The 415,788-nt window shown below is 49.5% G+C and overlaps 10 protein-coding genes, 1 long non-coding RNA gene, 1 other non-coding gene and 1 pseudogene across 32 annotated transcripts; 8 read left to right on the plus strand and 5 right to left on the minus strand.

The window, feature by feature from the left end:
• Positions 1–4,660: 4,660 nt before the first annotated feature.
• Positions 4,661–8,563, minus strand: LOC110295615 (transcription factor Sp1 pseudogene; annotated as a pseudogene).
• Positions 8,564–9,359: 796 nt separating this feature from the next.
• On the plus strand, positions 9,360–14,961 carry LOC110303762 (aquaporin-12). Of its 2 annotated transcripts, none has more exons than XM_021174970.2 (3): positions 9,360–9,966; positions 11,495–11,611; positions 14,813–14,961. In XM_021174970.2, the coding sequence occupies exons 1-3, from the start codon at positions 9,360–9,362 to the stop codon at positions 14,959–14,961; spliced, it is 873 nt and encodes a 290-aa protein (XP_021030629.1). The 2 variants fall into 2 exon arrangements, with proteins under 2 accessions (XP_021030629.1, XP_021030638.1); XM_021174979.2 differs by having other exon boundaries at positions 11,498–11,611.
• Positions 14,962–18,714: 3,753 nt separating this feature from the next.
• Positions 18,715–106,906, minus strand: Kif1a (kinesin family member 1A). 13 transcript variants are annotated; one of them, XM_029476973.2, is made up of 50 exons: positions 106,776–106,906; positions 87,003–87,167; positions 81,887–81,963; positions 80,809–80,988; positions 80,158–80,223; positions 79,267–79,445; positions 78,055–78,166; positions 76,884–76,961; positions 76,135–76,200; positions 75,406–75,423; positions 71,670–71,745; positions 70,247–70,325; positions 69,226–69,368; positions 68,732–68,758; positions 67,330–67,463; positions 66,007–66,086; positions 65,640–65,715; positions 63,919–63,998; positions 63,387–63,493; positions 61,868–61,951; positions 59,481–59,661; positions 59,338–59,410; positions 59,067–59,160; positions 58,198–58,346; positions 57,682–57,860; positions 55,858–55,995; positions 54,846–55,091; positions 50,108–50,226; positions 46,738–46,823; positions 45,771–45,909; positions 45,504–45,672; positions 45,246–45,336; positions 44,735–44,853; positions 43,772–43,827; positions 42,898–43,006; positions 42,372–42,438; positions 42,190–42,274; positions 40,015–40,120; positions 37,763–37,789; positions 28,944–29,058; positions 27,893–28,026; positions 26,769–26,830; positions 26,234–26,379; positions 25,640–25,840; positions 25,029–25,106; positions 24,516–24,640; positions 23,724–23,876; positions 23,075–23,267; positions 22,213–22,331; positions 18,715–21,760 (listed from the first exon to the last, which is right to left on the minus strand). In XM_029476973.2, exons 2-50 carry the CDS (start codon positions 87,106–87,108, stop codon positions 21,718–21,720), a joined length of 5,370 nt encoding a protein of 1,789 aa, XP_029332833.1. In that variant the 5' UTR covers positions 87,109–87,167; positions 106,776–106,906; the 3' UTR covers positions 18,715–21,717. The 13 variants fall into 13 exon arrangements, with proteins under 13 accessions (XP_029332833.1, XP_085695713.1, XP_085695710.1 ...); XM_085839587.1 differs by lacking the exon at positions 37,763–37,789 and adding an exon at positions 30,155–30,178 and having other exon boundaries at positions 54,846–55,115; XM_085839584.1 differs by having other exon boundaries at positions 54,846–55,115.
• On the plus strand, positions 71,731–72,914 carry LOC110305222 (uncharacterized). The gene is made up of 3 exons (XR_002379143.3): positions 71,731–71,794; positions 72,406–72,507; positions 72,666–72,914. It is a non-coding gene; the product is annotated as an uncharacterized LOC110305222 (long non-coding RNA).
• A 36,243-nt stretch (positions 106,907–143,149) lies between the features above and the next one.
• On the plus strand, positions 143,150–153,381 carry Agxt (alanine--glyoxylate aminotransferase). Of its 2 annotated transcripts, none has more exons than XM_021165486.3 (11): positions 143,150–143,465; positions 143,550–143,742; positions 145,222–145,286; positions 145,826–145,926; positions 147,179–147,249; positions 148,212–148,296; positions 149,193–149,288; positions 149,949–150,018; positions 152,050–152,145; positions 152,481–152,609; positions 152,925–153,021. In XM_021165486.3, the coding sequence occupies exons 1-11, from the start codon at positions 143,235–143,237 to the stop codon at positions 152,943–152,945; spliced, it is 1,158 nt and encodes a 385-aa protein (XP_021021145.1). In that variant the 5' UTR covers positions 143,150–143,234; the 3' UTR covers positions 152,946–153,021. The 2 variants fall into 2 exon arrangements, with proteins under 2 accessions (XP_021021145.1, XP_021021138.1); XM_021165479.3 differs by lacking the exon at positions 152,925–153,021 and adding an exon at positions 153,029–153,381 and having other exon boundaries at positions 143,151–143,465.
• Positions 153,382–158,916: 5,535 nt separating this feature from the next.
• Positions 158,917–168,836, minus strand: Mab21l4 (mab-21 like 4). Its single transcript, XM_021171425.3, has 6 exons — positions 168,725–168,836; positions 167,524–168,273; positions 163,964–164,189; positions 162,409–162,562; positions 160,844–161,200; positions 158,917–160,022 (listed from the first exon to the last, which is right to left on the minus strand). The coding sequence occupies exons 2-6, from the start codon at positions 168,050–168,052 to the stop codon at positions 159,930–159,932; spliced, it is 1,359 nt and encodes a 452-aa protein (XP_021027084.1). The 5' UTR covers positions 168,053–168,273; positions 168,725–168,836; the 3' UTR covers positions 158,917–159,929.
• A 6,247-nt stretch (positions 168,837–175,083) lies between these two features.
• On the plus strand, positions 175,084–233,605 carry Crocc2 (ciliary rootlet coiled-coil, rootletin family member 2). Its single transcript, XM_085843838.1, has 33 exons — positions 175,084–175,161; positions 186,398–186,548; positions 187,458–187,606; positions 189,753–189,859; positions 191,349–191,490; positions 194,973–195,076; positions 195,615–195,812; positions 196,154–196,250; positions 196,332–196,421; positions 196,563–196,769; positions 197,003–197,202; positions 198,153–198,335; positions 198,685–198,829; positions 199,094–199,240; positions 199,499–199,729; positions 202,493–202,686; positions 205,434–205,561; positions 205,804–205,973; positions 206,751–206,927; positions 210,010–210,123; positions 213,355–213,498; positions 216,915–217,132; positions 217,649–217,808; positions 218,168–218,335; positions 219,519–219,873; positions 220,096–220,277; positions 221,070–221,190; positions 221,858–221,991; positions 227,654–227,752; positions 228,189–228,314; positions 230,734–230,865; positions 231,666–231,845; positions 232,910–233,605. The coding sequence occupies exons 1-33, from the start codon at positions 175,084–175,086 to the stop codon at positions 232,976–232,978; spliced, it is 5,100 nt and encodes a 1,699-aa protein (XP_085699964.1). The 3' UTR covers positions 232,979–233,605.
• A 6,358-nt stretch (positions 233,606–239,963) lies between these two features.
• Sned1 (sushi, nidogen and EGF like domains 1) lies at positions 239,964–302,213 on the plus strand. Its single transcript, XM_021159208.3, has 31 exons — positions 239,964–240,366; positions 258,848–259,135; positions 261,635–261,775; positions 262,316–262,478; positions 264,313–264,438; positions 264,760–264,873; positions 267,758–267,871; positions 267,999–268,112; positions 273,557–273,682; positions 274,008–274,112; positions 274,242–274,355; positions 274,882–274,998; positions 276,229–276,345; positions 276,524–276,640; positions 276,785–276,898; positions 277,478–277,651; positions 282,575–282,688; positions 283,332–283,445; positions 283,749–283,862; positions 284,366–284,479; positions 284,789–285,085; positions 285,300–285,483; positions 285,675–285,787; positions 286,487–286,768; positions 287,924–288,068; positions 288,140–288,222; positions 289,030–289,125; positions 291,385–291,501; positions 292,001–292,088; positions 296,914–296,995; positions 297,462–302,213. Exons 1-31 carry the CDS (start codon positions 240,154–240,156, stop codon positions 297,471–297,473), a joined length of 4,212 nt encoding a protein of 1,403 aa, XP_021014867.1. The 5' UTR covers positions 239,964–240,153; the 3' UTR covers positions 297,474–302,213.
• Positions 302,214–302,372: 159 nt separating this feature from the next.
• Positions 302,373–307,024, minus strand: Mterf4 (mitochondrial transcription termination factor 4). 3 transcript variants are annotated; one of them, XM_021159230.3, is made up of 4 exons: positions 306,945–307,024; positions 305,709–306,207; positions 303,834–304,018; positions 302,373–302,722 (listed from the first exon to the last, which is right to left on the minus strand). In XM_021159230.3, exons 1-4 carry the CDS (start codon positions 306,963–306,965, stop codon positions 302,522–302,524), a joined length of 906 nt encoding a protein of 301 aa, XP_021014889.1. In that variant the 5' UTR covers positions 306,966–307,024; the 3' UTR covers positions 302,373–302,521. The 3 variants fall into 3 exon arrangements, with proteins under 3 accessions (XP_021014889.1, XP_021014879.1, XP_021014882.1); XM_021159220.2 differs by having other exon boundaries at positions 302,373–302,933; XM_021159223.3 differs by having other exon boundaries at positions 302,373–302,933; positions 306,954–307,022.
• Positions 307,025–309,947: 2,923 nt separating this feature from the next.
• On the minus strand, positions 309,948–352,220 carry Pask (PAS domain containing serine/threonine kinase). 4 transcript variants are annotated; one of them, XM_021157658.3, is made up of 18 exons: positions 352,031–352,220; positions 345,889–346,124; positions 344,153–344,388; positions 343,075–343,245; positions 340,077–340,217; positions 339,064–339,198; positions 335,718–335,978; positions 333,863–334,031; positions 332,728–332,881; positions 329,261–330,714; positions 328,978–329,159; positions 328,436–328,603; positions 324,933–325,058; positions 324,697–324,831; positions 322,200–322,399; positions 313,935–314,068; positions 311,893–312,039; positions 309,948–311,379 (listed from the first exon to the last, which is right to left on the minus strand). In XM_021157658.3, exons 2-18 carry the CDS (start codon positions 346,073–346,075, stop codon positions 311,222–311,224), a joined length of 4,158 nt encoding a protein of 1,385 aa, XP_021013317.1. In that variant the 5' UTR covers positions 346,076–346,124; positions 352,031–352,220; the 3' UTR covers positions 309,948–311,221. The 4 variants fall into 4 exon arrangements, with proteins under 4 accessions (XP_021013317.1, XP_029338699.1, XP_021013224.1 ...); XM_029482839.2 differs by having other exon boundaries at positions 351,982–352,220; XM_021157565.2 differs by lacking the exon at positions 352,031–352,220 and adding an exon at positions 351,447–351,581.
• A 99-nt stretch (positions 352,221–352,319) lies between these two features.
• Positions 352,320–373,923, plus strand: Ppp1r7 (protein phosphatase 1 regulatory subunit 7). The gene is made up of 10 exons (XM_021157786.2): positions 352,320–352,426; positions 354,559–354,687; positions 358,987–359,042; positions 359,624–359,689; positions 360,183–360,313; positions 361,185–361,347; positions 362,888–363,004; positions 366,523–366,627; positions 369,433–369,519; positions 373,548–373,923. Exons 1-10 carry the CDS (start codon positions 352,375–352,377, stop codon positions 373,722–373,724), a joined length of 1,083 nt encoding a protein of 360 aa, XP_021013445.1. The 5' UTR covers positions 352,320–352,374; the 3' UTR covers positions 373,725–373,923.
• On the plus strand, positions 371,932–372,036 carry LOC115032373 (U6 spliceosomal RNA). Its single transcript, XR_003838052.1, has one exon. It is a non-coding gene; the product is annotated as a U6 spliceosomal RNA (small nuclear RNA).
• A 10,196-nt stretch (positions 373,924–384,119) lies between the features above and the next one.
• Ano7 (anoctamin 7) lies at positions 384,120–413,607 on the plus strand. Of its 2 annotated transcripts, none has more exons than XM_021168074.2 (23): positions 384,120–384,234; positions 386,257–386,314; positions 389,432–389,562; positions 393,654–393,761; positions 394,390–394,526; positions 396,303–396,360; positions 398,395–398,505; positions 400,062–400,227; positions 401,177–401,267; positions 401,991–402,087; positions 403,965–404,108; positions 404,175–404,312; positions 404,892–404,990; positions 405,070–405,172; positions 406,889–407,000; positions 407,243–407,297; positions 409,020–409,117; positions 410,606–410,736; positions 411,585–411,790; positions 411,889–412,031; positions 412,264–412,354; positions 412,763–412,882; positions 413,072–413,607. In XM_021168074.2, the coding sequence occupies exons 1-23, from the start codon at positions 384,127–384,129 to the stop codon at positions 413,144–413,146; spliced, it is 2,580 nt and encodes an 859-aa protein (XP_021023733.1). In that variant the 5' UTR covers positions 384,120–384,126; the 3' UTR covers positions 413,147–413,607. The 2 variants fall into 2 exon arrangements, with proteins under 2 accessions (XP_021023733.1, XP_021023741.1); XM_021168082.2 differs by having other exon boundaries at positions 384,127–384,234; positions 413,191–413,607.
• The last annotated feature ends 2,181 nt before the right edge of the window (positions 413,608–415,788 follow it).

The raw sequence follows: 415,788 nt of genomic DNA on the forward strand, positions 1-415,788 counted from the left end.
ACCTAAGCAAGAATGTCAGATGTCTGCGAGCCAAGGGACAGAGTCCTGGAAAATCTTAGGTGCAGGGATGGCTGACAAATCCAACTCGGGAACATCCAATTGGCCCCACCCAACTTATAGGAACCCCCTGAAGTGTGCCTTGGTAAATCCAGGCTCTAAGAACTGTTTCAAGTGAGAGGCTGGAGAAAGGTGTTGATAAGACAAGTGTGGGAGACCAGATGCCCCAGATCTAGGTACCCCAAGATGAACTCAAGTATAAAGACCAAGAAAGCAAAGCCCATGGCCATACATCCTGGCTTCACCGACATGCCAATCAATATCTGAGAACATTGTCATGCAATGATCCCCAAACCTTTACTACAAACATCTGCATTTTTATATGCACATACAAGTCTTGTCTCAGGAGTGATCAGGAGTGAGCCCATCACTTGCTCCACAGAGCAGCATCACAGTCATGTCCGCTGCATCTCTCACTGCTTTCCAGGAGAGGAGATCTCACAGTTCATTCAGGACTACCCTCCACAAAAACTGCATTCGGAGTTGCTGTCTTCAGATCGAGGGACCCCCTCCCACATCAGAGTGCATGTGTGCAATCACCCCCTGTCACTCCATGACAGCCTTGAAGCCGGGTGAGAAGGAAATCGAGGTTGGTTCATGAGAGGGGTGGAGACGGGAGAGTCAGTGGAGACCCTGCAAACCATGCACACAATCTAGAAATAAAATTGAAACTATTTACTAATAGAATCCATATTTAGGCCAGACCCGCTGGCGCACACCTGCAACCCCAACATTTGGGAGATAGAAAAGCAGGACCAGAAGCTCAGTGCCATCCTCCTTATGTCATGAGTTCAAGGTCAGCCTGGGTTGTATGAGATCCACTCTGGGAAAACAAAAAGCGATTTGTGTTGATACTATAATTCACATTCATCTGACACTACCTTAAACTCATCCCTTTCAGGGCTCCACCAAGAAGCTGTGTAACTGCTTAGACCAGAGGGAGGGGGAAAAAGTCAGGGAAACATCAAAACTTTTAGAAGTCAAAGCAAAGTTCTCCTTGGCACTTACTAGCAATCACAGAATGATGTAATATAGAATTTAATAAGATTTAACTTCTAAATTATGCAGCATGCCTAAGCACAGAAGCTTCACCCTAGAGTTATTTATCAGAATGACTGACAGACATAAACTGGAGAAGGCAGGAACCTTCATCTAGTAGAGAGAGTTGTTTTGCCCAGGCTCTAGAATCCAGTGGTGGGCTGAAGGATGGGCTTTCTGGAAGAGGAGGTGGCACTCATACGTGGTCAGACAGTGTGGGTGGCATGTGGTGTGCACAGGTCTCTGCTTTCCAGAGGAGGGTCTGAACTGAGGAGTCTTGGAGTCATCTGACCATCACCAGGGAGAATGAGAAGAGATGGCTAACCATGGCCAAGCAGGCGAAAGTTTGCAGGGTGTGTGTGACGAGGCTCATCCGAGGGCGATGCCAGAACTTTGGGATACTGACTGGAATGGCATGCAGAGTAGGGGTATGGAGGGGAGTGAAGCACACTCCAAATGCTTCCTACCCACCAGTTCTCTCCCAGAGAGAGGCAGAGGCAGGAAGAGAGAGGAGAGAGAAGGGTGTTTCCTCCCCAAGAGGTGACATCAACAGAACTATCACTAATATTTTCCACTTTCTTTTTTTTTAAAGATTTATTTATTTAATGTATATGAGTATACACTGTAGCTTTACAGATAGTTGTGAGCCTTCATCTGGATGTTGGGAATTGAATTTAGGACCTCTGCTCACTCCGGTCTGCCCCACTAGCTCCGGTCAGCCCCACTCGCTCCAGTCAACCTTACTGGCTCAGGCCCAAATATTTATTATTATAAACAGGTACAGTGTAGCTGTCTTCAAGCACACCAGAAGGGGGCATCAGATCTCACTATGGGTGGTTGTGAGCCACCATGTGGTTCCTGGGATTTGAACTCAGGACCTCTGGAAGAGCAGTCAGTGATCTTAACCACTGAGCTATCTCTCCAGCCCTATTTTCCACTTTCAAGGAGGCACTAGTGACACAGGCAGGTGTCAATACCCATCTGTCCTCTTGCCATCTGTCGTTCTTTCAACCACCGTGCACTCTAAGAGCTCGTGGCTCCTTCTTTCTACATGGCTCCTGGATCCATGGTACCTTGCATCCCATGACTGATGGATAATCAGCTCTCATGTCTCTAATCCCAGAAAGTGTTGCCACTAGTAGGACTATAAATCTTCCATCTGTGTGGCATTGACATTACTGTTGGCAATATAGGGAATACCTTCCAGACAGAGGGCCTCCATACTGGCAGTAATAAAGGCAAAGGTGGTGGCACTGCTCCAGCCTTCTGACTTTGCCTTATTGTCTAGAGGCAAGGTCCCCCTGCCCTGTCCCCTCCGACCCCAAGGATATATATCCCTTCAGAAAAGGGCTGGCCTCCCAGGGATATTAGCCAAACCTGGCTTATCAAGTTGCAATAAAACAAGGCACTTCCCCTCATATTAAGGCTGGATAAGACAAGTCAGTTGAAGGAAAAGGGTCCCAAAATCAGGCAAAAGAGACAGAGACAGCCCCTGCTCCCACTGTTAGGAGTCCCTCGAGAAGAGCAAACTACACAACCACAACTCATTTGCAGAGGACTTGCAGGCTCCCTGATTGTCAGTTCAAGCTCTGTGGGCCTCATGAGCCCTGGTTAGTTGACTCTGTGGATTGTAGTCTTGTGGTGTCCTTGACCACTCAAGCTCCTACAATTCTTCCTCCCCCTCCTCCACTGGATTCTCTGAGCCTTCTTTCTTAATCTGGTGGGTTTTGATATCCGTTGACTGGAGACACTCTTCACAGAGCTCTCAGGACACTTGTAGCTGGTAAATTTCTTTGCCCCTGTGCATGGCTGTTTGTGTCACTGCAGTTCATCAGGACATACCCATGCCAAGTGCTTCCTACAGCATGGCCAGAAACTCACAAACGTTCCTCTTCTATACAAGCTAGCTCCATTGTACTGAGTTGGGGGGGGGCATCTTGGCATTTTTTTTGCTACACTGTGGCATGGCAAATGGGTGGCTTGTGCCAGGATCTCCAGAGACACTACCTTCCCACTGTAGGGATAGACACACAGGTCCTACTGGGTCCTCTGATCAGTTTGGGAGTAGGAATCAGGGCTGTTCTCTTTACTCGCTGTCTCATTATGTGTTCTATCCCTACCAGAACCCCAATCCAGGTCAATGTGAGTTCCATGGTCACGTGGGGACACTTTTGATAGTCAGTGGAAGTCTGAGAGATGGTTCTGGTTCCCTGAAGCACCCAACCCAACACTGAGGTTACTCACCTAGAGGCTTGGCATGGAGGAAGAGTTGAGCAGCATTCACATTGACTCTGCAGCAGGAATGGAGGCAGCTGAGGCAGTGGGTGTCTGGGTAGTATTGTTGCTGCTAGTCTGCCCCAAGTAACTGCCCTTGCTGCCAAGGACCAGCCTGGTGTGAAGAAGGTGTGTCTGGGAGCAGGGAATGACTGAAGTCAAAGCATGGGTTACAAGCGGATGGACTGTGTTTGGCATAAGGCTGCTTTCTCTGGAAATCTCCAGACAGCTCCTCCAGATAATTCAGCTCTCACAGACCAAGGCCCAGTCTTTTATTTACATATCAATTCAGTCATTCACTTCAGGTTCCCCTTTGATTATCCCATGAATCAGTATACCTCAACCCCAGTCCACTGATTCTTAGAAAGAGACAGAAAGGACATTTTTTAAAAACATTGCAAATTAATTCAGAAATTTGCCTGCCTTTGTGAGCACAGTCTATAAACTATCTGGGTGGGATCTCAATCACTATTTCACTGTTGTAGGCTGCTCTTGAACTCAGGAATCTTTCTGATAAGCTGGCTCACAGTGCAGCTGCCTCTGTTCTTTCAGGTCTGCAAAGCTCCTTATACAATTCATACTGCGTCCTTATGTTTCACTTAGTTGAAAAATTACATATTTTTTTGAGCACATGTTTTCAGAGTTCTTTCCCACAGCCCTGACAGCTGTCCTGAAGGTCTCAGCATTTACCATTTTGCTGAGACATTAGCCACACTCTGGCCTCCCAGACTCCTGCTGTCTCTGGTTATTGTGGGGTCATTAATCTTAGCAGATAGGACCTTCCTCAAAGGAGCAATGTGGAAACCTGTACATCATTATACAAACAAGTCTTATACCCACAGCAACCATCCACACCTGTGGAAGCCCTGCTGGCTCTGCTGCAGGGGCAGGAACCATGTCTGTTAGTCTCTTACATGGCCAAGCCATCCCTTTCATGGCCAGGCCAAGCCTGACTCAGCACCTTGCATCAGAGGCAAGGGGATTGTCTAGGCCTGTGTGTTCTAATTTTGCAGCTGGGTGTGTAAGTGTGTCAACTGATATGTCCTTTGACATCCCCCCCCCCCCACTATTGTCCCAAATAATGATGATATCAGTGCCCAGAACAGTCTTAAGTTGAAGGCTCAGAAGGTTTCCCAGGAAATAGCTTGAGCTGTGAAATTCTGCCCTGATGATAGTGCCACTTGAGGGACCTAAAGAGCTGTCCCCCGCATTGATTATTGGGAGGGGTAAGCATTTGTTGATACTATGTCTACTGGTTTCACTGTTTTTTGTTTTTGTTTTTGTTTTTTTTTTAACTTCCTTGCAAGTGAGCTTCCCAGAATCTGGTCCCCTAGAGCCCACTCATCCGGTGCATCTGGCCTTGAGAGCTGGTTCCCAACCATCTACTGCTGGTAAAATTCATAATTTCTATGTTGCTGGTGGTAGTGGTTATTGAGCGCCCGTTGACTCTGGTGCAAAAGGAGGTAGAGCTATCATGAGGACAGCAAGCTGGCAGAACTGACCCAAGTCCCTGGGGTGACAGCTGGCAGAACTGACCCGAGTCCCTGGGGTGACAGCTGGCAGAACTGACCCGAGTCCCTGGGGTGACAGGTTGTGAGTAGCCCTCCTGGGATCCAGAGCTATCGATAGTGACTGCCTGGGAACTTGGAGTCAAGGTCACTCAGGGCCCCTGAGAGGTATATAGCAGTCACATATGGAGTCAGTCACATAATGGTGCGCACATTACTCGCCAGGCCATGGAGGGGGACAGGTTTGGGGCAGCAGCAATGATGTCCCCACTTCTTTGGTTTGTGATGAACCACAGGTCTGCAGCTGGTATGATCTTCATTTTATTAAAACTCAATCTGCTGCACTCAGGCCTTGGTGGCAGCAAGCTGTCACTGCTGCCCATCAGCGGTCAGGAACTGTGGGGGTGACTCTATCCTGAATATGAAGTATCACTCTGGGTAGACCTGCCAGAACTTGCTACTTCTCTACAGCAGATGTAGCAGCCACAACATGGACTGCAGTTCTAAGAGGGCTCGCTGCCACTGCTGCTGCTGGGACTGTTGTCACCCTGTTTCTTTGAGACAGGCATTGTATCCTCAGAGCAGGAAGAGATGCTCTGTCAGTCACTGGCACCCTGTGAAAGCTGAGGGGCCATGAGTTCAAGTTTACCTGTGCCTCTGACTGGCTCAGATCCTAGAACTTGTTTTTCTTACCGGGTGGCTCAATTCTGCTGCAGGTTGCTGCCAGCAGAGCCAAAGATGGCCGGGATTCTCTCCCTCTGCCTCCTCCATTGCTGCCGCTCGAGTCTGAGAAAAGGGGCCACTATTGACACCAACACTATTGCCACTCACGGTGATAGCTGAAGAGTGAGTTCAAGAGGGTTAGTCCAGAGTGGGTAGTGCTGATGAGATAAGCCAACCTGGACTCAACTCAGGAGGGGTAATGAGGAGGGAGTGGCATATCCAGGTAAGTTCTTCCTTCCTTCCTTCCTTCCTTCCTTCCTTCCTTCCTTCCTTCCTTCCTTCCTTCCTTCCTTCCTTTCTTGCTTGCTGTCTTCCTCCCTCCCTCCTTTCCTTCTCTCTCTCTCTCTCTCTCTCTCTCTCTCTCTCTCTCTCTCTCTCTCTCTCTCTCTCTCTCTCTCTCTCTCTCTCTCTCTCTCTTCCACAAAGGTGGGAATGATCTGGAAGCAGTGTCCTGGTACCTATTCCTACCTGTAATGCCTCAAAAGCTGCAGAAAGATTCCCAGATGAATTGCCACATTCATTCTTGGTAAATCTTTCAGTAGACTAATCATAGGGCGGCGGGGGGGTGGGGGTGGCGGAATCGGTCATATTAACCAAAGGCATCTATGGAAACCCTAGCTAATAGCACAGGCTGGTGATGGACGGAGCACATAATCCAAAGATCAGGAGTGAAGAGACACGCCCACTGCCTGTACTTCAATTCAACAATGCACTGGAGGTTCTGGGTAACAGGAAGAGACAAAAACCTAAATATCCCCTACAGAGGAGCCTGCTGTTTGTCAGTGTTAATTCTCCCTGCCCTAATGTTCAACACAATTCCAGTCGTAATTCTACAAGATTTTAAAATTAAATGTTGAGAGCTGAAAGAGTATGCATTGTTCTTACAGAGGACCCAAGTTCAGTTCCCAGCACCCATGTCAGGCAGCCCACAAGTGCCTGTAACTCCAGTTCCCAAGGAACCCACAACCTCCGGTCCGATTGCTGTCCACGAAACTACGCACAGACACATAATGAAAATAAAAATATTAAGCCGGGCAGTGGTGGCACATGCCTTTAATCCCAGCACTTGAGAGCAGAGGCAGGAGGATTTCTGAGTTCGGGGCCAGACTGGTCTACAGAGTGAGTTCCAGGACAGCCAGGGCCATACAGAGAAACTCTGTCTCAGAAAAATAAATAAAAATCTTAAAATAGATTAAAATGGAAATTGACAAGCTGATTCTTAAATTTGTGTAATAAAGCAAAGATATTAGGTTGCAAGTAGTCTTGAATGGGGCAAGGACTGGAGGCCTTAAACTACCTGGATCCAGAAGGAAGTGTGTGTGTGTGTGTGTGTGTGTGTGTGTGTGTGTGTGTGTGTGTGAATACATGCTATGTAACATTTGTGCTATCAGGGATCAACTGGCCAGAGGCCAAAGTAAAGACTCACTGGTCCAGGACACCCACCATGGATGGAGAAATGAGCTGCCAATGAAGAAGGAAGGATACAGATGTTGGGGTCATAAAATGATGTGTCACCTGAACCCTTTCTCCCATGATTCCCTGTGAAGAATCTTCCTTCTCCCACCCACGCTCCAAGTCTCTGCAGATTCCAAACTGTTTTCCCTTCCCGAGGAGAGGAACTTCGGTTAGGGCATGGGCAGAAACAGGCTCCTAGTGGGCAGGGGTCTGGGCAAGCATCTCTTGAGGATGTGAGCAGAGAAACCAAGGACCCATCTTTGCTGGGACCTCAGTGGGATTCTGAATTGTGAAGTCTGGGATCAGGAATTTTCTTCCTTGTTGGAGAGTATCAGGTGCCTTTCCCACCTCTGGAATGTTCTAGATTCCTGCAGTTGTGTCTGGAGCTTTAAAACAGTTGACTACTTTCTAGGCTGCTGCTTACTGGTGGCCTATCCCTCCCTGGGTCTCAGTGTGTGCCAGAAGGTTCCATTGTTAGGAAACAGACCTAAATTTAGAAAGCAAACAAAGCTGGGCGGTGCTGACACACGTCTTTAATCCCAGCACTCGGGAGGCAGAGGCAGGTGGATTTCTGAGTTCGAGGCCAGCCTGGTCTACAAAGTAAGTTCCAGGACAGCCAGGGCCATACAGAGAAGCCCTGTCTCGAAAAAACAAAAACAAAAACAAAAGAACCCAAACAAACAAAAAACCAAAACAAACAAGAAGACCATGAGCGAGAACAGACTCCCTCTGAGGAAGGAGAGATGTGGTGTAGATGAGAGGCTATGTGGCCTGACTGGCTCTGGTGGAGAAGTTCTGGTCCTCACCCTTCACATAAAGTGAGCCACGACACAGGGAACAGCCAGCCTGTTGCCACATTCCCTGGGGCGTCAGAAGGTGGACCCCAGGTCTCAGCCTCTCATGGGTGCCACCTGTCCGCACCTACTCTTGGAGTTCTTTATCTCTGACCTCACTGGGGCCTGGATGGCATTCATCCCTGGGACTTCTGAGGGACCAGCCAGGCAGGTGTCCCAACTCCATCTGACCATTCACTCCATCTCTCCCCTTGCCACTGCATGCCTTTCTGGAACCATGGTGGAGTCTTGAGAGACACTGTTTAGATCTCAGTCTGACTTTTGACCATAGCAGTGTCTTCTGGAAATGCTCTTTCTGTGTCCAGGGACATGTGGCCGGGGACATGCTTTGTCTGGACCCATTTCATTCTCAACACAGACATAGGGAGGAATTGCAGCTCCTCATAAGAGACTTTGCTTAGCCTGGTCTGTGTCTGGAAGATACCCCCCCCCCATAGCTCCTTTGAATACAAACTTATCCTTTTGTCCCATTAGTGTCTTTTGGGGTCCTATGACAGCCCCCCATCCCAGAACCATGACCTCTAGGCTTCATACTTCTCAGCCTGACCAGAAACCAGCCCCAAGTCCCCATAGTATCTCCAACTCCCCTGATTTCTCTAGTCCTGAGAGCCACCGCCCACCATATAACCTCAGGAAGGTACCTGCCTTGCCCATGCGTCTGTATCCAGTGAAGGGGTAGGGTGCTGTGAGGGACACTATCCCCCAACAGGTGTCACAGGTCCTCATCCTGGCCTGACACATCCTAGGGTCTGAGGGCAATGTTTCTCAGCCAATCATTTGGCTTCCTCACAGCCTTTCTTTTAAAATGCATTTTCTTTGATGTACACAGTCAGGCAGAAAAGCCAAAGGTATAACAAAGTGGCCCACATCTGTAGGCTTAGTGTCCTGCAGCCCAGAGCTCCCTGCTAGGGCACTAGTTTTCTGGGGGTGGAGGTGGGGGACAGATCTGATCTATTTAGCGGATCCCAGAATGGCAGATATTTGTTGGCTAATTCCAGGAGTAAGGGACCCAGTGTGCTCTCAGATCTAAGGGCTCCTCCCAAGAGGGGACATGGCACAGTTGCAGGGAAATGAGGGACCAGGTGGGGCATAATGCAGATGTTGGGAAGTGGTAGTGTTGTCCTGGTGCCAGGAGCCTGGGGGTAAGTCACGGACGGACCTCGTAGTGGCTTTGAAGAAAATGGTCTGTCTGGGGTGCCTCTGGCTGGTGAGAGAGGGAAGCCAGAGCAGGGTTCCTCAGCCCGGGGAAGACGCTAAGCAGGGCGGGTCCTCTGTGGGTGTTCCTTGCAGCGCTTGGCTCTGTGACCAATGGTGTCACTTGTAAGGGGCACAGGTGTGGGTGTTCCCAGTAGCCAAGTGCAATCTCTTACAGCTCCTCTGTCCTTGGGCTGTAGGACCAGCCAGTCTCCCACACGTCACCAGGTCCTTGCTCCTTGTAGAACCCAGACTGATGGCCAGTCTGAATGTGTCCCTCTGTTTCTTTTTTGCTACCTGTGCCATCTGTGAGGTGACTAGAAGGGCATCTAAAGCCCTGCTCCCAGCAGGTACCTATGCCAGTTTTGCCCGGGAGGCAGTAGGCGCAGCCCAGCTGGCAGCTTGCTGCCTGGAGATGCGAGTGTTGGTGGAGCTTGGCCCCTGGGCAGGGGGCTTCGGGCCCGACCTGTTGCTGACCCTCGTCTTCCTGCTTTTCCTGGTACATGGGATCACCTTCGATGGGGCCTCCGCCAACCCCACCGTGGCCCTGCAGGAGTTCCTCATGGTGGAGGCATCGCTGCCCAACACTCTGCTGAAACTGTCGGCCCAGGTGCTGGGTGCACAGGCTGCCTGTGCCCTGACCCAGCGCTGCTGGGCCTGGGAGCTCAGCGATCTACACTTACTACAGAGCCTCATGGCTGCACACTGCAGCTCGACCCTGCGTACATCCGTGCTGCAGGGCATGCTCGTGGAGGGTGCCTGCACCTTCTTCTTCCATCTGAGCCTCCTCCACCTGCAGCACAGCCTTCTTGTCTACAGGGTGCCTGCCCTGGCCCTGCTGGTCACTCTCATGGCCTACACAGGTAAATTTGCTCCCCTCTCTGTTAGACCTAGCAGGACCCCAGCAACACTGGCCAAGGGGCCCACAAGTCCTTTGAGACAGGGATAGCCACTTCCTAGGCCCCCTCACAGAGAATAGGGGCTGGAAGGCTAGACCTGGGGTTGTGTGTAGGGGATTCCTGTACCACATATCTGTCCCCAATTCCTAGCAGTTGGAGCAATTTCAAAACTTGGTCCTGGATGTGCTCTGGAAGTCCCTGAGCCCACCAACACCCCATGGCAAGTCTTATGTTGTTCTTTCTTCTCGGGTCCTTCCACCCTCCTCATTCAGTCCTGAAACAGCAGCAGCCTCTCATGTCCTTGATTTCTGCCCTGAACGGGCTAGCATCTTGACTGTGTTCTTTTAGGGGCTGCTCTGGGCCCAGGTCAGGCTGACTCAAGGCCCACACTCTGATTTTGCTTCCCAGGTCTCATTAGCCCACCTTGAGGGAGGCATCCCAGGACATGATGATCCCAGGACAAGGAGCACTGTAGGCTATCAGCTAGCTGCTCCTCAGAGCCATGAATGCTATAGATGGTGCATTAGGCAAGAGCAAAAGTTTCTCAAGGCTTGTTCCAAGAGGCCAAGAGCCCAGAAAGCAGAAACAGCACAAGTCGATGCTGAGCCGACCCAGGGCAAGACTTGGTGACCCTTACTAGCAAGACCTTGGGAAGGACCTCCAGCACCCTGCTGTGACAGGACAAACTGGGGCCAGCTATGCAGAGAACACAGGAGGGTGATGGTTTTCAGCAACCTGAACAGGAGCAGCTGTATCCTACCCAGGGTTCCGAACTCCCTCGGCCGAGCTGCCTGTGCCAGGCACCCGGGTCTAGGTCTACACACCACTTGATTTCCTTGAGGCCCAGGCTTCCTTCTGCCTGCCCAGTGTCATTGCCCAGCTTCCTGGCATGGCCTGAAAGTAGCTGGCTCAGCTGCTCCCCTCAACCCGCTTCTCTTCTGTGGCTACTTAGCCATCGACTCCTCTACAGTTCTCCCAAGGTCTGCAAGTGACATCTCTGTCATCGTCACTGGTTTTAGCTCCCTGCCCCTCCCACTTCTCAATCTTGCCCTCTACCCCTCTCCTTGTCTTCTTTTCTTATTTATTTTTTGTCTCCCCTCTCTGGCTCTCCTTCCTTGGTGTGTCTCCATTTCCCTCCTCCTCCCCCAACTTTCCTGCCCGTATCTTTTGCCATCTTTCCCCACATCCCTCTGGACCACCTCCCAGAAGGCAGAGGTAAAATACCAAAGCAGGAGTCTCAGGGTGAGGTGTGGACTTGTGTGTCAGACATTCCTGGTGAGACCCTAGTCCCAGTTCCTCTCCTGTGACCTTTGGCCTTGATGGAACCAGCCTTGTTTCTTTGTGACCACCTGCATACAACAGGGAGGGCTGTTGTCCCAAAGTCCCCAGTCCCATGTCTAGCACCGTGGTCTCGGGGGTGGTTCTTTCCCTGGCCTGAACATCCAGACCACTTCAGGCAGAGCTCATGAGAATTCCTTGCTTCTGTCCACAGCAGGGCCCTACACATCTGCCTTCTTCAATCCTGCCCTGGCTGCCTCTGTCACATTCCACTGCACTGGGAACACCTTGCTGGAGTATGCCCATGTGTACTGCCTGGGTCCTGTTGTAGGTAAGCAGCAGGAGCAAGGCTGGCCTGGGTAGTGTCCCTGGGCAGGGGGCAGATACAGACACCCAGGAGACTGCTGGTTACAGATTCACAATATGGCCATCTTTCCTATCTCTCTGGGGTCTTGGTGGGGGTGGGTGGGGTGGGGTGAAGCAACAAGGGTTTCTGATCTGTCCTCTTAATCTCTGCAGTGTAGACAGTTGGAGAAAGTGACTAAGATGGGTGTGTCTCCGCCTGGACCCTCACAGGAGTGGGGTAGTGTTAGGTGGAGAGTGGGATATGGAGACTTGGACCCTCCAATGGCTCTTCCTGGGAAGAAGGGACAGGCGGCAGTAGGTTCCCTTGTATCTGGGGTTCCCTTCCCAGTGTATCTTCACACACCCAGTTAAAGCTGCCTTGTAGAGTCCTGGTACCAAAGAGCCTCTGCCACACACAGGTCTTGCTTGGATGACCCTATGCCCTTTGGGTCAGACCTGGGTGGTTCAGGGCATACAGCTCCTAAAAGATCTGCCCTGGGACTCCTTGAAGCACAGAGGGGATCCCTCTCCAGTCACCCAAGGTCTGAATGACAAATAGAGTGAAGTCCCTGGACTGGAGTAAGCCAGAGAAAGCCACCAACTGTCTGTAGCTACAGGATCTGGACAATTCTGGGGGATTGGCAGTTCTGACCTAGGTAGAGGCCACTCCTCCCTGGCACTGGGCCCAGGCACTAGAATTCACCCCCACTGACCGTGACTTTACCAGATGGCTGAGGTCCGCTGGAACCTTGGGAGCTTTCCACTCCTTCCAGGGCCACACTTGGCCAGAAACCAGGACAGAGCTGCAACCCCAGGGGAACGGAGGGGGAAGCCCCAGCACTCTCCACCAACACAAGCTTGGAATGATGACTGAGATGGTCTTGCAATCTGTAACCCCCGGTTCTTGGAATTCAAGAGGAAAGATAAGCCCCTCTCTCTGCCCACATGCCCTACTCCCAAGGGCCACTCTTCTGTGGGCTACTTCCTACTTATTCCTTTGCCTCAAGTACAGACTGCAGGCTCCTCTGTGATTTTTCAGCTTCAATTGGTTGATTTGTGTGTAAGTGTATGTGCATGTGTGTACATGTGTTCACATACATGAGTATGTGTGTAGGTACACATGCATTTGGAAGCTGGAGGTCGACTCTGGGTGTCTTCCTCAGGCACTATCCAGCTTTGTTGTTGTTGTTTTGTTGTTGTTGCTGCTGCTGTTGTTGGAGAGAGAGCTCTCGGGCTAGGCAAGGTTGGCTGGCCAGCAAGCCCCAGAGAACCTGTTGCCTCTTCCTCCCAAGTGCTGGGATTACAAATATATGTCACTGTGCTTTGATTTTTGGGGCGTAGTAGTAGCTTGGAGACAGGGTCTTTCCTTATAGCTCTGGCTGTCCTAGAACTCTTTATGTAGACCATGCTGGCCTCAAACTCACAGAGGTCAGTTTGTCGGGCTTTTTATACGTAGGTGCTAGAGATCACACTCAGGTCCTCACACTTAGGAGACAAGCATCTTATGGGCTGAGCCTTCTCTCCAACCCTAATGTTTCAGTTATTGGCCTAACTTTGGGTAGGCTGCCCCCATGCTCACCCCTCTGATGTGGGGTTTACTTCTGACCTGGTCAGCCTGCATTTGTGACCCTTCTGCCTGGTGTGACAGAATGACAGGCATGTACCACCACGCCTGGCTCCAGTGACCTTGGTCATCTGGAAGTCGCCAATGCAAAAAACAAGTTTGTGGAGCTTTGAGTTTACAAGCTTTGAGGAGCTGGGGAGGTGGCTCTGTGTTGAAAAATGCTTCTGTCACCCATGTGTGAGGAACTGAAATCAAATCACTGGGGGAAGGGGTGGTGGTGGGGGTGAGAGAGAGAGAGAGAGAGAATGAGAATCATCATTAAGAACAAGGCTTTTGCTGGGCAGTGGCGGCCACACCTTTAACCCCACCTCTTGGGAGGCAGAGGCAGGCGGATTCTGAGTTCGAGGCCAGCCTGGTCTACAGAGTGAGTTCCAGGACAGCCAGGGCTACACAGAGAAACTCTGTCTTGAAAAACCAAAAACCAACACCCCCCCCCCCCCCCCCGCCCAAAAAAGGAACAAAGCTTTTGTGAGGCAGCGCCCTCTGCTGGGGAAGAACTGCAAGCTCATGTGTGGTGCTTGGGAGCCCCTGAGCAGGTGCCCTCTCTGCCTCTAGACCCAGAATACCACCACATCTGCTTCAGCCAGTGGCCAAGGCCAGCAGTGGAGTGGGGGCAAGTCAGGCCATGGCCAGGGAGCCTTTCTCTGGAGCAAAGTGGCTGCTAGGAACTGAAGCAGGTCCCATGGGTGGGATCAAGGAAGTTCCATGTAGGGAACACTACAGCATGTGCTTAGACCATCAACAGAAGAACATCATATCTCTCTTTCCCTGGCTACCTTATCCCTCTAAGGACCTGAAGGCCAGGTGGGGACTTAGAATATCAGAGAAAAAAATGTAGATTGGGCCAGCGCCCCTCTCCTTGGTCCTTCCCGTCTTAGACAGGGTTTTCATTCCTGTGTTGAAACACCCACCATGACCAAAGCAACTTAGGAGGAAAGGTTATTTGGCTCACACTCCCATATCAAAGGAAGTCAGGACAGAAGCTCATAGAGGGCAGGAACCTGGAGGTAGGAGCTGAGGCAGAGGTACGCTGCTTCCTGGCTTGCTCTTCATTGACTAGCTCAGCCTCCTTTCTTATAGAACCCAGGACCACCAGCCCAGGGATGACATCATTCACAGTGGGCTGGGCCCTCCCCCATTGATCAGTAATTAAGAAAATGCTCTATAGCCAGATATTTATGAAGATATTTTTAAAATTGAGGTTCCCTCCTATAGTTATCCAGCACATACCCCCCCCAACCTCCAGTCACTGAAAGCAGCCCCGCCCATAGTGTCACACACTGAGGTAACCTGAGAGACTGCAGTATAGAACTGGAAAATGGCATGAGGCATTTCTGTGTGATATCCTGAGTCCTGGATCCCCAGAGCATAATCTAGAAACACGTTATCCTCCCGTGGCTGCTCTCTGGGCTATAGGCAGCTTATTCCCAACGCTAAGGGGTAGGTCCAGGGAGAGGTGCAGCCAGAAAGAGCCAGACCGGCGCTCAGGTAGGAGCCTGCAGGGAGGACCTGGGTGACAGTTTACGTTCAGGCTGCTCTGCGACCTGACCCCATCTCTTGCAGGGATGATCCTGGCTGTCCTCCTCCATCAGGGCCACCTTCCCCGCCTTTTCCAGAGAAATCTGTTCTACCGGCAGAAAAGCAAATACCGAACTCCCAGGGGGAAGCTGTCCCCAGGTTCTGTGGATACCAAGATGCACAAAGGGGAGTAGTGGCAAAGGGCCATGCCCTACGGGTGCCAGGGCAGCAGCCACTGGGGTCCAGCTGAGCTGTCTCACTCACCGGAGCTTCACTGGCCTCCTGAGAGGTCTGATCTCCCTGCCACGAAGTCATTTGCCAATAAACCATTGTTAAGATCCGCCTGTCTCCCTTGCCTGCAGGAAGCTTCTGGAAGGACAGGTGTGGGTGAGTCCTTTTCCCCTACTGCATGTCCTGTTTACAGAGCGATAATAAAAAGCAAGGCCACAAAGACTGGCAAAAAGCCCAGGTCGTGATAACCTGGCCTGGATATCCCTGGGAGCCCACAGTCAAAAGAGGCCTGAGATTTCCTGGGAACCCCAAGGATAGCAGTGGAGCCTGGAGGGGAGACAGCAGAGAATGTTTCAAGGGTGTGAGCTGGGCACAAGGTATCAGGCACTGCTATTTATTAAGTCTCCTTCCCTTAGGACAATGGCTATTTAGCCCCTAAAGCTAGGCCAAACCTTATCCCAGGAGTCCCTGGGCCAGTTGTCTCTGTGGTAGGATAGGACCAGAGGACAAAGCAAGGAGGCAGTCTGGGTTTCTTGCATACTGATGAGGTCACACTGAGGAGAAGGAAGATCCTTCACCTTCTCCAAAGACCTCTCTGCCTAGCCATCCCAGCAGAGCTGCCTGTCTGAAACCCCTAGCCTTTTCCCCCTGGGTTGGTGTGACTAACCTGGGAATGGGTGATGGGCACCGGAGGGGACTGGAGAGCCAGCTCTGTCTGGCCTTTGGCTTTGGGAGCACAGAAGTGGTACTCCTACATGGAGCAGTTTGCCTACAATGGATGGGGATACGGGCTGTGGCCTGCTAGCATCATACAGGGCTTTGTAGATGCATCAGGGCTGGGGGTGGTATCTTAGTTGCTACATCAGAAGCAGAGCTGGCATCCGGAGAGCAAGACAGCTCCTCATAGCCACTCTGGACCCAGGGAGGCCGGCAGCCCAGGCTCCTCATGGCCTGCATGGATGGCTAGAACAAGAATCCTGCTGTGATCTAAGTGTCGGGGTCACAGTCCTTTTCCATGATGCAGCAGAACGTGGGCCAGACGTGCAGAGCGAGGAGATAACACTTTGACGTGTAGGATGGCTCTACAGGGTGACATACAGGGAGAGCGTAAGAGCCACGTGTATCTGGGCTGTGGTGGTGACAAGATAGCTTGGAACCATTCTAGAAGCCGTGTGAGTGCTGTATGTACATGCTTGTACACATGTATACACACACACACAACACACACACACACATACACACTCGGGGTGGAGGTGGTATCCACACACAATTCTCAGTCAGGGGCATGGACTTTGACTCGCTGTTGTTTCTAAGACTGTTGAAAATGGATCACTTTTTTTTTTTTTTTTTTTTTTTTGGTTTTTCGAGACAGGGTTTCTCTGTGTAGCCCTGGCTGTCCTGGCACTCACTATGTAGACCAGGCTGGCCTCGAACTCAGAAATCCGCCTGCCTCTGCCTCCCGAGTGCTGGGATTAAAGGCGTGCGCCACCACACCCGGCGAAAATGGATCACTTTAAAAAAAAAAAAAGCTGGGTGTGGTGGCACACGCCTTTAATCCCAGCACTCGGGAGGCAGAGGCAGGTGGATTTCTGAGTTCGAGGCCAGCCTGGTCTACAGAGTGAGTTCCAGGATCAGCCAGGGCTACACAGAGAAACCCTGTCTCGAAAAACCAAAAAAAAAAGAAAGAAAGAAAATGGATCACTTTCACTACGGTGTGTCTTTGAAGTGACCTGGGAATGTGGAGGAGTATCTAAAATGCTGTAGATGAAGATGTGTCAACAAAATAAAATGCATCTTTTTTTTTTTTTTTTTTTTTTTTTGGTGGAAAGTAAATCTGTTTCTAGCAAAAACAAAACACAACACTTGTTGGCCAGAGCAGTTTCACTTCCTCCCTCCCTGCCTCCCCTCTTCTGAAGATCTGTTTAGAAAAGGCAGAGAAACACCGATTTGCTCTGCAGGGGGAAAGAGGTGGGTAAGGGGGGCAGGGCAGAGAGGCAGCCTGGGGGAGTCTGGAGGGAGCAGTGTGGCCATGGGCAATACACCTGGCTGCTTTTTGTTGTTGTTAAGTTTATTTAATGTACTCTGTTGCTCCCTTCAGACACATCAGGAGAGGGCATTGGATCCCATTATAGATGCTTGTGAGCCACCATGTGGTTGCTGGGATTTGAACTCAGAACCTCTGGAAGAGCAGCCAGTGCTGAGCCATCTCTCCAGTCCCCACCTGGCTGTCTTTGAGGACTGTCCAATCCTGCAGCCTCCCACAGAACTGTGAAATCAGGATGCTGGTATCTGAGCTTGGGAAATGGCTGTGGTGGTCTGTCAGGTGCTCAGCCTGTGTGGTTCTCTATCCACACAGTGGGAGCCGTCCGGCAGGGCCTCTCCCTTCTAGGTGCTGAGATGGAGCTTTCAACATCTGATGGACCAGGAGGAGGGACACAGCCTCCCTGTTTAGTGTTTTGATTTTTTGTTTGTTTGTGGTTTTCCATGAATCTGCCCTTGCCCTAAGATGACTCCAGACCCTGGCCAGCCCTAATCTATGAAAACACCCCTTAATCTTGAGCCAGGTGACTTCAAAGTTAGCCCTGCTTGGTGTGGAATGACCAAGTCACAATGTAGCTCTCCAGACCTTGAGTGTCCCAGGGCCATGTTGCATCTCTGGAAATTTGAACCCCAGCTTTGGAGCACCTGGGAGGGATTCTAGCAAGGTCCTCATCACTTTGGGACACTCACAGGCTGGCCAAGCCAACTGAACTCAGAGTTAGAAGATAACACAGTAACCTATCTACAGAAGTGGAAGCAAGGGTAGCCCCTGCCCTCTGATCCTTCTTGGTCTCCACTGACCACAAGCCTCAAGCCTACCAGGTCTGAGACCCAATAGCACCCACAGCAGCAAGAGACAGATGCAGTCCCAGCTGCTGCCTAGTGCAGTACCATCTACAGCCAGAGGGTGGCACCCCAGGAGACTCCAGAGCACATCTCTGCTCTCTCAGGGCCCCAAGCAATCCAGCAGTGACCTTTGGAGGTAACCAGCTATCACCTGTAGCCCACATAGATCCCATCTTCCACAACAAACAGAAGTTAAGTGAACTGTCTTCTCTCTCAAAGGGTTAAAGACAAAACTCCATTCCAAAAAAATATATAAAGAATCCACTTGGCAGGCAGAATCCAAACTCCTACAGGATCAGCACTTCTTGAAACCAAAGCATACGTATACTCAAGTTTTATTTCTGCCCAGAAACTGTGCGGCTCTGTATTAGCCAATCACCTACGAGTGTGAGCTTGTAGACCACTGGGCTCTTGACTTGTTGATAGACTTTGGGTTGTGTATCCATTTTCTCGAAACCCAAGCCTCAGTATAGACCCATGAACCACCAAGGCGCCGGGAGAGCCTCACATTAGTGCCTTAGGAAGTTCTGAGAGCCTGAGGCCTGCACACACCCTGTGGGCCAGAGATTCTGAGGGACCACACCCCAAAAGGCTGCTAGGGGAAGGAGCTGCTTGCTTAGAGCTAGGTACATACAGGTAGGGATACCTGGAATAGGTTTGATCTGAGGCAAGCAGGTGGCCTCAGAGATAGCACCATCTGGCACTTCTCACTATCTGCCTCTCGGATCGCTAAGAAGTCACCTCCCTCCCCACCAGGGAGCCAGTACCATCTCTGGTTGGATACAGGCCCCTGTGAGCATTTTTTTTCCAGCTGCAGCCAACAGACAAAGACATAATGGATGTGTGTTGCATGAGAGCCACATTTATTTCTTAATTGGACAGAGCCCTAAGTGCACACAAACAGTACAGGAGCCTACAGCTAACACTCAGGTGTAAACAGCAGGATACTAGTCATTACATCAGGTGGTTATGACACAGGGGCCAGGGGGAGCCCACAGCAACCACATATGTACAGGTCAGGGAAACAGCCTCTGAGTTGCAGGGGCCCCTCGGTATAGACAAACCACCTATAGAGGTCCAGGCTCAAGGAGAGACTCAGGTCAGCCATATCTGTCCATCCTGAGGGACTGCATGGCTCCGGTCCCAGGGATAAAGGAATGTGTCTTTTGAAGTCCCCATGCTGAGTGGAGCAGAGAACCATCTTAGTCTTGTTCACATCTGTAACATCAGCCACATTCAGCAATCCCATGATAGCTAGGGGTCTCCAGGTACCAGGAGAGAGGAGGAGAATCATTTAGTACGTTTGTGTGTGTGTGTTGAATAAGGTGCTGGCATGATTGCTTGGGACAAGAGGCATTAGAAGTGTTATCCAGGCATAAGCAGGGTCTCACAGGAACCCAACACAGCACTGCCCCGCCCCACCCCGGATGCAGAAACAACTCCCCCTCTCCAGGAAAGTTGATTATTATCCCAAACTAAGTTGAGGTCACAGCCTGAGCAACATTAAGTATCAAAACCAAAACGTCTGTGGAGGTGGTTTTCTAGATTCATCTCACTTTCTGCACCAAGCAGGAAACAGAGGCCTCAGCTAGGTTATCCCTAGTCCTCATGTCATCCCTCCACGTCACAGCTGTTGGACAAATGACCTTCAGCTGACATAATACAGGTAATTTTGGGCAAGGCGGCGGGGCATGAAGAAATCAGGTTTCCTGAGCTGTGGACAGATTTCTTGGTCCATCAGTTCCGGTTACTGGGTTCTGACTCAGGACTCCCACAAAAGCCGAGAGCCCATCTTGGTTCATAGACAATGCCAGGACAGCACTGGGCCAGTATGGAATGGCCCCTGAATGGGGGTGGGGTGGGCACTAGAGCTCCCAACCTTTCTATAGCCCGACCCAGGCACAGGTGCTCTGTAGGTTGGCTGGCCTCAGACACCCACCTCCTGGGTGGAGCTGGACTCTTGCAAGGCCTCAGCTTCAGGCTGGTTGACCTGAGCGAGTGTGGCAAGCCTGACTGCCTTTCTGCCTGCTGGGGGCTGTGTGGCCCTTGGGAACCAAGAAATTGAAGCAACTCGCTCCTTCCCTCCTGGTCACGAGCACCAGAGTGAGTTTCTTAACACAGGTGTCTTCTCTCCACTTTGTATCTCAATCTCCTGCCTCCACAGTCCACCGCGGACAGCTCAGGTCACCTGGTTTCTAGTTTAATCTTGCTCTGGGATGGGCACCTAGATTTGGATTCTTGGGAATGAGTCTTATTCTATACTTCATGGAGAGGGTTCCCTGACACTTGATGCTAATGACTATTACCTCAAGTCCTGGGGATGAGGGTGGCCCGGCATGAGGGTGGCTACCCATATGGCACCTGACCCCAGTGATGGGTGAATTCTCAGTTTCCACTGGACTCACACTGGCTGGCAGGTGCACACACTACTTTCAGCATGAGCCCTGCCACTACCCTGAATCTTGATGCCTGGATAACTATGCCAAGGGACCTTGAAGCCAGAACCTTCTATGACCTTCCAGACAGTAGGGATGCTGTGAACATTGGCTGCGAGAGTATCCAGTGCCATGTGGAGACAGCCTGAGCTGATGGGGAGCTTAGACCCATCAGCTGATCCAGAGGGGGGAGGGGCTGACAAGGGTGGAGGGAGATTCCTGGAATAGCTGGATGCTGAGTGTAACTGCTTCTGATGGGTCCTGGGGACTTGAGGTTTGGTTTCTGGCTTTCCAAATGGACCTGTGGTATGAAAAGTCCCCAGGTACAGAAGGTACAGAAGAGTCCCTTTACCAAGACCATCACGAGGTCACCCTCCTGTGCTTGATGGACATACATCACTCATTGAGTTCTCTTGCTGAGATTTACAGGAGCGCCACCCCTGGGCAGACGTAAGGGATCACTGATCACAGAACTTCCCAGAGCTACATATCCATTCCTCTGCTCATCAACACCCAAGGCTACAGTCAGAGGCCCCACTCTGAACACCCATGGCCTCTGTCACCCACAGCCGTGTGCAAACGCAGCCGCCTACCCAACAGTCTGGACACAGCTCAGCCGAAGCCAGTCTGCCTAGCGAGGTTGGACCATACCCCTCACCTGATCCTCCTCGCTCTGAGATGAAGCTGCCCACACCACCTTTATTGCTCCATTTTGGGAACTGTTCCCTCAGAAGTAGCACAGGGTGACTTCTGAATTGCCTAAGTCTCAGGACTTGCACAACCTCTCACACACGTACCATGCAAGGTGCATCTCAGACAAAACTGGCCAGGACGGAGTTTCCCTGTGCCAGGCTGTGAGGAGCCATGGTTTGTTCACGTCCCTCCCTCCCTCTGCCCCTTGCAGGCTGGAGATACAGGTGGGAACCAACAGGGCCAGGCTGAAGGGGGGATGGGAGGGGAGAAGGTAGCTTCACATGAACCTCACAGCCCTACCTGGAGGCATTAGAAATAAATACTTATAAACAGAACACAGTCTTATAGTTAATGTCTCAGAGGACTGTTTCAACGCCACTAACTAATGTATATTAATTATAAGTCTGTCTATGCTTAAAAAAATATTAGAACAGCGGCAATACCCTGGGTCTCGGGCCCTCTGACCTTCCTGGCATTCCGAACTTCCCACCAGAGCAATTTTGGAAGAAACCACAACACGCACAACCTCTGGGGGAGCACAATTCGTCATGTGGTATAGGCCTCCCTCCAGAGGTAGGGTTGCTGGGCCCAGCACAGGTATCCCCTGGTGGTGGGTAGTGGGGAAGGGCTGAGTGGCAGATGACAGAACAGATGGTATGGACAGGGGAGTGGTCTGGGCCACTGGAAGTCCGGAAGGCTTTCAACTCAGACCCGCATCTGTGCAGATCTCCTTCGAGAGAGCTTGGACCTGCAAGGGTGGAGGGGCGAAGGGGAGAACCTGTAGTCAGAGCCAGGAGTTGACCCCCAAGTCTGCCAGCAGCCAGAGGCCGCTCAGCAGGCCTCCAGACTACACATCAGAGCCCCAGGTCTTCCTTAATCCCCTTAGGCTCGTAGAGACTTGATATCGAATATGTCAGTGCTTTGGGGTGGCACCTTAGCTCCCCCACAGCCCTTCATCAAGCCTGTGACATGGAAGGGGAGGAATCCCTCCACAGGAACCTGGGTCTATCCATTAGAGCCTGCATTCAGCTGACTTATTGCATGAGCATTAACGACTCTCAAACAGGTACCAGCATGCTCAAGAATGCCCCAGTCCCAAGAACACGAAGCCCTGTGAGCTCCAGCCCCCTGGAGGAGTGACATCTGCTAGGTCTCCATATGGCGTTTCCTTTTTTGCCCATCTCCCTGCCCAGCCCGTACCGGATGGTCCCAGCCAGGAGCGGGTTGAAGGCATACAGCCAGTCGTGCATGTCCTTGTCACTGTTGGCCTGCAGCAGGATGCCTCGGTGCTCCGTGCACACAGCGAATGTGTTGGGTGTCTGTAGAGGAAAGCTGCTGGTGAGAAGGCATCGTGGTAACATGGCCATTGCCACCACCAAGAAAGAACACCTTCAGAAACCCTGGAAATGAGTCTGATCTCTGTGGGTCACATCACTGCCTGGGACCCTGGATGAAGTGCCCTTTTCTTCTTTTTGTTTGTTTGTTTGTTTGTTTTTTCTTTAATTATTATTTATATGAGTACTCTGTGGCTGTTACAGATGATTGTGAGGCACCGTGTGGTTGCTGGGAATTGAACTCAGGACCTCTGGAAGAGTAGACGGTGCTCTTAACCGCTGAGCCATCTCTCCAGCCCAGAGTGCCCTTTTCAGCTGTGCCCTCTGTGCTAGGTGTGCATAGCAACTAGGTTCATATAGCTCTCTCTGCACACAGGGAATAAAACACAATGGGTACTACAGCCTCCTTCCACATGGCCTGGAGAACCAACCTTCCCTTCAAATGACGAGCTGGAAGGAGCTGGCTCCTGCTTGCAGAGGACCATGAGTCAGTCAGTCAGTGCCTTGGGCAAGACAGCTTGTAGGGGCTGTGAGGGTGTGCCAACCTCAGATGGGACCTAGCTGGTGTTAGTGATGTGGATGACAGCAATACTTTCCATCACCAAGAGCTGTTACTAGGAGCCTTGCTGAGCCCGAGACAGGGACAGGTCAGGAGCTATGCCCTAACAGGGAACAGGGAGCACCTCCCCTGGAGGACTAAGTGCATCCGAGCTGGGCCCTGGCCGCACCTTGAGCATGGCCTGCTGGTCCTCGCTGTACTCCACCTGTGCAGTGGAGAGGTTGAGCACAAATCTCTCCACTGTGTCCTTGTCACTGTTGTACATGTAGGCGTAGGGACGCCTCACCACCACGAAGCGCTTGGCCCAGCCAGCCGTGTGTGGCTCCAGGAAATGCAGGTATCCCTTCTTGGAGACGATTGGGCTGTGAGGCAGACACATCTGTTGGCTCAAGAAGTTGGGGTGGCAGAGCCAACACAGGGGCTCACACTCTACTGCCCTACACTAGGGTCCTCAGGAAGGAAGACCAGGTATGGGGAGAGGGTGGCTGACATATCTTGCTTTGGGATGTCCAAGAACAGAACCACCATCTCACATCTGGGACAAGTCCCCAATTTTCAGTGGGGAAATTCAAGAGGAAAAAAGCTAAAGTCCCAGAGTCCAGAGTCCACTAGGTCCCCATCTCTCCCCCACTCACCTCCCCATCTCTGCCCTACTCACCTGCTCTCCACTTTCCAATTGTTACCACGAGGGCCACAGGACCCTGCCTACCTTGTACAGAGGTGAGCGGTCCCCTGACACCAAGCTGGGCCCTGCACATGGGCCAGGGCTGGTTGCCTATTTCTAGAATGCTTCTGATTCCAGGAAAGACCTTGCATACCTGACTCGGATCTCTTGGATGTCAGGGACCAGCAGTCGCTGGGGTTCCTTCTCTGTCTCTGTTGCCCGAACAGGGGAGGGAGTCTTCTTAGAGTCAAGTTCTGGCAGGAGCTCAGGCTCTGGGCTGGCGGGCCGGGAGCAGGGCTGGGGGGTCCTGGAAATAGAAGGTGACTGCCTTCTGCCAGGGTTCCTCAAGGGACTGGTGTTCCCTGGTAATACCCTCCTCACAGCGGCTAGGGGAGAGCTCTGGGACTTTCTGTCTCTGTCCAAAAGGAGGAGTTCCTGGGTCTCACAGAGTCTACCTCCATCTAGGGTTGCTGGAGTGAATGAGAACTCCAAAGCCAGCAGCTTGTGGTACAGCCAGGGCTGGCTCTGCATTGCTGGGGAGATACCACTCCCTCCTCTGGGACGATCCCCAGCCTCTGCCTGTATTAAAGCCCACACACCTTCCCTTCCTCTCTAAAAGTACCAGTGGTGGTTCACTGAGTATTTTAGGAGCCCTGTCCCTAAAAAGGGAGTGTTTCTGTTCTCATCTTTCTGGGGTTATTCACTAAAACATCTTTTATTTGTGCTAACTGAGAAAGAGAGGGCATGGTGCAGCTGTGTGAGCTAGCTGGACAGAGGGGCCTCCAAGAAGGCCAACACGTTCTTCTGCCATGCCCTACCTTTCCCTAAGTCCCATGCTATGCCCACAGTCCCCTGAACCTGTTTTCTCCATCCCTGAGTCCCAGAAACTATCACCAATTGGCTTTAAGGTGCTAGAAGCTCTCCGGGTAGGACAAAGCTCACTCACCTCACATCAGTGGCACCGTATCGTCCTTCGATCAGAGAGGGGCAAGTGGAGGAGGGAGTGAGCGTAGCAGCACCCAGAGGGGACATGGATGGGTCCCGCATCAGGGTGACAGACATCTCAGAGAGCTACAGGAGACAGAAAATCTTTCTCAGGTGGGTCTCTGGGCCTTCGGGACGATGGGGTTTCTCCTCACACACTCCTACACAGCCGTGCCTATTCCTACCAGGATCAGACTACCCTGACCCAGGTGGACGTCCCCTTCAGATGCTATTCAGTGTATGAACTTCTGGAGCAGGTAGGAGCCTGCAGGATGAGGGGTCCAGGAAAACAGAGTGTGTTAAGGAGATGGGAAGAGAACAAGAGACACTTAGGGCCTGGGTAACACTGTGTGGTCTGGGCTAGGCTGGGTCAAGACCTCACTCATACCCCAGCCTCCTCAGATTCCAGCCCTTGTTTATGAGGTATCTCACTGGGCCTTGCCCTTGACTATTGGCAATGGGGGTCCTCACCTACCTTGCTCTCGCTGGCGCTGATACAGACGTGGCTGTGGGTGTATTCCCTGTTGAATGTGTGCATGAGGAGTCGTAAGCACTGCAGATAGAGAACACAAGGTCATCTCTGCACCAGTGGCAGCACAGGGCCTCCATCCACCCTTTCCAAGACGTGCTCAGATGGGAGTTGATGAAGAATGGCAGGGTAAGGGGGTAGACCCTCTTCCCAAACTTGGGAACTCCTACCCCTCCTCCTTGGGAGCTCCTAGGAAGGCTATGAATTAGCATCACCTGAAGATGCGAGGCCTCCCTAGTGGCCTATATAGCAACAATAGGGACTGGCTCTGAATAGAGGCAGTGACCTAGCTCCTAGGCAATTCAGGGAATCAGAAGATGACAAATCACACTTGGGGAAGAGCCTATAAAAGGCCTCAAGCTGAGGCTTCGGAAGGAGAGTAAAGTGGGGTGAGGTGGCAGGCAAGGCGCGAACTGGTCCCTACTCCTCCCCGTTCCAGATTCTAGCAAGTCTGACTGAAGCTGGCCACAGATCAGGCTGGGCCTTTGGGTCACCCTGAAATGACCAGGGCCTGTGAAGACAAAGCCGTGGTCACATCACCCACCCGCCCAACCTACCTTGACAGCCAGCTCCCTCTGCCTCTCGTTGGGAGCCTCCAGAGGTGACGGCTGACCCTCAGCTGACAATGGGGAAGAGGCACCTGAAGAACTACGGGACTCAGAGTCCTCACTGGAGGCTGGGGACAGCACCTCAGGGCCAGGGCGCTGGGTCGTCTCCAGCTTCTCCCGAAGGAGCAGGTAGTGCCTGGTCTTTTCCACCTGCCAGGACAACCAAGGTGAGTGAGGTTACCAGCCAGGGCAGGTGCTGGCTGCCGTGCATGGCAGCAAGGACCTCTGGTAAAGCGTGAGGAGGTCTGCCATGCCTGGTTATGCCTGGTAACCTGAGGGACACACTGCTGGCAGGACTCAGATGTCCTGCCTATGTGTCTTCTCCTTCATAGCCAGCACACCTAGTATGCACACGGGTCCTTTTGTGAGCAGCAGGGGTCTATCCCTCGGCATCCTGCTCCCCACGTACACCCTGTGGCTAGACAAGCAGTGTCAGCTCAGGAGGGTGGTTTCCCTGGCTGGATCCACTTTAGGCAAGTGCAGCGATCCAGAATGGAGCCTGCTGTGTGGGGTCTTTTGGTCCCCAGCGGCTCCCACACTCACCTCCTGTAAGAGGCTCAGTTTCTCCAGTTCCCACTGGTGATCTAGGATTAGGCTGTCACTTCGGGGCCTCCAGCCAGCCAGGTTCTCCTCACCCCGGACATAGGCTACTGATGTGTCCAGCACCCGCCGGCGCCGACGCTGCATCCCTGCATGGAGATTGACACTCTAGTGTTCTGACAGATACCAACGCTGCTGGCACAGCTGCTGACGTTTGTTCCTTTCTGGGTTCAAGATTGGCTCCCCTGGGCCTTGGTCCACCCCGAGGCCACAGGATCACGTGGACCTTACACATAAGAAACTGATAGTCCCTCTCCCACGGGACTATGACATAGGTGGTCACAGCAGCCAGCAGACTCGACTCCTCTCTGCCCTCCCATCGAGGACACTCTGGGGACTGGAGGGAAAGTACTTGCACTGTGCAGGTAAGGCTTCCAACTTAGCAGAAGTCAAGTCAAGGGGAGCAGAGGCTGAGCAAGCCAGGCATCCCAGGGCCCCGACTCTGCCCCAGCAGAGGGAAGTCAGGAAAGTCTCCTACCTGGGCTGCCTGCGTCGGCCACGTGGCAAAGGCTGAGCTCATACACACCAGTCACACGGTTGCTGGGGGATCAGAGGAAGGAGACACACTGTTACTAGGCACAGCTATGAGGACGGACAGACAGACTAGGAGTCAGCTCACCACCACGACTCAGTCTGAGGCAGACTTTGCCTGTTTCCTACTGTAGCATGTTGCACCCTGAGCTGCTGTCCCTATGCCAGACCTCAGCTCTGCTGTGAGCTGAGTGACCCATGGGGCATCAAGAGGCATGGACACTTTTGCCAGACCCTCAGCATCAGGCACCTCCAGTCCCCAGCAGGCTTCACATCTCACAGAGAAGCCCTCCTCCTAGTCCTGTGACTCCAGTCCCACCAAGATCACACCACAGCCCTCTCCTAGAGATGGACCTTGCTGACCACTGGGTCCTGATCCCCAAGCGCCTTCTGCTGTGCCTAGTGTGGCCTCAACACTGGCTCCATGGGGGTAGATTAGTGGCCTGCTCTGAGCTGCAGAGAGCCTCACTTCTCCCATGGTTCTGGCCCAGTCTCTACCGCTGAAGCTACAGGAAGTGGCAAGAATGGAGGAGGATGGATGCAGTGTCCGGCAAAGCCACTTAACTCATATCCCACTTAAAGCTATGCCCACAGTCCTCCACTACCCACCCCACCCCCATACACCCATCCCGTTTCTCCTGTGTGCTATAAGCAGTCCTGAGGGAAGAGCTTCCTGGGGTGGGGGTGCAGGGCACCCATGGGGAGGTTGGTATCCACAGGCCTTTCCACTTCCCATGGAAAAGAGAGAGTTCCCTCATGCCTGCTTGACATGATGAATGTCCCCTATATGTGCTGCACTGACCAGCAGGGCAGCTGAAGGCAGAGACCTGGATGGTAGAAGGTTGATCCTTACCCTATCAGGTCTGTGCTATGGAGCTAAGGGCTTCTTTACACAGGAGTCGCTGGGAGGGGGGGGGTTTTGGGGGGTAGGAGACATCCAAGGCTGCATTTGAGTCCAACACAGTTCTTCCATATGCCCAGGATGAGAGGAGGCAGTCTTCTCCTACCCCTTTGGTGAGTTCCCCTCTTTGATGCACAGACCCCCTCCTCTGCCCACTCTAGTGAGCTCACCCTTCTGTGGCCCTTAGGCTGCCACTGCCAAACAGGTTGCGAATGGAGCGTGAGGCTGGTAGCTTGGCGTCCCGAGAGTAGAAAACCATGCAGAAGTCCTTGGTGATGACAGCTGGCTGGGTACAGTTCTCCATCTGCATTACATGACAGAGGGCATGGGCATAGAGTGGTCCAGAGTGCCCAGGCCCCAGGCTCAACCAGAATGCACCTATCCAATCTTCATTAGGATATAAGAGCCACTGAAGGCTGCTAATGCCTGCTCCTGACCCTGAGTAGATTCCTAGGGGAGGGAGCAAGAGTTCTGCTCCCTCTACCCCATTGTTGAAAACAGAGATTAGCAAGGATCTGCGGGGCACTGGATCTACTCTGCTCCCTGGCTATATAACCAAGGGCACAGCCTGAAATCTTCCTGCAGATCAAGGCAAAGCATGGTTATTCTCACACTTGAATGTGAGACTATGAATTCTTTTTGCATCTGCTTGCTAACTCCCATCTGTGCACAGTAGGCATCTCACAGCAGATATGCTCTGAATATAGAGTCAAGGCCCTGCCAGCATTTCCCAGGTTGCATCACTGCCCCTGAGGTAGCCCACAATTGTTATCTAGAGTGATCTGGCTCTATGGAGAAGTGGTGCCCTTTAGATGACCTGGCTCCCACCTTCTCCAGACTCCTCTTTTGCTATTGTTGTCCAGACAGAAGCACATTCCAGTCTTTCACTAGGCCTCAGAAGAGGGCCACAGCCCACATCTGGCCATAGACCTGATGACTGAAGATCTGAGTGTAGGAGGGGCAGTGAAGGGCTTCTACTTTTGCATTTTCTGGGATATTGATGCAATGCTTGGTGATGATGCAGCCAACCTGTAGTCTCAAACCTGACATCTAAGCACTAAAGATATATGCATGTGCTAGGATTGAGCAATGGCATTAAAGCATATGGGTCTACTCAAGGACTTGAAGCATTCTCTGAGAAGAGAGTGGGGTCCATGGACCTCCATGTCACTTTGCAAGCCCCTCAAGCTATAGGAGGTGTTGTGGACGTGGGTATCTTGCCTCAATGTAGGCAGAGAGCGTCATGTAGATTTTCTCCCGGTAAGGGGTGACACGATTCAGCAGGAGGGAGTTATGCATGGAACTGTCCCAGGCTGCTTCAAACTGGTAGAAGGTCCTGGAAGAAAGCAGATGAAGTAAAAGACAACGTGTGGGGATGCTCTCAGTGGGAATAGGAACATGCAGACAGACACAGAGAGAGGAGAACTGCAGGGAGATTACTGGAGTCATGGGATGGGAAGCTTGGGTGGCACCAAGAAGGCTGGTGGCATCAGACCGGGGACCAAGCAGGGGCCACCGTGGGGCCATTCATTGCCTGGCAGCCCCGGCTTCCTCTGCCCCAGTGTGGACTGGGAAGAAGGCAGAGGAAGGGAGAGGAGCTGTCCTAGCCTCAAAGTCTGAGCAAGGAGGCATCGCCAGAGATCTCCCTGAGTTGGCCAAGCCCTCCTCAGCCCACCCCTTCCATTAAGACTCACGCTGCCAGGGAAAGGCCCTGGGGGAGGATGCTTGGAGTGGAAACAGCGGCCTGTGAGTGGCAGCATCTCATGGGCTCCTGAGAGGGGTTCCATGGGAATAGCAACCTCATGATCTTCCCTCTGTCCCTATCTCCAGCTGGGGTGTCAGCAGGGCCCAGATTTGCCCAGAGGAGTTCAGGGTAACTACCAGGAGCCCTGGACCTTGTATCTACCATGGGGACCCCTGTACTACAATCCCTGTAGGCCACTACTCTGGAAGATGGCTGCTGTGCGACAGTATGCTTCATTTACTTTAAATATCCAGGGTTCCCTGGGAGGGAATTTGCCCCAGTTCGTAGCATAGCCACTCCACAGTCCCACCCCCTCCAAGCATCCTCACAGATACACAGTTCACAGGCCAGGTGGCAGCAGCTCTCCCAGTACCTCATGGCCAGGCCTTTCAAGGGCACCAGCAGGCTCCCTGAGGTGCCTGGCCATGTGTGAGATTGGCTGGTGCTGCCTTTCTTCCTGTATGACACTGTCCAGGGAATAGGGTGTGGGGTCAATGGGTCAGGGACATGGTACAAAACAGGCTGGACAGGGCCACTGTCAGACACATATCACTACGGAGAGGTCTAAGGCAAGTGGAGACAGCGGGCAACCAGAACAGGGTAAAGAGCAGGCAGCATTGGAGGAGAAGGGGAAGGAACAGATAGAGGGGGTGGAGCAAGCAAGGGCAGGAGATAATGGTGCCTGTACCTAGTGTCATTTCCGAAGGAAACGCTAAGGGCGCAGCCAGGACACACGCACACACACAGAAGAGAGCGAGACGTCAGAACAGTCCTTCCATGGCCAGCACAGCTGCTGAGGGGCCCCCTGGAGCCCCAGCCCGGCCCCACAGATACCCCATATCCTCATGAAGCTGCCTCCAGCCATGACCACAAGGGTCAGAATTTCTCTGCACTGTTCCCTTGTGGTACACAGGGCAGTAACTGTCCCCACGTCAACAAGGTGTCCTTCAGAACCAAGGAGCTAAAATGTGGCATGGGATATCTTGGAGCCAGTGTCACCATTGCAATGATGTCAGAGTAGGACTAGCCCTGTCACATCTTGCTTGGACTTTGCATCTATATCTATCATCCTTTGCCTTCAAAATCTCTGAAGTGGCCTGAAAGTTCCTGAATGGTGCGTGCATGCATGTTTGTGTAGACAGAACCCCCTCTGTGCTCCTGGAAAGAGTATGACCTTCCCAGCTTAGTCCCCCCCCCCCAGGGACTGAGCCCCAGACCTATCCTTGCCTTTCTGCCCTGAGTGGAACACCCAGAGAAATGAGTCTGGCCAAACCAATGTGGTTTCAGAGCTCATCTGGGGTACTACTGGAAATTCAGTGGTTCCTGCCAGCTTAAAGTGGCCTTAGTCCAGGCCCCAATGAGAGAAGACAAAATTGGCCTTTGAGTGCATGGAGGACTCTTCAGACCCCAGCATGCTGGAATATCTTTGAAGGCTTGAGCAAGGGGTACCTTCTCAAGGTAGGTATGACTAAACTTGGACCACTCTCTGTGGCAGGACTAAACCCTTTCCAAAATTGTGTCATCTTCCAGCGGCCAGGTGGCTAACCAAAACAGGCTCCAGGATCAACACAACGAAGCTCCTTGCAAGTCACTTCCAAATGATGGTTGGTCACTGGCCTTAGAGGTCAACTGCTGTCCTCTGGGGGTGGGGGGTGCCGCACACATGGGCCTTGTGGCTAGCATTACTCTCCACCAGCCATGACTTATATGTGATGTCCCAGTGAATCAATGAATGGAGGGTCTGGAGCGTCCTTGTGTTCTCTAAGCCTCTGTTGAGAGGGGGGGTAGTGCGGGGGGCTGGGGAGGGGAAGCAGAGGAACTGCCGCCTTTGTGGAACCCAAACGTGCAGGTTGTTATGTGGGACCCATGATGAATTACCATCAACCATAAGGCAGAAGAGCAGAATTTAGAGAAGCTAAGGTGGCCTATGTAGGAGAGCCCAGGTCACAGACAATGGAAAGGCCCTTAGAGGCCACAGTGGAAGCTCACACCATGTGGAGTACAGGATCCACTTTGGATCACTGGGCATCGAGTACTCGGGGGAAGCCTGCACCTCTTCCACACAGCCTTCCACTCCTCATAGGCTGACATTTAACCAATTTGGAGATCGGGAACCCAGCATCCCTGGGTCAAACTTTAAGCCCCATTGTGAGGCATCCACAGGATGGAAAGACAGTATCTAGAGATGTGGCTACCAGAATAATTAAGTAAGGTTGGCAGGGGTTCCCCATGACTGAACTATGGCTTCAGAAGAAGACAGCGCACACACATGCACCTCCTGCTTCTTGTGGCAGGAGGCCTTTGTTCAACAAGAGGCCTTCACCAGATGCAAGTCTCCCAACCTGTAGGGGACCATAGCATCTAGTCACAAGGCAGTGACTCCAAAGAGTTTAAAACCCTACACCACTCAGGAACTTTTTAATATGTGGATTCTTGAGCTTCACCCCAGACTGCTGCATTAGAAATTCTAAGTGGTGCCCCCCTGTGAGCAGAGAATTTCAGTTGACTTTGGCTTTGGCTATGGTTCCACTGCCCATTATCCACAAATACAGCTTAGTAAGCAGGCCTAGCACAAGGAAAGTCCCTCCATCACAAACTGCTCTCACTACTGTCCTTCTGGTGTCACCTGAACCCCCGCCTACTGTGTGCACTCCCTTGGTGTCCCCACTGACATGGCATCCCTTGGACCCCCCCCCCACCATGGAAGGGATATGAAATGGCTAGTCTGCACCATGCAGAAGGTGGGGCAGGTCACATAGGATCCTCAGAAGAGTGGCCAACAAGGCTCCTTCTATAACCAGAGCCCAAGGATGTAACAGTCTGGGCCTCCAGGCAAGATCTTGCTTCCAACTGGCTCACTTGACCTGGAGAGACATCAGGAGACTTAGTGGGTGGTTCTCATCTTTCCCCAGGGGACACAACTGCCCTTGCAGGCCTACAGACAAGACAGCCAAACTCCTGTGGTACAGCAAGTATAGTGCTCATGTGGAGGACGACCCATGAGAGGAGCACTGCAGATTCACTGTGTAAGTGTTGCCCACAGAGAGGACAGTGGGTGTGTGGAGTACTTCCTCCATCTGCCTCTACTATCATCACAACCACACCGCAGGGACCTAGGCAAGTGATCCAATGCCACCACATGTTTGTAAATTAGGAACATACAGTTTTCCCAGTCTGACCAGAACTGGATTAGCAGCTTCAGGTCTAGCTGCTGATACTTCCAAAGGTAGATACACTTCTTGCCCGGCCTCCAGAGGGCGTTGAGAACACCAAGCTCTACAGAGCACCAGGTCCTACTGTCTGTGATATTGTGAAAGGAAGAGTACACTGTCCCCTCGTCACCTATGACAGACAAGGGATAAAGCCAGGGAGAGATGCTTCTCACCACAATTGCTTCTCGTTACACAATTTGTAACGGTCACGAGACAGTCAAAAGACCATGAGCTTGCACATGTACTGTTACGAGTATAGCTGCCCAGCGTATCTATTCGACCTACTACTGACATCTCTTGGTATTGATCATTGTGGCTAAAGATTACTATTTCAAAATACCTGGTGTGATTTAAAAAAAAAAAAAACAAAAAAACTTTAAAAAACTTCCTCTTGCCTCACACTCTCTAAATATGCCTGTGGGTTACTATGACACGTGAGTTCCCATACACATTTGTAAATAAATGTTTTCACTCTTTGGCAAAGCTCTCTGCCTGCTGATGATGATTATCAAAGTATATTTAAATTGCCCCAATATCTCTGACCCTTAAATCTTAAAGGTATGCCAGCCACAGAGGGCAAACAAAGTAGGTCTCATTGTAAGTGGATTTTCTGAGGACCTAAATATAAAACTCAAGACCTAAGTCTGTGGCCAGAAGCCCAGGTGTGCCCTGGTAAGTTTGTTTCTAGAGGGAGACTGAGGTCCTCCAAGGAAGCATCTCACACACTGACTCCCAGTGTGTCACTACTCCCCAGATTACAATAGGGCAGCTCCTTCCCTCCTGGGGCTTGACTGTTGGCAAATTGAGAGCAGGAGAATGACCTTGAGTCTGACCTTGGAGATTCCGTGTTAAAGGTCTGGTTATGACACAATACACAGCCAAGCACAGATCCCACCTGTAGTGGCTATTCCTGGTTGTCAACTTGACTATATCTGGAATGAACTACAATCCAGGATTGGTGGCTTACCAGTGATCTTAATCTGGAGGCTGGGTGATACAAGTTTCTGACCTGGATTTTGGCATGGAGATCTTGAGGCATAGCGGCTATGAATTCCAGAAGATTAAGACAGGGAGACCTCTGAATTCAAGGTCATCTGGAATTAAAGGCGTGGTAGCACACACCTTTAATCTGGGCTGGAGACCTACATAAGGACATTGGAAGAATGTTTCTTTTCCTTATTTGTTTGTTTGTTTTTTTGTTTGTCAAGACAGGGTTTCTCTGTATAGCCTTGGTTGTCCTGGAACTCACTCTGTAGACCAGGCTGGCCTCGAACTCAGAAATCCGTCTGCCTCTGCCTCCCAAGTGCTGGGATTAAAGGCGTTTGCCACCACTGCCTGGTATAAGGACATTGGAAGAAGGAAGGTTTACACTCTTTCTCTCCTTCTGCCTGCTTGCCTTGTGGGACTGAGCAACTGCTAGATCCTTGGATTTCCATTCACAGCTGCTGCTGACCATTGTTGGGACAGACTGTAAGTCATCAACAAATTCCTTTACTATATAGAGACTACCCATAAGTTCTGTGGCTCTAGAGAACCCATAGTTCCAGCTCTGATGGCTCAAGCCAGATGGTGGCCACATGCAGCTGGACCCTCCCCTAGCACAACAACTGAGCTGCTGCCACCAAAATACCCTGTGGAGGCTGGACCAGGAATCTTAGCAAGCTGCACTCCCAACCCTCCCTGTGGGATAATGGTGGCTCAACACCTCTAACTGGGTCCTGATCATCCTGGCCTACTTTCTTCACTCTTCAAGGTCACCATTGCTACTTTGAGGGCTCCATCCTTTGGGGAACCATGAAGCTGAAGCCTGAAGTCTAACCTGGAGACATACTCCCTAAAGAGAAGATCCAAGATAAGCAGGAGAGGAGAGCATCCCAGAGAAGGAAGTGCTGTTGAGCATGAAGCCTGCCAAGGATGTGGGCTGAGAAGCTGGGACGGCAAACAGGCTACAAGGGGTTGCAGACAGCTGCATCCTGAGTCACAGACAATGGGAATGCACGGGAACCCAGAAAAACAGAGTGGGAGTCTACTCAAGATCCATCTGGAAGGTGCTGGATCCACAGCCCAGCAGAGGCAGCCAGAGCTGGTAATGCCTCATGCCCCTGGAAGACAGCCTTTACTCCACGACGTGGTCCACATCTGCAGGCCCAGTCCTGATAGTCACTACCCTTGGAGAAGGAAGGATCCGGCCAGACCTACCTTTAGGGAAATTCTGGTCATACCTTTAGGGAAATTCTGACCATGAGAGCAATCAAGCCCTTGCCCCTGGCTCTCCACTTGTATTCGTAGGACCCTTTTCTACTCCCAGTATGGCTGAACTCCTCCACCCTGGTGCTATCTCTCCACTGGGCCCACCCCTCAACAAGGAAGTTCAGGAGCTGGATCCTGATGTGCCAAGCTCTTTGCTACCCACCCCCTGGACCTCAAGGCAAGGACAGAGCCTGCTCAGTCCGCAACTTCAGTGGGGGCAGGGTAAATGAGTATCCAATAGGCTTTGGGTCTCTGGACCCACAATTCCTAATGTCAAGTCAGATGCAGCTCACAGGACTCAGGGATTCCTGAAAGAGTGAATGCTATTGGCTCACAATGTATCAGGGGAGGTAGATGGGGAAATAGCTTTCCATGAGACCCTTCACCTGGCCCTCTCCAGGAAGCTAGAGAACCCTTAAAGCACTTAGGAAAATGAGTTCCAAAACCTGGCAAGTAAGAGAGCAAGGATCCAGCAGCTTGTCTACTACCTATGGATACTCCAGAAGGACCTGTTACCCTTACGCCCATTCAGGTAAACCCCGTAAGTCAGGGAGGCAAAATGTGAGGCCATTGGAAGGAGCACAGGATGGGTGGAATGTCAGATCGAATGTCTTATAAAAATGTGGGTAAGCAACAAACGCCCACACTAACACTCCACACCTCTGATGGAGGCCCCATATGTGATCCCCAGTGGTGGACCCTTGCTGTGGTTCCTCAGCTGTTAGGATAAAAACCGTGATTCTTCACGAGCTCTGCAGTTTGACACAAATGCCACTGTCTGTGACAATAATGGGAGACTCTGTTGGGTCTGAGCTGAGAGCCTTGCATGAATCAGCAGATTCACCCCAGCCTGCAGCCACCACTGCTCCCCATCCTCAGTGGCGAGCTGATTCCCAGAAAGTTTTGGCAGTTGTCCACCTTTAGATAGCAAATGACTCCGCCAGGCTGCCTCTGGCTCAGCTGTACGGTCCCAGGATCACATGGGATAAGGTTTCCCCCTCCATGACAGTGGTGGTCATTCCGGCCACCACAGTGGCTCCCTCTCCCGTGGATCAGTCTAAGGACTGGTTAATTCCCTTCTTTGCTTCCTTCCTTCCTTGCCTGCCTCTGCTTCCCTCCTTCCTTCCCTCTCTCTCTCCCTTCCTTCCTTCGGGCCAAGCCCCAGGCCTGTTCCTATCAAATTTATTTTTAGAATGGGAAGGACAGTTACAGGAAGGTCAAACCCAGGTGCTTAAGCCAGAGTTTGTGACCTGTGGGCTGAGGAAGAAATCCCAAAGGAGACGAGATTCCTTCCTTTGCACTGTGCCAGTGTCTCCTTGCTCGTCCAGAAGCTCCCTGGGGGCACTAGATGTTTACAGCCGGAGCTTTCTGACCTAGTCAAGACCTCTCAAACACACAGAAGCCACCAGCAGATGCAAGCTCAATTCTATATGGGGTTGAGCATAGATTATTTGCCTCCAGAGCCAGCCCACAGGCCACCTCTTCCGGTGAGCTCATCTTAGTAGGGAGAGAAAATCAGAAATGCTTAGGCTTGGCACGACTGTGTCCCTTGCTTGAGTTTGGCCACCACTTCAGTTGTCTCATGATGAGGTTTCTGCCTCACTTAGCCTCAGGTTCCCCAGGGAGGGTCCACTCAGCGTGTAGAAAAGATCTGCTCAATAACTCAGATGTGTCCCACCCCCCATGACCCAGAGAATATGCCTGAGAGGGCCACAGCTCTGCCCATAGGGTCTCCTCCTGGGGCCCTCACTCCCAGGTATCCAGGCAAGATAGCAAATGAATGTTACCTGCACTGACCATTACAACCATGACCAGACAAGGACACAGCCTGAAGTCTGGGCTGTGACCACTCTCTCTAGAGCTCTGTCTAGGTGGCACAACTTAAACTTTTAAGCACTCAGGACTTTAAGAAAGCTGACCCATGAGACAGATGACCTTCATGAAGCTCTGGTCACCATCCTGCAACTGTCCAGAGGTGATGCCTTGGCTTCCCATTCAGAGCAGCCCCTAAATTCTTCCTGGACCCACTATGGACTCAAGACTTGGAGGTTGTCCTTCTCCAGTGAGCCCCAATCATAGGTGTGGGGACTTCCTCAAGCCGGGTGCAAGGAAGCTACAGCAATCTCCCCTACCAGGACCCAGCACTGAGAGCAAGTCTGAAATGGATACAGGCCATGTTCAAAAGCCTGCTAGTCTTCTCATGGAGTTACTGCCTGCCACTTCCAAAAAGTGAGGCGGAGGCCATGGCAGGGGTAGCAAAGCTAGATAGATGCCCCTCTTCCTGACATGGCCTGGGAAGGGTTCCTGGGCAGCTGTGGAGCACATGGGAGCCCGAGTCTCCTGGCAGTGGGTCCTGTCTGCCCCTTCCCCGTGCTCCCAGCTCTGCCTGCTATGGCCCCTTGCAGGGAGTGGCTGGCCCTTGTGAGCTGGTGCAGCCCAGCAGCCGGGTTGTCCAGCCTGCATGCGGGAGATACCTGCAGCGACTGGCGGCCAGGTTAGAGGTCGGCATAGAAGGCAAGGCTGGGGTGGGAGGAGCGGGAGGCCAGCCAGTGTCTACAGAGGCAGAAAACTACGAAAGCAGCCGAAATCAGGAGAGAAGGCCAGAGGAGGCAGGAGAGACTCAGCCAGGAAGATGGGGGCTAGGGGAGGGGACATGAAAATAAAACCAGAATGATATTCCAAGGAAATGAAATTAAAAGGAGGGAGAAACAGGAAGGAAAGGTGAGCAAGTTATGAGTTGATAAAGCTGGAAATTAAAAGTTCAGGGTTGTGTAAGTGACCGGGGAAGGAGGGAAGGTAGAGGCCGAAATCAAACCGAGGGACAGAAATGGTACCTAGGTATGTCCGAATCAAGAAACTGCCTGTAAAACACAAACAACCACACGTTAGTGAAGGGGCTGCGGGTGGGCAGCAGGACAGCGGGGTAGCAGCAGCAAGCGGCAGCAGGGGGCTGCCTGTGGCTGGCAGACCCATTTGGGGGCCAGGGAGGCTGCAAAGCAGGGACCATGGAGCAGGAAGAGGCCCAGGTGTGGCAAAGCGCATGGCAGCCTGAGGCCCTGAGCAGAGCTAGGCCAGGCCCAAGCCTCAGCCTCAGCCTCTGTGGAGTGGCTGGTCTCTGAGCAGCCTTTCCCACAAAGGCTCCTAGGATGTCAGCCATGTCCAGGGAACAGGAAGCTGGCCCCAGCGGGCCCTGGGAAGGAGGCCATGGGCTAAGGAGCGTGCCTGAGACTTTCTGGGGGGTTAAGGGAAGGCTGGGGTTGCACCAGCAGGAGCAGCAAGGGCAGGAGCCAAGCGAGGGGCCACATGTGTGCTCCCCTGTTATATTGTCTGTCCTCCCAGCACCCAGGGCCTCCAGCCTAGATGTGGGGTTGGACAGTAGCTAGTCAGTTCAGTGCCATGGGTGACCCTGCTTAACCAAAGTTCTGCCAGCTAAGGTACAATGAGTCTTGACCTCCCAGTCAGTCACCCCCACCTAGCCAGAGTAAAGGACACCTCAACATCTGGGCTGATGGGGAGATGATAGGAAGATACCAGCAACAAGGTCTTCAGTCCAAGGAGACAACTAGGAAGGGAAGCCCAGGGGCTCCAACCTATCCACAGACCTTCTGACCCCGCCACTCACCCTTTCCCCCAGAGTGCTTGCAATGGATGGTCAGAGGTCGAGGGTTAAGTCACTCCCAGACCCCAAAGCATCTCTTTAGCACTCAGTGGCAGACAGGCTGTCCCAGCCCTCACCCTTGCCTCTGTGGTCCTCAATTCCCATGCCCAGGCATAGTGGTCCACACTCATGGGCAGCACCCATATTAGCAGTAGTGGGCCTCTCTGCCTCAGCCGGCTCCTCAGCAAGAGGATATGGACGACCAGAGGAAGCTCTAGATCCCAGTTCGTGTCGGAGTCTGGCTCCCTCCTAGTGCTTGCTGTGAACTCTAGCCTATCCCTCAGACTGCCATGTTCCTCAGAAAACACCTCCAGAAATACAGAGTGAGGACCAGAGCCATGTGTGTGCTAGGGTCTCTGTCCTGACTGCTGCCCAGCCCTGCCCTGCTCTGCCCTTGGCTGCCTCCCGCTATGCCTATGAGAGAGGAGGACCTCTTCTGGCTCCTCCTCAGCTGTCTGTGAAGAAGTGGAGCTCTGGACTCGGGAGCTGGAAGAACACAGGCCATGCCCAGGACTCTGGGGCCATACAACCCCTCCCTCGACTCTCCAAGGGTGCCTCCCCCTCAAAATGTGTTTCTCCACAAATAGCCCTAGCTGTAGCTCCCAGGTTAACTTTTGGCTCCTTGGCACTGCACCAGGCTGAGTTACTGGGGAAGAGCCAGGCTGGGGCTCAGGCCCTGTTAAACGTCACCACAAATCCTTGGAAGATTGTCCCAGGCGCCTTTGTCCAGTTAGACATCCTCCCTGACAGAGTGACTCTTGCAGTGCCTGGCCTTTGGCAGCCTTCGTGAGACCTCTGTCATGCCCATGTACCCTGGCAAACCCTACAAGACTGCCAAGAGCATCTTAGGGCTCCATTACCCCTCTCCTATTCAGATAAGGGTGGGAGCTGGGACAATCTGGAGGTTGGAAAGTGACAAGAAGCATGTGACAACTGGTGACCCACAGTCACCCTCTACCCAAGTAGTTCGACTGCCAACTCTGCGGGCTCTGGATGGCCTTTTTTGTCACCACCCATTCCTGGTCAACTGCCAGAGACTTCAGACCTGTTCACACCAATGTGGTTTTCAGAACCATGGCCTGCGTGTAAGCCTCCCATCCCATCCCATCAACCGTCTACTCATGAGCTCTCGAGGACAGGACTTAACTCACTCTCTCAGCCCATTCTGGCCCCGTTAGGTGATGGGATGGCATGAGTGTGTAAATCAGAAATGGGAGACATGCGATCAAGTGAGCAGAGAGACTCTGAGCCCATGGGCCACCACTCACTGCACTGTTCCCTCAAGGGTCAGAAAGAGGGCAGATAGTCCTGGAGCTGGCCATGCCATGAGCGGCTGGGTCAGTAGAGGCCACGGTAGGTTGGTGGTTGACCTTTGTGGGAGTTGGTCAGCAGGGGTTGTGGTCCTCCCACCTTTCTTGTGGTACTCACCGGTCATCCTGGGCTGGATGGACGTATCCTGATGAGAGGATGTTGAGGGACAAGATGTTGGGGTCAATCAGAGCTTCGTCAGTTTCTGGGGTGTTTCGGATGCGACCTATGGGAAAGGGCAGTGGCTGGGTGTTAGTGCCTAGGAAGCCTAGTGGTTGTGATATGCTGAGGCCTCTGGACAGAAGCTAAGATGTCAAGTGGATTCCCTACATGACTACGGGCCATGCAGTCAAAGGCACCAGAGTGAACAGGGAGGCTGAGGGGTAGGTCTTGGTGGCCCCTGTAACATGGTCCTTGCCTTTTCCGTCTGTCTCCTTCCAACCTGGCTTTCTATATTGCAGCTATAATTACACTTTCTGGTAGATCTCAGCTGTCTAGTTTAACAAGCTCGGGCTACCGGTGGGACACAGAGACCAAAGCAAGATGAGGGGATGGCCCTACCCAATTTAATGCTTTAAAATATCAATAACTCTGAGTACTGGCCACTCTTCCAGAATCTGAGAGACCCCTGCGTTTGAAGTCCATCTGTCTGTGAGAGATGCTTCATTTCATAATTCTTCATCCTGGAAGCAACTCTCTGATCACTTGAAGGAGCACACAGATGGCTTCTAAGTCCCCTGCTCCGGCAACAGGGTGAGCAGCTTCCCTTTCTTCCCCTGCACAGTCTAGTTACTTCCCTGAGGCTCTGCAGCACAAGGATTCTGGGAGGAGGCAATGTGGGGTCCTCCAGCCACCCCCCTTTTTTAATGCCAGATTCTCCAGTGTCTGGAATTCTTGTGGCAGGAAGGGGTTTAGGGCAAAGAGAGCATCCTCAGAACAAATGCTCAGCCCCGGGGTCCTGACCTCCACAAAGCTCTCTGCCTAAGGATCTGATGGACATGCATAGGCAGGACACAAGAGGGAGTTAGGGAGTAGACTAAGGTCAAAGGGTCTTGTCTTTTCTCTACTTTGCTGGCCCCTCCCCATAATGCCCCTTTGTAGGGCCTAAATGACCCATGCCTTCCAAGGAGGGATGCTAGGCTTGGGGCTCATCTATAACCTGAACGGGATTGGATCACAGCAGTTATTGCTCTACTTCATTTAAATCCCCAATTGCCACCCCGAATCAGCAGCCTTTGGTGTCTGCATTCTTAGAAAAGTAGGAGGAAGGAGATGAAACTTAAGACAGGCTGGGATGTCCGTCTGAGTAGGAGGACATAGTGAGCGGGACACCGCTGGATGCCAGCATAGGCAGCAGCCCTGCCCATCCCCAGGTAAAGCTTGGTCCAGAAGACAAGTGCTAGGTTTGACCTTAGTCCTGGAATTGAGTCAGTGTTTGGATTCCTCCCATAGGATCCTTTGAGCACTGGTTTCAGGCCTTTTCTGATCCCTGACACAAAACTTATAAAACACAAGTGTCCACCCTGGTACCCAGACCAACTATCCACAACCCTGCAGAAAGGGGGCTCTGATGACATCACTCTTGAGCTCCCACCTATCTGGTCCATAAAACCAGGGCTGGAAGAAGCTTCTAGAGAGATATGCTCAAGGGTAGTGGGACTACATACTGGGATGGATATCTATCTACTGTGTCCCCAAATGAGAGTCTAGAGGACATCTTGGTAAAGCAGAGTTCAAATGAGGAAGTCACAAAGAAAGACGGTGTTCTTGCCCTCCCTAACAAGGTGTGTTAGAGTCCTGAGGAGACAGTGTGCTACAGTGTCATTAGCCAAGCTGAAGTCATCCTAGAGTGAGTGCAGTCACCCGACTTCCCAAATGCCGGTACTAGCAAAATGCATGGAGCCCACCCTGTCAAGCATGGGATTGGAATAGTCTTCTACAAGCTAAGGACACTCAGGACTACAGCCATCTCCCAAGACCAGATAACGCAGAGAAGGACCCTGCAGCATCCAAGACAGTATGCTTATTGTTGGCACCTTGATTTCCAGAACTATGACACCCAGCCATTGTCTGCTGTTTTAAGCCATTTCAGCAACCCTGGAAGGGCAACACAGATTAGGAAGAAACTTGAGGCTATAACAGAGCCAAGGCTCTCCCTTTTGGGTGACAGGTCGAGGAGGCACAGAAAGACTTCGTGACCTGAGTCAGAGCCACACATCTCAGGGCAGTGCTGTGGTTAGAACCCAGGTATTTGTCCAAAACACTCCCAAGGCAACCTCTGCCTGCCCTACTCACCCACAACTAGTTCGCGCACTTCCTTCCAGCGGATGTGGCTTCCTGTCTCATGTAACAGTGTCACAGTTATCCGTCTCTGGATGCCCTGCCACATGCCAGGAGAGGGGGATAGTTAGTTGGCACTGGGGATGTAACTTTTGGAGGGGGGCAAGTTTTGAGGTGGTCCGGTTAAGGGTCCCCACCTGATGGAGAAGGAAAGTCCCCATGCACGGCATGCCACCACGGTGGTCCACCACAGCAGGGATGTAACTGGAAAAGATGGTGATGGTAAGGTACAGAGCCCCTTCTCCATCCCACCCATAGCACAGGACCTGGTCCCATAGTCACCAGAGCTGAAAACCGGAGCCTTGACCAACCCTTCAGAAGAGCAAGTAGCCCAGTTCTCAGAGTCAGGTCCTTCTGGGCTGACTCTCTACAGAAGCTCTCAGGGTCTCATATTTCCCCCATCCCTACAAGTCAGACATCTACACCCAGTGACTTGGGTAATGCCAGGGCTCCTGTACTGTGCCTTAAGCTTGGGACACTCATGGAGAACCTGGTCTCAGACCTCCCCAGACATCAGCTCAAAGCACCCTCCTTTTCCAAGTTAGCCATTGTGAATTCTCAGCGGCTACCAGAATACTGTTTCCAGTGCCCTCTCTTCTTTAATCACATCCTTTTGGGCCCCAAGCTGGTGCCCAACCTGAGCACAGTAGGTACCCAACTCACTCGCCATTGGCTTCCAGCTCGCAGATCTCGAAGTAGACCAGCAGGTCATACTTGCAATGGCAGGGACCTGGGGAAGGCCGTGTCATCGTGCTGAGCTTAGTGGCGGGCACTAGGAAGACAAGAAAGTGATGCTCTAATGTGGTTATCAGGGAGAGGGCATTAAAGGCTGCACAGGCAACAACTTTCCCAAAGAGGTGCCCACTGGTGTATACCCATGGCCAGGTTACCCTTAGCTGTAGGCAGCCAGGCATGAGAAACCTGGCGTGGTCTCAGATGTGTGGCCACTTATGCTCTCTATACGCAAGAATGAGCATGTGCCCTTACACACCTAGATACGAGGGTGTTGGCTTCACTCTAAACACCACTAAATCAGCAGAAACACTTGCTTAGAGGCCCTATCCTATGGACAGGTCCCCTATGCTTGATCAGTTACCTGTGCTACCCTTGACTACAGCCAAATGTATCAGTTCAAGTATGTTCTGCCAGCACCTACACCTTGCCTAGCATGCCTTAAACTCAGCTCTGCTGGCCCTCCAATATGTCCACCTCCTGACAGCGTCTGCCTCCCAGTATTCCTGGGCCCAACCATGTCTGCCCATAGCCCCTGCTCTGAGCCTTTCCTCCACAAAGTTCCCTCTGGGTACTCATCACACCACCAGACACTGGCTCTAAATGTCTCCCTTGTGGACTGGGATGACCAAAAGAGCACACAGCTAAACACTATACCCTCCATAGACATGAAGCAAGGCCAAAAGACACCTGCTATGGCATCTGTAGCCTGGAAGACCATTACATTCACAGCAGGTTCAACCACACTTGCAACTGTAGTGTGGGCCTTCACTGTCCCCACTGGACTCAGGAGACCCTCACCTACCTGGCTTGGATAACGGCATGACCCTGGGGAAGTGGCGACGTGAGGGTCTCAGGGGGCTGTGAAGAAAAGCCAGAGTGAGCAGACCTGGGCTGGTGTCTGTGAGTCCTAGCTAGAGTGGACAGCTCAGGGCAGAGAAGGATGACAAGAAGCCTATTATATGTCCCCTATATTCATTTGTCTCCAATATTCATGTATCCTTCCTTAATATCCATGTGTCCCCCATACCCACATGTTCCCACATCCATGTGTCCCCCACATTTATATACCCCCAATATCCATGTGCCCCCCCATATCCATGTGTTTCCATATCTATGTGTCTCCTATTCTTGTGTTCCACAGACCCAGGAAGAGCCCAGGTCTGTACATACTTAGATCAGAGAGGAGAAATCCTTAGGGCCCCTGAACCATCCTAGAGGTTCTGTAAGGTTCCAGAGACTTGGCGCCCCAAATAATCTCTGCTGCCTTCTCTTATGTTCTCATATTCTGGGTATCCCTGAGCTGTGAGGTCTGCTCAGCCAAGAGATAGAGGTGGAGAGGAGTGAAGGCCAGTCAACACATCTCCAGACCTCTGGATGGCTACCTTTCCTGTTCCAATTTCTGGATCCAGTGAGATGACCTACAGGTACCTGAACCTCACACCTCAGCCTCTTGAGACTCCCTCACTTTGATTTCTCCTCCGAGTCTCCACCCTTGGAGACTAAAAAGCTTGAGGGAGTCAGGCAGACATTCCCTTCCCAGGAGTGGCCAGTGGGCAGCAAAACCCGGCTATCCCCTGGGTGCTTCCCATGCATGGCTAATGGTCAACATTCTGACAACATTGGTCCTTAAAGAACTCAGTTCCAAAGGGGAGAGGCAGGCATGGGCCATGCTCTGACCATCCTGGTCAGCTAAGGAGGGGGAATGAGAAGTACTTGGGCTCTGTTGCTTGGAGACAAGGACACTTGGGTGACCTAGGCAGCTGACCTGAGGACATCCTTGCAAAGAGGTGGGAACGGGTGCTGCTGGTAGTGCCCAAAGACCTCGAACACAATGGGCTGGCTCTTGATGTATTCGATGAAGGACTTGGTCACCTCTACCGCAATCTAAATGAAAAGGGGGGAGAGTATGGGTCGTATCTGTAAATGTTCAGTGTCCATGAAAACTCCACACTCTGGGACCTGTCCTTAGCACAAATCTCAGCGATGACTTCTCTGAATGCTCTGTCTTCATATTTGCCCAAGACTCATTGTGAGCAGCTTTCAGGAGCTCTACATGGATTCAAGGTTCCAATTTTAAACCCATTACTGATCCCCTGCTACCTAGATGTAATGTCAACATCCCAGCATGCCATTGAAGGTTCTACAACCTGATGCCAGACGGCCTTCAGGACAGTCCACTCAGAAGAGAAAGATGGAAAGGGAGAGCCAAGCTCAGCCTTTGGGTTAGCCTTAGCATTTAGGCCTTTGCATGTTGGTAGGTAAGGGCCAGCACTTACATTTTGGACATGGTAGAAGCCAAGAGGGGGTCCCCTGCCAGTGTTCTTCAGGGGTTCAGTGGAGAAGGCCTCATCGTGGCGGTGGATAAAGCTGAAGAGAAAGAAGAGGAAGTGGGGACAAGGACTTGCACCAAGAACCCATGGCCTCACTGGGCATTGCATGAGACCAAGTAACCCCTAGCACAGCCTAGGTGGGCTGCATACCCCTCAGGAGAGTATCTACTTCCCAGCAGCCCAGGGCATAGACAACAGGCTCACTTGAACTGGCAGAAGATGTCAGCGTATTCAGCAGAGATACTGGACGCCTGCAGGACTGTCACCCGGAAGGTGAAGGTACTGCCTAGACGGAGGTGGTCCAGGGCTGTGTCCAGAGGCCCATCCAGGGCAGCCTTCTCTGGGCTATCCATGAGGCCTTCAGGAGGCACAGCTGTTGGGAGCCAGAGCAGAGCGATGGGGTCTCAAGATTCCATGCTCTTCAAGCCCTGGTCCCCCCACACATGATCCACACAGTGGAGCTGCACCCACCTGAACAGGTGTTGTTGTTAACTTCATCGGCTGAAGGCCCAGCATCAGCCCCCTGACCCTGGCCTTCTACAATGCGCAGCTCCTCCTGGGAAGTTCCTGAGCGGGACATTCCCACCACAGGGCAGGACTCAGATTGGAACTGTGAAAACAGAGAAAGCTGGAGAGCTAGCTGGCTAAGCTTAGGCTACGCTGTCACAGGCTATAGGGATCTGTGCACTGCCACCTGGGTCTCTAGCATCCTGAGCAAGACTTGCAATTGGCCCCTAGATGAAGCACCCACCTCTCTAGGCCTCCATCCCCATGGCCATGAGTGGCCCACTTTGACACTCTCTCTGGTTCAGGTGAGTTGAGGTGTGAACTGCCTGAGAGGAACACCCCACATGCCCCAGTGCGAGAGACATAGTGAAGGAAAGCAGGGAGCCACTCCTGGTCTTAGTTCTACTTCCTGAGCACTTCCTGGGGAAGCTCACAGGCAGACTCTTGGACACCCTTAGACTGAGATCTTGAGCCAGAGAGCCAAGTAAGCACGTCTGGGGAAGGGTGCTACCTGGGCTCAACCTCTCTACTGTCTCCTGCGAGAGTTCTTTCTGTGAGAATCAGAGGTGGGTGGCCTCAATGAGGTCATTCCCATTCCCAGAGGTGTTGGGGAAGGCAGGAAGAAGGATGGTAGAAAAATCTAGAATTTGGTGGGAACCCCCGAGAACTTCTAACCTGAGGGAGGAGAGAATGGGGGTGCCTATTTCTAAACGTTGGTTCTACTTACCAACTCTATGCCTTGCTGTGTGAGACTCAGGAAGATGGTTGGACCAAGTGGGTCCTGATAAACTGGGAAAGGGACATTGTGTGTTTTGGACAGTAAGGGATGGGACAGACATAAACACCCATGGTGCCCTGCCGAGGCTGGCCCTCAGAGCCTAGGGATCAGTGGAAGGGGTTCCCCAGTATACAAGGCAAACCTTCATAGTACCTTTTCAAAATGCTGGTCATCAAAGGAGATTTTAGCAGTTCCTGATTGACGGACACCCGAGCCATAATCTGGAGCCTCTTCATCAGCTGCAAAAGGAACATGCAGGTGGTTGGCCAGCTTTTTTTCCATAGTGGACAGAGCCAGGTCAAGTGGCCTCAGGGCCTTGGAGAGGGTATAGCAACTCGTGACCAGGTTCTTTACTGGACTAAGCAACTACATCGCTACCTGCAAGTCAGTAGTCACCAGGACACACTAACCACCACTGTGGTTGCCTCAGGGACCCAGAGGTATGCTCTTGCCAAGGGCCACTCAATATGAGCCAAAAGCCCTACCTACATAGTCTGATGCTGAACTACCTGATCTTGGTGTTCAGAAGAGAATGGTAGGGTCTTGATACACCTCTACCAGCCTCTTCAGAGCCCATGGGCCCTATTATGCCACCTCCAGCATTGTGGGTAGTTCTACTAGCAGTGTCTGATAGCCAGGGTCAGCCCCAATAGGGTTCAGTGAATGAGCTGACCCCAGCCCATGGCCATGGGGCAGGGAGGGGTGGCAAGGTTGTATGTTTCCTAAATTCCTTTCTTCTACCGCCAGATAGGGAAATATATTTGCAACCCCAAATACAGTAAAATCCAGTAGTCTTGATATAAGATTTGGGAACCAACACAGGTCAGATTTCATCATAGACCCTTTTCCTGAAAAATGACTTGGGGGAAGGCAGGGCTGTGGCCAACTAAAGGCCTGAGCTCAGAGCCCCATACACCTTCCCAACTATTAGAACTCATCTGATACATGGAGGATCCACTGTGTCCCAGTGAGTTAAGAGTGGTGGCCCTTAGAGATAGGGTCGCCCACCAGCCCTCCTAAGGATCCCCTGCAAAGCCCGTCTCATCCTCCACAGGAACTGTGGGCAAGCTCCTTAGACTCTAAAAACACATGGACAAAATAGGGAACACTACCCAGTGTGGGTGAGAGCCTGTAGACCAGAAGGAGGAGGGCCTGTCGGGATAGGGGAGTAAGGCCTCAGAAAAGTTGTTCTGGATGCTTCTGTTCCCCTAAGTGTAGATGTCTCAGTAACATTCACCTTCCAGCAATGTGGCCAGGGTGATTCTGAAGTCCGGGTTCCCTACTAGCTTGGAATCCACTCGCTCCTCTCCCCTCACTAGGTGGGACCTCTGGACCAGTGCTGAGGGACACAGTGACAGGGTCCACTCATCTAAGCAATCATGAGCACATCATGGCTGGTGACAGGTGGGAGCCAAGGTGGGCATAGTGGGGGAGAACTAAGGAATCACAGGTGGAGGAGAGTTTGACAATACAGCAAAGTCACCCTAATGTGGCCAAAACACCAGGGAAGTGATTAGACATTTTAGAGTAGAGGAGAAAGAGGCATTTGAGGTTAGAGGTATACAAACTCAGGAGTGTGAGAACTCCAGGTGTGAGACCCTGGGAATATGAGACTCCGGGGGATGAGAACTGGGGGAGGGGGGAGTGAGAACCTGGAGTATGACAACCTGGGGGATGAGAACCTGGGGGGGGCGGTGAGAAGAGAACCTGGAGGGTGAGACCCTGGGAGTTTGAGAACCTGGGGGGTGAGAACTTGGAGGGTGAGAACCTGGGAGGTAAGAACCTGAAGGGTGAGACCTTGGGAGGTGAGAACTTGGAGTGTGAGAACCTGGGGAGGGGTGAGAACCTGGGAGGTGAGAACCTGGGGATGAGAACTTGGGGGTTGAGAACCTAGAATGTGAGAACCTGGGGTGTGAGAACCTGGGGGTGAGAACCTGGGGGGAGTGAGAACCTGGGGGGAGTGAGAACCTAGAGTGTGAGAACCTGGAGTGTGAGAACCTGGGGGTGAGAACCTGGGGGGAGTGAGAACCTGTGGGGTGAGAACCTGGAGTGTGAGAACCTAGAGTGTGAGAACCTAGGGGGTGAGAACCAGGAGTGTGAGAACCTGGGGGAGGGTGAGAACCTGGAGTGTGAGAACCTGGGGGGTGAGAACCTGGAGTGGTGAGAACCTGGGGGGTGAGAACCTGGAGTGTGAGAACCTAGAGTGTGAGAACCTAGGGGGTGAGAACCTGGAGTGTGAGAACCTGGGGGGTGAGAACCTGGAGTGGTGAGAACCTGGAGTGTGAGAACCTGGGGGGTGAGAACCTGGAGTGTGAGAACCTGGAGGTTGAGAACTTGGAGGGTGAGAATCTGGGGGAAGGCAGTATGAGAACCTATGGCACACAAGCACCTACGGGTACAAGCATATCAGTAATTTCAGGGGTATGAGAACTTGGGGTTGTGAGACTCTGAGAGTATGAGCGCCGAGGACTAGTTGGCACCTGGTAACCTGGCAGTAGGAGAACTTGGCGAGTATGACATTCTAGAGTACATGAGGACCTAGGAGCATACAACACCGTGGCATGCTGGCCTCCAGATCCTCCAGGTGCCCACCATGCGCACCCCAGACTAACCCTGGCTAGCCTGTAGCACCCCACTGTGTTCCTTTACCTCCTGCTCTCCCCGGGTGTCTGGGAAGCCAAGGATGGTGAGTATCCCAGGAAGGGAGACCATAGTAGGGCAGAGAACAGCGTCTTGGCGCTGCCGTTACAGCAGACACTACCACTGACTTGCAGATACCTTTTGAACCATGACCCTCATGCTATTCTCCATGGTCCTACAAACATTCTCACCAAGCAGGAAGTACACCATAGGCCTATAGGTGAGCAGACTGAGGTCCTGGTACCTCCTCCTGACCATGATGGAGGGAGGGAATAATGAGAAAATGTCTGCCTTCTACAAGAGCCTCTATCCTCAGACCCACAAATGAGGAGAGTCTGCAGCTTCTAGCTGAGGCCTGTGCCTGAGACCAGGGCCTAAGGGGTGGGAATAGAGAAGAAACTGAGTCAGCTGCTGAGAGCCACTCTGGCAGGGACTAGCAAATCTGCAGGCTCCCTTGGCTGTGGAGAAAGTGGACAGTAGACTAGGCTGTCAGACAGTCCACAAGGGCTTGCGCTGGGAGGCACAAGGCAATCTCTGGGTCCACCTGAATGGTTTGATAGGTGGGGACTCAGCCTCCAAGCCAGATCAGGCTCAGGTATCTTAGACTGAGCCTACATGGCTGAGATATCCCTATCTAGTCCATGACTCTAGGAAGTCAGAAAGGGCTCAACACAGGGGACTTCCCTTCAAAGCCCCGCTTGTCTGCTTGCCTGGGAAGGTGGAAAAAGTTTCATGTTGACCACAAGGAAACTGAGGGTCCTAGATAAGATCATCTTCATATCAGCTCCTGCATAATAGTATTCCTCCCACCTTTGCCTGTAAAGGCAGACTTTCCCCAGCCCCCAGGGACTCAGGGCCACACACTCCCCTGTCCCCCACACACCTGAGATGGCCTGCACTGCCACACGGAGGAAGCCTTTCACCTCTCCCTTTTCGCTGACGATTGCCACTCGGTGCACCAGGGGCACAGGGTACAGCAGGTTGCTCAGGTATACGAAGGCCCTGCAGGAGCAGAGCCATAGTCACAGGCGACCCTCAGTGTGTGCTTTGATACCAGTGACACCAATGCCGGCTCACACACAACATGAAGCTGCGAAGCAGAGCAAAGCGGCGAGAGACAGCCAGGGCGAACCAGTAAGGTGGGCTTGGAACAGGCAGGGGGCAGGGGCAGGGGAGAGGGGTTTCAGTGCTCAGAGGAGACAGGAGGTGGAGACACAGAGAGGAAGGAGTGGCCTCGGTACATGAAGGGCACAGCCCAGCCCAGCCAGGACGTGGCTGTCTGAGAAGAGAACAGTTGAAGAGAGGGTTTCAGCCTGCTTCAAGGGCTGAGGTCCTGGGCTAATGAGCTTCAACCCTTAGAGCTCTGATGCCTATGGGGTATATCATCAAATTCTTCAACCTTGGAGCTCCTTCCACAGTCTACCTGAAGATCAAGCACAACCCCATCCTAAAGTGTCACCCTTCTCAGGGCAGATGCAGCTTGGGATGTGTGCCCACCACATGGATGCTTGAGCACTGCCCTGGTCCCCCTTTCTAGTCAACACCTCGAGTTGCAAGAATCTTGCCAGAGCTCCCTTAGTTGGTCTCACTGCTACTCTGCCTCTCTTACTGTCCCTAGAGGGTTCTAGGGCACCTGTCACATAGAAGTCCCTGCACTTTCAGTGATACCCAAGCTGCTTGCAGAATCATCCAAGCCCCAGGAGGTCCAGGATGGCAGGCCCCACCTTACTGCCCACAGCTTCAGTATGGGCCGATGGCTCCCTAGAGCATCTGTCTACTCTCACAACAACAGTCCATTTTCATTCTCCTCTAGGCTCTGTCTTCTAACTGTAGGAATCTATCTGTGGACTTTCTGGTTTTCTGAGCTTCTTTGTGTATGGCAGAGCTTCAGGAAGTCATTCTAGTAAAATCCTCTAAGTGGGGCCTCAGATGGTTTGTGGCAGCTACCTTCAAGGGCTCCCAGCTACCAGGTGGCCTCCCTGGGATTCCTGCATGGGACCCACTCACCCTAGCATGGTAACCTTTCAGGAAGAGTGCTGGCCTAAACTCCTTTGCTCCAGAAACCAATCAGGGAATTGCTACAGAAAGGAAGTAGAGCCAAAACTGAGAAGGGGGTGGGAATATCCACAATGGGGACCAGATGAAGGCCCTGTGCTGGCCACTCAGGATTCCTAAGCTAGACTGAAACCTGCCTCTGCCATCCCAGGGCCCTGAAAACCTAGGCTGCTTCACTAGAGGGCTTAGGAGGCAATGCCACAGAGGCAGCTTGGAATCAGCAGAGTCTGGGTTCCAGGCTATCCAGATGGGTCTTACTGGAACTGCAGAGGTAACCCTAGCTCCCTGAGCACCCACAGGGAAGCTCATAGACCTCACACTCTCACTACTTGACCCTCCCCCACTGTCCAGAACTAGGGGGTCTGGAGCAGTACCCAGGGAGGTAGAGATAGGACTGCAGCAGGTGGCCATCCAGGCTCTCTATGGGGCCTATTATAAAGTGGAGTGACTCCAGAGACTGTGGGACCCAAAGAGGAAATACATACACATCCTGCAACAGCTGCTGCTCCCCAACACCTGGGAGGTCTTTTACCAACTATGGCCTTATAGTGATGCCTCCCAATTTAACTATCTGTGCCCTCCTCTTTTATGGATGCAGAGTCTAGAGTCTATAGCATGGCCCATTAGAGCAGGTGGGATTTGGCACTCAGGCCCATTTCACAAGAGAAGCAACCGAGGGATAAAAACATCAGGCAGAAGCCAGGGCTGGCAGCAAGGGCCAGAGCTAGGATGGGACCCTCTAGGTCACTCTCAGCCCTGCAGATCGTTGCTTGTCAGGGCAACAAATCACGGAATAAATCTTGTGTTGCATCCTTAAGAATTTCCTCCCATTGTGTGTGTGTGTGTGTGTGTGTGTGTGTGTGTGTGTGTGTGTAGGATGCCATGGCCTACATCCAAACTGTAGGAAAGATGTGGCCCACATCCAACCCACCCTCATCTTTCGTTGGAGGCTGGGGTTATGTACTGAAAAAGTACCATTTGTGGCCAAGGCCTCACGATCCTCGGACAGCTCAAATGGGAACCATAGATTTAGCTGCAGCTGTGGGGTCAGATGCTGGAGAAGGCAAAAAGTATGCAATACCCCCCCCCCAAATGACCAGCCCAGTCCACTTGGCACTGTGGTGACGTCATTCAGCTAGATGAGACCTCTGGGCCTGGACTGCCTCCCAGGGGCAGTGCTGGCTTCGAATGGGACCACAAACTGAATCTGGAAGATTTCCGTGCCCGGGCTCTGTGTAGGATTCATCCAACCGGCACACCTGGGAGATGAAGGCACCCAGGCACACACTGCTCAGAGTGGGAACAATATACCCCAGGCTTCATCTTACCTGTTCTCCAGGCACCAGAAACAACTAGACACTAGTGTCAGCCACTGCAGGGTCAGATCACAGCCCTTGCCAACCTTGCTATGCTACACCAGTCACACACCCAGTTGCTCTCCAGAACACTGTCCATAGCCATACTGGCAAAGGCAGGAGGCTGCAGCACAGAGCTAAGAGGTTCAAGGCTACCGAGTATAGCCTCTTGCTGGGTTAACATCTACCTATCTGGTGCCCTCCCTAGCTCTTCCCCCAGACCCTAAACTCTTATTATCCTCTCTGTAGTGCGCTCCCTGCCCCCATCTTCTGGAAGTGTGTTGATTAGGCAAGGGAAATAGGAGCCTCTGGGCTCACTTAATCAGCTAACTCACCCACATCCCCAGACCACCTGACACCTGACCATCAGAGACCCTGGATGTGATGAGGGGCCCTGGCTATGCCCACAAGAGGCCTGCCCAGGACCCAGAGCACCTTAAAGCAGGCTAAAATGCCCCGAAGAGAAGAGGCGGGTAGAACGGGCAGAGCGGCACGTGTGGCGAGGCAGGAGGGAGGAGGCAGCGCTAACCACAGATTGGTGAGGTGCAGAGACACATGCTGGGACCCAGGGAAGCCTTTCCAGAGGGGACAAGAGTGGGCACCCCAATTTTGCTTAAGCTTTGGAGAGAGAGCCAGCAGCTACCAGAGGATTAAACGAAAACCAAGGTGGAGTCCTCCTCAGGGCTAGGGCTGCATAGCTGCTGCGCGGAAAAGCCAATTCTTGCCAAACCAAAAGGTCAGGGTGTTGCCAAATGAAGCCTTGCACAGACCACCCCGTGGTACAGGGGGCCGGGCCTCTCATGGATGACTTTTGCTAAGTTTGGTCATTTTGTGAAATCTCAAGTCCACAAGAGGGGAAACAACATTGGAAGGACCCAGCTCTTTTCATGAGACTGCAGAGACCAGACCCCATTTCTCCTCACGTCATTGTTCCCTGTGTCTCCTGACCCTTTGGCTACCTGATACCCAGAACCACTCCCAGGGCCCAGCAGGCATGGGAGGTCTGGTACTATAGCCCAAGGCTTGGTGAAAGGAGCCTGTCCAGAGCTGGCCTGGAATCTACACCTCTTGCCCAGGCCCAGCAGGGTGGAAGTCCAGACCCAGGGTATCTTGGAAGGAGATGCTACTCATTTGTCCGGTTGGCTAGTTCATCATACCTAACGCTAGCCACTGACAGAAAAGCTAATTAGAGCAGACCCTGGCCAGTGATATGGGACCAGCTGCCTTCTGAAATGGAGAGGGTGTCTCAGGCCATCACCCCCATTCAAGGAAGGAAGGAACTCCACAGAAAGTCCATAGTCTGCAAGGGACCACCCTCAGCCTTCAGCTTTCAATACTTGTACTCCAAGAGTTCTAAAACTCCCATTGCCAGAGAAGCAATCTTAAACTCCAGGAGAGGATGCTACTAGAACTATTCTCGTCCCAAGCAGGTAGACTATAAGCTCTTAGCACTTCTGAAGTCATTTGCTTTCATGATGGAGCTAACAGCTAGACCTATTTCCATGCAGTCCTCTTCCCCAACCTCAGCCCCTCTCACCTATTCCAGAAACCAAGCGGCCAGGGCTTCTCTATAAAGGTTAGGAGCCCATCTCAACCTGCTATCCTGGGAGGTCAGGGCCTGGAGCTCCACAACATGAAGGTGGGTGGAGGCCCTTCCTCCCCTGCCCTGGTTGGCTCAAAGCCCTACAATTTCTCAGAACAGAGTGGCACCGAGAACACAGGGTACCTTCTCTTTGGGTGGGATGCTCAGAAGGCACCTCAGTTGAACAGAGCTGACTCCCAAGGCAAGGGGCTGGGGTGTCCTGCCCACAGACTTCTTTCTTCCCTTCTCAAATACCCCTTGAGCCCTACACAAGGAGTCAGTGGCACCAGTACCTGAGATTTGGCCACTGTGTCTACTACAGGAACTAGCCCAGCTACCCAGAGTGGGCACCAGGGATTCTCGGCTGTACTTGTGTGTTCCTAACCTCAACCTCTTCTGCCCCTGGAGCCAGACTCTTCCCTGCTGAGCCAGGGCATCTATCTTGTACATGTGCACATGCCCCACCATGAAGACACAAGAGGGAGCCTGACTCCCTCATCCCCCTCAGAGGCTAGCCCTAGCCTGCCTGCCTGGCCCAGAGGGTCGGGTGTCTGCCCTGATACCCACAGCAGTGCTCCTGAGCAAAAGAGCTGGTTCCTCCCCAGCATGCGTGCCTCAACCTCACCAACCTTCCTACTAAACTGAACAGGGGGGGCCGGTCGTAAAACGGGTCCTGGCCGTCGCACAGCGTGTGCTCCGGAAAGACGTCGTCCTCCAGGTCCTCCTCCTCCTCCTCCTCCTCCTCCTCCTCCTCCTCCTCCCCCACGCTCTGCTCCTCGGCAGGCTCGGTGGTGTCGGAGTCGGGACTTGAGAAGGTGGGGGAGGGGGTGAGAGCAGCCATGCGCTCGCTCATGCATGTGTTGAGAAGAGGGTAGCTGTTGCAGCCAGAGATGACTGAACTGAGGTTAGTGCGACAAGACAGAGAGAAGTTAACACCAGCTACTCCAGGGAAGGTGGGGCGGGGCTGGGAGGGACAGGGAGCACTTCTGTTTAAAACTAAAACACCAACCATCAAGAAACGCTGCTTTAAAAGACGAGGAACAAAAATGCACCCAGTCTGGGATGGGAAGAGAAAACAAAACAAAACACCCCAAACTAACGAACGACAACAAGACCCATGGTCAGTAGAAGGTTCTGGAAAACATCACCAATAGGTATGACTGAGACCAGAGGCCCAGGCTGGCCATAGCCAAAACACTTGGAGGACCTCTTTGAATGACATGGGTCGGAGGCTGGGCACAGACACCAGATTGGAAAACAAGGGAAGAGGTTGTACTCTCTAATCTTACCTCTGCGTTCCCACCCCCCAAAACACTTGTGACCTGGAATGCCTTCTCTAATCCCCTGGGCACTTGGGCAACACACACACACACACACACACACACACACACACACACACACACACACACATTCACTCAGGCACAGACGGACATGCAGTACAGTAGGTATAGGCAGTACTAATAAGATGGCACCCCAAGTTCCCTAAAAAAGCTAGGCCTACATGTATGTGAGGAAGGATGACTAAGGAAAAGACAGGAGTGGAATATGGCTCCCTTCCTTCAAGCCAGGCCAGTCCAGGATCTGGGCTCTGACCCCACTACCATCTCACTTTCTCTACAAGGAAAGGGAGAAGGTGCCCACCTGCCCACCAGGCGGAACCAGGGGAAGCGGTCATAGAAGGGGTCCCCGCCGGTCACCACGTTGTCACAGTCCTCAACGACGCTGGAGGGAACCTCTGCAGCCCTGTCGTACATTTCCCGCATCAGGTCCAGGCGTTGCCTGTTGGGGTTCAAAGACCATGTATGCTCAGACCAATGTCCAGAAATAGCCAGGCACCCTATTTCTCCTCCTAGGACACCAGAATCCAGCATCCTGTCAGAGCCACTGACTTCTGCCAGCTAGAAACCCCTCTGTGGTCCTCAGAGTTCAGCATCCATAGAAAACCTACAAATAAGAAAGAGTTGCCCATGAATGCCTTCCCAACACCCCCCTGGTGACAGCAAGCTGAGCTAAGTGGCACGGACAACACGACAGCAGAGAACCGACTGACCGATGCGTGGTGCCTTTGGGCAGCTGGGGCACTGACCGAGAAGCAGGGAGACACCCTACTGTAACTCAGAAATAGGATTCACCACCACAGTTCTGAAAGCTCTTGTAGCGAGCTCAGGTGAGGCAGGAAAGGAGTGGAGAAGACGGTATTTTAAAATTCTTTCCCCCAGGTAGGGCAAAATGTAGGAGGAAGAACATGAGATTGTATGCTCTAGGGGCCTCAGAGTTTGGCTTCTAGAGGGATAAACATCTACTACTGATGGTGATATATACAACCTAGCTTCCTGGGGGATGAGTGGAGAGCATGTAGGTACACACAGATTGAATGAGAAAAGGGTATGCTTACTAATCATGTTTTCCTGTCCATATTTGCCATCCTCTGAAGAAGGCCTGGCTGACTGAGAAGAGTCCTCTTTACCTAGCTCAGTGGCTCTCAACCTTCCTATGCTGCGATCCTTTAATACAGTTCCTCACGTTGTGGTGATTCCCCCAACCATAAAATTCTTTTTACTACTACTTTATAACTGTAATTTTGCTACTGTTATGAATTTCGATGTAAATATTTGTGTTTTCCAATGGCCTAAGGAGACCCCTGTGAAAAGGTCATTCAACCCCCAAAGGGGATCAAGACCCACAGATTGAGAACCGCTGATCTAGCTCATCCCTAGGGAGAGTCAACCACTCATTAGTGAGCCTGCCTCCTACATACAAACCAACAGACCCCAAGTCCACACCCACCTCTCCTCTTTCTTAGGTCTCACACGCTTGACCAATGTTCTCTATGCCTTAAATCACCCCAGACAGTAAGAGACTAGGAGGGCCCCTTGCCCAAAGCTGGCCTCACTCCAGGAAGCTGGCCCACAGAGACCGGCTACTCCATATTTCTCTCAGACGTCCAAGGAGTATTCTGGTTTTCCCTCTTCTGGCCTGCCCTGGTGTCCAGTTATGGCCCTGTAGGCTGTGTGCCTCCTATTTCCCAGGCTGTGAGTACATCCTACTCTTCTCATGCAGATATTGTCTTTACCCGGTCGCCATTGTACATGAAGACTTGGCATGAGTTAGAAGAAATGTCCATGGAGGCAGAAGCCCTCTTACATCACACAAGCAGTAGGGAAATCCATAATGGTGGCACGCGACAGATGCTCTTCCACCTGTCCAGGTCCTCAGCCTTCCATCTGGCATGCAGAATGGAGGAGCCAGGGACCCTCTGTCTCTGAGGCCCTTGGCATAGATCTGGCTGGGAACACTGAGCCACCTTCTAAGCCCCCCTGCTGCCAAACTGTTCCTTCAGTACCAGAACAAAACCATTCAACCAGGAGACACAGTAGCATTGCTGTGAAGCAGAGCCCAGCCTGTTTCTTTCCCCAGAGAAACAGAGCCCTATCCACCGTCCACCTCCCGGCCCACCCTCTGCACCTGAGTTTCTCCAGTGTCCAGTAGTGGGTGGCCCCATTCTTCTGGTCCTGGACCTCCACTGCCACAATGGTCCTGGGGAAGGGCCGTGTCTCTCGGTCTTTGGCGGCTTCTGGGGGCAGTAGGTCTGGTGGCAGTGGGGAGTACAGTGTGTCTGTGAGGAGGACGAACTGGAACTGGACCTGTCAGGGGCAGAAGATGACCATTCATCCATGCCATGCTGAGTGGAAGTTAGGGTTCCTAGGGGGCTTCCCTCCATCCCCCTGAGAGCTCAGCTCTGTATTCCATAGTTCACCAAGCTACTCAATGAACTGTTGAAAAAAGGGTTGCCCACCCCCACCCCCCGCTTGTTGACTCCCAAGCAAGGCCAACAAGGTTATCTGTATCTCCCAGTGCCTCCCTCAGCCACTCATCCTGGGTACCCAGTCCATGCAGGGGCCAACGGAGTGCTAGTACTGAGTTGTGACTATAAGCAACTAGACCATCACTCATGGGGAACCCGCCTGTGATGGGTCCCACCTTCTTCTTTAGCTCCACACTGATGGCGTTGGCCTCCTTCAGGAAGATGGCATTGCCCCACAGCAGGTCCCGCAGAGAAGTAAACTGGTACCACTTCCACTTTCGGAAGGCCCACAATGCCAGCTCACATTCTCGTTCTGTCCACTGGACTGTGGGAGAAGCCATGTGGGTCATGAAAGAAAGCCACAAGATAGCCTACCATATCCTGACCTCTGAAAGGTCAAGATGCCACAGGACTATCTGAGTGTGCCCTGTTCTCAGTCCACACTACAGCTGGAGTGGTCTCTTAAATGACATATAGTCCCGTCATAGTCACTGTAGCCGGATGTAGATGTTGAAAAACAGGCTAACTTGAATGACTTGCTGGGTTCTGTCCCTCTCTTCCCAGACAGAGCCTCTGAACATTCCATTCCCCTGCTGGGCTAGGGCCCCAGTGCTTGCATTCCTGATTTCATACTATTCCTCTTGGAGTGGAGAAAGTAGACCCCAGCAGAAAAACCAGTCAAGCAAACAGTGTGGAAAGGCTCCAGATGACCCAAAGATTAAGCAGGCTCCCCAAACGAGCTTCCCTAGTATGTTGAACATAAAAGCATCTCTGTGCACCACAGTGAGGTCTTTGGTGGGCTCCAAAGAACACACAGTGAACAGGGCAAGCTCTCATCAGCACCCATGGTTCCGGCCCACTCCCATTAGCAAACATGTGACCTATAAGTGTGAGATGTGTGGTCACTTGTTTTAGTACAACCTCCCAAATCCTGCCTGTACAGTAGCACCCAGGATGAATGAGGTTTATCTCCCAGGGCAAAAGAGTTCAGCCCAGTTGATCTGCAGTGAGCCATCTCAGGCCTGCTCTCTCAGGAGTCTCTTACCTTCATCCTCTGGCTCTTCTTCCTCCTCATTCACCTCTGGGTAGTACCTGGAGTCCATCTGTTTCTGTAGGGCCTCCAGCTTACTCTCATAGTCCTGAAAAGATAGTCAGGACTTGTAGCTCCACTATGGAGATTGAGACAGCCTCATCCCAGCCCACTAGACAGCAAGAGAGAGGCCAGTCCAGTAGAAAGGGTGGCCAGAGAGAGCAGAGGCCCACTCTGCCAGGGTGCTAGAGCAAATAGAGCCCTGGGAATCTAGTGGGAATCTCACCAGCCTCTGCTGCTCCAGAAGGTATGTGGCCTCCTCCCGCTCCCTCCGGTACTGGTCCTCCAACTCCTGGAGCCTGTAAAAGAGCAGCAGGTGAACACAAGGCCACCAGACATGGCAGGCAAGCAGCTGGTCCTAGGCCTCACCTCTGCTCCATCTCCTGCTTCATGTCAATGCCCTGCTTCTCCAGCAGTTCCCGCTGGGCAAAGGCCCAGTCCACTGGCTCAGCAGGTGTCTCTGCACAAGGTGTTCGCTCACGCTCCTGACGGGCCTGCTCGGGGTGGTTAAACCGGAACACGTGGCTTTTTCCCATGATGATGCGATTTCCTGGGAGTTGGAGGCAAACCAACCTATGGATTCCAGGTGCCCTCAAAGGGATGAGAGACGAAGGGAGAGGGGGTATCGGCACTTCCTCTACCTGGGTATCCCAGTGCCATCCATGTGGGGAAGAGCATCCAGCACGCCAAACCATGGCTCCCAATCACCTTTCTCCTTGTAAAGGGCCATTTGACTATGGGGCTTAAGTTTTGTATTCAGTGAATTTTAGAGACACAGGCTACAGAAGCCCCAGGGTGCTGTAAGGAGAGCTTAATTCTGGCAGAAATCTAAAGGATTAGAACACTGACAGGAAGCAGATGTAAAGACTGCTCATGAGATTTCAGATGAGAGCAAGAATTTTATCAGGACTTAGAGGCTATTCCCACTGCATTCTGGCAAAAAAAAAAAAAAACCAAAAACAAAAACAAAAAAAAAAAAAAAACGCAGCTACAGTTTTGTCCATGTGCTAAGACTGTGTAGGCGGCTGAATTTCAACATGTTGGACTAATTAGTTTAGTGGGAGAAATTTCAAGGTGACCTAGCATCCAGGTAGCAGTGGCGTGGGCTTGAGTGGATGCTTTTAGCCAGGTTTATAGTAAAAATGAGGAGCAATAACCAAAACAGAAGGATTTGAAAAACATGGAAAGGCACATGTAACGTTAGAGCCAAGGAAGATGTGTGTGCAAGGCTGTCGTAGCAAGCTCTTCCTTGAATCCAATTATCCACCCAGTGGCCACTGCAGCCTTGATCAAGCAGACCTAGTTACCTCTCAGGCTGGCAGTATGATTTGGCAATGTCCAAGTGATGTGTGTGTGTGTGTGTGTGTGTGTGTGTGTGTGTATGTGTGTACTAAATTCCCCCGAGGCAGCCCTTGAGCAGACAGTGTGTAAAGCTATGAGAGTAAAAACCATGTTGCTGTGAACACTCCAGGACACTGGAGATGCCAAGGACACAGAATGTCTTTTGATGAAAGCCATGGACCACAAGCAAAGCCATCTCAGGAAATAAGCCAAGCCTTGTGGGCTGCAGCTGGAGAGGCCTTCCAAAGCACTGTACCGTATCATCACACGCCCTGGCTTCTAAACATGGAACTACTTAACATTTGCCCTTCTGGGTTTTTATCTTGCCTCAGCCCCATTCCTCCTTGATGCTTTTCTACTTCTCTCCTTCAGTATGGGAGTGTGTACCTTGTCTCGTCATAGACCAGAAGTATGCTATTTCCATTTTGATTTTTACAAGGGCTTGCCACAAAAAAAAGCCCCAAGTCTAAGAGGACACATTACATTTGGGCTCCTAAGCAATGATGGAACTTTAAGTGTGTGAAAACTCTTGGAGACAGATGGAATACACTTTGCATTGTGAGATAGATATAGGCTGGGAGACTAGGAGAAAAAAGGCCATGGCTTCAATATGATTCTCATTCCTATGTTGAAGGCTGGGGCCCAGCCAGCGGCACTACAGAGAGGTGATCAGATCCCGATAGTACTAACTTCATTGATAGATAGATTAATCTATTGATGAGTTCATAATAGATGAGTGACTAGGGGATGGTACTTGTTGGAGGAAGTAGAGGGAGTGTCTCACTCCCAGAATCTTCTTGTTCTCTCCTCTGCTTCCTGGCTACCAAGAAGTGGGGTGCCTCTGTTCCACCATGCCTGCCCACAATGATGCCCTGCCTCACCCCAGGCCTGAAGCAATAGGCTGGGATGAGCCTCTGAAACTGAGCCAAAACAAATCCTTCATTCCCTAAGTTGTTCTGTCATGAACTGTGTCATCGCACCCGACAGCGGCAGACCCTCCTGTAAGTCAGTTGCTTGAGGTGTCTCCTCACAGTACTTAATCCCAGGGACTGGTGCTGGGAGGGTGTTAACCTCTCCCACTCTTCCTGCTCTGTAAAACCACAGTTTGGCCAGGTACCTGTCTATCTCCTGTCCTCTCTCCTGAGCCATCAAAGCAGCCATTCGGGACCTCCCACCCTGACTTTCCCACGCACCATTAACCAAATGTTCTGTGAGTGAGACTTCCTCTGCTTTTATAGTCTCAGGTCCAGGCACTCTAGGACTCAAGTGCCCAATTTTGGGGGACTAGAGGGTCTCAAGGGGCTGAACCAGTGCCCATAGCAGAGCTGCCTTTTGCTGGGAGCAAACCGTGCCCAAGAGAGGATGAACACAAAGGCCCCATCTACCCTGCAGTCCCCTAGAGCTCCTATCCGTACCTGACCGTAGGATGCTGGGCTCAGTGACTTTCTTGCCATTGACATATGTGTCTGCTCCTTCACAGGGCTCCAGGGTCACCACGGCTACAAGACAGAGAAGGGGCAGTGTAAAAGATCATTACTTCAGTGGCTCAGTTCTCTTGGCCCCTGGTAGGCAAACTTCTCATTCCTGGCCACAGATCTGATCATGAGTAATACCCCTTAGAGGAATCCAAGGGTCCCATCCACTCAGTAAAGGAGAAAATATCAAGACAGAGACAGATGGGGCCAAGCCAAGGCTGGGGAGGCAATGCTGGGCTTGTCTTCTCCAGTTCTTATTCATTTCTATAATTGGGCAATATAAGAAATAGTGGGGGATGGCAAGATGGTTCAGCAGGTAAGAACATGGACTGCTCTCCAGAAGGTCCTGAGTTCAAATCCCAGCAACCACATGGTGGCTCACAACCATCCGTAATGACATCTGACATTCTCTTCTGGTGTGTCTGAAGACAGCTACAGTGTACTTATATATAATAATAAATAAATCTAGAAAGAAAGAAAGAAAGAAAGAAAGAAAGAAAGAAAGAAAGAAAGAAAGAAAGGAAGGAAGGAAGGAAGGAAGGAAGGAAGGAAGGAAGGAAGGAAGGAAGAAAGAAAGAAAGAAAGAAAGAAAGAAAGAAAGAAAGAAAGAAAGAAAGAAAGAAAGAAAGAAAGAAAGAAGAAAAGAAAAGAAAAGAAAAGAAAAGAAAAGAAAAGAAAAGAAAAGAAAAGAAAAGAAAAGAAAAGAAAAGAAATAGTGGCTAACATGTCCCCAAGAGGTCCTAGACCTCTTTGACTCATCTACACAGGAGAGAGAAAGGGATTTATGGATTGGAAAATCTAGGATTGACAATTGTCCCAAGCACCATTTAGGGCCACCATCCCAAGGTGGCCAAGTTGGACAGGGATTCAGTAATGGATTTACAGGCCCAAGGATGGTCAGATGACCTCTGCCTTGGGCACTAGCCCTGTTCTCAGAGGCATGGACAGTATCTGCCCATCAACACAGTAGGCCCTGCACTGAGGCAGCACCATCTTCTTCAGGGCAGTGGTGGGCAGGCAAAGAAAATAGAGAGCTGCTCCCCAGCCGACAAGAGAGCATGCATACTCTCAAAACCACTTCAACCCTAGCGTGGGCTCAATGCACGTGGCTCAGTGTCTCTCTGCCTACACACAACACTACCTGCTCCCATACATACTTAACATTCTCCTTGTGCCAGCAACCCACCATGTCCCTGCTGTCCAGCCTTCAAGCTGGCTCCCCAAAGCAACAGCAACTTAGCCACAGGAGTAACCAGGCCTTTCTCAAACACCTTACTCATAGAGGGTGCCACTCAGCTGTCCTCAAGAGTCCAGAAACATGATTCAGGATCCACTTAGAGCCGGGAAGTTGGGTGGGTGGCTCCCCTCTCCCCAGCCAGGGCTGACCCACTAGGTCTCACCGAAGCCTGGTGAACAGGATGGGATGGAGATGGGTGAGGAGGAGGCACATCAACACTACCTTCTCCGCCTCCTCGGGAGTCGCTCCGGAAGATGCAGTGCTCCTCTTTGATGAAGTGCCCACTCAGGACGATGTCTTGCCGCCTCTCTGCATCTTCTCTGCCCACTCTGTTGAAGAACCATGGGGCATCAGGGCAAGCAGGGCAGCAGAGCCCCCAGCATACCCTCCCTGCTGGCTTACTCCTCCATGCAGCCTCCCAGGGATGCCAAACTGTTTCTTTTGATGTTTTTAAATACCAGGCTGTATGTGCTATGGGAATATGAGGAAGTGAAAGTGGTCAAGAGACCACCGGTGCAGCCTAGCTCTAGGGAAATCCAGATGGTCCCTAAAAGCACTTTAGAAAAAGCACTGTAGGCTGCATAGGGCTGATAGCCAGCTTAGCTCTTATGGGGGCCAGTGCAAGAAGGTGCCCACATTCCCCCACCCACTAGACTCAAGCTGGCAGGAGACGACTATTGGCTCCTTCATCTTGTGATTCCACCCCCTCAGCTGGTGACCCTTCCCTCCACCTGGTGACCCATCTAGTCCCTACCTGGTGACGCCATCTTTGATGTAGTAAAGGAGGCATTCGGACATCAAAGGGTCCTCATTCAGGTTGACAAGATGAGGAGTCTAGAGAGAAACAGAAGGGTTACTCTCCTAGAGAGGAGACCATCCTGCCTGTCCTCTACTCTCCTAGACCTGGGCTTGTTGGGGACATAGTACCTTCCCCATCCTGGCAGAGAAGGAGAGACAGGTGTCTTCAGAGAACCATTAATAGGGCACCCCAAACTCCAAAGCCCCAAGCTCAGATTGTCAGGAAAAATGAAGGGCAAAAAAAGCTCTGGGCCCAGGCTCAGCCCATCTTGACAGTAATAGCAGGTTCAGTGGGGCCAGCATATGAGGATTTTGTGGGTAGCTTGGCTGCCAGGAGATCTGGGAGACACAGTTCTCAGTTGTTGCAAGGCCCCAGGTGAAGTTTAGATGGTACCTAAGGTAACCCTTAGATGGCTGGCCCTGTATTCTATGCCAAGAGTTCTAGGCTCCAGAAAGTTCATTCCAACCTGGGGGACTGAAGGCTCTCCAATGAAACTATTATGAAGTAGGATGAAGACCTTGGCCAAGAAAGAATCTCCCTGGAGGCCTGGGAAGAGGCAACTGCTGGAGTTACCGCTGGGCTACCCATGACCTGTATGTTAGCTTCCCAACTCCAGGCCATGATGTCTGCCACCTATCAAACACACCCATTGATAACTACCTTCTGCCTTCTGTCCCAGATCATTCTTGCCTCAGCCCCTCCCCCACAAGCTTCTTAGGTGCCATCTTATACCCATGTCCCAAGCAAGGATTCTATAACAAGGAAAAGGTGCCAGGATGGGATTGCTTCGTGCTTCCCTCAAGGTGCCTGGAGTGAGCCACTGCCACACTAAACTATAAATCCAAGTACACTCTTGAACAGGAGTATAGAGTCTTGGCCATCAGCAGCTATCATCCTCAACTAATCTATACTGGTACAACTGGTATACGGGACTTGAAAGCCAAGGGTAATGCAAAAAAAAAAAAAAAAGGCTCTCTGACATAATGTTTTTCACATTTGGGCAAGTTACATGAACCCCTCTTTGTGTGCTCAGTGAAACAACCTATGGTGCCTTGCATGGCCTGGTTAGGGGTCACAGGGACACCTCTACCTACACCTCTCTGTCCCCCAACCTGCCACCTCAAGCTATCATTTGATGCATTGCTCCCAAGCAGCCTCACGCTAAGGCAGGACGGCAGATTTTAGGTTTGGCCCTATCTCTCAGACGCCCAGACGTCTAACTCTGCTTCCCCAAGGAAGCCTTTCTTCAACACGAACAAGGCCTAGAAACGGGTTATGGCTGGGGACCAGTGCCATCTTCATGGGCGTTCGCTTCTCTACCATACAGCCACTGGAGCGGCTCTGGGAAGGAAGGCCAGATGCTTCCAGGAACAGCATAAACTCAGGAGGTAGATCTGCAAAAACCCCCTCCTCCAGTCTGGGCATCACTCCCAGATCTTGTTCTAATCTTGAGGGATTCAACCCAAACCTCAGACAGTTCAGAGACCCATGTGATGTTACCCAGTCACCAGAATGACCCACTACACAAGGGAAAGTCTAATTAAGGCTGACCCATGCCTGGGCCAGAACCCCATCCTGCTACACCTTGCCCCCAGGAACGCCCTTCCTGCTTTGTCATCCACCAGAGGTAGTGCCACCTTGACCACACTGGCACAGTACCATGGCCCAGCTCCTACCTTTTTGGGAGAAAACACACCCAAGGTACCACCATCTTCCCTCATGGCCACACCCATCTCAGCCAGCAAGGCTTCCCTAGAAGACAGAGCTGCAATCAGCACAAATTCAGAGGCTCCCAGGATTAGCCTCACCCCACCTGACCCACCAACCAACCAGGAACTCTTAGCAGTGCCTAGGCACTGTCCACTGGTGGAACTGTGTTGACTCAGAGATCTGTTCTTCAGGGCTTTGATCTCCAGTGGCCAGGGCCACAGGTTAGACAGTACAGATTTGTCCCATGGCCAGAATGAAACTTTACCCGGGGTTTGGGTTTCCAGGGCTGGAGGCCAGGACTCTCTGGCTGTGCCCCCACTTCAGGCTGCTCACCTCTCCATCCGGATGGCTTCTGTCCGCCGCAGCTTCTCCTCCCAGGTCTCATTGAGTTCAGCAATGATCTTCTCTGTTTCCTGGGGAGTGAAGCAGAGCACAATGAGATCTCAGGGTGTGTGTGTGTGTGTGTGTGTGTGTGTGTGTGTGTGTGTGTGTGTGTGTTTGTGTGTGTGTGTGTGTGAGGAGGGATGTCAAAGGATACAGGGGAGCCAGGAAAGGGACTTCAGAGTGCTAGGGTTCAAACTCCAGGCATCTCCCATGCCAGCGTGTGAGATTCTGAGAGTTCAAGGTGACCTACAAGCGACGTGATTCTTCCTGTGAACATGCCCCAGATCAAGACTCTCAAAACACGTCGGGAGAGGAAGAGAGAGCAAAGGCACTGGAAAGCAGCTCCCAAACAGGACAGTTCTTCTCAGGGTGTGGCAGCACTTCCTATCAATGGCACTGTCCCTGGGTTCCTTCCCACTATGTCCTCGAGGGCCCCCATACTTCAGGTGGGTCCCCAGGTCTCTAGTAGGTCATCTGTCTCTGACCTCGGGAATATTGTGCTCCTTGCTTATTGGTCACCCTATATTACCCCTCACACGAGCTTCTGTCCCTTGCCTCCTTGGTCCCTCAGAGAGTCCAGCCCAGGGTCTGGGATCTCTGTGCAGGAGACACTGCATTCGCAGGAGTATGAGGCTGGAAACTACAGGGCTAGCCACACTCAGCACTGGGGACCACGGAATACATAGGTGAGGAAGAACAGCCAGCCTGGAAGTGGCTCAGTGTGAACACCCACCTCTCCTCTCGGTGCAGACAGCCCTGCAGGATGCCAGGTAGAGCTGCTGAGACCCGCAGTGGCATCCTAGAGGTATTATGGAGTAGGGCACCCCTACCCCAGCCACTGCACAACCCACTGCTTCCTGTTCCAGTACCAGCTCAACCAGTTTCAAGATTCATTGAGAACCCTGTGCCTGGCATTCTTCACTGAAGCTGCCCTTTCCTAGCACTCAGGGTCAAGGCCACCCAGAGAGCTTCAAGAACCTTCAAAGGTACCTACTGCCCAGAAGTCTTGTTTGTTATCTGAACCTCGTGCAGCCTGATGCCTGAGTGTACTAGTTATTCTGGCACAGTGTACCAGGGTGGCCCCATGCCAAAGACTTCCATGATTATATTGCTGCATTCCTCGGAAGTGAGGCTGTGCATGGTGGGGAGGGGGGCCAGGGGATTCCCAGAGCTCACAAGCAAGAGTGCTTCCTCACTTCTCTAAGCTTACCTTGTCCCAAAGACTGATGCCCATCACCCACCCAGGAGTGCCCTGGACCAGGTGGGCCTCACCTTCAGCCTTTCAATAGCCTCCTCGCTGCCTGGAGCAAACAAGATGCGCTCATGGAGACTGGACACAGAGGCCGCACGGCTGGACAGGGCTGAGAGCGAAGATGAGGGGCTCATGCCCACCAGGGCATTGGTCACTGTGGAGAGATTGTTAGGGGCTTGGCTTAGCTCGGCCCCACCACAGTTACGGCTACAGTTCTCGAGGTCGGACATGTCTAAGGCTTAAAGGGAAGGCGAGATAGAAAGAAGGAGAGAAGAAAAAGCAGTTGGGGAGAAAAAGCAAGAGGTGGGGACAGGGGGAGGCAAGAACTGGGGAACACAGGCAAGGCACAGCAGCCTGGCCCAGCTGCTCAGGACAGGCGCATGCGAGGTCTCCGCTACCCTCACCCCTGCCACTTGCCTGCCTCTGACCTACAGGCCCCCTCTTCTTCTCTCAGCAGCACCCACAGTCCCTCTGCACCCATTCCCCTCCTCTCTCCCTCTGGCTCAGGCTGTTTGCAGCTCCCACACCTGCACCCAAAGCCCATGACTGCTAGCCACCTCACAGCACTCCTGCACCGGAGGCCAGAAAGCTCACCTAAGCTCACACAGGCATCCCTCCTCCCTACAGCCCAGTGTCCCTTTTCATCATCTGCAGATGGGCTGCACATCTGCTGCAGGCCAGGCTCTATTCATCATCCCACTGAACCCAGAGAATGGTCCCAAAGACAACCCGGAGAAGATGCGTGCATGAGAAGGACATTCCTGAAGGAGCCCCTACTCTTCCACCACCCCAGAATTTCATCACCCCTAAAGATGGTGATTGGAGCTGTGACACCCAGAGAGATGCCAGGCCCTTCCCAGTAGAAGCAGACACACAGCAAAGCGGCAGCCAACACAGGACAGCACGGGGCGCTGGGGAGGCAAACCCTAAAGATCCAGGCCTCAGGATGAAGGAGATACTGTGGGGCGGCACTTGGCAGCAACCATTGCTACGTTCAGCCTCAAGAAACTTCCAGGGATCCAGATGTGGGGATAGCAAGAACAGGAGCAGGCAGAGGTAAGTCCAGGCCAGGAGCCAAGATAGCATGCCCTTCTGGGCCTCCAAATCCCTGGGCTCTCAGATATGACCTCTCTAGGCCCATGAGTGCTCAGGAGTCCAGCCTGAGCCATTTCTGTCTGCGCTCTGCCTACTTATTGTCCCGGTTTCCCACACAGACAGGAATGAACCAGGGATGTGGTTGGGAGGCAGATGCAATCCCCCATGTACCACCAGGCAGTCTGATGGGGGAGGACTGTCTCTTTAAAGCCCTGAAGTAGGGGAGGTAGAAGAGGCGGTGGGGTCTCCCTCCCCACCCGTGCTGCCCTGTGGCCCCCATGGCCGGGATGAAAGCGGGGGTGCAGAGCAGCAGTGGGGAATACACACATTTGGGTCCTCCGGGCACAGTGTTGGCTATGGGGAAGGCAGGCAGGGGAGGAAGAGACAGAGAAACAGAGCCGTTTGTCTCCCAAGGGTTCGTGTACCCATCTCACAGAGCGAAAGTTTAGGATAAAGGAGTCTTCAGTGTACTGACATAGGACCCACAGAAATCCCCAAAACTGCAGCTGCCCTGTGGGCTTCCAGGAAACAATCCCTGGCCTGCTTGGGCCAGCTCCAAACCCAAACCATGCAATCCATCCAGGCCAAGGCCAGAAAACCTGGCCTTGTCCTCACCCACCCAGGCCTCCCACCCCGAGGCATTCTGCCCAGGAGCTGGAGGAGGAATGAGGTTCAGGCAACTTCAGCACTTCCTGACAAATGTGGCTACAGCCAGCAGGACATCAGTAGGAGGCAGCCCCAGGAGAGAGGGCGTGAGGCCCCAAAGATCCCTGAGTCTGTGGCCCCTGCCCTACCCAGGGCAGGCTGGCACAGACACTCACTGTCAGTGATATCGCCAAGACCTTGGGCGTACAACAGGTCTCTCAGCCTGGTCACCTCATCCTTCAATTCTCTAATTAGCTTGTTGTTGGGGTCTTCATTGATGATGGCATTGCAGCGGATTTGTTTGGCCCGATCTGCATATCTGGGCAGCAAAAAAAGATGCAGGGATTGAGGGATTCAGTCTACACTGAAGGCCCAGGGGTGTTCAGAACCATACCTGGAGAGCAGCTAGGGAGAAAATCTTTGACCTAGGTTAGCAGAATGAGAACCCACTCCACTGCCCTAGGGGATAGCCTCTGGAACCACAGACCAGGGAAGACCTACAGATGAGATAGCCCAGCATGCCTTGACTATCTAGGTGCAAGAAAATTAAGGTGCAGGAACCCAAGGCTCAGAGTACTGTCCTACCCTGTACTGAGACCCTTGGACCTGAATTTGATAGTCCAGGGTAGAGAGGACAAATCTAGAACAGGGGTGCAAAATGCCTGTGTATGTTAGAATGGTCACACATGTGTGTCACAGATCAGCATGCTATTTGCCATCCCAGAAGTACATGTGAATATCATAGACCCCACTTCCTACAGAAAGTATATACTCTAGAGAGGCCAAGCATCCCCAAATCAATCCATCAAGAAGCTTGTATCCAGGCTTCCCAGCCCAGGGTGCCCAGCCCATAGTAGGGCTCTTAGGAGAGATACTTAGACCTCATTTGCTAAAGTAGTCTCCACTCTCACAGTCAGAAGTATGGCTTTTCCAGACTGGTACCACAGGGCTCTCAGCAACCTACAGCCCTGAAATGTACCCTAAAGGATAATATATACTCATATATATTATATAATATAATAAGTATAATAAATGATATGATATAATATAACATAATACATAGCCCACAGATACCCTGGCACTCCGGAACAGTTACTGCTGGCCTGTGTTCCCAGTGAATGCTCCCTGAAAGAACCCCCTTTTGCTGGTGTTTTTAGTTTGAAACATGGAAGGGCATGGGCCCCCTGCAGAACATACCTCAGTGTGCTGAGGGTCTCATCATAGTTGATGTCCGCAGGGCTCAGGGCTGCCACCATGGCTGTCCTTGAGTTGCCACCTGTGGGAAGACAAGCAGTTCGTACACACAGCAGCTATAGGTGGAGAGGATGAAGCCCACAGAGGAAAGTGAATTTCTCATTAGCCATTTCCCAACCATTTCCCCTATAGCAGAGATAAAGCAGGGAGAGTTTTGGGGTTTTGTTTGTTTGTTTTTGGTATTTATTCCAAGAATTCTGACCAATATCTTCCCACTGATTTTTGTCATTCCCACTTGGAATACTGTCCTTCTTGATATTTAACATCAGGTTCCTAGCTTAGGGTATGTAATAACTAGAGGAAGAAACAGTGGCTCTCAGGCTGCCCATGGTTTGAGTGTTGGATAGTGAATCCTCTTGAGGTCAGTTGCCTCAGGAGTCCTGACAAAGTCACACACTGCACCTGCTTCAGTCTGCAGGACTGCCACTTGTCCATGCTCCAAGCATGCCTATGCTCTTGCCTGCTTGACCTCAGATAGCTGTGTTCTTTGGACCACATCCCTAAGGTGTGGCTCTCCAGTGAGTCTCCTGCAAAGACGGTAAGAGGAGAGGGGCTTGGGTGCAGAATGGCTCTATCAGGGGATTCTCCCTGAGACCTTCCTCCAGGGCCAAAACTGGCTGTGTGCTGCTTAGGTCTCATCTCAGGTGAAGGACCAGGTGACTATGGCAACCCTCCTGTCCTCTCACTAAGGCCCATCTGCCCCTATACACTCCATAACATGTGATGCTGGCCTGAGCTGGATCTCAGTATAGACAGCTGTGACGTGTCAGAGAGCCCCACCTAAAATTCACTTTATCACTGCGAGTGATCAACTTCTCCAGCCATGATGTATCCAGAGGGGTCCCTAAGGTTATTGTGGAAAGAATGGGTTCCATGCTATACATCCAACAGCCTTCATTTCTCCATCATCTGTCTGAACTTAGAACTCAGGCAGCAAGAGGACTAATGTCAGCCCCTGAAGTCCGGGCAGGTGAGCAGGGCTCTCAGAATCAGGGGCTATGCTACATCCCTGTTATAAAAAAAAAACCTAAAGGTCCAGAGAAAGGTTGGAATGTGTTCAGGTGTCATAAACAAGTTCACTCACGAAGACAGACACAAGGACATGTGTTCTGTGGCTCCCTAGGGCCATTCTGGACCCCTAGACTTGCTTTGGTTCACCCACCTTTGCCCCTGACCTTCCAGAAGGGCTGTACTATGAACAGGCTCTACTGTGAACCCGCTGTCCCTTCCAGGGTTACTTAGGACTTGCCCAGAAAGGGCAAGAGGCCTCATTGTGGCTGAGCAATGTTTCTTTCCCCACAAGGAGACCGACATAGCCCAGAGTGAAAGTCAGAACCCAGCGACCAGGGAATTGGCACATGCTTACCTAGGTTTTCCCGGAGAAGCCATGTCAATACGGAGTCTCGGTAAGGGATGAAGTCTGTCTTCTTCTTCTTCTTGTTCTGTGGGGACACACAAGGTCAACCCTGACTCTATTGGAATGGAAAGGAGGTAAGTGCCATGTTCTCAGTGGCACCCCACACTTCACCTGAATCCTGGGGGGACACCTCCAGGCAACTCCTATCTGGGCTGGTCTCAAGGCTGCACTAACACTTCTTTCTGGCTTCTCCCTCACCCATCCTGCTGTGTCTGGGCCACTCAACTGGACTCAAGCCCAGGAATTCTGACATCACCTGGCAACTGTGCCAGGACAACCCCTTTGAGCAGGGTGAAAAGTCTTTGCCACTAATGGCGTTCTCCCAAGTCCACCCAGTCTCTCCTATCTCTCAGAACTCCCTCCTGTCCCTCAGGACCCCCCCCCTTGCTAATCTGCTCTCCCTGTGCCCCCTCCCATCACGGACATCCTCCACACGACTGATCCTGGCTTCTTACAGACACTCCGTGAGTGAGTTAGCTTTGTAAACTCTGGATACAAAGTTACTAGTTCAGTGTCTCATAGTTTACCGTGCATTTCTCTAAGAATTGTTTGTTGAGCATCTGATGTGGCCAGCAGACACATCCCCTGTGCCCTGGAGCCTCCACTCTAAGGGAAGCCCACAGATAACATCTCAAGGGTTGTTACATTTCCTCCGGAGCAGACACAGCTCATCATTGTTCTTTAGGATAATCCTCAGGACGAGCTCCACTACCTCCCAGGGGTAGCTTAAGCCACACTGCCAAAGTGGGTTTCAGAATTACAGCACTGACTTCTCTGTGAGCATCAGGTAGGAGGGTCCTTCCCCCAAAGCTCATTCTCATCAGGCCCTTTCCGTTTTGCCTTTGGAAACTCAGTATGAGGGGGGAAAAATTCTGGTGTGGTTTTTAAATTTCTAGTTCCTGAAATTGAACTCTCAGTCATATGCTGTACTTCTTGTTTCCACAGAATACGCTCTTCACTCCTCAGCCACATCAGCCAAGGAGCCCAGCACCCCCACCCCCCATCCCCCCATGACTCTACGGTTCTCATTCCATCCTCTGGCCGCCACTCTCTGCTCGCTCTCTCTGTCATCTCAAGCCTGGGTCACTGCTACACTGGTCTTCTACTCTGCCGACTGTTGTGCCAGGTCACCTCCTTCCCAGTCCCCATTCATGCCGGAGCATGGTCCAGATCAAGTCTCACGGAGCACCGCCTCCTATTAAATCACAGTCTGCCAGATTCTGAGTGTGGACCAAAGACCTCACATCCGTCCTCAGACCGCTGTGGCGTCTCCTTGTCATCAGCTGCTTCCTCTTCAGGTTCTGTTCCTCAACCAGATGCTTAGAAACTCCCTCCATTCCTAGAAGTTTCTTTCCATCATGGTCCCTCCCACAGCTGGTCACTGTTCCCATGAGGTCCTCTACTGTCGCCCGGCTCCTCACTCAACCCTCATGGCTAAACACACCATGCCTCAAGCAGCTCCTGACAGGTCCCCAGAGTTCTGCACCACTCCATTCCGGTTCCTCACACCGTTCTCACAATGCACCAGCCATGCCCAGTTTCTCACACAACTTTTTCCCTAAAAAACTTCTTACTGTACCTCAAACCGTTCCCTCACAGAATCCCCGACATGGTTCTCCATTTTTCAGTTTTCGCATGCAGTCTTCACAGTGTCCATAAGTTATACACATCATACACACCACGTGCACACATATAAATACACACACCTCATGCATACCACACTATACACACACCATATGCACACACATACAAATACACACACCTCATGTACACCACACTACACACACATAAACCATATGCACACACACAGATACGCACACTTCATGCACACCAAACTACACATGCAAACCAAACACACATACACACACCATGCACACATTCCACACAGAAATATCACACATACACAACTTGTATACCACACACACACACCACACACACACACTTCACGCATACCATGTGTACACACACAAACACACACACCATACACACCATACACACACACACCTTACACACACACACCTTACACAGCAATTATGCAGTTAGTAACATCTCCCCTCACAGGTTCCGCCATTCCTATTTTCTCCAAACTCTTCATAGTTCCTCAAACAATTCTTCACATGGTTTCTTACATAGTTTCCCTGCACATATTTCTACACGGCTCCCCAGTGCTCATCCAGTTGCCCACATAATTAATTTCCCCAAAGTTCTTCCCACAAAGCTTCAAGAGCCCGGGCACACGTCCTCAGGAGCCCCCATGCCCTTTCCTGATTTCTCACAGCTCCTCAGAAAGTTCATCTCTTGGGTCCTCAGTTTCTCACACGCCACAGCATGATCATTAATACCATCAACTTGAAAGGAATCTAGAAACATCTAGAAGACAAATCTCAGGGTGCGTCTGTGACCGAGTTTCTAGTTGAGCTAAATGAAGTGTGAAGACTGGACATAAAAGTGAGTGCTGTATCCCACTCACAGGGCTGGGGTCCTGGACTGACTGAAAAGGAGACCACTGAGCTGCGGTGTTCATTACTGTCTGCTTCCCAAGTTCCTGCCACCATCTGTCCTCTGTCACAATGGACCTATCCTCAGACTGTGAGCCATCATCTCTTCCCTGCCGTGATGGACCATATGCTCAACTTGTGAGCCAAAATCAACCCTTCCTTTCTCCATTTAAAAACCTCCATCCATCCATCCATCCATTCATTCATGTACACACACATGTGGCAGTCAGAAGACAATCTATGGGAACTGGCTCTGCTTTCAGTACAAAGGTTCTAGGGTCAAACTCAGCCGTGCTTGCTGACAAGCACCTCCACACTCTGAGCACACTCCACACTCTCCAGCCTGCTTCCTTTTTCAAGGTGTTGTTGGGGGGTTTTGTTACAGCAACGAGAAAGGAATCAGCGCACGCTTACGCTTCTTTAAAACTTTTACTGTTTCAAAGCCGCTCGCAGACTTCTCACAGTCCCACAAAACCCACACTTCTGATGACTCCTCACACAACTGCTACGTAGCTCCCCACAGTTTCCCAGTTCCATCCCATCTTCCCATAATGCCTCACACCTCCATAGACAGTTTCTCAAAATCCACGTGATTCGTCAGTCCCTGCCAGAGTCTATCACCAAGAGCCTCGGGCATTTCCCTCACAGTTCCTCAGATGGTTCCTCACCACTTTCTGTATCTCTCCACCCAGTGTAAGCCTCATTCGCTCTCACTTCCTCACGCTTCCTGCAGTCTGCCGCGTGTGTAGTATTTCACAGTTGCCTACACAGCTCCTCCTCTTTCCCCCACACAGCTCCTACCTTCTCATAAACTTGCTCACATAATCTGACCCGCTTCACCCACTCCTCTCCTATTGTCCCGCATTGTCCCCCGCAGTACCATACGCACACTACCACCTCAATGGCTCACACCAGCCTTCCAACTCCATGCCAAACCCACTGCCCGGCTGGCTCCTTGCCAGTCCTCAGGTCTTCCGCCTGAGATCGCGTCTCTCTATAAAGCTTTCTATCCATCCAGATGGAAGATTTTCACTTTGAGGCCCCCACTAAAGGGCATTTTTTTTCCTGTGTTACAAATGAATGAATGAGGTATGGGCTTTCCAGTTGAGACTAGCATAGTAGGGAGCGGGGGTCAAGGGCACCCCACTTCCAACCCCTCTCCCTTGAATCTAAAGAAATCAGCTTACCTTATTGGGTCCAGAGTCCTGGAAAAGAAAGGACAGAACAAGTCTGAGAACCTGGAGCAAGGCTAGGGCCAAGGGTAGAGTGGGCAGAGAGGACAGGCTGGCTCCTGAGGAACTAATTGTAGGCAGAAGCCTGAACTCCTGCCGGGCATCTGTCATTCCCTTGCTCAGACACAGCTGGCCACCCTAAGCCTATCATGACAGGCAAATAAGTTAAGAGTGTGCCGCTCAGACTGGTGTCTCACAGCAATCTTTGTGTCCTCTTAAGAATTCCAGAAATAGGATAAAGTCTGTAGGATCCTTCCCTGGGTGTCATGGTGAGTAGACATTGTAGGTCATGTCAAACCCAGCTCTTCACCTCCAAGGACCGTGGGCTCCCTCTAGAGGAGCACCTGTACCAGACCAACAGCAGTCAGAGCTAACCACTGTACTACCCAACCCACAAGGATGCTAACCAACATGTTCACCCTTGACACGTGGTGATGAAGAGGGCACATCATCCCTGTCTTACGGGTGAGGACATTGACGTTCTAACGAGGATTGCTGTCTCATGTTCAGCTTGATGGCACTCACCCCATCCCTGCCTGGGCTTCTCCTTGAACCCCAGCTACCTCTCCAAAGATAGAGCATAGAACATGTGTGAAAGATGTCCAGCTTCTCCGTGGGGGCAGTGAGGGTTACATCTCTAATCCCTCCCACCAATTTTGCTCCAGAAGACTGGAGCCAGCTCACCATTTCAGCCAGAGCAGAGATGACCTTTCCCAGGGTGGTCAAAGACTTGTTGATGTTGGCCCCCTCCTGTGTGTAAAGAAAGGTGGTCAGGATGGTGGATGGCACCTGAGGTCTCTGGATCTAGCGTGATCTCATGGGGATTGATCCGTGTGGCATGGGGCTGAGGCTCCAGGCCCTGAAACTGCTCTCTGAGGTCACTAGGCACAGAGGATTCTGGGCCAAGTAGCTGGTCAGAGGTCCAGTGTTCCTGCTTCAGCTCCACCAGCACCCTAGTTAATCTCCCGCACATCCCTACACTGTACATCACAGAAGCCCTTTCCAATTGACACAGTATGACATGAGTCAAAGATGTGGAAAAAAAAAAAGACACTCCTTCCTGACATGCTAGATTGTTTCTGGAGAGGCGATGGCCTCAAGGACACAAGCTAGCCAGCTCAGCCACTGCCACTCCACAGCCCGTCTCCTCTGGTGTGGGAAGCAGAAAGTATGGAGTGTGAAGGACACTATGGTGTCTGTCCTCATTTACAAGATCTGGAGTATGAAGATTGGTATTCTGTCGACTGAACGCCAAAGATTCTGGCCCATGTACCCACCCACCCCCATCCTGTTTAGACTTGCCTTTGGTGGTAGCCCAATCTTGCTCTGTCCCCAAACAGATTTTCTATCCAGCCCTCTCTGGAGCAGCATGTGCTTGGACACTGGGCCTCTGGGCCTCACTGCTCTTTCTGGCTGTGATAGCCTGGCCCTACCTTGAGTCGCGTGCCCTTGGCTCCTGTGGAGTCGGCTCGTTCACTGCCTGCCAGGTCCACCAGGCTGATTTTGCTCACCTGAAATGACAGATGCATCAAATGCAATCTCCTGCTGCAAGCCCCTGAGGTGAGGCTGCTGCAGCCCCTCTGGGGATAGTCTCGTTAGCTACTTGAAGAGCTATGGACACACCCTTCCTTCGTATCCTTCCATCTTTGATGGCCCCAGTTTCCTTCTTCATCTCTGTTCACAGCTTTTTAAATGTTCTATCCCAGTTGAGCACCTCTTCAGAAGCTGTGCACATGGCCCATGGCCCTGCCTCCTTGGGCCAGGTGTTCTATATGGCAACATAGGTCGACTCAATTAGGTATTATCATCCATTTTCCAAGATGTCTCTAATCACCTGTGGTTGAATTTGAACCCAGATCCACAAAAGGCCTTAGCTGTTGGCTGCTTCACAGGGCCCTGGCCAGGCTCCCTGCAGAGAAGTAGTCAGTCACATGACCCAAGGAAGGCACAGCCTCTCCTGACCAGATATTGGACACAAGAGGGACCATCTCTGAGAAACCCTGGCAGTGAAACCTGTCCTCTCAAGTGGCCCCAGACTTCTCTTCCTGAGGCTGTTAGTATTTCATGGGGACATAGTTGGGAGCATCACACCGGGGCCAGGTGTCTCCAACACTATCGGTGACTGATGTGGACCCTACTTGGCTCCTCTACAGAGCTCTGTCCCCAAGAGATTGAGAGAATGTTGCATAGGGTGACCTTCGGGCAAAGGGACAGAGAGACCAACAAGAGGCTCAGAATGTCCCTGATATCCTTCCAGAAGCCCAAGGATCGAATGATTAAGATAAAGACACCAGGAAACAACAACCAGGTGTGTTCTGATCCCCTGAATGTGTCAAAGAGTCGCTTGTCGGAGGGGCATCTGAAGTGGGGGATGCCAGGGCTATGTTCCCTCAGCATAGGTACTCGGTGCTGAAGAAGACACTACCCACCACATGTCCTGTTCCCAGTGTGGACCAGGACCATCTTTCCAGGGATAGTGAGAGACCCTGCCCTGCTAGTCTGTACCAGGGGCTCATAAACACCACTGTAACCTTCCACCCCTGGCCCAACTACAGTTAGCGTGCTAGGTGGAACCTGCTCCCCCAGACCACGCTACACACTCACTTTCTCTGTGGTGATATTGGTCTCTGCATCATGGCGCTTCTGGGTAAAGATGATGTTGAAGACTGCGTGAGAACGGCTGCTGGTCTCATTCATGTTTGTGGCCGCCACAGTCCTGGGAGCAGGAAGCTGCTTGAGATTATCTGCCCCTTACCCGGGGGTCAGGTCTGAGCATTACCAGAGGTACCAGGGTGCTCACCCAGGTCACTGGAACTCACTCCCCAACCTGGGTGTGACCACACTGCCTGCCAGAACTCAAGCCCAGCTCCCACCTGTTTGTCAATTATGCTGTCATGAATATTAGGGGATATGGTGTCTCAGATGCTTCCTGCTACTGAGAATCAATATCACCCAACTGGACAGAAGTCCTCACAGGTGTTGATGTGGGGACACCCCTTGGAAGGGAAAAGTGTCCATCACCCATCTCAATGTTCCCCCAGCGACTCTGGAGAACCCAAAGAGCATACCATGTCCCCAGTAGCCAAAGCCCACAGGAGGTAATAGGGGCCATCCAAGTGGCTCTTCAGGGTAAAAAGTCTGAGGCTGCCTGAGATGGGTGGGGGGATTGGTCTCAACACTGCCCCAACCTGCCAAGAACCTCATAGAATCTCCCAAGTTGGGGTTCACGGCAACAGCTCAGAACCTATCTCTGGTATGCAAAGGTCACAGTCTTACATGCACTATGGAGCTTTATTATGAACAAGCCTGAGGGGCTGTTAGGGGTAGTTTGAGACACACATGCACGTGGGCACGCATGCACACACCCTCAGGAGCTGAAGGCAGCCACCTGAGCAATCTGGGGCTACCAATATGTGTCAGTAGGACCATCATGGCGACCAGTGTCCCAGGCTAAAAAAAGGGGGTAGATTGCTTATGGTCACCATGATGACCCTCACAGTTTCTAGACCTAGGCTTGACAGAAAAGCTGCCCTTGGGCACAAAGACTACCTCGGAGCTATTGATATTGCTGTCAGAGTCCTGTTGCTGAGGTAACAGAGCCACACAGCCCATATGCTCAGCCCAGGAGCAGCCCTCATGCAGGAGGAAACCAAGGCCTCTCTCAAGCTGATGTGTGTCCTCAGTGGCCTGCCACATGAGGTCCTTTATCCTCTTGGGAGCCACCACACTGACTTATCATGAGGTGAGGCTAGTAGTGCTATAAGGACAGGGCAAGAGGGGAGAGTGTGGCTAAGGAGGACAAGTCACCCCACATACCTGGCCTTGTTCCCTGAGTCCATGAGGTCCTGGATGTCATTGTAGGAGGTTACAGCCAGCTTGGAGAGGTCCTCCACATAAGGCCCCAGCAGAGGGTGCTCCCTCACACGCAGGTTGCCTTTGTTCTTGGGGTTCAGGAGGTCACGGACTCGCTCACAGTAAATCTCCATGTAGCTGACCTACAGAGCAACATCATCAGAACCCCAAGTGAGGCTGGGCTGTACCATCAGGACCTCCAAAGTGAGGCTGAGATGTACCATCAGAACCCCCAAAGTGAGGCTAGGCTGCACCAGCAGAGCTCTGTGGCAGGGTTCTATGGCAGAACAGAGGGTTGATTTCTGGGTAGGGCATACAGGAAATCCAGACTGTGGGCTCTGTATGAGTGTGAGTGTCAACCTTCTCCAGCTGCCCAGTTCTCTTTCCATGTAACTGACCTACAGGACCAAGCTACACCCTCAGGGACTCCAAGGCAGGACAGTGGTTCCCAGAGGGGTAGGGTACACAAAGGACACTCAGCCAGGGTCAGCCTACTTTCATCTGCCCAGTCCTCTCCCACTGAGAGCCATCTTGACACTAGCCACATAGCATAAGCCCTTGTGGTTGGTTACCCTGGGGCTACCTCAGCCACAGGATAGCCCAGGCTTTGTGGCTCTGTGGTGTCTGCTCCTGTACTGAAAGGAATATGTAGCTATACCACAAACACCTGCCAGGGGTCAACTTCCCATCACCTCTGAGCCCTGATCTACCAACTCCCACGTGGGGATGAGGACAATCATTGTGTGGATGAGTGACAGGAATAGATGCTCATTTTAGGTCAGAAAAGCATTGCCAACCACACTTCGAACTCCCATGATTTACACTCAGAATCAGGTGGCAGGTAGGGCGTCCTACCTCCACAGAGTAGGACATGTTGTCGTTGGTGGTGTCGTTGATTCGAGAGAAGAGGTCTTCGCAGAGCTTCAGAGATGGAGGAAAACACATTAGCTGATGAGGACTGGTGACCTTGTACCCAGGCAGGGTGTTGTTTTACCAGACCCCTGTGGTCCCTCCAAAATGCACATTCTAATGTAAAGGCCTGAACCAAGCAAGCATCCAGTCTTCTTACTCCAGTGCCCCCTGGTTAGTATCTACCCTTCCTTAGATTATCTGTTTGCCTGTCCTCATCTGCATAGAAGGTGGGGCCACTGCTCCTTTGAGCATTCCTCCTTCTCTGACTAGGACAAGTGCTAGCCCCAGAACCCTGAGATCTCCTACCAGGAGGAGAAAAGGACTGGGAACGGTCAAACTTTGAGTAGCTTCTGAGGAGCCATCTGTATCCTAAGAATGTGGTCACACCTTAGGCCACCAGTCACCTGACCCCAGTCATCACAGCTCCCACAGAGAACATCTATCCTGCCAGTGCCTTAAGTTGTGTATATGTCCCCACTGAGTACCTTCAAAGACTGGCCTCCTGCAACCCATCCCAGGCCATTTTCCCTCCCTCCTATCCTACCCTTCCTCCTCTCAGGCCACCTCCCACTCCTTTCCAGGCCCCAGCCATGCCTGTGGAATGATGCCTTGCTGGTCCTTCTCCTGTTTCCCCATCATGGTGTAGGACTTGCCGGCCCCCGTCTGCCCGTAGGCAAAGATGCACACATTGTAGCCCTCAAAGGCGTGCTGTAGCATCTCTTCCCCAATGTCCCTGTAGACCTGCTTCTGAGAGGCATAGTTGATGTCCTCTGGCTGCAGAGAGAAGAGAGGTAGCTTAGGAGGCTATGGGCTCTGAAACTGCACCTGAGTCCTCAGAGCCCAAGTTGGGGCAGGGCCTTGAGGTGAAAAGCTGTGCTATGGTACATACTAATCCTGACAGGGGTAGCTTCCTGAGGGGTCCTCTGAGTCACAAATTCGAGACAGGGGGGAGCTGAGGAGTGGGGGAGGGGTGGGACAAAGAGATCACAGCAGAGTGAGGAGTACGTTGGAAGACTCCCAGGTAAGAATTCAACCCAGCCGGTTCATATGACAGTCAGCGGTGGGTTTAGCAATAACTAGAGTTAAAAGGAGGCAGGGCTCAGGGGCTGAGGGACCTTTGGGATGACCTGTGGCATCAGGACATTATCCCGAGGGCAGAGGATTCCCCAGGCAGAAAAACAACATGGTCGAGCCAAAGGGTGTAACTGTGAGGAAGGACTGAACAGGGAAGAGTACTGGGGAATTCTGGGACCACATTCAGAGAGACAAAGACCAGGGAGATTGAGGGAATGGACTGCATGTTTCCAGAAGGATCCAGGGAGAGGTGGAAAGAACGTGGGCAGGGCTTGATGTGGACTGGATGTGGGGGCTGGGGAGGGAAGGGCCCAGAGTCCACATCTCTCAGCATTTGGGGATGGTGGAGCTTACAGGCCGGGCTCAGCTTTGGGATTTCTGAGTTTGGAAAGAGGAGAAGACACAGTGGAAGGTCATAGCTGTGCGCATAAGGATCTGATCCTTATAGGTTGGTGATCAACTCAGAGTGACCCTTCAGGTGATTAGGGCAGAGTCTTCATCCCATTTATAGGGGAGCATGCAGCTGAAGGAGGTCTCGAGACCAAGGCCGGTTTAGTTTTCACTAACACCAGCCTGCCTCTCCCCAGATGCGGCTCACCGAGGTATGTGACCAGTAGGAGTAATCGAAGCTGAAGCTCTTGGGTGTCTCCTTGGGCTGTTTGGGGTTGACAATAGCTGCAAGGGACACAGATAATAAAGCTGGTTAATTCTATGCAATGAAATCTCAACCATCCAGACTGCACCCTAATCCTCAGAGGGTCACAGGCAAGACAGACCCCCAAACTAGGTGGGACCAGAGACCCACTTGCAGGCACACAGGAGTCTTTGCCCCTCTCTTTGGGATGGACTCACAGATGCCAGAGGGTTCTACCAGGCCACACCTGTTTTCTAGTGACAGTCATACTGCAGGCCCCAGCATCCCTAGATCAGGGTTCTATAGCCTACTGGTCTACTTGCCCTGCCTGGCACACTTGTATCTCCAAAGCAGTTAAAGTCTAGGGCACCCTGTGACATTCCAAGTCCTATCTCTTGCAGGCACTCTAATGCCTGCACAGCTCATCTGGGCATCTGTGGGGGACATGTGCACTATCCTACAGGAGAAGTTCTAATTGTCGAGGATGTCACAATTTTTTCCTCTCCTGTTGTCAGACCGTGAGTGCCTTCTAGCCATGTTGTTACAACCCAAGCTCATGGGTTGTACTCCCTTGACTTGTTCCTCTTGAGGTACCATAGTGTCTGCTTCCTCCTCCCTCCTCACAGAAGCCTCAGCCCAACCCAGAGATCCAGATGGCTAAAGCACCCTTAGTCCCACAGCCTGGGTCAAATTCTGAGTGAGTCCAACATTCATCCCACATCTAGAACCTGAAGTTTCCCAGGAGAGAACCCCAGTAGCCCAGGAAGCCTGCATTGCCCACATATAACCTACAACTTTCCATCCTCAATGGGCCTGACCCACGGCACCTGTGCTCAGTGGCCCCAGGAAGGGACTTGGTTCCCACACCCTAAGGTTGTGTTCCCCAGACTATCAGAAACTTAATATCTGTGTTGATGCAGACTTGAGGACACCAGGCCAGATGCAGACCCTGTCCTGGGGTCTCACATCCATAAAGGACATAGGCCAATAATCATAGCCACCATCAAGTCTGGAAAGCCAAGTTCCTCACACCCCCAGGACTCTGACCATTTGGGACCAGTTTTTCTTAGTGAGAATCACAATACAGCCCTTAGAGTACCCTGGTACACCCCACCAGCCTACATCCAAGATGACTTCCTGATGTATGGGGAGGGACAAGACACCTCATGACTGAACTGTTCTCCATAACCTGTACCGACTTCCAAGTGAACCCCCTGGTATGTCAAGGTGAGTTTTCTAGGAGATGGGAGCCGTTGCAAATGAAGTTCATTAAAGCGATGTCATCAGAGTGGACCCTGCTCTAGCATGACTCCCATCCTTACAAAAGGGGAAAATTTGGAGACATATACATGTAAGGGAGGACACTGCATCCTGTAATGATAAAGATGGAAAACAGGGCAAGGCCTCTATAACACCAAAGCCATCAACACTCCAGGAGCTCAGAGCGGGCCTGGGGAAGATCCTCCCTCCCAGCCTCATGAGGTCTCAACCCAGACTACCCTTGGACTTCAGCCTGCAGAGTGGCTGCACTGTACATTCCTGAAGTTAAATGGCCCTTCCACAACTTGCCATGACAACTCTGGGAAGCTGAACACCCTATGGCCGTGCAATCCTCTGCTGCTGTAACAAGCTCAGAGGCCGCCAAGGCTCTGGGCAAGCATCTGGTCCAAGCATCACTGGAAGCCATCTCTCCTCAGACCCTACCTAGGCCCCTAGACTGGAGTTCTTCCAAGCCTAGGCCTTTGGAAGGCAGTGAGAGAACACAGTGACTGGTCATTTGTGCCCTACCATGACTGCCTTGAGGAGACAGGAGAGCAAGCTGGCCTGGTTTAGTGTCCTTCTGTGACACAGGAAGAGTGGCTTCAACTCAGCCAGAACCCAAGCACAGATGAGGCCGGTGCCGTGGAAACAATTGTGGTACCTTCTTCAGTGCAGCCTGAGCTGAAGACCCTGAGGAGGAGGCCAGGACCCCTTTGTTTACAACACAATTGCCCTACTACCCTCTATCCATTTTGTTCCCTTACCCCTGGTACTGTGGATCTCGTCCTCAATGTAATCCCAAATTCCCTGCCCTGATCCCATCCTCACTCCTGGACAAGCCTGAGCTTGTCCCCATCCTCCCTGACTCTTATTGGAGTCATCATCATTGTACCCCACATCGACCCTAAGCTCCCTGAAGTGAGGCCCTCCCAGGACATCGGAAGGGTGCAAGCTCAGAGGAGATGGGGTAGCAGGCAATCTTCATTTGAAGCTATAAGAGAGTCCACTGTGGGGCCCACCTGGCATAGAACTCTGGGCTTGGGCCCTGTTTGCTCCTGCTCCCAACAACCTGTCTCCTCGATCTTGCAAATGGGGCCTAAGCTCCTGAGAGGGAAAGAGACTCCGCACAGTTCACATAGCCCAGAGGGCCTGGATTCCCAGAGTGTACCAGGCCTACCACAGCCCCCAGGCCAACCTGCAGAGGCATGTTTGTGCCAACAACCCCTCCCCCAACAGTCCGTTTCTCATAGAAGCAGAGCCCATTAGGCCAGAAAGCAATGGGCTGTCCTGTGGAACCAGGAGGGTGTTGAAATGGGGCCATGCAGGCCTGGAAGCCAGTCCCCTGGATCAGCTCATTAAAGACTCCATCCCTTCAACCCCTTACCAGGGCTGGGCCCCTGGGAGCCAGGCTCTTTCAAGAGAAGCTGCACAATACAAGGTCTGTGGGGCCTGCACAGGGGTGGCCACCCGGTGGGGAGGACAAAAGTGGGGGTGGGGCAGTGTGCAGAGTGGCAGGGAGAAAGAAATTAATTGGGCACTTTTCTCGGAATCAGAATGTCCCCCTGCAGCCAGGGACACAGCAGAGAGAGGGGTGTGTGTGCTGAGCAGATCCAGTTGCCTTCAGACCCCAGAGGTTTCTCTGTGTGGCTAGAGGGTTCAGAAGTGACCTGGATTGGGACCGTAGGGAATACCAAGCATCAAGTACTCCTTCGCATAGGTCGGGAAACTGAGGCCTAAAGAGATGACCCACCAAGCTCAGTTCCAAGTAAGCCAAGTGCACAGTGGAGTCCCTCCCTCCCTGGCTTTTTAATCCTTGGCTCTTCTAGAATTCAGTTCAGGGAACATCCTGGGATGACTCTTTAAAGTGGCCCAGGGACCCATCATCAGCCTGCCTTGAGTCCCTGCAGAGGGACATGACTGATCCAGAACCCACATCATCTCCGTGACCTCTGAGTATAAAGTATGACTTAAGGAGAGATAAACACAAGAGGTGTAGCCTGTCCGTTGTAATAGTGAGGATACGGAGCGTAAATAAAGCCCACGAACGCCACTGACTGGCCCAGGCTGGCTGTGTCAGCGACAGACAGACAGATGTACTGAGGACGTGACTGCTAGCTCTGGAAGGTTCAGACAAAGAACACTATTCACGCAGATGACAATTACAGAATAACAAAAGGTGCCTGGGGCACTCATACTGGTCCCAAAGTCCTCCTCCTCCCTCCATAGGACCAGTGGTCACCCAAAGAGGCAGAAACAGACACATCTGAGACCCCCAACTCCAGCAGCTGCCTGTGAACTAAGAAATGATAGAGCACCGTGTGAGTCCTGTCATCACCTGACCCCCTGAGGAGGGACCACGTAGGTCGCTGTTGGTGCCAACCATCGGGTACAATTTGTACCAGCAGAAGCTTGTGGAAGGCAGTGGGCAGAACCCACGTGAGTGCCAGGCTCACATGACCACCAGGCCCAGACAACCCTGAACAGAGGTGATGACCAGTTCTTATCCTAAAACTTAAGCTTTTTTAGGTGGATTGTCATCAGCAGAGTCCACTCAAACACTGGGCCATTTGCAGAGGACCTCCAAAGTGAGCGCAGACAACCTGGGGAGTCAGAAGCAAGGCTAACAGCTCCCCTAGTGGAGGAATGCAGGGACTGCCGAGGCAGATGGCCCTGCTGAGTTCTGTCCTCAGTCTGGGTGTGGTTGTCAGATTTGGAAAATCCAGGGAGCCTCCCACTGTGATCTGCCCACCTCTCTGCCTGTCAGTCACATCTCATTAAGAAAGCAGACAAGCGCTTCAGAGACTTCAGTCAGATCCTGTTGCTTATGGAACTTTTGGGGGCAGGTCTATGTCCCCAGCTTTATGCAAGGGGCTGTCCCCTGGTTTATTGCTTCATACTCCCCAAGACTAGACCACACCTCCCACTTGTCACAGTCTGACATGACCAAATGAGAACCATAACAAAGAACAAAGGGGCGAGCTGGAACCCAAAGGCTATAATCAAAGTTAAATAGTGTTGGCTTCCACCCCCATCCTACCCCGCAATTCATATTTCTAAAACCTTAGGTTGTGGTCTTATCTGGAAACCGCATCTTTTTTTCTTTGACAAACCCTCACGACGGTACCCAAAGTACCAAGTGTCAGATGAGACTCCCGCCTCAGCCTCCTGAGTAGCTGAGACTGCAGGCTTGAAACGAGATCATAAAGACTGTGATTAAAGTGGAGGCATACTGAATTAACTTGTGCCTTAAATCCTTGTAAAGAGGCCACCTGAGGACACAGAGATACACCCAGGCATGGTGGCATGTGTCTGCGTCTCAGACCAACCTGGAATTACAATATATGGAACTGACATAATAGTTCAAGGACAGCCTGGGCTACAGTGTGGATATTAATCCAGCTTAAGATACAGTCTGAGGGTCCATCTCAAACAACCAGAACACAGGGACACAGAGAGCGGGGAGGCCACGTGTGACAATGTGGGTAGAAGGGAGAGCAACGTGGCCACAAGCCCAGCCAGGTAACGACCTCCAGGGGCTTGGAGAGGCAGCAGGCGTGGTCCCCTGAACGGAGGGGAAGCACCCTGCCCATGCCTGGATTTTGAATGTCTGGCTTCCGGAACCTGAGAACAGATTTCTGTTTTGACAATCCCTCATCTGTGGTCAAGTTATGGTGAGCCCTGGGACCTCCATACACCATGTGGGTGAGGAAGGCTCGGGACTCTCGGACCTAGGCTAGGTTGGCTCTTGAGTCTGGCTAGTAGACATGGTCCTATGTTGTGATCAGCAGTTGATGGTGTAGCCATGACGACCAGTACTTACTGGTGGTGCTTCCAGACATCTGAATGATGCACTTGGAGTCTCGGCTCATTTCCCGGGAGTTGAAGGGGCGGACACGCACCGCCACCTTCACAGAGGCCCCGGCCATTTCTGTGGAGTTGGTTGGAAGTTCAGCAGCTGCAGTTGCCCCAGAGAGGACAGAGTCACCTGTTGCAGGGAAAGAGAAACACAAATTAGGAGCAATGTTCAAAGAGGCTGTCAAAAGATGCCTGGCTGTGCCCTTCTCCACTCCCTTCAACCTCCCCCAGTGACCACGTGGTGACCAACCAACAGGACCCAGAACTGGGAGCAGGTAGCTACAGGTAAGAAAAGCACTAATTTTTAACAGCACAGATCTAAGCTGAGTGTAAGGGGTCCAACAGCACCAGAAGAAGAAGGTGACCCTCCGGTGAAGAAAACTGTCTCCCCTTTCCCAGAAGCTGTCATTTGAAAATGGCTTCTTGGTTACGAGGGGGACTCTATGCCCACTTCCCTTTCTCAGTGCTGGGATTTTGTCTTGGTTAAATTTGTGTGGATTTTGAGCATGGGTAACACTGGGTATATCAACCACACAGGAGGGCCTGCTGCTCACTCAGGAATAGTTGGCCAATACAAAACAGACGGTGTTGTTGTTTTTTGTTTTTGTTTACTTGTGTATGTGTGTGTATTTCTTGTTTGTTTTAATTTAATTTTATCTTTTTATTTATTCAGTTTACATCCTTCTCACTGTCCCCCTCCCTGTCACCCCCTCCCACCACCCTTCCCCCCTGAGCAGGTGGGGGTCTCCCTGGGCATTCCCCCTACCCTGTGTTGGTTTCCTAAGATAAAGAATATGAAGTTGGGTGGGTAGAAATAGGGGGAGAACTGGGAGGAGCTGGGGAAGGAGAAAGAATATAACCCAAATATACTGTATAGAACATTTTAAACTGAATTTTAAAAAAAGAAGAAAGTGGGGATCCATGCACCTACAGGGTTCCTCAGGCAGAGGTTAGAAACAGACAGGTCTCAGTCTGAACTTGGTCCTGCCTTTCTCTGGCTGTGTGATTCACCCTGGACTGAGGGTGAGTCTGGTGTGGAAAGGGTAGGGTTGAAGCCAATGACCCCGTATTTAAGCTGGAACTGCAGCTTGATGGACCTCAGTAAGCAGCTCCTTCAGAGGCTGCAGGAGAGGGGCAGATCTCCCTACCACTGTGGTAGACAAATCCACCGAGAAGGAAAACTGCTGGGAGCTGGACTTGAGCTCACTCCTCATGCCAGGTCCCATAGCCAGCCCCAGGCACAGTGCCAGCCACTCTCTGATAGCACCTTCTCCAAGACTATGCATGGGCACCCAAGAAGGGCAGGCAGACCATGTCTCCTTGTGTTGACATCCTAGCTAGGGAGGAAGGTGGACACAGGCAAGCCCGTGAAGCCCTGGGACATCAGTCCTAGGCCACATGTATGCCACAGCACACCCTGTGCCCTTCAAGGTGGTATCCTGTGACCGAATAACCCCAGGCCCGGAAAGAGGAAATCATTAGAGAGGAAGAGAATGTCTATGAGAACAGATGACGTCATAAGCTTTTCATTCTCCTCAAATTCAGTTGCACAGATGTTCGATTCCTGTGACCCAGATACTCCAACAGGATTTTCAGTGAAATCTGGCAAGATAAGATTTTTGGGAAAAAAAAAAAAACGAGGACAAAGAATGGGCCGCACCCCACCCCCAGCCATCACACACACCATAAAGCTGTGCTCATTTAAAGGCTGGCTATGGATCTGTTCTAGTTTTATTTCTGTGGCTGTGCTTAAAACAGACCAGAAGCAGCACTGGGGAGGGAAGGATTTATTGTCTGATGCTTTCAGGCCTCGATCCATCGTTGAGGGAAGGCGGGGTGAGAACCTGAAGCAGCAACCATGGCAGAATGCTGTTTGTTGGCTTGGGTCACCTGCAGGTTCATGGTCAGCTAGCTTTCCTATAAAGTCCATGACTACCTGCGTAGGGGTGGTGCGGCTCACAATGGGCTGGTCCCTCCTGCATCAAATAGTAATCAAGACAGTTCCCCACAAACATGCCCATGGGCAACCTGATTCCCCAATCCAGGTTTTCCTCTCAGATGACTCTAGGCCAGTGGTTTTCAATCTGTGGGTCATGACTCCCATTGGGAGTCTAATGACCTGATCACAGGGGTCACTCAAAGCCATTAGAAAACACAGATGTTTACACTGCAATTCATTAACTATAGCAAAATTACCGTTATGAAGTATCAACAAAAATAATTTTATGGTTGGGGTCACCACAACATGAGGAACTGTATTAAAGGGCCGTAGCATTAGGAAGGTTGAGAACCACTGGTCTAGGCTATGCCAACCTGACAGTTAAAGCTGACACCCAAATTAAGGGGTGTTCTGTGTAGAAAGAGCAGGTCCGTGGACTGACTTTCTCTCTCCTCTCTCCTCTCTCCTCTCTCCTCTCTCCTCTCTCCTCTCTCCTCTCTCCTCTCTCCTTCCCCCCCCTCTCTCTCTCACACACACACACAAGCAATGTTTTACAAGATCAGTTCAGGGGACTGAATAGCAGTTAAGAGTACTGGCTGCTCTATCAGAGAACCCAGGTTTGAGTCCCAGAACTCACACAGCAGCTTCCAATCATTTGTTGCTCTAATGTCCTTTATTGGACTTCATGGGATGAGCACTGCACACATGTGGTACGCAGATACACATGCAGGCAAAACACTTGCATACATGCAGTGAAAAATAAATTAAGGTTAGTATGGACGATTGGCTATGCCACATTTAACCATAAGCTGGAACTTTCTTTTAGAAGCACAAACACACAAGGCTGTTCCACTTGAACAAAATGCTCCGTCAGGAAGTTGGCATTCCTGTCCCGGGCAAGTGGGTATCTGGTGCAGATAAAATGTTCAAATCTTCAGCAAGTTACTGAAGCAGTGGGAGGAACAGGATTCTAGGGCAGGGGCTTACAGGGGCTGGCTGCAGGGCAGAAAACACTGATCAGTGCTGGCTGCTGGCCCATTTGCATTCTGGACGCGGTGGTAAGAGGCTGAAAGACTGGAGTCTTTCCAGACAGAGAGCTGTTGCTGAGTGACAGAAAAGCCTACAGTGCTGTGGTTGAGAAACAATCAGGAAGCCAAGATCTCAGAGGATATGGAATGACAAGGTGGACACCCAGGCACCTCTACCCGGAAGACATCCGGCAAGTTCTGAACCCAAGGTGTAGAATGTAAGAGCTCAACCCAAGAGCATCAGAAAGTCAAAGACTTCCACGGGGTTAGGCAAGCGCTGCAGACTACAGGGGCCGTGGAAGCCAGCCTTGGAGGCCCACAAATACACAGCAGAGCCCAGCAGACAAGGCCCCATCAGTGAGAACTGCAACTACCTGGCCTCAACTGATCTGAGACTGAAGCTTCTAGAAGAGATGACCCATCTGCAGTGGGCCACAGCAATGTTAGGGTGTGGATGCCATCTCAGTAACATAAGCCCTCATATCAAAAGTCACAAGGCTTGTGGCTGGAGAGATGGCTCAGCAGTTTAAACAGCTTGCTGCACTCACAGAGGCCCTGGATTCAATTCCCAACACCCACCCGGCATCTCAAAGTCATAGGTAATTCCAAGAGGCTCTAATGCCTTCTTCTGGTATCCTCCAAGGGTTCCAGGCAAGCCTATGGTGCCCACATATATATATATGCAGGCAAAATACTTATACACATAAAATAAAAAATAAATCAATATTTTTAAGAGTCTGGGAAATGTCATTAAAATAAAAAGTCGCAGGGCATAAAGGGACATGAAGAAGAAAACCAAGATTTCAAAAGAGGGGGAAAAAACCTGTACATTCTACCACTATACAGACCTAGGAATTATCAACATAGACTTTAAGATAATCACGGCCAGCATGTTTAAATCATACAGTAAAGGAGACAGGATGTCAATGAGGGGAAGAATTTCATCAAAAAATTAGTTTTCTGTTTGAAGTTCAAAACACTGTCTATGTGCACAAGTGTTTTGCCTGTGCCCATAAGGCCAGAAGAGGACATCAGATCCCCTCAACCTGGAGTATGAGTCATCACGTGGGCGCTATGAACAAAACCTGGATTCTCTGCGAGAGCAAACAAGTGTTCTAGCTTCGGATCCGTGGCTCCAGCCCCAGTTTGGAAACTATAAAGAATCACAAGGAGATTCTCAAACTGAAAAAAAAAATGTGATGAATGAAATGGACAGGTGAAGACACTAGACAGAGCCGTAAATGAACAGGGCAAGCATCAATGTGGAAGTCAGTGGGAAGTGTGCAATGGGAATCCAAAAGCTAAAGAGGTCAGAGGTCAGGTGGGGTGGGAGGCTTAGCCTGAATGTCCCTCTCAGGTTTGTGTACTGAGACCCCAAACTCCAAAGTATGGGAATGTCTGGAAAGTAGTTGAGTGAGGAGAGTGAGGCCTCTATGGTGGCCTGGCTCACAAAGGAGGCCAGAGAGAGAACCCAGTTTCCATCCCCCATATGAGGACATAGCAAGAAGTGCCAGAAAACAGGACTGCCTCAGACGATAAGCACACCTCAGCAAGGCCTTCCAGACTCAACAGAGCCCAGAGACAACAGACAAGCAATGCTTAGCACAGCCATGAGTCTCGGAAGCTGCCACCGACAGAGCCACTTGCTGATGCCTGCTCTGTCAGGTGGTGGTTCCTGATTGCTCTTACTGTACAGCAGCCAAATGACTCCCATTTGCCTAGCCTTGCCTTTGCATCCTATACTTTGAGGTCTTTTCTAAAAGCTCCTTGCTGATTGTAATGTGGAGGAGCACTCCTCCTATGTCATCAGGAGAGTTACACGCCAGATCTTCCATATAAGCACTTAACCTGTTTGGAGCTATTTGTACTGAGTGAGAGATGGGGTCTAGCTTCATTCTTCTGCACAGGACGGCGAATTGTCTAAGCACCCACCACTTGTGAAAGACTGTCCTTTTCCCTGTGTGTGTATTCTTTTTGGTTTTCTTTTTGTTTGCTTGTTTGTTAGTATGTTTCTTTGGTTAATTGGTTGGTTGGATTAGTTGTTTGTTTGTTTGGTAGGTTGGTTAGTTGGTTGGTTGGTTGGTTGGTTGATTGGTTGGCTGGCTGGTTTGTTGGTTGGTTGGTTGGTTATTTGTTCAGTAGGTAGGTTGATTGGTTAGTTGGTTGGTTGGTTGGTTTGATGTTGGCTGGTTTAATTTTGGTTTGTTTGTTTTTATTTATTTTGAGATAAGGTCTCTCTAGATAGCCCTGGCAGCCCTGGAACTCACTATGTATGCTATCTTCAAACCCACAGAGATCTGCTTGTCTCTGTCTCCCAAGTGCTGGGATTATAGACGTGCACCCTCCATTCTAAGTCCAGTGTGTGGTTGTCCTTACGCCCTTGTCCAAAGCAGTTGGCTGCAGACACGGGGCTCACTTCTAGCTCTGCATCCTGTTCCGTTTGCTTGTGCATCTGGGTATATGTTGCTGTCATGCGGTTTGGATCACAACAGATATGAAATACATTTTGAACTAAGGTATTATAATCCCTTCTGCTTTGTTCTTTTTGCTCAAGATAGTCTTGGATATTTAGGGTTTACTTTGGTTCCATGTAAATAAGCACTATTTTTTTTTCTTTGAAGAATATCATTGGTGCATTGATTTTGTTTGTTTTTGAGGCAGGGTCTCTTGTAACCCTTGCTGGCCCCAAACTTTCTAAGTAGCTGAAGATGACCTTGAACAGTATCTTAACTCTCTTGCTTCCACCTCCCAAATACTGGGACTACCAGCATCTACAACCACTCCAGTTGTCAATGGCATTTAGATGGGGATTACAATGGATCTAAATTTTTTCAGCAGTTATGAATATTTTAACAGAATGTCTTCCACCAGTGTTTCATAATTTCCATGGTAGAACTGTCCCCAGCATTGCATTGTACAGTAATGAGGATGGAGAAGCCACTCTGTGGTTGAGAGCATCTGCTGCTCTCACAGAGGCTCAGTTCCCAGCAGTGCACTTTGCCCTTCACAGCCATCCATAACTCCAGTTCCAGAGAATCTGGTGCCCTCTTCTGACCTCTGCGAGCAAATAATATCATTTGACTGTGGTATATTATCTTCCTAGTGCTTGGAAGAAAAATTGGAGTTATGAGTGGCTGTAAAGCATCGCGTCATGCTGGGAACTGAACCTCTGCAAGAACAGCATGAACTCTCAACTGCCGAGCAGTCGCATTTTACATTGCCAGCACTTTACAGGGTAATGTTGGGGAAACTTTCTACCATGGTTTGGCTTGCTGAGTATTTTGTTGAAGATGTTGACTTCTATGTTCATCAAGGATCTTTTTTTCTTTCCTTTTCTAAGGGTTTATTTTCTCTTGATGGTGGCTTTCTTCCCTTTGATGGGCACTGATTGGTTGCTCTGTATGATGGTGGCTTTCTTCCCTTTGATGGGCACTGATTGGTTGCTCTGTATGATGGTGGCTTTCTCCCTTTGATGGGCACTGATTGGTTGCTCTGTAGCTCTGTGCTCACTCCTGTTCGGCATCCTCATGGAAAGCCCAGCTCTCATTTTTAGGTCTGGCTCACTTTCGTTTCCAATGAAATTTCAGGGTAGAGAGCATGAATGAGTGAATGCTAAAACCAGGACATTGAAATAAACAAAGCACAAAGGGTAAATGCTTTAACCGTCTCCTCACACAATGCTTAAAACAGAACTGACAGAGTAAGCCCATTATTTTGCTAAAGGAAGATAGTGTTAAAAAAAAAAAAACCTACACAGGTAAAATAATTGAGTCTGGAAGCAAAAGCTGGTGACTTTTCTAAATAAATCTAGTACATATTAACTTAAAAAGCATTATTTTTAGCCTGGAGAAGCAAAAGTAGGTGGATCTCTATGAGTTCAAGGCCGGCCTGGTCTACATAATGAGCTCCAGAACAGCCAGGGCTACACAGAGAAACCCTGTCTTAAAAAATCAAACTAGCTGTCATTACACACACACACACACACACACACACACACACACCTGTAATCCCAGCCCTTAGGAAGCTGATGTAGGAGGTTTGGAGCCTGAGTCACATTCTCCAAGCACACAATAACAAAAGATTCATGTTTGGTTGTCAAATGTGTGTGTGTGTGTAGAAAATAGTAAGTTTTCTCACTAAAATGGACATTTCTCAGTAGAGAGAACAGTAGAGGTGACAGCTACCTCTGGCCCACATTACGGAGCATCTAGAAATCCAGGACAAATAACACATCAGAAACAAGTGAGAAAACTACTCAGGAAACAAAACTGAATGAAAAGTGCATAACCAGCACTCCTGAAATAAAGGTCCCACGTCCGCAGGAAGGCAAGAGCCCTTGCGGATGCCAGGCACCAGAGAACTGGGACCACTCATGACTACAAGCTACCACAGGACAGCCAAGCCTTCAAAGCTCTACCTTCAGTGTCTGTGAGACTGGACAGATCGGTGCACTATTAAAGGGATAAACACAGGAGATTGTTTCAATGACATTGAGACACAAGGACACAAAGAATGGCAAAGCAAGAGTGTCAAAGAGTCTGAGACTAAGGCTGGTCCTCATGAGGTTGCAGTTTCCACGGCACCTGAGCTGATCTTGGCATCAAGTCTGAAGCCCCTGTGAGAAAAGGTCTCCTACAAAGTACCACCACCCATGTCCCACTGGGGAGTGCAGATGGTCAGAACATGTACACTCAAAAGTGTAGATTGCCAAGCAATTAATTTTACTAGAGTCAAGGGAGAGGGGCAGGTAGTGGGAGCAGGCAGGGATGGCATCCTGAATGATGCTAGAGTTTTAAATGCCCAGACACAGTTGCCATAATGTTCACTGAAGAAAGCAGTAATGGAAAACAATAGGGTAAAATGTGAACTTTTAGAAATGTAAAACTTAGCTGACCACAAAGTAACTCCCAATAACTTAGATTGTATCAGATGGATCATTTCCCTTGAAAACAAACTAAATATTAACAACAACAACACCTAACCCATATATTTAGAAATTTTACTAAAAATTTAATAAGCTTTTAAATAATGGATACACCAAAGAAGTCATGATGAAGCTACAGAAATTCTTAGTCAACAATAACAAAAAATTACTATTAGCAACCATAATGGGGGCTTCCGCTTCCAGCCAGGATGGAGTCACGGGAAGCAGACTTGGCTCTCGGAGTTCGGTGAGGAGGTTGGATAGTTCTGGAAAGGAGGAGACTGCTCACAACTCCAAACATTGCCCATGGTGCCCCTGAACCTTGCAGGGTCAATCCATGGCTATGTGACCCAGAGACAAAAGGACAGAGCAGCTAAAGGCTAAACAATCCCCAACACTTGCACCAAGTAAGGAGGTATTTGTGATGCAGTCAGCCAAGATACAGAGTCCTCTCCACCCCAGGGATTCCGTGGAGACACCAAAGAATCCTGGGTTCCTCTCTGTAGGATGTCTACCCTAGATATCTATTCTAGAAAAACTTAATGGGCTTTGATGGACAAAGCTGTCCCTCTAGGGAGCTGCAGCCAGCCAGAGCAACATCCAGTGTGCTCTAGAGAGAAAGAGTCTAACTCAGAACCACAGAGTAGGAAACACACACACACACACACATACACACACACACACACACACACACACACACACACACACACACACACATGTCTAGAGCCAATAAATATTAGATGTGCCAAGAAGCAGGAAGAGCTGTAACTAGGGAAAATCCAGTCAGCAAAAACACAAATTTTTCTATGGTATTAGATAAAACTGAATCAATTATTTAAAAATTTACCCACAAGCCCAGCACCATTATGTGTGTCTGCATTTCCAGCAGTGAAGAGACTGAGGCAGAATTCAACTAAACCCAGGAAATTGATACAAATCTGGGCAACAAAGCAAGATTCTAACTCAAGAGAAGAACTAAATTAAATAATATAAATAATAATTCTTATAATTATTATGTAAGTATTATGATTATATAATAATCAATATATATTTTTCTAAAAAACTAGTAGTACTTTAAAAGTGTGTTGTACCATACATTTTAAAAATAATAATGCAAAAATTTTCCAAAAGATTTATTTATTTACTTAACATATACAAATGCTCTATCTGCATGTACAACTGCATGCCAGCAGAGGGCATCAGATCCCATTACAGATGGTTGTGAGCCACTATGTGGTTTCTGGGAATTGAACTCAAGACCTCTGGAAGAGCAGCCAATGTTCTTAGCCACTGAGCCATCTCTCTAGCCCCAATAATTCAAATTTTATATAGACTGCAAGAGGTCAAAGAAAAGGGATGCAGAGAGAAAGTATATATTTCCAATTTATTCGCTGGAAATAATAGAACTTTGGTCACCAATTAAGCAAGGAAAATTAGAAAAATAGATATTACAGGACAATTTCACTCATGAAATTCACTCAGTCCCAGTGAATTAGCTTAGCACTGGAGTGACAAGATAGCTCAGTGGTTTGAGGCACTTGCCACTAAGCCAGCCATCTGAGTTCAATGACAGGCACCCACATGGTGGAAGGAGAGAACCAACTCACAGTCATGACCACGCCTCTCAAGTGCGCAAACACACACAACAGATAAGTAGGAAAATCTAATTTTAAAAACTTAATTTTCGGGCTGGAAAGATGGCTCAGCAGTTACGAGCACTGACTGTTCTTCAGAGGTCCTGAGTTCAATTCCCAGCACCCACATGGTGGCTCACAACCATCTGTAATGGTGTCTGGTGCCCTCTTCTGGTGTTTCTGAAGACAGCTATAGTGTACTCATAAATAAAATAAATACATCTTTAAATCTTTTTTTTTAAAAAAACTTAATTATCAAGAAAACCTGGAACTCCTGAAACATTAGGATAAATCTTAACAATGACATCTATCATTGTGATTCATCACACACCCAAAGAATGGGGGAATAAATAACACCCTCAACAGATATTTTTAAAAAATAAATAAATCAATCATCTTCTACACCCTCATATGATAAGTGTCTCAGCAATATTTGAAGAAAATTGATTTTTAAATCCCAGAAGCCATCCACTGAAACCCACCCAGACATTACACTTCTCGGTGACTTGGAAAATAATGTTCCGTCTATAAAACAATTGGGACCAGCTCAGTTTTGCTTAACTGTTACAGAGGTTCCAGCCACACAGCAAGACAAGAAAAAACAATAAACAAAGCTGAGAGAGAGAGAGAGAGAGAGAGCTCACAGATAGTCACCAGTCTATTTGCTCATTTGCATAGATGCCAAGATTTCCCACAAATAATGCTCAAAGCTTCAGCGTTGTTGGAAATCTACCTGTCCATACACACCAAGCCAGAGAATTAGAAACATTTTACAATACCATTTAAAGTAGTAACCAAGCTACAAAGTACCTAAGGACCATCACTAAAGAGCCCATGAAATTTTCACAAATAAGGAAAACTTTAAACTTTGCCAGAAACATGACAGAAGAGCTAAATAAAGAACTATGACCTTTTCTTTTCCAATTTAGTGTGTGTGTGTGTGTGTGTGTGTGTGTGTGCGCGCGCACGCGCGTGCGCGCGTTGCCTGCAGGTGCATGTGGAGAGCAGAGGCCTCACTGAACCTGTAGCTCATCCATTCAGCAAGGCTGGCTGTCTTGCTTGCCCAGGAGCCTTCCTGCCCCTATCTCCCCAGCACTTAGCTTACAAGCATTCGTGCTTGGGGATTGAATTCAAGTCATCCTGTTTGCCTGGCACCAGCTGAGCCACCTCCCCATTCTGAATTATGACCTTTTGTGAAAACCAAAAATCTCAAGAATGTTGGTTGACTTTTATGTAAATTAATCTAGGACTCCAGCAAAGTTTCAAATGATCTCTTAATCTCTTTTCTTAAACTTTGCAACTTGCTTCTTAAAATGTGTGTGGGAGAATAAGACACTAGGGACGACAATAACAAGACTGAAGGGAAACAGGTCACTGACTGTCCCGGGGCTACAGTTTGCATCTGGACCATGTGGCTCCAGCTTACACTACTGGGAGGTGATGGGACCTTTAGGCGAGGATGTAATGGGTGGTCTTCTAGTCGCTGAGGAAGTACTTGACCGGAATAAGACCATAGCCCCTCTCTTCTCTCCTAAACATGAGATTAAAATGGCTTTGCTCATAGTGAACTCCTGCCATGATGTCTCCACACAGACCCAAAGTAATACGGCCATGCAACCTCAGACCTAAACTCTGAGCCTTACCAAACTATCCCTTTGTACATTAATTCTCATGGGTGAATGTTGTAAGAGTAGCTAACACAATTGGATTCTGCTACCTGGGGTCAACCATGACCAAAGAATATTAAATGGAAATTTGCAAAACTAGAACTTTCCATGTTTTAAATTTGTTAAGGTTTGTTATTAGAATAGCTTCACAGTATTATGAGCTAATGTTAACCTTCACTGTGCTCATTCCATAAACTAAACTTTATCAGCTGCATGTCTATAGGAAAAACAGGTCTCTATGGGGTCATAGCCTACACGGTTTCAAGCATACACATTGAGTCTTGGTATGTAAATCAGGAGATACAATGCAGTACTGGGACTGAGTGGGAAGCTGGCTGTGGTGAACCGACTCCTGTAAGCCCAGCACTTGAAAGGGAGACAAAAAGATGAGGGGTCTAAGGTTATTTTCCACTCAAAGCAAGTTCAGGATCATTCTGAGCTACCTGTGATCTCACATAGATGAATGGATGATATATAGATGACAGATGGATAGATGGATGATAGCATGGAGAGATAGATAGATAGATAGATAGATAGATAGATAGATAGATAGATAGATAGATAACAAATGGATGATAGGATGGATGGATGGATAGATGACAGATGGATAGATGGATGATAGGATGGATGGATAGATAGATGACAGATGGATAAATGGATGATAGGATGGATATAGATAGATAACAGATAGATAGATAGATAGATAGATAGATAGATAGATAGATAGATAGATAGATAGATAGATAGATGCGATAGACAGACAGATGATAGAGGGGTGGATAATAGATGATAGATGGATAGAGGATGATAGATTAGATAGATAGATAGATAGATAGATAGATAGATAGATAGATAGATAGATAATAGGTAAATAGAGGGATAGATAGATGAATGAATGATAGATAGATGGTAGATAGATTCCTACATAAATACATAAATAGATTCATAGATAGATACATAGATAGACACATAGATACATAGACAGACAGACAGACAGACAGACAGAGACATATAACAGGTGATGCAGGGAGGGATAGAAACCCACCTACACCAGCCTGACTGAAAAAATGGTGAGCTAAAGTCAGTAAGAGATTCTTAAGTCAAAAGAGCAAGATGGGGAAGAGGAGAGTGGGACACCCAAACCCTCCTCTGGTCTCTGTGTACCTCTGTGTGTGCACACATGCTCACAAACACCTGCACACATGTGTGCATGTACACACATATACACATACACACAAGATAGTAAATATCTATATATATATATATATTTTTTTTTTTTGAGTCAGGGTTTCTCTGTATAGCCCTGGCTGTCCTGAAACTCACTTTGTAGTCCAGGCTGGCCTCAAACTCAGAAATCCGCCTGCCTCTGCCTCCCGAGTGCTGGGATTAAAGGTGTGCGCCACCACGCCCAGCTTATATTTAATTTTTTAAAGGGTAGTTAGGGTAACATCATCATACTACACTCCAGAGGGTGTGGAAAGGGTGAGCTCTCTCAAAGGCAATGTGCATGGTGGTGGAGAAGGCTAATGTGGAGTGTGGGAATGGCAGGGTCTAAGGGAAACTGAGCCGCCATGGGGGCTCCTGAGCCAGGGAACATAGCCCACAACTGGGGCATCAAAGGCATTACTACCAGTATCTGAGAGTGGCATGGACCGGGGTATATCTGTGTATTTCAGGCTTCTGTATCAACATGGGACAGGGAGAGCAAGGAAATGTCAAATCCCTGTGGACAGTTGGCGGGAGACAACCATGATGCAATGGTGAGATCGCAGCCATGGCTCGAACCTAATCCCCAGAGCCGTGAGTTAACACATCTTTAGGATGAGGAAATGGATCATGTGTGGATTCACGGGTTAATGGCTCATCATGACAACAACTTTAATATAAAATGAGGCTCTCTGACACACGTTCTGTCTTGAGTGGGATAGTTTTAGCTGTTGTTAGATGCAGTGTAAGTCCTTCACCGTAGCTGCGCGAAGGCAGGCACCATGCTCTTTGACTGTGGACCAAATGAGCCCCTCTGTTTTAGTCATTGTATGGTCTCAGATATTGTATGAAAGCTACAGAACTTGAATTCAAGTCACACGCAGATAAGTCGGGCGAGCAGGAGTAGCAGGTGCTCTTGGCCACCAGGGAAGGGTGAGACTGCAGAGAACACGTGAGGGCCTCCCTAGCAACCCAGCAAGCAGTCTTCACCTAGGGATCTACCTACCTTTGAGATAACTCAGTGGGCTGATATGTACACACACACACACACACACACACACACACACACACAGGCACGCACACACGCCAGAAACTTTGAAGAACATGGCATCAACAAGTTCCTCTTCCTGAGCACTAAATCCTCTCAAAGAATATGAGAGGGGAAACATCTGAAATGGGGTTTTCTTCATATCTCAATAGATGACAGAGTCAAAGACAGACCAGGCCACACCCAAAACCCGCAAAGAGTGAGGTGGGAACCCTCAGCCAATTGACCATCACACTGGCAGGCACACACGCCTGCCAGTCATGCAGAGACCTCATACAATGGAGAAAACACAGTAGGGTCATCCTAGCAATGAATAAAGAATGCTTTGAAGTGATACAATGAAGCAGAGGCTGGGGGTGGGGAGGGTGGCACTCCTGTCGTACTCTTCCCAGGGTTCACGTTTGGGCAGCCAAAGAATCCAAAGGAAGGTTAAAGACTCATAGCTCAACCTGAAACTCTATCCCACCACCACCACTGTCCACCTCAGGATAGGCAGTGCCACTGGGATCATTTGCAGGCAGCTATAGGGTTTTTTTTCCCACAAATATTAAGGAGCACATACAGCCTTCAGGGCAGAGGCTGGCACCAAAACTCTGGTGCTGGGTAGGTAAGTTGGAAGCAGCCACCCCATCACCTGGGGCTGAGCCTGCAAAGGATCCCTGCTCCAGGCAGAACCCCACTCAGGAAGCAGATGAATCACAAGCACTCCTCAGTCACCTGGACTCCAAAGATGTGTGTGTACCAAGGAGGAACCCAGCATCTATGAGGAGAGCAAATGTGCCAAATGCAGAGCTTGAGCAAAGCAGCAGAAAATGGGCCCTATAGGAAAGGGAAGCCACGGGCACACTCAACAAGTGAACGAAGCCCCGGCTTACATACTCAAATGCCATCTATTAAAAGAGTCTTCGACTATGGGAGCAAAACGCTCAGAGATGGGAACAGTTAGAGTCAAGGAAGGGAATGTGTTAGAGGTAGAACGTAGAAAAGGAGACATACAGAATTTCAATCCAAAAACCGGAAAGCGATGTCTTAAAGTTCCCCGTGAAACAGAAAAGAAGGCAGCAACACTGGAATCTGAGGAAGAAAGGAGATAAAGGATGGGAAGACCAAAAACCTACAGAGACTTGATCTTCCATTGAAATGGTCCAGAGGCATCATTGAGCCCCACTGAGACCTATCCAAGGGTATGGGTTACAGATAAAGACTCTCATAAGCGCCTGGATGCCCGGGCCTAAGAAGCCACATCCTCCAGTTTTTGAGGAAATGACTCATTGCCAAGGTAAGGATGGAGCAGAGCCCCTCACACTCATGGATTCATGCGTCATTTATAGTCAGTCTCATGAGGATGTGCCCCAGCAAAGCAAGGTAGAAAACCATAAACAGACAGTCAAGGGAGCCAAGAATCAGAGGCTTGAATTGACAAGAGGTAGAGATCAACTGACGGAAGGTGATGAGCTTTAGGCTAATAGCTATCAGACAAACAGGGAGGTGGTTCCTAGGCCTGGGGTGTCAGGAAAAGGGGGTCTCAGCAGAGCTGTGGATCCCTGGAGACAAAAGAAAGCCACTCTATTAAGAAAAAGGGTATCTGGGGTCTAGAGAAAAGAAACCTCGACCAAGAACGGATTGCCAGGGGCTGGAGAGATGGTTCAGTGTTTACAAGCACTGGATGCTCTACCAAAGGACCTGGGTTCAATTCCTAGCACCCACACAGGGGCTCACGATCATCTGTAACTCCAGTTCAGGGACACTGTCTTCTGGTCCTCTGGCACAGACATACATGCAAACAAAACACATGTACACATAAAATTAAATTTAAAAATATGTATTTTAAAAAGAGAGAGCCTTGCCAAAGTACAGAAGTAATGCACAGGCAAGCAAGACTGCAGGCCTGTGTTCTTCCGTGCTCCTCCGTGCTCCTCCATGCCCTGGAATTACCTGTTGTAGTTGCTACAGCCCTGTCCCATGCTGGGGACCTGCAGCCAGTGGTCCTAGACTGAGAAGTGGGCAGAAAGTGAGAGCCAGTAACACAAAGCTGCTGAGTTTCCCCTACCCAGGGTAGCAACCTCGGAAGCCGCTGCCCACTGGCCCTGTCTTAGTGTCTTACTTTGAACTGGTGACAAGTAGGAGAGGAAACTGAGGCTCACTTGAAGGTGAGTGGATGTGGTGAGTCCTGGTACCCCTCCCTCTAGGTCATTTCTGGGCATCTTCATCCCCTCAAGGGGAGGGGACCATAGGGACAGTCAGGGGCCATTGTGACCCTTGAGCTCCACCCAAAGGGAAGGAAGCCCTGCGAAGACAGCCTCAAAAATTCAGACCCAAGACTAGTCCAGATGGCAGTGTAGCCAGCTGCTAACCCTGAGCTTTTGATATCAAAGATGGTGCTCACTGAATCTTCCTGGATGGTAGGAGGTGACACTATGTTGCCTACCCCCAAGTGAGGGGTGGGGATATAAGAGAAAAGGGGAGGACAGATGAGAGGGGTGGAGGGTGGACAGAAGGCACTAAGAGAGCAGCAATGGGTTGGAGTCTGTAAATGTCAAACATGACTTCCCCAGAGCCTCAGTGTCTGCATCTGAGTAATGGGCATGCTACTGTTTCCTCACTAGCATCTGAGAGCATCAGGTAATGAAATGCACACAATAGCATAGCTCAGCTTGTGTCATATATATTTCCCCTGCTTTCTTTCCAGCCCCAAGCCTACAAGGGAGAGAGAGGAGAGAAGAGGAGGGATGTGGTCTCCATCCTCTGTGCTGGTGACTTAACAGCAAGCTTTCTGAAGGAGGCAGCACCCAAGACACCTTTCAGAGAGAGCTAAGGCTGGAAGAAGAGAGCTATTCAAAAAAGATTCAGACAGGACAAAACTCAAAACCAAAACAACAGCAACAACAAATAAGAACCCAGCAACCCAGGGATGCTGAATGTATGTGTCTCCACATGTGTGTTTGTGTGCATGAGTGTGACATGTACAAGTGTGTACACATGTGAACATGCTATGGTGTTTGTATCTGGTGTGTTTGTATCCACGAGGTAAATGTGGAGAAGATGACACCCTTAGAGTCTCAATGGCCCCGACTTGCTCCTGCAGCCCCTTCCCTTTGAGCTGACCTGTATCTGTCCCAGCACAAGGTTAATGGTACCCAGGAAGCCCTAGATGGGTGCAAGAACTCCTGAATCTGTCTCTGCCTGCCAGCCACCCTTAGATAGGTGACCTATCACCATCTCACACCAGGATGTTGAGAGGTTAGATGAGTGCCCTGGGAACCAGCTTCTGAGAACATTGGCAGCCGGAGCAGGGGGATACTCAACAACTTAGTGTCATTGGTCCTAACTGCCTACCTGTTTCTAGAACAGGCCTGTCATTGCTGCGGGTCCCGGGCATTGGTTAGGACTAAGGATATCTGGGTAGGTGGATGTGAGTCCTGAAATCTGAGCAGGACCCAGCTTAGGTGGGGCACCTCCAGACCATCTGACTGCCTTGGCCTACCCACTCTACTCCTGGGATAAGATTAAATGCAGGCTGTAAAGGCTTTGCTGAAGGTAATCAGGAACTAAGTGCCACCTGAAGGGACTGGATTAGGCACTGAGAGGAGTCAGGAGGCAAAGGAATCAGGACAGCCTTTGCTGCTGACCTTGGCTGGGTCCTCCGGGCCTGCAGCAACCTCACCTGCAGGCCTGGCTCAGCCAGCCCTTCCTTGTATCGCCATGAGCCTGGGAAGGTAATAGTGAGTGAGGCCAAGTGTGGGCCCTGGTTTGGGCTCAGGAGTGAAGTGGCAGGCAGACCAGCTACATCAGGTGCCACTGGGGAGTCTCTGTACTGTCCAGTGTGGACAGTGGGAAGCTCTGTCCTTGGACCTAAGAACGCTGGTTTTGCCCATGCTCTAGGGAACATACAGGCCTCTATATGCTGCAAATCACATGCTCATTTGCCAGCTCAGTGGCCCAGGCTCATCCCTGTTCACAGGTGACCACTGGGCCCCTCCCAGTTCTTAGAGCGATGGACTCTGCCCAAAGGCAGTCTTTGTGCTGGATGATCTTTCTTGAACCCTCCTGGTCCTCCTGCACTTTTCCTAGGGCTCGTCAGCCTCATCTGCTACCTTTTTTTTGCTGCCCCTTCCCCCAAACCCTGCACAAAAGCCCACAGGAGGACTGGCCCGGCTACATTTGCAGAAAACACAATCGACTGAAGAGAGAGAACAGGCTGGATCCTTAGACCACCTAGTCCCCTCTTACTGGCCTGGGACTGAATCCAACACATCAGCTCTGGCTTTGTGCAGAGCACAGGTCTCCACCTGTCTGAGGCTGGCGCAGTCTGCAGCTTCCATGCTCCCTCTGAGCAGGGAATTAGCAGCCTTGAGAAGAGACGCACCCCAGCCTGCCTGAGCAGTACGGGGCGGGGGGGGGGGGGGAGGGGGGCGTTGTTGGGGGTGGGAAGTGGGGATGGATCTCACAGGCATATTGCCAGCTCTCAATCTCACACTGGGACCTCTCAAGGCAGCCTCTATGACCAGTGGCCCACAAACCAAGAAGGACAATCTGTCCTTCAGATTCACCCTCACTACAAAAGGAAGCTTCAAGTCGGGGTCCCTGACTTGCGAACAGGGCTCTTCCCAGGTTTTATACCCAGAGGACCCTAAGATTCCTGCCACCCTCTGCCTAAGAAGACCTGGATAGTGACCCCACCCACCAAAAGCAAAGAACCTCCGGAAGACCATGCTCGTGGAGATCTGAAGCCTGCCTTGGACCCTACAGCCCACCTCACCCTGCTGTATGCACCACAGCCCTCCTCTGCCTGTCCTGTCCATCCCTTCCCTATAGCCTGACTAGGGCAGGTGACCAGCCACACCTGCAAAATGGCCGCCGCAGGTGCGGTCCCAGCCCCCCTGAACCCCACAGCTTCCCTGAAGCCGCCGCTGCCTCCTTAGACAGAGGCGCTGGGCACGTTGCCCTGGCAGCCGCCTTCGGCCAGCTCTGAGTGACCGCGTCTTCAGCGAGAACTTGCGCTGAGGCTGCGGGTCCCCAGGATTGGACTAGCACTGGCAGCGACTCTCCGCACCTCCTCCACCAGCAGTCACTTGATCCAATCCGCTTGCCCTAGCAGGCCTTTAATCCCAGCAATGCGGTCCCCTCTTAGGAAGGCTAGCCACTGGGGGACGGGTCCTCTGGTCTCTGAGAGAAAAAAATTCCCATTCCTGGGGACGTGGGCGCGCATCGGGTCCGCGCCCGGGCGACGTCGCGCCGGCGCCCAGCAGGCCCCATGACTTGGCAATCCCTCTGTCCCCTCCCCCTCCCGCTCCCGCTCCTGTGGCCCCCAGCAGCCTGCACCTCACTGCACCGCAGACCCACCCTCTCCCTTAATCCCAATGTGGTCCCTGCCCCTTCGGGAGCAGAGGGCGGTGGCCTTCCCAAGGGAAGCAGCTGGGGAGAGGAGTGGATTAATGAGGGAATGCGAGGGTCTTCACAGGCAATGTTCCTAGAGTCAACTGACGCCAGACTCCCCGAGACCTCTGTCATCCCAGACGACGCGTCTCCCAGCCCCCTCCCTCCAGCCTGGGACCACACCTGTTACTGGGGCACTGGCTTTGTAGCCGCCAGGCGTGTCTGCGGGTGGTTCCTCCCACACTGTGTCTTTCTGGAAGGGAAATGGGGTCTCTGAAGGGAGGAGCATCGGGAGCACTAGGAGTGATGGGCAGCATTAAGCCAGTGCCTGGCCGTGGCTCCGCATCCCCCGCCCCGCCCGCCTGTTTTGCTGTCGGCTCCAGCATCTGCCCTCCCCCACCAGGGACCAGAGCGGCTGCCCCGCGTACTCTCCCTAGGGCCTGGATCAGCAGCCGTGCCCCGTCTCGACGCCCCTCAGCCTAGTCCTGGTCCCTACTTGGCATCTCTGCCTCCCCTCCCCCGCGGTTCTATCGCATCCCTCTGGGTAGCTCCTCTGCAGTGGAGGGATACGGGGAAAGGAGGCTGTGCCCAGATCTGCTTGTTCCTCTAGCTGGCGACCTCCACCCACATGGGCCAAGTATCGCGCCTCAGCAAAAGAGTCTTTTCTGTGGCCCTGAAAAGCTTCGCAGGAAGCACTGACACCCCTGAATTCGCCCCTTTGTTCTTCTAAGAGGCGGGGGAAGGTCGGGGGAAGGGAAGCCTCAGCTCCAAGCCCGCGCTTCGGGCTGCGACAAGGACATTGGCGTTGGTCCGGAATCTCCCATCAGATGCACATTTAGTGCGGGTGCAGGATGCCAGGGACAGGTGCGGGATGATGAGCGCGGATGGCGACAGACCGTGGGGGCAGTATCCTTACCTCTCAGGCGTCACTGGGGATGGCCGTGCATGGGCACTGGCACCGGGGAGGGTCCCCGATCCTGGAACTGATGCTTCTTACTGCCTGCTCCTGGTGCTGTGACGATGGCACCGCGTGACGGGCTCCGCGCCCCCGACCCGGCCCGCCCCAAGCCCCTCCCGATGCGCTGGTTGGCTGAGCGCTGCGTCCGAGGCTCAGCCGCCAGCTGGTTTGTCGCACAGGGAGAGGGACGGGCAAAGCGGCACAGAAGAGACGAGGTTGGAGCGGGAGGGGGTTGGGGCAGGGCTGTGACATCACCAGTGAGAGGTGGGAGACGGACGCCCGTAATCGGGTGCAGCACCCCCTCGCTCAGCAGTGCCTATCATTCCCAAAGGAGAGGGACCTGGTGGCGTCCAGCTGAACCTGCCTGCAGACCCTGAACCCTTCCTCATGCTGACTGCTTTCAATTGAAATCATAAAAACTGTAAAACAGCCATCTGCAGGACCAAGAGACATCAACACAGGCTTATCGTGGCAGGGGTGGGGGGAAGGGGGAGGCTAGGATGGGGTTGAGGCGCATCTTTCACTGAAGAGGGGATTTGGGGGCTGGTTAGGGATTTAGACTCCAAGTGTTAACAGGTAGGTCTTAAAAATCTCTTTTGGCTTTTGGGCCATATCACCAGAGAAAAGTCAGAGCGTTGCAGAGAGCTCTGTTGACTGGGTGACGCCACAGACAGCAGACTAACCCGCACCTCTTCCTCACACATCCTTCCGTCAGGTGATCTCCTCCTTGTCCCCCTCCCTGTTCCATGGGTCCTAGACCATCATCACACACGGTCACTCCAGCCTAAATCCTCAGGACTTCAACCCACATGCTTCCCTGGATCTTCAATGGCAAACCTCAGCCTTCACCAAGTCTCGGATTTTCCTTTTTCAGTGAGGGTTGGCTCGCAGCTCAGTGAATTACAGGGCCAACCACAGCCCAGGGCTGAGTAACTCGGATAAGGCCTATGGTCAGCTCTCCCACCAGGACTCCCCGCACTGCGGTGGTGGGAGTGATGACATCACGTTACCATAAAACTAGGGTTTCAAGCTTCCTCTTCAAAAAGCTCCTGCCAGCAGCATCCTCTACCCCTGGCAGTTGCTGGGCACTTTAAATGGTTGTCCACTTAATCCACAGCAGCCTGAGTGAGGCGGGGCCCAACTTCAGTTGACAACTGTGCAGCAAGAGGCAGCAGCACTGGTAGGCAGCACCAGCCAGAACCCCCATCTTCTGGCTGAGACTACCCCCTTTCCGGCCCCACCCCTCCAAAGCCGGGGTGGGGGGAAGCTTCACCCCTTTCTTTCCTCAGTATCACCCGAATAAGGATACCTTCAAGGATGGCAGGAACAGAAAGGCACAGTGTTTATGACTCCATTTTCCGCTGCACTTGTTAATCCCGGCACAGCTTTCTCTAGACACTCATCTCATTTGGATATTTGAATTGCTGTGGAGGTATGTTCACTAATTTGGTCTTTTGCTGTGACAAGAGCGACTAACAGACAGAAAGAGTTTATTGTAGTGCACGGCTTGAAAAAGTATACTGTTCATTGCAGCGGGAAGGCTTGTTTCTTGGAGGATGAGTGAGTTAGCCAGAGCTTAAGGCAGTCAGTCACATCGTGTCCACAGTAGGGAAGCAGAGAGCAAGGAATGCTGGCCCCAGATCACTTCCTTTTTTATTCCGTTCAGGACCACAGCCCATGAGATTGCACTGCCCACATTCAGGGTGGGTTCTTTCCTCCTTTCAGGAAACACCTCATAGACAAAGTCCTCCTGGTAGTTTGAACTTCAGCCAGGTTGCCAGTGAAGATGGACCACCACACAGTTCTTACACCTATTGTGTCAGTACTTTTAAAAAATTCTCTGTTATATACATTCCTCCCACTTGTGGAGTCTGCGTGATGCATTCATGAGTGAGACCACATGTGTGTGCAGGTGCTTTGTATGTGTGCACACACATGTAACAGCCAGATGTTGACACAGAATGTCTTCCTCAGTTGCCCACCCAGAGCTTGCTGATCTACTCTCTCTCTCTCTCTCTCTCTCCTGTCTTCTCTGTCTTCTCTCTCTCTCTCTCTCTCTCTCTCTCTCTCTCTCTCTCACACACACACACACACACAGGCAGGTCCAGGGATGGGGCAATCTGAGCTCCAGTCCCTCAAACCTTTGAAGCAAACCCTTAACTACTGAGCCATCTGCCCAGCTCCCATTTCTTTTCAGTATGGTTTTAAAATATTGTCAGAAGTCCAACATTAGTTTTGTGCATCTTCTTGGTTTCCCCCTTATTTTACTTATTTCATTTGTCATCTGCTATTTCCTTCATCTTTGGATTCTGTTCGTAGCTCTCTCAAAGCCTTTCAGTATTTTAAAATTTCAGTATCTATTTAAAGTAAATACAGTATCTATTTACAGTAGGACTCCTTCCACTGTCCTGCCTTGGACATGCCTAACAAATTTGCTCCTATGTTTTCACTGTCATTATGATCTAAATGTTTCTTCATGTCCCTAGTGACCTCTCTTTAATAATTTTACTTTCCTGTTATGTTTGTTTATTTGTAATCTTTTGTTACCATTTTCCAATTAAACTTTATTACAGTGAAACAACAAAGTATGCTCTGTCAAGTTCCTAGCCAGAAGTAAATGTGTATGCATACCACGTGCATGCAGGAGCCAGAAGAGATGAGAAGGGGGCATTGGATCCCCTGGAGCCTCCATGTGCGTGCTAGGAACTGAAGCCTGGCCCTCTATACCACAGCCAGTGCTCTGAACAAATGAGCCGCCTCTCCTGTCCCCGCTAGCTTTTTATGTTAAAATTTCTGTACTTTTTTTTAGTTAACCCACTCTTGGAACTTGGATTTTTATTATTTTACTGTATTTTATTCTTTAATTCATTTATTTATTTGTTTGTTTTTTTTCAAGACATGGTTTCTCTGTGAAGCCTTTGCTGCCCTGGAACTCACTCTGTGGACCAGGCTGGCCTTGAACTCACAGAGATCTGCCTGCCTCTGCCTTGCCAGTGTTAGGACTATAGGTATGTGCCATCACAGCCCAGTCCATTTTTGGAATTTTTAAGTCTACTGTGCTTCTACCTTTAAATCTAACTTAATCTACTTATAATAATCAGCTATATCATCATATATAAAATATTCATTAATTCAATAGTGTTCTCCTTATTTCTCACTAAATATACTGGGTTGTGTTCTGCTGAATTATGCTTACTTTTATCCTTATGGTTATTGCCTTGAACAGAATACTCATTTTTATTTTATCCTGTATACAAATTTTAAAAATATTTTTAAATTACATTTAAATGTTTGTGAGTACACACTTGTGCAGATGACTTGGGAGCACAGAGGAGGGCATCAGATCCCCTGGAGCTGGAGTTACAGGCTGTTGTGAGCCGCCCAGTGTGTGTGCTGGGAACTAGACTCAGGTCCTCTGCAAGAGCAGCTAGCGTTCCTAAATGCATAGCCATCTCTCCAGCCCCAACGAGTCAGTTTTGTTGTTGTTGTTGTTACTATAATAAATTATCTAAAACAGTGTTAGCAGATGACTCTGGAAGTTTCTGGCACAACCAGGGAGGGGTGACTCCTGAGCCTGAGCCTTGGCCCTCTGGTGAAGACTGCAGATCATTACAGGAGTGTGTTGAAGCCAAGTCTTTATCCCTGATGCTTTAAGGGCTTCCCACTAGCCTCTACCTTCTAAAGGCCCATGCCCTCTGACCACAATGCCACCCGGAGTCAGGCTCTGTGTGGGGCTCTCATTGTGCAGAGCACAGGACTCACACACCAGCGGGGATGTGTGTTCCCTGTGTTCATCTTCTGGGCATCACTTCCGTTCTTTCTTTCCTATCCCAGACACTGTGCAGTCTGTCTAGACCTACAGTTGTGACATAAATGCTTTCTTCCTTTCCTGAATCCTTGTTTTAAACCAGTGAACACACATTCTGAAATACATGGCCTTATTGTCTCATTCTCCATCTTTGTGTTGAGACCAGCTCTCAGCCCTGGCTGGTCTAGACGCTGCTACGTAGCTGAGAATGATCTTGAGTCTCTGTTCTGGTGTGTAACAACCTTGCCTAGCTCCATACTTCCTGAAGCTTCTTTTATGTCTACATTATTTATGAGATGTAAAGTATTCTAACATGAACCCTGGCTGGAAATTATTCTGAAGTCTCACGAGGCAGGAGAATTCCGATATTTCCAAGCTAGTTTGGCCTACAGAGTGAGATTTTACCATATATGCACGCATACACTCTACAGAGGAGGAGAAGGCAGGAAAGAAACCCTGTGGACCGGTGAACCCAAAGAAAACATGAGAGAATACAGAAACATAAAATTAGAACAAAAGGGAAAATAACAGATTTAGAGTTAGAGAAACACTCTACACGAATGACTTGAAAATATGTATAAACGGAATGGTTTTGTGAATAAATCAACTGGGACCCAAATGAGCATCGTTGGAGGAGCAGCACCCCCACAGACTTGGACAGGAGAATTTCACATTCTTTCAAACATAAAAATAGTCTAGAGTGTCCTAGTGTTGACTAAAGTGACCTGCGGCCATGAAAGGAAGATGCCCATGGAAGCCCTTTTGGAAGTCAGAGGAATGCCTGGTCAGGAGGCCTTGGTGAACCCCCACATGTTTTCTGGTTATAATAACCTAGCAATCGCACCATCACTGGGCAGAACCCAGTACTACATTGCATGCTACATGGTGGCTAAATTCTTTGGATGGAAGGAGTCAGGACTGGGGGATACAGCTAAGTAGTCAAATGTTTGTCTATCGTGTACAAGGACCTGATTTTGGTCCTCAGTACAAAAATAAACAAATAATCCAATAAGTAAATAAATAACCGTTTGGCTTTCCGTTCTACTACAGAGGAAAGAGATTCTCTGTAGGGTCTCACTGGACAATTTCAGCCTTGGGGCAACCTGGGCAGATGTTAATCCAACCCTCCATCAATTGTGTGACCTCTGCAGGTTTTTAATCCCTTGTGCTAGGCCTCCTCTGCTAGTGGGAGAGCAAAATCACCCTCAGGCAGTGGTGTTCAAAGCAAAATGAATTAGTACCAGTGAATGCCAAGCCTGGGGCTGGGCACACAGCAAAATCCATATAAACAAGACTTATAATAGTAAAGCACCACAATAGCTCCCCTGGCCGTAAGACCACACACTCGTGCTCCAACTCAAGCATCAATCTATACTAGAAAAGAGAAGAAATTGTGACTTAGAAGGTAAATAGTCTTATCCCTCTCTATCCCCAAAAGTTTCTACAATTCTTATCATTTATTGAGTATAGCACCATCTTTTGTTCCATATTTTTCTCCTAGACCAAATCTTTGGTTCCCAGACTGGGCTTCTCCTTTCGAGCCTTCGAGAACATTGAGTGTGTCTTGTTCCAATGAGCAAAATTAGGTGTGCTCTTGGGCAGTTTAAGGTTTGTCATGGAAAGCTTAAACCATGACCAGAAAGCTGGAAACCTTCAACCCTATTCCTTAATCCTTGGGGGTAGCAAGGCTAGAGGTGAGTTCATATCGGATCACACATACCAGACAAAGATGATGGACTGTGTTGCCCTCCAGTTATACCTGCTTTGACTATTCTGTTACAGCATCCAGACAGACCTAATCCTCAGTGAGATAAGAAGTGGAGTCTTAGGAGGAAGTTGGGTCAGATGAGTAGAACCCTCATAGATGAGATTCTTGCTTGGTAGCATTTAGCCAGAACTGTCCCTGCTGGCTTGATGTTTGGAGTTTTGTTCCTGATGGCTTGTACTGGTTTGTGAGGTTGTGGAATGTTTGGGAAGAGGGCTACTGGGGTTTGCCCTGAGATTCGTAACCTGCCTTGCTTCTTGTCTGCCTTCTGTTTCTTCTTCCACTGAGACCTGGCTATAGACTCGAGTCGCCAAGGAGCCACTTGTTTAAATGCCTTCCCAGAATGTCAAACAGGAAGCCAAGCTAACACTTTCACTCTTGTGAAGTTATTGGGAGTTCTAGCAGGAGAGCACAGCTTAGTTCTAAAGAAGAGCTTGCCTCTGTCAAGAAGGCCATCCTACTCAGCTGAACACAACGCTTCTAGGGGGACAAAGTATGAAGGAGGCCACTGTCCTGGCTGGTTTTGTGTGTCAGCTTAACACAAGCTAGAGGCATCAGAGAGGAAGGAGCCTTTGTTGAAGAAATGCCTTCATGAGATCCATCGTAAGGCACGTCCTCAATTAGTGATCAATGAGGAAGGGCCCAGTTCATTGTGGATGGTGCCATCCCTGGGATTGGTGGTCCTAAATTCTATAAGAAAGCAGGCTGAGCAAGCCATGAGGAGCAAGCCAGTAAGCAGCACCCCTTCATAGCCTCTGCATTAGCTCCTGCCTCCAGAATCCTGCCCTGTTTAAGTTCCTATCCTGACTTCCTCTGGTGATGAACAGCAGTGCAGAAGTGTAAACAGAGTAAACCCTTTCCTCCCCAACTTGCATTTTGGTCATGGTGCTTCATCACAGCAAATCCCTAAGACAGCCACCTAGCCGGCCAGATCAGCTGAATTAAATAAGCAACATGAACAATGAGATGACAGACATCACAGCTAGATGGCTCTTCTCCACATCTTTCTTTCTTTAAATTGCAAGTATATGATGATAGAGCAAGATGCGAGATGTTCGTTTTCTCCCTATTGCTGTGATGAACAACATGACCAAAAGCAACAAGGAGAAAAAGGGGGTTTATTTCAGTTTACAGCTGTAATGCATCATGAAGCGAAATCAGGGCAGGAACTGGAGGCAGAAACCCGGATGTAGGCACTGAAATGGAAGCTATCCATAGTTTAGTGTCATAGACCATTGTTTACTGTCTTGCTCCCCATGGCTTGCTCAGCTTAGTTTTTCATACACCCTGGAACCACCTGCCCAGGGGGGAGACGGCCAATAGTGGGCTGGGCCCTCCCACATCGATCGTTCATCAATCAAATGTCTCACAGACATGCCCACCGGCCAATCTGATGGAGGCAATTTCTCAGTTGAGGGTTGCCCTTTGCAGATGTCTGTAATTTGTATTAAGTTGACAAAAGCTAACTAGCACACTGGGATGTTTCGATAAATTATTTAGAGACAGGTATGAATAGGTAAGCCTGCTTCTTGTTTTGCAAGGTTAGCAAGAGTGTGGAGCCTGCTAGCAGTTGGGGGTGACATTCACTCTCTTTTAAATAAATGGTCTTCCTCTGTCTGTGGTTTGAAATTTTAAGTTTTGCTCAGTTATAACACTTTCTCCCTGGTAGAGTCTAGAGTACTGATGAAAAGACAATTTTCATTTTCTTTCATTTTTTTCAGTAATGTTCTGAATGTATCCTGCTAAGAAAGCTTCCAATAAAAACAGAAAAGGCTTTATGCATCTTACTAGAGGTGTAGACATCTAAAGTGTCATGCCAACTCATACCAAACAAATAGCAGGTTATATCATATGAAATTCCTGTTGTCTTGGGCCTATGATAATATCACGAAAGGTTCAGCCACTCTTGGGATTCCTTCATTGTCTGCGGTCCTTCATGTAGACTGAGGCTTTAGGGACTTCCCTCTCCCCTTTAACATCTCTACTGCCCTCGTCCAGCTCTTTGGGCAGTGAAGACACTGGTTGCAGCATCTGAAATCCGTAGGAGACAGCAAAATCACAGAAAACTCCCTGCTCCTCTGGCTCTCACCAGCTTTCTGACCCTTCTTCTGTAATGATCCCTGAGCCTCGGGTACAGAAGTTGTAGATGTATCCACTGGGACTGGGCTCCACAACTCTACACTTTGATTGTATGTGGGTTTCTGTAATGGTCTCCATCTGCTGTAAAGAGAAGCTTCCTTCATGAGAGTTGGATGCAGGACAAATATTTAGAATGTTGTTGGCGATGATGCTGGTTTTGTTTGTTTGTTTGTTGTGAAGTGGTGGTTGTATGTTCTCTTCCAAGACCCATTACCTTACACAAAGAACCACTACAGGCAACTGAAGACTGCCACAAGCAGGAGGAAAATCTTCCTCAGGAAGGAATACAGCAATTGTTTATCCAATAACAAATGGTCAGATCTGTAAACATGCATACACAGAACATACAAATTGAACAGGTTGTGTTTATGCATTTAGGAATGTGTGTGTGTGTGTGTGTATAACAGTTAATAAGAGGCCATACATTTGAGAGAGCACAAAATGGGGTATATGGGAGGTTTTGGGGGGAATAAAAAGGAGAAATAATGTAATTATGTTATGATCTCAAAAAAAATTAAAGGTTCAACCACATAAAAAGTCATAGAAAAAAACAAGTCAACACATCGGAAGAACTCAAGTTCTCAGACGAAAGGGACAACCAGCCTTTCAGAGGCTGCCCACCAGGAGAAAAGTCAAATACAGAGGATCTGTCCAAACTGAGCCCAGGAAGAGCGCTGAGGCATCCGGACAGCTACTGCGAAGGTCTGGAGGATAAGGGGAAGCAATCAGGGATTTGGTGGACACGGAAACCGGAAGTCAGCAAAATAACCATCTCACCCAGGACAACCTTGAGGGAAGACCTGCAGGGCATCCTGCAAGGCACAAGGCGGGTCAGGAGGCCATCCTACACCCTGCACAAAAGGGGAAGGCTAAGAAAGATCCCCGAAAGACACTGAAAGAATATTTGAGGTTGTCCTGTCTTAAGATGCAAAGAATCAAATCTAGAGACCAAGGACAAAAGCCTTGGAATCCTTTTTTGAAGGGTGAACCTTGAAGGTTTATAGCCAGATCGATCAGGAGCTTGAGAGGATGCTGATAACTTAGGCGGATACCACTGCCTGGCTCAAGCCCCTCGAGCCACGCCCCACAGGAGGCCTGGTTACCGTAGTAACCGCTTTGGTAGTTGCTAGACTCCCTGCCCCGCCCTTCTCTAGAGCGTGTCGCCTTGGCAACTGTGGGGCGGACTCTGGGAGCCAGTAAGATCTCGAGCCTGGTCTTGGCTGGCTGCTGAAGGGAGGACTGCTGGGTCCTGCAGGTTTCTGAAGTGGCAGAGTCTGGGGCGCTCTGAGGGTTCGCATTTGCTCACCCTTTTGCTTACCGTTGGGTCGTCATGCAGCCTCACAGATTGAACAATGGAAGCCTTTGGACATTCAAAGCTTCATGCTACAGATAGGAAAACTGAAACCAAGATAGGAAACGAGAGAGGACGACTCCCCCACCCACCCACCCCCACCCCCGCAAAACTTCATCTCTAGGTCTCTCAGAACCAACTCACCCCAACTTCGCTCAGATAGTTCCCTAGAGTGACTGAAGGGCACTATTGCTGCCCCTGTGGCTGGTCTGGCTTCGCCCAGAGCTAGCTAGCTCCCTGATGGCCTCCGCATCCTTGTTCTCCAGGTTCTGTGTGGCTGCTGGACCATTATGGCAGGCCATTCCTGTGACCGACCATACTTTTTCTTCAGCTTTTCCTAAACCGTGTTCCCAGTGTATTTACGATTTTTTTTTTGTACTCTTTGAGCTACTTTACATTTGGCATATTTAAACTAATCTTTTAGGGGGCCTCTTTGTTTGCTTCTTTGATCAATTTTATCTTTTAGCTATAATCTCATATTAAAGTGGCTAGCTCTAACTTTTGGAAATATTTGTCTTTATTATCTAAATTGTTACAATTTGATCTGTTTTTATTATATTGGATTTGTACTAGATTTTAGTTTGTGAATGTAAACGGAAAGTCACATTACAGAAAAAAATTAGATGATATAGTATTTTTTTAAATTTTTTAAACAAATTATCTTTTCTAATATACTGAAAATTAATAACAGCAATAGAAACAAGAGATCAGACTTGTTAGAAATCAGAATTTTATAGGCCTTGTTGGCATAGCTGACTCTTTCACCGGCTCTTGGGACCCTGTTTCTCCTACTGGGTTACCTTGCCTAGCCCTGATATGGGAGTTTATAGCTAGTCTTACTGTAACTTGCTATGTTATATGTTATATGCTATATGCTATATGCTATATGTTATGTATTTGTTATATGTTATATGTTTGTTATATGTTATATGTTATATGAAGTTAAGTCAGTTGTTATCCCTGGGAGGCCTGCTCTTTTCTGAGGGGAAACAGATGAGCAATGGATTTAGGGGAAATGAAGGGAGTGGGGACTAGGAGATGTGGAGGAAGAGGAAAGTACAGTCCACCCGGATTATTGTATGAGAGAAGAATAAATAAATAAAATCTTAATTAGAAAGAGAAATTGGGGAAACCGGCCTGAGTAGGACCACAGGCCTCATCCGGCTGGATCAGTGCCGGGGTAGCGGGAGCGCAGGGTTGCCTGACACCCGCCAGCTACCCACGACCCCCGCCGCAGGATTTTGGGACTGCTGGTGAGTGGAACACAGCTTCTGCTCCAATCCAATTGCGCGGGACCTGAGACTGCATTAGTTAGGGAAGCAGAAACCGGCCTGAGTAGGGCCACAGGCCTCACCCGGCCAGATCAGCGCCAGGGTAGCGGGAGTGCAGGGTTGCCTGACACCCGCCAGCTACCCACGACCCCCGCCGCAGGATTTTGGGACTGCTGGTGAGTGGAACACAGCTTCTGCTCCAGTCCAATCACGCGGGACCTGAGACTGCTCTGGTTGGGGAGAGAGAAATCCGGCCTACATAGGGCCACAACCCTCTTCCGGTCAGAAAAGCACCTGAGCAGCTGGGGCGCAGGGTCTGCTGACACTCGCCAACTGCCCACAACACCCGCCACAGGATCTTAAGACTTCTGGTGAGTGGAGCACAGCTTCTGCTCCAATCCAATTGCGCGGGACCTGAGACTGCATTAGTTAGGGAAGCAGAAACCGGCCTGAGTAGGACCACAGGCCTCATCCGGCTGGATCAGCGCCGGGGTAGCGGGAGCGCAGGGTTGCCTGACACCCGCCAGCTACCCACGACCCCCGCCGCAGGATTTTGGGACTGCTGGTGAGTGGAACACAGCTTCTGCTCCAATCCAATTGCGCGGGACCTGAGACTGCATTAGTTAGGGAAGCAGAAACTGGCCTGAGTAGGGCCACAGGCCTCACCCGGCCGGATCAGCGCCAGGGTAGCGGGAGCGCAGGGTTGCCTGACACCCGCCAGCTACCCACGACCCCCGCCGCAGGATTTTGGGACTGCTGGTGAGTGGAACACAGCTTCTGCTCCAGTCCAATCACGCGGGACCTGAGACTGCTCTGGTTGGGGAGAGAGAAATCCGGCCTACATAGGGCCACAACCCTCTTCCGGTCAGAAAAGCACCTGAGCAGCTGGGGCGCAGGGTCTGCTGACACTCGCCAACTGCCCACAACACCCGCCACAGGATCTTAAGACTTCTGGTGAGTGGAGCACAGCTTCTGCTCCAATCCAATTGCGCGGGACCTGAGACTGCATTAGTTAGGGAAGCAGAAAAACGGCCTGAGTAGGACCACAGGCCTCTTCCGGCTGGACCAGCACCGGGGTACCGTCAGCTACCCACGACCCCCGCCGCAGGATTTAGAGACTGCTGGTGAGTGGAACACAGCTTCTGCTCCAATCTTTAAATAGTGACAACGATAACAACTAACCCCAGAGATTACCAGATGGCGAAAGGTAAACGTAATAATCTTACTAACAGAAACCAAGACCACTCACCATCATCAGAACCCAGCACCCCCACTTCACCCAGTCCAGGGCACCCCAACACACCGGAAAAGCTAGACACGGATTTAAAAGCATATCTCCTGATGATGATAGAGGACTTCAAGAAGGACGTTAATAACACACTTAAAGAAATGCAGGAGAACACTGCTAAGAAGGAAGAAGACAATAAAGAGGAAGCACAAAAATCCCTTAAAGAATTGCAGGAGAACACTGCTAAAGAGTTACAAATCCTTAAAGAAAAACATGATAACATAATCAAACAGGTAGAAGTCCTTACAGAAAAACAGGAAAACACATCCAAACAGATGATGGAAATGAACAAAACCATACTAGACCTAAAAAGGGAAGTAGACACAATAAAGAAAACCCAAAATGAGGCAACACTGGAGATAGAAACCCTAGGAAAGAAATCTAGAACCATAGATACGAGCATCAGCAACAGAATACAAGAGATGGAAGAGAGAATCTCAGGTGCAGAAGATTCCATAGAGAACATCGGCACAACAATCAAGGAAAATGGAAAATGCAAAAAGATCCTAACTCAAAACATCCAAGAAATACAGGACATAATGAGAAGACCAAACCTACGGATAATAGGAGTGGATGAGAATGAAGATTTTCAACTCAAAGGACCAGCAAACATCTTCAACAAAATTATAGAAGAAAACTTCCCAAATCTAAAGAAAGAGATGCCCATGAACATACAAGAAGCCTACAGAACTCCAAATAGACTGGATCAGAAAAGAAATACCTCCCGACACATAATAATCAGAGCAACAAATGCTCTAAATAAAGATAAAATACTAAAAGCAGTAAGAGAAAAAGGCCAAGTAACATATAAAGGCAAGCCTATCAGAATTACACCAGATTTTTCACCAGAGACTATGAAAGCCAGAAGATCCTGGACAGATGTTATACAGACACTAAAAGAACACAAATTCCAGCCCAGGCTACTATACCCAGCCAAACTCTCAATTAACATAGATGGAGAAACCAAAGTATTCCATGACAAAACCAAATTCACACATTATCTCTCCACGAATCCAGCCCTTCAAAGGATAATAACAGAAAAAAACCAATACAAGGACAGGAACCACGCCCTAGAAACAACAAGAAGGTAATCCCTCAACAAACCTAAAAGAAGACAGCCACAAGAACAAAATGCCAACTTTAACATCAAAAATAACAGGAAACACCAATTTCTTTTCCTTAATATCTCTTAATATCAATGGACTCAACTCCCCGATAAAAAGACATAGACTAACAAACTGGCTACACAAACAAGACCCAACATTTTGCTGCTTACAGGAAACTCATCTCAGAGAAAAGGATAGACACTACCTCAGAATGAAAGGCTGGAAAACAATTCTCCAAGCAAATGGCATGAAGAAACAAGCTGGAGTAGCCATTCTAATATCTGATAAGATTGACTTCCAACCCAAAGTCATTAAAAAAGACAGGGAGGGACACTTCATACTCATCAAAGGTAAAATCCTCCAAGAGGAACTATCAATCCTGAATATCTATGCTCCAAATACAAAGGCAGCCACATTCATTAAAGAAACTTTAGTAAATCTCAAAACACACATTGCACCTCATACAATAATAGTGGGAGACTTCAACACACCACTTTCACCAATGGACAGATCATGGAAACAGAAACTAAACAGGGACACAGTGAAACTAAGAGAAATTATGAATCAAATGGATCTGGCAGATATCTACAGAACATTCTATCCTAAAACAAAAGGATATACCTTCTTCTCAGCACCTCATGGTACCTTCTCCAAAATTGACCACATAATTGGTCACAAAACAGGCCTCAACAGATATAAAAATATTGAAATTGTCCCATGCATCCTATCAGATCACCATGGACTAAGGCTGATCTTCAATAACAAAATAAATAATAGAAAGCCAACCTTCACGTGGAAACTGAACAACACTCTTCTCAATGATACCTTGGTCAAGGAAGGAATAAAGAAAGAAATTAAGGACTTTTTAGAGTTCAATGAAAATGAAGCCACAACATACCCAAACTTATGGGACGCAATGAAAGCATTTTTAAGAGGAAAACTCATAGCTCTGAGTGCCTCCAAAAGGAAACTAGAGAGAGCACACATTAGCAGCTTGACAACACACCTAAAAGCACTAGAACAAAAGGAAGCAAATTCACCCAAGAGGAGTAGACGGCAGGAAATAATCAAACTCAGGGGTGAAATCAACCAAGTGGAAACAAGAAAAACTATTCAAAGAATCAACCAATCAAGGAGCTGGTTCTTTGAGAAAATCAACAAGATAGATAAACCCTTAGCCAGACTCACTAGAGGGCACAGGGAAAGCATCCTAATTAACAAAATCAGAAATGAAAAAGGAGACATAACAACAGATCCTGAAGACATCCAAAACACCATCAGATCCTTCTACCAAAGGCTATACTCAACAAAACTGGAGAACCTGGATGAAATGGACAAGTTCCTAGACAGATACCAGGTACCAAAGCTGAATCAAGATCAGGTTAATGATCTAAACAGCCCTATATCCCCCAAAGAAATAGAAGCAGTCATTAATAGTCTCCCAACTAAAAAAAGCCCAGGACCAGATGGGTTTAGTGCAGAGTTCTATCAGACCTTCAAAGAAGATCTAATCCCAGTTCTTCACAAACTATTCCACAAAATAGAAACAGAAGGTACTCTACCCAACTCATTCTATGAAGCCACAATTACTCTGATACCTAAACCACAAAAAGACCCAACAAAGATAGAAAACTTCAGACCGATATCCCTTATGAATATTGATGCAAAAATCCTCAATAAAGTTCTTGCTAACCGAATCCAAGAACACATCAAAACAATCATCCACCCTGACCAAGTAGGTTTCATCCCAGGGATGCAGGGATGGTTCAATATACGGAAATCCATCAACGTAATCCAGTATATAAACAAACTCAAAGACAAAAACCACATGGTCATCTCCTTAGATGCGGAAAAAGCATTTGACAAGATCCAACACCCATTCATGATAAAAGTCTTGGAAAGATCAGGAATTCAAGGCCCATACCTAAACATGATAAAAGCAATCTACAGCAAACCAGTAGCCAACATCAAAGTAAATGGTGAGAAGCTTGAAGCAATCCCTCTAAAATCAGGGACTAGACAAGGCTGTCCACTTTCTCCATACCTATTCAACATTGTACTTGAAGTCCTAGCCAGAGCAATTCGACAACAAAAGGAGATCAAAGGGATACAAATTGGAAAAGATGAAGTCAAAATATCACTTTTTGCAGATGATATGATAGTATATATAAGTGACCCTAAAAATTCCACCAGAGAACTCCTAAGCCTGATAAACAGCTTCGGTGAAGTAGCTGGATATAAAATTAACTCAAACAAATCAATGGCCTTTCTCTACACAAAGAATAAACAGGCTGAGAAAGAAATTAGGGAAACAACACCCTTCTCAATAGTCACAAATAATATAAAATATCTTGGCGTGACTCTAACTAAGGAAGTGAAAGATCTGTATAATAAAAACTTCAAGTCTCTGAAGAAAGAAATTCTAGAAGATCTCAGAAGATGGAAAGATCTCCCATGCTCATGGATTGGCAGGATCAACATTGTAAAAATGGCTATCTTGCCAAAAGCAATCTACAGATTCAATGCAATCCCCATCAAAATTCCAAATCAATTCTTCAACGAATTAGAAAGTGCAATCTGCAAATTCATCTGGAATAACAAAAAACCTAGGATAGCAAAAACTCTTCTCAAGGATAAAAGAACCTCTGGTGGAATCACCATGCCGGACCTAAAGCTTTACTACAGAGCAATTGTGATAAAAACTGCATGGTACTGGTATAGTGACAGACAAATAGACCAATGGAACAGAATTGAAGACCCAGAAATGAACCCACACACCTATGGTCACTTGATCTTCGACAAGGGAGCTAAAAACATCCAGTGGAAGAAAGACAGCATTTTCAACAAATGGTGCTGGCACAACTGGTTGTTAACATGTAGAAGAATGCGAATCGATCCATTCCTATCTCCTTGTACTAAGGTCAAGTCTAAGTGGATCAAGGAACTTCACATAAAACCAGAGACACTGAAACTTATAGAGGAGAAAGTGGGGAAAAGCCTTGAAGATATGGGCACAGGGGAAAAATTCCTGAATAGAACAGTAATGGCTTGTGCTGTAAGATCGAGAATTGACAAGTGGGACCTCATGAAACTACAAAGCTTCTGCAAGGCTAAAGACACCATCAATAAGACAAAAAAACCACCAACAGATTGGGAAAGGATCTTCACCTATCCTAAATCAGATAAGGGACTAATATCCAATATATATAAAGAACTCAAGAAGGTGGACTCCAGAAAGTCAAATAACCCCATTAAAAAATGGGGCTCAGAACTGAACAAAGAATTCTCACCTGAGGAATACCGAATGGCAGAGAAGCACCTGAAAAAATGTTCAACATCCTTAATCATCAGGGAAATGCAAATCAAAACAACCCTGAGATTCCACCTCACACCAGTCAGAATGGCTAAGATCAAAAATTCAGGTGACAGCAGATGCTGGCGAGGATGTGGAGAAAGAGGAACACTCCTCCATTGTTGGTGGGATTGCAAGCTTGTACAACCACTCTGGAAATCAGTCTGGCGGTTCCTCAGAAAATTGGACATAGTACTACCGGAGGATCCAGCAATACCTCTCCTGGGCATATATCCAGAAGATGTCCCAACCGGTAAAAAGGACACATGCTCCACTATGTTCATAGCAGCCCTATTTATAATAGCCAGAAGCTGGAAAGAACCCAGATGTCCCTCAACAGAGGAATGGATACAGAAATTATGGTACATTTACACAATGGAGTACTACTCAGCTATTAAAAAGAATGAATTTATGAAATTCCTAGCCAAATGGATGGACCTGGAGGGCATCATCTTGAGTGAAGTAACACAATCACAAAAGAACTCACACAATATGTATTCATTGATAAGTGGATATTAGCCCAAAACTTAGGATACCCAAGATATAAGATACAATTTGCTAAACGCATGAAACTCAAGAAGAATGAAGACCAAAGTGTGGACACTGTGCACCTTCTTAGAATTGGGAACAAAACACCCAGGGAAGGAGCTACAGAGACAAAGTTCGTAGCTGTGATGAAAGGATGGACCATTTAGAGACTGCTGTATCCAGGGATCCGTCCCATAATCAGCTTCTAAACGCTGACACCATTGCATACACTAGCAAGATCTTGCTGAAAGGACCCAAATATAGCTGTCTCTTATGAGACGATGCCGGGGCCTAGCAAACACAGGAGTGGATGTTCACAGTCAGCTATTGGATGTATCACAGGGCTCCCAATGGAGAAGCTAGAGAAAGTACCCAAGGAGCTAAAGGGATCTGCAACCCTATTGTTGGAACAACATGATGTACTAACCGGAACCCTGGAGCTCTTGTCTCTAGCTGCATATGTATCGAAAGAGGGCCTAGTCGGCCATCAATGGAAAGAGAGGCCCACTGGACTTGCAAACTTTATATGCCCCAATATAGGGGAATGCCAGGGCCAAAAGAATGGGAATGGGTGGGTAGGGAAGTGGGGGGCGCTATGGGGGACTTTTGGGATAGTATTGGAAATGTAATTGAGGAAATTATGTAATAAAAATATTAAAAAAAAAAAAAAAAAAAAAAAAAAAGAAAGAGAAATTGGGTTCTAGTAGTGATCACCAAGGTATCACCTATTTCCTTTTTTATTAGTGAAACAGAAATAATTTTAAAGTCCTGGCTAATGCTGCTGCAGGAGACCTTAAACACTCATTTAACCCGTTAGCCCCAGACGTTAAGGTTTAGAACATTGTGGATGTTATCAGAAACTGACGTCCTTGCACATTTGGATAAGGAGTGTTAGCTCAAACCTCTGACTATTTCCAGGGAAAATAAGTGGAGTTAAAGTTGCTTTAAGATTCTCAGACCTCTGAGCTTAGGGTTTGATCTGTTACATCTTAACATTGTTTGGTTTCAATAGAAACACAATAATACAAATGATTGGACCCGGTCATAGCTTCTTTTGTTTGTTTTGGAAAAAGTTTGTCTAAGAGTTTGAATTTAAAATATAAGCAGTTATGCCAAATAAGGTTTCTTTTAGAAGTTTTAAAATAAGTTTTTGTCATTTTAAAGCGTAGATTTCTTTGGTCCAAATTATGCTGAATAGTGAGGACGTTCTCTTGTAGACAGTGTGGGGGAGGGGAACTATCTTTTTAAACATGAAAACTAGATTTTGAGTATGGCAGGGGTAAGCAAACAAACCATAATTAATGAAGAGACTTAATATCCTCATCTATCATGCTGTTAAATCAAGGCTAGCATCATTTTATCATTTAGGGGCGCACCACCTGGACCCTGCACCACTGCTCCTCTTGCTCTGGATGACTTTGGCTGTCCCACATCTTCTGTGGTTCTGTGTGGACTTTAGGATTTTTTTTTCCATTTCAGTGAAGAATATTTTGAAGATTTCGCTTGGGATTGCACTGAATCCGTAAATCAGTTTTGGTGCGATGGCCATTTTCCCAATATTGCATTTAACAGTCCACAGGCATTGGGAGGTCTTTCCCTCTGCCAGTGTCTGCCTCCGTCTCTTTCTTTCAAGATCCTAAGTTTTCACTGTACAAGTCTTCCACCGCCTTGGTTAGGTGTATTCTAGATAACGTTTTGAGGCTATTGTGAACTCTCCTTCGAGCCCATGATGTTTCTCAGGTCGGTTGTCATTGGTTAGAAAGGGGCTTTTATGAGTTAATTTTGTATCCTGTCACTTTACTGAAAATACTGATTATTTCTAGAAATTTTCTAGTAGAATTTTTGGGCTCTCTCGTGTCTTCTGAAGATTAGGATGATTTGACTTTTCCTATCTGTATCCCTTTATTACTTTCTCATATCTTTTTATGCATTTACTCTCCCTGTGGCTGGGGAGACCATGGACCCTAAAGGAGATCTTACTACAGACACGTTCCTGAATTAATATAGCTCCCAGCTGTCTTCTAAATACCCATCTCTATATCCACATGTAAGTGTAGCTCTCACCCCACATCAATAAGCTTATTTTTGCAGCAGGACTGAGATTGATGTGTTTTATAAAGGGAGCTAGGATGTGTTGATAGAATGTGGTATGGTGTGGTGGGAGGGGTTCCTTGGTGGGCCCATCCTGAGGCATCCCTTTCCCCTGAGGTACCAGCCATAGTATAGAATAGAGTTTATTTGGTGGCATGGGGAAGGGAGTTGAGAAGGGAGTAGAGACAGAGAAAGAGAAAGACACACAAACACACACACACGGTGGGGGGAGGCGAGGAGGGGGAGAAAGGGGTCAGGGAGAGAAGAGAGTCAGAGAGAGGAGAGAGAAGGGGCAGAGAGATAGAGGAGAGGCCAAACAGTCTTTTTATAGCCAGCCAAGCCTACCTGGCTGTTGCTAGGTAACTGTTGGGCAGAGCCTAGAAGGAATGCTAACAGAGACCACCACAGGAATCCATAAGTGATCAAAATATAGAGAAATAGTTATGGGGTTCGCAGACACCATGAGTGCATCTCCTGCATGTAATGATCAGGGAACATCACAGGAGATGAGGCAGAAGGATTGTAAGATCCAGAGGAAACAAGTCTGCTGTGAGATTTGTCTCCCAGGAATGATGGGGAAGCCATGCCTGTGGTACTTCAACAATGTGACTGCCTAAACAAGACCCAGACAATGACAATACCAATAGACATGCTAAAATGTGGAGATGGAAATATATCACAGGGCCCCATCTCTAGACAGAGAACTACGCATAACTAAGAACTTCAGAGAGAGGGAGACCTAGTCTTCTCCAGGGATGAGCCCCCTAATTGGTCATCCAACACCAAATGGTAGGCTCTGAAATCATATACACACAAGCAACACTAAGCAGGCTCATCAGACTGTAATGCATAGTTATGAATACGTATAACAACAATAATTATAGAAAAGAGGACATGAGGTAAAGGGGGGGGGTACCAGAGCAATTAGAAGCCCCCTTCTCCAGGCTGCAGCAGTGGATTTGTTCCTCACTCTTCAGGCTGGCACTTGTAACTGGGCTTCTGTTCTCAGCCCTCAGTCTCGCTGGCATCTGCATTATCCTCTGCATGCCTGAGCTTCCCCGATGCCATTCTCTGAACCAAAGGGCACTGACATCATTTTACTAATCGTGCTGCCCCCCCCCCCAAATGTCAACAAAGAAACTACATAGGTAACTGTTTTCTGAGATCACGGTAATAATAAAAGCACAGGCAGGAAAAAAAAGGTCCAGCATCTTGGAAGTTGAAAAATGTACTGGGTTTAAGGAACAAAGAAAGGCGTTCAGAAAGGAATGAAAGCGAGGCTCTACTTATGTCCTAGAGGGACATGGCCCCAGCAGCAAGGGGAAGCTCGCAAGTGCTCTCAGAGAAGCCAGAGAGGGCTGAGAATGACGGATGCATTCAAATCTAGATAACAACCTAGCTTGGCCCAGGAGAGGAGGGGAGGGAGGGAGGGAAGGAGGGAGGGAGGGAGGGAAGGGGGAAGGGAAGAGGGAAGGAGGGACAGGTGAAACTCATGAAGCTCAGTTGGTAGAGAGTGTCTCTTTGGCCTACACCAAGCCCTGAGTGCAAAACCCAGCACCGGGTTAAAAAAAAAAAAAAGCACCATGGTGGTCGGGAGTTTAAAGCCATCCTTAACTATGTATAATTTTAAAAAGAAAATGAAGTGGTATTTGTTGAAAAAGTCAGACACTGAAAACCAAATGCTGCATGTTCATATTCACATGATAGTGAATTTTATAGACACATAGCAGCGCAGTGTCCCCTCGAAGCTGGGAAGCCTCCAAGGAGTGGGGGAGGAGAGGCTGGGTCCTGCTGTCAAAACACAGACGGGAGGGTGAGGTCTACTGTCCTGAGCTACAGCGCAGTGTGGGGTTATAGGTAGCAATGATTTGTTGTGTAGTTTATAAAGAACCAGAAGACAAGACTTCCAGTGTTCCCAACACAGAGAAACTGTAAATGCTATGTGCTGGGGACAGAGCTAAGTGGTAGAATCCTGGCCTTACATGCCCAAGACCATATATATATGTATATGTATATGTATATGTATATGTATATGTATATGTATATGTATATGTATATGTATATGTATATGTATATGTGTATGTGTATGTGTGTGTATGTATATGTGTGTATATGTATGTATATATGTGTATATGTATATATGTACATACATGCATACATATATGTATGTATATATTACATGCCCAAGACCATATATGTGTGTGTGTATGCCAAAGACCATATATATGGAGAGAGAGATAAACTGATATTAATATATTGATGTATATATAGAGAGAGGTATAGTCTACATCTATTCTGTGTATATATATTCATAAAAATATTTAAGGAGATGGAGGTGCTATTTACTGATTTGACTGCCACACCCTGAATACATTTGATTGTCACTCTATATCATAAATATATGCAATTCCTGCATGTCAGTTTCTAAGAGTGAGGCACCTGTTAAGAATATGAGGCAATAAATAAGTGGCAGTGATGGATGGACAGACAGAACTGAAATGGCTGGCGGTGAATTTCCAATAAATGAAAGCTAAGCTACTCTAACCACTGCCCCCATCCACGCTCAGTGTTTCTGCAGTGTTTGTTTTCTGTGTAAAGACAAGAAGGTGCCAGCTCCAAATACCAGAAGGAAGGAAACGTGGTGACTATTTTCAGAGAAATATTTCTGCTACTTAGGAAATGCAAGGGAATAAATAGGAGACATTAGTAAGTAACCAGATACCAGAAAAAACCACCAGCAGCCACAGCAGGGATGAGAAGAATGGCAGGCAGCGAAAGGAACACACGGGGGAAATGCACACAAAGATGCTCAACCAAAAGAAAAACTAGGCAAGATGGCTCAGCAGGTGAGCCGTTGTTGTGCTGGTGAGCCCTGCCTGACCTTGGTGCTTATCACCAAGCCTAAAGACCTGCATCTGATACCCAGCACGCACTCAGTGGGAGGAGAGAACCAGCCCCACACATCATGTGTGTGTCATGTGCACTCATGTGTGCTTGCACACACACATACACACACACTAATAATAACGAAACAACAATGTAAAAAGAATTTTAAGCAAAATTTAAAATAACGAGATGTTATCTCATGGTTTATTGTACTGACTGGTTTTGTGGGCCAACTTGACACAGGCTGGAGTCATCACAGAGAAAGAAGCGTCCCTTGAGGAAATGCCTCCAGGAGATCCAGTTGTAAGGCATTTTCTCAATTAGTGATCAAGTGGGGAGGGCCCGGCCCATTGTGGGTGGTGCCATCCCTGGGCTGGTAGTTCTGGGTTCTATTAGAAAGCAAGCTGAGCAAGCCAGGGGAAGCAAGCAAGCAAGCCAGTAAGTAACATCCCTCCATGGCCTCTGCATCAGCTCCTGCTTCCTGACCTGCTTGAGTTCCAGTCCTGACTTCCTTCGGTGATAAACAGCGATGTGGAAGTATAAGCTGAATAAACCCTTTCCTCCCCCACTTGCTTCTTGGTCATGATGTTTTGTGCAGGAATAGAAACCCTGACTAAGACACCTATGTATCTGAGCATGCCCAGAACTTCTGGCCAAGGTTGAATCCCACACACCTAAGGACCAAGGAGTAAAGGTGTGCTCCCCAAAGCTCCAGTGATCCTGTTTTAGCGTAAGAGCAGAGGAGGTGTGCTACAGGATGCTCGAAGTATTACTGAATGTACCCAGATAAACCATCACTGAAGAGCCCCTCAGCAGAAGGTAGGGCAGAAGAGGTGTTGGGCAATGTGCTTGCACTAAGACTGACACAGTACACAGATAAATTCCCCCATGCAAAGCTGTGTGGAAGAGACAGCTAGACAGCCGTTTCCTTCATGATTCACTGCAGACGCTGTTCCGTACACATCTACAACAATGTAAAGTCTTAAATACTCGAATTTGGATGGCCGTCAGCACCATCCCTAGAGAGGCTGAGGGCTTGATCTATGGCCTATTTCTGGCTCTGCATAGAAAGCTCAAATATACAGTTTAATCAACTCTGAAATAGCCAGCAAGTGGAGGCCTCTTTCCTGGCCCCAGTCAGTTCCAGGCCCAAAGGTGACCAGCTTCCTGCTCTGGAATCTCACATGGGATCATGCTGTTGGCAGTCCTGTGCATTCCTGGGTGGATTCTCTCTACATGCACTGAAGACTCACCCAGACTGCCGCTGCAGCTGCAGCTTGCTGCTTCCTCCTGCTGGGTACAGTCAGTTCTCGGCTTCTCAGGGTATGCTGACCCACTCCTCTATTGGATTTGTAGCGGGTTTTCCAGTCTATGAACAATCTAGGGCTGTAGGCAGACATCATAGTTGACCTGAAGGAGCTATAGTGGTTATCCAAGTGTTTGTAGACGTTTCACCCCCACCAGAAGGTTTCAGTCGCTCCACATTCTCCCTGGTATTTGGTTTTGCAGGTATGCATTACTTTAGCCATTCTAGAAGGTGTGTTTCCTATAAGGCCAAGCCTTTTTGTAACCAAGGATACTGAGACCCATTTCCTGAACATCCTTTCCTTTGTGCATGAGTATTGTTTCTTTTTGTGAAGGGCAAGTTCAAGATTTAGCCTGTTACAAACAGAAGGTTGACTACCTGTTCTTCCTCTCCTTCCTTCCTTCCTTCCTTCCTTCCTTCCTTCCTTCACTCTTTGTTTTGTTGAATCAGGGGGGTCTCACTATGCAACTATAGCTGGCCTGGAACTCACAGAAATTTGCATGACTGCCTCCAGAGTGCTGGGATTAAGGACACATACCACCTCATCTGGGCATTTGTCTTCTTAAGGCTGAATTGCAAGTTTCAAACTCTAGATATAATGCATTCACCAATTATTTAGACTATCACTATGTCTACCAGTTCGAGGTTTCTAGATAATTTTATTACTTTTTGTGTACTTATTTTTGTATGTCTGTCTGTGTGTACACACATGTGCACACTACAGCACACACGTGAAGGTCAGAAGACAACTCAAAGAAGACAGTTCTTCCATCATGTGGGTCCTGAGGATGGCACTCAGGCCATCAAGCTTGGCGCGGGGTGGGGGTGGGGGTACCTTTGCCTATCAAGCATCTTGCCAGCCCAGCTTGGGGCTCATCTCTTCTCCTGATGGTTTTGGTAGAGCCCAGCCTTTTCCTTTTAAGGTTAGTACCAGTGCTTTTGTGTGTCTGAAAAAAAAAAATCAGTAGTCTCTGAGGATGCAAAGACGTCTTTCAGTGTCGTCTTCTGTTAATTCATCTGTCAACTTCAGTGTCAGACACACAGACACTGACCGACCCACAGACACACCATGATGAAGCTTGATCCCCTCACTGAAGACACCTCTCTCCCTCTTACAGCGTCACTCTCTCACAGGGCCTGCCCATCAGGCTGTGTCTGTTTGTCAAACTTCGCTCCATTGATCTGTTTGCCTTTCCTCTTGCCAGTGCCACACTGGGTGGTGACTGCAACAACTGACAACTGTTTCCATAAAAAGTGGTGGTGAGGGAGGGAGGTTTGATGCATAAGTGAGGACATTTACTAAAAGCGGTGACAGCTTCATGATTTTGAAACCTTTAAAATGTTTTGAAACATAAATGTGTGGAAGGCAGATAGTATACATTAGCAATGGAATTCGATAAGTCACAGAATAACTCTAACTACTAATAAATAAGTGGGTCTCTCTGGTACGTGTTGCTTCAACTTATGGCAGGAAAAGAAAGCTGTTGCAGGACAAGCTGGGTGCAGCCCCTGCCCCACAGGCTTGGCCTCCTCCTCATCTATAGACAGGAATCGGAATCAGACTCCGTCAGAAGGCCTCAGAGGCCCAGCCAGCATGGGACTCACTGTACATGAGGGTCTCTTGCAGTCACCCGGTCAGAATGGCCTGTAGTACCTGCCCTGTAGTAGGTTGTGCTGGCCCTGAGCTGCTGACCCCACCTTACTTAAGTCCCTTCTATGGTCCCAGCTCACACTGACCAGAGCCAGGAAGTGGCTTTCCTTAGAGCCCCACACTGGAAAACCCTGTCCAATCCAGGAAAGGCATACCTGAGCCCCAGATCACCCACTTCCAGATGATATTTCTTGGCTTTGGAAAAAACTCTGTCTTTCCAGCCTTGGTTGTCTGTCCTCATGTAATCCAGGAAACCTTGGAGCTCCATCAAAGGGACCGGGTGCCACTTCCACTGGCGTACACTGCACAAGGACCTCACAGGTCAGAAGATGACATTGCAAAACCAAACCAGCAGCAGAAGCCACTGGAAACAACTCTTTTCTTAGCTCTTGGCAGAAGAAATGCTGACCTTGGGGGAAGGAGTTGAGGGATCGATTCCTGTTTGTTTCCCGGGAGGATGTCTGAGGACAGCCAGCCCACAGCTGATGATTACCATGGTTCACAAAGCAGTCTCCAAGTTACATTGATCCCTGCTTTCCAGGGCCAAGTCTGCCTCCCACCTCCTCCCCAGGTACAATCACAAAGGTGTGAGGGGGAGAAAGGCAGGGGAGGGTCTGTCGGGGACACACTGGGAACACTGGAGACCAAGGCATGGCCTGCCGTGAGAAGGAAGGGAAGAAGTGAGAAAGCTGTCAAGCTGGGATTCAGTGATGCACATAGGAGGATCCAGGCAACCTGTCCAGTGTCACACCTGGCTAAAGAGGTGAACTTAAGTATATGGAGACCTGATGGGGAAGAGAATTATATCTGCAGGCAATATATCCCACTGGTTGTAATACTGTTGGGCCAGCCACCCACTGTCCAAATGTCCTCCTGGGGAGAGGGTATCTCAGCACCATGACTGGAAACTGATCTACTGAGGATAAAAAAAAAACCTCCAACTCAATGTCAAAGTCATGTGAGAGCACACATAGAACCTTAAGTCGAAAGTGGAGAGGTCCCTTCTTCATGCCAGCACAATCCACTACTCTATCTGACCCCCAACCCATTCACAGGATGCCTGTGGGAAGGTCATGGCCCTGCCCTGGGGTCTGTGTCTTCCTCTGAGGTGTGGCTGAGCAGGAGCTACAGGGCACTCAAGGATTGTTCTAGAACATGATACAACTCTGCTTCCTGTGGAGGTTTTGTGGTTACTCCTTTCTAAATGGACCAAGCCAGGGTCTCTCTCAATGGCCCTGTGTTGCCGCTCTGTGGCAGGCAACATGCTTTGCCTGAGGTTCTAGCATCCACGAAGGGATATCCTCTCAGATAAGGGTTAGCTGGGTCCTGAGACTTCAGAGTTTTCTATCTCTGAGACAGGAGATCTGGGGTCTGGTTGTGAGAGGGGCTCTGGGAGAGGAGACCGGCTCTGGAGGCCAGGTCCAAAGGCAGCATGATGGAGGACAAGGAGCGTTATAACAGCCTCGCCCACACACTCGCTCTCTGCCTGGAGCTGGCTATTACCCAAGCACTGTGGTAAATTGCTTCCTAGTGGGGCTGCTTCCTCCTCAGGGCCAGAGGACTTTTAGATCTCAGACTTTGACTTAAGTAGAGGCCTCACGTCTCTATGTCTCTCCCTGGTGGGGAAACTGAAGTAGAGTTTGGAAAGAGACAGATTATAGAAGCTCTGCCAAACCCATGGACTCAGGGTTGTGTCTTCTCCTCTCCTGTTTATACTGGACTAGCATTCTTGGCCCCTGTCCCAGGGTGTCTTAGGGCTCTTCACCTTCAGGAAATCTTTTTGCCCACAGTTCACAAGAGCTAGTTATGACTGCAGAGCAGGGATGGCAGGAATTCCCCCTGCCACACACACACACACACACACACACACACACACACACTTGCCATCAATGGAGCTGATGACATGCAGTGGGAAGATTCAGCCTTCCTGAGGCAGGTCATGTGGAGATGGCTAAAACAAAAAGATTCGAGCTGAGGGGAGCCAGGAGACTTCAATCAAGCTTCGGTGAGGAATATTGTAGAGTCCACTGTGAACGGTAAGACCAAATTGTAGGGCAGTCCTAGCACTCTGATCCAGTTTCTTCAAGAGGTCCATGGTGAAAAGACAATGTTTCTTAGTGGCTTTCCAGTTGCTGGGATGAAATCCCCCTGACAAGCGTGGTTTGAGAGAGGGTTCATTAGACCTATGCCTCTAAATCACAGTCCATCATGGGAGAAAAGGCACAGTCAGGAGCATGATACAGCTGGTTACAGCCCAATCCCAGTCAAGAAGCCAGGAGAGAGGAATTCTGGAGTACACTGCTCTTTCTCCTTTATATACAGTCTAGGATCCAGCTCAGGGAATGATGCCACCCACAGTGGGCAGGTCTTCCCATCTCAACCGAATCAAGATACCCCAACCCAGATATATCTTGATTGCCTTGGTTGCGGTAGGAAGTCAAGCCATTTCCTGAGTGGATCTAGGCAGTGTAAGTAGAGTGAGGAGCTGGCCAGCAGCATGAGTCCACTCATTGGTCTCTGCTTCCTGACTGTGTGATCTGACCAGATGCCTCATGTACCGGCTGCTGTGATTTTCCCACAACAATGGACTGTACTTGACTTAAGAACTGAAACAAACCCTTTTCCCCTGAAGTGGCTCTTGTCAGAGTATTTTCAAACAGCAGTAGGAAGAGAATGAGCACTTAAGGCAGTGCTTCTCAGCCTTCCTAATGCTTCGACCCTTTAATACAGTTACTCATGTTGTGGTGACCCCAACCATAAAGTTATTTTCATTGCTACTTCATGCCTATAATTTTGCTATTGTTATGGATTGTAATGTAAATATCTGTGTTGACTGGTGGCCATAGGTGACCCCTGTGAAAGGGTCTTTAGACACTCCCCCAACCCCCACCCACCAAAGGGGTCTCAACCCACAGGTCAAGAACTTAAGGGAAAGCAGGCATTTCAGTGTGAGCCCTGCTGACCAGTGTTCTGACACCCTAGGACACCTGTAAATGCAAAGGCCAGCCTCACCCTGAGCTCTCAAGCCGCTTGCTGATCTGAACCCCCATTAGAACAGAGAAGCTTCCCACTGTTGCACAGCAGAAGAGATCAAGCCTAGAAACACAGCCCACCCTCATTTGAATCCTGATTCTATGAGCCCAGGTTCAAAAGACACATTGTAGACAGAAAAATATGTCTGCCCACAGGCATTTTAGTAACCTAAAGTAATTATGTTCAGGTTTGTGAAGCCGACGATGACCCCATCAGGGGCCTGTAAAAACTCTCCTTGTCTCTGGATGCACCCTGAAATAGAGTTTAGGGTTTGCCATAAAACTCTCCAGCAAAATAAGGGGTTAAATAAAACCCTAGAGGAGGTGTCATGAGTAGAGAAAGCTAGAAGACAAGACAGCAAGGGGTTGTGGACTGCCTACAGGGTGGATGGTACCCCAATTAAGTGTTGTTTGTAACAGTGGATGGTTGGAGTCTGAGTCAAAGGCTGACAAGGGTCTGACAGAAGATACAGGGATGTGTGCTGCACTGGGCCAGGTGGACTGGTCTGAGGGAAGTTTCACCTAATTTCTTTCTTCTCAGAGACTTGATTCACTTGCCACAGGGTCAACCCAAGTCCTGATGTAGGGGAGAGAGCTCTTCCTTTCCCAACTATGTAATAAGGAGACCCCTAAACATCATCTAATCCAGTGATTCTCAACCTGTGTGTCAACAGGGGTCTCATTTCAGACAGCCTGCACATCAGATATTTGCATTATGGCTCAAATCAGTTTCAAAACTACAGTTATGAAGTAGCAATAAAATAATTTGATGGTTGGAGGGCCACCACAACGTGAGGAACTGTATTAGAGGGTCACAGCATTAGGAAGGTTGAGAATCACAATGCTGAATGAATCCTCGGCCTATGGGAAAATAAGCATAGGCTGGCCCAGGGACACAGATTAGCAAGCAACAGGGTTAGCATCCCAGTCAGGGATGGAGGATGCCAAGATGCTAAGAGGACAGAAGCAGCTTCCCTGTGTGGTGCTCAGGGTCTGTCTAGAGTGCCTGTGAAGTGCTGGGCTTCAGTCATACTGCAGGGTTAGCCAGAAGGATGTATCTGGGGCCATAGGAGCTGCACCCATAGGGTCTGCTTGCTGTGTGGGCACTAGGCCGATAGCCAGGTAGGTATGGGGGATGACTCTTGTTTTAGAAAGTTCCTTCTGGCTTCTCTGAGGATGATGGGGTAGAACATAGAGTCAGAGGGCTCTGAGACAGTTGGGTTGGCTGGACAAACAGGCTTGCAGTATAGCCATGTCAGCAAGGGGCAGGAAGCACCTGGACCCCACACACATGTCTACCAGCACCACCACCAGGGCTTTGAAGCCACCAGAACCACCTGAACTCCTCTGAGTGACTCTGCTGGAGGCCCAAACCCTTGCAGGCTCTTTCCCCTCTGCCCATTGCTCAGGACAGTCCTCAGTCTCAGGGTTCACTCCTGGCTTAGAGCATGACCTGCTGCCCATGGGCCAGCCTTCTTTGCTCTTCTCCCAGGGTTGCTCCACCCATCAGCAAGTGAAGGCCACGAAACTAACCCTCTGCCCCATTTACTCTGCTCCGGATGTTCTGTTTGCCAAGCCCTGGTCCAGCTGGGTCAATATGAGGTGAGGCTCCCTGCTCAGTCCTGTGGAAGCCACGTCACAGCCTCACACATCTGTATGCTCACAGACCATGCCTGCCAGAGGCCATTGCCGCTGGGCTCGGAATTCCTTACGCAGGAGGCCCATGGCCAGCTTCTCAAGTTGCACTCTCACAAGCCGACTGCAGGATCTATGCCCACACGCCATGGCAAAGCCCCGTATGCAGGACTGGTATAGGTGCAGGTCCTCTTTGGACCTTTCTGTGTCCTCCAGGCTATGGGTTGAAGCTCCCCAACCCTGCAAATGCCCAAGGGCTAAAGGCTTGCTTGCCCTCACTAGTAGTCCCAGTCCTTGAGAGAACTCTGACCTAATCAATGGGTTAAACCATTGATGGATGACGGACCATGTTTCCAGTGGACGTTATCCTGCCTCTCAGCTTCTTTGGCTGTCATGGGATGAGCTTCTTCCCCATGGTGCTTTGCTTCACTACAGGCCAGGAAATGCCAGAGCCACTGGGTGTCGCTGTTTCCATGAGGAGCACACAGTATCCTAACTGATAATTTCTTGGGGAGGGTGAGTACAGGCTTCTGAGCCTCATGATCCACTACCCCAGGGAATCCTTCTGAGCCCCCTGTCTCTTGTTGCTCCACTGGGCACTCTAGAGTTCTCAGGGCCACTGCTGACCTGGGTGCCAGGCAGGTGGTGCCTGCTATGTTGAGGCCATAGTCTTTCTCGGCTGTGAGAACAGGATGCACACACCTTTTTAATTTGCTAGAACAATTCCGCTCACAGCTGTGGCTTATTACAAGGAAAGGGTACAAAGTTCAAGTTGAAGAGGCAAGAGACACACAGACCAGGGAACCTTGGAGGATTAGGGGAACCCAAAAGGGGGTCAGGGAATCGGAAGAGAAGCCCAAGGGAGCCCAGGAGAGCCTGCGGGCAGTCAGAATGTTCCAGGGAAGGTCAGGGGAGACCGGGGAGAATGGGAGGTCATCAAGAGAATCCCAGGAGCACCTAGGGAAGATCAGGGAATCCCAAGGAATCCTAAGGGAGCCCAAGGAAAGCTGGAGGAGCCCAAAGGATGGCGAGGGGATTCCAGGAAAGGCCAGGGGAGACCAGTGAGAGTCAGGGAGGGTCAGAGTAATCCCAGGAGACCACGGGAGCTTAGGAAGGTTTGTGGAGGTCAGAGAAGGTCAGGAGAACATATGGAAGGATAGAAGACCCAAAGAAAGATCAGGGGATCCCAGGAGAGGCCAGGGAGCCCAGATGGCACAGGGTCCCTAGCATTTTCTTTCAAGTTTATCTGTCAATCTTCCAGAATCCCTCAGATGCTGGTGGACAGCACCCACCTCCTGATCCCCCAACACACACACACACACACATACGTATACACGCATGCACACATGCACACACACATACATACACACAAGCACACACACATGTAAGGAGCCGCCCTCACATTGGCCATTACAAGATGGCGCTGATGGTACTGGCACCTGTGTTCTAAGTAGTAAACAAGCAAGCTGCGCATGTGCCGGGGTAGCTTCCCACCTCTCTCTCTCTCTCTCTCTCTCTCTCTCTCTCTCTCTCTCTCTCTCTCTCTCTCTCTCCCTCCCTCCCTCCCTCCCTCCCTCCCTCCCTCCCTCCCTCTCTCTCTCTCTCTCTCTCTCTCTCTCTCTCTCTCTCTCTCTCTCTCTCTCTCTCTCTCTCTCTCTCTCTTCTCCACTGGCTCCTGAAGGGGTAAGCAATAAAGCTTGTGCCGCAGAAGATTCCGGTTGCCCTGAGCGTGTTCTTACCAGGGGGGACAAAAGCGCGGGCAATACACACATACACACATACTCGCACACATATACACACACATACACACATGAACACCTGCACTCACACATACACACATACACACACATGCACACACACATACATACACACACACCACATAGATCCTAGTACAGGTTAAGACAGAGGGCCCGATTCTCTGCCTGTTAGACAGTGTGCCTAAATGCTCCAAATGGTTAGGCACAGGAGGACTTGTAGGGCCAGGTTCTCAGATCAGAAACCTTCACAGCCTCAGAAGGTTTCCAGGACCTTTCCTTAGGAACCGAAGGAGGAGGGGAACTGTTCCTGAGGCAAGGCTGGGCGTGGCAGGGCACCTGCCTGGTTACTCAGCCTACCCTTGACTGGCAGTCAGCCATACTCATTTTAAATTCTTGCTGTGGTTTGATATTGACATAGCACTCAGAAGTCTGTGTGAATGGCGAGGGTTTGAATGAGGTATTGTCCCTTTTCCTATGTGTTCCCTACTTTAAAGTTTCAGAAGTCTTTGGGGGTGTACCAAGGAAAAGAACAATGCGAGGCTGGGAAAGAGATGGTGATGGCCCTCAGAGGAGCAGTGAAATGTGAGCTGTGGAGTCAAAATGAAGCTGGGAAGCCATGGAGAAAGCAACCACTGAGGCCTGAGGACCCAGGTCGGGTAGAGGCTGGGTTGGGCACTTAGAAGGTGATCAGCCATGCACTTCGGAGTCGTGCCTACAGGTGTTGGTGAGGTGAGCCAGGCTTTAGAGATGACTAATGTCTCCCCCACTCCACCCCAGGACCCCATGACTGTGATGACAAATGCCCAAGCTGTCCAAGATCGAGGTGTCTGCAGGCCCATCTCTGAAGCCTCTAGGCTAGTGCCTTACCTGCTTCATTTACTTTCTGTGTCTGTAACTGTCCTAGGCTGTGGCTGCCTTAACAGATCTCTGAGTTGTCACCACCACCTCCAGGAGGCCGGATCTCACTCACTCCAAGCCCACAGGAGCTTCCTTCCACAGCCCCTGGGGTGGGGGATTTGAGGATAGAGATGAGGACTCCTGTTCTAGGGACCCAGGTAGGCTGTGTCACACCCAGGACCACATGCCTAGACCAATAGAGCCAGGGAGAGGAACACTGGTGGGCCCTGGAAAACCCCTGATAATCCAACTCCTGGCCTTTCTGAGTTTTGGGGTTGTACCCAAATTCCTAAAGAGGGTCTCCTACTCCTTACCCATCAGGCTGACAAGGGTGATATGAGGGGTGAGCATTGTTTTAGGGTGCTAGGGCTCAGAAGAGAGACTTGGTTCCCACCTTAAACTTGTTTGCCACAAGACCCAAGTCATCCCTTTGAGACAAGGTATCTATGCCCCTGCCTGATGTGGATCTGGAAGATGCAGATGTGTCTTGTATAAGGCAGGAGAGGGGCGTAAGAGAATGTGAGTCAGAACTATGTTCTGAATAACAGCCACAGGGCCTGAAGGCAGATGGGTTAGGATGGGCCTCAAGTCTTTTTTAAAGGCTTAAGTTGTCTTTAATTTTTTTTAATTTATCTTTCTAGAACTTTATATATGATGGTGTATTTATATCACTTCCTCCTTCTTCTCCTCCCCCCTACTCATCCCATGTCTCACACCCTTGGGCCCCTGTTGTCTACCCTAGGATGTGACACCTCTGTTCAAAGAAATTCAGCTCTGTGCTCCCTTTTCCTAGCTGGATCTCAGGCTTTCCAGTGTTCTCTCTCCCATGCTAAGACTGGCACGTGTGGCCGTGTTTCACGTCTGGGTGCCTTGTGTTCTGAGCACTGGGTACAGATGAGGAAACTTTGCCACATTTGACAGGTGGTCAGGACGTTGGCCTGTGGTACTTGTCACCACCCACCAAACCAGGCACCCAGGGCCAGCAGGTCTGGTTAGGAGCTGCTTGGTGGGACTGATTCTGAGGGACATACACCTGGCAAAGACCAACTTCAGCCACGCAGATCCTGACCTAAAGAGGGGTGCCTGGGCTTGGACCCTCATCCCCTACAGAGCTGCACAGCAATCGGATGGCTGGTGGACACGGGAGTTCTCCCCTCCAGCTAAAGCTGTGGGTTTGGAGAGGGAATAAAGAGAATTGAAGGGAAGAGAAGGGGATGAGTTTGATCAAAACACATTATGTAAGTGTATAAAATTCTCAAATAGTAAAAGTCACTCCTTTAAATCAGAAAATCTAATACATCTCTTAATGAAGACTCTAAAGAGAAAATATTATGTGTTTTGGTTTCTTTTGTATGTTGATAACAAAATATTGTTCATTGCAAATGTATATTTATATTGGCTGTCAGAGAGAGGAACTCTTTGGTCTCAATGGCCACTCCAGCCTGGAAGTCCCAGAACAGTGTCTGCTGGAGGCATAGGCAGGAGCAGGCAGCCTGTAGAAGTAAGGGGCCCTACAACAAATGCAGACTTCAAAGCTCATGTGGCACCCACTAGGGTCAGGGAGTACAGGACTTTAGCATATGAATTCTGGACCTACAGGCTAGAGCAGCTGCCTTCACTGTTTCAGATCATGGTACTGAGTGATAAATGCTGGGCCCCACTTGGGACTCTGTTTGGAGAGCTAGGACCCTACTGGGACCCCTCAGCCCCCCAGATTCTCCTGTGGATCTGACACACCCACTTCGAACACAGGGCTGGCCAAGATCCATCTGTGACACACTTTTGGTTCCCATTTGACACATCGACTCCCGGATGCTTCTTGCAGCTTGACGTGGTGTTTGGAGCTGCCAGACTCAGGTGACCCTTATCTCCAGGGAAACCGAGGTGATGTTTGTTGTTGTCAATGCCCCAGCTCCCAATCAGTGCAGTGCCCTGTGACAACACCCTCCTGGAGTTGCGACAGCTCCTCTGGCTCCTGGCTCTGTCAGCACAGGTGAGCCTGCTGCAGCCTTGAGCAAAGTGCACGCCTTCTTGGCATCCATACCTCTGCGTGACCCTTCAGTTTCTTTACCTCCCATGGGGATCACATCGTGGTACACATACACATGCTCTGACGACCTGAAGAAGGGCTTCCAAAAGCATATAGATGTTCATGTAAGGACAGTGATGGACAGTTCCCAGGATTCCAAGAGGGAACAGAGCCAGGAAAAGGGCAAGATCTCCAAGAGAGAGAACATAAGGGAATGAAAGAGACAAAGCCATCCAAGACCCAGAGAGTCAACAAGAGACAATGGTCCAGAAAATCCCTGTTGTTAGGGCTTGGTGGGGCTGGGTAGGGGTCTTGAAGCAGAGAGGAGGCTACAGCAGAGTTGGACCGAGTGAGGGGGAGCGAGTCCCCTTGGGAAGTAGGGGCTGCTCAGAAGGCAGGGGGTCCTTAGCTATATCACAGGGTGATAGCTTCTAGGGACTTGGTGGTGATGGCTGAATCCTATACTTGGAATGAAGGAGGGGATGACCTGGGGCTTGAAAGTTTGGGCAAAGGTTTGGGCCTCTCCCAAGGGTCTATCACAGGCACAGGGTGATCCTGGAACCCAGGTGCCTGACCAGTCAGCCTTGTACCCAGTGCTCTGTCCAGCTCAGGATTGGGTCCCTGGGGCACCTCTGCTTTCAGGCTGGTTGTGACCTCACTGTCCCCAATTGTCAAAGTCCAAGGTTGTCCCTTCAGAAGGCCCTCGGGTCCTTTGAGGATACAGCCTGGGTCCTGAGCACCATGAGGAAATTCCCAGCAATCCCAGTCTTCAGAGGTTGGCACCCACACCCTGCCCCCGCTCACGATGACACAGGGCAGGGCCTCACCAAAGCAGGGAAGGGGCGGGGGGTTGCGTGGCCTCTTCAACTTCCCAGGGCCCTCAGTTTAGGGTGGCTTTTCCTCTTTAGAAGCCTGAGTTTCATTAATTCTTCCTAAATGTTGACCCAGCACACACACACACACAGAGAGAGAGAGAGAAAGAGAGAGAGAGAGAGAGAGAGAAGCAGAGACAGAGATGGAGTAGAGACAGAGACAGAGAGCTGGTTAATTATGAGTGTGAACTTGACTCAAGAGACTTCTAACAGTGAGAGACATGAGAAATCCTTATGCCCAAGTTATCTGTAGTCTGTGAGCCTGAGGGTATGTGAGTGTGAACATGAATTTGAATTGGTGTGTGTGTAAGAACTGGTGTGAGCTGTGTATGACTATAGAGAGCTGAATGTGAGTGTGTGTGAGTTGGCACATATGTAAGTGTGAGAATTTATGAGTTCTGTGTGTGTGAGGCATGTGTGTGTGTGAATGTGAGTTCTGTGAGTGTGACTTGTGTGTGAGCATGAGCGTGAGAGGGAAGATGCAGTGGAGTACACACACACACACACACACACACACACACACACACACTTGCTGAAACGAACCTGTCCCATCAGCCAACCCAGGGATAGTAAATGCAGTCTCTGAGCCCCATTGGATCCCATACCCTGTTTTTTTTTATGTGACTAAAACACACACACACACACACACGAGCACACATGCACATACATGTGAGCAATAAACACACACAAGCACCCATGTACATGTGCCTGTGAACATGCAACACATAGATTCTTGGTAAAGATATTCCTTTACTGGAAGGCAGACTATAAACAAAACACTGTAATTAGAATGTTATTCTATTCTGCATACAGTTGCTTTCTTTTCTCTCCCTCTCCAACTGCTGAGACTCAATGGACAGATTTGTTTGCCAGTATAAAAATATATCTGCAATTAACCATTTTTAGGTATTAACGTAAAAGATATGACATTTTGTCTGTGAAATCTTTTTAGGGGATTTATGTATTGATTTTTCTGACTTCAGGTGTGACTCTTTTATTACTTGGGAATTCCATACATGTGTGCAATGTGTTTTGGTGAACCCGCTTCTCTCTCCAATTCAACTTCTCCGTTATCCCCTCACTTTTCCATACCCAACTTCATGTGCTTTGTTTGTTTTCTTCCTAGGCAGCCAAATGCTCAACAAGAATGGAGCAGGGGCTCATGAGTCCCACCCATGCAAGGAGCTACTGGTGACTGGGGATGCTAGGGAGAGACAGAGGCTAGCCCATGCTGCAGTGGGTAACCTTACACCTTGCACATACAGGCAGCACTAAATGAATGAAGCTGTGTTGGAACACAGCCACACCCGGCCTGGCTGCCATGGAACCCTGTGCTCAGGTGGGTGCTTGCAATAAAATACATCAGACCTACAAGCCTCAGGCACTTGCTCTCTGACTCTTGAAGCTTTCAGACCCCTGGCTGGGCTGTGAGGGGACCCAGGGAGAGGGGTGTGAGGCTCTTCATACTGCTGTTCTTTGATGGGACACCAGAGGCTCCCCTCCCCCTGTGGAAGGTACACACCTCCACTGTCCTGTCCACCCTGACAGAAGGACAAACATTGTTCAGGGTTAAATTGACAATAAAAGGACTGGAGAAACAGGGACTCATCAACCAGGCCTGGCCTCTGAGTTCAGCGCAGGGCTAGCTGGGAAATGTTCCGGATGTTGGCCAAGGCCAGTGTGACGCTGGACTCCAGAGCGGCAGGTTGGATCCAGACCATGGGCTCGCACCAGCTGCTGGTGCCACCCCCAGAGGCCCTGAGCAAGCCCCTGTCAGTTCCTACGAGGCTCCTGTTGAGTCCGGGGCCCTCCAACCTGGCTCCCCGTGTGCTGGCGGCGGGAAGTCTGAGAATGATTGGCCACATGCAAAAAGAGATGCTTCAGGTAGGCCTTGGTGGCGGCAGCCTCCATCTAGGGGTGGTGATCACTCCATAGCAGGCAGATCTGACCTGTGTGCCCACTGTCTAGATCATGGAAGAGATCAAGCAAGGCATCCAGTATGTGTTCCAGACCAGAAACCCTCTCACACTGGTTGTCAGCGGTTCAGGGCACTGCGCCATGGAGACTGCCCTGTTCAACCTCTTAGAGCCTGGGGACTCCTTTCTAATTGGAACCAATGGCATCTGGGGAATGCGGGCTGCAGAGATTGCTGATCGTATTGGTAAGGGAGAGTGGTCTGTGACCTCCTGTTATCCCTCCAGAGGCCTCCTGGGGGAATCCTGAAGGTATCTCTACCAGATCAGTGCCTGTTCCATCTGACTAGGCACTCCTCCCTGTGACCCTAATGCCTCCACCACCCCTGAATAGGATGCTGCCTCTTCCAGGAAGGCATCCGGGCATTCTCCCAGCCCTAGCAGACTGGCCTTGTCCAGTTAGGACAAGATTGTTTCTGAAATGTATGGAAGAGGTGTTACAGGGAACCCCCTGATCTGAGCCCCAGCAGCTCTCTAAGATCTTCAGGAAGACTGGAATTTCAGAGGCTGATTCTCTCCCCAAATCTCAGAGCCTTGGTTGTCTGTAAATGCAGACCTAGCAACAGTTCTCCCTCCAGAGCCTGAGATGGAAGAGGGTAGGCTTTACACCTCGATTTCTGCCAGACTCTGGCATTTGCAAATGGCCCCCATGGTTCACAAGTGCATGGTCACATGGTTGATGGGCATCAGTCATCCAGGCCCAAAGCCACTCTTTGCCCTTCACTGAGACTTGGGTGGTTCAGGTTTGTCCCCTGCTAGGACTCTGGTGGTGAGCAGGTTCATGTGACATGGGATTCAGAGACAAGAATCAGGACAGGTGCTTGGGTCCCAGTGTTCCTAGATCCACAGGTCAAAGCCTGCTCTTTCTCTCACCCTTCATCCAGCTGTCCATCAAGTGACATGGGATACCTGTGAATGGCACCAGGGGTAGGTAGGAAACCATACCGCCTGCAGTGCTCAAAGTCACCTCACATAGATAATATTTGTGTGATAAGGCTGCCAAGAGCCTCCTCAGCCTGAGGAGGTACACACACACACACACACACACACACACACACACACACACCACCCCCACCACTGAAAAGCTCTGTGCTCAAAGCCCTGGAGGCCAGGACAGTGCTTGCATCTGTGGGAAAAGCAAGCCTCACAGAGCATGCTCCACTTCACCTGTGGTAAAGCCATGTGAGAGCCAGCATGAGTGCGGTCCCCCTCACTATTTCGTGTGTGTGTGTGTTAAATTTTTTTTATTGGTTATTTTATCCATTTACATTTCAAATGTTGTTGCCCTTCCTGGCTCCCCCTCCAATAACCCCCCATCCCATCCCTCCTCCCCTTTGCCTCTATGAGGGTGCTCCCCCTCCCACTACCCACTCCTGCCTCACCACTTACACTGGGGGCATCAAGCCTACACAGAACCAAGGGCCTCCCCTCCCATTGATGCCAGATAAGGCCATCTTCGGCTACAGATATGGCTGGAGCCATGGGTCCCTCCATGTGTACTCTTTAGTTGGTGGTTTCATCCCTGGGAGCTCTGGTTGGTTCTGTTAGTTGATATTGTTCTTCCTAAGGGGTTGCAGTCCCCTTCAACTCCTTCGGTCCTTCCCCCACCCCCTATCCCCCACCCCACACTATGTCTAACTCAACACCCATTCTGTCCCTGTCGTCAGGAGCCCGTGTGCACCAGATGATCAAGAAGCCTGGAGAACATTATACACTGCAGGAGGTGGAGGAGGTACTGAGACACCGGAATCATCATTGGTGGGGTTGGCTGGGATTCTGAGGCCTATGGCTTGACTTCACAGTGACTAAGACTGGCCAAGGGAGGGGTTCCTATACCCAGGATCAGTTTGGAAGTCTTCCTCCATCTGAAAACAAAACGGAGTCTGGGATGCAGTCCTGTGGGCAGGGCCAGCCAGGCTGTGTGGAGTCAGGGAGGCATGACCTGTTACTGAACTCCAGGGTGGCAGCCCCTCAATGTGGGTCAGGCCAGTCCCAACCTACAGACTGCAAGGCAGGCAAGATGCTGGTTACTCTTTTCTTCTTAGCCATGCTTTAGCCTCTGTTCCCTCCATCATCGTGCTTTGACAGAAAAGGGGTGAGGCACATCATGTGCCTATTTCTAAATTGGCCTATCCAATTATGGAGGGAGCTGGAAATATGTGGATAATCCTGGTCCTGCCCCAACAAACCGATGTCCCTCTGTAAGGAGCTGGCTGATCCAGAGAGAGGTCTCCATCAGTCCTGCTCAGAGCTGTCACCTCTGTCCCCCAGGGCCTGGCCCAGCACAAACCGGTATTGCTGTTCCTGGCCCACGGGGAGTCATCCACTGGCGTGGTGCAGCCCCTGGATGGTTTTGGGGAGCTCTGCCATAGGTAAGGCTGGCCTGGCATGGTAGTACCAGGGCAGAGCAAAGCCCAAAGCCTGACTGGACAATGCTGCCAGGGAGCTGCAGGGCTATCAGTGACAAGGTGTCCCAACTGCCACTGTCACATGGTATGGGTGGGTTTGCTCATACCAGAATGAATATGTGTCTTATCATCATTTTATCTGATGAGGACCCAGAGGCTGGGATAGGACCAAGTACCCTGTAGCCAGATACCACTACAGTGGTACTGACCCATTGGGGCATCCCGTGGCTGGCAAAGGCTGGTGCTGCCCAGCCTGTGCATCTCAAAGCCTGCTCCCACCTCAACCAGAGTTCCCTAGCCCTGAAGCTGCCCCTTGCCTATACTTCTTCCCCAATCCCATACAGGGGTTTACAGGAGAACTGTTCCAGGACATGGTAGCCCCTCTGTAAAACAGCAGTGCTGTCTATCAAGCTGACCACGGGCCAGAAGAGGACCTTGTCAGGGCCATAGAGGGTTAGCATGGCAGGACCACCATGGCCCTCAGGGATGTGGAGCCCATATGGGCAAGACCCCCACTGAAAGAGCCCCACATAGAGTCCTGCTCATGTGTGGAGCTTAATTAGATAGGGTCAAGCTTTGCCTGTGACTGTGCTTACATGGTTCTGTGAGGAAAGCTGGGCGGGAGGGGATGAACATACTTGATGCTGCTGGAGCTGGACTCTGGTCTTAAAGGCTGTGTGTCTCTGGCAGGTGGCCAAGTGTGTAGCTATTGGTAGAGGCAAGAAGGAAGCCCAGACCTTTGCGCTGCCAGGTTGCTGGGAACCCACGCTAGCTCTTGTCACTCAGAACTCTGTCTACCTAGGCTGACCTTCATTTATCTCTGAGAGGTCCAGCAACAGAGCCATCTGGGCCATGACCCAGCCCCCCCCCTGCCCATATACATATAGATACCTGCCCAGCACTACAGCTACAGCTGCTTCTGGCTTCAAGGAGCTGCTTCAGGGACGGAAGCCCACATGAGAAGTGAAAAGGACCCTTCCCTGCTTCCCTGCTTCCCTGCTTCCCTGCTTCCCTGCTTCCCTGCTTCCCTGCTTCCCTGCTTCCCTGCTTCCCTGCTTCCCTGCTCCCCTGCTTCCCTGCTTCCCTCCTTCCCTGCTGCCCTTCCAAAGACTTTCAAGCCCTTCCCCCACCACCACCACCAGACGCCCAGTTTAGGCTGAAATCTGAACTCCCACAATGCTTCACTGTGCTGCCTCCATGTTCATGACTCCCCCAGGTACCAGTGCCTATTCCTGGTGGACTCGGTGGCATCCCTGGGTGGGGTTCCTATCTACATGGACCAACAAGGTAAGAGCATGCCTCAGACCCCCTCCCCATATTCTAGATCACACACACTGGCAAACTCTGAGGTCACAGAAGACTCAGTATAACAGTTCTTGTAGAAACCACCACCAGACCATAACTGGGTTTGTGGCCCTGTCTCTCCAGGCCCTGGTCAAAGAGGTTATGTAGTTTGCAGTTTGCTAGCCAGAAAGTCCAAACAGCATGGCAGGGTCTCTGGCACAGGTCCTGGATGCATCCCCTCCAGGAGGATAGCAACACAGTAGAAGTAAAGCAAGAGGAAGAAATCACAGGGTGAGGAGCCAGAGACCAGGAAGGGAAAGGCATGGTCTTTTCTAACAGCCCTTTTCTGAGAACTAGGCAGGGTCAATTCCTGGGGATAGTCAGTGACCCCATAACATCCTGATAGGCCCTGCCTCTTAGAGGTCCCAACCCCCCCATTCCACACTAAGGACCAACTTTTCAGTACATCATCCCTTGGGGACACATCACTCACATACCATATTCCTGGGACAGCAGACTCTGAAGTGAGTCACCCGCCTGAGTTTCTGCCAGGCCATGAGAGAGGGTGTGGGGGGTTCACCGGAGGCAGCTGCTACTCTGGGATGGGTGTGCGGATAGGAGGCTCTCCAGCTGTAGTAGGAGCAGACAGGATGAGGAAGGGCTGGGCTTGAGTATCAGATGCAGCGTGTCCAGTCCTGCATGGTGTCAGGGACATCCCGCAGACACCATGCTGTACTGCCTATGCTTGACTGTCCACAGAAATTAGAAAGGCTAAGAGGCTCCAGCCTGAGGCTGTAAGTATAACAAACTGGGGCTGATATTCGAGGCCAGGTCTCTCCGGCACCCACATCTCAGCAAAATCTTGGCCCACCAATTGCAGAGCATGGTACAGACTGTACAAACACACCTATTTGTTGAACTCTTCCGTGGGATCTCAGACACCCCCTTCTCCATCCCTACCCTAGGCATTGACATCATGTACGCTAGCTCTCAGAAGGTCCTGAATGCCCCACCAGGGATCTCCCTCATCTCTTTCAACGACAAGGCCAAGTGAGTGGTCCACACCTTGCTTTGGGATATGGATTCTGATAGGGGCACTGCTGGCTCTTAGAGGGAGGGAAAGGCTCCATGTTCAGACCTCTCCCTGTTCACCCTGCTGGGATGTCCTAAAAGCCAAGATATGCTCCGAAGATGTTTCACAGGGCAAAGGGGAGGACACATGGCAGGGCCTGGGCTGTGGGCAGGACCAGAGGCTAGCATTCTGGAGGTTCTGGAGGTCACACTAAGGGGTGATCCAATGTATCTGGATGCTCAGAGCCCAGTACCCACCCTTCAACCTCTGCTCAGCTTCTGGGAGTTGGCATAGGACCTGCCAGAGAAGCACAAGCCACCCCTGACTCTATAGTCCTACCATCATCTCAGGATCCTGGTATCTAGATCCTGGGCCTAGATAATGGGGGTTGAAGGAAGACACAAAGTCATGAGAGAGAGACCTTATCAGGTAATGACCGTCAGCCACAACCAACCTCTGAGTCCAGACCCAAGTGAGTCGATTTTGGTATGGTCAGGAGTTCATCCTGGCTGCCATGTCAGACACTAGCAGTGTCACAGGGAAAGTCGGGGCTGAGAGCCATATAAGAAGGGATGAAGGTTACCAGGAGTTGGGGGAAGGGTTCAGGAGCCCCACCTGGGAAAGCGGCTTCCCTGATAAAGGAGACAGGACAGACCTGTGGTTGGAAGTGGGAGAAACAAAGAGACAGAGTGGTGGAGTACTGGTTCTAGGTACCCATGGGACAGTCACAGTCATGCAGACCTCAGAGGGTTGGGCACTCTGAGGAACTCATGTTCCTCCTGGACTCACAAGATCCCATGCACCCCGCATCCGTGACACAGCACAGCCCCAAGCCAAAGGCAGGTAGGTACTCACACTGGCTTCTCTTGTCCAGATTCAAGGTCTACTCCCGGAAGACAAAGCCAGTCTCCTTCTACACAGACATCAAATACTTGGCCAAATTGTGGGGATGTGAGGGCAAGACCAGAGTGTGAGTATCCGGTAGGCCCAGGGGATGCCCACCCCACACCCAGCCTCAAAGCAGCCATGCCGGTCAAGTTCTGCACTCCAGGCCTTTGTGCCTTTGAGCCCCTATGTTCTAATTGAGGGTTCTTGTGCTAGCCGTTAAATTGAGGCCCCACTTGCTACCTGGCCCAGAGGCTCAGGGCTAATAAACAGGCCACACTACCATTTCCACAATCCTTATCCTCCCTCAGTTTTTTTGCACCTGACCCTACCTTTCCATTCCAGGCCTCAGTTTACCTCTCTTGGAAGGTAAACTAGAGGTTCCATAGGCCACCTCAGTCATGATCCTGAGAGGTCTTGTACAACACCCAAGACAGGGTATCAGAGTGATGTCCTGGACTGTTGGGGAGAAAGCGCCCAGTGCTGGCTTCACAAGAACATGGAGTCCTGGTGGGAAGATAGCAATCAAGCATGTGCCTCTCCTCTTTCCTTCCCCTACATGGTGCCAAGCCCTGGGCTGGCTTTCCCTCCCTGGCATTCCTGACTCTGTGACTCTGAAGCAGGAAGTGTCCCTGGGAAATGGTTGGCTCCTGCCACAGAGCTCGAGCTGTCAGGGTGGGACAGTCAGCTCCTGGCCCAGTCCCTACCATGACGTTGAACCAGGCTCTTTTTTTCTGTTCCCCAGAATTCATCATACCACACCTGTCACCAGCTTATACTGCCTGAGGGAGAGCCTGGCACTCATTGCAGAGCAGGTAATAGTAGGGACTTCACCCTAATGGGAAGAAGAAAAAGAAGTGGAGAGGGAAGGGAAGGAAGCCCCTCAGGCCGGAGTGCACCTCAGACTGGGCACCTGTGGGATGCTTCCTTTCCTGTGACTCCCTCAGATTGCTCCAGAGAAAGGAGACAAGAGGATTCCTAAGACAGCAGTCCATCTGTTCGCCAATAGACCCAGGCTTTGGAGTAGGAGAAGCTATGGTGTAGCCAGGAATATGGAGGTCCTCCCAAGGGGTGGGGGTCAGGGAAGGACTGGCTTCTTCAAAGAGGAATCTGGGAAGACAGAGCCCAGAGCAGACAGAGGCACACTCTGGTCTGACCCTTCGGTGACTCAGCAGATCACAGTGGAGGTCGAAAAGGAGAGGTTCCTCAGAATTAAGTGGGGTTTCTGAGAGAGGTAGGTATGGTGACAGGGGTCTCAGAGATGGGGCACATACAGCCAAGCAGTTGGCAGATCAAAGGCTATCTTAGTCTGTTTGTGCCACAGGCAGAGTACCTTATAGTTACACTTATTTGGCTGACAGTTTCTAGAAACTGGGAAATCTAAGTTTAAGGTCAGGGTCTATACTTACTCCATTATAACAGGTCTGAAGATTTCATAAGGGCCAGATGGAGCAAGGAGAAAAAAAGAAAGAGAGAGAGAGAGAGAGAGAGAGAGAGAGAGAGAGAGAGAGAGAGAGAGAGAGAAAGAAAGAAAGAAAGAAAGAAAGAAAGAAAGAAAGAAAGAAAGAAAGAAAGAAAGAAAGAAAGAAAGAAAGAGCTAAATCCTCATGTGGCTCAAGCTGGCCTCAAACTTAGTTCCAGGCTAGCATTGAATTCCTAATTATCCTGCATCTACCTTCCATGTTCTGGCTTTATAAGCATGCACCACCATGCTCAGATACCTTGGGTTTCATTATAAATGTCACTGACAGACACATGCCAACACCACCTGTAGCTCCTGTATTGCTAGCCAAGATAGTTTCCAACACAAGCCCTTGGGACACTCCTGGTCACTGAAGTTCTCATCAGAGAAGGGGTTGGCCCTCTGCAGGCATGTGCAGGTTCCTGGCCAACTGGGTCAGTGGTTGTGTCCAGTGCAAAATCCACTCTCAGGAAATGGAGGTGATGTGTGGCTACGGGCCCAGTTGGTTACATAGGTCACAGAACAGAAAAAAAACAAAACCCAAAACCTGGCCACCTTCTTCTGAGTCCTGATGTCCCTCAAAGACCATTGCCAGCCACAGGGGCCAGGAGGAGTCCTGGGCTCTGGCTAGTATGTTCAAAATCTTAGGACCACTCATGAAGTTGCTGCATGAGAACTGGGTTAAAAATGAAGTGACTCATGATCTAGACGGTCACCTACACCCTGGCTAGGACTCTGATTTGAGGATACATTCCTGTGGAGCAAAAACTAGGGGATGAGCTGGATAGGAAAAAATAAGAAGTCATGGATAGCCAAAGATGATGGTACCTACCTGTAGTCCTAGCACTCAGGGTGTTGATGCAGAATCAAGAGTTTGTGGCTAGCTATAGACTGAGACCCTAAAATGGAAGAAGGAAGAGTATTGGGAAAGAGCTCAGTCTGCTAAGAAGATGGTGAGATCTAGTGGCCAGTGGGAAGCAGTTAATGGTGGGCAAAATATGACCTAGGAGTGATCGTGGGGCCAGAGCAGGAAGGACTGTCCCTAGAGGTCATATATCACACCTCCTTAGGTCCAGGGTCAGAATGAATGGGACCTGACTCTGATCACACCAAACCCACATGGCCAGTAATCCCAGCTTCCTTGAGTGGCAGGAATGTGTCCTTTGAAATGTGTCCTGCCTGTCTCCCCAGGGCCTCCTGGGTACCCATCAGAGGCTAGGTTCCACTTCTCTCCCTCCCAGACCCAGAAGATATCCTCTTTCCTCAAGCTGGCCCAGCATAGACTCTTGTCTCCTCAGAGCCTGGGGTTCCAGAAGTCGCCCAGTATCTCTAAGCAATAGAGGGGCTGGCACATGCTGCTGTCATGGCCACCTTTCCCCCACAGGGCCTGGAGAATTGCTGGCGGCGGCACAGGGAGGCTACAGCACATCTGCACAAACACCTGCAGGAGATGGGCTTAAAGTTCTTTGTGAAGGACCCGGTGAGGAACCCGTGGGAGGCACTGGTCCAATGGGGAGGGGGAGGCTGTAATCTATTAGTGAGAGCACGCACCATGTTTCAGAGGGATGTGAGCCTCCCAAAGCTGGGGGCAACCTCTTCAGGCACTTGACAATCTCCAGATGCCTCCTATTCTCTGCCAAGGGAGCCCTGTGGTAGCCAAAAGCTGACTGGCAAGCTGTTTCTCTCTGGCCCTTTCTCTAGACTCTAAAAGCCAGCACAGGTCAAGCAGCCTGAGTACCACCATAGAGGACATGAGTGTCCCTGGAGGGAATGCAGGGCCCCAGTCCATATGGCTAAGCTTGGCGCTTCTTACAGGAAATCCGGCTACCCACAATCACCACCGTGATTGTGCCTGCCGGCTACAACTGGAGGGACATCGTCAGCTATGTGCTGGACCACTTCAGCATTGAAATCTCTGGGGGTCTTGGGCCCACTGAGGAGAAGGTGAGGAGGCTTCTGGGAAGCCAGGGTTTTATAACCAGAGGCACTAGGCACCCCTCCCCCTTATCAAGTTCTGCTTCACAGCCCATCTGTGTTGGGTCACTACAGGGCCCAAAGGGCATGAGCACCTCAAGTAGAATATCCTCAGCCCTCTCCACCACAGTCGGGAGGTCACACATCAGCTTTACCAAGTCCACTCTGAGCTCTGAGTGACCCTCCCTGGCCGTACCCCTGAACTCTATGTTTTAGATATAGTGGGGAGGGCTGGCTCTGACCCCTGTGTGGCATCCATGAGGCCACTTCTCTTCTGCATACCAGATGGATGCCGATCCCATGTGATAAAATTACCCTACCCTAACCAGCTCCTATCAGACAAGAGGCTGCGGACAGCGGCTGACATCTGCATGTTCCATGCCTACCAGGTGCTACGGATTGGCCTCCTGGGCTACAACGCCACCACTGAGAATGTGGACCGTGTGGTGGAGGCCCTGAGGGAGGCCCTGCAACGTTGTCCTAAGAACAAGTTGTGAGCATCCTCTCACCAGACTATGCCCTCCTGGAGGGGCTGGGAATATAGCAAGAACGAAAAGACTGCGAGACCTAGAGACAGCAAAGATGCTGATGTAGCCAGGCCATGCCGGAAGGAGCAGGGTGAAGCTGCCCCTCTCCCTACAAATGGAACCTTGTGGAAACAGGATGCTAAACACCTTCTGATGGAGCTGCCACCTGCAGGCCACTGGTCTTTGGGAATTTTCAATAAAGTGCTTGCGAGGAATCTCCTATGACCATGTGGGGCTGGGTGTGAAAGAGGGACCTGGGGCCCCTCATCTGCCTGCACAGCCCCAGTGTGGCCTTTTGAAAAGAGCCCCCTTATTCTAGAGCCTGTACACAGATCCTTTCCCAGGACCAAGGATACTGTCTTTAATTTCCCAGATGTCACTCACCCCAACACATGCTAAACACACTCTCATAATGATGTCTTCAAGTGACTCTACAAGAAACCCCACTCATAAAGATAAGACACCCACAAACACATGGCCATAACTTGAGATCATGACCATGAAGAATGCCACCCACCCCTGTGCATCCTCAACCCTTAACCCTGGGGTTTCATTTTCACCTAAACAGATAGATACTGAGCCCCAGTTTCCCTGCTCTGCTTCTCCCTCACACCTCACTTCTGGTCCAGTTGTTTGGCACACTCACCACCTGGACCATACTGGGCAGCTATACTCAGAGCCCCAGAGAGGAAGGCTGGAGAATGCCCCCCTTACCAAGACCAGAGAGCCCCTCTCTTCAGGTTATCAGTAGGAATGCACCTCCTTGCAGAGAATGATTAACCTAGCTAAGTCCACATCCCTGGTACAACTGGTCACAGCTATGCTCTGGGGTAGGTTCTGGAGCCAACAGAGGCTGCTGCCCAGTGGTTCCTGGTGACCAGAGGAGACAGTCTTGAGGGGCACACAGACAAAGTCACAGCAGAGCTGTAATCAGTGCCATCAGGGGACCTGGAGCAGAGCGGGGAGGGATTCTTGGAGAGGAGACTGGAAAGCCCAGAGCTCAGAATGCCCACTTAGAGCCTGGTCTTTGTGATCACTTAGAGCCTGATCTTTGTCCAGAGAACAGATCTATCTTGGTTTGATCTCCCAAGAGGCAGACACTGAGGTATGCAAGTGGTTTGCCTGAGAATAGACTCAGGAGTCGTCCAGTGGAAGATCCCCTGCTTCTGATCCTGGAGGTCAGCTGTGTCACCCATGGACCACACATATTCTCTGATGAGAGTCTGTCCAGGACTTAGGACCTTCCTGTACACATGTGCCTGACTGCCCTCACCTGCATGACCCCACCATAGAAATTCTGTTTCCTTTACCTGTCGGTGATGGACACCTGATTCATTTCCAGTGGGGGGGGGGGGCGAGGGGGGTGCTTTGGTAAACACAGCTGTAACAGCCTCCTGATTCAAGGCTTCCTGTGACTGTATCCTTTCACTTATTCTGAGTAGACCAGGAGGATTTCATTTACAGGTGAAACTGTTTACAAGGAGAAACTGTTTATAAGAGCTGTGGCCATGCCACCTGTTTTTGCCCAGATGGCTGGCATCCTTTTGCTTTAGCAACTGTCAAACTAGCTTGGTTACATGGTATCCTCCCTTGGTGATTGACAAGGCCTGTATCTTTTCACTTGCCATTGGCTACTTGCAAACCATCTTCAGAGAAGTGTCAGTTCAAATAGTTTGCTGGCATGTAGGTATGTAGGTTTTTCCTCTTTTGGATGCTGGTTGTACTAGTCCTTGAGTCTCTCTCTCTCTCTCTCTCTCTCTCTCTCTCTCTCTCTCTCTCTCTCTCTCTCTCTCTCTCTCTCTTTCTCTCTCTCTCTCTGTGTGTGTGTGTGTCTGTCTGTCTGTCTGTGTCTGTCCAGAAAACCTGTCTCTGCCCCTCCCCTACGGTTAGGATTACAGGCGTGCACAGCTGTAACCAGCTTTTGCATAAGTGCTTGGGATCCAAACTTAGGTCTCTGTGCTTGCTTGATAAGCACTTTACCCACTAAGCCATCTCCCCCCACTCCTAATAGATTTTTTAAATGTATTCTCAACCCAATCAAATGTTTGCATCCCAAGGGTTTCCTGGTTCAGTGGCTTACCTACTTATTTTCCCAATGATGGCCCAGACAGCAGGTATGTTTGATTTTGGTGCAGTCCTATGGGTTTTCTTCCTGTGATCTGTGCTATTTAAAGTCTTTAAGTCTTTCCTATTTTGAGGCTGTGATAGGTATATATATATATATATATATATATATATATATATACTTTATTTTGAAGTTATTGTATGGGTTTATTATTTGTTTCATTGAATAGACATGGGGCAAAGTGTATTTTATTAATAACAGTACCCAGTTGTCCTAACAATATGCTTGTTAAACAAACTTTGCTTTCTCCATCCTATTGACCTGCCAACTTGGCAAAGATCATTGATATGTGTGGGTTGGGTTCTGGTGTCTGTTCTACTCTGGCTGCTCTTTTGATCATAAGTCAATCTGCATTAACTCAAAATTTGCAGCCACCAGTAAGTCTGAATATGTGGGAGGGGGAGAAGAGAGACTTTTTAAAATTCTAAAACCTTTGAATGTCCATGAATTTTTGGGCTTGTTTTGTTCACTTCTACAGAATAGCTTTCTGAATTTTTGATTGGAATTTTCCAACTATCAGGTTAAGGGCAGTAGGAATCTTAGAAATATTATACATTTGATTTTATGAGCATTCATTTAGATGCTTTTAAATTTCTCTAAGCAATGTTTCATATTTTCACTGTAGAGGTCTTGTGTATACCTTTCATTGTATTTGTTACTAGGGGGTTGATGTTTTTTTGATATTATAAATGATATTTGACTTTTCTCATTCCTAACTGTTTCCTTTTAATATGTTTTTATACTAGTCTTCTGTCTACCAGCCTGGCTAGGTTCACAGTTCTAGTGATTTCTTTGGATTTTCTAAGCCTTAACCAAGTTGCCTATGAGTGATGACAGTTTCGTGTCTTTCCCAATCCGTTCGCTTCTCATCACCTTGCTTTCTTACCTCAGTGACAACACAAACCCAGTGCCAAACTAAATGGTTAGGAGAACTTCAGTGTTAGAGAAAGTGATTAATGTGTATGTAGTTGTTATTAGTGTGTGCGTGTGTGTGCATATGTGTGTGTTCATCTTATGACTGGCGTCAGTAGCAGGTTTTCTGTAGTTCCTTTCTATGGCAGTGTGCCATCAGCATGGCGCTCACAGCTCCTCCATCCTTTGATACTGAGTATTATTTCTCCTTTATTTTCTGATAAAGTATTGGAAGAACTAGAGCTATTTTCTTACCCTTATGTGTTTGGTAAAATTCAACAACCCCAGTACTCGGGGATGGAAACTTTCTTTATGAGAAAACTAAAAGATTTTTTTTTTCAGTATGCCTGAGTCTCCTTCCCTCCCTCTCTCCTCCCCTCCTCCCCTCCCTCCCTTCCTTTTCCCCTTCCATTTGAGGAAGGGTCTCCTTATGTAGGTCAGGTTGATCTTAGCAACTAGCTCCTTCTATCTTCCTTGGCCTCCGCCCTCAGTGGAGGCTAGAAAGTATAGGTGCCCCCAAGACCTATATGTCTGTAGCTTCCTACCTGCTCCACAGCCTGGTCCAAATCCCCTTTCTCTCTGCATCCCTCTCTCTTCCTCCTGTTGCTTTGATGTCCCATCCTTTTTCCTTCACCCAGCAATTGGCTTCTGCCTTTTTTATTCACACAATCGAGACCATTTAGGGAAACACCTCCGCCGACATGTGTAAATGCCCTAACACCTGATCCTGTCGATGAGAGTGGGCTTCTCCAGACAGCACTCGGGCTGGCTGGGGATGGGTCTTCCAGTCCTCTGCGCACTTGTTGACTTTTTTCTATCATGTACTGAGAGTGGGATGTCCATATCTCCAAGTGTCCACATGTCCTGGTGGGTCCTCGTGGACTGTGGAGAGCTTACTTAACTTCAGAGCTTCTGGGCTTTCCTGAGGACTCACCTTGTATACCATCTGGAGCCTCCCTCACCTCTGTAATCTCTTATCCTGTATCTGTTTCTCATGGGACTCTTATCTCCACAATTAAGGAATAATTCTATTTCTTGAATCTCTGTTTCTGTGAGGACCATCCCTCACTGCTGCTTTCCAGGACTCTAAGTCCCCAGGGAGTCACCAAGGCCAGCATGAGGTGAGGGAGAGGCCCAGACAGGTGTGATGACAAGGAGGCCCAAGTCACTCTCTTGTAACTTTATCTGTTCCCTCGCCCTGCCTGAGTGGTTCCAGATTGTCTGCCTCCATTGCCCTCCAAATCTATGTGGCATTGCCACCAACAGCTCCCACCCCTGTCAACACGCACATCGGCCAGTGACAGTAGGAAAGGGGTCACATGGTATCTTGGGCTCTTTTTGTTCTGCTTGACACTCCCTTGCTTTAGGACCTCAGCCCCCATGATGGAGTTTGCAGGGATCCACATAAGATCATTGAGACCATGATCACCCTAAGACACAAACTTGCTATAGCAAACACACTTGGAGTGTGCTGGTTCCACTCAAAAGTGGTAGCTAACCCAGTCACGTAGTTAATGGATATTCCTAGGTGAGGTGCATAGTCTTCACGATCCAGAAGTCTCACCAAGCACCAAGGCAGGTAGGGCAAAGTCTCACCCTGTGCTAAGCCTCTGAGCCCAAAAGCTTTGCCAAGGGCAGACCTTGAGATGGTACAAAGCTTTCTCCCTAACTGGCCTATGGAATGAGAGCATTTTATATACCTGTAGGCTTGTTCAATCTGTGGCCAACAGGCCACATGTGTTCCAGAAGAGCTATGAATGTAGTCTAGCTCATTTATAGACCATAATGTCATGTAGAAATGTTAAGGAACGGAAGAACTCTCCAGCGAGCCTTCCTGGCTCTGATCTGCATGGTACCATCAGCACAGAACCATTTTGTATGTCTCCCAAAGTCTGTCTGTTGTCCAGGACAGGAAAGTTAGTGTGGGTGGGATCAGAATTTATACTGTCCTGTTCTAAGTAGACACATTGCTTCTTGTCCTCACTTCTAATGGGAACAAAGAGGATTTACCTCATGCTTTGGTGCCTACTGAGAAAGTTCCAGAGACCCTGACCTCCTAGTCTACCATAGATTGCATGTGTAGCACAGCATCTTGGTGACACATTACCATTTGGCAATGTTCCTTTAGCCCTGACACTCACGGCAGTCCACCTGGTTCTTACTGAGGTTGTGACGGTGGTAAGCTTTAAGAAGTGCTGCATTCTGCACCTGCATCCTCATGTGCTGTGCTTTGGTGGACTATTTAAAGAGCAGTGGACTAGAAATAATCTCAAAACAGTCCCTTGAGTACTAATGAGATGGCTGAGCAGGTAAATGTTCCCCCTCATGACCTGAGTTCAATCCTTGGACTGACCCACATGGTAGAAGGAAAGAGCGGCTTTTACAAGTTATTCTCTGACCTCCACACATGAGTCGTGGCTCTCATGCATACACACACACATGCACATACATACACACACATGTGCACACACAATAGTACAAGCAAAATAAATATATAAAATATATCCTTTTTTAAAATGTAGTTCCGTGTGGTGGTGCACATCTTTAATCCCTGCACTCAGGAGGCAGCCAAGGATATCTCTATGAGTCTGAGGATAGCCTGGCCAGTATCAAGTTCCATGTCAGCCACCACTACTTAGACCCTGTCCAAAAAAAAAAGTGTCCTCTTGGCCTTTTCTGTGATCACATCTTCTCATCCTGTTAAGTGCAGCCATTGTGATTTATATTCATCACCGAGGAGGTGGCAAGGGTGGGCCTGGCTCTATTTCAGTCCCACACTTGAGACAACATGCCATTTCCTTTATGTTGGTGGCAGCTCAGGCCCTGGTCCTATAACTTCCAGAGCCCTCAGATCTTGCTCTCATTGTGTAGGTACTCTGACAAAAGCTGTTAGACACTGGGACAATGCATGCCCTGTACACATGTAGGGCCCTGGGTTCCCTCCCCAGAGCCTGGAGTGCAGAGTGGAGTCTGCAGTTCTGAAGCCGAGAGGTAAATGTCACCAAGTAATCAAAGATGATGGGGAAGAACTGTCTCTCAGCTGGGGTACTTCGAGCAACCTGGACTCCAGAGAAGCTGCTTACAGCCTTTAATGAGAAGATTAAATAAGTACGTATGGGGAACCACAGAACTCTGGGAACAGGGAACACTCCTCCAGTGACAGAGAAGCAGGTAAGACCGGTATGGGGGAAGGGGAGCTATGGAATTCCCTCTTCTGCAGAGTAGAGATGGCTGTCCAGTCTCTACCCGAGAGTGGAGAAGGTTTGAAATGAAACCATCCTTTGCACATGAGCCTTTCATAGTTTTGGGAGTCTATATTTGCACTGAGAGATACAGAAAGTAGGGGGACCCTCTCCATGGGGTACACTGGAGCATTAATGTGTTCAACCTTGAACACATAGTATTTCAACCCCAAGGAGTAGTGTGGAGCATAAGCAGAGCAAGCCCCCGTGTTGTCTCGTGGCTCTACCTGTTCGGCTATCAAATGGATGGATCAGTGGGTTTCTGGGAAGCAGATACCCATGCACTCCAAGCTCAGTCTGGAACATGGCAGCTGCCTCAAGTCCCCAGGGCAGGATACTTAGACTCTCACAGTGATCTCTTGAACAGGAGTCCTTAGGGACTAAGTACCTCCACCAGTCACTCAAAGAGACATCCCTGTTCCCCATTCCTTTTCCAAAAGTTCCAGGGAGCTCCACAGGTAGACACTGGATCTCCCAGCCCAGCTCAGCTGTTCTCATTCCCCATGGTCTTGGTCTTCTGGAAGATGTTCTGCATGGCTGAGATTCTGTCCTTATCCTGGATGTTGAAGACCTGGAACTGCAGTAGGCAGGGACAGAGGGTCACAGGCAGCCAGGCTACGCCTGTCTCAAGCATTTCCTACTTGTGGGTACCACAGGGCCAGTATCCATGAAGGTGAACCACTCCAGCATCCCTCCTCCACCAGCCCTGCCTCACACAATGTATCCCCGACACAGGCATGACTCCCAAGGAGACCCCACTGATGTACAACATCCTCCTACCCTGCCTGCACAGATCTGCTGAAAGCTTGACATAGGCCCCTCAATCTGGCCCAGAAATGGGGTAGTGGAGAGTTTTCAGCTCCCCAGCAGGCAGAGCTTCCTAAAATAAAATGGAGATGCCCAGTACCACAATGTCTGCTCCAGGACACTGCTGCTAGAAGAAAGAGTTGGCCAAAAAATGTCAGATGTGCCTTGAAGGTGGTATTTGGGCCTGGGATGGGGGTGGGTCCCGGCTTTTGCAGGAAGCAATGGGCTCTGAACGTCAGGCCAGAGAACACCAGGTCCCAAAGGTCATGGCCGATAGAATGCCAACCAAGTCTAGGAAATGGAACCCATGAGGTCCAGGGAAGGCCATAGCCCCAAGGTGGAGTAGGGTTCAGGGCATTTGTCCTGTGTGGTTTAGGGTAATTCTGTGGAACACAGGGGCAATCTTGGGCACTCTGCCTTGGATTCCAGAGAGCAGTATAACCCCCATGGGGTCTCTCTTAAGGTAGCACTTATGTCTCTGTGACCTCAAATCATCCAGAGGTCCAGCCATCCCTGGGTTCCTCACCTGGGAGGGAGAGGTCAGGGAGGACCTTGGCTCTGTCCACTCTGTCCTGCAACATCTGCACCCACCTTATCTAGTAGAAAATCAAAGTAGGCGGTGGCCCAGTAGGTAGGGTCGCTGGCTGGGAGCTGCAGTAGCGCTTTGACACCATTGTCGATGCGTGGTGGACGGCTGGGGCCCAGGTGGGTGACATGGATTCGTAAGGACTCTTCGGGCTGGCTGGCGAAGTGTTCTACTCGTTGGTAGATGGCACCAAGGTCCAGGCCACCATCCTGCAGCAAGTTGTGCTCCGGGTATAGGAAGTGGGGCAGCTTCCTGGTAGCCAGGCAGCAGAGCAGCACCACCAGCTGGCGGTACACTGAGCCCTGCAGGTCAGCCCAGTCCTCTGGTGCTGGGAATAGCGTGGAGGCCCACAGCAGCACTGTCTGCAGGACACAAGGCGGGACCTGTCAATGGGTGGCTGGACCAGTTCCCGCCCCCCACCTGCCAGTCCACCGGCCCTGCACCGCCTTACTTCCACCAGCCCCTCCTTGACATCCCGAGTGCCCTCCTACAGCTGCCCACCGCTGAAGCTCCCATCTCCTTCTCTGTCTCTCTCTCCCCTCTGGGCTTCTCATCACACTCTGTGCTGAACCTTAGTCTGAACTTCAGAACTCCCTCAGGACTATGGCCTTCACATCTGAGAATTCCTCCACCCTACGGTGTTTCTTCATGCCCCTCCACTGAGTTCATTCTCTGCAGACCAGAGGGCCCACCGCAGAGCATCAGATATCCCTCCTCCCTTCTGCTCCAAGCCCCTTACCAGATACCTCCCCGCACCCCATTACCCAACTGCAAACTGCATTTCTGTGCCCTCTGACCCTTTTCCTCCTCCAGCTCCTCTCAGTTCATTTGGGCATCAGGATTTTCTGTGTATCAGATACCAGTGACCCCTGGAAACTGGATCTCCACCTTGGACTGAGGTCTGAGAAAGCAGTGAATGGCCTAAGTTCACACAGGGGAGTCTCCCTAGAGCCAATGTCAAGTCAACTCATCTATCTCCTAACATCTGGACCAAGCAGAGGGTCCTGTCAATCATGAACACATGCTCCACGAGGGTCCCAGGACTTCATAGCCCTATCTGATTCCCCTTACTGTCCTGGGAACTCGGGATAATCGGAACCCTACCCCTGCATCTTTCTTGTTCTTCTCAACACAGGGCAAAGCCATAGCAGGATAAAGATGTGCCTGAGAATTCTGTCCCAGAGAGCATAGAAAGAGAGACAGTGCTCCCATGGGTACCCAGCTGGCTCCAGTCCATAGTGAAATCTGGCCAGGACTGTTCACAGATGTGGGTAGGACTCGTGCAGGGGAGAGGTCTGGCTTTACATAGCCCAACCCAATCATGTTTCATGATTGCAGGTGCTCCCACATAGCCTGTCTAGGAATGGGCCAAAGGCAGGCCAATATGTCTCAGTGCTACGCTACGAGACTTCCCTCGTGAGCCAATCCCCGGGTGAACCTGGAATCCTCCCAATACCTATGACTGCTTATCATGGGAGCTGGCATGAGGAACACACCAGGGGCTTGCTACCTTCTGCCATCTAGTTGCAAATGTGAGCATCAGAGCAAGGTGGTAAGCTACCATGCATACCTTCAGGTGGTCAAAAGTTAGGCCATGGTTCTGGCTGCCACCTTGCCAGCTCTCTAGGTTTACGCGGTCGAGAATGGAGAGGCTGTCCAGGCGGTGGCCAGGGAGGGAGCCTAGTGCATCAAGCAGGCGACTGAGCAGGTAGCCAGTGGAGATCCTGAAAGCCAGACCCAGCTGTCAGGACTGGGGTTCACAGTTCCCAGCACCCTGTTTACCACCAGAAAGAAAAGGCCTGGTGGCTGCTGCGCCCCAGTCCTAAAGAGAGCCTCTTGAGCCCTGTATGCGGGTCACACCCTTCCTGTGGCCATTCTGTGGCCTCATGCCCTGTGTCTCAGCAGTTGGTTCAGTTTGTTAGCTTGAACATCCAGGTTTCAGACTCCCCATCGAAGACAGCAGAGATTAGGGGAGACCTCAGCCAGCCCACCCTTTGTTTACACAGGGGAGATCAGTGGGGCCCCAGTCTGGCAGGGGGTATGGACTCCACTCTGAGGCTCATTAGGGAAACCAAAGCTTACCCCCTTGGGAGCCAGTGGGTGAGTAATGTGTATAGGATCCTTGCTTAATACAGGCTCTCACTTCTGTGCTTGCTGGGCCATAATAGGGTAGGACCTCCAATCCCTAGGTCTCGGTCCTAAAGGGTTGGCAGCGGTGAGGCTACAGGAAGCTCATGTTCTCTTCTTTATAAGATAGCTCTGCTCTGCCCTACCTTTCTCCTGCCTAGGTGGGCCCGTGGTTACTCAGCACATTTGGCACAGGCTCTGTTCTGCTTGAATGGGTCCACTAGGAGGCAGGGTAGGGGCCCACAGAGCTCTGTTAAAGTTTCAGAAATGGCACGGCAACTTCCTACATGTCACTCATGAGGAAAAATTGCTTCTAAGATGGCAGCACCTAGGGCATGTGTCTTGTAAGTCTCCTAGCAGAATCACTGTGACCCTGTAAGTATATGCCAGTCAATGTGCCAGTCAATGGTATCAGACTTGATAGGCCCCAGGTCCTGAGTCCCAGTTTAGTCTCAAATGGACTCAGCTTCTGTACCTTCATCCTGCCACAGACACTGATTTGGCAGCAAGTAGCACTCACTGAACTCACAGGCTTCTGGGAAGTCACAGAAACATCTCAGGTTGGGGAACATTCTGAGAGGGGCTCTGTAAGCTGGCAAGGCCACCCCAAGTGAAGGGTGTTAGCAAACCTCATAGCTACTTTCATTGGTGTGAGCATTCTCACTATGTGGAGACCTTAGTCAACCTCTCTGCTGGTGTTTACCTGGATGTTGGTGAAGGGCCTCCTCCAGATATCACCTAACACTCTAGATATCTCATAACAGCTCTGTGCTCCTGGCTACCTCCTGTGCAGAAGATGACCCAGCTATGCCTTCCCTTCAGCTCTCTGTGAGCTGTTGAACACTAGAATTCCTCCAGAGGTTCTAGAAACCTCAGCATGACACACATGTCCACAGGACAGAAGCGGATGAACCCCTCAGATCCTCCCACATGAGGCTCAGGGAGCCTTGAGGTGTTTCCCCTTCTCTCGGGGCCCAAAGTCCCTGAGTGCCATCTACCTCCAGTGCTGGGCATTAGCTGGTACCAGGTCCACCCCGAGGCTGGTAATTCTTCTCAAGATGCCCTCAGGAAATCCAAGCTTCAACTGGGCCCCCTCCAAGGCAGGCACCCGGTGCTTCTTCCTCACCACAGGCACAACGTTGAAGCGGATCTTCCTCCAGCCACTGGACACCAGCAGAGACAGACGCATCTGCCCTTCCTTCAGGTTAGCAGCATTCAGTGAACCTGCAACAACCCTCCATTAATCTAGCTCCCCTCTTCTGGGCCTAACCCTGCCTTGGTCTAGGATTCCATACATGCCGTCTTAATGCCCTTCCCTGAATCTTCTTCCCCTCTACCTACCATCTAGGCAGAGGTATTACACAACCCACCAACTGAGCTGGGCCACAGCATCCTCTGTAACAACAGCTTCCCTCATGAGTCTTCTCTCTGCTAGGCCCCTCCCTCAGTCTTGTTGCCTGAGCAGACTGCCCACACCTCCTAGACCTGTGGGATCTGTCCTTTGTTTGTGGTCATGTTCCAACAACAACAAAAAACCCAGCTCCACCCATGCTGGATAGAGCTAGGAGAGAGCCCTGGTCCCAAAGAAAAGCATTAGGCCTGGATGGTGCTGACCCAGTCCCAGCATGCTTAAAGCAGGTGTTTGAAGAGCTAGGCTGGTGGAGTTCCCTCAAGCTCGCCCGGACCCCTACCACCCTGGGCAGCTCAGATCCTGCATTTGCTGGAGGACTGTGATAAAGACATCCCATTGCTTCTCTCTGAACCTCTTCCGTCTTCAATGAAAACCAGTGGGGTCCTCTTGGGCACAGCAATGCATTCCAGGGACTTTGAACCCCTAGATACTGATTTCTGGTAAGGATAGGCTTTAGCCATGGTGCCGCCTATAGAGTCTGCAGACTCACAGCCCTCCTCCAGCCACTTGTGGTCAGGAAGGACAAAGACATAACAGCCCAGCTCACCTGAGAAGAAACAGAGACAGAAGAAGTGGACCCAGGCTGGATTTCTCCTGATCACAGCTTGTAACCACCTCACCCCCTACACTAAGAGCCTCTCTAACAGCTCAGGTCTAGAGCTACCCTGTGCATGCATGAGTGCACGCTGGTCCTCATACCACACAGGCAGGGGATTGGGCAGCAAAGCCTGGGAAAGTCCAGATAAGGTTTACAGGAGAGAACTGTCTGTGTTGGGAAAGGCCCTGGTGTCCTGGGAGGAGATACAGGCTTGGGTGGCTCAATTTCCAGGCTGCCAAAGAGGGAACATTTCAAGAGTGGCATGGCTGGTTGCTCTTCCTTTTGAAACAAAGCAGTAGCAGAGATAGTGAGGGGGATAACAGAGACACCCACACCATCACACAGGCTCAGGGTGGAACCATCCCCCACCTCCTCTCCCAATACTCTATCTTCCTATGTCCACTGAAGAATGTCTGTATCATAGGCCAGAAAAACCAACACTCAGGAAGATGGGTGTGATCAAAAGCCCCCCAACACAAGCCTTGTAGCGGGGTCTCCATTGCAAGACGGTCTGCAGAAAACAGCCAGGCCTCCTTGTGTATCCTGCCAGCACCCACTATCTTCAGGATAGCTCTTAGGGAACCTTTGGGATTCTCCATCCAATGAGCCTCAGTTTCTCTATGAGGGGGGAGAGGGACCCTCCTAGATCAGCATCTAAATGCCTATGTGTTCCTCTAGTCACATTTTTTTTAATCTGTGAAATGGCAGCCTGGAAGACAGCCAGCCACACCTGTTCTCACCAGGCCACCTCTAAGCCAGCCCTGGCTGGTCTCACCGGTTCCAGGGAGTGGATAGCTGAACCCTGTCACCAGCAATAGCTTCCCTTTTAAGGGATGTGTTGGAAGCGATGCCTGGAATTTCCCATGGGCCCAGTTCAGCCACAGCAACAGGAATGGGCCTATGCTGCGGAGTCTCCTTTCTCAGCCAGGAGGCAACCTGGCCATGCAAGTGGAGTGAGAGCTAGAGATTTGAATGGTCTTTGATGGCCCACAACTTAGAAGTCTCCTAGTTGCTCTAAAAGGTGGGTCTGTGCCTCAGCCAAGTAAGGAGCCTGCAGGAGATAGGGCCAGCTGGCAATGGCTGTGTTAGTTCAAGCAAGAAGACAGAAATGGTCATGCCAAGCCACATGCTGCATTAGAGGGTACAAGGGATAACCAGATAAGAAGCATGAGGAGCTGCAAGACACTAGACATTTCATGACAGCCTCTGGCCACCAAAGGTCAGTCTTCCGCTCTAGGACACCTGGCCCAGCAGGTCTGGGAAAGACTTCCACTAGAAGCTGCCCTCCTGGTGTTAGAAGTCTGTCTAAGAGCCCAAGAGCCTTCTGGATGCTGCAGCCCAGACTGCAACGTAGGTGCCCAGCTGTGGGTTCGGCTAGACACCATTTTCCAGAGTCTTAGGAAGCATGAGATAGCAGTCCACTATTACAGGCTCCCAGGACCCAGGACATGCAGCCAGACCAGGACTCCATGCAGTAGGTATCCCAGACATGTTACTACCCTCTGGAAGATGCAACCACCCCACTCACTGATGACACAGTACAAATAGCAGGAAGGTGACATGGGAAGATAAACACATGAGAAAGTAGCATCTGCCACCATCCTGTGTCTGTCTCCTCCCCCCAAAATCAGGACATTCAGTTTTGGCCTCCAGTTCCAAGGAACCTGATGTCCTGATGCTGAATCCAGGAGGATGAGCATCATCTATTAGGGTCTCACTGCCCAGCCATCTTTGTGTAAAGAACCTAGCTGCTTCTGACCATGCTGGGAATGCCACCCACCTGGGGATCTGACACCCCAGATAACATGATCAAGATGTCTGGCAAGAGACTGAAGCTGGGTCCCTGGCACATTTGAAAATACCCAGCCTAGAGCTATTTGGGGCTCAGTGTATCAAGTTAGTGACTCAGCCATAACTTAAAACAGGCACGCACACATGCCTGTTTATATAGAAACCTGTGCTCACGTGTGTGTGTACTCACGTGCACACTCATGTCCATTCACATCCACACACACTCACATGGATGTGTTTGCATCCTGACACAGACGCATGGCCAAATCCACACACAACCTGATAGACTGTGACTAAGGCTGAAGAGGGGGACAGGTGCAAGCACCACAACAGGGTGTAACAGGTAACAGGCTGACTTCCTGGAATCCTGCCAGAGGCCTCAGCAAGCGAGCTGGCCAACAAAACAGCTGGCTTGACTTAAACGTTAACACATTTATAAAGTGACACTCGTGTAAAGGTCTTCCCCCAAACCACCGTGCAGAAATGGGTCACACGAGACTCACGATCTGCTTTCTCAGAGATGCTAGGGGCACACAGACCAGAGGTAAGTCTCCTAGTTTTCAGACCCCCCCCCCGACACATGCACACAATGATAACTCACACTTCATTCATATGCACAGGGAAGATCCATACCCAGGAACCTGAATGCAGCCCACAGGGGTCAGTCCATACCCTCAGCACTCAAACACAGCAGTCACACATATGTACAGACAGCTGCTCACTTGTGTCCAGTACCTCCCCGCCCCCCACACTGTTACCTGGTGGAATGAGCCTGTGGTGCTTGCAATGTACAATGGCAGCCACCAGAAGATCTTTGAGGACACATAGGACTTTACTGGGTACAAGGTGGCCACAGCACTTGTCTCTGTCCTCTGAGGAGACACTGAAGATGTCAGCAGTCACCCATGGCTCCAGGCCAGATGACTCCTTGAGGACACCCAGGCGACAGATTGCAAGGCCATCCCCTGGCTCAGTGGCTTCTGACTCTTCGATCAGGAGAGCCTCCGAGTCCACCCCTAGGGGCACCTCCACATCCAGTGGGTCCTCTGAGGAACGTAGGGCAAACTGGAAGGCCTCCAGGTCTCGAGAATAGTCAACAATGAAGCGGGAGTCCAAGGCATGGACGCGTTCCAGCACCGTAAGCAAGATATTCTCCGCTCTCTGGTAGTCCTGGACACGGGGTGACTCCCGTGACTGGATGGCCAACAGGTAGTGATGCCACAGAGGCACCTGATCCGCCATGTCTGGAGCAAAGACACAGGGAGCAGGCATCTCTGAGCCAGGCATCCCTGAGCCGAGCAGCAGGCAGCAGGGCCCCGCTGGCCCTTGGGGACCGCTCTCGAGCTTGTGTAGACTGGCTCGGAGGAAGAGGTACCTGCCCAGGTGAGGAGCAGTTCTGCAGGCAGGGCTCAGCTCTCCACAGGCAGAGTTCCAGAGTGACAGGCTTCTCGCAGCAGGTTAAATAGCTGAACCAAGGCCAAGGCCTTTGAAGTGGGGTGAGTCAGTACCTAACAATTAAGAGTATCACAGGGGGCTGTCGGAGGAGGAGGCGGAGGCCCTACTCACCACTCTCCTCAGGCTCTACTCCTTCCTGAATCTTGGGCCCCAAACACAATGGCTTAACCCGAAAGAGGGGGTGTGCACCTCATGCTTCATACTCCACCCCAACCCAAAAGCTAGTCACAGTGTCTTTGTGAACTGGGTCTTCCTTGCCCCGCCTCCCTTCCCATGGCTCAGAAGCTCATGGCTGCCAGACCCTGTGTGGACCCCAGGCCTCGCTCAGGAAGCTTGGGAGAAGAGCCACCCTCAGGTCAGACCTGGGCAGTGTCTTCTTTGCATTCCACAGATACCAGTGTAAATCAACCCTCCTCCAGCGGCCATCCATATAATTGGCCAGCTCAGCCCCTCAGGCTGCCCGGCCATCCTTCCAGCCTCCCTCTGAGAAGACCTAATGCTCACCTGGCCAGGAGCTGGACCCTTCTAAGAGAAGCAGTCTCTGGCTCTGCCTCACGGCTGGAAAGTCTCACCATACAAACCCCTCCACACCTGCCAGTGGGTGCCCTACCCGGTGCCGCCTCCCTGCTCAGAGTTGTGCAAGTCCAGACTGGCAGGAGGGAGCCGCCCCTATCGACCCTTGGCCCCTAGAGGAGGCCCAGTGAGAGGAGGCAGTTCAGTTTCTAGTCTACAAACAGCCTACAGGTTGACAGCCCAGCAAGCGTCATTAGCGGTGCCATCTCTGCAGCCACACTGCGATGGCCTCAATCCCCAGGGAGCAGCATTGAGTCAGAGTTAGCAGATGGCAGGGTAGGAAAACTGCCCTGCTTAGAGGGGCTGCTCAGAGCCTCTGGCGGGGGGAAATGGGGGCTTGCAACCTGTGAGCAGGCCTTCTGCTAACCTCCTTGGGTAGAGATAGGCATCCCTGCAGCCTGCCCTGGCTCTGGTGATGGGGATGCCCAGAATATGGCTTCCCAAGGCTGTTCAGGTTCCAGAGGCCCGGCTTCCTCCACCTGTCACAGTGCATTTGCTATGCTCTACCCCACAGTGTCCCCACCACTGTGGTCTGTGGTCTGTGGGTCCCACCGCACTATAGAATCCATCTCTGAAGCCACCTCGGCAACCAGGCCAGGAAGTTCCTTCCTTGCTCAGAACCTGGGCTTTCCAGCTTTTCTATGCAGCTTCATGGGAGCCTCTTAAAGTCACCTATGAGACCACGCTGGCCCTAAGCAAGGTGCTGCCTAAGCTTCTCAACCTCTGTGCTGCCCTCCCACTCTGTGATCTGGTATGCCCGGCAGGCCAGAATGCTATCTGTCCTTTCTTACTTAGTCCCTCTGGTGAGGAGCCATAGTGAGTTCTCCATGGCTGGGACAATGACATCATTGTCACTGTCCTCCCCCCCCCCCTTCGTCCTCTCCGTGTATTCCACATCTGGGCTTGACGTCAGCATTCAGAACAGACAGAATAGATGTGAACAGTGAAGAGCTGGCCCTGAGCTCGGCTTGGACACATGAGGACAGCACAGGGATGCAGTGGAGAGAGGAAAATGGAGCTGGTGGCAGTGTTCGGGACCCACAGGGCAGACCTAAGCCTGCCACCCTGCAGACCTGAGAGTGTTGATTTGTAAAACAGGCGAAATGGCGGAGACAGTGAAGCCAGAGTGGTCAGCATAGTTCTCAGAGCCCACAGATTTCACAAGGTGACTAAACCACAAACGTATTGATTCACCCCTCAGTGTAGCACAGGGACAAGAACACTGGCTCCAGACCTCAGGAATTCTCAAGTGCTCTGGGAGAGACTGGCAGGGAGGGGGACATTCCAGTCTGAACGGAGTGCATGAAACGGATTTCAGTAAGTATGTGGTGTAGGCTCCCCACTGCCTCAACATATCACACATGTCCCGATGGCTGTCTACAGACTGCACAGATGTTGCACAGAGACATTGTGAGTCCCTGAGCTACCAGCTCTCTAGAGCACACCTGGATTCCAGGGCAGAGAGTCTTAGGTCAAGGCACCAGTGGCTGAGCTCCCCCAGGAGGCTCCAAGAGAGCGTGGTGGGCTTTTTTCTGGATCTAATGGCTACAGCTGCCTTGGAGACATCATGCTGCCTCTGCCCAGTCTGCTTGGAGATCCTACCCCGTGTTCCTTTCTCTGCCTTCTGTCTCTTAGGAGAAAACCTGAGGTGGCATCTCCCCTAAGGAGGGAGTCCCGACCCACAGGTTGAGAACCGCTGTCCTAGGCAGTAAGGACAGAACTATGGGGAAGACCAGTCTACAAGATGTCTTCAAGGCCAGTGTGGGTATCCCAGAGCCAGCAAGGCTAGTGTCATTCCCTAGCTAACTGACAGCCTGGAGCTGAGCTGCTGTTTGCTGGGACTGGAATGATGGAGATCCAATCTTAAGGCTGGTAGAGCAGAGACTGAGGGGAAGGCAGGATGATAGCTCCTAGGGACTTCAGCATCACCAACGAACTTCAGAGGGGCTCCAGGCAGGAGCTGGAGCTACGCCTTTCTAGCTGTTTCCCTTTCTCATACAGCTACATAGGCATGCCTACAGAGGGTTCAAGCCATAGGAAGTCTCTGCTTTCACACCTTCCCCTGGTCCCTCACATGATCTGGGGAGAGGCAGTATCAGAGTGTGGACCCCATCTGGGAAGGTTTTACAAGAAAGGGAGGCTAGGCCCCATCTATTCCTGCAGCCTGCCCAGCATCCATCCATAGAGGAGGAGGGGATCAAGGCCACTCGAGGAGACCATCTTCCCATCTGTCCTTCATTGAGTTCTTTGCTCCTTTTTTCTGCCCGTGTAGTTCAGGGATGGCGGTATAGTCTTCCTTCTCAGGCTTCACCTTCTCCCACAGCCCCTCTGTTACTCAACCTCAGGCCTCAGGCCTCTATCAGAAGGATGATCTGGGCTGGAAGCACGTTTCACATTGCCCAGCCATCACTACTACCATCCACTTCAGAACTCTCCTCTCTCCCTCTCCCTCTCCCTCTCCCTCTCCCTCTCCCTCTCCCTCTCCCTCTCCCTCTCCCTCTCCCTCTCCCTCTCCCTCTCCCTCTCCCTCTCCCTCTCCCTCTCCCTCTCCCTCTCCCTCTCCCTCTCCCTCTCCCTCTCCATGGTCACACTATGTATCCCTGGCTAACCCAGAACTCACTATGTAGACTAGGTTAGCCTTGGACTCACAGAGCTCCACCTGTCTCTGTCTCCTGAGTTTTCCGTATGCCCCACCATGCCCTGCCAGACACTCCTCTTCTCAAACAGAAACGGTGTGGCCATGAGACACTAGCTCCCCACTCCTCCCCAGCCTCAGCACCGAATGGGGGAGAATGGGTGCTTCTATCTGGAGATGTGAACTTCTCTAGGAACTTCATGTAGATGGAATTGCTCAGTCCTGTCTTGTTGTGGCTGGCTTACTTCATTCAACCTGACGTCCTCCAGGTCCATCCCTGCCACAACATGTGTCGGAACGTCTCTCCTGCTGAATACAGCACAGTCATTCACTGTATGGACAGGCCAAATAAGTCTTATCTATTCACCCATCAGCAGACATGAGGGTTGCTCAGAACATGGCAGCCAAATCTCTCCATCTCTGTTTTCTGTTCTGGGGACACACCCAGCCGTGGAATTGCCCAGTCACGTGACATGGGTTTGATTTTTGAGGAAGTGCCATCCTGTACTGAAGTGGCTTCTTATTTCACATTCCAGCAGCAAGGCCTCCAGTTAATCCACCCTGTCATCAGCTTCTTCACAGTGGCCACCCTAACAGGTGTGACGCTCATCTCGCAGTTTCCCCCGAGTACTGAATAAGGTCATACATTTCTGAAGGCTTTCTGCCCGTTTATATGTGTCCAACAAAGAAATGGCCATTCCCATTCTTGGCTCTTTTATTTTTTTTAAATTGAGCTGTATGGCTGAGTGTTAGGAAATTCTTACATAGTTTAGATTTGATTCCTCTATCAGATAGATGACTTGCAAGTATTTTCTCACATAACAACCCATGTGCTCTGTTTTCTCTTTCTTAATATTGCCCTCCTGTGTGTAATGATTTCATGTTGATGGAGTTTAAATTATCTGCTAGCGTTGACATCCATGTTTGTACGGTTGTATCCAGGAAGTCACTGTCAGATCCAGTGTGCTGGGCCTTCCTCATTTCATTCATTATGCTGTGGTCCTTGCCAAGCTGTGAATGGCCAGCAGCCCCAGCCCCTCTCCTGCCACGAAGACAGAACTGACCTAGAGAGAGGTTCCCTGAGCCACCCCAGCAGTCACTATCCAGGACCACCCACCAAACATCCTCTGAGTAGTCCGTGTAAGCACAGAGTGGGTAGAGGGTGATGCTCTCCTCTGCCCAGGGAACCCCTCAGGTCCTCCTTATCTGGACCCCTCAGACACAGCTGGGCTCCCTTCTTTATCCATCCCCCGCCTTATGAATTTCATAATTTGCCATCGCTGACCCTAACCTTCTTAGGATAGGGAAGGGACGTCAGAGGTCCTCCTGGAGGATCCTGTATGTACCTTCTGTGAGCAGGCCAGGTGCCCACAGCCTCACCTACCCTGGCCTCACCACCTCACTCAGCAGTCAGGAATGAGGATGGTGTCATGCAGCTTCAGAAGTAGCTCGGATGCCTGGCCCTGGAGTGGCTCTGGCATCCCCCGAGCACAGTTCATGTGAGGGACAACTCTCATGAAGAGGGTGGAGGGCACAAAGGAATGTGATGCCCTGTCCTTGCTTCCCAGCCCCGGGATAGCCTGTCTGGCTGGAACTGCTCTGGAATCTGACTTGCTGTCTGTGGTCATCTCTGTCCCTTTGGTGACTGGATGCCCCAGAGACAGGGTGGACTGCTCACGGGCTGAACTCACAGGTCCAGCGGCGGCAGCCATTGCTCACAGAGAGTGACTCCTGAGGGCAGCCAAGGCTGGTCTGGTCTGGGTTGCAGCCCCTTTGCGGTCGAGAGTGCATGCCCTGTAGGCTCTAGCAGGAAGTGGACCCTGTGCACTGAACTTGTTCTGAATCATCACAACCCAGACACTGTACCAAGGCTGACTTCCCACTATTGCCAATGTGTCCATGCCTGAGGCCAGTCATAATGATGTACGAGTTGAGTACCACAACTGCTATGAACCATTCTCCAGGGAATTGGGAATCCAGGGTTTGTTGTGTCCTGGGGCTGTTTCTGGTGAGTTTCCAGGTATGGAGGAAGGAATGATGGCAGGAGCCTCTCTGAAAAAGAGTCTCCCTCCAAGTGCAGAAGTATTGAACAGTCTGACAGACAGGTGGGCACAGATAGGGGCAAAATCAGTCACATGCTGGGAGAATGGACAGTGGGGACAGAGTATGCCCTTGACAACTGCAGCAGGACAGGAGGTCCAGGGTTCTGGGTCCAACAGTCCTGTTAGTTAGGAGAGGGGTCAGGCCTAGCCAAGGCCCTCCTGAGACACACTATACTCAATCTAACAGGATTCGTTGAAGAATATACTCTGGACTTGCACTGAAAATTCTCCTTGTCATCAATAGCCCTGGACCAGAAGCTACACTCACGGACCACATAAGGGCCCAAACCCACCAACCAGTATCCAGAGTGCAAGGATGGGGGTCTCAAGCTCCTGCACATGGCCAGGAGGGGTAGATTGGTGAACAAAGTCAAGGGCTTTCAGAGGGCAGAGGAGGACAGAGCAAAGCAGCTGTCCACTGGTAGAGCCCATCCTACAATCTAGAAACTGGATATAGGGGTCAGGAGAGATGCCTGAGTAAGAAACAGGGGGGCCCCTCCTGAGAACCAGCCCTCTTCTTCCTGGAACCTCTCTGTCATGCGCACACTGTGCCCAGAAAAAATAGATGAATGTGCTTGTGTTTTCTGTGTCAAAATTTATTGACTAACAAGAAACATTACAAGATTTAGCAGTTTCAATAACACATTTTACATCTAGTCCCACCTGCTTGGGTAGCCTGGCCTAAGGTAAAGGCAGATTCTCTTGTTCTAACTTTAATTACTAATGTTAACGCTGACATCACATAGCACACAGCGAATATATCTTTCTATCTGTATGCATATGCATGGGTTACAGAATGAATGTGCAGAGACGGCAGCAGAGTTCAGAAGGTCTCAGAAGTAGGTTGAGAGTCTGTATTGGTAAGTTTATGAACCAGATTAGTACCAACAGGGTAACTGGGGAAGGATGCTTTCTCTATGCGGTCTAAGTAGGGCACTGCAGAGCAGGTAACCTGCCAGGCTCCAAGAGGAAACCTTTGCTACAAAGGAAGACCTTTGTTCCTGGGGAAGGTCCGTCCCTCCCTAATCCTTAGACATCTGTGACATACATCTCACTACTGATCACAAAGTTCTTTGGCACATGAACTAAGTCAGTTAGTGACCTTGAATGGGCTTGTGGTCTGCACCCCTGGGTGTGATCAGCAAGCAAACAAGTCTCCCTAAACAGTAAACGGGGGCTCTAGGAAGACGCTGGTCCCTCCCTCGGGTCAGCTTCACTCCAGGTCTCCGGGGAAACCGCTTCGGGCAACAGTGTTCCTTAGCCCTCACAGCAAGCCCTTACTCCTATTTCCAGGGAAACCCGGGCACTCAGCGTCCTGGTTGCCACAGCAACACTCATGGGCTTGTTTGGCGTGTGGTCTCCACAATCAAGGTGGGGCATCTGGGTGCTCAGGAGCAAGTGAATTCAACGGGCCGAACCAGCACAGTGACTCCAGGTACTGCACACAGGTGTGGGGAGGCACACAGGAAGGTACTGGGTGGTTGAGGCTCAAAGAAGAGACGTGTTGAAGAGTGCAGGTACAAACTATTTGAGGGCCTGTGCTTCTGCCCAAGATGAGCTCCACTTCCAGCAATCCTGATGATGGAGACACCACGGAGCAGTCTCAGCTGGAGTTGGACACAGTGATCAAGGTCAGTGAAGTGGCTGCCCCCTCCGTGACCCCTGGAGAGCAGGTCTTGAGAGCACTTTTAAATAGGACGCTGCTCGCTGCCTGCTGCCCGGCGTGCAGCTGCACCCCCTCCCCCCACCCCCCACCAGGAGCACATTCTACCTGCGCACGTGCTCAGTGTGAATATGAGCGTGCAAGTGAAGATCTCCAGACAGGCGAAGCGGCTCAGAAAGCCAGCACCCCTCTGGAGCCCTAAGCTTGCAGCCTGCACACCAACGTGGAAGGGACAGGGTGAGGGGCTCCACTGTGTTAGTGGCTAGGGATGGGAGCAATTGAGTCTGAGCTTAGAAGAGGGGCTTCAATTTGGAGATAACCCCAGTACCCACTCTATAAACTGCAGAAGTTCCATTTCTATCTTCACAGAACTTACCTGTAAAATAGGAATAACACAACTGGCCCTGTATCTCTGTCCCCCTCACCACGTCCCATTCCTAAAAGCCCACCTACTTGCCAGCCCACATCCCTACACTGTCATCATCCAGCCACTCCAGCCAGACAGTCCCCGACCACTGAGGACTCACTGTACCCAAGATGGACCTGCTGACTCAGAGAGTTCATTAACCCAGCTCTCAGACCCTCAAAGCCATGCTGCAGGGGGTTGACGTGGTCCTAGGTAAACAATATATCAGATCCCCTGAGAGGAGTAACCAACCGCACAGATGGTGCCAGGTGGCTAAATAGCCTGTTAGCATCTTTGTACACATAGACATACACATCTGCCCACATAGGACAGACCGTGATGCAAACAGAGTATTAAAGTCAGTTGGGGTGGAGGAGATGGCTCAGTGGGTGAAGACAGTTGCCTCCGAGTCTGATGACCTGAGTTTGATCCCTGGGAGTCACGTGGTAAAGAGATCCAACTCCCAAAATTTACCCTCAGATATCTACACACACACTATGGCAATACACACCCCAAATCCACACACAACTAAATAAATATAATTAAAACAATAAGTTAATTGATGTAACAAGACAAGAGAGTGTCCTGGGTGGGTACTCTCACCTGAGCAGACACTGGCACATTTCTACCCAAAGGGTCTCAGGCTGAATTCTGACGGCAAGGCCAGTGATGGGTTCAGAAAGAGGGTCAGCACACCAGAGCTTACAGAACACTCACAGCCCAGCACCCATTGGATCATACATCATCCTGTAAGGACCTGACCAACTAGCTCCTCGAAGACTTGATGGTGGGAGGGCATGTCTATATGTGTGCCCACATTCTTGAAGTAGAATCCCAGAGTGATGCAGACATCTCTGGGCATGGTTGTTGGGGGGCGGGGGGCTCTGCATGTACCTAATCCCACTGTCCCTGGGAAGCTGTCACCTGAAAGTCATACCAAGCCTGGTGAGGCTTTTCTGTCTGCCCAGCCACACCTGCTATTTGCACAGCAGTGATTGAGATCTCTGTGCAATTACCTGAGGTGAACATGCAGCAGGCAGGCGCCATGAGATGCCCAGATAGCCCTATCAGACCAGTGGCAGGGCTCTAGGGACTTCCCCCTCCTCTGGCTACACACAGGAAACCAGGAGACTCAGAGAAGGGCAAAGCTTGAGTGGGAAAAGACTCCCACAAGACCAGGAGTAAAGGCTTTGACGTCAATCCACTCCCGGTGCCTGGAAAAGCTCCTCAGCATCCGTCTTCCTTGGGCCAGATTTCCCTTCTCCCCACTTCATCTGCACACATGTGCGCACATAGACACACACACACACACACACACACACACACCACTGCACAGTATCCCAGAGCACCCAGCCCCACAGGCCACTTGAGAGCTAGAACCGGAAGCCAGGCTTGGGAGCCCTCGGATTGGTCCCTGAGGGTAAGACATTGGCTTGGTGAGTTCAAAGACCCCCTAAAATTACCACACGAAAGGAAGGGCTCGCCATGCATCAGGAAGAGGGGCTTCCTGGATCCTCTCAGACCCAGAACGAACAGTACACCCAAGTCGGGTGGGATGTAGTGTGGGAAGGTTTCCCACTCTTGAGTTGGTTGCTTTAATGGCATAGAACTTTCCAAACTGTTTCTTTTGGGTAAAAGTTCTAGTTTCTGGGAACTTGTCCATTATAAATTTTCATATTTGTTGGCTATTGCTGTTGGCTGTTGCTGTGGTTTGGGTGTGGTTTGAATGTACCCCCAAAGGGTTCATGAGCTGGAAGTCTAGGGAGCGATGCTAATGAAGAGTGGAAAGTGCTTAGGTCATGGGGCATGGGCCCCAGAAGGATTCGGTGTGCTTCTCTCTGGCCCCCACTTCTCTCCAGAGTGAGTTGAGTCTATTTTTTAAAGGCAGCACATCTGTCTCCTGAGCTGTCTGACTTCTTCCCGCCATACACCCGATATTCTGTTCCTTCACACATACATCCATCATGAGGGCATATGCCATGTTGGGTTATAGCCGGACACCTTCCCAGTGCCCAGCAGAGGTGCTGCATCCGGCATCATGAACTCTATGCCTCCCACTTGTGTATAAGGGCTCACTCTCACCATAGCATCAGGATAGGATGTTTCTGTCTTATTAATATCATGGGGCCGGAAGCAGGGAGAACAGCTACCTCTGCCTCCCAATACAGTGTCCAGAAATCGAGACCTTCTGTCTAAGTCCAAGAAAGTACTGGGTCTCCCTGGCTGGCACCTGCTTCTTCATCTCCTTGGCTGGTAACATACAGTCTTGTCTATAAAACACCATGATCAAAGCAACTTGGAGAAGCATTTTACAGCTTGTAGTCCATCTTCCTGGAAGTCAGAGAATGAACCTGGAGGCAGGAACTGATGCGAGGCCATGGGGAAGGGCTCCTTACTGCTTGCTCAGTCTGCTTTCATATACTGTTCATGACCCTTGCCCAGGGGTGGAACTGTCCTCAGTGCACTGGGCCCTCCCATGTCCATCATTGATCCAGACAGACTTGCATACAGGCCAACCTTATAAAGGCATTCTTTCAGTTAAGATTTACCCTCCTCAGATATGTCCAGGTTTGTGTCACGTTGACAAAATGCAGCCAGCACATTCCATTTTATGTTTTTATATTTAACCAACCCACACATTGATTTTTTCCTTTGTTTTTAATTTGTGGTTTTGTCCATCTCATTTGAGATATGTGTGTGTGTGTGTGGCTGGCTCACTGACTTTCAGTCTTTTTTCAATTTTCAATCTGTAATAAAATATAAATAACATAAACCCTACCCTTTTGCCTATCTTAAAGTGCAGTTTCGGTAGCAGAATTTGCACTATTCCCAACCATTACCAGCATCTGGCCCCAAAATGGTTTCATCTTCTTAAACTGTCATCGCCATCAAACACCAACTCTCCCTGGCCATGGCAGCCACCAGCCTGCTCCCTGACTCTGTGTATCCGGCAGTTCTAGGAATCTCATGGGAACTGAACTGAATCTGTCAGCTTATTCCACTTAGCACAGTGTCCCAGAGGTCCTCCTATGTCACAGCATGGCTGAGCAGCAGTCCCTCCTGCGGGGGACCACGCGTCGCTCACCACTCACTGGGTTTCCCTCCATGGACCACTGACCTGCCTTCCCACTGTGAGCAATGCTACCGTCAGCAGGGTGCAGGTCCATCTGTCTGGGCCTCTGGTATCCTTTTTGTGGTGTCTGTTCTAGAAGGGCTGTGGGCTCTAGCTCTAATTCTACACGCATCTTTTTTTTTTTTAAGATTTATTATTTATTTAATGTATATGAGTACACAGTAGCTGTCTTCAGACACACCAGAAGAGGGCATCAGATCCCATTACAGATGGTTGAGCCACCATGTGGTTGCTGGGGACTGAACTCAGGACCCCTGGAAGAGCAATCAGTGCTCTTAAAACCGCTGAGCCATCTCTCCAGCCCCTACACGAACCTTTAAGGAGCGTCCACCTTATTTTCCTGCAGTGGCTCTGCTACTTTACATCGCTGCTTTCTTCTGCGTTTAAAGCCAGACTTCAGCTGTAGGAACTGTTTTCTCTCACTCAGCTCAGCTGTGGGTGGCAAGCATGACTTTAACCCTCTGGATTCACCTGTTCTAACACTAGCTTCCCAGGGGTAGTGGCTAGGGCTCAGCCTCACAGGATGAAGCACTTCTGACACCATCATAGACTGCCCTCTGCCCTCTGTCCTCTGACTGGCCAGTTAAACCCGAGGTCTCCTTGAGCTCAGTCACCTGCACAGCACTTGGCACTCAGGCTTTAACTTAACCATCCACTCTGTGGATCAAGGACACCCACAAAGAAGTAGGGCAGGTACGGGGAGGGGCGTAGAGCGAAAGCACCCCGTTGAGGTACATGCCATCCCAGCCCTGCATCTACACCAGGCCCCTCATTAGGGTTTTCATGGGTGCCTCCTGTGTAATACTACTGATTAAATCCCCAGTGACTTAAGTACTAGATCACCAGATGTCTTGGAGGTGGGCAGAAAGATCCAGAGCTCTCCTTGGTCATCCTGGAGCTCACAGGGACCCAACCACCCCTCTCTCACTCCCCCTTCAAAGTCAGGCTTCACTCCACAGATCAAGGGTACAAGGTCCCAGGAGTGCAGGCCCACCCAGGACAGGAGCCCACAGTGGTCCAAGTGTGGCCTGGATTCAATGCTAATCACATGCCATCCAGGGAAGGAAGTACCGACTATCTCTGTCCCCAGAGCCACATGTCCAGACACCAGTGCCACTGCGCTGACCAGACATATCCTCTTTCAGACCTTCTTTCTCATGGTCCAGACAGAGGCTCAGCCTCCTCACCAGAATATGCTAATCCCTGACAATGGCACTCAGGTTTTTTCTCCTGTCTCGCCCACCCCTCTCTCTGCTCTCTCCTCACCCTGTGTTCTTTATCCCGGGCCCTTGCTTGCACTGCATTGCAGGCTGACCACCTTCCCCAGGAAGCCCGTGTGGGTATCAGGACATAGAAGCAGACAAGACAGACAGCCTCCTCACCCTGCTGAGCAGTCCCTGCTGTGAGTCATTTTGTTGTTAGTGATTCACACCTTTGGCGGTTCCAATAAGGCTTTCAATGACTTGTGCTGGGAACTTGTCTGAGCCTGTTTGTGTGCCAAGCATTGTGCTCGGGATGGACGGGTGAGTTGTCCCCCTTCGTCTTCATCCCCTGCTTCAACATCTAGGCCCCTTGTGACTTTGCAAGCTTCTGCTCTAAGGGCAATGTCCCAGCTTGGCAGGCACAGTGTGGATGTGGGAAGGGGAGCCTATCAAACACAGGAGTAGACATTACCAGGTACAGAGCCCATTAGACATCCTGACCAAACCCTCTACAGAAGGCCAAAGTGATCTGAGCCTCCAGCTGGCCTGCTCATGGCCATGCTAGTTTACTGAAGGAATGCAGGAGGATCCATGGGCATCCAATCAGGTGCATACTAGTCAGGTGACTGTCTAGAGATCTGCACGCCTAGTCTCACAAGTGTTTGGGAGCTCAGAGCTGAGTCTCAGTCCTAGCACAGACCCTGTCAGCAGTCCCAAATAGTCTCACACAGGGAAAGAAGGGCAGAGTTTCTAAGTCAAGCTATCTTATTTTAAAACATCTGCTCCTGGATTATAGCTAGTGCTAAGACACTTCAACCCACTTAATCTGCCACAACTTACACACTGTCACAGGTTCTCTTCTTACTATCTCTAATGTTGGAGTCCCTGAGCCCAGCCTCAATTCCAGAAGTTGGGCAAGACCGGCAGTCCTCCTGCAGTACCAGAAAGGGCCACACGGGAGCACTGTTGGAGCTCAGCACACAGCATTAGCAGCAGGCCTAGCCACCCCTGAACTGCACTGGGTTGTAGGACATTTCTCCACTCCACATCAGACACCCAGCCCAGTCCTGAGATAGTATCCAAGTTACACTGGGCTTGACGGTTGGATACCCTCTCCCTCAGAGATTTTAAATGGAGGTTTGGGGGTCCTGCCCTTATTGCTTGCTGCTGAGTTCTTTATTTGGAAGGTACCAGTTAGTCCTGCCTTTCTCCGTACCTGAAGTGGCCAAGTCCCTTTTGAAATTCATTCTGCTCTCCCCTGGGGGCCAGGACCTAGACCGTCCACCTGTCTGTGGCCACACTCATGAACAAGAGACAGTGAATTAGCTCATGTGTTTTGCCATTTCTGCTTACTGACCACCATGCCTGCCACAGGAAGACCCTGCAGGGCTTTAGGGAGTGGACCAGCGCTGCTGGCACTGTAAAAGGACCCCAGAAAGTCCACCAAGGACTAACTCTGGGGCGGGAGGAGCAGTTGGGACTTCACATTCATACCTTGGCCTTGGCAGTACCTGTTTAGTTTGGCTGGGAAAACAGAAAGCAGCCCTCACCTCCTCAGTTGCATCTGGACAGAGTTTAATGGGTTTGGTTTGGTTTGGTTTGGTTTCTCCTCTATCTGGAAGGAGAGCGCTGGCCTCACCTGCTGGGGATCATTTCTAGTACCTGCCAGGTCCCAGTTGGGCTGACTCTTAGGCCAAGAGGGGGAACACCTGAATGCTCTATTCTGTCCCCACTGCTTGAAGCAGCCATGAAAGGACACCCTACCCCTGCATCCTCACCCCCCTCCATACCTCCCCCCACTTCACCCTTGTGGTGAACAGACTTGATACTTCTTCCCACCCAACCTAGACAGCAGCTCTGAGAGCTGAGAGAGGCCTTGCACCTCAGAGTCTGGGCCGATCGGCCCCTGCCCTTCCTTACCAGTGGTTGTGCTTGGGTATTGCTTGGCTTCACCTGCAGAGTGACCCCCGTCCCAGATCTGGAAGGGACACACATAGATGGGCCATGCCTGTGGAACAGGGTTGGAGGATAAGATGCCCCCCCTCCCCAAGTTGGAGCCTATCCTTGTGATGGGCTCTTATCCTGGTTTCAGACTCGAATTGAGGGCTGAAGCCCTGTCTCTGGGCTGAGTTTCCCCATCTGCAACAACCGCTGCCACCCCCTACCCCCTTAATGTTTGAGTCAAGATCCAGAATGGGGGAGGGTAGGTACCCTGTCCTCAGAACTCCCCACTCCAGTCAGTCTCCAGGCAAGGATAAAAGTGCAGCGTGAGGTTCCTAGGCCACAGGGACATAGAGCGGCTAGCTAAATTCACAGATGGTATCAGGACATATCCTTGAGCACAGTGTGTTGATGGCACAGCGGGGGGGGGGGGGGGTCCTCTGTTCTCTTAGTCCTGCTCTGACAAAGAGGGTGCGATAGAGAGGCCTGTCCCCTAGATAGGACTCCCTCAACAGGACCACAGCCAAGTGGGAGGCATGGTGTCTGTCCCCACTGAGCCTCCAACACACCCATTTGGAGCTAGATCTAAATGCATAGTCTACTGACAGGGACATTGGCCTCCCTAAGGTCTTCGGCATAGGTCGAGCTGACACTGAGGGCAGTAGGAAGAAAAAAAAAAACATAGCAAAAACTCTCTGAATCTGAGGTCTTTTAGAAAAGTGACCGTGGAGATCCCTTTTGTCCAGCCTTGGTGTCCTTCCCACAATCCGAGCCCCACCCCCACCCCAGGCTATCCAGGCTTCCCGCTGCTGCGTTCTAGATCCTTCCCCTGGCCCTAAAGATGGTGACCCACCCAGGCTGGGGAGCCACTGGTGGTAGCAATGGACAGAGCCTGCGGGGCAGAAGCTGGAAAGTCTCCTAGCCCCACTCCCTACCACGACCTGACTTGGGTATGGGGAAGGAGGCGGTCCCGGGTGTGGTCCCAGGAGATCCAAGCCCGGGTCAGCACAGACCCTTGCACGTTGTAACAGAGCCCCGCGCCCCTCCCCCGCGCCATTTGCGTGGAGGCGGGGCGGCCCTCGTTTGCAATCCTCCCGCGCGCGCCGGGGACTGGAGGCGGGAGGGGAGGGCTGGCTGCCAGGGACGCGCCCCTCCCGCTCCCCCTCCGCACCCCTCCTGCTCTGGCTGGGCGTCGACCCATCGCAGGCACCGGGCCACAGCTGGAACCTATTACGCCCCCAGCGCCTCTCGGGACGTCCCGGCTAATAAGTGACCCTCTGTAAACGTTAGGAATGAGTCAAGTTTGTGCTGCGCCGCTGCTTTCCCGTTAGCGGGTGGCGCCGCTGATGCTCCGGGGAGAGGAGGGAGGGGAGGCAGGGTCCTTCCGGCCTGGAGGGAACCTCTGAATGGAGCCAGCATCACGTCTTTAATCTGAGGACCTAGGGTTCTGTTTGCCACCGGACTAGGCCTTATTCTCCCTCCCCCCCCCCCCCCCCCCCCCCCCCCGTCAGTGCAAAACAGAAGACTCGGGTAGCGATGGCTGGGCACTTCCCGCTCTAAACTCTTAGAAAGGCAGGAGCGGCCTTGGTGGTCTGAGCACCCGGAGCCTGCCTGGCCAGGGAGGAAGTAGCAAGGGGAGCCCGGCTCCTCACCAGTGGAGCCGCTGCACCCAAGGAAAACTGTTTACCACCCACTCAGAGCGAGGCTGGGAGGTCCTCTGGAGGAAAGAGAAGTGAGGGCACCTTCCCAAGACCACCTAGGGGAGTTAAATGCAAAGCCTTGGAGAAGGTTAAGTCTTTTCCCAGCCTGAAGCGCCCTGGGCTCACTCACTAACATCATCTGACCTTTGCAGGGCTCTCAGGGACCAGGACAGGCTCTGTCCAGAGCTGTGCAGAATCTGGATATTGGAGTGACTCCAGTCTGGCTAGCTTAAGAGAGGAATGGATACATTTAGGATGCCTAGGTGAAAACCATGGCTTATCTCCACAGAGGATTCAGACTGGGAAGAGGCCTAGCTACGGTTGAGAGGACCGGGTAAGGATGATGGGGGTACCTGGAGAAGCAGGGCCTCCTCACCAGCCCAGGCCTGGGAGTCAGAACCAGGAGAGCTGCAGACTAGAAAAGGCCTCCAATGAGCTGGGAGTGGGGAGGCTTCTGAGTGTCCTCAGGGGACTCTGGGTAGGAAAGGGATGGCGAGTCCCACTGTGGAAGAGAAGGTGACTGCTGTCCTGAAAATTTTTGGAAGTGGGGGCCCCTGGCATCAGTCATGGGTCATTAAGGCATTGCCTTCAACTCAAACATCCTTCATGGACAGGGCAGGTTGGCCACTGTGGGCTAGTCTTAATCTTCAGTCCTTTATCCTATACCTGGAAGCTTCCTGCTGTCACAGAACAAGACTGCCCACAGGCCCTGACAAGGTCTTCAGCTCAGGGTCATTCCTTCCCCCAAGACATGTGCCTCCCCCAAGAAATCCTGCTGAGAATCTGAGACCCTATAGACCGCGTCTAGGTAGGAACCATAGGTGGGTAAGAAGGTGTTCCCGTGGTGTGGGTGATCTTGAGTTTCAGAGACTTACAACCTGAATTTCCAAAGCCAGAGGCCTATAGCACTAAGTGTCAGTCAGCAGACTCGTGGCTCCGAGCTCTCAGTCAGAAGCTTACTGCTTGAGGTGCTTGAGGCAGACAGAGGTCTAGTGTTCTGGGCTCAGAGAACCTGTCAGTATCCTTAGTTCTAAGCACCCAGACTCCTGCCTCTGAACCCCTCAGGACCTCTCTCCCAAATTCTTCTGTGGCTTTCAGTCCCTATAGTCCAGGCTCTGCCCTTTGGCTCTCACTGATTTCAGCTCCTTTGCTACCTTGAATTTCTCCGTTTCTGCCCTCCGTGGCTTTTGTGAACACCTCTGCTTTCAAGGCCTGTGTTGTATCTATTTGAGTTCATGGCTTCAGATGCCAGGGCTCTTGGCTCCTGGACTCTTTGGGGGCCTTTAATGCTGTAGCCGCTGCTAAGGCTAGGAAGCTCAGGATCTTGTCTACAATTCATACAGCCAGCCCACGCTGCCATACAGCCAGCCCACGCCGCCATACAGCCAGTCCACGCCGCCTCACTCACACAATAAGGACCACAAGTGGACAAACAAACCATCGGAAAGGAGGTTTTTATAGCAGCAGCCAGCAAGCTGCTGGGATGTCTGGAAAATGCACCACACGCTTGTGGTCAGCCAGATACAAGCCCCATGCTGCTCAAGCCCTGGGCTCTTTGTTGAGTTGCTGGAGAAAGTGCTCACCCTTTAGTATGAGAGGCAACACCTACAGAGTGAGCGGTGTCGTCGGGAGTTCGTCTCACATCCCTGCCGATGACCAAGAGTCATCGACACCAGCACACGACTTCTAAATCAGGAATTGCAGTCCCAGCACCGCAGGTTGTGATGTTTTTAGCAGCCGTGGGGTGGCTTCCTGGTGATGTTCATGGAACATTCAGAGCAGCTGGACTACCGTGATAACAGTCCAGTTGATTGCCAAGAATGAGGCTGGCAGCTTAATGGCTCTCTGTCCAAGGCAGCCAGGCACAAGGGAAGAGTGACTACTGTCACAATCAAATCTCCTAGCCCTTAGCGGCCTAACTTGTTTGAAGGAAATCACGAAAGGGTGCTTACAACGAAGACTCTGTCATCGATGTTAATGTCCGTAATGTTGGAAGGTGGCCTTCCTAGTTAGATCCCTCACGAAGAGCCAGGCCCCTCTCATGTGTCTCACCAGTATTCTAGGATGTTATGCTCACACTGCACCTATGTGGTTTTCTCTCCTGACAGCTCACTAGCTCAGGACCCACCAAGAAAGTGGGCCACTTTAGCTCCCCTCTGGGGTAGGCTGAGGGGGACATCTCTGAGATGTTCTCAGAAGTAAGCACCCTCTGCTGACCTTTGTCACCTTGTGCCTGTCTAGCCTCACAGGGTCCAGCACACCCTGTATGATGGCTGGGCCTCTCTGAACTGGGCTTGGGTTCTTGGTCCTTTACCTGTCGTGTCCCCTTCCTTCCCCAGGCTTGTGATCACCAGGCAGGCTTTAGGAGCCTCCCCATCTCTACTGGGCAGATAATCCTAACCATTCCAGGTGGGGAAGGTGGTGGAGAGTTTTTCTGTGAACAGACACAAAGGCACCTGCCCTGGGTATCCCAGAGAAGCTGACATGAAGAGTCGGCCCAGGACTCAACGCAGCCCGCTTAGGGTTGGGAAGAGTGAGCTAAGCTGACCTTGGCCAGGAGTCCTTTCAGATACCCATTCTCTTGATTTCCTCATGTTTGCCAAAGCACTGCCAGAGACTGGCACAGTCCCACCCCACAGGTGGAGAGACTAAGGCATGTGGTTTTGGTGACCAGCCTGGCTCCAGTCTGCTATCTTCAGGACTCTTTGCTACATCAAAGTGACCTCGTGGCAGCTCCCGTTGACAGCACTGGGCTTGTGTGAGGCGCCTGCAAACTGTCCCTCCAGGGCCCATAAGAACCAGGACTCTGGGATGTTTTTCAGAAGTTGGAGGACACCATCCTGAGTCCCATGGCCAGAAGGGAAGACCGGGCGCTAACTGTGCGAGGAGAAGGTCAACGAGCCTCACCCACTCCTGTGCCAGCCCGTATCCGAGAGATCGTGTCGAGCAGCCTGGGTGAGGAGCCACTCTCAGGTGAGGCTGAGACTGCTCAGGTACCAGGGAAGCCTTACAGCGGCTACTGGAGCCTGGCCTTGGCCTCACAGCAGGCACTGGAGCCTGGCCTCAGGGAGCCATGCCATTAGGACTGCCCTGTGTCCCTGGCTGCCCACCTCAGACTCTCCCAGCCCCATATTCCCAACCACCCTCTCTTCATAGGGTCCTCGGGAGTCATGCAGATAGCCACAAGGCCATTAATCACTGCCACACGGAGCTGACCTCAGCGCTCATGACATTGTTACACCACCAGTGTCTTGATTTTATCCATCCTTGTTTTTTTGTTTTTGGGTTTTTTTTTTTTCACCATAGTGAAAAGCCTAAAGGTTGACACTTTAGGTTAAGGTTGAGCAGGGACACCCTGAGCTTTGTTTCTGTCACTCCTCTAGCCCCACACGCAAAGCTTTCTTATCAACACACTGCAGGAACAGGCTCCAAGGAATTCATCCCTACATGGAGGCCAAATCGTAGGCAGGCTCCCTGATGCCCAGCTGCACTTCTGATTCTCTCCTGCAGGGGTCTGATGACCCCTTTGTGTGGTATGGGTCTGTCTAATCTGTCTCCTAATGCCCCAGGCTAGCACTGGGCACTGGGAAAGGACAGAGAAACACCACTGCATAAAGCAACTTCCCTCTGTGGGCAGGGTCCTGCTACCCTGAAGCAGCAGTCCCACTACGTGCAGACATGGTGGGTGGTACCCAGTGTCCCCCACACATGCTTTAATTGTTAGGGGCTTGACCTGGCCATGAATAAGTGGGGTTAGAGCTATTTACCAAAGGCAATAGGGATAGGAGGGTGCTTGGTTACAGGAGAGGAAGTGAAGTTCCTCGTGGACTGCTCCAGTTGTTTGGGTAGGGCCCTGGCCTCATCTGAATGCTATACCCACAGCGCTGCGGGAACCGCCAGCTACTACGACCCATGCACGGGAGGAGAGTGAACTCCTGCAAGAGGAGCTGACACGGTTGGAGGACCTGTTGGCCCAGGCGGATGCTGAGCGGGAAGAGCTGGCTAGCAGGTGTCACATGGTCAGCCAGAGGGTGAGTGTGCAGCTGGTACCCGCAGGCCAGTGTGCATAGCCTAGCCCTTATCAGAGATCATCCATCAAGACTGGTGATCATTGTTGTGGGCCCATCAGCCAGTCTCAGGACACTGATGGAGAAAAGGGGGCTGGAGGTAAGCAGGAGAAGCAGGAGATGTCCCCCTCGGGTGTGTCTCTCATCTGCTCCAGGATCCCTGTGGTCCAGGGCCTTACCAATTATAACCACAAAGCCAGCTTCTGAACAGAGGAGAAAGCTAGGAATGACAGTCCCCAGAACCCAGGCAGAGCTTGTAGGTCCAGCCCTCCTCCCGACCCCAGCCTGCCTCTGCTCACCAGCCAGGCCTCAGAATGGGGGGAGCGAGAGGTGACCTCTGAGCTATAGGCTCCAGCCAGAGGTTACCCAGGATGCCTGTGAGCTAGGAAGAGCCTTCTCTAGGAAGCTAGGGAAATGAGGCAGAAAGGTGAAGGCGCTTCCCAGGCCAGAGTCTTCTCATGCATTATCTTCTCCAAGTCACAGGAGCTTCAGCCGCAGAACCAGGCACAACAGGCACAGAACTAAGTGAGAACAGCCCATGCAGTGTTGGGGGAGGGGTTCTGATTCCCAGCATCGATGGAGCCAGCCCTAGTTCTATGTGGTAGGACAAATGAAGACACCAAGGCTCAGCTCTGGCTAGTGGTCCCCTAAGGTGATGGTTCTCAACCTGTGGGTCGCTACCCCCTTGGGATCATACACCCCACGTATCATATATTTACATTATGATTCACAACAGTAGCAAAACTACAGTTAGGAATTATCAGTGGAAATGATTTTAGGGTCAACCACAACCTGAGGAATTCAATGGAAGGGTCACAGCATTAGGAAGGTGGAGAGACACTGCCCTCGGGCCATAGAACCATGCCTGGGACCAGTGCTGGCCCAGGTCTGCTCTTTCTATGGCATGGAACCAGAAACCTGTGGAAAAACCCGAGGCACACATGAGGGTCCTAGAAGAGTTCCTAGTGCGATCACACTAGCCCTGAGGTGCCCACCTACCAATGGGTCCCGGCTTTCTGATGCCCTTCCCACCACACCACTCTATGGGAAATGATTTTTTCTTCAGCCCCCACCTGAAGAGTCCCTCTAACAAAGACCGTGAGGACCCCCTTACAATGGCTCAAGAGTCTGCTCTTCCTGTGGTGCATTCCGGGATAGGGAATCTTCCTAGCATAGGGCGGGAGATGCTGGGAATGGACTTCAGGGAATAGAAGCCGCAGAAGGCCTTCCAAAGATTAGTAAACTAAGAAGCTATGAGTCAGAGCTCAGCTCACAGCCAGCTAGATGAGGGTGCCGGCAGACCCAGCCCCGAATTATGCCCCAGCACACTGGTGGGACAGGGTGAGGGTCTTGTTGTCCAGCCTGGCCTCTCCAGGTGACACTACAATCCATTATAATTGAAGCCCCCTGACCCCAACTGTCACATTGCTGGTGGCTGAGAAGCAGGTTCTTGGCCATCAGACACTCCTGTGTCCCAACCCCATCCTCCTGTTCTTTGTGCCTTCCTCCCAAGACTTCCTTGATTCTGTGATGTTCTGGGCTCTGGGTTCAGATTCCCCCACTGTAGTAATACTGGCTGAGGAGCCATGGGCAGTAGGCCTTGGGTGTGATGTCCTGAATCCCACATTGGCCCCTTGGGATAATGCTCTGTGTTGGTAGCAAGGAGACTTGGCACCCATGTGAATATGTTCCCACCTGCTAAGATTGAGAGGAGGAGGTGCAGCTTGGGAAATAGGCCAGGCCAGAGGGCTCCAGATTCATGCCCCATGTAGGATGGGAGAGTCTGCTTTTCAGCTGTCTATCTTGCCCCTATGTGGCTGACATCTGGAATGCCCCAGCCACTGGGGACAGCAGTGCCTCAGTTTACTACCCTATAAATTAAATATCTCCAGGGATCCCCAGAACCCTGCCTTCTGGCAATCTCACCACTCCCATAGTATCCCCAGGCCCAATGGAATCCAAACATCCACCAGGCCTCCCCTCTCCTGGTGTGAACAGGCTCCTGGGAGACCCTGTATCCTGCCTCTGCCCAGGGTGGGTTTTATGGCAAAGATGTCATACTTAGATGACTAGGGAGAGATGGACCAGGTGGGCTCACACTCCTTGCCAGCTGCAGGCCCGCCTGGATACCACTGAGGCCCGACTTCGGAAGTCAGAGCTGGAACACAGCATGGATTTGGAGGAGGCTCTTAGCCGGCTGGAGGCCTCACAGCAGAGGTGAGACCCAGTGGGCAAGCACTCAGGGTTACAGGAGGTGCACACCCCACTATGCCTCACTCAACCCATTAGAGCTATCCTGAGTTACTGTTGCCTGTGAAAATTGGCACAGGGGAAGCACCCTGGAGGGAAGGATCAGTAGTGAGCAGAACTGGATAGCGTGCTTCTCTCCTTTCCTTCCCACTGGAGACCACTCCCATATCCTCACATGCCATGTCTCACCCCTCGGGGCCAGGGTGTGAGAAGGGAGAGAACGGGCAGTCTGCAGAGCGGGTAGCAGATTCCTTTCCTCTCCCTGTGTCACAGGCCAGGGGACAGTACAGAGCTGAGAGTTCCCTCATCACTGCTGGGTGAGTGAGACTCTCTAGTCTCCTCAGTAATGATTTATCTCTACTTCTGAGTGCAGGGAGCAAAGATATCAGAGAGGTCTGAAGCCATAATGTCCCAGCATTGAGGTCAGGGTACTCAGGAGAGCCCACCGGCAAGTGAGATCTGGCATCAGAATTAGACTGGTCCTCTGCCCACATCCTTCAGCATACATTCCCATATTCCGGAAACAGAAGCATCAATGCCATGCCTAGAGCGAGTGAGTGAGAAATCTGCTCATCACCGCACCCCCCTCCGGAATAGGTTTGGGCCAGTGGGCAGTCTCCCAAGGCACAGCCATTGCCAAATGCTCCCCAACCTCATCCCCTGAGTGTGGTGTCAGGATGCCCGCTCAGAGTACTTGGCTGGTCATCACTGCTGGTGGTGGGTTACCACAGTCAACTGTGGGCCATTGGCACACACAATCCTGGGTGCCCTTCTCTGGCTCTCCTAACCACTCTGACCACGACTCCAGAACTTCTGGCTTCAATCCTCTCTGATGTCAACAGGCCCTTTTGTTCATACTTGGCAAGAATGCACCACACCCCAGTCCCGGGAACAGCCCATGAGCCTCACTTGAGTGATCTCGCCATCACTAACATCCCGTGGTTGGCTTACCCTCCAGGAATCTGGCAGAGGGAGAAAATGCTGAAAAGCATTTTGAAAACCCATTTTGAGGGAAGAATGGCCCCGGGGGAGCCTGGTGCCTGAAAACCTCAACAGGATCCCTGGCATCTCTCAAGGAGTCCAACTCCCAGAGATGCCCAACTTCTGCCAGCCTGCCCCTCTGAGGCTCCCTTTGAGCCTCCCGGACCCTATGAATTTCTTTCTCTTCTTGGAGACAGTGGAGTGGCTAGGGGTGAGGAGGAGTTTGGGAGAATAGCATTTTGAGGCAAGAAGGATGGTGCTAAGCTGGGTCTGGGAAGAGTCCTCCTGGTGCTGGTCCAAGTAGGTTTCATTGCAGAGCAGTCAGTGATGCTCGGGAACAGAGCTGGGGCTGTGCACCTAAGTGGAGATCAGGGGCCTCAGGACTCCATTTAATCCCCTTGATTTAGGGCTCCTGGATTCTCTGTGCCTCTTTGGGAAGTCACCACACATGAAGCTGTGGGTTTTGTCCATTTAGGAGCATGGGCCTTTCCCAAGTAAACACCCTCCTTCGGCAACAGCTGGAGCACATGCAAAAAGCCAACGACACATTGGCCAGAGAGCTGACCAGAACAACACACAGCTTGGTCCGCCTGCAGCGCAAGTTGGAGCTCCAAGAGGTGCATCACTGGTCTAAGAAAGAGGTGGCCCCATACCCTGTCCCTACTTCTGCCTGTTTAATTTGGTACCTGCAGCTTGAGGGAAGCTGGTATCATGCAGTCCCTCCTGGTGAGAGCCTCATAATCCATTTTGCTTGGTCACAGCAGCCTGTGCCATGAGGGACACCTCAGGTCCCTCAAGCAAAGGAGAACAAGACTACTAGAGGGTTCTTGAACCATTCCTGGCTCTGATGTGTGACACTGTTGATCATACAGAGAGGCTGATCAAAGGATCTGGGTTGTACAGCTGCTCTTAAGCTCCTGGCCAGAAACCACCAGGGACCCACAGTCTTGCTCACTCAAAGTATAGCATCAGAGAACAATGTTACAGACCTTGGGAGATATCTAGGTCTGGTCTGCTGATCTGTCATTGGATGTGGGACTTTCTGAGAAGGGTGTGGCCTTGGAAAGATGATACCATACAACTGAAGCTAAAGGCTTCCCTTGACAGCCCTTCTCCAAAGAAGTCTGATCACACATACAAGTGTCCCTGTACACACTAGTGGCAAGATCCCCCCCCCCAAGCCACTGGAAGAATACACTCTCTCCATATGAAGGCAGGAGCTAAGGGGGAACCCCTGGGTCTGGATCCACATAGGTCCTTTCAAACAAATCCAATCCAGAGAGCCACTGGTGCCCTTCCTTTGAGGGGAAGGCAGCCACAAAGACCCCCTGCTCTCTGCCTCCTACCTACCCCACACCTGTCATTTCTGGCTGTAGCTACAGTGGAGACACCTACTGTCACCTGCAGGAGAAGGGAAGGGAAGTACTTGCTAAGATCCAAGGAGGGTGCACTGTCTCATAGAGTGTCATCAGGAAACGGGGTCTGTCATCCTAGGAGAATTGAGCACAGGCTTGCTGAGGCAGACCCATGCCACCCACGTGGCACGCTGAACAATGCTGAACAAGGCATGTCCCCAATCACCTCAGCTTTGCTGTTTATGAGTCTTTACTCCCCCTTCCTTGGAGAACTCCTCCCAGGCAGCAGCGCCTTCCTTTCAGCCCCGGAAAGGGCTCTGTCTCTGGGCTCTTTGCTGCTGCCAACCAGGCTCTGACCTCCACTGGCCCTGATTCAGCACAAGGCTGTGGGTCTCCTTGCTCAGGTGACTTGTCCCACTTTGTCTCTGGCTGGCTGTGGGTTTCTATGACACACACCACGTGGGTTGTTTCTGCTTATCCTACTCTAGACATATCCGGCCTCTGTCCTTCCTCATGACTGGAAAGGACCATTAAATCTTTCAGTATTAGCTCTGCCCACCTCTCCCTCCTCTCCCTGATGCCAACAAGACGTCTGTGCCAATTTTACGCCATCTCTAGTGCTCAGAATCATCTGAGTTCCTTCCCCTCCCTTACCTTGAGCTAGGCTAGTTTCTTCAGCGTCCTGTTCTTGCTCATCGATGTCCCCTCTGGCATCTAATCACCTTGGATTCTTCCTCCTTGGCTGAAATTACAAATATCAGATTTTCATCTTTAGGAGAATGGATTGCATCTTTTCTAAATATTCCACCCTCTGGTCGCTGTATATCCCAAGCAGCCATTTTGTGCTTGGTATCTGATGTTGGCACCGTCTGCCATTGCCCAAAATTCTGACCCCATGGTTCTGCTGACTCCTGATCATTGTCTCTTTGTGTCTTTGGTGGTCTTGTGCTAATGGGGAACTGGTTATTTTCCTTGGGACTCTGTCAAAATTCTTTGAAACCTGGGTGAATACAGGATTTTTCCAGAAAAGATTTTCAACTGCTTTTGATGGGTGCCTGGAGGTTCCAAGGGTCTGTGAACCACACTGCAGGAGGATTTAAGCTTGAGTGTGAAAACCCAGGTGTGTGCGCTTACACTGCAAACTGCATGATAGTGCACTGCAGTTCCAAACACAGGGAAGAATTGTTTCTCTTTTTGTTCTTCTCTAACACTCTAGACAGGCAGTTTCTCTGCAAGACTGTTTGCGTGTGCACGCACACACACACACACACACACACACACACACACAAGCATATATTATGGTGTGAGCAGTGTGTTTATAAGCCTGTGTGTATGGTATGTATGGTCTATGGTGTGTATGACTTGTATATGTGAAGGTGTAAATATATAATGTATATGCACATGTGTGAGGTGTGTGGGCATGAGAGAGTCCATTGTGGTGAATGACAGTCTGAGTGTGTAAGGCTATGTGAGCATGTGAGTGTGTGAAAGCCTGTATGAGTATAGTGTGTCAGTGTGTGGTATTTGTATGGGTCTGGATCTGTGTGATGTGAACCTGCCTGCCTGTGGCTGTCTGTGAGTGTCGATATATGAGAACAGGGTGAAAATACAAGCGTGTGTTGGTGGCATGTGTGGCATGTCAGAGGTGCACCCTCGAGTCTACTCACCTTTACTATGTTCCGTGCAGCTTTGGGGTGTCCGCGATGTTCGAGGAGACCCCGCTTTGGGTATTGCTCGGCTCCCCAGAGGAAAGCAGCAGGTGCTCCCGTTGCTCCTTTGAGAATGGAGTTGCACAGTGCTGGGTTCCTCACCTGTTCCATGTCCTGACTGCACATTCCCCATGTGCTAGCCAGCTCTCAGCCTTGTCAGGAAGAGGAGAGGGCCTAGCATCGAATGCTCAATGAGACAGGAGCCAACATGTCTCATCTCTGGGATGTGACAGAGCACAACCAAGTGTCCCCCTGCTATGCACCAAGGAGTACAGACACATAGTCCTGAGGTCAGGGCACAGACATGGGGTCTGCTAAAGAGTCAGGAATGGCCTCACACAGGAAGAGGTGTGGCCCTTTGCCAGGCATTCAGAGAGTGTATTCATCTGAAAGCCATGCTGAAGAGCATTGGGTGGGGATGTCATGCAAGGACAGGCAGGAGCTAGAGGGGAGGAACTGGTTCAGGGAACCCTGTGGGGGTCCCAGAGGACAGCACACAGGACACACACCGTGACTTGGGGGTGATAGATCGGTGGCACATAGACACCAAGAGCCTTCCAGGCTGCACTGCTTCCCAAAGGCTGTAGGCACATTATTCATCACTCCACCATCACAAGCCTGCTTCTTCCTGCCTGACCTTCTCTGGTAACTCCTCCTCTGCTGGCTGCTCTAGGGTTCAATGGGAGTGTTTTTATTCACCTGGTCTCTGAGAGCTCCCTAGCATCAGACCTCCCATGGCACCCAGGGGACAGGGGAACAGCCCCTCCCTCAGATGACAGCCCTAGTGCCTGGGAGAACCTTGCTCTTCTGGGTGGAGTCTCAGCAGCCCTGTTGTCTGGGGGACAACACTCTATTGCTATGGTAGGATCTGGGAAAAGTTTTCTCCTGGTGGGCATGACATTGTCTCCCATCTGGGGTTGGGAAGCGAGGCTCTGAGACTTAATAGCTAAAAACAGGGTCCCCTTCCAACCCAGGGGTGGGGTGGCAGAAGAGAAAGGAGACATGGCCTGAGTAGATACAACTTCTTGCTCTCAGAGCCAAAGGTTGAGCCTAAGGCAACCTCGAGACATCCTTCCCCTGTGGAGACAGGCCAAGGCTCTGCAGAAACACCTGGCTGAGCTTCGGGCATCCATTGAGAGGTAAGCAGATGTGCTCACTGAGTGGTACTTTAGTGGTAGGATGGGGGTCCCTCCTAGGCTGCAGTTGTGCTGGCTTTAGCTGCCCTGTGGGTAGGTGGGTGGATGAGGGGAGAGCGGGAGTTATAGAGAATGTGGGAGGAGGGCAGGGGATCGGTCTTCTCTAGATGGGAGGGTGGACATTGGCCTTCGTATGGTTTCAGAGATCCATCAAGTCTCTTCTGGATACTTCACAGGGAACTGCCCTAGGCATTCCCAGTGGCCATCAACATAACAGCACCCCATTTACACAGGAGGAAATGATAAATACCAGAAGCCAGTATCTTACTCCAAGTTGTCCTTTCTGGTTGGATCCATCCCTGCTCACTGTTTTATTTGCCTTTACCCTTGCCATTCTATGGCATACAAACTGACTCACAGAAACTGTCCATTGTTCATGTGGCCTGCCTCTCCCACTCTGAGGTCTGGCTGACAGCGTGCTGGGCCCCACGCTCACAGCAGGATCATGAGGCTCAGCCAAGATACTACTCTCATATCCCAGGGGTCTCACAGATGTTCAGGCGGACATGACCCGGACGGCCCAGCGCTTGCATATGGCCTGCCTGAGCCTCGACTCCCACCTGCGGCTGACAGCCAGCAGCATGACCAGTGACCTGGAACAGCGGCTGAGGGAGCAGGCTAGGGAGATGCTCCAGCTGCAGGGCCAATGGGCCGCTGAGAAGGTGGCACTTCAAGCCAGGTGGGCCACCAGCTCGGGCTGGCTAATGCAGGGAGGCCCAAGAGGCGCGGGCTTGAGATGAGGTGGGAAGAGTTTTCCAGGTGATTTTCCCCAGCATCCTGACATGGGGCTGCAGATCTGAGTTGGTGTGAGACCATGAAACAGGACAGCAGAGCTTAGAATGGGTGCTTTATTCCCCAAAATAGTGAGAGTTACCAAAGTTCTATAGCAGAGGAGGCATGCAGTCGGGACCCAGACTGAACTATATCCTTGGCACTGTAAGGAGGCACATCATAGGGAGGAGTCCTGATGGACCCACGGCATCCTCGGGGCCTTCATCGTCACCCTGATTCCCTCTCCAGACTCTCAGAGCAGACACTGCTGGTAGAGAAGCTCTCTGCGCAGAAGGAGCAAGGAGAGAGAGCCATCCTGACACTCAAGTCTGACATCCAGAGACTGGTTTGTGGGACAGGGAATGGGGAGCCGGGAGCTGGTGCTTTGCCGTGTGTGTCTGCTCGGCTCAGGGGTCTCTGCCCACAGAAATCCCGGCGCAGTGGTGGCCAGCTGGCAGTGGATGAACTGAGGGATGAGGTTGAATCCCTGCACCATGTCCTGGCCAGCATCAAGGAGGTATGGCCTTGCCTGGTGCTTTTCCTGGGTGCAGAAGACCTGTGGGGACCCTGATTTTAGCTGGTCCTCGTCCAGAAAGTCCTGTTTAACCGTGGCCATGCATTCTCTCTCCTCTTTTGTCGCGCTCTCTGTGATCCAAAGGTGGCCCAATCAGATGCTATGTGTCCAGAGTTGGCCTGGAGCAGCAGCTTTGAAGTCAGGGAAGCACAGGCCCGACTGCGGAGCCCACCTCGTTCTGTATCACCACACTCGCGCATGTCCCCAACTCGGACCAGCTCTCCAACCAGTCTGCATCCTGCGCTGCAGGCTGTGCAGGCAGCCATTGAGAGGCGGCAGCAGCGGAAGCAGGTGGGTGACCACAGCCCACAGGGCACCAAAGCCACAAATCTTGCCCAGCTAGGGTAGCTTTATGGAGTTTTCTACTGCCTGCCCGAGGGGGTACTGGTAGCCAGGTCTCCATGGGGCCTGCCCCTGAGCCACACAACCTGGGGAGGAGCCTCAGGTGTCTGGAGCCTTTCTAAGGGAATTGCGGTGCTCTGGCTGGCAGCTGGTCCTCACTGAGGGTCTCATTCCCTCGGCAGGAGCTGCGTCTGAAGCTGGAGTCCTCCCAAGAAGAAGCAGCGGGGCTCCGGGAGCAGCTGTCTGGGTACCGGCAGGAACTGCGGACCTCACAGAGGCTTCTGCAGGACAGGGCACAGGAGCATGAGGATCTGCTGGGCCAGCTGGAGGCCCAGAGGCAGGAGGCACAGCTCTCCCAGGCGTCTGTCCATCTCCTGGAAAGGTGAGGGAAGCAGCAAGGCCGGGCAGGGCAGGGCGGGGGCGGGGGCGGGGCGGGGCCGGGGCAGGGCGGGGCGGGGCGGGGCAGGGCAGGGCAGGGCAGTTGACCTCTGAGACGCCTCACAGCAGGAAAAGGAAAAGGCCACATCTCCATATAAAACCTTCTGGTGTCCAGGCTGCCCCTCAATCTGCACTCCCTTGCCTGCACCGCCTTGCCTGAATTGATTAGCTCCTCCCCCTTTTCTATGCCCCCTATACTGTATCTGATCTAGGCTTCTCTTCCCTAAACACAAAGGCACTGTTTGCAGATGCTCTGAGCTCTCTTTGGGGCCAGGACCATATCCTAGCCCCAGAAGCTCAGGCTTCACCAGGTTCTCCTACCGTCCCTGCTCCAGACTCCCCTCTAGGTGACCTTTCTCTACCAGTGTCCTTTCACCACAGCCAAAAGAACCCCAAGTCTACCCACTCCCCACATACCCTGTGGGTTCCATGGCTCCTTTGCAGTTACCACAGAGTTCTGAATACTCTCCTCACATGACTCTTTGACCTGGGGCTGGAGGGATTCAGAGCCACAGAATGTGGGGATCTATGGGATGTGCTGGATGCAGGCTAAGGTGTCAGCTGGTGGTAGGCATTATCTGTTGGCAAAAAGATGTCTGTGAGGATTGCCCGGGCTGCTCGTGTGGCAGAGAGCTGGGCCCTAAGCTCCTTTAAGAGGAGGGGAAGGCCATGTCCCAGATAGTGGCTACTTCATCTCAGGCAGCTAATTAGGGCCTGAGACTTTGGGTCACACAGTGTTGACTTGTCTGAACCGCTTCTGCCTTTGAAGCCCCCGAGGACCCAGCCCACCGCCACTGTCCCATACCCACTCACCCCTGGCCGTCCTCCCCAGCAAGTCTTGACAGTCTCAGGTGCTCCACCCCTGAAGCATGGTTTGGCTCCTGCTTTCCCCAGGGAGAAAGAAGCCCTGGAGACGACAATGGAGGAGCTGAGGGCCAAGGCAGACATTCGGGAGGCTGAGACCCAGAAGCTGGAGGTCACAAACGCAGAGCTGAGGAGAAGCCTTCTGCTGCGGGCAGAGCAGAAAGCAGAGCTGGCCCAGCAGAGTGAGCGCAGCCTTCGTGAGCTGGAGGCCAGGTGGGTTGTGAGGGGCTGCCGGCCAGCTGGGGTCCCTCAGACTGTGAGACGACAGGTGAGACACCTGCAAAGCACCAGGGATGGGGGGGCTCCAGCTCCCCCTGAGCTGGCCATCACACACCCATATCTCTACACCTATACCCACCCCCATCCCTGGCCCTGTGTATACAGACCACCTGTGTGTATACCTCACCCAGGCATAGGACTAGAGGCTGCTCTCAAGGGAGCACCATGCTGCTCTGGGGGTTCCTGGACTTAAAGGTGTTTGTTAGAATTTCTCTGCCTACAAGTTTGCCATGGCATCTCTGAAGAGACCACTCAACTTTGCCCTTTGGCCCCGGGGCCTCAGCCAGGGCCGTGTGGAACAGCTGGAAGAAAAGGTTTCTGGGCTCAGGAAGGAGCTGGCCACATCCCGGGAGGCACTAAGCTCAATGCAGCTGCAGAGGGACATCTTGGAGACGGAGAAGGAGAGCCTGCATGGTGCCCTGGCCCAGGTATGTGCACAAGGACACATGGTCCTTGCCCCTGCCCTTACCCATGTGGCCTGGGCCACGACCAGGGCTCCTAGTCACTGCTATTGTGCACTACACTCATCCCTGACCTCTTGCCCCCTTCCAACCATGCTGGCTGGCTGTGTCTGCTCCTAGGAACAATCCCTGGGCTACCAGTCACCAACTCTAGTCAGAACCATAATTCTACCAGGGAAACTCTGAAACCTATTCCCAGAGACAACTCTGGGTGACCACTGTGCCTCACAGGCTGAATCAGGCAATGCTGACTTGGAACTGCTGGTGACACGGCTGAAGACAGAGGGGATGGAGCAGCAGGACTCACTGGCCAAGATGGCTGCCCTGCTGGAAGGGCTTTCCCAGGACAAAGGCACCCTAAACCATCTGGTACTTCAGGTAAGGCAAGAGCCATGCCTTGGCTTCCCCAAGATGTCCCTGAACCTTCTCTGTGGGCTTGTCCTATCTTGCATCCCCCAGATCTCCTTCCTACTTGGACTGAAGCCACCATCTCCCAAGAGTAGGTGACCAGTGATCCTAGTCAGGCCTGAAGCAGCGACATTAGCATCTCCATATCAGACCTGCATGGGGTTGCTGGCTTGTGGGAACTCGGAGTGTGTGCTCCACAGATTAAATGTATTCCCACCTGCCCTGCAGCTGGAGCAGGAACGGGACCAGCTTCGGGAGCAGCAGAAGATGCTGCAGCAGGAGCAGGCTGGCATGAGAGAGCAGCTGACACAGAAGGAGCAGCAGCTAGGGTTCATTCGGGCTGAGCGGAGAAGTCTGAAGGAGACATGTGGGCACCTGGAGCAGAAACAGGACCATCTAGAGAAGCAGGTGGTCCTGCTGGGACAGGAGAGTGCCCAGCTCCGGGAGCAGGTGGGCCAGGTGAGACCAGGCTGTCAGTAATCACACATCCTGCTGGGCTATTGCTGATTGTACCTCTGAAGGAGGATGGAGAGGTGGCTCGGTGGATAAAATGCTTGCTTGCACAAACATGAGGAAGTTGGCAAGGATCTACAGGACGGAAGAGTCAACAGCAGTATATATGATTCCCTGTGGGGGCGCCAATGAGCAGGGGCAAGGGGATAGAAAAATTTGGGTCAAGACTGTCCTTCATGTTTGAGTTGGAGTTCCGCTCTGGCCTCTGGTGCTTGGTCAGTGTGTGCACAGTTGAGCTGTCCACTACTCCTGGGTTTGTTTAGTTCCTGTCTTTTGGTTGTTGGATTTCTTTGGGGTTTTGTTTTGTGTGTACAGGTGTACATGTGTGCACAGTCATGTAAAGGTCAGAAGACAGCCTCATATGTAATTCCTAGGGTCTACCCACCTTGTCCACACACACCCCATTTTTCATTTTAAAGTGTGTGTTGGGTCTACCCACCTTGTCAACACACACCCCATTTTTCATTTTAAAGTGTGTGTTTTGCCCGCATATCTGTGCACCACATGTGTGCAAGTGCTTGTGTGGGCCAGAAGAGGGCATCCTAAGATTAGGGTTACAGTTATTGGCTGTCATGTGGGTGCTGGGAATTGAATCAGCATCTTCTGAGAGACCAGCCAGTGCTCTTAACTGCTGAGCCCTCTCTCCAGCCCCCATCTACCTTGTTTATAAGACAAGGTCACTCACTGGTCTGGATCCCCAAGAGTAAGCTAGACTGGCTGATCTGTAACTTAACTGGAAGGGGTTCTCCAGGCTCTGCTGGCCCTGGGACTACACAGCGTATCACCATGCCCAGATTTTTTTAAAACATGGGTTCTGGGATTGAACTCAGATCGTCCTGCCTGTTTGCTAAGCATTATGCCTACTGAGCTCTTTCTCTAGCTCATTCCTCTGCCTTGTGGTAGAGAAGAATCAGCCCGTGTGGCCCAAGTTGAAATAATTTTTGTCTTTTGCAGTGTGTCTTGTGTGGAAACCCTGTCTCCGTTGGGCCTTAGACTTCCAGGGATGTCCAGGCATCCATGTCTCTTGTGGGAAAGCATCACCTCTTTCCGTTCTCAGGTCCTCCCCCCCCCCTTATTCTTGCCACCATTCCTCCATTTTTGTTAAAGTATAATTAACACACAGTGTGGGTGACAGGCAGACCAATGAGTTTGACAGTGGTGTGTGCACCTGGGATGAGAACATGGTTACCGGTCCAGAAGCCTCCCTCACAATCCACAGTGGGGCCCAAATGTCTAAGACCCCAGCAGCCTCTGCTCCAACATGGGGGACCCTACACTGGCTGGGTGGATAACTTGTACAAGTTTCTCTCTATATGTACTCTTTAAGACTCTTTGAGTAGTTACATGTACCATAACTCCACGTCACAGTGTGAATAAACACGACTATTTTCTCACATACCTATTGTTGGACACCTGTTCTGTTTCTGGCTTAGGCTGTAATACACAAGACTCGTGAACGCCTTTGCACACCCATTTCTCACTATTCTTGAGCACATGCACACAAGTGAAATTATGGTGGTCATTGGGAGGAGTGTGGTGAATTCTGTCATTCTGTCAGCTACTCCTGGGCCTCGAGTATTGGATATCATCTGTTTTAATTGTCAAGCTATCTTCTGCGAGATATTCTATGTATGGAGGTTTTGATTCGTGTTTCCGAGGTAACGAGTGGTCTCAGCACATTTTCATGCACCTGTTGAATTTGTGTCTTTTTCAGGCGTCTGTGTGTTTTCTGAACGTAAATTTTGCATCTTGGTTGTGTCTGTGTAGGAATCTCTCATAGATATCAATACAAACACTTTGTCAGACGTTCTGTGAATGTCTTTTCCAACTGGTATCTTGTCTTTCTGTTTTCTTAACAGTACTTTTTACAAAATATACAACTTTAATTTTGTCAAATTTCTTTTACATTCTTAATCATTGTCTATGTTGCTGTGGTGGACTCATTAGTTTTGTTTGCTTTGCTTTGCTTTTGAGGCAGTAGCCTAGAACTCACAGTGTAGCCCACACTGGCTTCAAGCTTGTAGCAACCCTCCTGCCTTAACTTTCCCAGCTTCTGGGATTATATGCACTAAACAACCTTGCCAGACTTTTTAAAAAATCTTATGATCCATGTTTCCTAGATCCTGTGGTTTGCCTAGCCCAAGGACAAAGAGTTAGCCTTCTGTGTTTTCACATGGCCTTAGCTGAGGTCTTCAGCCCATTTCATATCAATGTCACATGGATCTTTAAATATGTTACAAGTCCTTTTGCTCATCTAAGATTCACTGAGTCAGACACTCTCCCAGAAAGACTTTGAGTCAGCCTCTGGGTGACTCCAATATCACCAGAGTGTGAGAATCAAAGGTGTGCGAGATGGAGTGGAAACGCGAGCTTGCTGTCTTTCAAGCCCGTCTTTACCTGCCCAGGCCCTGCTTCAAAGGCACTCTCACGTTTGGGCTGCCTTGCTGGGTGAGTTACTTTCCAGTCACTGTGACAGAACAACTGACAGATTAAATGGTTTGAGTGAGGATATCCCCCCATAGGCTCATATATTTGAATGCTTAGCCTCCAGTGAGTGGAGCCCTTTGAAAAGATTAGAAGGATTAGGAGGTGTGGCCTTTTTGGAGGAAGTGTATTACTGGAAGTGGACCTCGAGGTTTCAAAAGTCCACACCAGGCAGCCTCCCCCGCCCCTCTCTCTGTGGCACATGGTCCCTCTTTCCTCCCCTAGGTCACAAACAAGAAACAGGCCCTAGAGAAGCAGCTGGCACAGAGCCTGCAGGACCAGGAGGCCCAGATGGACATTCTGCAAGAAGCCCTCCATGAGAAGAACACACTGTCTGAGGAGCGGGCCCAACTACTGGCTAAGCAGGAAGCCCTGGAGAGACATAGCGAGCTTGTGACTAAGGAGGCAGCTGATCTGAGGTACCAGTGTAACCGCTCGCCAGGGCGCACTTCTCATGACCTTGCCCTCAGACAGCCCATGGTGTTATGACTGCAGAGGTGCTATATAGACACAGTGACACAGGGCAGGATGTGTCTGCTGTGGGAATATGGTATGGGGTGCGTAGAGAAAAAACATTGTGCCTGTGAGGTGGTTCGGTATTAGATGAGGTGCCCTGAAGTCACCTTCCTAAAGATGAGGGACAACCCTGTCAAACCAGAAACCCAGATCAGACCAGTAAAAGAAAGATACGCAATTTCTTCCTTAAGAATATGAGTTTGGGGTGGAGCTTCAGGTCGACTGCTTCCAGAGCTTCTACCACTTCAAGGACCCTTTTCCCTCTGCTGTGTGGCTCTGAGACTTCATTCCCAGGGAGACACCTAGAGGTAGCAAGAGAGCCCATCTGAAATTTCTGTCTAGCAGATGTTTCCTAGCAGTCCTGGGAACTAAAGGCACGTAGCTGTGCAATCTAGAGTAGGGTCCACCCATGGTCCTGACATGGAGGTAGGGGAATCCTCATAACCAACAGGGCAACAACCAAAACTGGAAATGTGCCCACAGAGGCGTAGCTTAGGCTGGTCCCATTGCCTCTGCAGAGACCCAAGGCTAGCTGGTGCCTTTTCTCCCCAAAGCCTTCTCAGTCCTGAAGGGCTTCCTGGAAGACTCCCCTCTAGAACTCCAGATGCTAGGGCCATGGGGAACTAGAAGGACCCAGACCTTCCACTACTCAGGACAACCCTCTCTTAATAAAAGCTGGTGCACGCATCCCAATGGCAAGTTTGGAGGAGGCTTCCCAGGTGAATGGGAGCAGAGGGGGTCCTGGGACCTGGAAACATATGAGCCTGGTCAGAGCCCTCCGAAGGTGGGATCCAGTCTTGACCTCTGGACCCAGAGGCATGGGTACATAGCAGCCCTGAAGACCCACCAGACAATGTGCCATGATGACCAGCAGAAGCCTTGGTGGCAGGGCTGCTGGGGGCATGCCTGATCCATATGTCTCTCCATTCACGGAGTGCTGGCTGCTCGTAGACGGTGAGAGGGGCCAGGCTCCCACCCACACATCGTGCTGCAGCTGACCCACTCCCTGTGTGCCTTCACCTTGTAACACCAGGCTTCCGCACTTGGCCTCAACCACAGTGAGAGGCTCTTGAGCCTCTGTGGGAAAAGGAGCTGGACAGACCCTCAGGTTCCCTGGCTGTGAGCAGACCTCAGAGGCAAATCCAGACACACTCCTACGAGGAGGCTTCAGGGCCGCTCAAAGGAAGGATGTTCTCCATACATAACGGAGAAAAACTCCCTGGCAGAGGGCATGTTCGCTCATGAAACAGGGAATGTGTAGTGTTACAAAAGGAACATGGTATGGCATGGCAGACAGTGAGGTTTCTAGGGTGTGTAGCCTGGGCCCAGAGGACTTTTCCCTCACATATCAAGGGGTCCTGGTAGATTTCTGGTGCTCTTCAGAACAATACAGGAGTTGTGGTGAAACTGTCAAACCGGTCAAAGGCCCTGTCTCCCCCCCCCACACACACACACACCCATGGACAGCATACCTTGCTGCTGTGTTATGGAATGTTCCTGGTGAGAACAGAGCTCAGTGACAAACCATGCTGGCGGTGCTGGGTTAGTCGGTCCCTGCTGGGCTGACCATCAGCAAGTCAAGCTGTTTTCAGTAACCCACACAGGAAGTGGGCGCTGTTGTGGGTTGCTACATCTCATTCCATGTGTTTTCTGAACAATGACCTCTGCACACAGATACACACAGGCTACTTTCCCCCCACTGCCTGCAACACTCTAGGTCTGTTGGTTGTCCTGGGCAACCTCCCCCTTGCTGAGCGCATGATGCTGCATGCGTTAGATGCACCGTGATGACTACACCATTTCCCCCTTTGCTGGCATTCCAGCCACGTCCAGCTCACAGCCTGTGTAAAGCTATAGTGGGCATCCTGGGCATCCATTTCTGGCTGTCAGGTGTCTCTAGAATTGGTATCTGGGTGAGGTATTGCCAGGGCAAGGTCAGCATGCTTAGTCTCCCCCAGCACTCCCTTGCTAACACTAGGCATGATTGCCTCTAAGTCTTCGTTAATCTGCTATATGATAAATGGCACTGTCTAGCCATAGTTCAAATCTCCCTGGGTCCTAATCTCTCCTGGTTAAGTACATTTCACATGCTTTTGTCTATTTGATATTTGCTTTGTAACTGTTATTTTTCTCATTTTGCTGACTTTGTTATTGATTGGCCAGAACTCTTTGTATATGATAGATACTTATCCCTATGTTTAAATACTAAATATAGATTTTCTTCTCCCAATTTTGCCCCTTGTCATCTTCTGTTTTTCATTTTTAAAGATCAATTTCTTAAGTTAGAGGCAAAGTGATGGGTTTCATTATCTGCCCTTTCCTTCCAAGCTGATTTATGGAATCTCTTCTGTGGAAAACTATTCCTCCCGCCTTTAAGTGTATCCAGATATGTTGGCCTCTTTTTCCCCCCTTCTGGCTTTCATGTCAGGCTTAAGGAGATTAAAATATCCTCTGTATTTGTTCTATTTTTATAGTTCTGAGTTATTCTGCCGTGACTTGTTTATTTTGTTTCATTTCTGGCTTTGGTTTTTCATTTGGCCTGAAACGTGTTTTTGCATATGGCATTATGATTGGTTCTTACATGTGCAAACTAAGGAGACACCTCAGGACCATGTGGATTATGTGCCTGCTATCTGATGCTTCACCACAGGGCTGAGAGGAACTCTCTGGAGAACAGCCTCTTTGAGGCCCAGCGACTGACAACGCAGTTGCAGACCCAGCAGGAACAGCTAGAAGGAAAGGCTGAGGCTGCTCAGCTCGCTCGCCGGGCCTTGCAAGGTGCTACATGGGAGGACTCTCTGCCCGCCCTCTCCCCAAGGCACTGTTGGGAGGAACTCAGTCCCTGAGCTAAGACATGAGGTGTAGCCACAGGGTTGGTATGGAGGCCTCCTGCCCTCTACTCATTCGTGGTACCCACGCCCCCACTTAACTCACCCACCATGTGCTAGCCACACCCACCTCTTAAGTGGGCGGTTTTAAGGGAGAGGAAGCACCGTGATGACACATCTGACCCTTCACAGTGGAAATGGAGCGGCTGAAAAGTGACTGGGAAGTCCGAGAGACAAAGCTGCAGTGGGACCTGGGACAGCTGCAGCAGCAGGCTGCGCAGCAAGAGCAAGAGGCACAGCTGGCCTTGGAGCGCCAGGAGCTGGCGCACACAGAGGACCTGGCCCGGCTGCACAGGGAGAAGGTCCGTCTTCCGGGGTCCACTTGGCCACTCCCTAGTGGTCTGCCATGTCCTCCCAGCAAGCAGAGGTAGTAGAGCAGAGAGAGGAGGGTCCTGGCTGCTCTTCATGGTCTAAGAGGTCAGGGAAGGTCTTGTATGGTGTCCAGGAAGGACCACTGATGTCCAGGGCAGGCTCCTGCTCACAGAGGGACCCTAGAGGACCTAATGCCCTAGCCCCAGGCTGATAGACCAGAGCCTCATTTTCATTAGGGCTGTACCACTCACTAGTTAGGCCCCTGGGGGTATTCTGTGTCACATCTTGTTCTTCACCCAAACATCCACCCACCCATCCATCCGCCCATCCATTCATCCATCCATCCATCTGTCCATCTATCTATCCACACATTTACCCATCCATATAGACACACACCCACCTATCTATCCATACAACCATCTAAACACATCCATCCATCCTCCATCTATATGATGAATATCCATTGACTTGTCCATCCATCTGTCTGTCCGTCCATCCGTCCATCCATCCATCTGCCCATGCCCCTGCACCACTGGCACATGGTAGAGATTCAGGAGCACCTTAAGACCTGCTAGATTTTAGTAGATGCTGAGACCCATAGAGACCCTTCTCAGCTTCTGTTTGGGAGACCCTATAGAGAAGACAGAGAGTTAATGGCTGGACCACCAACTCCTAGCTCTTCAGAAGCTAGAAAGTTTAATTCAGAGCCTCCAGCGCCAACCTGTCTCCCATTCCTGATCTCACAACCTATCCTCTGCCTTGGCCAGGACACCCTCAGTTTATCACTGGCAGAGGAGAAAGAGGCGGCTGCCCGGTGGATGGAACAACAGAAAGAGCTGCTGACAAGAAGTACAGCCGACAGGGAGGCATTGCAGGGGGAGATTCAGAACCTGAAGCAGGAGCGAGACGAGAGCCTCCTTCAGCTGGAGCACGAGATGCAGCAGGTGATGCAGCTGGGGCATCGGGGTCCTTACCCGCCTTACTTTCTTCTTGGCCACAGCACCAGGGCTGCACTGAAGCCTCCACAGCTTTGTCTGCTGCATGAATGCTGGTGAACAGACATCCACCCACCTACTCATCCATCTATACACCCATCCATTTAGCCACATGCCCATATGCCAGTCATCCATCTACACATTCACTCATTATCCTGTGTACCAACATACATATATCTATACATTTATATATTTCCTTGCATGTCCATCCCACCTGACCATCCATCCATTTAAATGTTCTTACATTTACTTATCCATCTTCCTTCTACTTACTTGACTAAACATCTTTATTTCTATGCTCACAGATCTCTAATCACATACATGGCCACCCAAAAATATACACAGGAATCCATCCACCCATACATTAACTTGCCCAGCCAGGCATCTGTCAACTTACGTGGCCATCCACCTATCTACCCACTGAGGTGTCCTTCTGACTAGCTACACTGTCAGCTATCCATCCATGTGTCTGTCAGCTCCCTCACCCAGTCAGCCAGTCACCCATCAATTGCAGGGTTCAGCCACATAGCTCTCATCCAACCTGACCATTCCTCCACCCCACAGGTCTAGATGCTGAGTCTAAAAGGTTATCCTTGAGCCCAGGCTTCTCCAAGGAAATGGGCCACCATAAAGAATTCATTGCTGAGTAAATTGAACAGAAAAGTGTACACATACACACACACATACACACACACACAGTATGCATGCCATCACAATGAGCAAGGACAATGACCTCCTTGCATCAATCACAGATTGCAAGGAGAAGATATGGGTGGACAGAAGAGGTGGGGTTTATTGTCAGATTGTGCCTCTAATTGACTGTCAGCATCCTAGAGCACAAGCTCTTACAATCCTGTTTGACTGGTAGGAGATTGAGATGTGCACGTGTTGATCTCCTGCCCGAAGCCACACAGAGTACCTCTGGGCATGGGAGCCATGGTTTTAGCTGTATGCCTCTCTGTGTCCTGTGCTGGAGGAAGCTGAGGCATTGCCAGAGGGGCAGGGTGCTGAGACGGGAGCAAGCAGCTGGGATGAGAACATTCAGGGGTGTCTGCGATGTATGTGTCTGTGTGGCCGCCAGAATCTGTAGGAGCTAGATGGCTAGAAACGCAGAGGAGTCCTGAAGGTCCTACACACCAGGTTCAAGTAATGGAAAGCACGGGCTAGTCCTGAGCAGGAGTAATATAAAGGTGTCTGAGTCATAAGGCTGGAGTCGGGGAGGCCAGAGAGAGCCTGAAACTGATGCTGCATCTGTGGAGGATCCAGAGCCACTTGGAACTCAGCAGCATCATATATATATGAGTATATGATGATATACTCTCATATACACGGGTATATGAGAAAGGACTCTGGGAGGCAGCATGTATGGGGCACGGGCAGTCCCTCACTGCCACCTGAGACCACCCACCAGGCCATACCACCTATTCTCATCAGACTGTAGCTCCCTGGTTTCACAAACAGCCCCTAAGAGAAAAGATTCCGTGAAAGAGGAGAACAGGCTACGAAGACAGCTTCCAGTGGTTTCTCAGGACCCACAGCATGGCCACAAAAACATTGTGCTCTAGTGCTAGGATACAGAAAGCCAGGCATGTGGGCAACGGTCACCACAGCAGCCAGTGGGCTTTTCCTGGCTCTCTGCCCCTCATGCCAGGCTGCCAATGTGAAGAAGCATTCCATGTGGGGAAGACCTGCATGCCGTACCTCCTGGAGGGAACTGACGTCGTTCATGCTTCGGGAGACCTCAAGCAAGAAGAGAGAATCTGCATGGACCGAACCTGAAAGAAACAAGACAGCTGATGATGAAGCACCAAGTGCTCTGCTGGGCCTGAACTGGGACCTGCTACCTCATTGCGGTGAAAGCCACACTCTGTCCTTCAGGACGTTTTGCCTAAAATGCCAACAAGTATTTTCTTGCCGTGCCCATTAGTGGAGAAGGCAGATCAAGGTCCCAAGCTTCAGAGGACTCACAGGCCAAGGGTGGGCAGGTTCCCAACACAAGATGAAACAAAGCAAGCCAAGAGGGAAAGAGTCTGTGAGGAGCACAGTTCTGTTTTGTTTTGTTTTGTTTTGTTTTGTTTTGTTTTGTTTTGTTTTGTTTTGTTTTGTTTTGTTTTGTTTTGTTGTTTAATTGTTCAAAATATGGAGTGTGGCGGGTGGGCAGGGTTCCTGCCTCACCACCTCTCTTCCTCGGAGACTCTTGTCATTCTTCAATTTATCAGCAATGCAACCCATCCTAGCTGCCAGGGGTCTGTGCAGACCCCAAAGGTTAGAGGTACAGAGGCTGGAAGCTGAGGGGGTGCTCCCCTTTATCCATACTGGTAACCAGAATGGCTACAAGAGTGGGGAATGTTCCTACCCTCAACTAGGGATTCAGCAGAAGGGCTGGAACACTAAGGAAGATGCTATGCTTGCTGCCATAGTTCTTATGTCAGACATTGCAACTAGGGCAAGCCAGAGAACCAGTTTGATTTCAGCTTCCAGTTCTCCCAGAGAACCAGTTTGACCCATCACTCTCCCAGCCTGTCTGTGTTCACCAACCAGGACTCTCCCAGAGCTGGTATCCAGGGATCTTGGGGCTCCCTTGCCTGGCATTATCAATGATCCAAATGAGACATGGCTGAAGTCTGTTTCCAGACCCACCGCCCTGGAGCTGGATCTCTCTGAGTCCTGCTCATGCCCTTACTGAGCCGGGCATTCCCGGTTTTAGTGCTGTTGGTGGCTTCTTGCTCACTGTAGGAAGCCGTTACCCAGAACAATAGGAAATCATGATACGCCTGTCTGCCTGATGAAAATCAGGATTCTCACCATGGAAAGTCGGGAGCCGCAGGAAGGCTTGCTGGGCACCCAAAGGGAGGGTGGAAGATGGAGTATGTCAGGAGGTATGAGCTCAGGCCATCATTTGCCCGGTGGCAGAGCATGCAAACAAAAGCTGGTAATCCAGGCAGGGAACTTAGGGGAGCATTCTGTTGTGCCTCAGAAGGAGCCCCAGTTCCCCAGCTCCCTCACACGTACTCTCTTTCCTCATGTTCAGGCCCTGTCTCTGAAGGATGCAGAGAAGAGCCTGCTGAGCAAGGAGCTCTCTGGAGCTCACCGGGAGCTGGAACGGGCCCGGCAGGAGGCCCAGAACCAGCAAGTCCAAGCTGAGGTGAGCCCCACTGACAGATTCTAGCCAAGGACCAGACAACTGCCTGGTCATGGGTAGCCAAGCAAGTCCTGGCAGGGCCCCCGGAATAGTCCCTTTCTGTCTGGCCCTGGAAGTAGAGTCCCCTCTTTGTGACTTCATGAGTGTTGTGTCCCCCTGGTGCTGGAAAAAGCTACAATCTCAATGGCAGAAATAGCCAAGTGATTATGACTGTGTGTGACCCAGTCCCTGCCTATGGTGGCTACAGGCACTGGATCTGGTGCTCCCAGGAATCAGAGCTGATCAAGACTGACAAGCTGGGTAGCAACAGCTAGGGGAGGATTAAACTCCTTCCTTCTGATCCACACAGCACGATCTTTGCCTGCCTGTGCTCAAGCTGATTCTAGTGAAGCCCATTTGTGGGCAGACATAGATCTACTCCTGCCCACTGGTGGAGATGGCCTGTAAGTAAGGAGCTGTGACAGTCCCTGTGGCCAGCCTTTGACTCTTAGGCAGCTGCTCTGTTGCCCACGTGGACAATGAGAGCAGACCACCCAGCTGGAATGGGAGGCAGGTGTGTGGAGGGGACAAGGCCTTGGGAAAGTTGTCCTGGTGATGCTGACGGATGAAGGCAGGGGCTGATCCCCGGTGCTGTGTGGTAGGAAATGGTATGGCAATGAGGTGTGACACCCCGTTCCCCCCAATATACACACTTGTTGCAGGATTTTCTCTGTCCAATAACATTAGGGCAGTGGCAGACCTGTGATTGGACAGGAAAAGGGAGGCAGAGCTAGGAGTTTGGGGGGCAGGGGGAGATAGAGAGGTAGCAGGAGGGGAGAAGTAGAGAAGCCAACATGGAGGCAGATGAACAGGAAAATGATCCTGATCCCGCATGGTTTTAAACAGTCACAAGTAGCTAAGATTTTTCACAAGGTTAGAATAATTGGGTTAAAGCTTTATCTTTATCAGCTGGTTCCAAAATTATTGTACTGGCATCTTATAAATTGTGGTCTTATTGTTATATAAATCTGATTGGATAATTAAGCTTTAAGAGTCATGTTTCTACTGGGTAGCTAGGTGTTTTGATGGCTGATTGTGGAGGGTGGGGGGCGTTGCGTGGAAGCGAGAGGAACTCGCTTGCTCAGTGGTGAGAGAGAACACACCCATGCAGGACCCTGCCAGGGCATAGTGTTGTGGCCCGCCAATACCTGTATTAGAGTGAGAACACAGACCAGTAGGGCAGGAAAGATGGCAGACTGACTTTTGTAATATTTCCCGCAACACACTCTGACCACCCCCATCACAGAATAGGATGGGGTACCCAGTCCCCAGGAGCTTCCCCTGGCTCCTGTCCCCTCTGCTCCATGTCCTCTCACACCTAGTGCCTCACCAGGGCCGCACAGCACGTCCCTGGCACAGGCCTGGAGTGGTCCTCAATCTGTGCCTACACTCTTCCTATCACGCCGAACCCTTACCTGTCTCCTCCCTATGGGTAGGAAAGCATCCTGAGACCCTGGAAGCTGCCATCTCCTGCTCATAGACTGGCCTCCGCAGGAGCCAACCCTGGCTTCTGGAGCCTTCTTTCATGCTGGCCAAGTCTCCCTCTGGGCTAGGGACCAGGCCTTCTAGCCAGCAGGGCTCCTCTGGGAGCTCATTAAGGGTTCTTTTGCCACCTCAGCTTAGAAAATGGAAATTAAAACCCACTGAGAGAGGGGAAGTGCAGCCAAGGAACCCCAGCTGTGGGGTGACATGGCACTGAGCCACTGATGGGTGGAGGGGCCCTCTGGCCTGAGTCATCACTGCCTCTAGGAGCTGGTCCCCAAGATTCACAAGGAACTGCAATCTCACTGAGCAAGCACTTCTGAACTATGTGGGCACCGGGCCATGGCCTGGGTATCCTAGGGGCACCGAGCCATGACCTGGCCATCCTAGGGGCACCGAGCCATGACCTGGCCATCCTAGGGGCACTGGGCCATGGCCTGGGTATCCTAGGTGCACCGGGCCATGGCCTGGGTATCCTAGGGGCCAGTTGAGAAGGAGGGGAGGGGCCAAGGACCAGAGCAAATGGTGGGGCTGATGGCAGCCTCTCTACAGCAGTAACCCCAGATGGTGGCCTGCAGAATGCAGGTGCAGGAGTGGGGGTCTCCATGTAGTACTGGTGCCTCTGTGTAGCACCGCAGGCTCTGGAGGGTCCCTGAAGCCACTGATAACCCGGCTCTTCTGCCAAGATGGTTCCATCCCCAGTCTGGCACAGTAGCCTATGGGGGGAATGAGTGTTTTCTTCCAAATGCTGAGGACCTTAGAGTCCTGTCAAAGAAGCACATAGGCCTAGGAAGGACCCTAGAGTGAGTGGGGAAGAGCCCTACGGGCCTCAGTACTAGAGTGTCAAGGTGAGCACACTAACATCTTTGTGGACAAAGAAGTGCTTCAAACTGAGCCTGGGAGTGGCGCCTAGAGGACCCCTGACTCCTTTGGGTGCTCATCAGTCAGGAGACCCCAGGAGAGGCGATTATAGACTGTGACATGACAGGGCAGCAGACCTGGGCTGAACTGAGTTTCCAGCACCGTCACAACCACAAAGCTACCATGGCAGCATTCCGCAGATGTGACTGCACACATATGTTTAGAGATTGCAGGGTGGAAGATGTCCCCTGTTGTCACCTACCCACTGGGAAGTTCAAGAAGCCAGGTGCTGGGTGGACAGGACACATATGGTGATCAGTACCCAGTCCCTTACCACAGCTCTCTATTGGAGTGTGGCCTTCTCGCCCCACACAAGCCAACATTGACCATACTGAATACTGTAGGTCTCAGAGCCGGGACTTAGAATGCTCCATGTCCAGCCAGAGCTGGGTGACCCAAGTGACCAGAAAGCTGCATTGGGGGGTGGAGGCTCATCCCAGATCCATTGCCTGGCCAGGTGACCCCACACGCGAATGCCACTGAGACCAGGGCATCTTGACTTGCTAAGCAGTTGCTCCTGCCCCCTCTCCACATAAAATGGACTGAACAGGAATGCCAGGCAAAAAGGGACACCTGAGCCCCCAAGCCAAGCCACGTTCACTCACTTGCCATGGACATTGCTTGGGGATCCCTGAAGAAAAGCCAAGAGCCGTGACTATGGGGCCTCGGAGCACCAGCTCTGGCATGTGGAGCTTATCAGAGCTTTCACCCCACATGCTCGTCTCAAGGCCTGACAGTCAGGTCTCAGACCAGCCTCCCTCAAACCCAGTGGTCTCCCCACCCCCCACCCAGGCTACCATTACCACCATGACCAAAGAGCTGAGAACCCTCCAGGTCCAGTTTGAAGAGGCCATCTCCACCCACCAGAGAGAAGCTGACACTCTAAGGGAGAAGCTCCGTGAGATAGCGGCCGAGCGAAGCAGCGTGAGGAGAGAGGTGAGACGGGGTCTCTAGAGGAGCGTGAGGAGGACCCTGAGAGAGCAGGGATGCAGGAGGAGGGAGAACATCCCAGGGCCAGGAGGAGACAAACGACTGCCCCCATTCAGTCTGGCAACCAGAGGCATCTCTCAGAGTAGCGAAATGGCACCTGGCTCCTGACCTCAGCTGGAAAAAGCTGTCCCTGGCCTAATTGAAGGTATTATTTCTAGCCCAGAGTCGTAGATCTGGCTTCAAAAGGACTAGACCTGACAGAGCAGAGCCATTACTGCGAGAAAGCAAAGCTACCATAGCTTGCTATGAGATGTGAGGCCCCATCATGGCCACTACCAGTCCTGCCTCACCCCAGAAAGGCCACAGAGCACCTCACCTGTGCTCCTGTTGGGATAGCTAAAGGCTGACTACCCAAGGAGGCTAGCCATGGACAACTGGCTAGAAGCACATAGCACGGGCCCCAGTGCCTCCACAGCCTAACCTTCACTTCTACACAGTTCAGGGACTGGGACTCAGATGTAGGGAGCTGTATCCTCCCAAAGCCTGTTGTCTGAGAGGCCACTGTGACCCAGGGGTGGGAGAGCTCTAGCTAAGAAATCTATCCACCTAAGGAGCCATGGGGAATCCCTGGAGAGTTAGGCTCTGCCTGCATAAGAGGCCTAGACTCCATATTGGATGGAGTAAAGTGGAAGGAAGCTGAGTTTAGGAAGCCCGGGGAACAAAGGCAGGAGAAGTAGGATAGTGGTGGGATTTTCAGGGACAGTCATTGGCCCTGATGCTCACACCAGGGCTCCAGGAGCCTCATGATCATGACAGGGTGAGGGGCAGTCTTAGGAGGGGCCAGAGGAGGCCACAGCTAGGCCAGGCAGGGGCCCAGCGGGCAGCAGATGGAAAGGTGTTTCTGAGGAGTTCTGACAGGACTTGGGGGCGCCTGGGGGAGAAGCAAGGGCAGGAGGGTGTGTGGACTGAGATGGAGGGGGGGTCAGCCAGAACCCAGGTGGGGCCTGTGGGGACAAAGCGGCCTCACAGCTCCTGGGCTGTGTGCCAAGGCTGGCAGGCAGGGCAGCTGGCCTGGTGTGGTGAGGAGAGGGCTCTCCCTCCCCAAAACACCCCAAGGGGCCGGCCAAGAGCCCGGGAGAGGAAGAGAGCATGACTGAACATGACAGGCTGTTTATATTGGCCCCAAAGAGAGAGTTCCTTCCAACAGATTTCAAAGTCAGGCCTGGTCAGCGGCCACATGGAGAAGCGAAGTGCGATTTCAAAACCGGGGACAGAGAGGGAGGGATCTGGAGAGGGGGCCTCGCTCACTCTGGAGAGATGAGGGCCATAAGCTTCAGGGCAAGGTCGAGTTTTCAGGAAGGAAGCCTCCCAGAAAGTGATAAGGGTGACAGGTATCTGAAAAGGTAGAAGACCAGGTGGGAAAGAGATGATTGCAGGAAGGAATGAACAGAGGAGTGTCCCGGGTGCCAGGTTGGCTCAGAATTTCCCCGCTCTCAAACCGGAGCACTTTGCAGACCTTCTTGGGGGTCTCACATGTGTAAATATGCACACACATGTAGACCTGCATGTTGATACCTCCCACCTGTGTGTACATTTAAGATGTAAATCTATGAATGCATATACACGCTAAGGTGTATGCATACTAAGCAATGTGTTTACGCACATCCCATGCATTCCCATACACACGTGTGGGGCTCACATATGAAAGCCCATAAGGACACTGCAAAAATATACACATGTGCATGTAGGTGATCAGCAAACACACATGTGCATTATACATCTATTATACATGTGTAAACAGGCATTCACACACATGCACACATATCCTTTGGGTGTGCGCCAAAGCACACGTGAATCCCTTTGCTTGCGTATGCATGCATGTATGCACACACAGGCCACCCCACTGCTGCACCCCTCCCCTGCTTGCCTCACTGCCCTGCTCCCTGCAGAGCTCTGGAGTTGCCTCCCTGCAAGAAATTTCAAAAAAGACTGTTTATACAACTTCTAGTAAAGAAATAATTATAATAATCACATTAAGCGATTTGGCTGTAAAATTCCTGCAAAAGGAATGGATGTCCTTAGGAGGGGGTGGGTGGGGTGCTGGACAGCGGGGGAGGAGGTGGCCTGGCAGCAGGGGGGCCCTTCCCCCATTTGTTTTGCTTATTTTCATCTCCTCTGCTCCGGGAAATGAGTGCAGCTCCTTTTATGATGGACAGGCCCTTTCCCTGGTCCTTGACCTTCTGGGTGAATTCTGCTGAGCTCAGCGGAAAATGCTCTGCACGGTTGTGGCTCCCACATGTGGGGGGTGGGAGGGGAGCAGTGGGGAGGCCCTGGCCCTTCCCAAAAACAGAACAACAATAACAGCGGGCGGACTCTGGAGCCAGGCCGGCCAGGGGCCTGGACAATGTCCCATGAAAACAGCCAGCGACGAGGGGTTTGCTTTTGGCAAACCAGCCACTCAACACCACTGAGTTCTTGTGGCTTCCTCTCTCAGCATGTCCCTGCTGGCTTCCTCCACCTCCTCCCCGGGGACACTTGGGAGCCAGGATGGAGCCTTCTCTGAGGCTTCTAGTCAGAGTTGTAGGTTGGGACTCAGAGGCCTCAGCACGTTCATACCCCAGAGTGGACTGACCCTCCTCCACATCCCTCTCCCCAGAAATGCCTCACTCCTCAGGGCAGGAAACCAAGTTCGGTACCCCCTGCAGTGTGTCGGCACTATCCCATGTTTCCAGCGTGAGCGAGCGGGTAGCTCATCCTGTGAGCCACGGGCCAGTCAGCAAGAGATGGGAACTTATTCCCGTGGCCCTTTGCCCTCCCTGGGTCAGCTCACAGAGGTACCAAGTGGCCTCCCTTGCATTTGAAGGTATCCATGTTCCTATGGGTTGAGCCTTGCCTTAAAGCCACCTACTTCAGCAGCAGAGCACCCTGGCCTGAGAGGCTCTGAGCCTGCTGGAGAATTTGGAGGGCATAGATACCTGAGATCTGAGTCCCCTATCTCTTGCACTCTTAGGAGAAGATGAGCAGTAGGTCGGAAGGGGATGACTGTGCAGTTGTTGGTGCTAAGCACCAGGCTGCTGACCAACTACCTACATAGTTACCCAAAGGGAGGAGCAGCTCCTGGGTTAGTGGGTAGGAAGGGCTATCAATAATGGCCCTTCCTGATGTGTGGACAAAGTCATGTCCTGGGCAGGCCTTTGCTGACCACCGATCAACATCCTAGATTTCTTCAGAGTGAACATAGGAGGAGACAGGCTATCTGGACCATGTACCCCAGTGATCTGCTTTCTTTTTCAAGAGTTGGATGACTCAGGAATACCCAGTCAGAGTCAGATTTCTGTACCCACTCAGGTTCCTGGAGCCGCTGCCTGTGCAGCCACAGCCCGTGGTCCCCAGCTGGTCACTAGAGCACATTTCTCCCTTAGGCTGAGGAGCTGCAGGCACAGCTGAACGTGGCTCACGAAAGGCTGGCTGAACTGCGTCAAGAACTTCAGGACAGTGAAGAGAGTCGTGAGGGGCTACAGAGGGAGGCCTTGGAGGCTCGCCGGGCACTGGAAGATGAGGTTCAAGAGAAGGATGTACTGCAACATTCCAACACTGAGCTGCGGGCCTCCATCCACAGGGCTGAGCAAGAGAAAGCCAGGTATCACAGTTACCCTATAGAGTAGTTAGGGGGGAGCCTGCAGCCCCGCTATTCAGCCTGGCCATCGTGACAGGGCAGGGCAGGGGTGGCAGCCTATGAGCTGGGCCAGAAAGACAAAGGCAAACTTCAGCTGCCCAGTTTTAAGTTCCTACAAATGAATGTCAACCTATATAGAGAGGCTAGGGACCAGGTCAACCTGTTCGTATCCTTAAGGAGTTCCCATCTAGCAGGTCTAACAGGCCAGGGAACCAAAGTCCCTGTGAGTGACTCGGAAAGCTACGCTAGTCATGTGGTCTCTGGGGGTGTTATAGAGAGGTACACAAGGGTGAGCTAAAGAGAAGCTGCGTGGGGAAAGGGAACAGAGCCCACACTTCTGGCCATTAAGGTTTGGATAGACTCTGAGCCCTCCAGAGGTTGTCTTATGGCAGCATGTAACATGTAGAGCACAGAGGGCAGATCCCCAGGAGTTCTGGGAAGCTCTCAGCCCGGGGTCCAGCCAGCCTATGGCCTGCTCAGTTTGAAGAGGTCCAAGGAGGAGCAGGAGCAGAAGCTGCTGTTGCTTCAGGAGGCCCAAGTGGCAGCTCAGAAGGAAGCCTATGAGCTGAGGACCAGGCTGCAGGAGTTGGAACGGGCCCAGAGAGATACCCGTCGCAAGCTCCAGGAGCGCCACAGACAGGTGAGGGGACATCCACAACCCACAGCCACCTGCCCTGTCCTCTCGTCAGTTCCTGCCTCATAGCCATCCTGGATATCAGTTTCTTACTCCTACCCTTTCTGTGGAACGACGCTGGCCAGAGCCACTTCTCTGGTAAGAGCCATAACTAACTCAAGGCTGCCTCCCATGCTCCCAGGCTATAGCCTACATAAAGAGGAGTCCTGGGTGTAGGTCTGCAGAGTAGGAGAGGTTGAATTCCAAGCCCTCTGCCCAGAACTGATGTGCCATGAATAGGGACAGCTCCTCAAATGGAAGACATGTGAGAAGAGGTAGAGGCTGTTGAGGCTTCTCAGTCGCTGACCCCTCAGCCCTGCCCCTAGGTAAGGACACTGGAAGCTGAGAACCAGAGGAAGAGACAGGAGGTGAGTGACCTGCAAGCCCAGGTCTCAAGGGATGCACAACATCGGCGGAAGAACCTACAGGAGTCACTAGAGCTGCAGAGGCAGGTAGCTGAGGCCCAGGCTGCCCATGATGGCATCCAGAAGGAGGTAGGAAAGCTTTTTGTCCCTCTTAGGGGGAACACTGAACTCTGGTCCAGCCTGGGACCAAGACAAGATCCATTGGAACACCTATGGGGAAGGTAGGAGGCAGTGTGTGCAGATGATGGAAAGAGACTGGGATGCCCATTCTCTCTGTCTCCATCCAGCATCTCTGTGATAACGGTGTGCAGCAAGAGGCAAGTGAAAGGGATGAGGGCAAAGGGGTTGATTACAGCCATGACCTCTTAATTTCCCCAGATTTGTTGTAGAAAAGAGCCAGATAGGACAGAGTTCTGGGTGGGAGCCAGGTAGAGAGGCTTCAGGACACTGAAGTAATGCCTAGGCCCTTGCCCGTCCCCATCACACATGCCCGACCCCTGCACCAATGTCCCCATGCCCTTGACTCATGTAGCCCCTATGCCAGATCCTGAGCCACTATACTCAGCCACAACCAGGACTGTAGTTCAGTATATTAAAGGTACCACATGCCACCAAGGAACAGAGGGGCCTTTCTGAGCTCAGCAGCCCCCCAGCTTTCAGACCCAAACTGCATGCCTGGCTGTCTTGAACACCAGTCATGCCTAGAATGTGGGGGGCTTAGCTCCCGAGCCCATGTGACCCGGAATGACCTCAGCCGCACACCTCCTTCTGTGAATAAGGTCATTGTTATGCTGCAGCCACCCAGAAAGGGGGATGAGGCCAGGCCCCCTGCTCTGGCTCTGTGGGAGAGAGCAGGCTTCCTCTTCCCCGAAGCCAGTACATTCCCTGTTCATGCGTGCACAAGTATGTAGGGAGCAGCCCATAGCGAGAAATATAACAAAGCACACTTTGGCCATGAGTAGGCTCTGCAGCAGCAGATGAAGAACAGTGGCTGAGCTGGGTCCCTAGCTGGAGAGGGCAGCCAGTCTTTGACCCTAACTGAGACTTTGCAGCCAGCCAGCAGAGCCTTCTGCTGCTAAAGGACATGCCACCATGCTGAGGGACAGTCCTCATCTGACTCAGGTATATCTGCCTGCTAAACACACTAGGAGGCAGGTCTAGGGTCCCTTCCAGCTATAACCTGTCTTGGGATGATCCTGAGAGTCATCAAAACATATACTGAACACGGTTTTCCCACTGGCTTGGCTAGACCTTTGGTCAGCCAGCCTAGATATCAGAAGCCTACATCTGAGCCCCAACATCCTTCCTCCAGGTTCTAGGGCTACAGCAGAAGTTGGCAGAAGTAGAGGCTTCAGGGGAGACCAGGGCAAAGCAGCTGGAGGGGCATCTTTGTGAGAGCCAGAGGGCTGAGCAGACCCTGCAGGCTGAGCTGGGCAGAATCACCAGGAAGCTACAGCAGGCCAGCAACCAGGCTGACAGCCTTCAGAGAAGCCTGGACAATGCCTGTAGCCGAGTCCACGTCTTGGAACAGGAGCTGGCCAAAGCTGAGAGTGCTAGGCGTAATGCAGAAGCTCAGCTGGGCCGGCTGTGGTCCACACTCTGCAGTGGCCTAGGCCAAAGTCAGAACCTCTTGGCCTCTCCAAAGAGGCCCCATTCTCCCACAACAGGTAAGTGTTTTCCATTCGGTTTTGTACCCAACCCAAGTATCCCAACCTCTCCCTAGGCCTCATGGCCTACGTAATAAGGAGGCTGGGCCAGTCCTAACAACTTTAGGATCTGTGCTTACTATACCCTTGCTCCCTGCTCTAGAGGCAGGAGCCACTGAAAGAGAAGCACAGGATATCTATGTCTGCCTCTACCCACATTCCCTCGGCTCTCGCCTCCTGCAGGCAGCTCCCAGACTCGTCCTGGACGGCAAAGGGCCAGTCCCCCTACTAGATCCTACTCTCCTGCCCGATGGTCCTCGCCTGTACCTGTGGATCCTAATTCGGAGGTCATCATCGATGTGGCCTTTGTAAGGGATGCCCTGAGAGACCTGGTGCAAGGGCTTCTGGAGGCCCAGCAGGAACGGGTAGGATAGGAATAAGGTCTTCCAAACCCTTCCAAAGATGGGACTCTGGGAGGCACGAAGGGGCTCAGTCACTCACTCAAGACTGCTATTCCCCTGTCTGACCATCGCCGACGCACCAAGACCCCAGAAAGCACACTGTGGTCAGTTTTTTAAACTGCACTGTGGTGACAAACACCAGGCATGGCTCCACCTCTCAGACCTAGTTGCCTCCCACGCTATTCTTCAGAGTAGGCAGCAAATGCTGTGGGGCTCACCCTGCTGAAACAGTCCATGGGCAGAGGACACCTGGCCAGGACACCTGAGTGTCCCCCACAGTCTCTAACATGGGGATACTCTCCCCTACAACGACTCACTGATGCCTGTGGTCCCAGTACTCCACCAGGCACATGGTGGCTGTCCCCTTATGACTCCCTCGGGAACAAATGAGCTTGGAACAGACAGAGAATCACAGGGTTCACAGGGGTTGTCCCCTCTTTTCTTTGAGCCTCCTCTTCCCCAGTACTAGACCTGGGGGGAGGGGGTTTCTCGGCTCTAATCCTTGGCCTACTGTTCTGGCCCCCTATGGTCACCCCTGGCAGTTCCCTTGCCCTTTCTCCAGCCTCTGTGCGTTCCTGGGCTGGTGTGTAAGCTCGGCTACCTACTATAGCTGTCCTTCACTAGAGACTGTGGCCCACCTCATCCCATGACCCTTCCCCATGTGCTAAGGGCTAGACTAGGAGCTGCCTGCCTGCCTCCCAACTCCCTCCCTCTTGCCTGCCATGCCACCCTGCTGAGTTCATTCTTTCTGCCTAGGACAACTCTGATATTCAGGTGGCCAGTCTGAGCAGCCAGCTGAGCGAGGCAGAGAGGGAGCGCATCCGCCTACAGAGCCGTGTAGAGCAGCTTCAGAGGGACCTAGCAGATGCAGAGGAAGGTGAACCCCTCCTTCCTATGAGGGAGCCCTTCCATGTCCCCTCCCTGCCCACTTGTAGTGTTAGGCCTTTGGAGGGCTCTAGGGTAGGCCTGGGACTGTGTCCAGTCCCCAGGGTGGCTCAGTGCCACCTTTCTCAATAGTGTCCTCCATTTAGAGGGGTGGACTCCAGCAACCTCTGGGGCCTGCTGAATCTGCCCATTCTCTACCTCCTCCAGCTTCACCTCAGGCCAGCTGCAGCTGTGCCCTCTATTTGGCACCTTCCAGAAAGCCACATGACTCCCTTGTCACCTTCTCAGAGAGGCCCTTGGCCTGGTTCTCCGCCAACTAGTTTAAATTTACTGCCCCTCACATTAAAAAATCAGTGCAGGGGTAGGGCAGCCTAGAGTCCAGAAAAAAAAAAAAAAAAGGAAAGATGGCAGGGCAAAGACAGCAGAGCAGATACAGGGATCAGTGACTCAAGGTCAGAAGGTCAAACCCAGGACCACTCCCCCAACTCCTGCTGAGACAGAGACCCTCTCCCATCACCTGTCACCCAGGTGACACTTGCCTCAGCTCACTGAGTCTACTTGCAGTCCGTGAACTGGGACAGGGCAGTGCCAAATGGCAGTTCCCCCATAGATCTGCTGCGCTTAAGAGCCTCAGGCTGCATTGCTTCTTCCCCCCACAGGCCAGCGCAGGGCAGAGAGTGCACTGCAGAGTGCCCAGGCAGCTCGGGCCCTACAGAAGGAGGCGCTCCAGAGGCTGGAGACAGAGCATCTGGCAAGTGCACGCGCTGCAGGCCAGGAGAGGAGAAGGCTTCAGGTAGGACTCCTGGGAGCTCAGTACAGGCAGATCATCACGGTCATCAGAACACGGGCCTTGGGCCCATCCCGGCAGAGTTATCTTTACAGACTGGTGAAACTGAGATCTGGTGGTGGGGACAGAGCTGGAAGGGGCTGGCAGAGCCTGGATTCCAGCCCTCCAGGTCTACACACCCATCTGAGACCACACCAACAGGCACAGGGAGACTCTGAGATCCTCTCAAGGCACTTTGCCATTACCCCAGAATAGCTTTTCATTCAGACACAAAAGGGCTGGCGTGGGACTCAAGTGTGTGTTCCCATGCTAGGTATCTTCTAGAGTTTCAATTTTAGTCCAGACCATAGGACACAACCTGACTCTGGCTTCCCTCTGCCCTCTCAGTAAAGGACACTACCACAGGCCACAGGTGTAGCAATGCATGGAATGCTGAGCTTCCCTGGGCAGGGGCATGACTCCAGGGGGTAGCTGAGGCCTTCCAAATGTTCCAAGAAGACCCAGATGTGTAGGGAAGAGCACACCCAGCTGGAAGGCCTCCCCTCAAGCATCAGGAAAGCAGGATCCCCTGAGCCTATTGCTAGAAGGATAAAGTTAGCAGCCATAGGTGGGAATAGGAATAAAAGCTACAGGTCACTTGTCCCCAAGTGACAAGGAGGATGACTGCCTTTAGGTATCATGGGTATCACAGGCTTCTATCTAAGCTTCATCTGAAAAGGCAAATACCAGGTCAAACCGATCCCCACCAACTCCACCCAGGCCTACACCCCCTTTCTCCATGCTGGGACCATGGAGGGAGTGTAGAAGGATGTGGCTTTGATGGATCCTGACAGGATCAGCCACGCACTCAGGAGATGGGGGTATCTGAGAAGTCGGGGTGGCCTACTGGGCTAGAGCTGTATTGTTTTACCTGAATGTTCACCTGTGTGTGCTTTCTGTGAACAATCCAAGCATAGCTAAAGATAGCTTATCATTTTGAAGTGGACTTTCTAAACCTTTACAAAGACTGAAATACTGCCAATGGGATGTCTTTCCTGAATTCCCCAGGATGGGGGCACGGTGTTGACATCTCCCACTCTCTCTCCTTTTAAAGACTTACTTATTTTATTTATATGAGTACACTATAACTGTCTTCAGTTACACACCAGAGGAGTGGATCGGATCCCATTACAGATGGTTGTGAGCCGCCATGTGGTTGCTGGGAATTGAACTCAAGACCTCTGGAAGAATAATCAATGCTCTTAACCGCTGAGCCATCTCTCCAGCCCCACTCCATGACTCTTTTTCTCACTATTCTTTAAGATTTATTTAATGCATATGAGTGCTTTATCGCCCACCAGGAGAGGGCATCACATCCCATAGGACTACAGTTACAGTTGTGAGCGTCCATGGGATTGCTGGGAATTGAACTCAGGACCTCTGCAAGAGCAGTCAGTGCTCTTCCACTGAACCATCTCTCCAGCCCACCTTTTTGTCATTATCAACTATTTCTATAGATATTCAGCATAGATTCCACAACATGCTCCTCCTAGTGTGGCGTCCCCACACCAGGGTACAGTGGAGAAGGGTGGTGGTTCCAGTTCAGTGCTTTGTCCTCAGTCCTACCAGACCCAAGGCTGACAGTGGCCCGCACTGCACCTCATGTGCGCAGCTGAGTGCCTGTGTTCTTCCCTCTATGTTCTTTGGTTTCTAGCCATCCTTGCCTTTTCAGGGTGTCCACCCCATTGACCAGAGCCACGGTGATGAGGTACAGTTCCCCCCCCCCAAGAATTGCATCCGTGCTCACTTCTCTGAACTTTGACTTGTGCTTTCTTGTCCATGAGAAGACAGTTCAATTCTTTGTTTCCCCTTCTTCCTCCAGCCTCCGTTCTCAGGTGTATTTCTTTGTTTCCTCTTCTTCCTCCAGCCTCCGTTCTCAGGTATTCCTCCAGGGTCATCTCAAGGGTGATCGTCGCTGGCTGTGCTCTAGGGTCCTCTCACTGCTGGGCTAGGTCCACTTCTCATGTCCCAGGGAGGGACCTTTGTCTCTTTCCTCCCTGGCTGCTCCTGCCTGTGTCGTTGCACGGAAGGCCTGTTCCTGAACCCCCTCTAGCCTAACCTCGGGGAGGCTACTTGTCATCACAAGCCCCATTTGGGCTTTGAATGTCTCTGTTCACACGTACTGCAGACCTGGGCTTTCTATCCGCTACCCGTCATAGCCTGCACTTGGCCAACCGCTTCCCATGACTTTGCAGCTTGTGACCATGAGCCTCAGGCCACAGAGAAGGTTCTCTTCTGTGAATGCCACTCTTCCGAGATCTCTTTTTCTTTGCATGTCGTTGAAGAGGGAAACTCTGGTATTGTTGGAAGTAAGAGCCAGTAGAAAGTTTATGGACCCTGTCCTGACATCAAGCCCCACAGGAAGAGAGACAGGAAGAGGTTCCAGTGGTTTCTGGTGTGAGGAGCCATGATGGCCAGCATCAGGGTAGTTACCTGCCCTTTCAAAGACCCGGGAACAAGGAGACAAAGGCCTGACTTCCTAGTGACAGTGCCATAGACAGTCCTCTGCTCCAGACTTGCCAGTGTGGAGTCCAGAGGGGCATAGTGGGCCACCCATCTGAGCCAGGTTCCCTGGGCTTTAGAGATCTGCCCTTGGAGCCTCCCCCATCCTCCCAGCCTACCCCCCGAGATGACATCACTCAGCTTCCTCCATCTGTACGAAGACTTCAATGAAGACTTCACTTTGATTGTTTTTATGGAAGTCTAAAACCTACCCATATTATGCCATCTTTTCCTCATAATCCTAGCGAAATGCCACGTGTTCCCAGCCAGTTGGAGGCCTGGGGACTATGGCTACTCTTACAGCTTCCTAGTGCCCCCTTGCTACAGCTGGCTACTTGCCCCCACAGGGTTGCCCTGGCACCCCTCCCGGCTCTGCCAAACCTAGGGCATATTCCAAAGCAAGCCCTGCATTTTATACAACTTATTTAACTTTCAGGGACTGACCCCACCCCACCCCCTCACCCACTTTGGTTCACATAAGCCAATGTGTTTGTCAAGAAAAAGTTAATTAAAACCATATTTTTCTAATTAAATGGTAGGCCATGCTATGCAAACAGTGCGACTCTTGTTTGAGAGCAATTGCTTCCCGTTGCCAGGGCTACCCCAAGGCCCAGCAGAACAAGGAGACACACAGGGCTGCCCTGAGACTCCAGAAGAGCAACAAGGCACACAAGAGTACCCTGGGGACCCAGCCCAATGACAGGACACACAGGACTACCCCAGGGGCCCAGCTATATGTACAGCCATGTCCATAGCATGAGGATATGCTCTGTCTTGTCACCGGGGCACATGCATATGGATAGGTTTCCAAGCAAAGGAAGCAAGAGTTGTTCCCTTGTGCCAAAGTGGGGAGGTTACTAATGTTCTCTGTGGACTAGCACCTGGTCACAACCCCAGAGACCCAGCAGCACCCCAAGAGTCCTTGGGCTCCTGTCCCAGGCCTCCCCTTGTAGCCCATGCATCCTCAACAGTTCCACAGGCTTTACAGAGCCACTGCTCTCTCCTGCGGACGAAAGGATGCCTCAGGACCAAGCTCTAGGGTCAAAGTCTAGATGCACCTGGCCTAGCTTGGAGACACACGGTTGCAGGGGCTCACTTTGTGGATCTGAAGCCATAGTGGCTGTCACATGTTTGCAGCTGTAATTCCTTAATGATGTCATATTTGTTTGGATTTATTTGTGCCAAGAATATTTCATGCTATGAAAAGACCCATCGAGCTTCCTGTCCTTGTCTATCGGTGAAATGATAGGTACTGCCCAGGAATTAGCTTTTCAAGAACGGTTAACTCCTGTCGTGCGCACTGACTCTTCCAGTCCTGGCCAGTCTTTGTCTTTGCCCCTTTCTTGGGCCAGTGAGTCTTTTGGGAGTTAGGCATGCCAAGAGCCTATGTACACATCTATTCAACACCCTGAGCCTCGATGGGCTCACACGCATATGTAAACGTTACAGGGATGCATGCACACAGCGGGTCACTGGGCGGAGGTGTATCTGGAATCAGGTTTCCACTGCCCTGAACTATGGCGGGCCTTTTTGTTGTTACTGTTCCTGGTGTTCTTAATCTGCCCTGGCCAACATCTGTCTAGTCAAATAATCAACTTCCATCTCTTCCCTCATGTTTATCTGGCTCACTCATTTCAGCTCCTGTCTTCAATAGTTCCATCTTCTTCATTCTCCTCTGTTGCAGTTTTCTATGGTTTTAAACTGAAAAAAGGAACCTATTGGTGTTTCAGGTTCCCTAGCTGTGGGTTGCTATGTGTCCTTCAGTAGTGTTTGTTTGTTTGTTTGTTTGTTTGTTTGGCTGGCTGGCTGGGTTTGGTTTTTTCGGTCATGTAGCCCAGGCTAGCCTCAAACTCAGTACATAACTAATGGTGACTCTGGACATCTAATTCTCCTGCCTCCACCGCCCAAGTACTTTGTTTACAGGAAGACATCACATGCCAGGTTTAGGCAGTGCTGGGGATCAAACCCAGGACTCCATGCACGCTAGGCATGTACTCTAGCAGCTAAGCTATACCCCAGACTCCCTGAGACTTTGGGTGCAAATCCTCACCCTTTCTTCCAGTTTCCCTGGACCCCTTTTGACACTTCTTGTTGCTGTGAGTCCCTTGTGCACGTGCTCCCTGGAGAGGCTGGGTCTGGTACAGAGGACAGCTTGTCTGGGTCAGTTTCATATGGGTCTCTATATGGGTGTGGGCTTGCTGATTGCTGATTGGCTGGGTACTTTGGGCTTGGCTTTGTCTGTTCACAGGGTAGATAAGATTTGAGGTGTGCCGACAGAATTTTGAAGGAGAATATTAACCATGGTGGCCGGCGTGATCAGCCAGGAGGGCTAGCACACAGTAGACAGGAGCGTGTTTGTAACTTCAGCATCTGAGGTCAGATGGATCCCTGAAGCCCGTTGACTGACTAGCTTAGTGGGGTAAATGAGGTCTAGGTTCAGTAAGATAACTCTGTCTCAAAATGCATGGAGGAGTTGGAGAGATGGCTCCGGGGCTGAAAGCACTTCTTTCGCAGAGGACCCAGGTGTGTAGGACTGACAGTACCCGCATGGTGGCTCACAACACTCTGTGACTCCAGTTCTAAGGGATCCAGTCAGAGACCTTTCTGACCTTTGCAGGCACCAGGCATGCATGTGATTTACATATATACATGCAAGCAGGCATGCATATGGTTTACATATATGCATGCAAGCTAACACTCTTATACACAAAATGAAATAAATTTAAAAACATAAACCTAAGGTAGAGAATGATCGTGGATGATATGCATCGACCTCTAGTATAGGCACATGCACCTGCACGCACACGTGCACAAGCCCATATGTGCACATACACACACACCCCTCACCCCCCAACACACATAGCCTGGTAGCCTGTTCTGTCCTTCTTAATGAAGCCAAGGGAGATTCAGAGAGTCTTCCATCCTCTGCTGGTGCAGCAACCACTAACCAGCGCACAGCACATTAACCGTGACCATTACAGCTTATTACAGCCACATAGACCTGCAGGCTCTCTAGGAGATGCCATGACTTTCATGCTTCTGGGCTCTCTCTGCTTTCCATCTCCCTCCCCCCCCTCTCCCTCTCCTGCCCTTCTCTCCTTCCCTCCCTCTCTGCTTCCCCTCCTAGGAGCAAATAGACACCCTGCATCAGGCCCTGGAAGAGAGCAGCAGGCACAGCCAGAGCCTTGCAGACAAGGGGAGGCTCCTGGAGCAGCCCCTGCAGCAGGTGAGGGGGCCCCAGGATGACAGATAGATCTGTCACCAGGAGGCAGTGAACCTGCTCACCATGACAAGACTCTGCATCCAAATACCTAATACGTTCTTCAGAATAAAAGGAGACCTATGCAGATGCCAGAGGCAGGTGTGAAGTCATGCACTGACCCAGACAGCATCCAATTCCCGGGGGACAGGCAGGAAAACTGAGGTTGGGGGGACACCAGGGAGTCAGAGGGCTGACTTTCTTGCTAAGCAATAGACACTTCAGAAGGAGGGGTTATTAGCAAGTGCATAGATTGCGGGCAAGAATAAGATCCTAAGCGGGGGGGGGGGGGGGGGGAGGGGGGGAGGAGATCCCAAGACCATCCTCAGACAGAATGCCTGGCTGTGAGAGGCCAGGGATCCACCAACCCTGGCCCATGTTCATGTAACCTCTCTCCACTCAGGTGCTTCCGCACAGCCATAGGGATCGGGCAGAGAGGCGCGCCCTTCGAGAGCAAACAACTTCACTGCGCACCGAGCGGGCTCGCCTACAGGGGGAGCTCGCGGCACTGCGCACGCGCCTCATACAGGTATATGTTTCAAGGCAGGAAAGATGCCTGAAGGCTCAAGGGAAGGCTGCAAAAAATGGTGGTGGGGTGGGCGGGGAAGTCCCGGGGAAGTCCCATGGCTGGCCAGAAAGCAGATGCTGGGAAAAGAAAGGTTGGTCAGGTCGGCTTCAGTGTCTGCACTTGGCCTGGCAATGGTGCCAAGTTCAGAGCCAGCCCCAAAGCTTCAAGCATCTTGTAGATGCTTGAAGGCACCCTACCTTGACTGTATTTGAGGGAGGTGAAGCACCATGGATCAATGGCACCACCCCTGACTTTGTGGCCTACTCTGCCCAAATACTTGGGCCCCTGGGTCATGTTCATAGTGTAAACGGCAGCCAACATTAAGGATGTTATGGGCTGTGTCAGGGGCAGCAAGTGAGGTGGCCAGTATGGTGCTCTGCAAGCCTCCCTCCATATTCATAGCCTGCCTCCCCTCTGATATTCCTCATGGAGAGTGCTTACTGGGCATGTGTAGAGCAGAGCAGGCAGGCAGGCCATAATGAGACCGGGCAACAGTGATGCTGTATAGTGCTATGGATGGTCATTGCTCAGCACAAGTCAGGGCACAAGACAGAATCTATGCAGCCTGGTGTCTACTATGCTACAAAGAAATGGGAAGAGGCAGGACACCGCCCTTTTAAGCTAGCTTTGCAGAGTTCTGGCTTAGCCTGAGCTAGCATGGAGTTTTGATACCCTCATTGCCCACCCCAAGATAGAAGAAGCCCAGGATAGTGGCTCCACAGAAAGCAGTCAGGAGGGAGATGGCATGTAAGGGAGAGGAGGGGAGGATAGAATCTGCCATGCTGGCCATCTGGCAACCTGATCCCTTGGGACTTTGTCTCCCTATTTGCAAAGCAAGGAAGCAGAACCATCAGTGTGGAGACACTGAGGGCATCAGGCATGAGAGCCAAGGCAGGCGGCCCCTCTCAAGGCTTTTTTACTTAACCCCCACCCTAAACCTGCTCAGGGCACAGGACCCAGTGGGTGAGGGCAGTTACAAAAGCCACCAACCAGCTTGTCTATAACAAGGCTACCTGCTCTCCCACAAAGAGAAAGCAGTATTAGAGGGATAGAGTCAACAGGATCTTGCTGCAGTTGGTGGAGGGAAAGATGTTATGTCCCCAGCCTGAGCAGGGGTGGGGAGTAGGGTCATGCCTTCCTGGATATTGCTGGGGCAAAGGAGGTGGCACTGCCTAGGGGCAACAGAGCAAGCTGTGGGCACGATGCCAGCCTTGGATCCTTGGGGCCCAAGGGGGGGAGGGCAGGAACAGCTAATTAGTTCCAGGAGGTCAGCTGTGAGGGGCCCACAAACCCATAAACCCTTTATTGCTGTCTCAGGAGGGGAAACCCGGATGTGGACATTTATTTATTTTGGATTTCACTTTTCTCTCCTCTTTATAACATGCATTTTGAGCAGCATAACTAGATTTTTAAAGAAACAGGGTCCCCTTTCCAGTGGAGAGGACTCTTTGTGTTTCTCGGTCCTGAAGAAGAAAGTTTTTTATTTTGTTTTATTTTTTTAAGGCTCAGATCCTGACCCATAAGTTTGCCCATGCAAACAACTCCCTATATCCCAGGGTCCATGAGACTCTCATGTGGGCTTCAGACTCCACATGGCAAAGGTAGGCCTGCCTGGAACTGAAGAGGGAGCTTCGTGGCACTTGGGCATGACCCCAGGCCAGAAGCAGGCAGGTCCAGCAGTGAGCAGACAGGCAGTCTGGCTTAAGAGCAAGACCTGGCTCTAGTCCTGCCTTGGAGGTGGCAGTTCTGGTAAGGCTGTGAAGTGAGGGCCCCATACGTTTCTGAGAGCACCCCAAGAAGAACCAGAGTTCCCTGTGTGAGCAGACAGGCTTCTGCTGTTCTCCAAGAGAAAGGATTCCGCATCAGTTATATCTCCCAGAGGTTCCATCTGCAGGGTAAAAGGACCCCTGACCTTCCCATGGAAACTACTTATGTCTCACATCTCACCAATGGGATACCCCTCCTCTCCTGTACCCCTCTTGGTGGGGTGAGTGACTGAGAAGGCTCTGTCTCAGAATGGATATCTACAACCAGCCCTGCCAGTTTGACACAGGCTTGTTGGCACTGTGAGAGCAACCACAGCCAGATCCATGGCTTTGGGTGTGCAGAGGTCAAAGGTCCCGTGCATTGCAAAAGGCCCAGGAGCATGCAGGGCTCAAGAGGCCTGAGGGAGTCTTACAAGGAGTAGGGACATGGGTCTTCAAATGCCACCTACATTACTAAGGATCACCACAGGGATTTCTGCTGGTCTAAAACAGGAATTGTTCCCCATTCCTTAACTCCTACTGTGGCTACAGCTGCCAGCAAACCTGGGCAGGGGCAGTATTTCTGCTGGAAAGACCCTGAGTCTTGCCACAGTTCTGCTCCCCTCTCCCTGCAGACAGAGCAGGAGACCCTGAGGAAGGAGGAGGACACGGCAATGCTGGGGGCTAAGAAGGAGCTGCTGCTCCAGTCACTGAGTCACCTACACCAGGAGGTGGATGGGGCCTTACGGCAGAGCCAGCAGCTGCAGGTGAGCCAGTGGAGTTCCGGGCTCTGTACGTAAGCTTGGGGATCAACCTCGGGCAGATTCAAATGGTGTGGTCCCCAAGTGGTGAACCCATGTGTGGCTCATGGATGTGAATGCCACATGTGCATACATGCACAGAAAAAGGCAGCTGGACAGGCCACCATCCACGAAGAGTGCCAAACTGAAACCAAGACAGCAGTGCAGTCCACAATAGATCCCCTGGGAGTTCCAGGCAGAACCGAACTCAGGACTGAGGGCAGTCTTTTAGGGGTGGTGGGACCTTGTGAGTCAGGCATGGCTCTGCAAAATGGCACAAGAAACAGAATAAAAATCAAACAGAATAAAATCAGGCAGGCCTGGAGGACAGGGCCATATATGTCTCCTAGGTCTAGGGCTTGACACCAACCTATGCTCCTTTGAGGCCTCAGTTTCCCCTTCCACCATGGTAAATTTGGAACCATTTCCAGTTGACTACCCTTTATGGAGGATGGATAATCAACAATATTCAATGACCTCAAAGGGAACCTGGGATGCTGTTCACACAGATTTAAGGCCCACTCCAGGGGCCTGTGGCTTGGGCTTCAGCCCGGCAAAACCCTTAGCAGGTGGCCTGGACTCAAAACCTGTGGGCTTAATATGTATGCCAGCTCCGGGTCTGCCGCTGGTCCTGGGCCAAGGCCAGCACCCCAGTAGAAAGCAGTGGGGCCAAGACAGGAAGTGTAGCCCCCAAGATAGGGTGGGGCATCCCACTGGACCCACCCCGAGGATCCCAGCAGCCCTCCGTGCCTGTGTTCTCATTCCAGGCCCAGATGGCTGAGCTGGAACAGGCCCACACCCAGCGGCTCCAAGAGCTGGCTGCCCAGCACCAGCGGGACCTGGCAGCTGAGGCTCAGAGGCTTCATGAGGCCCAGCTGCAGGCCACACAGGCTCTGGAGTCCCGTGAGCAGATTCACCAGCAGAGGGTAAAGGTCCTGGAAAGGCAGGTAGGGCCTGCAACCCAGGTCCTCTGAGCAGGGCTGTGTAAGGGGAAAGGAAGGGCCTGTTTCCATGCACCCTATGCAGGGGCAACCACATGACCTCTATTGGAAGCCTTGGCTCCCAGTTTGCTCAGTATGTTTGCCCTTTCGTGGAAATGGCTCCGTGGCTCACATACAGCTCAGGGAGTGGTAGAACATGGGTTCTGGATCTCCACTGCCCAGTACCCCAAGAGGATGAATAGGATAGTTTCTGTCAGAGGTAGCCATGAGACCAGCTAGTCCCCAGGTGATATGCAGACACTGCCTGCTGTGTACACTTCACAGTGGTGGAACCCCACCCCCACCCCCCACTTGTCCTTGGAGTCCCAGGGAGCACACCAGAATGTGAGCAGCTTAGTGGATTAGGAAATGCATCTGAACGCAGAGCCTTGGGGATGTGCGTACAGTGCACTCATACAAGTGTGTGCCTGCATTGAGCCTGTCACAGCTGAGCTGCTGAGTCATAAGAACCTTAGGATCTAGAGCCGCTGGCAGGCGGTGGTGGTGCACGCCTTTAATCCCAGCACTCAGGAGACAGAGGCAGGCGGATCTTTGAGTATGAGACCAGCCTGGTGTGCAGAGAGAGCTCCAGGACAGCCAGGGCTACACAGAGAAACCCTGTTGCAAAAATAAAACAAAAACAAAGAAACAAAACCACCTTAGAACCATTGATGGTCAACATTGTATTTTACAGAAGGGAAACTGAGATACAGAGGCAGGGAAGTGTCTGCCTTTACCCTCAATTTAGTTTCCCTAACCCACTAGAGATGTTATTTTAACCCAGTCATTTGATGTACATGCCTGGCCTGAATAGAAAATAAGCCCTTCACTGTTCACAGGATGCTCACAGACGTTCAAGATGGCAGACCTAAGCTGATGAGTCCCCCTGTCTGTCTACCTACTGTTTCTATCCAGTGCCCAAACCCTTAGGCACCATAGATTGCAGCTTCCAGAGCCTTTTCCTGACTCAGCTCTCCTTGACTGTGTTCCTGGGGTCCCTCCTCACCTGACAGCCCATACTCTGTTTCCAGGTAGCTAGCCTGAAGAAACGGCTGGACAAGGAAGTGCGGCAGCGGCAGCAACAGGCCCACAGTGACTAGACCTTTTGAGCCAAGCACTGACCTCCACTGCAGTACCTTCCCTTCATCCCTGTGCTGGGTGGCATGCACTGGGGGACATGCTAAGGCTCTGTGCTAGTGGAGAAACTGGTGTTATACACTATAGAGGGGCCATGATCAACAAACAAATGTTGTGAGAAGGTGCACAAAGAGGCAGCCACCAACCAAAGCACACTATCCCTCCTCAACTCCTCCCAGACTACAGAAGTCCTGCCTATGAGGACCTCAGCTTCCAGCTGGGCTGGACCACACTGCTCTTTGATACTCCTTTCTGCTGCAGGGAGCGGGGATGTTGACCACCCCTCAGACCATACTGGGCCTGGGGCTCCGTCTCTAAATTGGACCTGCTACTTGGGCCAGGCACTGGTGGCAGGGCCCTGTCAAACCAGCTCCCTTGCCATGGGCTACATTCCGTGCCCTCAGTTCTGTAAACACAGGGAAACACATGGAAAACATTTCCACCAGCAAGAGCCAAAAACACAATGTCCTGCAAGGCCAGCCACCACACCCCACATCCAGAGGCCACAGAATCTTCCGCATCCAGGAACTGCAGTCCTGTCACGGTGGCAGGTGGCTGGAAATGACTCAGATGCAACCCCGTGACTCGCTGGCCACAGGGGTATTGGAGATCTGAAGCTGTTCCAGAATCTCCCATATCACACCACACCCCCCGCAAAAAAAAAAAAAAAAAAAAAAAAAAAAAAAAAAAAAAGCTAGAAAATGCCAGTGGGTAATCCTGCTCTTGTTGCTATGGAGACCGAGGCCATCATCTTACCAGACCCTGTTCCTGCCTCACCTCTTGGCATCTATGTGCCTTCCTCTTATTTAGCGCTGGTCAGACTGACTTGTCTTCCCTTCCAACAAGCCTCTTTGGCCTTGTAAATGTCACTTTCTAGAACCCCTAGGCTACTGGGCAACCTGGTAAATTCTTGCTTGCACCACAGGGTGCAGGTCATCCCATGGCTTGTGTTCTGCCAGGACCTCCTGAAGCCTCTTCAAGGACTCTGGCATGGGGCAGGAAAGGCAGGAAACTCCTGGAATCCATCCAATCACAGGCATGTAGCTAAGGCCAAGATATGTGACAGCCTGTCAGTTTACTTCAAGATCACCAGGGACTTAAAATCAGCCATCCTGTCAGACCTCTGGTTGAACTTAATACACAATTGAGGTGGACTGATAGGCTTTATTGCCGATGACAGTGTGAAGAAGGGTCCTGAAGCCCAGGCTTTGAAAGGAAGAACACAGAGACCATTGGTAATGGCTTCCTTGGACAAAGGAGAAGTTGGCAGTGGCATAGGTACCCTGATATATGCCCACCTACAGTTTCTAGGTTCCAGCAAACACAGCCTGGTGGAGGAGAGAGGATGGGCTGACCCATGGAGGCCTGAGAAACTAGGACTTCGTAGTTAGCCCTCATCTTCCTCCTTCTCTGGTTTGCAGCTCCCCTGTGGAAGTGTTGCACCATCCCCTCAAAACCTGAGAGGGGAACAGAAGCTGCAGATTTCCACAGGAGGCCGAGGGGTTCCTCCGCTGCTCATTCAGGAAGCCCGCCTGCAGTGTTAATGCCTTCCTCTTCCTGACCTTGCAAGGCTCACTGGTGTCCCAGGGACATCAACACGACTGAAGTTGACAGCTGAGGAGGAATCCTGTAAATATACCTAGAAGCAGGGACACACTTCAGCAGGGAGAAGTCTGGATACTTCTTAGCACCAAAATGAGACACCGTGACCCAACCAAGGTGCTCCCAGGTGATCAACCAAGGTGCTCCCTGGTGATCCAACCAATGTGCTCCCTGGTGATCCAACCAAGGTGCTCCCTGGTGATCCAACCAAGGTGCTTTCTGGTGGTCCAGGGCCGCCTTTACACTGGCTACTCAGGAGAGCACTTCCAGTACAGTGAGGGCTTCTGAGATTCCCACACTTTGAGTATTTACATCAATGTAGGAGATATGTGTACTTATTCAACATAAAAGAATGTATTTGTGTTGAGAAGGGATATTTTCTAAAGAATATATTGCATTTCTCTAAACATTTTCTAAGGCGTGTGCACATTGGTATGTGTTAGCTGGTGATTATTGCCCTGGGCAGAGTGTGTGATTGTGGAAGGCCTTCAAAGAAGTGCTCTGAGACCACACCGTTTATGGCTGAGGAAACCTAGCAGCTCGGCTAAAATCAGATAGGTAACTAAGTATTTGCAGCCAGTGGATCAAATCCAGTGCCCCACAGCTCACCCCATACTGGTCATGCCCCAACCCACCTGCTCAGATGAGCTGCAAGCAAAGGCATGCAAACTAAAGTGGACAGAAGGACACCTCACAGTTGAGGTCAGAGAAGGAGGCAGCTGGGGTGAACAGTTCAGGCTATGCAGGTGGTAGGGGACCTGGCCTTCTGCCTCTCACTCTCCCCAGAGTTTGAGAGGAGTGGGCTCTGATACCTCACTGCTGGAACTGCCCAGTCTCACTTCCAGGGGAGGGAGGGTGGTTTCTCCTTTTGGCCTGCCCCGAATTTGGTTCCTGGCCTATACGAAGTTCGATGGATGCCAATGTCCATTTGGGAGCTACTAGCCCCAGCTGCGAGGCTCAGCTTGCTCATGAGCTGAACATTCTGCACAGGTGCTCTGGATGTCTACGAGAACATGAAAGTGGCCCTCATGCCTGGTCTTGCAACGAAAGAGTCCCAGGGCTTCTCATGATGCCTGGAGTTGTACATATAGTGCCTCCTACTACATGTCTGTTACTGGCCAATCTCTAGCTGTGACAGCTGAGCTCTCCCTGGGCCCAGGCCCTTGTATTCTATTTGTCTTCCCCCTCCAGTGACCTGAGAGGCTGGAAAAGCTGGTAGCTCCAAACTAGGGTACCCAAGGGTTTGGCCAGAGCTCCATTTTAACTATTGCTGGAGCAGGATGTAACCAGCATGTACTGCTGAGATGTCTAAAACGTTAATATTTTGAAAAATCAGCCTGTGTCAGTTGACAATGGAGATACATCTGAGAAATGTCACTGGGCAACTTTGTCACTGTACAATGCCGTGGAATTTGTTACACCAACCGAGATCGCTGCAATATCCCTGGGTGATCCGCTCTTTGGAACCCATCTGGAATATGTGATCTCTGCCTGACTGAAAGATTGTTATACAAGAAAATAAAACCTCACAGGGGAAATGTAAAGGTTAAACCACCACACGTAATCCAGGCCCCACTGCTGCAGAGGGGAACCTGAGAAGTTCCCTTCTCCAAAACACACATTTAGGGTGGTTGTAGTGGGCATCCTACTCTGAATACCATCTGCCAAATGTTTTACTTGGCATGATGATATCAGGGTATTCCCAATGCCTTTAAAAGAAATCCCAGCAGCATGACTTTATCTGTTGTGGTTTCTCAGGTCTACATGCCCAACCTATGTCAGCTGCCTCAGTGTTCAGGAAACAGGGAATAGAGTGCTCCCTGCAGGAGATGGCCCCCAAGATACCTGGTGGAGCCCAAGTTCACATATGCATGTGTTCCTAGCCACCATGAACCTCAAGTAGACTCAGAGATTTCCATAGACCAACTCCTGCATCACTACCCACTCGAGTGGGTGGGAAAGTTCTGCCTGAGCCCCACCTGCATTCAGTTCCTATTTGTTGGAGGCAAAACAAGTGATAGCCATTTTGAGAGCATTTGCTGAGCTCCAGCTAACTGTCACCGGAAGATCAATAGCAATGGTCACATCCTGGGTGCTGAGGTTGGCAGGTCTCCTGTGCATATGCTGTGTGCAGGTATGACACCCCTCCCCTCTTGGTCAAGGTGAACTGTCCAGTCTCACATAGGGGTGGGCCATGTAATTCTCCTCAGGAGTTGGGACCCACTTTTCCCAGGACCCTGAGGCCTCTCCCAACCCATCCTGGAAGAGTAGATGGTCACTGGAGGGAGGGAAGGGCTTGTTTATGCTTTGTGAAGAAAAGAATTGTTGTAGGGAGCATATGTTACTCCAGCTACCTCCAAAGAGAAGCAGCAAAAGGTAGGGTGGGCTGCAGCCTCAGGCCTGCTGTGTGGGACCAGCTGACTAGCCTGGTTCCCCTACCAGGCGGAACAAGGATAGTGTTCCCCATCTTGACCTTCATGGACTCCTAAGGCCTGAACATCTGGTGGGTGGCTCTGGGGCTCCCCCATGTAAACAGGCACACACAGTCAGGCCCTAAATTAAAGTGTCACAGGCCTCTTGGGAAGCTCAGGTTTCCTGCTGCAGAACATGAGCCTGCTTGATAAAACGATTTGGGTTGTGATAAATGTGGACTTTCTGTGGTAGAGACAAAGGCGCCCTTGAGTCCAGAGGGGAACTTAAAGCAGCTTGTTGCTGAAAAGTATTTCCTGATCATATTTTTAGCACCTGAAAAAAGATTTCTCTCTCTCTCTCTCTCTCTCTCTCTCTCTCTCTCTCTTTTTGCCTGTGGGTCTCGTGTGTGTGTGTGTGTGTTTGTGTGTGTGTGTGTGTGTGTGTGTGTCTAATGTGATACTCAGCAACAACAGTGAGATCTGTTAGCCTCCCCACCTCACACCAACCCTGTCTCCCAGGCCTTGTTAAAATTCTACACAAGGCATCCAGTTGGGGATGGCCGCAAGTACCACACCACTACCCTTGATGGAGATCAGAGGATCCAGCCTGCAGCTGGATCTGTGCACAAGCCCAGCTCTGAGATGGGCCTCTGTCCTGGTATCCCACAGCTGGTCAGGAGATGCTAGTGGAAAGCAGTCAGGACCCCACATCTCACCACACCTGGAGGGATACTCGGCGACTCGATTGAGCACTGCTGTGTACTTGACAGTGTGCTGAGTGCTGCGCCAACCCAGAAATCCCCGAGCAGACCCAAACCCTTGACTAGGACCCTCTGAGGCATGTGCTCCGGGAGAAGGTTGGCAGCGTTGAGATGGGAACAGTGGCCGGGCATTAGGTAGAGCAAGGCTGTGTGGTCAGAGAGAGCAGGGATCGGTAGTTATGGGCTCTTCTCAGTGCCCCATGGGCAGAAAGGCAAATCTGAGTTCTCCCTAGGCTTGGTGCTGCCCACTACACTTCTGTATGAGAAAGCCAATGAGAGAGGAGAATAGAGCTTCCAAGGAGGCCCTGTGCCCAACCCCAGGAAGCAAGAGGCTCTTAGGTCCCCAGCATGGTGGCCAGGCCTGCTGGCAACTCTGTGCTAGAAGCTGTGCAGGAGGAGGCCTTGCAAGGCCTGGTCCTGACCGTGATGTGGTCTGGTCAATGAGACGACGGTGTTTACCAGAGAGTACTCTTACATCCAGAAGCCTGACTCAAGGGCTGATCGGTTTTTGTTTTGTTTTTGTTTTTGCTAGCCAGGGTTTCTTCATATAGCTCTGACTATCCTAGAACTCACTCTGGCCTCAAACTCAGAGATCCACCTGCCTCCTGAGTGCTGGGATTAAAGTCGCCACCACGCCTGGCACCAGAGGCTGATCTTCTCTAGCCAACTGTACAGCAAAACATTTCACATCTCCAGCCTTGGCTTTCCCCTCTGCCAACCAGGATCACTACCCAAAGCTGGAGGGGTGGGCCAGAGGAAGGCAAGCCATGTACCAGGTGTGGGGTAGATGTGGTCAGTGCAAACAAAAATGGTCTCCTTAAATTTGGTGCCTGGTCCCCGACGCTGAGGGTTGGGAGTATCACAGTGGTGAGTCTGCTAAGAACAGGATCTGTGTAAGCTAGGTACCCCTGACTGACACACGGAGAACTCTCTGCTATACTTGAAAAATAATATGCAATGTCCCTTGTGGAACTGAGACACAGCACATGCTTGTTAGAGAGATTTTGGGAAATCCAGAAAAACGCAAAGCCAGCACAAACCAGAATCTCGGGGGCAGCTGCTGTTACTCCTGTAGCTTTTCTTTTTCTTCCTTGCTTCTCTTTGAGAGGTAGCATCTTGTCTTTGGGGATCCCAGGCTTGGCTTATAGTCACATGTATCTAACAGTAGGAGCTGGGTGCAGACAAGGTGGTGAGAACTGAGGCCCCCAAGAGGCACCAAGGGAACACAGAAAGAGACCAGATTGCACCCCTGAGGCAGGACAGCCACTTACAAAGCAATTCTTTTTTTTTTTTAAGATTTATATATTTATCATATGTAAGTACACTGTAGCTGTCTTCAGACATTCCAGAAGAGGGCGTCAGATCTCATTACGGATGGTTGTGAGCCACCATGTGGTTGCTGGGATTTAAACTCAGGACCTTTGGAAGAGCAGTCAGTGCTCTTACCCGCTGAGCCATCTCGCCAGCCCCAACAAAGCAATTCTTAAGAAGAGCAAGAAAGGTTAGGGAGCCACAGCAACTGACTTGCCCCCCAGGGCCTGGGTGACCAGCCTACCCCGCAGGTTTCCCTAACATTGTCCAGCTGTGCTGCATGACTGATCCCATAGGAAAAAGTCCTTACAAGAGAGAAAGCTGAGTAAGTCTTGGAGTCTCCCAGACCCAAGGTTCATCCTCAGTGAAACCAGATAAGGAATAGATCCTGGGACAGGTTTCAGCTGGTTCTGAAAGTTAATGTCCTAGGTTAGGGCTGGGGTGTGGCCACGCAAGGTTTGTGGAAGTGTTGTTGGGTGAAGTGGCCCAGACTGACATTCTGTCAGGAAAAGCCAGATGCTCTGGCCTGACTGGGACCCCAGAGGACACACAGGAAGCCTGTTCAAAATCAGGCCTTAGGGCAACAAGTCAGCTTCAGAACTGCTGGGTTTGCCCACGCTCCTCCTGTGGGCAGGCCTTAAGCTGGTGACAGGAGACTGTAAGTCCTCACCTCAACATAGCCCAAATGCAAGAGAGCAAAAGGGCCTCCGGTTTGGAGGTGGAGCCAACCCAGTACTAGTTCGGCTTTAATGAGCCTCGACACAGAAGGGCCTGGGAGCTGCGCTCCCGCACCCTCCCACTCCGCGGACCAGCAAGTTAAAAATGCCACTATTTGCATGACCCCGCCCCTCCCGAGTGGCCGGCTGGGCAGGCTATTTAAACCCGGGTCCCCGCGTTAGGCAGGCGGTCCGCAGTCCTGCCTCACGCCTTCCTAAGCTGCGCGGGTCTCCGGAGTGCGACGCGAGCTAGCGGAAGGGAACGGTGCGGCCAGTCGGCCGTGCGGTGACTGCAGCCACCTGCCCGAGCCCCGTGGCCCGCCCTCAAATCCCGGCGATGCGCCGCGGCGCCGCCTGGGCACTGCTGCTGGCCGCAGCCCTGGGGCTCGGGGCGCGCGGGGTGCGCGCTGCAGTGGCCCTCGCCGACTTCTACCCGTTCGGCACGAAGCGCGGCGACACCGTCACCCCGAAGCAGGACGACGGCGGCTCAGGGCTGCAGCCACTCTCGGTGCCCTTTCCGTTCTTCGGCGCCGAGCACTCCGGACTCTACGTGAGTAACCCCGAGCTCGAGGGGTCTCCGGGGAGGGCCCCGCTGCCCTCCACCCCAACTCTTGCCGCCGCCGCCGCCAGCAACTTGGCACCGCGGCAGCCAGAGGTGGAATGAGGACAGCGCTTCCTCTCTCCCGCGGCCAAGGCCGGACAGCGACTGGCGGGAGAGGCGTGGGCAGGGCGGGGCAAGCAGCCGCCAGGGCACCTAGGCGACAGCCAGGCCAGCGGAACACGGCGCGCCCCTGCTGCTCAAGGCCCGACCTGTTTGGGACGTTGACAGAGTTCGACAGGCTTCCGCAGAGCTGCGGGTCCCCCAGTGCCTAGTGGGGAGCCTTCGATCCTGTTCCTTCACAGAGAGCTATGTGGTAGTAGGCACATGGCCTCCGGCCACAGTTACCCCAGTGGGGCATCTGGCTTGTGATGGTCTCAGCCCTCTCTAAGCCATTTCAGCCTCACCCACAGTTAACACCCAAGGCCCACGGCCAGAAGGAATTCATTCAGGCATGATTTGCTTCCTTGCAGGAGACCTGCGCTGGGCAGGGCTGGCAGCTAGGGGCAGTGTAGAGGGGCTTACCCCTTCCCCTCCCCATCTTAGTCCCCCGGAGGTTGGCCACCAAGATCAGACCCTCTAAACAGGGCTCACAAGGGTAATTCCTCACTCCAGACCCAGACACGAGTGCTGGAGAGGTCTCAGTGGATTGCAGAGCCTGAGTGCCAGCCTCCATGTTCTCAGGGTCTGACCCTGCGCCAGTCACCTGTGCACAAAGGGATGATCTGTAGTGAAATGAGCCTCCTGAATTACTCAAATCCACTTAGAAACACCTGAGCCAACATAGTCTATAGTTAAAACACCATCTTCTCACACACCCTCTGCTGCATCCAATGCCAATCACCATTAGCTCTACCAATGATTTTGCCATTAGTGCCACCACATCCACTATCACCGCCTCCACTGGCACACTCACCTCCTCCATAAGCACTGCTGCCTTCAGCCACCATACTGTCATCCCTACCATCTTGAACACTGCCTCCATCACCAGCCACGTGGTCTGCATTGCCATCCTCCTGGCCACCACCATCTCCAGAATCCTATACCCCACAGTGACCAACATCATCCACACAGTCTACCACTGTGTCACAACCTGGTAGCTGACTTCCCTGTGCCAACTCAGAATGGCCCCCTCACCTTGGTGGCAGTGTCTGGTGCTATAACCGTGGAGGGGCATAGAGGGAGAAGAAAGGGAAGACATCCCTGAAAATCCTTCTGCCCTGGGACTTGGCAGAGCGAAGATTTCTGATAGTAGGCAGTAGACAAGAAGAGCTGTGTTCTGGGTCTGCCCAGCAGGAAGAGGCCTGTACATCCTAGGAATGTGGAGACTCACCCTAACAGAGCTGTCTAAATGTTCTTTAAGCATTCTGGCTAGCCTTGGATTTTCCACTCCAAGTCACAGGTGAAAATATTATTAAAATGTTTAGTTGACCTTTTTAACATGAGAAACCGACCTCTGGCTCTTAGGGAAACACACACCCTACCAGAGCCTCTCCCTGAAATGTAGATACTCTTTAGAAAATACTCTGGTGTGGTCATGGTGCGCACAGCGAACCTCACCTTTCCCATTGCTCAGTGGGAAAGGAAATGGAATTCTCCGAGAAGCCGCACCCATACATCTGGCCTGAAACAGCACTTAGGGCACATGTATAGGTGACAAGCCACATCAAGGCTATGTGGAGAAAAGGAGGCAATGAGTCTGGAGCAGGGTGTCTGCTGAGTGTCCCCAGCCCCACCCAGGCTGAGAGGACCCCGATTGCCTCTGCTCAGGCCCTCATCCTGCATAGTGAGGTAGGGCGTCAGTAGCTCTCCTGGCTTTGACGGCTTGCTTAAGAGTAGGCTTGTTGGAGTAGCGAGTGAAAGAATGAATGCCCCATATGTCTGTGTCACTCCACATTCCAGAGAGAGTCGGAAGTGCCCTGAGTCCCTTAGGGAGTCTCAGATGTGTTCCCAGAGTGACAGCTCCATCTTGAGGGTGGCTCCTATCTAGAAAGGACCTTGCATTCAGCCACTTCCTTGTGTCCTAGTAACTGGCCCCGGAGTTGTTAAGAGCATGTGGTGTTGCTTACACCATTTGAGCAAAGGTAAGAAGCTCCCGGCCCGTGTGGGGTGCTGCCCACCACCTGCTGGCTGGAAATGTTACTACTGCCAGATTCCCAGGAAAGACTGAAGCTGTAGTCTTTCCTGCTGGCCAGCTGGGTCTGAGCCTTATCTTAGTTGGCACTGGGAGCCCCCACTGTGGCCTTGGCCAGCATACTACCTATCAACTTCTGTTCCTTAGTTGTCAGAAAAGGGAGTGTCGTGTGAGTGCCATATCCTTCCAGATGCTGGGCTCCTCTAAGGGCCAAGAGTCTGCTAAGGTGGTCCAGTGGCTGGAAGCATGGGTCTTCCAGTTATATATATATATATATATATATATATATATATATATATATATATATATATATCCTGAAGTGGATGAAGGGGTGAACAGGGTGGTGGCCCTCTGGAAGGTCATCTCCAGCCATTCTCCAAGTGACCCATCCAGCTGTGCTGAGCCTCATGCCCTCTGATCTCCCCTGACTATAATGGTCTTTCTGAAAACTCTGGGGCCAAAATGAAGAGACTGTTAATAGACTGACTTGAACTCTTGCTGACCAGAACGTCAGTTCTCATACCCTGGAGGCAAGACTTGAGTCCATACTATCCAATGAGCCTGTGCTGGCCTCCCTGCCCTTAGAGAACAGCCCTGGCTCTGCCCTTCAGACTCTAGGCCCAGAGCAGCTTCTTGTGTTTCCATCAACATCCCACCTTGATATTCCTTGGCGTTCCTCAGTTTAGCTCTGGCAGAGCAGACAGTGGTTTCTCCCTCTGTCTGATGCCAGGTTCTGCTGGTACGTGATCCTGGGTCTCTCAGCAGGTCACTGTGTATCAGTGGGGATTTTCTAGAGCTGGCAGCCAGACATCCTGTACGGTGACGGTTAGACTTGGGGCTGCAGTGAGAAGTGCAGGTGAGAACTTCCTCAGAATAATAACCTACAGGTTTGAGTGAGGGTCCAGACACCACCTTACTGTACCCCTGACTCAGTCAGGGCTTCCGTTCCTGCACAAACATCATGACCAAGAAGCAAGTTGGGGAGGAAAGGGTTTATTCAGCTTACACTTCCCACATTGCTGCTCATCACCAAAGGAAGTCAGGACAGGAACTCAAGCAGGTCAGGAAGCAGGAGCTGATGCAGAGGCCATGGAGGGATGTTACTTACTGGCTTGCCTCCCCTGGCTTGCTCAGCTTGCTTTCTTATAGAACCCAAGACTACCATACAGGGATGGCACCACCCACAATGGGCCCTCCCACCCTTCATCACTAATTGAGATAATGCCTTACAGCTGGATCTCATGAAGGCATTTTCTCACCTGAAGCTCCTTTCTCTGTGGTAACTCCAGCTTATGTCAAGTTGACACAAACCCAGCCAGTAGAGCTCCCATAGTGGGACCCAAACTGAAGTCCTGTTTCTCTGAAACATGGTCCATGCTTCTGTATCTTCACTGAATGCCCAGCTCCTGGCCTTCCTTACCATCTGCCCTCTCTACTGGCAGACATACTCTCTGGAGTGGAGAACATCAATGGGATTCTGTGTCTCCTCCCCATCCCACACTTGCCCCATCTCTGAATATGGCTCTGACACTTGTCCTAAGACTAAGATGTGAAGCCCCTAAAGGCCCAGGACCACAGGACGGGGGCTTATGTAGAAAGGGACAGCACAGACAAGCAGCCTGGCTAGGGCCCACACGACTTCTTGTTCTGACTTCTAAAACTGTCACAGCATCATAATGACTGTGGCCTTTATTTCCTTTCTGGTAAGAGCAAAAGGATGTGAGGCTGAACATTTTCTATCTGGCCTGACAATCTTCTTTTTGATGGAAACTTTTATACTTATTTACATTTAATATGGTTACCCATATGGTGGGTTTATCTTCCTGATTTACTATGTACATGTGAAATTGTTTTCTTTCCTCTTCTAGTAGCATTTAAAGTACTTTCCAGTACTAGTCAGCAGGGGTGAAGCTTCTCGTTAGCCACCAGCTCAATTTCTCCACGTTCAACCATGTAAGTCTTGTGTTCAGCAATAGGCCTTTGCCACCAGGTTATGGAGTAACCAATAGCCTCGGCTTTAGCCTGTAATGTTAGGGGGAAGCATATGGAACCTCTTCGGCTAACATTCAGTCTTCAAATAGAACTTTGTTCCTTCAAATACAGAACCAGGCCCTCACAATGGCATCCAGCTATTTCCCCATGCCGCTTCATGTTGTTGCCATAGTTTCGAGTATGCCATAAGCCCAAATAATACACTGTTAATATTTTGCTGTAAACAGCCGATTGTCATTTAGAGAGGTTTTTAGATTAGATGGTCTTTTCTGTTTACCCAGGTCTGCCATTTCCAGACCTCATTCCGTGGCAGCAGTGGCTCCCTGTCTCACACTATTCCAGCACTGGGACATTCCTTGTGGGCCTCACTTGCTGAGCACCCGTACTCTAGTCTGAGAACTGTATTGATTTCCCTTCCTTTCAAAAGCTGCGTCTGCAGTGTGCAGGTGGAATTCTGGGTTGGACATTCCATTCTTAAATAAGGTGTTCCACTGGCTGTGCATGTACACAGTTCCTCGCAGGGACGCCTCTGCCTGTCTCATGGTGCCACTGGGTCTGACATGTCTTCTTCCCTCTGGCTCCTTCCATAACTTCCCTTTTGCCCCTGTTTTTCCAGTGGTTCGGTTCTCAGGTGGGTTGTTGTGGCATTTTTAAAGTATTTCTTCTGCCCAAGGTTCATAAAGACTGACAGCCTGTGGTTAGATAATTCTCATGAAATTTGAGAAACTTCTTAGCTATCCTCAAGTAATCTTCTGTTCGTTGCTGCCCTCATTTGAAGACTCATTGTGTGCACGTCATACTGTGTGCAGCTGCCCCAGAGCTCACTGAAATGTTCTGCTGCTGCTGCTGCTGCTGCTGCTGGGACCTTTATTTGCATTATTTTTTAAATTACATTTTATGGTCTCCAGGAGAAGGGCACATGTACCATAGCACAGATATGAAGGCCAAAGGACGATTTTGAAGGAGTTGGTTCTCTCCTCCCACTGTGGAGTCCAGGGATGGAATTCAGGTTATCAGGTGGGGGGTGAGCAGTCTTACCTGCTGAGCCAGCTCATCGGCCTGATTTGGAAAGTTTCGTTTTCTTGTTTTCACTTTTCTGTTTTACTTTTATTGAAGGCAGAGTCTTTTCTCACATAGTAATATATTCTATCCTGATGATAGAGTCTCCTCTCTCCACCCCTTCCCACCTCCCCTTCCTTCCATATCCACTGCCTTTCTGTCTCTCACTAGAAAACAAAATAATAAAGTATTATTAATTTTTATAATAGAGATAATAATAAAATATAATAAGATAAATTTAAAAACCTACTGCACTGAAGTTGGACAAGACAAACAGAACAAAGAGAGCCCAAAGCAAAGACATAAGAATCAGAGACCCACTCACACACTCTTGAGTCCCATGAGAACACGGAACTGGAAGACACATACACAGAGAACAGGTGCAGACCTGTGCAGGGCCTGTGCATGCTGCCTTGGTCTCTAAGTCCTGCTATACTCAAAGCATAGCAGAATATCGTTAGGAGTCATTTCATCACTATAACATTTAGAACAATAGGGTTTTACCTTAGGTGCCTGGGCTGCCTCATCTCTGGCTCTTGGCCACTCCAGCAGTGTCAGACTTGGGTTCCTTCTTGAGGAGTGGGCCTTAAGTCAAATCAGATACTTGTTGGTCACTCCCACAGATTTTTTTTTTTTTTGCCATGGTGTGCTCCCTGCATATCAAAGGGTTTGTGGGTGGCTTGGTGCATAATATCTTCCTGTACCAAAGACACTGGGATGTAGGAGTGAGGGCTCTATGTAGGCACCATCTTGACTTCTCCACGTTCAATGAGTTGTGCGTTGTCTTCCACAATGGGACCCTGCTGTTGGTTTCTGAAAAGCAACCTATAGTCTTGGCAACAGCCTGAGTTGTTTGGGGATTCCCATGGGACCCCTTTGGCCAACAACTCAATTAGATGTAACCCAATCCCAGTCTTGGAGGCCTGTTGGGACTCTGTGTCTCCCATTACTTGGCGATTTCATCTAGATCACCTTCATATGTGTGTTCTGAGATGCTTCTCCTGTATTGGTTGTCTGTCCAACCCTTCAAATGCTCTTTACTGCTAGCTGTCTCTCCCCCCGTGTTCCCTTTCTCAATTTCCTCTGTTCTCCCCTTCCCCACCTGATCCTCCTATCCCAGCCCTCCACCCATATCCATCATAATTATCTATTCTATTTCCCTTTCCTAAGGAGATCTATCTTGTTATGAGGGTGTGGAATACCTCACTTGGGATGACTTTTTTTTTTCTGGTTTCATCCATTTGCCTACAAATTTCATGATGTCATTTTTTAAACATCTATGTAATACTACATTGTGTAAATATACCACAATGTCTTCATTTATTCATCTATTGAGGAACATCTAAGTTGTTTCCAGTTTCTGGCTCTTATGATTATAGCAGCAATGAATATGTTTGAGCAAGTGTCTTTGTGGTAGGATGAAGTGTCTTTGGGTATATGCCCAAGAGTGGTATAGCAAATTCTTGAGGTAGATTGATCGATTGGGGGTGTTTTCAGATTCATTGATAGTCAGATCTGCAGTGGCCCAGCCTCCTGCAGTACCATTAAGTGTGGTCTTTGCTTTGATTTCAATTCTGATGATTTAAGCACAGGGTTTGAGCATGCTAGGTAAGTGTTCTGTCACTTAGGTATATCCTTAGCCCTTGGTTTTTCAAGACAGGGTCTCACTATATATCTTAGGCTAACTTTGAACTTGTAATCCTCTTGCCTCAGCTGTACCAATGCTAACATTACAGACACATGTCAGCATGCCTGACTAAATGTATTTTTATTTTAGCTCTTTTTACTCATTGTGTGTACATATTCACATGTGTAAGTGATCATGCATATCTGTGTGTGTATGTGTGTGTGCTTTTGTGTGTATGCGTGTGTGCTTTTGTGTGTGTGTGTCTGTGTGTGTGTATGTGTGTGTATGTGTGTGTATGCGTGTGTGCTTTTGTGTGTGTGTATGTGTGTGTGTATGTGTGTATGTGTGTGTGTATGTGTGTGTGTGTGTGTGTGTGTGTGTGAATGTATGTCTTCCTCAGTCCTTCTTCACTTTAGTTTTTGAAGCAAGGTCTCTCATTAGACCGGAGCTTATCAGTTCAGCTAGATTGGCTGTCCAGGGAACCAAGGGTCCACCCATCTCTTCATCCCCAGCCTCGGTGCTCAGCCCTGTTTTATGATTCTAGGGCTCACATGCATATGCAGCAAGCACTTCACTGAGATATCTTTTAGTCCTCAGCTGTTTTATATTTTTAACTAATAATATAATAGTACTAATAGAACTAGTAGAACCAACAGAAGTTTTATTTTAGTTGTTTCTGCATCTTTTCTTTTTCTTTTCCTTCCACTTGTGTCTTATATTTATTTATTTATTTATTTTTTTTATTTTTTATTTTTTTTTTTGGTTTTTCGAGACAGGGTTTCTCTGTGTAGCCCTGGCTGTCCTGGCACTCACTTTGTAGACCAGGCTGGCCTCGAACTCAGAAATCCGCCTGCCTCTGCCTCCCGAGTGCTGGGATTAAAGGCGTGCGCCACCACGCCCGGCTGTGTCTTATATTTATAATAGTTGCCTTAGTACTAATTTTAGAAGATAATTTCAGTGAAATGCTTTGACTACATGCTTGCAAAATAAATGGGAGGAAAAGGTAAACAAATACTGATTTCCAAATGTCAGTTTGTTTTTCACAGTTATATGTGTTTGTAACTCTGGAACTAACAAACCAGTAAACATCTGTGAGCATCCGAGTTACCTTCTGCTACAGTGTTTCCAATGATACACTGACCACACAGTTGAGAAGAAAGGATTTATTTAGCTTATACTTCCAGGTCACAATCCATCATTAAGGGGCATCAGGGCTGGAACCATGGAGAAATGTTGGCTAGGTCACTCTCTGGCTGGCTTGCTTGCTTGCTTGCAGGCCCATGCTGAGCTGGCTTTCTTATACAACCCAGGACCACCTGCCTGGGTATAGTATTGCCCACAATAGGCTGGACCCTCCTGCATCAATTTGTAATCAAGACAGTCCTCCACACATATGGCCACAGAACTATCTGAGCTACGTAACTCCTTAATCAAGGCTTTCCTCCCAGAGGACTCTGGGTTGTGTCACCTTGACAACTAAGCTAAATAGGACAGTGAGCATCGCTGTTAGAGATGACAACTGCAGATTCAAAGGAGGAAGCACAAAATAGAATGTGGTTTTGTGTTGGGTTTGAATTGGATGGATTCATTTTAAGCTTACAGTACCTACATCTCTGTGTGTTTGTGATAGTGGATTCAGACATGGGTATATATGCATAATGAATGTACATACACATTTACAGTCATGTCAGAAATAGTCCCCTGGGGTGATAATAGAGCTGAAAATCCCTATCACCCAGGAACATCAGGATGTCTTCATGCAACACATTACTGCTTGTGGCAATGAAAATCTCCCCCAGGAATCTGGTCTCTACCTCCCAATGCTCGGGTGGCAAGCTTGACATCACACCTGGCTTTTTAATATGGGTTCTGAGGATAGAACTCATGTCCATGTGCTTTTGAGGCAACACTGAGCCATTTTCCCAGCCTGACATATGCAGGTGTGTGTGTGTGTGTGTGTGTGTGTGTGTGTGTGTGTGTGTGTGTGTTTCTTTACAAAGCAGGGCAAGTTATTTGCTCACCCAGCCTTCCATAATTACCTACCCACTGTATACAGCCACTGCCCTGCCCCCTTGCCCTTGAGACTCGGTGCATGCTCAGGTCTTCTGAAGGTTCTGCCAGCCTGTCTCGGAGTACAAAGAGAGAGAATGCTGCTAGGCAGAGTCCTGACCCTAAACTTCCACACCAAAGTCAACCCAGTCTATATGTCCTCTGAGCTTATACAGAGCTTGTCAAGAGTCAATCATAGCTAGCCTCTCAGGCCCCTGAGACAAACATTATCTGTTACCTGTACTGGATGGCAGGATGGGAAGTAGAGCAGGCACAAGAGCCTTAGAGGCCCACTGGGGATGAGAACCAGGACGAGATCCCAGAGGAACGACCACTGTACCCAGGAGTTTAACTTGTAGGACACCATGCTCTCTGTGGGGAGGAGGCCACAAGCTTGGAATTCTCCCTCTGACATGGCAACTGCAGCTCTGCTGGGAAGCCAAAAGGAGGCTCTTCTCCCTGCAGGCTAAAGGCCCAGAGTTTCAAGAGAGTCCAGGAGGCAGTGGCCTAGGCAGTGGTGAACACAAAAGGGTGTTAAACATAAGGCGAGGTAACAGTCATTACTCACTGGTGGGAAATGTCCAGATGGCTTCGTTCTGGCCCTGCTGAACATGGCACTTAAGCAGCACCAGCTCAGGTGTGCTAGAAGGGAAGCAACAGCTCCATTTACACAGGACAATTCAGAGACATCTGGAGACAGATAAGAGCACCACTGGCCATACTTCGTCACGGGCTCAGATCAAAGACAACATCCCAGAAATCTAGCTTACTCTAAATAGACAGCAAGAGTGAGGATGCAACCCTCCTAGCCTGAGCATGGAACGCAGCCCAAATGATCTCTGGGATGCATCCTGACTCTTGTCCCTCCCACAACCACGCATACAGCTCCATGATGGCTGTCTCTGTACCAAGGTGCTTTGCTGGGAGAGCCCTCCAGGGCTGAGGATAAAGGATGCTCACACAGAAGCCCTGCCCAGGACACCAGCCCCGATCCTGCCTGTAAGAGGATTCCTAACTGCCACGAAAGCTGACAGGAAATGAAAGACATGCCTACAGCCCTCAAAACAAGTGTAGAAAGCCTGGGGTCGGAAGAGCTTTGTCATCTGGGTCTGGATAGAGAAGTCCAAGCTGGGACTGAGCCGATCTGAGGTTTGCATGCCTAGAGCAGACTCTGCTGTAGGCCAGAGCCTCTGCTCAGAGCAGCCTCTGGCCCCGGGCTCCAGGGCAGTTGGCCCAAGCTCAGGTCACATAGCACTTGGTCTTCAGGCTTTCCTGACTTCAAACAAGTTGGAAATGCCAACATCCCTGCCTCTCTGCTTCCTCCAGGCAGGGCTGCCTTCCTGCAGGAGCAAGAAGGGGGAAGTGAGGGAGGGTGGTGACAGGAGAGTATGGACAGGCAGGCATGTAGGCAGTCCCACACCATCCAGGATGATCCAACCTCCTCTACCTCCCTCTGTGTCCACAGTCACTGCTACCATCTTGGCCTTCCAAGGCAGCTGGTCAGCTGACCAGGAATCTCAGCTTGCTCCTCCACAGCCTGGTCCTGGCAAGGCTAGCTACAGTCAAGAAGGAGAGGTTATCTCTGGGAAGCAGGGATTGTCTATACTCTCCTCTGTGCACTGCAGACTTTATCAACAGTCATCCTGAAGGGTCCCTTACTAGAACCCCTATCATCTACCCTGGACTGTGACATCCAGGTGGCAGCCTTGTTTATCTCTGCAACAGGTGCTCAGCCTGAAGAGAAGGCAGTGTTCCTGAACTGGCCCAAGAACTGCTGGTCCCAGAGGAGGCCTGGGAGTGGCCACAGGAAGGGCCTGCATGTCTAACTTTCAGGAAAGGGCTGGGGAAAGCTACAACTCTGGAACCAAGGCTGGACATGCAGCATCTTCAGCCTGCAGATCCTTAGAGATCGGTGTCTTCCCTTCTTGCCCAAGGTGGCAGGCTTTTGTTGTTGTTGTTGTTGTTGTTGGTGGTGGTGGTGGTGGTGGTGGTGGTAATTCAGCATTTCTGCAGGTGCAGCCCCTCTTAGTACAACATCTGGGCTCATGATCAGGTTTCTGAGGAGCCAGTGGCTGAGTAGCTGACTGGATGTCACCTCTAAAGCCAGGACAAGGATCAAACAGTTACTTGTCTAGGAATGCCTGGCATCCCGGTTCTGGGGAGGGGGAGGGGGGAGGTATCAGTCAGGCACTCAGGTCTCATTCCTTCTCCTTGTTTGCCATGCCATCCTGAATGCTTTGCAAAGTGGTGTTGCAAGTACAGAAAAGCTATAATAAATGACATCTGGCAAGATGCAACTTCTATCAGGGCCTCTAGTCTGGGCCTTGCCATTTCTCACCTCCACAAGAAAACTCACACATCCTATCTGGAGGAAGGAAGCCAGTGAAGCTCTGCCCAGGAAAGGGAGGGAGCCAAACCAGCATCTGGGCCCCCATACCTGCTTTGCTGTGGTCCTGGCACTGCCCTGCCCTGGCATGGGAACAGGGCTGGCTTGTTCTGCCTCCTTCCTGGACTCTCCCCCAGCTCTGGGCCCACTCCTACCCAACCCTGAGAAGAAGAGCAGCAGCAGTGTGGGGTGCAGCAGAGTAGGCCTCAAAGGCCAGAGGCCTCTTCTGTACACAGGGTACACCTCATACTCTAAGGCAAGCAGGGAAACGCAGGGAGCTGTGAGTGGCTAATGCCCGGGTGGCTGTGGGGATGGGCAGTGGGATGGCCCAAGTCCCACCGCAAACACGCTGACCCCTCTTAGCCAGAGTTGCCTTTGCCGTCTGTGACTTTTAGTCCTTATATTTTTTCTCTAAAACACGGTCAAAAAGGGAATCTTGACGTGTGTGTATCAAGAACAAGCCATGTAATGCAGATCCTGCTGCTCTTTCCTTCCAGAAGAGGCTGAGGGCCTCCATTGTACTCTGCACCCCACCTCTGGGCAGCCCCTCCTGGCCAGCCCCTGCATGTCCCTCTGGCTCTAACCACATATCTTGAGGCCTGTCCACAGCCTCCTCTCCATCCACAAAGAGGCACCATCTTCTTTCCTTCACTGTTTCCAGGGTAACCACATCTGGTTACCCAGTTTCTGATGATCCTGTCTACTCCTTGTCAATGCTGTGTGACTGTCGGAATAGACTATGAGACGTTTACGTGTTTTACAGTGGTAGACACTGGTTCTTCTGAGTTTAGTTTTAGTTAAATTTCCCAGCTAAAAGTAAAATTGACAAAATTACACAAGTATATATATTCGAGTTTTATGCAATGCAGTGATTCTGTGTCCACTGGGAATGACAGCTATGGTAAAAAAATAATGTGCTTCACGGGTGTTTACCACAGGTGGGAGGTGATCTAATATTAAGCAAGTGATACTGTATTTCTAATGCAACTAACACCATTGGATTAGAGCATTATATAACTAATGCCTGAAGACTAAAATGCCATTCCAGCTGCCTCTTGCTACCCAGCCCCACCCCCAACTCTGCATGTCTTATAGCCAGACCTCTACTCCCTGTTCTGTGAGTTTAGTGTTTTTAGATTTTACATGTGAGGCCATATGGTATTTGTCTTTCTGTGCCTGGCTTAGTCCACTTATCATGGTATCATCCAGGCTCAGCCATGTGGTTGCAAATGGGAGATCTTCTACAGCTGAATATTCCTGGGGCGGGGGGGGGGGATAGTTGGGGGTGGGTAGTGCATACTGTGTGAACATATGTCTGGGTGTGCTTGGTGGTAAAGGCATGTGCTGGTGAGCCCGATGACTTGCGTTCAATCCCTCCGACCCGTATCATAGAAGGGGAGAACCTGCCCCCACAAGTTGTCCGCTGGCCTCTACACATAGGCCATATACATGTAGCCACCCCCATCACACCCACAAATAACTAAATACATGTTTTCAAAACATAAGGTGGAGGGCAATATAGGGAGAAAGCCAGTGTTCTTGTCTGGCCTCTTCAGGTGTTGACATACGTGCACATGCATGTACACACACACACACACACACACACACACATACACACACACACACACACACACACACACGAAAAACCAAGAACATTTGGGGACCATAAGCTAGAAGGACATTCTCTAACAGACGTTTGCTGTGATGGGGAAAGCTCACAAGGCCTTGGCCCTATGCAAAGAACTGGAGTCAACTGAGGAATGTGGAGAGCAGAAGAACGTCTCCTCCATGGAAGAGCACACTGGCTGCCAGCTGGGCATCCAATGCCAAATGATCAGCCTGAGATCATACATACAAGTAACATTAGACAGACTGAGCAGGTTGTATCTGAGTATTTATAAATACTTATGTGTGTACATATATTCATGTAACAACAATTAATGAGAAAAAGAAGCCTTCAATTTGGAAGAGAGCAGGGAGAGGAACATAGGAGGGTTTGGAAGGAGTAAAGGGGGAAGAATGTTGTAATTATGTTCTAATGTTAAATAAAAGGGATAACTAAAAACTACAAAATAAAGAAATAAAAATGAGAAACAAAAACTTTCCATGAGGCCTCCAGGCCCAGCAGTCCCAGTGCAGAGTCAAGAGAAATGACAGAGCCCGAAACAGGGGGCTTGCCTTCCCTGCGAGGCTGGCTGGCAGCAAGCTCCTGGGGTCTGCCTGTTTCTGAGATTACAGATACTCATGGCCAGACCCAGCATTTAAAAACTGGGGATTTTCTCCTTCAGTTTTCAAGTTTATATATTTGATGAAAGTTGGTTAAGTAGTACATTAAGTTAATTTGTTTCTAATATAAGCCATGCCACATATTCCTTACAAAATCACAACTTGCTGACAATGAGAAACGTATCCCATGCACACACTGCCAGACTCAGACAACTACACACATGATGCTGCCCAGCAGCTGTCTGTCCAGGTCGGGTCATGTGACCCTCACACAGAGAGTTCTTCTGTCTGCCTCTTTACTACGTGCCTGGGGACATCACAAAGGCCCAAGTAGATGCCCCACCATCGTGGGTTTGCTCTTAGCTTAGGAGCCTGGCTTTTATAGTAAGCCTGCCCTCATCCCCAAGAGGACACTATTTCATCCCTCATAGCTGAGCTCTGCAAACACAATCCAAGGAAATGGCCTTGCCGATAGCCGACGGGCATTCTTGCTTGCAGCGAAAAACCAAGGCTGGGGCCAGAGTGGATGCTTCCCTGACCAGGCTACCTCCTCTGCCCACATGTTCTTGCCCTAACATTTTACCAGTGAATATTCTGAAATGTCCCACCATGGTCATGAAGTGACCTATGTCCATTTGTCACCCTCTCATCTGCTGAGGTTCCATTAGGAATGCTGAGGTGTGACGCCATTCCATCTGCCTGGTCATTGTCAAATGTTGTTTACCTCTAGGAATCCATGTGGCCTCATGGTCTACTTTATCTGATGATAATACAGCCATGCCAGCTTTGCTTTGGTTGGCATTTAGGCATTTATCTTCAAACCAGAACCTTTAGTTCATTTTACCTTACTTTGTATTGTACAGGTGTGTGCATCTGCATCTTGTGCTGTTTGTTCTGGCTCACTGATGGGTGATTCCTCTCCATTGCCTTACTGTTTGTTCTGCCTGTCCACTAGCTACACCAACTCCAGCAGCACAGAAGGCGTTCCCTTCCTCCCTAGGGAAACTTTGTAACCTTTGGAAATATTGTATACCCTCAATGCTTGCAGGTGACCTGGGCCTGCCTGAGGAGGTCTAGCAGCTAGGCCATACAAGGCTAAGAGAGCTGTAACTGCCTTCCAGACCCTCAAGGTGGGGAAGTGATCAGGTCCTACCCCAAGATGCCCCTAAGAGCCCTAAATGGTCATTTTCTAATGGCCTGAGGCCAGAGAGCAGCCAGACTCTGCCCCAGAAGTTAAGAGAAAAAAAAAAAAAAAAAAAGTCCCACCAATCCCTGAGCTTGCCCTAAAGATTGAGCCACATAATCCCTCCAATGCAGGCTGCCCTGGAAAACTGCCCCGCCCTCCACAAGAAACCCTATATAAACCCTGAGTTCCTTCCAGTTCTTTGCTGCTTCTCACAGACAGAGGCAGTCACACTCCTGGGTTTTCCCCTCCTAACTCTTGTGTGAGATTTGTTGTGCAATGAACTTGTGGTATTCCTTGACTCCTAACTGCCAGAATATCTTTCACTGAACAGCTGTAACACTTTTGCCAGACCAGAGCTTTTACTGGGGGAACCTACCCCACCCCCAGTCTCCCAACCACCCACCTGTCCCAGAACAGAGCAGTAACACTTTCACTGGGGAAACCATCCCCAGAGGGGGCAGACTTTGTTACCCTCACACCTGCACTAGGGAAACGTCCCTGCAGCTGGAGCACAACTTCTGCAGGGGAGCCTTTCCCATCAAACCTGCAACACTTACACTGCCTGCTCTGTGCTTACTGTTTCCCACCATATTTTGAGTATTTTAACTAATGCATCTCACCTCTCTGTCAAGGGTGCACTGCTTCTGCAGTCTCAATGACTCTCCAGATAGTACCCTCCAACCTTTAACGTATCGGAGCTCATTCAAAAGCTCTGCTGTTCCTTTACTGTCCCTTGGAACATGCGGTGACATGAGGACACTTCATTTTGATGCCTTTCCCACCCAGGCTGAATGCTTTTATTTTCTTGAATTTTAATTTGTAGATCTTCTACACTGTTTGTTCCATGAGCTGTAGTGTCCCTTTTAGTCCTTGTCCACTTGAATGTATACTCTAACTTCTCTCTCTCTCTTCCTTTCTCTCTCTCTCTCTTCCTTTCTCTCTCTCCCTCTCCCTCTCCCTCTCCCTCTCCCTCTCCCTCCCCCTCCCCCTCCCCCTCCCCCTCCCCCTCCCCCTCCCCCTCCCCCTCTCCCTCTCCCTCTTTGCATTTCCTGTCAACTTGAGGTTGACTCAATCTCTTTGAGCATGTCTATGTATGCGTCTACTACTGCCTGTGTAAATCATTTTCATTTAGCTTCAGTATCTCCTCTGAGCCTAGGTCTTTATGTTGGCACTGCTGTCTCCTGGCACACTGAAGACTTAAAGTGCCACTGGTCTCTGCTTCCATGAAAATTCAAATGTCATGTAGAGATCCACAGCTGAACGTCAGGCAGAGCTTGGGGAATCCTTCAGGAGACGGGGAGGAGAGATTGTAGGAGCCAGAGGGGTTAAGGACACCACAAGAAAATCCACAGAATCAACTAACTTGAGCTTGCAGGGGTTCACAGAGACTGAACTGCCAACCAGAGAGCGTGCCTTACACCTCCTGCACATATGTCACAGCTGTGTGGCTTGGTTTTCTTGTGGGGCTCCTAATGGTGGGAGCAGGAGCTGTCTCTTGACTCTTTTGCTGGCCTCTGGGACCCTTTTCCTCATCCTGGGTTACCTTGTCCGGGCTCAATATGAGGGAAGATGACCTTTCCTGATGGGAAATGGAGGAGGGGTGGATCTGGGAGAGAGGGAAGATGGACAGGGGTGAGGTGGGGGAACTGGGAGAAGAGGAGGGAGGGGGAAACTGTGGTTGGAATTTAAACTATAATAATAATAGTAATAATAATAAATGAGATGAGGGGCTGGAGAATGGCTCAGCAGTTAAGAATACTGACTGCTCTTCCTGAGTTGAATTTCCAGCAACCACAATGTGGCTCACAACCATCTGTAATGGGATCTGATGCCCTCTTCTGGTGTGTCTGAAGACAGCTACAGTGTACTCACACACATGAAATAAATCTTTAAAAAAAAAAAAAAAAAGAACCTTTAAATAATAAATGAGATTAAGCTTAAAAAAAAAAATCAGCAGTGGGCACCTGAATGGCTCCTGACTGTGGCCTGTCATCTCTCTTCTTTCAAAGTGACTTCCTGCAGTTGGCTTTCTACTTTTCCCACACTGGCTAGTGTGGCTTTGTTTTAGTCCCTGAGGTTAGGAGGTGCAGCTACATGTCTCTGTCAATCCCGGAAGAGTCCCCAATGCTGTGTCCTTACTGCTCTCTGCTCTGCTCCCCAATGCTGTGTCCTTACTGTGCTGGCTCTGTGTCTCTCACCTGTGTTCTAGTCACTCCACCATGTCGTCCCTGTTCCCAGTTCCACATAGTAGCTTAACCCACCTGCCTTCTGGTGTCAGTTCACCACTTTTCTGTACGTGCATCAAGTCCATTTCACAATCTATTCTGTTAGTTTGTTATATGCATTTGATTGCTCATTAGGTTTTGCCTTTTGGGAAACCTTTTATAACCACCATAGAGACTTTTTTGCCGTGATCCTTTCCTCTCAGTTTTTTATTGTAATGAAATACATATGTCTTTGATTTTAGGTATGAACAGTTCTGTAGTGCTAACGTGCATTTAATAGCTGTGTTAATCGTTGCCAGTGGTCATGTTCTTTCAGGGAGTGGGTCCTACAACCCTGACTAGGGACAACACAGGACTGAAGAAAGGACAGACCCATAGATACACATAAGAGATTATGTGGCTTGGGTTATCTGGTACCCCACCCTGGAAGCTCCGCACGTCTAATTTATACAGTTGGACAGGGAGTTGAGGTTACTGTGTCCTGCTGAACAAGGAGGCTTAGCTAATCTTGGAAGGAGCACTGCCCATAGGGGAGAACTCTTTAGACTATAAATATCTAGAGGAGGAAGCTATGTGGACATTTTCTGCACACACTGTCAACATCTGTACTCAGACCCAAGGCAGGGTTTGCCTCTGTCATGGGTCTGAGGCACTGGGGGCCAGGCACGACACATTCACCACATGCCTTAACTCCTCCCTACGGCTACCACAGCCATCCAAACAACTCTTCGTATCTTCCAAAACTGAAGCCCTAGTGCCCTGAGAGGTCAGAGCTAAAGGCAGCCCACCTGTGACAAGATGCCTTCTACTAGGCAACGTATAAGCACAGGACTTAACAGTTCTTGAGGCTGAGAAGTCTACCACACTACCGGATTCCATAACTGCTGAGGCCTGCGTTCTGGCTCAGAAACTGGAGTCTTCTGGCTGTGTCCTCACCTGGCAGAAGGCAGCATTTGGGTTTCCTTCATGAGGGCATTGTTGCCGCTCACGAGAGCTCTACCCCACAGCTGCACCACCTCCCAAACACCCTGCCTTTGACTTAAAGATTTAATACATGGCAGATGGTATTAGCCAGGTCTTATAGGTAAGAAAACTGGAACACATCGGGGTAGGCTAAACCGTCTCTCGATTGCATGGCTAGTGCATTTCGGAGTTGGGGCCAGAGCCTCCTGCCTGCCTGGAGACCCAAGCACGCTCTTCTCAACTTGGCCATCACAGCCACGCCTATCCCTGAGCCACCTGTTTTCTATCCGAAACTTGGCACAATGTGGGAACACTGACCCACCCTCTCAAGGCTCCTGGCCAGAGTGTAGCGTAGGTAGCAACTAAGCCAGTGGTGTAGTACACAGCTCAGAGCCTGGAGCTGCATAAGAGGGGAGAACGTGGTCCCATTTCAGGGGTCAGGGGCTCTCAGCCAGCCTGAAATGACTGCCTGAGCTGGATCACTAAGAAGATCCAGGGGTGAGGGGGTGAGGCAGCTGAGATGCCACTGGGGTGACCATCTTCTACAGAGCCTGGTGCATCCACTTCCTGGCTTTCTGCCTCACAGGTGAACAATAATGGGATCATCTCCTTCCTGAAGGAAGTTTCTCAGTTCACCCCCGTGGCCTTCCCCATCGCCAAAGACCGCTGTGTGGTAGCAGCCTTCTGGGCAGATGTGGACAACCGGCGTGCAGGTGATGTCTACTACCGGGAGGCCACTGACCCAGCCATGCTGAACAGAGCCACAGAGGACATCAGACGGTACTTTCCTGAGCTCCCGGACTTCTCTGCTACCTGGGTTTTTGTTGCCACCTGGTACCGTGTGACCTTCTTTGGAGGCAGCAGCTCTTCCCCCGTGAGTCCAGGTGGCTGTGTGGCCTGGGAGGGAGGCTGTGTGGTTGGGACCCTGCCAAGGCAAGCCAGGTACAGGTGGCCTATACCCAAGAACAGCTCTGGGCTCAGGCTCCTGGCACTTCTGAAATCACAGGGCCAGCCAGCGTGGAGGACAGAACCTCACCCTTCCTGCCTCTGTGAAGCAGGGAAGCCCAGCACAGCAGTTCTCCTGTGGGGGCTGCACAGGGACCATGGAGCTAGGAAGGATCCTGATCCTGCTGGAATGGCGAGGTGTTCTAGCAGTTCCAGGGTGGGGCAGGGTTGGGGAGGGTCTGTTCTAGGGAGCGGGGTTTGTTCATATTTTTATTAATTAGTGGAATGTTTTTTGGTTGGTTGGTTCTTATAGGTTTGCTTTGTTCACATGTGTGTGTGCGTGTGTGGTATGTCCTGGTTGTCCTGTTCTGTGTTATCACTTCTTAAATCATCTAGACAGGCTCTTTGAGTTAGTCTAGCAGCCAACAAAATCCAAGCAATTGTCCTGCCTCCACCCCCCATCCCACTGGAGTTACAGGCTATTGGGCAGCCATGTTCCAATTTTTACTAGTGCCAAATATTCAAATTCATTTCTTCACATTTGGATAGGAAGCACTGGTACAGCTGAACCACCAGCCCCGCCTTTGTTTAGTTTGTTTTTGGGTTTTTTTTTTTTGTTTTTTGTTTGTTTGTTTGTTTGTTTGAGTAGGGTATCATGCAACCCAGGCTGGCTTCAGCCCCACTATGTAGCTGTGGATGGCCTTCAATTCCTGGTCCTCTCAGCTCAGCCTCTGGGGTGCTGGGTCCACAGCTATGTGCCTCCATACCTGGCTGCTGTTTCACTGCTCTCAGATGGAGTGGCTGAGCCCTTTGTGTCTTTGGTGGGTGTGCTTGGCTGGTGCTGCCCACCCAGACAGGTATTTTCCAGCACTTACTATGCATAGGTTACTCTGGGAGCTAAGCCACATGGAAAGAGGCTCTGGGGCGCAAGTGGCCTTTCCAAGCTGTTTATTCACAAAATAAGGCCTTCTTTGAGGACACCTACTGGGTGGCAGCCAGTGTCTCAAGTACCAGACGACAACCCTGAACAGAACCAACAAAACAAGCCCACACTGTGGGGTTTATACAAGCCCCTAACAAAGGCAGCAGGCAGCAGGACATGCTCAGAAGTACAGTGTAGCCAGGCAGCACCTATTGGAGCCTCTCAACACCATGTGGATGCAGACACTTTGTGTAGCCCCACCACTGGCCTTTGCTGACGATCACCCCTTCCAGCCCCCACACAAAGCATTTGTCTGCTTGCTGTCTCTCCTGCTGCATTTTGTTTAGGAATGATTCCTGTTCAGCTTTCCAATGATTGAAACAAGCTTGGACTCTGACATAGACCCACACACTCCTAATGCCTGACTGAACGGCTACTTGAGATCCTGCTGTGACACACACATCCCCAGATCAATTTACTGTCCTCTCAGGGTATCCCACAGGTGTCCATTTGGAGGTGCCTGTTCTCTGCACCCCAGATAGGTACACTATCATTTTCCCTCTTTGCTACCCCTGCAGGCAAAGCAAGGTATGCTCCTTTTATACTCAGATGTCTTCGGTTTCTACAGATGCCGGACATTTTTCTAGTATCATCGCTACTGTACTATGTGGTAATATTCTTAGTCACACCGTATGCCAGCCTTTCTTAATGCTTTTGATTTTTGACCCTTTTTTTTTATTGTTCCCAGTTCTTCTGGATATAAAGGACATCAGTGGTCTTGTCTGCCATGTATTATAAGTACTTTTTTTTTTTTTTTTTTTTTTGGCTTCTGTCTGCCATTCATTTTGATATTTACAGCACTTTTCCCACTGGAGGCTTTTTTTTTTTTTTTTTTTTTTTTTTTGTCTGTAAATGTATTGATCTCTCTCTTGGTCTTTGCTGTTAATGCATGGCAGAAGTCCTTCTCTGCAATGCAATGAGAATTGCCTGGTGTTTTCTTCTAGGACTTCCATGGTTTTGGTTTAAAAACCACACCAGGTTTGGGATTTGCTTCCATGTGTGGTATGAAGTTTGGCATGATGCTCTCCTTCAGTTTCCCTTGTGTGCCAAGGTCATTTCTTCGCCCTAATCTGAAACACTCTCTCAGGGTAAACTTCTCAGGGGTGTTCATGGAGTCAAAGGGTAGGAAAACCATCAAACCTAACGTTAAAAGTCACCTTTTCTCCTTGTTTCTGTTCTTACCACACAGACTTTGGGGGTTTGCTGAGTGAGTGCTAGCCCACTAGGCATCTGCACCCCAGCCATGTAGGAGCCCCTTGAGGCTGGGGACAGTGTCTGCTCCAGGTGTTCTGTCCCTGACCCTTTACAGTGGGATCAATGTGCAGCAGGCTGTAGAAATAAAGCCATCATGGTCCTGCCTTGCTTGGCTGTCCATTTGAGGGACAAAGGGGGCTCTGATAGGGGCAGGGAGTGCAGCCAGTCACAGCTTGCCCCATATCTTGGCAGGTTAACACATTCCAAACTGTACTCATCACCGATGGCCGATTCTCCTTCACCATCTTCAACTATGAGTCCATCTTGTGGACTACAGGCACACATGCCAGCAGCGGGGGTGACGCTGATGGCTTGGGAGGCATTGCAGCCCAGGTAAGCCTGGGTAGACTTGGTGCCCAGTGTTCAAGGGCCCCTGCCCCTCCTGCCAAAGTGATTTGGGCAGGAGAGGTAGGCAGACCTTTACTGTGCCAGATACCTGCTCCCTTCCAGACCTATGCAGAGATCAGTGTGTGGCAGCCACAGTGAGTCTGTGTCCCTCAGGCCTCTCCGTGCCTGGAACCACAAAATAGACTCTGCTGCCTTTGCCCCTTCCTCTCCCATAAAGGTCTCAGTCCCAAATGTGCCTATCCCCTATACTGTGTACTTCCATTCACCTCCTAGCCCCAACTTTCCCCTGGATTAGCACTTCTCCTGACCCCTAAGTGAGGCCTAAATGCTAAGTGGTGAGTGCTGGAAGCTAGGGAGGACCTCCAGTACCACACTTGTCTGAGGGGACGCTAAAGTCAGCAGGCCCCAACATCTGTAGTGTCATCTGCTTACAAGGCCATCTCTCCACCATCATTGACTTGGCCATCCTGAGAGAGGACTCAGTGACTGTAAGGAGACCTGCCTCCCTCTCTGCCCCACCCCCAGGCAGGTTTCAACGCAGGTGATGGGCACCGCTACTTCAACATCCCCGGGTCGCGCACAGCAGACATGGCTGAGGTGGAGACCACCACCAACGTGGGCGTGCCCGGCCGCTGGGCGTTTAGAATCGATGATGCCCAGGTGCGCGTGGGGGGCTGCGGCCATACAAGTAAGAGGCTCAGGGAGGGGAGGGTTGAGGAACCCTGTGGCAGTAGGGGTGGGGCAGAGGGGTTAGAACCTATACCCCACCTCACTAAATCCCCACACACACCCCTGCCCCACAGCTCATCCCGTCCCATACCTCAAGTGACCTGGGTGTTCTGGGGAGAGGAACAAAGCAGGGTTGCCACATTCCACCCCTGCCTCCATCTGGGGTGGGGGTTGGGGGCACAGGGATATCCATAGCCCTGATGTTGGTGACAAGCCAGAGCATTTTATAGTCCTGGTGGTCTAGTAGCACAAGCAGGCAGATGACCCCAGTAGCCCAGACTAGTCGGAACTCTAGCTCTACTGTCATGGCTCCTCTAGAAGGTACCACACCCTGAAGCACTCTGCCCACAATGCAGAGATGTCCAGGCATTGGCTGGCTGACCTGCCAATTAGAAGATCCCCTCATCACAAACCCTCCTAAACCTGTGTTAAAGACAGGCCGCTGCTGGGACCCACCCTACAAACATGTTGCTCATGTGAATGAGGCCACAGAACAGGGTGCCTTTCCCCAGCACTGAATCCCCTAAAGAGAGCTCAACTGGGAGACCACACAGAGCCACTGAGAGTCAGGGAGACTGTCTGGTGAAGGGGAGATGAGGGTGTGTAGTACTGGGGAGGGAGAATCTGGAACATACCCCGGCACGCTGGGTACTGAGATCCACCTGACTGCACATAGCAGGCCAGCCTGGGAAGCCAAAGCAGAACTCAGTGCCATCCAAGCCCCAGAGCAACAGGGTAGAATCCCAGGGTAGCCCCAACCCTTCTCCTGGCCAGCAATCAGCTCTGACACCAGGACTCTGGGCCATAGCATCTGAAGTGGTCCTGCGGTTGCTGCTTGTGGTGTGGGCTGGGGCGGGGGGGGGGGGCGTCCCTTTCAAAGGCCAGAGTGTTAGGTTCTGATGAGAATCAAGGTACATTTGTAGGCAAACCATGCTTTTCAAGCTACATCAGCTCAGGTGGAGGGGGACTCTCAGAAGAGAGGATGAAATGCCATCCCATTCCGGAGCACCTTTTTCCAGGCTTCTGAGATAAGAAGGCACAGGAAACAGCTGCAGGGATGCCTTGGTGCCTGTGGTCCCTAGGAGCCAGGGACACAGCTAAACTGCAAGCCAAGGCCAGTTGTGGGGCATTACATAGACACAAGCTTGCTGAGAAGCAGCCAGTGCCTGTGTCTGGAAGTGTAACTCCTAAGCAAGCCTGGCTCCTCTTGCAGCCATGGCTACAACAGAGCAACCAAATTTCAAGTAGGCCAGGTGAGCACAGTGCTGCTAAGTGAGGCCAGCTGACGGAGTGGTAAGCTCCCTGTCCTGAAGGCAGCCACAGTCTGAATGGTGTGCTGGATCACTGGGCCTCTCTGGAATCTCCCTGCAGCTCGGGGAGCCATGATAACCACTGGCTGTAATAACTAAGTGCCAGCTTAGGAAACCAGGAGGGTGGCTGAACAGCCCTGAGCTTCTACAAGTGTCCATGGTAGAGGTGGAAAGGATTAAAGAGATAAAAGGAGGAGCTATGGGTATAGGTGGTTGTGGGGGTGTGTGCCTTCACAGGAAGCCAAAGTCAGAACTTAGGGCATTAACAAACAGCAAAAGATCCTGGCAAGAGTACCTGCCAGGCAAACTGGGCTCCAACTCAAAGACCCAGAATGTGAGCATGAAAATGCACCGTCACCAATGTCTTGGTCGCTAAGCTGAACTTTGGATGGAGAGAAGGGAGACGCGGCCATTGCAGGTGGCTCTCTTGCCCACCTCCTAGATGCAGTGGCATGAGGCTTGGGCTCCTTCCTGTGTCCACAGCCTCTGTGTGCCTGGTCCTGCGTCCATGCCTCAATGGTGGCAAGTGCATTGATGACTGTGTCACAGGCAATCCCTCTTACACCTGTTCCTGTCTCGCTGGCTTCACAGGCCGGAGATGCCACCTTGGTGAGTCACTGGGACCCAGGTGGGGGCAACGTGCCCACTGATTGCCCTATACCACACCATTCCCTACCGGCTGGTCATACACCAGGTTCAGGGGAGACACTGCAGGTCCAGTAGTGGCTTTGAGGTCAAAGATCTCTGTCCACAGATGGCGGCCACATGCTTTGGTTATGTGGCGGTGAGTGTCACTGCTGCTGCTCCTAGCCACTCTAAGTTAAGGCCTGTCTGGGACTGGGGCCTAGTCTGTCCTTCACCCCTACCCAAAGCCCTGGCAATTCCTTCACAGTTTCCTCTACTGAGGCCCCAGCCTGCTCCATGTTTCAGATGTGAACGAGTGTGCTTCCCACCCCTGTCAGAATGGTGGGACCTGCACCCATGGCGTCAACAGCTTCAGCTGCCAGTGCCCAGCCGGCTTCAAGGGACCCACCTGTGAATCGGGTAAGATGCACCCACCAGCCCTGATCGCTGCAAGGGAGAAGACACATAGCTGGGCAACAGTGAAGGCAGCTCAGAGGGTTGTCATGAGGGAGAGCAGGAGCCTGATGTCAGAGGGATGGCCTGTCTTATGGTATGGGCAGGACCAAACACAGGAGCCTAGAGCAGAGATTTCCTGGCCCAGGCACTAGGTGAGGGGTGAAGATCTGGAGTAGATGAGAGCCTAGGTCCTGCACTGGGCCGGAATCAGAGTTAGGAGTCTTCTGGAAGAAGAAGGTTGGGAATTTCTGGGCTAAAATGGGACAGCTTTGAGGCAGGGAGGGGCATGGTACATGCTCGCAGAACACAGCTTCCTACCACATGCCCCATTGGCCCCTGAACCAACTGCTCCTCTCAAAGCTCTCACAATCTAGGTGCAGGGTGGGGTCCTTTGGCATCTCTACTGCTACTTCCAGACTATGGTAGCCCTTTGTCTTCAGAGTGCAGCTCAAGTATTTGCCAGCAGAGTCAGCCTCCAGTTTCTTATTGCTCCACTGGGCCCTCCTCAGGGTCCTCCTCCTCACCCTGCACTGTCACTGAAGGCAGTCCCTTCCATTCTAGCCCCTATCCTCACCATGGAGGCTACTCTGAGTGCTAGGCCAAGGCAGCCCTTTAATGCCAAACACCTGACCGAGCTTAGCCAAACAAGAACCCCCCAGCCCCATAGTGTCCTGAAGAGTGTAGCTATTATATATATATATATATATGTATATATATATATATATATATATATATATATAAAACCTACAAGAGTGTTGCAATGAGGCTTCTGAAACCCCTTTTGACTAAGAGATTTCTATGCAGTCCCAGGTATATAGGTACATAAAATTGCTACATAAATCACCATGATGATAAATCATGAAATTTATCTTTAAATTATCTGACATACAAATAATTTTACCACTTATTAAAGATGAAAGCAGTCAGGAAAGGTGGTAAGTGCCTTTGAAGCCAGTATTTGGGAGGCAGAGGCAAGTGGAGCTTTATAAGTTTGAGGTCAGCCTGGTCTACATAGTGAATTCCAGGCCAGCCAAGGCTACATGGTACAAATGAAAGAAAAAAAGGTAAAAGCAAATGGGCACACTAATAAGATAAATGTGCTTATTTATTTTTACATAATTAAATCATGGCTTAATATTTAATACTATAGGATAGGGGGTTTTCAATACTTTTTAGAGTTGATGAATATTTTGATTTTATAAGCATCAATGATAAGAATACTGCTTCACATAAATGCATGGTACAAAATGGCAGAAGTAGGTTTAGAAAAAAAAAAACATATATACAATAAGAAAACTGGTTTGTTATAATAGCATAGTCTGGAATCTGAGCTGAGGTGCTTCAAGCAGTGCCCATGGTCTTGGCTGACATGTTGGCAGGAGCAATGCGTCGTGTGCCCACTGGGTTCAGAACCAAGGTGGCAGCGAAGCCATAAGCAACACAATGCTCACAACCAGAACACACCACGCTCATTACGTATTTCACCTTGAATTTTTAGTTATCGTGCATTCAGAAGTATTTACTGGTGCAATATTTTTCACAATACCCTATTGCAGTTACACAACCACATGGGATTTGCAATTCACAGTTTAAGAAGCTTCGATTTATATTTGAGTTTGCAAATAGCATCCATATCGAAACTTCAGTCTAGAAAAACAATCCTATCAGGATTCATGGTCACAAAAAGCTAAGTGTTCCATTTCAATGCATGCACACGTGGGCACATGCATACATGCACACGAGTGTGCGCGCACACACAGACACACACACATGTTTGTGCTTGAGGAGACTGTGGTTGAATGACAGTAAGAGGTTTATACAAGGGGCTGGAGAGATGGCTTAGTGGTTAAGAGAACCGACTGCCCTTCTAGAGGGCTGAGGTTCAATTTCCAGCACCTACATGGCAGCTCCTAACTGTCTGGGATCTGACAACTCCAGATGGTCAAAAACACCAATGGACATAAAATAAAGTTAAATAATTTTTTAAAAAGAGAAAGAGATTCGTACATACAGAGAAGGAACAAATTTATCAAAGAAATGAAAAGAAGCTGGGCGGTGGTAGCACACGCCTTTAATCCCAGCACTTGGGAGGCAGAGGCAGGCGAATTTCGGAGTTTGAGGCCAGCCTGGTCTACAGAGTGAGTTCCAGGACGGCCAGGGCTACACAGAGAAACCCTGCCTTGAAAAAACCAAAGAAATAAAAAGAAAATATGATCTTAAGTGCACAAGAAGGTAGATTGCCATCTGGTAAGAGGGGTCTGCCATGAACCGTCAGCTGTCCAGTGTGGACAGGGGCACTCTGTTCCCGCCCAGACCAGAGCCTGGATGGTTGGAACACATTCAGGTCAAGAGAGCTTTTCCTCAGACAGATGCTAGCCCCTGCTTACCCTCACTGCACCAGAAGAACCAGGTGTGGAAGCTACTGTGGAGACTCAGATGGCTACAGCTCTGTCCATCTGCCAAAGCCCAGGGAGACCCTCAGGGTTGCTACCATGCTGGCCACAGGGGACAGGGGCAGAGCTGGGCAGTGGCCACCCCTTAACTGCTGTGACAGACGCCCTCTTTAGAAGAATGGCAGAAGCTGGTCCCACTCTCTCTGACACCCTATCCTGTGCACGTGCCCTTCCTCTGTGCCACGTTTGCAGAACTAGAACCAATTTGGGTACTCTTGGGACTGCCCTAGTCAGGCTCACTCCCAGCTTGTCACCTTCCAGAGATAACCAGGATTCCCTCTCATTGAGTCTAGATCTGTCAAGCGTGAGGCTCAGTGCATGTCTTCAGGGACCTCTGTCTATCAGTCCACTGCAGCCAAGACTCCAATATCCTGTCTGCTCTTCCTTACTTGTAGCCCAATCTCCGTGTGACAACAAAGTATGTCAAAATGGTGGCCAGTGCCAGGCAGAGAGCAGCTCTGCAGTATGTGTGTGTCAGGCTGGATACACTGGGGCCACCTGTGAGACAGGTGAGTGACCTATACATGGGGAGGGGGGTCCCACGGGTGGCAAGCAGTGCTGGGAGGGCTCCCATATGGCTGGGTTCAGGGTGGTCACCATCTGGCTTAAGTCAATCCCTCTCTTTACTGTCCCTAGATGTGGATGAATGCCGTTCTGACCCATGCCGGAATGGGGGATCATGTGTTGACCTGGTTGGAAACTACAGCTGTATTTGTGTGCAGCCCTTCGAGGGACCTCAGTGTGAGACAGGTAGCTGACCCACAGTCCTCCACAGTGGAGTGGATACCACTTTATCTCAACCTTTCCTCCCTCTCTTCTCAACCTTCTTCACCTCCCAGCCCTTCCAGAGCCACCAACTGAGGAGAGCAAGAAGCAATTAAGCAATATGCTATATGAGGCTGGTAGGCCCTTTCCTTTCTGGACATTAGTCTCCATCTATAACAATCAAGGACAGGTGACAGTTTTCCCAAGGCCCTTTTCTCAACTCAGAGGAGTCCAGGCTTTTTAGCCCCTTCCCTTTCCTGGCACACACAGAGCTATGGGGAACAGAGAGAAACCTGGTCTTTGCCACATAGGACCATATGTGTTCTCTTCTACACTATCTTCTGTCTTATGTTGGCTGTGCCTTGGTAGATCAATGACAAAGCCAACCAGAGATTGCAAAGCATGGGATAAAAGCTCTGCAGTATCTGTACCCTTAAGCCTGGCCAACTTTGTCTACAACTGTGGACATGGTTGAAACTGAGCAGGTCAATGGGGTTCACAGTTTACCCAAGAGGAAGACCCAGATGATAGACACTGTCAGATGCCACAGCAAGAGAACAGGACAGGCCCTGGTGAAGGCCTGAGAGCAGAAAGTGGGTGTGGCACCCTCACTTCTTGACTGTATTCAGGTCTCCACTGTATGTCTCATAAGTGCCTTGCCTGAGTAGTTACTGAAACATCAATGTGCTTCACTAAATTTGTACCAGGAAACAGAGAAGTGATTTCAAAAGAGTTTTGTAGAGAAATCATATTTTGTGCCAAATAACATTGCAAGTAGAAATGAATAATAAAGATAACAGGACAGACCAGGAACGGCTGCAAGCCTGTGGTCCCAGCTACTTTGTAGGCTGCGGCTGGAGGATTATTTAAAATCAAGAGTTAAAATATCAGCTAGGGCAATATAATGAGACCCCATCTTTAAAGGGGGAGGAAAGATGAAAATACCATAATGGACATTTCCACCTACTAGAGGTGTGTGCTCACTAAACTTACAGGTATAAACATGGAATCCAACCACTAGAAGTTGGCCAGAATTAGATATTTTGAAAGACGGATTATCTAATCTGCTGCTAGTTAGCTGCCCTGAAAGTTCCCTTTTCATAAACCACAGTTAGAGCCCCAGACAAAATCTACAAAATTCCTGTCTTGAGCCATTAGACCTTGTAGCACAGAGATATCAACTTGAGAGAAAGGGGATCCAGAACAAACCCTGTCCTTGCTCCTCACAACCTGCTTGGGCCCAGAGTGTACAGTGCTTTGAACTGAAGAAAAATTCCAACTCAACAGCCGCTAAGATGGGGAGGTGGGAGACAGTGCACTGGAGGTACTGGTAGAGGAAAGGGGCAGCAGGAGGCCCCTCTGCCTTGGCCTGGCAGATCTGGGTCAGGGGATTGATTGGGCTGGAAAAGAATCACTGGAAGTCAGGAATCCCTGCAGCTCCTAGGGCTCAAACAGGAGGACTGGGGGTAAATCCAAGCAGCTGTGGGGAGATAATAATTTAAAAAATTAATTAAAATATAACCTACAGACAGATGAAAGAATTATCATATACAAATACTTAATTACTGTAAATAGGCTGCATATTCTCAAGACTGTTAAGGGGGAATCATGAGAAGAGGAAGATATTTTTAAAATTCCTAACAGTAAAAACTGTGATTTAGAATATAGTGGGTAGTAGTAACAGCTGGTAAAACACCGAAGAAACAAAAACCAGTGAGCTGGAAGAGAAACAGAAACAGCATGCAGCACAGAGAGTAAGACTGGAGGAAGTAATTGAGCCCCAGGGGCTGTAAAATAACAGTGAACATCTGGCACGTGGCCCTGAAGTTTGGGAAGGAAGGCAGCAGTGGGGGAGAGAGTTACACAAACAGGAGTAGCCACACAGTTCCCAAATTTAATGAAAACTACACCCAATGTTTTCAAGAAACGCATGAGAAAAACCAGAGTCACACTATGACCACTCCTCTAGACATCAGCGATAAAGAATTCATCTTCAAAGCATTTTGTGGGAGGTAAGGGGAGCTGAAGAGAAGGCTCAGGGCTGGGAGATAAATCTCCTGCTGCTCTTCTAGTGGACTCGAGTAATGGGGTGATCAGTCCAGCCATGTCTACAGCTCTAGAGGATCCAGAATCCTCTTCTGGCCCCTGGCACCTGTACTAATGTGGCATATACATACCCATAAATAAAAATAAACCATCTTTTAAAAACCTAAGTCAGCAAAAGAAAGGAACCCTTCACATCCAGGGAAGCAAGAGCAGCAATCAGTGCTCACTAGGAACCATGCAAGCCCAGAGTAAAGTCATCAGTGTAGTGTTACAGGTCACACAGGACTTATAAAAGTAACTTTTTGTTGTTGTTGTTGTTGTAGTTTTTCAAGACAGGGTTTCTCTGTATAGCCCTGGCTGTTCTGGAACTCACTTTGTAGACCAGGCTGGCTTCGAACTCAGAAATCCGCCTGCCTCTGCCTCCCAAGTGCTGGGATTAAAGGCGTGTGCCACCACCGCACAGCAAAAGTAACTTTTATTCACCTGATATAATTTGTATCTCAGAGGACTGCTGCTAAATAAGCTCACCCTTTCTAGTTCTTTTTGAATTCTGCCTGGCTGGTTCGACTCAGACTGATTCAATCTGGCTTCTCTCAATTTCTCTCTTGACTGCTCTGCCTGTCCTCAAACTAACTCTGACAATTTGCTCTAATCTTCCAGCTCCTCCTTAGTCTCTGGCTTAGTCAACTGCCTCTGCTGACCTGCACTGAAGTGCACAAACTCACAAATGACCTCAATTCCTCTACACTGCACTGACTCCAAACTGACTCCTCTCTCTCCCTGTGATGCGCTTAAATAGCTTCTCTTCCCTGTGCTGTTCTCCTGAGGGATGGGTGTAGCCTATCTCTGACTCATCCTGTCAAATCTTTCTCTGATTCATCACTTTGTCTGCCTCTGAATTAGATATCACTTTCAAACATGGCTGCTTCCTTCTACAAACTAACTTTATCTTCACTGTTAGGGATTTAGGATGTGTGCTAAGGACATCACTGTATTCCAGGCAGAGGAGTTAAAGATGAGTGGTCTCTTGCCAGAACAGCCATGTTGCTAGGTGAAAATTCCTCTACAAGAACTATATTCCAGAATTTAAAATGTGTGAAAGGAACGGGATAGTAGTGGCAGAGGGAGGCAGATCTCTGGATTGGAGGCCAACCTGGTTTACAGAGCACATTCCAGGACAGCCAGGGCTACGCAGAGAAACACTGTTGAAAGAAAGAAAAGGAAAAGGAAAGGAGGAAGGAAGAAGGAAAAGAAAAAAAGAAAAAAGATAAAGAAAATTGTTAAAGGAAATTCTTTACATAGAACAAATGGTCCAAGACAAAAATACAGACAATCTATGTGGAAAACCAAAATGGGAGAAATGTCCAATGTATGGGTCAAACTTCTAGATCTCCTTTAAAATGAAGCAATAGCACAGGGCTTATAACATCTGGGGGAAATGTATGACACTAGTTTATATAAACTTGTTGTGAGATATCACCACAAACTTAGTTCAGTAGCACAAAAATACTAACCTAGAGCCAGGCGTTGGTGGCGCACACATTTAATCCCAGCACTCAGGAGGCAGAGGCAGGCAGATTTTGGAGTTCGAGGCCAGCCTGGTCTATAGAGTAAGTTCCAGGACAGCCAGGGCTACACAGAGAAACCCTGTCTCAAAAACAAAACAAAACTTAACCTAGTATGGAAAGAGGGCAGCAACACACACACAGTTTTGGCAGGAATAAAAAAATTCTGCTACCCATTAAACAATGGTAGCTTTTTATGCTAATCAGACATTTATAAATCTGACCCAGCAATCCTAATCCTATTCTTGGTATTAGTTCTAAAGACATAAAAAATATGGTATATTTATAATCTCCAAAACCTGTGGATGGATCTGCAAGCTGGTGCCTTCATACAATGGTGCACCCCTCAGTCTTAAACAGGACTACACACACACACACACACACACACACACACACACAGATGGATAGCAGATATATTATGCTGAGGGAAGACAGCTGGACTCAGAAAGACTTCATACTGTATGGCTCCATTCATATGATACTGTTGCAAAGTGGAACTACAAGAATGAACTCATTGGTGTTGGTAGTTACCAGGGACTCATGAGACTGAAGTCATAGAGTGCAGATGTCCTTAGAGGTGACAGGATGCTCTATGCTATGATTCTGATTGGGATTCCATGAGTTTATACATGTGTTAAGCTGCTTATAAGTATATACCAAGTGAAAGTTGATTTTACTGTATAACAGTTTACAAAAAAAAATATCAAAGTACATGGGAAAATTAATACCTGGAAAAAAAAAAGTATTAGGTTGTCCAGAGAAGGCTGAGCGGCTGTGCTGACAACAGCTGATGCACTCAGAGTAAGAAATACCAGTGGGAAGGGATGGTATTATTTTACAATGGTGAGGAGGTCAACTCATCAAGAAGACAAGCCTAGCCGGGCGGTGGTGGCGCACGACTTTAACCCTAGCACTTGGGAGGCAGAGACAGGCAGATTTCTGAGTTCGAGGCCAGCCTGGTCTACAGAGTAAGTTCCAGGACAGCCAGGGCTACACAGAGAAACCCTGTTTCAGAAAAAAACAAAAAACAAAAACAAACCAAAAACAAAAAAGCAAACAAACAAACAAAAGAATCCAAACCTAAAGTTACTATCACCTGCTAACATCATCAAATGTGTCCAAAAAACATGAGTTAAAAGCTGATAGATTACAAAACAAACAGGGCCATACTTTGGGGGAGATTTCAATAATTCATAGAGCACACAGACAGAACTGGTTAAAACTGGAAGGCTTGTACCTAGCCTGATGGACATCTGAGGGGCATTCATTTTTCTTTCCCCTAGTATTCATGAAGTGTCACTGTGACTGGCCATGGTGTGGGTCATAAAATAGAAACAGGTGACTTAAAACCACAGCAGTTAAATGAGTAATCATTGAGAAATCTTAACTATTTAACCAACAGGAATGCTTGAACAATGATTCATTTACTTATTTTATGTATGTACACTGTCACTCTCTTCAGACACACTAGCAGAGAGCATCAGATCCCATTACAGATGGTTGTGGGCCACTATATGGTTGCTGGGAATTGAACTCAGGAGCTCTGGAAGAGCAGTCAGTGCTCTTAACGGCTGAGCCATCTCTCCAGCCCCAGTGCTGATTTTTGTGTACCCAAAAAGGAGCCTGGGCCAAGCCAGCTCCCAGAAGACTTGATTCTGACTTGATTCAGACAAGATTCTGACTCGAATCCCTCTTGGCATTGAGAAGAGCTGTGGGAACTCACATGGGGACCAGCTTCTCCATTTTCACCAGCCATGTCTGCTCTTGGCCCAGCATTCTCCTCTCTCAACTGGCTACTCACCACTGTCTTCCTTGCAGGAAGCTACCTGGTGCCTTCACCCTGCCTCTCCAACCCCTGCCAGAACGGGGGCACCTGTGTGGATGCTGATGAGGGATACGTGTGTGAATGCCCTGAAGGCTTCATGGGCTTGGACTGCAGAGAGAGTATGTTGGGGCTGCTGGGGCTGTGCCCAGGATTGGAGCAGGAGACTGGGGGCCTGCCTGTGGCAACAGAGTTGGGGAGGGTTCTCTCGGGTTGTATGTGCAGGAAACTCCAAGAAGGAAAAAATGTCTGTCTGTCTCTGTCTCTGTCTCTGTCTCTCTCTCTGTGTGTGTGTGTGTGTGTGTGTGTGCGCGCGCGCGCGTGTTTTCAGTAGTTTTGCGGGAGGGTGGCCAGGGTTGGTCAGGGTTAGGAAAAGGGGGTCACATTCTTTCACCCACGGATGCTTCTACTCTATTCTCACACAAGAATCCCCTCATCCCCACACAGGGATCCTCAATGACTGTGACTGCCGGAATGGAGGCAGATGCCTGGGTGCTAACACCACCCTCTGCCAGTGTCCTCCAGGCTTCTTCGGGCTCCTCTGTGAATTTGGTAGGTTTCATAACTGGTCCCTGGACATAATTAGTAGGGTCACTGGGTCTGGGGGGGGGCACCTTCCTCGAGAAGACAAGGTTACCAGGAAGTGATAAGCGGCCACTAAAGGAGCTTCTTCCTTCACAGAAGTCACAGCCACGCCCTGCAACATGAACACGCAGTGTCCAGATGGAGGCTATTGCATGGAGTATGGAGGAAGCTACCTATGTGTCTGCCACACAGACCACAACATCAGCCACTGTGAGTGGCTAGGGACAGGCCACCAGGGATCCTGGACAGTGGTGTCTAGCAGGAGAAGGTGCAGGTGATGTCACAGAGCTAGGATTATATTAAGAGCCTGCAGGTGCTCTGACAACAGCTTCACTTGGGTTGTTGCAGGGGTCTCCTTCACTCCCTGAGGGAAAACATTTTGACAAAGAGACAGCTTCGAAAGCTATTTCCTCAAGCCTTATGCATACACAGTTGTGTGTGACTGATGCATTTACTACTCTACACGTTAGTGTAAAGGTATTGATCAGTTAAGTGATGTGTAATTATATGGACGATTATGCCAGGGGTCAAAGTTACCTTGTTGCATCTGAAGGTTGCATGTTGCAAAAATCAAGAGTAGGAGAAACTCCAGGGGGTGAGACCTTAGGGCCAATATAAACAATGCAGAGGCACGCAGATGTATTTTAAGTGGCCTTGATTTTAGCCACAGGATGTCTAGGTGACCCTGACAAGGGCATGTGGTCCAGGACAGCCTATCTATCCCCTCTTCCCCTAGCTCTGCCATCACCCTGCGACTCAGACCCTTGCTTTAATGGAGGTTCCTGTGACGCCCACGAGGACTCCTACACGTGCGAGTGCCCTCGTGGATTCCACGGCAGGCACTGTGAGAAAGGTAACTAGAGACCGGTGGGAAATGGGGTGCAGGATGGGGCAGGGTAGATCTAAAGAGCAGCTGGGGGCAGGCAGGAGTGGGGCGGGCGCCACCCATCTCTGCCGTCAGCACCACGGAGAGCTCCCAGCCTGCTGCTGTCTGTGAGCCTTCCTTTTTCATCAGATAATCATTCTTTCTAGAGCCTCCCTTAGACTCTTTGCTCCACACATCTAGGGCAGCACAGGCCTGACCATTTTTGACAGTTATTTTCATCACTTGTCTTGGTCTGTAAGCCTCGACAGGCTTCATTTAATAGATTTTAGAATCATTATATTGAACTTAATTTTTTTAATTCTGTTTTTGTTAAATTTAGTTTAACACAGAGAATGCAAACATTTTACAACATCTAAACACTTAGAATTTAAGTATTCTTCCATAATGTATTGCAAGAGTTGTCCTTTCCACCAGTGGAGCCCAGGACCTATCCCTTTCTTGAAGTAACACACACTCACAATACCTCAAACCAGGCATGTTAGGAACGTCCTTGACTGGAGGCCTTTGTAACCTAGCTCAGGACTCGGGGCATCCCACAGCCTGGCTGGTCAGGAGAACCAGGTTAGATTTATTTATGGGGAGCCTCCTCATGCCACCTCTCCAACTATGTACCACGTGCCCCTGAGCAGGGTTCTGAAGAGGTGTCTGAGGGTTGCTAAAGAGAAGGCCTTCCTCATGATTCTGCCTGAAACCCCATGCAGGGCCCTTCTGGAATCTGCTCTGAGGGACCCTGAGGAAGACCTGTGCATTTGCCGAGGTGGCACAGGAATGGATGAGAGAGAGAGAGGCTGGGCCCTGGAGATGAGTGTGATCTCTGAGTAGGGTATCCCATAGAGCTGTGAACTCTGCTGGAGGCCCAGAGCAGATTCTGGAAGGGCGGTGTGTGTGTGTGTGTGTGTGTGTGTGTGTGTGTGTGTGTGTGCGCACGCACGCGCACACGCTGTGATGTGGGGCTCAATTCTCCAGCAGGGAGAGAACTGGCAGACTTGGAGTCTATAGCCTAAGCTCCACTCACCCTTCTTTAAGCCTGACTGATTTAGCTCCTACTGTGTTGGGCTTTGGGGCCCAGTTGAGAAGTAGGTCTGACTTCAGGTCCACCCAGTTCAAAGGACTGAAAAGGCAGAGCATGGTAACATGGATTCTGCACCACTCAGAGGCTGGCCTATATTTGCCACATCTGTCTGTCTTTCCACACAGCCCGGCCACACCTGTGCAGCTCAGGGCCCTGCCGGAATGGAGGCACATGCAAGGAAATGGGCGACGAGTACCGCTGCACCTGCCCTTATAGATTCACTGGGAGACACTGTGAGATTGGTGCGGCCCCAAGGCAGGGGTGGGTGGTGATGGACATGCTCTGAGATAGGGCTGAGCCAGCCAGAATCCAGCTGCACAAGCCCTGCCCACCATGTACCTGCCTCTCAGGAACACCTTCGTGGGACTTGGAGAGGTTGAAATCTATAATACTTGACTGATGGGTGTCTTCTGCTTCCAGGAAAGCCAGACTCCTGTGCCTCTGGCCCCTGTCATAATGGTGGGACTTGTTTCCACTACATTGGCAAATACAAGTGTGACTGCCCTCCAGGCTTCTCTGGACGGCACTGTGAGATAGGTAAGTAGGAAGCAGCCAGGGGTACTCACCTCAGCACACATGAAAACTGGGTCAGTGGGCAGGACTGGGCTGGGAGGGGTCGGGTAAGCTAAGTGCAGGAATGCAGAGGACCTCGTGGTGAAAGGACCTTCTGTGTTCTTGCAGCCCCCTCACCCTGCTTTCGGAGCCCATGTATGAATGGGGGTACCTGTGAGGATCTAGGGACAGATTTCTCTTGCCACTGCCAGCCAGGGTATACAGGACACCGGTGTCAGACAGGTGAGAATTAGGTGGGTGGGCTGAGAGCATGGCATCTTTTTCTGATCCCCTAAGAGTCGGGTAGGGTGGGGATGATGTCTTAGATACTGTTCTACTGCTATGACAAAGAACCGTGACCAAGGCAACTTATAGAAGGGTGTATTGGGGGCTTACAGTTCAGGGGATGAGTCTGTGACTGTCGTGGTGGGGAGCATGGTGTCAGGCATGGTGCTGGAGCAGTAGGTGAGAGCTTACATCCCAATACACAAACAGGAGTCAGCGAGTGCTAACTGGGATAGAATAGCTTTTTAAAATCTCAAAGCCTGCCTCCAGTGACACACTTCCTCCAACAAAGCCATAGCTCCCCATCCTTTCTAAACAGCTCCACCAACTGGGGACCAGGCACTCAAATATATGAGCCTGTGAGGGCCATTCTCAATCAGACCATCCAAGAGGGCAAGAAGGAATCAGTGTCTGCAGTACCAGCCCCCAGAGGCCACTGTCTCCTTGAGTGGGTGGTAGGAGAGGCAGGCCTCACTGAGCACATGGAAGAACAGAGATGGACCAAGTGGGCCTCCTGATGCTGGTGTTCTCTTGCAGAGGTGGACTGTGGTCACCCTGAGGAGGTGGAGCATGCTACCATGCGCTTCAACGGAACTCACGTGGGCTCAGTGGCCCTGTACACATGTGAGCCCGGCTTCAGCCTGAGTGCCCTCAGCCATATACGTGTCTGTCAGCCACAAGGGGTCTGGAGCCAGCCTCCCCAGTGCATTGGTGATTCTGTGGGCCCTCAGGGATGGGTGGGTGGTCAGGCAGGGTCAACCTCCTCTTCTCACAACCACAGTGCCTGAGCCCCAGCCCCGCCCCATCTCCTCTGTGAATGGAGGCTCTCTGTCCTGTGGTGACACGATGACTCCCAGGTTTATTCTGGGCTCTTCCTAGGCAGGGCTTTCTTGTCCTCAGAGCAACCACTAACAGGTCAAACCTCTGCAAACCTACACTGCAAATAAAGCACTGAGGCCAAGGCCGTATCCAAGGTCAGAGTCCTAAGAAAGCAGAAATCAGTCCAGGGCCCCACCCAAACCTGCGGAATCCAGTTACAGCTAAACAAAATCCTAGCTCCCACACGTGCTTTGTGAAGGGCTGTTCCAGATGACACCATCTCCAGGGTTCCAGCATTGGCTCCCATCCTGGGGACAGTCATTCTCATACAAATCCTGGCTGTGAAGCTCTCAGCATGGCTGCGAGGCATCAAGCACCAATGTATCAAGCTGTGTGCTCAGCTCTGTCACCAGGAACTGTGTGATCATAATACAGTTTTCATGAAACAAAAGGAGGGACAGCACTTAGGACAATGACCATTCTCCAAATGCTTGGAGCAGCTCATCCCACTGTGTGGCCCTACTAAGATAAAGTTCTGAAGAGAAGTACCTGACCACAGGCATTCACCCTCTGCTCCTGCCTTCCCTAGCCCAGGGTTCCTGTGAGGTTCTCAGAAGAGCGCCTCTTTCAGTTCTGCTTCTCAGCATGTTGTCAGGCAGGATACCCTGAAGAGGAGGGCGTTTCAGCAAGGGAACTAGAGCCTGAAAAGCACAGCCATCTCTAAAAGCAGTGGTGGACATATACAGAGCAGCTGCCACTGGAGACAGAAATACCGAAGATGGACAAAAAGCACACAGGAACATTCATCAGCTACATGCATTTTATATTGCACCAGATATAGTAACAGTACTCAGAAGTTAATATGGCATTGGACATATACACCTGGGTCAGTAAATCATGCTGTAAAGGCATATATAAAGATGAGACTTTAAACCACAATCATCGAAATAACCAACATAATGTATAAGTGGATATAGACAAAGAATAAGGCAGTTGGGAGGGCTTCCCCAGGAAGAAGAGAACGAGATTGTGCACAAAAGGAAGTGTAGCGCCTGGAGGGAACACAGCACCAAGCCCGAGACATTGGAACATCACAGGATAACGGAGGAACCTCAATGACAGGGGATCACCACAGGGATGGGATCACAGGGCATCAGACTTCTTGCCACAGACATCAGAGGGGAGAGCAAAGGTTCCTTTCAGAAGCACTTAGGTGAGGGCAGGCACAGTCACCCTGGATGAACTGTGAAGGTAAACACCATGAGACTGGAAGAACCACACCCGTTAACCTGTCAGAGCTGGGGATCCAGAATTTCAGGCATCCTTTCCTATATGAGAAAGGCTGCTAGCACTTTTATCTCAGGTCAGAGACCCACCATGAGCAGGGGTGACAGGGCAGAGGAAACCAGCCATACTCGAGTCAGAGAAGCTGAGATCATACTAAGTCCCCACGCATCCACCAATTCTCGCCCACAGGAACCTACCACATACATGTGAAGCCAGGGGCTGGTCTAAAACTCAGACATCCCATTCTCCCACAAGGCTGCGATCCCATGTCCAGTAGGAAAGAGGCCTGCCGCAGCCCTCGAGAACTTAAAACTAATCACCAAATCCACTTCTGCCCCACAGCAACAGTGCCGCTCAGTGACATCAGAGACAGGTGGCTCAGCCAGGTTGCAGGGCAGAGAACAGAGCCTGCTCATCCCAGGGAAGAACTGTTCCACGCTGGTCTGTACTGCGTTTGTTTACACTATGACTGAGGAACACGCATTTTCAACAGATAATCTAAAAACAAAATTATTGAAATAGAATTACAGATGTCCCAGATATTGGAAATCACAAGGATTTTTAAAATGCCACTATAAAAATATTTTTTAAAAAGCTAAGAGAATAAGATAATAAAGAAACTTAAATGACAAAATAAGAGATTCTGAACTAAAAATGCAACGTTATCAGGACAGGCTAGATTAGATTTCCAACAGGATGGGCACAATAGGGGGAAAGGTGGGCATTTTACTTCACAGTGTAACAAAATTACACAAGCTGCAAACCAGAGAGAAAGTTATTTTAAGTGAACCACAAGTTATGAAAAGTTCCTTTCAAATGGCAGAGACTATTTGGTGAGAATAGTATTCCCTCAATTCTAAACTAAATAGACATAAAATTTGAGATTATAGGCTAATATTCCTGAGGACATAGATTAAAAACGTTAGGGAACTATTACTAAATCAAAGCTGGTATTATGGAAAAGAATAATGTCATGAGCCAGTGGATTTATCTTGGGAGCACAGGGTGACACAACATCTGAACATTAATCTGTATCCGAAATATTAGGAAATGAGAGGAAACATGGTTCTCAATTGCCACAGAAAAATCACTTAGCAGAACTTAACTACTATAAAATAACTCTTCATCAACTAAAAATAGAAGATATTTTTCCTCAGATTAAGAGAATCTAGGAAAAAAACTACAGCTAACAAACCACAGTGACAAAGACTGCCCGCCACTGGGAAAGGCTACTCAGCCATTGCTTTCCCATGTTGCCCAGGGTGTCCTGGACACTGCTAAGGTGAGACCCTGCAACAGAAGGCACAGCCATCAGGAAGGAGGGAGGAGCACCGTGTGCACAGAAGACCCTGAGCATATCCTGCAAGAGAAGCTGCTGGTATCACCCTTGGGCGAACGAGATTACAGGACTTGAAGTGATCCGTGCAGTTCAGATCCCACAGTCTCACTGGGAACATTTGGAAAAAGGCGTGGAATGGTGCTGTGCACAACAACATCATATCTGTAGCTTCTGTGTATGTAAGAAGAATTCTATGTTAAAACTAAAAACTGCAAAGAACATACAGGGGAAATGTTCCTAGCAGATGGAGCCACACAGGTATGCATCTGAAAAGCAGGACATTTGTTTCCAGTTGGCACTTAGTGTCTGATTCTTTGTGGTTAATTTTTATGGGGGAAATATAGATATACATCTTTCTGATTCAAATACAGAAAGATCCCTTGGGATGGATGGATATATATATATATATATATATATATATATATATATATCTCAAAGAAATAAATGGACAAATCAGATTTGGGTATATAAAAATTAGGAACTTAAAACTTAACCTTTGGAAAAGTTAAATAAAAGCTAGAACATGAAAGGCTGCATACGTGTGAATATAGATAGATCAGTAAGGAGAGAGCGCTTGCGAGCGCGCTAACATTGAGACTACTTGGAAGACACCAATGAATGTGAATGGAAAGAATAAGCTCAATAGAGAAATAGGCAAAACAGATACACACCTTATGGAAGAAGAGCTACATGAGGCCAGTGAACATGAAAATGGACATTTCACTTCACAGTAGTCAGAAATGTGCACATTCAACAGCTAACTGCATCTATCAGAAGTTTGGAAGTCTATCTGTGAGAACGTAGACTACAAAATGTCTTGTTGGTCGCTAGAGGGACTCTATATAAGTTGCCAGAAGCACGTGGGAATGATTTGGCTTGTTAAGGTGAGTACCAGTGCAGCCTGCGTCTGCACAATGCCATTTCCCAGTAAACTTAAACTCACCTATCCACACCAGGCAGGATATGCGGAGAAGCCCTACCACAGCAGTGTTTGTAGTTACACACACACACACATCTGGAACCGACACAAGTGCTCACCAGATGAGACAGGATGTAATATGATGACAGCAACTATGGAGCATTAAACAGCATGGAGAGCAGTGAGCCACAGTGTCCCACAGCGATGTTGATGTCTCTCTCCTACTCGCGAAGCGAGGGGGTGAGGAAGAACCATTTCCATGGTACTCTGTGGGCAAAGGTCAGAAGCAACAAAAGCCAACGAAACCCAGGTCCTGTCTCGGCAACTCATCAAACTTTAAAACTAATTTTAGGGCTGGGCGTGGCACATGTCTTTAATCTCAGCACTCGGGAGGGGGGGAAGGGAGGGAGGGAGGGAGGGAGGGAGGGAGGGAGGGAGGGAGGAGAAGAAGGAGGAGGAGGAGGAGGAGGATCTCCCTAAGTTCAAGACCAGCCTAGTCTACAAAAAGAGTTACAGGCCAGCCATGGCTACATAGTGAAATCCTGTCTCAAAAAATAAATTTTAAAAATAATTTTAAAGAGAGAAAGAAATGACAGACACAGCATTGGTGTAGAATGGGGGGGGGGCCACGAAAGGTGATGGGTAAATATCGCTCTGGCTTCTTGTCCCAATGTGGCCAGTCGATTTAATTCTTTTTTAAAAGTAATTGTATGTATATGAGTGTTTTGCTTATGGGTGTATACTACATGGGGGCCTGAGGAGACAAGAAGAGGGTGTTGGAGCCTCTGAAACTGACATTACAGAGCCACCATGTGAGTGCTGGGACTCCAACCTGAGTCCTCTGCGAGAGCCATATATGACCTTAACCACTGAGGTGCCTCCAGCCCCCACCATTCATTTACTTAAGTGTGAAATTAGACTTTTCTCAAAGTGAACATTCAAATTCAGAAGCACAACTTCCAGGGAAAGCAGCATACGGTGAGCCTACAGACAGTCCCCCAAACATGCTGGTTACATGTGTGTGTGCTATATACAGAGACAGCAGGATCCTTCCAAACCTCACAGCTGAAGGATGGAGCCTTTGAGAGGTTGGGGGGCAACCTAGTCATCTCACAGGCACAAGCCAGGCTCGAGAGCTCTGAGGATAACCCTGGTTTAGCTTCTTTACATATCAAGGCGTATTGTAAATTTTCCCAGAGCTACTTCCTATCCATTTTCATCTAGATTAATAATGGCCATCTTGTTTTGTTCTTGGGGGGTCTGTCCTTAGAAGTAGATGAGTGTCGGTCTCAGCCATGCCTACACGGAGGCTCCTGCCAGGACCTCATTGCTGGTTACCAGTGCCTCTGCAGCCCGGGGTATGAAGGAGTCCACTGTGAGCTAGGTAAGAGGTCTGCTGATGGCATTGGGCTTCCCCAGCCATGGCCACCTTGTCACTCCATCTTTCCCCAGGACAGAACTCTGTCTAAATAACCATCCCACTCACTCTTGGGGCCATTCTGCTAGCCAGGGGAGATTTTAAAAGCTCTCTGTCCCCTCTTGCCCTGGAGACTGAGAGCTCATCTGAAAATCATTGGCCTGGCATCAGTCAAGCCTAGGGGGTGGGGCAGAGAAGATGAGCAGGTCACAGCCCTTGACATCTGGTACTGCCATTACAGGAGGGAGCAGAGGCCTGACCAATATACAGCAGGGTAAGACCTGCATCCCTTGTGCCTGTATGGGGCTTGAAGCCCCAAAACAGAGACCCCAGCTTCTGGAAGGGCAAAGCTTAGGAGCTGTTTCCAGTTGTAATGCTAGGGAGCATGGAGCATGCACAGAAGCAGCTATGAGGATGTTAGGTGCTGGAAATGGGCAGCAACCCAACCAAGGAAGAGCAAGTGGATGTGGCAGAAGAAAGGCTGAGGTCCAGAGTAGAGTGCCCAGGCACTGAGGGCTCAGGGCCTTGCTGATCATTAGGGAGCAAATAGAATCCTGGGGGACATACAGGAGGTTCCCATATGAGTCAGTGCCATCCCCTGTCTGTGCAGAGACAGATGAGTGCCAAGCACAGCCCTGCAGAAATGGGGGCTCCTGCAGGGACCTCCCCAGGGCTTTCATCTGCCAGTGCCCTGAAGGTTTTGTTGGAATCCACTGTGAAACAGGTAGGGTTCTTTCAGGTGGGTCCCACAGAACCTGGGCTGCTGGGAGATCAGAGGGGAAGCAGGAGCCATCCTCTTGCTGGACAAGCCACCCAGAGAGAGAAACTCCCAAGGCTGTGGTGACCCGGAGGGAGGAAGGAAACTGGGCGGGGGGTCCCTGAGAGCCCCTCCTACCCACAGGTGCGCCATACCCCTCTCCTGGCCATTGCTCCTTGCCTCCCCCCTATCCCTTCTTCCCGCTGTCCTCTCCTCCCTCCCCCAGAGTCCCTCCCTGCAGCTCGGGCCAACCCTTTGGGTGTTCTCCAGAGGTGGATGCCTGTGCCTCCAGCCCCTGCCAGCACGGAGGCCGGTGTGAGGACGGTGGTGGGGCCTACCTGTGCGTGTGTCCAGAGGGCTTCTTTGGCTACAACTGTGAGACAGGTAGGATGTCTTTGAGGGCCTTCCTTGGCTGTCTGGTCTCCTTGGTACCCTGTTTGCTGCCTTCATCTTCCTCCACTTCCACTTCCAGGAACACATGCTCAGTCTGCAGCCTCATGCCCACCTTGACTGGCTCTGTTGTCCCTGGACAGGCTGGGCTTGCATCCCCAGAGCCCCATACTTGGTCAGGTTTTTCAGGACACAGGCACCCACAGCAATTTATCCTTGCCCATAATGCCCAACACCAGAGTGTTCCTGGTCAGTGTTCTAGTCTCTCTATGAAACAGTCTCTCTAGTCTCTCTCTAGGTTGGAGCACCAACCTAGAGCCAGGTTTGTTTTGGCCATACAGTGCCTGGCAGGCAGCACTTAGCTTAAAAGGCAGAAAGAGATAGCAGATGCCATGACACTACCCCACCCCTCCCCCACCCAAGTCACCTATGCCAACAAGAACCCAAGGTACAAGAAACTCCCCTAACTCCCCCCTCAATGTTATTTCCCCCCTCAGTGAGTGACCCCTGCTTCTCTAGCCCCTGTGGGGGCCGCGGCTACTGCTTGGCCAGCAACGGGTCCCACAGCTGCACCTGCAAAGTGGGCTACACAGGCAAGGACTGTACCAAAGGTGAGGGCCAGGAGCTCCGGGAAGGAGGATGGAGGAGCAAGGGGGCCAGAAGGTAGGCCAGGGACCAGGCGGGAAAGATGGGCAGACAGCTGCTGACCTAGGTCCCCTTCAGAGCAGGGAGGGGGTGTCAACAACCACCTATGTAGAAATGCAAACCTCCAAAGGGCCATGGTCACCCAAATGAGAAGGCTCCCTGCTAGGAACGACCTGGGTAACCCAGGGCCAACCTAGGTGACTTGACTGGGAGCTACTCTTTCATGCTTAAAGGCTAACCCCTCTACCTCCTTTGTGTTTGGTGCAACCCTGAAGAGCTCCTCCCACCAACAGCCCTCAGGGTAGAAAGGGTGGAGGAGAGTGGGGTCTCCATCTCCTGGAGTCCACCCGAGGGCACCACGGCCAGGCAGGTGCTGGATGGCTATGCAGTCACCTATGCCTCCTCGGATGGACTGTCCCGGCGCACAGACTTTGTGGACCGAAGCCGCTCCTCTCACCAGCTTCGGGCCCTAGCAGCCGGCCGCACCTACAATATCTCCGTTTTCTCAGTCAAGAGAAACACGAACAACAAAAATGACATCAGCAGGCCTGCAGCACTGCTCACCCGCACCCGTGAGTTTCTGAGGGTGGCCTGGCCCTGGCTGCCCAGGAGAGGACCCTGTTTAGCAGACAGCTCTGTGTGTGGGCTGCCTTTCCTACAGGGAAGGATGCAGTAACCAGAAGAGTGGATGAGAGAAAGGCTAGGGTGGGAAGGAGCAGGCACTGGCTGGGAGGTGAGGAGCAGGTGATGCAGGCAGCATCAGCTGAGTGGTTTACTGCTCTGCAGGGCCCCGCCCTATAGAAGACTTTGAGGTCACCAACATTTCAGCCAATGCCATCTCAGTGCAGTGGGCTCTTCACAGGATCCAGCATGCCACTGTCAGCAGGGTCCGGGTGTCCATCCTCTACCCCGAGGCCTCTGCGGTCCAGTCCACTGAGGTGGACAGGAGTGTGGACCGCCTCACATTTGGGTAAGAGAAGATGCCACAGGAATACAGGTCCCAGAGAGTGTTCTTTGTGTACCTGCCTGCCATCCATCACCTGAGGAGGGTGGGGCCTGATCTGACCCTCACAAAGTTGGCCAGGACCACTATCAGCAAAATAGGACTCCTGGTCATTTAGAGCTCCTAGATGCTCCTCTCCTCCTGTCCACTTCTGACAGGGACCTGCTGCCAGGGAGAAGATACAGTGTGCGGCTAACCACCCTTAGTGGGCCTGGAGGAGCTGAATATCCTACTGAGAGCCTGGCTTCAGCTCCACTGAACGTGTGGACCCGTAAGCAGACAGGCAGTTTCTGCCTTCAGTACTCTCTCACCTATGGTACCCTGTAGGCTAGGACTTCCTTCCTGGCATCCTATCCTGCCCAAAGTGTCCTTACAGTGTATACTCAGTCCTTGACCTCCTTGAGACCTCTTTATTTGGATGGGCAGAGGGAGAAGAAGCCTTTTGCCAGAGACATTGTTCAAGGCTGCCCCAGCACCTGAATACAGCAAGATTTCCTCAGTATGCCTTCCAGAGAATACATCAGAGTTCAAGGAGCAAGCTGGGATGATGTCACTCAGGGCTTTGGGGTTATGTGACCAGCCCACTCTGGCTACATTTCTTGGTATTACTGGTCCACGTGCTCTTTCTGTCGTATGAACTGTGAGAAGGGAGTATGAGAGCAGAGGGGATTTACACAGCAAGGATGACTACTAGGTCAAACTCTGTGCCTCCCAGATTCAGGACTGCCTGTCTGTGGCTCAGATACTTGGGGAGGCATGTTGGAGGCATGACCTAGCTTCTGCATACAGGATCTCCATGCTACCCCCCGCCCCCAGATGACAGGATGGCAGCATTGACCAGGATGACAGTGTCAGCAGTAACCAAGGCTGGCTTCAGATGCAGCTCCAAGATCCCTTGCAGACCTTAGATGATGTTCCACCAGATGCCCTTTGACCTCTTACCCCCTCCTTCTGTTCATTCCTCATCCAGGGCCTTTGCCACCAGCAAACCTGACTGCCTCTCGAGTCACAGCTACCTCTGCCCATATGGTCTGGGACACCCCCGCTCCAGGTATCTCACTGGAGGCTTATGTCATCAATGTGACCACAAGTCAGAGTACCAAGAGCCGCTACATCCCCAATGGGAAGCTGGTGTCCTATACAGTGCGTGATCTGATGCCGGGTCGGCGGTACCAGCTCTCAGTTACAGCTGTGCAGAGCACAGAGCAGGGCCAGCTGCACAGTGAGCCTGCACACCTCTACATCATCACCTGTGAGTTCCGGGACAGGAGGGGGCTGGGGAGTTGTTGAAACCTAAGCTGTTGTTTGCTGCTCTCGGGGTGTGGTGTCCTTGCCCAGAAGAGGCAGCATAGACAACTTGCGTGGGCCACTCCTGGGAACAGAGACCTAGGCATAAGGGTAAGGAAGGACAAGTGATAGCACGAGTCTCATCTTATTGTTTTGCCAGTCTAATCCCAGCAGGCTTAGCAGCAAATACAGGACCTCATCATGAAAGAGCTACCAAGCAGGCAGGAAGGCAGGGGCCCAGGCCTGACCCAAAAGGAGCCACAGGGCATGAGCACTGGAGAGAAGGGCAAGAGACTACAAGTGGCTGGGGAGGACAGGAAGGAACACCTGAACAGAGGACAAAAGCAAAAGGCTGCGGTGTAGACATTCAGGTGGCCACATTATCAACCTCAGTCTATTCCTACGGGTGACAGGGTACTCTACTGGAACCCAAAAGTGCCCTGCATACCCTTTATTCTCAAATCTTACATGAGGTGCCGTGCGAAGAGTTTCGGGAGTGCAGGGAGCAAAACTCAGTGAGAAGACAAGCAGAAGGTACACAAGAACAGACAAGACAGCAGGTTCTCTGAGTAGGGCCGATACTCTCCGAGAGAGTGAGGCTCCACTCCTGGCCTTCCTGGTCCCCTTCTCCTTTCTCATCCCAGCCCATGAGGCTGCTTTGTGGACATGACAGTGAAGGCAGAGTTTATATGCTATGCTAATTCTCAGACCCAACCCTGCCATTCTACCAGCTGGGCTCCAGGCATACCTGCCAGGTAAAGACAGGTGGGTCTCCCTATGAGCCTATCACAGTCAGGAGGAGGCAGGTAGAGAAGGAAGGAAGTCACCTAGCTTGAGATGCTGAAGGGCTGTGATCCACAGTCTAACCTCCACTTAGTAAATCAGGACTCTGCTGGGGAGTGTGGGGAGCTGACCTTCCAGGCCAGTGTCTGTTACAGCATAAATGCATGGCCTCTGCTTAGAAAGGTATAATAGGTGACACAGGCTTCTTAGGCAATGTGCACCCCTCTCTGCCCCTGCCTAAGCAGGGCTGGGTGTGAGCTTCCCCTTCTGCAGTGGGGGCAGATACTGGAACACTAGGCAACCTAGTTGGTGGCTACTCCCCCTTCTTTTTTGGCAGCCCCCAGGGATGGCACCGACAGACGCTGGCACCAGGGAGGACACCACTCACGGATGCTCAGAAACAGACCAGCCCCTGTGCGCCTGCCTGAGCTGCGTCTGCTCAATGACCACAGTGCCCCTGAAACACCAACTCAGTCACCCAGGTACACACCCTAGCCCCAGCCCTGGGTTCCTAGTCTGCACTCAACCCATGACCCTCCTGCCCTGTCTGCAGGTTCTCAGAGCTTGTAGATGGAAGAGGAAGAGTGAGTGCCAGGTTTGGTGGCTTGCCCAGCAGAGCACTAACTGTGAGATCACGTGCGTATTGTAAACTTCCTGGCACCAACCTGGTAGCAACCCTAGTGGCCTCACTACCCTTGCCCCTGGCATAAAAGATGTTGAGATCCTTAAAATCTGGATTTAAAGGTCGCACTGGCCAAGTCCTGGCTCTACTAGCAACCTCAATCCTGGCCGTGTGTGAGGTTTAGACTTCTAGGGTAGCAGAAAAGGTTCCTGCCATCTGCTTACCAGGTAAAGGGCAGTTCCCAAGTCTGCCTGGGAGAAGCCAGGTCCCTAACCTCATGGGATTCCCTAGCTCTATGGTGACTGAATGCTCAAGTGCAGAGAGCAGAGGGAGAGTAAGGGAGTGGGCGGGCAGTGACAAGAGGGGACACCAAGTCTAGATGTGAGAGAAGGGATCCCTGCAGGTAGGCAGGCTGAGATATGGAGTACCAAGATAGGGATCACCAGACAAACGGGCAGAGAGAAGTTCTGCAGGGATGGAGGGTTTGCAGCTGGGGCCAAGAACCCAGATGGCTGAAGATGCTGATGAGGAAGAGAAACCCCTGTCCCCACTCCTCAGAGAGCATGACTGAGGGGAAAGGAAAGGAGAACCTGACCCTGGGCAGGAGAGAGGCCCAGACATCAGCTGTACAACAGTGAGGCCCCTTAGGAAGCAGCTTCAGGAAAGCAGAAACCACGGCTTTCAGAGGGGCAGGGAGAATAAGGCCCAGCCTCAGCTGGGGGACAGTGCTGGAGCCACAGTGATTATTGCCAGTGTGAGAGATCAATGGGTGGACAAGGGCATGAAGCAAGGGCCATGTGGTTACTCTTAGCTTCTCCTAGAACCCACCACTCCGGTGCCACTCAAGAACACAGAGGCCCCTGAGCAGGTCCGTCTGGCCCTCCAGCTACCCAAGAACAGCAGCAAAGACACAGAAAGTAAGTCATGTGCAAGGGAGGGAAGGGGGCTAGTGGTTCTTCATAGTTACCACAGCAAGAAACGCCACAGTGGGAAGCTGGGAGGCATAGGGTCTGCCCAGGGGCAGTTGGCACCCCAGCTGGGATGCAATCCCCCAGTTCATGAGTGAGAGACCTGAGAACAGGACACACCCAGGATCTTAGAAAGGCTGGTCTATCCTCCTTATTTCCAGTAATCCCCCTCACCTTGCCCCTCACCCACCCTGGGGATCCACTTCAGGCCACCCAGCTCACTTCTTCATAGAGAAGGTACCAATTCAGGTGGCAGTCAGTGAAGAGTGGCCACCGAGTAAGTCCTGGCTTGAGGAATGCCACCCCAAGCTTGGCCACATGTAGGGCTACTAGTAGCCTGGACTATTCTGTGCCCACATAGCACCAGGTGTGTTTCCAGCACCTCTAGCAAGCAGCTAGCAGTGCAAACAGATGCTCCTTCAACTGTCGGACTCTTGCTCTGTCCCTCTAGGGATTATGGGTTAGAGTTTCCTAGGGCCCAGAGGTCCTTCTTCCTTCTGAGTCACACCAGAGACTTAGACTGTCTTCCCCTAGCCCCACAGAAGATCAGAGTACATGGCAGAAGTGTAAACCCCAAGGTAACCTCACCTGGAAAAACTGCCCTGGAAGGACACCTATTAATATTAACGGTATTACAATGCCAGAGGTACAGAGGGCCCACTGATCCCTGAATTCAGTATTCTCATCAACCTGGGACCCCTGTGCCAACTCTTGACCCTGCGCACACTGGGAGGGTGGTTGTGCATGCTGCAGCATCAAACACTCCTTACCAGAGCTTGTGCTGCTGTTTGAGAGGATAAAGCAGGCTCACTGGAGACTGTGAGTACCAGATGTCCCCTCTCATAAAGTCCAGAACAGTCTGTTTTCCCTGTGGAGTCAGTCTCCTGGGTTCTATCTCAAAAAGTCCAGGTGGCCTCAAGGCCACTGACATCCTGCAGTGGGGCACATTTCAGTGCTATCACAAGAAAAAGAATCCCTTAAGGCCTCAAACACAAAACTAATCATGACCTTTGGTTCATGACACACCCATGCTGTCTGTCCATCTGTTTGCCAGTTTGGTTGTCTTTGATAATTCTGGAACCTGGCCCATGCTAGAATCTGACAGGAAACTTTGTCTTGTGGGGTTTTTTTCTCCTGGACTCTCCACATGGCCCACCTCGATCCTGCGCTCTGTCTGAGTCCTTAGTCTTGGAATGAGTCACACATTACAATAGAGAGAATCCTCTGTAAGGACCACACTTTTATCCCAGCTCTCAGTCACCTGACTCAAGTGTCCAAACATGCATGGGTCCATCCTGGGCTATCTCCTTTGTTCCAACATTTTCCCTCCTGTGAGCCATTTCCCCCACCTTAATGCCAGTGGCCTTGGTGTGAGTTTATACACTGTAGGACCTCTAAGGAGTCTCAATCTTTCTTTCAACTGTCCTTCATTATCTGTATGTTGGCTGTGCAACAGGGTACTGGTACACAAGCTCCAAAGGCCATGCGTGCCCATGGACATTTATCAGCCCTCACATGTAAAGGATCCTTCAGCTGGACATAGGATGCCAGGTCTGGACTCCTCTCCCCACCGTCATCTAGTGTCCATTGTTCTTGTTTCCTTGTAGGTCATCTGATCCTTTTCTCTGGAAGAGTAGGACTTTTCTTCCTTGAGTAAAAGTGTTATCTGTCCCCCAAAAGGCCCTCGGGAATCCCTAAAGCACATTAATGCTTCCAAAGGTTGTCTCCTCACTGAACAACTTTCCAGGTCAAGGTTGTGCCTTCAAATCCCAGGAAGAGTCTATGGGGAGGAGGAAGGTTCCCACAGCAGCCATCCTGGGATGGAGGGACCTCAAGGACAAAGTGAAAGAGCAAATGCTAATCTAGATATTTAACCTGGTAGGAAGAGTCATATTCCTGATATCAAAACATGCTATAGTTTGACAGTGTGACACTCCTTAAGAGAGTCTAGAAAGAACCACATATCTATTGTTAAATGATTATGACGAGGGGACCAAGTCCACACCACAAGGAATAGTCAGTCTCCGGAACAAGCAGTTGAGACCCAGTCCAGACCCAGTCAGCACTGTTCGCAGCCCGCACCAGTGTCTGGCAACAGGAGGAAGGCAGGTTTGCCGCTGCTGTCCTTGTGTATCACTAGGGGATGCAGCCTACAGTAGCAGCAGGCTTCTCTGGACCCTGAAGCTGATGGTGCTTTCCTGTTTCCAGGTACCCCTGGCAGCTGTTCAGAAGATGCCTGTCAGAATGGAGGCACCTGTGTCCCAGGTGCCAATACCCACAGCTGTGACTGCAGGCCTGGGTTCAAAGGCAGACACTGTGAGCTTGGTAAGTCAGAGCTGGCTACTAAGGGGGTATTGGCCTCAGGGCAATTGTGGTGATAGCCTGGGACTTGGCGCTGAGATGCCCAAAGCACTGGTTGAGAAGCACTGCAGAATAAAGCCTAGGAAGTCAGGAACTGGGGTGGTGATTCCAAAGCAATATCTCAGAGCCAGACCGATGAGAGGGACAACAGATTCAGTGGCAGGATCATAGGCTCCTCAGAACACATTTGGACTGAGTACCCAAAGCGTTAGAAGCTCCAGGAAGAAACAAAAGAATCCTGAGGCCACATGAAACTTAAAGAAAACCAGCCTGCAGATGCTGAACACCCTACCCTGAAGTAAGGCCCCAAGGCCAGAAAGGAACTGGCACAGATCCACAGGCTCATACACAGATCCACAGGCTCACACAGGCTTGCAAGTGCTTCCTGGAGGAGGGGCCTCACTTGAGAGGTGGAAAGAGCCTCTGCCTAAGAGCTGCCCTTTCTTTCTCTTTTGCATCATAGCCTGTGAAAAAGTGCCCCGCCCCTGCACACGGCTGTTCTCTGAGACCAAGTCATTTCCTGTCTGGGAAGGAGACATCTGCCACCATGTGTAAGTCAGTTCTGTCTCTGTGCCCTGGTTATATCCTAATGTTTTTTATTTAAAGAATTATTTATTTATTTTATGTATATGAGTACTGTAGCTGTCTTCAGACACACCAGAAGGTCCCATTACAGATGGGTATGAGCCACCATGTGGTTGCTGGGAATTGAACTCAGGACCTCTGGAAAAGCAGTCAGTGTTCTTAACCGCTGAGCCATCTCTCCAGCCCTCCAGTTGTGTCCTTATTACCTGAGGAAGGATGGAGACTTTAGACACTGGCTTTAACCACTCCTATCTAAACTATTTGCTCAGCCCATGCAGCCAAGAGTTGACTGAAGAGAGCATAGGCTGAGTCCCATGAATGGAAGCCCACATAGCATTCCAGGGCCTGCCTCTCCTCCTTTCCTTAAAGCCAAAAAATCAAACAGCACACAAGAACTTCAGTCCCAGCTCTACCATCAACCCGCCATGATGTGGCCCTGGGCAAATCATTCTTGCCTCAGTTTCTCGATCAGCACTGGGAGGAAGGACTGCTTATCGAATCTCTTGAGACCTTCCTTGCAATAAGACTCACTTTGTTTCAGTGCTTGCCGTTCCAGTACTGGATTGTTCCAGGCACTCAGAGGGCCAGATGCTCACATCCTAGATAAGGATGGCCATCACAAAGCACATCTGCTATACAGTGTAAACAACATCAGGAAGTGCCCAGAAAAGAAAGAGATGAACATATGAGATGAGAGCTAGGGGTGGAGGGAACTGAACTAGGCTTCATGGGACAGGGACACTGAACAGATATGGAGGAGATGGGGCTATTAGAATGTTCCAGACATCAGGTATATCTGTTACAAGGTCCTGTGGCAGGTTATACCCAATATGTCTGAGGAACAACAGAGGTCAATAGAGCAGAGAATGTGAAAGCAGAAGAAAGAAGAGTTCCTGGGATCTTGGAGACCTTCACATGGGCTGTGGTATCTGTTCTCCAAGAATTGTGGAGCTCCTGAGGGGCTCTGTGCAGAAGGTGATGTGTGACCACACTGTACGGGCCACTCTGATGCTCCTCAAAGGAAGAGGAAGCAGATGAAAGAAAGGAGGGGAATGGCAGGAAGCTTGTGCAAACGTGATGCAATGCTAGGCTTCGTTAGTCAGAGAGGCACAGCTAAGAGGCCCTAATCCATATGGGTTTGCGGAGGCAGCCTTGACTGTCACCCTGGACCCACAACAGCAATCTCATGTTAGTCCTCTGGCTTCTGGCTATTCTGGTTATACCAGAGCCTGCCTCTGTGTTAGATGCCCCTGACATGTGAGGGGAGTCCTTCATTCACCAAGTTTTTTATCCTGTTCTTGTAACCTATATGCATCTTTGAAGAGACTCCCCTGTATCTAACAGATAGGTGGCTCTTGCTTGTATTCAATCTGACCTGTCTTTCATTAGAGTGTTTAGATAATTTTACACTTATCATAATGGGTAATGTGGCTGGGTTTAAATCTATCACATCACATATTGTTTTGTATTGTTCCATCTGATCCTTATTGCTTTTTCCTCTTTTCTGGCTTATTTTGGTTTGCTGCCTTGTAGATTATACTTGTTCCATTTTGCCAGTCACTCTAGGATTTACAGTGCACACCTTCATCTTGTCTCCACTTACCTTCAGTTTCTTGCAGTAAATGCCACAGCACTGTCAGCCAGTGGTCACCACTCAGTGCCCAAAGCCTTGCTTTCCCACACTCCTGTGTGTAAGTTTAGGATTCCTCCAGTATCATTCGCCTTCCCTAGAACACTTACTGGGACATTTCTGAGGACACAAATCCATAGATGATGGTTCTCTCATTTGTCTTAAAAGGTCTTTGATTATACTTACTTTGGGCATAAATATTTGCTAAATATAGGATTACTGGTTGACAGTTACAATTAGAATTGTCACTGTGACAACATTCATGGCATACACAATGTGAAGAAAAGCTCACCGTTAGCAGTTTCTGTCCATGCTCGTGTAGTGGAAGAGAACTCCTGTCTGTGGGATGGTACCACCCACATCATGGCATTCTCGTCTCAGTGCTGTCTGCAAACACCCTCAGACACAACCAGAGATGTGCTCACTATGCCCTGTGCTTCTTGGTGCCATCGTGATGAGAGGATTGGCCCTCCCCCTGCCCTGCTGCCGTCTGGCTGCCCAGTCTTCTCCCTATTGTGGCTACTTTCTGATTCCCTCTCTATTGCTGTTTCTGGCCAACTTGATTATGTCTTGGTTTAGCTACCATTGTTTATTTTAGCTCCTGGAATGTGTATTTATTTACTTATTAATTCTGAGAGGGTCTCTCTTTGTAGGCCTGCCCATCCATAGACTAGGCTGGCCTCGAACTCAGAGATCCACCTGCCTCTGCCTTCCAAGTGCTAGGATGCAAGGCATGCAATGCCACCCCCACTTCTCTGGAATTTGTTAATCTTATATTTCTGAGGTTTTAGCTTACATCAAATCTGGGCCATACTCAATCTTTTCTCCCTCCATTTCTCTACTTCTAGAGCTCAATTACAAGTATATTTAAGTAATATTGCCCCACTGGTCACTGCAGGTATTTTTGTTGTTTCGAAGCATTGTAAACAGTGTAGATGTGAACATGCCTCTGCTTCCTGGTAGGTAGTTTGTATTGCTATGTGTTCAATGCCACACACCTTTTCTTTTACATCACCTAGTTTATTATTAATTCAATTCAACAGATTTGATTTCAGATACTTGTTGATGGCTGTTTGGTTAGCTTTTTGGATTTTGTTTGTTTTTCAGTCTTAAGATTGACCCCCCCCCCCCAAGGCTGCTCAGCAAGTGCTATGCCACTGAGCAACACCCCCAGCATAGAGACCGTGTTTTATCATCTCTACAAATTCTATCTCAGTCTTTGAGCAGTCATTTCTCCCTTCACTTCACTGATATTCTCCTTTAGCCCCTGTGTGGGACAGACAGACAGTCAGCAGTTGCTTTATGTCTTCCTCTTTTTCCTGAATTGTTTTCCACTCGATTAGTTCTCTCCAGGCTATATCACACAGGATTTTGTATCTGGTCTTTTTTGAGGGGTGGTCCTTATGACTCTTTTAATGTCATAATTTATCAGATGCTGGACACTGTGGATTTTATATTTCTAGGTAGTGGGTTTATTTTCAAGAATGGTATTTTTGTTGTATAGTTTTCTGCAGGGCAGGCTTTGATTATAGCTTGATCCTTTTGAGGACTTAGGGTGGCTTTAGAGTAGGCATCAAGTAGGGCTAGTTTCACCCTTCTGTGGCACTGCCTTCCTGGACTCAGACAAGATCTTAGCATGCTTGGCTCAGGTCTGCCCAGCTGCTCAGGACTCCACCTTGTGCATGCACAGCTCATTCTCCTCACAGAGTTCCAGACTGTTCCCCAGGGAGCCCTCTCCACTCCAAAACACTCCCTCACAAGCTCCAGCCTGTTTCCTCATTACCATGACCACTGACTACTCTCAAAAGGTGCTACAGGCTGAATGACGGGGTAGCTTGGTGTTCACAGCATCCTTCGCTCTTCTCAGGGCATGTAATTTTTCTTTGAACTATTTTCTAGCTTGTGAAAATAGTTACTTCCTCTGGTCATAGTTTGCAGTTCTCAGATAGTTGAGTTAATCCAGGTGTCCTCTATTCCCTCACAGCCAGAAGTCCTCCAAAGTGCCCTCCAAGACTGGTGCAAGCAGGAGCTTTGCTACCAACTCTCTGGTTTTCTTCCCAATGGGTCAGACACAGAAATGACACCAGGCCCAAACACCCCCATTCCTACTGAACGGACAGGGTGGTGTGAGTAGATCCCACTTGTGGGAAACAGACTTGGAAGCCCAGGAGGCTTCCCAGAGTAGCCTGACTAACAAATGGGATGGGGAGGCTCCAGCAGGCCTCCTGGCCCATGCTGCCTGCCTTTGAGGCCTGAGAGCCAGACTTCACAATTGTGTCCTTGAAACATTCATAGAACAGAAGAGTTGTGTACCCTAATTTGCTTTCTATTATTGTGATAAGGAACATAACAAAAAAAGCAAATTGGGGGGGAACTACTTATCTCCTCCTTTACGGTGTATTGACAGGGAGGGTCAAGGCAGGAAACAAGCAAACAGGAACCCAGAGTCAGAAACTAAAGCAACGATCACAGAGGGTGCTGCTTACTGGCTTGTTTCCCATGGCTTACTCAGCATGCTTTCTCGTACTGCCAGGACTGCTTGCCCAGGAGTGGTACTATTCACAGTACCCTGGACCCTCCCACACCAATCCTTAATTAAGAGGAGGTTCTCACACACTTGTCTATAGGCCAATCTAATAGAGGCATTTTCTCAATTAAAGGATTGGAGGAAGGGACTGGGAGGTGAGGGCTAAGATCAGGATGTAAATTGAATAAATTAATTGGAAAAAAATAAAGTTCCCTCTTTCCATATGACCCTATTTTGTGTCAAGCTGGCCTACAAAACAAAACAAACTAACCAGTCCATGGAGTCAGATCTTCCCAAAGCCTCAGGCCAAGCGGCCTGCCCCCAGCAATGACCTGTCACAGTCATTTCAGTGGGCTTTTCAATACCTCGATTTTGTCAGCAACTCATGAAAATGTACCCTGAAATGAATACTTTTTTATGTATGTTATACTCAGTCAAATTAATTTTTAAGTCCCTGTACTTTTATATTAGGCTTTACACACACACACATACACACACATTAACACTGTATTAAGAAAATAGTGGTCTCTCCTTCTGTCCATATGTAGGCTACACAGCCTAAGTGAAAGAGTTGGCCACCTCTCTGCCCCAGTGTCTGGCCTCACAGAGTTTTGTTGTTTTGTTGTGACAACAGGTATAAGAAAGTCTACAAAGTTCACCAGGACGTGTGCTTTAAGGAGCGCTGCCAGAGCACAAGCCTCAGGAAACCCAAACAGGTGCATCTCGGGGCTAGGCCAGGTCATGCATGCAGTTCTGTGGGAGGGTAGTGACAGGGCTGGGTCAAGCTAGGCTGTTTGCCCAAAATTGCAGCCCACGTGTGGCTGTACTCCACTCAGAATCTAGTGCCCACATGTGCACACATGAGTGCACAGATAGGCCCAGCTGTGCCTGGAGGTGGTCACTGCCGTTCTGCACAGGGAATGTGGTGCTGACAGGAAAACATGAAATGTGACCAACAGGTCAGTGCCTAACCTGAAGTCTCCCCAACAATGCCTGGTTGCTTTCTGCTCATCCCATAGCATCCTTCAGTTGGTGTGTGCAGCTGGACTGAAAGGCCAGGCTCCCTGTGAGTCTCTGAGGGCTTTGCTGGGTTACATATGAGGAACAGATGAGGCTGACAGAGGTAGGGTTTCAGGTACACAAGAGTCTTTCTCACCAAACTGGTTTTCTTAATTCTTTCAGGAAACAAAGTAACAGTCAAACACTGAAGAAATCTTAAGGTACATTCTCCTTCATACCAAGATCTGTTGAGAACTGGAGACACCATCACACCCAGCAACCTGGACACCAAGGTCCTTTATCAGACACTGATGGTGACAACTCAGCACTGTGCTGTTACAGACCCAACCAGGAAGGTTCCAGAATTCCCTGTCTATAGCCTCTCAATAGACATAACCTGGTCTGAGCTTGCATATGAATCTACTTTCGGGTGGAAATGACTCTCTCATTGCAGACCAGTTACAATGAGGTACAAGAATCACCTGGCCCCTTCAGGACCATGGGCCTTGCTGGCAGATGGATCAAGGATGCCAAACAGTCCAAACAATGCCAAAGGAAAGGACCTAAGGACATACCCCTAAGCCCTACGAGCAGCATTCTGCTGGTAGACTAGGGCAGAAGATCCTAAATATAGCCTCTCACTGAGGGAGCTAGAGTGGACCCTGGGATTCTAAGCACTAAGAACCCTGAAATCAAAGAAACTCTGCCCGTTTGATCCAGCATGCCCCGCCCCACCTCCCCATGCATAAACTGTGAGATGGTAAAGGGCAATGGAATTTTTTTTTCACAGTAGTCTGGAAAATACTGGGTTACACTACAGAAATCCCTGTATAGGCTGAACTCAGCCCCACACTGACTTACTGGCACAATTGGAATGACAGACTGGCTAGCTGGAGACAATTTACTCCTCTCCCTTGGAGGAGCCAGGGCAGTACATCCTTCCAGTGGTGGAAGAGAGGCACATCTGGAAAGCTCCCACTTCAGGAGTGACTATCACCTTTTTCTTCTACAGTGTAGGACATGAAGGAGAAATGTCACCCAAAGGCCTAAGAACAAACAAAAGCAATGGAGTTCCGGGTGAAGGTCATCCTAAGAAAACAGTGCCTGCAATGACAGTGACAGGCACAGACAGAAGCTCACAGTCGGACCCTGGAATGAGTCAGGCATCAGGAGGGCGGGCTCTCACACGGGCCTAGGGAGCAGGGCCTGTGCCTCCTGACCGGTTCAGATGTGAAACTCCGCAGGAAAAACAGCAGACAAGACTCAAGTCCTGTCTACTCAACAGCATCACCTTTTCACCCCAGCCCACAAGAATGCACACACAACACCCTCCCACACTTGTGAGCAACTTACGTCTGGCAAAGATAAAAATTCCACAAATTATTTGGTTTTAAATTATTTATATGGCAATAAGTCACTTGAAATATTAATGCATCTTTTACGAACTCACCCAGAAAACCCATTTTTATAAAAAGAAAAAAAAAAGGAGAATCGTAGATACCACATAATGGCTTATAGACTACCTATTCTCAGAGCAACACACATTACACACAGCCCTTTCTCTTTCTTTCTGAAGAAAAACACCAGAATTTGCAACCCACAGCTGCCCTGAGAAAACCAGCAGTGCCATCCCCACCAAAAGAAAGGCAGCAGAGGACCAAGCAGCCTACTGATGTAAAGCCTCAGGCTGAGCACAAGTGTCCTCAGAGGTGCTGGGTTCCTGTCCATCCCTCCCTGCATCCCAGCCGCCTGGAAATCTGGCTCCTGGGGACAATGCTTGATGCCTCCAGAGAAAGACAGTGGGTATAAAGAGGAGTGTGCCCCAGCTCACTGTTACTCCTTCAAAAGGACCAGCATGTGCTGGTAACACTGCCCACCTCCAGGATTTCCAAAACTCAGGAAAATGACGTCCAAAACTTAAAAGCCAAGCTCCTGGCTAAAAACAGTCTCCCCTGAGATCTCTGTCCTCAGATTTCCAGAAAAGAGACAACCAGACCTGCACACCAAAGCCTCCCGCCCGGGAAGCACTGAAGCACCTGTCATCTCAATCCAGGCTGCTGTTTCTGCAGCTCTGGTCAGTTCCCCTGTGGGGAGTTACCTGGGTTACCAGGCCCTGTGAGTGGTGCTTCTGTGCTCAGAAACCCACCCCCAGATCCCAGTGCCAGAGACGTGACCCTTGAACTCCCAAAACATGGAGAAGGAAAAGACTCAACTTTCATAAAAAATACAAGAAAGGCTGTGTGGAAACAGGTGACCTCTACCCTGCTCCTCTCCTCATTTATACTGACCTAAAGAAGAAGTGCTAATTACTACTATGGTGGAGTTTAGACACTTGGTCTACAACTCAGGGGTGGCAGGGCAGTCAGATGCTCAGGCAGGATTTTGGGCTTCGCAGATAAAATGACCTCTCTGGCACACACGTGACCCTGCTACTGTACTGCCAACATGGTAACAGATGTAGATAGCATAGCTATATTCCAATGAAACTTCATTTACAAAAATAGGTGGTAGGCTAGAGTTGGCAGGCAGGTGCCTGGTTTATAAGATGATCTAGACTTCAGCCTTCTGTGGAGAATGCTATCTCCTGAACAACAAGTAGCCATCAAGACATGAAAAACCCCTAAACTTTCATAGAAGAAAAGCAATCAAGACCCTTGCTCAGGAGCCTAAGGTATGCATACTTACACCATAGAGCAGCAAGAGCTATCAGTTCAAATCTAAAGGCAGCACACAGTAGCACAGGGCAGGCCGGCTGCAGGACACAGGGTCCAAGGCTTCTTGTAATCTGTGCCTGAAGTAGATGGCTGTGGGCCACCAAAATGAAAATACTTTACACAGCCTCCGCTTTCCATCCCATTCCCAAGGCTCTAAGCAGCTTTCTCCTCCCTGCAGTGACCGCACAATCAGAAAAGCCAACCACACCTAGATTCCACAAAAGCAGAGCTGACCGGAGATCCAGCACCAGCACCAAGAACTGCATCCTGACCAGAGAGGCCTCCTGCCCTCCACAGTTCATAAAAACATACTTTGAAGTATAACCTTTTACATTTTATTCTCACTAGAAAATTCTGAGCCTATGTATTACTTTTTTTTTTTTTCCTTTTTCAAGGAGGGGCAGTCACATAAAAAACTCACTACTGTATCTTAGATACCCACTAGAGATCTGGAGACCGCATAAGCTACAGTGTTAACAGTGAACAGCAAGATCAAGTGGCGCCACTGGAAACGTAGATGGGATCTTCGTACTATACCTCAGGGCTCTCACCCCCAAGCCGATGCTGCCACATTCCCATCTCCAGTCGGAGCCAGCCTGCTGAGTGTGGCGCTGCCGGGCAATCCTTCCAACTGGAGTGGAGAAAGACTTGCGGGTGCTGAGGAATTAGTATACGTCATTCCAAACATGCTGTCTCTGCTTTCTTACACAGAATAATTAAATCCCTCAAAACAGTCAGTGTCCACTTGGGAAACGTCCCAGTGGAATCAGCAAACTGACAAGGTGGAGATGTATTTTTGTGTCCGACTGAAGAAGTAATCGTGAGTTGTTGGGCTCACCATTTGCTAATCAAACTGAAGATAAGTAGGTTCCCTAACTGAGCTCAGTTAGGATTCTAGTCAGTTCTGACAGAGCCCAAGGCCAAACATACCCTACATTCAGGGAGGAGAGTGGCGATCACAACAAGGCCACAAAATGGGAAGAGTAAGCAGCAAAGAACGGATCATTGTTCTCAAACAGCTTTGTCCACAGCCAAGAACAGGCAGAAGGCATTCGTTCCCCTTCTCTACTGCCTATGGGATGTGGGGTAGAGAAGATGGCTTGCTGCGTCCTGCTTTCTGTGGAGAGTCCAACAGGCAAGGACACACCCTTGCCAGGAATGAGCTTGCCTTACATAGAACTCTGTGTGTGGAGGGTAGGGGTGGGGGGAGGAATCTTGGAATGACTGCTTTTCTTTGTAAACACCCTCCTCTTTGCAGTCAGGTTCCAGGTAAGTCAAAAGCTGCCTCACCTTGGTGCTGATTCCTCACAAAATGCACCTCAGATCCAGCAGTATCTCTACTTTGGACAGAAATGAATACATCAGGTCCATTTACAATCCACATTAGCTGTAGTCACAGTTCTTTTGTGGGCCAGGTCTTTGAGCAGTTTCTCAGCTTTGGCATTGCTTTGTGGGCCTAATTATTCATGTGCGGTGCAATGTACAATATTTTACAGCATCCCTGGCTCTGACCACAAGATCCTGAGGCCATGACACACACACACACACATCCCCAAAGATTGTCAGATGTCTGGAGGATCAAGGTCATCCTCACGTAAGCACTGGATTCAGTCTAAACACAAGGCCCACACTGGGATTCATGTGACTGTTAAGTGTCACCAAATGGGGAAAAAAATGCTACCAAGCACTCCTGACTGTGGTCCTATAACCAAAAAGCTTTCTGCATCACCCTGTGCAGTTTCCTGAGATAGAGGCACAGACAACTTTCCAAGAGGCCTCAGTTCTCTGGCCCTCTGAGCCTGAGCTCCACCAAAGCAGGCCTCTCCTCGAGCTCACCTTCATCCTAGTCCCAGTACATCACATGGCTCCGCTGCACACACTCCACACTGCCCAGTGCTCCCCAGTGCTGGTCTCTGAGCAGCTCACTCTTAGCAGTCTACAGAGCCAGAGAGATAGGAGGCCTTGAAGTGGCAACCAGCCAGGAACCAACATGAAGGCCAACTTGCCCAAGCAGGAAGGGTCAGCAACTGACAGAGAAGCATTTTGCTAGTCTGACAACTGTATGACTAAAGGACATGTTACTAACTTAACCAACTGCCTCTCACTCTGCTGTACACTCAACATGTCAGAAGGCTGGAAATGGTGTCGGATTTAGAAGCTGCCTATTGTGTGGGAAACCTGCTACTTGTTTTCATTAAATAAAGTGCTATGACATACTAACCCTCATGTTACAAGTTCATGATTTTATCTTTACTACTACCTAGACATACAAAGTACTCCTGAGCCGAAAGGCACCTCTCTCTCCACATGGTTTTGGAACTAGCACAACTTATTTTAACAGAGAGAAAGACACCAACCTGGAAGGGTTGCACTCCCTGGATTTTGACAGCCGAGTCTTTTATTTAGGATGGAGTAGGGCCTCCCAAAGAACCCACAACAAAGCATCCCTCATTTGGTTTGGTTTATCTACCTGTCTCTCCAATGGGTCATTACAGGTTGTTTTCCCCCATCAAAACACCAGTGTTGGGATCAAAAGTGCTTGAGAAGATCCAGGTGAAGTTCCCCAGCGCTTCGAGAATATGAGAATGACCTCTGACACCCCAGTGCTGTGTCACAGTAGCTCCTCCTCCTCCTCCTCCTCTTCCTCCTCAGATGCGTGGCTCTCAGACTCCTCCTCCTCTTGATCCAAGAGTTTTTTAAAAACTTGAAACTCCTCAACAGAGGAACAGGCTGTCCTGGCCAAAAACTCAGCTTCAGAAACTCTGAGAATGTTCTTCAGTGAGGGATTAGGGATCTGTGTCTGCCCCTTCTTATCAGGGGTCTGGTACCGTCCAAGGCGCTCCAGGTAAATGTGTCTCTGCTTGATCTTGGTTATTGAATACTGTAAGAAATCCGTCCTGACTATGTCTAGGTGTGTGAGTCCCATCCTGAAATATGCATACTGAAAGATACAAACATAAACCCTGAAGCCTGTCATTCCAACTCAAAACAAACTTTAGTCCAAAATCATTAGTTGCCTAATTAGAAATGGTAGAATAGCCACTGTATAATACCAACACTTGTATGAAATCTCAGTTTTCAAAGCATTTCCAAATTCAAGCTGAGAAAAATGCAGCAGAAAACAAAGGGGCATACAGGGATATACTTTTCTTTAAATAGGGCAACAAAAATCATGAGTGCAGGAAAAATCAGACCCAAAGAAATCCTAAGATACCTAGGAACCTTTAAACACATGTGTGAGCATGCAGCTTGTTTTACCTGAGTATGTCCCAGCAGTGCTTGAGAGGTCAGAGACCAGGCCTCCACGGACTCTACCTGCCATCTCCCCACAGGGTGCTGGGGCACTGGGCATCCAGCTTAGGTGGTACTGGGGATATGGACTCAGGTCCTCACACCAGCTTTGTTTGCTTGTTTGGTTGGTTATTAGAGACATGGTCTCTACATAGCCTTTGCTGTCCTGGAACTCACTGTGTAGACCATGCTGGCCTCAAACTCAGAGATCCGCCTGCCTCTGCCTCTGGAGTGCTAAGATTAAAGGAGTGCCTGCACTGCCATCACAGCTATGCACAAGTGCTTATGACCTATCTGTCACTCAACTTTTTGGGCAACTGTCACAATTTCTTAATCTCCCACACAAAAAGACGCTCCAAGGGTTGTAAAGTTTACCTACTTGGACCTGGAATGGACCTGGCCACTCACTGTCAAGGAAGCAGAGCTAAACAACAGGTTTGCGTTGGAGAGGAGAGAACTGAGGTGTTTTACTCAGAGGCTTCATTCAGACCCTATTCAGCTTTAAAAACCTGAACACTCTGCCATCATCGGCCTAGTTGCTTACTCTCACCTGGAATTTGTATTCTAGCTCGTTGGGGTCCTCCTGCAAAACAGTGGGGCATCTGTGCAGAACGTCTGTGATGTGCTGTGCCGTGAACAAGCACTTCTCCCTGAGGACCTTCACAACTCGGTCAATGTCCCGCTGATGCATGGTGAAAACCTCAGGGCAAACGGACAGCACCCGCCTCAGTTTCCCTGTAGAGTGTTAAGCAAAGCAAAGCATGTTAACTTCAGCATATTCCCAAAAGCCAAGGGCTTAACAACATGTAGGGGCTGGTAGATGAGTCAGTGGGTAAAGGCACCTGCCAGCAAGCCTGGAACTTGAGTTCAATCCCCAAGACCCACATTGTCGCAGCAATCAACTCTAGTTGTCTTGTGGCACCCACATGGGGGCACAGCAGGAGCCTCTCCCTCCACAGGATTGCCCGTTCAGAGATCGACCTTCATGAAGCACCATGCAAAGGACTCTTCACAGACCCAACGACCCTCCCTATGTCCCTGCCTTTTTCTAGGCTTCTATCTGAAGGTGCCAACTTCATATTCTAGGTCTCCTCTTGCTTGCCTAGCATAGAAAGCTTCCCGGGGATTCACTGCAGAACGTTAGAGGAGAGTGGTTTCCTACACAGTGGGGCTCTGGCTGCTGCTTCTCTCTGTATAATCTAGAGATTGTATAGAGTCTAACAATCTCTAGAATTGAGAGTCTGAGCTCAATGAAGAGGACTTTGGAAACAACAATGGTAGGAACAAGAATATTCAGAACACACAATTATAAGTAGTCTGAGCGTGACCATGTGGTATATCCAACTGTATTATTGTTTGTTTTGTAGGGTCTCCTTGGTAGGCCTGGAACCTGCAGAGCTCCATCCTCCTGTCTATAGAGTCTAATTAAAAGCATGCACTACCACACCCAGCCTCCCCGTGTTTTACTGAGTTACATTAGTAACTGTATTCAGACAAATGGTATAAGCAGGGCTGTCCCAGACAGAGTGAAACAAATGGTCTTCTGAGGAATAGTTGTGCCGATTTAAAAACTGGAAACTTAAAAGCCACTTAAGACTGTTAACTAACTTTCCTAACAGCCTAGCTTCCACGTGAAGAGGCGTTTCCAAAGTGTAAGCTTTATTTTCACCTCTCAGGCTGTGCTTCACATACTGACTGAGCTTGGGCTTAGATGATGTTGCAAGAGACAACGTGTCAAGGGGAACACAGTTATCTTTTTGCTTATCTTCTAGAGGAGGCCTGCAGAGACACCAAACACAGTGGGCTCTAAGCCTCCCCACTTTGGGGGTGAAATCTTACCAGGAACAGTCAGTAATGAAATAAAAGCAGTCAAATGGGTACAGTTCACTGGAGAGCCCCACCTCCCTTCTCCAGAAGGGTGACAGCTGTTGGAAGGTGGAGGCCACTCTAACAGCCTTCCAGGGACCAGGCACCATCCGCTCTGAAAGTTGTGTGGGGGATGTTTTTGCAGAGGTCACACATTTGCATACACATACATCACTACCATAAAGCAACACGAACCCACCAAAACCAGACTCCATGTCCCCATTGATCTGGAGCTAGAGATCTCAATGAACACACAGGAGGCTCACTTTGGCCTTGGTTCTCTCTTCTTGGGCTTCTCTCTCCCACATCCCCCTTACAACGGCATCCACAGAGAGCCCACTGCACATCTTCTTGAAGACACTGACCTCTCCTCAGCAAACTTTCCTACCTCACTTCCTCTAAGTAAGGTATGTTTAGCCCACAGCACACATGCATCCCAGGGTATTGATGAATGCAGCCTAGCTCATTTGTAGGTGATAATTCCATGCCTTACTATCAAAAGGCTGGACATCCCTGCTAGGGTAAGCTATTTTCTCCCTAACTCTGCTGCATCTTATACCTTCTCCAAGGCCAAGCTTCCGAAGGTAACTGGAACGCCTCTTCATCTGCATGTTAGACAGTTTCAGCAACTGGGGGTTTTTCTTCAAGGCATTAAATACAGGCTCTGGGTTCAACCCCAAGAGTAGGAGTTCTGAAACTATGTCCAGCAACTGTTGAGGATGGACACTTGGCTGTATACTACACAGGCTGTTAATGTGGGCTTCAGCAAAACCCATGTCCTGGAGGGAACGGATGACCTTTGCAGGCTCCAAGGACTCAGGATCCACACAAGGCTTCTGTTCCCCATGAAGACACTGAACAAGACGCGTCCTGTTTTCTGGTTCCTGCACATACTTTTGGGGTGTAATGCTGGAAAACTCTTGAACGCTTCCTCTACCGGGCACTGTAGTCAGTTTGCAAGACAAAGAAGGGCTCGTCTGTTTCTGATCTCTGAGATGAGGGGTCTGCCTAACCAAACAGGCCCAGGAGAGGGCCAGTAGACGATGCCACTCAGGAACCTGTAAGGCAGAGCAAAAACAGAATCAGTTCCACCTCAGAATAATGACCCCCACAAGATCACTGAGCCAGTAAGTAACCTTGAACCTCAGCTTGACCCTTGGCCCACAAAAGCTAACAGTTTTTGTAAACAATCTGCAAAATCTTCTCTGGGTCTAAAAAGTCTCCAAAGAATAAAATTAGCATGCAAACAACCGCACTTACTGAAGATACTGAAGCATAAGCAATATCTACCTACTGAAGATACAGGGCACCAGCAATAGTATTTGGCTGAAAATTCTGAACCTCAGACTAGCCACCAGACAGATACACTACCTAATTTCATTCCAACAAAGGATAGTTTTGTTTTGTTTTGTAAGGATCCCTTCCATTAAAAGAAGAATATTTGGGGGAAGGAATCTGTCGATTTGTACACAGTAGCCCCAGGTGTTTGGGACTAGGACATAACAAATTAAGCACAGAGCATCCGGTGCCCTCCAGACTGGTCTCAAACACTCTCTAGCTTGGCCACCCTCCCCGCTCTTGCCGCTGGTTCAGGCCTCCCTAGCCATTAGGCAGCACACAGCCGAAACTCCCGAGAAGCCAGAAGCTATTCTGAGGGCCACACTGTCTGTGCACACGCCACCCGGGAGCGCTACTGCCACAAGGTGCTCAGACCGGAACACCACGAACCAGCGTCAGCGCCTCCTGAACGTCCCGCCAACAGCCGCTGTGAGCCCGGGTCCTGGGGCAACCTCACCTGCCTTACCAGCGAAGCCATGGAGCCCAAGCGGAGAGTAACTGTAAGACCGGAAGAGGCGGTCCTTCCTGGCTCACAACGTCCGGCCTCCGATCTGTGTCCGCAGAACTCCGGAGGTGTGGCGTTCTTTCGTTCCGCAGCCAAGCCCTTGATCCCAGATGCTCGTGTCCAGCACCTGCAGCTTGCAGGTGCAGCTCCCTTTAGTTGGGCATACTCGGTTGCATGGTCTCTGCCAGAAACAAGCAACACTACCTGGGTTTTAAAACTGCTCTTCAGAGTAAAGGTGAAACCAAACTACCCCGAAGCGCACACCGTCATTTTCTGTTGTGAAACTACTTTTACTGGGGCTAGGGGAGGAGGGGAGAATATGACAAAAGCAATCACCTATGTTAAAGATAGTACAAAGCCAAATAAGATAACGCTGTGATTGTGGAATTAGGATCCTTCAGACCAAAACCAAATTATCATGGATTATTCTTAGCCTTTTTGAAATCCATTCATCGTCCCCCGTCTAACTTAGCCGTCTAACTTAACAGCTTTGTGACTATGAATACCTTTAAAATATATTCCTAGGCCAACAATGGTTTTCACCAATCCAAAAGCCAATAGTATCACTAATATCTAAAACTGAGTTAAGTGTTTCCCTAGTTTTGCCTTATCCTTCCTATCTGTGGTCCCCACCAATGTGCTGGTAACTACCTTGATTTATGGCTTTATTCTCTAGCTGGTAATATCTCACCTAAATACATCCATGGTGGAGAATCTTTTGGAGAAACCAAATTTGTGTCCCTGGGCTCATCTTTGAGGTAAGTAGTTTTTTGTTTTTTTTTTAACTTTATCTGCATTTATTTTATGCTGAATTTATTCCCGGGCCATGAGTTTTTGTTTCTTCAGTATCTTCTGAGATATCTTTTTCTTCTGTGCAACCTCCTCTTCTGGCTTTGGAACGATCTGTTCCTTCTCAGTGAGGATCATCTCAATGTGGCAGGGGGAGCTCATGTATGGGTTAATCCAGCCATGAGCTCTGTAGGTTCGTCGGCGCATCTTAGGTGCCTTGTTCACCTGGATGTGTTCAATGACTAGAGAATCTACGTCTAAACCCTTAAGTTCAGCGTTACTCTCTGCATTTTTAAGCATGTGCAGCAAAAATTAAGCACTCTTTTTTGGCCACCGATCCTGTGTCCAGCCCCATTGTTTGGCCTGGGCGCACCTACCGACTCCACCATTATACCGCCGGAATGGCACACATTGCTTCTTTAAAGTGACATCCTTCAGATACTTGGTGGCTTTGCGGATATGCATACCCTTGATGGCCTGGGCAGATTCCCATGTGTTCTTTAAGTGAACACAAAGGTTTGAACCTCTTGATTTGCATGATTTTGTGGAGTTTTCTGGGTCAAGAGAGTAGCGAACCATCTTGGCAGGTGACCTTTGGCTGCTTACAGGAAGAGAGGAGGTAAGTAGTTTTTGATGGACACTGTAATACAGCAATGAGTTCTCAGGACAGCCCAAACTCTCCCTGAAATGGTTAAGTACGGATCTAGACCCAGATAAAAGTATTTGGTAAGTTCTGTTGTTTACAGACTTGTGTTTAGTCAGCAAGATGGCTTAGGAATTCAGACACTGGCCACACCAGCTTGATGACCTGAGTTTGATTCTAGGGACCAAGAGTGAAGACACAAACCCACTCCACAGAGCTGTCCTTGACCGTCTCTCTCTCTCTCTCTCTCTCTCACACACACACACACACACACACACACACACACGGAGGTGTCTGCTATTTTTTAAAAACAGAACATGGCCCAAGTAATAAAATTACAGGGAAAATGACAATAGCCCTCCCAGCCCAGAGGTCTGGCTTCACTTATGGATGAAGCACCAGAAGGTTCTAAACCAACCTCTATGCACTGAATTTGCATCTTAGACATGAAGGTGTCTTAGTCAGGGTTTCTATTCCTGCACAAACATCATGACCAAGAGACAAGTTGGGGAGGAGAGGGTTTAGTCAGCTTACACTTCCACATTGCTGTTCATCACCAAAGGAAGTCAGGACTGGAACTCAGGCAGGTCAGGAAGCAGGAGCTGATGCAGAGGCCATGGAGGGATGTCACTTACTGGCTTGCTTCCCCTGGCTTATTCAGCTTGCCTTCTTAGAGAACCAAGGACTACCAGCCCAGGGATGGTATCACCCACAATTGATATCACCCACAATTGATCACTAATTGAGAAAATGCCTTGCAGCTGGATCGCATGGAGGCATTTCCTCAACTGAGGCTTTCTCTGTGATAACTCCAGCTGTGTCAAGTTGACACACAAAACCAGCCAGTACAGAAGGGGAGGGAAGAAAACAAAGAAGCTGTGTTCTAACAGCTGCCTAGATCCCACCACTTCTGAGCCATACCTATTTCTTCCTGGCCTATTGGCTGCTCCAGAGAAAAAGGATCTGGCTATTGCATCAATAAACACATAACTGCTTTGTGCTAGGCAATGATCTAGTGCTGAAGTGCTTAAACATCTTTTGACAGAAAGATTCTATCTATAGAGGGCAAGGAAGTTGTAATCTGTATAAAACTAAAGAATTACTTTTGTCTTAATCTTCTTCCTAAATAAATATTATTTAAGCCTTTACACCTAAAGCCTGGGAAACTCTACGCCACTCCAACTTTTTGAGAACAATCTAGGAACCTGAACAAGTCAGCCAGCGCTGAAGCAGTGGTAGCTAAAACACAGGGTGCTGTGAAAATCTGGAGGCATCTTCAGTCCTCACCAGACTTCATTCTTAAGTCAGACTTGAAATTCCACGGGAAAAATTATACCTGCTGCCTCACAACTTTAGTCTCAAGGCTTTATCTTTATTTTTGTTCTTCTGCAAAGAACACTCATAAGGCATCGGACTGTAAAACCAAAAGCTTTAATGATTTTTTTTCCTTTTCTTTTTTTCTTTTTTTTTTTTTTTTTTCCTTTTTGGTTTTTCGATACAGGGTTTCTCTGTATAGCCCTGGCTGTCCTAATGGGTTTTTTTTCTAATATAGAAATGGTTCTTGAAAAGCTGGATTTTGTATCTTCAACCGGCTATACTCCTGTCTGGGGGAAAGAACAATTCTGCAATATCTTGTGTTTTATGTGTAATAAAGACTACAAGGGAAAATGTTTGTTTCATTCTTGGAAACAAAGTCATCTGAAATCAAAAGCTAAAATGTCACTAACTTCTGAACGTCACTAACTTCTGGGAACTGGGTCCTAGAAACCGTCACAGACACTGGTAGGGTTGAAGCTCTTCAACTAGACTCAAAGGTACAGTTAGAGCCCGTCACATAGACAAAGTAGAGCTGAGCCAGTCACAGGATGTCTGAAAGTACTGGCAGGGCATTATGGATTAACAGATGGCTAACAAGCCTGAACCCCCAGACCAAACCAGGTCAGATTTCTTTTTAACTATAGTAAATAGGGTACAGAAATGGAAAACAAAAGCTGGGCAGTAATGGTGCACACCTTTAATCCCAGCACTTGGGAGGCAGAGGCAGGCAGATTTCTGAGTTCGAGGCCAGCCTGGTCTACAAAGTGAGTTCCAGGACAGCCAGGGCTATACAGAGAAACCCTGTCTTGAAAAAACAAACAAACAACAACAACAACAAGAACTAGAAAACCAAGTTTTTCTCATATAGTCCTGGCCAGTTTAACTGTTAACTAAGTAGCTTTAATTTGGAAAAATTTTAAGAAAATAAATAAATATTCTGGCCATTTTTGTCTGGCCACCTCTATAGACTCCATACATCTGTCACATGTCACATGTACCAAGTCAGTGGGAAAGAAACCTACACACAAAACCAGAAAGAACTGGGCATGGTGACACATCAGTCCTAATGCTTGGGAGGCAAGCACAGGCAGATCTGTCAGTTTAAGGTCTACCTGGTCTACATAGTTGAGTTCCAGGCCAGCCAGAGTTACATGGTGAGATCCTATCTCAAAAACTTACAAGCAAAACAAACAACAAAAATAGAGAACTTAAACACTCCTTGTGTCTTTCTGAGACTTACAACTTAAAGCCCTTTAATAGTACAATGTAATTGAACATTAGAATGATTTTCAAGGTTATAAAAAAACATGAATTATAAGTCTATATCATAAACCTAAGAAAAATAGTATCGCAGGCTCTTGTAGCATTTGCATAGGAATCTAGAAGCAGAAGTCATCCCAATCCTTCACAACTTCCTCTCTCCAGGTAGAAAGCCCTGAAATCCATACAATTTCCCAAACCAAAGAGCAGGAGAGCTTGCTCAGCTGACTGGCAAAGAGGGGTCCTTAAGATGCAAGCAGTGCTGGTCACCACGAGTCTCCCTGGGAGCAGGAGGCCCACAGAGACCCTCTGTCTGAGCCATTTCACTTGGACTCCTACTCCCAAGCTCCAGACTTGCAGCTGACAGCAGGCCACATTCTGAAAGATGAAGAAGATAATACATTGCATGTTAGCAAAAAAATTCTAAAAAAAATTGTTTAGGACAACAGAATGGAGAGGCAGTGGTGATATTCTTGAAGTATAGAGTCTGCTAAGATGCTAGTGAAGGGGTGCTAATCTCCAGTCTGGTTCCCCAGGGGCTCTGACTTGGGGCTAGGAAGCCTTGTCTGAAGAGGCATGTCCCGTGTGGAGCCCCATAGCATCATGGTCAGCATCTGTACCCTTATCCCTCTTTGGACCAGACAACTGACTCTCCAAACTCTTGCCTTCCCACCCCTCCTAGCCAGGGCTATTATAAGCACTTGTCCTCCCTCTAAGGGTCTCTGCATAATCAAGCCCTATCTTTCAGGCCAGCCACAAACTCTTGACACATGGATTTAGGACAGAAGGCGTCTCAACTAGGATGGATGATCACCTCCCCACCCCAAACAAAGACAGGGGGAAAGAAACAAAGAAAGGAGGGGAAGAGGAAGGGAGACTCAGACTTCTCACCTGGCTGGTTGGTCCTACACACCTCTTCCCAAGTATAGCTAGCAAGGTTCACAGGCTGTGTTACCCAGGGGTCTATGATCAGCTTCTCCAAAGTGGTCCGCTGCTCAGGGCAAGGCTGCAGCAGTCCAGACAGAAGACTCATAAGTTCTAGGGACATAAAGAACACAGGAGGATCCAGGCCGAAGTCAAATGGAACACATCTCAGACCTGTAGATTTCAAGCTATCCTGCCTCACAGAGCCTCCTACAGGGCAAGGAGGCAGCCAGGAGTTCTAGGGCATCAAGGCCTGGCCTGATATACTCAGGAAATGCATTTATGAACCCATCAACTCCAAAGTGGAAGTGTGGAAGCTGAGATCCAGATCACTCAAAGCTCAGACTGTCTTCTTACAAGGTGTGCTGGCTAGTTTTATGTCAACTAGACACAAACTAGAGTTATTTGGGAAGAGGGAATTTCAATTGAGAAAAATGCCCCCACCAGACTGGCCTGTGGACAAGCCTGTTGGGCATTTTCTTGAATTGATGTGGGAAGGCCCAGATCACTGTGAATGGTGCCAGTGTGAATGTGCTGGTATTCCTGGATCTTTAAGAAAGGAGGCTGAGCAAGCCATGAGGAGCAAGCCAGTAAGCAGCACTCCTCCATGGCCTCTGCATCAGCTTCTGCCTCCAGGTTCTAGCCGTCTTCCTGCCTTCATTTCCCTGACTTCCCTCAGTGATAGACTGTGATGTGTAACTGTAAGCTGAAATACTTTCCTTCCCAAGTTGCTTTTGGTCACAGTGTTTTATCTCAGCAACAGAAACCCTAAGGCTGACACAGGGGCTCTGGGTGTGAGTGACTGCAGATAGACATGGCACGCAAAAGAAAATGGTAGCCAGCTGAAGCATCTCAGATCAGTCTGTGGGAAAGTAGACTAAGCTCTAACAGGACCCCAACAGTAATCTGTACTTGGCCCTATTTCCTCCAAATGTATTTACGTGTTGACCAGGGCCTCCCTGAGCCTTGTCATCAGGAACCCAATCTGTGCAGTAAGAACCTGTGGAGTATCACAGTCCACCACTACAGCATCTTAGGGATCCACAACTTAGTGAAGCTCCATAGCTAAGTACATCCCTCCACAGTATGCATGCTGGGAACTCCACCCTAATGTGATGGTGCAGGGAGTAGGCTGTTGGGAGGTGGTTAGAGTTTGAGGAAGCCATGGGTGGGAAAGACAGGTGACCTGGTGTCCTAAGAGGTAGAAAAGACTAAGTTCCCTGTCTCCACCATGAGGACATAGAAAGAAGGTGCCATCCACGAGCCAAAAAGAGGTCTCACTGAGAACTGAACCAGCCACCACCTTTACTCAGACTTTCAGCTCCTGCCAACTGTGAAATGGCAGTCTGTTATTTAAGGCCCTATCTGTGATTCGTAAAACAGATAGAGGTGTCTAACCTACACAGAGGCTAAGGCAGACTGAAGATCTGCCACAATGTGGGTTCTCCCAGTAAGTGACTGCTGTGGGCCCACAGGATGCCAGAGTGGAAGGGGCCGGAGCTGACACCTGACACATCTGCCAGCTCCAGGAGTTCCGCTGGGCTCCAGGCTCCTGAGGCCCTGCTCCAAGCTTAGGAAGCCTTCCTGGCCTTTGACTCCCTGGCTTTCATTAAGGATACAAAGTACCACTTGGCCTCAAGCTGCTGTCACAGCTGCTCTCAGGACATTTTGCACGTGAGCTGCTGATGGTCAAATCTCCTCTTGCACTGATGTTACCCTCTTCCACAAATGGGGCTTCTGACCGAAGTTAAGCACCTGACCTCATATCTGCTGCTACAGATAATGTTACTGACTGCAAAGGATCACTTTCAAGAGGGCCTTGAAGATCCAAGGGACAGTAACAGAAATTACCAAAATGATTTTGAGACATTAAAATTATTATGCTCAGATCAAAATGTTAGAAGAATAAAAAAGAAAGGTCAAAGAGGTCATCAGGACAGAGGAGACAGAAACAGAAGTGCCGAGTTCTCAGCTGATGCTCTCCTTTGCCACCTGGCATTCATGCTCACCTTGGGAAACCAGGAATGGGGGATGAATAACTGCCTCCATGGTCTCCTCCACCTCACAGAAGGGATTCTCCTCGAAGATGAGCGTGTACAGGGTGACCCCCAGAGACCACATCTCCAGCTCTGGCCCTCTATAGCTGCAAGGAGGAAAGGAGAACGGTTCAAGAGTTTCTCTGCACTCACTCCAAAGCTCACAGAGCCAGCCCCAACCCTGAGTGCCAGAGCCTTCCATCCCCAGCCAGAGACTCAAATTCTCACAGTTCACTCAGGGTTGTCCCAAGCAAGAGACCTCTATATGACCAGGACGAGGGACTCCCAGAGGTGGGGAGAGCATATGAGAGGGTAGCAAGTCACAACTTGGTCTCACTGGGGCCTCAGATGCCACAGGCAGCATCAGAACAAGGTGAGGGAAGAGATGCTCAAAGCGGAGATGAATGAGAAGAAACTTTAGTGATAGCTGAGGAGTCAGAGAAATGAAGGGCAGGATGGAGAGGCTTATCAGGAACTAGACCTGACAGAAAGAGCCTGCCTCGGGGAAGACGTGAGGTGTTATCTGAACTTCACCAGACAAGAGTTTGCTGACCCCTGGAGCAGAAATACATACGTATAATATATGAAGTACAGTATATGAAGAAGGAAGAATGTTCTTCAGAAAACCTTTTACCTGATGAGATGCAGGTGTGTATGCCATGTGGAAGGATGCAGAATGAGACAAGGTCACACCCAAGAGGCCCACAAGCAGAACCAGCACATGTACAACTGAAAAGGATGGGCAGGGAGCAGAGAGCACAGTGCAGACAGGAGACAGGCACAGTACACAGACCACTAAATACTGAGATGGGCATTTCATGGCCTGAGTGTGGAACAGCAGACCAGCCACACAAAGCATGTATAGTGAGCCAGTTGACATGCAGTTCCTCCTCAATACAAACTGCATTCCAGCCAGTCTTGCTACTGGGCTGCTTATATGGGCAGCACAACAAGATTATTTAAATAATGACTACTGGAACTAGAGACACACCTCCAGTTAAGAGCACTGGCTGCTCTTCCAGAGAACTTGGGTTCCATCCTTGCAACCACACGGTAGCTAACGACTGTCTGTAATTCCAGTCCCAGGAGCTCTGACTTCACTAGGTTTCTATTGCTGTGATAAAACACAGTGCACCATCAGGATAGCTAAGACACAATTATGGAGCAGGAAACTGGAGGCAGGAACTGAAGAGGAGACCATGGAGGAATCCTGTTTACTAGCTTGCTCAATCTGCTTTCGCATGCAACCCAGAACCACTCACCCAGAGATGACACATCCCACAGTGAGTTAGGCCCTCCCACATCAGTCATTAATCGAAAAAATGCCCCAAGGGCCAATCTGGTGGGGCATTTTCTCAGTTGAGGTTTTCTCTTCCCAAATGACTCTAGTTTGTGTCACAATGACAAAACACTAACCAGAATAGGATCCAACACCCTTTGCTGGTTTCTGCAGGCACTGAACATGCTACACAGAAATACACGCAGGCAAAACACCCAAACACATAAAATAAGAAAAAAAAAAAAAAACTCTGAAATAATGATTATTCCTGATATTGAGAGTACGTACAGGAAATCCAGCCTGAGTAGGGCCACAAGCCTCTTCCAGTCAGAAAAGCACCGGGGTAGCTAGGGCGCAGGGTTGGCTGACACTCGCCAGCTACCCACGACCCCCGCCACAGGATTTTGAGACTGCTGATGAGTGGAACACAGCTTCTGCTCCAGTCCAATCACGCGGGACCTGAGACTGCTTTGGTAGGGGAGGCAGAAATCCGGCCTGAGTAGGGCCACAAGCCTCTTCCGGTCAGAAAAGCACCGGGGTAGCTAAGGCACAGGGTCGGCTGACACTCGCCAGCTACCCACAACACCCACCACAGGATCTTAAGACTTCTGGTGAGTGGAACACAGCTTCTGCTCCAATCCAATTGCGCTCGGGACCTCAGACTGCATTAGTTAGGGAAGCAGAAAACCGGCCTGAGTAGGACCAAAGGCCTCTTCCGGCTGGACCAGCACCGGGGTACCGCCAGCTACCCACAACCCCGCCACAGGATTTTGAGACTGCTGGTGAGTGGAACACAGCTTCTGCTCCAATCTTTAAACAGTGACAACGACAACAACTAACCCCAGAGATTACCAGATGGCGAAAGGTAAACGTAATAATCTTACTAACAGAAACCAAGACCACTCACCATCATCAGAACCCAGCACTCCCACTTCGCCCAGTCCAGGGCACCCCAACACACCGGAAAAGTTAGACACGGATCTAAAAGCATATCTCCTGATGATGGTAGAGGACTTCAAGAAGGACTTTAATAACACACTTAAAGAAATACAAAGGAACACTGGTAAACAGGTAGAAGACAGTAAAGAGGAAGCACAAAAATCCCTTAAAGAATTGCAGGAGAACACTGCTAAAGAGTTACAAATCCTTAAAGAAAAACAGGAGAACCTAATCAAACAGGTAGAAGTCCTTAATGAAAAACAGGAAAACACATCCAAACAGATGATGGAAATGAACAAAACCATACTAGACCTAAAAAGGGAAGTAGACACAATAAAGAAAACCCAAAATGAGGCAACACTGGAGATAGAAACCCTAGGAAAGAAATCTGGAACCATAGATACGAGCATCAGCAACAGAATACAAGAGATGGAAGAGAGAATCTCAGGTGCAGAAGATTCCATAGAGAACATTGGCACAACAATCAAGGAAAATGTAAAATGCAAAAAGATCCTAACTCAAAACATCCAAGAAATACAGGACACAATGAGAAGACCAAACCTACGGATAATAGGAGTGGATGAGAATGAAGATTTTCAACTCAAAGGACCAGCAAACATCTTCAACAACATTATAGAAGAAAACTTCCCAAATCTAAAGAAAGAGATGCCCATGAACATACAAGAAGCCTACAGAACTCCAAATAGACTGGACCAGAAAAGAAATACCTCCCGACACATAATAATCAGAACAACAAATGCTCTAAATAAAGACAGAATACTAAAAGCAGTAAGAGAAAAAGGCCAAGTAACATATAAAGGCAAGCCTATCAGAATCACACCAGATTTCTCACCAGAGACTATGAAAGCCAGAAGATCCTGGACGGATGTTATACAGACACTAAAAGAACACAAACTCCAGCCCAGGCTACTATACCCAGCCAAACTCTCAATTAACATAGATGGAGAAACCAAAGTATTCCACGACAAAACCAAATTCACACATTATCTCTCCACGAATCCAGCCCTTCAAAGGATAATAACAGAAAAAAAACCAATACAAGGACAGAAACCACGCCCTAGAAACAACAAGAAGGTAATCCCTCAACAAACCTAAAAGAAGACAGCCACAAGAACAGAATGCCAACTTTAACAACAAAAATAACAGGAAACAACAATTACTTTTCCTTAATATCTCTTAATATCAATGGACTCAACTCCCCGATAAAAAGACATAGACTAACAAACTGGCTACACAAACAAGACCCAACATTTTGCTGCTTACAGGAAACTCATCTCAGAGAAAAAGATAGACACTACCTCAGAATGAAAGGCTGGAAAACAATTTTCCAAGCAAATGGTATGAAGAAACAAGCTGGAGTAGCCATTCTAATATCTGATAAGATTGACTTCCAACCCAAAGTCATTAAAAAAGACAGGGAGGGACACTTCATACTCATCAAAGGTAAAATCCTCCAAGAGGAACTATCAATCCTGAATATCTATGCTCCAAATACAAAGGCAGCCACATTCATTAAAGAAACTTTAGTAAATCTCAAAGCACACATTGCTCCTCATACAATAATAGTGGGAGACTTCAACACACCACTTTCACCAATGGACAGATCATGGAAACAGAAACTAAACAGGGACACAGTGAAACTAACAGAAATTATGAATCAAATGGATCTGGCAGATATCTACAGAACATTCTATCCTAAAACAAAAGGATATACCTTCTTCTCAGCACCTCATGGTACCTTCTCCAAAATTGACCACATAATTGGTCACAAAACAGGCCTCAACAGATACAAAAATATTGAAATTGTCCCATGCATCCTATCAGATCACCATGGACTAAGGCTGATCTTCAATAACAAAATAAATAATAGAAAGCCAACCTTCACGTGGAAACTGAACAACACTCTTCTCAATGATACCTTGGTCAAGGAAGGAATAAAGAAAGAAATTAAGGACTTTTTAGAGTTCAATGAAAATGAAGCCACAACATACCCAAACTTATGGGACGCAATGAAAGCATTTCTAAGAGGAAAACTCATAGCTCTGAGTGCCTCCAAAAGGAAACTAGAGAGAGCACACATTAGCAGCTTGACAACATACCTAAAAGCACTAGAACAAAAGGAAGCAAATTCACCCAAGAGGACTAGACGGCAGGAAATAATCAAACTCAGGGGTGAAATCAACCAAGTGGAAACAAGAAGAACTATTCAAAGAATCAACCAATCAAGGAGCTGGTTCTTTGAGAAAATCAACAAGATAGATAAACCCTTAGCCAGACTCACTAGAGGGCACAGGGAAAGCATCCTAATTAACAAAATCAGAAATGAAAAAGGAGACATAACAACAGATCCTGAAGACATCCAAAACACCATCAGATCCTTCTACCAAAGGCTATACTCAACAAAACTGGAGAACCTGGATGAAATGGAGAAGTTCCTAGACAGATACCAGGTACCAAAGTTGAATCAAGATCAGGTTAATGATCTAAACAGCCCTATATCCCCCAAAGAAATAGAAGCAGTCATTAATAGTCTCCCAACTAAAAAAAGCCCAGGACCAGATGGGTTTAGTGCAGAGTTCTATCAGACCTTCAAAGAAGACCTAATCCCAGTTCTTCACAAACTATTCCACAAAATAGAAACAGAAGGTACTCTACCCAACTCATTCTATGAAACCACAATTACTCTGATACCTAAACCACAAAAAGACCCAACAAAGATAGAAAACTTCAGACCAATATCCCTTATGAATATTGATGCAAAAAATCCTCAATAAAGTTCTTGCTAACCGAATCCAAGAACACATCAAAACAATCATCCATCCTGACCAAGTAGGTTTCATCCCAGGGATGCAGGGATGGTTCAATATACGGAAATCCATCAACGTAATCCAGTATATAAACAAACTCAAAGACAAAAACCACATGGTCATCTCGTTAGATGCGGAAAAAGCATTTGACAAGATCCAACACCCATTCATGATAAAAGTCTTGGAAAGATCAGGAATTCAAGGCCCATACCTAAACATGATAAAAGCAATCTACAGCAAACCAGTAGCCAACATCAAAGTAAATGGTGAGAAGCTTGAAGCAATCCCTCTAAAATCAGGGACTAGACAAGGCTGTCCACTTTCTCCATACCTATTCAACATTGTACTTGAAGTCCTAGCCAGAGCAATTCGACAACAAAAGGAGATCAAAGGGATACAAATTGGAAAAGATGAAGTCAAAATATCACTTTTTGCAGATGATATGATAGTATATATAAGTGACCCTAAAAATTCCACCAGAGAACTCCTAAGCCTGATAAACAGCTTCGGTGAAGTAGCTGGATATAAAATTAACTCAAACAAATCAATGGCCTTTCTCTACACAAAGAATAAACAGGCTGAGAAAGAAATTAGGGAAACAACACCCTTCTCAATAGTCACAAATAATATAAAATATCTTGGCGTGACTCTAACTAAGGAAGTGAAAGATCTGTATAATAAAAACTTCAAGTCTCTGAAGAAAGAAATTATAGAAGATCTCAGAAGATGGAAAGATCTCCCATGCTCATGGATTGGCAGGATCAACATTGTAAAAATGGCTATCTTGCCAAAAGCAATCTACAGATTCAATGCAATCCCCATCAAAATTCCAAATCAATTCTTCAACGAATTAGAAAGTGCAATCTGCAAATTCATCTGGAATAACAAAAAACCTAGGATAGCAAAAACTCTTCTCAACGATAAAAGAACCTCTGGTGGAATCACCATGCCGGACCTAAAGCTCTACTACAGAGCAATTGTGATAAAAACTGCATGGTACTGGTATAGTGACAGACAAATAGACCAATGGAATAGAATTGAAGACCCAGAAATGAACCCACACACCTACGGTCACTTGATCTTCGACAAGGGAGCTAAAAACATCCAGTGGAAGAAAGACAGCATTTTCAACAAATGGTGCTGGCACAACTGGTTGTTAACATGTAGAAGAATGCGAATCGATCCATTCCTATCTCCTTGTACTAAGGTCAAGTCTAAGTGGATCAAGGAACTTCACATAAAACCAGAGACACTGAAACTTATAGAGGAGAAAGTGGGGAAAAGCCTTGAAGATATGGGCACAGGGGAAAAATTCTTGAATAGAAGAGTAATGGCTTGTGCTGTAAGATCGAGAATTGACAAGTGGGACCTCATGAAACTGCAAAGCTTCTGCAAGGCTAAAGACACCATCAATAAGACAAAAAAAACCACCAACAGATTGGGAAAGGATCTTCACCTATCCTAAATCAGATAAGGAACTAATATCCAATATATATAAAGAACTCAAGAAGGTGGACTCCAGAAAGTCAAATAACCCCATTAAAAAATGGGGCTCAGAACTGAACAAAGAATTCTCACCTGAGGAATACCGAATGGCAGAGAAGCACCTGAAAAAATGTTCAACATCCTTAATCATCAGGGAAATGCAAATCAAAACAACCCTGAGATTCCACCTCACACCAGTCAGAATGGCTAAGATCAAAAATTCAGGTGACAGCAGATGCTGGCGAGGATGTGGAGAAAGAGGAACACTCCTCCATTGTTGGTGGGATTGCAAGCTTGTACAACCACTCTGGAAATCAGTCTGGCGGTTCCTCAGAAAATTGGACATAGTACTACCGGAGGATCCAGCAATACCTCTCCTGGGCATATATCCAGAAGATGTCCCAACCGGTAAAATGGACACATGCTCCACTATGTTCATAGCAGCCCTATTTATAATAGCCAGAAGCTGGAAAGAACCCAGATGTCCCTCAACAGAGGAATGGATACAGAAATTATGGTACATTTACACAATGGAGTACTACTCAGCTATTAAAAAGAATGAATTTATGAAATTCCTAGCCAAATGGATGGACCTGGAGGGCATCATCTTGAGTGAAGTAACACAATCACAAAAGAACTCACACAATATGTATTCACTGATAAGTGGATATTAGCCCAAAACTTAGGATACCCAAGATATAAGATACAATTTGCTAAACGCATGAAACTCAAGAAGAATGAAGACCAAAGTGTGGACACTGTGCCCCTTCTTAGAATTGGGAACAAAACACCCAGGGAAGGAGTTACAGAGACAAAGTTCGTAGCTGTGATGAAAGGATGGACCATTTAGAGACTGCCGTATCCAGGGATCCATCCCATAAGCAGCTTCTAAACGCTGACACCATTGCATACACTAGCAAGATTTTGCTGAAAGGACCCAAATATAGCTGTCTCTTGTGAGACGATGCCGGGGCCTAGCAAACACAGGAGTGGATGTTCACAGTCAGCTATTGGATGTATCACAGGGCTCCCAATGGAGAAGCTAGAGAAAGTACCCAAGGAGCTAAAGGGATCTGCAACCCTATTGTTGGAACAACATGATGTACTAACCAGAACCCCGGAGCTCTTGTCTCTAGCTGCATATGTATGGAAAGATGGCCTAGTCGGCCATCACTGGAAAGAGAGGCCCATTGGACTTGCAAACTTTATATGCCCCAATATAGGGGAATGCCAGGGCCAAAAGAATGGGAATGGGTGGGTAGGGAAGTGGGGGGCGCTATGGGGGACTTTTGGGATAGCATTGGAAATGTAATTGAGGAAAATATGTAATAAAAATATTAAAAATTAAAAAAAAAGATTAAAGATTACCATGAATACTAAAAAAAAAAAAGAGAGAGAGAGAGTACGTACAGCAAGTTACAGAGGAATCACTAGAGAATTCCATCTTTTGAGAGTTTCCTCTTTGTTTTCTATTTTTCTAACTTTCTGTAACATCAAACCACAAACAATCAAAAGTTGAAATAGTAGAAGAGACCCCCTATGTCCATGTCTAGCTACCTGCCTATTGCACACTTATTTGCAGAACATTTTCCTCATCACTCAATAAAAAGGCATACACTGAAACCATTTCTTCCTAAAATCACAACAGTCATGGGCTTTATGTAAGAGGCAAGAGGAGGGTAAACTACAAGAGTGTGTGATACGTACGGATTTCCAATGAGAACCTCAGGTGCACAGTATTCGATTGTTCCACAAAAGGTATAAAATAGTTTGCCCCTCTCTAAGTAGGCAGCTGAGCCAAAATCTATCAGCTTAATTGTGAAGTCCTCAGCAATCACAATGTTCTCATCCTTGATGTCTCTATGGATGATGCCTTGGGAGTGCAGGTATCCTACAGCAGACACTAGCTGGAATCAGAGGAAAGGGGAACACTTCAAGAGCAATTCAAGTAAAACATGCATGTACACTAAATATTAACAAGAAAAAAGAAAAGCATCAACAAAGCAAAGATAAACACTGTCCAATGCATGGTGCTGGAGGCGTGGTTCTGCAGAGTCGGGAGGCATAGCAGCTCTGGGAGTGCATCTCTGTGCCTCACACAGCAGAGTTTGCCAGAAAGCAAACTATGGCTCACAATGTCTCTACTGTTACTACTAACTAAAGAAAGCCTCCCAGCAGACACTTGCCCCACAACCATCTCAGGAGGAAAGACAGGCCAAGTCCGCATGCACAGGCACTGTGTGGACACCTCAGCTAACAGGAAAGAAAAGCACCTTGTACAGAGTGCAGGCTACGGTTCAGTTCGAGGTTGAAGCAGGCAGGAGCAGATGATCCTGATGCAGGGCTCTAGCAACTCCTCTGCACAGTCTGGTCACCATCATTCCCAGACAGCACATCGACTACTTTGTGGAGTAAGTGGCCTCTCAGGAAGTAGGTTATATATAGGCACTGTGCCTCTGGGGGCAGTCATCATAACACCCCTCTGCCCAGGCACTGTGTCTCCTTCAGTAAGACTATTATATCACAGTTTGGAGAGCAACTGGAACAACCAACTTAGTAATTTCATGGACATAATCAATCATTTTGATCTTTAGAGACAATGTTATACTTCCAAATAAAAAATCTTTTTTTTTTTTTTTTTTTTTTTTTTTTGGTTTTTCAAGACAGGGTTTCTCTGTGTAGCCCTGGATATCCTGGAACTCACTCTGTAGAGCAGGCTGGCCTTGAACTCAGAAATTTGTCTGCCTCTACCTCCCAAGTGCTAGGATTAAAGGCGTGCACCACCACACCCAGCTATAAAAATCTTTAAATCAGAAAGATAGTTAATGGCATGTCAACTAAGGTCAATAAATGAATAAAAAATTATCCATTATAAACACTTGCCTGCATATTTACATATATAGATTTTTAGAAACACACAGGTATGCATGTACATATACATGCAGATATATATACATGCTTAACATTCATAAACATATAAACACGTGCCCATACATACAGACACATACATGTTAGAGCCCAATCAGGAGATCCTGGTACAAGGAAGAAATCTTGCTATGTAGCCCAGAGTGACCTTGAACTCTCTATGCTCCTGCTTCAGCCTCTGCAGTGCTGAAATTATAGGTATGTACCGCCATGTTTAGTCAGAAACCATAGTTTTCATAAGACTGCAATGTCTCTCTACAACTAAACTGTATTGAACTCATCCTTCCTTCCTACAAGCCCCAGATGTGCCTGCTGTCTAGACAGCTGCCCACTGTGATGCTCCCTGAGGTAGTACTGCTGTCCACAGGCTCCAGCCCCATCTCTGACAAACAAGAAAGAAGGAAATATAGACAGAATGACAGACAGATAGATGATGGATAGATGGAAGGATGATGGACAAATGATAGGAAGGAAGGAGAAAAGGAAATATATAATCTTCTGACAGAAGTGTGAGAGGGGTGGTAGGGCATTCTTTTGGCATTTCATAAAAGCTGAAACACACACGGAGAAGCCTGAGAAACTTTCAGGAGTTTACAACTTTGAAGAAATGCTAAGTTTTCAAGAGGAATCACAGCACTTTCAAAATATAACCAAAGGACAAATATACATGTTCCACACATTTCTGGAGGACCTAAGGGAGGAACCACTCACTGCCTTTTCGAATCACTGTCTCCACCCTCTTTCCCCTTCCTGGTTCTCAGATGCCTTCCAGATTTGCTCATCACCTTCCCATTCCTAAAAGTTGAGCAGAGATCCACATTTAAATACAAAAGCAGAGCAAGACAAGCTTTGACATGGGAAGCTCACATCGGAGTCTTTCTGCCTCTTTAGGTAACCTCGGATTTAATCCCAACAGCCTTTCCATGTAGTCACAACAGTGTTTTTAACTGCACACATTAAAAGGTTAAGGCTGTACACAAGGTCACATGGCTGGTGAGGACACAAAATCAAACACACAGAACTCACAATAAATGATGACTTTGTTGTTTAATGTTTGTGACTGGTATATATATGAATAAACTTGAATCACTAAATACACTTCCCTGGTAATTCCTTCCATTCTCCCTTTGTCTTACTCCATCAAGCCCACAGCTGAAGGCTAACACTGGCTCACTGAGGAAACTGTCTACATGCCACTAACTTTTGCAGCCATGGAGCTCAACCACCCCTGCTCACATCCAGCCCACATGCAGCCCACAGAATGCCGGCCCACTCTCACTTGTCGGAAGATGAAACTCGCCAGGGGCTCATCCAAGCAGGGATGGTGGTCAATGAAAGCAAAGAGGTCCATGCCAGAGCCGTGCTTTTCCATCACTAGCTGGAAGAACTCCTGGTTTTCGAATATATCCAGAACCTGAAAAGAGACAAGGCCAGGTCCAGTTTTGTCTAAAAACAACTCCAGTCAACAGATTGTTAAAGAAGCGCCATGACAGCACGCAGAGAATCACCATCTACCTTGATTATGTTGGCATGGTCCACCTTGGACAGAATTGCAATCTCTAAAGTAACTCTTCCAAGTTTGGGATCCTCAATCCAGCAGTCCTCTAAAACCTTCTCCTTCTTAATAAACTTCACCACCACCTACATGGGAGAAGAGCAGAGTCCTCTACCATTTGTTAAACCCTGTGCCCACCACTGGCTTTCTATCTCCCCAAGACCCATTAGCCATGTAAAAAGAAATGTAGCAAGTCCCTGCAACAGGAGAAAAGGAGGAGAAAGCAGCTGAATAAAAATGCTGGCGATTTCTACTTGTTTATTATGGGCAAGATGGGATGGATGGGGTCCGTGGAGGTGCTGAGAAGCCATGGCCAATGCTGGAAAAAAGAAGTCTCAAAAGCCTGATAACTCTGTATAACCCCCAAGAGAATAAGTGTACAAAGTAGAGAAAATAAAGAAAACTGTCCTCACTAGTTAAGTGTCAGTCCTGATGCTGAAATTAACCAGGGAGTCTGGCAAACCTGACATGTGTAGTAAACTTGAGAAACATCACCTGGCAAAAGTGGGACAAAGTTACATTGTAAAAAGAAAGACACCATGACAGCCACTCTAAGACAGGCTCGCTACTCAGGAGACTGGCTACTACACAGAGTGCTAGGAATACAGGGAAGGCAGCCTTGGGTCAAGATTCCAACAAGGCCTAGTTATGTAGCAGCTGAGAGACACCGTCATGCTCCAAGGAGGCGATCCTCTGAGGAAGTAGACAGTGAAGTGACTCATGTACCAGGGAATGCTGAGTGACCAGGAAAAAGGGATGACAAGGCACTAAGTGGACAGGTGCAAGGGAGGGATGCTGGGACAAAGGCCCGGAAGTGCCAACCTCTAGGAAGCCAAGCAAAGGCCAGGGTTGGGAGTGGGTGTGGAGCAAGAGTAGCAGCCAAAAGATCCTGTGCTATGCAAATAAGTCTGTCACACTCATCTGGAGAGAAGAGATATGGCTTGGGTAAAGCAGACCAATTCTGAACAGGGAAGGAAGGCTCCCATGACTTGCCCAGGAGAGAGATGTGAGGGAACTCAGAAAGATGAGGCAGAAGCAAGCCAGTGAGGTCCTGAGGAACTGAAGAGGAGCCCAGTGCCCAGGAAGGGAGGTCAACAGGCAGCAAATGTGCTGTTTAGACATCATTAGTAGATGCCTGCTGCCCAGTAACATGCACAGAGCAAGAAGACAAAAAGAGGAAGGCGTTCTCCAGGAGCTAACACACATGCTTTAAGTGAGGTTAGACACATAAGGGAGAAGACTGATGTTTAAAAAAAGAAAAAGAACCGGGCGTGGTGGCGCATGCCTTTAATCCCAGCACTCGGGAGGCAGAGGCAGGCGGATTTCTGAGTTCGAGGCCAGTCTGGTCTACAGAGTGAGTTCCAGGACAGCCAGGGCTATACAGAGAAACCCTGTCTCGAAAAACCAAAAAAAAAAAAAAAAAAAAAAGAAAAGAAAAAGAAAAAGAAATTTAAAAAAGAATGAAAGTCTTTAAAAAAAAAAAAAAAAAAAGCTTTAGGAATCCAGACCCAAGTCTTACCAAGCATTAGTCAAGAATAACGAATACACACAAACTCTTACATATATCCTGGTAATTTTTTAAATACACGTGCAAAAATATAATAAAACGAGTCTAACACCACTCCCCCCAAACTTGTATGCAGTGAATTCAGCGTATCTTCAGGATTCCAGGCGAATAGAGAGCGTCAACTTTAGCGCTGACAAGAGTGCTAAGCAAGTGAAGGCCTTGCTGCCAAACCTGATAACCTGAGTTCAGCGCCTAGAACTCAGACAGGCAAAGTACAAAACCAGCTCTTCCAGGTTTTCCTCTGGCCTCCACATATACTATGTACTTATACATATACATACATCATACATGTACATACATACAGTATTAATAAAAATTCTTGAAACATGTCTCTCCAGGTAGGCCGCCATGGGGTCCTGGAAATCACTACGTAGACCAGAGATCCACCTGCCTCTGCCTCCTGAGTGCTACAATTAAAGGCATGTGCTACCACATCTGACCTATAATCAAGAATTTTTAAATAAAAATAAATAAATACAACAGCTAATCAAAGCTAGCAATGCATTGAAAGATATTATACCTAACCAAGGATGGAATCCATGAGCACAAAAAAATGTATTAGTGTATCGTTATAGTAAAAAAGGAAACAGGAGTATAGTTATGTAAATAAGTGCTGAAAAGACATCATTCAATAGTTAATTCATGGGCTGGCGAGATGGCTCAGTGGGTAAGAGCACCCGACTGCTCTTCCGAAGGTCCAGAGTTCAAATCCCAGCAACCACATGGTGGCTCACAACCATCCGCAACGAGATCTGGCGCCCTCTTCTGGAGTGTCTGAAGACAGCTACAGTGTACTTGCATATAATAAATAAATAAATCTTTAAAAAAAAATAGTTAATTCATTCAATGAGTTGAGTGGTCACTCAAACTCATTCTGAAAAATAAAAAGAAAAAAATTCAGGGACCAGTGAAATGGTTCAGTAGGTGAAAGTGCCCACCAACAAACCTGGCCAATTGAATGTGATTCCCCAGAACCCATATGGTGGAAGAGGACCAATGCCTGTAAGTGTTCTTTGATCTCCATGCATGAAAGCACGCATGCACGCATGTGACAGGAAGGAAAAAAGAAGGATGAGAAGTAGACCAAGGAGAGGAAAGACATAACTGCCATACTATGGGGGAATCCTAAAATATCCTCTGAAAAACCATTAGAACCACAAAAAATATGACCCAGCAACACAGACACAGACCTTTGGAGCATCCCAGCAACAAGTAATAAGAAAATACTCTGTGGTGATACTCAAGGGCCCTCCAGGACCTGACACATTGCTGCATGCTTGGGGAGCCTGACATTGTTCAAAAAAGCAGGAAATGGCTGCTGCCTCTGAATAGAATTGTTGGTACTAAAATCAGAACATGCCAGTGGGATCTGGAAGCAAAGGAAAGTGAGCTCTAAGTCTCAGATAGAGGAATGCACAGGAATGACCCTAGTGACTGGAGAAGGAGGCCAGTTGGGAGACATTCAGTGCACGTAAAAAATGCCTGGCACCCAACAGGCATATGAGAGCTATCACAAAAAATCTTGGGTGACCCTGAGAGTATTGGTCAGCTGGCTTGCATCTGTGTTTGGTGGGGACATATTTCTCCAGTTAAGCAGAGGAAGTCCTAAGTTTGGTTTTTAAAAGTAAGTTTGGTTTTAAAAGTGAAGCATCATGCGATGTGGAGAGCAGAAGAATAGTATAAGCCTCTTGCTCAGAGAGGGGAGTTATCAACATAGTAATAAGCCTGGCTGGGGCCAAAGAGCCTGCAAAAAAGCAAAGTCTAAGTATGAAACTCAATAGGGCTATTGTCTGGAATTAGCTTGTGTAGTGCAGGAAGTATATCTATATCCAGAAAACTACTCATGTCCTGGTCCCTCCTCCTCCATGACAAGTCTCCCCACGCGAGCCCCAGCACCTCTTTGTTGCATTCCTTCTCCACTGCAGTCCACACAAAGCCAAAGGCCCCACTGCCAAGTGGGCTGATGGTGTTATACTTATGGGCATACTCGCCCTCACAGGCTGCCAGCCCCTCTAGCTCTGCAGGTGTTGGGGATTCCTCAAACCAAGGCTTGGCTCTGAGCACCTGAGGACACAAAGAAAGGTCTGGGAGATCACAAGTCATCTCTTCTCCATCAGTACAGCACCAACATCCATGCTGTTCCCATCTCCTGTGCTCACAGTGGGCTGGTCTGAAAATCTCTACGGCCCCTCTGGCAGTGTCCAGCCATCAACCCAAACTCGCTTATGTCTAAATGCATCTACATCCCACTGTACAGGGTATACATTCATTTAAAGTCCTACATTTGCTTTATACTTACACAGGGTACTAGAAGACAACGTTAAAAAGCAATAGGCATACCCTCCACCCATTCCAGCCATAAAGGCAGTGATGCTACCTGAAAAACCTGCAGCACAGTAGAAAGTGCATAGAAGACTGAGCTGGGCACAGATACCAACCTCTCCAAAGCTGGATCCAGACAGCTCAGGCATGGAGTGGGTAGAGCTAGGCAGACTGGCAAGGAACAGGCGGGTTCGGGTGGCTGAGTCCCGGTGGCTGTGGAAGAGGTCCTTCACCAGCCAGCAGCAGAACAGGGTCGCAGAGCCCTGGAGCTCCACACGCTTTACTTCAAACTGTATACCTGAAGGGCAGGAAGGTGAGGAAGTATAGAGCGCTGTGGCTCCCTCCAAAGACCTCATTACACATGGCTAGGGTTTACAAAGCCTCTTCCCCAGAACATACTCAGTCGTAAGCCATCTCGGTGGTAGCAGCTTCCAGAGTAGATGCCCTCTTGGATCTCCTGCTGCAGGCTGGTGGCTCCATGTGCCACAGGAGTGGAAGTGATCTGGGCACTCAGCCTGGGCTTCTCTGCTGATAGGCCCATATCGTTGGGACCAGGATCTAGTAAGGGAGGGTCACAACCTGGGCTTTCTATGTCACTAGTTTCATAGTGTTCAGAGGAGACCAAAGAAATGTTAGACAGTTCTGCTCGATCATGTCCTGCTCCCATCTCCTGGAACCGTTGGCCTTCACTAAGGTCAAAATAGGTCCCAGTAAGGAGCAACATCTCTCGGTCAACTAAAATATCTGAAGTCTGCCTATGTAGACTACCCACATCTAAATCTGACCCCACCACTGAAAGAGATGGCGCCTCGCTGAGCTCAGATGTGGTACAGGAACAATGTGATGGAGTTCTGTCTGTCTGGTCCTTGAGAAAGAGCTCCTTGAGGTTCCAGGAATAAGAACTCACATCAGCCTCCTGAGCTTCCACTGCCTCCAAGACACCAGGGAGGTCGGTGGCCAAAGCGTAGCAGGCTGAGGAGCTGCCTGAGCGGCTAGCATGTAGATCTCGGCCTCCCAGATCACAGAAAGACACGGGGGCAGTGAAAGGAGGATGTTCTGCAGGAACGAGTTCCACACGGGAGATGCCCAGATTTCCCTCACAGATTGACTTGGATAACTGTTCCTTAATCAAGCAAGTCTGCAGCTCTTCTCTGTCATTTCTCACTCCTGGCCATGGTTCATCCAGAGTGGGTGTCCCAAGCGAGACACATGCCATTCCAGAGGGGCTGGGAGCCGAGTCCTGGCCTCGCTGCTGTGAGGCCCACTCGCTTCTGTACTGTGGGCAATATGTGAGGCTCCCGCCTGCTATCTGCCCTGTGGTGTGGGGCTCAGGCATGGTGGCATCAGCCCAGGGGTTAGGACTGCTGGGACTGCTGACATCCATCAGCTGCAACTGAGCTTCCTGTTGCAGATTACACATGTCCACACTGCTGCTCCTGTTCTTAACTGAAACTAGAGGCTCAGAATCTTCACATGAAGCAAACAGTTTTGCATCCACTGGTTTGGACTTGCTTTCTTCTAAAAGAGCCTCACTGTAGCTCTCTGCTGAAGGCCCCTCCTTTCCCAAGACATGGATATGCTGGCCTGCAAACAATAACTGCTCCTCGTGGATGGGCAGGCTTCCTTTTGTACGGTTTTGTTGCGCCTTGGATAACCATTTCCTGTGGGTTAGTGGGCTTTCTTCTGAGATATTTTTCTGAATTTCAGACAATAAATGTTCTTTAAGGACTGGTAGGGATATTTCTGAGGTGTCTGGTTGGTTCTGACCACCATGGGCTGGCAAGTTTCTCTTTGGAATGCTTTGCTGGTCTGTGAGCAATGACTGCTTATCACCCTCTGGGTTGCTGTCCACCCTGGAGACAGAAATTTGGAAAACAGTCACTAGTAACAGTGAGAGGTCACACTGAGAGACAAATACAATAAAATGAACATGGTACACTTAGGACAGACAGCCTCAAATTTATATCTACTCTTAGATACTTCTTCATATTAATCTACATTTACCTAAGAGGAATCAAAAGAAGCTACTGAAGTGGATTTCTGAGTGTTTAACAAACTTATGATAGCAGGCCATGACTCATTCTCAACACCATCCAACCACTAGATGCCCGAACTAGGGAGGTAGCTCAGAAGAGCAAGGAGACTAAGACAAGTAGCAGGAAGGACTGGAGGGGCAGGGCAGGGGGGACCACATTAGTGTTAGGAGGCTGCTGCAGTCCAGGCAGGATGACCCTCCTCCACTAGCTTATCGTTCATGGTGTCCACAAGCTTACTGTACTGTCTGTTCACATCAACCAGGACTAAGGCCAAGCACCTGGTGATCAGATACACTACTGTGGTCTTCAAGTGGTACCCCACAAGTTGTAAAGCAGAAGTTAATCAAGGCAGTGGAAAAGGTCTATGAGAGGATGTTTTCCCAGTACAAGATGTTGTGGGTGGAGTTCTAAAACAAAGGCTTCCTGGGAAAACAGGAATGAGATACAGGTCTGCAGAGAACAGGCACAAAAGCACTGTGTCTACCCACTGCTCCTTTCCCTCTCTGAACATTCCTCCCACGTTACAGGGTAAGTCTAGCCCTATCCAGGAATAAATTACAGGGTCGGCCTGAGGATGAAGGCTTGTGGGATACACACCACAACAACCTCATTAAGGCCTAGCCAAGGGGTCTAGACAACTCCCGGCCATGGTATTTACCCTCGTGAAATCTCCAAATGCTGCTGGATGCCAGCGGTTCTCCGTATTCCATCCTCTCTACTGTCTCACCTGCTCCTATAGCCTTTCTACCCCAAACCCTGACAGATAGGCTCTGGGGTTTTAGAAAGGTCACAGGTCACTTGCTAGGAAAACTGGTAGATTAGGGACATGATCCTGCCCCTGCAGTATGACCTCTGAAAATCTGTATTGCAGGGGCTGAGAATAACCACAAATGACTTCGCTCAGCAATGGTTTGGCCATTAACACTGTGTTAGCATCAAGTTAGGAGGGGATCGGGGTGACTTCTATGTTGGAGACTTAGAATCCTAGCAAGACAACAACCGAGGAGATGAAGGACATCTGACAGCTGCCCTGGCAGCCAAGCATCACCTGTCACTGAATTCTGGTCACTGTAAAAGGGATACAAAGAGGTTTTCAAGTGACTCTTTGGAGTTGGGGGGTAGGGGGCACTCCTCTTGTCCTACCAACAGAAGTTCACACAAGGCAACCTGGGACCTATGTCCAGAGCTGCCCCAGGGATCTCAGGTCCTTCTGCCAGGAACACCAAGGGCTGGCTTCTGAGGAGCCAAGAACCCCAATATTGACCAAATACTTTACCTGGAGGTTAGTTTTTGTTTTGTTTTTTGAGCACCTAGCCCACAGTGAAAGAATTTACTGAGCTTCAGCCTCAATTCCTCAGAACACACCCTTCTCTAACAAGCCGAGACTTTTCAACTTTTGTAATGAAGTACCATTATCTGTTCTATATGCAGCAAAATAAACCTGTCATTAGACATACTAAAATGCTATGGTGACAAACAAATGAATTTTTATTCCTACCTCCCAAAGTTTCCCATTATAAACATCCTTTACTCAAAATGAATAATTTTATTTAAGAATATATAAAGAGTGCTTTCAAATGATTTTCAAAATTCTAGAGATCTATCTCTTAGTCTTCTTGAGTTCTCAGCAGCCTACTTCCTTGTCCATAAGATGAGAAGAGCACCACGGGCACTCTCTGCTAGGGCTGCAAGGCTAACAGGAAAGGCACTGCTGTGTAGACAGAGCAGGAGACCAGTACACAGTAGCCATCACTGACGTTATTACCCATGAGCTGAATATTACCTAACTGGGTGTTTTGTAAACCTGTAACCTCCAACCAAGGCACTTACCCCAGGGAGGGCTGAGATGCAGAAGAAGGAAGTATCTTGTATCCAGTTTCCAATCGTGTCTGAGTCCTAGAGGATACTTGTCCTCCCACAAGCTTCAGGGTCTCATCTTGTGATGGCATGTGGTCCCGTGCCAACACCACGTCAATTCTTGGACCTAACAGCAAAATCAAGAAAGTTGTCTATTCCCAACCACTGTGTTAAAACACACCTGTACCTGTTTCAAAACCTCAAACACTCAGACAGCCTACAAGTCCAGTAGCTTCTCTTTCTGTCAGCACTGACCCCTCACTCACTCCTCTCCCTCACTAGAAGAAGACAGAAGCTTACACTGACTCCACAACCAATCAGAGAAACCCTTAAACTATGGGGGCATATACTGAAGTCAGCAGGTATGTAACACCAGCTTAGAAATAAATATGATATGCTATAACAATTCAATCTTATACTAAATGAAACTACATAAATGTACTGTTATTACCTTTGGGAGGGTGGGAGGAAGCTTTTTGTTTCCACATAGGTCTCTCTAGGGTAGCCTCAAGTAACTGCAACCCTCTAACTTGAGATTACAAGAATGTGCTGGGGCTGGAGAGATGGCTCAGCGGTTAAGAGCACTGACTGCTCTTCTGAATGAAGGTCCTGAGTTCAATTCCCATCAACCACATGGTGGCTCACAACCATCCGTATTAAGATCTGACACCCTCTTCTGGTGTGTCTGGAGACAGCTACAGTGTACTTACATATAATAATAAATACATCTTTAAAAACAAAAAACAAAACAAAAAACAAGAATGTGCTGCTATACTTGGCTCGGTTATAAATTCTCTTTAAATGGACAAGACTTTGGCCAGCTATTTGTGTCTCAGACATAGGCACAGTCTTGGAGGACTTCCTAATTCCCTTCTAGATGCTTAAACATTTGTAAAACACTGCCCACAACTGTCCCATCTCCTGGGAAAGAACAAGAGGACTGTACAAGACAGCCTCAAACTAGGACAGAGCCTCTCATTGCTCCATCCACCCTTGAGAGTCAGGAAAGGTCACTAGGGGCTTCTGCTTTATCTCTGTTACAGTGCCACAAACCTCTAAGGAGCTACTCAGCAACATAAACACTGTGATGGAGGAGGCTGAGCCTTACCCTGGGCCCCACTGGCCAGTTCCCAGTTCTGTTGGGCATCAGAGCTCATCTCCCCAGGCCCACTCTTTCTGCCAATGTCTAGGCAGTTGATCAGATCTGGCAGCTGTGCCGAACTATCATATGTGAGGTCCATGTAGTGGTAGAAACCAGGAATCAGGAAAGTGATATTCTAGAGAATAAAACAGTGACATTTCAGAACCTAGGAGGATCCACTGTGACCCACTGAATTCATCCTCCTTAGAAAATGGAAATAGCAGCAGTGTGAATAGTTCAGTCCTCAAAATGGGAAAGATCCTGGATCACACAGGATCTTGGTTCCTTGGCACCTCACACATAATTCACAATGTTTTTATTTTTTAATAAAAACGACAAACACAATGCACTGTAAGGCAAGTTATGCAAATACCTGTATGTCTTCAAGTAGATACCTGGTCTTTGACTTCACATTTGCCTAGAGCAGGGACCCTGGATTTGCCAAGCTAACAACTTTAGAGCTCTTGGTCCAAGTACACTGATGGGCACCCATCAAGGGCCATATTACCAGACCAAGAGCTGCTCACACAGATGCTGCTTCCGAGCCTGTATGCAGCCCCCAAGCCTGAGCAGCTGTCGGTGCCACAAGAATCCAAGTAAGTAACCTCAATGAGGGTGAAGGGTTTATAGCCATGAGGCTCTCGGAGAGGTCTCAAAGCCTATAATACTCCTACAGAAAGCCACATGCTGGCTGCTTTTTAATCAAGAATAACTCAATTGCAAGTGAATTTGAGGTTAGTTACTCGTTTGGGTCTTACTAAAAAACAGAATAACCTTTTCAGAGCCTCATATGAGATACTTTAACACACAGTCACACACAGTCCAGGATTACCTAGCAGAAACAAGAAAAGATAGAGGTTCCTGCCTTGGAGTTAGATCCCAAGTGATCAAGGTGCCCAGTAAAGGGTCACAGGCACCTGCATCCAAGAACCAGGTGAGGCTGGTGGGCACTCAATGGTGTCAAAAGCTGGGGAGCAATATGCCAATGTCAAAAGCTGGCAGTAGGTGGCTTCCCAAGGCTGCTCCACAATCCCTTGTCAGCACATAGGAGCTATGTACCCTCCCAGAAGGCTCAGAACACCACTAGGGTCCATTCCCCCACACAAAAAGAGGTCGTGGGAGCAGTTAAGGCATGACTTCTGAAGCTGAGGTGACCCTTAAAAAGCAGGACATGAATGCCCAAACAGCATCCAAGCCAGAAACAGGAGCTATCAAGGCCTCAGAGTTATTCAGCAAGTGGGTCACCCTAAGTGGTACCACATAAAGCAAAATGGTCTTTCTCTTCTAAGCCTGATCCAATAGGCTGACTCATGGCTAAAGTATGACTTGGGGTGTGTTAAACATTGTCTACGAAGGCTTGTACAGAACCATGATGGGACTGCACCCTACAGGTCTGCCTGAGGATAAAGGGAAAGTTAAGGCCTGAAGCCTGGTGAGTAAAACATCTACCCAACCCCCAACCCCAAGAAGAGAAGATATAGAACCCCTTCTCCCCTACTGCTTACTAACCAACCATGCTCAGTACGTATGAACAAACAGTATCTACAGTGTGACCAAAACCTGGGTCAATGGGCCAGACCAGAACCAGCTGGATAGAAACAGAGATCCTAAGCAGAGGACAATCTTGCTCCTCTGGAATGACCCAGGAGACAGTCAGTCCAAAAGTAGCCACTGATGTGTGGCCCAGGGAAATGAGATAGTTGATTATGAATAGGATGGTATGGCCTGTTGTAAGCTTTACAGCCCATCAGGTTCAAATACTCTGATGCATGCAGAATGGTTTCATCAGATACTGAGGAGCTAGGAAACGAGGCAAGCCTACCTTGCCCAGGAGCTCTGTCTTTCCATAACCAAACAACATTAGTGCAAAGCTGTGGTTGACTCCATAAATTGTGCCATCTGGCAGCAGAGTGATGAGGCCACTGATGGTGCAGAACACCCACACAGAAGCCTGGTAACCTGGTTCAGAGGCCACCTCACTGTCAGCTACAGCCTTTCCACTGGGCTTGGATTTCAGCTTCAAACTGAGAGGGAAGGTGGTGCCGTCTCTGGCTCTCCCAACAGACCTTTGAATCTTGAGACTCTGAAAGACAGGACAGTCCCACTCATCATTACAGCAGTACTGTGTAGGCACAATTCCGATGTTTTAGATCCCAGCCTCACTCACATAACCATGCTAGAAATATCCCCCATCCATGCTGCTCCAGCCCACCCTGCCCCAAGAATTTGGAACCTTGGCAATTGCAGCAACAGGCTGGGAGGACTCAGGGCCCAGAACGAATGCATAATAATGACCAAGGTACAAACCAATCAGGGGACTGGTCCCAGACTCATCCCTAGTAGGCATCTGTGCCACGCTGCAGCCTTCTGGCATCCACAGGCTGCACGCACTCCTCTCCTCAGCTCCAAATCTGGAAGGGAAAGAAGAGGTGCTTCTCCCGCACCTCCTGGTCTCAGTGAAAGTAGAATCCATCTATGAGAGTGGCTGTGGTGATTAGGGTCATCATGACAGAGTCTAGAACCAGCTTCAGGACAGGCCTCTGGGCATGCCTGTAGGGAGTGATCTTGACTGCACTGGCTTAGGTGGGGAGACCCACCCACTGTGGCTGGAGTCCTGGACTGTACAAGTGGAGAGGGGAGCTGAGCATGCAGCATTCAGTCATCACACTCTGCTTCCCAAGGGTGATGTGCTGCAATTGAGCAGCCGCATCACACTCCTGCCACCTTAGATTGTACCTTCAGCTGTAAGCCAAAATAAACCCACCCTTCCTTCCTTCCTTTCTTTCTTCCTTTCTTCTTCCTTTCTTCCTTCCTCTCTTTCTTTTTAGGTTTTTCAAGTCAGGGTTTCTCTGTGTAGTCCTGGCTGTCCTGGAACTCACTCTGTAGACCAGGCTGGCCTCGAACTCAGAAATCCGCCTGCCTCCGCCTCCCAAGTGCTGGGATTAAAGGTGTGTGCCACCACTGCCTGGCCCTTTCTTTCTTAAGTTGCTTTTGCCAGTCTTTTATTCAGAGCAACAGGAAACACCACTAAAACAGTACCCATAACTCCACACCCATGTTCTGTTCTTCCACACTAGAGCTGGTTTCCTGCTGTCACTCTGAGGGACCATCACATCTATCTTTTCAGCTCCTCCCCCAACATACAACCAAGTCCTTACATTATCTACTATCTGCTTCTATTATTTGGAAGGCATGTGGTTTTCCAATAAAGAGTTTGATTAGAGCCAGGCATGGTTGTGTACATTGTATTCATAGTATTTAGACGGCAAAGGCAGGTGGATCTGTGAGTATGAGGCCAGTTCTAAGACACAGAGAGTTTGACTAGTACGGTGTTCCTAACAAGGGTGAATCAGGTTTCAGGTAAGAGCCTGGACACAGGCTTTCTCTTCCACCACTTCAGGGACCACTCTGGAAGGCATGAGAAGTTAGAGGCTATATTGGCAGCCTGGTGGCTCATCTTTCCTGTCCTGAACATAGTGAAGCACCCAGTCCATGAGCACTAAGCGAGCTGACCAAGACCCACTTCTGCCAATCCCACCTGTCCTCAAGACCCATGAGCCAGGAATGGAAGAGGGACATGGAGATCCTGTGTATATAGGGGAGATGGTGACTGGAATAGGGACTGAAAACATAACTTACATGTGTCTACTGCCATTCCCAGGACACCTGCCTCAGGAAGTTAAAATCTGCCTGAGGGGCTTAAAGATGGCTCTGCAGTTACGAACACTGACTACTCTTCCAGACCACCCAGGTTCAATTCCCAGCACCCACATAGCAATTCATAACTGTCTATAACTCCAAGATCTGGCATTCTCATAGACATACATGCAGGCAAGACACCAATGTCCATAATATAAACATAAATAAATTAAAAAAAAAAAAAAGAAGTCTGCCTGAGACCTGGCCAGCAGCAGCTGTTGTAATAGGACTGACTCTACATACAGCACTGCCACTAACCAGTGCCCTGCCAGGCTATTAGCTCCTTCCTCAGAGTAAAAGAGAAGATGCAAAGGACAAAATGGGGGCAGGGCTGCAACTCATGAACCAGAAAATGTGACACACAAAAGCCACCAGAGTGGACTGAATTAAAGAGCCACCCCCAGGAGATGTGCTGAATGGACTCCCTTTAAAAACAAAAACAAAACTAGTGTTGCCCAGAAGAGCTGTCTAGTCAGCCAATCCCTAAAGGCACGGAAAAGACAGCAGATAAAGGCATAGCCCTCAGGTTCCCAGTATAGAGGCCACATATTAGCTGAAAGATGGGGACCCTAATAATTCAGTATGAACCATGACCCAAGTTTCCTGCCACCCTCTGTGAGATGTGGCTGTTTACCCCCAGGAAGTGATGGCTAACAAGTATCTAATGCCATTCAAGCATTACTTCTAAGTATGTCTTTCAGGATGCCTCCAGATATATGTGTGATTCTGGGTGGTCTGAATAAGGAAGAGTCATGCTCAAAATGGGCAGCACCAAGTCAGCTCAAGGTCTGAAGAGAAAATGGGGAAAGGACTAACGGAAATCTCTCTTTTGCAGCTGGAATGCCCCAAGTCAGAACTCCAGGGTCTCTGGCCTTTGAGCTCTAGGACTTCCCCCAGAATCCCTCAGGGTTCTCAGACCTTCAACCTTGGGTGAGCCACACCAAGGTCATACCCTAGAGTTTCCAGGTTGCAGGGGGCCTTATAATCACCAGCCTCAGTTCTCCCAACTAATTATGTGTCATTACATAAAATCCTATCTGTTCTGTTTGGAGAACTCCAAGCAGGATATAAGATTACCCTACAGATCAGCCCATTCTCCTGGACCATGAAAAAAAGAGGAGGGCTCAGGAGACAAGGCTAATCAGCCAGACCACTTAGGCTCTGGGCTTTGGTTGAGCCTCAAAGCTCAGAGAACTAGAGCTAGAGCTTGCTCCATCCAAGAATAACCCTGAGGTCAAAACCCAGACCCCAGGGAGTTTAGAGGCCAGGTGGGGTGCGGGGTGAGGGCATCCACGTGGAGACAGGGTGGGGTGGGGAGGGGGTGTGGGATGTGGAACAGTCGGAGGGTGGGTGGGGAGGGGTGGGGATTGGAATTTGGAGTGTAAAAAATGAATTACAAATAAAATTAAATTAAAAAAAAAAAACAAAACTCAAAACCCAGCACACAGTGAGGATGGTCAGGTACCTACCTTTGGGATATGTTGGCCAGGAGGAGGGAGCTGCATGGATGGAATCAAGTCTATGACACACTGCCCAACTACATCCTTTGGAGATGTGAACCCATGGAGATGAGCAAAGAGACTGTCACATGATGTGATAGTTCCCTGGGGGAAGAAAGCAATGCTCTTGACAGAAGCTTCTCACACTTCTCTAAACTTCATTGAAGGTTATGCTCTAGTGTTTAAAAACTAAATGCGGTGCAAGAGAGATGACTGCTCTTCCAAAGGTACTGAGTTCAAATCCCAGCAACCTCATGGTGGCTCACAACCATCTGTAATGAGATCTGATGCCCTCTTCTGGAGTGTGTCTGAAGACAGCAACAGTGTACTTACCTATGATAAATAAATAAATCTTTAAAAAAAACAAAAAAACTAAATGCAAGAATGATGGCACAACTTCTATATCCAAAGTGCAAGAGGCATGTCATGGGCTTTCACACGAGCAATACCATTTTCTCAAGTACTCTCCAAAAGCTCTGGTCCACACCGCACTTTCCAGTAACAACATCCCAGTTCATGTTCATGTACTACTCTATGTGTGACATCTTGGGCTGGTGAGATGGCTCAGTGGGTAAGAGCACCCAACTGCTCTTCCGAAGGTCCGGAGTTCAAATCCCAGCAACCACATGGTGGCTCACAACCATCCGTAAAGAAATCTGACTCCCTCTTCTGGAGTGTCTGAAGACAGCGACAGTATACTTACATATAATAAATAAATAAATAAAATCTTAAAAAAAAAAAGTGTGACATCTTTAGGCATAAGGACAATCCTGAGTAAATATTCCCATTTATAGATAAGGAAATATATCCTATTTATAGATAAGGAAACTTGAGGCATCAGTGATAGGACTCCTTATTCAAAGAATGCAGTTAGTAAGGGCCATAGCCAAGACAACCTCCAGTTAGCTCTGGCACTTCCTTTCTTACAAAAGAAAAGAACATTGTGTTAGCAGAAGATAGCCAAGATTTGAAAATATACTCACATCACTCTGGAAGGCGACCCAGGCTGACACTCTCTCCACAGGCTCCAGAACCACTACACAGCACAAGCCTCGATCTTGCTGCAACCTCTTTATCCACACAGAGACTGGAATCTTCTCCCCACTTCGGCTGACAATGTCCACCTACAGACAGACACACATTTACTGTACCAGGCATGCAGCATCTGCAATGTGGACCCTTCAACTAGCAGACCAAAGTGCTTGTCATTAGAAGATCTTCCTCAGTGCTTGAAATGCCTCAGAGCAGTCAAGCTCCACCCACTTTCAGAAACCTACCAAGGTACACATGAGTCCTCAGTGCTACAGTCAGTGAACTGTTATCAGGACGGGTTTCCTACTCAATGTGATGGCTAATCTTTGACTGCCACCCTTGACTGAGAAACACCTAGAAAACTCCTGAAGCACACACAGGGTGTATCTGTGACGGTACTTGCAGAAAGAACCGGTGAGTCAGTGGACCAAGAGGACAAAATCTTTCTTATGGGAGGCAGGAGCCCATGTAGAAAAGAAAAGCAGCAGGTAAGAAAAGCTCACATGCACACTCAACTATCCTTTTACTGCTGGTGTTGATGAGGTCTGTTCTTATTTGTTTTCTTGGCAGTGATCAGTTTCTTGATCCAGTAATTTGCTAATACAGCTGACGCTGTCCAAGTTCTCATGCCTGGGGCTCAGCCCTCAGCATTCAACAATTCAACTCACCTGGCAACATCCCAGATATACGCAGCAGCCTAAGATAGAGGAGCAAACTCTCCAATAGAACACTCTTATCCCACCACCAAACACACAGCAAATAAATGGAATGTATGGATTTAAAGGTAAGAGTCAGTGCACTAATACAACTGTATACCAATTCAGAGAGCTTAGGAGATGCTTCATCAGTTGCAGTACTTGCCATACAAGCATGAGAACCTGCATTAGGATGTCCAGAACCCCACTTAAATGTTGGGTGAGAGGGAGTGAAGGCCCACCTCTAAGTCCAGTTTCAGAGATAGAGACTGGATACCCAGAGTAAGTAGGCTAGCAAGACTAGCCATTAGAGAGCTCTGGGTCTGACTGAGAGCCTGCCTCAATGAATAATATGGAAGAGTAACAGAGGATAATTCCTGAGACCAACCTCAGGCTGCCACATACATGCACACACACATATTCATATGCATATACACACAAGCATATGCATACACACACATGCATATGTGTACACATAAGCATAGGCATAATGTTACTGTGCACTGTGTAAAGATTATCCGTGTATTATTCAAATGCTGACTTCTGTGCCCCCATAACTGCAATCCTTATTCTGAGAATCTCCTGTCTTAATGTTGTGTAAGTATGGCTTCCAAATTATTCCCTGATTGGTCAATAAAGAGCTGATCAGCCAGTGACTGAGCAGGGGAGAGAATAGGACTGGACTTCCTCCCACCCAGGGGAAGGAGAGTGAGAGAGGGAAGAAGTCCTTGAGAAAAGGATCTAGAAGACATAAGAATTCGTCCTGCCTACAAAATATGCAGGGATAAAGATGGAGCAGAGACTAGGGGTACAGCCATCCAATGACTGCCCCAACTTGAGACCCATCCCATGCAAGAGAGCCAACCCCTGACACTATTAATGATACTCTGCTATGCTTGCAGACAGGGACCTAGCATAATAGCCTCCTGAGAGGCTTCATCTAGCAGTGGATGAAGGCAGATGCAGAGACCCACATTCAAACATCAGGTGGAATCTTGTGGGAAAATTGGGGGATAGAAGTGAGCAAGTCAAATGGGTCAAAGGCACCATAAGAAGACCCACAAAGCGGGACCATGGGGGCTCAGAGAGCCTGGGTCACCAACCAGGGAGCATGCAGGAGCTGGACCTAGACCCCCTACACATTTATAGCAAATGTGCAGCTTGGTCTTCATGTGGGCTCCCTAACAAGTGGAGCAGGGGCTAGCTCAGTCTCTGTTCCCTGCCATTGACTGATTGGATCCCCTCCCCCACTACTTGGACTGCTGGTTGGGCTACAGCAGCAGAGGATGTACCTAGACCTGATACCCCAGAGAGTGGTGGTACCCAGGGGGATCAGTAGGGTAAGGGACTTGTAAGGGTGGGACTGGGAAGAGAGGAAGGAGGGGGGCTGTGATCGGGATGTAAAGTAAATTTAAAAAAAAAAAAATTTAAAGAAAAAAAATTAAGACAACACCTGGAGCAGAGGAGGCCATAAAATGCAAATATCTCAGAGATTTTATCTGGGAGGTAGCCAGATAAGCTTAGAGGATTAAAACAGATTAATACTGCTTTTTAAATCTACTAAAATAGATTAATACTGCAGCCTGAAGTTGGTGTCAGGAATTATCCTCTATCACTCTTCCATATTAGTCATTGAGGAAGACTCTCTCAGTCAAACCCAGAGCTCTCTAATGGCTAGTTGTTGTGCCTTAAAGCTGTTAAAAAAAAAATAAAATAAAACAGTCCTAACTCAATTAGTTGGAAGCTAAAGGAAAAAAAAAAATAATTGGAAGCCAGCAGGGATAAGAGAAACCTGCAACATTTGTAAATTTGTACTAACAACAAACACATGAAAAAATGGAGGGGGGCGGGGGGCAGCAGGAAGAATTATATCACTTTTCTGGGATTTTCATGTGGTACCTGGAGTTTTTCAAAATATAGTCCAAGCCTCAACCCTCACCAAATTTTGAGGCTCTCCAAAGACAACAAAGCTCCACAGCCACTTAGGAACACTTTGGTTTTAAAGGGCCCGCCCATTCCTCTTCTCATCTGAGGTTGGGAAACAGAACCAGGACCAAATTTCAGTCAAGATGCTAAAGTTGTAGGTGCTGCCAAACTCACAGCAGAAAACGGTTCAACGTCAGAACTGAGGTAGGGAAATTGAGCCTGTTCCTTTACATGCTACTCTTACCTTAAAGACAGGGACAGCATCCCTCCACCCCACAAGCCCTCAACCCACTGCAATGCATGCGTACATGAGCATACACTCACTCACCACTGTGCCGAACACCACTGCAGCGTGGCCATCAGCCTCCACATGTTCCTCACTGAGGGCTTCCACCACCTCGGAATCAGATTTGAGGAAGAATTGGGCAAGCTTTTGGCCAATCAGGTCATGACTGCTATATCCTAGGAGGCTGCAGGCTTTGTCGTTGGCAACCAGAATCTGCAGAGGACACGCACACCAGCAGCAGTTACTAGGGCCCCTAGAAACAACCGAGGAGAAACCAGTACAGGAAGCAACACAGAGGCCTCTAGAACAGTGGTTCACAGCCTGAGGCTACACCACTTTGGCAAACCTCCAAAAATATTTACAATATGATTCATAACAGTAGCAAAATTACAGTTACTAAGTAGCAACCAAATTGATTTTATGGTTGGGGGGGTCACCACAACATGAAGAACTATATTAAAGGTTCTCAGCATTAGGAAGGTTGAGAACCACTGCTGTAGCACTTCCCATCAAGGGCTCAGGCAATGATGCTCACCCCATGTTCCTCAGGCACCTTTACCTCACAGACACATTCAATCAGAACCTAGGACACTCCTCCACACAAAACAAGCACATGCTAATCAAGAAGCTAGATAAGGGCTGAAGAGATGGCTCAGTATTTAAAGAGCCTAACAACTTAGCTTCAATCCCTGAGACCCACAAAGTAGGAGAAAACAGATCCCCATACATTGTCCTCTGACCTCACTCACACTGTGGCACACACACATACACAAAACACATACACACATGTAATATGACCAAGTAACTTAAATGTAGAAATTTGCATCACACTCCACAAATGTCTTAACAGTTTCAACTCCTGTACACAATATAAACACATTTCATTCAGGCACTGAATTTCACTTGCATAACTAAGCCAATATGCTAAAAGCATAACACAGCATGTACCTCACCTCTCTTGGGTTTCTGTCTAAAAAGGACAAGTTCTTATCTCTTTGCAATCAAGATAGGTAAAACCATCTATGTTTCTAATTACACTTAAAACACCAATTCCTCTGTTGAAGAGTCCAGGTTTGACAACTCCAGATCCACATGTTGGGCCTCAAACTACAGCAAATACCTCTGTGGTCTTGGCATCCACGGTAAAAACAGCCTTGTTGGGGTTGCACACAGGGGTCGAGAGCAGGGACCCAGAGCATCCTGAAGCCAGGCCACGCAGCAAGGAGCAGCAGGATGTACTGCCCAGTGGCCCAGCTGTAGGGTCAGCATACTCAGGTGCAGCAGCGCATTGCAGTTTGCTTGTGCAGATGTTTTGGGCAGCCAATGATGAAAGACAGTAAGAGCTCCACCTGTCCTCTGTGAGGAAAGGATGGACAGAAAGTATTAGATCTCAAATGGCTGCCAGAGCAGGCCTCTAAGACAGATGGAATATGTGGTCTAAACAGGACTTAAGCATTTATCTAGCCCACAGTCTAGAGCACAGGCTTTGACTGAACGAGTCTCTCCAAAATAACCCTTAGGGGTTCAGTGACATGGGTTAATATCCTCTGAGAACTCCAAACAGATCAAGATGAACGTTTCTGTCTAGGTCATCCTCTTAAGGCCTTGCCCTTTGCTTCCAGAAAGCTCTTGCTTACAATGCCTCTTCTCAAATACTAGTCATCTCTAGAAACTGGCCTAGCCATTTCTTCCTGGGAAATGTCATACAATTCAAAGGCTACCTTGTTGGCTACCGTTCTACCTGCTTCCTCCCATGGGCTCTATCCCCACCACTCTAAAGGAGCTGCTCTTAGCCACCTCTTCAATGGCTCCAAAATGCTCAGCCCATCAGTGTCCCCTCCGTTCTCACCTCACTTCACCTATCAGAAGCACTGAGCTCTTCTTCAGCTACTACCTCCCAGAGCCCTCATCTATGCTCCTGAATGCCTTCCCCTTCCTCTCACCACCAACTGATCCATCCACTCTTCCATTGCTAGGTACCTTTACTACCCTGGAAAGATCAGTGCAGTTTTGGTCTGTATGCCTGCCTCTAGCTCCAATCACTCAACTCCCCAGGTCTTCCAACTGGCTTCTATTCGTCCTAAGTTTAAAACCAAACACATATGACCTGAGTCTTTACCACTCTCCTACTGGTCCTTTCTCCTGTCCTTTGTGTCCTTCATCTAGAATCTAGCCTCTCTCAGTACATGGCCTCTGCCTAACCCTCCAAGGCCACACATTTACGCCAGCAGTGACCAAGCCAGTGCCCTCCTCACAACTCTATCTCTGGCCCCTGTTCCCTGGGCAGCTGCCTGTGACATCCTCCTGAAACCAAGCTACCACGTCAACACTGAAGCACAGGTGCCTGGCTAGTGCCAGAGGAAGCAGCCTCCTGGGAAGCTGTGTTCTCTGCTTTCAGCAGCACCACTGGCTCTCTCCCAGGACCTGCTGTTCCTACTGTCCCAAGTCCCACACACTAGCTGGGCTTCAATATCTGCTGCCTCAGCAAGCTGCTCTATGACCTCAAGACAGGATCCTCAAAACCACTTCCCTGTGCTCTGCTCTGGCTCCTGGACATCCCCGTCATCCTAAAGGACTGTCCTGCTTTCTAGAGCACCCTCAGTTTCAAGCACATACCTTGGCTGTTCCTCAATCCTCCCCCAACTCCAACGCTACTGCTCTGTCACACACCAGACAGGTTAGCTCTTCCCTCCTGGCTACAGCCCAGGACCAGGAGGCATACCCCAGTATCTTGGAAGACAGCTCTGAAAACATAAACCATCTTTTGGTCCAGGATAAAAGGGCTCCCAGGGGAGGAAAATGAAACTTGGTTTTCAGTTTACAAGGCTGATGCCCACAGCATCACAAGGTGATTACCAGAGAGTGCCATTCGGCTCTGGCAGAGTCTAGAAAGCCCATTCTTCCTGCTCAGGTGTTTGTGGGCTATGGAGAGTGGCTTGCTGGGCTCAAAGGTAGCCTGGGCCGCTGGGCCTTCTTGGACAGGAGGACTCTCAGACAAACATTTCCAGTCCTCAGCAAAAACTGGTGAACCTCTGTCCTCCATGAAGAGCAGAGCAACAGGTTACCAAGCTCCTGCCTCCAACAGCCCTCACCTGGAAAACAAAGGGTGTGTGATTAACATCTGCAGTACAGAACACAAAAGCAGTCAAACCAGCCTAAGTGCTGGCATCCAGGTCAAGACCTCCAAAGTGAGTGTAGTCAGCCCAATCTGTGCTACAAGAAACTTTTTCAAAATACTACACAGAAATGCAAGAAGGAAAGTGAGAAGGAAACAGAATGCAATGGGAGGAGCTGCACGTGAAAGCAGGAAATGCAGGTTCCCAGGTGTGGACAGGTTCCCAGGCCAAGGTCTTTAAGGATGATGTAAGAACCAGCCACTCACAGAGCACCCTGAAGCATATAACAAAAGCAAGACTACCTCCAGAGACAGGACAGGTTAGCAGATGTGGTGTTTTCAACTCTTATTCTAAATTCTTATTCAACTCAGAAACGAATATTAAGAAAAATACATAAAATCCCCATTGCCCTCACTGAGTTTCTAAGTGACAGCACATTTCAGAGCTGCAGTCCAGTGTCTGGATTATCACAGGTGCTGACCTTACTGTGTGTATACTGAGTTCCTACAGCCTTGTCCCATGTGCTCACTCCTATGACTTCCCACTGTGGACATAAGCGGCTCCAGGAATCTTACTGGCAAGCATGGCAACCCTAAGTGTATATATTTACTAGGTGCCCATGCTTAAGGCCACTCTACAGTCAGCCACGAAGAAGAAAGTATTCTCTGCCAGGAACAGGCAAGGCCCACCTAGTAATTCAGTGATTAATAAAGACAAGAACACTGTGGGGCCAGCATCAAGACTACTGGCTGCATTTTCCCATGACATGGGGAGACCAGAGGGCCAAGACATGCCCACCTTAAGCACGAGCCCCTTCTTCTAGGCTACCCTCCAAAACATAACACTTTATGAACAAACAATCTGGATCACATTTCTGAGGCCCACACAAGCCTTTTTCTTTATAGGATACCCATACTAGCATGTTGAGGTGGCTGTGTGAAGGTAGTCTTTGTATTATTCAATTGTTAATTCTGTACAGGCAGAGAGCTGAGAACTGGCCAGATTTGGGTATTGTTATCCTTATGGTTCATCACCTGCCTCAGAGTTTTGTAAACATACACCTTCCTCACTCACTGATTGGTTTAATAAAGACTTGATGGCCAATAGCTAGGCAAGAAGGGAAAAGTGGACTTCAGGGCTCAGAGACAGTCTCTGGGTGAAAAGCGGAGGCTGTGAGATTTGGCTAGCCAGACATGGAGGAGACTGGACATACCAGAGGCCACGTGGCCTTAATTAGTCCAGTTTAATTAAGTTAGATGAGCTAGCTGGGAGGTAGCCTTAGCTAAGACCTAATCTATAATAAACTTATTAATTTTGAGTCTCTGTGTCGTTATTCATCCACTGGCAGGTCCAAGAAGTCCAGCTATACTAGCATACTTAGACCTGAGAATTAACTGAGAAACTGCCTCACAAGGAAGATCAAGCTTAAGAAGGGCTGGACCTTTTCCAATGCAGGACAGAACTGTTACCCCTAGAAAGGGACAGGCACCTACTCTCATAAACCACCAGAGCTGCCAGGTGGCACATGTTTTTAATCCCAGCACTCTGGAGGAGGCAGAGGCAGGTGGATCTCTGTGAGTTCAAGGCCATCCTGGTCAACAGAACAAGTTCCAGGACATCCAGGGCTACACAGAGAAATCCTGTCTCAAGGAAACAAAACAAAAACAAAAAACACAAGACTCTCGTAGAGAGCTCTGAGGAGCCCAGCTATGTATGGGGTTGTGATGCTCCTCTGCAACCCCTGCACTTGAGAGGTGGAGCAAACGGAGCAGAAATACAAGACCATCCTCAGTTATACAGCTCAAGCATGGCCAGGGATTCCTTGTGTCAAAAAAGAACATGATAGCTGTCTACAAGTAGATCCCAGTGAAGTGCCTGATAGATACTCATAGGCCATAGTCAATAGCTCCTGAACTCAGCAGGGCAGGGCCCCTTACACAGAAAGAACAAAATGCTGATATTATAACATGCCATGAAGCTACACAAAGTAAATAAATAGGCAACAGGACACAGACAATTTCAGAAGCAGACCAAGAAATATAAACCTGACATACATGGGAAATCCATAAGGTCCCCCAGCACTGGCTGAATAGCATGGCCTTCAATATCATGGACATGAGAATAACAGTCACTCACACCCCGCAGCACTCCTGCAGGATTTCAAGAGCCAAGTAAGCCGGGCAGTGGTGGCGCACACCTTTAATCCCAGCACTTGGGAGGCAGAGGCAGGCAGATTTCTGAGTTTGAGGCCAGCCTGGTCTACAGAGTGAGTTCCAGGACAGCCAAGGTTACACAGAGAAACCCTGTCGGGGGGGGGGGGGGGGGGGAGGGGCAGGTTCAAAGCAAGACTAAATGCTTATTATCTATGATTTGTACTTTTAAATAGTTAAATAATTTGGAGGAAATTGCATCCTATGTCCTCCTATATACAAAGATTATTTCTGGGTGAATTTAAAAACAGAAATGAAAAGAAACTGCCAGGGCCAGCAAGATGGCTCAGCAGGTAGATGTGCTTGCCATGGAAGCCTGATAACCTAAGCTTAATCCCCCAGAAACTATGTAAAGATAGAAAGGGAAGCCAACTCCAGAAAGTTTTCTCTGACCTCCCTTTGTGCACCTACTTACAACAGTGTACACACAGACATACAGAAAGACACACTCACACAAACCATAGACACACACAATAACCACAAAATTCAAATATAAGTAAGTAAACTTTGGTCCTGCAAATAAAAAGCCACAGCTAGGACCACGGTCTAAGCGATCCATGTGCTTTGTAACAACCAGTGCTCACCAAGAATGCCATTCTGTATAGCTCCGAGACATGTGAAGGAGGAGAACTTCCAAAAGGTAAAATCGATATGAACTTAAATCAGAGGTGAGCTATCCTACAACCCCAAAACAGTCAGGGACTCTAGAAGAGCCACTGTGACCCCAACTCTATAAAACCATTATGTCCTAGTAATCTCAGAAGCAAAGAACAGGTTCAAAGTTCTTCAAAATGACCATCTATTAAATACACTCTCTTCAAACCAACTGAAAAGAAAAGCCACCTTCCAGAGAGGCTACACTGCAGGGACCAGTCTACAAAAATCTACACACATTGCACAAGGATCATTCCAGGCCAGCAAGGTTCAAAACGGTAAAGGTTAGGAAACTAGACAGGTAGAAAGCCAGGGAGACAAGAAGAAGAGAGAAGGAAGGAAAGAGGGAAAACAGTCCAAAAGAAAATATAATTTAAATACTCATCAAGAAGAAAGCTCTGATACAATCAGCGGTGAGAACAAAGGAATTGTGTACAAGAACCAATCCTAACAGTATAGAGTAAAAACCTTCAAAATATAAAAGGTTATCTGCAGCAAGATTCCTTTAATATAAAAAAAAAATCTAAATACACTGTTTAAAAAATACAATATACAGGATAAGAGTCCAACAAGACTGAAGACCCATACTTCAGGCAGACAATTCCCTGGAGTCTGGCAGAGCACTAAACTTAGGAGGCAAAAATGACACAGTCTCTTACTTCCTAAGTTAGCTAGTGGGTTTAAATGTGTTTGTTTTAATGTGTGTGTGTGTGTGTGTGTGTGTGTGTAAGCACATGCATGTGCCTGTGTATGTATGGACACTGTGTGCATGCAGGAGACTGAAGAACTCAGAAGAGGCCACCAGATTCCCTGAAACTGGAGTTACAGACAATTGAGTCACCATGTAAGTGCTAGGAACAGAACCCAGGTCTTCTATAAAACTGCAACAGCTTTTAACTGCTGAGCCATCTCACAACCTCATTTTATTTTCATTATAATGCATGACTTTTTCATGCATTTTTATTACATTGTGTGAGTGTGTGTGTGTGTGTGTGAGAGAGAGAGAGAGAGAGAGACAGAGACAGAGACAGAGAGAGAACACACCAGAGAGAGAGAGAGAGAGAGAGAGAGAGAGAGAACACACCCATGGAGGACAGAAAACAACTTTCAGGAATCACTTCTCTCTTTCTACCATGTGGGTCCAAAATTGTCAGACCTTGGCAGCAAGTGCCTTTACCCACGGAGCCATAATGCTGAGCCCAAACTGTAGGGCTTTGTTTCCTTTTGGGCTTTTTTTGTTTTGTGTTTTGTTTTGTTTTGTTTTTGAGGCAAGGTCTCCAGAGTCACTGGAAGTGCTGGGAAGAGAGGAAGACACCACCAGCCTGACAATTGGTATTTTTGTGTGAAGGTGGGGTATTAAACCCAGGGCTAGCCACCTATTGGGCAAACCTTCCACCACTGACTGATAAGTATGACTATTTGCCTTCACTATTCTGCATATTACATACACAGGCACATGCACTCCGTATGTGATCCTAAAAAGCAACAACTCATTATGAAATAAAAGATGAGTACCGACAGTGTTCAAGGCTATGTATGACACCACCAGACTCAAACAAAATAAAGATGAGTAGGTGTTAGATAGCAGTTTTCAAGTAGAGTGTTTTAATGTCAAAGATGTATGTACATCTTCTCTAGGTATCTAAATGCACTAATTACTGCTACAGCAAACAATGATACGATCATACTGTGGTTTTTCTACTTTTAAAACCAACCTATTAACAAAGTTAAGACATGTAATTATGGCTTCTAAATACACTGCCAAAGTCACAAAACCTTACTGTTTTTTTAGACCTTGTATAACTTCAGAATATATTGATATGAGATCTTAATTTATATAAAAAATACCATTCTTCAAACTAAATTGTTAATACTACAAATTTTTATCTTAAAAGTAATTACAGGAACTGGGTGGCTCCCTTTGTTCTTGCTATGCAAGCATGAGGACTTGCGTTTAAATCTTTAACCACATAAAAAGCCAGGCGTGAGCCGGGCGTGGTGGCGCAAGTCTTTAATTGCAGCACTTGGGAGGCAGAGGCAGGCGGATTTCTGAGTTCGAGGCCAGCCTGGTCTACAAAGTGAGTTCCAGGATAGTCAAGGCTAATTAAAAAAAAAAAAAAAAAAAAGCCAGGCGTGGCTACACGTAACTGCAATCCCAGCATTAGGGGTGAAGATAAGTGACTCCCCTGAGCTCACTGGCCCGCTAGTCTAACCTTAAAGCAAAGCTTCCAGTTCAATCTGAGGCTTTCGGGCGCTGGCGGCTCTTGAGCGCGGGTCAAACGGCCAGAACCCGCCACCACCCCGGGGCCGGAGCCGGGGCCAGGGCTGGGCGGAGGGAGTGCGGGCGCGCGAGGAAAGGGCCAGAGCCACTCCACAACAACGCGGAACTAAGCCTCACCACCACCCGGAGGTTTTTCGAAAGCTGGTGTCTCACCCCAGGCCGGCGCAAGTCTCAGTCGGATTCACAACGTAAAGATCTGCGCGCTTCTGGCCTACCGACCAATCGCAGAAGGACTTAGGCAGCATAACAAGGGACCAAGAACCAACCAGACACCCTGATGGGCGGACCTCAGTGAAAGCAAGCAACTGAGCGCGCGCAAACAGTTGCTAAGGACGCACCGCACACTCACTACTGAGCCTCGGAAGAGCCAAAAGACCCCGATTTCTTCGCGCCTCTCCCTCCCCCCTCCACGCCCCACTCCAAGTGACTGCAGTTTACTCTTACAGGGGAACCGAGGACAGTGAGCGACGTGCAGCCCTTCTTTCGACGGCCACCTTTCCAAGGCGAGGACAGTGAGAAGAGGACGACACAGGGGCTCGCCGTGGGCTGGAGGCCGCAAACGTGAGCCCCAGAACCGGACAGCGGCCCCTCCCGCCTTCTCCAAGCATCCCCTAAAGGTGGCCTGTGGCACCAGTGTAATCAGCGCTCAGGCGCAGAATAAACTGGTTTCCCTCGCCTACCGGCTCACCGTGCAGTGAGGCTCCCGAAGTCGGGGGTGCAAGTCTAGTCTGCTTCACCTGTGGCCTGTAGAACTCTCCTGGCCGCAGTACCTCTACGCCTCCGAAGTTGGCACAGTGGCTTGAGCGAATCCGCAAGCTTGAAGTGTCTCCCATGCTGCCTAAAGACTTGCCAGGATGTCTGCTTTCGTCGTGCTCGCCTAGACTCTACTCATTCATCAAACCCCTAACCCAGGTGGAGCCGGAGCCTGCGGGAACTACAATTCCCATGAAACACTGCGCCCACGCAAGCGTGTCAGCTCGCGCTTCTATACTTTGTTCCATTGGCTGGCCGATTGGACCTGGAATCCTGATTGGCCCATGGCCTGAGGCGACAGATTCCGGAAAGGGAAAGAGCAGCCAATATGGCGGCGGAGCGCGGCGCGGGGCAGCAACAGTCGCAGGAGATGATGGAGGGTGAGCGGCCCCTGTGGGTGACCGGGGAGCGGCGAGCTAGGGGCTGGGCGAGCACGGCCTCTTGCGGGATTGGAATTCGGCCTCCAGCCTCCGGCCACAGCCACAGAGCTCTGACAGCTGCCAATATGGCTGGACAGAGCCGGGGAGGCTCTGAGCCCGGGAGTCCCGGCCCGAGGGCGGTAGCGGCCAGAAAGACCAGACCCTGGGGAAAAACGTGGCGCGAGCCCGCCCAGGGAGATTGGCAAGGAAGCCGTGGCTATAGGAACCTAGTCTTAAAGCTCCGAGGTTGACAGGCGAGGGGGCAGGGAACCGTCCTCCATCAGCTCACTGGGAAACAGACTTCAGGCGTGGGGAATCTGCGAAGTCCAGTTTGTTCACGCGGCATGAATGGAAAAGTCTGCTCTAGAAGCGAATGGGTTGTGGCAGAGAGATGGGTAAAAAGGAGCTCCGGAGATTGAGTTTACAAGGCGTTGTCTTGTTTTCTAGGCATGCGGTCTAGTCTTATATTCAACTTTCTTCCTTTTTTTCCTTGTGTTGGATTATGCCATATACATATGTAAATATATATATATATATATATGTGTTACACATGTGCATGCTTTTGTATACAGTTGTGTAGATAATACATGGTCATTACATGCGTGCATATATGTGTGTTAGTGTATACACACAGACTTGTACATGTGTACATGTACTTAACCCCACCCATTGTAGCATTAGGCAAATCTTAAATGTCTTTGAAAGACTCCACTATTTTGGTGAGGATTATTCACTTCTGGAAGGTCACTCACTTTTCTGGGAGGAGTACTAGGGAAGAAGGTTGCAGAGCAAGGGACAGAGATGTGGAAGAAAAGACCAGTGAGTTTGAGGTGCTGCCCTGAGATGGGCCCTGAAAATTCACTAGATGTCATCCAGACTGGGGTCCAATGGGGAGGACCAGTATCATTCTGGAAAAAGGAAAACCAGTCAGAAACAAAGGAGTATGGAAAGGTGACCTAAATTACCAGTCATGCAATGGGGGTTGAGAAGAGCCAACGAGGAAAGCTCTTAGACTTGAAGGAGTCGTGCTAGAGGTCTTTTGTTTCTAACCTTTGAATCTTTCTTAAGGAGGAAATGTTTCTTCCTAGCCCCCTCTTCCCTCCTCCAATACACCTCTCCCCTCCTTCCTCACTAAAGGGCAAATACACAAGCCAAGCTGTTTCTCTCGTCCACCCCCACACATGTCATTACCAGCTGACACTTAGGTTTCTATGGCCCTATGTCTTTTTGGAGATTTTTTTTGTGGCGTTTTTGTGTGGCTTGGGTTGGGTTGGGTTGGGTTTGTCGTTGTATTGTTTTGCCTGCCTTTTGTCTTTTAAGACAGGTTCTTACCATTTCCATGACTGGCCTGTGTAGACCAGGCTGAGCATGTTTTGCCACCTTCTCTATCACTGCTAATGCCTTAACTCAAACCTTCCTCGTCTTGATAGATTTCATTGCCTTTTGCTAGCCTATTCTACCTGGAGCCTTGGAGTCACATTCCTGCACAGTGTCACAGGCTCTGGAACCTCTCTACTGCCCCGACGATAGAGGCACAGGGACTGTAACACAGAACCTAGTTTTCCTAACTCTAGATCACAGACTGTAAGGTACCTCTTGGTAGTAACTCATACATTCTTCTCCGTGTCATACACATGAGCTACTCTTTGATTTCTTTTGGAATGTGGGCCTGAAAATTTAACCATTTATCTTGGCCAAATGGATAGTGAGACATCAATGAAGGTATGTGGCAGAAGGGTCACAGTGAGACGTGAGAAGGGCCATCACATCAGATGGGAGAACCTCTTGGAAGGTTCTTCTGTATCTGTCATTAGTGTTTCCCATCGTAGATGATCCAGATTTCAGTTGACACTTGTCAACTCTTTACAAATTCTTGGAGGGGAAGGATGGCATGTTGATTGTCTCCATGTGGCCTCCCAGTTACTGTCTCTGTATCTTAAATACTATTGGATGTAGAAGACATTCAAATGTTCATAAACTGAATTCAGCTGTTTTAGAAAAAGTTGCTGACTTACAACTGTTGTTAATCTCTTCTGTGTTCCTCACACTGTCACATGAAGTAGATGTGAATTGTCACCGATGTGTGCGTTCAGTTGACAGGCGGGTTGAATCTGAAGAATCGGGTGATGAGGAAGGAAAGAAGCATGGCGGCGGCATCGTGACAGACCTCAGCGAGCAGAGCCTGAAGGATGGAGTAGAACGGGGCACAGAAGACCCGGAAGGTACTGGGTTTAGTTAACCTTGAACTCGCCCAATGGGGCAGGTGTGTTGTTGAAGACTGCTGCTTCTTTGCACATGATGTCTCCTCACGACAGTGGTTGTGTTCCTCAAAGGGCCTCCATAGATTGGGCAAGTGGTTGTGCTGGCTGAGGGCAACCTGTTCTCTGTGTGTTGCCTCAGCAAATGACTGAATTATGTTTATGAGTACAGTGGGTCCAATTCTGCTCAAGGGACTGTTCCACTGCTGATGATATTGACACTGATGTGTCACCTAGGACGGAGCCAGAAAAATGACTTTCTAACCCTTTCCTCAGCAAAATTTGAAGAGAGCATGGTGTAGTCCTCTGATTCTGTATCTTGCCACAGTGACAAGGAGTCATTTCTAATCCAACCTCAACATTTCTTCTTTGAGACAGGGTCTCACTTTGTAGCCCCAGTCTTGAAGCCATTAAATAGACCAGGCAGGCCTCAAACTCAGAGATCTTCCTACCTCTGCCTCTTGAATGAAGGATTAAGGGTGTGTGCCACCATGCCCACATCTACCTCAACATTTATGCAGGCCTGAGAGTCCCCCTGTCACAAGCACAGATGTAGAGTAGTCACTCCATTTGGAACTGAACAGCTTCCTATGGTGGTTTTATACCCTCCTTAGTAATGGCCCGTGCTTATATGTTTGCTAAGAAAATTAGTTTCCATGGAAAAGAATAGAGAAAACATATGAACACAGAAAATTGTTTCAGCTGAATTGTTAGGTTCCTGGGGAGATGCAAATTTCTAAGTATTATGCATCTTAAAATATGGTATTTAATTTTAGAACGAGTATTTAGTTTTACCTGCTTAAAAAGAAAACACATTAGCATTGCTGAGGATCTCTTTTAACAACAGGCTTGAAAGGAAACTCTGCCTGTTGCATTTTCCAGATCTGTATGGCTTTATCAGGTATTCATAATTATGCGTTACCTTTATAAAAATAAATTTCAAAAACCATAGCTACTTTTTAAAATAGCATTATGCACTGTGTGCCAGGAAAAATGATTGGTAACTATGGTAACCAAATTTTAAGGCAAAAGAAGATTACCACAAAAGTACCTACCACAATTAGTTTAGAACTTCAGAGCTGATTTCTGGAGGTGATGTGGGCGGGTAAAGCAAATGGGTTCTGTCACCATTTGACAGTCACGGAAGGGCTGAGATCTGTGCCACTGAAATATTAGGCAACACTAGAAGACTTGGAAGTTAGAATAGTATAGTCCTGGGCTTTGTTTCCTGGCTAGTAACGTTACTGTGATGGAACATTCATTGTAAGAGGACTCTGATGAGGAGAGTAAATGCCCCATGCCAGCCAGAGAGCCCTATTGCAAGGCCAGCCACTTGAGCTAGAGCCCAACCTACTTAAAGTAGATGACTAGAACATGTAGTGATTCTCTGGGAACATAAATGTCTAGTCCTTAGAGAAACTGGAACTGCTCACACTTATTTTTACCTAAGTCTCAGCAAAACACATTGAAATATGTCAGTCATTACCTTCCTATCTTTCTTAACCTTGTGTGTGTGTACCTGTTAACATTGTGAAGTGTATGTGTGTACAGGTATGTATGTGAGTATGTGTGCATGTAGATGGCAGAAGGCAGTCTCAGGAGGTGTTCCTTGGGTACTGTTTACCTTGGCTCTCACTGGCCTAGAAATTGCCATTTAGACTGAACTGACTGCTGCAAGCCAGCATGCTTCATCTTCTCAGGTGCTGGGATGACAAGTGTACCACTCTGCTCAGTGTTTTTTCTGTGGGTTCCAGAGCTCAAACTCAGGTCCTGTGCTTGTACAAACACTTCCCTAACTAAGCTGACCCCATCCACCTACCTCCAATACCAGTTTTGTTTGTTTGTTTGTTTGTTTGTTTGTTTGTTTTTTAGAGCTAGAAATTAAACCTAGGGCCTTAAGCACTCTACAGCTAAGTTATGTCCCCAACCCCCTAGACTAAAAAAGCACAACTGTGATACATTCAGAAGTTCCAGTTTGTAACCTTGTTCTGGGTTAAGCTGGTATTTCAACAGTAAACTTTGGGCTGTGGACCACATATGCTGAGGCGCCTAGGATAGCCCCAGTTCCATCTTCTGGTCCAGTACCACTGCCAGTTGTACCTATGTTTAGTCTTAGAGTATCTGACTAACTTGGATGGTAGTGACCTGGCTACCTTGCCTTCATTGTAATGCCTCTCCTTCAACAATTTCTGAGCTTGTGGACAGTGAGCTAAGGGGACTCTTGTAATGTCTTCTTGGTTTTATCTGGTTCCTTTTATTTAACACCAGATGGTCAGTATCCTATAAGTTATGAGTAAAGTATAGAAAACAACATATTTTAATTGGGAACTGTTGATTGTTGTAGAAAAGACACCATAGAAAGTCAGTGAAAGCAGGGCGTGGTGGCGCACGCCTTTAATCCCAGCACTCGGGAGGCAGAGGCAGGCGGATTTCTGAGTTCGAGGCCAGCCTGGTCTACAGAGTGAGTTCCAGGACAGCCAGGGCTATACAGAGAAACCCTGTCTCGAAAAACCAAAAAAAAAAAAAAAAAGAAAGTCAGTGAAGTGAATTCAGCCTTGTAGGGATGATGGAACATTCATTGTAAGAGGACTCTGATGAGGGCCAGTCCTTCTTTGTTGAGCTGGTCCCCTGCAGCATGTTTCTCTTTGAGGCCTGCAATGAAGAAGCAAGCTGACTTCTAATAGTCTGCTAATGTTTGGAGGAGGCAGACATGGGCTGATGTGTAAGGATATGTGATGTGTAAGGGTGCGTAAGCTGGCTCCACTGCAGATGCAAGGGCTTGTTTACCCTAAGGAAAGAAATACAGGAGAAAGGAGGCTAGGGAAAAATTGTAATAAGTGATAAGAAGTTCAAGGAAATACAGGGAAGAGAGGGGGAAAAGAGAGAGATGATCGAGAGAGAGGAAGGAGTGAGTGTGCACACATATGTTCTGGGACAGAATGAAAAGTTTAGACTCAAAAAATTTAAAAAAATAAAAATAAAAGCAGCCTGTTTCCTTCCTACACTAAGTTTCAAGATTAAAAAGGATCCACTATTTAAAGCCATGAGGCTAGCCATGGTGGTACATATCTGTCATCCCAGCATCTGGGAAGCTAAAATGGGAGGATTAAAAACTCAAGGGCTTGAGAAAGAGCTTGATTTTTAAGAGCGCTGGTTGGGCTTTTCCAGAGGATGGGGGGTTCAATTCCCAGCACCAATGTCAGCTTACAGCCGTCGTCTTATAACTCTAATTCCAGGGAAGCTAACAGCCTCTTCTGGCCTCTACTGGCCTTACAAGTGGTGGAGAGGCACACATGTAGACAAAACATAAAATAAATTAAAAAAAAAGTCCAAGACCTGAGCTGTACAATGAGACCCTGTCGAAAGGGGGAGGAGGAACACGAATCCAGTCAGAATAGAGAGCTTTATTTAGATGCCAGTTGGTGCAAACTAAGGAAAAATCATAAGACTCCTGGGAATAGTGGGTAATACTTGGAGAGTGGTAGGGAAAGCGCTGTTATTCTCAAAGTGTTACGGGGAGTGTATGCATATGTATTAGCATTTAGTTCTTTCAACCTCCTCATCAGGTTCTGATGAAATGAAAATGAGGGGCTTGTCATATGAAGAAGCTCTTGACTGCAGCAGGAAGCAGTTTATATCTGGCTCTCAGGGATGGATAGTCTCATGAAATCCAAATGGGCTTTTCTGCTGAAATTAGTTCACCAGGCTTCCAGTTGAGAAGTACGTTTAAATTATTCACTGAAGCTCTTTGATCCTGGCTGTTGAGCTCTACTTCATTTTGCCTCCCTTTCTGTCAGAGAAGCATCTGTAGATGCTGGGCCACTTTCCAAAGCAATAAAAGGCACATCCGAGAACATGTTATATACCCAGCATGATCTGATTCAAGTGGCCTGGTTTATTGCCACAAACAAAAGGAAAGTATTCACATGGGTGGATAAGCTGCTGGCAGCAAGAATTCCAAGGATTCCAAGAAGATGGCAGCCTTAATAGGGACCTGTTTCCCAGCAGGGACTAGGCTTGGCCAAGTTCACCAAGACTCAGGCAGCTACCCTCCTCCTCTTTCCCACCAGGAGCATCAAGCTGCATTGGGATTCTTGAAAGATTCAGAGGTGGAGACTGTTGTCACCCTTCTCATCTCTTGTGTCCCAGCATTTGAATTAGCCCAACTTTTCCAGTCCTAGGGCAGAATGGTAACTCTACCTACTAAAACCTGTGGCCACTGACTCATAGAAACAGAGTTGTTCTTTTTCTCTTTCTTTTTAGAGGAACATGAGCTGGCAGTAGATATGGAAACCATCAACCTGGACCGAGATGCAGAGGTAATGCTGCCTGCCTGAATGACCTAGTGTCAGAGGACATGGTTACTCTAACCATCAGCTAACCATCTTTATTTTTTTATAAATGTGACAAATTAGTAATTAGAGAGATCACCTAAGCCTCCCTTGATTGTGTTGGTTTCCTTGTTTTTGGTTTTTGTTTTTTTTTTTTTTTTTTTTTGCTATTTTTAATACCAGCAGTTAAAATCTATTTCTGCCTAGCCAGTAAGAACTATATGGCAGATGAAATGCTTTTGACTCAAGTTAGTTACATGAGTCCAGCAATCATGTTGATGGCAGGATCCTCACAAACCCCAGTTCTAGGAAAAGTGTGTGTGTCCCCAGTTGCTAGGGGATTGCATTCAGACTGACCTCTACCCTAGGTCTGTCTTCTATAAGACTAACACACTAAATCACAGCTAAAGAGTGTCTGTCTACTTACTTTGTGTCAGTGTCACCTGCCAGTCCCAAGGGGATGTGGCCCATCCTCTCCCTTGCCTCCCCACGTGGTACTCTCCCACATAGCTCCTGGCCAGGTCTCTAAGAACTCTGATGGATCTGAGAAAGATCCTTCTGTGTTTCAGGATGTTGATCTGAATCACTATCGAATTGGAAAGATTGAAGGCTTTGAGGTGCTAAAGAAAGTGAAGGTGAGAGGGCTCAATCTGTCCTTGCACACGGTGACTTGGTAATGTTACTTGAGTTGGGGAATATGCAGTCCTTGCTCCCATCCTGTGGGTGGTACTGGCCTATATCCTCTTATCTCTATTCTGAATGGGATAGGTGTTTTGGAGAGCTCAAGCCTATCTGGGCTCTCAGGCTGCCTCGGTGAGCTCTTGCACAGTCTCTTGTCCCTAGCTCACTGCAGTTAAGTTTGCTTCTCAAAATGGAGCCCAGTAAAGGTTCCTTCAACTTCCAGGACTTGGCCTACACTCCAACCCTATTCAATGTCTCCCCACACAGGTGTGCTCAGCATGGGGTCAGCCTGGCTTCCCTTTGGGCCTGTACCTGTCCTCAAGTAGAGGAGGGTAATTCCAGCTTCCCACTCTCACTTACCTGCCTCCTGAAGGCCAGCTAAACCAGCCCCTGGAGGGTGGCCCTGTGTTCTCCTGAGCCAATGTCAATTCCCTTCCTACCCTCCAGTCACTCTGCCTTCGTCAAAACCTAATTAAATGCATTGAAAACCTGGAAGAACTGCAGAGTCTCCGAGAACTGGATCTCTATGATAATCAGATCAAGAAGATTGAGAATCTTGAGGCACTGACAGAATTGGAGTGAGTAGGGGAACCCATAGGCGGTGGGATGGGTTGGGTGGCCAGGTTCCTCAGAACTTCCCCATTACCTTCCTGTACTCCTGAAGGACTGCCTCTATACCAGTCCTGGCCTGTGCTAGGGCTCCTCAGAGGGAGCAACAGCTTCATACATGCTGTAAGCATTGAAGACTCTACCTAGGCTTCTGGCCAGGTTCCATGCAGTAATGATGTCAGAATCAGGGAAAGAGGAGCTTTAATCCATAATCCCCCTTTTAAACAAAAGTGTCAGCAACATTTCTGACTCAAGGAGTCAGCTTTACCTAGCTATAGTCTTATCTGGACTTCACTTCTTTGTTTGGTGTTAGGTTTTGGGGGTTTTTTTTGTTGTTGTTGGGTTGTTTTTTTTTTTTTTTTTTTTTTTTTTTGTTGAGCCTAGGCCTGGCTGAATTCTCTGTAGCTGCAGATGATCTTGAATCTTGACTCTCAGGCCTCGCCTCTCCAGTCCTGACCATACACACATGCACCAGCTGCTTTGTGAGTTTTCCTTGTTTCAGATTTAGTCTAGCACTGCTCAGGGTGAACTAGTACAATGCGTGGTGGTACTAGGTTCTCCATGGACACAGGCATAAATGAAACTTGGTTTCTGCTCTTAAGTAAAGCCCTAGGAGACAGTGTTCATAGTCTGCAGGCTGCCTTCACTGCCCTCCAAGCTCCAGGCAACCTCATGATTCCATAAGATGACAGCTCCAGTGTGAGCCAGTCAGTGAACAGTGGAGCCATGGTCAGAGCCCACTTCCTAGTGACTGAAGATCTGGGGTCAGATACCCTCTAGCTGAGATTCCCACTCCTATACAAACTATGTTCATTCAAGACATATTTTGCTTCTTTCTAGGGTTCTAGATATTTCTTTTAATTTGCTGAGGAACATTGAAGGGATTGACAAACTGACACAGCTGAAAAAACTCTTCTTGGTCAACAATAAAATCAATAAAATTGAGAACATAAGCAACTTACATCAACTGCAAATGTTGGAGCTGGGGTCTAACCGGATTCGGGTAGGTACCAGTCACACTGTCTCTTGGGAACAGTTCTCTAGGCTCTATGGATCTTCAGTGGTACACATAGGGTATGTACTTAGCTGAGTTTTTCTCATGTTCATATTGTTTGGAGAAAACAGGGAAATATTTGTTAAGGAAAAATGCTAACTGGAAGCTATTATTAATAAGAACTGTGCTCACACCAACTAACTGGTCTAGTCTGGGAGTTAGCATTCATTGGCTCTTCATTTATATCATGGTCCTGTGCCAAGCCAGTCCCCACTGTGCTACGTGAGGTAAGCTGGCCAAGCTTCCTTTTTAAGCTGTTCATAGACAGTCGTTCCTCCATCTGCATCTGAGCTGTGTTTCCCAAGCTAAGAAAGGTAGTCACTTATCGTGATCTGTCGTGTGACAAGCCAGTATCTTGCCCCAGGAAACAGGGCTAGCCCTTTATCCCCTAAACAGTAACTTGTCCTCTGGCAGGATTTGGTTGGTTGTTCAAGATCTATTTAACCTTGAAACCATGGGTCAGAATGGAAATGATAAGCTTGCTTGTTTGTTTGTTTGTTTGTTGAGACTTTGTTTCTATCTGTAGCCTTGACTGTCCTGGAACTCACTCTGACTAGGCTGCTGGGATCCATCTTCCTTTGCCTCTTGCTGGTACCACCACTGCCGGAGAAGCCTTTTTTTTAAAGACAGGCTCTCACCTACTATGTAGCCCAGAATGGCCTAGAACTCAGAGAGATCTTCCAGTACTGGGATTAAAGGCATGTACCACCAACAGCAAAACCAGTTGACTAATAACTATTGGAAAAAGTCCCATATATCTGAGAGGAAAAACTCAGAGGGTCATATGGGTGTTGGTAGTGAAGGAGGATCTGCCATGCAGAGAAAGGAGGAATTCTCATGGGCAGACATGAGGGTTTGGTCAGTCCTAATTTTGACATCCTGGTGTCATTGTCTTATGCCTGTCCTCACCCTCCTTGGTTAGTGGCTGAGGGCAGTATTTACCGGTATGTGTCTGCCCACCCCATGTTTGGAGCACCCACCATTTGGTTTTCAGCAGTACTATACCATACACTGTGGCCTACCCTTGAGGTTCTTAAAGAACCCTAAAGGTACAAAGTTAGAGCTAAGAGACATGGCTGCAGCAAGGAAGAGGAGTACATACATAGTATCAAAGGCTGTGTAGAGGAAAGTGCTACACATACCTTGAGAGACAGAGGCATGTGAATCTCTGAGCTTGAGGCCAGCCTGGTCTACAGAGCAAGTTCCAGGACCCCCCCAGGGCTACACAGAGACACCCTGTCACAAAAACAAACAAAGAAATACAGGAATAAAGTGTGAGGGGTTGGGAGTAAACCCAGAAGCCAGTCTTCATCCTCCATTGTTTCCTCCTTTTCCATTCTGTATGTTGAAGAGAGTTTACTGAAAAATCCCAAGTCCAGACATCACAGAGAAAGTCTAGATTGCCTTGACATATGTTCTAGGCACCTTACTTAGTGTAGGTTTTGAGCCCACAGCAAACATTTAACTTGATGTTTCATCTGTTTGATAGGCAATTGAAAATATCGACACGTTAACCAACCTGGAGAGTTTGTTTCTGGGGAAAAACAAAATTACAAAACTTCAGAACCTGGATGCGCTTACCAACCTGACAGTCCTCAGTATGCAGGTACTGAGCCTCACCAGCTCCCAGCTCCCATCCTCACAGGGCCACCCAGCATGCCCAACCTGATTTTATTCCCTTGGTATGTTCATGATCTGCACTGTTTACAGTCAGTAGATGACAGAAACAGTACAACCCACAGGCTCTAGGAACACAAACCCTCTAAACTAAAATCCCTTTTGTTTTACATAATTTATTTTTACTTTAAAGAATTTTATATTGAGCCAGGCAGTGGTGGCGCACACCTTTAATCCCACTTGGGAGGCAGAAGCAGGTGGATTTCTGAGTTTGAGGCCAGCCTGGTCTACAGAGTGAGTTCCAGGACAGCCAGGGCCATACAGAGAAACCCTGTCTCAAAAAACCAAAAAAAAAAAAAAAAGAATTTTATATTGAGAACTGGAAAGATGTCTCAGTGGTTAAGAGCTGTTCTCCCAGAGGATTCAGGTTTGAGTCCCAGCACCTGCATGGCTGTTTACAACTGTCTATAACTCCAGTCCCAGGGAATCTGACACCTTCTCTGTCCTCCACAGGCACCAGCCATTGTATGTGATAGTATACAGACAGATGTATGTTCAGATGTATGTATTTTACACACACACATAAAATAAAATGTAATTTAAAAGCAGATTTTGTTTCCTGGGGCTGGAGAGGTGGCTCAGAAGTGAAGAGCACTGGCTGCTCTCTCTCTCCCTCAGATAATCCAGGTTCAACTGCCAGCTCTCACATGGCTCTGAAACTGTAGTCCCCGGGAACCCTACACTACACTCTCTTCTGGCCTCGGGCAAGTATGTGATGCACAGACATACTTGACATACTTGCAGGCAAATGTTTATGTACATAAAATAGGGATAAAGGACTCTCACGCCTTCCCCTGGTGGTAACTGAGTAGTAGGTGGGTTTTGAGGCCTCTTCAGAAGGAAGAGCTTACCCCAGTCCTCAACTGTCAAAGTGAAGACCCGATGGGAACTATTCAGCTGTTCAACACTAACATGCAGAGATTTAGATTCATGTGTGGGGTTTTTGTTGTTACTGGTTTTTAGTTTTTTGGTTTTTGTTTTTTTGTTTTTGAAACTGGATCTCACTATGTAGCTCTGGCTATCCAGTAACTCTGCAAATCAGGTTGGTCTCCAACTAACAAGAGATCTAACTGTCTCTGCTTCCCACAGGTCCCAGAGATGGGTTTAAAGATATGCACTACTATCTGTGCCTGGTTCATGTTGAAATTCTTTTTTTTTTTAAAGATTTATTAATTATTATACATAAGTACACTGTAGCTGTCTTCAGACTCACCAGAAGAGGGTGTCAGATCTCATTATGGGTGGTTGTGAGCCACCATGTGGTTGCTGGGATTTGAACTCAGGGCCTTCGGAAGAACAGTCAGTGCTCTTACCCACTAAGCCATCTTGCCAGCCTCTCCTGTTGAAATTCTTGTTGTTGGTTTTTAAGGTTATGTTTTTGTTGGGGGGGGGGGTTGGCAACAAATTAGTAGAATCAAGCTTTGAAGGGGTGAAGGGAGATATGACTGGGTGTGCCTGGGATGCCTACTTTGGCGGGACACACTAACAGCCAGTCACGGCACAGGAAACCTCTTAGACTCTGAGTAAAACAGATGCCTTGCAAACTACTTTGGAGAAGGCGTTCTTGAACTGGAATTGAGTTGTTAAATATTGTAAAAGAAATTAAATTGATTTGTTTCTAAAACAAAAATGTTGGGAGAGATGGCCCAGTGAGTAAAGGTGTTTGTTGTGAACCAAGCCTGATGACCTGAGTTCAGTTCCCAGGTCTCATAGAGTGAGTGGAAAGATGGACTTCCTGCAAGCTGTGGCTGAACAGTTGAGAGCACCAGCTGCTCTTTGAGAGGACCTGGGCCTCAGCACCTACGTGGCAGCTCAACACCCTCTTCTGGCCTCAGCACCAGGCATGTGTGTGGTGCACAGATGTACATTTAGACAGAACACCCATGCACAAACAATGGAAGATGTTTTCATTATCTTTTTGACATTTTAAAATTGTTAGATTGAGTTCGAGGCCAACCTGGTCTACAAAGTGAGTTCCAGGACAGCCAGGGCTACACAGAGAAACCCTGTCTCGAAAAACCAAAAAAAAAAAAAAAAAAAAAAAAAACAATTGTTAGATTAACTCAGTGGTCCAGTAAGATGGCAAAGCAGGTAAAGACTCTGCCACCAGAGCCACCACCTGAGCTCAGCCCCTGGTGCCCACGTGAGAGGGGCAAACTGACTCCTACTGCCTGTCCCCTGACCTCATGTGCATGCTCACCACAGCATGGCATGTGCATATACACACATAGGATACAAAAATAGTTTGTAATTACTTAAGTAAATCTTCAGATATATTTAAAAGAAAAAAGTGATATTTTCATATTTAAAAAACCCTGATCTTCCATGTGTGGATTTTAACCAGTGCAACATACCCAAAGTGTTAATCTTCTCTATTTCCCATTCAAGAACATTTTTAATTTTTTATTTTATTATTTTTATTTTGTGTGTGGATATTTTGCCTGCGTGTGTATATCACGTCTACCTAATGGTCTTGGAGGCCCAGGAAAAGGCACTGGATCCCCAAGCCTAGAGTTGCAGATGACTGTGAGCAGCCGTATGGATTCTGGGAATGGAACCCAGGTCCTCTGGATGATCAGCCAGTGCTCTTATCCACTGGACTATTTCTCTCCCCCTGCCCCCATCCCACTCCCAACAAACACATTTTAAATACAATATCTATTCTTAGGGGTTTTTTTGGGGGGGGGGGGGATGAGACAGGGTTTCTCTGTGTAGCCCTGGCTGTCATGGAACTCGCTCTGTAGACCAGGCTGGCCTCGAACTCAGAAATCCACCTGCCTCTGCCTCCCAAGTGCTGGGATTAAAGCGTGCGCCACCGGGGCTGGTGAGATGGCTCAGTGGGTAAGAGCACCCGACTGCTCTTTCAAAGGTCCAGAGTTCAAATCCCAGCAACCACATGGTGGCTCACAACCATCTGTAACAAGATCTGACGTCCTCTCCTGGAGTGTCTGAAGACAGCTACAGTGTACTTATATATAATAAATAAATAAATAAATAAATAAATAAATAAATAAAAAGCGTACGCCACCACGCGTGGCTATTCTTAGGATTCTTGAGGTTAAATAGGAAACATTTCCAAAGCCATTGTGTTTCTAACCTTCTGTGTTGCTGGCAGCTCTTTTTCTTTTTCTTTTACCATTTTTATGTGTGTGATATGAACATAAGTGTTCGTGAACATGTGTGCATGCATGTGGAGGCCCCAGATTGAAGCACCTTATTCATAGAATGGGTCCCTTAGTCAGACCAGAGCTAACTGATATGGCTTGTTTTTCTGGCCAGCTTGCTGTGGGGAGCTACAATCTCTGGCCTTCCAAGACTGGAATTAAAGGCAAGCCACCACACTCACCTGGCATTTTTGTGGGTTCTGGGAGTCCAAAATTGTGTTCTCAAGCTTGAGTGGCAAATCTACTCAGCCCCAAGGTTGACACTTCTTAACTGTTTTTACAGAGCAACCGGCTAACAAAGATCGAAGGTCTACAGAGCTTGGTGAACCTGCGGGAACTATACCTCAGCCACAATGGCATCGAGGTTATCGAGGGCCTGGAGAACAACGTAAGAGCCAATTGGTCTATCTGGGAAATAAAGGAAGGTGGAGAGGAAGGGGCTGCTGTTGGTATTCACTGCCCTCCAGGTCTGGCCTAAAGTAGACACAACGCCTACAGAATGTGAGCTAAGGGCCCATTGTCCCAAAGAGTCAAAGGGCAAACATGTCACATGGCTGCCTGTGGGTTTTCAACAAAGTTATGGAAGGCATCCTCCTAGGGCAGGTCATTGCACATCTGCCAAGTACTCTAGGCCTTTGGGCCTAGAGTTTTGAAAAGTCCTTCCCTGCCCTCTGTATCACACATCAGCTGTGTCCTTCCCATTTATCCTGGCACTGAGCTTCCTTCCCTGCCTCAGCCTCCACTCCCAGCCTGTGAAGGCTATAGAGTGAGCTCAGCTCTGCTGCTTAGAAGGAAGAATGGGGCTTGTCTTAGTCAGGGTTTCTATTCCTGCACAAACATCATGACCAAGAAGCAAGTTGGGGAGGAAAGGGTTTATTCATCTTACACTTCCATACTGCTGTTCATCACCAAGGAAGTCGGGACTGGAACTCAAGCAGGTCAGGAAGCAGGAGCTGATGCAGAGGCCATGGAGGGATGTTCCTTACTGGCTTGCTTCCCCTGGCTTGCTCAGCCTGCTCAGCCCAGAGATGGTCCCACCCACAAGGGGCCTTTCCCCCTTGATCACTAATTGAGAAAATGCTTTACAGCTGGATCTCGTGGAGGCATTTCCCCAACTGAAGCTCCTTTCTCTGTGATAACTCCAGCTGTGTCAAGTTGACACAAAACTAGCCAGTACAGGGCTCTTGCTCCCCTGCCTATCTCCTGAAATCCAAAGTGCTGAAGGAGTCCTTCTCTTCTTCCTCCTCTTCCTCCTCCTCCTCCCACTGACTTTCACAAACCTGCTCCACTCCTCCCACCCACCTCCAGCTTCCCTTCAGGAAGAACCTCACACTTAGAGTTAGTTGCCTTTGGCCTCACCTGTTTTTCCTCCAATTATGATTCAAGACAAATAAAATATTTTTTTTGTTCAATTTTACTGGGGTTGTTTTGTTCAAAGGCAACATTTTTGTTTATTCTGTTGGTTGGTTGGCTGATTGGTTGGTTGGTTGGTTGGTTCTGATAAATTGTCCCCAAGTGGAGCAAGATTGAGTCAGGCTCTTGTTCTTGGAAGCACCATCCTTCAGATCCCACGACAGGTTCTTTGGTGCGCAGTCCAGGGCTGGGTTATGTCAGTGATGTCATTCTGGAGGAAAACCAGTGTTTTGGGTTTTAGCATCACGTATACAAGGATTTTCAGAAAACCTAAGATTTGTCTATGTGAAAATTTGGTAACCTTTCTTTAAAGATTTATCCAGTATGTGAAAGCAGGTGTGGTAGCACACACCTATAGTCACAGCACTTGCATGGTGAAAACAGAGGAATCAGAAATTCAAGGCTTCTCCCATGCATAAAACCTGTCTCAGGGACCAAGTAACATATGAAGGTGGCACTCTAATACCTGTACGGACTCAGTGCATGTGTGATGCTTACGTAAGACGTGGAGGCAGGACGGGTGTTACTGTGGAAAGTTCAAGGGACTGGGAAGCCACAGATGTGACAGTTTTTAATCAATAGCTACTGGCTATATTTGATTTTTCCCCCTTTAATTTCCATTAAAACTTGGAAAGATTTGGAATAAATACACCAGGAATGCAGTAGAAAGCAGGGACCATGAGTTTGAAGAACTGAGAGGCCTTGAGGGCCGAAGGGGAAGGATTGTTATCAGGCTCCCAGCTGATGTAAGATTCCCATAGTCTAGCAGGGGAGAACATTCCCAGTTTGTTAAAACATAGCAGCAAGCAGTGTAAGCTGTGGTAGACTTAACTATGAAAAACAGTTACCTAAGCTGAGATGATGTGTTTCAGACAACATCTGACATGCACTTTTAGAGCACATTATAAAACACAATGATATGAGCTGGTGGTGGCGCCACACACTTTTAATCCCAGTACTCAGAGTACTCCGGAGACAGAGGCAGGCAGAGCTCTGAGTCTGAGAGTAGCCTGACTTACAGAGCAAGTTCCAGGACAGTTGGGGCTACACAGAGAAACCCTTTCTCAAAAAAAGAAAGGAAGGAAGAAAGGTAGAAAGGAAGGAAAAGAAAAGGAAGAAAAAGAGAAGGAAGAGAGAGAAAACGAAAGAACCCACAATGCTGTGTCCTGCAAGATACTGGTATCCACAGATACCATTCCTCCGTTGCTAAGGTTACACTTGCCCTTGCTGCAATCATTCCTTCTAAGCTCCAGCAGTTTTCAATATGGCCTTTCTTCAATATCTAGGCCTTTCTGGCATTGCCCCAGGTAGCTTTGTCCAAGACAGAAAGGTCTGTTACTCCCACCTCCTCTGTGTGCCTGGTGTATCTAGCCTCACTGAAGAGAGGAACTCCACTGTAGGGTAATCTGGCACTGTGTATTTCCTCATGATAAACATTACAGACATGCTACAATGATAGTCCTTCATTCCTTCTTCAAAGCTCAGGATCACTGCTCTTCCTAGACCAAAAGAAGAGGAGCAGGGGTCTCACTGAGGCCTTGAGACTGACAGAAATTACAGACACACTCATGAGGTTTTGAGCAGAAACACTGAAATCAGGTCCAGCTGGGGAAACCTCAGGGAGTGGGTAGGTAGCATCAACCTGAGAGTCATCAAAGCCAACCCAAGGCACAGAGGGTGGCTCGCATGCAGCTTTCAGCTCAGCTCCACACTCTTGCATGTATGTGCTTTCATGCTGCTCTGGAACTTTAATAATATAGGAAATATTTTCTTATTTCAGAACAAACTCACCATGTTGGATATTGCATCAAATAGAATAAAAAAGATTGAGAATATCAGCCATCTGACAGAACTGCAAGAATTCTGGGTAAGTTTTAATCTTAGTAGGCTTGGTATCCATCTCTTAGGCTCAGTGAGTCCATTGAGCAAAGCATGTGAATGAATGCAAGCCTGCCCATCCCGGAAGCCTTGATCTCAGTGAACCGTGCATGTGTTCTGGGGATCAGACTCGAGTTGTCAGCAAGCGTTGTATCCATTGAACTATCTTTACTATCCGCACCTTCATTTTTTTTTTTTTTTTTTTTTTTTGAGTTCAGTATTTTAGGTACATTTTTCTTCTTTTGAATAAGATCTTCCTATGTAGCCCTGACCATTCTGGAACTCTCTGTATAGACCAGGCTGACCTCACAGAGATCCATCTGTCTTCACCTCCCAAATGCTGGGATTAAAGGCATGTGTCACCATGTACAGCTGAGCTTTTGAAATCTGTAAATTTTACAGTTTTTATGAAATTTAAAAAAAAAATTTTTTTTCCTCTAAAATGTTTCTAGTCCCTCCTAACTCTTAGTTCCTTGTAAAACGGTAAGTATGCATGTGCTAGTCCTTTGGTAAGTAGATAATAGCACGCCTGTTACTCATCTCCCCTCCTGTCCTCAGGTTCTGCTCCAACTCAGCCTCCGGTTATATGATTTCTATTGCTCTGTCTTCAAGATCTTGTTTTTCCTTCTGTAATACTCAGTCTGCTGTTAAGCTCATTAATTAACTACTTACATTTTAAAAGACTTATGTGTTTGTTTGTGTTTATGTTTTTATAGTACATATGCTTTTGTATGGAGATCGTGCTTTTGTGTGGCACAGAAGCAAGAAAAGGGTATCTGTACCCTCCCTGTCATTTTCTGTCCATTTATTTGAGGCAGAGTTTCTACCTGAACCTGAGTCTGCTGAGTCTGGCATTTTCTCACTGGGCTAGACTAGAAGCTAGCAAGCCCCAGTGATCCCCTTTCTCCTCCTCCTTTGGAGATGGGATTACATAACACTTGTTACAGAGGATATGGACTCCACTCTTAGGCAGCAAGCTTTTTTTTTTTTTTTTGTCTCAAAGTTTAAAAGAGCATAGTCTGTCATGGCAGCAGGAACCTGCGGGTAGACTGTGGACCCTTCACGTCTGGGAAGGCTAGCAAGCAGAGAGAGGCTCTCATGGTACTGCTTTTCACCTTTTTATTCGGTCCAAGATTCCATCCTGAGGGGTGATGCCACCCATGCATGGGAGGGCTGCTTTCCTTAGGAATGCCCTCAGACGTCTCCAGAGGTATATCTCCTAAGTGGTTCTAAATCCAGTCCCACTGACAGTGAGGTTGGCCATCATGCCTGTACAATGAATTTGTGTTATAGTTGTATTTTCAGCTCTTTGAGAAGGTATTGTTAAAATATTTTAGTTATGTGTATGTATCTATGTCTGAGTATGAATTATGTGCACATGAGCTCATGGAGGCCAGAAGACGGTATTGGATTCCTGGAGCAGAAGTGATAGGGGATGTGAGTCACCTGATATGTCTACTGGGACCCAAGCTCACACCCTCTACAAGAACGGCACTTGCTCTTAACCTCTGAGTCATCTCTCCAGATTCTATTGTTCTGTTTCTCATAGATTTAATTTCGTTTCTCACTAGATTTTTATGTTTGTTTGCCATTCCTTCTTTGTATGGCTAGTAATTTGCTGTGTGTTGAATATAATGAAACTAAACAATTGCGTGTCTGCATGCTACTTGAAATGCTCCACAGTTATAATCTGGAAGGATGGCACAATCCTCAAGGGTCCACTCGTGTCCTTCCCCTTGCCACACTGGCAAAGTAGAGGTCATGCTAACTAACATCTAGAGAAGGGAAGGAGAGCCTGGTGTGTCAGTCTGCAAGGAGTGGATCGGTTGCTTCTCTTCTCTGTGTGTGCCTGTGCTGGCGGCCTCGCACTGGGCCTCTCGAGTGCTGCTCTGAAAAATCGAGCAACCACTGGCCTCAGTTCTCCTATTGCCCTACGTCCTTCCTGATTGTCCTCACTTCTTCCTCTTCTATTCTGCACCTCAGGACTGTTCCAGCATTGACTTCATTTTCCTCTGCTCTTGGCAGCCAGGTTCTCTTTCTAGCTCAAGGTCTTTCCTACATCCAGCTGTCTGCTCTTGAGACATCACCCAAATAGGACAGGTCCAAGCCTGAGATCATGGGTTGGCCCCACAGTCCCTCCACTTGGCTCAGCCTCAGTGGACAGTGACTATCCTTCCAGATCCTCTGACCAGAAGTCTTGGCATCCTCCCATACTTCGCCTTTCCTGTGTACCAGATCCACCTAGATGTGTACTCCAACATATAAATACTTGCCTTCAAACTATATCCCAAGCCCTTTCTTTGCTGCTTCCACCTGGCCCAAACCATCAGCATCCTTTCTCTGTACTGTGTGGATGCCTTCTGACTTGGAGCCCTGTATGTACCATTCAGAAAAGATCCTCGTGCTTGATTTGGCTGCACATACACTAAATTTTGAACAATACAGAGATTAGCATGGCCCCTGTGCAAGTATGACACACAAAAGGACGTAGGGATTCCGTATTTTTATTGTATATGAGTTAATAAATAGATAGAAACTAGGGGGAAAAAACATAGAGACCCTTCTAGAACAAAAGCTGTTTTGTACTCCCATCCCATTTAGGAATAAAGGCCAGATTTCCCCATGATTCCCCTCTTAGTGCCTCTCTCTGCTCTGTGGCTAATCCTTTCTCTGCCTTTTCCCACAAACACTCTGCCAAATCCCAGAATTCTTCAGAGTGTCACACAGAATAGGGCCTCACCAATCACCCTGGGAGTGTACAGAAGCAACACTCCCAATACCTATACTGGTCAGGTGCTCCAAACCCAAAGGAATGTGCCTTGTCATGCCCTGTGGCCAGTGGAGTCTCAGGGCAAATGCCCAAGAAGCTCTTAAATGGGAAGTAATCTTGTGTCTTGAGATGCCCCCTCCACTGCATTCTCAGCCATGACCTTTACCCTGGCTGCGGTCCCTTCTGTTTAGCATACAGACGTGTGTCACCTTAGCTTATGTTCCCTCCATCTCTGGCCATGATAGGTTCTCAGACTAGAGAGGTCACTTCCCCACAAGTGGTGCCCTGCTGCTTCCTGCAGCTGCTTGGTCTGTTGACATAGCAGCTTGCCCTGACATTTAGCTTCTGTCTTCAGACCCCTGAGCACAGTGGACCACATCCAGCCTAAAAGGCATGAGTGTCAGAGTACACACCCCTGAACAGCTACAGTTAGGGCATCATGTTGGTACTACATCAGCCATGCTACCTCCATCATAGACAGTAGCACACTCAACTAGTCATGATTTTTCTTTGCTCCATAGAACAAGCCTTTGGTTAAACATTTGCTAGCATACCACAGGCCCACGCCTAGGTGGGTGTTTTGCTAAAAGAGCCCTTCCCAAGTTTCTGCCTCAGCATTTAGTCAGACTAGAAAATGGGTTTGCCCTTGGCATGGTGGTGCACGCCTTTAATCCCAGCACTTGGGAGGCAGAGGCAGGTGGGTTTCTGAGTTCAAGGCCAGCCTGGTCTACACCCTATCTCAAAAAAAAAAAAAAAAAAAAGAAAAGAAAAGAAAAAAAGAATCACGCTTGGGCCGGGCAGTGGTGGCACACGCCTTTGATCCCAGCACTTAGGAGGCAGAGGCAGACAGATTTCTGAGTTCGAGGACAGCCTGGGCTACATAGAGAAACCCTGTGGGGAGGGGGGGGATCCCGCTTGGAGGGGAGCAACCTCAGGTTAACTGTGTTACAGTCAGCGAGGCCTTACAACAGTTGGTAAGATCAGGTGTATAGGAAAAGTAGCCAAAAAAGCCATAAAGCTTCAGACCTGCTTGAGGACTGGGCCATGTGCTTCAGCTCTTCCCTAAGGAACTGGGTTGCAGCAGTGACTCCAGCTAGTGTAACAGCAGGAACTGTTTTTCACAGTGCTGCTAAAAGGGATAAGAAAGACTATAGATAGTTTTAATGACTCCTGTCTCATATCTGGGCATCCTGGGACATGGGGCCAGAGCTAATCACTGATGGCTTTTTCCACATGTGTTCCTTCAGATGAATGACAATCTACTGGAGAGCTGGAGTGACCTTGATGAGCTGAAGGGTGCCAGGAGTCTGGAGACCGTGTACCTGGAGCGCAACCCCCTGCAGAAGGATCCACAATACCGGCGGAAGGTCATGCTGGCCTTACCCTCTGTGCGGCAGATCGACGCCACATACGTCAGGTTCTGAGCCCTCCTTGCTCCTCACCTGGTCCCTCTCCTCAAAAGAACTTCCCAGCCACGGTTTTTTAATCTACCTATTGCTCCTGAAGTCGTCACTATACCAACAGTCACAACCCAATGGCAATAATAAGGCACTGGTGGTACCTGGCCTGTGATGCTACACACCATTTGGAGATGCCAACACTATTAAATCTTGCCACGCGGTCTTCCTGGTGAATTGATGACAGTTATTCTAGCCATGGAGAGAATGCAGGCCTTGTTGCAGTCATTTGCTCTTCCTGTCCGTCTATGTCCTTACCTTGGTGGGCATTCTGGGCTGCCCCAGCAGACCTTCAAGTTGGTTTAAGTAGTCATGACTCACAAGAGCACACTGGATAGTCTTTCAGACCAATTTTGGAAAGAAAAAAAATTTTCCTTGCCAATTTTAAAAAAGAAAAGATTATATTTAAATTTTTTTGAGTAAAAGATGGCCCAATGTCTGAAGCTGTAATCCTCAGTGCCCTTCCAACATGAGCGACGGCTGAGCACAGCACACTGGGCACTCTGTGCCCTTATTCCCACTTGGTAAAAGCTGGGATATGGAGAGCTTCGCTCCCTATCACCCAGCTATGTTAAACCTAAGTGATTATCAGAAACGTCCATCCCTGAACTCTTGGCCACTGGGCACTGGTCATGGCTCCTGTTCTCACCCACGGTCCTCTGGCCTTATTTAGATGAAGTTTCTATGAGCAAACTCCCAGGGTGTAAATATAATGCTGCAAGAGCACTGTCTTCCCCACACCTCCGACTTCCTCTTTCACACAGTGAAAACTAACTGTGGTCACTAAAGGCCCCTGAGCTTCCAGGGTTCTAGTTCTACGCTGTCCCAGATGGGGCCACTAACTGCCACATGTAGCAATTGCTATTCATATCTAATCCATTGGATTTATTCATCTCTTCATCTGTGCTCATACTTTATCTGCTCAGAGGCCACATATCATGGAAGGTATCCATTCCTATCATCCCAGAAGGTTCTGGAAAATGCTGCTCTAGACTGTTTAGTATTAGGGGAAATAGCTTGCTCTGAACTGAGAAGCATGTGCCAGGTGTCCAAGCTAACCAGTAGGCCAACTGCCCAGGAGTTTGCAATGTCAGAATGGCTACATGAGGTTTAACAAGAAACTGTGTGATCTCAATCTGTGCACCATCTCCCTGACAAGAAATAAGCTCTTAGCAAGGAACACTGGGTGGAGCAAGGTGCAGCCCAGAGAACACTGTACCGTAACCCTGGGATCGTTCCAAGCATCATTCACGTCAGAATAAGAGAAAAACATCTTAGACCCACAGGACTAAAATGTAGGTGTGCCTGCTGTAGTCACTCACAGGAGCCCTACACACGTGCACGTGGCTTCTACAGAGTGTAGAGAGAGAAGTAATGGAGTGGGAGAACAGGCATCAGAGCCCCAGTGCCCTCTCAAGGAGGTCCCTGCAGCATTCAGTTGGGGGAAATGTCTCCAAATGAATTGAAATTCTGGAGTTAGGAAAAAAATGCCAAAAAATTATTCCTTAAAACAGGTCTAGGTCCCAGGAAGAATCTCCAGAATCTAGAACTGGCTGGATCCCAGTTATGATCAGTAGAAAATGCCCCTAAAAATCTCTTTTCTTTTTTTTTTTTTTTTTTGAGACAGGGTTTCTCTGTGTAGCCCTGGCTGTCCTGGAACTCACTTTGTAGACCAGCTGGCCTCGAACTCAGAAATCCACCTGCCTCTGCCTCCCAAGTGCTGGGATTAAAGGTGTGCGCTACTACCACCTGGCACCCCTAAAAATCTTAACAGATACAGTACAGAAGTAAAAACACTGCTTTTACATAAGAACATAAATGCAAAGGTCTGAAATCAAAGATCAGCAAATCAAAGACTACTGATTCTTCACCAAGAAGGTTTTATCTCAGGAATAAATGCAGGGATGGTTTAAGAGCAGACAGGACTGGGCCCGGGGTGCAGGTCTGTAATACCAGCTACTCAGGAGGCTGAGGGGAGAGGATGAAAAGTTAAAGCATGCCTTAGCAACAGGGTGAAATTGAGGCCAGCCTGGGCAATGTAATGAAACCCTTTCAAAAAGTAACAATGGGGCTGCGAGTATAGCTGAAGAATAGAATACCTGCCTAGCTTGTAGAGGACCCTGGGTTCAATTCCTAATATTAAGGGGAAGAAAAGTAAGCAGAACCAGAATTTACATAAATCACCACTTAGTGCAGTAAAAGAAAAAAAAATACCAATTAATGTTATAAAGATTCAATTGTATATATTCCTGGATTTCTTTTCAAGGAAAAAACATTACTATTATTATCATTAGCACTATGCATGATGTCTGAATGTGGTTGTGGGCACACATGTGCTGTGGTACAGCATGTGAACCTCAAAGGGCAGATTTGTAGAGTTGGTTCTCTCCTTCATGTGAGTTCTGGGAATTGAACTTAGGTTGTCAGGCTTATGCAGCAAACAATTTCCCTGTTAAACCATCCCATCGGTTCTGTATTCCTGGATTTTTATTTCTTTATAAATAAAAAGATGTCTTAAAGGTTGTAGAGTCTGATAGACTTGAGCTATGGAGAAAAGCCAGTGGGTAAGAAAGCCTGCACTGCAAACCTGAGAACCTGAATTCAAATCCCCATCTCCCACGTAAAAACTGAGCTTGGCTTTTGAGTAAGGTTGCAGTTCTTCCTAGAAGAAGAACCCAGTTCAGCGGTAAAGTGCGTGCTTAGCATATGACGGCCCTGATACCCTTGCCAGGGCTTGGGGGGTTAGTGATGGTGAAGGCAGTCTCTCCATTGGGTTACACGCTGTTGTTATTTTTTATTGTCACTGTGATAGAATACCTTGAGGAACCAGGAAGAAGGATTTAGTCTGGCTCATGGCTCAGTGGATGTAGTGCCAGCAGGAGTAGCTTCCCACTGCAACAGTGGGAACTAACATCTAGGGATTGCCTCTCAGTGACCCACTTCCAGCTAGGTTCTATGCCTCAAAGGTTCTACAACCTTCCAAAATAGCACTACCAGCTGAGGACCAAATAGTCAAATGTGTAAGCCTCTTGTTACAGTGCACCTTCCTGAAGTAACAGACACACGCACACACACACACCACAACGCACGAGAGCACACACAACCACGCCACCACGCTGCATTTCATCAGATCTGAACACCATGAGTTGTAAGATGCTGATACTTTATGAACTCTCAGGAAACCCTGCCAATTAGTTGTGCCGTTAGCCCTAGCATTAGTGTGGACCATATGCTCAGTACAGAGATGCTGAAATGTGAAAAATAAAGCAAACTGTATCAATACTAGCAGTAAAAACTGAAAGCAAATAGATATTGATACAAGGAATGTTTCCAGCAGGTAGGCAGCAGATCTGTTATGTAGGTGAAGTAACTGATGAAGGATGGGAACACTTGGATAGAAATTATATTGACTTCCTCCCTAAGGAAGGAAAAACAATGAGAAGTATTAGCTACCTAACTAAAGAGCCACCATTAAGAAAATGGGTCCCTCTTACCAAAAGCCACATTAAAAACAATCGGTAAAGTAGAAGTTAACCTATCTTTGAAAGATAGTGACCTAATGTATGGAGTATCTACAGTCCAATAAAAAAGGTCAGGCCATCCAGATAGCTTAAAGGGGAAAGGTACTGGCCACCAGTCCTGCTGATCAGAGTTCTATCTCTGAGATCCACGTAGTGAGAGGAGAGAACCAACTCCCAGGAGTGGACCTCTAACCTCCACATGTCCTCTGGCATGCACACACAAAAAAATTCTTAATTAAAAAAAGTCAGTTGCGCACACTCTGGGTTCCAGTTATCTCGAGCTGCTCCACCCCTCCCCAGCCCAAAGGTTCTCTCTGCAAATACTTGGATCTAAGAAGCTAGTCTCCTGGGTTAGCCGATGCCTGCCCTGCTTTCTGGTTATTTACATTCTGTTTCTTGCTTTAAAAGAAAGACAAGACTGTTGGACCAGTATTGCAATTCTTTAGAGTCCTTTCTTATTAAAACAATAATGTGATTACCAAAATTGGCATATTTAAGGCCTAATGCCATTCTAATAAAGGCAAAAATTTCTTTAAAAAAACAAAGGTCAGAAAACTGGACATTTCTATCAGACAAGGTAGTCTGTGCATCAGACACGTGCATAACAAGCACGGGGCTCTTAATAATCAATGAGGGGCAATGAAAACCATCCATTAGGTGCAGTTGTAGCTCAGTGGTAGAATGCTTGCCCAGAATGTGTGAGGTCTTGGGTTTGAACACCAGCACCACAAAAAGTAAACCCCCATAATAATGAAACCACTGCTGACTACAGTTTGGAATGCTTGTGACTGGGAACTAAGTAACGCAAGAGTTGTGCAGGTTCAGGGTATACGTACCATGTTCCCTTGATGAGATCCAGGGAGCACACAGCATTCCAGAGCTGCAGCAGTCCTACATGATGCTAAGTTCTTCCTTCACTCGGCCCCATTCTTCAGAAACTTCATCTTGCAGAAATAATCAGATGTGTATACCCAGACTTAAAGCCTGTTGCTCAGTGCTGCCCACAAAAGTGGAGGCATCTTGAGCCCCCAAAACATCCAGATCCTAACCTCTGACGCCTGACGCAGCAAAGGGGTTGCAGTTTGGATTAGGTTTAAAACTTTGAGACACTGGGGGGGTGTAAATGGAAGATGGGTTCTTAGATACAAAGATGGCTGTGAAAACGAAGGGGAATCCATAAGTCAGCCTTTCCCCTCAGCGTGGGAAAGGTTCCTCCCAAGCCCTGGGACGGAATAAGACCTGGTGACACCCTGACCTTAGCCTAATGACAGACTCAGACTTGCCATCTCCAGAACTAGGATGTGTTTTCAGATGCCAGCCTTTGCTAATCTGCTAAGGGTAGCATGCAAACAGTGCACTGTATAAAAGTGAACCCTTTTATTTCCCCAGCATTCTGCCTCAGGCTCTGACTTCCCTTGATGTCTAATGAAAGCTTAACTGGCTAGTAAAACAAGGTTTGCTTCTGTCTGTGGCAAGACTGAGTACTTTGTCCCTTCAAAGTTGTTTTCCCAAGAACCCAGCACACCAGGAGGCCTCTGCTGGGAGGACTGGGGCCCAACAGGTAAGTTATCCCCTCACTGGGCCCTCCAGAAATGACCTCCTTTTCTCTCCCAGTTCCTCTTGTGCATCACTCTCCAACCAAAGCATAGGTCTTAGCTCCTTTTCCTGTGAGAATCCATGTTCGCCCTGTCTGCACCCTCCTATTCCGAGCCCGTAGGACCTGCTCCCTGCGTCTGCTTTTCTGTCCTGGTCATCCCAAATCCACCTGCTAGCTCTTCCTAGCCCTGTCCAGTTCAGCTCTGCCAACTGGGATCAGGAACGCAGGCAGAACAAGGTAGTGTTTGATAATATCCCAAACCCACTGCAGCTTTACCATCTCTGCCCTAGTGGAGCATAGGAAGGGCACCCAAGGAACATGTTCTTAGGACCTTGCTTTCTGCCAGGTGATGATCACATACTCACTTGTGTGAGCATTCAGAGAACAGAAGGTTAGGGATGATCTGTGGCTGCTTTCCTCTCTCCCTGCCCCTGGGCACCAAGCCTGGAGAGGGTGTTTTAGTAGGGTCACCCGAGGCAGGTGCCAGACCAATTGTGTAGGTTTAACAGGCCCAGCAGGTTACAACACTCGTGGATAGAGACCGGGCTCCTGACCTTTGTGGGATGTGACCTGAGAAACATTAAAACAATCTGGGGCCAGAAGGCTGGAGAGGTATAGGCAGCTAGACTTAGGAAAAATATCCAGGGTTAGGTGTGGGAACCTGTGACTTAATTTGCTAGGATGCAGCCCCAACTCACAGCTAGAAAGGATACCAGGGCCCAGGGCCCTCTGGCCAACCTGCCTAGCTATCACAACCACCTCTTTCCCCCATGGATACCTAGCCTTTTGAGCAGGTTAGGTCAGGACTCACTCTCTTGCTGTGGAATGGATTTTTTTTAATTTTAATTTTATGTCTATGAGTGGTTTTCCTCCACACTACTTTGCCATTCGAGGCCAGAAAAGGGCATTGGATCCTCTGGTACTGAGTGATAGATGGTTGCAAGCCGCCATCCTGTGTTCTCTGCAAGAGCAGCAGATACTTCTAACTCGCTAGCCCCTGTAATGGACTTATGTTACATAAGCCAATAGAAAAAGTTACAACCAAATAAAGCAAATGTCAAAGATTAGGGGCCTGAGTCTCCCCAGCACCTGAGATCTAACAAGACACCGGTACTGATGTGTTCCTTCCCTTCCTTCTGCAAAAAGTAATAGAGCTTGATAAAGCATCAGCTCACATAGGATTGTGTAGCTAGCATACAGAGAGAATTAGCTCAGGGGAGCTGGTGAGATTCTGGCTTAGCGTGTTAAGACATTCCCCACCAACCAAGCCTGATCACCTGAGTTCAGCCCCTGGAAACCCACATGGAGGCAGGGGAAGAGTGACTCTTACAAACTGTTCTTCTCATGTATGTGTTAGTGTGCATGCTTGCATGTGTGTGTGCACACACATTTCTACAAGAATAAATACATTCTGCATGCAGGTATCCCTGAGGGCTTTCCTGCCATCCCACCCCTGTAGGGTGGAGTGACTGCCAGCAGCAGACTCTGACTGCTACCAAAAACAGACTGGAGCCAGGCACTTGTGTATGCCTATGATTCCAGCACTCAAGAGGCACCCTGGCCTACATAACAAGATCCTGTCTCAAATAAATAAATAAAATAAAAAAGGTGGTACACACCTTTAATTCCAATATTCATGAGGCAGGTGGATCTCTGAATTCCAAGCTAACCTGAGCTTTAGAGTAAGTTCCAGGACAGCTAGGGCTACACAGAGAAACCCTGTTCCAAAAAACAGAAAGAAGAAAAAACAACACAGGAGAAGAGATTTGGGGTTGGAGAGACCTTGGAATTGGCTTTTTCCTATGGCCCTCTGCTATTGACCAACCAGAGAAAGAATGAGGTTGCAGCTGGTGAGGGAGGGGTGATCATGGACATCCCAGCTTACCCTGTGGTGGATCAAGCTACCTTCTGGGACTTGCTAAGATCACTCGAACCCTCACCCCACCTTCCTGGCCCTTCCCCCTTTGTTTTACCCATGTGCTCTCCTGTTTTCTTTCTTTCTTTCTTTCTTTCTTTCTTTCTTTCTTTCTTTCTTTCTTTCTTTCTTTCTTCCTTCCTTCCTTCCTTCCTTCCTTCCTTCCTTCCTTCCTTTCTTTCTTTCTTTCTTTCTTTCTTTCTTTCTTTTGTTTGGTTTTGTTTTGTTTTGTTTTGTTTTGTTTTTCGAGACAGGGTTTCTCTGTGTAGCCCTGGCTGTCCTGGAACTCACTCTGTAGACCAGGCTGGCCTCAAACTCAGAAATCCACCTGCCTCTGCCTCCCGAGTGCTGGGATTAAAGGTGTGCGCCACCCCCCCCCCCACCCCACCCCCCGGCTGCTCTCCTGTTTTCTATGAGGCTTGATGGCAGTCATGTCCAGAGTCCATCTCTGGGTCTGGGTAGTCTGGTCTCCCTGGAGTACCCAGGGCCTGTTGCCCACCAGCATCTGTTGCCCACCAGGGGTTGACCTGCTGTTCATCTCACAAGACCCAGAATGGAGGGTGCCTGGGAGGGCTTGAAGACCTGAGCCTGAGGTTCTTGGAGATATCTTAGAAGGGAGCAGAGGGGAAAGAAGGAGACAGGGGAGTGGCTCACTGTCTGGCCAGAACCAAGGAGCGGAAGAGCTAGGTCCTGAGAAGGTGCACATGCCTGTTGAGGTCAGGCCCGTACCTTGCCCCAAGTGCCTCCATATTGTGTAAAACAGTGACCACCCCTGAGACATTGCATTTACAAGCAGCTTTGTACTCTTGAGGATGGAAGGTACACCACCTGTTCCATGCCGTCCATGTGGCACAGACTACTGAATGGTCATCCTGAGAATAGGAAGGGTACTACTCTGTAATTTATCATAGTGGGTTGGGACTGGGGGGATATGAGCATATTAATATCATATCAGGAAAGTCAAGCCCAAGAACATCCTAGGCACAGCAGGCCAAGGAAACTATGGAGCTCCTATATGTGTGCCCCATAGAGGAGTACACATTAGCAGTTGGCTGGTGAGAGTCCCCACTGACCTGTCTCCTCACTGCCCTGCATGCATCATGGACTGACTAACAGGCAAAGAAGTGACTCTTCCAGAGGCTTCCGGTCGTCTGGGTGCACTGCTGACACAGCTGTCACTGTTGCGGATGCCATCTGCCCTCCTCCCATCTCCGTTGCCACTCTGCTCCTTCCTTTGTCTGGACCCCGACTTGCCCTTTTGCCTCCTAACACAGCCGAACTTAGCTCTACTGCTTCACTCTCAAACCTGCAGTCAGGGGTCCTGACTCAGCCACAGTCTCCCCAAGTTCTCCGGTCCCGTTTACCTCATTGTCAGAGACTCGTGGCCCTGAGTTTCCCAGCTTTGGCTTCTCAGGCCTGTTGGAAACTCTGAAGCTCCTTGCATCTTTAACCCCTTACAACCATTCCATAATCTACACATATACATATATAGAGAGAAATTTACTGTGTGATATTAGTGTATCATGAGAGTAATTAAGATTAGAATACAGTAACCTGTGTTTGCCTCAGCCAGGACTGCAGGAGTATCTGGCAAATTGCTGCCATTGAAAATGCTGTACCTCGTGAATTTGTCAATAAAATGTGACACTGTGAGAAAACACAACTGTTCGTCTGTGTTTCTGACAGTATGTTCCCAAGAACATCCAAGCTCACACTACCAGAAATGGTAAAGCCCTCTCCCCCATGAAACTTCACTTCACCCCCACATAAACAGGGCCACCTGACAGGGGATACCTATGGCTGGCCCTGTAACCACCATCTCCTTGGACTTCCCTTATGGAAGACAGGCCTCCTGCCACTGGAATCTCTAAGCAAATAAGGTACCTGAGGCACCTCGAATTTGCATGTAGGGTGTGTGAAGGAAAAGTGGGCTGGCTGTTTGCTGGCTCAGAGCCCCACACCCTCTTTTCAAACAGGCAGATCCTGTCCAGAGACACAATCGGAGACCTCACCCTGGTGGCTGACTGCACTTAGTACCTTTCTTGTCTGCTTCCAGCCCCCTTACCCTGTGCAGTGAGGCAAGGGAAGGTGAGCAGCTGCCACAGCTCAGGCAGAGCCCTGGGGACGGGGCTGGCTGGCCCTGATTTTGCTCCTGCTGGAACCAGGCTTGTGTTGATGGGCTGGCTGTGAACTCTGAGGTCTCCTCTGGAAGCCACTGTGCCAGGTAGGCTGGTGTCCTCCTGGATGCTTGGGCCATGGGGAGGACAGGAGGGACTGCAGAAAATATGAGCCACTGGGGCTCCTGTCTCTGAACCCGAGCAGCGGGGCTGGGGCTTACTCTTGGGCCCCAGAAGCCTACCTGGCACAGTGTCTCCTCTAAGCTCTAGAGAGGCAGGGACAGTGTTCAGTGTGGCTTTGAATAGGGCACCCTACCCTAAGGAAGCAGCATTCCACCTGCTCATAACAGATCGCGTCTGGAGTCTCTGGTTGGTACTCTTTTGTCTTCCCTGTCCCACCCATCAGATGACATATGCCCCAGAGCCTTTGTCCAAGGGCATCCTTTGGTTCTCACTGGCTCCTGGGGTCCCCACATTGTAGTACCGAGTCCTAGCAAGTTTGGGCTTATGTCTACCATTCCAGGCCTCCATTTATCTAAAATGGGGAAGTAGAATGAGAGCGATGTCATTCCCTTCCCACCCACCGGAACAACAGCCCTGCTCCCAGCCACCTCCTTCCAGGACCACAGGTCACAGGCTGGCATGGAAAGCCCATAAAACTGCATAAGTGACTGTGCTCTTCCTTGCTGGGAGAGCCTGGGGTCCTAGCAGTAGGTCCTCCAGAATTGCAAAAAAGGCAGATGGCTTTATAGGGCACTGTCTATCCTCCATGGCCCAAATGGCTCAAATGACCCTCCTCTATAAGAAGGGGCTGGGGGTCTGTGTGGCAGCCTCATAGTAAGCCTTACCCAGAATGAAAGGGAGCCCCACACTTGGTGGGTGGGTGGATGGACGGACGGACGGACAGACGGACGGACGGACGGATGGATGGATGGATGGATGGACAGATGGATGCTAGGCTCCTAGATACCAGCCATCATTCAGTGGCTGGCTCTTTTCCTGGAGCTACTGAGCCAGGAAGTCAGGATCCTCACATGCCCACATTAGGATAGTACTGTCTAGCCCTAGCAGTGCCCGTGTTAGTCTATGAGCCAGCCTCCTCACCTGTAAAATAGGCTTGCTGCAGGCTCTGCCACGGTGTCAGGACTGGCTCTCATTGGTGTCCTCTCTAACCACTCCATCCTCTGACTCCCTGGCCTTGGTGTGGCGCAGGAGTGAGATGCTACGGGGGCAAGCTCGAGAAGAAGACAGCGTGGTGCTGATCGACATGGCCTCCCCTGAAGCAGGGAATGGATGCTCCTATGGGAGCACAGCCCAAGCCTCAGAGGTACCCTCAACCCTAGGGGTAGTGTTCAGCGTGGTGAAACCACCCTTCCTCCTCCTCCCTGGGCTTTGATCGTAAGGCTTCTGTGTGCTGTGTGATTTGGGAGGCCTCCCATCCCAGTCAGGACTTACCTATACTCTTGCCCTGTCCTAGAGCCCTTGAAAAGTGGGTACAGCATCCATGTGCACCCACATCCCTGGATGACAAGGGGACAGATGTCTCCTTGACACACAATCAAGTCATCATTCACCTCCCTCAAACTTGGAGGAGGCAGCATCAGAGGAAGGGAGAAAAGATAAAGACAGGACCAAGGTCCAGGGTTTGGTCCCTCTCTGCCAAAACCACTATGATATTAGTCATGAAATACAGGATACCCATGTTACACTCCACAGACTCAAAGAATCTAAATAGGAAGGAAGGCACAATGAGGCTGCTGGAATCTCACTTAGCAGGGGGAATAAAATAGTCACAAGGGGCAGATAAGGGGTGGGAACTGGGTGGGAGAGGGCATGGGGAGGGGAATGGGGGGGATTCAGGATCAGGTGTTAGGAAGGACAGGAGGGATGACTAGATGATCATGAGTATGAATGGAAATCTGCAGCTCACAGGGGTGGGAGGTAGGGGCATCTCCAGGACGTGACAGAGTCCTGGGCTAAGGGAGGCCACATGTCATGTTTTCTATGGATGTGAGAAATGTGGGGTATGGTGAATGACCCATGGGTTCCAATGCAGGCAAAGACCTGCCCATACTGGAAGACAGGTGGCAGGTGCATAGGGCGGCCACACCCTGGGTGTTTTGCTGCCTCCACACTTTCCTGGAAATGGAAAAGTGCTTCTGCATCTAACAGATTGTCAGAAGAGCAGTTCATGGAGGGGGCCCACTCCTACTAGGAGGACGAGGAGGAAGACTTTAGCCAGGGTCATATCCTGGCTGGGATGAACAGTGAGGTTGGTAGATGGGGTCAGAAGAAGGTATGTAAGGTTTAGAGCATGCCTGGGGCTACCCGAAGGTTAGACTAGGTAACAGGAGAAGTTAGCCTTGGGATAGGGGTCTAGTCCCTTGTGAGACAGGTAGAGGCCTTCTGCAAAGGTGAGTAGCCCCAGAAGGAGAGCAAATTGGTCTACCCAGCTTCCTTTGGCCTCGCTGAGCCTCTTCTTCATCACTAAGGCATAGACACTGGAAACAGAACCAAGGAGGTACTCCTTATGCCTGCTGAAGAACAGAGTCCCCACTAGGTGCCATTTTCTGGTCTTCTAAACTTAGTCCGTCTTTAGGACTCCCCCTGTTGGAAAGGCCACTGACATCCCAAGTAGGCTGGGAGGACTGTAGGTCTCTCTTAGATGCCACACAGGAGGATACTGGTTCTTCCCTAAGGTTGCCCCAGTATCTGAGATGCCCCTTTCTATTGCCCCTCTGTCCTGTAAAATGAGGCCCCCAGAAAGAGGAACACACCGCCTTGTTCTCCTAAGGGAAAACCAATGTAAGGAAAAGAAGGATTCTAGCTTCTGGTTGCCCTGACTCATCCTCAAGGTCACATTGGTGGTAGTGTGGCTTCCCTTCCAGTTGTGGAGACTAGGAAGGGCTTTAAAGTAGGCCCAACCATGTTTTTTGCCCATTTGATCCTTGCCATAGGTCTGGTGATGTGTTCAAAGACCAATGGTAGCTGGAGGGGAAGATCAGGATAGTGAAGGCTGGACAGTAGCCTGCCCTTCTAGTTCTAACTTTCAGCAGCCTTTCTGCCCTGTAGCCCCCAACTTTTCTCTGCATACCCCTCTGTTAGTAGGATGATCTGGGGCAGGGCTAGAACGGGGTGGCAAGACAGGAATGATGGAGAAGAAAGAAATGAGAATGGCAGCGTAGGAAGAACGAGGGGAGGATGGAGAGGCTGCAAGTTGAAAACAGGAGGGGCAGAGAGGACCATGGAAGGAGGTAGCCGGAGGGACAAGGAGCAGCCTGGAAGTGGACAGGGTTGGCAGTGAGTCATCTGATGGTTGGATACTGATGGCATCCCATCCTTCCTCCAGGCAGGTAAACAGCAGGTGGTCCCCAGCAGAGTTGGGAGCTCTGCCAAACCCCCAATTGGTAAGCCATCTATCTGAACTCTGTTGGTCCTGGGGTGGGGTCACAAACAGGGTGCCTGGGGTGACAGCAGGAAGCCGTAGGCTTGGATCAGCTCAATAACCAGGTCTCCTTGTGATCGATCTCCTGTGTGCTGGGGTGAGGAGAGAGCTGCCTGCTGAGCAAGCTGTAGGAAGGGAGATAAGTGGAAAGGAAGGTCCCCACCCACCCACCGGTAGGAGGGCTCAGAGAGGGAAACCCACCCAGCCTGCTCCAGCCTTAGCACAAACTGTCCCCTCCTCCATTTTCTGTCACAGAAGCTGGCCATCTCAGACTCTCTTTCTCTCACTCACACCTTTCTACCTTTAAGTTTTATCAGATCCATCTTTCTAGCTCAGGGCTTCCTGCTGCACAAAGGCTCCTTCATTTCCTGATTCTGAGGTCAAGGGCCCACACTCCCCATCAGCTCCTCAAGAGCCACAGACAACTCTAACCTCACACTCCTCCGCATCACTATTATGAAGGTGCGATAACTCTAACCTCACACTCCTCCGCATCACTATTATGAAGGTGCGAAGGGAGAAAGCATGTTTAGGCAAAGGTCTGTGGGAACTGAAACACATGCACTGGTCAGGGCCTGTAAGAAGGCACAGAAAACACGGAAGATTCCACAGGAAGTGAGAGAGGCTTTGCATGGGACCCAGAAATTCTCTCTGCAGGTAGTCAAGGGAAGCAAATATTGATGCTGTTGGGTTTTTTAGGCAATTTTTTGGCCCCTCTTTGTTGGTGAATAATTTACATACTACAAAGTTCCCCCATTCTTTTCTCTTTCTGTCATGAATGGGGACTAAGGTGACCGTTTACGTACAGGCTTTGGTATGGACATGTTCAAACTTTTCTGTTGATAGTTGATACTTCTGGATGGAATGGCTAGGCCATAAGGTAACTCAATGTCTAACCTTTCATTTAGTTGCCAAACTGTTCTCCAAGGAGAGTTCCCTGTTTTACATGGTACCATAGTGTGAGGCCACACTCAGCCCAGATGGCCTCTGTTTGGATCAGTGGGGATGACATGTTAATGAGGAAGAACTCAAAGTGAAACTAGTATTATATCATAAAGGACTCACGAATAAATAGATTTGCTTAGCAGACATTAAGCCACACAAGTGGAATTCAGCTAAAGGAATACTTCCTCCAAACGACTCCAGAAACTAAGTACTAATCTAACCAGGGCTATTAGAGATAAGCAAAACTTAGAATACTGCGAGTAAATATTTACTCTCCTGAACTGAACAGCCTTTAGACCCTGAGTCCCACATCAAAGATACACCTCTAAGGAGGCAATGGAGGGTCACAGCCGTGATGAAGTTCTAGTCTGCCATTAAGTCCCCTAAAAATGTTAGGTGGACAAGATGACCCTGAGTAGTAACAACTATTCAAAAGGGAATAGCTCTGGAGTAGTTAAAGTAATTCTGGCAATGTCTTTGTGGTTTAAATCTCCTATCTGTCAGAGCAGTCACACTTACAGTCACGCTTACAGTCACACTTACAGTCACGCTTACAGTCACATTTACAGTTGGAAATAGGTATAAGGATCAGTGTGTGTAAAGCCTGAGGTGTATATAAATTTCTGAGGTGTCTGAAGAAGTCTTCTGTCGGGGGCTGACTCACTTTGGCATTAGCCTCAGTCAGTCAGATGCCTCAGTAAAGAGCTGTCCATCTCTGAGTGAGCCTAGGCTGCTCACTGAGGAGGCATAGTACATAGTATCACTATAGTATTAGCTCACGATCTCACTATGGATCGGGGTTGTATTGTATTTTCCTTTTTTTTTTTTTTTTTTTTTTGGTTGTGAGCCTTCATGTGTTTGTTGGGAATTTAATATTTTAGGACCTCTGCTTGCTCCGGGCGGCCCCTCTTGCTCTGGTCAACCTGCTTGCTCAGTCCCTGCTTGCTCCAGCCCAAAGATTTATTATTATACATAAGTACACTGTTGCTGTCTTCAGACACACCAGAAGAGGGCATCAGATCTTATAACGGATGGTTGTGAGCCACCATGTTGTGGCTGGGATTTGAACTCGGGACCTTCGGAAAAGCAGTCAGTGCTCTTAACCGCTGAGCCATCTCACCAGCCCCCAGTCTGTATTTTCCTAATGACTAATGATATTGACTATCTTTGCTTGTGCCCTTTGGACATTTCATATCTTCTTTAGAAAAATCTCTCTTCAAGTCTTTGCCCATTTGCCCATTTTTAAATTGGTTGTCTTTCTTTCTTTCTTTCTTTCTTTCTTTCTTTCTTTCTTTCTTTCTTTCTTTCTTTTTCTCTCTCTCTCCCTCCCTCCCTCCCTCCCTCCCTCCCTCCCTCCCTCCCTCCCTTCCTTCCTTCCTTCCTTCCTTCCTTCCTTCCTTCCTGTGTGTGTTTATATGTGTATGGTTGAGTGTGTATGATTGTCTGTTAGCCCTTTTAATCCCTTATTAGAAACATTTTTTGCAGTTTCCCTATTCTCTGGGTTGCCTTTTGGATGACGTCCTCTCATAAAATTTGTCTTATCGATTTTTGATTTATTGCTGTGGGCTTTTTTTAAAGATTTATTTATTTATTATATGTAAGTACACTGTAGTTGTCTTCAGACACACCAGAAGAGGGCACCAGATCCTATTACGGATGGTTGTGAACTACCATGTGGTTGCTGGGAATTGAATTCGTGACCTTTAGAAGAGCAGTCAGTGCTCTTAACTGCTGAGCCATCTCTCCAGCTCCAGGGTTTTTTTTTTCCCCCAAGAAATCATACCTAACCAGGTTTCCTTAGGAGTTTGGGACATAGACTGTGGGAACCAAGCTACAGAAGGGATCTCAGAAGGACACACCCAGTCCCTCCCCAGCCTCAGTTCCTAATCTGCATTGCAAACTCACCTGCCCTCCAGTCCTAACTACAACCTAGGAGAGATCTGGGCAAGAGCCTCGGAGAAGCCCTTGGCTCTCACTTCTCCCAATCCCTGCATCCCTGCTGAGACCACCCACCCACCCCTGCCCTCCCATCCCCCACCCCCCACTCCCTCCCCCACAGCCCTGCCCTGGGCCTGCCCTGCATTCCATTAGCCAGAGAGCTCTCTGCCTCTGGCTAATGGAATGATCCTTGCAGATTTTGTTCTTGTTTGGGAAGAAGACCTGAGGAACCAAGAGAACCCCACGAAGGACAAGACAGATACACACGAGGTCTGGCGGGAGACTTTTCTGGAGAATCTTTGCTTGGCTGGCCTGAAAATAGATCAGGTACATGGCAGTAAGGAGAGGGTGTCTAGATTCTGTATTTTCTCATGACCTAGAGTTTATTCTGCACGCCAGAGGGCTTACTGCCCAAGGATATGAAGCACACTAGGCCTCAGAGTCCTGCTGGATACCCACCCTTTAGGAAGCTCCCTCTGGCTTAGGGAACCACTCAATTCCAGACAAGCAAGACCATGGATCCACCATAATGCACTAGGCTCACTCACAGAGGCTAAAGCCTTCAGGGAAGCCGGTAAAACTGCCTCCATCTTTGCTACCCATAGCCTGTCTCCAGTTTTTGTCAGTGACCATCATTTGCAATTGCTGTTGGTGTTTATAGGATTTAGCAAATTCAAAGGTCCCTTTATGTGTTTTATGTAAAGTACCACTTAGAATGATTTAACACGGATTACAAGAAGCAGGAGAAAATGAAGCAGGCATGTAAGCCCTGGGTGAGCCCTGGGGAGGGCAAGCAAGGAGGGGATCTCAGGGTGAGGGGTGTGCAGAGCCCTGTCTTACCCTCATGCCCGTCATTGCATAGTCTTTATATGCATCCATAGTCTTTACCCTCTGCCCTCTAATTGTCATCATGTTCCCCCTCCCTAAGAATCAATTGTGAAACTTCTGTTAACCCTATCATTTAGCCCTTCCACTTGACTTTGTCTGTTTGACAATAGAGTCTTACTTTTTCCATTTTCTGTAGCCTGGGAGGTTTTCCCACAGCAAGTGCTGTCCAGCCTTGCTGTGGGGTGGCGAGAGCTTGATTTATTCCCACTTGACCACTCCAGTGACATCTTAGAGTGGCTGTCACATTGCATTTCTCCTAGGAGCAGAGTTGATGACACCTGTGGTTACACTGTCACCTGGGAGTGCCAGCACCTCCTTGCTCTGAATATTCTCAACACATGTCATTGTTAGACTCTTCCATTTCCTTTTTGTTATTTTTTTAAGTTTTTTAAAAGATATATTCATTTATTTTATGTATATGAGTACACCATTTCTCTCTTCAGACACACTAGAAGAGGGCATCAGATCCCATTACAGATAGCTGTGAGCCACCATGCTGGGAATTGAACTTAGGACCTCTGAAAGAGCAGTCAGTACTCTTAACCTTTGAGCCATCTCTCCAGCCCCAAGTTTGGTTGTTTGGTTTTTTTTTTTTTTTTTTTTTTGGTTTTTTGAGACAGGGTTTCTCTGTGTAGCCCTGGCTGTCCTGGAACTCACTCTGTAGACCAGGCTGGCCTTGAACTCAGAAATCCACCTGCCTCTGCCTCCGAAGTGCTGGGATTAAAGGCATGGGCCACCACCGCCCAGCTCATTTTTTTGTTTGTTTGTTTTTTGGGTTTTTTTTATGTGCATTGTGTTTTGCCTGGATTCATGTCTATTGCATCACATGCCCAGTGCCCACTGAGATTAGAAGAGGGCATCAAATCCCCTGAAACTGGAGTTACAGATGGCTGTGAGCTGCCATGAGGTCTGCAAGAGCAGCCAGTGCCCTAACTGCTGAGCTGCCCAGGGCTCTAACTGCTGAGCTGTCTCTCCAGTCCTGACTTTGTCATTTTCAGTCAGCTGACCCGCATCTGATCAGCAGTACCTTACCCTAGTTTTCCTTGATTCTAATTTCTAAAGAGGCTGTGCATTTTTACACGTTTATGAGCCATTCATATTTCCGTTAAGTTCCTTGGCTTATGATGGGGCACCTGCTCCCAGCCATAACCCAGTTGAATCCAGTACCTAAACCTGGGTAGAATTTAAAATGCATCAAATACATCTATCTTATCAAACACCCTACCTTAGCCACCAAGTACTTGGTACAGGGCACCTGCCCTCTTGGGAGCACAGGGTAGATCAGGAGCTATGTTCATAGCTGCTTCCCAGCACCAACAGAGAAGGTAGAGCCACACACTGCTAGCCAGGAAAAGACCAAATGCCAAAGTCTGGTGTACACATATGCATATTGCTTGTACTGTGTCTTAAAATAAAAAATCCAGAGCAGACCCAACTAAGTTCAGGAGCAGCTGTAAAGCCAACCACATTCCTGTGTCATTTGTTTGTCCTGTTGGGTCATTTGTCTGTTTCTACTCTGTTGTGTAGGAACTCCATGTTTGTTCTGGACAATGTAGATTGCTGGTCACGTGTGTCACTATTGATGAGTTTTGTTAATTTTAACTGACTGTGGACAGAGCTACTTTTGCCTCTGTCTTAGTCCCTGATCTATTGCTATGAAGATACCATGACCAAGACAACTCAAGCAAAAGAAAGTATTTAAATGGGGCTTGTTAAGTCTTTCCTTAAAAGTTAGTTCATCGGAGCTGGTGAGATGGCTCAGTGGTTAAGAGTGCCAACTGCTCTTCCTAAGGTCCCGAGTTCAAATCCCAGCAACCACATGGTGGCTCACAACCATCCGTAATGAAATCTGATGCCCTCTTCTGGAATGTCTGAGGACAGCTACAGTGTACTTACATATAATAAATAGATAAATCTAAAAAAAAAAAGTTAGTTTATCATCATGGCAGAGGAACATGATAGCAGACAAGCCTGGTGCTGGAGAAGTAGCAGAGAGACAGACAGACAGACAGACAGAGACAGACAGACAGACAGACTAGACTTGGCATGGACTTTTGACACCTCAAAACCCACCTGCAGTGACATACTTCCTCCAACAAGGCTATACTTACTAATTCTTTTAATCCTTTTAAAGAGTTCTACTCCCTGGTGACTAAGCATTTAAATATATGACCCTATGGGGGCCATTCTTACTCACACCACCACAACTTCAGACTCTGTGTCCACACACACACACACACACACACACACACACACCTCATCCATTCATCACCCATTATCTACCCAACCACCACTTCCCCCAATCCATTGTCCAAAAGTCCCCTCAGGCTTGAGACTGCAATGCAGTTCTTAGCTCTCAGCATGTTCCAACAATCCAGGGGTGCCCCAAACAACCAGGTTTAGGTCTGCTCCCATGGACAGGATGTAGTTTCTACATGAACATTCAGGGAACCCCAGAGGGCTGTGATGTACAACAAGGGCTGAGAACCTCTGGAAAAGTCTTTCAGCAATGTGTGACTCCACAGAGTCTCTTGTTCATAAGACCAAAAGTCTCACCCCTCCCAGAACTCTGGGCATGTCTTATCTCAGGGCAGTTCAGACATTCAGTGTTGCAGGATTTGGGGGAAGATGTAAAATTAACATCTATCTCTAAGCAAGCACAGCAGTGATGGCCCAAAGAACAACTCAAATCCATTATCATGATGAGCAAATGAGTTTGCCGGGTTATCTAGGCAGGGATGATGAACTAACGGGTACTGCACATACCCAAGTCACCACTTACCAACCAAGCTCCTACTCTATATGCCTCTAAGTCCATAGCAGAATCACTGTAAATCTGGGCTTACAGCACCTACCCTCTGCGAAAGCAGCAGTGACTAGGAGCTCCAACAGCAGAAAGCACAGACAAAACCAGACTCTGGGATGCTTTTTTTTCACGTGCATTTCATGGTCCTTGTCTTTGTCAGGGATTCTGCTAGACTCCATAAGCTGTGTTTGGTCATGAGGATGGCTTGTTTTGCTGTAGCCTGACTCATAGCTAAATGGAGGCTTGCAGTGCCCACCTATTTGTGCACACAGCAGTGTACATGTCTCTTAGGTATGTGGGGAATCAATGCAACTTTCCAGAGATATGCAGAAAGATAAAGCAGCCACTAAGCATTGCTTGGCAAAGCTGAAGTTGCTGCCCCCCTCCCTTTTAACAAGAAGATGGGCTATGTCAGTATGATCTCTGAGAAGCTATGAATGGGTCCCCAAAACTTTGGTGGAAGTGTTGCTCTGGTTGTCATTGTCACAGAAGAGAGTGCAAGTGGCATGGGCCCCAGATGGGAGCTCTCTGGAGAGGAGGTGCTATCACCACAAGCTTTCTGAGGTAGACTTGAGGAGGGTGCATTCCTACTGAGAAGGTGTACAGCCGTTGGCTGTTCAGCGGCACCTAGGCTATGGCGTTGTTGGCCGTCTCCTGAGTGTGAATAGACACAGGGCACATAGCAATACCCTCAGGCCCTCACAGAAGCCCCTGGTGCCTGCAGCATGATGTCCAGGATGAGGCCGCTGCAGTTCATTACATCCTCCTCCGCGCACCCTGGGCTGTGCTCTGCTACTATGCAGAAGACCTGCGCCTGAAGCTGCCTCTACAGGTACGGGGGCTGTAAGGGCAGAGGGAGGGGATGGGGATCCCCACTCCGGTCTACATCTGACTGATCCCTAGGCTTAAAGCCCAAAAGCCCAAGAAATCACTCCTTGAAGCTGTTTCCACTTGGAGATCTGTAGTTTCCCTCCTGTCTGCTGTCACATGCCTGAAAACACCCCATGGGGTGAACAAGGGATCATGCCCTGAACAGCAAACTCAGGAATCAGGAAGACCCTGGCAGTAAGTAGGGTAGCCATAACTGTAAGCTGGCTGAGTTCCCTGCAGGCCCAGAGCCCACAGGGCCATCTGCTGAGGCCACTCCAGCCTCATGTGCGCAGGGTGAAGGGCAGCAGTCATTTGGTGCCCTCGGGTTGACTTGCCTAAACTGCTTGCTCATAGCAGGCTTTACCAGCCTGGCGTGAGGCTGAGACATGCTGTTCATTCCCTTTCACTCTCTCATGGTAAGAGTAGCTCTGGTCTTCAATTTAACAGGCCAAGTCACTCTCAGAGCTTGAGACCCCAGGCGGGGAAGGGTCTATTGCCGGGTAAATCAGTAAGAGATGCCCCATGTTCGAAGACTTGGTTGGTTTCCTCCCCAGCTGTGAAGATCTTCCTCGGGACAATTTTCTTTCCAGGAGTTACCCAACCAGGCTTCCAACTGGTCAGCCACCCTTCTGGAGTGGCTGGGCATCCCCAATATCCTGCTGGAGCACGTGCCTGACACACCCCCCGAGTATTACTCCTGCCAGTTCAAAGCAAGCAAGCTGCAATGGTATGGCACTGTGGTCCTGTGGAGCCCAGCAGGACAGCCTCCTGTGGGTGGGACCAGCCCCATAAGAACCAGGATGTGTGAATGAGACTGTGAATGAATTAACTAAACGTCATGCTTTCTCCCAAATGCTCTCCTCACCTGGGTTTTCAGAGAACGCCATCTGAGTCCCAGGTGGGCAAGCCTACTGAGCAACTGTGTATTGGTAAGTCGCCTGCATTAGTCAGGATAGGGTGGCTGTGCTGTGAGACAGACATGCCCCCAAATCCTAGGAATGGACACACCAAGCTCACGTCAACAATCCATTTCTGTTGCCATAACACAATACCCAAAGACTCTGCTGAGAAAAGAAGTCTGGGGGCAGGGGAAATGGCTCTACAGGTCAAAGCACTTGTCATGCAAGTCTGTGTTCAATCCCTGGAACCTACCAAAAAAGCCAGATGTGAAGGTGTGCTTTGGTAATCCCTGTGGTGAAATAAAGGCAAAGACAGAATTGCCCTCAGGTCAGCTAGCCTGGAGTATATGTGCAGCTGAAACTGAAGACACCCTGCATCACGAAGGTGTCTTGGTGCTGGGACCTCTACACACACACTGTGGAATGTAAACACATCATATACCCACTGCATATATGCACATACAAAGAAAAAAAACAGGAAACTGGAGCTGATATGCAGTGATTACTGCCAGCCTCTTCTTCCTTCGCACTGTACAAAACAAACTGCTCTTTAAAAGAAGAGGTTTGGGGCTGGTGAGATGGCTCAGTGGGTAAGAGCACCTGACTGCTCTTCTGAAGGTCCAGAGTTCAAATCTCAGCAACCACATGGTGGCTCACAACCCTTCTGTAATGAGATCTGACTCCCTCTTCTAGAGTGTCTGAAGACAACTACAATGTACTTACATATAATCAATAAATAAATCTTAAAAAAAAAAAAAAAAAGAAGAGGTTCATTTAGCTTACAAGTTAGGAGGCTGAAAGTCCAGAACTGGTGGCCTTAGCTGGGCAGTCTTGGGCTAGATATAGCAGCTATAGCACAGCACAGAAGAGACAGAAAGGGAGAGGACTGGGCCCAGAAGGGTAGACGGAGTTGTCTTAGTTCCTTCAGTAACTGAATCTCCCCTGAGACCAGAATTAATCCCTTCTGAGAGTGGAATCCACATGACCTCATGCCCTTTCCCACCCCACCCCACCCCCAACCCTTTTTGAGTTAGATTATTGCTATGTAGCTCTGGCAATCCCAGAACTCTCTATATAGACCAGGCTGGCCTTGAACTCACAAAGGTCCTGCCTCTGCCTCCCAAGTGCTGGGATTAAAGGGGTATGGCACCATGCCTGGCTTGCCCCCACTCCTAAAGGTTCCACTACTTTGATACTTCACAGCACATAAACTCTCGTGAGACACACTCAGACTCCCCTCCCCCAGTGGCCCATTCCTTGCTCTGTTCCTGTGTCCTGGGTCAGTGGCTCCCTTATTATACCTTCCCTGACTGGTGAGGGAGACAAGATGTATAGGGACAGCTCTCCCTCACTGACTCCATTCCTGAACAGAGCCAGTATGTGACCACACACACACACAACCTGCAGACCTAGCTTCAATGATTGTCACCTCCAGTAACAAAGAACTGAGTATGGTCTGGCACCATGGTTGTCCTCCTGGGTCTCTGGGTTGTGGGTCTCTGTCTGTACATGCTCTTCTCTGACATGTTTGCTCTGATGTCTTTACTTCTGCGTGGCAAAAATCCCCATACCTTCTAACCTCTTGATTTTTCTCACCTCTGCAGGTTTCTTGGAAGTGACAACCAAGACACCTTCTTCACCAGCACCAAGAGGCATCAGATTGTAAGTGCAGTATGTCTGCTGCAGACCCTAATCTGACCAGGCTCATAAAGGCCTGATGTATCCCAGCTATCAACCCTGAGGTCTTTATGGCCACCATAAAACTTTCTGTAACCAGAAGGCCGAAGGCTTAGAGACCATCCCTGATCTTGGTGCAGAGAATAATGATATGGCCTGGATGGAGAGCAGTGGGGGCAGGGCATGTCCAGACTGCACTGGACCAAGTGAGAGCTAGCTCCCTCCACTGTCCCTGCATAATCCTGGGGCCCAGAACAATACCTGTTTATGGACTTTTGAGGCAGACAACCAAGATACCAGGTTCAGGTGAGGTGATCCTGCTGGCTTGCCAGAACAGACAAGGAAGAGATCTTAGTATACGCTAAGCCAATGTTAAAACCAGGCTATAGGAGCTTTAGGGTAGTAGTTCTCAACCTGCAAGTCCCTACCCCTCTGGGAATCGAATGACCCTGTCACAGGGGTCACCGAAGACTATCAGAAACCACAGGTATTTACATTATGATTCATAACAGTAGCAAACCTACAGTTATAAAGTAACAATGAAAATAATTCTATAGGCTGTGGGGTGAGGGGAGTTTCCCACAACATGAGGAATGGTATGAAAGGCTGCAGTATTAGGAAGGTTGAGAACCACTGCACTGGGAGGTCTGCTCTAACAGCATGTGGCCAGAAAGGGTCTAGACAGGCCTGAGCCACCACTTATGACCCCCCAAAGGACGCTGATTCCAGTGGCCTCCAAAGCCAGAGGTTTTCTGCCCCAGACAGGTATCCTAACAGAGCAGACCCTACTGGAACAGGGGTCCATGCAAGCCATGGCATGACCCAGGTTCTAACCCAGGCCAGACTCTAAAGCCATGTGACTCTGACTAAGACTTCTGAGTTTGTAAAATGAAAGAATGGCCAGGTGTGGTGGCGCACGCCTTTAATCCCAGCACTTGGGAGGTAGAGGCAGGCGGATTTCTGGGTTTGAAGCCAGCCTGGTCTACAAAGTGAGCTCTAGGACAGCCAGGGCTATACAGAGAAACCCTGTCTCGAAAAAAAAAAAAAAAAGATGAAAGAATGACTGTTATTCTTACCAGAGTGCTCAGAAACATGTGTCTAGAACATAGAACCTGTGTTTCAAGACCTTAGGGACACTCCATCAATATCACTATCTGTCACTGGGGGCCAGAAGAGGTCATCCAAGGTCTCAGCACCAAGATGGGTCTCCCATCACATGACCAGTGATGGGTCTATTCCCAACCTGTCCCACAGCTATTCCCATCACATGACCAGTGATGGGTCTATTCCCAACCTATCCCACAGCTATTCCCATCACATGACCAGTGATGGGTCTATTCCCAACCTGTCCCACAGCTATTCCCATCACATGACCAGTGATGGGTCTATTCCCAACCTATCCCACAGCTATTCCCATCACATGACCAGTGATGGGTCTATTCCCAACCTATCCCACAGCTATTCCCATCACATGACCAGTGATGGGTCTATTCCCAACCTATCCCACAGCTATTCCCATCACATGACCAGTGATGGGTCTATTCCCAACCTATCCCACAGCTATTCCCATCACATGACCAGTGATGGGTTTATTCCCAACCTGTCCCACAGCTATTCCCATCACATGACCAGTGATGGGTCTGTTCCCAACCTGTCCCACAGCTATTCCCATCACATGACCAGTGATGGGTCTATTCCCAACCTATCCCACAGCTATTCCCATCACATGACCAGTGATGGGTCTATTCCCAACCTATCCCACAGCTATTCCCATCACATGACCAGTGATGGGTCTATTCCCAACCTGTCCCACAGCTATTCCCATCACATGACCAGTGATGGGTCTGTTCCCAACCTATCCCACAGCTATTCCCATCACATGACCAGTGATGGGTCTATTCCCAACCTGTCCCACAGCTATTCCCATCACATGACCAGTGATGGGTCTATTCCCAACCTATCCCACAGCTATTCCCATCACATGACCAGTGATGGGTCTATTCCCAACCTATCCCACAGCTATTTGAGATCCTGGCCAAGACTCCATATGGCCACGAGAAGAAAGGCCTGTTTGGGATTGACCAGCTGCTGGCAGAAGGTGTATTCAGTGCAGCCTTCCCTCTGCATGACGTGAGTCTCAGGCCGGAGGTTGAACCAGGGTGGACTGTGAGTTCCCACAGTAATATTGTCCCCCAAAAGGATCTTGCCCTCTGTGACTGCTACCCTGGAATGTCAGATGCATAGCCTTGGAATGTGAAGTAGTCAGAGCTAGAGGCTGAAGGGTCAGCTTGGTCCCCAGGAAATGGATCAGGCCCTAGTCCAGGTGCTAAGCTGGGCTCCCCAGGCAGCATCTCTCACTAGGGAAGATGGGAAGGTCTCTAGTACACTTCTCCCTTCCCAGAAGTCTGGGACAGTGGCAGAGAGACATTTGCTACACCAGCTGCCTGGCACTGCCCTGACACCCATACTACCGTCCTTGCTACAGCCCACATGTAGGTCAGGATGTTACTCATGTCCCAGTTGTTCTGCAGCTTCTACCACACAGGAGAGGTCTGCAGAGTAATTTCAAAAGGTCTTGAGTCATATGGGCACTGGAGGCTCTGGGGACAGTCCTGCTTGATATCATGTAGATAAATGAAGTGAGTGTAGAAATGTTAGGTACCCACCAACACACACATACACATATACCACACAGGCACACATACATACATACATACATACATACATACATACATACCACACACACAGAGAGACATACATACCACACAGACACACATACTTAAATACATACCACACACGCACATGTGCACACACACACAGACACACAGACATACCACACACAGACATATATACATACTACACACCACACACAAGCACACATGTATATACAGACAGACAGACATACCACACATATGACACACAGACTTATATACATACATACATACATACATACCACACACATCACACACACACACATACATACTACACACATGACACACAGAGACATACATAAATACATACTACATACATACTATACACCACATACAAGCACAAATGCACAGACAGACATACCACACATATGACACACAGACATGTATACATACATACCACGCACATCACACACAGAGACATAAATACATACATACGAACATACTACACACATGACACACAGAGACATAAATACATACATACAAACATACTACACACATGACACACAAAGATATACATAAATGCATATATACATACATACATACCACACATGCACAAACACCCACACCCACGGATGGCATCACTCTTCCTGTCAGCTGAGCTGGGATGCATGGGGAGAGGCTCATAGCTTAGGTACCACACAGCATCTGTGCCAGGCCCGGAAGACCTCACAGATCTGTTGGTCAACCTGCACCCCAGCTACTGTCCTGGCCAGCTTTCAGATGCATCCCCTGACCTGGACACTCAGCAGTCGCAGGAATCAAGGGAGCTCAACTTATATTTTCCTCCAGATTCTTCTTGAGTCATCCCGTTACGATTCTCCTTAGAACATCATCCGCTAGGGTCCATGCCATTGCCTGTACTGAAGTGTGAAGCTGTGGGTTTGGGTCACCACTGAAGTTCCCATACCTAGAAACCTTCTGCGGGAGAACTAGCAGGCAGAGAGGAAGCCCAGACCAATGTTCTCCTATTCCTAGGGCCCATTCTCTGCAGTCCCAGAGAGCTCACAGGTCCTGGGTCTCACCCAACGCCAAGTCTTATTCCAGCACTGGGCTCGCTGGGGCAAGTGGAACAAGTACCAGCCATTGGACCACGTGCGAAGGTACTTCGGGGAGAAGGTGGCTCTCTACTTCGCCTGGCTTGGTGAGTCTTGTCTCAATGCTTGGTCCTTGTGTTATAACAATGTGCCTTCTGGGATAGCTCTACTGCCTGGCCTTACTCCCCTGATAATACAACAGACACTAACTAGGTACTGCACTGCCAGCCCCTTAGTTTGGGGGGGGTCCCTTGTGACCCCAGCTAGCTTCCATAGACCCTTTTTGGAAGCTTCCTCAGGAACTCCTATCCTGAGGGAAAAGACATGCCTATGGAGGGGTCTGCCCCAAGCCATTCTCTGATCTTCTCAGGCCACTGGCACTTTCAGAGACTAGCTGCCCTCCCTTGGGCCTGCCTTCTGACCTTTCTTCCCCATCCTGGGATTTGCCTTTCCTGCTTTCCAGTATGACCATGTTGGAGGACTTCGGGGGTGAGGGGAGGACTCTTCATCTAGGCTCCAGACAGAGATTTTATAGGTGTCTTCCCGGCCTCACAGGGTCAGTAGGGTGGGACTAGGACATGAGACTAGGGTCTGGGCTGACCCTATAGGAAACGGGTAAATGCATATTTGATGGGTGTAGGTACCTCAGAGGACCTAGGTGTGGTCCATTGAGATGATGCCCAGGTGGGGTATGGGGGAAGGGAGGGTCCAGAGTGACCCTCACCTTCTCTGGGGCTTGAACTGCAACAACTCCTGTGCCTCTCAGAAAGGCATCCGGTGAGCAGTTGGCTGGAGGTGGGCAAGCGCTAGAAGACAATCTCAGGAGATGGAAGGCCCAGTGGAATGGAGTCAGAGGGACACTGGTACTTAGCCAGTGTGGTGAGAGAGTCCAGAGATGAGGGCAGATGCTCAGAGCCAAGGGCAGTGGCCAGGGGACACTCCTGAGTCTCTCAGTATCCTTCCAGATACCTACTGGGCTAAGCCTGAGCTCCAGGAAGCAAACACATCCCCAGGACATCCAATTTCTAACAGCTGGACGCTTGTGTCCCCTTTCAGGGTTTTACACTGGTTGGCTCCTGCCTGCGGCAGTGGTGGGCACAGTGGTCTTCCTGGTGGGATGTTTCCTGGTGTTCTCAGACATACCAACGTAAGTGGCTTCTCTTCAGCCCCTAAACTTTCCTGTGCCTCATGAGGGTACCCAGCTATGGGATTCCCAAGCACCAGGCCCTGTGAAGAGCTGGGGTGGAGGTGTGTGGTAAGCGGAGGTGTGGATCTGTTCTCCTGAGGTCACGGCTAGAAGGCCGACTGGACAGAGATGCCCCAGGCTGACACAGGAAGACAGAGGTGCCCCAGGCTGACAGACAGTCGGGGGGGGGGGAGATCCCCCATGCTGGTTCTGACACTCATTTTTTTGTCCTCAGAACAGTGTAGGTTTTTCCTATAAGTGCCTGGCTTTGTGGTTTACTTTATTGTGCAACAGAAAGTCTAAGCAGTTATCTTTTGTTACTATTGTTGCATATATTCAGAAACAACCACTTTTAAAAGAGGTGCTTGGTGGGACTGGAGATGTAGCTCAATTGTCCGAGTGCTTGTCTAGCACGCAGGAGGCCTTGGCTTTGGTCCCCAGCACCTCATAAGCCAGATGTGGCGGTGCACACCCGCAATCCTAGCACTTAGGGGACTGATACAGGAGATTCAGAAATTAAAAGAATTTGTCAGCTACATAGCAAGTTCAAGACCAGCCTGCAATACGTGAGACCCTGTCTCAAAAAGTAAAACAATAGCCAAAAGTTCTAGGGCTGGAAGAGCAGTGGTGGTGTGAAGGGGAGGAAGTGGGTATAGCTCCCGGAACTGAGTGCACATCCCACAGGCAGGAGCTGTGTCACAGCTCAGACAGCTTCGACATGTGCCCACTGTGCTCCGACTGTTCTTTTTGGCTGCTCTCCAGTGCCTGCACCCTGGCCCAGGTATGGAATGAGAACTGGGGTCAGGGTAGTGAGGGCTGGCAGCTCCTGTAGGTCCTGGCCCCATGAATGCAGAACCCTCAGCGAGCTCTGTCGGCTGTTGTCCCCTAACCTGGCATTCAGGTTAGGTGGTGTGTATGACTCACAAATGACTGACAAGAGTGTCATGGAGTTGCTCATGCTGCTGTTAGCATTAGCCATATGGTTGTCAGTTTGCTTTCTATTGTCATAAAAGACCATGTTCTGATCACAACCCAAAATGAAAGGAAGTGTCTTAGGGTTTCTATTCCTGCACAAACATCATGACCAAGAAGCAAAGTGGGGAGGAAAGGGTTTATTCAGCTTACACTTCCACATTGCTGTTCATCACCAAGGAAGTCAGGACTGGAACTCAAGCAGGTCAGGAAGCAGGAGCTGATGCAGAGACCATTGAGGGATGTTACTTACTGGCTTGCTTCCCCTGGCTTGCTCAGCTAGCTCTCTTATAGAACCCAAGACTACCAGACCAGGGATGGTACCACCCACAATGGGCCCTCCCTCCTTTGATCACTAATTGAGAAAATGCCTTACAGCTGGATCTCATGGAGGCATTTCCTCAAGGGAGGCTCCTTTCTCTGGGATAACTCCAGCTTGTGTCAAGTTGACACACAAAACCAGCCAGTATAGGAAGTAAGGACAGGACCTGGAGGTGGGAGCTGAAGCAGAGGCCCTGGAAAAATGCTGCTTCCTGGCTGTTCACAGCCTCATGCCCAGCTTTCCAGCCTTTCTCTTCCTTACCTTCTTCCCTTCCTTCCTTCCTTCCTTCTTTCTTTCCTTCCTTCCTTCCTTCCTGTCCTCCTCGTCAGCTCCTCTTCTTCCTCTTCCTCTTCCTCTTCCTCTTCCTCTTCCTCTTCCTCTTCCTCTTCCTCTTCCTCATTCCTTTCTATTTTAGTTTTTCAAGACAGGGTTTCTCAATGGGGTGGTGGCAGCAAACTCCTTCAATTGCAGCATTTGAGCACAGAGGCAGGCAGATCTCTGTGTTTAAGGTCACCTGGTCTACAAAGCAAGTTTCTGGACACAGAGAAACCCTGTCTCAAAACCCCTCACACACACACACACACACACACACACACACAAAAGATCACATCGAGGGTGTCAGGAACACATCTTATGAGAGTCACAATCCCACCCCTTCCCCACCAAGCCTGCAAACTTCCTGTCCACTTTGTGCCCAGCGTTGCCCAGTTTCACTGACTCTGAGAAACTAAAGTCTCTTCTCCATGTGCTCAGGTCAGACAAACCCAAGTCAGGCACATGTGAGACTGAGCTATGGGCTGAGGGTGTGGCTTACCTGCTGGAATTCTTGCTTAGCTTCGGTGAGACCCTGGGCTTGACCCCTTGCACCACATGAACAAAGGTGGTAGTGTGCACCTGAGATCCCAGAACTGCGGAGCTGGTAAGGAGGATCGGGAGTTTGAGGTCGTCCTTAGTTGCATGGCAAGTTGGATGGTATTCATTTTTTTTGTTTGAGATTTATTTATTTATTACTTTATGTATATGAGCACACTGTAGCTGTCTTCAGACACCAGAAGAGGGCATTGGATCCCATTACAGATGATTGTGAGCCAATATGTTGCTGGGCGTTGAACTCAGGACCTCTGGAAGAGCAGTCAGTGCTCTTAACCACTGAGCCATTTCTCCATCTCTTTGACTGTATTCTTAACCAAAAAAAAAAAAAAAGACATTCCCGAGACTAAAACTAATTACTGTGGCTGCTGGGTAGACTCCCTTTCCTGTGGATCTCGTGCACTGTGGTGGTCCTGCATAGATACTCCAGCTCCAGAGAACTAGGACCATCATCAGTCCTTGGGAAGAAGACCTGGAGTCCCCTTTCCCTCTAGGCTGGGCGGCTCTTCGACCATGGCGGTACGGTCTTCTTCAGTTTGTTCATGGCACTGTGGGCGGTGCTGCTTCTGGAGTACTGGAAGCGGAAAAACGCCACGTTGGCCTACCGCTGGGACTGTTCTGACTATGAAGACATTGAGGTAAGTGAGCTGGGCTGGGTGGCTTCTGATGAGGGTCGCACCCCGTCGAGCATAGCTCCCTTTCAGGAGAGGCCTCGGCCCCAGTTCGCTGCAACGGCCCCCATGACAGCCCTGAACCCTATCACGGGGGAAGATGAGCCCTACTTTCCTGAGAAGAATCGTGTACGCCGCATGCTGGCTGGTTCTGTGGTGCTCTTGATGATGGTATGGGGATCCTGCCACCCTGCCTCCGTCCTCTGCCTCTGTCTTTCTGAGCCACAAGGGTTGTTCCACTCTGCAGCTCCAAAGACCCTCACTGACCTCCAGAAAGGCGTTGAGCCCAGAGCCAAGCTATGGGCTCTCATAATGGGGTGCACATGTATATGTACCATGAGGAATTCTGGAAGAGCTTCCCCATGTATGGCACGGGGCACCCATTAAACAAGGGAATGGACTCAGAAAATGAACCCAGGGCCTACTAATCCCTTTGGGACTAATCTTCTAGCCAAAGATTGCTTAAAAGTACCCTAGCCCTTTCCAGGTACCGTGGGTCCCAATTCAGGGCTGTAAGGAGGTGGGTAAATAGGACCGGGACACAGTATAAGAGTATAAAAACAACATACAGTAACCACCTGGCATCCTGGCCTCCCTCCCAGTCCCAAACTGCCCCACATCTGGAGGACCCATGGGACACAGGCAGCCTGCAGATAGGAGCCCCTGGAAAAGGAACCTATGTGCTGTGGACCCAGAGGCTGTAGGTGCTGGGGCCACAGCAAGGGGCTCAGGACTTCCTTGGTCCTGCAGGTGGCTGTGGTGATTATGTGCCTTGTATCTGTTATCCTGTACCGGGCCGTCATGGCTATCATTGTGTCCAGGTCAGACAACGCCTTCCTCTCTGCCTGGGTGAGTCTCTGCTGCCTGTTCTTCTGACCCTCCCACCCCACCTGTCCTGTGCCTGCTCTGATCACTTCTTCCCTATCAGGCTTCACGGATTGCCAGCCTCACAGGGTCAGTGGTGAACCTTGTCTTCATCCTCATCCTCTCCAAGGTCTATGTGCTCCTGGCCCAGGTCCTAACAAGATGGGGTGAGCACTGACCTAAGCAGATGCAAATGTGAACTGACCAATATAGACCCTTATTCCCAAGAGGTTTTCTGGGCCTTCCCTGCTAGAGATCTGCTTAAAATGGCACTGGCAGGGAGGGGAAGCCCACGGGCCCTCAGCCAGGGGGCCCTGCTTCTCCAATCTTCCTCACCAGATCCTTCAAGCTTGTGCAGCTCTCAGGTGAGACCAGACAGACCCTCTAGTAGTGCAAGGATTCAGACCTTCGTCAGATGGACTAGGGGCAGGGCCACGCTGAGCTGAGCTGAAACCACCCCAAATGTTTACCAAGTGTCTGTATAGCCTCTATATCCGTTCCCAGGAGCAAGATGCCCCTCTCTCTGCCACTGTTTCTCTGTCTCTATTTGTCTCTGTCTTTGAGTTTCTCCAAGAGCAAATGCTAAGTGGAGGCCTAACCACTCATCCTGCAAGGCTTTGCCTATACCAGCTCCAGCCAAGACCCGGAGGAGAGGGGACAGAACAAACTCAGGGTACAATGACCATGCATGGGAAGGGGCTAAAGGACTAAGGGAGTTCTCCAGGTAGGCGTCAAGGCAGTTCTCACCTAAGGGGCACAGCTATCAGTGTTGCAGGGAGAAGGAGCAGAGGCACTGGGGCTGGTGTATGCGTTCCCACAGTTGCTGGGCTTCGGGTCCCCTTTTCCTCAAATTGACCTTTTATGTTTCCACACTGGTCTTAGCAAGTTTTTACACTGTAGCTCCATCCTTACTCAGCCTTGACCAGGAAGTAACTTTGGCCCTGGATATCCCTCCAATTCCCTGACTCATCTGCACATATTCTAAAAAGATTCTTTATGTGTATGTGTGTGTGTGTGTGTGTGTGTGTGTGTGTGTGTGTGTGCGCGCGCGCGCGCGCGCGCGCTGTGGCACACATGTGGAAGTCTGAGGACAGTTTGTGAGGGTTGGTGCTCTGGGGATGGAACTCGGGTCATCAGGCTTGGTAGCAAGCATCTTTGTTCGTTGAGCCATCTTACTGGCCCTGCATATACTATTTTAATGAGGATGCAAATGAGGATGCAAATGTTTGGCTTTGGTTTTGTTGCCTTGTTTGTCGTTTTCTGTCCACGACCCCAGACATTTGTAATTGTATCGGTTACTTTTTTTGCCACGACTGTGATCAAATACCAGACAAAATGATTTCAGGGTGGGATTATTTATTCCCGACCAGTTTCAGAGGTGTCAGTCCATCCCGGCAGGGAGGGTGGGGTGCTCAGGAAGGAAGGAGGGGAATATAGAAAGGGGTCAGGGGAGACACAGCCCCAAGGACACCTGCTTCTCCAGGAAGACCCCACCTTTCACCAACTGCCAGTATTATCAGCATACGATTAACCCAGAGAGATTGATCCAATGATAAGGCCAGAGCCCTCTAGAGCTCCTTTCTGGAAACACCCTCATGGACAGGCCAGTGGTTGCGTTTTGATAATATCCCAGACATCTTCCAGGCTAGTCAAGCAGACAGGATTTACCTCCACTCTGATCAACGTGCTTTCGGATAAGTTTGAGATTAGAAGTTTAGGACTGCTGTATGTTGACCCTCTCCTTTAATGAATTTCTTTAAAATATCTGGACAACATGGCTTCCTCCTCGCTCCAGATGGTGGGGCAGTCTCACAGGGAAGGGGGTAGTGCACTGTACACTGGCCAACATCCCTGGGGACTGAGTGAAAGCCCCAAATACGCAGAGATGCACCGGACGCAGACCGAGTTTGAGGATGCCTTCACCCTCAAGGTGTTCATCTTCCAGTTTGTGAATTTCTACGCCTCGCCCGTGTATCTCGCCTTCTTTAAGGGCAGGTAGGTGGTCACCCTCCCAGCATGTCTCCCCTCCCCTGCAGCTCTGCTTTGCCCCACACCCGCCCGGTGTGCTCAGCAGCGGGTGGCCAGGGCAAAAGCCCTGAGAAAGAATGACTCCCACTGGGCTCAGAGGGGACAAGGGTCAAGTCTGTGTGGCTCCCAGGCCAGACCTCAGGGGTGGAAACGAGGAGGAGACAACCAGAGCCCAGCCCTTCACAGACTCGCACCTTGCATCCTGGCAGGTTTGTAGGATACCCGGGCAACTACCACACCTTGTTTGGAATCCGAAATGAGGAGGTGAGTGTGCTGGGGATGCACCCAGACAGAAAATGGGGGCAGGGCTATCTCCGGACTCACGGAGGCCTGATTTTGCTGCCATTCTTCCTGCTCACCTTTCACCATTGTCCAAGCCAGTGTCAATACCTACAGCTGCTTCCCAGGACTCCAGCACTCTTGACCTCCTTGGCCCAGGTCCTGATTCAGAGCCACTGTCCAGAGACTGCTCACACCATGGGGGTGCAGTCCTTCTCTCCTTTAACCCAAGGCACAATCAAGAGGCATCTGAGCCCTTAGGATGCCCCTTGTGAGCAGTATCACTGTCAAGGTCCCTGCTGTGAGGACACTGAGGTCGGTGCCCCACAGCCTCGTTGTCTGGGGTCCTTCCATGGCTGCTCTCTTCCACCAAGCCTAGTGTGCTCTGCTTGTCCTTGGGACCCAGGGATCGGGAGAGCCTGGCTTCTCAGGAGGCTTTTGCAGAAGATGGCATGTGGGTTCCCCAGGAGGTGACAGAGCTTTAAGACACCAAGGCATAAATACAAAGAAGGAGTAAGGAGTGAACCCTATGTTGCCCAGACCCCCCAAAAATTGTCTCTACACTTCTGGCCTTGCTGAGGGCTAAGCAGGATTAATCAGAGGTACAGGGAGTGTAGCGGGGACATCTGGAGCAGTTCGTTGTGGAGCTGAACTTGGAGAGCATGGGGTCTAGCAGCCATCACGAAGTATCAGGTCTGGAAGACCCTTCTCTTTTTTTTTTTTTTTTTTTTTTAATTAGGTATTTTCCTCAATTACATTTCCAATACTATCCAAAAAGTCCCCAATACACTCCCCCCCCCAGTCCCCCACTCACCCACCCCCACCCCTTGGCCCTGGCATTCCCCTGTACTGGGGCATATAAAGTTTGCAAGTCCAATGGGCCTCTCTTTCCAGTGATGGCCGACTAGGCCATCTTTTGATACAGATGCAGCTAGAGTCAAGAGCTCTGTGGTACTGGTTAGTTCATAATAATGTTCCACCTATGGGGTTGCAGTTCCCTTTAGCTCCGACTCTTCTCTTTTTTAAGAAGGAGGGAGAGCAGCAATCTTCCCAGGGCCTGGGCCCATTATTTCATCTTCCTGCAAGATGGCTCACCTCCCGAAGGGAAGCTGTCCACCTTGCACTGAGGGGAAGGAACTGTGGGGTTCTGGAGAGCCAGGGAACACTGCAACCTGGCCTCTTCCTCAGGAGTGGTGGCTGCTGTGCTGCTATATTAGCTAGTTCTTAGCTCTTGGTGAGATACCCAACTGAGACTGCTTAGGCAAGAAAAGGGTGACTACTCACTCTTGTGTTGGAATTATTCAGGATTCTGTGGGTTAGAGAATGGCCGGATCAAACCCCTCACCACAGGCTAGGTCCTCAAGGTTTTCTACCTGGTGAGGATGATATCCCACAGTGTGGCAGAGCTTCCCCTGCACGGCACATATACCCAGAAACTCCCTGGCTCTGCCTCTCCACTGACCCCACATCTTGGGTCTTTCCTGGAGCCTGTGGCTACAGTCTACAGCCAGCCAGTGGTTGTTCCCATACATAAGTGAAGTGACATAGGAAGGGCTGATCTCTGCAATCCTCGAGGTATTCCAGGCATGTCCTATGAAGATGTGAGGGCAGAGATGCCACCTTTGGGGCAAAGAGAAGGCTATGTGAGTGTGTCCCTGGTCTCCCCCCGCCCCCAGCTAACCAGGACTTATGTCACTGTCACTGCAGTGTCCAGCTGGAGGCTGCCTCAGTGAACTGGCACAGGAGCTCCTGGTCATCATGGTGGGCAAGCAGATCATCAATAACGTGCAGGAGGTTCTTGTCCCGTGAGTCAACCCACCCTGCCTGGACACCTTCTAGGGACCAGGGTTTCCTCAGAATGCTCAAAGAGTAAAGGGGAGGCAGGATGTGTCAGACCTCGGGACTTCTGTCATACTGAAGGGGTCTACACCAGCCTGTCTCATTTGTTGCTGTGTCTGGGGTATTGGAGAGCTTGCCACCAGCATTGCCGCTGTGCTGTTCAGTGAGGGAAGGCCACATAGGCCAGCATGCATTCCCTACCAGCACGAGAAGGTAAGCCTTGGTCCTCAGGCTTGACCCCTAGACTCGTGCCTGTTTTAGATTCCCTTGGTAGGGACCAGCTCCCCATCCCTGTACCACTAGCTGGAACTGTGTCCCACCCCCTCTTATAGGCTGGAGTCCTCCAAAGGGCCTGCCTGGGGCTAGTCTCCCACCTGGAGGCTATACTAACCGAGATGTCCACTACCATCCTCAGAAGACAGCATCGGCAATGACATGACAACCATAGCAGTCCCTCTCTGGAGGCCTCCAGACTTCTCTGACAATCAGTGGGCCCAGGAAGTAGAAGGTGTAGCTCAGTGTCTAGTGGGCACAGAGAGCGTGAGGAAGCCAACAGACACCTTGTGCCACCATACAGTCTGATAAGCGACAGACACACTCCATCTGTGCATGATATCTTACGACCTCTGACCACACCACAGACACACAGGACTGACACATGCCTCCCAGGTGTGGTGTAGCCATGCCACCTATGTGGCCCCAGTATCATGAAACCAACACATCTGGCCCGCCCCATGGCCTCTGCTTTCTGGGGACTCGGCTGTTACCCTCACTAGTTCCCTCCTAGTTTTGGTTTGGTTCCATCCCTTAAAGGTTCCAGGGAGCTGGGTTGACTTTTTGGAAGACACAGCAGGGAATCAGAAGAGCAAACTGTATCATGTTCCATAGAGGGGGGCCCAGGGCCTTGGAGGATTTTTTTTTTAAGAAAATTTTAAATATCTATTTATTTATTAAATGTAAGTACACTGTAGTTGTCCTCAGGCGCACCAGAAGAGGGCATCAGATCTCATTATGGGTGGTTGTGAGCCACCATATGGTTGCTGGGATTTGAACTTCAGACCTTCGGAAGAGCAGTCCGGTGCTCTTACCCACTGAGCCATCTCACCAGCCCCGATTTTTTTTTTTAAGATTTTTAAATTTTATTTATGTGACTACACTGCCTTCAGATACACCAGAAGAGGGCAGTGGATTCCATTACAGATGGTTGTGAGCCACCATGTGGTTGCTGGGAATTGAACTCAGGTCCATCTGGAAGAATATTCAGTGCTCTTAATCGCTGAGTCATCTCTCCAGCCCAGCCTTGGAGGGTTTTGACCTGTAACAACTACAGCCCCTTGTCCTGCCCATCCTGGCCCCAGAGAACAAGAGCATCCAGGGTGCACATTCTCTCAGACTAGCTTAACCGTCAGCTAGATGGAGCAGCCATGCCATTTCCCCCCACTTTCTACCTGCAGAAAGCTGAAAGGCTGCTGGCAGAAGTTCTCCAGGGGCAAGAAGGCTGGCACAGGGACCCACCCAGCACCCTGGGAGGCCGACTATGAGTTGCTGCCTTGTGAGGGGCTGTTTCACGAATACCTTGAAATGGGTGAGATCTGCCATTGCAGCCACTCTGGCCCTGGCCTACCCTGAAATGCAATGTGCCATTGGGGGTGTATGTGGGTGTGAGCTAGGTTTGCAGATATCCTGAGAAGAGATGGGGTGGCAACCGAGACAAGGTGGGTGGGAAGATTTGGGGAGGCTTGGGAGCTGAGGCTGTGCATTAGGGAAATCAAGTCCAGGGACAGGGCCAAGCAAGGCTTTCCAGCTTGTGAGGGCAGGCACACCTGGGCCATGTCAGCCTGGATTTTCTCCAGTGGTTTCTTCAGTTAAATTGCCAGCCAAAGTGGTAGCCCATACCCAGGGCTTGAAGGGTGAGATAGTTTTGAGGGCAGGGTTTTGTCTGACTAACACGAGGGAGATCTGGCACAGTCATAACTTAGCAGTGTCTCCGCAGAACACAGCAACCAACAGCATAACTGTTGCACAGTCACTCTGTGGATAAAAAAGTAGGGCGGCTTCCAGGGTGATAGTATGCATCCTCACGCCCTGCACAATGGCCAAGGAACTCCCTAGCAATTTTATAGAAGATCCTGGCGATAAATGGGACAACAGTTTTTAATCCAGAAGCAGGTTTTGCTCTCCTTCCTGTCATTAAGAGTCCCTGACTTCAGGTGTACGGGGTGGCCAAGGAGATTAGAGCAGTGCACACCAAGGCTCCCAAGCCCAGAGGGTAGTCAGTGGCTCTTGCGCTGAATACAGCATGAGGGGAAGAAATGGATTGAAATGAACTGCCGGATACCCTGGTGGGCAAGCTGAGAGTTCCTTCTCCATCCCCCATCCCCCCACCTCCCCGCCACCTGTGGTCTGAGAGTTTTACCAGCTCCTGCTCTGCAGTGCTGCAGTTTGGATTCGTCACCATCTTCGTAGCCGCCTGCCCGCTGGCGCCGCTTTTTGCCCTACTCAACAACTGGGTGGAGATCCGCCTAGATGCGCGCAAGTTCGTGTGCGAGTACCGGCGCCCAGTGGCGGAGCGCGCCCAGGACATCGGCATCTGGTTCCACATCTTAACCGGCCTCACACACCTCGCGGTCATCAGCAATGTGAGTACCCGGCTCGCCTGCTGGGTGGTGCTGGGTGTAGGGTGGTGGTGGTGGTGATGGTGACAGTGGTGACATCGCTCTGACCCCGCGCCCCGCAGGCCTTCCTGCTGGCCTTCTCCTCCGACTTCCTGCCACGTGTCTACTACAGCTGGACGCGCGCCCCTGACCTGCATGGCTTCCTCAATTTCACGCTGGCACGAGCACCGCCCACTTTCACCTCCGCACACAACCGCACTTGCAGGTGAGCCAGAGTCAGAGGGTGAGTTTTGCCTTTTATTCTATTGACTCATACCTTCCGCCCCCGCCCTCCCCATTCCCCCAGGGAAATAGGTTTTTGTTGTTTGGCTTTCAACACGGTCTCTCAAGTATGTTCAGCCCAAAGAGGCAGAGTGGAGGAAACGGGAAGACTGAGTCTGGATGGCCCACTTGCCAGCTCAACCCTAGGGAGCTACAGAGGCTTGTGTCTCCTGCAGGTACCGGGCTTTTCGGGATGATGATGGACACTATTCCCCGACTTACTGGACTCTCCTGGCCATCCGCCTGGCTTTTGTCATCGTGTTTGAGGTATCCAAGCTGAAAGCTCCTCCAGTGACTTCCATCCCCTTGCTGGCCCCTGTACTTAATGTGATGATGCCCTACTTGCTTTGCCTAACCTAAACCTGTGGCACGGGAGGGGTCAGTATGACCAACAGAGCTCCCATTCTGTCTTCCATCTAAATCAAAATTCTGTGTCTTACTTTCCCTTGCTGGTCTTTCCCTGGCTCACGGACTAGCCATTGAATGCTTTGCAGATTGGAAGGTGCTGTGGGGAACTTGGAAGGGCTGGCTGGTCTCTGATCCAGGTCTCTGTTCTTTCATTTCCTCTCCTGCCCTGTAACTTCAGTTCCACCCACCTGGGCAGCCTACTGGGTCCCCTGAAGGCTAGTTTGGGCTTTTGTTTTATGAGGTTGGGGGTGGGGCTTCTATCCCCAGCATGTGGTGTTCTCCATTGGCCGTTTTCTGGATCTCTTGGTTCCTGACATCCCAGAATCCGTGGAGATCAAGGTGAAGCGGGAATACTATTTAGCTAAACAAGCACTGGCTGAGAATGAGGTGAGCACCCAAGCCCAACCTGTTGGCCTTACAGCCCTGTCCTGCACACTCGAGTCACATGACTAAAGCATGAGCCTTAATTTCTGCTTAGTCTGTCCTAGCAGCACATCTACCAAGCTGGTGAAGGACTGAGGGGCTGTTTACAGTTACTTCCATAGTCAAGCTGACAATTCACTTGCTTTGAGACAGGCTCTCCTTGGAGCAACAGGAGCGAAGGATGACCAGCCTCCAAGTTCAGAGCCCAGCCTGGGCCTTCCAGCCTAGGGGGGACTCTTTGGACTGGTGACCACCTCCCCTCCTTCTCTGAGGTCACAGTAGGGGTTACCGGAGGCTGACACACTTGCCTGGAAGACTGTTGAAGATGTGTCAGGAGACAGTTCACCTCTGTGTGTCTTTTGGAGACCATGATCCCGGCCCCAGCTCAACTCATCTCCACCCTTGGTTTAGAATAACCATGACCCTTGGCTGCCACTGTCCTGTGCTCAGTCACTACCCCTGCTACATGTTCCTTAGGAGCAGTGTTTAGAGAGATATCTGCTGGCCTTAGGGGCTATCCCCTACTGCCATTCCTAAGTCCCATGAGCCAATAACTTGTGTCTCATTCCCCTCCCGATGCCCACACCCATATCTCAAGGCAAAAGGTCTGTCTGAAATGTCTGCTTCTGTGGCTCTCAGTTTTGCTGACCATTGTACTCAGAAAGTATCTTGTTCTTCCTTTGCTTCACCTATCCTGTCCCTAATATCACTAGTGATATCCCTATCCCTAAACCAAAGGCTGAGGGCCCTCTGTATGTATGTATATCAGTAAGATGCCTTCCTGAATCTTAAGATATGAGGAAGTGGCTTCACTGTTGACATATGGTCCCCCCGTCCCCCCCCCATTGTATAACTCTTCTGCCAACTGAAAGGTTAAACGCTGGGGTCCCTGCCTTCCCAGGGCTTTGCTCATCCTCTTGCAGCATTCCTGTGGTATTATAGGGTCAGATCACCCCTCCAGACCCACTGCCTTTCCTCACATGGTCATTATCAGGCACACCTGGCTCTTAGACATGACACCATGTCCCAGGCCACAGCCCTGGGACGTTTGCTTAGCCCTTACTTTCATACCTAACTACCCAGGCCTATCTATGAATTCTTTCGAATCATGGCCTCTTTATCCTGACAGATCAAAGGCCTCTGCAGTATCCCCTTTGCCTCCTGTGTACCTCTCAGTACTGGGCCAGAAACTCAGCACACAGGAAGCTCTGAAGGGGGAAGGCTGTGGAATGAAGTTTTACCCCTAATAGTGCAAACAGAAAAAAACAAGATTCTTGTAATACCTAGTAGGTCTATCCCCACCCCCACCTCACCCCCCAGTGTTTACATACAATTGCTTCTCAAACTGGGCACAACGTGGGCCTTTCCTGCTGCTTGCCTTATGTTAGCTGGGCTGATGGTTAGTTACCAGCTATTCCCTAACCTAGCCACTCACTCATGATGGGCTATGTATGGGCCTTTCCTCCTGCCACTCAACCATACTGGAATAAAGGTCTGAAAGTCACTGCTTCTCCGAGCCAGCTTATTATGCCCCCCCCCCCCCCCTCCACTGCTTAACTCTGGCAATTCCTGACCTCAGATGTGGCTGTGCTCACTCTGACATTGACATGGACTGAGGCTGCATACTGAAGCTCAACATGACCACCGGGCAACCTAGCCAGTTCAATGACTGCATTTGCTAGGGAGTGATTAAGCCTTTACTCCACGACCCACATGTTCTTTCTTTAAAGTTGATTGCTGTTTGTGAGGTACACATGGGGATGTGTGCCACAGGTCATTGGTGGGAGTCAGGGAACAACTGCGGAGCTGGCTCTCTCACTGTGGGCTCCCGGGACTGAGTTCAGCCTAGGTTTGGGTAGTGCAGTGGTTCAGATGGAAACCGTCTCATTTAGCATGTCTCAAATGGCATTTGAATACTTCATTCTGGGGAGGGAAAGTTTAGGTGGTACAGCTTTACTGGCAGTAGTTTTGTTTTTTAAAACCAGATTCTTTTTTTTTTCTTTCAAGATTTATTTTATGTATGTGAATACACTGTTGCTGTCTTCAGACGCACCAGAAGAGGATCATTGGATCCCATTACAGATGGTTATGAGTCACTGTGTGGTTGCTGGGAATTGAACTCAGGACCTCTAGAAGAGCAATCAGTGCTCTTAACCGCTGAGCCATCTCTCCAGCCCACCAGAGGTTTTAATGAGGAGCCATTCTAATTGGTATTCTGTGCTTCATTATTTAAGGTTCAGGAGCTCGGCTGTTTCTGCTGTCTCTACTATTAGACTTTAACCCCCTGGAACCAGAAATCAGAATAAACTTTCTTCTGCAAGTTGCTATTCTTTTGTTGTTTTTTAAATCACAGCAACAGAAAAGTAACTAATGTATGTAGCACTTTTACTGCAAGTCCATTTCACTGGCTCTTCCTTTAAAATAACACAGTTGCCAGAACACAGAACAGAACTTGCTTTGACTAAAGGAATCTCATGTAAACACGCTGCTGGAACCAACACAGGGTGGCCTGTGCTGATGAATGCCTTACCCCTAGGACAACTAAGTCGAGTGACCCATAGACTCCCAGTGACTTTACTGGACAACAGGGTCTTATCCATAATATAGGATTGTATTGGCTGCTGGGACTGAACCATTTTGCAAGTGTGTGCCTAGCTGCAGGATGCATATTCTGGAATGGAGATGCTGGGTACCAGCCTTCTCAGTTTTCTAGTCCCTCTAACAGTATCTTCTATCACATAGGGGTGTAGAAGCTTTTCCTACTAAATTACCCTTGCTCATCTCCCTCCACCCCCTTCCTTCTTAGCTTGTCACAGCTCACAACAGGGACCTGCCCCAGACCCGACCTCAGTGTGGGTGCTGGGAGCCTG

This window comes from Mus caroli, unplaced genomic scaffold (genome assembly GCF_978045245.1).
Source record: "Mus caroli unplaced genomic scaffold, Mus_caroli_1 scaffold_1, whole genome shotgun sequence".
Lineage (NCBI taxonomy): Eukaryota > Metazoa > Chordata > Mammalia > Rodentia > Muridae > Mus > Mus caroli.

What these genes read in the sequence shown, in the direction of transcription:
- Ano7 (XM_021168074.2), top strand. Translation starts at nt 384,127, where the DNA reads ATGCTACGGGGGCAAGCTCGAGAAGAAGACAGCGTGGTGCTGATCGAC. An exon ending in CCAGGTCCTAACAAGATGGG is followed by an intron (nt 405,173 to 406,888) that starts GTGAGCACTGAC and finishes CCAAATACGCAG; the next exon opens with AGATGCACCGGACGCAGACC. An exon ending in TTGGAATCCGAAATGAGGAG is followed by an intron (nt 407,298 to 409,019) that starts GTGAGTGTGCTG and finishes CTGTCACTGCAG; the next exon opens with TGTCCAGCTGGAGGCTGCCT.
- Mterf4 (XM_021159220.2), bottom strand. Translation starts at nt 306,965, where the DNA reads ATGGCTTCGCTGGTAAGGCAG. An exon ending in GAAGCTTGGCCTTGGAGAAG is followed by an intron (nt 304,019 to 305,708) that starts GTATAAGATGCA and finishes AACACTCTACAG; the next exon opens with GGAAACTGAGGCGGGTGCTG. An exon ending in AGCTAGAATACAAATTCCAG is followed by an intron (nt 302,934 to 303,833) that starts GTGAGAGTAAGC and finishes TGTATCTTTCAG; the next exon opens with TATGCATATTTCAGGATGGG.
- Pask (XM_021157658.3), bottom strand. Translation starts at nt 346,075, where the DNA reads ATGGAGGACAGAGGTTCACCAGTTTTTGCTGAGGACTGGAAATGTTTG. An exon ending in GCATCTCAGCCCTCCCTGGG is followed by an intron (nt 330,715 to 332,727) that starts GTAAGTGCCTTG and finishes TTCTGTCTCCAG; the next exon opens with GGTGGACAGCAACCCAGAGG. An exon ending in CTGGATCCAGCTTTGGAGAG is followed by an intron (nt 328,604 to 328,977) that starts GTTGGTATCTGT and finishes TTGTGTCCTCAG; the next exon opens with GTGCTCAGAGCCAAGCCTTG.
- Crocc2 (XM_085843838.1), top strand. Translation starts at nt 175,084, where the DNA reads ATGAGCTCCACTTCCAGCAATCCTGATGATGGAGACACCACGGAGCAG. An exon ending in TAAACCATCTGGTACTTCAG is followed by an intron (nt 199,241 to 199,498) that starts GTAAGGCAAGAG and finishes CCTGCCCTGCAG; the next exon opens with CTGGAGCAGGAACGGGACCA. An exon ending in CGCTCGCCGGGCCTTGCAAG is followed by an intron (nt 205,562 to 205,803) that starts GTGCTACATGGG and finishes GACCCTTCACAG; the next exon opens with TGGAAATGGAGCGGCTGAAA.
- Kif1a (XM_085839584.1), bottom strand. Translation starts at nt 87,108, where the DNA reads ATGGCCGGGGCCTCTGTGAAGGTGGCGGTGCGTGTCCGCCCCTTCAAC. An exon ending in TGGACACTGGAGAAACTCAG is followed by an intron (nt 55,996 to 57,681) that starts GTGCAGAGGGTG and finishes GAACCCCAACAG; the next exon opens with GCAACGCCTGGACCTGATGC. An exon ending in GGCAGTGCAGGCCATCTCAG is followed by an intron (nt 46,824 to 50,107) that starts GTGTGTGGGGGA and finishes TTCCTTTTGCAG; the next exon opens with CTGATGAAGAGGCTCCAGAT.
- Sned1 (XM_021159208.3), top strand. Translation starts at nt 240,154, where the DNA reads ATGCGCCGCGGCGCCGCCTGGGCACTGCTGCTGGCCGCAGCCCTGGGG. An exon ending in TGGGGCCACCTGTGAGACAG is followed by an intron (nt 267,872 to 267,998) that starts GTGAGTGACCTA and finishes TACTGTCCCTAG; the next exon opens with ATGTGGATGAATGCCGTTCT. An exon ending in GTGGACCGCCTCACATTTGG is followed by an intron (nt 285,484 to 285,674) that starts GTAAGAGAAGAT and finishes CACTTCTGACAG; the next exon opens with GGACCTGCTGCCAGGGAGAA.
- LOC110303762 (XM_021174970.2), top strand. Translation starts at nt 9,360, where the DNA reads ATGGCCAGTCTGAATGTGTCCCTCTGTTTCTTTTTTGCTACCTGTGCC. An exon ending in CACTCTCATGGCCTACACAG is followed by an intron (nt 9,967 to 11,494) that starts GTAAATTTGCTC and finishes TTCTGTCCACAG; the next exon opens with CAGGGCCCTACACATCTGCC. An exon ending in CTGCCTGGGTCCTGTTGTAG is followed by an intron (nt 11,612 to 14,812) that starts GTAAGCAGCAGG and finishes CATCTCTTGCAG; the next exon opens with GGATGATCCTGGCTGTCCTC.
- Ppp1r7 (XM_021157786.2), top strand. Translation starts at nt 352,375, where the DNA reads ATGGCGGCGGAGCGCGGCGCGGGGCAGCAACAGTCGCAGGAGATGATG. An exon ending in TGGGGTCTAACCGGATTCGG is followed by an intron (nt 361,348 to 362,887) that starts GTAGGTACCAGT and finishes TCTGTTTGATAG; the next exon opens with GCAATTGAAAATATCGACAC. An exon ending in CAGAACTGCAAGAATTCTGG is followed by an intron (nt 369,520 to 373,547) that starts GTAAGTTTTAAT and finishes GTGTTCCTTCAG; the next exon opens with ATGAATGACAATCTACTGGA.
- Mab21l4 (XM_021171425.3), bottom strand. Translation starts at nt 168,052, where the DNA reads ATGCCTGGCTCAGAGATGCCTGCTCCCTGTGTCTTTGCTCCAGACATG. An exon ending in CCACAGGCTCATTCCACCAG is followed by an intron (nt 164,190 to 167,523) that starts GTAACAGTGTGG and finishes GGGTTGTTGCAG; the next exon opens with GTTCACTGAATGCTGCTAAC. An exon ending in TAACTTTTGACCACCTGAAG is followed by an intron (nt 161,201 to 162,408) that starts GTATGCATGGTA and finishes TGTGTCCTGCAG; the next exon opens with ACAGTGCTGCTGTGGGCCTC.
- Agxt (XM_021165479.3), top strand. Translation starts at nt 143,235, where the DNA reads ATGTTCCGGATGTTGGCCAAGGCCAGTGTGACGCTGGACTCCAGAGCG. An exon ending in AGAGATTGCTGATCGTATTG is followed by an intron (nt 143,743 to 145,221) that starts GTAAGGGAGAGT and finishes CCCTGTCGTCAG; the next exon opens with GAGCCCGTGTGCACCAGATG. An exon ending in AGTTCTTTGTGAAGGACCCG is followed by an intron (nt 152,146 to 152,480) that starts GTGAGGAACCCG and finishes CGCTTCTTACAG; the next exon opens with GAAATCCGGCTACCCACAAT.